Source organism: Carassius carassius, chromosome 4 (assembly GCF_963082965.1).
Source record: "Carassius carassius chromosome 4, fCarCar2.1, whole genome shotgun sequence".
Lineage (NCBI taxonomy): Eukaryota > Metazoa > Chordata > Actinopteri > Cypriniformes > Cyprinidae > Carassius > Carassius carassius.
This window is the reverse complement of record NC_081758.1, coordinates 9,765,594-10,327,506: the sequence shown is the minus strand read 5'-3', so window position 1 is coordinate 10,327,506 and position 561,913 is coordinate 9,765,594. Positions and strand designations below refer to the sequence as shown.

The 561,913-nt window shown below is 38.6% G+C and overlaps 19 protein-coding genes, 1 long non-coding RNA gene, 2 other non-coding genes and 3 pseudogenes across 38 annotated transcripts in view; 13 read left to right on the top strand and 12 right to left on the bottom strand.

The window, feature by feature from the left end:
• Positions 1-72,210: 72,210 nt before the first annotated feature.
• mrm1 (mitochondrial rRNA methyltransferase 1 homolog (S. cerevisiae)) lies at positions 72,211-76,045 on the bottom strand. Of its 2 annotated transcripts, XM_059546567.1 has the most exons (6): positions 75,850-76,045; positions 74,702-75,760; positions 74,429-74,522; positions 73,233-73,353; positions 73,023-73,142; positions 72,211-72,714 (listed from the first exon to the last, which is right to left on the bottom strand). In XM_059546567.1, exons 2-6 carry the CDS (start codon positions 75,475-75,477, stop codon positions 72,671-72,673), a joined length of 1,155 nt encoding a protein of 384 aa, XP_059402550.1. In that variant the 5' UTR covers positions 75,478-75,760; positions 75,850-76,045; the 3' UTR covers positions 72,211-72,670. The 2 variants fall into 2 exon arrangements, with proteins under 2 accessions (XP_059402550.1, XP_059402540.1); XM_059546557.1 differs by having other exon boundaries at positions 74,702-76,045.
• Positions 76,046-76,135: 90 nt separating this feature from the next.
• Positions 76,136-94,212, top strand: LOC132133655 (tectonic-like complex member MKS1). Its single transcript, XM_059546552.1, has 18 exons — positions 76,136-76,398; positions 77,371-77,498; positions 77,584-77,636; positions 84,922-85,077; positions 85,655-85,752; positions 85,865-85,993; positions 86,887-86,991; positions 87,078-87,186; positions 87,852-87,908; positions 88,015-88,057; positions 88,246-88,308; positions 90,246-90,316; positions 91,022-91,091; positions 91,199-91,306; positions 92,823-92,956; positions 93,032-93,114; positions 93,203-93,300; positions 93,932-94,212. Exons 1-18 carry the CDS (start codon positions 76,322-76,324, stop codon positions 94,033-94,035), a joined length of 1,686 nt encoding a protein of 561 aa, XP_059402535.1. The 5' UTR covers positions 76,136-76,321; the 3' UTR covers positions 94,036-94,212.
• Positions 94,213-103,631: 9,419 nt separating this feature from the next.
• LOC132129482 (uncharacterized) lies at positions 103,632-107,303 on the bottom strand. Its single transcript, XR_009428521.1, has 2 exons — positions 107,151-107,303; positions 103,632-104,044 (listed from the first exon to the last, which is right to left on the bottom strand). It is a non-coding gene; the product is annotated as an uncharacterized LOC132129482 (long non-coding RNA).
• An 18,783-nt stretch (positions 107,304-126,086) lies between these two features.
• LOC132129473 (uncharacterized) lies at positions 126,087-126,930 on the top strand (the record flags this gene model as incomplete). Its single annotated transcript, XM_059541094.1, has 1 exon — positions 126,087-126,930. A coding segment is annotated over exon 1 (810 nt), but the record flags the coding sequence as incomplete, so codon positions are not given.
• A 21,983-nt stretch (positions 126,931-148,913) lies between these two features.
• On the bottom strand, positions 148,914-151,414 carry LOC132133652 (frizzled-9-like). The gene has a single exon (XM_059546542.1). The coding sequence runs from the start codon at positions 150,908-150,910 to the stop codon at positions 149,165-149,167; it is 1,746 nt and encodes a 581-aa protein (XP_059402525.1). The 5' UTR covers positions 150,911-151,414; the 3' UTR covers positions 148,914-149,164.
• A 33,097-nt stretch (positions 151,415-184,511) lies between these two features.
• On the bottom strand, positions 184,512-187,514 carry LOC132130015 (inactive peptidyl-prolyl cis-trans isomerase FKBP6-like; annotated as a pseudogene).
• A 5,981-nt stretch (positions 187,515-193,495) lies between these two features.
• On the bottom strand, positions 193,496-200,905 carry tmem150ab (transmembrane protein 150Ab). Its single transcript, XM_059541083.1, has 9 exons — positions 200,657-200,905; positions 199,428-199,689; positions 197,504-197,755; positions 197,334-197,381; positions 196,561-196,647; positions 196,387-196,454; positions 196,092-196,219; positions 195,829-196,006; positions 193,496-194,079 (listed from the first exon to the last, which is right to left on the bottom strand). Exons 3-9 carry the CDS (start codon positions 197,566-197,568, stop codon positions 193,769-193,771), a joined length of 885 nt encoding a protein of 294 aa, XP_059397066.1. The 5' UTR covers positions 197,569-197,755; positions 199,428-199,689; positions 200,657-200,905; the 3' UTR covers positions 193,496-193,768.
• On the bottom strand, positions 194,985-195,148 carry LOC132140124 (U1 spliceosomal RNA). Its single transcript, XR_009433718.1, has one exon. It is a non-coding gene; the product is annotated as a U1 spliceosomal RNA (small nuclear RNA).
• Positions 200,906-201,571: 666 nt separating the features above from the next.
• LOC132133644 (mitochondrial outer membrane protein SLC25A46-like) lies at positions 201,572-217,560 on the top strand. The gene is made up of 8 exons (XM_059546529.1): positions 201,572-202,024; positions 212,078-212,120; positions 212,221-212,278; positions 212,395-212,472; positions 213,754-213,854; positions 214,110-214,166; positions 214,484-214,541; positions 216,365-217,560. Exons 1-8 carry the CDS (start codon positions 201,772-201,774, stop codon positions 216,950-216,952), a joined length of 1,236 nt encoding a protein of 411 aa, XP_059402512.1. The 5' UTR covers positions 201,572-201,771; the 3' UTR covers positions 216,953-217,560.
• Positions 217,561-221,663: 4,103 nt separating this feature from the next.
• On the top strand, positions 221,664-241,743 carry wdr36 (WD repeat domain 36). The gene is made up of 23 exons (XM_059546651.1): positions 221,664-221,968; positions 227,017-227,044; positions 227,163-227,263; positions 227,389-227,506; positions 227,609-227,741; positions 228,436-228,490; positions 230,871-231,003; positions 231,084-231,259; positions 232,398-232,518; positions 232,614-232,679; positions 233,232-233,315; positions 233,952-234,106; positions 234,197-234,311; positions 234,395-234,560; positions 235,668-235,776; positions 235,870-235,949; positions 236,942-237,049; positions 238,463-238,560; positions 238,645-238,790; positions 238,897-239,013; positions 239,567-239,648; positions 239,743-239,930; positions 241,483-241,743. Exons 1-23 carry the CDS (start codon positions 221,807-221,809, stop codon positions 241,630-241,632), a joined length of 2,691 nt encoding a protein of 896 aa, XP_059402634.1. The 5' UTR covers positions 221,664-221,806; the 3' UTR covers positions 241,633-241,743.
• A 1,759-nt stretch (positions 241,744-243,502) lies between these two features.
• On the top strand, positions 243,503-297,758 carry LOC132133632 (calcium/calmodulin-dependent protein kinase type IV-like). The gene is made up of 12 exons (XM_059546519.1): positions 243,503-243,625; positions 243,729-243,869; positions 255,821-255,899; positions 256,827-256,889; positions 257,130-257,212; positions 260,268-260,340; positions 287,284-287,374; positions 288,295-288,369; positions 288,539-288,614; positions 290,381-290,507; positions 291,577-291,729; positions 297,249-297,758. Exons 2-12 carry the CDS (start codon positions 243,766-243,768, stop codon positions 297,411-297,413), a joined length of 1,089 nt encoding a protein of 362 aa, XP_059402502.1. The 5' UTR covers positions 243,503-243,625; positions 243,729-243,765; the 3' UTR covers positions 297,414-297,758.
• A 1,918-nt stretch (positions 297,759-299,676) lies between these two features.
• Positions 299,677-325,445, top strand: kcmf1 (potassium channel modulatory factor 1). 2 transcript variants are annotated; one of them, XR_009429186.1, is made up of 8 exons: positions 299,677-299,903; positions 308,175-308,342; positions 308,949-309,088; positions 318,326-318,427; positions 323,416-323,593; positions 323,711-323,996; positions 324,669-324,984; positions 325,272-325,445. XR_009429186.1 is itself a non-coding variant. In XM_059546509.1 (7 exons), the coding sequence occupies exons 1-7, from the start codon at positions 299,888-299,890 to the stop codon at positions 324,928-324,930; spliced, it is 1,152 nt and encodes a 383-aa protein (XP_059402492.1). In that variant the 5' UTR covers positions 299,677-299,887; the 3' UTR covers positions 324,931-325,445. The 2 variants fall into 2 exon arrangements, 1 of the variants encoding a protein (XP_059402492.1); XM_059546509.1 differs by having other exon boundaries at positions 324,669-325,445.
• Positions 307,316-307,451, top strand: LOC132140125 (U2 spliceosomal RNA; annotated as a pseudogene).
• Positions 317,708-317,819, top strand: trnal-caa (transfer RNA leucine (anticodon CAA)). The gene is made up of 2 exons: positions 317,708-317,745; positions 317,774-317,819. It is a non-coding gene; the product is annotated as a tRNA-Leu (tRNA).
• Positions 325,446-333,548: 8,103 nt separating the features above from the next.
• Positions 333,549-356,015, bottom strand: ntrk2b (neurotrophic tyrosine kinase, receptor, type 2b). The gene is made up of 18 exons (XM_059546495.1): positions 355,380-356,015; positions 353,742-353,816; positions 353,583-353,654; positions 353,395-353,463; positions 353,151-353,296; positions 352,886-353,037; positions 346,841-346,976; positions 343,477-343,791; positions 343,339-343,356; positions 342,759-342,776; positions 342,594-342,622; positions 341,929-342,028; positions 341,310-341,498; positions 338,749-338,879; positions 338,452-338,624; positions 337,746-337,986; positions 334,823-334,981; positions 333,549-334,699 (listed from the first exon to the last, which is right to left on the bottom strand). The coding sequence occupies exons 1-18, from the start codon at positions 355,583-355,585 to the stop codon at positions 334,514-334,516; spliced, it is 2,415 nt and encodes an 804-aa protein (XP_059402478.1). The 5' UTR covers positions 355,586-356,015; the 3' UTR covers positions 333,549-334,513.
• A 1,114-nt stretch (positions 356,016-357,129) lies between these two features.
• On the top strand, positions 357,130-371,181 carry hnrpkl (heterogeneous nuclear ribonucleoprotein K, like). 7 transcript variants are annotated; one of them, XM_059546456.1, is made up of 16 exons: positions 357,132-357,267; positions 359,004-359,111; positions 359,727-359,824; positions 359,910-359,966; positions 360,819-360,862; positions 364,409-364,481; positions 364,863-364,976; positions 365,114-365,242; positions 365,350-365,660; positions 366,039-366,092; positions 366,533-366,572; positions 367,557-367,572; positions 367,761-367,793; positions 367,917-367,984; positions 368,165-368,334; positions 370,430-371,181. In XM_059546456.1, the coding sequence occupies exons 2-16, from the start codon at positions 359,054-359,056 to the stop codon at positions 370,458-370,460; spliced, it is 1,296 nt and encodes a 431-aa protein (XP_059402439.1). In that variant the 5' UTR covers positions 357,132-357,267; positions 359,004-359,053; the 3' UTR covers positions 370,461-371,181. The 7 variants fall into 7 exon arrangements, with proteins under 7 accessions (XP_059402472.1, XP_059402467.1, XP_059402447.1 ...); XM_059546448.1 differs by having other exon boundaries at positions 366,530-366,572; XM_059546464.1 differs by lacking the exon at positions 367,761-367,793 and having other exon boundaries at positions 357,131-357,267; positions 366,530-366,572.
• A 1,296-nt stretch (positions 371,182-372,477) lies between these two features.
• LOC132133557 (guanine nucleotide-binding protein G(q) subunit alpha-like) lies at positions 372,478-401,316 on the top strand. The gene is made up of 7 exons (XM_059546438.1): positions 372,478-373,164; positions 379,354-379,538; positions 385,313-385,467; positions 399,703-399,831; positions 399,990-400,119; positions 400,448-400,601; positions 400,842-401,316. The coding sequence occupies exons 1-7, from the start codon at positions 373,029-373,031 to the stop codon at positions 401,030-401,032; spliced, it is 1,080 nt and encodes a 359-aa protein (XP_059402421.1). The 5' UTR covers positions 372,478-373,028; the 3' UTR covers positions 401,033-401,316.
• Positions 401,317-407,054: 5,738 nt separating this feature from the next.
• Positions 407,055-414,144, top strand: gna14 (guanine nucleotide binding protein (G protein), alpha 14). The gene is made up of 7 exons (XM_059546428.1): positions 407,055-407,225; positions 410,072-410,256; positions 410,377-410,531; positions 411,056-411,184; positions 411,265-411,394; positions 411,505-411,658; positions 412,558-414,144. Exons 1-7 carry the CDS (start codon positions 407,105-407,107, stop codon positions 412,749-412,751), a joined length of 1,068 nt encoding a protein of 355 aa, XP_059402411.1. The 5' UTR covers positions 407,055-407,104; the 3' UTR covers positions 412,752-414,144.
• Positions 414,145-414,308: 164 nt separating this feature from the next.
• Positions 414,309-426,352, top strand: prune2 (prune homolog 2 with BCH domain). 4 transcript variants are annotated; one of them, XM_059546407.1, is made up of 12 exons: positions 416,466-416,587; positions 417,402-417,464; positions 417,806-417,882; positions 418,151-418,351; positions 418,430-418,606; positions 422,033-422,135; positions 422,279-422,410; positions 422,522-422,608; positions 423,003-423,101; positions 424,769-424,807; positions 424,922-424,966; positions 425,348-426,352. In XM_059546407.1, exons 3-12 carry the CDS (start codon positions 417,828-417,830, stop codon positions 425,373-425,375), a joined length of 966 nt encoding a protein of 321 aa, XP_059402390.1. In that variant the 5' UTR covers positions 416,466-416,587; positions 417,402-417,464; positions 417,806-417,827; the 3' UTR covers positions 425,376-426,352. The 4 variants fall into 4 exon arrangements, with proteins under 4 accessions (XP_059402375.1, XP_059402384.1, XP_059402390.1 ...); XM_059546415.1 differs by having other exon boundaries at positions 417,402-417,513; XM_059546392.1 differs by lacking the exons at positions 416,466-416,587; positions 417,402-417,464 and adding an exon at positions 414,309-414,351.
• Positions 426,353-428,397: 2,045 nt separating this feature from the next.
• LOC132134273 (proprotein convertase subtilisin/kexin type 5-like) lies at positions 428,398-486,294 on the bottom strand (annotated as a pseudogene).
• Positions 486,295-490,445: 4,151 nt separating this feature from the next.
• LOC132133521 (annexin A1-like) lies at positions 490,446-494,935 on the bottom strand. The gene is made up of 13 exons (XM_059546380.1): positions 494,854-494,935; positions 494,598-494,661; positions 494,338-494,449; positions 493,900-493,994; positions 493,147-493,260; positions 492,860-492,950; positions 492,700-492,779; positions 492,536-492,592; positions 491,927-492,020; positions 491,728-491,823; positions 491,309-491,367; positions 490,750-490,872; positions 490,446-490,641 (listed from the first exon to the last, which is right to left on the bottom strand). Exons 2-13 carry the CDS (start codon positions 494,640-494,642, stop codon positions 490,585-490,587), a joined length of 1,023 nt encoding a protein of 340 aa, XP_059402363.1. The 5' UTR covers positions 494,643-494,661; positions 494,854-494,935; the 3' UTR covers positions 490,446-490,584.
• A 215-nt stretch (positions 494,936-495,150) lies between these two features.
• Positions 495,151-503,105, bottom strand: LOC132134257 (annexin A1-like). Its single transcript, XM_059547054.1, has 13 exons — positions 503,026-503,105; positions 502,786-502,859; positions 502,527-502,635; positions 501,265-501,359; positions 500,639-500,752; positions 500,293-500,383; positions 500,133-500,212; positions 499,979-500,035; positions 496,610-496,703; positions 496,415-496,510; positions 496,042-496,100; positions 495,776-495,898; positions 495,151-495,601 (listed from the first exon to the last, which is right to left on the bottom strand). Exons 2-13 carry the CDS (start codon positions 502,837-502,839, stop codon positions 495,545-495,547), a joined length of 1,029 nt encoding a protein of 342 aa, XP_059403037.1. The 5' UTR covers positions 502,840-502,859; positions 503,026-503,105; the 3' UTR covers positions 495,151-495,544.
• Positions 503,106-504,744: 1,639 nt separating this feature from the next.
• On the bottom strand, positions 504,745-520,902 carry tmc2a (transmembrane channel-like 2a). The gene is made up of 18 exons (XM_059541073.1): positions 520,533-520,902; positions 519,597-519,746; positions 519,195-519,285; positions 517,818-517,899; positions 517,552-517,658; positions 516,610-516,708; positions 514,110-514,252; positions 512,998-513,145; positions 512,536-512,724; positions 512,248-512,427; positions 511,995-512,153; positions 511,703-511,831; positions 511,544-511,611; positions 506,976-507,215; positions 506,746-506,871; positions 506,591-506,669; positions 506,366-506,489; positions 504,745-505,212 (listed from the first exon to the last, which is right to left on the bottom strand). The coding sequence occupies exons 2-18, from the start codon at positions 519,707-519,709 to the stop codon at positions 505,001-505,003; spliced, it is 2,289 nt and encodes a 762-aa protein (XP_059397056.1). The 5' UTR covers positions 519,710-519,746; positions 520,533-520,902; the 3' UTR covers positions 504,745-505,000.
• An 8,491-nt stretch (positions 520,903-529,393) lies between these two features.
• On the top strand, positions 529,394-553,390 carry LOC132133489 (splicing regulatory glutamine/lysine-rich protein 1-like). 5 transcript variants are annotated; one of them, XM_059546357.1, is made up of 14 exons: positions 538,721-538,854; positions 538,994-539,135; positions 539,860-540,251; positions 546,384-546,515; positions 546,855-546,970; positions 547,437-547,601; positions 548,051-548,229; positions 548,381-548,511; positions 548,615-548,720; positions 549,465-549,575; positions 549,670-549,801; positions 550,368-550,442; positions 550,529-550,643; positions 552,972-553,390. In XM_059546357.1, the coding sequence occupies exons 4-14, from the start codon at positions 546,470-546,472 to the stop codon at positions 553,125-553,127; spliced, it is 1,332 nt and encodes a 443-aa protein (XP_059402340.1). In that variant the 5' UTR covers positions 538,721-538,854; positions 538,994-539,135; positions 539,860-540,251; positions 546,384-546,469; the 3' UTR covers positions 553,128-553,390. The 5 variants fall into 5 exon arrangements, with proteins under 5 accessions (XP_059402334.1, XP_059402326.1, XP_059402340.1 ...); XM_059546362.1 differs by lacking the exon at positions 538,994-539,135; XM_059546343.1 differs by lacking the exons at positions 538,994-539,135; positions 539,860-540,251; positions 546,384-546,515 and adding an exon at positions 529,395-529,637.
• Positions 553,391-554,770: 1,380 nt separating this feature from the next.
• LOC132133455 (protein sidekick-1-like) overlaps positions 554,771-561,913 on the bottom strand; it is a 12,363-nt gene continuing 5,220 nt past the window's right edge. For both annotated transcript variants that reach the window (XM_059546283.1, XM_059546293.1), the window contains 8 exons: positions 560,777-560,987; positions 560,443-560,622; positions 559,949-560,077; positions 559,275-559,421; positions 558,891-559,034; positions 558,646-558,739; positions 558,460-558,541; positions 554,771-555,730 (listed from right to left, as the gene is read on the bottom strand). In XM_059546283.1, coding sequence (XP_059402266.1) covers positions 555,143-555,730; positions 558,460-558,541; positions 558,646-558,739; positions 558,891-559,034; positions 559,275-559,421; positions 559,949-560,077; positions 560,443-560,622; positions 560,777-560,987 — 1,575 coding nt within the window. In that variant the 3' untranslated portion in view covers positions 554,771-555,142. The remainder of the gene's footprint in view (positions 555,731-558,459; positions 558,542-558,645; positions 558,740-558,890; positions 559,035-559,274; positions 559,422-559,948; positions 560,078-560,442; positions 560,623-560,776; positions 560,988-561,913) is intronic.

Here is a 561,913-nt window from a genome sequence, read left to right as displayed (position 1 = left end):
ATCAAATTACGTTTTGAGAACGTAACGGACGTAGAGGATTATAATGTAAAAGGAGCTCATTCAAATACTGAGGTGCTGAACCATTCAGGGCTTTATAAGTAATAAGCAATATTTTAAAATCTATACGATGTTTGATAGGGAGCCAGTGCAGTGTTGACAGGACCGGGCTAATATGGTCATACTTCCTGGTTCTAGTAAGAACTCTTGCTGCTACATTTTGGACTAGCTGTAGTTAGTTTACTAAGCGTGCAGAACAACCACCCAATAAAGCATTACATTAATCTAACCTTGAGGTCATAAATGCATGGATTAACATTTCTGCATTTGACATTGAGAGCATAGGCCATAATTTAGATATATTTTTGAGATGGAAAAATGCAGTTTTACAAATGCTAGAAACGTGGATTTCTAAGGAAAGATTGCGATCAAATAGCACACTTAGGTTCCTAACTGATGACGAAGAATTGACAGAGCAACCAGTCTTAGACAGTGTTCTAGGTTATTACAAGCGGAGTTTTTAGGTCCTATAATTAACACCTCTGTTTTTTTCAGAATTTAGCAGTAAGAAATTAACTAAAATTATTATTTTTTATATCGACTATGTATTCCATTAGTTTTTCAAATTGGTGTGTTTCACCGGGCCGCGAAGAAACTGTGAAAAATAATCCGTTTTAGGTTTAACGGTTTTACCTTAAATTTACAGTTTAATACCTTATTTTAACGGTAATGATATAATATTAATATACCAACTTTTTAAAGTACTGAAATCTGTTTTGTGCCTTTGCATGGCAACTATCAAAAGCAGGTGGTGATGAGAAAGTCACGTGATGAAACAAAGCCCATTAGAAGCAGCTTTTAAATAATAAGTAAATAGAAGGTGCAGAGTGTCATTCACACAGACACTAAATACCATCATGGTGAGACTCATTAAACTGAAATATGCAATAAACATTAATTTAACAGCATTATATGTAACATACAACCCTAATAAACATAACAGATTAGGAAAAAAAATAATAAGAAGAAACCATTTAACAGGTTTGTACTGTACAGGTTTTTTACCGTTAAACGTTTTTACCATTAAAGTCATTTTTACAGTCTATATGTATATATGATAGCTAGGACTGTAACTGTAGCTAGTTGGGGATAAGTGATCACTGTGTTGCATCGGTAAGAATGCAATTGGATGCTGTAAATCTCTTCGATGGGTTTATTGAGAGTCAGCAGAGGATTATCTGTCTTCATGTATGTACAGTATGTGTGTGGTTCTACAATAAACAATAAAAGAAAGAAAATATCAGCATACAATTAAACAACAGTGCTGAACAGAATTCAATTAGCAAAGCTAATAAATTGTAATTATTATACATTTCCCTTTAAGTAGCTTTAGCTGCTTATACATATCAAATAACCAAATAAAATACCTGATAACACATTATCTTCTTATTGAATTAAAGAACAGCCTTCATACTGCTAGTTATCAATACTATCAACCCAAAAAACATAGTTCTCTACTTCTCAACCATAATTACATTCAGATAATAACTATACAGTGTCAAGTGAGAACACACATAAACACAATATTAATATAAAAACTAATATTAATAGGCATTAACATGATGCTAGCGAACCTTATGCTAACATACTGCATTTCAATAGAGTATCTCAGAATAAACTCTTAACAACCCGATGCACCGAAATACACATACATAAACATTTACACCAGGGTACTCACATGTCTCTGAACGCACACATGCACAGATATCGACACGGACGACAACTATTCACCTCAGTAATATCTACGATGCGTTTACTGCCAATCTCACGACCAACTCAAAACGAAACTAAAAACTGTCAGCGCTAAACTGTGTTCTCTCTGTGACCCCGAAACGAAGCCACTGATTGGCTAATCCCCATAACAGCAAGTCCTTCTTCACAGCCGCCCCCAAATTTGCATAGTCAAATTTGCTGTCCTATAGAAGGACTGTTGGTCTCAGGTGCTGTCTCAGGTATGGCAGGAAGTTGAACAAGACGGGCAACTGGCATGATGTAGTTCCTGTCGTTCACCTGGATCTCCGCTGTCCTTATCCTCCCATCTGCACCTGGGATAACCTTTGTGATGTGACCAATAGGCCAGAGCGCCCTTGGGAGCTGCGGATCAATGATCATGACGACAGTACCAGGTTGTAATGGGGCCACTTCTTTCTGCCACTTGGTGCGCGTCTGCAGGGCCGGCAGATAGTGCCTGATAAATGCCCTCCAAAATTGGTCGGCAAGGACCTGCGTATGCCTCCAGCGGCGGCGGCTCAACAGCTCGGACTCAGGATACAACACCTGGGGCAGCGAGGGGTCGGGCCGCCCCATCACGAGCAAATTGGGGGTTACTGGGTCAGGGTCCGCGACGTAAACTGGGTCTGATGTTTGGCCAGTTCTGCCTGTAAAGTGGGGTGCAGTGCCTTGAAAGACTCATGGATTTCCCTCTCACCTCCTCTGAAATTTGTGCCCTGATCCGACAGAAGCTCCGCTGGTTTTCCCCTGCGTGAGATAAATCTGCGGAGGGCCATAAGGAAGGAATCCTGGTCGAGACTAGTCAGGACGTCTATGTGGACAGCTCGGGTAGTGAGGCACTTAAATAGTATACCCCAACGTTTCTCATTACGCCGTCCGATTTTGACCATGAAGGGCCTAAAACAATCCATTCCGGTAGAGAAGTAGGGAGGCTTCATCAACCGCAGACGGGCGGGAGGTAAGTCTGCCATTTGTGGCACTGCAGGCTTCGCTCTCCATCTCCGACAATCAGGGCAGGAGTACTGGTGCCGCTTCACAGCTTCTCTTCCACGAAGGATCCAGTATCGTCTGCGAAGTTCTGTAAATAATCGCTCTGAGCCTGGATGATGGAGGTCTCGGTCAGCATCTTGAATGATGAGTTTAGTCACCTGGTGAGCTGGATCCAGAACTATGGGATGAATGGCTTCTGTGTCCAGCAAATTACTGCGACGCAATCTGCCTCCAACCCGAATCAGCTTCAGTTGATCATCAAATTCAGGAGCTAATGTAATCAAACGGCTGGTGGAAGGGACAGGTTTTCTTTCTGAAAGGTGTTGAAAGTCCTCCTCGAAGCAGTCTACCTGAACTCGTCTCAGTAGGTCTATCTCAGCATCCTGATAGTCTTGTGCAGATGGCGTTGACTGACTACCTGCTGCCCCATGGCGGGACCTCAAAATTGCCTCGATCATGTCCCTGAAACCATTGAATTGGCTGGCATCAAGTAAGGGTGGAAGAGGAACGGTGATGATGGAGCCGCAAAATGTGGCCTTGCGAAGCTCTGTGGCATCCAACTGCTCAGCCTGTGGCTTAGCAAAAAGGCTGGGCCATGGTTCCACCGGCTCTCCCCTGCCAGCTCCCTCAGGGTCTTCCCGCGCGTAATGTCATCTGCGGGATTACTTTCAGAATCAGTCAGCTCCTGGATCTCAGCGACTCTGGTGCCCACAAACACCTTAAACCTGCAAGAGTCTGACTGAAGCCACGTGAGTACCGTAGTGGAGTCTGTCCAGAGCACCACTCCATGAAGTACCAGGGTGAGTTCACGCTGCAACAGCACTGCTAGCTGAGCTCCAGTCACCGCTGCACATAGCTCTAATCGAGGTATCGACTGCTGGCGCTTGGGCCCACTCTCGACCGTGCAGTCAGAAAGGCCACCTCCACCTTACCACCTGAACCCTCCGTACGAAGGTACGCAACTGAACCATAAGCTTTCTCAGATGCGTCACAGAATATATGGATGCTTCTTACAGAACTGGGGTGGTCCAGAGGGGGACTTGAGTAGCACCGTGGCAAGACAATCTCTGGAAGGTGTTGCAGCTCATTCTCCCAAGTTAGCCAGGCCTTGAGGGCATCATCTGGCAGCGACGGGTCATCCCACTCCCTCTCTTTGTTCCATAGGTGCTGCACAATGATTTTGGCCCGCGTGGCGAAGGGAACGAGAAAGCCTAGCGATCAAAAAGCCGAGCCAGTGTACTATAGATGTTCCTCATAGTCGGTGTGGGACGGTCAGTGACGTTACACTTGTAGGCAAGAGTGTCTGAGGCGCAAAGCCATCTGAGTCCAAGTGCAAGCTCCTGTGGATCCTCCATTGATTCTGTGAGCCATAACTCGCTGTTCTGTGACCTTGCCTCTTTAGGAAGGTGACTGATAACTTCGGGAACATTACTAGCCCACTGACGCAGCTCAAACCCCCCTGAGGCCAATAACATATTCAATTTGTCAACCAGCTCTCTTGCTGTTGTAGAGGAGGAGAGGCTCTGTAAGTGGTTATCCACATAAAAGTACAGCTCGACGGCCACCCGGACATCCTCCTCTATCTGGCTGTGGTCTGTCACATGCTTCTGCAGTGCAAACGTTGCACAGCAGGGGCTGCATGTTGTTCCAAAGGGGAGGACCTGCCACTCATAGACGCCGGGTGGCGCCTCTTTGTTCATGTCCCTCCACACGAAACGAAGCAGGGACCTGTCTTCTGGCAGTAACCTGATCTGATGGAACATGCCTTTTATGTCGCTGCTTATAGCAACAAAATGCTCCCTGAATCTCAACAGGACACCTAGCAGGCTGGAGGTCAATGTGGGGCCAGGCAGTAGAAGCTCATTTAGGTTGTAGCCCTTGTATACGAAGGAGCAGTTAAATACGAGTCTGTTTTTCCCATTATGACTCACCATGTGGTGAAGTATAAACCAGGACTCTCTTGATGTACCCAGCTCTTCCTCTGCTACCTTCTTCACGTACCCCGCCTGTTCCAATTTCAGGTACTCTGCTGCATAGGCTGATGCTCGTGTTGGGTCTTTCATCAGACGTCTCTCAGTGCTCCGCAGACTCGCCAGTACAGCATCTTTTGGGGCGTGGAGACGCGGCATGTTATTAACACGAAGCAAGGGGGTGGCGTAGCGATGTACTCCGTCTACTTCCACCCTCACTGTCCTGGTTTCCAGCATGCGAACTGCCTCTTGATCTTGCTTTGAGCGGATCACTACCTTCTCACTCCTGTATGGCAGTACATCCATTTTCCATAGTTTCTCCATGTGATAAAGGAGCTCTGCAGAGGGTGACTGTGTGGATATATGCAGGCACTGCTGCGGCTGAAGATGCTGTCGGATGATTTTGGTTGGGCCCTGAATAGTCCAGCCCAACTTGGTCTTTACAGCAGCTGGTCCGCCAGGTGGACCCATATGAACCGGCTCTACTGGGGTGATCAGGTGTGTATAGTCTGACCCAATGAGGACCATGGGGTGAACGCATTCCAGTGTTTGCAAAGGAAGTCCCCTCAGGTGCTTATATTTCACCGGTTGTGAATGCTCTGCAAGGCCCAACTGATTGGCAGTAAAGGCTCTCCAGATCTTGTAAGTCTTTTGGGGGTGCCTAGCAGGAGAAATTGAGAATGAGACCGACATTCCTTGTAGAACCCTAAGATCCTGGCGCACTGTCCTTAAGGCAAGGTTCTCTGACTCCCCTTTAAGTTTAAGCTCTTTAGCGGCGGCTGGAAGTAGCATCGTGCGCTCTGACCCATCATCCAGTATCGCGTAGGTCTCCATGGCATTCTGTTCATTATGTAGCACAACCTTTGTCACCTTTAGGAGCACCTGACTGCTGCCAGGCGGCCTATCCAGATAGAGAACTACATTAGCAGTACTCACTAAGCATGATGTGTTCTCTGTGGCTGGTGTCACTATGGCTGGTCTAATGTTAAGGTCGTGGAGAGCTTCCAGATGTCTATCATCACAATTCTTGCACCTGGCTTTTAGTTTGCACTGTGCGGCCTGGTGACAACGACCACAACGTCAGCACCGCCTGTTTTTCTTAACCCAGTCTCTCCGCTGCTCAGTGGTTAACTGGTTGAAGTTAGTGCACTGGTTCAGATAATGCAGGGCGTTGGTACAGTATGTACAGGGTAGGGCGACTTTGCCTTGTGGATTGGCACTGGTAGATGAGAATACTGGGACAGTCGGGCAACTAGAAGATTGTTCAGCTCCATGGAGGACTGTGGTTAGCCTGCCAAACTTTGAGTCCTTCCGTCTATCCCTCTTACTGTCTGGGTTCTCTTTGGGTCGGGACTCATATCCATATTCCTGAATCTGCAGCTCAAACTCCAGCCAGCGGGCGAAGTCTAATAGCGTAGGGACACGGATGCTGAGGGGATGTAGGTATCTCATAAACCCAGACCGCAGGTCTTGTGGAAGCTTGGACATAAGCCTACTGACATGAGACCTACACTGAAGCTCAATATGACCTTTCTCTCCAAGCTGGTCGAGCATGCCAACCAAGGCTCTCACCCTGAGAGCAAATCCTTTAAAGGCAGTGATGTCCTGACTACGAATGTAAGGCGCCTCCATCAGGTCTGCAATGCGCCTTAATGCTAGCTGGTGAGGTTGCCCATAATGCTCTGTTAATGAGGCCATAGTGTCAGTGTAGGGTTGTGTAGAGTTGGTGTGTGAATCTGCGATAAGGAGCGCTTCTTCAAATTTGAGATGATCAACTAAAATCTGATATTTAAACCTCTCCGTAACATCGTGGGGGAGGAGATTTTCCAGGGAGGTCTTCAGCCTAGCAAACTCGTGTGGGTCCCCTCTATTAAAGTCTGGGATGGTGGGTTGCGGACCCCGATATATGTACTCTGTTGCTCGGCGAGAGTGAGAGTCCTCGTGTCTCGTTTCATTAGCTGCGCCTGGCTCATGAGGAATTAAAGGGGGTGATATCTGTGGACGGACTTGTGGATCCGTTGGCTGGTGTGACCTCCCCATCTGACCAGATGCAACCCGATTATCGTTGCCAAATGCCGGCATTCCAGGAAGCTGCTCTTGAGTGATCCCCATTTTCTTAAGGCATGTCATCAGCTCTGCTAATAACTCTTTGGGCAGTGTGGTAGTGGATAGCTGTGGCTTCTCCTCATCATCTACCACTGGGGGGGGGGGCAGTCTTCATCGTCCACTTCTACTTCACTGGGTACCTGGACAGGTGCTAATGTATTATGGACCATAGCTTGTGTTGTGGGCCTTGGTGAGCTAATGGAAGCGGCGAGCACTCCTGACTGAGAGTGCGAGCTGTACTCCTCGGGGGAGAGAGCAGTGTGGTGTGATGGATCTGGGCCTCTGCTTGAACTAAGCTGTGTTTGCATCTCCATTATGATAAGTCTCCAGTTATCCTCCCTAATCTTTTGCAGCTCATCTAATATTTCAGGTGAAGCCCCTGAGTTTACTCTGCGAGACAGTGGGTCTGGGGTGCTCTGATAATGGGGTCCTGAGAACGCTGACTCTCTGGGATACTTAGGGCGAGCACCAGTCTGGTTCCACTGATCATAAAGCTGGGAGGTGCATGTTAACAGCTGATCGATCCTGTCACCACCGTAGTAGTGCTCCTGCATCTGATGGTGAGGCTGCGAGGAGAGTGCTGCAGCCGGGGAGGGTCTCCCCACAACAGGCGAGAGACTTTATTGTCAGCAAACCAGGTTGGCGGACGTATCTGACGTCTCGGGCGGGTATCAGGAAGTGGCATTGCCTCCTCTCTCGAATATGGGAACATCCTCACGCACAGCGGTCACAAACTGATCCGGCTCGAAGGACCAATTTTGTAATGACGACTTGATAGCTAGGACTGTAACTGTAGCTAGTTGGGGATAAGTGACCACTGTGGTGCATCAGTAAGAATGCAATTGGATGCTGTAAATCTCTTCGATGGGTTTATTGAGAGTCAGCAGAGGATTATCTGTCTTCATGTATGTACAGTATGTGTGTGGTTCTACAATAAACAATAAAAGAAAGAAAATATCAGCATACAATTAAACAACAGTGCTGACAGAATTCAATTAGCAAAGCTAATAAATTGTAATTATTATACATTTCCCTTTAAGTAGCTTTAGCTGCTTATACATATCAAATAACCAAATAAAATACCTGATAACACATTATCTTCTTATTGAATTAAAGAACAGCCTTCATACTGCTAGTTATCAATACTATCAACCCAAAAAACATAGTTCTCTAATTCTCAACCATAATTACATTCAGATAATAACTATACAGTGTCAAGTGAGAACACACATAAACACAATATTAATATAAAAACTAATATTAATAGGCATTAACATGATGCTAGCGAACTTTATGCTAACATACTGCATTTCAATAGAGTATCTCAGAATAAACTCTTAACAACCCGATGCACCGAGATACACATACATAAACATTTACACCAGGGTACTCACATGTCTCTGAACGCACACATGCACAGATATCGACACGGACGACAATTATTCACCTCAGTAATATCTACGATGCGTTTACCGGCCAATCTCACGACCAACTCAAAACAAAACTAAAAACTGTCAGCGCTAAACTGTGTTCTCTCTGTGACCCCGAAACGAAGCCGCTGATTGGCTAATCCCCGTAACAGCAAGTCCTTCTTCATAGTATGTGTGTGTGTGTGTGTGTTGTAAATTAAACAAGTAATGTAATTAGTCATTGATTTGACCAACATCAAGAACTACAAGTCAACAAGGAATTTATTTCTTAAAAGTCCACGTGAACCGGAAGTTGCAAACGACTTTCCTCCAGTGTTTCTCAGAGAGAAACGGAATACTAAGGGTGCTTTCAAATCTCTAGTTCGGTTCATTTGGTCCGAACCAAGGGCAAACAATTATACATTGACATTGTAGCATTTTTCAGATTTTTTGGTTCCTTTTCACACCACACTGATTGCTTTGGTCCGTACCAGTTGAAACGAACCAAAATGCAGTCACATGACAACATCTACATCACTCATTGGCCATGACGTATTTCCTAAACTGCTTTTCGATTGGTCAGAATTTACGTGCGGGAAAATTCCAACATAAGAGGAAAAGCCAGCAAACAACACGGAGACAACACAACTATGGAGAGACGACTGCGCAGGCTGGTTTTGTCCCTGGCCATAATCTATTACATTGTTTGTATACACCAGAATATGCAAACAATACATTTCCATAATGAAGCGTGGATGCGGCTTGAAAACAACATTCTAATGCACTGCAAACGGCGAGCGGGCATCGCTCGTAACTTCAAGCGGAGGCGTGCATTAATTCTTCCTAACTCTGACATGCTCATGGTCATCAGACCAAATTTCTATGAGGCTCCGCACCTCCTAACTACTCCAAGTTTGTCCACGAGCTGCCATGCTAAAGTGCAAACTGTCAACAAACACTTCCTCATCCCATAATGCACAGGGCAGCTGACTACGGCAGCTGGTTTAGTCCAAAAAAGATCAGTACTTTTTGCAGTTGAGTCTGTTCGAGGTCAGATCACATTCTCACCACAAACGAACCGCTCCAGAGTTCGTTTGAAAGTGTACCAAGACCACTTCTTCAAGCAGGTCTCGGTACGCTTGTTTGATCCGCCCAACCCAATCTCACGGCAATTCGTACATTTTTCACAAGGTGGCTTATTCGTACGAATTCGTACGACCACATTCGTACAAATTCATACGATTTTTGCCAAATCGTACGTATTTTACGAGTTGCACAATTCGTATGAATTTGTACGAATGACCTACACCTAACCCCGCCCCTAAACCTAACCGTCACTGGGGTTTAGACAAATCGTATAAAATCGTACGAATGAGGTCGTGCGCTGTTAATGCTCACAAACACACAGGCAGCCTGTCTACTGTCAGTTGGAGGGGCGTGGTTATGGATGCTAAGCAGACACCCAAACCGTCAAACCTACGTCATCAGGGAAGGTCTTCCAATGCATAGGGGAGGGGCATTTTCAGATTTTGATTAAAGATTACGAAGCCAACATTTTTTTTTTTTTTTTTTTTTTTGTGGATTGACTTGCATGGATGAATTGTTCACCACAAAACGATCAATTTAGGCAAACAAAGTAAAATGAAGGTCCCAGTAGGGTATTTTGTAGCAATACCATGGAAAAACCCTTTTTGGTTCTCAAAAGAACCAGTTCTTAAAAGAGCCCTTTTCCCCCCTTAGTGTAAAGAAAATATACCAATCTAAAGAACATTGTTTCACTCATTATGTGTAATGGAAAAGTTCCATGGATGTTGCAGGTTCCCTCATGGAACCATAGATGCAAATATATAGATAAACAACTTAATTAATTCATGAATTAAAAAAAAAGGAAATGAGACAATAAATGCATTCTTTGATAAACCATATGAATTGCATATAATATAACCATTAGAAATCTTTATTATTATTTAATAAAACTATTTTGAGAGTACTGCAGGAGATCAATGTCCTGTAAAAGGACAGTTTCACTTTTTATTGCGCAAGCCAAATGGAAAGCTAGACACAGAGCCACTTAAGTACAGCTTTTATTTCATAGCCTATAAACGTGAAAGAGGACCAGACTTTATTCTCACCGGGAAAGTGATATCTCACCAGTGACTGACCTGCACTTTTATGCCTGAATAGATGCCAAGCAGATGAAAAAAATAGTCAATATAGAATTCTTACCTGTGCAGTCAACTTGAAAGAATACAACTGATAGTAAAGCTTAATGTCTTTAGTGCTTGAATGGGTGCATGGTGAGTTACAGGGCCACCCTCAAAATGCTTACACATCTTGTTTATTTGCCATTTCTTCAGCTTGATGTGAATGATTTGCATGAGTCAGATTTATTTACATCCTGCATAAATGATATTTTTTGAGTCCTTTAGTCTGGTTTGTGGAGACCTTTGTAGTAAACCCTACCCCTCTGTATTCAGCTCCCACTGTTTGTTTTGGATTCCACTTCATCTCATTAGCACATGTTAATTACTGCTAATTGAGTTCAACAAGATGACTGATTCACGTAATTTGCCGAAAAACATAATGGATTATGATTTGGCAAATGAAACCACTTAGCACAGATTTAACCAAAAACAGGTGGTTGTGAGTGAATGTGTTTTCTGACTGTGTGCATTTTTAGTCTTTATGTGTTCTGGGGGGACATAAATATGTAAAATCTTAAGCACATTGCTCATTTCACACCTTAACATTATGAATTGGCTAATTTCCAAACCTGTTATGAAGGGATGTCTACATACTTGTTCATTTAGTGTAGTGGAGTTCTAACAGTGAGACTTGAGGTCAGACCAGTTTGGGTGTAGAGGAGAGCAGGTTTACTTTGTGTTATTTATGCAAATTGTCCCTCTGTGGATATCATTAAACTGGAGCTGGCTGGGGCTTATGTCTGTATGATATGTCACAAATTATGAAATTAGATTTTTTTCAGTCCTGGATGCTCATAGATCAGTTGTGCTAAAATACAGAAGTAGTTCACCAGTTACTGTGCGTATTGTTGTATAGCACCCACAAAGGCAACTACTAACCCAACACACTCTTTTGGAAATTAGTTACTATTTTAAGTTTAGGGTTCATTCATACTTTTTCTTTAAAAAATAAAAAATAAAAAATTAGTATTCACAAAAAAACAAATTCTAATTTAGATAGTCTAGATATTCTTGGAGATGTGGTGTCCTTAATGTTTTTCAAACTTGCAATGCAGAACATGCAAAACTAATTTGTGTCTAACAATGGTCTAGACTATGACTATGTTCATAATATAGCATAATTTATTGAAAATTAACAAGAATGTTGAAGAAATGATATGTGCTAATGCTATATCCAAATTTATTAGTTAAAACTAGTGGTGGGCCGTTATCGGCGTTACCGTGCTGCGTTAACGTGAGACTCTTATCGGGCATTCATCGTCTCTTAAAGTGACCACGCCTAATTTATCTACTGGCTGCTGTAATGTTAATCCAAGAAAATGAAAATGAAAATCACTCACTGCTCTTGACTGAATTACTTTGTAGTTTTAACAGTCAAACCAAAAATTATTCAGACACCAGATATAATTTTTGATATATACAACAAAACTGAAATAATGTGAGAAATGTTGAAGGTGTCTGAATAAATGTAGGTTTGATTGTATATTTCATTTTTACATTGAAGACTATCCAGTGCTATTTTACATTTAATTATTTGGTTTCTGTACCTTGACACCTACAAACTTGAAAAAAACTTAAACATTGTGTAAATAGCACAAATAAATAAAAATAAACGAACATACAAATTAAACAATTTCAAACAGGGCCCACTTTTTCAAGCACTTTGTGATACATTTTGGAAACAGGAGATGAGCCCCTTTTCTAATGCACCACCTAGCTTGATAAACCCCTTTTCAAAGACTTACTGTTTGTCAATTTTATTTGGGTAACACACATATTCTGAATGCCTTCGGCAGAATTCGAATGAGCCATTTTAATCTAGATTAATCTCACATCACATCACAAGATCACAGTGAGATTAATATAGATTAAAAAAATGTATCTATGCCCACCACTAGTAAAAACACAACCCATTTCATTGATATACTATCATAGTTTTTGTTCATATTTAGAAGATGAATTTTATTTTAGTATTTCTGTTTTCACTTTAACTTAAAGTGTAATTTCATTTTGTCATTTTTATTCTTTATTCTGATTACGAAAATCTCTCTCTCTCTCTCTCTCTCTCTCTCTTTATATATATATATATATATATATATATATATATATATATATATATATATATATATATATATATTAATTTTAGTTTATTTCATCTTAGTTATAAATAAACATAATTGTTGCCTTACTAACTGTAGCTGAAATAAAAGTTTTTAATCATTAATTTCAGTTAACAATTATGTTTTATTTTATTTCAGGTAACACACACAGACACACACACACACACACACACACACACACACACACACACACACACACACACACACACACACACACAGCTGGGAAACCATACTTTAGAACTTTAGATGAAGACCACTCGATTCTACAGAAGTATGTGTTTCAGATGCATGATGAAACTAAACCGTGAGTCCTGAAAAGTTTGTCATGCTTTTCTGTCTAAACTCTGATGTAAAGGCTGTTCTGTCCACACACCCTTCAAAGCTGTTCTACTTCACTTACCTTGGCTGACATGCTAGACGCAAAGGTATGAATATAAACAATAGTGTATGATTTCACTCTAATCCTTATTGGCTCTCAGTCAGCCAATTGATATCATGGATTTGTCCACTCAATGATGTTCATCACTGGCATCAAGCTGGCCCACATCGGTGACATTTCCTGTAAGTCAAACGATATTCAGTCATAAGTGCTAGAAGAACTCAAACCCAAAGGCATCCATTTAAATATATTGATTGGAAAGTGAAATTTAATGTGAACATTTGAAATTTGTTTGAAAACAGGAAGAAGCTAAAATTTACGCATGGTGAAGAATGTCTGTTTTGCTGGCTTAATTTGACAGGCATGAACTTGCACATTTTGAATTTACAGTCTCAAAGCATAGAAAGCTGGTGAACTCTATTCCTGGCTGTACAGAGGAAGAGAAAGTCTTAGCAGCTCTCTTTTGCCGTGAGCCCAGAGGGGGTGAGACAGTGGTCTTCTGGCAGTGAGAGGACCCTGGGGACTCAGTGCCCGGAGCCTGCTGATGATGGAGATTGATGCAGGCAGAGCCGCAGACACCCCTGACATTCAGCAAAATTAAAAGGCTATTTTGTCAAGTTAAAGAACAGAATGGAGCAGAGGGTGATGGGCTCCTCCTTTCTTCTCTGCATCTCTTTAGTGTCGTCAAGCCCTCAGGGACAAGAACTGTTGCATGCCTTTTACTCTCTCTCTCTCTCTCTCTCTCTCTCTCTCTCTCACACACACACATACAAACTCATAAATAAAAACAGAGACAAAATGAACAGACAGGGAAAATTTTGTTGAAAGAATTTATTTACATTTTCTGGAGGAAATGTGGCTTTTGTGTGTGTGTGTTGTTGGTGCTTGCTAGGTGATTAAATAATGGGCCACATTAAATACCTTTAAATCTATATGATACTATGTTCCAAAAATGGCTTTTATTTTTCAATAGGACAATACTTTAAAAAAGTAAAAGCAAAAAAATATATATATATATATTTTAAAGGAAACAATTGATATGAGTAATAGTAATAGTGATACCCATAGTGAAACAATATTAAAATATAGACAGGATGGATTGCATATATACATATGTCAGAAGTGTATTTTCATTGTACGATATTTTATAAAATAAAATTTAAAAAATATCTTCTTTCCCTTCAAAGCCGTTTCAAAATCAATTTCTTCTACTTACTTATTTGAACATAATTTGTAGATCCTTTATCCCCAATTTGAATTTAATTGACCAGGTGACCTGAGGATGCACCCCAGCCCTGGAGGACAGCCCTGACTGCGAGCAGTTGGCACAGAGAAGGACACATAGAAAGACTGCGATGAGGAGGGGCTAGACACACACACACACACACACACACACACACACACACACACACACACACACACACACACACACACAGACACACACACACACACACAGGTCATACTTGTGTCAAGTAGAGGGAGTGAAGACTGTCTGAGTTGTTTACCCTCATGCTTTGTGCAAATCTGGCCAGTTATTGTGTTCTGTGTGTGAATGTGTGATGGGATGTTGAGAGGTGTCCCAAAAGGTTGAGATTTGCAAATATCATCTAAACATTCACACACTGTTTGGCACAGTTTTTCACAGAGCAGTTGCAGCTTGTTCAGTACTTCAGTACTTATCAGTCATACTGACTCGTTGTAAAGTCATACCTTAATAAATGAGAGTAAATAAATGTTTTGATCATTTTATTTTATAATGCAAAGACATATATACATTTTTAATTGTTGCTTAAGTCTGAATACACTGCAAAATGTTATGTTCATGTTCATGCTAAATTCAATGTATTGCTTGCCGTTTCTTTTTAATTTAAGTAAAAAAAGTGTAGAAATCATTTTCACTCAGAAATTGCTAGTAAATTTCAGTTAATTGGAAAGAAACTACAAGCAACACATTTACCTGTGTTCATGACTGAAATTGTATTTTCTTGTAAACTCCACTCCAATATTTTTGCTACAGTGTAGCATTTTCTAAATGAAAATAGTTTTCAAATAATTTATACACCCCCTTTTTTTTGTAAATATTATATTTAATATATTATATTAATGCATTCAGGTCACATTCAGGTATTGGTAAAGAAGTGAAGTGAAACCTCTTTACAGCACACATAGAGGGCAATTATAGCTTACGGGGCGGCAGTGGCTCAGTGGGTCATGTAGGTTGTCTACAAGCTGGAAGGTTGGTGGTTCAATCCCTGGCTCCACCTGACCAAGTGTCGAGGTGTCCTTGAGCAAGACACCTAACCCCAGCTGCTCCCGACGAGCTGGATGGCGCCTTGAATGGCTGACACTGCAGTCGGTGTGTGAATGAATGGGTGAATGTGAGGCAAATTGTAAAGCGCTTTGGATGGCCATGTGGTCTGTTGAAAGCGCTATATAAATGCAGTCCATTTACCATTTACATGGTAAGCTCTACATCATATAATAATATATATAGACACTTTATATAACATAAAATATTTTTTTTGTTTATTATAGCCTATAGTGTATTATAGCCACTTTAGGCTGTGCTGTATTGTGACTGCACTGTGTGACTGTGTGAACCACACTTCATCCATGCATATAATACAGTATAGCAGTCTATTGTACCCTGGCCTGGCTGTTGGCGGTTTGCTAGTCTTCCCTGCAAACCGGACCAGCAGTGGCAGTAATCAGCTTAATTTATGGAGGGGTCTTGCCCCCAGAACAGTGATAGCCCTGTACCATCTCAGCTTATCATCTTCAGCAGCCTGACCTCACTGACCCTGGCAGAGGAAGCTGTGGGATCAATTAACCATCACTCTCGCTCTCAAATGGGTCACAGTGTGGAGACGGTGCTGAATGTGCACTCAAAGACAACTATATGTCAATATGACAATATGAAGTTTTATGCTGGAAGAGGAAAAAACACATGCACATCTGTGAACAGATCAATATGTATTTTAAGCGCCTTCTAAGTTAATAATAAACATTGGTTGACAGTGACAACAAGTGACACTTTCTCAGAGAAATCTGGAGGATAAATGCAAAATATTTATTGTGAAAGTTTAATACAGGTTATTCGATAACCCCCCACACATACGGACATATCAGCTGCTTGTGCGTTGCCCCTTCTCACATCCACCATTCACAGACATGTGCCAGGGACCTCCAGGCCAGTACGCCCCTTTCCACACAGCAGTCACAGATGGGATCCTCACAATAGCCCCCAACCCTCAGCAAGCTGGCCTTTCTCATGCCCGATTACACCTCAATAATAGCACCACAATTGATACAGTGACTCCTTGGGACCCTGCATGAGCAGTGTCAGAAAACCTTACTCTGCTGTAGTTGTCTAAGCTTTGTGCAATCTGTCTATTAGAGGTTCACATGATTAAGAGCCATAGAACTTATGTATGGTTTCTGTAGAGCAGAGGTTCTCAACTCTGGCTCTTGAGATCCACTTTCCTGCAGAGTTTAGCTCCATCCCTGATCAAATACATCTGGACAATCTAATCAAGGTCTTCAGGAGAGTTATAGGCAGAGAAACTCTGCAAGGACAGTGGATCCTCTGCTGTAGAGGTCTCATTCTCAGTGAACAGTGGAATTTGTGTCAACCAACAAACCAAGCAATTAAATAAATTAATAAAGACATGTTTTTTTAATGCTTTTTAAATCATATGATTTGAAATGGCTACTGTTAAATTTCCAAGAAAATCATATTTTCTCAGCTAAAACAGTATGACCATAACTCCCATAAACACTGGGAGGTATATAGACATAGGGAACGTTGTAATATTCCCTATAAAGAGTGAACTAGACCTATGTATGTGCATAGTGCTAATAGTTTTTTTTTATCAATACAAATAATAGTAAATTCTGGTCAAATCATCCAGTTTTTACAGTTAATCTGACTACTCTTACTATTTCTGCAGTATCCAGTATGTATGCTATGCTATGCATAGTGTGCACATTTTCTGTATTCATCAAATAATGGATGACCTACTACTATATTTACCATAATCTTCTGAATGTAACTCAAGTACACTGAAATCAGTACAGAAGCGTTCGGAATGCCATACTACTACCACACAGCTCCTACTATACTGCGGTATGCTGCATGTACACTGTGAAGAGTAAGTGAATGTTCTGTTTGCATGGAATGCCCAGATAACCTGCTACTTTTGCTGAAATTTGATGTATGCATCTGAGGCCATTGCATGGGATACTGTTTCCCAGAATGCAACGCACTCCATGTAATGTTTCATCTTCAAACGCGTAGGTGAACTGGAGGCGGGGAATGGTGATATAATATGATACTAATATAATACTTTTATATATACATGTTACTGTAAACTAAAAACTATCGCTGTGTATCTAAAAACAATATCTCAAGTAGGACATCAATTGTTCTTTAATCTCTACAGCACGTTTCCGATCAAGTCAAATGACTAACTTACAAGTACAAACTTTACTAACTTTACATTTCACAAAGAAAGCTAAATAGTGAAAACAAATCTGAAGTGTATACTGTATTTAATTATTTTTAACACAATAAAATGTAATAGTGAAGTATGGTAACATGAAAACTGGTTGATATTAATAGGAGAAACATTTAAAACCTTACACTGATTTTGCATGACACACCATACAGAGTTAGAAGTTCAGTGGTGTTTCTTTTTTTATTAAATTAGTAGAAAGTCACAACAGAAAAGAGACAGAAATGCAGAGTTTCCTAAAAATAAACCAAAGCCATAACTTGCTTACATGCAAAGGAAGATTTTACATTAGCATTCTCAGTAATAAATATACATTTGTTTACCATTTGCATTTCTGGCCAATTATCTCTGACATTTGACATATTTACATGTACAGCTAGTCAATAAGAATACAGAAGAATATTATCTTGTAATGATGTAGCTGTACAATATAGACTGAATAGTCTTGGTAAAATATAGGTTTTCCTATGAGCAAGCCACAGTGCATTTATTGTTGCAAAGGAGATTTCGGCATTTCCAGTGTGGTGTTTAACCAATATAACAATTTATTTTGTACTTTTATAAGCACCAGCCAAGCATATATTAAGAGAAAGGGCTGTGGTTGGAGAAAAATCAACAACATGTGGCAGATTCAGATAATTTGATGCATGAGGCACACCGCAAAGTGTCTATGTGTGTAAATGCAAAAAATACCTCCATAGAACATTTGCCTTGATTTATCAGTGCCTTCACAAGACCACCCCCCCCCCACACACAACACAGCTGCAGAAAGACTACATTAGACATAGAGATGGTCCAGCAAGCCATCTACAGTATGTTATCTGTGACAAACACACATAGAGTGTTTTTGTGCTTGTGTGTGTGCATGTGTGTGAGAGAGAACCAATGTCCATATTATCAGCAACATTCAAAGGTATAAAAAAAAACCAACAGTGTCTTATCGACATTCACTGGCCTTCATTTCTACCTCATGCCCTGGCACACCTGTCAGCAATTTAATATATGCAAATGAAGGAGGAGGGATACTACTGTCAGATCATTACTATGCATTACCCTGTGCTTATCTCCACATTAATCACTCGTCTACATAATCGCATTTAGGCTTTCTCCTCTGATGAATGGGAACCACGGCAAATATAATCTCTGATTGAATATCAAGGACTTTTCAATACATTGACAACAATGAGAAAAGAATGTGTGGATTATGTGATTTCCAAGTAAAAGTGTAATATGTGTAGCATCAATAGGGATAAAATCATCCCACTGTGAATTGCATATTTGGATGTTTTTAATGAGCATTTATTTAAAAATAAACCCACATTATTGTATTCGTCAGATGTTAAGGCGGTGCAAAAATAGACAAATCTATATTGTGTGTAAAATTGTGTGATAAATGCAAGTTGCTCAGGATTAACTTATTGTTTATTGAACTGTTGTATAAATGCATCATCACACTCACAGTGATCTGAATATCAGCACAGCTGTCATTCAACCATAGCCACTAATATTTGGATGTTGCTTACTGTAATTATGTTTCAGTTATGTATTAATTATGTTTTCAATTATGTATCTGTCAGCAAATCTACAATAGCTGGTAACACTTTAGTTAAGGGACCAATTCTCACTATTATGTAGTTGCTTATTTGCATGCATATTAATAATATATTGGCTGTTTATTAGTTCTTATAAAGCACATATTCATATCTTTTTCTGCATGACCATATTTAGATCCCTTAAATAGAACTCTATCCCATACCTAAACTTAACAACTTCCTTGCTAACTATTAATAAGCAGCAAATTAGGATTTTATTGAGGCAAAATTCGTATTTAATACTTAAGAGTGAGATTTGGTCCCCAAACTAAAGTGTGAATCAATAAGTGTATTGTTATTTATTGCTTATTAAAGTCAAATTGTGAAATTTTAAATAACGTTGTGAGATATAAAGTCGCAGTTACAGACAAAGTTGTAATTTCTAGATGTAAAGTCCGACTGCAAAATACAAAGTCTCAGCACATTGTTAGACATAAAGTTGCAATTATGAGAAATAAAGCTGTAATAGTGAGACATAAAGTCACATTGTGAGATATACACATGGTATATTATAATGGTGAATATGCTGCTAGATCACAATTTATTATTATTTTTTAAATGAATCCGGTTTTAACCAAACAGAATAGCTGAAACTAAACTAAAGCTATATTTTAGAATGAAAGCAAACAAAGAAATTCTAAACTAAATCGAAAAGACAAATTTGAAATAAAATAGAAATTAAAAATTCATTATGAATTAAAAACCTTAATAAGCCCAGTTATATTTCAGTCAAAATCAGTCAACGTAAAGTCAAAATTGTTTATACAATTTCCTGGTATTATTGTAAGATTCATTGATTCATGTTATTCAAAAGGGGGAATAGTCTTTTATAATATTATAATAACCTGCTTCACCTCGAAAGTGCCTTTTAAAGTAACATTGTTAAATGAAGAATGACATTGTGAGATATAAAGTCACAATTATCAGAGACAAAATCAAGTCAAAGCTGCAATTATGAGAAACAGTTGTAATTGTGAGATATAAAGTAACGCTGTAAGATTTAAAATTACATATGAAGTCACAATTCAAAACAGAGTAACGGTTGTGAGATATTAAGTCACATTGTGAGATTTAAAATGATACTGCAAGATAGGAATCGACAATTAGGACAAACGGAGATGCAGTTGTGACAAATAGTCACAGTGTGTAAAATCAAACTACAAGATGCAAGACTCAATTAGTAGATGAGCATGGGTAAACATAAAAGCACACTAATATCTCCACTCTTTTTTGACCTAGAGTGAGATTAGTGTTAGAGATCAATAAAAATAGCTTTAGAGAGGTTCTATATATAGATGCAGTTTAGTTGGGTTAATAGGTTGATTACATGGCTCTGCTAGTCTGGTTAAAGCCCAACTGTGCTAATTTGTTATGGTGAATCAGTCACATCTCGGCATGCATATGTGTGTCTGCATATATCCATGAAGAAAGATAGACAGGTGCCGAACTGCTTCAGGAAAGCTCCCATCTTGAAGAAGTCCCACCCCTGCTTTGCATGTCTCATTTTAATATATTGAGTGGGCCATCTGTAACCCATTCATCTCATTCAAAAAGCAGCTCTGCAGCTCATTAGCATAAACTCTGAACGACATGCACAAACACTCTCCAGGCCTCACACACACACACACACACACACACACACACACACACACACACACACACACACACACACACACACACACACACACACACACCAAATGGTGGGGCATGTCAAGCTTATGTTTAAACTTGTATTTTGAATGAAATTTTATTGTTTATATCACAGCAGGAAATAATTTTTTTGAATGATAATACTCCTCATTATTTCAAAATGCAGTTTTCCCAGCTATTCCCTATTCTGTTTAATTCAATAAACCACATCAATAAACATTTACAGCTTTTTTCGATTGAAGTCACATGTGCAAAACTCTAACTACAGTCTGCACAGCAGCAGTTCATGTGGACCAAACTCTAGTTCGTTTTTCATAGCTTGAACACAGTTTTCAAAACTCTACAAACTTATCCCACGACTTTAACCACAACCTGCACAACACTGTGGATTTACAGCACTTTGTTCAAATGCTAACACACTGCTGTCAAAACTGTGAAGCACACATTCAAAACAGAAGAGATTTCAGCCTTGTGCCTTTCAAACACTGCTGATTGCAATTTCAGCTGAAAGGCTAAGCAGGTGTCTTGTCTTAGATTTGTTATACACAAACAAATATATATATATATATATGTATAGGTGAGAGTTACATCCTTACAGTAAATCTAAACATTACAGGAATTTATTTTGTATAGCAATTATAGAATATTTACACAGATATACATTACAGTAAGTTTGCCTGTAAAATATATTTTTACAACAGGACCCAAAGGCTGCCCCCAACAGGAGGAAGAGAAAAAATATTTTCAGATGTGCAGGAAAATGCTATTGTTGACATGGTTGTTGTCAACAATGCAATAAAACGGGAGATTCAAGAAGGAGTGCTGGCTGATAATGATATATTTGAAAACGGTGCAGAGGAAGGAATGTTATAGGCCACTGTGGAGGTACTTATAGCTTTCCTAAAACAGCTCTGTGCTCAGCAAGTGCCAGCAGAACAGGGGGAGCCAGTAAGAACCCCCCAAGTTTTTGTCATAGTTTGCGATAACGTTGCTTTTCACCACTCTGCAGCTGTCACAGATTGGTTTGAAGCACATCGCAGATTTATGGTTTTGTACCTGCCTGCAGATTCACCCTTCTTCAACACAACAGAGAATTTTATCTCTGCCTGGAGGTGTAAAGTGTTTGATCACCACCCACATGACTAAATGTCTCTTTTGGAAGTCATGCAGGTGCATGGCAAGAGAGAACATTAGATGTGATGTTGATGAAAACCTGTGGCCTGATGCTAGAGAGATTCAGGATTAGCCCCTCAATTATTTTTTCGAATTACAGTATGTACTTTTAGTTTCTACCTTTTTTTCTCATTACTGTAATTCCGTAAATTACTACAGACTATTGAAGCAAACTGCTAATTTTCATTTACCTTAAAGTATTGTTATGTTCTAAAAATGTAAATAAATCATGTGAAAGAATGTCACTCTTTTCTTTGAAGAAAATATGACTTTGTAGGAAGTCACTGAAAGTGTTCAAACTGTAAAGATGAAAAGTTAGTATTTCTGTATTGGTGTTTGATGCTAGTGTTTTTCCTCTCAGTGTGTTCTTAGTGACAGTGTGTGTTATCTCAGTGAGGGTTGTGTGTAGTGTTTGGCTGCACTGAGCCTGTTTTGAGCCATGTGTTAAGAGTTGTGTTGCTTGGAATGAGTTTTGTAGGTGATGTGAACTGTTTAGCTCAGGTGACTGTTGGGAGTGCAGACTGTAGTTAAAGTTTTGCCCATGGAGCTCCAGTTGTGCTCACTGTCGTTTAGCAATCGAAAAAAACTGTAACACCCACAAACAAATACACAATGCATAGCCACTTTTTTCCCCACTCATTTTTCATAAACAAAGTAGATGAAGTACTCCACCTCCTCTCTTTGTAATTCTCTTTCTCTCTTTGCATCTCTGGCAGTTCTAACCACTCAAAACCCTAACTGGAGGTAAAGAGCAGATAAATTTGTGTGTAGTGGGTGTCTTTCACACTGATGTCATTTAACTCAAACTGTATTCTTCTTTTATATTTCAGGAGACTTCTCAGTTCTATAGTACTATTATTGTTACTGATATTATTGTTAATAAAATATAAACAGTTTATTTCAATTGAAATAAAATAAAAACTAGGCTAATGTATGTAGAAAAAACTCTAACTAAATTAGAATAATTTTCATTACTCCAAAAAATACGTAGAATGTAAATATATATATATATATATATATATATATATATATATATATATTTTTTTTTTAATGAATCCAGTTTTAACCGAACAGTAAAGCTGAAACTAAACTAAAGCTATATTTTAGAATGAAAACAAACAAACAAATTCTAAACTAATGAAAAATACACAGGTCCCAGGCACTCAAAAAGAATTCAGGTGGAGAAGGTAAACGTTAAGAAGCCTTTTGTCACGGCTTACGCTGCTGGAAGGAACACGGAGCCGAGGGATAAACGAAACAAGGATTTATTAAATCAAACATAGGCAAGGTAAGTAGCAAATAACAGGTGGCAAGTGGCAAGTGGCAAGTAACAGGTAACAAGTGGACAAGTAGACAAGTTGACAAGTAACAAGTAGACGAGTCGACCCGACAAAACAGAACAGAAAGGACAAGGCTTTTATACAAAGGATAATGGGGAAACACAGGTGGATGGCATGACTAAATTAAGAGGGACATGGAACACATGCGGAAATGACTAGACACACCTGGGAACTAATCAAACCACATAGAGACAGAAACTGGGTCACAGGGGCAAAAACACACAAAATGAGACCAGGTGTGTGACAGTACTCCCCCCTCCCGGTAGGTGCATCCTCGCACCGTAGAAACAACAAAGGGAGGCGTGGGTGGGAACTTGGGAGGAGGTTCCGGTGGAGGACAGCCTCCCAGGAGGGGGCCAGCAGACAGGGACTACAGAGGAAGGAGCCAGGGAGGAGATGACGGAGGGAGGAGCCAGGGAGGAGACAGGAAGGATCTGAAGCAGGAGGTACCCAGCAGGACCCAGGCCACAGCCATAACGGCCCAAGGTGGGGCCGACGGTGGAAGGAGCCATGGAGGAGGAATGGTCACCGACTCCAGGGACTCGACCCACGGCAACGGAGCAAGTGGAGGAGGAGCCCGAGGCGGAGACGGAGAGCCGAAGAGCCAGGGTGACGGGGAGGAGCCGGAGGTCCTAGGCGGAACTGATGGCTCTGGTGACTGACGCGGCGATGTGGATCCGGAAGGCCGCGGTGAGGCCAGAGTGACCGAGGACTGAGGTGTAGCCGAGGGGATGAAGGAGCCTGACGGAGCCGGAGGGACGGAGGGATGAGGCGAAGCCGGAGGAGTGGAGTCCCGAGGCATAGGATGGACGACGCCAGACCAAGGCGGAGCCGGAGGGACGAGGGAGCCAGGCAGAGCCTGCGGACTGCCGGGCCACGGCGGAGAGGAAGGAGCTAGGAGCCATGGTGGAGCCGACGGGTCAACGGGCCGAGGCGGAGTCCAGGCCTCAGAGGCTGGAGGCGGAGGTGAGGGAGACGCCGACCAAGGCGTCGCTGGAGGATGGCGGTCCCGCTGAGCTCGCACCACAATGATGGTAGGCTGAGGGCGAGCAGAGGGGCAGCCAGACGACAGCGGAGGAGGAGGCAGGAGTGGGTGGGAGGGTGGGAATTTTGGAGGAGCAGGCATTGGAGTAAGCTCTGGGGCTGGAGCCCTTCCTGGGCTTAACGGAAGATCAGGAGCCCGTCCTGGGCTTAACGGAAGATCAGGAGCCCGTCCTGGGCTTAACAGAGGATCAGGAGCCCGTCCTGGGCTTAACGGGGGAACAGGAGCCCGTCCTGGGCTTAACAGAGGATCAGGAGCCCGTCCTGGGCTTACAGGAAGATCAGGAGCCCGTCCTGGGCTTAACGGAAGATCAGGAGCCCGTCCAGGGCTTAACGGAAGATCAGGAGCCCGTCCTGGGCTTAACAGAGGATCAGGAGCCCATCCTGGGCTTAACGGGGGAACAGGAGCCCGTCCTGGGCTTAACGGGGAATCAGGAGCCCTTCCTGGGCTTAACAGAGGATCAGGAGCCCGTCCTGGGCTTACAGGAGGATCAGGAGCCCGTCCTGGGCTTAACGGAAGATCAGGAGCCCTTCCTGGGCTTAACAGAGGATCAGGAGCCCGTCCTGGGCTTACAGGAGGATCAGGAGCCCGTCCTGGGCTTAACGGAAGATCAAGAGCCCTTCCTGGGCTTAACAGAGGATCTGGCATAGGTGAATTGGAAACCCCCTCATTTTGACCCATTTGGCGCTCCACATTTTGCTCCCTCGTGGTGGGCAGTGTCGCCGGCTCTCGCACCTGGTCTGACGGGTTGCTCTCTGGCTCTCCGTCATCGGTGGGCTTGGGCTTATGCCACGTACCGTGGGGAGATTGTAGGCTGGGCTCTGGGTCCAGAGTGGACCTGGCGAGATCCTCCATTGGGCCGACCGTGAGAGGTGACCAATTTCTCACCAGATTCCACTCTATGAATGCGGCGAAATCCTCCCGAGGACCATCTTCGGGCGACAACGCTCTGCACCTGGAGTTCAGGCTGGCGTGATAAAAGGTGCAGAGCGCGTGGTCCGGGTAGCTGGTGGCATTAGCTATCAAGAGAAACCGTCTGGTATGGTCCTCGAGAGACAGTCCCTCCTGCTCCAGCAGGAGGAGGAGGTATTCGGGGCGACAGAGGGGATCCATGACACACTACGGAAAGAAAAAGACTCTGAAAAAACGGAAAACAAAACGGAGGGAAAACACGCAGTTTTTAACTTTTTAGGTCGGGTCTTCTGTCACGGCTTACGCTGCTGGAAGGAACACGGAGCCGAGGGATAAACGAAACAAGGATTTATTAAATCAAACATAGGCAAGGTAAGTAGCAAATAACAGGTGGCAAGTGGCAAGTGGCAAGTGGCAAGTAACAGGTAACAAGTGGACAAGTAGACAAGTTGACAAGTAACAAGTAGACGAGTCGACCCGACAAAACAGAACAGAAAGGACAAGGCTTTTATACAAAGGATAATGGGGAAACACAGGTGGATGGCATGACTAAATTAAGAGGGACATGGAACACATGCGGAAATGACTAGACACACCTGGGAACTAATCAAACCACATAGAGACAGAAACTGGGTCACAGGGGCAAAAACACACAAAATGAGACCAGGTGTGTGACACCTTTATTGTGGTATGGCCAATATCAAAATTAAAATGCCGACATGTTTCGACCGCAATGGTCTTCCTCGGGGCAAGGTGATAATCACAATTGGTGTGCTCACACATAAAAACACTCCAAACCACTCCCATCATCAATAAGCAATTAGTGGACTAATTAAGTTCAATATCAAGATACGGGTAATCAGGTGTATGAGATCAGGACCTAAAAAGTAAAAGACAAAAAAGGGACAATGCAAAAAGAACAAAATTTATGTTATTAACATACACATATATACATACATGCAAACAAATACCTACATATAGTAATATTAAAGTAACACAAAACAAAGATAGTAAATACAAATTAAATGTATACCCCAAACTATATCATAAAAAACATTTGAACTCTATATCCTCATTCAAACCTGGGAAATTAAGTGCATCCAAACGATGGATCCAAAATGACTCACGTTGGCTCAATTTACGAATCCTATGACCACCTCTATTTAAAGGTCTAACATGTTCTAAAACCTCAATTTTTAGTAGAGAATCATTTTTGTTATGTTTATCTAAGAAATGTGTGGCCATATAGTAGTCTGGATTATTGGTACGAATAGCATACTTATGTTCAGCTAATCGATCACGCAAACGTCTCTTGGTTCTGCCTACATAAAATACATTCTTACATGGGCAAGATAAACGATATATAATGAAGGTTGTGTTGCAGTTAATAAAATCTTTGATTTTGTATACTTTATTGGATTTAAAATCCACAAAGTTTTTAGATGGGATAATGTTACTGCAATGAGGACAATTCATACATCGATATAAACCAATGGGTCTCTTGAGCCAATTTTCTTTTTTCTCAGGAGGAAGATAACTATGAACCAATTTATCACAAAGTGTCGGAGCTCTTCAGTCAACGTAAAGTCAAAATTGTTTATACAATTTCCTGGTATTATTGTAAGATTCATTGATTCATGTTATTCAAAAGTGGGAAAAGTCTTTTATGATATTATAATAACCTGCTTCACCTCAAAAGTGCCTTTTTCTCATTAGAATGCTTTTTCTTATGTCACGGGAGTTCTTGCAATACAAGCACTGCTGGGTAAAACCATGTACCACCCTACACGTTTTCTCATTGAATAACACTTTGTCACTCATAAATATGTCAGATTATGGATGTAATGCATGTTGGGAATTGCATTGACATTGAAAAAAAAAATCTTTCTCATATATGAATATTTATGGGAAAAGATACAAATGAGACATTTGTTGACATACAGTGTGAGCATACACAGACAACAATTCGTGGTGTTGGATGAACTTGAAAAAACTGAGACATAGACTTCTATATTTGATCTCCTTTATAATATCATAGTTGTCAAGGAGAATCAGTTGAAAGAGATCATAATTGTGATTTGTTCACTGAGATGAAAGTGTTTCATTGCTTCCATTAATACACAAAAAATATACTGTAATTCTGCAGGATGACGGGATTGTAACAACCCCCAAATCAAGACAAATTCCCCTGCTATCATGTCATGATAAAATCATACAATAAGACAGTCTTTGTATACATAAAGTTGCAGTGCACCTGGCCGCTCCAAACATAAATGGCCCTCCATGAATAAAAATGAAGCCAAGGTGAAAGCGAGGGTCTGCACCTTTAAAGCAGCCTCATGATGAATGCGTTTGGCAGGCCGGTGGATGATAGAGTGGAGCGAGTGATACGATAGTGCTGGGCTCTTTGAAACCTGGCAGAGCAGGAAGGCATGACTCCACAAGTCCTTCAGCCCTTCATGAGTTAATGTCCTAATCTGTTTTCGGCAGAGCCTTGCAGGCATGCGCAACAGCCAAGGGCAAAAACTAATGAAATGCTCTTTTAGCCAGCCATCATTATTGGTCACAGTTAGAGAGGGAATGTCAACACGGAGGCTATTATCTGCTCTCAATCTCCACAGACTTCCACACAAATGTTCCAGGGCTTTCGCTGCTCCCTCTATCTCTGTCAAAACACCTCCTTCACCAGCTTTTCAGGCAGAAACTGAGAAGGTGTAAAGGCTTAGTAAAAGGGATAGTTCACCCAAATATTAAAATGATCTCATTAATAACTCGTTCCAAACCCGTAAGACCTCCGTTCATCTTCGGAACACAGTTTAAGATATTTTAGATTTAGTCCGAGAGCTTTCTGTCCCTCCATTGAAACTGTGTGTACGGTATACTGTCCATGTCAGTATGTGTGATGTCATCATCAAAGTAGTCCATGTGACATCAGAGGGTCAGTTAGAATTTGTTGAAGCATCGAAAATACATTTTGGACTGAGAGCTCTCGGACTAAATCTAAAATATCTTAAACTGTGTCCTGAAGATAAACGTCTTACGGGTTTGGAACGACATGAGGGTGAGTCATTAATGACATAATTTTAATATTTGGGTGAACTAACCCTTTAAGCCACTGTATTTAGTTCAGATATTATATATCTATAGAAATATATCTATTTTGTTAATAATCATCTTTGCATGTATGAATGAGTCATTATTATTAAATTAAAATATATTTTTTTAACAGTTTCAGTTTCAGTTAATGATGATAACCCTTATTTTTTTTAATTGAAATAAATCAGAAATAAAATATAAATATTAGATGAAAAACTAAATTAGAAACTAACTAACTGAAATAGTTTAAATTGAAGCAATAAAATTACTAACTGGAAGTTAATAGAAACTAAAAACTGAATTAAAACTAAATAGTAATATAAAAAAATTAAAATATCAATAGCACACAACAAAATTACTAAAACAAAAAAAACTAAAAATAAAACAAATACAGAAAATATAAACATTTATGCTAATTTAATTTAGAACATTTTCCATGTTTAATTTTTTTGCATGCAAACCTGAGCTCAAACATACATTTTATAAATTAAATAACGACTTTTTTTAACTGAATATTTAATCTATTGTATCAGTTCAAAATGATGTGAGAATTCAGTTAAAGTGAATTGAATCAAATCTTCAACTAAGTTTCCATGGGGTCAGAAATACACAAAAATATAATGCTAATATTAAGATATAGCTGTCTGGTATGCATTTGCAGCATTTTCTCTTTTCAAATGTATTTCTGCATTGAAAAAAGTACAACAATAAAATATATATTTTAGTACTGAATAAAAGTATTAAATGTCCATACCACCCAGCAATCCAATACACAAAAGCAGCAAGAAAGTAAATCATTAAAAAAACTCTTAGTATCCTGTGAGGGTTGTTCATGACAAAAAGAGCGTAATGAAGTGTAGTTTTTGTGTAGTTGAATACATTTGACATGAATGTTCAGGACGAAACATCACAAATATAGTGGTGCCAACCGACAACATCCTTAACTCTTCCAGAGTCCAGCTCAACAGTATCAAGAATCAGACTTGGCTTGCCTGTCTTTGGGGCTGGCTAGCAAATATCTAGAAATAGATATATTGTGATATGGTTTGATATTTCAAAAGAGCTTGAAATCAAAACAAAGAAAATGCCACAGCAAGTTATAATGGCACAATTAACTTGCCTTTAGTCATAAACTGATGCCTTTTTATCGAATTGTATCAAAATGAAAATTCTGCTTAACCAAATTAATTTCACAAGCTTAAGTGATTTCCTGTTAAAATAGGCTATTCTACAAATTCCCTACAAATGAGTGATAGAAGTCCATCATGGGAACTCTAATAGAAAACTATGATTACTTCTCAGAGTGAATTATCTTTTACAGGACACTAGTTATCTAGCCATAGCTGGCAATTATTAAAGCCTTAATCAAATATGGATGGTCATTTGTTAATTGAATTATTGCAGACCATCAGAGCACCTTTGGGAGGTGAAAAATGAGCTGTGAGATGGAAACTGAGATCTATGCTAGATATGAGCATTAGTAATGATCCTGAGACCTGTGTGGCACTGAGCAGTGATAAACCTGTAGTAGAGAAAAATTACAGGGAACAAAAGTTGATGGCATCGACAGAGACGTGAATATTGAGAGATAACTTAATTTACATGAATACATTTGGCAGACACTTCTAGCCAAAGTGACTTAGAGTGCAATCAGACTATGCATTTAATTGGTTCCAACATTCCCTGGAAATCAAACCAATCACCTTAGTGTTGCTAGCACCGTGCTTCCTTGTTTGAGATACAGAAACATTCGTGTGAGTCTTTTAAATGTAGTTTTCTGCAGCATGCAGCATTTCCACAACTTTTAGATTGTAGATTATAACTATCTGACTAACTGACGCCTTCTAAGGGGCCAAAACGGGATCATCTAAAAGTGATTCAGCTCCTGCTCTATACATCACTCCCTCGTTCCCAACTCTCTCTCTCTCTCTCTCTCTCACACACACACACTCAGAAGAGAGGAAATGGAAGCAGGCAGTGGAAAAACAGTAAGAGATTCAGAGGGGAAATGAGAGGCAACAGCTTGAAACAGCACTTCCTGCCTTTACAGTGTCTTAGAGTGTTTGAAGTATATGCCCAGTCCTCAACAACTGTGTACAGATTAATGCATAAATGTCTTTTGTGTGCTTTTAAATGAATTCTTTTGAGCAGACCTTTTCAATATATATGATATATGATAAACAATCTTAAGATTAACTGAAATGAAATTAAAGCTCCCTCAATTTCTGCACTGACTATGTCACTTTCAGCCCCATATTGTTTTGAATGTAAAAGCATCATTGGAAATATGTGTATTTTATCACATGGCATACTAAAACCACCGAATCCAGTTATTTATTATTAAATGTAATAAATTATTAACATTCACACATCAGGTACTTTCACCCAAAACAACTTGGTAACATAACAGTTATTCAAGGTTCAACATTTGAACATTTATCCATTGCCTAAATCAAACCACTGGTGGACTGCTGAAGGACTTTATAAGCATTAAACTATAAGTATATTAATTCTAAACATATTGTAACTAAAAGTAGAATAAGGTCATAATACTTTAGGTGGTAATAATTAGTTACAATATTTCACAAAGAACCAAAATATTAGATTGGCTAATACATTGACCTTGGGCCTATATAAAACTTGTTAACACTTTAGTTTAGGAACCAGTTCTCATTATTATGTAGTTGCTTATTTGCATGCAGATTACTAGCATAGTGACTATCATTTATTAGCACATATTAATCTCAATTAAAACATTATTAATGCCTCTGCATGACCATGTTTTAGATATATTGATCCCACCCCATAGATAAACTTAGCAACTACCTAAACGTAACAACTAACTAACTATAAATAATCAGCCAACTAGGAGTTTTTTTGAGGCAAAAGTCTTAGTTAATATAATTAGTTTATAGTGAGATTAGGTCCCCAAACTAAAGTGTGACCTAAAACTACATATATTACAACCTAAATGACACAAATCCTGAATCTATGCAAAATTCCCTTTGGCAATCTTTGATGGTGGAAGATTGTTCCTACATGCATTTCAACCCTGTCTCCTTCCCTTAATAACAATATAGGGAGCTTACAATGCCAGATTGTGCATTGTAAATTGTGAAATATGCATGCACATTTTTCAGTGTTTTGTACATTAGGCCCCGGTTCTTCTAGTTTGTAGTTCTAATGATGGATATGTTTTATATACAAATTGATTTCAATATAAGTAATAGTTATTCAGTAGATGATGTATTGTTACAATAGTGCACATATGAAAAGTACTAGTAAACTTCAATTTAATTTGTAACTTTTTCCCCATTCTAATTTCAGTCGAGCCCAGAATCGAATGTGTGTAATATGCTTGCACTGTACACATGCCAATGTTTGTGATGCTGTTAGTTTCATGAGTTTCTTATTTAAGTAGTGTATATTCTGTCCTTCTTCCTATAGGAACACAGCTTGCCCAAATCTGTTCTGGAGATGCAGATGTAACATTTGTCATGTCAATAGAACTATTTGCACTGAATTGATTAGCTGTAGGGCTGAAGGCCTCCCTGTGGCCTTTCTGACAAGAGAGAGTGAAAATGTGTTTGTGAGAGAGGTGGGGGGGGGGGGGTAGAAATGGTGAGCAAGAGATTCACCAAACACAGATTGTATCGGTCGTGTCGCTACTGACGGGGCTCCACTGACTGTGTCTGGACCAGTGCTGTTCAGGGCTGATACTGCACCCTGGAGATCACCCAGATAACAGCACTGGCATCCTCTCTCATTCACACCACAGATGAGGAGGAGGACAGCCTCTCCCCTGGGACAGAGGACCGTTGCATCGAGGGGCAGGAGGGGAAGCTTGAGAAAGGGCAACTGGAGGAGAAATTGAAAAATTTAAATAATCTTCATTAGGTCTGAAGTTAACAAGTCTTAATGTTTAGTTTGTGAAAGAATCATTCTTAGTTCTCTTTGAGAGTTCTGCAAAGCACTTTAGGACTTAAATGTCTTAAAATTTATCTGGCAAAAAGTTAACACTTTATTTTAAGGATCAATTCTCACTGTTATTCTCACTTTCACACAATTCTCACAAGCATGCATATTACTAGCATATTGGCTGTTTATAAAGTGCATATTAATGCCTTATTCTGCATCATCATATTTTAGATCCTGCAACCCTGCCCCAGTGGTTTTCAAAATTATTTAAGAACAAACTTTTTTTCCCCTTTTTTTTTAAACTGATGTCAAGTCAAGTCGTCACTTTTATGTATATAACGCTTTAAACAAAAAAAAAAAAAAAAAATTGTGTCGCAGCAACTGAACAACATTCATTAGGAAAACATTGTGTCAATAATGCAAAATGACAGTTAAAGGCAGTTCATCATTGAATTCAGTGATGTCATCATTCAGCTCAGTTCAGTTTAAATAGTATCTGTGTAATCATCTGCAATCAAGTCAACGATATCACTTGATATTAAGTGTCCCCAAGCAAGTCAGAAATGACAGCGACAAGGAACCAAAACTCCATCGGTGACAGAATGGAGAAAAAAACCTTGGGAGAAACCAGGCTCAGTTGGGGGGCCAGTTCTCCTCTGACCAGACGAAACCAGTAGTTCAATTCCAGGCTGCAGCAAAGTCAGATTGTGCAGAAGAATCATCTGTTTCCTGTGGTCTTGTCCTGGTGCTCCTCTGAGACAAGGTCTTTACAGGGGATCTGGGGCTCTAGTTGTCCTGGTCTCTGCTGTCTTTCAGGGATTTAGATGTCCTTTCTAGGTGCCGATCCACCATCTGATCTGGATACAGACTGGATCTGGTGGCTACGGTGACCTCGGAATAAGAGAGAAACAGACTAATATTAGCACAGATGCAGTAGCATTAGGACTGCCTATGCATAGCGCCCGGGATCTTGTGCAGCGCCCCTGCTAGTAAGAACTGTAGTTGCTGAATTTTGGACAAGCTGGAGTTTGTTTATTAAGTGTGAAAAACAACCACCCAATAAAGCATTACAATAATCTAACCTTCAGATCATAATCACATGGATTAACATTTCTGCATTTGACATTGAGAGCATAGGCCGTAATTTAGATATATTTTTGAGATGCAGAAATGCAGTTTTACAAATGCTACAAACATGGCTTTCTAAGGAAAGATTGCTATCAAATAGCACACATAGGTTCCTAACAGATGACGAAGAATTGACAGAGCAACCATCAAGTCTTAGACAGTGTTCTAGGTTATTACATAGGTCCTATAATTAACACCTCTTTTTAACATGTCTTTTTAGAATTTAGCAGAAAGAAATTACTCGTAATTTTTATATCGACTATGTATTCTGTTAGTTTTTCAAATTGGTATGTTTTGCCGGGCCGCAAAGAAATATAGAGCTGAGTATCATCAGCAGAACAGTGAAATCTCCCATGGGTAACATGTAAAGTGTGAAGAGTAACGGCTGTACTACTGAGCCTTGAGTTAATTTGAAAACTGTAGATTGTACCCTTTTAAGGACATGTTATGTATTTGAATTTATTTTTAACCTTATTTAATAAGATTTGGTTAAATACTCAAATAAAGAGCTGCAAAAGTCTATCATGACCTTTAAAACATTACATTAAAACATACTTTGGAAGGCTAAGTAAATATTGCCATAGGCATAAGTTAGGAAAGAGCAGATAATGGTTTCCCATATAATATGATATTGTTAGATCCACAACCTCACATAATAATCACATGTAAGTAACAGCACAAGCCTGTTCTTGGTTTTTCTAATTCATCTGAGTATTTATAAAGACAGGCCAGTTCCTCTGCTTAAATCTGTTACTGCCCACAAAATGAGTCTCTGCCTTTGAATTTAGAGTGTTCATTAATAGGATATTATATGCTGCAGGACTCCATAGTAATGGAATATTACACACATGATCTGAGGGGTTCTCACTGTCTTATCAATATACTGACATCACACAGTCTATAGGAATTATAAAGTGACAATGAAAATGCAAGTGAGCAGTGAACATTTAGATAAAGTCTAATCACACATAATAAAAATGTAGAAACATCTCATTTGGCTTAACAATGACTTTATTAGTGGTGCTTTGTTTAAGGATCACTATTACTGTTGCTCAGATTTGGGAGGGGGGACATAATCATAAGTATTAAACTTTGTCGGTAACTTGTTTCACATTGTCACTGCGGTGGCACTTTATTTTACAGTCATGTTCTGTATTATATTTCCATATGCTCATACAGACAGCATTTCATTTCTCTTACTGAATGGAAGTTGACTTCACAGCATATCTGCAGGAGACAGACAGCCTTTCTGTCAGCAAAAAGACAGGCGATTTTCAACAGACAGGTGGAGATCAAGAAAGAAAGTCACATACAGCCAAGTATGGTGAGCCATACTCAGAATTCATGCTCTGCATTTAACCAATCCAAAGTGCACACACACAGCAGTGAACACTCACCCAGAGCAGTGGGCAGCCATTTATGCAGCAGCACCCAGGAAGCAGTTTAGGGTTCAGTGCCTTGCTCAAGGGCACCTAAGTCGTGGTATAGCCAGCCTGAGACTTGAACCCACAACCCTAGGGTTAGGAATCAAACTCTCTAACCACTAGGCCACGACTTCCCTGATGCAGAACAAAGATTAGAGAACTTCTAAAAAAAGAGAGGAAATGTGGAAGAAGGGTGGATTTTGTAAAGGGCTCTCTGAATCCCAAAGGACATATGTACAGTATATCAGTCTATCTAAGGCTAATTCATGTCAGAACGAGTATCTCATATGTTGGGAGAGGCCAGGGTGAGCCTGTTAAAAAATAAAAATATCATTTACAAAATATAAGTACAAATCTGAACAGTGTTATTCATATAATATAATATAATAAAATACATATATATATATATATATATATATATATATATATATACATACAAAACATTTTCATATAATTGCAATTAACATGTAATTAATGGTCTGAAACATTACATTCAGTTCACACTGTAATTTACACTAAATTTAAGTAGATATAAAATTTATTTGCTCTCTAAACTTTATCCTCTCTACAGTCAAATAACAATGAAAATGATTGTAATCGTATGTTTAATTTGACATTAATATTAATTTAAAAAAAAAAGCTGGATCAGTGGGGTTCTGGGTAAGGGCACAGTGAGCGTCAGCCAGCAACCCCAGCTGTATCCCAATGACGCATCCCGCGTTTCATTCATCTGCTCACTACTCACCGGGAGGGCGTTGGAGTGGGCGACTGCTCTCTGGTCTGGGGGTCATCATACCTTTCCCTCCTTTAATGTGTTTATGTCTCAATTCAGAGAGGTATTTGAACATCCCGCTGGCGGCAAGGAACCAGGGGAACAACTCCTCACATTAAGTCAAGGGAATTCCACCGCGGCGGATTACACGCTTTCCTTCCGCACCCTGGCAGCGCAGACGGGGTGGACAGATTCACTGCTTAAACTGCTGTATCGTAGGGGGCTGCAAACGCATCTGCAAGGGGAATTGGCGTGTCGCGATGATGGGATGTCCCATGGAAGAACTTATGGAGCTTGCCATTCGCCTCGACAATCTCATCCGCTCTCGACGCACGCCTCTCACATCCAGCTTTTTCACTCCTCCCCCTTCCGGCACGGATTACGAGCCTATGCAGGTCGGCTTCACACATCTCACCACAGAGGAACGTGAGAGAAGGATGCGGAGTAAATTATGCCTGTACTGTGGCCAAGCCGGTCATCAGAGAGTTTCATGTCCTGTAAGACCCAGATCCAGTGATACCTCTGCCGTGAGTCCTTTGATTAATTCTCCACGTTCTCTCACCCTCGAAGTTTCATTGTATTTTAATGGGAGTAGTTGTGAAACAAGAGCTTTAATTGACTCTGGTGCCGCTGGTAATTTTGTCGATTTGGAGTTTGCCTTGTCTAAAAATATCTCTCTCATTCCTTGTGAGTCTCATGTGGCTGTGGCCGCTCTGGATGGACGCCCCCTGGGGACAGGGGAGGTACAATACATCACGCAGCCTCTGACGCTCAACTTCGGGTCTCGTCACACGGAGAGAATTCAGTTGTACTCAATAAACTCACCCCTTCATCCTGTGATTCTGGGATTGCCATGGCTGGAGAGACACAACCCTCTCATTTCCTGGGTTGACAGGAGAATCAATCAATGGTCCCCTTTCTGTCACGCCCACTGCTTGCCTGCTCTCCATGGTCCTGAATCTAGCCACAGTTCCCCCGAGAGAGTGAATCTGCAAGGAGTTCCTGCTGTATATCATGATCTGGCTCAGGCTTTCAGCGAGAGAGAGGCTTCACTTTTACCCCCGCACCGGTCCAGTGACTGCGCCATTGAACTTCTACCTGGAGCCGTTCCCCGGCACGGCCGTGTGTATCCACTTTCGCAACCGGAGACTGAGGCCATGAGAGCGTATATCGAGGAACAGCTTGCTAAAGGATTTATCACCACTTCCACATCCCCGGCGTCCGCGGGGTTTTTCTTCGTCAAGAAGAAGGACGGGAGTCTTCGGCCCTGCATCGATTTCCGTGGTCTCAATGAAGTAACTGTGAAATATCTATACCCTCTGCCTTTAGTCCCTGCAGCACTGGAGATGCTTCGCTCAGCCCGGTACTTGACCAAATTGGATTTGAGGAACGCTTACAACCTCATTCGCATACGGAGAGGTGACGAGTGGAAGATGGCCTTTTCTATGACTACTGGCCACTATGAGTATCGGGTAATGCCCTTCGGGCTGTCCAATAGTCCTTCCGTGTTCCAGTCTTTCGTTAATGAGGTCTTCCGGGACATGCTGAATCAGAGGGTTATTGTTTATATTGATGATATCTTGATTTTTTCAGAATCAGCTCTACGGCAAAACTCAGAAGTGCGAGTTTCATCAGACGCGCATAACCTTCCTGGGATATGTTATCAGCGCTGAGGGGGTTCTCATGGATGACAGCAAGGTCAAGGCCGTGGTGGACTGGCCTCAACCTTCTTCTGTGAAGGAGTTACAGCGATTTCTGGGGTTCGCCAACTTTTATCGTAGGTTCATTCGTAACTTCAGTCTCATTGTGGCTCCTCTCACATCTCTTCTCCAGGGCGGGAAGCGCTTCCGATGGTCTTCTGAGTGTACTGCAGCGTTTAATCAGCTGAAAGAGAGATTCACTGCCGGACCCATCCTCCATCATCCAGACCAGGAGAGGGAGTTCGTTGTGGAGGTTGACGCCTTGAACACTGGAGTGGGTGCGATCCTGTCCCAACGTCACGGTATGCCTTTTACTCCCGCAAGTTAAGCTCGGCAGAGCGCAATTATGATGTGGGTGACCGGGAGCTTCTAGCCATGAAGGCTGCCCTGGAGGAATCGAGGCACTGGCTGGAGGGGGCACGTCAACCTTTCACCGTCCTCACAGACCACCGAAACCTTGAATACATCAGGTCTGCCAAGCGTTTGAATGCTCGCCAGGCTCGCTGGTCACTGTTTTTCTCCCGTTTCAATTTCAGGATCACGTACAGACCTGGGTCCAAGAACGGGAAGGCTGATGCTCTGTCTCGTCAGTTCGAGGATTTCAACGAAATCACCAAGCCAGAACCCATCCTACCTCCCACTCTGATCGTGGCACCTGTGCAGTGGGATATTATCTCTGAGGTCACTGAGGCTCAACAAGCTCTTCCTGTACCGGCCGAGTGTCCTGTGGACCGCCTTTTCGTGCCTCTCGAGCTCCGTGAGCGGGTGCTTCAATGGGTTCACTGCACACCCAGCGCGGGACACCCAGGTATCACTGCTACTGTACAGTTAGTCTCCAACCGCTTCTGGTGGTCCACACTCCGGGCTGATGTTATCAAATTCATCCATCAATGTTCCACCTGTAACACTGTCAAATCTTCCCACCTTAAACCTGCCAGTCTCTTACAGCCACTTCCAGTTCCTCAGCGCCCGTGGTCCCACATCGCTGTGGATTTCGTAACGGATTTACCTCCGTCTCAGGGATTCACCACAGTGCTGTCAGTCGTGGATCGCTTCTCCAAGGCATGTCGTTTCATTCCCCTTAAGGGTCTACCCACTGCCATGCAGACTGCGGAGGAACTTCTCAATCACGTATTTCGTCTGTTTGGTCTCCCCGAGGACATTGTCTCCGACCGTGGCCCTCAGTTCACTTCCCGTGTATGGAGGGGACTTTGCTCCAAACTCAATATCAACATCAGCCTCACCTCTGGATACCACCCGCAGTCTAACGGTCAGGCTGAACGGGCGAACCAGGACCTCATTCGGTTTCTACGGACATACTGTTACGAGAACCAACAGGACTGGAGCCGATTCTTGGTTTGGGCGGAGTACGCCCAAAATTCCCTGGTAAAGCCTGCCACTGGTCTAACGCCCTTCCAATGTGTCTTAGGTTTCCAACCCCCTCTCTTCCCGTGGTCAGGAGAGCCGTCAGACCTCCCTGCAGTGGATACGTGGTTGCAACGCAGCGAGGCCACTTGGAATACCGCTCATGTCCATCTGCGACGTGCCATCCGCCACTTTCAACTTCATGCGGATCGTAGGAGACGTGAAGGTCCGCGGTATAGGCCTGGACAGTGGGTGTGGCTCTCCACCCGTGATCTGCGTTTAAGGCTCCCAAGCAAGAAGTTGTCCCCTCGCTTCATTGGGCCCTTCAAGATTCTTCGACAGATCACTCCGGTCTCATTTCGTTTGGCTCTCCCAGCACATTATAGAATCTCACCCACCTTTCATATGTGTCTTTTCAGACCCGCTGCCGCTCCCAGGAGAGAGGAGGCTCAGGAGGGGATCGGTTCCGTGCAGGCTCCCCCAATTGAGGTCGGAGGCGAGGAGGCATACCGGGTACGAGACATCTTGGACTCCAGACGTCGCGGCGGGGTACTGCAATACTTGATTGACTGGGAGGGCTATGGCCCTGAGGAACGTTCCTGGGTCAGGTCTCAGGACGTCCTGGACCCTGCTCTTCTTACCACCTACCATCACACTCACCCAGATCGTCCCGCTCCAAGACCCTGTGGAAGACCCCGCCGTCGTTCAGGTCCTCGCTTCCGGAGCCGCTCGCAGGGTGGGGGCTCTGTCTCTTCACCTCTCTCCGGTCTCATGCGCTCCTTGTCACCTGAGTTCTAGCACTGCAATTCCCATCCTTCCCTTCTGCTATCATTAGTTTCCAGCCCTGTCTGGTTTTCTCATTAGCATCATCATATCCACCTGTTAATCATTATCCCCCCTTTATCTGGACTGCCTGGTTCTGTGTTTCTCTGTGAAGTGTTGTTTTACCACACTGCATGTTGCTTCGTGCTACCTTAGTGTTTTATGCTCTGTGCATCCTTGGTTTGATACCTGCTTCAATAAAGTCCTGCAGATGGATCCGACTGCCTCTACTTCGTCATTACAGATACACAGTTTAAAGGGAGGAATTCATAGAAAAAAGGTGTTCAAATCTATTTTGATCACTGTTGACACTTTAAATAGCAAGCACTTGTGTGTTTTGGATAAAATAGAGGCTTGTATAAAACAAATGTTAGAAATATATAAGTTTAAGAAACAAGTCTCCACCTCAACACAGTGAAAATTCTAAGGAATATAATTTAAACTGATAAAATGGGCCATTCTAATGGCGGCTAGGGGTGTATAAACTATCAGTAAATTCCAGGTGTTTGAACATGACAGTTTATGATGATTTAAATATATTTCATATACACTAGTCAACATTTGAAGTGGATCAAAACCTTTCGTCAAAGTTGTCCTAAACCTAAAACCAACAAACAAAATGTGTTCTTGTCTTAGGACAACTTTGATGAACTTTTTAATCCACTTCAAATGTTGACTACTGTAGACGTTTATTATATTCACATTATATGCATTATAAGCATGTGACTGAATTCATGTTTCAGGTTCTCCTTTGTCCTCAGTAATTTAATTGACATACAGATTTTAATAATAAATTTGAATAGATGTCCATCTAGGGAAAAACTGTATGACATAACACAGAAAAAAATGATTGATTCTGCGCTATTTATTGTCGATTATGACTTCTTTGTACAGACAATCAGGTGTTCTTGATTCCAAGCACAAGATGCTCTTTCAAACATTTTCAAATCAAATTTTTATTAAATTATATAAAAAAGAAGCTTTTCACTAGTGATTTTACACATTTTTTCACTGGTTCTCACACTTGTTTCTAAATTGTTTCTAAATGAAATATTGATTTTGAACAATTTTGCTGTTTTGTTTTGTCTAACATGGTTACATTTAATGTGTTTTGCCTTTTCAAATTGGAGACACATTATGGTATATGGGACTCACAGAGAGCACCATTGAGGATTTAAAAAACGCTCACTGTTGTTCAGCAGCTTTAATGACCACGAATGGGTGATGTCTGTACTTTTTAGAATGTCTCTGAATCAATATAAGGTATAATTGGCGCTGATGGGCCTTTATGACATGTTAGTGGTGGGACATGACAGTGTAAACACTCATTTGTCTTCAGGAGGCTTTCTGAACACAGTCACATGGTGCTGAAGGTACAGGTGAAGATGAAGTGTGGAGAAATACAGCTATCTACCATAATGACCTCTCCATTTGCTAAAGGAGAACAGCTCTTTAGTCTGCTCTGTATTTCAACAGTGGCCAATTTGCGGCTGTTTGCTTAGTTGTTAGCATGTTTATGTGCTGTTTATTTGGTGGTGGTTACAAAATGATTGTGTTTTATTTATTTTTTATCCTATTGAAAGTGGAGTCATGTATTGGACTGTATGGACAGTATGGACTGATATTCCTTTATGAGTTTTTTTCCATTTTGGTGCATCTAGATCTGTAAAAGACCTTGTGATCGTGATTACTATCATGGATTTACAAGTGATGGTCGTGCTGTCCATCTCTTTGACCATCCATCTTGATTACTTGCCCCAAATTTGATAATCTCCTTTCTGAGTTGGAATTGTCAATGTTTACATGAATGCATTTTAGCAGATCTTAGTAATGTTAACTCCTAATGCTGCTAACTCCTAATGGTTAATGCTGAAAGCTGCTCTGTGAAAGAGTTGGTTGGTTAGCTTTCTTCAGACTGTCTGGCACGCGGATTTGATTTACGAACATCCTGTGTCTTGAGACTTTCTGTGGAATTTGATTCCGTGAAACTCTCGATCGAATCTTAAAGCATTCGTTTCGGGTCTGATACTTTACAGAGGGATTTGCTGAGGACACATCAGGGGCCCTCCTTTGACACACTGCTCTCAGAAATACAATACACAAACATATTGCACTTTACTACAGAATAATTCAGTGGTAAATGATGATTAAGAATTTCAGTCAAAGTCATCATAAAAAATCTACTCCCAGATAGCACATGTACGTCTCCAAGATGTCTGTTAAAGAGTGCTTCATCTGGAAAGCATCTGCTGTGTACATACATCTGATAAATGCCTTTAAAAAGGAAGTATTACATACATTCTAAATATTAAAAGTATTAAAGACAAAATATGTAAACATTCACATCAAATTTGTTCATCATGATAAACTTCACAAAGTTATTAACTAATTTTAAAGCTTAAATACAATTATGAGAAGAAAAAGCTAAACATAGCCTATAAACAAGCTATAAGCATCATAGTTGCTTCAAATCTTCAAATCTTTTAGGCTTTACTTGAAAAAAAAAAAAACAGTGTCAAAACAGGGATGGACGCTGAGATTTTCCGCATCTTCTCTAAAGCGGACGAAGATCTGGGTTTAGTGTGGCAAACGCCGGAGGATCCCACTCGCATTCGTCTAGATGAATGGTTCCTGCCAGGGTGCCGCCAGGCCCCCCATCAGTGAGCCACTCCATTCTTCCTGGAGGTCCATGACAAACTCACTAAATCATGGCACCCTCCCTACTTGGCTAACCTTACTTTTTCCACATCATCCGCCCTCACCTCCGTCGACTGCGCTGAAGAGAAAGGCTATGAAAATTTGTCTCCGCTGGATGAGTCAGTGGCCGTCTCCCACATGTCCAAGCAGTGTAGGACTACTTTGACCTCACTGGACGCACCTAGTCCTTGGCAAACCAGACGGCTTCGTTGCTTCACTCTATGGTCATGCTCCAGGTCTTTTAGGCCAGACTCCTCAGTTGCATGGACGAGTCTGGATCTGACCCTGCAGTTTTCAAGGAGCTGCGCAGCTCGACAGACCTGGCCCTATGAGCCACAAAGGCAACAGCTCTGGCAACATAGCTAGTGGCGTGCTTCAAAACTGTAAAATTGCCCTCTGAAGACATATCAAAAGATGCTAGGCCTCATGGCCTCTGCATCTCCAGTGCCACAGTTTGGCCTGCTTCACATGAGGCCCCTACAGTATCGGCTGAAACCGCAAGTTACGCCCCAAGCGTGGTGTCAAGGTAGCCTTCGAATTAAGGTGAACCAGGCCTGCGTAGCAGTTCTGGCCCCTTGGAAAGACCCTCAGTGGTTTGATCAGGGTGTGACCATGGGCATTGTCCACAGAAGGAAGGTTGTCTCTACAGATGCATCCAACTCGAGTTGGGGAGCTCTGTACGAGGGCAGACCGACCCTTGGCTCCTGGTCGGACACAGAAGAGCAGCTTCATATCAACTGCCTCGAAAAGCTGGCAGTATGTCGAGCCACCAGACCTTCTTACCAGACCTGAAGGGACACCACGTATTTGTCCGTTCGGACAGTATGACAGTGGTGTCTTATATAAATCGCCAAGGCAGGCTCACCTTGAAGTGCCTTTACAAGATGTATTGAATCAAAGTGCAGACATGTTGTCTTGGAGCAACATCCACTCAAAGGATGGATGCTCCATCTGCAAATGGTTCTAATAATCTGGGAGATCTTTAGCAGGGCAGAGGTTGACATCTTTGCCTCAAAAGAAAACTCTTATTGCCCAACTTACTTTTCGAAAGACATGGACACATTGGCCCATGACTGGCCCAACCTCCTACTTTATGCTTTTCCCCTGATCGCTATGATTCCCCAACTAATCAGGCAAATCAGGGAGCACAAACACAAGGTGGCCTAATGGCCCCACTCAGGAGGAATGAGCTTTGGTTCTCAGAGCTGTTTCAGTTGCTGATAGCAGCCCCTGGGCCATTCACCTGAGACAAGACCTTCTCTCTCAGTCGAACAGGACAATTTGGCACCCCCAGCCCGAGCTGTGGGCCCTGCACCTATGGGCTCTCGATGGGAACCTACAAACTTTCCTCAAGAGAGTCTTAAATACTATTTCACAGGATAATGCCTTATCTACGAGATGCCTCTATGCCCTGAAATAGGCTGCCTTCTCCATCTGGTGCACAACCTGCAGCAAAGTCTCAGCTTCCTGTGACATATCCGTGATATTCCCCTTCCATGGCTCAAGGTCTATGTAGCAGCTATAGCAGATTTTCACGCTTCTATAGCCGGACAGTCAGTGGACAGGAACTACTTGGTTGTTCGCTTTCTTAAGGGATCCAGGAGGCACAAACCAATGTCCTTAAAAAAAGGCTTCAGTTATCAGAGAAAAAAATTTCTGGCATAAGATCCTCAGGTAAATTCAACAGAAACGAAGACACTGAGTCATGCAGCACCACAGCACGGCACTTCTAACAGCACTTAATAGGAACGCCGTCATTCACAAAGAGGGCAGAGCATCACATTATTTAAAGGGGAAGTTCACGCATTAATGAGTATCAAAGGATTAAGTAGCTGCATTGATTGCTTTTATGCCATTGATCAGGCTTTTATATGTTGTTTGGGGTAGTAACAAAGGGTTTTATAGGGTTGACTGAAATAATAATGCCCTCCACAAATTAGTGTTATTACTATGACAACCAATTTGAATATGACAAGAAACTGGTGTCTGAAAAGAATTTATATATATATATATATATTTATATTAGTGGTGGGCCGTTATCGGCGTTAACGTGCTGCGTTAACTGGAGACTCTTATCGGGCGATAAAAAAAATATCGCCGTTAATCTATTCTCAAAGTTCGTATGAGAGCTGGGTCTATATTAGGCGAGCTATGATGACTTTCACCTTGATATTTTAGCGCGGATGTATACCTAACTGAATTGCACTATAGGGGGCGAGAACAAGTCTTCGAACCTGTGTGTATGCCTACAGGGCTTGGGCACCACGTTGCATTCTGGGACGTGGCGGCCATGTTGATGGCCTCGCGAATGTTAACATACAGCAAGTTGAACGATAAGAAGCAGAGTTTGGAGAAAAAAGATGTTAAAAATGCGGAAAGGTTGTGGGATTTATAAGGATATGCTAAATAGGGATGCCAGAGACCAGTATGTGGACAAAATCGGCACAATTAACGGTTGGGATCCATATGAAATTCCCAACAAAGAGTGGAGTACCGACTATGACTTGCTGCCGCACTTTTGCACTACAGATATCCCCATTTTAGTATTTTCCTGTAAAATATCCCATTAGCCCCTCCATCAGACCTGTCAAGTCTCTGTGCTGTTGTACTGTTGCTACTCCTTGCCCTTCCAGTGAACAGATGTTTTCAGAGCATCGTTTTGCTTACTTGAAAGCAGCCTTAGAGTGATGTTGGGCTTTTTAAGATAACAGCGTGGTTGTTGTGAGAGCATGATTTCACGCCAATCTGTAAGTAAAGTCATGTCAGACCTAGCTTCACAAATCGCTTAACGTTAGTTAATGCAGCAGTTTTGTAGTACGGATTTCTGCTGTCAGCAGAGGGATAGCAACAGAAAGATGAATGTTGAAATTTCCCGTATTTTGGATGAGTGATACGGATCACTCGGGAAGCTGAGGAGTAACAGAATGAAGATGTTTATTGTACACAGACACAAGCAGAGGAGCAGGTAGTGATGAGTGACAATGAGGATGGATCCGTGAAGGTAGGGTGAAGACTTCTTGGAGGGACGGTGAGCCACACACACGCACACTTGGGGAACTGGGTCTTCGGAGGGAACCGCTGGAGAGAGTAGAAGAGGAGTTAGTCCTTATAGTAAGCATACAGGAATGATCTTGTCGCGAACGTGACCGGACAATGTTTGAGTGCGTGTGTGTGGCTTTTATGGTGCTGCGGTGATAGGCTGGTGATGAGGATCAGGTGGATGTGATTTAGAACTCCGGTGAGGGTGTGCGTTGTGATTGTGTGGAGGTGGAACCTGGCGTGTTTGTAACAGTACCCCCCTCCCCACGGCCCGCTCCCGACAACGTGGTGGGCGTCCTCTTCCCCTGGGAGCTGGTCGGTTGGGATGATTGTAGTGGAAGGTATCGAGTAAGGTGGGATCCAGGATGTCGTTGCGTGGGACCCAGGAACGTTCCTCTGGACCGTAACCTTCCCAGTCCACTAGGTATTCCAGCAGCCCACCACGCCGCCGGGAGTCCAGGATGTCCTTGACTGTGTAGGCCGCGCAGTCATCTAGGAGGAGAGGAGGGGGGGCTACGGCTTCGCCAGGTTCTGTGGGGTGAATCCGGTACTCAGGGGGAAGCTGGAGTTCGTCAGTGACTGGATTGATCTGCTGGGTGATGGTGAATGGGCCAATGAATCTGGGACTGAGCTTGCGGCAGGGTAGACGCAGGCGGATGTCCCGGGTGGACAGCCAGACCTTCTGACCGGGTTGGTAGTTAGGAGCCTCGGATCGGCGAAGGTCGGCTGTCGTCCTGCATCTGCGAAGTACCCGCTGAAGTTGGTGATGTTCCGCGTCCCAGACCCTCTCGCTCTCCCGGAACCAGTAGTCGATGGCGGGGACATCCGAGGGTTCACCTGACCAGGGGAATAGAGGTGGTTGGTAGCCGAGTACGCACTGGAAGGGAGTGAATCCGGTGGTGGGTTGGCAGAGGGAATTCTGTGCGTACTCGGCCCACCCCAGGAATAGGTTCCAGGAGTTCTGGTGGCCGTGACAGAAGGTACGGAGGAAGCGTCCGATCTCCTGGACCTTCCTCTCCGTCTGCCCGTTTGATTGAGGATGATACCTGGAGGACAGGCTGATAGCCACAACTAGGAGGGAATGGAAGGCTTTCCACACCCGGGAGATGACCTGGGGGCCTCGGTCTGATACGATATCTTCTGGGATGCCGAAGAACCTGAAGACATGGTTGAACAGTAATTCAGCCGTTTCCATGGCTGTAGGTAGGCCCTTTAGAGGAACAAGACGACAGGATTTAGAAAATCTATCCACTACAACCAAAATACAGGTATTGTTATCTGAAGGCGGGAGGTCAGTAATGAAGTCCACCCCTAGGTGTGACCACGGGCGATTAGGAACGGGTAGAGGATGGAGCTTGCCAGATGGTAGATGGCTGGAAGAAGAGTGTCAGAAGACCAAGTAATCGGAGAGACAATGATATTTTCTGGGAGGATGGTTTCTGGAGTTTCAGATTTCTCTTCGAGAGATTAGCATCTGGATAGGGCATCGGCCTTTACGTTTTTCACCCCTGGGTGGTACGAGATGGTGAATTGGAAGCGGATGAAGAATAACGCCCAGCGGGCCTGTCTGGGATTGAGTCTCTTGGCTACTCGAAGGTATTCTAGGTTCTTATGGTCAGTGAGGACTTAAAATGAGTGTTTGGCTCCCTCTAGCCAATGCCTCCATTCCTCCAGAGCTAGTTTGATGGCTAGCAATTCCCGATTTCCGATGTCGTATTTTACCTCCGCCGGGTTGAGTTTCCGGGAGAAGAAGGCGCATGGATGGAGGCGGCTGGGATTCCCCTGCTGCTGGGATAGGACCGCTCCGACTCCGGTGGTTGAGGCGTCCACTTCCACTACGAAGGGCCGATCGGGATCAGGATGGACCAGAAGTGGGGCGGTCGTAAAGGCCTGTTTAAGGGTTTGGAAGGCTTCTGTGGTGGTTGGAGTCCAGGAGTGAGACTTAGGTTTGTGGCGGAGGAGATTGGTAAGAGGACTGGTGATGGTACTGAAGTTGCGTATAAACCGTCTATAGAAATTGGCGAAGCCAAGGAACCGCTGCAATTCTTTGATGGTGGTTGGAGTGGGCCAATCCTTGACTGCGCTCACCTTCCCCTCGTCCATCCGGATGCCACTGCGATTGATGGTACAGCCAAGGAACTGCACTGAGGGCTGATGGAAGGAACATTTTTCGGCTTTGAGGTAGAGCTGGTAGTCCCTCAGACGTTGCAGGACCTCCGCAACGTGGCGTTGACGTTCTGCCAGGCTCCGGGAATAGATGAGGATATCATCAATATATACCAAGACGGACTTGTGGAGTAAATCCCGGAGCACCTCGTGGATGAAATCCTGGAATACTGAGGGGGCGTTAACAAGCCCATACGGCATGATGCAATATTCGTAGTGACCAGTAGGGGTAATGAAGGCGGTCTTCTACTTGTCCCCCTCACGTATCCGGATGAGGTTGTATGCGCTGCGGAGGTCCAACTTGGTGAACACAGTGGCACCACGGAGATGTTCCCGGGCAGCTGGGACGAGGGGAAGTGGGTACCAGAATTTTACAGTGATGTTATTGAGTGCTCGGTAATCAATACATGGCCTCAAGCCTCCATCCTTCTTCTCTACGAAGAAAAAGCTCGAAGCAGCAGGGGAGGTAGATGGAAGAATAGCGCCTCCTTGATGTATTCCTCCATGGCCTTCTCCTCGGGAATGGATAGGGGATATATCCTTCCCTTTGGCACTGGTTCACCCGGCAGCAGATCGATGGCACAGTCCCACGGCCGGTGTGGAGGCAGCTTGGAGGCCCGTTTAGGGCAGAAGACGTCGCTGAAGGGGGCGTAGCATTGAGGAATGGTGATGGACTGATTTTCAACTGGGCTCTCAATAGACGTCGAGTAGACTGGGAGAGGTTCAGGGGATGGTGTGACTGGAACTGGACAATCGGAGATGCATGATTGGAAACAGGCTTCGCCCCACTTCAGGATCTCGGCCGTCTTCCAGAAAATCACGGGGTTGTGCTGCTCCAGCCACAGGCGCCCTAGAATAACGTCAGCGGTGGATTCCTCCAGAACCAGCAGATGGATCTCCTTGTGATGGAGTAGTCCAGTTTGGTGGGATATGGGGCCCAAACTATGGCGCACGCACTTCATGTTTAGCGGCCTGCCAGTGATTGTGTGGACCTGGTAGGCTGACGGCGTGGCCGTGGTAGGGAGTTTGAGCTGACGGCAGAGGGCGCCGGAGATGAAGTTGCCGACTGACCCAGAATCGAGGAGGGCGGAAACTGGAAGAGACATGTTGGCGGCAGTAAGTGTCACAATAGTGGTGAGAGGTTTCATTTGGTATTTTGAAGGGAGAATGGCACTCACCATAGGACGAGCAGGACGGAGGGGGCACACTGCTATAGCATGCCCCGGGGCTGCACAGTACAGGCACAGATTCTGGGCCAGCCGTCTCTGACGCTCCGCCATAGTGAGGCGGTAGGAGTCGAGGATCATAGGCTCACTTGCTGGTTCTGGGGGGCTGACGTTTTCTGGTCGGCAGAGTGGTGTGGAGGAATGCGACTGGCCCTGGTGCTCTTCTAAGCACGACTGCATACGAGTGGCGAAGCGGATGGATAGCTGGATGAATCGCTCGAGTCCGATGGTATCCTCGTATGCAGCGAGATGCAACCGCAGTCAGGGTTCCAATCCTTGATGGTAGGTCGTCAGTAAAGCCTGTTCGTTCCATCCACTGGAGGCCGCCAGAGTCCTAAACTGAAGGGCATATTCATTGATAGACATTTTTCCTTGTTTTAGATTATACAGCTTCTAACCAATGGAAGAGTCCCAAGCTGGTCTGCCAAAAACTTCACGGAAATGGTCGGTGAAGCTAGAATAGGACTGGATAACTGGGTTATTTTGAGTCCAGAGAGAATCTGCCCACAGTAGTGCTTTACCTTCCAGCTGGGAAATAATAAAGGCTACCTTTGAATGGTCAGTGGGGTACAAGTGCGGTTGCATCTCCAGGACCAGCAAACATTGAAGGAGGAATCCGCTGCATTCCTCCGCCGAAACCAGAGTAGGGTGCCGGCCTGGCCATGGGACTGGCGTGAACAGCAGGTGAGGAAGTGATGACAGGGTCGGCGGAAGTGCTCGCTGGTGAAGGTGGTGCTGGTGTTGCCATGAGTGTTCGTCGGAGTGCATCAACCAGATCTTGAAAGGGGTCCGTGAGGCTCATGCTTGTGCCTGGCGGTGCTGGTCTGGTCATCTGTTACGGATCACTCGGGAAGCTAAGGAGTAACAGATTGAAGATGTTTATTGTACACAGACACAAGCAGAGGAGCAGGTAGTGATGAGTGACAATGAGGATGGATCCGTGAGGGTAGGGTGAAGACTTCTTGGAGGGACGCTGAGCCACACACATGCACACTTGGGGAACTGGGTCTTCGGAGGGAATCGCTGGAGAGAGTAGAAGAGGAGTTAGTCCTTATAGTAAGCATACAGGAATGATCTTGTCACGAACGTGACCGGACAATGTTTGAGTGCGTGTGTGTGGCTTTTATGGTGCTGCGGTGATAGGCTGGTGATGAGGATCAGGTGGATGTGATTTAGAACTCCGGTGAGGGTGTGCGTTGTGATTGTGTGGAGGTGGAATCTGGCGTGTTTGTAACAATGAGTAAACCGGGAAATTTCCCTTGTTCAATTTTGAACAAGGGAACAACATTCAATGTTCAATGTTGACTTAAGCTATATAAATGAATATCCAGATGTTATGGTCTCCGTGGTCAGGAAAGCGGTGGAAAATTAATCCATTCTCATTTTATTTTCCCCATGGCGATTATATGTTGCGCTGTTACACCCCACAATACAGCAACGGTTTACCATGGTTGAAATAGATTTTTAATTAATCAAATTAAGACACATGGATGAGAGGGAGTACGTCTAAACACTACGCAGTAGTCCTAGTAGCAGTAAAGGAGGCCATCAACATGGCGGCCACGCCAAGTAATGACGTCACGACGCCCAAATCCTAGAAATTAACACATCAAACATGAACACGCACACACACAATCTGGGGGAGCGCCAATAGGGATTTCGCCTAGGGTGTCAAATTGGTTAGAAACGGCCCTGCTACATACACTGAACTGTCACAGCTTTAATTACATAGCAGAGGCGAAGGGGTTATCAGACTCAGACATAGCAATATCACGGTGACCGTTTATTAGTTAAGGGGCTGGTTCTGGGTTAATGGAGCTTTGAGACAATAGGCTTGGCTATAAAGGGAGAGGGGATTTATGCTTAATGGATCGTGGCTGCCAAATGCTGGCAAGTCTTTTCTAGCTCCAGACAGGAGTCATCTCCTCATTTTGGCAGTCTTTCAGCCACCCACCAGAAATCCTATTATTTATTTAACACCTAATCACCATAGAGATTATGCCTTACTAACACTGTTATACACAAAACAATGACAGCAATTACAATGTTGTAATTTTAATTTCACATGGGAAGTATAGTAGATAGTAAATGTGTAGTAACTAACAACATATATTTGACGAACATCAGCTTGGATTTATATGAATGTTCATATTTATGGAAGAAATAAGAAGTGGTAAAGGTAACATTCATCCTTAAAAACACATATTTAAGGTTTCATTGAAATAAATCAATGAAGGAGAGCCCCTCCATTAATATTCTTGACCAGTACGTTCATCTCATGCAAGCACTCATAACTCTCTAACAGGCCTTTGACGTGAAGAATATTTTCTGATAAATTCAACAGATCCTTGTCCAGATGACAGCTGTGTCACAGCTATGTGTGAAGAACACGCAAAGGTCATTTTTAAACGTAGGAGATGTAGATTTCTTTTGTTCAGACTTGTGGCTGAAAGACAAAAATCTTATTTTGCTGCACACATTGGCTTGCGGCATATTTTGTCCTTTATTTGCAAGATAAGCAAAATGGATCCTGCTTTTGATTACAAAGTTCACCGTCATTATTAGTCGATCCACAGACTCAGTTTATCTATAACACTTATATATCTACCATACCCCTGTACTATCTGCTATACCCCTATATCTACCATACTGCTAACATTTTCCAGAACATTCTGAAAAACATTCTGAAATGAGACATTTCGAAACATTCACAAAATGTTTTGTAAATAAATTAATGGAATGGTAGGAATTCTTAAAACATTATTCTATAGATTTTTGGGGAAAAATATTTCATAACACAGAGGCACTAAGGAATTAGAAACACTGAAATTAAATGAACAAAAGATAATGTGTAAAATCAGAGTGCATTAGTGTTGTTTCATTAAAAACAAGGGCAAGGGATTTTGAACTAGAATCCAGGAGAGAAAGACAGCAGGCCATTAGCCTGTCCACCATAACCCAAAAATACCTATTTGATGGCTAATGTTAAAACAACGGTCAGCCATAAATCAAGGCTAAGGGAGAAATTGGATGATGAGGGTTAATCAATACAAGGGTCAGGCTTTACCACAGTGCAGGATGACACTCTATTTGTTACAGTGAGCTGTGAGAAGAAGCATCAATCATCAACCCACTCATAGTGGAACCGGTTGGCATCGTACGGGAGCCACAGTGACCTGAATTACAGTTAATATGGTTACATAATAGAACCATTCATGTAGCCAAAAACATCAGCTAATAGCATCATAATTCTCCAATTATTATCGATGTGTTTATAAAAAAATACTTTCAATTTGCATGGGAAAATTGTGGCTTACAGTGGTATGAATAAAAGATGAATCCTACTTATTTGCAGTATGAACAGGTGACATGTTAACATCTAAATGGTAAATCAGTGCAGAATGATCCCGTTTTTTTTTTTTGCCTGCTAGCGGAAGATCATATATTAATATCTACAAACCCGATTCCAAAAAAGTTGAGACACTGTACAAATTGTGAGTAAAAAAGAAATGGAATACTTTACAAATCTTATAAACTTACATTTTACTCACAATAGAATATAGATAACATATCAAATGTTGAAAGTGAGACATTTTGAAATGTCATGGCAAATATTGGCTCATTTTGGATTTCATGAGAGCTAAACATTCCAAAAAAGTTGTGACAGGTAGCAATAAGAGGCCAGAAAAGTTAAATGTACATATAAGGAACAGCTGGAGGACCAATTTGCAACTTATTAGGTCAACTGGCAACATGATTGGGTATACAAAGAGCCTCTCAGAGTGGCAGTGACTCTCAGAAGTCAAGATGGGCAGAGGATCACCAATTCACCCCAAAAATACTGGAGCAATGTCAGCAAGGAGTTTTTCAGAGAAAAATTGCAAAGAGTTTGATGTTATCATCCTCTACAGTGCATAATATCATCCAAAGATTCAAAGAATCTGGAACAATCTCTGTGCGTAAGGGTCAAGACCAGAAAACCATACTGGATGCCCGTGATATTCGTGCCCTTAGACAACACTGCATCACATACAGGAATGCTGCTGTAATGGAAATCACACAATGGGCTCAGGAATACTTCCAGAAAACATTGTCGGTGAACACAATCCACCGTGCCATTCGCCGTTGCCGGCTAAAACATTATACGTCAAATAAGAAGCCATATCTAAACATGATCCAGAAGCACAGGCGTTTTCTCTGGGCCAAGGCTCATTTAAAATGGACTGTGGCAAAGTGGAAAACTGTTCTTTTTGGAAAACTGGGACGCCATGTCATCCGGACTAAAGAGGACAAGGACATCCCAAGTTGTTATCAGCGCTCAGTTCAGAAGCCTGCATCTCTGATGGTATGGGTTTGCATGAGTGTGTGTGGCATGGGCAGCTTACACATCTGGAAAGGCACCATCAATGCTGAAAGGTATATCCAAGTTTTAGAACAACATATGCTCCCATCCAGACATCGTCTCTTTCAGGGAAGACATTGTATTTTCCAACATGACAATGCCAGACCACATACTGCATTAGTCACAACATCATGGCTGCATAGAAGAAGGATCCGGGTCCTGAAATGGCCAGTCTGCAGTCCAGATCTTTCACCCATAGAAAACATTTGGCGCATCATAAAGAGGAAGATGCGACAAAGAAGACCTAAGACAGTTGAGCAACTAGAAGCCTGTATTAGACAAGAATGGGACAACATTTCTATTCCTAAACTTGAGCAGCTTGTCTCCTCAGTCCCCAGACGTTTGCAGACTCTTATAAAAAGAAGAGGGGATGTCACACAGTGGTAATGGCCTTTTTGCCAACTTTTTTGAGATGTGTTGATGCCATGAAATTTAAAATTCCTGTGGCTCAAGTGGTACAGAATTGTGTTAGCAGTGCAAGGTTGTGGGTTAGATTTCCCAGGGAACAGATGTTAGGAAACAAATGTTAGCCTGAATGGACTGTAAGTTGCTTTGGATAAAAGCGTCTGCTAAATGTGTAATTTATTTTATTTAAAATCAACTTATTTTTCCCTTAAAATTATAAATTTTCTCAGTTGAAACATTTGAAATGGATCTATGTTGTATTCTGAATAAAATATTGAAATTTGAAACTTCCACTAGATTGCATTATTTTTTTATTCACAATTTGTACAATTTGGGTTTGTAATTATGCAATGTGTAAAATGAAATAACTCTATTTAATTGTTAATTTGATGCATTAGGACACTCTTTGTCAAATGAGAAGCTGATTTTGTGTATTGATTGCTGATTTCAGCTTCTACAATAGCAAGATAATAAGGATGTTGCTGTAAGCATGAAAGTTATGACGCTGCTGCATAAAAAGACATACATAAATCCTGTAGCATATAAAGACAGTTGGAGCTGGTGGAGGTGGAGGACGTACCTTATAGCAAAACTGATTATTTAAATGTTGAGTATATATTTGAGTATTTGAGTCCTTAATATGGTTACATTCACACACAGTATGATTATTTACGGTTGTGACAACCATATTCTGTAACCAAACTCATACAGGTCCCAGTAAATTTTCTGAAAAATTCTCAGAAAACCTGTGCTGTGTGAATTGAACCGTACTGGACAACTAGTTGTCTGTTATGTTATACAGTGTGAGAGAGTCTACCATGTGTTGCGTGTTTTCATATGTGGTTTCAGTAACTAAGTAAGAATGACGGAGAAATTAGTTGTTTGAAATCTGAAATTTTTAGATCCAATCTCCACCTGAGCCGATCCCATAATTGTGTTCTGCATGCAACTCAAACGCTCTCTACCCAAATATAAAAGTTGCTCTTGACTCTTGTTGTGTCAGAAAGTGATAAACCTTTCAGTTTTATGGACGTCACCATCTATTGCTGTGGTAATTGGTAAGGAATACAGGCTTGACCATGGATATGGATGTATACATACCTGTAGATGCCTCATTAGCGACTGTATCTGTAGGCCACTATAGACGGTTTCATCGGGCGCACGCGCCTGGACCTAAGTTAACTTCCGGTCTGTGTTGTGTATATCAGTCTGGCTGTGGTGCCTTCTACAAACGCAGTTAAAGTCAAGGTGATGAGTTGACTGAAGTTGGGCTCAGGTGGTTGTGCTGCGGGATGTGTTTCCCATACATTTATTTATTTTTGGAGACTCGCCACAATTTTAAAACTGATCGATTTTCAAAAAGGCTTCGTTGAATAAACATGAGTAAGGTTATGTACTGCACATTTAATAATAATAATTCCTTACATTTATATGTTTAAAAATAACAAAACGAGGCACAGGTGTTTATATATCGCTGTATTTCTGAAGGAAGACTTGCATGTTATATGCCTGATAAAGCAGTGTGTGAGCGTACCAGCTCTGCTTTGTTTACAGCTGTTACTGGGGAAACCTCTATTTCTCGCGCTTCATGTCTATGCTTTAAAACATCTCCTGCTGGCAAAGAATGAATTTGCATTTTCATTAAGTTCGCCTGATCCAGGCAGCAAACATATTTTGTTTGTTATCAAAAAATATCTACTCTAGAGGGACTTGTTTGTCATTGATTCTATTTGGAAGTCTACCGGAAGTTAAGTTAGGGCCACAAAAGAGCGCATGCGCAATAACTTTTGTTTATGTTGTTGCCGTTGAAACCGTCTATATGTAAGGCATCCGTCATATTCTAAGGGTCAACTTGAAGTCATTCACCATAACAGTAACATAAGTTACCAATGTTTCAAAACTTGTAATATTAAGTTAATACGTTTAAAAACACAAACCAACATATTCTCACCCATAAAAGTTTATCCCATTTCTTTGGGAATTTAAATCCTAGCGGTTTTTACAACCATCGGCTGTGCAGGATTGTGGAATCTTCAAATTTTCATTGATTATTATGATGAATGACATTAAACATGGCTTTACTTAATTCTCTTTAGCAGCTACAAACCTATTTTGAGATTCTTTGCTAAGAAAATGTAGTTAAAGTTAGTAAGTGCATAATCTGAGTTCTCTTACGAGAGTTCTCTCATACTGCGTCTTAGCTAAGACGCTACGGGAAAAGTCTCTTCACGAAATACTGAAGCAAAAAATTATCCTTAATTTTGAATTTTTGTAAAGCGCATTTGCAGCAGCACACAGCCATAGGCGAGACGGCTCGCTCGCTCATTGGCTGCTCTGCAGCAACTGCACGGCATTTCGAGCGCAGGCTGATACAACATCAGACCAATAATTTGCGCCCTTCATGCCACTTCCCGCCGAAACGGGTGTGGCCCAACCCTATAAAAGGAGCTCGAAAAGGCTGATTCACCTGATTTTTCATCTCTTCAGCGAAGCTCATGCATCGTTGGATCACAAAGAAGCAAGTGCCGTCAGATAGCATCTCAGTGGGACGAGCTATTCCTGAAGCCGCTGGCCAGCGCCGCCTTCCTGCTGCGCATTCCGGTGCAAATATCCTTTCAATTCTGTTATATCCAACTGTTCTTTATGCGTATGTGTGTGTTCGCCCTGCGACACACACTCGTAAAAGAGCTTGCGTCTTTTTTAAGATGCCTTCCTGCGGCTCGTCAGAGCCCCACTCAGCGAGGGAGACCGGTACGTCATCTGTGTCTCCTGCCTGGGTGAAGATCATGCAGCGCTCGCGCTCGCGCTCGCTGACGGCGGATGCCCTCACTGCGAGCTGTTGCATTGGTGACTCTGAGGACTCGCTTGGCCTTTTTCTCTGAGCCTGCATTCTCCCCTGCACTGAGGCGCCGTAAAAGCGCCGCTTCCAGCGGATTCCGGAACCGTCTTCAGCTCAACCGAGCTTGCCGGTTCGCCCTGCTTCACCGCCCTCCCCTGCATCGCTTCCCGATGGGCAGAGGCCGCTGTTTGCCGCCGCGTCGTCCGAGGAAATCGATCTCAGGGCCGCGTTGGGGGAAGAGGACACGTGCTCTCTGCTAGCTTCGGGCAGTGAGGGCTGGACGAGCTCCGAGGATCTCGCGCCTTCTGCTCAGAAGCCCAGCAAACGAGCTGACATCAAAAAGGAGCTGAGGCGAGTGCTCACGCTGGCCGCGACGAGTCTCGGCCTCGAGTGGTCTGCACCAGCGCCCCCCCCTCTCGTTCCCGGCTGGATGGTAGTTTCCTTTCGGATGAGCGTACTTCTCAAAGCCCGCCTCATTTCTTCCTGAGCTTCACGAAGAGGTGGCAAAGGCTTGGAACGCTCCATATTCAGCGCGAACTCGTTCGTCTGTCTCACTAGCATTCTCCACACTGGATGATGCTAAAAACAGGAACTACCAGTCACTTCCGCCGGTGGAACAGGCGATAGCGACGCATCTTTGTCCGCCCTCTGCTGGACGGCGGACAAAAGCGGTTTTGCCATCTAAAGCCCGCCGCATGACGTCACCTCTGCTCGCGCGAATCTTTTCTGCTGCTGAGCAGGCTGTGTCTGCACTACACACGATGGCTGCAGATATTCCAGGGTGATCTCCTCTGTAAACTGGACGAGATGGGACCTGAGGCTATCTGTCTCGTGGATTTTAGGAGTGCTTCGCTACTAAATCCGCTGCACAAGCCATAGGACGAGTTATGGCTTCCGCTACGGTGGCTGAGAGGCATCTAGGGCTGACGCTCTCAGACATGGCAAGCGCTCCGGTTCTGCAGCGAGTCGTGCTAGACCCGCCTCGCAAAGCTCTCAGCCACACCCCCCGCCTCCTGCTGCTTCATCAAAGCGCCGGTGTACGAGTTCCGCTGTGGCCGAGCTCTCACCCAAGCGCGCCGCTGTTTCAGTTCCAGGAATTGTGACTGTCTCAGCGTTTTCTGCAACGCGCAAGCCTGCACAGTTGCCCGCTTGCCTGCACACAAAAGCCGTTATCACAACAGCTTCAGCAACACAGCTCGGGGACCACGGCAGAGGATTACAGTGAGGCCGGAAGCCCCGAAGCCATCCTAGGAAAGCGCCGGTGTACGAGTCGCCGCGGCCGAACTCTTACCTAAGCGCGCCGCTGTTTCAGTTCCAGGGATTGTGACTGATTCAGCGTCTTTTGCAATGCGCAAGCCTGTATGGTTGCCCGCTTGCCTGCACACAAAAAACGTTATCACGGCTACCCAGATATTTCCCGAAAAAGGTGTAATTTCTGGTGTCCCGGCCACGGCCGATGGTGCTATAAATGTAGTGACGATGCCCAATGCTCAGTGCCCATTTCCACATATAAGCACAGCCCTTCACACAGGGCTCGTGCCCATAAAAGCGACTCAAGTCGATCGCGTGCACTGCATAGTAAACGTGCCCACTCCTCAGTGCCCACAAACACTATGTCACACGCGTCATGTGGTTTCTGTAAAAACGAAACCCGTGCTTGTTCGTTCTGCCCAGGCAGACAGCGAGTCTAAAGCAGTAAATGTGCACGCTTACAGCCCACAATTACTCACAGACAGCACGAGTCCCACGGGACCCGCTCAGCCCTCCCTTACTCGGTTAAGCACCGTGGGGGGGTCGAGGACGAGCAATCTGCCCGCTGTGATCAGCGCACTCCCCGCCTCAAATGTCACAGGCTTAACGCCCATGTTAGAGCACATCAAAGCGCTGCCGTTGCCCAGCCAACAGAGCGCGCTTCGCATCCAACCCCTAGCCATTCATGCAGACAGCGCTTCCAGAGGTTTGGGATTGGGTGCTAGACATTTTAAAGGGAGGCTACTCGCTACAGTTTTTTCGATGCCCTCTGCGCTTTCTAGCGCGCGTCGAAACTATGGTCAAAACAGAAGTAGCACACCTACTTCGAGCCGAAATGTTATAACTGTTGAGCAGAGGGGCTGTGGAGCCTGCATCTCAAGCTCAAAGCGAGGGGGGGCTGTACAGCAGATACTTTCTGGTGCCCAAGAAAGACGGGGGTCTCAGACCCATACTGGATCTAAGACATCTGAGCAAAGCATTGGCGAAACGCAGTTTCAAAATGCTTACGACCAGGAAACTCCTCGCGCATATTCGCAGAGGAGACTGGATCATGTCAATTGATCTGAAGGACGCGTATTTTCAAATACATATAGCGTCACGTCACAGGCGATACTTGAGATTCGCCTTCGAGGGCCATGCATACCATTTACAGTCCTGCCGTTCGGCTTGTCCGTGGCTCCTCATACGTTGACGAGGTGCGTGGACACAGCGCTCGCTCCTCTCAGACTCAGAGGCATGCAAGTGCTGAACTATTTGGACGACTGGCTGATTCTGGCTCAATCACGAGCAGAGCTCGTGGAACACGGGGCCATTTTACTCGATCACCTCGGTCTCAGTGTTAACTGGACGAAGAGTTCGCTGAACCCCAGTCAGACGAGACTGTTTTTGGGTATAGCTCTGGACTCACGTTCCATGACGGCGCGGCTGTCACCACAGCACGCGTTGGGCATTCAGTGTGCAGCGAATTTCTCTCCGCTGCGGTGCGACCGTTTCGCTCAGAGAATTTCAGAAGATGCTGGGTCTCATGGCCTCAGCATCTCCAGTTCTTCGGTTGGGCCTGCTCTGCATGCGCCCCCTGCAGTTCTGGCTGAGAGCGCGGGTATCTGGTCGGCTGCGTCTCAGGGTCAATCAGAGCTGCGTTACAGCCCTGAAATCCTGGACAGCAAACGACTGGTACCAATCAGGTGTAAGCCTGGGGACTTCCTCGAAAGTGAAGATGGTGTCGACGGACGCCTCCACTTCGGGGTGGGGAGTGCTGCTCGAGGGCAGACCGTCCTTTGGCCTGTGGTCAGAACAGGAAAAGCTCCAACATATCAACTGTCTGGAAATGCTGGCAGTGGAGAATGCGCTGACGTGCTTTTGTCCCCGAATCAAGGGACACCACGTCTTAGTCCGTTCGGACGACATGTCTGTGGTGTCCTACATAAATCACCAGGACGGTCTCGGGTCCCGAAACCTGTACAGGTTGCCGGAACGCCTCCTGGTTTGGGCTCAGCGCAACTTGCGCTCGCTGAGGCAGTTCATGTGTCTGGGGTACAGAATCTGGGTCCAGACAGGCTGTCCAGAAGCAACATTCCCATGGGCGAATGGTTTCTACACCCGCAAACAGTCCGGCTGTTGTGGGAGAGATTTGGCAGGGCGGAGGTGGACCTCTTCACGTCCCACGAAAACGTTCACTGCCCCGCGTTCTTTTCCATGAACGAAAGCGATTTGTCACGGAGATGGCCGTGCTGCCCGCTTTATGTTTTTCCCCCCGTCTCCCTCCTTCCGCAGGTGATAGAACGGGTGGGGGAAATGGGATGTTCAATACTGCTTGTAGCACCATTTTGGAAGAACCAACCATGGTTCCCAGATTTGATGCAGTTAGCAGACACTGCCTCGTGGCAAGTGCCGTTGAGGAGGGATCTCCTCTCGCCGGCTGTGGGCTCGATTGGCACCCTCAACCGGAGTTGTGGTCCCTCCATGTGTGGGCGCTCAACGGTTACCCGCTGATCTCTCAGTGGGAGTGCTAAATACCATCACTCAGGCTAGAGCTCCGTCGACACGACGGCTGTATGCCTCGAAGTGGTCGGTGTTCTCCAGCTGGTGCACAGCTCGGGGATGTTCACCCCTTAGTTGTGAGGTGACGGAGGTTCTCTCCTTCCTACAGGAGCTGTTGGATAAGGGCAGAGCCCCATCCACGCTCAAAGTTTATGTGGCGGCTATCGCAGCGTTTTCTGAGACAGCGCTCGGTCAGTTAATAGGAAGGAACGATTTGGTCATCCGCTTCCTTAGAGGAGCTAGGAGGCTGAATCCTCCCAGACCTCCGTCAGTCCCTGTTTGGGACCTCGCGATGGTTTTTGGAGGCCATGAAGGGTTCCCCTTTCGAGCCTAGCCAAACGATTAGCCTCCAGCATCTGTCGTTCAAGACAGTGTTCTTGTTGGCTCTCGCTTCAGTGAAGCGTGTGGGTGACCTGCACGCGCTCTCGGTGAGCCAGTCGTGCTTGGAGTTTGGGCCTGATGACTCAAGGGTCATACTCAAACCTAGGCACGGTTATGTGCCGAAATCCCTCAACGCGCCATTTCGGGCTCAGGTTATTGCCCTGTCTGCCCTGTCGGTGTCAGGAGAGGATGGAGACTCGAGTCTTCTTTGCCCTTTTAGGGCTTTAAGAGCTTAGGTGTCTCGCTCCGCTGTCTTTAGACAAACCGAGCAGCTGTTTGTCTCGTTCAGTGGAGTTCCAAGGGAATGGCTGTTTCGAGACAGACTCTATCCAGATGGATAGTTGACGCCATAGCGTTAGCTTACGCTTCCAGGGGCCTTCAGTGCCCACTGGGCGTCAGAGCACACTCCGCAAGGGGCATCGCCTCGTCGTGGGCGTGGTCTACGGGGATCTCCTTGCAGGATATATGTATGGCGGCAGGTTGGGCCTCGCCGTCTACATTTATCAGGTTCTATAACCTGGAGGTTCCCGCCTTGCAAGCAAGGCTGCTGTCGGTATAGTCGAATCAGGGCCCTGATTGGAACTCTGAGATCGCAAGCGTTATGTGCTGCCGACTGTTATATGGGCAATATTGCGTAAGACATTGGTCAGGCCTTGCCTCGACTGTGTGATGTCATATTGCCGCATCTACGGGTGCTGCTAGATATGGGACGGAGGGCATGAAGGGCGCAAAGCGAAGGTCTGATGTTGTATAAGCCTGCACTCGATAGGCTGTGCAGTTGACGCAGAGCAGCCAATGAGCGAGCGAGCGGTCTCGCCTATGGCTGTGTGCTGCTGCAAATGCGCTTTACAAAAATTCAAAATTAAGGATAATTTTTTGCTTCAATATTCAATATTTTTGCTTCAATTTATACTGCAATAAAATACAATTATGAGAATTAGTAAAACAACACTTCAGCATCCTATATTTCTACAGTGTAACAACTGAAATGAGCGAGGGTAGGGAGGGTAACATGTCATGTCTTTGAGAAAGCATTGCATGTCTTCAACAGGCCAAGCAGTAAAAAAAAACTTACAGAAATATGTCAAGTGTCCAAATGAATAGAAACAGCAAAGAAGATTACAGTCTATTGGCAACCTTCCACCTCACAGCTTGACCTCTCACTCTTCTACTCATCTCACACAGTCTTGTCTCGCAGCAGTGGCTGTGGTGACACTGGCGGCCTGTGTGGTCCTTAATTGGGTGAAAGAAGAGGCCAGCAGCTCCTCTATTAGTTCTTGGGACCTCTGTGCAGTATCACGGGATGCTAATGGCAGGGGGCAGAGAAATTGGACCTGTCTAGTGCTTTCGCTCTCTCTTCAGTCCCCAGTTCATGTTTAAAATGATAGAATTATCTTAAAAGAGGTGCTCAACCAAAAAAGGGCACCCCTCCCACAATTATCTATTAAAAAATTAATAATAAAGTTGCACACCTGTTAATTACTTCTAACATTTGTGCACTCATGCAATACAAATATCAATTCACAGAGACGATGGCTCTCCATTCAAAACATTTATTTTTCAAAATGCAGAAAACAAAGATAAATCAGGATGGTAGTTTGTAATAGTTGTTCAATAACAATGCTAACCAATGCTTCTTGAATAAATGTCTTTTTTAAATAAATAAAAATCCCAAACTAAATGTTAAGAGTTTGAGAATTTGAGAAGAATAATATTTCATAAGCACATTAAAATAACAAAAAGAATCCATACTCAATGTATTTTAGCTTACATTTTCATAAAAAAAAAAACTGAAGAGGGAGAAGGGAGGGGTATATAAAATGAGATTCCATATCATTCTGAATGTGTAAATAATGTCTTATTTATTGTTTTTAATTGACTGTCAATCCCTTTAATATAAACCTCAATTATGCCGATAAATACATTATGCCGATAAATACAAACAAATGTTAGGAAAAGAATCAATCTTTGAGTCCTTATTTAATGCATTAAAACACACACATTCACACACACACACACACACACACACAAACAGCAATCGTAACAGTAATTCATAAGAGGATGAAATGTCTTCTGAACATGTCTTCACAACATCTCTCTTATGATCACTTTGTTTAACAGTAGACTTGTGTGTTGCTCAAAAATGCACCTGTTGTATTTCGGAACTCATTTATTAAATAATTGTTATAAATTTGTCACTTAATTTTAACTTGTTTGCTGAGCTGATATATAGTAAAGGCCTATACAGTCAAGTGAAAAAAATGTTTTTGTGAATATCTCATATCAAATTGAGTCAGAAATGAAAACAAAATCTACTAGTTTGAGCTGATTTTAGAACACATACTGTTTTTTATTTTTTCTAGCAACTTTGGAATGACTGGTAGTGTGTGTCATTTATTGAACAATGCTCAGTTTTTCTCTGTAACCATTTATAAAGTCAGCAAGTGATGATGCCCAGTGTTTAAAATCTGTTCAGGTGATTCCAGCATTAACCAAACTCTACTAATAAATCCTAAATATTAATTAAAAAATATTAATAGCAGAACTACAGAGAAAATTACCATCATACTTTTATCCTCGTTTATGAAGCCCAAACAAACCAATATTCACCCAAATGATCTACTGTATATCATCTCCACGTGCTTTGATATTACCCATTATTTCCCTTCCTATGCATCAAGATTTAGGAAGGTTAAAACATACTTCATTACGCATGCTATGAATCTAAGATCAGGAGTTTCTCTAATGATGTGGTAACTGTGCTGGTAAAGGGCTTGAGTGCATCAATAACTGGTGACACCGTTCTCCTGCACAGTCGAGAAAGGATCTATCATAGTGGAAGCATGATTTATGCTGTTAGAAGACAGATCAGAAGGACAGGTCACAGAGACAGATGTGGGTGGATGGAGAGATAGGGTGGATGCAGATAAGGATAGATGCACATCCTTCCTTGTCATGCAACAAGTGTCAGGGAACAAGACCACTGTTTTTTCTTGTGCTTTCCTCTTCCCACCAGCAATGAAATCATGTAATCATCAGCGCCTTTTTATCTCAAGCAATGTGTGAATGAATGTACATGCATTACAAACTCAGAACCGCCAGCACCAAAATAAATTCAGACACAGTGATAAATGGAAAAATCATTGTGACAGGTGAAGAAATACAGCATACTTTTATTGTATCAGTGTAAGTTGAAGTATGATAGCCTTTTATTATTTCAATTTATAGTATTCCAAATGAGTAGCACATCAGAATAAACAGGCTGCATCCAAAGTCACATACTTCCCTGCTACATAGTAGGTGAAAAGCAGTATGAGAAAAAAACAGTATGTCCAAAAGTATCTGGATAACTTGAAGTGTGTATACATTGGATACTGTACTATTCCATGAGGCCACAGGAGATAACTTGTCAACGGGACACATGACAATGACAACATGGCATTGTGCATCTGATGGACAGCTTACTATCCCATGAGGCTACAGGAGAGGAAATGTGAATCGACGCAGCTGATAATGTACGTAGGTCACTGCATTCATAGAGATACTTATGGAGACCCACACACGATATGTGGGGAAAAATTATATTGAGGCCACAAATTAAGAATTCATTCTCACATTTGATTAATTTGTCGTTTAATTGGCTTTAATTAGTCATGTGAAAATATTAGGACACCCCATTTACATTTTCTGTTCTTTATTAAGAAATATTTACATATCACTGGTTTAGTTTATATCTTGTTTTTATTTTTGTCTGAAAAAAAAAAAAGTGATTTAATTTCAGGTAAACAACATAAACTGACCAAGATTTACTCAAACAAAAGATTAACAAAAAATGTGTATTCTAACGGAGGAAAAAGTTAGGACACCCTGCCCACTAATAGCGAGCGTTACCCCCTTTGGCTGAAATTACTTCAGTGAGACGCTTCTTGTAGCCATCTACCAGTCTCCGCATCGTTCTGAGGAAAGTTTGCCCCACTCCTCAATGCAAAATTGTTTCAGCTGTGAGATATTTGACGGGTTTCTTGCATGTACAGCACGTTTTAAGTCAGCCCACATCATCTCAATGGGATTCAGATCTGGGCTTTGCCATTCCAGTACTACCAATTTTCTTTGTTTTAAGCCAGTTCTTGGTGGATTTACTGGTATGTTTTGGGTCATTGTCCTGTTGCAGGATCCAGTTCCGCTTCAGCTTTAATTTTTTTACGTATGGTGTCACATGTTCCTCAAACACCCCCGATACACAGTATAATTCATGGTGGATTCTATGATGGTGAGCTGGCCAGGTCCTGCTGCAGCAAAACAACCCCAAACCATGACACTTCCACCTCCATGTTTTACAGTTGCTATGAGGTTCCTTTCCTGGAATGCTGTATTTGATTTACGCCAAACATGTCCTCTGTTGCGGTGTCCAAATAATTCTATTTTAGACTCATCTGTCCAAAGAAGATTTTTCCAGAAGTCCTGGTCTTTGTCTACATTCTCTCTGGCCTTTGAGACTTGAGTCTGGCCTTTATGTTTTTCTTAGAGAGCAGGGGTTTCCTCCTTGCACACCTCCCATGAAAGTTAAACTTCTGTAGTCTCTTTCTGATTGTAGAGGCATGCTCTTTCACTTCAACAGGAGCAAGAGCCTGCTGTAGGTCCTGTGATGAAAATTTGGGGGTTTTGGTGACCTCTTTTAGCATCTTGTGGTCTGCTCTCGGGGGGGAACTTGCTTGGACTGCCAGACCTGGGCATGTTGACAGTTGTTTTGAATGTCCTCCACTTATAGACTATTTTCCAGACAGTGGAATGGCTGATTTCAAAATCTTTGTAGATTTTTTAAAAATCCCTTTCCAGACTCATAAGCTTCTACGATGTTCTTTCTGAAGGCCCTAGATAGCTCTTTTGACCTCACCTTGGTGTCCACTCTCACTTCAACAGCCAAGAGCACACCAAACCAAATGTGTGAAATTTAAATAGGGCAAGCCTCCTCGTAACAATGTTCTAATCATGTGTACCTGATATGATACACCTGTGTGTGATTTTAGCATTGAATTTGAGCGGGAATAATTGTTGGGATGTCCTAATTTTTTCTCACCACAAATTGTGTTTTTTTTAAAACAGATTTTAAAGAAAGTTTTGGAAAGTCTTATCTTCAGTTTTAATTGTTTAAATATATTTATTGAATATATTGATATTTAATATCCATATATTCAAATATTAAAAAAACACACACACACTGTAAGTCATGGCCATGTTGTACTAATTTGTTCCCTCGTTTTAACTGATTTGACCTTATTTATTAACTGATGATCATTGTTTTTGAACTGAATCAACACTGAGATGACTTGAACTGAATGAAGTCCTCTGTAGAGCTGCTTTACAGCTAAAATTTAATTTCTTTTATAGCTAACGAACGGATGAATTCTGTAACATTAACACGGTTATCAATAGTTTTTATATTGTATAAGCGCTATATAAAAAAATATGACTTCACTTGAAAATCGTAAATCGTGCCCATGTTGTACTAATTAATTCCCTCATGTCATGTGTGGAACTCCATATATATATATATATATACTCTAGAATTTTATTTTTTAATGTTTGCAAAGTAAGTTCTTCATCAAATGTAATACCTACAAAGGACAAGGACATAGTCCTTCTTTGTCAAACATTAGAATAATATTCAGAGAACATCAGAGAATGATTTCTGTCATTGATTGGTCAAACATTCACAGCAAGACTAGAAATAGTCTGCTTATATATTCCCTCACAGACACATACTTACAAAAATTACATTCATAATTTCTAGCATTAGATTATTTAAAGTGACCAAAATATAAATTAGATCATGTTTTTACTATTGATCACAAAAGCTTGTCTACAGTCGTGGCCAAAAGTTTTGAGAATTACATAAATATTGGAAATTGGAAAAGTTGCTGCTTAAGTTTTTACAATAGCAATTTGCATATACTCCAGAATGTTATGAAGAGTGATCAGATGAATTGCATAATCCTTCTTTGGCATGAAAATTAACTTAATCCCAAAAAAACCTTTCCACTGCACTTCATTGACTACGTTTACAAGCTGTTAAAATTCGGGTTATGGTCGGGCTAAGGTCACTATTCGGGTTTCTGAAACATTCGGGATAACCCGTTTACATGCGTGAGCAGAGAGAGTTACTCCTGTATACATAGAATGTGTAATCAGTCACCAATATCCCGATGTAAACGGCAACGCACGGTTAGCGTCTGGACGTACGGACAACATGGTTTTCACCACACTAATAAAGAAATTGGTCTCCTCCTCGCTCCAAAAGTGTGGTGCTGTGCTGCATCTCGCCATGTTAACCTCGACTTGTTTACTTCCGCTATACTGCACGCGGGGTTTTTTTATGCGCCGTCTCTACTCAAAAGACCAAGATTCCTTGCGAATAGAACATGCGCAGAACACACATTTTGATGGGGATATGCCAAAACGCGTTTACAAGATCAAATATTTGGGTTAGAAAAGGGGTACCCCAGGTATAATATCCCGGTTTTTAAAAACCGGGATATGAGCATATCCGGGTTTTTTCCGGTGTTTTCATGGCCGTGCGCGACCAGGTTATTGCTAATATTCCGGTTTTGAACAGGTTATTGGCTGCATGTAAACGTAGTCATTGCTGTCATTAAAGGACCTGCTGAGATCATTTCAGTAAACATCTTGTTAACTCAGGTGAGAATGTTGACGAGCACAAGGATGGAGATCATTATGTCAGGCTGATTGGGTTAGAATGGCAGACTTGGCAGACTTGACATGTTAAAAGGACGGTGATGCTTGAAATCATTGTTCATCCATTGTTAACCATGGTTACCTGCAAAGAAACGCGTGCAGCCATCATTGCGTTGCATAAAAATGGCTTCACAGGCAAGGATATTGTGGCTACTAAGATTGCACCTAAATCAATAATTTATAGGATCATCAAGAACTTCAAGGAAAGAGGTTCAATTCTTGTAAAGAAGGCTTCAGGGCATCCAAGAAAGTCCAGCAAGCGCCAGAATCGTCTCCTAAAGAGGATTCAGCTGCGGGATCGGAGTGCCACCAGTGCAGAGCTTGCTCAGGAATGGCAGCAGGCAGGTGTGAGCGCATCTGCACGCACAGTGAGGTGAAGACTTTTGGAAGATGGCCTGGTGTCAAGAAGGGCAGCAAAGAAGCCACTTCTCTCCAAAAAAACCATCAGGGACAGATTGATCTTCTGCAGAAAGTATAGTGAATGGACTGCTGAGGACTGGGGCAAAGTCATATTCTCCGACGAAGCCCCTTTCCGATTGTTTGGAAAAAGGCTTGTCCGGAGAAGAAAAGGTGAGCGCTACCATCAGTCCTGTGTCATGCCAACAGTAAAGCATCCTGACACCATTCATGTGTGGGGTTGCTTCTCATCCAAGGGAGTGGGCTCACTCACAATTCTGCCCAAAAACAAAGCCATGAACAAAGAATGGTACCAAAACACCCTCCAACAGCAAATTCTTCCAACAATCCAACAACAGTTTGGTGAAGAACAATGCATTTTCCAGCACGATGGAGCACCGTGCCATAAGCCAAAAGTGATAACCAAGTGGCTCGGGGACCAGAGTGTTGAAATTTTGGGTCCATGGCCTGGAAACTCCCCAGATCTTAATCCCATTGAGAACTTGTGGTCAATCCTCAAGAGGCGGGTGGACAAACAAAAACCCACTAATTCTGACAAACTCCAAGAAGTGCTTATGAAAGAATGGGTTGCTATCAGTCAGGATTTGGCCCAGAAGTTGATTGAGAGCATGCCCAGTCGAATTGCAGAGGTCCTGAAAAAGAAGGGCCAACACTGCAAATACTGACTCTTTGCATAAATGTCATGTAATTGTCGATAAAAGCCTTTGAAACATATGAAGTGCTTGTAATTATATTTCAGTACATCACAGAAACAACTGAAACAAAGATCTAAAAGCAGTTTAGCAGCAAACTTTTTGAAAACTAATATTTATGTAATTCTCAAAACTTTTGGCCACGACTGTACATGCAAAGATGTAGGAGAAATGGGCTATTTAGTATGTTCACAGGTAGGCAAATGTGGTTTGCAAGAATCCTGTGCTGGGAATATCATATACAAATGGGCTGTGAGCAAGTACATGATGTAAATACAAATAATTTACAGCACAGTCTGTCCCCTCCTGGCTCTGTGCCATGGCAACCACAGTCTCATTTCAGATGTGTCATGCTGCATTATCATCATACACACACACACACAGGAATTCACACACAGAGAAGTTTACAGTCCAGTTTTTCATCCTCTTCTGTCTCACACTTTAACCAGAAGCCAAATTGAATGACAGAACATATCTGATGTCTTCCTTGGTTTTCAATTAAATTTAAGTAGTACTAATTGTGTAATAAAACAAACTATTCAATACAGTGTTGGTCAACGGCAGCCGTAAAAAAAATACAAATAAAATAATAATAATACAGTGCAGGGTTGTTTCAACCTAACTTTGGGTCAAGTATGGACTAACTCAGCTGTTGGGTTTAATTTTTTGACTTAAATTTTAACCCAGAAAGTTGGGTTAGTCCATATTTGTTATAATATAATATATTATAATATGTGTGTGTGTGTGTGTGTGCCCCTTGACCACAAACAAAAAAAAATTAAGTGTCAATTTTTCATTGACATAGATTTATACACCATCTGAAAAGTTGGGTTGAAACAACAATGCATATATAAATATAAATAAATAAATATATATATATACAGTACAGACCAAAAGTTTGGACACACCTTCTCATTCAAAGAGTTTTCTTTATTTTCATGACTATGAAAATTGTAGATTCACACTGAAGGCATCAAAACTGTGAATGTGGAATTATATATGGAATTATATACATAACAAAAAAGTGTGAGACAACTGAAAATATGTCATATTCTAGGTTCTTCAAAGTAGCCACTTTTTGCTTTGATTACTGCTTTGCACACTCTTGGCATTCTCTTGATGAGCTTCAAGAGGTAGTCACCTGAAATGGTCTTCCAACAGTCTTGAAGGAGTTCCCCGAGAGATGCTTAGCACTTGTTGGCCCTTTTGCCTTCTGTCTGCGGTCCAGCTCACCCCTAAACCATCTCGATTGGGTTCAGGTCCGGTGACTGTGGAGGCCAGGTCATCTGGCGCAGCACCCCATCACTCTCCTTCTTGGTCAAATAGCCCTTGATGCCTTCAGTGTGACTCTACAATTTTCATAGTCATGAAAATAAAGAAAACTCTTTGAATGAGAAGGTGTGTCCAAACTTTTGGTCTGTACTGTATGTATATATATATAGTTTAACCAGATTGGATAAACTCAATTAAAGAATACTTTCAGTTGTCACATTAAATAGTTGTAATATTTTGCAATAACTTTAAAATACAGTATGCAACTGTACTCGTCAGTTAAGCTCCACATTTAGCCCAGTCATAGCACACCAGCTTAGTTAATTTGCCCTGCACTTTTAATGAACAAATTAGCTAATAACTCACTAGCTGTAAAGAACTAAAACACTCTCATACAGAATTCATGAGGAATTTTCATTTGTGCAATGGAGTTGGCTCATTTACTACATCCAGAAGGAGACTGATGGATGGATGGATGAATAGATAGAGCACATCCTGCATGTGCTAAAAGAAGTAGGAAATTCCCTCAGCCTTGACCTCCAGCTATGCAGCTAGAAGGCAGGCAGCTTTTACGCTCGTCTGTTCCATTACTTTGCTTCTTTCTGTGGCATATTAAACCGATTAATAGAACTGCACTCCAGGGAGGGGGAAATCTAAGTCAATCTAACCTGCCGACACAAAGGCAAGAAAAGCAGACACATACTCATCTTGAGAGCTGATAAAAGACAAATGTCACACGAGAGGAAAGTGGAACTCTGTGAATTCTGACTTTTGGCTTTGATTTTGTAAACACAGGAACAATCCGAATAATTTGCTCACTGAGCCATACCAGTGAAGTGGAGACTATTAAAGGTTCCTGCTAAAGCATTCATCACTATTGCTATTGTTCATACTGGTAAATCATAGGCCTACATTTTTAAAAGGTAAGGTTCCTAAAAGAGTGTTTTTGCAGCGACACCCTAGAATTGAATTATTATTTTCTTTTTTTTAGTAACTAAAATAGCCCTGGTCTTAGAAACACTAAAACATAGACTTTGAGATGACCTTAAGGGCCAATAACGTCTCAGAACGCTGAAATCAGTGACAATAAATGTAGTGATCTGATTTTATATTATTTAAATGTAATCAAAATGCACACGAAATCCAAAGAAACTCTGCTTTAATGAAATTTAACAACTGTTCCCACACATGGATACATCTCTGGCTAAAAGCCAGAGTTCAGTTCAATGTTCAGGCCATTCTGAGAGGATACATAAGACAAAAAAGTTTGGGGTTCGGTTGTCTATACAGTATGACCTATTGTGATTATTAATATTACAAATCCACAAATCTGTCCATTTACCTATTGGAAGGATTAACAAATTGGCTGTTTGGTGAGAGACATCAGTAGATAGCGGTTCCTGTCACAAAGACCTTCAGATCATTCTTCCCTGTAAAAACAATATAGTGGTTCATAACGTTCCATCTCATCCAATATCTCCCTCTCCCCTGCAGCTATGGGTAAAAATAAAGTGAGGTCTAACTGTCTATAGTGTTAGCAGCTTAATCGTCCAATCTTTTCCCTGCAGGTGTGCCAATCGTGCAGATTTTAGCTTAATTGTAAACCATCTTGGCCCACAACCTGCAGTCAGCAGCATCTCGCTGTGAAGCGTGAAGGGAAATGGAAATGCGAGATATCTATTCAGTGAACCTTACGTAAATACTGCTAGATTTTACTGGTCTAGCATCAGCATCCCTGTGTCAATCCCTCATCTTAATTGTAACAGGAAAGCTCAATGCTGGATAACCTACTAACATATACATACATATATATATATATATATGCAGTGCCACCTGCTGAATTAACTTCAGTACTGCTGACTGGATGGAACTTACTCTATTTCTGCAGTGTAGAGGCTGCTGTGCACACTGAAAATGTAACTAAGGTTATTACACTGTACATTAAATATCTGGATGACCTCCTACATTTGCCATAATAAGCAATAAGTCAGTAGAGCACAATGACAATTCCGCATCCCATAATACAGTGCACAGTTAGCCATGTTAGCATACTACTTTTTGTTAATTCTTGTATGGTTTAATCCATGCGGTTTCAAATGCTATTTGAACATCAAGGCAGTAAAAAGTACAGTATGCAGTGCTGTATTTACTGGTAAACTAGTATTTCTTACTGAACACTGCCTAACATCACCAGGATTTACATTAACATTTAAAAGTTTGGAATTGGTAAGATTTATTTATTTATTTATTTTTTTTTTTAATGTCTCTTACACTCACCAAAGCTGCATTTGTTTGATAAAAAAATATAGTATAAACAGTAACATTGTGAAATATTACTATTTAAAATACATTATATATATAATATAAGTAAATATAATATGCTGATTTGCTGCTGAAACTTTTTTAATTTTACATTTTCTTATCTTTATCAGTGTTGAACAGTTGTGGTTCTTAATATTTTTGCATGGTAGTGTACGTACACCAAGCACTACCCTTACATTACACTTATATTAACATCCAAATGTTAAAGTGCATTGTTAGCTCTCTCACTAAATACATATTTGCTTCTTTATAATTGCACATATGTGCACTAGCCAAAATAAGTTGTATATTCCTGTAGCTCAAAAAATAGAGAATGCTGCTGGCAACACCAAGGTCAAAGGTTTGATTTGCAGGGAAGGCGTGAACTGATAAATACCTTAAATACATTAAGTGTCGCTTAGGCAAATGCCAAATTTATAAATGAAAATACAGAGACAACTTAGTATATAAACTACTATTTATAACCTACATCTCTAGCTTTCATGGATATTTTTAAAGTAATATCAATAAACATAACCATCTATATTAATTTTTAATTAAATTAGCATAACCTTTCATCTTTTGTCAAATGTTTGCAGTGATAAACACATGAATTAATTAACATGTTTCGTGAATATTTAAAGATTACATATCCGTTTATACAAGCCTTTTTTCCCTGAGATGATAGAGACCATGTGTAGCACAAGTCTTGTCTTAAACAAAGTGGTCATAGTCAGTAGCTGGTCCAGAATGCCTCTCCAGACTCTCAGACTGTTAATTGATGAAGTAATCCAGTCTTTAATCACTGTAGGGGCTAATAAGAGAAGCCGGAGTAAATAATGCCACTGCCTTGTCATTGTTACCATCATCATCATCAGCTTCCTGTGCGTGTGGACAGAAGAGAGTGCAGCAGAATGCCTGCGAGAAGGAAAAACCAGCAAACACATTAAAAAAGGGCAAATTATCTGCATAAAAATGTATTACGAGTTTGTTTATATAAATGGAATCCTGATACCAGTTTAAAATTAACTTTTTTTTGTAATATATATATTTTTTTAATTAAATGTAAAAATTCATTCATTTTTTAAGTAAACTTTTTAAAATGTACATTTAATTAAATAAAAATAAAAAAAGTTTAATTTACATGTACACTGAGCTGTGGTTAATTCAATAACAAGTACAAGGTTACCAGCTATTCAGAAGAATATTTACTTATATAAACATACCTGTGGCTACAGACACATTGAGTGAATCTACCCCAGGGTGCAGGTTTCTGTGTGGAGGAATGGTGAGCAGGACGTCACACATCTGATGCATTTCTGGAGACAGACCATCACCCTCTCCACCTGATAGCACACACACAGACAGACCTCCGTAACACAAAAAGAGCAAAACTATTATCAGTCCAAATAAATTTAACACCAACTTGCTGTTACCCATTAACAGGAGTGTAGGTCTGGACATCTTGAAGTCTGAACATGGCACAACGGAGGATTCAGAACTGCATTGCTCTAACCCAACAGTGCCAACAACTTGCCAACCTTCTTCTGCTTTCACCTGTAATGTCAAGACAAATTTGGTTATAGCTATTAAACAATGGAAATCCTGAAGATTGAGTACGAGATGTGCTTCGCAAAAGGGCTATGCAGACGCAGTCTCAACCTCAATGGCTTTCTTTAGCAGCCCTCTACAGGCCACAGAAGGGATTTTCCATTTACTAGATTTACAAGGGCTTTTTTAATTATGAAAACATACTGTACATTTCATAAATCAATTAAGTTTCAAAAACAACAAAAGAAGGATGTTCTATTCTGTGTTACTTTTGACAATAATTTACAGAACTATTTTCTGTTAATTTCTTCTGCATTTCTTTATTTTTCTTCACTAAAGTTTTTTTGTAAACATTTCTGCAAGTATGTATGATGATGATCCCCTTCCTAAAATATAAGCTAGGCCTAAACATTTTAATGTTATATTTAAATATGTGTAAGAAAAGCAGTGATAGCATAAAACAGTTTATTATATATGCTTTTACATGGTCACAGTATTTTGTTTAAAAAAAATCAATTTACAGATTTTTGTTACAATTAAGGATAATTTAATTGGACTTCTTTGTGATTCAAATTTGCTTTTCTCAATAATTGTGCTCATATGTGTGCCATTTTTGTTTCGCTTTGCAGTAAAAAACAATCATTATGTAATTATATAATTAATATTAGTGACATTAATTACCTGGTGGAATTCACTGCAATAATACTTTGATCACATATTGATTTGTTTGGGCTAATAATTATGAATTTTAAATAGTTAGCATTGCTTTCCACCCTCAGGTCAAATAATTGCTTTAAAAATATATATATAAAAAAAATAAACCCCAATTGTGTTATTTAAATGCCCTCTACTGGCTACTAATGAAAACTTAGGAAACTTTTTTTTTTACTCACATTTTTATTCACGTGTAAACAAAAATCCTTTTCCTTTTCCTCGATCTGATTTTTTCACATCCATTCTGAGACACTTCCATATTTGGTTTTAAATCAGATACATACCCAATTCCATACCCGATATGTCTAAACATGTAAATCCCATTGTAATTCCAAATAAGGTGAAGTGAAGGGATCAACTTCCAAACCTTAATCATATCTTTCAAGTTGCTGTAGCCAAACACCTCCATGACCTCCATTACACCAGCACTGGCTTTACTCACTGTGGGCGTCAGAGGACAGCTATCAAAGACAGCAAATAATCACAAGCAGAATTCAATGGTTAATACAAAGTAATATGTAATACATATTTTAATTCAATCATAAACAATATACATGACCAAATAAACAATGGTCTTTTTTTTGGATCCTATTAAACAATGCTATAAAGAATTAAAAACAAATGCCTCTTTTAACTCCACCTGTTATGAATGCTGCTGGCAATTCGATCCACTCCCAGGAAATACGCAGACCGCAAAATGGCACCAAGATTCATCGGATCCTGCACTCCATCCAAAACCAGCCATAACGGCCTGAGATTCTTCACCTCATGAGATGTCATCGGTCTTTCCTCAGTGATAAACCCAAGAGGACTTGCCTGCAGACACAAGCCCTGGTGCACCTTACCGCCGCACATCTTGTCAAGTGTCTGTTTACTGACTCGCTGTATCTGCACGCCCCGTCTGACAGCCTCCTGACAGACCCTCAAAATCACTTCTCTCTGTGGCCCCTCTCCGTTCTTTACAAAGAGACGACTCTGCTTCCTCCTGCTTTGTGTGAGGGCCAGCAAACACGGGGCCGCACCAAACACAATCTCTAACTCTTTACCTTCAGTGGACTCAGATTCTTTTAGATTATGCCTAAAAACCCTTCCGGTTTCTGACTCACTGAAATCCTCAAACCTCAGTTTCTGAAGCTCTGATGACACTTTTCCCCTCTGCGTTTTTGCTGGTTTGAAATTATCATCTCTGTTAGCAGCATATTTATGCTGCTTAGATACAAATGTCTTTCTGAGTTTACTAGAGGTAAATCTCTCATCTGACTTGTCTCTTGGATTGAAAAGTGCTGTTGTGCAACTATAGGCTGCATGTTGTGTGAAAGGTGTAAAGTATAATTCCTTCAGCCCTAACAAACAACATCTATTCCTAGTTCTGTTGGAGGCCAGGAAGACTTTGAAAACTGTTTTCCACGCCTGCATATTTGCCTTTAATTATTTGCTAAGATATGCCTTAATAAACAGCTTAAACCAACCTGTTTTGATGGTTTTAGAACCGTTTTGGGGACTTGTCAAACTGTTCAGGGCTGGGCTGACAAGCAAAATCAGCTAAACACCCGCTGGGAAACAAGATAAGAGCAGCTAGATTAATTCACTTCAAAGATGTATGTGGCTTTTAACAGATTATTCGTTATTTCTTTAAAAATATATGATTAATCTGCTTTTGTAGTGCTGCCGCTGCTGCTAACCAAAAGGTTACGCTGCCCTTTAGGATTAAAATACAAAAAAACTAATTAAACAAAGCAGAATTTTCTATTTTAAATAAGTAACGTTAAAATGATGTCAGGAACCGACCTCAGGCATTTCCAATCCTCTATATTCGTTGCTCAACAACAAACACAACCATGTGGAACAGCTTTCTGTTCATAGGCAGCGGTCAACCCGGATGTGAAGCATGGAGTGTGTTTACTATCACTTCCGCTCCCAGATCAGTTGTAGTCTTCGCCCGCGTTTCTGTGGAATGAGTAAGAGAGCAGCTCTGGCTGATTTGAGAACAGCGTCTGTATATCCCATAGACAGGTATATCCGCACCGAGCGTGCGCATAATGGGCTTCCGGCTGCTTCCGTTTCCGTTAGTGTGCTACGTTACTATGCAACGAGACGCAGATGCGTCGCGTTAACTTCCTACCGGAGTATCCCTTTAAGAAGTAAATAATTTAAAACTGTTTGTCCTTGTTCATGCTTGGTGTGAGTTTTTTTAATAGTCAACCGATGCAAAGAAAACACTACAGCTAAGACTTGTATCTTTTGAGGCCGAGTGTCAGATATGGGCGACGGTTGGTGCACTGACACCGGAGAAGCGGTGTATCGTTCACGGGATGCAGTTAAAAACCTACGAATACGGTAAGTGACGTTGTCTGAGTGTACTTGACATCTAAAATAAAAGTATACACACTATGAAATGCACCAAATGTATGTTCAACTCCATGATATATGTTGAGGTACTATGGTTTGCCCATCTTACAAATAAGTGCACCATGAAACTTTCAAGGTATCTTTACCATGATTCTGAATGATTACTAAATCCATGTACCACTGTATTTACTTCACACGATGCTCCAAGTCACTAAAAATAATGCAACTGTAATATGCCCAAAAACAACATGTAAAGTGACATAAAGCCAAGTATGGTGACCCATACTCAGAATTCGTGCTCTGCATTTAATCTATCCAAACACACACACACACACACACACGCACGCACGCACACACAGACACACACACACACACACACACACACACACACACACCCACCCAGTGCAGTGGGGGATTCAGTGCCTTGCCCAAGAGCACCTCAGTCATGGTATTGCCGGTGTTCTGTCGATTTGTCCTACGCTTTCAGATTTTCCTACCTCCCGTTAAAACAGTGGGTAGTTTTTACGAAAAATGCTACTGTAAAGTTATGGTTTATTAATGTCTACACCTACCACAACCCTAAACCTACCCTTACAGTACTGCAAATACAGTAATTATGTGTTATATTCGCGGTTGTAGCTAGAAGGGATACAGCTACAGGAAACCAACAATAAATATTCTTTTCTAACAATTAGATTGCGTTTTTATTAAAGCCTACACCTACCCCAACCCTATACCTACTCTTACAGTAATGCAGATACTTTAAATATCGTTGTTTAGCATGAGAAAAAGGACGCGATATTGATGTGCGCATGCGCAGGAAAATCTGACGGGTAGGATAAAATGTTAGGACACCGGCCCGAGACTCAAACCCACAACCTTAGGGTTTGGAGACAAACAATTAGGCCACGACTTCCCCATGTATTACATGGTACCGTAGCTGTTTTGTTTCTGTTTCAGAGTGCGCATACAGCGTGTGACCTCCACAGCCGCTCTGTCTCAACATCTCCATCAGCAAGTGCTTTCTCAGCAGGAGAGAGGGGTTATAGAGCTGGACACCTTCAGCTCCCGGACACAAGCAGCTTCTAGTACGTGAAAGACACTGATATCAACCTATCACAACTATTCTCTGGAGTATGGTGGATAATAATTTTCTCGTTCTCTTTCTAACAGCCACTGATGCGGAGGAGCTGGTGGTTGGTTGGCAAGAGAAGGTCTTCAGTCCGGTAGGCCACTAGTGAGGGCAAAGCTGTGTGTGTGTGTGTGTGTGTGTGCTACTAAATTAAGGTGACCAGATTTCTGACATTTCTGGAACCGGGGACATTTCCCATTTAAGTGATCAAAATATCATTGAAATATAATTTGTTATAATTTTTTATTATTATTATTATAGTAACCATTGTGAACCTCAAACAGTACAAAACAATATTATAACAAGATTATGACTTTACAAAAACCCATTATATGAGAACATGATAAATACATTTTATAAATTGTACAATACATAATAATTTTCATTTTTACGCAAACTGATTGTACTGTTTACAACAATTACAACTATTTTTAACTTTTTGTAGTAACTTAAGTATTAATAAGACTAAATCACTCAAGATGACCGTACTGATTATTTTATTACTTGGCTCATCACATAACAGAGCATTCATACCACGAGTTATCACTTCCTCTCTCTGTTTACAACCACCCCCGGGACCCACATGGTCCTGGAGGTCAACTGCACCATCTGAGGTGTGGAGTGGAACTGCAGGCAAGTATAACATAAATATCAGGATACTACATCCCTCCCCCCTTAAGAGAAAACTTGACTTGAGGGATCTCACTACTATTTCACAAAGTCTTTCAGGTAAGTAGGAGTCTGTCTTGTGCGCTCAGAGCGGCGCAGCACAGGTAGTGGATCTGCCTCTGTTTCTGTCTGTTCCACAACTGAGGGGTGTGCTTGGGCTGTCTCAGAAGCAGTCATTCTCTCTCTGACCGAAGTGGTGACGGCAAAATCTGCAGGCGGGCCCTCCAATACTGTATCAGAGACCTGAAGACCGGTAGGCTCCTCTGTACTCTTAGGCATAGGCGCTTCACCAGTTACTATGGTATGCCGTTTTTTTATTTGATCGACATGACGTCTCATGACTCTTCCATCTCCTGTTTGTACCGTATAGTATACAGGTCCTGTGCTCTCTTCAACGACCGCTGGTACCCAACGGGGTCCATGACTGTAGTTTCGGGTGTACACCTCATCCCCAGGAGAAAAACTCCTCCACTTACTATGTGCGTCATGTTGTTCTTTCTGCTTGAGTTGTTTCTTACGTATCTTTGACTTCACATCAGGCAGTAGAAGATCCAGTGTTGAGCGCAATCTCCTGGACATGAGCATTTCAGCTGGTGACAATCCGGTCGTGGTTTGCGGTGTAATTCTGTAATTAAACAGAAATCTAGCTATTCTTGTGTCCAGAGTGTCTCCTTTTATCTTCTTTATTCCTTGTTTGAACGACTGTACAGCTCTTTCCGCTAGGCCGTTTGACGCCGGGTGGAATGAAGCGGATGTTATGTGCTGTATGCCATTCTGTTTTAGGAATGCTTGAAACTCTTGGCTTGTGAAGCAAGTTCCATTATCGGATACTAAGGTCTGGGGCAGGCCATGTATGCTAAAACACTGTCTGAACTTTTCAACGGTCACTTGACTTGTTGCTGTGCTTGTTGGGTACACGTCAATCCATTTGGAGTGTGCGTCTACAATGACAAGGAACATTTTTACTAGAAACGGGCCGGCGTAATCCACATGCAGTCTGCTCCAGGGTGTCTCCGGCCATTCCCATGGATGTAGCGGTGCTCCTGCTGGAGGGTTCCTGCTTTCCTGACATGTATGGCAGGACTGCACTTCCTTTTCAATTTCGGAGTCCATCCCCGGCCACCAAACGTATGAACGTGCTAAGCCCTTCATTCTCGATATTCCTGGGTGTGTGTGGTGTAACTGTTTTAAAATGGCTTCCCTACTCCTTTGCGGAATGACCACTCTGGCCCCCCAGAGCACACACCCATCTTTCACGCTCAGCTCCAGTTTTCTCTGACTGTAGGGTTTGTACACTGCATCCACCTCTCTCGGCCATCCTTTTAGACACCATACTAGCACTTGGGAGAGTGTTTCGTCCTTAGCTGTCCACTGTCTAACCTGTTTTGTCGTGATTGGTGGATCCTCCATGACCTCCAACATGAGGACCTGCTCTGTCTCATCCTCTTCCTCTGTTTGCGGCAGTGGTAGTCTGCTCAGTGCATCTGCATTTGTATGTTCCTGGCCAGGTTTGTATATGATCTTATACTCATAAGCTCTGAGGAGTGTCGCCCACCTCTGTACTCTTGGTGACCCCATCTGTGGCACTGGCTTTTTCTCATGAAAAAGTGATATCAGTGGTTTGTGGTCAGTGGTGATTTTGAATGTTCGTCCGTAGATGTATTTGTGAAACCTTTTGATCCCAAAAATGACGGCTAACCCCTCCTTATCGAGCTGTGAGTAGCGCTTCTCTGCTGGTGTTAGTGTGCGTGACATGAAGCCTAAAGGTTTTTCACTACCGTCTTCCATGACATGTGACAGTACGGCACCTACTCCGTATGGAGAGGCATCGCACGCAAGCACTAAATCTTTGTCCGCTGAATAGTGACCCAGGACTTTAGCTGATTTCAGCAACTGTTTTGAGTTCTGGAAAGCTTCTTCCTGCTCCTTGTTCCAGGCCCACGGAACATCTTTCCTCAGCAGCTTGTGTAACGGGGCTAAGCGTGTAGCTAGACTAGGGAGGAACTTGTTATAATAATTCAAAAGACCTAGATAGGCCTTTAGCTCAGTTACTGTGGTGGGAGATGGAGCTTCCTCTATGGCTCTCACCTTGCTCTGTACAGGATGTAAGCCTTCAGCATTAACTACATGCCCTAGATATTCCACCTCATTTTGTAGAAACGCACATTTGCTTCTGTGAAGTCGTAGGCCAGCGTCTTTCAGTCGCCTAAGTACCTCATCCAGTGTTCTCAGATGTTCGACTTCATCTCTCCCCGTCAGAATAATGTCGTCTAGGTACACAGCCACTCTTGGAAGGTCTTGTAGCAGGTTTTCCATCGTTCGTTGGAAGATGGCGGGAGCTGATGAGACTCCGAAAGGTAGCCTATTGTAGGTGAACAGGCCTCGGTGTGTGTTTATTGTGAGGTATTTCTTTGAGGCATCATCCATTACGATCTGTTGGTAGGCGTGGCTTAGATCGAGCTTGGAGAACGGTTTTCCTCCTGACAGAGTATTGAACAGGTCTTCGACACGTGGAATAGGGTATTGTTCTAGTGAGGAGGCACTGTTAACGGTTAGTTTGTACTCTCCGCATATTCTGACCGACCCATTTGGCTTCAAGACAGGAACTATGGGCGCGGCCCATTCAGCGTATTTAACGGGAGCTATGATGTTCTCCTTCAGCAGCCTGTCTATCTCCTCTTCTACTTTTGCCCTCATGGCATAAGGGACTGAGCGGGGCCGATAGAATTTAGGATGTGCTTCCGCAGATACTCGAATTGTTGCTTTCATGCCCTTTAACATGCCTAACTCCTGCTTGAAAACATCCTCATTTCTCATGAGCACTTCCGGTTGACTTTGTGCCTCTGTTCTCACATTTTTGATTTCTTCCCACTTCAACTTTAGAGCCTCTAGCCATCCTCTTCCTAGCAAGCTAGGTCCTGTACCTTTAACCACCACTAGGGGCAACGTCTTTACTTGCTGCTCGTAGTTGATTTCCACATTGGCTACCCCCACTACTTTGATTTTCTCCCCTGTATACGACTTCAGTAGAAGTTTAGTTTGTCTTATTTGCGGACGTTGCTTTTCGTTCCACATCTCATTGAACTTCATCTCATTCATTATGCTTACACTGCATCCTGTATCAATTTCAAAAGGTACTGCCTTCTTATTCACTTTCATCGTCACTTCAAACGGTTTTATTCTCTGAATTGATGTCTCCGTTTCCATGCAATTTAATGTGAATGCTTCCTCTTCGGATCTATCACCATCCTGCTTTTCACAGTCTACGTTATGTGATCGATGTGGGCATGAACGCCGCTCTGCTCTGTAGGTTTTCTCTGCTCTGTATGTTTTCTTTTCACTGGGACGTGCACCTTCCTTATTTCTATTTCGGCAAGCTTTAGCTATATGTCCTACTTTCCCGCAGCAGTGACACTTTGCGTCCTTAAATTTACACTCGGCTGCACTGTGTTGCTTCCCATGACATCGGTAGCATTCTTTATCTCTCTTTTTCCATTCTCCCTCCTTTTTTAGTGTTAATACTGCACACAAGTCGGTCTCTTAACATCTGTTCCAGCGTAACACCATAGTTACAATCATGTGCTAATCGTCTCAGTTCTGCTACGTATGCACTGACGGTCTCAGTAGGCTGGCGGGAGCGCGAGTCAAATTTGTATCTCTGCACTATTTCGCTCGGTTTTGGATTGAAGTGCTCTTTCATTAAAGTTTTCAACTGACCGTATGTTTTCGAGCTGGGCTTATCTGGACTCACCAGGTTCCTTATGAGCTTGTATGTGGCTGGTCCCACCACGCTGATGAGGATAGCTCTCTGCTTTTCTCCATCATCAATTCCGTTAGCTTCAAAAAACTGCTCTAGTATCTCACAATATTCTTCCCATGTCTGCTCCTTCACGTCAAACGCAGACAGAGTGCCTATCATTGTCGTCATCTTTGCGTTTGTCTCCGTGAATCCTCCGGTCCAATGCTAGCCTCTCACTCTCTCACCGTCAGCTCTCTAAACTCATCCAGTGTCATCCATCTTCAAAACTACTCTTATTTCATCCCTCCAATATCCTCGTCGCCAATATGTAGTAACTTAAGTATTAATAAGACTAAATCACTCAAGATGACCGTACTGATTATTTTATTACTTGGCTCATCACATAACAGAGCATTCATACCACGAGTTATCACTTCCTCTCTCTGTTTACAACCACCCCCGGGACCCACATGGTCCTGGAGGTCAACTGCACCATCTGAGGTGTGGAGTGGAACTGCAGGCAAGTATAACATAAATATCAGGATACTACACTTTTCACAGAGGTGGAAAGTAACGAATTACATTTACTCGCGTTACTGAAGCTTTTTTGTGTACTAATACTTTTTAAAGTAATTTTTTAAATCTGTAATTTTACTTTTACTTAAGTATATTTTGTTTGAAGTATTGTACTTCGCTACATTAATTACTGAGTAAAAAAAAAAAAAAAAATCGCTACCTGGAAACTACGGCAGTAAATAATGGGCAGGAGGGCAAACTGGCGCTAAAATCACAAGAAAGATGTAGACGGTCAAAACAGGCGTTAGTGGTGCAGACACCGCTGAAAATGAAACCCCGTCATATTCTGAAGTTGAACTCGAAGGAAATGAAGTGAACCCTGGCCATATGTATGCTCTATTATGCAGTGTAAGCTTTACTTGTTTAGGAAGACCAAACTAGCAGCTTATAAAATCTCGACAAGACATCAACCCTTCGCAAGAATGTAGAGGTAAGCTAAATAATTGCATCGTTGCAGTGGTGGTTAAAATGAAGCTTTGACATTTTAGCAAGAGGTTTTGCACAAATTAGCCAAAAAGACAGTGGTGAGGAGTGTGCTATTTTTGTTTTAATGATGTGCACGCGCATTTATAGTGCGTTCTTTCACTGTGTGATTCAGTCTCATAAAATGCATTTAGCATGATCACAAAATTGAAGATATAGGGGCAGAAAATTCACATATTTATATAATTTCATATATTAAATCAAAATCACACAAAGAATGCCATCTTTTCCTCCAAAAATCATCATGAATATATACATACATATATATAACAGTTCAGTAAACAAGTTAATTAAGAGACTTGCGTTTTAGACACCATATTGCCTTTTTTAGCTCTATTTCTACAACAGAAAATAATTCCAAACACAGCCACCAAAGCACAGTTTTGCGTCTCTGAGCAACGTGACAGTGTTTCGTTCCTGAATGAATCAACCGTTTAAATGATTCGGTTCAATCGCAATGACTCACTTATTAACAGTGACTTGCTGACACATACAGGCCATTTTTATTTCACATTTAAAGTATCTTTTGATTATTTTTAAAATAATTAAATTCTTATCATTTCAAATGAGTATTCAACATTTTATGTCTTGTATATCAAAACATTATTCATGCATTTGTAACTGCAGGTTAAATGCATTCTTGTCCTGCACTAAACAGTGTAATACATCTAAATGCCACTTCCAATGAATCTTCTTCATTTCCTCTGCATTAAAAGATGAGTTTGTTGATACTGATTTGCCTGGTAACAGCCCAAATGTTTTATTATTCTAAATAACTGATTCCTTTAATTAAAAACAACTAGTTTGAGATTAATAGACCTAGGGGTGTCAAACTCAGTTCCTGGAGGGCCGTAGACCTGCAGAGTTTAGTTCTAACCCTGCTCCAGCACACATATCATGTAGTTTTCAAATAAACCTAAATGATTAGATTAGCTGGATCAGGTGTGTTTAATTAGGGTTATATCTAAACTGTGCAGGACTGTGGCCCTCCAGGAACTGAGTTTGACAACCTTGGCCTGTCCCATTTTTGACTCCCTTCCACTGTTAAAATGTAACTAAGTAATTTTTACTCTGAGTAAATTTTAAATGAGCTACTTTTTACTTTTACTTGAGTAGATTTTTAGACTGGTACTTTTACTTGTACTTAAGTAAAATTTCATTAATGTAATGGTACTTTTACTTGAGTAGAATATTTTTGTACTCTTTCCACCTCTGACTTTTCAAATGGTATTTTATGTTTTGTGCATGGAAATTACTCTTACTTTCCTTAATTAGGCTAATTATTTAGCATTTTAGACTCATTTTGAGCACAAAGTATGTGTTTTTGGCAAATGTAATTGTTGTAAGTGTTTTGCATTTTGTCTTTTGTATTATTTATCGATATATTCATATCTTTTGTACCTTCATGTGGTAAAGTTAAGATATGATGATGGAACTTTTGGGAACGTTTAAAGTTGTCTGCAATTCAACCCTGTCCCCTGTTGAAGCCCTGTAATAAAGCACACACAAACAGTATTTAATAAAACTAAAATAGTTAGTATGTTAATACTACTTTAAAAAAAGTTCTCTTTTGACAGTTGATTAAGTTTAAGTTAATTTCTTAAAGACTAAAGTAGCGGCACGTGAACAAGTGTAGCTTGAATTTGTTGGTGAAAATAATCAATACATGATTGCTCCAATAACCAGCTAGCTGTGTTGGTCAAGTTTTTTTTTTTTTGCAATGTATTTGTGGGCTGTAATGTGCTGTAAAACAGAGACATTTCCAGGAAAAGCTCCAAATGTGGACAGAACACCAAAAACTGGGACTGTCCCTGGAAAACGAGCACATCTGGTCACCCTATACTAAATAGTCAGCAGCCTAATTTTTTTTCATGGTCTACCTCTTAAGTTCTGTTTTGTCATTGGTGTGCAGTATGAAGTGGACCTTTACCAAACAGAGTCAAATTGTCAAACACCACTGGAGCGTCAGTATCACACAGAAATCATGGCAATGGAAAGATCCGAAAGAAGACAAAACCAGCATATTTTCACCTACACGGACTTTGATCGTTTTTCCAAATGGGAAGAGGTCAGTTGACTCTACCATTTTATTTTTTCAAACCTGACAAAAACATACACAGGTCATATTTCCCCGCAAAATCAAAATAAATCAAAATAAGAAATTTTATTTTGTATAAAGAAAATCAAACAAAACTTTAAGACCATTATGAGATAGTTCACCCCAAAATGTTCTCAATATTTGCTCACCTCCATGGCATTTCCAACCTGTATGCATTTATTTCTTCTGCTGAACATGTAAAAAGATATTGTGAAGAATGCTGATAACCAAACAGTTTCAGTTCCCAATGACTTGCACTAATAGAAGTCAATGGGAATGGAATAGGTTTTCCCGCCAAAAGAGAATTTGAGAAATTAAGAAGTGTCATGAACATAATATGATATCACAGTACAGAATCGTAACATTTTGAAATTAAGCAATTTTCTTTAAGCAAAATATAATTTCTGAATTATTTATTTATTTAATTATCTGGTGTTAGATATGACCCAGACATAGTTTTGACAGGCTTGGTGAGATTCACCAATAGATGTATAGGTTAGGCTGCATATGTTTTTACAGTTTTCAGAAGTTGTGATTGTATTGACAGCAAGCCCAAAGTCTGCTGATCCCAGCTCAGTCCACACCAACCTTTTTAGCAGAACGCATGGCCAATGTTAGACACAGGAGACAAGAGAGACGTGCTGTGTAAGTGTACCTAGAAGCCTATATTAGTTGCCTGTAAGATGGTTTTCTGTAAAGCATTTATCATATCTGAAATGTTAGAGGTTTACCTTTATTTATTTACTTCACTATTTAGAGAGTCTGTTGTTCCCAAGACACGTTTAATCACATGGGAGCCTTCGGAGGAGTTTATAAAGAACAGCCACATCATCAACACACCAGTGCAGACCATGCACGTCATGGGAGATCTTGGGCCTTCAGGAAAGTAAGTGTGATGATACTCTTCTTTAGCCACTTAAACATATCATACATTATAATTTATTTGACCGGAGCTCCACTTATAATGCAGTTGAAGGTTTTTGACACCAATAAGAGTATTTTGTATTTCTATATCACCATTTTCCACTATCTTTCTATCTTACCCTTAAATTTTAACTGACATTTAAAAAAAAAATAAAAATATATATATATATATATATATATATATATATATATATATATATATATATATATATATATATATATATATACAGTACAGACCAAAAGTTTGGACACACCTTCTCATTCAAAGAGTTTTCTTTATTTTCATGACTATGAAAATTGTAGATTGACACTGAAGGCATCAAAACTATGAATTAACACATGAGGAATTATATATGGAATTATATACATAACAAAATAGTGTGAAACAACTGAAAATATGTCATATTCTAGGTTCAAAGTAGCCACCTTTTGCTTTGATTACTGCTTTGCACACTCTTGGCATTCTCTTGATGAGCTTCAAGAGGTAGTCACCTGAAATGGTCTTCCAACAGTCTTGAAGGAGTTCCCCGAGAGATGCTTAGCACTTGTTGGCCCTTTTGCCTTCTGTCTGCGGTCCAGCTCACCCCTAAACCATCTCGATTGGGTTCAGGTCCGGTGACTGTGGAGGCCAGGTCATCTGGCACAGCACCCCATCACTCTCCTTCTTGGTCAAATAGCCCTTGATGCCTTCAGTGTGACTCTACAATTTTCATAGTCATGAAAATAAAGAAAACTCTTTGAATGAGAAGGTGTGTCTAAACTTTTGGTCTGTACTGTGTGTATATATATATATTATTTTTATATGACTCATTTAAATTAATTTGAAATAACCAGACATGTGACTGTGTTTTACAGCTTGGGCCTGAAAGAGAATGAATATATATTATGCACCATTAAAGCAGACGGTAATGGAGTAATCACAATAAAACCAGACTTTAACAACAACAGAGGAGCATACAGGCAAGACCTACCACTTCTGTCAGTTACCCTTATGAATAATATTGGGATGAGTTGATTGTGGTTACAGAAGGTGTATTTGACACCAGGTTTGAAACGCAGGGGGAGAAGAGGGAGGTGTGGAGGCTGTATCTGGAGAATGCCTCATCAAACATTCATGCAGAGGAGAAAGAGAGAGAGCAGCGCATGTACAGAGATGTATGTCCCTTTGCTCTTGCTTAGGATTGATGGTTTCACTTTCTCACTCGTTACCTGCTACCTACCTTCTAAGGCAGCATCCTAACAGAAAAGGAATCTCATAAGGGGTTGAGTTGAAACACTTCTGTGTACAATATTTTAATGTAAAATGTAAAACAAAAATGTGTTTTGGGATTGCCATATCTGCAATGGATAGAAATGAAATTTGGGCCTTAGAAGCACATTAAATGTTGAGGCACAATAAATGTTGCCTATGCAACTAACTGAGATAAAATAAGCAGTACTAAAATTGCTAGCATTGCGCCAATAGCCTCGTAATCAGCGAACCAACACATAGTGTTCGAGTCTGCACTCGTGGACCATTCCCGATCCAATCCCACCCTCCCCCACCCCCGTCTCTCTCCAACTTTGCTTCCTAAAAAAATTGAAATATGAAATAAAGATATATATATAAAAAATAACATATGATAATAAAAGTAAATAAGAAAATTACTTTAAAAACTATGGAAATAAAAGCTTTTACAAAATATTCATAAATTCTACAATAGTAAACAATTATTATAATACTAATAAAGAAATTTCATAATACTATAACACACTATGACATTCTATTCTGGTGGAGTCATCATTCTCACACCTTTCCTTTTCCTTTTTTTTTTTTTTAGCTGTACACACGTCACAAGGATTACCTCAATAGCCTGGTTGGCCGAGACTTTGAAATGGTAAGAATTGTAGATCTTATCCAGACTCATGGTCTCAAAAAAAAAATGTGTTCCAAATAAACAAAGGTAACATTTTCATTCGGACTGTCCAAACATTTCCTTTTAGCCTCCTCCAGGAATTCTTCGGCTGATTGTAAATGGAGAGATTGGTGAGTACTCACAGTTATCCTGAATCATAAGGATTAGGCCCAATTTACTGGGAGCAAAGCAGTATAACATCAGATCATCTAATGCATGCTTAAATTGCACAGTTCCTGCAATTTATTTTAATTTTACTGCAAACTAGTTTTCAAAGGTTACTTTGCTCGGATCATAATATGGCAATTTTTCCTTCCAGTTTCTGCTCAGGGCTATGAGTATGACAATCTTTATGTCCATTTCTTCCTGGATTTACCAAATAGTAAGTCAACCTATTTTCAGCCCCATAGAAAGGGAAAAAATATTTCAAAGTTTAAGTCACACTTATACATTTATTCATGGCATTGCATTTGATGACAAAATCAAACCAAGAGGTATTTATTTTAAAGAAAGCACAAGTAAATTTTTTCAAGCATCATTTATACTGTTTAAAATTAAGACAAAGGTACACATTTTGATTTTTAAACTAATTAAATAACATTTAGACCTTTTAAGTACAACCCGAATTCCGGAAAAGTTGGGACGTTTTTTAAATTTTAATAAAATGAAAACTAAAAGACTTTCAAATCACATGAGCCAATATTTTATTCACAATAGAACATAGATAACATAGCAAATGTTTAAACTGAGAAAGTTTACAATTTTATGCACAAAATGAGCTCATTTCAATTTTGATTTCTGCTACAGGTCTCAAAATAGTTGGGACGGGGCATGTTTACCATGATGTAGCATCTCCTTTTCTTTTCAAAACAGTTTGAAGACGTCTGGGCATTGAGGCTATGAGTTGCTGGAGTTTTGCTGTTGGAATTTGGTCCCATTCTTGCCTTATATAGATTTCCAGCTGCTGAAGAGTTCGTGGTCGTCTTTGACATATTTTTCGTTTAATGATGCGCCAAATGTTCTCTATAGGTGAAAGATCTGGACTGCAGGCAGGCCAGGTTAGCACCCAGACTCTTCTACGACGAAGCCATGCTGTTGTTATAGCTGCAGTATGTGGTTTTGCATTGTCCTGCTGAAATAAACAAGGCCTTCCCTGAAATAGACGTTGTTTGGAGGGAAGCATATGTTGCTCTAAAACCTTTATATACCTTTCAGCATTCACAGAGCCTTCCAAAACATGCAAGCTGCCCATACCGTATGCACTTATGCACCCCCATACCATCAGAGATGCTGGCTTTTGAACTGAACGCTGATAACATGCTGGAAGGTCTCCCTCCTCTTTAGCCCGGAGGACACCGCGTCCGTGATTTCCAACAAGAATGTCAAATTTGGACTCGTCTGACCATAAAACACTATTCCACTTTGAAATAGTCCATTTTAAATGAGCCTTTGCCCCACAGGACACGACGACGCTTCTGGACCATGTTCACATATGGCTTCCTTTTTGCATAATAGAGCTTTAGTTGGCATCTGCTGATGGCACGGCAGATTGTGTTTACCGACAGTGGTTTCTGAAAGTATTCCTGGGCCCATTTAGTAATGTCATTGACACAATCATGCCGATGAGTGATGCAGTGTCGTCTGAGAGCCCGAAGACCACGGGCATCCAATAAAGGTCTCCGGCCTTGTCCCTTACGCACAGAGATTTCTCCAGTTTCTCTGAATCTTTTGATGATGTTATGCACTGTAGATGATGAGATTTGCAAAGCCTTTGCAATTTGACGTTGAGGAACATTGTTTTTAAAGTTTTCCACAATTTTTTTACGCAGTCTTTCACAGATTGGAGAGCCTCTGCCCATCTTTACTTCTGAGAGACTCTGCTTCTCTAAGACAAAGCTTTTATAGCTAATCATGTTACAGACCTGATATCAATTAACTTAATTAATCACTAGATGTTCTCCCAGCTGAATCTTTTCAAAACTGCTTGCTTTTTTAGCCATTTGTTGCCCCCGTGCCAACTTTTTTGAGACCTGTAGCAGGCATTAAATTTTAAATGAGCTAATTAAGTGGATAAAAGTGTAAAATTTCTCAGTTTAAACATTTGCTACGTTATCTATGTTCTATTGTGAATAAAATATTGGCTCATGTGATTTGAAATTCCTTTAGTTTTCATTTTATTAAAATTTAAAAAACGTCCCAACTTTTCCGGAATTCGGGTTGTATGATTTATGTGGCTAGACATTCATTAGTCACTGTATTACTGTTTTGTGTAATTTATGTCAGTAATTCATGATATTGAGGTTGTTCCATGTTCTTCAGATTGGTCCAGTGTTCCCTCTCACTGTCTGTCTGGTGTGACGCAGACGTGTCGCACATGCAGTGTGGGAAAGGTAAGACGCCATTTTAGTAAGGCAGTGGCTATTTGCAAGTTTAAACAGCAATATAGGTTATTTACACTAAGTGAAAATAGCATGTTTTCTTAGCGATAGATGCTATTTACACTAAGTGCAAATAGCAGCTTTTTTATGATATGCTATTTACACTAAGTGCAAATAGCTATAGATTCTATTTACAATTTGTTAAAATTTTACTACTTATTGCACATAGTAGCAATTATCTGCACCTCAGTATTGTAGTACATTGTAAAACAGCATGCAATATTAACTGAGTGTAAATTTTAATTTAAATTAATAAATTGATGCCACCTTATTGGGACAATAAAGCCCTTCATACACCGATCCGATTGATTATATTCTTCATTTTCATTGAAAATAAATGCTTTTCTGATGTGATTTGAAATTTGAAAAGGGAAAAAAAAAAGTTCGCCAAAAGGCAAATTTGAACCCAGGTCAATCGCGTCAAAATGAACATGTCCCACGTTTTTCTGTCTGCGTCACTGGAGCTGACAATTAGTGCCTGTCTTTTGTAGTGTTGACTAGCCTAACCACACATTGGTGGGTGGAGTTAGTGTAAATAGCTTAAGCCAACAAGGTGGGCTATTTGTACTTAGTGTAAATAGACACTCCGTTTTTGTGAACCCCATCTCCCGGCTCTGTGTTCATGGAAATGTGGCATGCGTGTTCTCTGTTTTGTAGGAGGATGTTGCCTTTTTCTCCTATCCATTCAGCTTTGAGACCTTTTTCCATAAAGAAGACGAGTCTGATGGTGAGATCTTTTATTGCCGCAGAATATCTGTAACTAAAGAATAGAAAAATACATCACATAGACAACCTCCTGATGATATGAAAATAAATTGCTGATAATCTGTGCAGGATCATTACCCCAGTGGCCAGTGCTATATTTCAAAGTTCTTTCCTTGGATTTCTGGCAGCGCTACAGAACTGAAGGCTATGGCTTCCTGGTCATTCCCTCAATGCCGGGTAGGACAGTCTTTTGTTACGACGTTTAAGGCCCAATCCCAATTCTATTTTATAGCCCTTCCCCTTCCCCTACCCCTTCGGCTACCGCTTCCCCTTGTCCCTTAAAACAGAGTGTCAAGGGGTAGGGGTGAAAATATTCCCCTAAGAATTGGGCCACCACAACTATATGCAGTCACACGTCATCATTCGTCATCTAGCTCCTACAATACACGCATATACTGGTGTGCTGGTGTACATTAGATCCTTTAATTATCCTTCTTTATTAATGAGCTGCTTACGGACACACTCACACACACACACACATATTGGCAATTGCACAGCTCACACATCCAGGAGAAAAGAAACTTGTCAACGCTGCCCCACGACTTTTATTAAATACAGTTTAAATACTGAATCGCTACATTATATTTTCCAGCGACGAGAGGATACAATCGCTGTTTTTAAGTAAATTCCTTCTAAAAAGATAAACGCACAGATGCGTATACACGCAACTTCAACCCCCCCCCCCCTTCTCTCTCCCTCAATATTTAAAAAAAATGGTTTAGCGATTTCTAATTATTGGGGGGATTAGCCCCATCAGTGTCTACGGCAGTTATCGCCCTGATCAGACATATGCTGTGGCACTATCGTGCAGTCTGTAATGATATGACGTTAGTAAATATTAGTGATTTTTTGCAAATATTTCTTTGAGTAACATGAATCACAATTGAATGTAACATAAAACAAATGATTACTTTTCGTTAAAATCTTTATTAATGGCAAAAATGCTTACATTTATGTGTCTTTTTGTTTGCTCAGGCAGCCATGTTGCCGAGATAATTCATACCCCTTCGTTCGAAGTGTGGTCCCGAAAAATCTTCGTTTGAAGGGCTATCTGGCCCTTCCCCTCACCCCTACCCCTTCAACCAAAAGAGAATTGAGACGCCCCTACCCCTTCACGTGAACACGCGCAACGGAAAAGGGGAAAGGGGAAAGGCTAAGGGGTAGAATTGGGATTGGGCCTAAATTTAAAGTTTAATGTAGCGATGTTCATATCTGATGTTCTCCTGTATCTGTTCTTTTTATTGATGCATTAATAAATTCGCAGGGCAAATCTTACTACCACATAAATTTTTACTTAATTCAATGTAATTTACACGCCAATTAGGACAAACAATATAAGTTTATCCCAATTTGTAACCAGCATTTACGTTTTGTGTGTGTGTGTGTGTGTGTGTGTGTGTGTGTGTGTGTGTGTGTGTGTGTGTGTGTGTGTGTGTGTGAAATGGATGATATTCTGTAACCAAAAAACTCTGGTACAAACATATGCATGATCAAACTGGGAAATAATTTACTGTCAATTAAAAGTTCGGGGATCAGTAAGATGTTCTTTTTAAGAAGAAATTATTATTTTTATTTAGGAATAATATGTTACATAAATAAAACATTTCATGAATGAAACATACATCATGCTTTCAACTGTAATAATAATAAGACATTTTCTGGAGCAGCAAATCAGGATATGAATTGCTTCCAGGGCATCACAGAATGACTTGCCACACATGGAGACCCCTCCAGTCCGGCGCGGTGGCTGAACTGAGACGCTTCTTCATCGGCGGAGCTCCTGAACTCGAGGACATCAGTTATGTCAGAGTACCTGGAACTTTCAAGGTGCTGTGAAGATTTGTGCTAGCATGTCCAGTAATTCAGTTGAACAATTTAATCTTCTATTACATCTGTTTTTAGGAAAAGCGATTGAGTCGCTTTGGCTTTCGCACTCAAACCACTGGAAGTGTGACCTTTACTCTTAATTGTATCCAGCATGCCAGGTTGGCCAACACAAACAGTGCATTTCATGATTGCAGCAGTGCTAGTTTGCCCCTTTGAGACTATAAGAGCTTGTTGTATTTTATTCAGGGCTTTTATTGATGCCAGCACCCTAAAGAAAAGAAGACAAACTGTTCTGGATCAGCTGGGCGGCCACAGTCAGCAGGGCTCTGTCTATAACGTTCTGGGTAAGAAAGGCCTAATTAGCTTCAGTAACTTTATTGCTATTAATTAGAGGTATTTGCTAAGGTAATTATTCATATTTAGAGTTAATATTCTCTTGAATCTTGTTCTTGAATCTAAACTAACATGCACATCTGATTTAACTGGAAGTGCCCAGCTAAACCCAGTTCATTTATTTTATTTTATTTATTTTTACATGGGTTATAAAAGTTTTGATTTTCTTTGCTATATCTGAATTTGCTTATGTGTCACACATTTGTTAATTCATCACTTGAACAGCAACCAGTAACATTTAATTCACTTTATTTTTTCTAAACATAATAGTATGAAAAAACTGCTATAGTAGTTCTAAAACTACTACAAAACTATGCATAACAATGTCTCTGTTGTTTTTGGTTTTAATATATGTTTAATGCGAGGTCTCATTAAGAATATGATTCAATATCATTCTTGTTGTCATGGTCCATGTAACTGCATTTTCATTCAAACACACAGAAAACTGAATCTGCAGTCCGTACATCCATGCACACTGGAATGAAACTGAATGCATACTACCATGTATTCTCTACAGACTTACAATATATCATATTTTACAGGATGTATGTACTTTCTGATTTGGTGTGTTTATGATTTCAGAAGCGTTTCAGAGGGCACATAAGCGCATGCAGGAGGCAAGAGAGACTTTACCCAGAGATCTCATCAACACCTCTGCACAACTAAACTCAGAATCTTCTGCATAGGAACATTACACATGAATCATGCAGAATAATGCTGTTCACAGTATTTGTGTTTATATGTGTATGGTACATTTTGTATAGTTTTGAAATCTATTGAATTTTTTTTTCAGTTGTGTTTTATGTAATGCTTGTATTAAGAATGCAAATTTTAACTGTTTTACTTTTTATGAATTTACTTAATAAAAAAATGTTCTTGTAAAAAACAAATTAACAGAATTGCTTATTTAACTTATCAGTAATGAGGAAATTTCAAAGAAATTCTTAGATTATGGGCCAGATTTCCTAACTGGGCAAATTCCAAAATTCTATCCAAATTCGCAATCCCATAAAAGTAGAAAGTTCTACGGTTGATCTTCTGATAATGTGCAAATGAAAGAACACAGGCTCATTTTCATAATGACAGTGCAAATTGGCAACTATCGCAGCCATGCCATGCATTGTGCAAAATGTTTCACAAACTGAAAGATGTGTTTGTGCTATTAATTCACACAAAATATTTTATTGTTTTTATTTTTTCACAGTTTATATATTTTTTTAAATGTAGGGGAGAAACTGATGTTTTCAGTTTTGTCACATATTAATGGATCATGTTCATAATGTGGTGAACTACACCTGTGGTTAGTCTGGTAAGGTTGGAACTGACTTTAAACTGTACATCCACTCAAAAGACTCAACAAGAGTTGGTTCAAAGTAAATGCACATAAAGTGTAATGCAGCCAGTGGGGGCCACACGCCAAGCAAATGAATAAACACCAGAGGGCACCATCTAATCGATAATAATAATTCCTTACATTCATATACCACTTTTCTAGGCACTCAAAGTGTTTTACATTGTCAGAGGGTATCTCCTCATCCACCACCAGTGTGCAGCATCCACCTGGATGATGCAACGGCAGCCATATTGCGCCAGAAAACGCCCACCGCACACCAGCTTATTAGTGGAGAGGAGTATTTATGGGGATTGTTAAGAGGCCATGATGGTCAGAGGCCAGTGGGCCAGGATGCTGAGGTCACACCTCTACTCTTTTAGAAAGACATCCTGGGATTCTTTCTAATCTATAAACAAAAGCCTCACATCATAAATCATAGTAGGGCATTCATTTGATGTTACAGTTACCTAGTTCTCTACAGTTTGTGCTGAAAGCATTGCACATCAAAAGACATGCATTATCACATGGCCTTCATGTGATTTGGATGGATATAGTGAGAACATAATGTCAGCTATCAGCACTCCTGTGTTCACAGCCCATTGAGGCAAGCAGTCGGATTAGAACTGAGCTTCCTTTCCCTCAGACCACCTGTCCATGTGTAAAGTGAAGCGAAATGCGGTAGACTTTTTGGGCAACATGCTGCTGTGTTAATTGTTCTCCATTTTCATTTTTAAAAATAATGATTCTTAAGTAGGTCTTTGTCAGGGTGTACAGTTCCATGAAGAATCTTTAAAATCCACGGAGCTTCCCCGCTGCACCAAACGTTCTTTGTAGTGGAAAAGTGTTCTTTAGGCTATAAAAAGTTTTTTCACAGTAAACTATGGTTCTTCTGTGGGGTTGCTGCATAAAGCCATTTTTTGTTCATCCAGGCACTTTTGTTTTTAAGAGTCTAAAGAGGGTGGCAATGTCAAACCCCACCCGATTCAGTCCTGGCGCCTATAACACCTGCTTCTTTCAGAATGCATCCTGCCCTGACCTCAAGTCACTGGAGACTGCGCCACAACACTGAAAAAACAAGTCTTCTGAAAAAATCGAAAAGACTAGATTTTAGACTTTTATTCACATGAACTTTGATCAACGGACATACAGTACAGACCAAAAGTTTGGACACACCTTCACTCTCCTTCTTGGTCAAATAGCCCTTGATGCCTTCAGTGTGACTCATAGTCATGAAAATAAAGAAAACCCTTTGAATGAGAAGGTGTGTCCAAACTTTTGGTCTGTACTGTAAATAGAGCACATCAGATATGATAAATGGAAGCTCAAGCATGCTTGTGTGACAAAAAACCTCATCAAACAACGTGTTTGCAGAAAATCCTAAATTAAATCTGTGCATATAAAGCGACTGCATTTCGTCAGAAGACTATAAAATACTCGATTCATATGGATTTACTCACACTCACATCATTCCAGACCTGTATGATTTTCTAATATTGTTGCTCATTGTTTCTTTGTTTTACTTTGTTTTACTGATGACAGATTGGTCACAGCCCACTGTATTTGAGTGTGAGCAAACAGGAATATTTCAGTTGGTCAGTTCCACACACAATGTTTTTAAATTATTCATATAGCACACATGTTGCAGAGAATATTTATTGCAAAGAATAAAACTGACATTTTAATGTCAGTTTTGGACCTTGACAACCCCATCACCATTTACTTTCATTGTACGAAAACAGAGCAGCCAGAACATTATGCTAAACATCTGCTTTTAGTGTTCATGAACTCAGAATGACAACATGGTGTGAAAGTGTTTATATATACATATAAATTAATAATGGAAGTCAATGGTCAAAGTGGAAATGTTTGCTCTCTGAGAAGAAATCAGGTTTTAATTTGGGTTTTGAATAGCAGGGTTTCTGTTACAGCTAAATAAGGGAAAAGCAGAGGTTTTATTTACATGAGTGAATGGGGACAGAGAGGTCTTCTCAGCATGCTATGCATTGTTCAGTTGGCGCTAATTAAATTTTAGCGGGCACTGTACGAGGTACATGGCAGGCGAGTTGCTGATGGGCTCTTTATATAGTGCCACAGAGTCTGTCACCCGAGGTTACTCATAAGCCAACATCCCCCACATGCTCAACAGCCCTAATAATACTGTACAAGAATCTTTAACAGAATAATTCAGGTAATTGATTTTGGAATGTTTATTTGGAATACTGTAAAATGTCTTTAAAGTGGTGACTGTTGAAGGCCTGGGACCGTATTCATAAAGATTCTAAGAATCCTCTCAGAAAACTCTTGATTTAGCTTAAAAACTTTTACGTAGGAGTCTTAACTTAAGAACGATTCGGGACCGATCTGAGAGCAACTCTGAGTAAGGAAAAGACAAAAACTTTCATCTTAGTGAGGAGGCGGGGTTGACCCCGTTGCTATGTATGACACAATCTTTTAAAGACTGTGATTGGTTGGTTGTCCAAGAAGGAAAAAAAGAGTGATTTTAAGTATAGGGTCTATTCTAATTCTCACTTTGAATTTGAATGCGTAATTTTTCCTATTTGACCGTTCTCTCTCTCTCTCACACACACACACACACACACACACACACATTATATGTGTGTATATAAATCCTTTTTGTTTATTAACCATGCTTTAATTTCCTATAAGGTATTTGATTGGCTTAGAATAATAAAAATTGTTCCACTCTTACCAATTACAGTGATTGCTGTCCTATTTAAGTGGCGGTTTGAATGTTGGTTTTAATGTATCAAACATGGAATCAAAACCAAGAAGGGCGAGAAAGCCAAACTGGACAGAGGAACAGTGTTTACTGTTAGCCCAGTTAGTGGATGAACACAAGGCCATTCTTAAAGGAAAATTCGGGTTAGGTGTCACAGCAAGGGACAAGCAGCAGACATGGGAGCGTATAGCACAAACTATTAACGGTTCATTCCCCCTGCTTGTGCGCCCCTATAAGCCTGCTATATTCATAAATGCAGATTTCTGAGCCTGTGAGGTGGGAATGTCCAGTGGAAACGAAATTAACTGCGACACAATAAGATGTTCTGAAAGTGCTGTAATTGTTTGTGTGATCACTCTGCTTACAGAAGGTTGTGACAGACCCAAATCATCACTATTGCATTGTTGCATTTTCCCAGTTGCCAAATATCGTAATGTAGTGATTACTTTAATTTCTGGCGCTATGGCATTTCTGCAGTGTGTCGGAGATGTTAGCACGTCTCTAATAAGATCAGTCACAAACATCATCCCTGCACGATCTAATCTAAAGTGTCTTATTAACTCACTGTCATCCATTGTCTGCAACACATTTCTTCTGCCTCTTTGTCTTTCTGCTATTTTCTCCTCTGCTAAAGAAAGTCTTAAGCCTCTTAAAAGTCCTCGTCTGTGCTCCTAACAAGTTTGACCTTCAGACCTCTTTTAAGGTTTAAGATGCTTTCTGAATTACTTTTTTCTTTACTAGGATTTTTTTCTTTAATTTTAAGAGTAAACGCCCACATTTCTAAGAATTTTCTTAGAATTTTGTCACTAGGAGCTACTTTTTGCATTAAGATTCTTTATGAATACGGGCCCTGTGGTTTTTGTTGAAAAAGGTTGGAGAAAAACGTACTGTAGACAGGCTCTAAAAAGCATTCAAATAATGAATCTCATAAATTGTGATTGCAGTTGCATCTAATCAAATGTGCATTCTTATTCTTTAGCTTGGGTTAAACTAATTAATTTTACTTTGTTGGAACAGCAGCTACGCTAATGATGTCTCTATTTGTTTCTCTGTTTTGCCACGGGATTTACATCCCATGGTAACTAGGATTTACACAAGCTCCAGTCTGGATCCAGAATACAGAAGAGATGATGCCAACCCCTCAGAGGACCTCAGATGATGCTAACCCTGAATCAACACACAGAACTAACAAATATTGCTACAAGTGTGATTGCATCATATAATAATTGCTGTTAATAATGTTCATCGTCTGGCTGACTACGTCTTGTATTAATTTTTTCTGAAAAATCCTGTATAATATACATAAACTGATCACCACCTATAAGCTACTACTAAATATTGTAGAAACGTAATTGTCTGTAAAGTTGCTTTGTAATGATTTGTATCGTAAAAAAGCGCTATACAAATAAACTTGAATTTAATTTGTTGCCCAACACAATATTCAATGTCATGTAATTTCTTTTAGAATTTATTTTAGATTAGAGTTTAATTATTTGAATATATTAATAATAACTGAATCATTTAAATACCTTTGAGTCATCCTGTGGCCCAACTAAAGGTTTGCAGAGGTCACCTAGGGAGCCTACTGATTGAGAACCACTGCTGTAAAGGAGGGACCCAGGTGATATCTAGAGTTCTTACAGGCACCCGAAACACCTTAGAAACCATATAGCAACATGTTTAATACCCAACAGACCATCTTACTATGTCCTGTGGACTTCCTGTGGATTTTGTTGTAAAATCTGCTTGTGGAAATTCTAACATGAAATTGGCGTTGAAATTTCTGTTTTTCACCAGCAAAAATTCACCAAACAGCTGTAAATGTGACAGTATCTTTACTCTGGCAGCTATTACCAATACTCAGTAGGCACAATTACTAGATTTTTCATTCCAACTTTTATATTGTGCCATTTATGGCTTGGAAATTATCTTGTAAAGATTATAAAAATTCAAAGGAATTACATAATATTAATTTGATTAATTCATAATAGCAAACAATATTGTGCAAAGCAGATGAGATCGAGTTTCCGGTGGCTGGCATGGAGGCGACATGCCTGGCACAGCATGGCCTCATCCTGTCATCACAGTGACATCTATTAGCATATGACTCTGTCTCATTCAACCATCCTGCTTCTGCTTTAGCTTGTCAGCCATGCCAGGCATCTTCATTAGAGAGGCCCGCTGCTCTGTCTGCTGATTACCAGCTGACCTCGAGTCCCATCTCTGTTCCTGCTCTCCAATGATCAGATGCCAAAATTCAAGTTATGGCCATGCTCTGTCCATAGGGATGAGCCGGTATCTCACATCCCCTGAAAGGGGAAGTCACACGACAGCATGAGATGCAGCACACAATAAGTCCCTAAACTTTTACCCTTTAAAGGCAAAGTGTGTAATTTCTGTAATAACAGCTTGAAAGATAACTGAATCCATTCTATTATTTATTTGAAGAAAATTTGCAAAATATTGCAATAACGATAACTATGAATATTAAGTTTTATCTGATCAAATGCACATTATTATTCTTTAGCTTGTGTTAAAATAATTAATTTTACTTGGTTGGAAGAGCAGCTAATTATGTCTATTTGTTTCTCTGTTTTGCCACAGGATTTACATCTCTTGTTAACTAGGATTTATACAAGCTCCAGTCTGGATGCAGAACACTTGAGAAGAGATGATGCCAACCCCTCAGAGGACCCCAGATGGTGCTAACCCTGAATCAACAAACAGAACTAACAAATAAGTGTGATTACATCATATAATAATTGCTGTTAATAGTGTTCATCGTCTGGTTGACTATGTCTTGACTATGTCCCAGACTAAAGTGTAAGTCTGAGTTGTTTTAACTGAGAGAAACTTGCACTGACTGATCTTAAAATATATCTGTCTTTGTTTTATCTCAAGATGCACACCAGTAATTTTTTTTTTTTTTAGGCATGTTAATAAAAATTACTTAAATGTCTTAACTGAACTATGACCTAATCCTGACTAAATCTAAGCACTGTCTGTGAAACCAGCTTAATTTTTAATTAATACTCTAGATATAGTTTGTGTCCCTTTTTTAATGTATCTATTTATGTCCGTAACGAAATGCGACAAGTTTAGCAGACAGTTTCATATGTAAAGTTAGGGGTTTGTTTAATCCACAACCCTGAGAATGAGAAGCACTGTAGTACTGTTAGACTTAGCGATCCGAGATGGTCCCACCCCAAACTTGCACACTGGCAGACAATGTTCAGTCTATAGGCAAGTCTATATTAGACTATTATTGCTGGAAACATTTACTATGGTGGGAAAGAGTGTCCAAAGAACTCTAGTAAAGTATTTACATGCACACTTGTAACATAGCAAACTGCTGATGAAAACTCATGCTGGTGGGTGGATGGGTGGGTGTGTTGTTGCTGCTGAGAGGTGGAGGATGGTGTGAGAGAGTAGGGGAAAAGAAGAGAAGTGGCGCAGCTGTGAAGGGTGAAAGTAGAGCTCACAGCTGTGAGCAACTGTTCTGCTCTTTATTTTTACACACTGGAGCTCAGCCGGTCCATTACAGCTGGGACATTTCTTCAGGGAACAAATCAAGTCAAGTCACCTTTATTTATATAGCGCTTTAAACAAAATACATTGCGTCAAAGCAACTGAACAACTTTCATTAGGAAAACAGTGTGTCAATAATGCAAAATGATAGTTAAAGGCAGTTCATCATTGAATTCAATGATGTCATCTCTGTTCAGTTGCATAGTGTCTGTGCATTTATTTGCAATCAAGTCAACGATATCGCTGTAGATGAAGTGACCCCAACTAAGCAAGCCAGAGGCGACAGCGGCAAGGAACCGAAACTCCATCGGTGACAGAATGGAGAAAAAAACCTTGGGAGAAACCAAGCTCAGTTGGGGGGCCAGTTCTCCTCTGACCAGACGAAACCAGTAGTTCAATTCCAGGCTGCAGCAAAGTCAGATTGTGCAGAAGAATCATCTGTTTCCTGTGGTCTTGTCCTGGTGGTCCTCTGAGACAAGTTCTTTACAGGGGATCTGTATCTGGGGCCCTAGTTGTCCTGGTCTCCGCTGTCTTTCAGGGCAGTAGAGGTCCTTTCTAGGTGCTGATCCACCATCTGGTCTGGATACGTACTGGATCCGGGTGACTGCAGTGACCCTCTGATCTGGATACAGACTGGATCTGGTGGCTATGGTGACCTCGGAAGAAGAGATTTTTAACGGATTTGGATATTAAAAGCATATTAGTATGTTATGTGTAAGCCAGGTTAAAGAGATGGGTCTTTAATCTAGATTTAAACTGTAAGAGTGTGTCTGCCTCCCGAACAATGTTAGGTAGGTTATTCCAGAGTTTGGGCGCCAAATAGGAAAAGGATCTGCCGCCCGCAGTTGATTTGGATATTCTAGGTATTATCAAAGTTTTGAGAACGTAGCGGACATAGAGGATTATAATGTAAAAGGAGCTCATTCAAATACTGAGGTGCTGAACCATTCAGGGCTTTATAAGTAATAAGCAATATTTTAAAATCTATATGATGTTTGATAGGAAGCCAGTGCAGTGTTGACACGACCGGGCTAATATGGTCATACTTACTGGTTCTAGTAAGAACTCTTGCTGCTGCATTTTGGACTAGCTGTAGTTTGTTTACTAAGCGTGCAGAACAACCTCCCAATAAAGCATTACAATAATCTAACCTTGAGGTCATAAATGCATGGATTAACATTTCTGCATTTGACATTGAGAGCATAGGCCATAATTTAGATATATTTTTGAGATGGAAAAATGCAGTTTTACAAGAGCTAGAAACATGGCTTTCTAAGGAAAATAAGGACAACACAAAGGCATCCCAAATCTGTCTGTGCTCTGTTTTGCTGTGATAATTCAAAAGATCAAGGAAGTGTTATTACTGTTTGTGAAAACTAAAATGAAAACTAAATGAAAACATTTTAATTATGTGAAATCAAGCTCTTGATGCATGGTATTATTGTAAATGTGAAAACTTTACAAGCTGCCTTCAATGAACATGAAAAGACTTAGCATTAGTTAGCAATAACCTGTGTTGTTATCATTAAAACTAAAACTACTTAAAAAAATCATAGGTTTGGTTGGTGATGTATTTGCCGATGGGATGTGTTCGCTGGATGTGGCAGGTGGCTGCCAGACCTAGAAAAGGCTATATGTCCATAACTATAACAACTGGCAAGAACTCATAAAATAATAAACATAAATAAAAGATTATTGTTGTTGTTGTTGTCATTATCATCTTTTTTTTTTTACTTTGTGCATTTTTATGCATATCTATCTATCTATCTATCTATCTATCTATCATTATTTATTCATTTATTTTTACTTTCCGTGTATGTGTGTGTCATTGGTTCTTTCCCTTGTATACATTACTGCCATGTCGTCATATGTGCTTTAAAAAAACAGCAACAACATTAAAAATGAAAAAAAAAAACAGAATTACTAAAACACTTTATTAATTATATTAAAATAACACTGGCAGTAACACTAGACTGTGGTGGTAAATTTATAAATTAGTTAGTGCATTAACCTTGGCAGACCTAAAAACTAAAGCTAAAGTAATTTAAAAATATATATAAACCTAACTTACAATGATAAAGTTAAAAATAATGAAAATTAACCTAAAATGAAACTTGAAACTACGAATTGAAAACCACGGCTGTGATACCTGTGATTTTAGTGTTGTAACATTGGGCAGCTTTTCTTTTTCCCAATGTCCTGCAACTTCATGCTCCAGCTATCAAAAAGGGATTTTCAAAAATCAAATATTGTTGTCTACAAGGAATGCATTCCTGTTTCCACAAATCAGCTTAGCAAATAAATGTCTCTGGGTCAATGACGGAAATCCATTAAGTAAACTAAATACATGGATGAAACTGTGTTTTTGTCAACCTGTCCTCCAACCAATACGCTCGTATAGGTCGTTTGTCCAAATTCCTGAAATACGGCCCATGAGAGTGTATACTACAATTGCACCCCTATCGGGAAAAGGTCGTTTTCATATTAATGTTTTGTACTCTTTTATTTGCACTCTGATTTGCGTTTCGTGTAGCTCAGTTGATAGATTATTGCGTTATACCTTGATATGTAATCATGCTATTGTAACCGTGATACACACTAAATGTAAGCTTACACTGTGCTAGGTTCGAAAAGAGCTAAGTGATATAAACTGTATCCATAAAAGGAAATATTAGACAAGGTAAATAGTAACCAGTAACTTTTACTCACATTAAGTTGCAAATAACAGTTGAAACACAATTGCATAACATTTATATGAAAAAAAAAAAAATGGGCCCTTTAAAATAAATGAGTCTCTGATTTTGTCCTTTTGTAGTCGTTAAAGTTTGTTTTGTGATCACTTTCTGTATTAATCAATCCTGTCAATAGTTCGGTGTCAAAAGTGTGTGTCACCAGTTCTGTGACAGTTCCTCCTTTTAAAAGGAAGTTTGCACTTGGATGAAAGTGGGTACCAGCTCAGGCGACTGATACTTTCCAACCACCAGGGGAAACGTTCGATGAGTTGGTCTGCGTCTCTTCACGATCACACTGGGAGGCTCGCCATCGATAGAGAAGGATCTTCCAAGTAGTTTTCACTCTGTTCATAAGACCTGACCTGTTTATTTCAAACAGGAAATTTAAAATAATGTTCTATATATGTTGTACAACAGTCATACTAAAGCATAACAACCATGTAACATTAAGAATCACATGCTGCATAATACTAAATGATCACCTGTTCAGGCCTATTTATCACACTTTAGTTCAACTTCAAATCTCAACTCAATTTCTAGAATATAACATACACAACTGTCTTGATTCTGCCTTCATGTCCTGATTTTCCTCCAGTCTTGAGGCAGGATCATGACAGACCCGTGTTTTGTGTACAAGCACATGGCCTTGTCCTTGGGCCATGTGCTTGTGTTGTCTCGTTTCCTTGCCCCGCCCCCTTGTTACCCTAGTTTTGTCATTATTGATTTACCTGTGCCACCTGTTATGTCATTATTTGTCTCCCTATTTTTATTCCCTTGTGTTCACTGTCTTGTGCGGTTCATTGTTGCTTTGTTACTCATTGTTACCCTCAGAAGATACGTTGTGAGTCCTGTGATAGTTTCTCTGTAGTAAGTGTTCTTGTGTGAAGAGTCTTTTGTTTATCGTGTCAACCTAGTCTTGTTAAATTATCTGACCTTGCCCTAGTCATTGTTTTCCCCCTCGTGGGTTTTGTTTTCCCCCTTTTGTGATCAATAAACGCCGTGTGTTGTGCATCCTGTCTGGGCTTGAGTTCATCCCTACCCGCCTCGTGACAGAATGAACCGCTGAACTAAGAACTCAGCAGACAGGATGTCCTCTGATCATCAGCGACGAGTGGAGCCTCTTAGGCACTGCTGGTGGTCATCCCCTACTGACAAGAAGAGGGTCACCCTCCCATACTCGTCCGAGGGTGAGTGGATCCTGCGGAACTATGCCCGGCTATGGGAGAGTTTCTCCCAGGAGGAGTCGCAGGTTTCCCCCTCGAGGTCCCCACCTTCGGCCAAGCTGCCAGTGATCCCAGAGGGTCGTATCCTGGCCGTTGCCGCACTGGGGGATCAGGCAAATCCCTCCGCGAGTCCTAAGGAACCTCCCACGGCCATCAGTCTCCACAAGATGCGAGGGAGGCGGTTTTCTTGGGAATCTGCCTCGGAATCCTCGGCGTCAGAATCAGCCCTGCCTGAGAGCGAACTTGCCCAACCAGTCTCAGACCCAGCTGTGCCCTCTGCACCGCGGCCAAGGAGAAAGAGGAGGAAGAAGGGTTCTTCCGGTCCTGCGTCTCTGTCTGAGCCTGAGTCCGCGATGCCTCTCCAACCCGCAGCCGCGGTGAGCACTGATCCCGAACCAGCAGCAGTGAGCGCTGATCCTGAACCGGCTACAGAAGGAACTGTGTCAAAGTCTGCAGTCGTGAGCGCTGAGGAGAGAGCCGCGGCCGACACTGCTGCTGAAGCAGTGTTGCAGTCTGTTTCGGCTAGTCAAGAGATGCCTGTAGTCATTGCTGCCAGGACCCTGTCAGAATATTTGTCACGCCTTGTCAAGATCTTTGAGGTCCCTGCCAGCCATGTCTTGTCCCCAGACCCTGTTCCTAGAGATCCTGAGCCAGCCGCAGTGAGCGCTGATCCCGAGCCAGCCGCTGTAAGCGCTGATCCCGAGCCAGCCGCTGTAAGCGCTGATCCCGAGCCAGCCGCTGTGAGCGCTGATCCCGAGCCAGCCGCTGTGAGCGCTGATCCCGAGCCAGCCGCTGTAAGCGCTGATCCCGAGCCAGCCGCAGTGAGCGCTGATCCCGAGCCAGCCATGGTGAGCGCTATTCCCGAGCCAGTTTCTGTCTACTCCGATGTTGTCATGTGTCCTGAAGATGTTGTCGTGTGTCCTGAAGATGTTGTCAGGTGTCCAGCGATCACTCCTGTCTTGTCCACAGATGTTGTCAAGTGTCCAGAGACCACTCCCCTCCCTACACCACCCAGACCTGTCCGGACCCCTCGTCGTCAGCCTTCGTCCCGTCCACCTAAGACTCCTGCCCCACCCAGGACTTCCCCCCATGAACTTTGTTGTCCCGCCTCCCCCCCTTCCTTTTTTTTTTTTTGATTTGCCACCCTAACCCTGTCATAGTCTATTCACGTTTACCCTTATTGCTATTTGTCATGTCTTGTTGGTTTGTGTCTCTGTCTCAGTCAGTCATGTCCCGTGTTTGATGTTCCCTTGAGGAGCGTCTGGAAGCCGCTCCTTAAGGGAGGGGTTCTGTCATGATTCTGCCTTCATGTCCTGATTTTCCTCTAGTCTTGAGGCAGGATCATGACAGGCCCGAGTTTTGTGTACAAGCACATGGCCTTGTCTTTGGGCCATATGCTTGTGTTGTCTCGTTTCCTTGCCCCGCCCCCTTGTTACCCTAGTTTTGTCATTATTGATTTACCTGTGCCACCTGTTATGTCATTATTAGTCTCCCTATTTATATTCCCTTGTGTTCACTGTCTTGTGCGGTTCATTGTTGCTTTGTTACTCATTGTTACCCTCAGAAGATACGTTGTGAGTACTGTGATAGTTTCTCTGTAGTAAGTGTTCTTGTGTGAAGAGTCTTTTGTTTATCGTGTCAACCTAGTCTTGTTAAATTATCTGTCCTTGCCCTAGTCATTGTTTTCCCCCTCGTGGGTTTTGTTTTCCCCCTTTTGTGATCAATAAACGCCGTGTGTTGTGCATCCTGTCTGCGCTTGAGTTCGTCCCTACCCGCCTCGTGACACACAACCTTATACTTAATTAATAACAGCTGATAATAAATCAACAAAAATGGCATACTCTTATATCCCTGGATTAGAGAAAAACTGTAAACAATACAGGCTCTACATAAGTTAAGTTGCAACACATAGCTGTAGTTGCAATATTAATACTTTAATTTGAGTACCCTTTTTAAAACAAAATGTTTTATCTACTCAAAGCTGAATTTAAACATTAAAGTTTAACATTTCCACTCACAACATTAAAATTAAATCATCATAGAAACCATATAGTATTTTTTATAACATTCCCTTCAATAGAAATGCTGTGTAATTCACTCAGCTATTCCTTAAAACAAAACAAATGGAACATAAAAACAACTGTGTTCAGGTAACTTAAATATCAGCTTACTATTTCTGTACTCTTTGTAAGCTTTGTATCACAGTTAGCAAGCAATATTAACATCATGCAGTTCACTAGCTTACCGAGATAAATACAGGTGGAAAACGGAGTTTTCCAAACTCTCGGTTGCTCCTCCTTATTCTGTCTTCTGTGTTGATTCTTTAGCTTGCTAATACACTCACTTTTATCACTCTGTTAACTTTATATCTGTAAATTTCCTCTCATTTCCCGTCGCCATCAATATATCAAGGGATATTAAGCTATTTTGGCAGATTTTTTTCTAAAGAGATATTACACTATTTTAATACAATTTTAAAGTAATTTTAACCCTGTATTGCCACTGGGTTACACACTCCCTTCCTTAACTGACATGAGTCCCTTCATGTTCTCTTTTTCTAATGATTACTTTCAAACGTTTCAACTAAAGCTCGATTAAATCCCTCTAGAATGGTCTGGGCAAAAGAAATCAACATCAACAAATCCATTTGGAATGTGTTGATCTCATTTACTCTTTTCTGTTTCCATATCTCCATCCATTTCTTCAGTTCTTTCCTCAGGTTCAACTGCAACAGGTAAGTTCTCTTCAGGTTCAACTGCAACAGGTAAGTTTTCCTCGGGTTCCACTGCAACAGGTAAGTTTTCCTCAGGTTCCACTGCAACAGGTAAGTTTTCCTCAGGCTCCAAATACATGGAACTTCTCTCCACAGAATTAGGACTGTTTTCAGTAGAGGACATGTCAGGTAAGGTTCCAGGTAAGCTTTGTTGTTCCATGCCAGGTAGGGTTTCAGAATCAACAGGTAAGTATTCAGCTCCAGCCCGTGTGCTTCTCCTGCGAGCTGCCTCACCATTTTCCTTAGGCATATCCATGACTTTAAAAAGTGTTGTCTCTACTTCAGAAACTTTGATGGGGTAAAATTGAGGATCCATACCATCATCATCCTCTGAACAAGTAAGTTGTTCACTTGGTTGGGAAAATGTCTGCTTGGTTCTGAGCCTACGTGCGGGTTTTGGCTCGACAACTTCTTCCTCTTCTTCAGAAAGGAAACCACAAGGTAGGAACAGATCACGATGTAATGTGCGAGTTGGCCCATCCTGACCTTCAGGACACACCACATAGACGGGTAAGTCTCCTGCTCTCTTTTGCACAATATAGACTTTTGACTCTCATCGGTCAGCCAGTTTGTGATTTTTGGCGAAGTCGAAGATTTTGCACAAGAACTCTGTCTCCTGCCTCAAGTGTGGATTCTCTTACTTGCCCATCAAACCTCTTTTTGTTCTTATCAGCCACTTTTTCCGCATTTTTAGTTGCAAGCTGATAGCTTTCCCTCGATTGAGACTTGAGATTTTTCACATACTGGGAATGTGAAGTAGATGAACTGTCTTTGACTGGTAAGCCAAATGCGATGTCTATGGGTAATCTGGGCTGCCGCGGTGAAAACCCTGTGGCATCGTTTCTCGTGCAATTGTATGCAAAAGTGAGTGGTTTGACATGCTCACGCCACTTTGTCTTCTCCTTGTCCTGCAAGGTTCCCAGCATGCTCAGTAATGTGCGATTAAATCGCTCCACTGGATTTCCTCTGGGATGATATGGACTTGTCCTCACTTTACGGATGCCGGCCAAAACACAGAGCTCTTTGATGGTTCGCGACTCAAAATCGCGCTACTGCATACCGTGTAAAGTGGTCGGGGATGACCAGGATATCTTTGGCATTATGACTATCCGGTTCCAAAGACAAAAAGTCCATACAAACCAGTTCCATTGGCCTGCTGGTGTGGATATTGACCAGAGGTGCAGCATTTTTATCTGGCTGACTTTTCCTCTTGACACAGATCTCTCACAGTTCTTGATCTTTGTCTCAATATAAGAAGCCATTTTTGGCCAATAGAACCTTGACCTAACCAGCTCAAGAGTATGTTCAATACCCATATGTCCCATCTGGTTATGGAGACTGGTAAGTACTGATGACCTTAACACGTGTGGCAGAAAAAGTTGGAAAACTGGTCTATTGTCACACTGTCGTCTCCTGTACAATAGGTCATCCTTCAATTCAAGACGACTCCTCTCCCTGAGCATCAGCTGAAACTCTGGTGACTCAATCTTCCAACTGGTAGGTACATGTTCTTGGGACTGAATACATTCTATGATGTTTCTGATAACTGGGTCTGCTCATTGTAGTTTTGCTATCTCATCTTTGCTGTACTTTGGAACTGTAAGAAGACTTGGGAATCCTTCCTCCTCAAACTCAGTAGGGACGGCCTCTGGATGTACATGTAACGATGACTGACTCGATTGTGGGTTTGAATCCATGTGCAGAGTTTTATTAAGCACAACAGCACAAACAGGAAAATGGAGAGCAGATATCGTGGTCAATAAGCAGGCAAAGGGTCGTAAACAATAGCGTTAATCCAGATAGCAAACAAATCCAAATCAGCAATCCAAAAGACAAGGTCAAAGGCAGGCAAAAGACATACACAAGCAAACAATCCGTGACTATGAAAAACGCTTGGTAGAGACAAGGTAAACTGGCAATACTTCGCAACATTATGCACAAACAACCTGGCTTATAACAGGTGTAGACAGGAAGTGATGAGAGAAGAAGCGACAGTGTTCAGTATTCGGGAGACGGTTCTCTCTGGCGGTTGGATGAATGAATAGTGGGTGCAGATGTTACAGAATCCCTCCCTCTATGAACACCTCCAGGTGTTCTCCGAGGCCGTCCCCTTGGTCTGGGTGCAGGATTATTAGGGTTTGCCTGGTGGAACTCCTGGGTCAACGATGGCAGCCACCCATGATCTCTCCTCTGGACCATAGCCTTCCCAGTCCACCAGGTATTGCAACCGGCCCCCACGATGCCTAGAATCCAGAATCTCCTTTACCAAGTAAGCTGGAGCTCTATCAATGTCCAGTGGTGGAGGAGGTTCTCTCTCCTCAGTAGTGGGGCCGGAAGCAAGGTGGAATGGTTTCAACAGAGATACATATTCCGCCCAAGGTAAAAAGTCACTCCAACGTTGTTGTTCCTGACTACAATAAGATCTGAGATAACGTCCCAATTCCTGATTTAATCTCTCAACTTGTCCATTAGCCTGGGGGTGATAGCCAGATGTTAAGCTCACATTAATGTCCAGTTGCTTGCAGAAAGCTTGCCACACACAAGATGTAAATTGTGAACCTCTATCAGAGACTATATCCTCTGGTATTCCATAAACACGGAAAACATGGTGAAACAATGCTTGTGCAGTTTCCATAGCTGTGGGTAGGCCCCTTAGTGGGATAAGACGGCATGACTTAGAGAAACGATCAATAATTACCAGGATTGTGGTGTAGCCATTGGTTTTGGGCAGATCTGTAACGAAGTCCATGGCCAGGTGTGACATGGGGCGTTGAGGAATTGGTAGGGGTTCAAGAAGACCAGCTGGTAGTTCTCGTGGTGTCTTGGACTGAGCACACACACTGCAAGACTTGATATACATAGAAACATCATTAAATAGATTAGGCCACCAAAAGGAGTTACGCACCATTTCTACTGTCCGTTGAATGCCAGGATGCCCGGAGCTCAAAGATGTATGCACCCATTGTATAATTCGTTGGCGGAGAGACCCAGGGACATAATGACGGTTAGGGGGACAATCGGGTGGCGTGGGTTCTGTTGGTCTTTCATGTTGCAGTTCCTCCATTATATCCCAGCGAATGGGTGCCACAGTCACCGAAGGAGGTAGAATAGGACCTTGGCAACAAGAAGTATCATTTGAATCAAATCGTTGTGAAAGAGCATCAGCCTTGCCGTTCTTGCTTCCTGGACGGTAAGTGACTGTGAACTGAAACCTAGTGAAAAATAATGACCAACGGGCTTGTCTAGGGTTGAGACATTTAGCACACTTAATGTACTCCAAATTCTTGTGGTCCGTAATAACCTGGAAAGGATGGTGAGCTCCCTCCAACCAAAGTCTCCACTCTGCCAGTGCTGCTTTAATTGACAACAGTTCCTTATTACCCACATCATAGTTCCTTTCTGCGGTTGTTAGCTTTCTGGAAAAAAAAGCACAGGGAAATACTTTTCCAGGGTTCCCATGTCTCTGCGACAGAACTGCTCCAATGCCGAAGTCAGAGGCATCTACTTCTACAATGAATGGCAAGTCAGGATCCGGATGTTTCAAAATTGGGGCTGTTGTAAAACTGGTTTTCAGAGTCTCAAAGGCTGTCTGGGCAGACTGAGTCCAAGATAATTTCTTTGGTTTGCCCTTAAGCAATGAGGTTAGAGGGGCTGCAATGGAACTGAAGTTGCGGATAAACCTCCTATAAAAGTTAGCAAATCCCAAGAATCTCTGTAGCTCCTTAAGCGTGGTAGGATGTGGCCACTCTGTGACTGCCTCAACCTTTCCAGTGTCCATCTCTACTCCTTTGTGACTTATCTTGTAACCAAGAAAGGTGGTACTAGAGACGTGGAACTCACACTTCTCTGCCTTGACATATAGATTGTTAACCAGTAGTCGGGACAGAACACTTCTTACATGATTGATGTGCTGTTCACGTGTCTTTGAATCAGAATATCATCAATGTAAGCAATAACATAGTGATTCAGAAGGTCACGGAAAATCTAATTAATGAATGATTGAAACACAGATGGGGCATTGGCCAGGCCATACGGCATAACGGAGTATTCATAGTGCCCCCTAGTGGTGAAAGAGGCGGTCTTCCACTCATCACCTTCTCTGATTCTGATTAAATTATAGGCACTGCGCAGATCCAATTTAGTGAAAATAGTGGCTTCACGTAACTGTTCTAATGCTGGAGGAACTAATGGAAGTGGATACCTGTTTTTGATAGTCACTGTGTTGAGACCACGGTAATCTATGCAGGGACGTAGACCTCCATCCTTTTTTCTCCAATGAATTCCCAATCATTGCCGGCCTCCCTCCTTGTTCCCACGTCCCTCGGCCCCGCCCCACTCGCCACAGTGATGTCAAACGTAAAAGTGGACAGTGAAGCTAGCCAACGATAGCTAGTGGCATCTAGTTTAGCAGTGGTAAGTATATACCTCAGCGAATTATTGTCAGTGACAACTTGGAAGTAGTTACCATACAAGTAGTCGTGGAACTTTTCAGTGATAGCCCACTTTAAGGCTAAAAATTCTAACTTATGCACTGGGTATTTTGCCTCACTGTGTGATAATCCTCTACTGCTGTAGGCAATGACACGGCTCTGTCCATCCTGTTCCTGATACAATGCCGCTCCAAGTCCAGTCGTACTGGCATCTGTGTGAAGGGTATATGGTAATTTAGGATTTGCAAATCCTAACACAGGGGACGATGTGAGCTTGTCTATGATGATCTCGAAAGCCTGCTGGCAAGCAGAGGTCCATCTTTCCGCAAAAGGCTCCTTGGGGTGAAAGTATTTGCCAGGTGGTTGGGTTGGCTTGCTTCTCCTTTGAGTTGGTGGATAACCAGCAGTCAGGTTGGTCAAAGGCTTCACAATCTTGGCATAATCTTGTACATATCTCCGATAGTAACCAGGGAAACCCAGGAAGGATTTTAATTCTTTCAGGGTCTGAGGTCTCGGCCAGGTCTTGAGTGCTTTAACCTTTTCTGGATCTGTCTCAACTCCGTTCCTTGATACAATGTGCCCTAAGTAACGTACTGATGTTTGGAAGAAACAGCACTTTTCTGGTGATAGCTTAAGGCCACTATCTTTTAGTCGGTTCAAGACACTGATCAGTCGTTTTTCATGTTCTTCCAAAGACTTTGAGAAATCAATCAAGTCATCAAGGAAAACGAGCACTTCCCTCATATGCATATCACCCATGCACTTCTTCATCAACCGCTGGAATGTGGAGGGTGCATTCGTTATCCCTTGTGGCATGCGGTTCCATTCCCAAAACCCTAGAGGGCAGACAAAGGCAGTTTTTTGTTTGTCGCTTTCCTCCATCTCGATCTGGTAGTATCCAGATTTTAGATCCATTACAGAAAACCATTGAGACCCACTGAGTGCAGAAAACGACTCCTCTAAATTAGGTAGAGCATATGCGTCCCTGATAGTTTGGAGGTTTAGCTTTCTGTAGTCTACACACAGTCTGATATCACCATTCTTCTCTTTGACGACTACAATTGGTGATGAAAAGGGGGACTCAGATTCCCTGATAACTCCAGCATCAAGAAGGGTTTTGAGATGGCGGCGCACTGCTTCAAAATCTTGTGGATGTATTGGGTGAGGTCGCTGTTTGAATGGCGTTTCATCTTTCAGATGAATGTGATGTTTGACTTTTGTTGTGTGACCGAAGTCAAGGTCATGATGAGCGAAAACATCAGAGTAGTTATTTAGCTTCTCGATTATTCTTGTCTTCCACTCCTCAGAAAGTGGTGAATCGCTAAAGTCAAGCTCCAGTTTTTTCTCTTGTCGACTAGAGGTGGCTGCATCTCACTGATTATCAGAAGGAAATGATTCTTTATCTGGGTTAGTAGGTTTTTTTAAAAGGATGAGTATCTTGCAAAATGTCTTGAACTACTGCTAGCTCAGCAATGATATAGTTAGTTGGTAGTGTTATATCATGTTCCGTTTCGTTTCTTCGTATTACAGGTACCTTGTAAGGATGTTGAGTTGGCATGGTGATAAGACAACAGTCTGTGAAGATTCCACCAGGTAAGGATGACATCGATGGAGGCTCCAACAACACCCATGACTCATTGGTAACGGTTCTTGCACCAGCAACTCCTTGTAGTATGACCTTCTCACCAGCAGGGATTGTGGCAGGTGTACTGCCTCTGAGTTTTACTAGTCCAAGTCTACCACCGAAGCGTTGCTGGTGTTCTGAGTACTTGGGCATAACCACAAAATGTGGTAGATCTGAGAGGGTTGACATCACAGTACTCCTCATAGAGAGGGTCCAGAGTGTTCGTCCCAATGAGTACTGGTATACTGCTGTTTGAGCGAGTGTCTGGTACTATCAAAGGTAGAGTTTCTACTTACAAGACGACCACTGGCATGGCAATTGGGCCAGTGAGTGCAATTGAGATGAAATTTCTGCACTTTTCACAGACTGTCCTTTCACCCACCGTCACAGTTTCTCCTTTTAAAAGGAAGTTTGCACTTGGATGAAAGTGGGTACCAGCTCAGGCGACTGATACTTTTCTACCACCAGGGGAAACGTTCGATGAGTTGGTCTGTGTCTCTTCACGATCACACTGGGAGGCTCGCCATCGATAGAGAAGGATCTTCCAAGTAGTTTTCACTCTGTTCATAAGACCTGACCTGTTTATTTCAAACAGGAAATTTAAAATAATGTTCTATATATGTTGTACAACAGTCATACTAAAGCATAACAACCATGTAACATTAAGAATCACATGCTGCATAATACTAAATGATCACATGTTCAGGCCTATTTATCACACTTTAGTTCAACTTCAAATCTCAACTCAATTTCTAGAATATAACATACACAACCTTATACTTAATTAATAACAGCTGATAATAAATCAACAAAAATGGCATACTATTATATCCCTGAATTAGAGAAAAACTGTAAACAATACAGGCTCTACATTGTCAGGGTTTGGGTAGAGGGATGAGGCGAGGACTCAATGATGCAGAGAGAAGGGTTCTTTAATAGTTGTAATAATAAAATAAACCAACAAAAACTACCTCGTAGGGGAAAACAGACTAAACTTGACTGGCAAGGCAAGGCAAGGCAAGACACGACACGATGTACACAGACAAATGTTTGACGACGAACTAGCAACCAGACTGCAAACACAAGGACAATAAATGGGGAGCTAATGAGGAGGATAACGAGGGAACACATGTGGGGAAACTTACATCAATAATCAGGTAACAAGATGGGTGGGGTCAAGACAATTGACGAGAGCACATGGCACATAGGAACTAAGACAAAAGCCATGTGCTCACACAAAACAAAAAAACACAAGCACATGGCCAGCAAACCAATCACTAGCCATGTGCTTAAATAGACACAAACACGCAGCTAATGAGCAAGCTCATAAACCGCGTGTTCACAGGAGACGGCACGCAGCCAGTAAAAACTAAGCCGCGCACTCACATGAAAACAATGACATGAGGAGAGTATCAGGGCTCTGTCACAAAACCATGAATAACACTAGACTGGAGTGACAGAACCCTGACACTACATAGGTTAAGTTGCAACACATAGCTGTAGTTGCAATATTAATACTCTAATTTGAGTACCCTTTTTAAAACAAAATGTTTTATCTACTCAAAGCTGAATTTAAACATTAAAGTTTAAGATTTCCACTCACAACATTAAAATAAAATCATCATAGAAACCATATAGTATTTTTTATAACATTCCCTTCAATAGAAATGCTGTGTAATTCACTCAGCTATTCCTTAAAACAAAACAAATGAACATAAAAACAGTTGTGTTCAGGTAACTTAAATACCAGCTTACTATTTCTGTACTCTTTGTAAGCTTTGTATCACAGTTAGCAAGCAATTTTAACATCATGCAGTTCACTAGCTTACCGAGACAAATACAGGTGGAAAACTTGAGTTTTCCAAACTCTCGGTTGCTCCTCCTTATTCTGTCTTCTGTGTTGATTCGTTAGCTTGCTAATACACTCACTTTTATCACTCTGTTAACTTTATATCTGTAAATTTCCTCTCGTTTCCCGTCGCCATCAATCGTGTTCGTCTTCTCTCTTTCTCTCACATACTAGCGCGCATGGTTGAATCACTGCAATTTGCGTCGTGTCCTGTCAATCATGTTCAGCTAGGGGAGGACCTATCACTCCTGATTGGCTGATTTCTTCCTAAGGGATATTACACTATTTTGGCTCTTTTTTCCTTAAAGGGATATTAAGCTATTTTGGCAGATTTTTTTCTAAAGAGATATTACACTATTTTAATACAGTATTAAAGTAATTTTAACCTTGTATTGCCACTGGGTTACACTATCATGGGTTTGATCCCAGAGAACGGACGTGCACGTAAAATGTATATGCTCAATAAATCTTTATTTAGCATGATTTCTGTGAGGGTTAGGTTTAGGGGTGGGGTTAGGTGTGAACGAATAAGCCACCTAGTAAAATATGTACGAATTACTGTGAGATCAGTGTAAAAAAGTCCACACATTGCATTTAAATAAACATGCTTTTTGATTGGTAATGACGTTATACTGTACGTCATTTCATGAAGACAGACGCAATGCGATACTGTCTTTATTTTTACACCCGCTAGAGGCTGCTTAACTTTAAAACGTAAATATAGGTTGTAATAAGGTGCTTGCACAAACGACCTATATGATCGTTTTTTGTTGGAGGACAGGCTCGTTTTTGTGGCTGCATAGTTCAGATTTAAACTACTTTCAGTTGCATCTGGTTTAGGCAACAGCTTCTGTATGTAGATGTGGCGGGGCGGTGTAATTTTTGAAACACAAGAGCAAGTTTTTATTCCCTAATATAAAAGTCCGACTACGCCACCCTAGGGATTAGCCCCAGGGAAAATACTCAAACAATGAGCACAGCACACAGGTTCGGTTCCCTCATAGAATTAGGCAAGAGACGTGAGTAATACAAAAATACAAATGTTTATTAATAGAAAAATACTTTAAAATGTTGGACACTGAAACCCACTTTAAACTAAACAATGAGAAAAACATACAAAAACTAAATCCCGGCAGGCCTGAGGCTCCCAATGGCAGGAAGCAACGTAGAGTTTGATTTTACAGAGCACACTTCCACACGCACACCCAGTGTCACTTAATCACACAATCACACACTCAGTGTACACTGCACACGATAAAGGACCACCACCAGGAGGAGGAAGAGCAATCCACCCGTGGGACCCCAGCGCCTGCGAAATAAAGAGAAGAAACTATAACAAGGTTCATAAAAGATGACCAGATGGACATCAATAAAGCAAATCCTCACAACAATAAATATAAATGACCAAAATAAAGAAAAGAAAACCATTCAAGCGCAGGAAAGTCAATTAGTTGGTCACCTAAATAATACAAGACAATTTTAGCTCAGTAGAGGTTCACACACACAAAATAGAATGGTACTTATAGATGGTTGATCACATGAACAGAGCAGTTAAATAGCTTGATTAAATATTACACGCAGTTTAAATGGCTTTACAAAAAGAAAAAAAGAAAAGAATGAAAATAAAAATCAAGTTAACCTAACAAACTATACTTCCAAAAAATTAGAAGTTAACAAAATGAACAGAGGTTTCACATCAAACAAAAACACAAAGGGCAGCTAACGTTAGCTCCCCTACAAGTGGAAGGAACCAACTAGCCCCCCACACAAACCAGGGTCAAATATACTGCAATAAGAACCAAACGAGCAGTCTCCGTCTCTCTAGTGATGATCGCGTCAGCGCGGCCGTATTAACCGCAGCACTTTAATAGTGTGGAGACAGTAGCAACAATCACGGCATAGAACGAGAAGGAGAATCCTATAACAAACGGAGATGTTAACAATCGTAATACTATCCCCCTCGCAGTCATAATAACGTATAAACACTTACCATCAGGAGATCACGCTAGATAGCACGCTTAATAGACACGGATTGGTCAGTCATGCCCACCGATTACACCATGGAATACAGGGAATCACGCCTATTTGATATCCGAAAGAATGTTAAACCCACACAGCCGTTTCAGCACCATATCACGAGCCCTTAACAATAACATTACCTGTGAGGTGAACAGTCATCAGACCCACTAAGCAGCACGGAGGGCACCGCACCAAAGCTGCAGTAATTGATAACAAATGATTAAAAAAAAGTTATACATCGGAAACTCCAGAAAGGATCACCCATTAAAACACAGCTCGCTTACCTACAACCACCGTCGACGCTAGCAAAACAAACGGGGAGATCGGACGTGACGCATCCCAGGTAACAGCCAATCAGACTTAAATGCACGGTACTACTTGCTGATAGGATGACACCGCTGTCAATCACCTGACTCGGTTACATAGAGTTCCATTCAGATTCTAGAACTGGACGCTTTGAGTTTAGGCACAGACATCCAGAGATGACAGAGTGTACTGCCATTCAAGGCCACAGCCAAGTCTGTGCCAACTAAAAGTCAAGAACTCTCAACTGAACTATACCACAGGAAGTACAATTCCCAGACTCTTAAGAAATTGAGTATTAATAGTGCTAGTACTATTACTGTCATTAGTATTGGTATTAGTATTGTGATAGAGTTGGTATTAAAGTGAAATTCATAAGTACATTTAGATTCATTTTAGTGATGTTTTTACCCAGTTAAATAGGACATATGTACATCTTTATATGCAATCACAAAATTTACTATTGTCTTTGAAATGTTTAAAGTGTACTGCAGAATGTATTGCCAAGCATTTATAGCAACTAAAATGTAATGTAACTTCTGTTGAATCTTTTATGTCATGTATTTAAATGTGTAATTACACATTTGTAATGATGACATAGCGATTAATACATTTATTTAATTTACATAATTGGAAGGATAGTGCAGAGTCATAGAGGTACGTGAATCACAGCAGTTTATTAAACACTGAAAAAAACTGAGTAATACAGATTCAATTAATATTTAATGAAAAAGGCAAACTTGAGTTAAAAAAAAAAATTATTTTTATTTATTTATTGTTTTTCATATCGTGACGCACATCTGTCCTGTGACCACTGTTCTTACGTTGCTGCTGCTCATAATGTACATATAACCCTACATTGCATTCCTATTTATTTTCTGTACATACAGAAAATAATATGATTAATACTGTATATAGCAGCTCTTACTGTATATAGCTTAACTTACTCTGCACTTATATGTATATAAAACACTATATTCTTGCACTTCTGGTTAGATGCTAACTGCATTTAATTAGCTCTGTACTTGTACTCTGCATAATGACAATAAAATTTAATCTAATCTAACAGAATATTGAAAAAAGACTGTCAAGTAAGCTTTATTTATATAGCGCTAAAAACAAAAAATATTGTCAAAGAAACTGAACAACATTAATTAGGAAAACAGTGTGTCAATAATGCAAAATGACAGTTAAAGGCAGTTCATCGTTGAATTCAGTGATGTCATCATTCAGCTCAGTTCAGTTTAAATAATATCTGTGCAATAATTTGCAATCAAGTAAGCGATATCGCTGTAAATGAAGTGTCCCCAACTAAGCAAGCCAGAGGCAACAGCAGCAAGGAACCAAAACTCCATCGGTGACAGAATGGAGAAAAAAACTTTGGGAGAAACCAGGCTCAGTTGGGGGAATGCAGAAGAATCATCTGTTTCCTGTGGTCTTGTCCTGGTGGTCATCTGAGACAAGGTCTTTACAGGGGATCTGTATCTGGGGCTCTAGTTGTCCTGGTCTCCGCTGTCTTTCAGGGCAGTAGAGGTCCTTTCTAGGTGCTGATCCACCATCTGGTCTGGATATGTACTGGATCAGGGTGACTGCAGTGACTATCTGATCTGGATACAGACTGGATCTGGTGGCTACGGTGACCTCGGAATAAGAGAGAAACAGACTAATATTAGCATTGATGGCATTCTTGTAATGATGTAGCAAGTACATTGTGTGTTATGGGAAGTGTTCCCAGTTCCGGTTTACCTAATTAATGCAGCCTAAAAATCCTTTAACAGATTTGGATATTAGAAGCGTATTAGTGTGTTATGTTTGAGCCAGGTTAAAGAGATGGGTCTTTAATCTAGATTTAAACTGCAAGAGTGTGTCTGCCTCACGAACAATGTTAGGTAGGTTATTCCAGAGTTTGGGAGCTAAATATGAAAAGGATCTGCCACCCGCAGTTGATTTTGATATTCTAGGTATTATCAAATTGCCAGAGTTTTGAGAACGCAGCGGACATGAAGGATTATAATGTAACAAGAGCTTGTTTAAATACTGAGGTGCTAAACCATTCAGGGCTTTATAAGTAGTAAGCAAGATTTTAAACTCTATACGATGTTTGATAGGTAGCCAGTGCAGTGTTGACAGAACCAGGCTAATATGGTCATACTTTCAGAGTAAAGAGACTCCAGAGGGTTAAACCATGCTAATGCACTTCCATTAATGCCAACAAAGTTTTTTTAGTCTATGCAAAAGAATGTTGTGGTCAATAGTATCAAACTCAGCACTAAGATCCAATAGCACTTAATAGAGAGATATTGTCACGATCAGATGATAAGAGCAGGTCATTTGTAACTCTAAGAAAAGCAGTCTCAGTACTAAGATCTAAATCCTGACAGGAAACCCTCACAGATATCATTATTCTCTAAGAAGGAATATAATTGTGAGGATAACTTTTCTAGTATCTTTGACAGAAAAGGAAAACTATATGGTGAGGATTTTGTTCTATTTATCAGTCGTTTATTTATCTATTTTTGATTTAGAGATGTGGGTGTTGCACTAAAAAATGGATGCAGCCATGGACCAGGGATTAAGTAGACTACTGTTAATGAGAATAAAGTCCTCCATATGTCAGAGAGAAGTCAGTCATTTTCACATTTTGATAAAAATTCATGAAAGTTTATTTAAAACTATGACAAAAACACATACATAATGAGTTAACCGTTATGATCTATGACATGCATTTAGAAAATAGATGGGGAAGTCCCATGAACTTTTGGAACATTTAAAGTCTTAGTCACCATCCATTTATATCATATGGAATAGAGCAGCTTGGATATTCTGTCAAATAACTGTGTTCCAGGGGGAAAAATTGAACAAATGAGTTGAGTAAAGGATAACAAAAAAATTTTTTGATGTTCGATACCCTAGTGGAAAAGAAATATTCTAAAAAGTATTTGAAATTAATTTATTTTATGCTAAGCATACTACAAAAACTGTATATTAAAGGTACAATTTGTAAGATATTCGCAGTAAAATATCCAAAAACCACTAGGCTAATGTTATATATTTTGTCCAGCTGATTACTAACAATATCTCTAATGTTTTCAACTACTTGTAAATTATGAGAAAATTCCCATTCTAAACAGTGACACGGGGCAGTACAGTTGCCTGTCAATAACGTTAGTTACCCTTTGTTACTGCCTTTACTGACGTAGAAATCACATGACAACAGTGTCGTGGAAAAAAATGCTAAAGTAGTATCTAGTGTCCAGCAAACCACTAGCTTGCTAGCAGTTCCTTAATTACTTCTTCTTGCACGTTTTATGGTGGATTGTGTTACTTATTTATGGAACATAATGTGTTTACCGTCTGTCGCTGATTCTGTCGACAAGGACACGTAAGCGTACGGGCCAACCAAATGACCCAAGAAGAGTTTGAGACAAGAGGAGAGAAAGAGCGAGGATCAATATCCTCACTTTGATTGCATTTTCTAGTTGGAGAGAGCTTCGCGACAAACTTCATCTAGAAAGAGATGCCGATCTCCCTTGTGTTTTACTCGACAGGTGAGTTGTTTTGATTCGTATCTTTACAAAAAACATATGCTATTATAATGATCAACAAGATAAGTATTATGGGGCATACACGCCAAACGCGGGGCATCGTGTTGTTGCATTGACTTTGTATGTAATCTACTCGTGCAAATCGTTGAACTCGCGTTAAATCCATGATTTATCTTTCCGTCTGATTGATGGCCGTCAGCGGTTGGGTAGAAGATTACAAATCCCATCATTCCACGCACCTTCTTAGCGCCATCAAACCACGCGTTTATTGTTTTGGTAGTGCGCCCTCTCGTGGCAGGTCCTACAACCTGTACCTTTAACATGTCTATGTACTAAATTAAAATACCCCATAATTGTAATTATTTCATACTTTATTCAAAATGCTTTCAGAGTGATAAATAATAATGATTTGTTACATTTATATAGCACTTTCCTAGGCAATCAATGCACTTTATTTTGTAAGTCGTAAGTCATGCATGCAATTAGGGGGAAGTATACATTAAATGCCACAAGACTCATGACTTTACAGAGTGGTCTATCTTCCAACTGAACAACTGAGTTGTTTCTTTTTTTTTAAAGCGTGCCATTAATGTATGGTAAACAACACGTTTAGAAGTGAACTATTTGTAAAAAAAAAAAAAAAAAACCAGACTGAACTGTCACACCAGGGAAACGTTCAATAACCATTGTAAAACAGATATTCTCTTTAATAGGGCAGCCAAATCCCTGTACATGTTGTTAAAACATCTAGAGCTACTTTGTCAGCTGTTAAAAAGTGTCCTTACATTCTCACTTGCTGTGACCATGATCTTCTCACCATTTTTTTTTTTTTTTTTTTTTTTTCTTAAGAGGTTCTTCCATCTGAGAAATCTCACCATCTGTGTGGGCACATGTGTTAAACCATTGAAAAACCTAGGCAGAGTCCGAATAAATGACTCAAATGGAAAAGTTGATGTTGTCCACAATGGTCCCTCTTGTTGTTGTAATGTAGTTGTCACAATTGGTCAAGGAGACAAACAGGAAGATTCAAACAAGCATGTGAGTTTATTTAGGGTGACCATATGAGCCATTTTCCCAGGACGCGTCCTTGCCAGGATTGCTATATTGCCTAAAACATCCAAAGTAGTTTGACCAATAACATGCAGGTACACTACATAATCAAACAATAATGGGGTGTGAGAAGGTGAGATCTACAGAGAAGGATCAAAGCAATGCAAATACACGTACATGTTAGGTGTTTGTTCTCTCATTCAACTTGAAGTGTAGCTGCGCACCGATCATTGTATGACACCAAAGTACCAAGAGAGTCATTTTAACGCATAAGGAGCCATCTGCTCTGCTCTCTATAGCTTTTATGAATGTCATGCAATGATCGATCTGCACAACACAAACAGCCAAAATCTGGATATTTTAGGCAATATAAAAATCATGGCAAGGATGTGTCCTTGGAAAATGGCTCATATGGTCACCCTAAGTTTATTAAGGCAGCTGACGAGAAGCTTCAAACTTCAAAGAATCAAAACTGAAGTGATCAATGGAAGCAGAGAAAACAGTCATATCTGAGCTGAAACTTCTAGTCCTTCTATACACAGCAGAGGCTTCCAGGATCAACAGGCTGACAGGTAGGCAAGAGATCTGTTTGAGAAGCTTGTAACCTTGAAACCAGCGGACAAGTGATTGTGGTGAGTGTGTATTTGAATGGTGTGGTAAGTGGATGCTGGTGTCCGTGATTAGTAATCAGATGATTGTGAACGGATGTAGGAGGCTGGTTTGGCTTGTGAGGCAGGCGATTCTGTGACATTACCCTGTCCCCCACGGGCATCTCCTGATGCCTGAGACTGACTGTTAGGAAGAATCTCTCCTCATGACGGTACCCCTCCCAGTCTACGAGTAACTGAAGCCGACTGCCTCACCGCCGGGAGTCGAGGAACTTTTTGACTCTATAGACTGTTTTGTTGGAAACAACTTCAGGTGAAGAAGGGGGTACCTAATGCTCTGTGGAGGGAGGGAGAAAAGGATCATTGAATGGTTTTAGCAAGGAAATGTGGAAGATGGGTTAGATCCGGTACTGGTCAGGCAGGTGTAACTAGTAGGTGACTTTGTTGATGCATCGTGCTATGGTAAAAGTACCTATTTACCGGGGACTCGGCTTCCTGCAGGGCAGCTGGAGGCGAATCTCCCAGGTGGACAACCAGACTCGGTCCCTGGGTTCATAGATGGGATTTGTGGCACAACAAGCAGTGAAACAGTGGTGGCTGGTATCCAAGCACTCATTAAAACAGAGTGAATCCGGTGGTTTTCTGGTGCAGGGAATTCTGGAAGTACTCTGCCCAGGGAAGAAACTGGCTCCAGCTCTCCTGATGTTCATGACAGCAGGGCCAGAGATACCATCCGATTTCTTGTATTTTACATTCGGTCTGGCCATTGGTCTGCATGGGGTATCCAGAAGATAAACTGACTGATACTCCCAGGGGGCAGAAAAACCTTCGCCAGACCCTGGATATGTGTTCTTGAAGTCCGAAGTTCCTGAACATGTGTTGGAAGAGGGCTTTGGCTGTTTCCAGGGTGGTAGGTAATCTGTGCAAATAAGTTAGTGGGATTAATATGCAGGATTTGGAAAACCAGTCAACAACTATTAGGATAGTCATGAATCTGTTCAAAGGAGGGAGGTCAGTGGCAAAGTCCATACCCAGGTGGGACCAGGGCCGGCGAAGGATGGGTAATGGGACCAGTTTACCCTCAGGCAGACATTGTGGCGTGGTGGAGATGGCACAGACCGAACATTCCTTGACGTATTGGGTGACATCTTGGACCATGTTTGGCCACCAGTATCGGTTCTGGAGGAGCGAGAGGGTTCGGTGGCTGTCTAGGTGCCCGGATCCCGGAGAGGTGTGGACGGAGTCCAGAAGGGCCAGATGTAGGGTGGATGGGATGTAACTTTTCCCTTCTGGACTTTCCGGTGGAGCAGTTTCCGTGAGAGTGGCAGCATGGATTTGGTCGTAGAGTGCCCACTTGATGGGAGACATAGAGTCGTTAATGGAGTTATAGTGGCCAAAACTCTAAGGCATTACAGCAGGCTTCTTATTGTCCAGGCCTCCAAGGATATCTTTAATTACTGTCTAGCAAGCAAGCAATTCTTCACTCTGAATGGCATATAACCCTCTTGGTGACTTAATCCTATTTTTTCAATTGTATGCTTACATATGGTGGCTTGTCACATTATACCAGAGGGCCATGTCTAACTATCAGTGGTCTGGCAGTGAGAGAGTGTGTTTCTATGTATGGTAATGTGTTGTTAAAGGAAGGCTTATTAATCGTCACTGGCTAGCTTGTCCTATTTATATGAGCTTGAATAATACTTCAAATTGTGCAGTGTGTTGAGAAATTGTCAACGGTTGGTAAACCTTGATCTCTGGGTTTTGCACTTTGTGGTGAAGTCTGTGTGTTTTGCGTCTGCACTGATTAGTTTGTGGGCGTCTCCGTTAATTGTCATCAGCAGCAGCTGTCACTCATTACTCATTCCCTATATATTGGTTTGTCTCACGTCTTGTGTTTGTGAGAACGTTGTTTAATGTCGCTTCCCCTGTTTGTTGGCTTTAGTGTTGTTTGCGTTTGGATGTCCGTGTTTTCCCCGGCACCTCATCCACTCTCCGCACTTTCACTCAGCCACAAAGACTTACCCTCGGCTCTATTCCCCGCAGTTCCTGTGCCATCCTCTCCTGCTGCCTTCTCACCGTCATCATCCGGATTCCTCACCACCTCACCACCATCTTGGAGTGTTGTCTTCCCAACATCGTCTTCGTACTCCTGTTTGTTTATTTACTTTTATTAAATTGTCTAAACTCGCTATTGTTTCCAGTCCTTCATTCACCCCACCGTCACAGAAATCTGCTATTTATTCCAACTGTAGCAACTGGAATTACAATTTGTGCCATATCAGTGGGCAAAATATTAAAGAAGACAACTACCAACCACCAGTAGCACTGTAGTAACCCTAACCATCCCTACCTTCACATATAGACATGACAAAACCACTCAGAATACCACAGAATCTGCATAGAAACACCCTGACAACCACCTAACTGTATAGCAACATGCTAAAAACACCCAGAATAACATTACAATGTTTTCAAAATGCTGTAATTTTATTGCACTTGTAGATTTCACACAGATGTAGTGAACAATGAAAATAAAGCAGACAGCTAAATAGAAAAGAAATCACAAGATCTTGAAACTTTTCACTATTGTTTTATGTTTTATTGTATTATTGGGTTTTTCTCTACTTCCTGTTGGCCTTCTGTAGCAAATTGTAGCTCCGTGTAGCTGTTTTTATTTTATTTTTTTCTCTAGAATCTTTATCTTACTATCACTCTCTGTTTTTTAAAGTGGTAAAATATAACTTAATTCACACCATATTTCTGATATTATCGATCAATCTTATCAGATTAACTTTGATCGTTCACTTTTATTTTATTTCCGTGAGTGCAGTACACCTGCAAAGCGTTAGCACTCGTTAGCTTGTCATTAGCGTTTTCATTCGAACCTATCGCTGTTTTCTTTTCTCCTCTCGCTCCAGTTTTTCACAAGTTCATCAAACAACCGCAGTAAGAATTTTCATCAAGCACGGTGAGTAATGGCTTCTCCTATCATTGTTTCTTGCACCTCTTGCCACATGTACAGTTTATCTATCTCTGTCGCTGATGAGGGATTCACATGTGATAAATGCAGGGAAATAGTTAGGCTGACAGAGAAGATTTCAGAATTAGAGACACGCATCCAAACTTTAATTGAGGACAGTAAGAATGTTAGGGCTCTAGATATGGCTTTGGATGCGTCTAGCTCAGGGACTCCTGTACATTGTTCGGTTCCGGAGACAGAGCCCTTGCAGCAGGGCAACTGGGTGACGGTGAGGCAGCGTAGTCGTGGGTCAAAACACCGCTCTTCTGTTCCGATCAAAACATTAAACAGGTTCTCCCCACTCAGTGATGCACCCACTGAGAAACCTGATGAAAGTGCTCTAGTTATTGGTGATTCTATTGTACGGAACGTGAATATAGAGACACCAGCCACCATAGTCAAATGTTTACCGGGAGCCAGAGCGCCTGACATCTTGGCAAATTTAAAAGTGCTGGCTAATGCTAAACGTAAATACAGTAAGATTGTTATTCATGCCGGCGCTAATGATGTTCGACTTCGCCAGTCGGAGATCACTAAAAATAACATTAAAGAGGTGTGTGAACTTGCAAGCACGATGTCAGACACTGTAATATGCTCTGGTCCCCTCCCTGCTTACCGTGGTGATGAGATGCATAGCAGATTGTCATCACTCAATGGCTGGATGTCTAAGTGGTGCCCACAGAATAACATAGGTTTCATAGACAATTGGACGAGCTTTTGGGGCAGACCTGACCTGTTTAAAAGAGATGGTCTTCATCCCTCCTGGGGTGGCGCCACTCTTCTCTCTAGAAATTTGGCAAATAGTCTTCGTGTTTATACTTGACTAACTGGGGCCCAGGTCAGGAAGCAGACAGACTGGCTAAACCGACCGTCTGCTAGCTACCTCCCGTCACAGAGGTCAGTTAATTCTCAGCACATAGAGACTCTTTCACCTAGATATCACACTATAGAGACTGTGTGTGTTCCCCGAACTAGAAAATACAAAAAACGTCCAAACCAAGTTAAGATTAACAATTTAATTGAGGTTCAACAAATAAAAAACAGAAGCAATATGGATAAACAAATGATAAAGCTTGGCTTATTGAATATCAGATCCCTTTCTACGAAAACACTTTTTGTAAATAATATGATCACTGATCATAATATAGATGTACTCTGTTTGACAGAAACCTGGCTAAAACCTGATGATTACATTATTTTAAATGAGTCCACCCCCCAAGATTACTGTTATAAACATGAGCCGCGTCTAAAAGGCAAAGGGGGAGGTGTTGCTTCAATTTATAACAACGTTTTCAGGATTTCTCAGAGGGCAGGCTACAAGTATAACTCGTTTGAAGTAATGGTGCTTCATATAACATTATCCAGAGAAACAAATGTTAATGATAAATCCCCTGTTATGTTTGTACTGGCTACTGTATACAGGCCACAAGGGCACCATACAGACTTTATTAAAGAGTTTGGTGATTTTACATCCGAGTTAGTTCTGGCTGCAGATAAAGTTTTAATAGTTGGTGATTTTAATATCCATGTTGATAATGAAAACGATGCATTGGGATCAGCATTTATAGACATTCTGAACTCAATTGGTGTTAGACAACACGTTTCAGGACCTACTCATTGTCGAAATCATACTCTAGATTTAATACTGTCACATGGAATTGATGTTGATGGTGTTGAAATTATTCAGCCAAGTGATGATATCTCAGATCATTATTTAGTTCTTTGCAAAATTCATATAGCCAAAATTGTAAATTCTACTTCTTGTTACAAGTATGGAAGAACCATCACTTTTAACACAAAAGACTGCTTTTTAAGTTATCTTCCTGATGTATCCAAATTCCTTAGCATATCCAAAACCTCAGAACAACTTGATGATGTAACAGAAACTATGGACTCTCTCTTTTCTAGCACTTTAAATAAAGTTGCTCCTTTACGCTTAAGGAAGGTTAAGGAAAACAGTTTGACACCATGGTATAATGAGCATACTCGCACCCTAAAGAGAGCAGCCCGAAAAATGGAGCGCAGCTGGAGGAAAACAAAACTAGAGGTATTTCGTATTGCTTGGCGGGAAAGTAACATATCCTACAGAAAAGCATTAAAAACTGCTAGATACGATTACTTTTCTTCTCTTTTAGAAGAAAACAAACATAACCCCAGGTATTTATTCAATACAGTGGCTAAATTAACGAAAAATAAAGCCTCAACAAGTGTTGACATTTCCCAACACCACAGCAGTAATGACTTTATGAACTACTTTACTTCTAAAATCGATACTATTAGAGATAAAATTGCAACCGTTCAGCCGTCAGCTACAGTATCACATCAGACAGTGCACTATAGACCCCCTGAGGAACAGTTCCACTCATTCTCTACCATAGGAGAGGAAGAATTGTATAAACTTGTTAAATCATCTAAACCAACAACATGTATGTTAGACCCTATACCATCTAAGCTCCTGAAAGAGGTGCTTCCAGAAGTCATAAATCCTCTTCTGACTATTATTAATTCCTCATTGTCATTAGGACATGTCCCCAAAACCTTCAAACTGGCTGTTATTAAGCCTCTCATCAAAAAACCACAACTTGACCCCAAAGAACTAGTTAATTATAGACCAATCTCGAATCTCCCTTTTCTGTCCAAGATACTAGAAAAGGTGGTATCCTCACAATTATATTCCTTCTTAGAGAAAAATGGTATATGTGAGGATTTTCAGTCAGGATTTAGACCGTATCATAGTACTGAGACTGCTCTTCTTAGAGTTACAAATGATCTGCTCTTATCATCTGATCGTGGGTGTATCTCTCTATTAGTTTTATTGGATCTTAGTGCTGCGTTTGACACAATTGACCACAACATTCTCTTGCATAGACTTGAATACTTTGTTGGCATCAGTGGAAGTGCATTAGCATGGTTTAAATCGTACTTATATGACCGCCATCAGTTCGTAGCAGTGAATGAAGATGTATCCTATTGATCACAAGTGCAGTATGGAGTACCTCAAGGCTCAGTACTAGGGCCGCTACTCTTCACGCTTTATATGTTACCCTTGGGAGATATCATCAGGAAACATGGTGTTAGCTTTCACTGTTATGCTGATGATACTCAGCTCTATATTTCTTCGCAGCCCGGTGAAACACACCAATTTGAAAAACTAATGGATTGCATAGTCGATATAAAAAAACTGGATGACGAGTAATTTCTTGCTGCTAAATTCTGAAAAAACAGAGGTGTTAATTATATGACCTAAAAACTCTGCTTGTAATAACCTAGAACACTGTCTAAGACTTGATGGTTGCTCTGTCAATTCTTCATCATCAGTTAGGAACCTAGGTGTGCTACTTGATCGCAATCTTTCCTTAGAAAGCCACGTTTCTAGCATTTGTAAAACTGCATTTTTCCATCTCAAAAATATATCTAAATTACGGCCTATGCTCTCAATGTCAAATGCAGAAATGTTAATCCATGCATTTATGACCTCAAGGTTAGATTATTGTAATGCTTTATTGGGTGGTTGTTCTGCACGCTTAGTAAACAAACTACAGCTAGTCCAAAATGCAGCAGCAAGAGTTCTTACTAGAACCAGGAAGTATGACCATATTAGCCCGGTCCTGTCAACACTGCACTGGCTCCCTATCAAGCATCGCATAGATTTTAAAATATTGCTTATTACTTATAAAGCCCTGAATGGTTTAGCACCTCAGTATTTGAATGAGCTCCTTTTACATTATAATCCTCTACGTCCGCTACATTCTCAAAACTCAGGCAATTTGATAATACCTAGAATATCAAAATCAACTGCAGGCGGCAGATCCTTTTCCTATTTGGCGCCCAAACTCTGGAATAACCTACCTAACATTGTTCGGGAGGCAGACACACTCTTGCAGTTTAAATCTAGATTAAAGACCCATCTCTTTAACCTGGCATACACATAACATACTAATATGCTTTTATTATCCAAATCCGTTAAAGGATTTTTAGGCTGCATTAATTAGGTAAACCGGAACCGGAAACACTTCCCATAACACCCTATGTACTTGCTACATCATTAGAAGAATGGCATCTACGCTAATATTTGTCTGTTTCTCTCTTGTTCCGAGGTCACCGTGGCCACCAGATCCAGTCTGTGTCCAGATCAGAGGGTCACTGCAGTCACCCGGATCCAGTACGTATCCAGACCAGATGGTGGATCAGCACCTAGAAAGGACCTCTACATCCCTGAAAGACAGCGGAGACCAGGACAACTAGAGCCCCAGATACAGATCCCCTGTAAAGACCTTGTCTCAGAGGAGCACCAGGACAAGACCACAGGAAACAGATGATTCTTCTGCACAATCTGACTTTGCTGCAGTCTGGAATTGAACTACTGGTTTCGTCTGGTCAGAGGAGAACTGGCCCCCCAACTGAGCCTGGTTTCTCCCAAAGTTTTTTTCTCCATTCTGTCACCGATGGAGTTTCGGTTCCTTGCCGCTGTCGCCTCTGGCTTGCTTAGTTGGGGACACTTCATCTACAGCGATATCGTTGACTTGATTGCAAATAAATGCACAGACACTATTTAACTGAACAGAGATGACATAATCATGAGAGATGACTGAATCCAATGATGAACTGCCTTTAACTATCATTTTTGCATTATTGACACTGTTTTCCTAATGAATGTTGTTCAGTTGCTTTGACGCAATGTATTTTGTTTAAAGCGCTATATAAATAAAGGTAAATAAAATAAAATAAATAAATTATGTGAAGGTGCAAAGGAAACAGGATCTTTACTTGGCAGGTGGCCTACACAGTGTTTTTATTAGGGTTAAAGATTTGTTCAGTTTGCCGATTTGATGGCTGTAACCATACAATATTTACACTTGTCCTGTTTGGTAGAGTGAGTACAGTTGCTTTCGGTCCCATGCTTTCTTTATGAACAGAGTACAGCGATAGTTCTGGAAAAGGGTGTACAAACCTGTTCCTTGAAGGCACTGTCCTGAGCTGGAACCTAAATTAGACACACATGAACCAGCGAATCAAGGTCTTAGCACTGCACGTTTGCACATTATATATTTGGAGGTGTGGAACCCCTACAACTTGCTACCAAATAAGCTTATTTATGTGTCATTTTTATAGTCATTGTTTGGTTGTTAATAAATAAATCATTATTTAAAAGACAACTGTTTTGGAAAATCTTAGCTTTACACTAATCCTAAGTTTAATGAATAAGTGCATCCATCATATTGATAAATCCCACTTGAAAAAAACTGAAATTAAATAAAAATTCTGATGGATGTCATGTTGTATACCTTCCTGTCTACTGATGTAATGTTATGAAAACTGTGCTGAGAACATGAGAACATTAAACCAGTTAAGTGTCAGACTCTGGCAGGGACGATGGCCTCCTGTGGCATCCACTGTGATAAATGCATTGCATTCCCCTCCTTTTTTTTTTTTTGCACAGCAGCTGTTAGATAACATGTGGTAAGAGGAGTTCAAATCAAACAGGGATCTTAATTTTAGGGGCAACTGTATACTGGACACTTTGGGTTTTGCATGATAGTGGTGTCAGCAAGGCAATCTAATCTCTCTCACTAAAGCTTTTACCTTAGTTAGTATCATTGTTACGAGATGCAAAGATCTCAATCTCACCATAAAATTTTATGTATTTTTCAGTTGGTAAAGAATTTCTCAAATTTGGAGCAGTTTCCAGGAAATCTGCTCTTGCCCTGTGTTGCCCTGTTTTTAGATGAAGTCTCCAGGCAGAAGGGGACAAAAGTGTTTTATACACTGATTCCAAGAAGAGCAACCCAACACTGCTGGTCTTGAGTCTGGGGACACTCACTACAACTATGACATACAGTACGAATAAAATAAAACTCGTACCCATTCAAAATGATTTTTGAAACAAGTGGATTTTAAAAGCACTTGCAAGCAGCTTACAAAATAAATTGTCATCTACAAATGCTCATATTCTATGAAGCTCAAAAAAATGTATGCTCTTTTCTTTATTTTGCATGGTCACTGGCTATCAATTCTTGAACACAAAATTTGTGGCGCTTTGCTACAATTGCACAATTGTGATAAAAAATTAATAAATAAAAATCTGAACTGATTATTTCCTTTGATATTATTATTGTGACTATAAAACACAATTAAAAGAATTGATATTAAAATACTTTGTTGTGGTGGGAAATTGCATGTCAAGTTTACTCTTGCATCCATGTTTCATGAGTGTTTAAAAACTGTGTCTGTGACTCACTCACAGAACAATAATTTTTCAAAAACTGTGCATGTGAACATGAGCGTTGGTTCTCTTAGCAGCATAATTTTTTTTTCATTTAAATTGTGAATTTATTATGCATAGAAATGAGCTGCGACTCATTCAAATGCCCCTGATTGGCCATTGCAAAAAGGTGCTCATGTATGACATGTATGCTATGACGATACTCATAATTGTGATCTTTTTGACTATACATTTTGAAGCTCTAAGCTTCACACAGAATTATGGGGCTGTAGATTCTGTGAAAGCCTATTGACATGGCTTATTAGTGAATGTAGCCATTGATTGTGACAAGTAAATCAGGCATTTCACAAAAAGATGTTCCAAGATATGCCTTCAGCATAAACAATTTACTCCCAATAATGTATGTATTTTTGCAGTGAGAAAATCAAATATGAAAACCATCTTCCTGTCTTGGTGTCAAGGATATTTGTTTTTCTTACTTTTCTCCTTTTATTCTGTATGTAGATTTATCATTTTAATATCCAAAGGGTTTGCTGTAGTTTAAAGATAAAACCTTGTTTACACTGACAAACTTGTTAAAACTGAAGACTTACTTTAGGTCCAATAAATGTTAGATATTATCAATGCTGAAACTAACAACAGTCTGGTTTCCATAAATATTTAGTTTCTTCTAGAATCATATTCCCGAGGGAGTACTGTACATCCAGACAGGGTGATAGGAAACATCTGATTGCATGTAGAAACCATTTTTCACATGCATTAATTCAGTGGCGTTCTCCCCAAGCACAGGTCCCTGAGCTCAGCCAGCTGGCCAGAGAGATTCCTGGGAATACCCATGAGTCCACAGGAATGTGCCGCTGAGGTCGAGTTGTGTCTGTTCTGGCTTACTCAGCACACTGCCATTCCATCAGAACTCTGTGTGTATCTTTAATAATCTCTTATATCCCCTTGTAAGCCTTTTTTCCATCCAAAATATAACAATCAAGCTCGTTTTACTCACATATTGGGTTTCAGTATTGAAAACGACTGCAGAAAATATCTCCTCACCCTATAAAATGGATTAGCAAAGCGTACTGAAGACTCATAAACATTAGTCCACAGAGGTTTTTGAGCAACTAACATCCAATTTTCTGCTCATTGTTCTACAATCAAGTTTATTTTCTTAAGTTTATTCTGTAAATTTATTCCATAACAAGCAAGTTTGAGTGGTGATTTGAGTTGAGTGGGTTGATATGCCACGACACAAGGATATGGTTTCTACATGTATTTCCGCTTTGATTTGAAAGAAAACCGCGCATCCGTGCAGCATGGCTGTATACATATTGTGTCCAGCGGATATTCTCCAAATGGCGCTACGGTGATGCAGAGAGACAGAGGAAACGAATTGTTCACTTGCAAAAAGTATCCTCATCAATTCATTACGTTACGGTTGAACCACTGATGGCAGATGGACTATTCTAACGATGTTTTCATACTTTTCTGGACTTTGACAGTGTAAGTTACTTGGCAGTCAATGGGACAGTCATGCAAAATATCTTAAACTGTGTTCCGAAGATGAATGAAGCTTTTACGGGTTTGGAACTACATGGGGGTTTTTGATTAATTAATTACAAAATTTTCATTTTGGGGTGGAGTATCCTTTTAAGTACAGTAATGAAGTAATAATACTTTGTTACTGTCCACACTGACTTCAGTTCCAGGTTCTCAGAAAGACCTGGAATCTTAAATCACAGCTAGTAATGACTGCTGATCAGAAGTTATTTGGTAAACAATGTGCCCTGCTAGTAGATTCTTTAGGTTTGTGTCTGTCTTGAAAATAAAGTCTGCACACTCCAAAACGTCTTCCACTGTTACACCACAAAAAGAACATCCACAAAAACTGGAGACATTCCAGGACAAGATTTTTCCTGATAAAATAAACAAATCAAGATATCCAGCTTTTGAGGGGCAAACAGTGCTGTTAAGAGCCTGGCATCTTTTTTCATATCTGAGCATCGATGGTAAGAACAGTAACAGCTGAGAAAGTAGGGGGCATGACATAGAAACAAACAAGACATGGCCCACTGTTCTCTTAATCTGGCCTTGGTTTCCTGCTGACAGATGTGTTAAAGGGAAATTGCAGGCCTAGAGTCTGGCGCCAAACAGTTTTATGACCCGCTGGGTGAGATCAGAACTTTCCTCAGGGTGGATGAAGGACTTACAGGAGCACGGTTGCACCAGACGGAACCACTTGACCGGTCAAGAGAGGAGAGTGTTTAAGAGGACTCCTGTGGGACGCTGGCACATGTTGCCATTCCCATAAACACTCAAGCAGATTGAGTCTGCATCACCAATTCAGTTCTGTTTGATGTATTTATCAATATGTTGAATAGGTTTCTGTACCACTAGTGGCAACCAACAGAATTCTAAACATAGTAATAATTTCCAATCAGGTTTCCACCTGAATCTGCCATTCGTTGAACAAATTTAGGGGTCCTGTTGTAAATGCTTATGCTATTGGATGAGAGAAATTGACATGTTGGTCTATTCAAACCAACAGATCACTGTACTGAAAGTGCCACACCAGCTCAGAGAGACAGCAATTTATTTTAAAATTAATTCTGAAGTAATTATACATTTAAAAACATGCAAGCAGCTCCCAAGTGGGTCAGGTTCGCAGATGTTATTTCTAGAAGATTTGTAAATTGATGCCACTGCTGTCAGTTCTTGTGACCTTTTATATTTGTTGCAGTACTTTTACTCTAGTTCACATCCATGTTGTTGGCCATCACAGTCAAAGCACAAGCACACTATGTCTAAAGAATACTTGCTCTGGGACACGTTTTCTATAGGTCTAGACCCTATATATATATATATTTAGATTATATGTGGAAATATTTCAAGTATAACAGATATGTCCAATCCTGCTCTTGTAGGATTTAGCTCCAGTCCTAAATTTGATTTTTTTTTAAGAAATTCAAACAATAAATACAGGTTTGTGTCTCTCATGTGTCATGATTAAGACTGTATAAAAACATGGACGTAGTGTCCGTGATGTCACCCGTAGAATCCTGAAGAGCGTTTTTGAAGCTCAAAGTGTGCAGAGCGGACCGTCGCCATCTTGGCAGCACGTCACCCCGTGACTCTCCCGGACAATCGAAAAATGGACAAATAGGTGGAAGCTGGTTGCTGAAGCCACGCCCACCTAGCGCGACGGCAGTGTCAGCAGCGGCAATCCAACTGTCACTCAAGTGGCCAAGCCCTTATTTATGCAGAACTTTAAGGCTTAATATAATTTAAACGGATGAGTTATAAAAAAATTAATCCCCCTCACAGTTGACATGAAGGGCAAAATTAGCTATATAGACCAAAATCTTTTTTTGAACCAGGCTGTAAACATGATTTTTTTTCTGCTGTAAAGTTGAGCGTTTTAACATGGGGAGTCTATGGGACTGACTCCCTTTTGCAGCCAGCCTCTAGCGGCCAGTCGATCTATTTTTACAGTTTTACTCACTTCTTTGTTGGCTTCACGAGAGAGAGCGGGAGGTTGGTGCTCGGTCATTACAGAACGCTGTAGCGCCTCAGTTCAAAGGGCACGTGAAATTATGATCTTTACCTCTTTAATATAGCATGAAATAAACATGAATGAACATCAGAAGTTATCTTGTTTAAACCATGGAGAAACCTCAGTGCACTCCATTTTTCAAATTCAAGTCCACTGACGTTAATCTATTCTATTGTCTGGTATGTTTGTCAGACAAAATGGTAGATTAAGCTTTTATGACTGGTCAGATCGCCTGTCAATCAATCTCCCGGGAAATGGTGAATTAGCATTTAACTTACCAACACCCACCCACACAACTTTATGTATGATACATTAATCATTTTAAGATTCAACCCTTTATTTTTTCTTTATTTTTTACACAATTTAGCAGTTTCTTTTGTCCCCTAACAGCCCAAGCATACCTGTAGAGTAGACCATAGAGTGGTGCATAAAGCAATTAATAAGGAAAAAAGTTGTAAATAATCAATAAACTCCAAAGCAAATTCTAAGTCATCAAGGGCCTAGTGCATTCCATTTAAAGACCAATTGCATGAGATCCCCAAGTGGACACTCATTTAAAGTAAGCAATAACGTATCTCAAAAGAGTTAGTGAGGGAAGGCCATTCAAATTTGAATTGGACCCACATTCTTTAGTAACATCCAGGTAAGTGTGTTGGGGCAGTTTGGAGCTAAACACTGCAGGACACTGGTCCTCCAGGAGCAGGATTGGACCCTTCTGAAAAATAGTAACCACTAACCTGCAGAGAGTATAAATCTTGTGCATTGATAACTGGCAGATCAATGAATTATTGATATCTAAGGAGGGCTATAAGTGTTTAATAATTATTCATCTTATATAATTTACAGTTTACCAATTTTATTTTCATTTATTTATTTATTTTTAAATGCTACTTTACTGTCTCAGAAACTGTTCATCCATCATTTTTTACTAGACTGCTTAAACTTTCTTCTGTTACCTTTGGCGGTTATCACAATTTCATTCCGTACAAAGCAGTGAAGGTTGATAATAGGCCTCACATAAATTAAAAACAATATGAAATGTATATATGTATATATATAAATGTATATAATATGAAATGAATACAGTGGGAACAAAGAGGTGTAACCATCCAAGCTTCACTAATACTGAAACCATCTGTTTCACAAAAATATAAGTGTATGAATGATGAGCATAAGCTTTTACTTTAGTTTAATTTAGCTTTTCTGCTGCGGTTTACTGTTGTTTCAACAGCCTACCTTTTGTATGAGAACAGTGAGAATAAGTTTACCATAACCACTAATCAGATCAGAAGTTAAAGGCATATACCAGAAGAAAGGCAATGTAATAGAGTAGATTGTCCCGTGAAATGCTAATGCAGAGGCCGGGGTTAGATTATGGCAACATGTGCTTAATTTAGCTTAGCCAAACACAAATACTGCTGGCCTCGTCAATCAGGCTTCTGCTTTTCCCAGTTACTCAGCACTCAAGCAGGGTTTGGTGGTACAGATGAAACCACATCCTTTTGGACTTCATTGTACTGGAGTCGGCACCTGTGAGAATGCTATTGGCATAATCATCTTCCTCCAACTTCCTCTCCCACTCTCTGTCCTACCAGTGACCTGAAAGACGGCTGTGAATTGACTGAGTTGCTATTATGAGCTCATATGAAGAAAAAATGTATCACTTGATTTGCCAAAAACAAAACAACCTGTGGTTAATCATGATTTACATTGTCGAATCAGGCAGCAACATCAACTAAAGGCTAGTAACTAATATAAAAAAGGAAAAGTAGATTCATATGACCCACCCCAGCTTACTGTTTACAGGAAGTAGTTTCCATTGGAAATAAAATTGTTAATCAAACTCTTTAAATGGCTAAAGAGGACTTTCATCTGAAAATATGATTGCACTGAAAGACAGCTGTATGGAAGACCTTGAAGCAAGTATGGCATGCCAATAAGGAGAATGAACGGATACATTGTCCATCCTCAGTTTCAGTGATGTGTAAGTCATCAGCTGTTGGGAGAATGAGGTCATGGCAATATTTCTTTATAATCAGCAGCAGTGCGAGCTCCAGCATACTCCACTGATCTGTGGGGGCAGACAGGCACGCGAGAGGGAGATCAGGATCCAAACAATGGATGCTTTTTGCAAATAGGAGAGTTCCAGATGGTGGTAAAGAAAAAATGGCCTGGGTAAGAAATAATTGGCCTAGAACATTAATGTACTGTAAAAACTTAAGTCCATTTGAAAAAAGTCGGTTTATTTATTTTGCCCAATAATAATAAGATAAATTGTGAAAAATAAATGTTTTACATTTGCACTTGTAGTCTAACTCAAATCTTAAAAGTATATTTAAAAAAATAATTGTTCTTGCAGGTAATATAGTATTAATGAAATAAAAACCCTTAAAGAAAGAACACGTTCATGAATATGTTTCTTAAGGGCACTTTGTAATAATGTCAATTTAAACGTTATACTTTAAAATTGTGCTTTAAAAGAAGTACATTTATTTTGATGTGTATAGACAAACACTGAAGCACATGTAAAATACTTGATTATAATTGTAAATGCAGTGAATTATTTGGTATAATAATTAAAATGCAGATGCATATGAAACTTCATCATTGTATGTAATTACAATTATAAATGCATGTCATGTAAGTTTCAATAGAAATGATAATCAAGTATACTTTAGTTTACCTTAAATTCTTGTCAACATACATTTAACACCTTCAAACCCTATTTTAAAGACATTTATGAAATGACATTTGAAGTTAATTAGATTTTTTAATTACATATAAAGATGTGCTAATTAGTCACAAAACACTATAAAGTGGAATAAATTGCATTTAATATCAATTTAAACTATAACACATTTTCATTTAGTTCTAAATATCATGCAATAAATTGTACAAAAACATCATATTCAAAAATAAATAAATTAATTAATTATATTACGCAAATAAAGTAGCATTTGGCTGGGTGTGTGACCCCTACATGGCAGCAAGTATTTTTCAAAAGTACTATTTTTGAGGTTTAAAGAAGAAAAAAAAGCTGCACCTTTATTCTTAAAGAATTTACAGCAAATATAGCCTATTCTGCAAATTTGGAGTTTACTGTGAGATTATTTAAATTACATGAAAATGGTAAAAGCTTTTACATTGGACAAGATAATGCACTGAAGGTCATGATATACTGTTAATTGTTGTTGTGCAGAATAATCATGGAAAGTGTAATTTTAGAAGATGGCAAATAAAGCCAAGAGAACAAAATTTCACAGTCCTTTAAAGTCCTACAAAAAATGACCAGCCTGCATCATTTTGAGACAATTTAAGATCCAGTTGCCTCTTCCTGAACTTCCTGAACAAGTAAACATGCCAAGTCAAGGAAAATAAGCAGCCCGAGTCACAGTTTGCATGTTCAGTCTTCATGTATGTGTCTTGTACCAGACTTTGGTGACGCCAGCCTGTCCGAAGATCTCCAGGAAAACCAGTGTGAGGTGCCAATGTACCTACTGTAGTTCACTACTTTTAGGGGGGTAACCATTAGAATATGCCCCATTTGGGGTTTTCCCGCTTTATTAGACTAGCGTGTCTCATGCTAATCACAAGCACACTGACACATCTAACATTTCTGTGTGCTGTTTTAATGATGATGGCAGCGTTAATTCATCAAATAATGATCCAACGATGCAAAATACCATTTTAATGAGGGCATATTTTGCCCTATGCAAATCTTGTTAAAAACTTCACATTTTCAACCTTGATCTTACAGATGGACATATAGTTTCTGTACACACTACAAAGCCCAAGTTTTTAGCATCCTGTCTCAATGTGAGCAGAAATTCCACCACTCATTGCGAAAACTTCTTTTTTTAGCTAGGCAAAAACACACTTTGTGAAAGTAAATAAGACAAAGCAAGAAATCGTATTACATTTGAAACTAAAAGCACAATAATAAAAAGCTACCCAGACTCCTAATAAATTATACCAGGGTTCTTCTTCCTGGGTTTAGTGTGAAAATGTATGATCTCACTTTGAGGTCATTTTATTTTGGGTTCAGGTTGGTTGGTTTCTGATTGACTATACTGATTATTCTCTCAAATCCAGTTTGCCTGCTTTGTATTACTGAGATGAAATCAACAGTACGTCATAATTGTCACGTGTAGTGCTATTTAAAGTGCACGATGAAGGAGTATATTTTACTACGCCTTGAGTCAAGGCCCTTGACATCTGACTTCTCACCCTGGACTGTGTTTATTTCATCGCTATACTCATCATCAGCTCTTGCCGTGGCTCACTCAACAAACAGACTTTCTGCTCAAGATACATCCACAGGCTAAGTGTCTTACCTGTTGTTGATTCTACATTTCTGGAAATAAATCCTTTGAACCACTCTTCTGTGGTGTGTCAAACAGAGAAACACAACAAAAAGTCTGTAACTGTGACAATATAGAATGCACACAAGTTAAAAAAAAAAACAGATTGGGCATTTATTTATAGATGATGAGAAAAATGTGGATTAATAATTCATGAATTGAATTTGTCTAGAGTTGCTAGACAGTATGTAGGAGTGTTTTTATGAAACCTACAGGGATGCCCTCTTCACTATCTGGCAATTTGTCTTAAACTCCTGAGATGTTATCCAGATTGCTGTGGTGTTAATCTTCCTAACCAAAGAATGTGATAACAGCTTCATATAAAAAAACTCACACATTTATCAAAGAGAATGAATCAGATCTTAACAACTCCTTTTTTGACCTTCTTAAGTGAATATACTGTTCATCTCATAATAATGGAAAAGAGCTGAACATTGTCCCAGACTTGAATTTGCATAAAAAACCTAAATATCAAATTGTCATCTTCAAGCCAACAAATAAAACTACTTTTCTACATTTCAATTTTTTTTTTGTTTTAATAATCTTTTTTCATGCTTTAAAGTGCACTTATTTTGATTTGTTGTCTAAATGATGCACATACAAAACATTTGATTTTAAATCTTTTTTTTTAAATTGGTATTACATTCAAAGTTAATACATTTTAAATGTACTATTGTATCTTCAAAAATGTGTAATTATGAATATATTTAAAAGCATGACATACAAATATCAATAGAAATGTATTTAAGTTGACCATAAATACTTACAGTACACATTTCAATAGCAATAGTAATAATTATGAAATTGCTTGGGTTTGTTACGGATCACACAGAATACAGAGGAGTAACAGACGAAGATGTTTATTATGAGACACAAGCAGAGGAGCAGGTAGTGAGGAGTGAATGGGAGTTGGGATCCGTGCAGATAAGGCTGTGACTTCTGGAGGGATAGGTGAACCACACACACGCACTTCGGGGAATAGGATCCTTCGGAGAATATCCTTAGAGAGAGAGTAGAAGAGGAGTTAGTCCTTATAGTAAGCATACAGGAATGATCTTGTGGCGAACGTGACCGGACGATGACTGAGTGCGTGTGTGTGGCTTTTATGGTGCAGCGCTGGTGAGTGGGTGATGAGGAGCAGGTGGTGATGATTCAGTATTCAGGTGAGGGTGTGCGCTGTGATTGTGTGGAGGTGGAACCTGGCGTGTTTGTAACAGTACCCCCCTCCCCAGGGCCCGCTCCTGAGGGCGGGGGACCCCGACGACGTGGTGGCCGTCCTCTTCGCCTGGGAGCTGGTCGATTGGGATGAATGGAATGGAAGGCGTCCAGTAGGGCGGGATCCAAGATGTCGTTGCGTGGGACCCAGGAACGTTCCTCTGGACCGTATCCCTCCCAGTCCACTAGGTATTCCAGCTGCCCACCACGCCACCGGGAGTCCAGGATGTCCTTGACCGTATAAGCTGCGCCGTCATCTAGGAGGAGAGGAGGGGGGGCTTCCGTCTCGCCAGGTTCTGTGGAGGGAGAAACAGAAGGATGGTGAGGTTGTAGGAGTGACACATGGAATGTGGGGTGAATCCTGTACTCAGGAGGAAGCTGGAGTTTATAAGTAACCGGATTGATCTGCTGGGTGATGGTAAACGGGCCAATGAATCTGGGACTGAGCTTGCAGCAGGGTAGACGCAGGCGGATGTCCCGGGTGGACAGCCAGACCTTCTGACCGGGTTGGTACTGGGGGGCCCCGGACCGGCGAAGGTTGGCTGTCACTCTGTGTCTGCGAAGCGCCCGTTGTAACTGGTGATGAGCCGCGTCCCAGACCCTCTCGCTCTCTCGGAACCAGTAGTCGACTGCGGGAACATCCGAGGGCTCTCCAGACCAGGGGAACAGAGGTGGCTGGTAGCCGAGTACGCACTGGAAGGGGGTGAGTCCGGTGGTGGGTTGACGGAGGGAGTTTTGTGCATACTCGGCCCACCCCAGGAATTGGTTCCAGGAGTTCTGGTGGCCGTGGCAGAAGGTACGGAGGAAGAGCCCGATCTCCTGGACCTTCCTCTCCGTCTGCCCATTCGATTGAGGGTGATAGCTGGAGGACAGGCTGATGGACACACCTAGGAGGGAGTGGAATGCTCTCCATACCCGGGAGATGAACTGGGGGCCTCGATCCGACACAATATCTTCTGGGATGCCGAAGTATCGGAAGACATGGTTAAACATCAGTTCTGCCGTTTCCATGGCAGTGGGTAGGCCCTTCAGAGGAAGAAGACGACAACCTTTAGAAAATCTATCTACTATTACCAATATACATGTGTTATTGTCAGAGGGTGGAAGGTCCGTGATGAAGTCCACCCATAGGTGTGACCACGGGCAATTGGGAACGGGCAGAGGATGGAGTTTGCCAGATGGTAGGTGGCGAGGGCTCTTGGACATGGTGCAGCTGGTACATCCACTCATGTACCTTCTGACATCCGAGGCCATGTTGGGCCACCAGAAGCATTCCCGTAGCAACGAGAGGGTTTCATTGACCCCCGGGTGACCAGTGCCAAGCGATGTATGGATGCAGTGGATAAGTGGGGTGTCCTGTGTCCTGTGTACAGGTGTCCTGGTGGGCAACCCGGTGGGGTGTGTTGGGAGGTTCGGGAGGAGGGAGAGTCTCAGCTGACCAGGTGATAGGAGCGACTATGACCTTGTCCTGGAGGATGGGTTCCGGATTCTCTGACTTCTCTTCGGGGGCGTAACACCTGGACAGAGCATCAGCTTTCACGTTTTTTTACCCCTGGGCGGTAGGAGATGGTAAATTGGAAGCGGGTGAAGAATAACGCCCAGCGGGACTGTCTGGGATTGAGTCTCTTGGTCGCTCTTAGATATTCCAGGTTCTTGTGGTCAGTGAGAACTTGAAACGGATGTTTGGCTCCCTCTAAACAATGTCTCCACTCCTCCAGGGCGAGTTTGATGGCTAGCAACTCCCGATTCCCGATGTCATAGTTTACCTCCACCGGGTTGAGTTTCCTGGAGAAGAAGGCACATGGATGGAGGTGGCTGGGAGTCCCCTGCTGCTGGGAAAGAACCGCACCCACTCCGGTGGTCGAGGCGTCCACTTCCACTAAAAATGGGAGATCAGGGTCCGGATGTACGAGGAGTGGGGCGGTCGTGAAGGCTTGCTTGAGGGCTTGGAAGGCTTCTGTGGCGGTAGGAGTCCAGGAGAGAGATTTGGGTTTTTGACGGAGAAGGTTGGTGAGAGGGCTGGTGATTGTACTGAAATTTTGAATGAATCGTCTATAGAAATTGGCAAAGCCAAGGAATCGTTGCAGCTCCTTGATAGTGGTAGGAATGGGCCAGTCCCTGACTGCGCTCACCTTCCCCTCGTCCATCCGGATGCCACTGCGGTCGATGGTATACCCAAGGAACTGCACTGAGGGCTGATGGAATGAACACTTCTCTGCCTTTAGATAGATCTGGTAGTCCCTCAGGTGTTGCAGGACCTCAGCAACGTGGCGCTAATGTTCGGCCAGGCTCCGGGAGTAAATCAGGATGTCATCTATGTAAACTAGGATGGACTTGTGGATGAACTCCCGGAGCACCTCATGTATGAAGTCCTGGAATACGGAGGGGGCGTTAACAAGCCCATACGGCATGATGCAGTACTCATAGTGGCCAGTAGGGGTGATGAAGGCGGTCTTCCACTCGTCCCCCTCACGTATCCGGATGAGGTTATACGCGCTGCGGAGGTCCAACTTGGTGAATACAGTGGCACCACGGAGATATTCCAGGGCCGCTGGGACAAGGGGAAGTGGATACCGGAACTTTAAAGTTATCTTATTCAATGCTCTATAATCGATGCATGGTCGTAAGCCTCCGTCCTTTTTAGCCATGAAGAAGAAGCTGGAAGCAGCAGGGGAGGTAGATGGGCGAATGTATCCTTGTGCCAGCGCCTCCTTGATGTAGTCCTCCATGGCCTTCTCCTCGGGGACGGATAGGGGATATATCCGTCCCTTTGGCACTGGATCACCCGGCAGCAGATCTATAGCACAGTCCCACGGCCGGTGTGGAGGCAGCTTGGAGGCCCGCTTAGGGCAGAAGACATCGCTGAAGGGGGCGTAGCACTGAGGAATGGTGATGGATTGGTTCTGAGCTGACGGCAGAGGGCGCCGGAGATGAAGTTGCCGGCTGACCCAGAATCGAGGAGGGCGGAAACTGGAAAAGATACATCAGCGGCAGTAAGTGTCACAACAGTGGTGAGTGGTTTCATTTGGTATCGTGAAGGGAGAATGGCACTCACCATGGGATGAGGAGGACGGACGGGGCACACAGCAAAGGTATGCCCTGGAGCTGCACAGTACAGACATAGATTCTGGGCCAGCCATCTTTGACGCTCCGCCATAGTGAGGCGGTAGGAATCCACAATCATGGGTTCGCTGGCTGGTTCTGGGGAGCTGACGTTATCTGGTCGGCAGAGTGGAGAGGAGGAATGCGCCTGGCCCTGGTGCTCTTCTAAGCACGACTGCATACGAGTGGCGAAGCAGATGGACAGCTGGATGAATCGCTCGAGGCCGATGGTATCCTCGTATGCAGCGAGATGCTACCGCACTCGGGGTTCCAGTCCTTGGCGGTAAATGAAGCTAGAATATGACTGAATAACTGGGTTATTTTGAGTCCAGAGTGAATCTGCCCACAGTAGTTCTTTGCCTTGCAATTGGGAAATGATAAAGGCTACCTTTGAGCGATCCGTTTGGTACGAGAGCGGTTGCATCTCCAGGACCAGAGAACACTGAAGCAGGAAACCGCTACATTCCTCCGCCGAGCCAGAGTAGGGCGCCGGCCTAGCCATGGGACTGGTGTGCATGGCAGGTGAAGGAGTGATGACGGGATCGGCGGAAGTGCTCGCTGGTGGTGGAGATGCTGGGGCTGACATGAGTGTACGACTGAGTGCATCAACCAGGTCTTGGAAAGGGTCCGTGAGGCTCATGCTGGTGCCTGTCGGTGCTGGTCCGGTCATCTGTTACAGAGCACACGGAACACAGTAACAGACGAAGTAACAGACGAAGATGTTTATTATGAGACACAAGCAGAGGAGCAGGTAGTGAGGAGTGAATGGGAGTTGGGATCCGTGCAGGTAAGGCTGTGACTTCTGGAGAGATAGGTGAACCACACACACGCACTTCGGGGAATAGGATCCTTCGGAGAATATCCTTAGAGAGAGAGTAGAAGTGGAGTTAGTCCTTATAGTAAGCATACAGGAATGATCTTGTCGCGAACGTGACCGGACGATGACTGAGTGCGTGTGTGTGGCTTTTATGGTGCAGCGCTGGTGAGTGGGTGATGAGGAGCAGGTGGTGATGATTCAGTATTCAGGTGAGGGTGTGCGCTGTGATTGTGTGGAGGTGGAACCTGGCGTGTTTGTAAGAGGGTTACACTTTATTTTAATGTGTCTTTCCAATTGTGTTATTATACAGTTAAGTACTGAGTAATCATAATTAACAACATATACTTACTGTATTAGGGTTAGAACTGGGTTTTGGTTTAGTGTTACACTGCATGCAATTCTGCATAATTTCTGTTATTACTACATTACAGTGTAACTTAGTGTTAACTAAAGTGTTACTATATCAAGTGTTAACTAAAAACGTACTTAAATCCACTTGTGGGTCAAGAGAAGCACTCTTAAGTTCAACTAAATGCATTTAATGTAAATGTAAAGTTTCTGGAATGTTATTTCCGTAATAATTACTGTTAAGTATGCTACATTTACTTTTTTTCACTAGGAATGTCACTCATTACCCACCCTGCAAATATGAAAACCCTGACAAACTGTATCGTTTTAAGTCCAATGTCAACTGTTTATCAAAAACAAATAGAGAATGTGTGTGTGTTTAAAACGAGCCAAAGGCAGAGCCGTTGGACATGTGGGACGTGGCTGTGTGGATAACACTCACGGCTCAAGCTGAGACTCGAGCATTTTGGTGAAAAGTCCTTCTGGTGACAACAGCTTCTCAATGGTCTTTTACCATAGCCTCATTTCCACATCAAATGATGAGGAACGGGATACTACCCATGGGGTAGAGAGTAACTAGCACCACTCCTTTATTCTTGTTCTCGATTCCTCTGGCTTCTTTAAGAGGAGGGAAAGTCCCTGATGCTTTAATGATCCTCCCTTCACCAGACACATGGCTTCTCTTCCAGACTAGCAGACAATTACAATGCTGTTCTATCTTGTCCATTCTCATGGTCACTTACAAGCCCATTAACATTCACTTGATAATGGACTCAAATGGCAAAAGAGGTTTCTTTTGACTGTGCTTTGCCTAAAATAGAACTAAAAACCTTAAACATCAATGTGTACAATGGAGCCTTTTATTCCTTGGGTTTTGATGGGCAAAATAATGAACCATGTTGCTGTTTAAACAGAAAGCCCTTTTTACTGCATAAATGTAGTGGTGTCGTACGACTACTTCACCTAAGAACATTCATGTACCGAGCTGAACCTGGCCGAATCTATATAACAATTATGACCTTTGTGTGTATTTGAGCAGCAGTTTCATGGAGTGTGGCAGAATTGAAAGCATTAGCTGTAATATTGGTTCAGTTCTGCTGGAATATGTGATCACACACTATTTAAGGTGTGCTCAAAACATTAGGAAACACTGAGGTCTAACTGATTACCAGGGGAAAAAAATCTGATTTGGGGTCTATGAGAAATACTGAGCCTTAAATAGTGTGTGATCACAGTCTTATACCAGCAGAACTGAACCAATATTACATCAATGCTATGTTCATTTGAACATTCTTTTTCTAACTTACAGACCCCAAACTTTTTAACAGTAATTTGAATGCAGTTGTTATGCGGTAATTATTAATACAGATGTTTCTGGAAATGCATTTTTTATATATATTAATGGATTACTATGTTTCATAATAAATTTATGAATAATTCAAACTGAAAAAAATGAAAAACCACATATTACTAAAAACTACACTTTCAGGAGTCACATGTATTGCAATTGAAGCAATTCAGAATCAATTGTAAATGAAAAGAATTAAAAAGCCATTATCAACTCGATTCTGATACCCTTGTGTACTAACTCTTCTTATACTGTAGACCTGGAATTATGCCTATACTGTTCCCTCTTATAAAAGCAGCTTGTGATGCTCCTCATTTGTCGTGTCATGTGTATTCTCATGGTCATATTGGATAAGTGTCTAAATGAATAAATATAAATGTAACCCTGATTACTAACGAAACCTCAAAGTACTCCATAATGTTAACAAATCCAGAGTCAAGAACTATGTTTGTTTATTTTAACAACAGCACAGCTTTAACCATCTATGTTGCCAAATGAGTACTGTCTTGGTAGTATTTAATAGGAGCTAAACATTCATCTTCCAGTACATTAACGTTCCATTCACTGGCTGATGCAGCAGGCTCTGTTTTGTCTTAAAACACTACTGTTTACAAATGCTACTCCACTGAAAACTGAAAACAGTCATGCATTAAATAAACTTTATACAGACCACTACATGTGGTTAATGCACTGTTAGCTCCAAGACAAACGTGGCTCTTTTTTTTTTTTTTTACGACCAAATGTAACAGCATTTTAAGTTCCTACGGTCGAATCCGGCCAAACCATTGGACAGTATCTACACAGGCACATGAAAAAGCACAAAGGATAAACCATACAAAAAAAAAAATTAAAAATTAAATAGTTAATCTAGGTGTAATAAATGAACTAGATAATTTTTTACTGTATCCCTTTTAAATATCAGCTGTTGCTTGTTTTTAATCATTCCAGCTGTTTTGTAATAAAAGTAAAAATTCCTAATTTCAATTCCTAAAATAGTTTCCTTCTTTGTCTCACAAACTGATAGTAGCTCATCATTTAAGGTTGCAAAAAGCCTCAGCTTTTGTCAACATTGACATATTATGTGCACAAATATAACATATAAAACTGTAAAAAAGGTTAAACTAACTGATGTGAGTTACTCTAACATATCTCCTCTTTATCAGCCAATGATCTCCTGCCTGCAGAACTGTTCTTTTTTTGACCAGGTTAAAGGAATTAGGCTTAAATTCATAGCAGTATCATAAATTCTCAGCCTCATGCATCATCTGTACTTTAATGAAAGTTGGCTAGGTTAGAAATTGTGTGGATTTGTTAGACGATTTGATTACTGTAAATATAGAAAGATCCAGTTATATTCACTTAACATTTGGTGTTAACAGAGAAGTGTTAAAGACTGAGAATTCGGGTCCTGATTTTTTCAATATTTTATATTCTTAATTAAATCGATCTGAATGCAGTACTGATTTATGGTTTGAAATAATATACACTTTGCATAGAAAATTATTCTTATCAAACCTTAATAAACTTAATTTTCATGTATAGAAAATGATTCCTACCAAACTTATATAAACTGATTTAATTTTCACTGTATTTCTACCATTTAAAATCCAGTTTAATCAAAAGTGCTAAAAACATCATAATTCAAAGAGAATGTTTACATGCACAGTACAACATTTTACTGGTAAAACTAATACAATTATATAGTATCTTATTTATCACATAACAGATAAAGAAATAAAGAAATAGAAAAGACATTCAAAGTTTTATTGCTCCTCTTTTGAGGAAAAAAATTTAACATACTCTATACAGACAAATGCAACATACCTTATATACAGTATAGTACATACAGTATAAAATTATACAACCAGCAATACTTAAATACCCACAATAAATAAGGCATTCTGCAATTTGCTGCATTCATTCCATGCAACAAACCTTCTGCTATTTCAAGGAAGGGCTTTTAAATGCCACCCCTGACAAATATTGTGATCTTTACTATATCTGTAGTCGAACCTGAGCATTTCATCACAATATGAGCCTTATAAGTCTGTGCATGGCTCCAAAGAAGAGGTTTTTTGTTCTCAAACATGTGTGGGACTGTCTGTGTACTCGTCCGATTTATTCATGTGAAGTGTCACAGCTGGTGCTTTGTAATGACAGTGGGAGCTGCTGCAGCTGACACTGGAGCAGGGCTTGCGGTTCGTTTGCCCAGCCAACCTTCTGTTGCACAACCCTTGCCAGGTCTGAAGTGTCTTTGAGCTCCATACCCAAACCCCACTAGTGATGCCCACCACTAATGACATGAACATTTTCAGCATGAACACAGCTACTGTAGGAACCGACGAGTCCATGGTGCAATCCTCGCTCCTGCGACCAGGAAAGGCCACACACTTGTTTTCCAGAGCTTTGAACTTCCAGTATTCCATATTGAGCCTTTCATAGAAATAGCATATGATGACAATAGTAGCAGGCACCGTGTAGAGAATGGAAAAGACTCCAATCTTAACCATGAGCTTCTCCAGTTTTTCTGTGTTGGTGCCACCAGTCTTCATGATTTTCCGGATGTGAAAGAGTGCAACGAACCCCGTCAAGATGAAAGAAGTCCCAACAATGAGATAACAGGATAGAGGGATCAACACAAAGCCAGTGAGAGCATTACTGTCCATGCTGCCCACATAACACAATCCTGTCAACTCGTCCCCAGTCACCTTCCTCATAGTGAGGACGACTATGGTCTTCAGTGCGGGAATACCCCAGGCGGCCATATGGAAGTAGCTACTGTGTGCCTCAATAGCCTCGTGGCCCCATTTTCGTCCCGCTGCGAGAAACCAGGTGAGGGTAAGGGTGACCCACCAGATGGAACTGGCCATGCCAAAGTAATAGAGGATGAGGAACACTATGGTGCAGCCTGTGCTCTCCAAACCCTCCCGGATAATGTAGAGCTCTCCGTTTTCCCGATCGCAGGCAATATTCTCAGCCCCAGCCACCAAGCGGATGATGAAGGCCACCGAGTAGATGTTGTAACACATGGAGAGGAAGATGATGGGACGCTCGGGGTACTGGAAGCGTTGGGGGTCGAGTAGAAAGGTGAGAACTGTGAATGCTGTAGAAACAAAGCAAAGCGTCGACCACACCACCATCCAAATGAAAGCAAAGTCCTTATCTTGCCTAGACCAGTAGACATCCACCGTTGGAGTGCAACGAGGCGCACATGACTCACTTTTGTCCACGTACTGGAACTTCTCCGGGTTATCACAGGACCGCGAGACACTTGAGGCAGGTCCACTCCCTGCTGTGGGTTCCCTGGACCTCGGAATTACTGGCAGCATTCCCTCACCTTTCTTAGTCTCAGGTTGAGTGTCATTTTCAGGGGCTTCAATGCACAATGCATTCGGGTCATTTTTGGTTGGCAGCTTTGAGCAATCCAATGAGTCCGGCCAGCCGAAATTGAATTGTTCCATTATAGGTGAACACCTCTGTCTTGCCTGTTCACACATAGGACGGCATGCTGGGATAGTGGTGGACACCTGATCAGCACACATCGGCACATACAGAGAGCACAGGAAAAATCGCAGGTGGACATCACACCCGTACTCCACCAGAGGGGCGAATTCATTCAGTTTAATGCTAGCTTCCTCTTGGTTTTCATAATTCATTAAGTTAGGCATCCGTGTCATGTTGTAGCCGATCCCCTGGCACATGGGAATGGTGATGGGTTCACATTTTTCCGGACGACCACGTTCCAAATCATACGCTCCGATCTCCAGTGTAGATCCAGCAATCATAAGCTGGAAAAGTACAATCATGATCTTCTTGTACTGGGCCATTTTAATAACCTCATTAAAGTCTTAAAATGATTAGTACATCCAATGCCATGCATATGGTATTTGCCTTGTTTTGTTTGTAACAGAAATTAGTCATTTTTTATTAATGTTGAAGAGGAAAAGTCGATTCATGCTCCATCACACAGTAATTGACAATGAATGCCCAGATGTTTTGAAGAAAAAAAGATGTTCCTTTTGGAAATCTTCATTGTCATGCCTTATTTGATTTGACTCTAAAACAAATCAAATGTGATTCAGTTTTAAATGTATCCAAAGCGTCTAAATGTAAACGACGTAGCCTACTTTGAAAGACAGTCAGTCCGCGCGATTAATCCGAACAATCAATAATGGATGTCAAAACACGCTCTTTTCAAAAGAGTTTCGCTCAGTTCTCTGTTCTCTTTCGCATCCACGAGAATAAACTTTCAGTAAACAGCACGACGGGTTGAAAGTGTCCATCTGTCAAAACTTCCGATGTTGAGCGGCTCCACGCATGGAAACACTTCGCCTCACGTTCACTCTTTCGCTGTGCTGTGTGCTCTTAAAAATGGGCTTTCGATCTGTGACAGGCTGACAAGCTCCTCCTAACCCTCCACCTCCTCCACGATACTATAAAAATACAGGCATTCCCTCTAGACGGGATCACAGCGTGCTTGTACAGAACAGGGCTGGGTCTGTGCACTAGAAAGATATCGAGATAACGGAGAAGTCACCGGTTCTGTCAGAATCGCTGAACGTTACAGTAAACCGGACAGTTGACATGACGTGTAAGACAGTGACAGGAGTGAAATATTTTCTAATTCCTGTAAGGGAAGTTTATGGACCTACCATTTTTTCGACGTCAAGATATCAGGTTAAAATGTATAAATAGCCCTGTGTTGTTGTTATTGTTGTTTTTCTTTTTAAATAGACCTATGATGTTCAGTGAAGTGTGTCACAATTCATATTTGTATTTATCTTTTATTTTTATAAATGTATTTATTGGTTTATTTAGGCTATTTAATTTTTTATTTAGTAAAACAGAAATGAACTGCTGTAACGGCTTGAAATGTCATGTTAGACACATTTGTGTGTGTGTGTGTGTGTGTGTGTCGATAGTTTTAAATGAAACACATTGCATTATGACACTGAAAACTGCATTTAAACATTTCACTTGGAATATTTAAGGATTATGATAAAATGGTTGTATATAGTATTCAAGGTGTGTATTCAAGTTGTTTCAAATACATTTTCATTCTTACAGTAGGCTACATTAACATATTTAAATAAATAAATACAGACATATACAAAATGACTCCAGCATCCCTGCAACATAGTTTCAACATAGCATTCTCAAGCTAAATAGAAAAGAAGAGAAGTGTCTCTAGAGTCTTAGTGTGAGCATTTGTTATACCTAAACTCAACTCTCAGCCCCAGTGTTCAGGATGCAGGCACAGCACTGGACATGTTCCTGCAATACAGAGTATCAGTTCCCTGGTTTTCTCGTACTCTGATGGGTCAATTTCCTGCTCGTATAAATGAATTGGGATTCCTTTTGACGGCAGATTTGTTTTGGCTGAGGGCTGTTTAATTGCTGCTTTTCACGACCACAAGTCTGCCATGAAAGAGTCTATTCTTCATGCTTATTGAATGGAGCAAAATATAAAAGCAGAGCAATCACATCTACAAGAGCAAGCATTACAAATGCAGCCATTAAAGCTGGGAAGAGCTTTCCTGTGAACCATGAACATGCTACTTACCTGATTTATAAAAGCATCTTAGATGGCTAATTGGGATAATTGATACCAAAATGTCACAGCCACAAGGAATTGAAGAGAAAAAAACTGTGCCAAACTTTATGGAGACTCCAACAGTATTAGGAAGTGGGATATAAAGGTATATCCAGTCTACATCCAAACAGTCAATGATCTATTTACAAATCAGTGTTCAATTCTGTGTGTCAGTCTCAGTTCAGAGCAGATTTGCCAACATACAACATGACTAAAACCTTTTTTTTCCCTTTGAGTCAAATAATATTCTCCAAGATTAAAATAATAATAATAAAAATAAATAAAACTTTACAATTAATGTGTTTGTGTTTCTGTGTTTATATTGATTTATGTGGGGTAACCTTTATTTATTTATTTAAAATAAATGAATAAACTTAGCAGACGCTTTTTATCCAAATTGACTAACAATGCATTAATGCTAAAATGTTTTACATAACATGTGTTCCCTAGGAATCAAACCCACAACCTTATGTGCTGCTAACACAATGCTCTACCACTGAGCCACAGGAACACTAAAACCTTTAAATTTACTTATTTATTTTATTTGCTCCCTCAAACTGGCATGAAAGCAAACTTTTCCATCACTATCAGTAAATGGCAAATATCATTCCAAATCAGAAAAGTAGGGAGCAAAGCTGCTAGTATACTGTAGTATCATTCTTAGGTAGAACCATTCTTTATCCTAAATAAATCTGAATTAGAATGATCAGACGTCAGTGATCTCATTCTGTTTGTGTATGAGTGCAGTATGATCATGAATATTCCTAATCTAATCATTAGCCCGAGGCAGGAAAGGCCTTATGTCTTCACACGAGTCTTATTTGAGCAGAGTCTTTCTGGCAGTCGGCAGGACTAGCCAGTCCTATCCAAACTATGAGAACAACAATGGATGCCAAGGAAAGCGAAGACTTTTTGAAAAATAATGTCTGAATCCGTTGTTTTCAATATGAAGCATTAAAGTCTCAACTGGACGTGCCATAAAAATAACATTTACAAAAAAGGACTTATATAAAATTTTCACACACACATACTCGCTGTCGAATAAAAACAACGGCCCACACTGGGTTATGAAAGACATGTAGTGCAGCTCAGTTTCTATGCACTTCACTTTGTTACAGTTGTAGATTTTAGGCTTAGATATCCTCATAGGACACTTTACAGGCCCCATATGGTAAGTGGACACTTAAGCCATGCTTAAAATTGTATGAATGTCATTACTAAACCATATCCCAAAGCACCAATGAAAAAGCAGCGGTTTAATGACAGAATATTGCTTTCCACAGCATCTAAACAGGTTTTATCTATAGGATATAGTTAAAGGGGTCATATGATTACATACTGTACATTGTTGTAGGTCCTCTATGCCCCGTCTCTCTCAAATGCATAGTTTTCTATGCATTTGATAGAATAGAAGTCCCTCCTTCCAACAAGTGCAGTCTGCTCTGATTGGCCAGCTGACCCAGTGCATTGTGATTGGCCGAACACCGCAAGCACTCTTCGGAAATGTAACGCCCCTTTCCATAATCGCGAGCTTCATCTTTCAAAATAAATGTAAGGACAGCTAATAATAACCTTAGTTTTTCCGTCAATTTTTTTAACTGTCGTGTGACAGACACAGTGATGAAGCTCGTATATGTTTGCAGTACACAAGCCATGGATGGTTAGACAGCTGACTCCACTGTGTGACGTTCTCTCTCTCTTTCTCTCTCACACACACATGCGCGTGCTCTCCCACACACAGACACAAGCAACGCACAAAATTCCACATTTGAACATTCAATAGAAAATACGTAAAATAATTACAAAATATACTTACAGTATCTGATTCAGAAGTATCAGGTTGAAGTAGCAAAGTCAGAATTTCCTCCTCTCCTAGGTTCACGAAACGATCATCCATAAAATGCATTGCTGTTCTGTTGTAATTAATCTTAAATATTTCTAAATGCATCTACTTTCATAAGGCCAAATAAAGTGCTTTTGCTTTCGCCTAAATACACACAGCAACTCCCTGACATGGCTGCTTCAACACTAAATTACGCAAATATTTCCACATAGTTACGTAGACATTTGGGGGCGTGTTTGAATGAGCCATTTTAGGGGGGTGTGGCAGAGTCTTAACTTTGCTAAAGAATATCTCTTTGGATTTGAGACATTAGTCCTTGCAACTTTACAGATCTTCTTCATGCACCAAGAGCTTGTAACACTCCAAAGAGAAAGGAAAAATTGAAATCGCATCATATGACCACTTTAAGTGGCAGGTATGGCAAGGTTTTCAGTGAGTATCTTTAACCATTAGATTAATAAATTGGACAGCCTAACAGTCCTACCTCATGCCAGCCTCCCCCCTCTTGGGTTTCCAGCAAGTCACAGACACCTAACAAGTCCTATTAATACGGTGTGGATGGCAACAGGAATCAGGTGTCATCTCACTGGCTTGAGTTATATATTCAGACAGACCGTGACATACTGCCTGATATGTGACTGTGTTGGCTGGAAGCACTCAGTATTCAACTGTCAGGGTCGATGGGGTGAGGTGTCAGCAAGTAAAGAGCAATATTTCATATTTCCCTGTAACCTTCATATTTGGACTGGAGAATAATAAGGTTTTAGTTTGTTCAGTCCAATAAGATAAAATATTTGTGTAAACTTTCTTTTGTTAGTCTTTTGTATTTCTAAAAATGCTGCAAAAAAAAAAACAAACAAACTAAAAAATTCTGAAATTTAAAGGTTTCCTGTTTGGACAAAAATGTGAATCATATTCAACAAAGTAGTATTCTGAAATTATTACCATTTAATTATTAACACATTTATGTATATATTTTATTTTAAAAAAATAATAATAAAATAAATAGTGGTTCAGCTTACCTCTTCACATGTGTCTTACTTTTCAGATTCAAATTAGATCAATCTACACTTTTATGTAACTGGCTTTACAGAGTTACAGTTTGAGCACTGTGTAGTCTTGAAGAAGAAAACACAACTGATTATGGTACTTACTTTTAAGACCAGTCTAAGAAGTTTGTGCAACCAGCACCAGGCTTCTAACCAATAAAATCCATCATTGCACACAAGAGTTGGCATGCATTATATTTTCTATATAACTATAGAAACATGAAATGAATATAGAAAAATAAACGTTTTAATGGTATTATTATTATTAAATATCAAAACTATTAAACCACCCTTAGGTGGCAAGAAGTCTGTGTCTTAAAGAGAGAGTCAATGAATCATTAATTTAAAAGATTTGTTCAAAAAGTCTGATTCATTTAGGAACGATGCAAATGAACTTTATAATAGACCATTGAATTATTCACTCAACATATATGTTCTAAAACAACGAGCCATTCAGTAATGAAACTACAGTCTGTTGCTTAGAGAAAAGGCAAAGGCTGACAGGGCTACACAATATCAGGCTTTGTTCTTCAAATCTGCAGTGAAGCTTTATGAAGAATTATGATGCTAAATGAGACACATTGACAGCTTACATTCGTCTATGAAGATTTAAAATGAGTGACTTTGAAGTCATTGAGAGACTGTGAAAACTGAGAAACTTTGAATACCTGTGGAATACATACAAAAGTCACAGCTATAATGGATGAGTTGCTAATAGCACACTGCCATGTGATTACTAGGTTATTCTGGTTGTTTGCTAGGATTTTGGTAAGTCATTTATAAGGTGTTATACTGACCAAGAATGCATTTATTTGATTAAAAAATGAATAAAAAAACACCCTTTATTACAATTTAATGTAGTGGGTGTGGTTATGACGCAACGTACGAATGCGGGTCACGCAACTTCCGCTTAGATTAGTTTAAATGCGGTATGGCGCGACACGGGAGAGAGGTACATGGTGGTTTGGTGCTGTACTGCGTGAGCGTCTTTGCACTGCAGTTTGAATTCTCCTTTCGTCCTGATCTGTGCTGCTGATGGTTACTAGCAACAAACTTGGCATTGCAGTTATTGATTTGGACATGTACGTCTCTTATCGTGTTTCTGCTGTTCGTATTGTTGACGATATCCAGGGACGAACTTGGCAGCACAGTTGCTTTATTGGTATTAGGAGGCATTTCATATAGGAAACATTTGTGAAGTAGATCTACCTGGGAGCTAATATAGAAGGCCACTGTTTTTCCCGGTATTGGATATTATAATTTAATTGTTACATTTTTTTGTCTTTGTTATTTTTTCGTTTCGTTTTCATTTGAACATTGTTTATTTTGGGGTTATTTGATTTATTTGATTCGGTTATGTGAATTACTTTGTTTTTGTTTATGATGGATTTTATGTGATATTGTGTATATTATTTGTTTTGTTAATCTGGGGGCCTTGTGTCTGGCGGAGCAGTATTGTAGCTACCAGTGTGTGCGGTGTGATGCAGTGATAACACTAGTGGTCGATTTGTTTGATGGTATATTACGTTGTGGCACAGGTTTTATTGTTGTAATAGAACTAGCTGAAACTGCTACGTCCAGTTCCAGGGCTTATATTCCAGCTTAGCCATTTCGGCCCCTGGTTTGTTTTCCTGTTTTGGGTTTTTGTCTGTTTGTTATTTTGTATTTAGTTTTTGTTTGTTGTATAGATGTAGGGTTTATTTTATTTTTTTCCCTTTTTCTTTTATGAATAAAAGGACCATATACTACACCAAGGCCTAGACATTTATTCATTTAATTGAATAGCCTGAGCGGGTTTACTGCCCTCTATTGGGTAATTAGGAGTGGGTGTATCAGCCCCTGTTACATTTGGCGCAGTCGGCAGGGTGCAAATATTAAGGCGGTGGGTATATGGTCTATGGTTTTGTTTTTTGGTTGTATACTGGGAAAAACAGTGGTTGAAGATCTGGATCATCATCAGGGGTCCTGAGTGTCAGCTGGGAGCAGCAGATTGTTTATCTTTTGATTTGGTAGTAATCCTGTATTTCGTAGTACCAAATATTTTTTTTCTGTTCTTTTTTTTCTTTTCTTCTCTCTTTTAGTATGGCAGAGGAAATGGCAGCACAATTACAGGCATTAACAGAGTTGGTACAACAATTGCAGTCAGAAAATGCCATGCTTAAAGAAACCACTCAAAGAGTGGTAGTTGTTCCGGCTAATGATTTGTTGGAGGGTTCTTCCTCTGCGTCTATTCCTGTGACTAATTCTGTACCATCTCCTGTGTCTATGCCATCTCTTCCTGTAGTAACCGAACGATATGTTTATGTCCCAAGGGAAAGAAAGTGTCCACGGTTCTCAGGCAAGGCTTCCCAGGATTCTTTGGGAATAGAAGACTGGATAGAGGAGGTGCGTAGCTCTTTGACCATACGCCATATGTCAGATGCTGACAGGGGCGGACTGGGACCAAAAAGTGGCCCTGGACTTTCTGGCCCACAGCAGCCCACCACATCAAAACGCAAACGCCCCTGTTTTGATGTAATTTATTTATTTGATATTTAAGTATACTGTTTGGGGATTTTAACCAATAGGGCAACTGATCCTCCATTGAAAAAAAAAAAAAAAAAGATAACCTGCGTGCTGCAGCTGTTCATTTAGCGACTCCTAGTGAGCGATACATGTTCATCACGAGACAAACATTCTCCTAGAACTCACACTTTGCATTCAATTAACCAGTGTTGGGGAGTAACTAGTTACATGTAACTTAATTACGTAATTTAATTACAAAATAAAAATAACTGTAATCAGTTACAGTTACTAAGAAAAAATGAGTAATTAAATTACAGTTACTTCTGAAAATGTTAAAGATTACAGTGGGGATTACATTTGAATATTTACACACATCCACATACAGATGTAATTGATTTCTTTCCCAAATTGAACCGACTATTCTGAGACGTACGGCCCTATAATTTCCACGATGCAGAAACATAGTCTGGTTAGTAGAATCCAGTCATAAAAACGGGATTGCTATTGCCTAACACGGACGGAATATGCCACATTTTGGACAAATATATCAAAAGTACACTTGAATCAAAGCATATGCAAAGTTTTAATATTTGCTATAAATTCAGAGACAAAGGTTACTGTTGTTAAACCATGCCACAAATTTACATATTTATTTATTTAAAAATAAATACAAATGGTAATCCATTTGCAATAATAATAATAAAAAAAAACATGGTTACTGTACTTTTACGTAATAAAAGCAGTTAATTTTTGTGAGGGAAAAACATGACTCATGTTCAGTATTAGGATTTTATATTGTAGTGATGCACTCAATTTGACATGTAGGCAATTTAGAAAGTATAGTTTTGTTAAATCTTGAGTGTTAAAGTCATGAGGTAGATGGATAACAGGGCAAAATAAAGAGACTGAAAAGAAAAAAGAAATGAAGTGAAGTTCAGGAGAGAACTTTTAATTATTTTGCATGTCCCCAAACTAAAGATTTAAATCTTTTTTTATATCAGGTCCATACAAAAAATAGTGTTGTCCATGAATTTGTTTGTATGAGTTTGAGATTTCCCGGTCTGAAATTTTATCCCAGTCCGCCCCATGTGGAAATTAATGAAGCAGACATGTGTTCAAATTTGATCATCTTAATTCAAGTGATGAAGGATTGTAAAAGTCTGACAGTATTGAGCACTGCTGTAAGGTTAAACCTGAATGGTGTAAATGTTTGAAGATGATTAACAGTTGCAAATAAACATTTATTGGAGATTTTGAAAAGTAATCAAAAAGTAATCAAAAGTAATTAGTTACATTACTTTAATAAAGTAATTTAAAAAGTTACACTACTATTACATTTTAAATAGGGTAACTTGTAATCTGTAACCTATTACATTTCCAAAGTAACCTTCCCAACACTGCAATTAACAGATGCATGAATATGCGGTAATATAAGTTCATGATCCGATTCGTGAACAGATTATTCTCTTGAGTAAATCTTTTAAAATAATCATTTATTTTGTTTAACGAAAACATTGTGGAAACCAGTGGTTCACAAACTGGATAGATCTGAGGTGCAGGGCTCGCAAAATCGCTAGCCCGACGTCCAGGGGCTATTGTGTTTTGCAGTCGGGCTCCAAAATTTATCACTGCTCTTCCCGACGGGCTATCGTGAATAGTGATTTAAAATTCGCGTTGTTCACTCGCTTGGAGGGGTGAAATGTATCGTAGTTGATCGTTTTCACTTGTTTCTAAATTTTGCTGATTCAACTTTTTTAAACAATTTGCGCGCGTTCGAAGCTTGCGCGCACTCGTTCAAAGCACGCGCTGTGAGCAGCATTTCAGACAATGCGCGTACAAAGAATTAATTCATCTTTTGGGTATCCTAACTTCTGAATGAACAAATACACACACAATTATTTCAAAATAATTGTCTCTGCAAGTATTCTCGTAAACACAGTCGGTTATGTTTTAAGTGAACGTATACAGTGGCCTGCTGCTCAGAGAAATTCGCTGTACCAGATGAATCTGTCTCTCTCTAAATTAGACGAAAACGCGCTTGTTGGCTGCGCGATCGACTAACTCATCCATTTGCGTAGAAAAGAGATGTAATATTATGATTTTCGTCAATTAAAAAAAAAAAAAAAAATATATATATATATATATATATATATATATATATATATATATATATATATATATTTGTGTACTGGGCGGGCCGGCCCACATTGGCTAGCGGCCCACCGGGAAAAGTCCCGTTGCTCCAGATGGCCAGTCCGCCCCTGGATGCTGAACAAGTGTTATTTGTTTTTGATTTATTGGAAGGTGAGGCAAAGGCTGAGATAAAGTTTAGGATTCCCCGCAGAAAGAAATACTCCAGAAAAGATTTTTTCCATCCTTCGTGAAACTTATGGTTGTTCTAAATCTTACATAGGGCTACAGACTCAGTTCTTTCAACGAAAACAAATGGAGGGTGAATCACTGCGAGAATATTCTCATGCCCTTATGTCTCTCATTGAAGTAGTTAAGCGAAGAGATCCACAATGTTTTGCTAATCCTGATTCTATTCTTAGGGATCAGTTTATCGAGCATGTTAGAGATAACATGTTGAGACGAGAATTAAAGCGACGGGTACGGATGGACCCTTTTGTCTCCTTCTTGGATATTCGTAATGAAGCTGTCCAGTGGGTAGAGGAAGGAGAACGTGTTGTTAGCCAAAGGCCCCGTGCTTATTCGTATAGCGCTCAGGGCGTGGTTGGGGAGATTCAAACAAATGCAGCTGCAGTACAGTCAGAAGATGAGTTAAAAGAGCTGAAGGAGTGCCTTCGTAAGCAACAGGTACAATTAGACACCATCATGAGACATCTTGAACCCCCTGCATTTCATAAGAGGTATGATTTTCGTCCACGTGGCATGAAGTTTCCTTATCAGCCAGATGGTAAGCCTATATGTATTCGTTGCAATAAACCAGGCCATTTTGCTAGGTTTTGTAATGTAGATCTGAAGTCATCTCAGGAAGCTGCTGGGAGGGACAGTCAATCAAGTTCAAGACCATCCATTTTTACAGCTAGATCTACAATCAACCAATCGGAAAACTAGAACCCTCCGGTGCTGGTGCCCAGGCATCGGAAGGGGAGTTTTCGGGCTTGAAAGGCCATGGTAGTACTAAGCTTATAGGAAATTGTCCTACAGTGGAAATGGTAATTGGGGGGGTACCGGTAGCTTGTTTGTTAGACACTGGTTCAATGGTGACGACTATTACTGAAGAGTTTTTTTTTTTAAACATCTCCAAATGGCTTTGGGGACAGAGTTGCAGTCTTGTAACTGGTTAAAGTTAAAGATGGCTAATGGTCTCGCTATCCCATATTTGGGTTACTTAGAGGTGGATGTCCAAGTATTGGGTAGATTGCTACCTACTATGGGGATCCTGGTAGTGAATAATCCAGAGGGAATGCCGGGTCAGGGACAGCATGGCCAGATTCCTGGTTTATTAGGAATGAATGTGATCAACCAATGTTATCATGAGCTATTTATACAGCATGGAGAGTCTTTGTTTCAATCCCCAGGTGTACAAACTTCAGAAAAAGAATGGAGGAAAGCATTTGCAGAATGTAGACAGCTCGACCGTGTCTTAGAGACAGGGTTGATTGGCCGTGTCCGAGTTTGTCCTGGACCTGTTGTTCTGGTTCCTGCTGGCACTTTAATGTTTGTTCCTGCTATTTGTCACACTGGTTTAGGATCGACATTTTCCTCAGGTTTGTTAGAGCCTTTGCTTTTAGAGAACTGTCACTTGCCTTGTGATTTGATTATATCTCCTGCTTATTTGCCAGTTACTCAAGGGAGGTTGGAGGTACCTGTTGTAAACGTAGGAACTCAGGATCGGTGGGTTCGGTCTAAAGTAGTTCTGGGAGAATTTCATCTAGTTCGTTGCAGTCAACAACACAGGTACAGTTCCATGCACAGGGATCTACTGGTGAACAGGTAGCTATAGTTAAAGCTGTGGCATTAGAAGAACTTCCTCCAGTGGATTTCTCACAATTGGCCTGGCCTAATTTGTCTTCTCAGGAAGAATTTTGCACTCCCTTCGGGCTCTTTGAGTTTAGATGCCCTTTGTAATGTGCAATGCGCCAAGTACCATCCAGCGCCTCATGGAAAGGATATTTGGCAACCAGCGATTCCATGCTTTGTTTTTATATCTTGACGACATTGTTGTTTTTTCAACTTCCTTCCAGCAGCACTTGGAGAGGTTGGAGATGGTGTTGGGACGCCTCCAACATTTCCATTTGAAATTGAAGCTTCAAAAGTGTCATCTGTTTCAGACTGAGGTGAAGTATTTGGGGCATATTATTTCAGCCGAGGGGGTAGCTACGGACCCGGAAAAGGTTAGTGTTGTTGCTCAGTGGCGAAGGCCTAGTAATGTGACAGAATTGCGTTCTTTCTTAGGTTTTGCTTCATATTATCGCCGATTTGTTGAAGAGTTTTCTTCAGTTGCTGCACCCTTGCATAATTGGTGGGAGCTTTGCAGGGTGGTAAGAAGCCAGTCCGAAAAACTTTGGGCTCCCTTGAACAACATTGGACCGATAATTGTGAGAGGGCTTTTGTGACCCTTAAAGAAAAGTTAGTGCATACCCCTGTGTTGGGATATGCAGATTTTGCAAAACCATTCATTTTGGAAATCGACGCAAGCCACCGAGGTCTTGGAGCAGTTTTGTCTCAAGACCAGGGGGGACAGATTAGGCCTATCGCGTTTGCAAGTCGAGGGTTGCGTCCCCCTGAAACTAATATGTCCAACTATAGCTCGATGAAATTAGTGCTGCTGGCTTTGAAATGGTCAGTAACTGAGAAGTTCAGAGAATATTTAATGGGCAATAAGTTCATTGTATATACTGATAACAACCCATTGAGTTATTTGCAAACTGTGAAATTGGCAGCTATAGAACAGCGCTGGGCTTCTCAGCTGGCTCTCTTTGATTTTGAACTTCGGTATCGACCAGGGGCAGCTAATCGTAATGCGGACGCATTGTCACGTCTTTCCTCGCCCACAAGGAGTAGTCGGGCGATGAGTAATGCTGGGACTATGGTTCCCCCTGAGGTGAGTATGCACCAAGTAGCTTTGAACACAAAGCCCCATGTTGCTAGAGCCTCTGTGGTAAGTGCTGTACCAATGCGAGAGAAGGGTGATCTTTCTGCACTGCAGGCCTCCGATCCATTGATTGGTAATTTTTTGAGGCACTGGAGGAGGGGAGCGCCACCCTCAAAGGGAGAGGTAGCTCAGGGCCCTGAGGGTCTTAGGGAGTTGGTTAGGCAGTAGCCTCGGATTAAGGAGGATAAAGGAGTGTTATATCGAAAAGTACAGCTTCCACCCACAGGAGAGACTGTCTTGCAGCTTTTGCTACCGATTGTTTTATGGGCCGAGGTTCTTAATAATGTGCATAATAATCATGGCCATCAGGGTGTCGAGCGAACCATGACCTTGTTGAGGGAAAGATGCTATTGGCCAGGCATGTGGAAGGACGTTAAACAGTGGTACATTGAATGTGAGCGGTGTGTACTGGCTAAGGCCACACAGCCTAAATTTCGCACCTATATGGGAAGTCTTACTGCATCAAGACCTCTAGAAATTATTGCCATTGATTTCACCCTCTTGGAACGAGCTAGTAGTGGTCAGGAGAATGTATTAGTGGTAACAGATGTGTTCTCCAAGTTTACTCAAGCCTTTGCTACTGCAGATCAGAGAGCGAAGACTAAAGTACTGGTGGAAAAGTGGTTTTGTGTGTATGGCGTACCCAAGCGTATACACTCGGACCAAGGCCGTAGTTTTGAGAGTGTGTTGCTGAAACATCTTTGTGACATTTATGGAATTCAGAAGAGTCGTACCACCCCATATCACCCTCAGGGAAATGGGCAGTGTGAACGTTTTAATCGAACGTTGCACGATTTGTTGCGGACCCTGCCCCCAGATAAGAAAGGGAAGTGGCCACACTTTCTTCCACAACTTTTATTTGCGTATAACACCACTGTTCATCAGTCAACATAGCATTCACCATATGAACTTATGTTCGGCCAAAAGCCACAGTTGCCAATTGATTTTCTCTTGGGCGTGGCTGAGGAAGAGTTATCAGGAGGTAGTGTAAGTGACTGGATTGTCCAACATAAAGAACATTTGTCCTTGGTTTATGACAGTGCACGGAGGTATTTGGAGGAGAGGGCTCCATACCAGAAATCAATGCCACCGAATGATGTATCCATACTTGCTCCAGGCACGTTAGTTCATTGTAAGAGTCATCCTTTGGGGCGAAATAAGATCGAATATGCATGGGCCCCTAGTGTGTTTAAAGTGTTGGAATGTAAGGATGGCCTTGGTAATGTGTATGAAGTGCAACGTCAAGATGGCGTAGGCCCCTCTAAGTGCAATCATAGATCTGAGTTAAAGCCGGTCCCTACCTCACATGGGATTGAGGCCCTAGTCGTTGAGGGAGGAGTTGAGAATAGTGAAGGAGTAGAAGAGTTGGAGGTTGAGGAAGATGCCGGATTGATTGTGGAAGTCACGGTGTCCCATCCACATGTTGTAGGTCAGACAAGACAAGAACAGATTCAAAGGGAAATACAGTCACATCCCTACCCTTGTCCAAGAGGTCAGGTAGATTGTGTTGGGGAGACTGGGGATCAGAATTTGGATATGTCAAGGGAAAGTTTGGTGTCATCGGAAGATACAGGGTGTGGTGGTTCATCTGTTGTATTTGGTGGGGGACAAGGTAGAGGGGCTACAATACCTCTCTCAGTTAGACGTACTACACGTCCCACTGCAGGATGTCATTCAAACCCTTTTTGGTTACCTCAGGGGTTGGGTCCTAGCGATGCTGTAGTAAATTCTCATTCTACTGTATTTAGACCATGGCAGTAAGAGTAGTAATGAGGTAATCACCGGGACGGTGAACTTTTAAAGTAGGGGTATATGTAGTGGGTGTGGTTATGACGCAACGTACGAATGCGGGTCACGTAACTTCCGCTTAGATTAGTTTAAATGCGGTATGGCGCGACACGGGAGAGAGGTACATGGTGGTTTGGTGCTGTATGCGTGAGCGTCTTTGCACTGCAGTTTGAATTCTCCTTTCGTCCTGATCTGTGCTGCTGATGGTTACTAGCAACAAACTTGGCATTGCAGTTATTGATTTGGAGCTGTACGTCTCTTATCATTTTTCTGCTGTTCGTATTGTTGACGATATCCGGGTAGGTCGTTTGATTTATTATGTGCTATAAATAGTGTGTATTTGTTCTTAAGTATGCGATTTGTTTTTATGGTAGGGACGAACTTGGCAGCACAGTTGCTTTATTGGTGTTAGGAGGCATTTCATATAGGAAACATTTGTGAAGGTAATGTATTTTTTTAACAAAAATGTAAAGTTACAAGCAATATGTCTAAATGTAATGTGTAGTTTTTTTATAGTGTATGAAATGTATTTAAATTTGTAATTCTGTCTTTAGTAGATCTACCTGGGAGCTAATATAGAAGGCCACAGTTTTTCCCGGTATTGGATATTATAATTTAATTGTTACATTTTTTGTTGTTGTTGTTATTTTTCGTTTCGTTTTCACTTGAACATTGTTTATTTTGGGGTTATTTGATTTATTTGATTCTGTTATGTGAATTACTTTGTTTTTGTTTATGATGGATTTTATGTGATATTGTATATTTTATTTGTTTTGTTAATCTGGGGGCCTTGTATCTGGCGGAGCAGTATTCTAGCTACCAGTGTGTGCGCTGTGATGCAGTGATAACACTAGTGGTCGATTTGTTTGATGGTATATTACGTTGTGGCACAGGTTTTATTGTTGTATTAGAACTAGCTGAAACTGCTACGTCCAGTTCCAGGTCTTATTTTCTAGCTTAGCCATTTCGGCTCCCGGTTTGTCCTCCTGTTTTGGGTTTTTGTCTGTTTGTTATTTTGTATTTAGTTTTTGTTTGTTGTATAGATGTAGGGTTTATTTACTTTTTTTCCCCTTTTTCTTTTATGAATAAAAGGACCATATACTACACCAAGGCCTAGAAATTTATTCATTTAATTGAATAGCCTGAGCGGGTTTACTGCCCTTTAGGAGTGGGTGTATCAGCCCCTGTTACATTAAAATAACTGTTTTCTATTTTATTATATTTAATTCCTTTAATATTTAATATTGTGTGCCAAAGCTTTCAGCAACTTTAGTATGGTCTTCAGTGTTACATTATCCTTCTGAAATCATTTAATTTTATAATTTTATCATCTAATTTGCTGGTTTTCATATTATTAAAAAATGCCAAAAACCATTGTGATACCATGATACATTTTATTCAGGATTCTTTGATGAACAAGAACAGCAATTGTTGTTGTTGTTTTAAGATAAATATCACTCATTTCCAAAACACAAATGTGCAGGTCAAGTTATGTGGGTTAAATATGATCTAATAATTACGAAACCCTAAATAAGACAAGCATCATATTTGATAGCATTCATATTCAATGAATTGAATTGTTAGAGGGTGATATGTTAATGTTTTCCTCTGTGTGATACACACGATACACAATGACAAATTTGTAAAAGACAAAAATCCTAAACTGTATTTCCTGCCTGAACAAGCCTTAGATGGCACTGATACCTCACCACTATCTGAAAATGGCATCATGCACAGAGACTCTGCTTTAGCACAATATAACATAGAAAAGAATGTTACTACAACATGCTCCTCAGATCCACTCTTAAAATCACATGTTGTGACAGAGTTATGTTATGACTCTAATTAAACAAAATTAATATTTAATGAAAAACTATTCTCAATATATAATCAAGGCATTGGTCAATGCATTCTTCACTGTTAAATGTAAAATATCCTACAGCTCACATATCAAGTCTTTCTGACAATTTTTCAGTCCGTTCGTAATCATGTTGTTTCAAAATCAGAATTACCCCCATTTTTCCAATTTTCATGGCTACCAGGCTGTACACAAGAATATATTCATTAGAAGCCAGATATATTCTTTTGAAACAGAGCCAAAATCTATTCCTAAACCTTCCAACTCTAAGGTCCAACAATAGCATTGCTGTGGAATAGAGAACACAACAAAAAGAAGGAAAAAGACCTGAGGCACAGCCTCACTGTGTGCAGCTTTGAGTAAACTGGATTTTTACAGTACAATGTGTCCGTTTGGAGGCAACAGATAATAGTCTCTATTGGCCGGTTAAATCTATGCAGGATGGTTGTCGGGTTATTTTTGCCAAACTATTTAACTGGTCAACTCAAATTTGATACAAAGACTTTTTTATGGAACTATAGAGTGCAAAAAATAACTTGTAACATCAGGCCTAAAATATCTTAGTGCTTTGTTTTTCCAAAGGCTATTTAAGCCTCTTCAAGTTTCATAAAAAAAAAAAAAAAGAGGGGAATCAAATTTGACATGTTGTTCTTTACCAGTGGCATTAAAGGGATAGTTCACCCAAAAATGTTCAGTTCAGTCAGTGTACTGTTTGAGTAAATGAATTACTCTGGGATATTGGTTTGTTTGAACTCAGAGGAAGTGTCAGCCACATTAAAAAAGTTAACAGCTTAAGTCATTTGCGGATTAATGCGTATTGGAGGCGCGAACCGTTTAAAACGATTCAGTTCGATTTGATGAACTGTTTCAAAAAGATCCGGTTACATCGAATGATTCATTCGCGAACCGGATATGACAAACTGCTTTGTTTTGAACTGTCTTACAACAGACACGGAAGAGAAGACAATGCTGAATAAAGTCGTAGTTTTGCTATTTTTGGACCAAAATGTATTTTCGATGCTTTAAAAAATTCTAACTGACCCTCTGATGTCACATGGACTACTTTGATGATGTTTTTCTTACCTTTCTGGACATGGACAGTATACTGTACACACAGCTTCAATGGAGGGACTAAGACCTCTCGGACTAAATCTAAAAATATCTTAAACTGTGTTCCAAAAATAAACGGAGGTCTTACGGGTTTGGAACAACATATGGGTAAGTTATTAATGACATAATTTTGCAAATTGGGCGAACTAACCCTTTAAATTAAGAGTAATAGGCTTAAATCGTCACTCTGACCATGCATTTATACCTGATGCAAAAAAACTAACCCTTTAGCTTTTCATGTTCAACATCTAAGGGCGCCAACTTGTCTGTAGAAACTATGGGGCATCATGCCACCTCCTCAGCCCTAAGCCAGGACAAACAGTGCCCCAGAGTGCCCACTAGTCTTGCAGTTTAGTACTAAATGGAGTTACTGTGGCCAACACAGCTTCCCAGCATGCCCGGATAACCCAAAACATTCCAGCCTCACAAAATATTATCATTCAAGATAAAAAAGAAATGGTGTTTATTGTGCAAAAACTAATATTGTTGTGTAACAAATAGGCCTATACACTCACTGGCCATTTTATTAGGAACACCTTGCAAGTACCGGGTTGACCCCCTTTTGCCTTTAGAAATGCCTTAATTCTTCATGGCAAAAATTCAACAAAGTGTTGGAAACATTCCTCAGATATTTTGGTGCATATTGACATGATAGTATCACTCAGTTGCTGCAGATTTGTCGGCTGCACATCTAGGATGCGAATCTCATTCCACCACAAATCAGAGGTGCTCTATTGGATTGAGATCTGGTGACTGTGGAGGCCATTTGAGTAAAGTGAATTCATTGTCATGTTCAAGAAACTAGTCTGAGATGATTTGAGCTTTGTGACATGGTGCATTATCCTGCTGGAAGTAGCCATCAGAAGAGGAGTACACTGTAGTCATGAAGGGGTGGACATAGTCAGCAACAATACTCAGGTAGGCTGTGGCGTTTAAACTCAGTTGGTACTAAGGGGCCCAAAGTGTGCCAAGAAAATATCCCCACACCATTACACCACCACCACCAGACTGAGCTTTTGAGACAAGTCAGGATGGATCCATGCTTTCATGCTCTTTACGCCAAATTCTGACTCTACCATCTGAATGTTGCAGCAGAAATCGAGACTCATCAGACCAGGCAACGTTTTTCCAATCTTCTATTGTCCAATTTTGGTGAGTCTGTGTGAATTGGAGCCAATGTTTCCTTTTCTTAGCTGACAGGAGCGGCACCCAGTGTGGTTAGGGCCATCTGCTTCAGGGTTCGATGTGTTGTGCGTTCAGAGATGGTATTCTGCATACCTTTTTTACATAGTTTTTACAGAAACTCGCTGATCAGTTCACAGAGATACCTGCATACCTTTTTTACATAGTTTATACAGAAACTCACTGATCAGATCACAGAGACAGAACAACAACACCCGGACTCCATTTTAATCATTCTTGGGGACTTTAATAAAGCCAATCTCTCCCGTGAACTGCCAAAATACAGACAGCATGTTACATGTCCCACAAGAGACAGTAATATATTGCATCACTGTTACACCACAATAAAGGATGCATATCACTCTGTTCCACGAGCAGCTTTGGGACGTTCTGATCACCTTATGGTTCATCTTATACCGACCTACAGGCAGAAACTAAAATCAGCTAAACCTGTATTAAGGACTGTAAAAAGATGGACTAATGAAGCAGAGCAGGATTTACAATGTTGTTTTGACCTCACTGACTGGAGTATTTTTGAAGCTGCTGCCACCGATCTGGATGAACTCACAGAGACCGTAACATCGTATATCAGTTTCTTTGAGGATATATGCATTCCTACCAGGACTCAACTAAATTACAACAATGACAAACCGTGGTTCACTGCAAAACTCAGACAGCTCCGTCAGGCCAAAGAAGATGCTTACATGAAGGGGGACAATGTCTTGTATAAACAGGCTAAATACACACTGGAAAAGGAGATCAAAGTGGCAAAGAGGAATTATTCTGGAAAAATAAGGACTCAGTTTACTTCGAACGACTCCGCATCAGTGTGGAAAAGTCTAAAGAAGATCACCAATTACAGGACACCACACCCCAGCACTGTGGAGAATCAACGACTGGCAGACGATCTGAACGAGTTTTACTGCAGGTTTGAAAGAACACCCATCACCTGCCCTGAACGCCTCCCCACACAACCATTCACAACTCCTGCAACCCATCCTGTACACCTCTCCAAACAACTGTTCACACCATTAACAACTCCTGCAACCCGCCCTGAACACATCTCCAATCAAGCGCTCTCACCAATCACACCTCCTGCATCCCCCCTCTCCCCCACACCTGCAATTCAGATCAGCGAGGATTCGGTGCGCCAGGTCTTCCGGAAGCAGAAAAGGAAAACAGCACCAGGCCCAGAATGTGTTACACCAGCCTGTCTGAAATCCTGTGCTGACCAGCTGGCCCCCATCTTCACAAAGATCTTCAACAGATCGCTGGTGCTGTGCGAAGTCCCTTCATGCTTCAAACGCTCCACCATCATCCCCATCCCAAAGAAAACCAAAATTACAGGACTAAATGACTACAGGCCTGTGGCTTTAACATCCGTAGTCATGAAGTCATTTGAAAAACTGGTGCTGGCCCACCTGAAGGACATCACTGGACCCTTGCTGGATCCTCTTCTTTTTGCCTACAGAGCAAACAGGTCTGTGGACGATGCAGTAAACATTGGACTGCATTATGTTCTGCAACACCTAGACAGACCGGGGACTTATGTGAGGATCCTGTTTTGGGACTTCAGCTCGGCCTTTAACACGATCATCCCAAACCTCCTCCTGCCCAAACTAACTCAGCTCTCCGTGCCCACCTCCGTCTGTCAGTGGATCAACAGCTTCCTGACAGACAGGCAGCAGCTAGTGAGGCTGGGAAAATACACATCCAGCACCCATACAATCAGCACCGGAGCTCCCCAAGGCTGTGTTCTCTCCCCACTGCTCTTCTCCCTGTACACCAACGATTGCAGATCTAAGGACCCTTCTGTCAAGCTCCTGAAGTTTGCAGATGACACCACACTCATCGGCCTCATTCAGGATGGTGACGAGTCGGCTTACAGACAGGAGGTTAAAGAGCTGGCTGTCTGGTGCACTCTCAACAACCTGGAGCTTAACACCCTCAAAACAGTGGAGATGATCGTGGACTTCAAGAGAAACTCCCCTGCACTTCCCCCACTCACCATCATGAACAGCACTGTGACTGCAGTGGAGTCATTGAGGTTCCTGGGCACCACTATCTCTCAGGACCCGAAGTGGGACATTCACATTGACTCCATTGTGAAAAAGGCCCAGCAGAGGTTGTACTTCCTTCGCCAGCTGAGGAAGTTTCTATTCAAGAACTGTACTTATCCAGAGTGAGCAAAAGGGCTGGCAAAATCACTCTGGACCCCTCACATCCAGCACACTCCCTCTTTGAACTGTTGCCATCTGGTCGACGCTACAGAGCACTGAGCACCAGAACGACCAGACACAGGAAAAGTTTCTTCCCTCAGGCAATCCATCTAATGAACAATTGATAAAGATAAAAACTGTGGAACACACTACACTATTTATATTTATATATATGTCATGAATTAGAACCTTCGTAATCGTCGGCAAGAAGGAGGCGGGAACCGGCGGACAATCAACATGAAACTTTAATAATACAAAATAAACACAATACAGCGCACCAGCCCCTCACGGACGACTGGTGCGCTCAAATAAAAACCAAAACACAACTAAAAGCCCAGGCCTGGTCCTCTCTCATCCTTCACTGTCGTTGCTCCAGTTTTATATCCTTCCATCTCCTACGTGGGACTCGAGACCGGCAGTGGGTCGCAGGTGTCAATGATTTCCCAATCATTGCCGGCCTCCCTCCTTGTTCCCACGTCCCTCGGCCCCGCCCCACTCGCCACAATATACATACACTTATTTATCTAACACACATACTTAGCGTACACTTACATTTTTTGCACATAATATACCTGTACATACATAATGCTCATTGTAATATACCTGCCAAACATTGTCAATTTGTATATTTTCGTTCCTTACCTACCTATTTGTATTTTTTTTTTTTTTTTTTTCATTTTGTGTTTTTTGTTCTGTCACTGTCATTATGTTGCACTGCGGAGCTTCTGTCACGAAAACAAATTCCTCGTATGTGTGAACATACCTGGCAATAAAGCTCATTCTGATTCTGATTGGTTGCAACAAGTGGTTATTTGAGTTACTGTTGCCTTTCTATTATCTCTAACCAGTCTGCCCATTCTCCTCTGACCTATGACACTAACAAGGCATTTTTGTCATCACAACTGCCGCTCACTGGATATTTTCACTTTTTCTGACTATTCTCTGTAAACCCTAGAGAAACTTGTGCGTGAAAATCCCACTAGATCAGGTTTTGAAATACTCAGATCAGACCCTCTGGCACCAACAACCATTTCACGTTCAAAGTCACTTAAATCCCCTTTCTTCCCCATTCTGATGCTCGGCTTGAACTTTAGCAAGTCATATTTACCACATCTAGATGCCTAAATGCATTGAGTTGCTGCCATGTGATTGGCTGATTAGTAATTTATGTTACCAAGCAATTGAACAGGTGTACCTAATAAAGTAGGGTGACCATATGAGTAATTTTCCCAGGACGCATCCTTGCCAGGATTTCTATTTTGCCTAAAATATCCAGGTTTTGGCTGTTTGCACTGTGCAGATCAATCATTGTGACATTCATAAGAGCTATAGAGAGCACTGCAGACAGCTCCTTATTGCATTCGAATCACTCTCTTTGTACTTTGGTGTCATACAATGATCGTTGCGCAGCGACACTTCAAGTTGAACGAACAAACAAATAACATGTAAGTGTATTTGCATTGCTTTGATCGTTCTCGGTAGATCTCACCTTCTCACACGCCACGATTGGTCGATTATGTACAATACATGCATGTTATTGGTCAAACTACTTTGGATGTTTTAGGCAATATAGAAATCCTGGCAAGGACGCGTCCTGGGAAAATGGCTCGTATCGTCACCCTATAATAAAGTGGCCAATGAGTGTAGATTAAACATACTTGAATTAAAACATTGGGAAAGGCAGTGAGATCTGTAATTAATTACAGAGTGGCTGTGGTATACTTAAAAAAGGAAGCTTTATATGCATAAAGCTTAAAAACAATAACAGTACTGTTTGTATATTACATACTTTGAAAGTCCCACTCAAGAAAAGGGGGCTGGAGGACCCCTCTACCCACTTGTATACATAAATATTACTCATTCTATCAAGGGGCCATCGAGTTATAAAGAACTGAACCATGGACATGGATATCTGCAGTAGTATATATGCAGGGCATAGTATGCTTTTTTGTATTAATAATATTTAAATAATTTGCCACATAGTTAGAAACATACAGTAGAACAATTGTGGTGTTTAGAACAGCATACTACTCTTACTATTTCTGCTGTATCAGTATATGCTATTCTGAACATAACTAGTGTGCTGGGTACTGTATCCCACAATGCAATATGCTCAATCTGACCTTTTCCAGTGTGATGAACAGAAAGTCAAATCAATTGTGATTGATAACATCTCTTTTTTTTGACTACTGTCAAAAGTTAAGAATTTCTTTACATAAACTTAAATAAAAAATTTTTTTGGTGATTACGCATGCTGTATTACATTTACATTTAGATTTAGTCATTTTGAAGATGCTTTTATCCAAAGTTACAACTGGGGAATACATAAAGCGATTCTTATAAAGAGGCAAATGGACACAGGAAGTGCTTATAATACCAAGTTTTAGGGATAAATAAAGAGAAAGAGAAAGTTGTTTTTTTTTAATTTAGGAGAAAGTCAAATAGCGTCGAAAGAGATGAGTTTTCAGCTGTCACTTCAAAATTGTCAGGGATTCAGCATTCTGGATAGGGAGGAGAAGATCATTCCACCAGCCAGGAATGGTGAACGAGAATGTTCTGGAAAATGATTTTGAGCCTCTCTGTGAAGGTACCACAAGGCGTTCACTAGCAGATCTCAGACTTCTGTGGGGGATGTAAATTTGTAGTAGTGAGTGAAAGTAGGCGGATGATGAGCCTGTGGCTGTTCTATATGCAAGAATCAATGTCTTGAAATTGATGCGAGCTGCAACCGGTAGCCAGTGCAGGGAGATAAAGAGAGGTGTAACATGGACTCTTTTGGCCTCGTTGAAGACCAGTCATGCCGGTGCATACTGAATCATTTGTAGAGGTTTGATAGTGCTTGATGGAAGTCCAGCCAGAAGAGCATAGCAGTAGTCCAGCCTAGAAATGAAAAGGGCCTGGACAAAAATAAGAACTGATGATTTGGAATCAGCTTTTGCAATCCACAAGGCTTCCGTAAACTGACAGTAGTGAGGTCTCAGTTGAATGGCCACTCCTGAAACCTGACTTAAACATGCAACACAGCAACATTCCTTTTAAGGTAAGCCAGTCCTCTTAGTGGCTATTTCAGTAATGTCCCTGGGTAGCTCTTTCCATACATGCAAATACAGCTCCTGTCTACTTGAAAGTGGAATATCAGAAAGTTGAAAAATCTGGAAAATTGTAAACTTTTGTCAATTACTGTTTCAATATTTCAAATAAGTAAAATCAGACAAAAATGATATCATAAACTGTTTAAATCAAACCTCTATTTACTTCAGGTTGTTCCAGCTGAACTACATAATTTTTCTCTATTCGCAGTCTGTACAAATCAGCACCAGAGTGGATGAAGTTTAATTTTAATGAAGTTCCAAACCACGTCAGTAAGAACTTGGCCCTTTGTTCACTTCACTATACTGCAGAATCATTACAAACAAGGCACACTTTTACACAGGATTTTCAGAAAGATAACTAAAAGATAATGTTCCAACAGTAATGGATCCGACAGTAATGTTGCACCACAGAAGTGTAAGTCATTTTTTGATCATGCAGTTCATGAGCACTTTAATGCTGGCAGGAAGGGTTTCAAAGCTAGAAAAACTGCCATCATCTCAAAACAGTGGATGTGCAAGCCTTGACCCAGGATTGACCAGGTGCTGAATGCCAGTCTGCCCTCATACAATGCTCCCCAATCCGAGCTGGAGGCATCTGTTGTGACCACCTTTCTTTTGGAGATCAGTTCCAGTGGGATGCCTGACTGAAGCAGGCAAGAAGTGTTCCAAGGAGCCACAGATATGATGCAGCGGTAGGTTACCTTGAGATGTAAATCATGTAAATCTCACACCACTACCCTGCTTGTGATATGAAACAAAGACTTTCAAATTTGGTAAATTTTAAATATCGAAATTCAAACTATAAATGCAGTTTTGTCACACTTAATTTGACTTAATTTGTTGTAGAGCCTTAGTTAAACTCAGAGCCTTTGAAAATCAGTTGCAAACTTATTCTTTGATCTCTCCATGATTCAATTGCTATTACCGGTAATAGTTCCGTATAAACCAGCGCTGTCAATGCATTTGAAAGGGTTTAAGCAGGATAGATGACAGCTTCACTGTACAGGTACAGTATTTGCAGCAACTTTTGGTAAACATTACAGCAGCCGCTGTAGTACAGCATATTATGCATTGATTATTATGTCGATGACATTTATAGTATCATTTTATTTTGGAGAGTGATGGAGAGGCATTATTATGTTTTTCTTGTGTTTAACTTTCAGGTATATACACCTTAACTTTTTCTTTCTGTTAAATAAATGTTCTTTGTTTTATTTCAGTAATATTTATTTAATATTTTAAAGAGATCGTTTGGTTCTTAATATTATTTGTGCAATAATCATGGTCCAGTATTGACCACTTACATTTTTTTTTTTTGAATATTTCTTTAACTATTTAAGGTAAAAATTGAGAAAATGGTTTTAAATTCAAATGCGAAGTGGCATTAGAAATGTGAAATTTAAAAAGTTAATGTTTACACCCTTTTTACATTTTTAATTATTCTCGTATACATAAACAGAAAAATAAAATAAAATAAAAATAAGAAATAAGAATATTTGAATATTAATGAAAACAAGCAAATACTGAATTAAACCCAAGTTTAAAATGGTGCTTAAAAACGTATTGTACAGAAGATTGAATGCAAAAAATCTCACTCCAAGCCTGAACATGAAAGTTGGCTCCTCCCCTTTTGGCGGGTTTGACGCGCCTTTTGTTCGTGCAGTTACAAAACGTAAACAAATCGGAATTCGGTATCAGAGTAAACAAGTGTTTCCCCATAAGCATGTTAAACGCAACAGGAGAGAATGTTCAATAGGGAACCTGCTTTCTATCTTAAAATGTACTGATAACCACAATGATAATGCATTTGGTATAACAAAAATCCTGTTCATCTTAAGTGGCCTGTATATAAAACAGACCAGTACAGACTGTGCACTTGAGTTATACCAACACAAAACACCATGAGGGTAACAAATATGAAACTAAAATAATGCAATGAGCATAAACTACTGTACATAACTGAAAATGTTACAATAAAATCTAATTATATGTAGGCTAGTAGTCTGTCATGCAGGGACTTCTTTGAATGTTCTTGTACCATACATTATATGGTAATTCATAGTTTTTACTTTCAAAAAACATATATTTGATAATATGGGATATAATACAATGATGAACCATGACATTTAAATAAAATAAAAAAACACTGTATATGGTACTTACCAGTTAACAGGTTTTTATTGAAACATTTCTGTAGTCTATTTCTGTCAACATTACAAACCTTTTTACACTGTAGGGGTGAAAAAAGAGCAGTGTTTTAATGTTATGTATCTTAGTATGTAAATCAAGACTCACCAGTACTAAAACAATTAAATGATATAAGAGCAGATTTTAATAAAATTTTCACCATCCTGTAGTGAATATATTCCTCCCTGACTTGACTATCACTTGACCACTGACTTGAACACCTGGACACCATTCACTGTAGAACACTGTGGCCTTTCAGACACAGTCCAGACATGTCTGCACGACTGCCAGATTGGAATATATTCAGCAGCTGCTCAAGTTCTTCTTAGCCTGGAAGAACTCCACGAATGCTAATCTAAAGATCTGTTGGGCCTGGGTTTGAGTGCCGTCATCACTTGATTGACTGTGAAAGACCAATTGCCATGATGCTAAACATGTATGAAACTGTATTCTTGGAGACTTTGCATATGGACTTTAGTGATGTTACTGCTTCCATCACCAACCTGTCTAGAAAAGATGGTCTGTGGGATTCAGACTTTGTCAATGGAATTCTTTCTGTGATAGTATCTGCAGTTATGGGTGGCTATCAGAGCATCTTATCAGAGCAGCTCATGCTTCAGATCCTCATCAGACTGAATACACACAGATTCACCATCAAGTTCACCAAACATGTATAGACTGGAAGAGATAACTGGAGCCTTTTTGTCAACTGCTATCAGCTCATTTTGGAGATTTGGATCTGGTTCATGTTTGCACGCAGGTGTCTGTATACAAACTAGAGGCTGACATTTTTTCGGGAATCCCACGGGTCACGGGATTCCCGTGGGATTCCTGCAGGATGGGAGTCATGTTTGCTATTAATCACGGGATTTGGACGGTACAGGATAAATGGTTAACGGGAGCAGACGGGAGCGGGAATCAACCAATAGCAAAGACGACATGGTCGCCAGTTGGTGCTGCAATACATGAGTGACACTAAGTTGACACGTTTCCAGTGTCTTCTTGACGTCTGGCGGGAGATGTCAGGTGGGCTCGTACCAGTTGCCAAGAGGCTGCTAGCTATCCCCGCAACAAGTACACCTTCTGAGCGTAGCTTTAGTGTTGCGGAAAGACTGATAGAGAAGAGGCATTCTACCCTCAATCCAGAAAATGTAGATGCACTTTTGTTCCTACACAGCAACCAGTGTTGGGGAGTAACTAGTTACATGTAACGGCGTTACGTAATTTAATTACAAAATTATTGTAACTGTAATTAGTTACAGTTACTACGAAAAAATGAGTAATTAAATTACAGTTACTTATGAAATTTTTAACGATTACAAAGGGGATTACATTTGAATATTTACACGCATCAACATACAGATTTAACTGATTTCTTTCCCAAATTGCACTGACTATTCTGAGACATACCGCCCTAATAATTTCCGGGATGCGGAAATACAGTCTGGTTCGTAGAATCCAGTCATAAAACGGAATGTCTAACGCGGACGGAATATGCCACATTTTGGATGACTAAATCAAAAGTAGGTCAGTACACTTGAATCAAAACATGACATGGACTAGTGTCTGTGAATATTAAGCCCCAAAAATGCAATATATGACTTCCACATTCTGCGTGTCTGTGGAAATCAGGCGCGGACTGGACACCGGGAGAACCGGGACAATTCCCGGTGACCTGGCAGCCGATTTTGCCCCACTATTTAATATCATTATTGTATAATTGCCTGCCGAATGTACTAAAGCGATCATTTGCGAATCCGCCATTTGATAATTAAATCTCTAATAAATCATGAATTGTTAGTCATGACTCGCGCGCTCTCCGCGCCTCCGCCAAACGGTTTGGATCAGACTCAGAGTAATCAATGCGAGAGAGGGGGGGAGAATTGAGTGGACTGTGGAAGCGCACAGCTGGAGCAAAGAAGCAGAACTCCTGTTCAGGGTTTCAGGTCAGTTTCATCTGTAAAGATGCTTTTTTGTCTTAGTTATTTTATTTATTTAATCAAGTAGCAGCACGTTGCTCATCAGTCATCACTCAAAATACTATATAAGGGACATAATTATTAGGCCTATCTGTTGTAATGTTACAGTAGTAATTTAGCTGAAAAAAATTCAGATTTTTTTTATAGGTTTAGGGGGAGCTACGACAGACAACAACACAACCCTTACGAAAATTAACATTTTAATATTTAACTATAAATCCAGAGAAAATGGTTACTATTGTTTAACTGTGATAACCAAAAATGTAAAATTATTTTACAAATGTATTTATTTAAAAATAAATACAAATCCATTACTCAAGGTTATTTTACTTTTATATAGGCTAATAAAAGCATGGTTAATTTTTGTAAGGGAAAAATATGGATTATATATAGGATTTTTCTATAAAGATATTGTAGTATTGTAGAGTATTGTATTGTAAAGTATAGTTTTGTTCAATCTTGAGTATTAAAGTCATGAGAGAGATGGATAACAGGGCAAAATAAAGAAACTGAAGAGAAAAATGGAAGTGAAGGTGCAGTTCAGGAGAGAACTTTTAATTATTTTGCATGTCCCCAAATTAAAGATTTAAAATAGATAAAAAATGAATTTGAATTTGAGTTTGAGTTTTGAGTTTTGTCCATGAATTTGTTTGTATGAGTTTGAATTTTTCAGTCTGAATTTTTTTTCCCAGTCCGCCCCTCCTGTAAATTAATGGCAAAGACATGGTTTCATTTACTACACATAGGCCTACTGAAGCTCGCAGTGTTTTCAACCTCTGCTGCCTCAATATAGGAGTACACGAGCACATAAACATAATTTCTAGAACTGCTCTGTGTCACTTCATGTGCATTTTACTTATTTTGAGAAAACTATCATATACAAAGAGACAGCAGTTTAAAAAAAACACCAATGTTTAGGATTTTATTACACAGAATACGTCACATGCTTATTAGATAACTGTATTTAAGTTGATGTATATGCTTTTATTTATTATTCTTTAATTTTCACAAATTTACAAAAGTAATCAAAAAGTACTCAAAAGTAATTAGTTACATTACTTTAATAAAGTAATTGAAAAAGTTACACTACTATTACATTTTAAACAGGGTAACTTGTAATATGTAACCTATTACATTTCCAAAGTAACCTTTCCAACACTGACAGCAACATATAACTAAGATGGACTCATTATGCAAGAGCATAATTGATGAAAATCGTTAACATGTAATTAAAAAAAACTATAAATGTAAACTATAAATGTATTGTTTACTCAACAATAAATGAGTAAAATGCAGCTTTATGTGCTGTTTGGGTTTATTAAATTATTGTAGACATGGTGTGAACTATGTACTGTTTTTCTTTCATTTGCTGTCTTCCATTTTCTGGAGAAAATCTAGAAACAGGGGCTCAGCAGCTGGTCTAAAACAGGATGGAGAGCAGATTAAATTATAAATTCTATGTATTAACTTAACACTAATTGAAGAAAAAAAATATATGGGAGCGGTACAGGAGCGGGAGTCAGTTTAAACAGGAGCGGGATGGGAGTGGGAGTCAATTTACCAGGAGCGGGATGGGATGGGATTATTTTTTAAACTTTGGTCTGGGAGTGGGACGGGACAAGATTTCTTTCTATGGGAGTGGGACGGGACAGGAGTGAAAATCCACTCCCGTGTCATCCTCTAATACAAACCCAGGAAGGACATAAGAGTTAAACCAGTAACAGATCCTACTTGGCAAAATCACAGTCACAGATGCAGCATTGTGACCGTGATTTTGCAAGTAGGACGTGTTCCTGGTCAGTATCTTTTCTTGGTACTGGTACAACATTCCTGACACAGAATGACAACCTCTGTCCAATTGGTTGACACCAATGTTGTTCAAGCCCCAGCCTAAGGCTTAAGCTCTAACTGGTTGATAGGAACACTGTCTGAGCGGACTGTCTGATATTTAACAATATGTTCTTAGTAACCAAATGAGAAATAATCTGAGTATCAACTTTCACATGTAAGGCTGTAAATTCGTTGGGGCAAAAGTGTCAGGAGGAGCACAGTGAAAACCTATCTGAAAATAAGCATTATTCCTGCATTTCCATGAGGTGCTAAAATAGCATCCTTGACCTTTAAAGTGAAATCTTTTTTATTTTTAATTTTTTTAGTGCAGGTTATTGATGCAAGTTATATTTACTCACCCTGTGATTTTCAATCACAATTTCATAACTTTACATTTTGGAAAAAGTACAGACTTCTCTGTGATGGCATTCTGACAAAATGTTAAATATTCTTTCAAATTAGTTTTACTAAGTTACAGACACAGAATATAAAATAAAGGTTTGGAACAACATAATATGATGACAGAATTTTGGGATGAACTTTCCCTGTAAGGTAAAACATCAACAGGATGCTAGACATTTAGAAAATATTGTACATGTTGCTTTGGAAAAACTACAGTTTTGAAAATTAACTTGGTGCCAAGCACCAAGAGCTTAGTACAGGAGAAAACCCAAAGAACCTGGACAGGCCTTGGTCAAGAATAACAAACTTCACTTTGTACACACATAATTACATCTTCACATCTGGTAAATGTCAGCAGAGCAACACTCAAAAGAAACACAAACAAGAAAAGGATGGACTGCACTGGACTAAAGTTGCCAAGGACGGAGAAACCAAACTGAGCAATGTCTTTATCTGTAGTCCAAGGATTTACAGACCTGCTTTTTTTTAAGATTAAGTGCATTTGCACTGCTCATTCAGGCACAGAAAAGGCTATTCATAACAGTTACATATAATAGTAGTGGATCGTCACTCTACAAATCACTGAGGGGGTTTTCTTACATATTGTAGGTCAGTGTGGTCGGAAGTCTGGCTCTCTTGAAAGAGGGCATCCTTACAACTCCATACTGAGGCAAGCTCAGTTAATCCACATGGAACGTTCCAGCACAAACCTTCACAAAAAGTCAATGCTGTGTTGCCAAATTCTTGTTAAACGGCCTTGGAACATACAGGCACATCTCAATAAATTAGTTTTTAGTGAAAAAGTTAATTTATTTCAGTAATTCAACTCAAATTGCGAAACTTGTGTATTAAATAGTTTCAATGCACACAGATTGAAGTAATTTAAGTTTTTGGATATTTTAATTGTGATGATTTTGGCTCACATTTAACAAAAACCCACCAATTCACCATCTCAACAAATAAGAATACTTCATAAGACCAATAAAAAAATAAAACAACTTTTAGTGAACTGTTGGCCTTCTGGAAAGTGTGTTAATTTACTGTACATGTACTCAATACTTGGTATGGGCTCCTTTTGCTTTAATTACTGCCTCAATTCGGCGTGGCATGGAGGTGATCAGTTTGTGGCACTGCTGAGGTGATATGGAAGCCCAGGTTACTTTGACAGTGGCCTTCAGCTCATCTGCATTTTTTTGTCTCGTTTCTCATATTCCTCTTGACAATACCCCATAAATTATCTATGGGGTTTAGGTCTGGCGAGTTTTTCAAAAAACACCAGCAGATGACATAGCACCCCAAATCACCCTGTGGGAAGTCGTGGTCTGGTGGTTAGAGAGTTTGACTCCTAACCCTAGGGTTGTGGGTCCGAATCTCGGGCTGGCAATATCTGACTTGGGTGCCCTTGAGCAAGGCATTGAACCCCCAGCTGCTCCCCGGGCGCCGCATCATAAATGGCTGCCAACTGCTCAGGGTGTGTGTTCACAGTTTGTGTGTGTGTTCACTGCTCTGTGTGTGTGCACTTTGGATGGGTTAAATGCAGAGCATGAATTCTGAGTATGGGTCACCATACTTGGCTGAATGTCATGTCAAATCATCACAGACTGTGGAAACTTAACACTGGACTTCAAGCAACTTGGGCTATGAGCTTTTCCTCCAGACTCTAGGACCTTGGTTTCCAAATGAAATACAAAACTTGCTCTCATCTGAAAAGAGGAGTTTGGACCAATTGCAACAGTCCAGTTCTTATCCCTGGCCCAGGTAAGACGCGGTATGACGTGGTCTGTGGTTCAGGAGAGGCTTAACAAGAGAAATACGACAACTGTAGCCAAATTCTTTGACACGTCTGTATGCCTTGACCCCAGCCTCAGTCCATTCCTTGTGAAGTTCACTCAAATTCTTGAATCGATTTTGCTTGACAATCCTCATAAGGCCACGGTTCTCTCGGTTGGTTGTGCATCTTTTTCTTCCACACTTTTTCCTTCCACTCAATTTTTTGTCAACATGCTTGGATACAGCACTATGTGAACAGCCAGCTTCTTTGGCAATGAATGTTTGTGGCTTAAGGCGGGCGTACACGGTGCGAATTCGGATGGTCGGAAGATCGTATGTCCACTCACACGGCACGAGTGAGTTTATCTGAAAATCGTACGGACGAGATGATATACGACACGATTTTACAACCTGCGATAGGAAACCGGGACGTTTGGTCACCCTATGTGTGTGTGTTCTTGTATATGGTTTATAAATATCTGAAATAGGTATTACAATGTAAACATGGTTTGTCAGGACAATTCCTGTGCCCTCGTAAACCAAATGGCTTTAAAAAATACCATACAGTGTTTAATAGAAATTTTAAACATGCATTTTCCGTGATGGATAGAGGTAGTGTATGGGGATATACGGTATAGAATACCGTTACGTCTATGGAGAGTCCCTGTAAACTACATATGCGTGTGTGTGAGAGAGAGAGCGAGCGAGAGAGAGAGAGAGAGAGAGAACTAAAAAGGCATTGGAACACGTTGCTAGAAACATCACACAGCGCTCGCTGTTCATGTCAGACTTCAACAAGTTTATCCTCCTGGTCAATTGTCCACAATCGTCGTGGTGCTGCCGTCTTCGCCTTTCTTCTTCTGTGGTTTTCCTAGTTCGTGATTGGTCAACTTAAAATAAATCAACAAATCGGCTCGTTTAACCGCACACATGTCACGAATTCAAACCGATAGCTCACTATAAATAGCTCATTTTGTCAGATAAGCCACTCTGCTCAGCTCGTAATTCATCGCAAATTATACAAGCCGCGACCATACGAGCATACGCGATTTCCACACGATTGAAAAAAATCGCATGCGAACTCGTACGACAGCAAAAATCGCACCGTGTACGCCCGCCTTTACCCTCCTTGTGAAGGGAGTCAATGATTGTCTTCTAGACAACTGTCAGATCAGCAGTCTTCCCCATGATTGTGTAGCCTAGTGAACCAAACTGAGAGACCATTTTGAAGGCTCAGGAAATCTTTGCAGGTGTTAAGAGTTGATTAGCTGATTGGCATGTCACCATATTCTAATTTGTTGAGATAGTGAATTGGTGGGTTTTTGTTAAATGTGAGCCAAAATCATCACAATTAAAAGAACCAAAGACTTAAATTACTTCAGCCTGTGTGCATTTAATTTATTTAATACACAAGTTTCACAATTTGAGTTGAATTACTTAAATGAACTTTTCCAGGACATTCAAATTTATTGAGATGCACCTGTATTGTGACATCTTGTGGTTGTCAAACATTTACATTCATTCATTTACCAGATGCTTTTTATCCAAAGCAACTTACAATTTACAATGCTACATATGTGTGATTATGTAAATGTGATTAGTTTCACCTGTGGTAACTCCAAGGACACCTGTGTGAATTTATGAAGAACTGAGTTCATATATCCACTAAAAATTACCTAAAAAATAGCCGAACGAATTTAGAGAAGTGAAATTAGTTCTGAAAAAAAACAAAAAACAAGAACAACTTGTACAGCATGACACCACATGGTTCAATATTTTGTGATAATGACATCACAAAATATTAAATGGGGCTGCTGCAGATTGGGTATTTTTGTGTAAGCACAGGGAGGAAAGACTAGGAAGTAAAATGTACCAAGACAACACAGCTAGACGACAAGACTCATATTACGGTATGAAGGTATGAAATAAACTTTATATATACAGTGTATATTGACAGTTTTGTTCACTTTTTATTAGAGTAAACAAAATTTGTGTGTATTATTAATTTCCATATAAATCTAAGGAAAATTCAAAACTCTGAGCAAGACAGAACAACTTATTGTTTACATGTTAACACACAAAATAATTTGCCAGTCATGACACAGTGGACTTATAATGAAAATAAGTAAAATCAAGACAGCACATGCATTGCATGGCATACAAAAAGTAAAAAATAAAATAAAACAAATAAATTAATATATATGAAATTGAGAAAAAAATGAAATAATGAACAACTTCTGGTGCTCTATGTAGAGTACTGACTGTAATACTGAACATAACACCACAAATCTTGACTTTCTGTCATAATAAAGCTTTTCTTAAGTTAACATACATAGCATAGTGCACCCACGTCAAAAAACTAAAATAAATTATACATATATATATATGGCAAACACAAATAATGCAAAATAAAAGTGAACTATAATCAATTAAAAGTATGAAAACATTTGAGGCAATGTTGCCCAGACAAGCCAAAATTACATTTTGTTGGGTTTATATTTCCCACTTGTGGTCAGTCTGGGGGATTTGAAAAAGGATAAAGACCACCACCATGGACGTTGCAATCTTCACTTTTCCATCCGCTTTAAACCTGAGAACATCTTGGAGCACATCTCTCTCTCTTTGTCCAAATAGTCCTTGTAGCAGCTGTAAAAGATCAGCAGATTTATTCAGCTTTCACATTCACTCATGTACTGGAGGAAAACTTGACAAAACCATCAGATAAGAAAGACTTACAGAGCAAGCTTTTTCAGTAAGGTGTTGATGTCAGGGTCAAATGGCTTTTTCGCCTGAGCGAGTGTAAGATAATCTTGTGCCTTCTCATAGTCGCTCATTTCCAAACAGGCCTCGTTTAAAAAAAAAAAAAACGTTCTTAATATCAGATCAGTGATTCCATAAAGTCTTCCCTTTTGATAGTAAACTGAACACAAAAAATAACCTGACTGGAAGTTTCAAACCGAACCCAAGAGAAAATGCAGCATTATGATAGTTCAGTTAATTAATCAGCATATCCTGATTTTATAAAACTGTTAACTCAATTGACAGCCCTAGATTTTATATAACAATATTTATTTTACTGAAAGATTATGATCAGGTTACCAAAAAATAAATAAAAATTGAAATGACGTCACGTTGCCTAACCTGGCCGTAGCGGAAGAGCACTTTAGTGTTCTGAGGATTAATGTCCAGCACTTTCTGACCATAGCAAAGGGCCTTGTGGGGTTTCTCCAGTTTGAGGTACGAGAGTGAGAGGTTGAGCAGGAAAGGCAATTTCATTTCCTCAAGACGCTGCTTCTCTTCATCATCCAACAGCTCACGATTTTGCAAAAGTGTCATGGCCTGCACCATGGACCAAGAGTTGTGTTACACGAATGTTACATCACAGTCTATTACTAGGTTTCAAGACACATTTTCCTTCTATCTATTAACATACTCTCATATATGAGAAACTAATAAGAGAGTTAAAAGCACAGAACCTGCTTGTATCTCTCTCAAGCATCTTCATAGCGCTTCTTATTGAAGCAGAGGTTTCCAAAGCTCGCTGCGTGTCCAGTACATTCAGAAATGTGGACAGAGAAACACTGTTCTGCTCATCCTGACGTACAATGGAGAATTGATCATCTCGGACTCCACAAACAAACAAAACGAGCAAGCTAAAAGCATTCAATCTTACCATACTCAAATCCATGAATTCATCCACTTGTGCCGAGTCCATGAAGTCGAGGACTTGCACCTCATAGAGGATCGTGGCTAATGGAGGTATATGCGGGGGGCACCCAAGGTCCCCATAGGCATATTTGGGCTTGAAGAGAAAACGGGAGAACTCACCTTTCTTCATTGTAAAAAGGCCGAGCTCAAGGTCATACAAAGTAACATCTATGGGGAAAGAGGTAAGAGTGTCTCGCAGATGACATACAAGAGAATATACAGGAGAAATTTGACAATAATTATTCTAATGGGAGAATTCAGATTCCATCCTACCTCTACCAAGCTTCATCATTCGTGGATATTTAAGGTGGCTGGTTGTCTCAAATGGTGCGTCAGAGTACTCAATGAAACCAGAGAAATGAACTGTGGATGAAATGAGTTTATGAAAACCAACAAACCAAAAAGAATGTATTACATAAACGTAGATACAAAACCAAAAGTTTATTTATTATTATTTTTTTATTATTATTCATTCATTAAACACCATAACTGTCTTCAGAATTTATCAGAATTGTTTTCTTACGCACCAAATCCACATAATTAGATTGATTTCTGAAAGATCGTATTACACTTTATCATCAGACTTATAGAATACATTTTAAAATATATTAAAATAGAAAACAGATATCTCAAATTGAACAAATATTCCACACATATTACTATTTTTCTGTATTTTTTATCATATAAACACAGCCTTGTTTACATAAGACGAGTGTGTGTGTGTGTGTGTGTGTGTGTGTGTGTGTGTGTGTGCGTGTGTGTGTGTATTATATGAATCATTTATTTATGCAATATTTAACTATCATAAGAGAGAAGCTTAAACTCAACAAAACTATGTTAAATTGAGTTATTTACTTGATACGGAGGCATGCTTGGGTACGGGTGGACCTTCCCCTGCATGGACGACCTCTTTGAGAATTCCTCCATCTTCTAATATGTCAAGCCAGACGGTGGAATGGAGTCTAAGACATAACAAATATATATATATATATTAATTTATTTGAGCTGAACTTTATTTTTTTACACTTTATAACAGTTCATAAAAGATAAACTGCCATGTTTTGCAAAAAGTGAGTTAACATGAAACCCCCTTTACAAACACTTACACTGTAATACTACATCTGCCAAATAAACATTTTTTATGTTTTTTGAGAGAGAGAGAGAGAGAGAGAGTAACTTTCCATGTTTTACCATGTTATCGCAATTTTAAGTATCTTGGGGTAGCAGATAAACACTTGGCATGTGAATATGATGATTGTTCTGTATTTTGATATCTATTAAAACACCAAGGAATTACAGTCTGATATCTGATATAGATATATATATATATATAAATCATTGTTTCACTTTATGGTTTAATTCATGATTTTGTATTATGCATCTTTATTCTGTCATAAATGAATCATGTTTATTGGTTTCCAATAGGTCTTTATGTATTCAAAACCCCTGAGAGGCAGAATAATTACATGCAGCATGTTGTATACACTAATGAAGCATATCACCCTTAATTTGTCTCTGTTTTAGGATAAAATTGAGAATACCTACAGTGAGGCAGAGGAGGTGAATATTGCTATGCTGTAAAATACTAATGCCCATTTGTGTTCATTCATATAAATACGTATAACATACAAAAAGCATTATTTAGGGTATTCTGTGAAACTTAATTTGGAGTTCTGCGGCAGAATTGCAATATCAACAAAGACGTAAAGGGATAGTTCACCCAAAAATGAAAATGTGATGTTTATCTGCTTACCCCCAGGGCATCCGGGATGTAGGTGACTTTGTTTCTTAAGTAGAACACAAACAGAGATTTTTAACACAAACCATTGCAGTCTGTCAGTCTTAAAATGCAAGTGAATGGGAATCATGGCTAAAACATACAATAAAACTAAACAAAAAAATACACAAACAAAACCCAAATAAACCCTGTGGTTTGTGATGATACATTGATGTGTAAAGACACAAAACAATCGGTCTGTGCAAGAAACTGCGTTGTCAGCAGCAGGGCTTCTTCTTGTTCATCTTAATTAGGAGTGTCAATGGTACATTTGAGAGATAGGTGGCGGTAATGCACTTATAAGTTTGCGATCCGCCATAAAGTAAGAAGAATAAGAAGACGCCTCACGCACCTAATGCTGAGAACGCGCTCAGGAGAGTTCGGACATCAGAAGTAAAAAAAAAATATACAAATACTGTTCAGTTTCTTGCACAGATTGATCATTTTGTGTCTTTACACATCAGTGTATCGTTCTGAGCCGCAGGATTTAATTTAGTTTTGTTTGTGTATGTTTTTTTTTTTTTTAGTTTTATTGTATGTTTTACCCTACTGACAGTTTTCAGAATATTGTTTTTGTGATCCACAGAAGAAAGAAAGTCATACAGGTTTGGAACGTCTTGGGGTTGAGTCTATTATGATAGTTTTTTTTTTTTTTTTTTTTTACATTAACTATCCCTTTAAAAATACATTTTTAACTCAATGTTACTGAATCAATCTGCTGTTGTATTAAGACGATGAAGGTTGCACACTAAAGTTCATTAGTTCACTTTGTCATATAAACATGACTTGGCAGGAAAGGCGATCAAGAAACACATTTCCCATGAAAACTGTTTGGTATGTAAACACAAAGAGACGCAAAGCAAGGGCATTTTCTGATGTCAAGTGCAGATATCCTTTTTATTCAGTGACAAAAGGAGCGCAAATTATATATATTTGTCATGTTCTACTGAAAAGTAGATGGGTTTGATATTAGTGGTCAGAATATTGATACAAGCCATGCAATATGAATTCTACATAGAATTGACCTGCTCTGACATACTTTTCAATTTATGGAAAATACTCCAAACAAACATCCAGCTCTATTTTAATCACCTTTCTGAGTAAGCAAAAAAGATGAGAATAATAAGGGGCTGTTCACCCAGAACACATACAGTAGTGTTCCACTGCTTTACTTTTCCATTGTTTTTCCACAATATTGCACATGAGCTATGCTGTGGATAAATACGTAATTTCTGTTATAATGTCACTTATTGTCATTGTAACAGAATACAATCAAACTGCCTTTTTCTCACTCTATACAAAGTACATTTTTATTTTCAGATTCACACGTAAATGATACGATTTTTTAATGGCAACAAAATCTAGATTTTCTCTGCACGTGAAATGCAAAGCGTGAAATGTTTGAAACATTGTTGAATACTTTTTATTGAAATGTCTTAAGTGTGTGTGTGTGTGTGTGTATTTTGCACATGCAAAGAGCATGAATAAACAGCAGAGGGCACCATTTAATCTATAATTTTAAACTGCATAAATACCAGATTTTAAAGTGAACTGTCCCATTTTGTCAAGAGTGGACAAGACAAATATTTTGAAGTAAAGCACTCTAAAAGTGGTCACATGTCTAGTCCAGTAGACGTAGCCTATATATGTTTGTTTGATATTTCCAGCAACCACTTATTTATCGGTCTGTAGGCACGGCGGACACCTCAGAAGACCCTAAATCACACTAGAATCTACCCTCCATTTACTCTCAGAAAAATAGGTACAAAAACTTTTTCAAACACCTTTGCCTAATGGTCCATTCTGGTACCTAAAAGGTACAAAAGTGTAGCCTACCATTTGAAAAGGTACTGCGACAGTGACAGATTTTGTACCTGCAAAACCCACAGAACTCAAATCAAGGATGTTTATATTTCAAAATCATTGTTTGTCGTTTAATAGGTTAGAGTTTAATATTATACCTGTTTGATTCATAATATAATTTTTCCTTCTTTCTTAATTCTTTTTTTTACATCATTCATTTTACATGAAACTATCATACTGTATATCCACATCTTGCTTTATAGGATCATATAACATCAAACACCTTGTGACCCTGACACTTACAACCCTTGAATGAGTTGAATGACTCTAGGAATCATTGCACAGTATTACTTTCATGGTGTGTAAAATTTCATTTATTTTGCATTAAGGTGTTTTATGTCACCTGAATTCTATATTAAACATGACATAACTGCTGTTAACAGTGTGATACCGGCAGCAAACAACCTTCTCAGTGAACAGTGTCTCTCAAATGAAAGTACATTTTATTTCACAAAACAAAACCCTTGTGACAGATAAGGAAAGGTGCAGAATGGCTCATAACTCAAAAGAAAGTTGCAGTATGAACTGTAACAAGTCGATAAATGGATTTCAGTTTCCATTTCACAAGTTTATCAGACAATCTGTCTACTGAACAAAACGTTTTTAGAAATTCTTTCCCTTTTGACAGAACAAATTCAGGAATTTTCCATTTAACAAAAAGTAACTAAATTATTGTAGCCTAAAAGATGATCAGGGCCTTATTCCGACAGCTGCAATGATGGTCTCACCGGTATATACTTCATGAGACCTCAGGACATCTACAGATGAAACAACATAAATACCTTGAGTAACACACATCTTAGCAGCTCCTTTAGGATACTCTGAACATCTCACCACATTTTCATAGAGGTATAGTTGTTTGCAGAAGTTGAATATTGCATGGTTTCATTGTCTGGCATTACAAAGAATAAATTATAAACAAAGAGATACAACACATAACCAACTCTCATTGGTTTCTATAATAACTCTCAATATATTGCTTTCAAATTAAGCAATATCTAAAAACTAGAATACAGTGTAGTCGAAATACAGCATTTTATTTCGTGTCCACTAAAAAAAAAATCTAAAAATACTTCGGTTTTTCCCCTTTAGTGCACTATACATCATTTCCAATATATTATGAACATTTCTTATAAGTATTCTATATATTACAAAATGACGTGTAGGAACTGAGGTTATAATGAAGATTGGATACTGATTATTCTCGGCTTAAGGCATTCATTTACAAGCAGCTCTGATATCATAAATGGTAAATGTTTAAAAACAATAAACACAAAAAAAAAAACTGGTTAAGACCTCTGATTCTCTCTTAATGCTAGATTAATACTGAAGTGACAGGAACAAAGCATGTTGGAGAAATAAACAAGTTGTCTTCTTTATTACACAAAACTATCTCCAAATCCACCTAAGAAGTGAAAATATATCATTTAATTTGGCAGCTTAGTTTGACTTCCAATTGTTTGCTTTACCATCTTAACATTCGCATCAATATGTGCTTGCCCACAAAGCATTTCCTGTCTTGAAATTGTCAAGTCCAGAACTTAAGGAGGGTTTCTATGCAACCCCCTAAAATGTAATTTCAGTCACAAAAATTTAGTTTGCTTGCAAAACATTTGTTTTCTCATGAAAGTATTGTGCTTCCGAGAGAAACTTTGCATTTGCTTGCAAAAGCACTGAAATAAAGTTTATCAGGTGAATGAGAAAACAATCTTGAGGGATCAAGAGCAAGATTCAAAAGCCTCCAGAAATGAATATCACCTTATATTTCTAAACGTGAAAAACCAAAACAGTAGAATAATGGACACAAAATCCTTTTTCTTGTGATGCTGAAATATTAGGAATTTCTTTGCAAGATACATGTGATGCAACCAATCAATACAGCCATTTTTGAGATTGAGTGATGAAAAAAAAATTGGCAAAAGCACCAACATGTTCAAAAGGCTGCACAGGGATGCTCTTAAATCTTATTCAGTACAGCCACCATTGCATCTAGAGCCCATATGACTGAGGGTCCACAGCACCTGATCAAACCAAGCTATGAGCACTTGGAATGAATACATAAACATGGACCACCTGCATCTCAGGTATGAATAAAAAGTATCGCTATTTGACTAAAGTAAAGTGACTAAACCTCAACCTCAGTGCAACCCAACTGTTGGCAGCAATAGCTGGTGCAACCAACTTAACATCTCCATTGCTACAGTGATGGCTTGACCTGTTGTGTAATCAGTTTCTACAGATTAAATGGGTTAGGGAAGGTTGCATGGGTTTAGCCAATTATCTTCTTTGTCTAGACAAGTGTCTTGGTATTGCTGGCAGTTTTGTAACAGATTCACACTGACGAAGTGTCCTGATTTTCAATGGGAGTTAGCAATTAATGGCACCATGAGAGTTTTGCGCCAAATTTGTTTTTAGCAACTATGTTACTGAGTGGAGATACAATGCACCGACTACCAATAGAGAAATGCAGTGAGGACGTATTTGTGTAGGCCAGCCTGGAAGTTAGCATCACCCTGGTTCACTCGAGAAAAACCCAACAGGATTTTTCCACTGGGTTTTGGACTACTGCAAGATAATAAGTTCTGTGACCAACAAAAGTTTCTAATTGTTAAACATTTTGTTCATCATGATTATCTTTACAAATGAACACTACTTTTATGAATTTTAATTTAAATGCAAATCACAAGAAAAGAGGTGAAACAGGCTATAAACGCTTAACACCACACGGTCACATGACTTCAACGTCAACATCACTATGCTTCTGACAACTCTCTCAGTCTTTATTTAATCAACATTTTACCTAAAAGTTTGAATCATTTTCAAAGGAATGATTCTAAAAATAACGAAGCTGTAAAAGCGGAAAAGTGAGTACACAAGTTCTCCTTTTCAGAGAGATGACATTTAATATTTTCGACATTAATATAAAAAGAAAAAAGTAAATATATATATTATATCAATATTAATATTCGTCCAACTTAGCCACTTGTTAGCAACCACCTTTTTCAAGACAAATAAAAACTTCTTTTTAAGGGGGCATTATTATAGAAGCACGTTTCTGCCACTTCGTTTATATTGTATCGTTTATATTTTGCAATTCTGACTTTATAACTCGCAACTGTGAGTTTATATCATGCAATTCAGACAATTGCAATTGCGAGTTATAAAGTCAGAATTGCAAAATAAAAGTCACAATTACCCTGTTTTATTTTTTATTTAGTGGCGGAAACAGACTTCCATATATTACTGATGTATTTTTATGTTGTAAAATAAAACATGAAAATATCATGAGCTTGTGTTTGCCACGTATATTATGTCAGGCAATTAACCAAAAGCCCTTTGATTTGAGACGATGGAACCAGAAGTGTAAAAATGCTAACTCCTAGTTTCCAGTCCTACATAATATATAATCCTTGCAGCACTCTATATGACTTCCTGATGAAGGCTACGAACAACCAACAATCCACTTGTTGACCTTAGTTTCATTGTTGTCAGATTGAATGTGCCTTTAGGAATGAGTTATTGAAGTTTTAAGATAGTAAAACTAAAGCATTTCTATCAGAAGCCCCTTGAATCATGGGAAGGAATTGTCTGTGCTGGTTATTGAGGCTGTGTTTTCAGTAATCTTACATATGAATGCAAAATATCATGCAAAATACCTTAGTTATGACTGACTGGTCATTACTTTTAGATTATAATCAAAAAGTCTGTAAACCTATTGTATTGCTTGTACCAGTTTTGCAAAAAATTTTTGTAACCAGTTGAAGAGTCTGTGTGCTGAGGTCTGAGAGAATACCGTAGTGGTTAGCACCTAAAGCATGGCGATGCTTTCTGGTGTACAGTTGAGGTGTGTGGAAGTGCTGCTGCCTCCAGGTGACTTTAGACTGCGGGCACCACATCCCATTGCAACACCCTTCCCAATTCCCCCCATGATGACCGCTGACCCTGGATGATGATGTTGACTGCGCTTCATTAAGGCCGCCATCAAGGTATCACTATTGACAGTGCCAAACTCATAGGTGAAGGTGCCGTAGTACACCAGGACCAAGACCGTGAAGACCCATTCACAGATGGCTGCGGCGTGCTGCAATACAAAACTCTCATGGACGAAGAAGATACCACCTTGAATAGGAAGGGTGATGTTAAGGAAAGGGCACACTGAATATCAGCATTAATATTTTACTGGGATGTACTTTAACTTTTCTTTCTTTTTCCTATAATCGATCTTTTTTGCACTCTTAAGTGAGTGACATGACATACAGCTAAGTATGGTGACCCATACTTAGAATTCGTGCTCTGCATTTAACCCATCCAAAGTGCACACACACAGCAGTGAACACACACACACACACTGTGAACACACACCTGGAGCCGTGGGCAGCCACTATGCTGCGGCGCCTGGGGAGTCGTGCTATTGCTGGCCAGAGACTCAATCCCACAACCCTAGGGTTAGGAATCAAACTCTCTAACCACTAGGCCATGACTTCCCCAGTGTATTAGTAAAGAATTTTATTAATTATTTTGTGATATGACCCATGAACTATGAGAATTTGACATACATTTTTGTAGGACTTCACTATGGCAATTACAATAACACATTTTATAATTTTTTTGCCTTTACAACGTTGTTTAATTGCAGCACGATTTTTGTTGTTGTTGTTTTTATGACATGACGTGTAGACACGTATGGTGTTCCATACTCAGAATTTGTGCTCTGCATTTAACCCATCCAAGTGCACACACACATCAGCGAACACACACACGCACACACACACACACACATACACACAGATCAGTGGCCAGCAGGGGCGTCGCTAGTGGGGGAAAAGGGTAAGGGAGTGCATAGGGCCTAGAGGTTTGTGGGGTCCCAGCGAAGAAGTTGGGGGTTCGGTGCCTTGCTCAAGGGTCTCACCTCAGTCGTGGTATTGAGAGTGGAAGAGAGCTCTGGTTATTCTCTCCCCCACCTTCAATCCCTGCCAGTACCGAGACTCAAAACCCACGACCTTTAGGCTGAAAAATAATTAATCCAGAAGAGAGCACGAACGCAGTCCCCCATTACCATGAATTATGCAGTTGAGATTCCCATATTGGGGGAATTCGCTGGGGTCAGCACAGCTGTAGTGCAATGGCCTAGCCTCGCCCTGGGTGAACCACCTTCTTGATCATGGGGTCTCCCCTGCCAGGTAATCTACAAGTCTGTAACCCTACTGCAGTGCCTGTACCAATAATTATTTACATGTCATACAGTTTCCTATGTCTACTGTAATTAGATACTTGAAACGTGCCGATCAATGTGGGTTTACTTTGTTCTCTAGTATTGTCTGTTCGATATCTTTCTTTGTTCTTTATTTTACTACAGACGCTTTACATGAATAATTTACTTTAAAAAAAAATATTTACTTTTTCTTTGTTCTTTGCTTATAATTCATGTTCTTTATGTCACTTTACTTAATTTTTGAAATACTGAAGAAAAAAAACCCCACTGTACTTGATGGCTACTGTACATGGCAATGTTTTAATTTCTTTTTTTAAATAATGTCTGTTTATTCACTTTTTGCTGTAGTATTGAAACTGTTACTGCAACTCTTGAAATTTCACTACTATTGGTACTATGGACCACAGGAATTTTGTACTGTGAAAACCCTATTAATATACTTTTTTTTTACTGGACATATCTTTTATCTTCCACTGTTACTAGCCAATCAGTGATGTTCTCCTATAAGATGCTATATGAGAAAGTGTTTCACTCCTTGCTCAAATGAAGCCATCTAAATTAGATTTTCATGTATCAGATCATGTCTGATCTCCAGTGTTTTTTTTTTCCAGGTCAAACACAAAATAGAAACATTCATGAGCTCTTGGTAAGGATACTGAGAACAAGTGATACCAGAGCTCCTGCTGAGAGTGCCACACGCACATGAGCCATCCAGTAGTCCAGTGCTGTCTCTGCGATACGGTACGTCAGAACACACTGCAGACACACAAACAGCAAGCCGGCAGGGAACGCTACACCCGCTCCCACATAATGAAGCGTCTTGGCATGATCGACCTATAGAAGAAAATACAAAAGGAATACAAGTTCATTTAGATTTATAGAATGGGCAAAAGTTACACTTTTTTTTTTGCCTGCTCACCTGAAAGTTGCCAACCATGACCAAACCAAGGGCATTAATGCAGCCAGAGACCAAAGAACTTGTGTTGGTCCAGCAGTGATGGCTGTGTTCAATCACTTGAGCATAACGCAGCATGCACACCATAACCACTGCAGGAGCATCACACACACACAAACAAAATTACCGGTAATCTCTGGGATAGATAGAAGTATTTTAATATTGACATAAATCACACACCTTTAAACGACCGATTAGGTAATTAACTTCTTTGCGGAGTTCTTTATGCCTTTATTACATTTCAAACTGTAATTCTTACCCATAAAGGCCCCAACATTGCCAATCAAACTGAAGAGACAGCTCTCTGGTGGATAGCAACCACATTTACTGTTGAAAGAGCAGAAAATCAGATATTGGGCAACCTTTTCACAAGAAGAAGGTGGTGCAAAACAGTAATACTCAAATGAGGCATCTTCGAAATCTTCATCTTCACCTGATGAGGGGGATGTCTTGAAGAGTACAGCAGGTCTTTGGGAAGCCCCTCTTAGCCGTTTCCTCTGTACATGTCAAATTGTATGACCTATGATACAAAGAATCAAGCATGAAAGAAGAGTATGTGGGGGTTTTTGGATTTGGGATTTGAGATTAGTGTGAATTATAAAATAATAGGGTTTTTTGTTTGTTTGGTTTTTTTTTTAAACTGGTGATAGCTTCTGATAGCTTGTAAATGTATATCAATGAAATGGTTATAACATTCTAGCATGATACTTACATAAAACCCCTATAGCTCCCTGTGATATGTCTTAGCAAAATGAGTTTAAATACTTAAGTTTATGATCAAAGCCCTGTTGGTTTTATTGTGGGGGTAAAGCTTATAATGCATTGCAAAACAATGATGACTGAGAGATTTACAAATCCTCAACAGCCTAATGTATCATATTTAATATTCACATCTTAACACGATTTTTCAAAAAATAATGCATGGAGAATCAAGCAAACCTAAGTTGTTTCAGTCCGATAAGTGTAAATCCTGAAACAGTACTAACAAACTAAAAGTTATTTTTGTGTTTACTTTATAAAATCTGCAAAAATTTCACAATAAAAAGGCACATGTACCACAACCTTAAACGGCAACGTATTTAGAATTATACTAAAAGTCAATTTACTTGTTAAAAAGGGTATGTATAAACTACATTGATGTGATCACATTGATAATTAAAAGGCCAGAGAATTTGTGATATAGTAGGCTTTAAAGGGTTAACTTACCAGTTCTCAACAGGACAGACATGATGGTTCATCACTGCCATGGCGTAACTACAGAACAAAAAAAACTTAGTTTTTAAGTACATGATTTGTCTGTATATAGTTAAACAAAAAACAGTAGAGGGCTATATAAAACTGAATGTAAAACTTCTGGCTTGAACATAAACACTTACACAATCCATATCCCCGTGATGGAGAAAGCAGACAGGCTGACAGGCAGAACAATCCAGGCAGTCATTGGTCAGTCTGTGAGAGGCCTGAGACCCCAGTATGAGGGTGTGGAGGACAGGGGCAATGGAGACGCGGTGAGAGACACCAGCAAGCGAAGCCATGCAGTGGGGGGGTATGTGGACCAGTGGGGGAAACTTGGTGGTGCTCCTTCGACTACATCTGGAGACTCGCTGATTACCAACAACCAACGATATCTAGCGGAAATACAGAGAAACTGTTTATTGATTATATATTGCACATACACATTCCCATTTACATGTGTATAATCCCATTTCATTTCTAGTTCCCAGCATGCTTTGCTTCTGGCCGTCAAAAGTTAAGTGTTATTTCATGTGTTTTTGCTTAATATCATTATATTATTGTACTATAGTGTTATTTTAAGTGAGCGGCAGTTGTGTTGACAAAAATGCCTTGTTGGTGTCATAGGTCAGAGGAGAATGGGCAGACTGGTTAGAGATGATAGAAAGGCAACAGTAACTCAAATAACCACTCGTTACAACCAAGGTATACAGAATACCATCTCTGAACGCACAACACATCAAACCCTGAAGCAGATGGCCCTAACCACACTGGGTGCCGCTCCTGTCAGCTAAGAACAGGAAACATTGGCTACAATTCACACAGGCTCACCAAAATTGGACAATAGAAGATTGGAAAAACGTTGCCTGGTCTGTTGAGTCTCGATTTCTGCTGCAACATTCAGATGGTAGAGTCAGAATTTGGTGTAAAGAACATGAAAGCATGGATCCATCCTGACTTGTCTCAACAGCTCAGTCTGGTGGTGGTGGTGGTGGTGTAATGGTGTGGGGATATTTTCTTGGCACACTTTGGGCCCCTTAGTACCAACTGAGTATCGTTTAAATATCACAGCCTACCTGAGTGTTGTTGCTGACTATGTCCACCCCTTCATGACTACAGTGTACTCCTCTTCTGATGGCTACTTCCAGCAGGATAATGCACCATGTCACAAAACTCAAATCATCTCAAACTAGTTTCTTGAACATGACAATGAATTCACTTTACTCAAATGTCCTCCACAGTCACCAGATCTCCAAAGTCAACCAGATCTACAAAGGAGCACCTCTGAGATGTGGTGGAATGAGAGATTCGTATCATGGATGTGCAGTCGACAAATCTGCAGCAACTGAGTGATACTATCATGTCAGTACGCACCAAAATCTCTGAGGAATGTTTCCAACACCTTGTTGAATCTATGCCATGAAGAATAAAGGCATTCTGGAGGCAAAAGGGGGTCCAACCCGGTACTTGCAGTGTGTACCTAATAAAGTGGCCAGTGTGTTTGTGTGTATAAACTGCATGATTAGATTAGATTCAACTTTATTGTCATTCACATGTAAGGTACAAGGCAACGAAATGAGTAAATATGGGTTCAATATATTTATACACATGCAGTACCATAATCCGTTATGGTACTATTATGTTACCAAAAGATGTCAGGTAGATTTGTAATCGGTTCATCTGAGGGATGAAAGATCCCATGAAGCACAAAGTCAGATCAACAACCTGAGAGCCGCACGTACTAATAATAATGTCCCCTTCAGTCCAGATCATCCTCAATGTCACGTCAGCAAACACAGTACGACAAAACACTACATAATAAGGAAAGGTATTATGACAGTAAATAAGGAAAGGTATCATTTTTAAAGATGAAAGTCAATATCGCGTAGCTTGCAAGCTATCCAGCAGATGCTACTGCAAGTAAACAACTTTTTAAGACGCAAATATGTTTTTATATAAGTATTTATCTACCTAACGTTACATATGCATTATATGCGTTTCAACTACCGTACATTAGCGAGTCATCGTTGAAATATTGTGTTTTGATATGTAAAAGTGTGATCCTACCGCAGGCCCCGCGGCTCCCGAGCAGATGCTGCTTCTGCTGCATCTCAAGCTGATGTACAAACAGTTTTCACCAACAGATGGCGCCCCTCTCTCCCTTTGTATCTGCATGGATTATATTATTTCTAAAAGGGTTAAATGTAACATGGTGTATTTAGCTCTTAGCTACAAATAAAAAATAAAAACCTTTTCCTTATTTACATTACATTCAATTTAATAAAATAATAAAATTAGAACTCGAAGTGATTCCGTATAACTGAGCATGCTATATATATACAGTACAAACCCGATTCCAAAAAAGTTGGGACACTGTACAAATTGTGAATAAAAACAGAATGCAATGATGTGGAAGTTTCTTTTTATTCAGAATACAACATGGATGTAATATCAAATGTTTAAACTGAGAAAATGTATCATTTTAAGGGAAAAATACGTTGATTTTAAATTTCATGGCATCAGCACATTTCAAAAAAGTTGGGACAAGGCCATGTTTACCACTGTGTTGCATCCCCTCTTCTTTTTATAACAGTCTGCAAATGTCTGGGGACTGAGGAGACATGTTGCTCAAGTTTAGGAATAGGAATGTTGTCCCATTCTTGTGTAATACAGGCATCTAGTTGCTCAAATGCGGTCTTCCTCTTTATGATGCGCCAAGTGTTTTCAATGGGTGAAAGATCTGGACTGCAGGCTGGCCATTTCAGTACCCGGATCCTTCTTCTACGCAGCCATGATGTTGTAATTGATGCAGTATGTGGTCTGGCATTGTCATGTTGGAAAATGCAAGGTCTTCCCTGAAAGAGACGACGTCTGGATGGGAGCATATGTTGTTCTAGAACTTGGATATACCTTTCAGCATTGATGGTGCCTTTCCAGATGTGTAAGCTGCCCAAGCCACACACACTCATGCAAACCCATACCATCAGAGATGCAGACTTCTGAACTGAGCGCTGATAACAACTTGGGTTGTCCTTGTCCTCTTTAGTCTGGATGACATGGCGTCCCAGTTTTCCAAAAATAACTTCAAATTTTGCTTCGCCTGACCACAGAACAGTTTTCCACTTTGCCACTGCCTTGGCCCTGAGAAAACACCTGCACTTCTGGATCATGTTTAGATATGGCTTCTTTTTTGACCTATATAGTTTTAGCCGGCAACGGCAAATAGCAGGGTGGATTGTGTTCACCAACAATGTTTTCTGGAAGTGTCCCTGAGCCCATGTTGTGATTTCCATTACATTAGCATTCCTGTATGTGATGCAGTGCCGTCTAAGGGCCCGAAGATCACGGGCATCCAGTATGGTTTTCCGGCCTTGACCCTTACGCACAGAGATTGTTCCAGATTCTTTGAATCTTTGCATGATATTATGCACTGTAGATGATGATGATGATAACTAAGAAACTCCTTTCTGATATTTGCGTACATTGGGGGAATTGGTGATCCTCTACCCATCTTGACTTCTGAGAGTCACTGCCACTCTGAGACGCTCTTTTTATGCTCAATCATGTTGCCAGTTGACCTAATAAGTTGCAAATTGGTCCTCCAGCTGTTCCTTATGTGTACATTTAACTTTCCCGGCCTCTTATTGCTACCTGTCCCAACTTTTTGGAATGTGTAGCTCTCATGAAATCCAAAATGAGCTAATATTTGTCATGACATTATGAGATTTGTAAATCATTCCATTCCTTTTTTACTCACAATTTGTACAGTGTCCCAACTTGTTTGGAAATCGGGTTTATATATATATATATATATATATATATATATATATACACACACACACACATACATATATAAGCGTTAATACAGCGTAAATAGTGTGTGTATATACTTCTATACTATATCTTTATCCTAGTCATTGTTTATTGTTATACTGAATGATACACTGTTTCTGTCTCATGTTTAGATTTAGTCATTTAGCAAACTAAATAAATGACTAAATGACTAAATTCATCTTTCACATCAGCCTTTGGTTAAAAATAAGTAACAGTTACGGTGGACGTTTTTCATTTCTTCACTGATTCTTTGTCTGACATTACACAATACAGGCCCTAAAATAAATTGTTCTTTTATTATCTGATTGGTTTGTAAATGCAAGAAACTACATATCCCATAAGGCCACATTCAAACCGGAAGTAAACTGTCAACCGACAAAAGTCCATTCAAGCTTGTGCTGCTGGGTTGTTTTGCTAAAGCACTATCCTTGCTAGCAGCCTGCCTCGGTCAACAAGAAATACATTTTCTCATTTTACGATTGCTATCATTTTTAATGAACTCATATAACATCACATAGGTTATAAATCGTAGGAAGTTGGACTGAGATATCTTGTCAATTTCCTAGCGATTCCCAGCATGACTTCTCGTCGGCCTGACAACTTTGAGGGTTTGGGTTACAAGGGCAGAGAAGATCCGTCATTCAGCGGGGGCTATTCGGCCAGGTCATTCAATAATTCATCCGGCCCTGACATCCAGCACTGGGTCACCACGCCTCCAGATATACCTGGCAGCAGAAACCTGCATTTTGGCGATCACACACCCCAATTTGAGAAGGCGCCTGCCCCACCTGAAGCTGCAGACGAAGCCCAATCAGCGGCTCCACCATCCGGTAACACTGAGTGCAGTTTATGAACACTATTCTTGAAATGAGATGTTTTTACGGAAAGGGATAGTATTCTAATAACCACAAGCAATAGTATCTCACGACGATTATTTGTGTCATGAGCTTTATATTAGACAAGACCCGCCTCTAGAGTCATGCTTTTAGTAAATATGTGGTAAATGAGTGTGTTGTCACTGTCGCTCCTCCGCCCATCTCCAGCTAGTTCTCGGCTTTATCTGGAACAGCTACAACAAAGTTTTATGAAAGACTTTATATATAAATTTTGGTATTACTTTGGTATTTTATTTTTGGTATTTAATCAGTGAAAAGGATTTACTCTGTGGATGAATTTTAATGCACGTTACATGAACCTTTTCAATAAGGAATAAATACAAAACTAGAGCCAAACTAAAACTGAAATGAAGCATTAATAATGCATGTATAAAGCATGTATATCTGTACATTAAAAGTCAATCAATCCTTGATTAATGTGAATATTTTAATTTAAAAAATACGTCTCCACGTAGTATTCAATAAAATTCTAGTGCATTTAATCTATTAAATAACAGCAGACTAAAGTGAGCATTTTTTTGGATATGGTAAGATTTAATTTATTTTAGTTAATAAAATTAAATGTGGCTCAAATGGTAGAGCATTTTGTTAGCAGCGCAAGGTTGTGGGTTCGATTCCCAGGGAATACATGTTAGGTAAAAAATGCTAAATGCATAAATTTAATTTAATAAAGTACCACATTGTTAGTGTGGTGACAAAATGTTATTTTATCCTTGCTTCTAGAAAATCCTCAATCTTTCTGCTTTCTTACAGCTTCATGTGGCCGAAAACTTTTCATTTTAACGTGGCTTTAAGCACTATGCATTATTAAAGTTTCACTTTCACCATGACCCACGTAAAGCTGGTTAATGTGGTGTTTCCATGGAATAATCGTAATATGAGCTTATCTTTTGGTACGAACCAAGAGTCTCCGCATCAGTAGGAAACAATAGATAAAACGAGCATCTTCCATCCAAAGACTTGTGGTTGCATTTCGGGTAAAGCAAAAAACAATGTTGAACAACAATATAAAACGTGGTAAACTATTAATTAATTTAAATTAAAATCAAAATTAAATTTATGCATTTAGCAGACGCTTTTATCCAAAGCGACTTACAGTGCATTCAGGCTAACATTTTTTACCTAAGATGTGTTCCCTGGGAATCAAACCTGTTTATATAATACAATTAATTATACTAATTATGCTACAATTGAAGAAAATAAATACTATAAAATGATTAACTGTTTGGCATGATGACGCCTGCCGCATGGAAGGAGGGTGAAAAGTCCATGGTTAGGGTGAGAGGCATCCTTGATGATGTTCCTTGCCCTGCTCAAGCAGCGCTTGTGATACATTTTCTCAGTAGTAGTTAACTGGGTGCCGGTGATCTGTTGAGCAGTTTTCACTACCTGCTGGAGTGCCTCAGATGCGGAGCAATTGCTGTACCACATTGAGATGCAGTTTGTGAGTATGTTCTCAATGGTACAGCGGTAGAGTCCAACAAGGATCCTGGGACTCAGGTAGTTTATGGGCGATATGGTCATTTTTCAAATCGTCATATCGTCAGCCCGTGAGATCGACGATACACATGATATTATCATGCAGAGACTCTATGTTCTTGTCAAATGTATAAAAGGCCCCATTACCTTGTATCTTACTTTGTGGTCCCATAGAAGCAGTTTTTGTAAAAATAGGCTAACGATTGCGTCATAACCTGCGACTCTCTGTCGCACAGTAGAGTAATTACCATATGGACAGGAGGAGAAGCTCGCAGGCAATCTTTTACTGTCTATGAGGCTATCGTGGGGACATGGAGGCATGAAGTCAAGGGAGAAGCCCATAGAGAGTCCATAAAAGCAACGGGACAAAATTATTCAACAACGTCTGCAAGATTCGGTGGGTGATTCAGATTTCTCTTGGCACAGCGGTTAGAAGACTTACAGGTTGCTCACGTGACATCTACGTCATCAAGCTCAGTTTAAGTCTGTGCAGTACACTCGACCCCCAGGAAGTGCATGCTTCTAATTCACTTCACTTGTCTCCATTGAATCCAATGGGGTTGCTGTGTCCATTTCTTTTACTGTCTATGCTCGCACTTCATGTTGCGGCTGAATGTTCATAATTGAAGGATGGACATTATGCCAGGGTAAAGGACATCAGCAATCTGGCACAGAGAAAAGAAAACTAAAGAAAGTAAAAAAGAACAGGCATAAAGTTGTCTTGACTGGACATTCGAGAGTCTCAAATTTAGGGACCATCTCTAAAGTTACATGCGATATTGGTATACACTTTTCTAACGTCAGTAGCATTTGAGGAGAATTACTTGCAGTCATAAAAACATCTAATTGTTCATCTAGGTGTCAGCTATAATGCACAATTGAATTGAATGTTTGATATTTCTTAAAATAAACTGTAAATCATATGTAAATTATGCTACTTTTTCATATGGGCTCAAACACAAATTTGAAGCTCAATAGCATTTGAGGAGAAAGACTTGCAGTCATAAAACAATTGTAATGTGTTCATTTAGGTGTCAGCTACAAAGCACACCTTATAGATTTTTAATATATATTAAAATAACACCACAAATCATCGTTCTTGTAGCTATGGTAACTGCAAATTAACCATGGTTTTGTTACTTCAAATAATAATTTACAAAGAAGTATTAATATACTGTAATATTTTTGTTGTTGTTGTTGTCGCTATAAAAACAGACCTAAGCTATCAGTAGCCTTTAAAATGACTTAAAATTCATTATATAAAAATCAATGAGGCATTAATAATTGTTTAATAATAACACTGTTAAAATACATAATGTAGGCAAATAAAAAATAAACTATTTATGTACATGTTATTACAAATGCCTGCAAAGGGAGCCATGTAATTGCTGCTGTTACACTTACAGGACAATCAAATCCTTGTTTAGGCTACTGACCAAACATTTAATTCAAATATTCACTTAAGATTTCATTTCTGGCCACCTTTTTGCTATAGATGACACAGCCTAAATAATTTCTTCAACAAAAAAAAGTGCATATCACAACCCTTACAAAAATAAACCATGGTTTTATCATAGTAAAACTGCTTTCCTTTCGCATTATTTCTGAATGCTTGAGACTATAAAATAAATTAGTTATAATAAAGTTATAGCCATAGGTAAATGTCGAGAGCTACAATTGTAATTTGTAAATAGTACAATTTATTCATTTACTTTTTTATTTGATTAAAGTTCTATTTTCACCCCATAGTAGATTTTTTTTCCATCATCATATTTGAGGAAGGGGGGCACAACAATACAATCCTGCTTAGGGCACCCATTTGGCCAGCAGCGGCCCTGATAGTCAGACACAACTGTCATATCGCACGTCCTGTGACAAATCTGCCACATCTGGGCACAGAAGTTATCAGTCTAAATGTTCTGTAAAATCAGTCAATGGTGGAAAAACAATAATATATTTCATTTAAAGTCCAACAGTTTAACACCAATATTGGACATAAACGAACACGCTAAATATAAAGATGGCAGCATGTCCCAAACCGTCTACATTTCTGTCTCTGTCTGTGTGATTGTCATCAATGTTATTGTCTCTTGATGGTGCTGTCTCTGAAATATTGGACTTGCTTCGAGTAAACTAGGTTACTGTCTTTGATTTGTAAATAGACAGTTAATCTGGCAGGCGAACACGGCAAGTGGTTTACAGGCACTGTGCTGGGACTAATCTACACTGGCCGTTTTCTGTTCATCTCTAACGTTCTATAAGGAACCAGTCCATCACACATCGAACTTGGATTTAATTGAAGTGAAACTTACTCTCTTGACGTTTCGGATGACCTGGACCGCCCTGTCAGTGCGGAACTTGGATCCTGTTCAACGCAGCCCAATCGCCGACACGCCTTCGAATCTTACGTGTCCAAACTTCTCATGAGAAAGGGAAGTGCTTTTTTCTTGTCTTTGCGCCTTGTGCTTGAATCTGTATCTTTGTTGTTTTAAAATCCTGCGGGTCCTCAAGTCCGGACCGAACTGGGAAAAGGGGCGTTCAAGTATGCGGCCCCCTGCACTTGGAATCAGCTGCAAAATGTCCTGAATCTTAAGGAGCCAGTTTCATTGGCTGATTTTAAATTACTTTTAAATAACATGGAAGCTACACAAACTGGCTGTAGATGTTATGACTGACCCAGTTATGACGGACGATCTTTGCTGTTGTTTATCGCTTGCAATAATAGGTGAAATTCTTATTTCTTATGACTTTATAATTATTTATTATTTGTATAAATTGTTATATGTTGATGTTATATGTTATATGTTTTTATGTCTGTAACCTTGTTAATTGTGCTGCTGCCTGTCTTGGCCAGGACGCTCTTGGAAAAAAGATTTTTAATCTCAATGAGTTTTATTCTGGTTAAATAAAGGTAATAATAAAGTATTCAAAACAGGTAAGTTCATATATTATATGAGTAAAGTTGAATTGAACTGATGCATCAGTCATACAGCGCTCCGCACTGTGCGCCGACGCACATGAAAATAATAACAAGGCAGCAAAGCGAAATTTATCATCCATAGTGGTTCTCACGTAGTCCTTCTCTTAAAGGCTGATTCACTCTGCCGCCTTGTTATTGTTTTGTCTTTGCTTTATTTGTAACGCCAAGTTCACGCCCCATTTTGGAGATCTCCGGTCTGCTGTTATACCCACTTGAGAAAGAGTTAATCTCTCATGAATGAGAAGAGCGCGTTGCCATGTGGCAGCCATTAAATGTGTGGGACACCAACTCCTCATTTTCTATCTCTTTCATATCGTAGATTTAATGAGTTATCCGAGTCAAATCGTTACAACTTCACCGATTACAGGCTCTAATCCTTCTGCGCTTACGCTCTGTGTGTGTGTGAGTGTGTGTGTGTGTGTAATCTAATACATTAATAGGAAAATAGCCTAATGAGCCTAATATCATCTTGATTATCGACAGAGAAATCTGCTTATGTCGATATCTCTGACTATCGTCGATACACGATACTATCGTCTATCGGCACAACCCTAGACTCAGGTGAACTTTCTTAAGGCTCTGTAAGAAGTAAAGGCGCTGCTGTGCCTTTTTGACCAGGGTGGATGGAGGTGTTTAGGGACCAGGTGAGGTCATCAGAGATGTGGATGCCAAGGAACTTGAAACTCGACACACGTTCCACTACAGCTCCGTTGATGTAGATGGGTGTGTGTGCATGACTCCTAGTCCGCCTGAAGTCCACAATGATCTCCTTAGTCTTCGAGGTGTCATCTGCAAATTTGATTATGGTAATTATGGTGCCATAAACAGGAATGCAGTTACGGGTGAATAAGGAGTACAGAAGAGGGCTCAGTACGCAGCCCTGTGGAACACCGGTGTTCAGGGTGATGATGGAGATGTTATCTAACTTAACAGACTGAACACTGAAGTCTGTTAGTCAGAACATCTAGAATCCATTTGCAGATGGGTGTGCTGAATCCAAGTTGGCTGAACTTGGAGATCAGCTTGGAGGGGATTACAGTGTTAAATGCAGAACTGATATCAATGAACAGCATTCTCACATGTGTATTTTGACTGTCCAGGTGGGTGAGGGCAAAGTGAACTGCCGTAGAGATGGCGTCCTCTGTTGAACTATTGTGGCGATAGGCAAATTGGAATGGATTTAGTGTAGCAGGGAGACAGGATTTTTTAGGGTTAAAGAATATGTTGTTTACAAGTTGTTCAAGGTGAGGAAAACACTTCTCTTCTCTTACTTGTGTATCTCCAGTAACTCCAGTATTACTAAATGTAATGGCACTGTCTTTTGCACTTCTATTGATTGCTTGTAATTATTGTTTGTTCTTTTGTATTTTCAAATTACAAATTACTTGTATTTTAATAAAATTAATTTCTCACATCAGTAATTTGTATTTTGATTAAGTACATTAGATGAGCAAGTATTTGTAATTTGTAACAAACTTTTTTTTATGTATTTATGCCCATCTCTGCCATCCAATATTTATTTAATAAAACAAAAAGAAAACTTTTCTAAAAAATGTCTAATGGTTCTAATGTAACATTGCTAACTCAAATGAAGTAATGTTTGAAATGGTTTATTGAAGTGATCAAGCGATTCGTATGAATGAACCAGTATTTTTAAATGAATTGGATTCCAGATGCTCCTGCTTGATTTACAGAATTGTACAAAATAAACAGTAGCCTAAATTCACAGTTATTCAACATTAATATGCAAATATAATTTTTCATGTGACTAATACTGAATCAACATTATAGTATATACAATAGTTTAGCGAGCTATGAAATCAATCAAAAATGTGTTTAATGTCTAGTCAGTCTAATCTAATCAGTGAAGAACATCGATCTATCTGCTCTTTCTGATGGACTGGACTTTCTTCAGGAGCAATGTTTCTCTACTCCAGTTGACTTGGTTTCTTGTTTCTAAGACATCTTAAAACTAAGGGGCATTGTTTGGAACTCTTATACATTAAACTGGACTTAATGTTCATAAAGATATGTAAACAAATCATACACTTTCTTACATGAATGCTCTTTTAACTGCTAAATCTGATTATTACTCTAATATAATTGGGTTAGATGAAGGGAATACAAGGTCCATGTTTAATACAGTAAATAATAACCTGCGGCCTCCTTATACTGTTCCTTGTCATCTATATTCTAGTGATCTTTGTGATAATTTAGTAACCCGTAAATACTAAAATTGAAAATATTCATCAACAAATAACTTAAGAAAAAGGCATCTGATCTGTCGTATTTACCTTCCCATGATTCCCATTTGTCTTTGTTTTACAGTTTTCCAACGATTTGTACGTTTTTATTAGTCTTCTACTTGTCAGATAGATCCACTCCCCACTCACCTGGTCAAAGCTTGTTTATTTTCTGGTATAGGTATCTGGTATGGTAACTGACATTATACACTCGTCTCTCATCACTGGTGTGGTTCATTCATCTTTTAAGGTTGCTGTAATCACTCCAAGACTAATTAATAAAACAAAAAAACAACAACTATATTTACAATCAATCAAATGAAGTGCAACAAGAGACCATACCATTACATTTAGCAATACTGGAGTTAGATACATAAGACAAGTGCTTTCCCCTCCTTGAACAACTTGTAAACAACATATTCTTTAACCTTAACACTAGACATTATATCCAATATATTGATCCATATTTATTCTAATTTCTTATGTTCACTTAAGACATAACCGACTGTGTTTGCTCTAATACCGTGAAGCATGCCCAGGCTTTATTTTTTCATCTCCCTTTTCATTTTTTTTCATCAGTGTGTCAAAAATTAAGCAGTACTGCAAAACTGTATTGTCATACCGCCTACTCCTACTGAAGAGGAAGCCACAAGCTATTTCACTGTCAACAGTAAAGATTGACTCCTAAAAATGCTGAGATTTAGCTGTTAAATGGCTCTATGTAGGATTCAGAAACCCTTGTTAATAGCAAAACATGTGGCCATTAAGTGAGCTTTAACCAGCAAATCATTGGCAATAAAAAGTGATTAATACTTGAAAATTCTTTCATAAAGCTCCTTTAAAAATGTCATTTTGTCCACAGAAACAAGTAGCTAACAAGCTAACATCGATCGTCAGCAAGTAAACAAAGTGCTACAGCAGCAAATCTTTTCTTTCTGTCCTGTAATAACATGCAGTGAGCGATATCTGATAATATATATGTTTTTTGCACCAACAAAGCACTCACGTCACTTCATAAAACTGAGGTTAAACAACTTAGGGATGTGACTGAGGCAAATTTTTACTACCACGGTGTTGATGCATATATATATATATATATATATATATATATATATATATATATATATATATATATATAAGGGGTGTGCAGCGAAGCCAGTATTTGTATCTGTAACAATCACAAAATTATTATTATCTGATAAAACCGGAAGTAGGCGGGGCTTGAACCGGAACTTCATACAATTATAGTTGCTAAGACCGTTATGGTTTTAGAGACTTTGTTTTTTTTCATAGTTATCACTGAACAAATATGCGGTGTTTAACTAAAAAAAAATTATTGATTATAACATTTATTCAAATATCTTCTAACAGTCGAAGCTAATACCCTTGTATAAACAAAGTTTCGAGCGCGAGTTTCCAGTCCCATTTTGGTGACCTTTCGTGATCCATAAATATTTAAATATCTTATAATTAAAACAGTAAAGGTTCCTATGTAAGTAATTTAAGTAATTTCCAGGAAATGCATGGGAAAAGGGAAGTGTAACACTGCTATTTCATTTGCGCTTACTTCATTTATAAAATTTTCACTCATTTACTTTACACACTTGCTACTGCATTGTAATATTAGAGGTTTATGTAAATCAACAAGATTTCCTTTGGCTCACCGGTTCCTGCGCAGTTTAAAAAAGTAGGCTAGCTATTTCCCTCAAGTAATTTTCAGGTCTAGAAAAGTATGGAAAAAATTAGAACAGAGTATGGAAAAATATTTGTGCTTCGACTATTTGTCCTATTCAGTGTTCTAAAGTATAAAATTAATTTCTAAAAATAAATTGATCATACAAATAGAGAGCTTTCATGACAAACGTTTAGTAATCGTCTGAACATGACTGAATTAATTCAAGGCGCACTTTTTCATTACGCATAAATCTTGAAGCAGTCTTAAGTCTTTTTTTGAACTTCACTAAACAAATGTGCGTGTGCGTTTTAGTTGATATTACTCTTGCCAAGCTCTGATTTCTGAGAGATGCACAGAGGCAACAATACAGTTAAACAAGAAAGTAGCCTAAATAAGAAAGTTAAATACACCCTGTCTGTAGGACACGAGTGGCGTGGCGTGACTATGGGCGCGACACGACAAAATACTGTAGAATTAATTTTAATCAATTGGTGATGCTACAATGTATGCAGCACTACACAACATGCCAAATCTCTGACAGTAAACGGCCTTGTCCTATTTATGAGGTACTGACTCAGAGTTCAGATGTCCTGTGTAGACACTAGACAAACCTCTTGCGATGCGGTGTCGCATCCGGTTGTACGTTAGACATGTTTCCTCCTCTTCCCGCACTCTCTTTAAAACAGGAATTGTTGCCACATTTATCTTTTATTTGGCCAGTTTGGAGACACTAAGCCTCACCAAAACTAACCAGCCAGGCGTTTGTGATCATGGGAACTTGAAGACACTTATACAAACACAGGTGGGTGACAAGAATGGAGATGGAACCAGATCGCAATGTAGTATTTGTTTCCCAACAAGGTCCATCCCCTAACACAAAATCAATTTGCTGAATGCATAAACTGTATTTTCATGCACTCAAACCTGCCAATCTAAAGAAAACGCTGTGTATGGTGTTTGAGTTATTACACTTGTATACAAAACAAGTATGCATAGAGTCCGTGATGTCACGTGCACTACTGCCGGTGGCAGTAAACCACCGTGGTGGTTCGTTGACGTGGTTGTCACAGCCCTAGTTAAACTACTGGAATCACATGGAGCACTTTAATGATGTCTTTTCCAACATTCTGGAATTTGAATGTATAATAGAATTTATGGCTGACTGTAAAGGGACAGAAAGCGCTCTCATTTCATCAAAAATATCTTCATTTGTGTTTCTAAGATGAACGAAGGTCTTACGGGAGTGTAATGACACAAGGCTGAGTAATTAACAACAGAATTGTCATTTATGTGTGAACTAACCCTTTAAGACTTTGCCTATGGATCCAAAAGAATAGCATTCCCTTGTATCTAGGCTGTAGTTGGCAGCACTATTATAACAGGTGAAGAAAGATTGCATTATCTGAAAATAAAATGACTTACTTAGTATTTTAGTTATTTCAGATACAAAATACTGACTCTCAAAGTATATAATTATAAATTACATTTTATTATTTATTTTTTTTGTCCGGTAAAAAACAAATTAAAAAAATATACAAAGGTTATTAAGTACATATTTTAAGTACATGTAATTAAAATACTGCCCATCTCTGCATGATTTTGTCTTTCAGAACAGCTGAAAAGATTTGCAGGGTTTGGGATAGGTCTTGCAAGGTAATTATGGCTTTAAAGTTTTGTTGAAAGTACAATTATATTAAGATGTGCAAAATAATATTAGTAAACTCAATATCATTTTTTGTATGGTTTGAATTAGCCTCTTCACAGAAAATGTCCTGGCCCATCCCTGCATTGTGTTTCGACGTCAGTGTCAGGTAGGCTGAACCCAGGCAGAACATTAAGTACTTTTGCATTTTACAGCGTAAAATTTTGTAAAGATACATAATTTTGTAAAAATTATATATCTTTTAAATTGAACTGTGTGTTTCAGGTGAATTACCATGCCAGGTGTTACCACCTGTCCCCACTGACAGCCATCAGTGTAATGTACAATGTCACCAAAACTCAGGTAATACGTCACAGATTTTTGCTTTGTTGTTGCTTTTAAAGAACAATTTAAATGCGGGGCATGTGGTACCACAAGGGTCGATGCTAGGTCTATTTAAGTTTAAGGTGACTATCCGATCACAGGTGGACAATATTAATAGAGGGGGTCCAAAGCATTTTGAATTGAAGGTGGCTGAAAACATAGGACCACACTGCTTTTGTATTCACTTTTTTTGTGCATTACCAACATGCATGGAGTTCATGCAGATCCTTAAAAAGTCCTAAATTCAATTTTGTTAAATTAAAAACATGGATCGCTTTACAGCCTGATGTAATTATTAAACTTCAAAAGGTTATGATTTTGTTTAATTAAATGTGATTGCTGCACATTCAAAGTCAAACATAGTGCGTTTCTACATTGTACAGACTTTCAAATAAGTAACCTACTGACCTACTGTTGTTAATTTGTAACTTTTTCATTTGTTGTGTTTATAATGTAACATGTTGTAGACGGTTGTAAGAATGTTGATCATTTTATTTATAATTTCACCTTTTATCTGGATATTGTTGACATTTCACATAATAAACTGTATCTAACAATTAATTCAACAATTATATAGAGCTTATCTCTGGGCCTCCCCGTCACAGGAAGGAAAAACTAAGGGCATGATTTAACATAATTAAATTAGTAATATTGTTTAATATAAAGATTTTTTACTACTATTGGCACAATAATATTTTCTTTTACTTTAAACACATTTTTAACATCTGGAAAATACAATATTGTTATATGTATTGATATATTAGTACACAAACCAATTTCAAATCACATGTATGTATTGATTTGAACATATCGTTAGTATTTATATATTAGTACATGAACCAATTTCAAAAAACATTTAAATATTGATTTAAACATATTTTGAGTATAATTATCTTGACATTTATTTATTTTATTTTTTTATGGTTGTACTACCTTGGTTTGTCTATGTGATTATTTTATTGTTTTCACTACTATTTGAATATAACATTTATTTAATGTGTAGTTATTTGAATGTGTGTCCCAAACTTTTCGATTTAGTAACAAAACAAAAAACAAAAACAAAACAAAAAACACTGGACTTTAATATTTATTTTGAGATTTTTCAGAATCTGTTCACAATCTGTTCACAAGTGGTTGGAGATGCTATTGAGACTCATGTTACCCAGATGTAAATTGCTATGTCTCTCATCTGACCACTTGTGATCTGATTGAATAAAACGTTTCCATTGAAGCAGCTCTCTCTCTCTCTCTCTCTTACAGGGTCCAAAGGCTTTATGGAAAGGAATGGGCAGCACTTTTGTGGTACAGGGGGTTACACTGGGAACGGAGGGCATCATTAGCGAATGCACACCTTTACCAAGGTATGGAAATGTAAGCAGTTGCTAATAAGTGTCCTTGAAAAGGTTTTCTTTAAAGATTAATAACTGGTTGTGTTTTGTTGCCTATGACTTGTAACACACATATGAATAATAATTACGTCTATAATTAGGTCTGACATTTTTAATAAATGATGGCAGCATGCAGTTTGCGTGATTTGAATTTATTTAATCGGCTCTCATGATGTTTTCCTACCATTTTTGAAGTGAATTGTCTATTATTGTCATGAATATTCACAGGGAGTTATCACACAAGTGGAACCCTAAACAAGTCTTGGGACACTTAGTACTCAAAGGGTAAGTTAAGACATTGTATTACAGTAAATTACCTAGCATTTTTGCTATTGTTTGGAAAATGCCATAAGCTGCAAGTTGTTTATCTCTTAATTCTTTTATGAGTCATAATATTACCTTGCTCTTCCATATCTGGGATCTGTCTGAATAAGCTTCTGACTAAGCTTAATATGCAGGTTGTTGTTTGTATATCAAAGTCCCACAAAGAATACTGAAAGGGAATTCCATAGGCTTGACATTTAAATTATCGATCTTCTCTTTATCTCTTTTTGTGCAGTGCTTTGAACTTGTGAAATAAATCATTTTGGGTTTTTTTCCAGTTTCACATATGTGGTTGCAATGCCGTTTTACTCAGCAAGTCTCATAGAGACTGTACAGGTACGGCATTTTTATACACTCTTTCTGGCTTTTTTTTTGTTTAGTTTTTTCCAAAAGAATTTATTTCATGTTGTTCTTGTCCTTTGTATACAAAAATAAAAATGGGGAATAAAATAATGGACTCAGTGAATTTTATGATTAAAAACAAGTGAAAATATCTTCCAATGTGGCACAACAAAATACACTATATGTATATTCAAAATATAGTCTATGGAAACCTGTATGAAAATATTAAATATAATAAAGTTTTAAAATTAAGTTTTGATTCTCGTGTATATGTGTCTTGTTTTAAAGATGTTTAGATCATTTTACTGAAAACAAGACTTTGATTATATTATTATTATTATTTTTTTTTTTTGTATAAAAATAACAAAGTTGTATATATATTTTCAGTGAATAAAGAGTTTCCTGTGACACAACATCTTGACAAGGCACTAAGATCAGATTCAATGCTTTAGGAAACGCAGTCTTGATTATATCTTGTGGTAAAAGAGCAAACCCGTTTTGGCCAGCTAACTCTCCAATATGTAGGTTTCTGATGCAATTTTTGATGGTTATTGGAAAATCTGAGGGTTTGCATTTGCTTGCAGTTGGAAAGTCTGATAACAGTATCTGTTATGCTTTCGTTTTGACTTCGGAATTTGCTGTAGGAATTGTAGTATTGTGAACATTACAAAACATTTGTATGAAGAATGTCCTGTTAACCCCAAACTTTTGGAAAACGCGCCTACTGTTTCAGATTATACGATTTTGACTAATAAAATCTTGTCCTGTCGTGAACAAGAAACATGTCAGACTATAAGATGCTACCTGAGCATTCATCGCATATGCCTTCATTAACAGTCCCCATGACACCCTACATTAAGCAGATTGTGACAAATTCTTGCTAAAATCGTGTAGTATTAATCGGGCATATAAACAGTGTGTTTTATTTCGTTCTTCCCCTTTCATACTACACGATTTTAGCCCAATTCTGCCATGAGCTGCTTCTGCGATTTGGACGCACGATTCAATTGTTTCCTCTTGTGTAGTGTGTCATAGTGTGCACTACACCTCTGTGATACTTTATGACGTTTCAGATGTCCACATCTGTGACACTGGCCAATAGGATAACAGAAGAGCCTTTGTACTTGCATCGCAGAGCAGTGCAAGGCCAGCATTTGTTTATAAAGCATATACATTTGTTTTTTTTTTGTTTTTTTAGAAAATGACAGATCGTTTCGCTAGACAAGACCCGTGTAGAACCCTTGAAGCTTCACTGAAACTGTAATTTTGACCTTCAACCATTTGGTAGCTGTTGAAGTCAACTATAAGGAGAATATTCCTGGAATGTTTTCATTAAAAGCCTTAATTTATTTTCGACTGAAGAAAGAAAGACGTAAACATCTTGGATGACATGGGGGTGAGTAATTGATCAGGAAATTTTAATTCGAAAGTAAACTAATCCTTTAATGACGGCATGCAACGAATGCTCGGGTAACATCGCATAGTCTGAAATTGTTCACAACACGTCAAGATTTTATGAGTCAAGATCGCATAATCTGACACAGTGACTGTCGTAACAGTCCGAACGAGTTTTAATAAACATTTTGCATCAACAATGGCTGTTTGTTGTCATGGTGGTTTCTATGATTGGGGAAAAAAATAGCTATATACATAAATGTGATACGTGTATTAAATATATCCCCCTTATATACAGCATATACAAAAAACTATAATGAAATTTGATCAAAAAGCTGTAAAATGATGTGGATTTTTGTTGTTGTTGTTATATGGCCCAGCCCGACTTCTTTTAGTGATTACTCTTGATGTTTCTTCACCAGAGTGAAATAATCCGAGACAACCCCGGCATCCTGGATTGTGTGAAAGAGGGTATCGGGCGTGTAGTGGGTATGGGAGTTCCTCACAGCAAGCGTCTCCTTCCCCTCTGGAACCTGCTGTTCCCCACGGTCCTCCACGGTCTCCTCCACTATGTTATCAGTTCCAGCGTGCAGCGGCTGGTTCTTTACCTGCTGCGGCGTCGGAATAGTGGCTCACCAAAGCACTCGTCCCCTGACTCCCAAGCGGACGCGGTCCAGTCTATGCTGGATGCATACTTCCCTGAGCTCATGGCCAGCTTTGCTGCCAGCCTGTGTGCGGATGTGCTGCTGTTTCCTTTGGAAACGGTGTTGCACAGGCTGCATATCCAGGGAACACGCACTATCATCGACAACACTGACCTGGGTTGTGAAGTTTTGCCCATTAACACGCAATATGAAGGAATGAGGGACTGTATTAATGCTATTCGCCGTGAAGAGGGCACCATGGGCTTCTACAAGGGCTTCGGCTCCATAGTGGTGCAATACTCTCTTCATGCCGCAGTTCTGCAGATCACCAAGATGATCTACTCAATGCTGCTGCGCAATGCTTAAGTACAATGATTCGTAAAACAACGATTCCTTCCTAATTCTCTGGTCATTTATTTTGGTTGAGTTGGACATGTGTCCTAATATGAATTAATAATTGCACATACTGAGGTTTTCTTCACCTCTTCCTGTACTTGCATACGTTGTTTCATAAAGCACTTGTTGTCTTGTTGATTGCACGACACTTTTATGCAAAATATTATCCACTAGCGCCAAAACATGTGTAATATTTCTGAAACATCAACCTTTGTCATTATATTCCTATATAGTTTCTACATTTCATCAATGGTCACCGGGTTTCATAATGTGGTGTGTGAATGTGATTGTTCTTTTGGCAACACTGGTTTAAGACCTGTTCTTAAAGAAATTGTCATTAAATTATTATTTGCACCTTAGTGAAACTTGTGCCAGTGTTTCAAACAGTGAAACTGTTTCTGTATGCCAGGCTTAAGATGATATAAGAGATTAAAAATTCAGTTCATTGAATGGGAAGCCATTATATACACAACAATGCAATGTAAGAGTAGAATTAATGTACATCTGGTTCCTCGGTGAGTAAATAATCAAGTTCTCATTTATTGGGCACCATGATTAAAATAAATGTCTAAAATCTGTTTTGTGTGAACCTTGTGTATTTATTAGTATTATTATGAATTTTTGTAGCATGTTACGTATATTAAAATAAAAACAACAATGAATAGGCTAGATATTGTAGCCTATACACTTAAAAGAAATTCAGATTAATAGCAAGGGTGCATATAAATGGTCAAAGGTGATGGTAAAGATATTACAAAAGATTTATATTTCAAATAATTTTTTTAGTTTATTCATTAAAGAATCCTAAGAAAATTCAACACAGTTTCCTCAAAAATATTGAGCTGTTTTTTTTAACATTGATATTAATAATAAATGTTTCTTGAGGACCAAATCAGCATATTAGAATGATTTCTGAAGGCTCATGTGAGACACTAAAAACTGCGGAAAATTCAGCTTTGCATCGTATGAATAAATATAATTTTTATATACATTAAAATAAAATGATATTTCGCAATATTACTGTTTTATTGTAATATTGTGAATCTTGCGAACACCAAAGTGTTGAACAGTAGTTTATTTGTAATTTGGCTGTTGGCATTTCTTCCAACATTATTGTCCAGAAACAGATCCAGTTCATTGAACACACATAGCGGGGCTTGGGGGAAGGATTTACCAGCTCACATAGATACATTTATATTTACTTTATTTCAAGAAGCACTGAAAAACAAATACTGTTAAACTAATGACTAACTAACTAAATAAATATGTTGTCACAGTATTTTGATTAAGATGTTACAATGTAACCCCACCATCAAAAAGTCTTCTGAGGAAAAAAAAAAAAGAAAAGAATTTACCAGCTCACAAATAAATATGAATATTTACATTATTTCAAGAAGCACTGAAAAACAAATACTCTTAAATCTTAATAACATATTAACTAATAACTACACTGAAAAAAAAATCATTTAATTTAATATTTGTTTAAAGAGAAGCGGTTGCAAATAAGTTTATTTTAGCTACATTTAAACAAAGCTGACTAACTTTCTAATTGTTTTTATTTAAACATTTACATTTTATTCATTTAGCAGACGCTTTTATCCAAAGCGACTTACAGATGAGGACAGTGGAAGTAATCAAAAACAACAAAAAGAGCAATGATATATAAGTGCTATGACAAGTCTCAGTTAGGTTAACACAGTACACCTAGCATGGGATTTTAAATAATATAATATAAAGAAAACAGATAGAATAAAAAAAGAATAGAGCAAGCTAGTGTTAGAGATCTTTACACATACACACACACACACACACACACACACACACACATACAAATGCATAATAAATAAAAAGAAAATAGAATACAAAAAGATTAGAAAGGTAGTTAGATTTTTTTTTTAAGAATAGAATTAGAATAGATGGAAGAGATGTGTTTTAAGCTGATTCTTGAAGAATTTTTTTTATATTTTGTTTTGATTCTTGTTTGCAAACACTTACATAAAAAAAATGTTAATAATTTTTTCAGTATATAAACCTTTTACTAATGATCTGTTTGATTATTTCATGATGCTATTTTTAAGATAATTTATGGCTGATTTGTAAATCGTTAGCATATTAGTTAATAATAATTCGTAAATGTATAGTCATGATTTGTAAATGATTAGTTAATCATCATCTAATCACTTGTCAGTTATTTATAATTTAATCTACATAACATATCTAAAACATATCACTTATTAATTGTTTATGAACACATAGTTATGTTTTGTAAATGATTAGTTCATCATTAACTTGTCAATTATAAATGATTTACAACTGAACGTTATTATAAAGCGTTACTGTTAGATAGCGTAAGCTTTAGATCTCGTGACACAATTGAACAAGCATGATTTTAGGGCCATCAGATTGATTACATATTTAGTCAAATCAAAATGTGGGTTATGTTTGGGTTATTTTTTCAAAAAGTATGAATGTGTATATGTAAAATATACACTAATTAGGTACTAAAATGCACACTTTAGCCACAAATATGTACCTTTGCATGTTGTCTTTAGGGGTACATAAGGTACAAAGTTGTATATTTTGCAAAGGTACTTTTACGCTGGGATTTTACTCTTAATCATCTGCTCTAGTGACCACTTCGGTTCTTTCTTTTTCTTCTCTCTGCGAGTGTGCTGTTTATCTATACATGCTGGCTGTTAACAAGTGTTCAGAAAGAAGATCATTTTGATATGATCATTTTTAAAGCACATATGTAAGGCAGACCTAGCTTGTCAATGTTTGTTGCCATTATTGAGAAAAGTTATGAATTCAGTTTCTATATTGGCTCATATAGTAAAGCTTAAATTTTAATTACATTTTTGAGTATTTGCGCAAATATTGTACAGGAAAAAGATCCAGTTCATTGAAGGGCAATGGTGGTAAAACAGGAACCTGCCACTAAACATTTGAACCACAGTTTCCCCTCTGTATTTCTCAATTTAACACACATTTAAAAATGTTTTTTTTTTATAAAAAGTTTTTATGAGATTGTATCAACTCTTATCTTATTTTGTGGGACAGCTATAGTGATCTTTATCATACTTGGTGTTTGAAACACCACAACAAATACATCATAGAAAAAAATTGCATTGCAGTATGAGTATGATATTTGTTCTTGATTGCTTAGAATTGATATAAACTGAATAAAAAATATCCATACATACCTTGCCCTTTCTGTGTGATTCTGTCACATCTGTGGAATTCCTATGAAAATGTGTGGGGTGACGACAAGTAATGTGATTTGAGTCACCGTGTATTATAAGTCATTGTCACACACATAATCTTTCAGGTATAAAAGAGGGTGTCTTTTGTGATTTGCAATAGTGTTCAAAGATGGACAGCAGAAAGCTTTATGGTAAGATCTATGTCCTTTGCATTATCCTGCTGAGCATGTGTTGTAATGGTTTTCTTATTTCTGACATTTTTTTTTTTCTCTCACAGAGTTGTTGCTTGTAGTTCTCACATTATACTTCGTCAGGTCAAATCAAGTAATTCAAAAGACAGAATGCCTCCGTACTATTCAAAAAGAGGCTTTTCACTTAATAAATCCTCATTTGGTGGTATGTCTTTATGCTGGTATTTTTTTATATATTTGTCATGCAAGTTATTTTAATGTTTCATTTTTTTATTTTTATTCTTGCTTATTGACCTCGTTTAATCTTATAAATATGCCTTTTTCCCTGCCAGGCTCGTAATTTGTCCTGTAGATCAATAGTAAGTTATTTACCAGTTCATAAATATTATGTGCATGTTAAACGTTAAACTACTAGTAAATAAGTAAATACGGTGGAAAAAGAGAATAGAAATTATAATATTGACAATGTTGCATTTACCTTTTGTTTTCCAGATGCATGTAAGAAGAAATATTTCATGCATCTTCTCCTGGACTTCAGGTGGAAACTGTTCAGTGGTGGAGAAAATACAAGAGTTGATACGAAACAGCACCGTAAGAACAAATTCACTACATTACAATTACTAATAATGTTAACATTCAGAGCATTTTTTATTTTTAACAATGATGTTATTACAATGTAGATTTGGAAAATCTCAAGAAATTACATGCATGCCATTTTCTTTTTAGACGAAGTGTGCATATAAGCCCCCCGTACAATCCCCTAGGAACTGCTCTGAGAGAACTTTCCTGAAATGCTGGTGTGGATTTATTTCAAAGAATTTATCAGCGAAGCCACTCAGAAATATGTCAAAAGCTGGTACTCTAACCTAAAAAGAAAAAGTCTAAGCTGATTGTTGACTATGTACTGTAGAATACCTTGTATCTGACAAGCAGTTTGGAAAATGGATGGATGATTGCACACTATATGCACAGCATGAATGTTTTGTTTTCAAATATTTGTTAATAAATTAAATATCTAAAATATTTTGTCTTAGGTTCAATGCACTGTCACTGTGTTTATTTGTTCTTTTTAAGTTAACAGACTCTCTATGTGTAGAGAATACAGAATACAGAATAGCTATATATTATGTTATACAAAGTTTGACAATAAAAGATTATACGCTCAAATTCATTCAATAACGCCTCTTGCAACAAAGCAACTTGTGATGAGTAGGAACCTCGGTAAAGCATCTATAGATGCTGGTTTATCAACCGGCTAAGAAAAAGGAACCCGCTGTCGAGAGTTTTTCCCACACGGACCGTGTTTAGTGTAACACTGTTTGACAACAGCGGTTGCATGCAGATACAGTAATGTGGAGGAAACGGTATTAAAGATCCGTCAGGATTCTGTGTACAATCAGTGAAGTTTAAGAATTCACGGGTGAAAGAACATGAGCGATATGTCTGCGGGAAAGAAAGGAAGCGTGATCTTCTCTGGATTCAGGGCGCTGGGACTTTACTCGAATCATCTGGCGCACGTGCTTCGCTTCCATCAGAAACACAGAGAGTTCTATGTGCTCACTGCAGTCGGACAGTGTTTCCACACCTATAATGTAAGTGCAGAATAAATGAACGGCGAAGTGCTTTAGAGAACCATTTGAAAACATTGGTACATAACTTTACAGACGTAGGCTACGGTGGAAAACAGTGTAAATATATTACATATATCAGTGTGCCACTATTAAAAAGTACTTTGGTATGTAGACTTCTGTATCATATGTCCAAGAATACCGACATTTTAAATGTTCAAAATGCGATAAGCCCTGGCAAAATGATGAAATCACACTTAGATGTTGTTGTTTTTTTTTTTTACTTTAAAACAAATAAAGAGAGGCAGTTTTAACATTTTATGTGCCATGACATCTGACGCACACTGTTCAGTGACACATGCCAATGGCATCTGCGTCAGATCAGATGTCATGTCACATAAAATGTTAAAGGGTTAGTTCACCCAGATAGCAAATTTATGTAATTAATAACTTACCCTGATGTTGTTTCAAACCCGTAAAACCTCCGTTTATCTTTGGAACACAGTTTAAGATATTTTAGATTTAGTCCGAGAGCTCTCAGTCCCTCCATTGAAGCTGTGTGTACGGTCTACTGTCCATGTTCAGAAAGGTAAGAAAAACATCATCAAAGTAGTCCATGTGACATCAGAGGGTCGGTTAGAATTTTTTGAAGCATCGAAAATACATTTTGGTCCAAAAATAGCAAAAACGACGACTTTATTCAGCATTGTCTTCTCTTCCGTGTCTGCAGTGAGAGAGAATTCAAAACAAAGCAGCTGGATATCCAGTTCGCGAACTAATCATTCAGTTCACCAAATCGAACTGAATCATTTTAAACGGTTAGCATCTCCAATACGCATTAATCCACAAATAACTTAAGCTGTTAACTTTTTTTTAATGTGGCTGACACTCCCTCGGAGTTCAAACAAACCAATATCCCGGAGTAATGCATGCAATCAAACACTACACTGACTGAACTGATGTGAAGAGAGAACTGAACAGTTTTCAGATCACCAGTAGTTCTTTCGGACAGTTCGATTCAATAAACCGGTTGAAGAAAACGGTTCACCGGTTCTTCTGCGCTCGACGTATAATGGTGTCATTTGCGATGATTGCCCTTGATTCAAGCCTTCGGTTTACCTGCGCTCATAACACTAGCACAGAATCAGTTCAGAATCAATCACCAAAAGAATCAGTTCAGTTCAAACGCTCTGTGTGTCGGTCTGCTTCACGCTGAATCACACATGCGCAGTATCATCAGCTCCTCGGTTCACGAATCGGACGCGTCTGACAGAAACGGTTCTTGATTTGTGAATGAGTCAATATTTTGTTCGTTATCTGGCTCGGCTCGGTGTTCATCTTCAGTTCTCTCTTCACAGCAGTTCAGTCAGTGTACTGTTTGAGTACATGAATTACTCCGGGATATTGGGTTATTTGAACTCAGAGGAAGTGTCAGCCACATTAAAAAAGTTAACAGCTTTAGAGCTGAAACAACGAATCGATTTAATCGATTAAAATCGATTATTAAAATAGTTGTCAACTAATTTAGTCATCGATTCGTTGCTAAATAACTTTTATTTGCCGTAAGCGGCTCGTTTCGTGCATATTTCAAATCTGCGGTGACCAAAGTGTGGCAGTAATGAGCCACCGGAGGTTTTACTCAGCCAGTACAGCAGGAGAAGTAGCGAATAGCCAATAGCTGGCCTTGTTTTATGTCACGTGCTTCCCGAACAGCGTCTCTGCAGCATTCAGCGTGATGTGGGAGTACTTTACTTTGAGCCTTCAAAAAAGAAGAGTAACCTATAAACTCTGCACTACTGAACTGTTTAAGGGGACGTTCACATATCGTGTCTTTTGCGCGCTCAAGTTCGCTATTTCCAACACCGCACCGCATCGAGTTAAAAACATTTCAACTTTTCAGAATGCAGCAAGCGCACCGCGGGTCATGTGACAAGAACTAACCAATCAGCTTCATCCTTTCCCTTAACGTTAAAAGCTCAGTCAAGATGAAAGGAACAGCTGATCATAGTTGTATATGGATTTCCATTTTGAAATAAATTTAGTAGCAGAGCTACTTAGCAAAGGCAGACGCCTCAGGGGCGCTTCTGCCCGAGCGCTTTGGAAAGAAGGAGAAAGCTGTGCGCCTAGCGTTTTCCACGCGTTTTTAGGCGCGATTTGTGAACGGCCCCTAAGACTTTCCTTTGTGCAGATTCTCCAGTACAATGTTGTTTGCAAATGTTTAGTCGTAAAAGCTGATAACATTGCTTTTTAACAGTTAACATTTAAAGCTTTACAAACATGTTCTGTGATCAGTTTGTCGTTTACCAGTTCAAAATTCAGTCGTGCAGCCTAATTATGACTGAATGAGAGAGGTAAATGTTTAAAGATATTTGAAATGCACTTTTTTTTCTAAGTATTCACTGCTCTTTTTCACACAGCAGGTTTTTTTGTGTGTGTCCAATTTTTTTTTCTGGACAACCTTCTGATGGATTTTACTTTAAATTGTGAGTTCCATTCAGGTTTCATGCCATTGGCACTTTTTTCGAAGGATTGTTTACAATTTCACAGCAAAAGCTATAAAGCTGTTTCCCAGTAAATAAAAAATACAATGCACTGCAATTTTATTCTGTTTTATCCTTATTCTTCGTGAAAATATGTTCTGAAAGATTCCTTAATAAGCTTTGTTCGGGATGTTAAACTACTTTAGTAGCTCTAAGGACTGCCATGGTGAAAACATTATTTGAAATCTACTTGTGAAATTATGGGTCAGTGTTTTGATTGCAGAAGAGTTCGACAAAGGATTACTAACACAATAAAACAACTCCAGGTATATTTTTGATGAGGATATGACAAAATGGTTAAAATCTCTTAAAAATCTATGCTGAAGGATAAAGACCATTTATTAATAATTTACTTGGGGAAAAATGGAAAAAACTAAAATATAAGTACATGAACCGATTAATCGATTAATCGTAAAAATAATCGACAGATTAATCGATTATCAAAATAATCGTTAGTTGCAGCCCTAAGCTTAAGTCATTTGTGGATTAATGCGTATTAGAGAGGCGAACCGTTTAAAACGATTCAGTTTGATTTGGTGAACCGAATGATTCGTTCGCAAACCGGATATCCAGACTGCTTTGTTTTGAACTCTCTCACACAACAGACACGGAAGAGAAGACAATGCTGAATAAAGTCGTCGTTTTTGCTATTTTTGGACCAAAATGTATTTTCGATGCTTCAAAAAATTCTAACTGACCCTCTGATGTCACATGGACTACTTTGAAGATGTTTTTCTTACCTTTCTGGACATAGACAGTATACCGTACACACAGCTTCAATGGAGGGACAGAGAGCTCTCGGACTAATTCTAAAACATCTTAAACTGTGTTCCAAAGATAAACGGAGGTCTTACGGGTTTGAAACAACATGAGGGCAAGTTATTAATTACATAAATTTGCTATCTGGGTGAACTAACCCTTTAAAACTGCTTCCGCTATTTGCAGTGCATGCGCAGCTAGTGAACAGCTCTGTGAACGGTTTCATCCTGTCAAAGTTACTCAAGATGTAACGGAGCATGTGATTTGTTGAATGTAGTGAACCCATACGCCCTTCACTGAACGAGATCGAGAGATCTTCTCATTAGTGAACGAGTTGAATGAACTGATACATCTCGTTTATGAACGAAATGAATGAGTATACAGGGTCAGTGAGCCAAGCATGTAAATCTCGATCAGCAATCAACAGACACAAAGCGCAGTTATAGGTGCTGTTCAGATACGCTCGTTTTAATATTTAGCATACAGAACATAACTCCACGTTTAATCCCCAATTAATGCGAATATTATATATGAACTGTCTGACCAAACAATTAAAATGTTAATTATGCAAGAAAACCTCGTGCTTTGTTCATCTGAACAACTTATTCAAACTATTTAATGCGATTATGCACACATTTTAGTAAAGCCAAATCAGTTTAGTAAAGCCACTAATGCAGCCATCTCGCTGTAGTGCTTTTTTGCTGCTTGCGTGAGGAGAAAAAACACAGCCGTCCAGCACTGGAAGCGTGCGTTGCACACACCAACATGAAATACGTCTCTTACAAATCTGGAACGCAGTCATTCTTTGAAGTATCGATACTAATGAATTTAGGAATCGTGACGTTTTTAATTTCCGAGAATCGTGGTACTTTTGAAGTATCGGTGCACCGTGCAACACTAATATCAACTCAGTGATGTGGCTGGATCTTAATCCAATTGAAAATTCATGGTGGAAATAGAAAAAAAAACTAGCAAAGCTGATCTGTCAACTGCTATTTGAGAAAGTTGGAACAAGCTTGATGAATAATATTGTTTTATATTAGTGAAGTCCACGCCTCAATGATTAGTCCATATTTTTTTCCTCTAGTTGATATACATTTTTCTTCCCTTTAGGTCATTTAATCTCATTTGAGGTATGTTTCACATAACCAGAATGGTGGATTGTTAAACAAAAATAATTTTGTGTCATATCTGTGATTAGTTTATACATGATTAAAACATTTGTGTGAGCATCTTTAAAGTATGGTGATTCTATAATTTCTTTCAATTTTTTTTCATCGAAAAAAAGTAGCCACATCGGTACTCCGTGTTACTTCTCACTTTTGGGTAGTACAGTAATAGTAGTTTTGACACTGATTAAACTTGTTTAGAAATGTATGTTTTCAAAGTAACCGATTAATTTCATGAATACTTTGGTAACACTTTTTTTTAACACATTTTTATGCATTCTAATTATTACTCAATGCAGTAACTGTAAATTGTGTAATTACAATCAACTAAACCAAACTAAACTCTATTCATTGTTGATTAATATTACTCTGTAATTGTACTGTAACAGGACCGCTGGAAAAAAAAAAAAAAGTGTAACTCGGACTTTATAGATACAGTAATTAACCAAATATGGAGGTGTTAAAGTTAGAATACATGTTTGGCAGTTGTAATACTAATATAATCACTTGATTAATAATTATAAGTAATAAAACATTGGGTTCTATTAGTTTATGATAATTCTTTCAGTGAAGTATAAAATAAACCCGTCTTTTTTTCTGGCAGGTGAAGAAACTCGGAATCGTTGCAGTCAGTAAGTACAGTCAAGTACATTTATTTTACAGTACAGTGCATTTTCTGCAAATCCATGATTAAAAATTAGAGTTCCCATATGCATTTGATCAAAACAGTTGTAATAACCACCTGTGTAGGTAATGCCCTCCCAGAAGACATTTCATCCCTGGCGGCAGATCGTATGCTTGTCTATGCTGCATACGGAAAACTTATCTCCGCTTTTGCAAAAAACAAAGAGGTAAAGCATAAAATGTTACAGTTAGACATATACAGTGCTCTAAACGATGCAAAACTCTAAAGAGACTCAGATTGAATAAAAATGAGTTTGAAGCTTTAATATGTCTTTTTGTCTCTGCCATCCAGGTTGTTCACACATACACAGGCCATCAAGCTGATGTGCACTTACTGTTGCCTTTCGGAGATCATCTGATTTCTGTTGACAAGGATAATGTTGTCATAATTTGGGATGTGGAGTCTGAGGGTTGGTTTGTTACTGTTTTTGCTAGGTTTACATTTATTTCTTGCAGAAGAAACAAGGATATCTCCACAGTGCATGTACTATATTTACTTTTTCACATTGCAGACACATACCTGCAGATTTCATATGACAAAGCATCATTTGAAGTATCTGCTTTGATGCATCCGAGCACCTACCTGAACAAAATCCTGTTCGGAAGCAGTCAAGGGAGTCTACAGTTATGGAACATCAAATCAAAGTATGCACTTCTAATGAAAGCTGAGGGTACTTGATGACATTTGTGGTGTTTAAAGTGAATTTGGAAGTTTGTGTATATGCAGTTAAATTATGGAATAATGGAATTAAGATTCTATTGTATTATTTGTATGGGTTATAGAAACATTACAGTAAACACATTTTGTATAACCATAGAATTTTTCATTAATTCCATTAGTAAAGTTACAAAAATAGTATGAATGTCAGCATAATTAAACCCAGCACACCAAATGCTGCTATGATGTATATTACTTTTTAAAAGAATAAATAAAAAATGCTTTAATTGAACAAGGATGCATTAAATTGTCCAAAGTGACTGTAAAGACTTTTGTAATTTTACAGAAGTTTTCTATTTCAGACATTAATTTTCAAAAATTCACAGTAAAATATACTTTTTATATTACATTATTGAAATGTTAAAATATTTCAATTATTATTAAATATTCAAATAGAAACTCTCTCTCTCTCTCTCTCTCTCTCTCTCTCTCTCTCTCTCTCTCTCTATATATATATATATATGTATATATATATATAACATTATATTTATTTATTAGAATTTCTTAACAGAACTTTTGAGGTTTAACCTTTGTTAATTATGTCGTGGTTCATGTAGTGTAGTACTGCAAATGTTGTTTGATAATAAAAATTGAAACTGAATTCTGCTTTTCTTACTTCAGCAAACTCTTGTTCACATTTCCTGGATGGGCATCTGCTGTTACTGTTCTTCAACAGGTTAGTCCTATTACTTTATTTATTTTAATTGTGTTTTATTCTTTACCCTGGGTACATTTAATAAATGCATATATTCATAATTGACTTATTCAGAGGGTAACTAACAAATACTCAACAAACAAATGCTTCGAAGCATATTTGTTACTTACTACAAAATAAAGTCGGAAATACACAGACTGCAAGAAAACAGGTTTGAAGTAAAGAGTCCTAAAACAGCAACGTTACGCATATGCAAACAAGTGCTCGAACAAACGCGGTTAATTTAACAATGTGCGATCTAACATTATCTAGTATATATAAGTTGAATAAACTTTTAATAAGTTAGCGTACATTTTTCATTCCTTAATGAATCAACCTTTTGAATTATGTGACTTAATTGAATTGAATTTTCAAATATCAATATTCAGCATTTTATGTTTAAAACAAAACATGAATGCTTTTGTAACTTCTGGTTAAATGCATCTATGTCCCTGTGAGCTGCATTAAACGTTCTGTGTAAAGGAATCTAAATGCAAATTCCTTATGTGCAAAAACTGTTTTCTTATGTTGGAATGAAAGAGTCTTTGTACCAGATAAAGTGCCAAAGATACAAAATGGAAGAAAGGGTTCAAACTGAACACAATCTTGCTGCTCAAACTGTGTATAGAACAATTTTGTCATATTTATTTGTTAATTTTCTATTTTGATTTTACTTGTACTTTTACTTTCAATACTTACTACTTAAATATATATATATATTTAATAAAAAAAAAATTCACATGCCGGTACTTTAAAACTTTTACTCAGGTAATATTTCTAAAAGGTGGCTTTCAAGTACTGTATTCACCACTGAATATAAATAACCTTTGCACAGAACTAACAAAGATGCATGTTAAAACTCTCTCCATTAGTGTTGGGCGATATGGTCATTTTTCAAATCGTCATATTGTCAGCCCCTGAGATCGACGATACACAATATTATCGAGCATGGGTGGAGCAAGAGAGAGAGACTCTTTGTTCTTGTCATAGCATAACTATTGGGTGTTTTAAACCGCACAGGTGCGAGAGAGAGAGCCTATGGAGTCACCAATAATAATAAAAAAAAATACTTTCAAACATACTGACTGATTTAACTAACGTTAAATATAAAAATACTGTATTTAAAACAGCTAGTTCATACATAGTCGAACGCAACTGTCATATCGCACGTCCGCATCTGAGCAGGCAAGTTATCAGTCTAAATGTTCTGCAAAATCAGTCAACGGTGAAAATCAATAGTAGATTTAATTTAAAGTCCAACAGTTTAACACTAATATTGGGCATAAATGAACATTTTAATATAAAGTATTTAAACAGGTAAGTTGATATATTTGTAGTAAAGTTGAATTGAACTGATGCATCAGTCATACAGCGCTCCGGACCGCGCGCCTCATGACGAGTCTGACGCACCGCCACAGAAACAAGAATGAGATGCATTCTAACATAACTGTGGCATTAAACTCAGTTAGTGAGGGCTCGTTTAATATATTGCACATACAGTATATAGGCTGTTAGATTACTTGTTAAAGTGCAATGAAATACCTTATATCTGCAGACGATGTACGTCTGTTTGTGGATGGAGACTTTGTAATGGCCAAAACTATGTATTTTGCATGCATCACATTATAGTGTGGTGTGCATGAAAATAATAACAAGGCGGCAGATTGAACTTATTATCCATAGTGGTTCTCACGTAGTCCTTCTACGCCATCACCACATAGTGTGTTTTATAAGTTAAGTGATCAGTCTTTAAGAAAAGGACTACGTGAGAACCATGCACTATGGATGATAAATTCGCTCTGCCGCCTTGTTAATTATTTTGTCTTTACTTTATTTGTGACACCAAGAAAGAGTTAATCTCTCATGTATGAGAAGAGCGCGTTGCCGTATACCAGCCATTAAATGTGTGGGACACCAACTCACCATCTCTTTCATTTCATGGATTTAACGAATTATCCGAGTCAAAGCGTTACAACTTCACTGACTACATGCTGTAATCCTCCTGCGCGTGCGAGGTGTGTGTGTGAAATGCGGGCAGTGAAATTAAGTGAAATAGCTGGGCAGTTTAAAAGCCGAATTATAATAAGCAGCCTAATAAAAATAAGTTATTATTACTATAATCTAATACATTAATAGGAAAATGAGCCTAATATCGTCTTGATTATCGATAGAAAATTCTGCTTATGTCGATATCTCTGACGATCGTCGATACACGATACTATCGTCTATCGGCACAACCCTGCTCTCCATTGCATCCTGTTTAACTGTTAGTCAGTTGGTGGATGACCCATCAACCAGCCCTACTTACATAGATCTGTGGTTACTAGTGTGTAATGTGCCCTGTTGAAATGCTTGTCTTCAGACTCCAGCTGTAGATGTTGTGGGTGTGGGTTTAGCGTCTGGGCAGATCATCGTTCACAATATCAGATTCGATGAAACACTGATGAAGTTCCAACAAGACTGGGGTCCAGTCACAGCTTTATCCTTCAGGACAGGTAATGTGTATACTATTATACCTTGTGTATATTATACTTTTCAGCCCATTGTATTGCCTTACTTTGTCCTTGCCTTGCAGATGGACATCCAATAATGGCTTCTGGCAGTCCTATTGGACACATTGGTCTCTGGGATTTAGAGGAGAAGAAATTTGTCAGTCAGATGCGAGATGCTCAGACAACAGCCATCGCTGGCCTCACGTTTCTTCAAAACGAACCCCTCCTGATCACCAATGGAGCAGACAATGCCATACGGGTTTGTTTTTTGCAGATGTTATTAGGGTTGGGCGATATGGCCAAAAATATTATCACGGTATTTTTTCCATATCATAAGATATCGACATTTATTAATGGGGAAGGAAATGCTTTCCACTTGTTTGTTAGATTATGAGAATGAATGTAAACATAACTTATTAAATTCTATAGAGTAAGATACCTTTAGGGACCCATGGAATCCATTTTCCCCTAAATTCTCTTTTATGATTCAGTACAAATGTATCTAATACTATTTTTTTTGTTATACAATAGTAATATGTGACCCTGGACCACAAAACCAGTCATTAGGGTCAATTTCTGCTGGATAAATAAGCTTTCCCTTGATGTATGGATTTGTTAGGATAGGACAATATTTGGCCTAGATACAACTATTTGAAAATCTGGAAACTAAGGGTGCAAAAAAATAAAAATACTAAGAAAATCACATTTAAAGTTCTTAGCAATGCATATTACTAATCAAAAATTAGGTTTTGATATATTTACGGTAGGAAATTTGCAAAATATCTTCATGAAACATGATCTTAATATCTTAATGATTTTTGGCATAAAAGAAAAATATATAATTTTGACCCATACAATGTTTTGGCTATTGCTAAAAATATACCCCAGCGACATAATACTGTTTTTTTTTGGTCAATGGTCACGTGTATTTATACCATAATTTCTTCAAGTTAAAACCAAACATTAATTTTGACAGATTGACATGAAGATCTTTCAGTTTAGGTTTCCATTTCAATATTTGACTCTAGTTTTTTCTCTGAAATGTAAATCAGGGGCGGCTCTAGAAACAAACTTCATCTGTTTTAGTCCTCATATATTGAGATGCAGATGCTGAAAACACAGTGAGCTATAGTTTGTGTATCAGACGAAAACTGTGACATTCATTCACACACAAAGGCATGCAGACTTAGCAACATGCACTGACTGGCTGTTGTCACGTTTATTTCTGCTGTGTGATAGACTGTTAGATTAATCCATACCGAGTAAAAATGTCAAATACTCATCATCGCTATTGACATAAATTTTATCATGATCTCGATATGATATCATTTATCGCCCAGCTCTTAATAGAATCCAAATGTGTTGAATGCCAGTTAACAATGGCTTGTGTGATGTAGGTGTGGATTTTTGATGTTGCCGGAGGGGACGGCCGTCTGCTAAGACAGCGGACTGGTCACAGTGCCCCACCAACAAAGATTCGGCACCACGACCAGAGCAGCTTAAACATTCTTAGTGCAGGTACTGTCATAAATCAAGGATTGAAGACAAGGGAAATCATTGTAGACAAATGTATTCAATCATAATGATGTTAATTTGTCGTCATCTCATTATAGGTCAAGATGGTACTTTGCAGTCATTTTCAACTGTTCACGAAAGATTCAACAAGAGTTTGGGGCACGGTAATAACTACTTGGCATGTTCTTGTTAGTGAATGTAAATGTGTAATAATATTTTGCAGAACCAAATACAATCGTATCATTTTTTACAATGGTTTTCAACCCTGTAAAGCCTGACATATGATGTATTGGTCAGAAAAAAATGTTGTTAAGTGAAGAACAAAACATAAAATGCAATGCAATACAATAATGATTGAGATTAACAAATAAATGTTCCTCAAGAGCCTGATGCATCATATATGACACTTATATTATATACATAATTTATTATATTACATGCTTTTACTAAAAAATGATGTAAGCAAGTACAAGTAAGTTGGTTCAGCCCAGTAAGTAATACTAACGATATAAAAGTCATTGATTGGCCAGGGCTGCCGAAAAATAGTTACTTGTCTTTTCACATTAGTAGAAAGTATTTTCAGTGTAACATTGCACACAGCACTTTTTTAGCTCATAATGATGAGCATTTTCCCATTATGGAGACTGATGTCATTTTGTTTTGCTCCATGTAGTATTTGCACTGTTTAAGGCTTCAATAGTCATGTTAACCAACAGGCACCCTCAACAAAACGAGAGCTAAAAAGAAAGGTGTGACGAATGACACAGCGAAACTTCCCGCCATCACAACTTTTGCCGCAGGTGTGATTTTTATTTTGAATTATGTTTACATTTTAAAAATGATTGGTTCACCCCAAAATGAAAGTTCTGTCATCATTCCCTCATCATTAAACTCTTGTTCATGTTTGTACACAAAAAAAGGGTATTTTTCATATTCTTTCATCAATTCTGTCCATCCATTAAAAGTCACACAAGCAACATTTTCAATCTTCAAAAAGCACATAAAGACATTGTGAAATAATCCTAATGAATTGAGCAATCTATTTTAATTCTCCATATATATTACGGCTTTAAATGTAGCCTTTTATTCACATATAAATATTAAACAACCGACATACAAAGAGCACATCAGTTATGATAAATGTAAGCTCAATTATGTGAAGTGCACATGTTTAGGTTTCTTAAAAATATTGAACTTCTTAAAAAAAATATGTTCATTTGTTTTCCGAAGATGTTCTTTGGGATGACATGAGGGTTTACCTTTTTTCTTTTCTTTTTTGGGGTGAATTATCCCTTTAAATTTTTAACATCTTGAGCTTATAGATCTCTTTATATCCAAAACAGTGTTAGAATTACCCTATAAAGAACTAAATAAAAAAAATACTGAAATCCATAACTCTGTTATGTCTTTAAACCTGCTGATGCTATTTTGTATAGAAACTTCTCGTCAGAGTGACTGGGATGGCATTATTGCATGCCACCGTGGTTTCCTTGTTACCACGACATGGAACTACCAGAAAGGTTCAATTGGTGCTCACAAGCTGGAACCTGAACGCTTCAACAAGAACCGTAGCCTCAATGTCCATGCAACTGTAAGTTTGTAAATAAAATGTGTTTACATGATTATTTAGCTTTATAACAGATGATTTCAAATCCCATTTGGCCATTTATATGTTGTCCAGGCTGTTGATATCACATCCTGCGGGAACTTTGCAGTGATTGCACTGTCTTCGGGACACATTGATGTGTACAACATGCAGTCTGGTTTTCATCGAGGACATTATGGGGAGGACAAGGGTGAGTTAAACATCTGTATTTCTGGCGAAATACATGCCTTGTACATTCTGATTTTAATGACATTTTTGTGTGTGTGTGTGCAGCACATGCAGGGGCTGTTCGCGGAGTCTCTGTGGATGCTCTGAACCAGTTGACTGTTAGTGTGGGAGCAGATCGCCTTCTGAAAATCTGGAGATTCAAATCCAAGGAGCTGTTACATACACACAGCCTGCCAGCTGCCCCAGCGTCATCTCTGCTTCACAGGGAGAGGTATTAGAGACATTAATTCATTTCCCCGCTTTTTCATTTTAAATGCAGTATGAATTAATGACCAAAAAGCCATTTTCAGTTTCAAAATCATTGAATGAAATGGAGATGGTCATCATTTAGTTTTTAGCTAAATGAAAACATATTTTCATGGTATGCAAGATTAGTTGAGACGTGAAAATGCAAGTTGCTTAGGGAGGAGCATTGTTTATAGGAGCTGGGCTTTGACTTGACTTTGACTCTTCAGCATAAATTAATATGTTGATTTAAGGCATACCATTGCACTCATGATTACAGATGATATTTTTATCATAACGAATGTCACTAACAATGTCAAAACTTGTAAGCTTCTTTCTGAATGTATTAGCAACTGGTGATTCTATTCATATAATTCAAATTTATATGTTAATAATAGCATGAATAATAGTTCAATAAAGACCAAACAAAATGCTAATGAGTTTCTGCATAATTATAACAGGCTCATGAAAATTCATGAAAAGATCAAACAGGAGAAATTGTTATTAAATGCAGTGTTTGATTTAATCAGACCATTTGAACAAATCACATTGTTTCTGTTTTGAATATTTGCCTTCAGTGAAAATTCTATTTTTGTGACCCATATGTCAGTATTGTTAGTATGGCTGAAATCACTGAAATATGCTATAACTAGCTATAAGAATTAAGTATATAGTTTTTTTTCTCAAAATGTCAAATGAATGTAACGCAAAGACTAAATAAAATAGGATCCAGGACAGAACTTTGAGGTACTTCACTCTATATTCCATTATGTTCCATTTCATGTCAATTTTAGTGTAAATGATCCAAGTCCAAGGTTGAAAAACTTAAATCCATTTGTAACGGAAATAATAGTAGGGCAAGGAGACAGTTATAAACTTTTTTTGGACCTCTTATATGTTGGTAAAAGTCAGTGTATTTTTCTTTTCTAGTGTTCATTTAATGACAAAACATGCATTACATTAGATTTTACAGAATTTTAGTTCATTTTAAGTAGATTAAGTAAATTCTGGATCTAGGCTGGCAACAATGGGTGCATGAGAAGGGAAATCATTGTTTGAATTAAGTTGATTTCTGCTTGATCTCTCCCAACAGCGGAATGCTCGCCATCGCTCTGGATGATTTTACCATTCACATTCTAGACATGGAGACAAGGAGGACTGTCCGCAGATTCTCTGGACACCGTGGGCAGATCAACGACATGGTGAGCTTAAGGGACAAGTTTTAAACAAATTCTTTGTTGAATGCAAGTGTATTAGTAAGTGTTTAAGAAATTTGCTAAATGCTTTTTGCCCAGACGTTTAGTCCAGATGGACGTTGGCTGATTACAGCGTCTATGGACTGCACCATCAGAACATGGGATCTTCCATCTGGCAGGTATAAAGTTTAAAGCGTAAACCAAGGATGTTCAACTCTGCCCTATTATTAATGGAGGAAGTTGCTGTGCTGCCTGATACATTATCTATTGTGTATATAAATATTTGCTAAGGAAAAACACCCAGAGAAAATCATTCAAAGACTTTAGTAGTTGTGGGAATCTAGGGATCTCACAATGATGATTCTGGGACTCGCAATCCGATTCTAAAATGATTCTTGATCTGGATTTTCTTCTGATTAATTAATAAAAAAAATTATTAAATTACTTGCATAATTTTAACTACCTGTTTTTTTTTATTTATTTTTTTTATAATTACATGTTTCAGTTTCATTTTAAATAATTAAGTCCAGGCTGTTGGTTACCATGAATGCCACTATAATTGAAGTTTATTTCATTTTTCATTCCAGTTCTCTGAATAGAATTCAATTAAAAGGATTTGTTGTGGAGTGAGGAGAACTGAAATAGGCATTTGTGGTGTTTATTATGTTAGTAAATGTTTCATTTTATTTTTTCAATTGGGACAGTCTGGCCCTAAAATAAAGTAACTGTGGAACCCAGGCATAAACCTAAATTCTTTAAGTGCATATCTTGTAACATCTATGTCACAGGTGATGCTTGGGGTGCTAAGTAAGATTGCATCATTGCATCTACTACAACCCACAGAAGTAGCCTTTTGAAGGAGGGAAAGACCAGGCCAGTCCAGTGACACCTTTTCCACTTTCTATATTATTTACTGGTTAGATATTTGTGATGACCTTTTCTGTTTACTCAGTCACTGATCATTTTCAAAGTAACCAGTAAAACCAAATTCAGAGATAATTATTATCTTTCAAAGATTTGGCCGTAGTGACATTTAGTATGTCGGATATATTTTCATTTGTCTAACGGGGATTCCTCTAGCCGATGAAGTCCCCTATGGCCCAACTGAGTGACTGAATGATTTCCTTTCACACTTTCATACCCTTCCACATTCTCTTGCTGTCTTTCATAGTTTGGTCGACTGTTTCCTGGTAGACGCAGCAGCCGTCAGTCTCAGTATGTCCCCTACCGGGAACTTCCTGGCCTCTTCACATGTTGATGGTCTAGGTATTTACTTATGGTAAGAGATTTCCTTGCAGATACCATCTCTGTCAACTCTTGTTTTTACTATTAGTTATTTCAGTAGAACAGTAGAATTTTGGAAAACAATTAGCTAATGACTGAACAGGGAAAAGGTATCGTGGGTTGAGTTCTTGAGGTTGCGACATTAATCTGCTAATGATTGTATGAATGGCATAATTTTTTTAAAAGGAATAAATAGTTTTAGTTCATTTACTCGTGCTAACATTGTTTCAAAACCATGGTTTCTTTTTCTCCATACAACACAAAATTAGAAGCTTTGAGAAATGTTCAGGCTGCTCTTTTCCATGCAGCAGAACATAAACATACATAAATGTCACATCTTATGAAAATGCATTAACTCTTGTCAGTCTGATAAAATAATCAGTCAAAAATAAGACAGAATGCAATGACTTAATATGACTCACGCTTGAAATGCAAGGTTAAGTTGAGTTCATTGGGATACAGAACCCCAGCAATGTATGCTTTGTTGTTGTAGGCCAAATAGGTATTCAGTGCATACATAAAATTTGCACGCTATGTGCTTTTTTTTCATATTTTGTATTGTAGAAATGTTAACCCTATAAAGCCTATTGTATCATAGGTGATTTTCAAATGATCAAAGCTTTACTTAAAAAAACCCTGTTGTACACAGTCCACCTTCTGATGTCGTCTGATTGATAGTTCATACTTTTACATTTAATTAAAAAAATCAGATCGTGGTATGTGTCTTTTTGCTTTTTTATGAAGTAAACATAAGTAAAAAGTGATCCATGGATAATCATGTTAAAATGTATCAAATATGATACATCAGACTTCTGAGGAACTTTGATTTGTATGTTTTTGTACTCGGTCATTATTGTATTTAGCCTGAAGGTCTGTCCACTGGTACGTCAATGTCTCTGAATCTCTTTTCATGATTAACAAAAGAAACTCTTGTTCTGTTGTCTAGAGAAAGAGCGTGAGGGAAAATCATACATGAAACTCCTCTTTTGAAATTGTGTTTAAGGTCTTGAATATTGGCGGATAAAGTGATTTTGTCGTCGAGGAGGAAAGTAATCCTCCTCAAAATAGTCTTCAAAAAATTCACGCAATGGGTAGGTGTTAGCGCAGTGGATAAGACACATGCCTTTGGTGTGAGAGACCAGGGTTCGAATCCACTGTGAGACACCAATGTGTCCCTGAGCAAGACACTTAACCCCTAGTTGCTCTAGAGGCATGTGACCTCTGACACATATATAGCAATTGTAAGTCACTTTGGATAAAAGCGTCAGCTAAATGTATAATGTATAAATGTAAATGTATAAATGTAAGTACATAGCCTGTAATGACCATTGGCTTTTAGTTTCATGATTCAAAGATGTCGCTATATGAAATATTGTATATTCAGCCTTGCTTTCTGTTTTTTTTCTAGGTCCAACAACACACTGTGCAGTATGGTGTCATTGCGCCCTCTACCTGCAGACTACGAGCCGACTGTGATCATGCTGCCAGGCACCTGCCCAAGCAGAGGTGCGAGCACATTTCTATATTGATTATAACTTTTAAAACATTTAACTTGAGACTAAGTCCCGTTGATTGTGTGCTTGTCAACAGATACAGAAGAGGAGGCCGTTTTAGATGCTGAGAGCTCTGAGATGGATGAGTACATTTCACCAGCACAGCTGGACGAGCATCTGATCACACTCTCTCTGCTTCCGGACTCACGCTGGAAGAACCTGCTGCACCTGGACATCATCAAGGTGTGCGTGTAAAAATAGGGAAAACAACAGTGGTCTGTGCTTAACTGTGATGTGTTTGAAAGGCCATTACATACCTTTTAAAATAAAAAGAAATCTGCATCTACAGAAAAAGAACAAACCCAAAGAGCCTCCAAAATTGCCCAAAGCTGCACCCTTCTTCATTCCCACCATTCCAGGGCTGGTGCCCCAGTTTGCACTCCCCAGCACTCCCTCAGAGGACCAGGTACATGCTCTTGATAATGTCTCTGTTAAGTTTAGTGTAGTATTTATTGTTGTTTTATTTGTTAATTTTACGATGATAAAAATCGGGGTTTCAGTGTTTTGATGGTTAAAAAAAATTATATACACATATACATATAAATGTAGTTATGTATTAAGTTTGGCTAAAATATTGACTGGAAAAAATACGAAAACATTATTTATTTTATAGATTTATATCATGTTTATATTTTTACCTAACCCACAATGAGAATAAAAACCATAAATATATGCCATACAGATTAATTTAATTGATTATTAGTGAAAGTAAAGATTTTTAGTTTGTTGCAAAAATGTTTATTTTAAAAATAAACGCTCAGTATTCATAATAATAATGGCTGCTGAAATCTCAGCTTTGAATAAATAACATTTTAAGATGTATATTAAAATAGGAAAGTTATATTAAATTGTGAACATTTCACAGTTTTGCTGTTTTTATTTGTTATTTGTATGTAATTAAAGTATATTTAAATATAATATACATATATGACATTTTAAACAAGTCTCTCTTTTTTCAGTCTAAAATTGTCAACTTGGGAGTGTTGGCACAGAAGTCCTCCTTCTATCTTCAGCTTGAGAAGGCTTTAGACAACAACTCATGTAAGCCCTTTATTCTTTCATTTGAAATGACACTGTTCTAGTGAATTTGCGTTGTGAATGATCGCTGTGTTAATCATCCGTTTCCTCTTGATAGATGAGGAGCCAGTAAAGCTGTTGAGAGAGTTAGGCCCCTCTGCCATTGAAACAGAACTTCGGGCCCTGTCACCAGATTTGGGTGGAGAAGTCAGAGTTATGGAGAGCTTCCTTAAGATGATCAGCAGCATACTTCAGTCCAAAAGAGATTTCGACCTGGCTCAAGCCTACCTAGCATTGTTCCTTAAGGTACAATGTGAGCAATCTGCTGATGTTTATGCATATCTACTTTATAACACAATAGTTTTGGCTTTTAGTTCCAGACTTTTTTCGTAGGAACTGCAGGTTTCTGGCCCAACCGGCCATGACATGACTGTCGATTGCTTGGTTTAACATTATTGATCTAAAAATCCTGTTCCACAGAAATCATCCACATTCCAAACAAAGACTGTGGAATGCTGTTTTTAATTTAATTAAATTTTTTATTTCACCTTATTAATGTCATGTTTTTGATACAAATTAATTAATGTTTGATAATGCAGTTCCACAGGAAATTAAAACGTACTATAAACAATTTTTGAATTTAGTATAAAATAAAAGGCTACATTCATTTGTCAGAAATACAGTAAATAGAAATATAATTTAGTTCATTCGTTTTTAAAATAACTACTATTTCTGTTTGAATATATTTTCATATGGCACATGATCCTTCATAAATCATTCTAATATATGCTGATTTTGTGCTCAAGAAGCATTTCTTATTTTTATGTTGAAAACAGTTTTTGATGCTTAATATTTTTATGCAAACTTTAAAACACTATTGTATGAAAGGTTGTAATTAGTAGTACAATAATAATAATAATAATAATAAATTTATAGTATTATTCTGCAAAGATTTATTGAATTAATCAAAAGTGAAGGTAAAGACATTTATAATGTTACGAAAAGATTCAATTTGACACAAATGCTGTTCAGTGAACTTTCTGTTAATCAAAGAACCCTGAAAAAACTGCATCACAGCAGCGAAAACTCTTTTCAGTTAATAATATTAAGAACCCTTATTAATAATTGAGCACCAAATCAGCATATTATAATGATTTCTAAAAGATCATGTGACATTGAAGACTGGAGTAAATTTCATCTTTTTGATGCTTTTTTTAATGGCATGTTCAAATAGAAAACAGTCCTTTAAGATTGTATTAAAAATTAACAATATTACAGTTTTTGCTATACTTTTGATCAAATAAATCAATGCTATAGTGAGCATGAGAGGCTTCTCGCAAAAACATTTAAAAATCATAATTTTACCAAAATTTTAGCCATCTGCGTAAATATGTTAATTATGTATTAAATGTGGTTTTACTAATATAAAACATGATTTATTCAATATATAAATGTATATTTATTTATTTATAAGTATTTAAAATTCACAAATTCTCTTTTTTGTCATTTATAAAAGGGCTACAACTAACATGTGAATTGGTTATGAATTTGTCACAGTATTTATACATGCATAGAGAAATTATGCATGAAAGTTGTGATTTTGCTGTGTAGGATACACTGGATGTGTTTGTTTTTTAAACAGCAGATGGCAGCAAATGTATATGAAACCTTTTCTGTTTATGGTTTATAGTTCAGCACCTTTCGTGGACTGTACACTATAAATTCTGTTAAAAGAACTCACTTTATATACAGATATTTAATTACATCTTAACAACATCAAGTAACAGAACAGTTTGGAGTGTTTGACTGTAAAGGTATTTGAATTTTTAACTCTTGACATGTCGTCTTCCTGTTCCAGCTCCATCTTCGGTTCATCGCAGAGCAGCCTGAACTGATGGAGGAGGCAGAAAGTGTGTCGGCACACCTGGAGGAGACATGGATGTCCATGCAGACGCTCCTAAATCAGAACATATGTCTGTTGTCTTATATCAAGAGTGCACTACTGTAAAGCACATTTCTCATAGACCTCCTTTTGCTTTTCTGAGCTGTTGTTGACTGTTTGTATCGGACTATATGTTCTTGTCTTATTTTATTAAAACAAATGGAAAAGTATACAAAATCTATGCAAGTTTTCTTTGGTCGCTTTATTTCAAGGTCAGATTTTCACTATTAATGTTCAAAGTTTAAAGTTGAAAATTGAATTAGGCCATCCAAAATGTAGATGAGATTGTTTCTTCATCAGAAAAGAAAAGTAGCGTCACATCATTTGTTCACCAGTGGATCCTCTGTAGTGAATGGGTGCTGTCAGAACGAGACTAAACCGCTGCTAAAAACATTACAATGATCCACAAGTAAATTCACACGACTTCATCTTAAAACCGTCGGCTCTGGCCAAAAAAAAAAGACAATAATAGTGCTTCGTTGAGTGAAAATTTCCATCCCCTGTTGTCCTGTAATATCAAAATACACCAACATATTTGTTTGGAACCGTTTTGATTGTAAATGGTTGTTGATCTGTGCATATTTCTCTCCTGATTCAGTCAAGATTACTTTTTCACTGGAGAAAGCAGTATTATTGATAGAGGACTTGTCTTTTAGTCAGAAGCAACACTTTAAAGTAAAAAAAAAAAAAATCTTGATTATTTATTACAAACATTCAGCTTTTTGTGTCACAATTCGTTAACTGATGGACTAAAGTTGTAGTTAATTTGTAGTTAATATTTTAGTCAAGTGTTAATTGCTTGTTTATCATTGTTAATCAATGTTTCTATCTGCTGTTTGGACTCTCATTATGATGGCATCCATTCACTGAGGATTTTGGTGAACTATTCCTTTCAAAAAAAAAAAAAAAAAGTATTATGATTTCATACCTTATCCTCTAAAGCAATGATATTCATACATGTTAAGTGTTCAAATATTTGGACCACTGTGCATAATATATATATATATATATGTGCCTGTGTGTGTGTGTGTGTGTATGTATGTATACACACAAACCTATATTATTTTGCATACAGATTCTACATTGCCTCCCAGTTTTTATTATTTGTATGACTGAGCCTTGAGGAAGTGAATGTGTGAGATGAGAGGGATGCTGCTGGTTAGTTGGGATTGTGGTTGTTTTGCGTTGAGCAGATACTGAACAGATGGGTCTCTCAGTGTGGAGCCCAGAACACTCCTGCACTGCTTGAGCTTTAAAGGATGACCAGTCATGCAGGCCAGCACAGATCAGGACTCAGTGCGGCTGATTTCTACCTCATAGCACTTTCAAAACGTCATTGAAAGTGGCATGTTTGAAAATTAAAGGAAAAGATCCTCAATAATGCACATTAAGTCTATCTTGGCAAGGGAATTGCTGTCATATAACGAAAGAAGACTGAAAGAAAAGTACATGCTTCGAGGTTTGGGTAAAAGTTCTGGTGTTTCAGAACAGCTTTAAAAAGTGCTTGATATCAGATGGAAAGACATACTTGGATGTATACAATCATATAAGTCATTCAATAATAATAATAACAACAATATAGATAATTAGAGCTAGATAGATACTATTAGTAGATTTTGCCATATTTAAATAATAGTTTTTATTACCGTAATTAATGTCCATGGAAAAATAATACTAATTGTCAATTCGAACCTTATTCTTAATATTATTTAATTTTATGCCAAGATATAATTTCTTAATTTAGTTTTGTTATTATCTTGTATGCGGTGTATGCATTTATTTATCTATCTATCGTAGTCAGTGATTTTCAAGCCTCGAGTTTGGCGCTCCAAGCACAGTTAGCAAACATTATACAAACTACAGTGTTTGAAATAATTATTAATTTATGTAAGCAATCTATAATAAAGCGATAAAAAATGACAGCGCCCTACACAGGCGACAGTAAGACCCAGTGGAAACCGCGCTCGCGCTCCCTGCTCGGAGAGCGACATGACAACCGCGATCAACTGACGCTACACATCCACGGCCGCCCAGAGCATCTCACCGACGTACATTACAGGTGAGGAGGAACTCTTTCGACAAATATGTGTATAATTTGCCTTTTTAGGACTGTGTGTCCGTTTTCTTCCGTGGCATTTGGTGATGTTGTTGTTTGTGTGTAGGTCGGCGCTCCGCTGATAGTGAACTGAAGCGCTGGAGATGCTGAAAGTGACCGCCTCGAGAGCCGCTCCTGAATACTGGATCGACGGATCCAAGAAAGAGACGCTGGCGGACTTCTATGAGCTGGAGTCTGAATTGGGACGGTAAGCTGAAGTGCAGCAGTATGTGTTGATGAGTTTTGGGAGTAGATGTGCTGGAGAAAGCAGCAGCTCAAACAAACGCTTATTAAAAGCGAATTTCACTGCTTGCACCCCTAACAAAATATATAACAGAATATGTAACAGGGTTGAAGTCAGATTTCGCCTAATTTAAGCTTTCACTCTGTGGTGGCACACTACAGGCTGTAGGGACCAGAGGTTGGTTCAGAATAATAAACGAATGTTTCTTATAAATATTAGTTATTAGAAGAAAAACATAATGAGTTTATTCGTGTTTAATTTGGGTAACAAGGTTGAATAGTTGAGCTTGACAAACGCTAAAATGTGTGTAAAATGGATTAGACTAATAGTTGTCACTCCAAAGAATGTGGGATTGGTGTTTTTATTTAGACACCAGTTTGTACCATATTCTGTGAAATTATTTAATCAATGATGAGATGATTTAGATGTTATAGTGGCCAGCTACTTTGGAAACGTTCTGATGATACACATATAATATATGTTAGTTTATACTATAAGTATTGACACTTTCCTTTGGATTGAGCTTGGCAACAGTCAGCAACAGCAACAATAATAAAAAATAAAATAAAAAAATAAAAAGACAAGTATATAGGGATTTGAACCTTGGTTGCTACTAGAGATCTACTAATTTGTTAATTTGTGGATTAGAAATGGAATGATTTAGCCAAAATTTTGCTGTCACGGCCAGCTAGTTTAGAAAAGTTTTTAGATGTTGTTATTTTTTTATGTATTTGTACACAAATCGTTTTTGGTAACAGGGTTGATCTGGACCAATGTAGTCAACATTAAAAGTTTTATTAAAATTGAGTTTAATTTGGACGTTCCTAGTTTGGGACAAAGGGACACCTATTTAAACCGTTTTCATGAAAAGTACCATATTAAAAACTGGAATATCCAGACAACTCTTTAAATTGAATTTAATTCTGTGGATTGTCACATGTCTGGTCTGTTCTGTGTTCCATTGTTTCTTTCTTTTGACCTAGTTTTCAGTTTTTCTAGTTAATTGATTAGTTCCCACCTGTTTCTGTTCTCCCTTATTACCCCTATATTCCTATATGTGTGTCAGATATTTGCAGTCTGTTGAAATATTTCTATGAGACTCATGGGAAATGTTACATCATAAGAAAAAAGTCTCATTAGTCTAAGACAGGTGTCATTAGTCTAAACCTGAGTGGTGTTTACATTGTCACCCAGTCATTTGTCACCAGGTGATATGTGTAGTAGAAGAGGACATCTTCAAAGTGTTTCCAGGACACAGAGTCGGACACATTTGGCAGTATCATTAAATCAGCAGAACTCTGAATAGTGTACTTTGTTTGGCAAGCAATCTAGGATAAGACGCAGAAGCAACTTGTTTAAACCTAGCAAAAAATTTTTTTTTTTTTTTTTTTTCTTTATTTTTTGTGCAAATAAATGCTTTCAAGATATGAGGAAGGTATACTTTATTTGACTGTTTATGTATATTTTGTTAAAACAATTGGAACAGTTGTTACTTCCATATTCACGTACCTTGATATTTTCATGGTCCTCCATAAAGCACATAAAAAAACTATTATATTACCATAGTGCATGTCCAAGAATTACAGTTAAGTTATAGTACTTTTTTTGCTAGTGAGATCTTGCATACAGGTTTAAACAACAACATAAATGATAAGATGTCAGTTGTTCAGTATTCAGACACAATAATGCTATAGAGTAGCTATTGTTTTTGTTACTGCTACCATGCACAGAAAAAAAAGAAACTTTATAGGCACGTCTAACATCTTAAAAGGTTCCATTGCACAGAAGGTCTTACTGAAAGGTTCTTTGGGAAACCCAAAATGATTCTTCTGCGGCACTGTTGCAAAACCCTCTTTTTGGAACCTTTATTTTTAAGAGTGTGTGATGATATTAGATGGTATATCGTGAACTTTTGACGTTTTAAAATATCTGACTATGTAAGATTTTGTGTTCATGCTGAACCTAAATTGTCTTGGAAAATCAGATTGTGGTGTTTCAGCATCTCTGGACTGGGCACAGCACGGTGTGTAGGAGGGGGAACATTCATTGATCTGTGACGGGTGGGCCATGAATTGTTGCTGAATGCCCATAAATTGTTTGCCTCTATAACAATGGCTGCCCCACACTACTATATCAGCCAAGATGAGAGTTACAGTCTGTACTTTCTAGATGCTCAGGGAGACCTGGGCCAAAGTCTAACATAGAAAGAATACATATTTCCATTTAGGGTGTACCATGAATATATAAATGCTTGCTGTGTTTTCCTGAATAAATTGTAGGCCTATATTAATTCAATATCTTCCCACTGAATGAAAATATGTATCCTACAAAAGCCTTTTGTTTCATTTGTCATGTTTTTAAAAAAGTAAAAATGGCATTTGGTGAAAATTAACAAGGCCTAATTATAAAGCTGTTTGTAATCTTGTGAGGTTTTATGGCAGATGCTGAACAATCACAATCAAGGTGTTTAATTTGAGGAACGGAAACCCAGCGGATGAACGAATTAGAGCATAACACACACATATGGAGCTGGTACAGCCTGCGGAAGCAAACCGAATCAAATTTGTCATCCGCTCAGCTGATAGTGATGTGTATCTGCGGGCAATTAAAGAGAAATTCAGTTAATGCAATTAATCTTGTAATAAAATAATCACATGCATCTGTGCTGATGAGGGTGTAATATATCTGTTGATGTCATTACTTACCGGACAGCGCTGAGGCACAACATTACAAAATGAACTCATTTTCTGGAAAAATATGAATGGTTCTTGCCTGTGCAAAAATCCCTGCTATGATGCTAGTGTGTTTGTGGGTGGTTTTCTGGGCAAAACCGTACAGTAACAGTAATGGTATCATCATGGTGCTCAAATTAATGTACAATGACATTTGCACGGTACTCCAAGGTTCTAAAAACATCATAACATTATGGTAATTTTTAGGACCTTTTTTATGTGCCAAGGTGTTTTGCACATTTTTAGCAATTTCCTTGTGGTTGCTGGGTGTTCTGGATGGTTATTAGAGTGTTGCAAGCTTATTATAGGTGGTTACTTATTGGTATAAAGAGCCCACTTCAAATCTATGATATTCAGGTCTCTAGATATGACCCAGGTCCCTTCATTCATGTAATTGATAGGATTTTATTTTATCTGTTTTGTGGTCCGCTAGGTGAAAACTGGACATCTGATCTTAGACTATCATTTATGGGACATAAATGGTTCTTAATGTGTGCTGAAGTTTAATAATTAGGGTTATGAGTTAAATATAAGCATTAGTGATGTGTGCCTTATAGGATAGTATAACTTTAATTTTATTACATTTTTAGCCATTTTAATACTTTGACTTATTTATTTCAGTTAATTGCTAAGGAAACATTTCTAATTTTCATGTAATTTTTATAAGCTTAAGATTTTCATTTGATTTTTTTTTTTTCTTTTATTCAATGACCATGAATAGCTTTAGTGTAACATTACATTGAGACACAATGACATCAATTCCTTGTATGGACAGACAAATACATACATAGAAACAAATAATGCAGAAATAAAGAAATGCGTACAGGGTTGTAAACATGAGGGTTAGTAAATGATTTCAGAATTTTTATTTCTAAGAGAACTATTCCTTTCGTATTCATATTCATATCTGTGCTTTACAATCTCTAACAAAAATCTCTAACCCAGTGCTAAAGAAGTTCATACATTAGCATTACAGGCTCATAGTTGGCTGATCATTTTGGAGTGCATGGGCTTAGAAGCTGGACTCTTGTAAAATGGGGCCAGATGCAAACCTCCCAGGTCCTGAAGAAGGCAGAATGAGCTGAATAATGAAGCCTACCATACTCCCAGGAGAGCTACTCTTCCTCCCTCTCACACTCACTCTCTCTCTCTCAGTCTCTGCTGTGATTATATAATGGTCGGAAACAGAAACAGGAGCAGCTTGTGTAACATACAATCCACACTGACTCAGCTATGCATTAAGTGCACGCAAATGCTTCTGTTAAGAATGTGTGTGATGCATGCGGTTATAGTGAGAAAGCCACATTCATCCAAAACATTATTTACAGTTATACACTATCAGCACTACAGTTAGATCAAGATTAATATATTTACAGTTGCAAACCTTTTGCATGGAATTGTTGCAACTTATTCATTATCCAATTGAATTGAGGGAAAGAAATTGAAACAGTCTTATTTATGCATTAAAATATGAGAAGTTTTGCTATATTGTGAATATGGTCCTGGCTATTTGTATTTTAGCATGATTGCAATGCTGCATTGACCAGTCAGTATTCAGAACTGGAACTATCCATTCTGTGAAAAAATAAATAAATAAAAACAAATTAATTGTAAAATACAAACAAAAAAAAATAAAACAAAAATGTCGGTGACAATAACCAATATCAAAGAACCATGTACATATGAATATGTTGTTAAATTATTGAAATAATTACTTGTTCAGCTGACAAAAATGTTTAGGAATCTCACTATGTATTATTCGTTTTTGGCATTTGAATTTAAATTCAACTTGTGAAACCAGAACTGTGGGGCGTCTGTCTGGTCACCCTACCTCTGAAAATTGCCATAAAGCTAGTTTTTGTGCTTGTTGCCTGAAGATATCCGAGTTCCATGTGCAGATCATCCCATTACATGTTATTAAATTTTGTTAATGATCTAAAAATGTAATCATGGTGGACACATCTACACATGGTGCTGTAGTGTGCTAATCTTTGCAGATTTGATAATCAAAGCCCCCTTAGATTAATCATCTTTACCTCGTATGTGTTTCATAATGATCTGCCATAACTGGTGGATGTAGTCATTTAGCCCTCTGAGTATCTATCTCTCATTTACAATGTGATATTATTAATATGATGAATAGTTATGGTTTATGACGGGAAGGACTGCCATCTGCCAGCCTGTTTGTTTTTTAAAAGGAGTACACTACGACTTTTTCATTTTCTGTTTCCCAGAACACATTCAGGCTTGGTGGATCTGAACTACTCTTAGTCTCTGACGGCTTACTCATAGAGAGATTATAGACAATGTTGTACACATGAATAGCAAAAACTTTCAGACTTTTTACAGTTTCTGGAAGTCAGAGTACACAAGTTGTTATCCATCCACCTGGTAAACAAATCATGTTTGCATTTTCTCGGTCTGTTATGGCTCGTGGGCGATTCTTGGCCAGAATATGCAGGAATGTGGACCAGACTTAATGCTGATAGTTAAAAGTCTTGCTGCAAGACCCTTTTGATCTTTCTAAAAGAGTGATGATTCTGAAAATTATATACTTTAAAAGTGAAATGATTAAAACTGAATGTTTCGCACACTTAACTGCCTTTTAATTACAGTTAAATCAAAATGTATTATAATTACAATTTCTATTATATGAAGTTAGCCATTTTTTGAGGCACTTATACATATTTATATGTAATTTTATAATTACTTTTCTTGTCTTTTTAAATAGTTGTATTGCCAAATGTACTGACAAGCACTTATGGTAGAGTTAAATATACTTAATTTCTATTGAATTGAATATTGTATTGATGTCATGTACTTACATTTTAATTACACATTTGTAATGATGAAGTTGCAACTTAACTGCAACAGTTAAAATAAGTTAAAGTGGCCCTATTATGCCATTTTAAGCTACCTTATATTGTTTTGGGCATTTCCTACAATAGGTTTACATGCATTGAAGGTCAAAAAATGCTTTTGTTTTCTCAAAATATGCATTTAATACACTAATTTATAATGACTGGATTGCTCATTGTGTTCTAAACTGCCATTATACTGCAAGTATACTGCAAGTATCCGAGCAGCCAACTTACTATTCCCTATTGACAGCCAAAACACTGACCTGAAATCAACAGATTTCTATGTAGTTTTGCTAGCATTACAGTTTCCACATGAGTAAAACGTTATGTTATGTTGTTATGTATATGTTGTTATTTTTTCAAAATGCATACGGTTACTGAAATCATTGTTCAAACATTTGCAGATAGCCTGTGCTGTATGAATAAACACAACATAACAACACAATAACATAATCGTGAATAAATGTAGAAAGGTAATGGTAATTATAGTTTGACCGATATATCACCAAGGCTGATATATCAGCCAATTCTTGGCATTTTTCAAATATTGGCATTGGGCGATAAGTTTTTCTGTTAGGCCGATGTGTTCGAGGTGGGACTTTTATTTTGAGAGCGGCAGCACCTGAGCAGTGAGCACACAGTGCTCACATTCTCCCTATATAAAAATCGATTATTTATCAAACTTACAGGCTGTGGTTCCATGAAGCCAGCTGATCCAAATAAACTGGGTATTCAGTCATCTTTCAAGAGAAAGCATTTTGTGAATCCCACGCTGAGCTCCCGAAGAATAGAGAAGTGGTCGTCAGTAAAATTAAACAAACTCAAAAAATATACATACATACATATTGTGGTCGCACTGCTGTGAATTTTAACCACTGATTCTTTGTGGCTTCATCTTTTGGAAGTGGAAATAAGACAAATTCACTTTCCACTTTACATTATGCAATTGTGTTAGCCAGTGATGTGTATCACAGAAGTGCCAAAAAATCACTGCCACAAAATATCTTATTTTTGTAAACCGCATTTTCCAAATTAGCCACTGCTCCTGGATAACTCGGTTACAAAACTGTCTAATCACCTTACAATTAAATGCCTCTAATCTCATGCATGTGTTTAATCAAACAATACTAATTAGTCCAATTGGGAGCTAATGAGATGGAAATCCAGTGAATGCTACAATTGAAGGAGGTTGAGACAGAGTGACTTATCAGTGGAGGATTTATTAAGATATCAACTAATCATTTATCCTGTGATAAAGTTAAGATAGTTTTGAATGAACAACATCTTCTCAATCATCTTCTCAAAAATGTATTAACATAAATAAATACATACATACACACAAATAAATGACCCTGGGTCAACATAATCCTGGATTATCTTGTTCCGTTGTCATTGACAAAAATTTTTTGTATTGTTTTTTTAAAAAGGACTTCATTAATCTTTCACTAAAATGCTACCCCTGCTCACTGTTCACATCACAATAAATAATGTTAAGCAACAGCAAAATAGCTTATTATGGTACAGTTAATTTAAATTCAAGTCTAACATCAATCAGTCACCAAAGATATTCACAGGTATGCAGACCTGGTTTCCTGCTATATCAGTGTGTTTTTGTTAGGGTTATGTGTGTTGTGTTTTGAATGAGTCCATGACAGACAATTAGGATCTGGAGGGGAAGTGGCTAGTCCATTTCCTGTCATTACCCTGCAAGCCAAGGATCCTCATTAATATAGATCCTTCTGCCATGTCTTTTTACTAACTTTTAATGATTAAATGAACTGAGTCATTATGAGTCCCAATCACAGGCTTCATATCAACACAGTACATTATATCTACAGACATTTCTTAGACTATAGCAGTGGTTCTCAATTCCAAGCCTCGCGCCCCCCTGCTCTGCACATTTTGTATATCCTTCTTTAACACACCTGATTCAGATTAATCAGCTTGTTAGAAGTGCGCTCCAGTCTTGAACTGTGTTCCTATTGACATGGTCCCTACACAGTGTTCATTGCTCTCTACTCCCTGATCAGGGAAAATCTGATGAAGTTTACTTCACTTTGGAACATTCATTCATGGATTTGTGCTGTGTTACGTCTTCGTACACATCATCAAGTGTGACATCACTTAACTCACTCTAAAGTGATACTAAACTGCATTGGAAATGCAAACTGTGCAGAGCTGTGCAGTACCGTACTGAGCCTTGCCGAGCCAAATCGTACCACGCAGTGGAAAAGCGCCATAAGTACAGTAACTCAAGTACTTTAAGTGCTAAGGATCCAGAGGACATCTAAACAGGGTCCTCTATGCACAGAGGTACTTTGCTAATTACCAGCTGATGTTGGTAGGTATATAAATTCTTTCAAATGTTGTTATATAACCAACTGAAGTCAATATTTTTGGGACCTACATGAGGATTATGTGGAGCAGATTGGAGCTTTAAACTGGTTTCTACACTCGCCTGATATCTGTTCACATGTAGAGTCAGTGGGAGTTTACGTCAGCATAGAGAGAGAGAGAGGGAGGAGATCTATAGCTGTGTGGATCTGGCACTGGTCTCCTAATGAGTACCCAGATGCTAGTTCTTGGACACTGAGTTGGCCTCTCTGCTTTAATTGCATTAGCCAAGCTGTCCACCCAAATTTCATTTATTTGCACACTGGACACTTTCCAGCTTGTTTGTAACTGCTGGCTGTTGCTTGCACTGGTTTATTGCACTGGTCCTGTGCCAGTGAAATACCGTATTAAGTGATCTGATTATGAATCAGATATTAAGAGAATGAAAGCTCACAAAGTTAAACAAACAACTAGTTGTGGGCGCTTGTTTCTGAGTGGTTGTTAGATGATTGTATTCTGGCATAAGTTAAAAGAACACACTCCGAAGTCTTTAACAGGATTTAATAATTACACAGTGAAAAATAAATAAATAAAAAAGTGCAGCTGTGCTTGCCAGAACTTTACCGTAAAAAATATGGTAGCAACATTTTAGGTTTTACAGATTTAATTAAAATTTCCAGTAAAAAGCTATCTTAACTGATATGATTTTACTATACCTACCTATTGAAGTACTAATATCGATTTTGTAACTTAGTAATACACTGACAACTTATAAGATAAAACTAAGAAACAGTATTTCAATGAAAGAACATAAAATGTGAAGTGTCATGCAGAGAATTCTGGGAATGTCAATTGATGGGTTTTTTACTGTAAATTATACAATGAATTGTTATGCTGTAAATGTAACAGTATTTTACTGTAAAATTACATTAAATGTAAGGTTAGATTTTTTACTGTTCTGCACAGTATAGAGTAGAGCTGTAATCGTGCCTTAAACGTTAGCCCCGCCAGGGCCCGAGCCCGACAAGTACATTTTGATTGTTCATTATTCAAATGTGCACATGCACAAAGCTCTTTTGCCTTTTGTCATGACTTGTCAATGACTTGAATTAGTCATTTATACATGTTTTAATATAATTTATTCATGACTAACATAGGCTATAGGTCACTTGGAAGTTGGAACTAAGAAATAAAATAAGTCCTCTGTAACATTGTTACATCTCAGCACTCTAAATAGACCTAAGCATACACTTAGCCTATAAATAGTCCAATGCACCAATAAAAAATAATATTTAATAACAAATTAAATTAAGATAAATTCTAAATTAAGATGGGTATTTGGCAATAACGAAATTAAGACAAAGGCTCAGCGGGATTTGCTTTGCCACTTCTCTCCACAAACTGTCATCAACGCAACGTTTTTTTGTATTTCACATAACCCACTGGCTCATTATTCTCATTATGCACATGGTCAAAACTTTTCCACACCTCAGACTTTGCTTTAGTTGCTGCTGCAACCAAAACGTAATAGCCAGAGGCAAGCCTCCATTTCACCTCCTAAGCATCCATTTTCGCATCTTTCTCACGCTAATCTAAATGCATCAAATGACCGCTTATTTACCACGCAAGCCGGAGCATAAGCACGAGCCCGTGTAAAATGATATAAATTAAGGCCGAACCCGTTGGGTCCCATCAGGTTCGGGCAAAGATCTTCAGCTCTATAGAGTATGGAAACTTTCTGTTAACGAATACATTTGTAGTTTAGTTTAATAACTAGTGAGAAAATGTATCCTAGCTCAAGCAAAACTTGCTAACATGATTTTTGAATTGGCCCTACAATTTGATAACCATTGGAAAAATGTTTCTGCAAAATCGTAGGCTATTACCCTGCTTCTTGCATGTTTTGCAACATTTTCAAAGTAAAATGTTGATTAAAATGTTGTTGGTGTTTTACTGCCACTAGTGTATGTATAGATGAGTTTTTGTAATGTTTTGCTGAAATTTAAACAGTTGATGATAGCGAACTGTGATTGGTTGTTTGACATGTCGGTCAGTGAAAGCTGCCGTGAATTCCAGACCTTTAGCCATCAGTCTGAAGGTCTGGCTATGCAAGACTAGGGAGGGGCCAACAACCAGTCTGGGGTTGAACAGAAATCTTCATTATTTCAATATAAAAATTTGTTTGACCATAAAGTACTGCACTATTTTAGTGCCTAAAAGACAAATAAGTACAGCTGACTTGAACTTAATTGTAATTGAGATTGAGATGTGAATTAGAGCAAGTAATACTGAGTGAATATGACCATTTTTGTATTATTCCCCACTTCCAGGCATTTTAATAAAGGTGCTCACTATAGCTTTATTGTACAGTCAGTTTGGTTCTTTTTCTCGATGCCCCCAAAAGTCTGTTCTCCATCATTGCATACTCATGCATGAGACATGCAAATAACTACATATTTCAAAGTTTAGTCAACCTTCACTGATATTTTATTATATTGTATTATATTATTCACTGATTTTATATAATCAATGAAAAGTGAATGTTTTACATTATGTTAGTTGGCAAAATAAATTAATTGCAACAGTTCTACCAATACTTAAATTGTACTCTGTACAAAGGTTTTTTTTTTGTACTTTACCAAATAATAAAAAAAATATTGCATATTTCCTAGTACAAGTGCACTTTGCTCAAATTTACTTGTGCATTCAATTACAAAAAAAGTACATATCAGCTTGTGCCTTATATTCTGATCTCAAATTGCACAATATTTTAGTACATGCAATTGAGAGACGTTCTTCCGCAGTGGCAAAAATGGAGAAGCTCAGAAGGAGACTCTTCCCTCACGCTATCAGACTACTAAACATGGACATTAAAAACACTGCACTTTAGAGACTCTGGTAGTGTAGGGTTACCCAATAACTCTCTCCACACTGTACTTTTTTTGAGATAAACTAGCTATGCAACTCATCCTCACTGCACATTGTTTACATCTCTGCACATCATCTGTGTAGCAATTTCTGTGTAGCATCTCTAAATATCATCTATGTAGTAGTTTATTATATTGTTTATATTTCATTATTTGTATTTAATTTTCCTCATATTTTTTTCTTATAATATTTTGGTATATTTCATTATTTGTATTTAATTTTCCTCATATTTTTTTCTTATCATTTTTTGGTATATTTCATTATTTGTATTTAATTTTCCTCATATTTTTTTCTTATAATATTTTGGTATATTTCATTATTTGTATTTAATTTTCCTCATATTTTTTTCTTATCATTTTTTGGTATATTTCATTATTTGTATTTAATTTTCCTCATATTTTTTTCTTATCATTTTCTGGTATATTTCATTATTTGTATTAAATGTTCTCTCTCTCTCTCTCTCTCTCTCTCTCTTTTTTTGGACAGTCTAAAAAGAGTATGCCAGACCTACGTTTCACTGCTTGTTGTATTGTACGTGACAAATAAATCTTGAATCTTCTTAAATGTGATGCATATATACAAAAATGCATGCACATTTTTGATAATTTATCAAATCGGCTTTTTGTAATTTTATGATTTAACTGACGTCAGAACTACAATGTTGAAAGCTCATAGTTTCTTGTGTGTTTTATTTCTGGTGAAGTGATATAGAGTGTGTACTGCATATTCACGTACAGTTGAAGAGTGTGCACTGTGAGCAAAGTAAAACGGCTGACAGGACAGGAAAATTCGTTTTTCTAAGTTTTACTGACATAACAACATCTCATCAGACCACAGTTTACTGTTGTTCTACTGAAGCTCATTTAACATCTGTACCTTTTCTGCGCTTTTTTGACCTGCGCCTGGCGATCAAATAAATAAATGTAGCCTTGGTAAGCATGACAGAATTTTTCTATAAATATCTAAATTATTTACCAATCTTTTAAACTGTAGTGTATTGAAGATAAATGTGCCCTATTAATCTGTGGAACGGAGTCATTGCTCTTTCTCTCTCTTGCAGGGGAGCCACATCAGTGGTGTTCCGATGCCGTCAGAAAGGCACCCAGAAGCACTATGCTGCGAAAATGCTGAAAAAAACAGTAAGTGCACTGACACATTTCTCTCCACATGTTACCAGGCTTTGTTCTCTTGCCTTTGTTCTGCCTCGTATTGCCAAGGAGTTTCTGGTCAGGACTTCCTTCCATCTTAAAAGACCTCAACGTTGTTGCCTTCCATTTCTCTACATCACTCTGATGCATGATGGGTAATAACTGATGTCAGCCAGAGCTGTTTTCAGAGCAGTACATACATTTCTATTTACATCATCATTTGTGCTTTTTGTGCCTGTGTATAGGGAGTAGTACTAATGCATTTGTATTTATATTATGTTACTTGTGTGCTATAATATATAGTGCATTACATTGTTAGCCGCTGCTTATAAATGTTGTGTACATTGTGTACAAGTTACTGCAAAAACTCCTAAAGGTGGCTGACAGAGAAAAAAATAGAAAGAGAATAACAAAGTTTTATTTATTTATTTACTTGTTTATGAACAGCGAGAAACTATATATATATATATATATATATATATATATATATATATATATATATATATACACACACACACATTTATTTAAATTTTTTTTATTTATTCATTTTTTTACTTGTGCTGCTTTTACACATTTCTTCAGCTTTGTACAACCTCAGGTGTTTTTAACTAATAATATATACAATTTTACCCCTGTAAAAAAGAAGTTATTATTATTTCTTATGTTTGACACAAAACTTTTATTTAACTTTCGAATTTCCTTACCCTCAGATCGTTCCAAATATATATGAAAGTACCGTAATTTGCAGAATTCCCATTAAATGTTCTTGAGGAAAAGTGCTTGGTTTTCTTTCTTTCTTACTTTCCTTTTTCCCTCAGTGAGTTGATGTTGCTATTACACTTTAGTTGATTGTAATGGCTTTATAAGTGTGCACCTTGTTCACTTTGTACTCAGACAATAACTTGGCTGTTCTTGCAGGTTGACAAGAAGATTGTACGAACGGAGATAGGTGTACTGCTGCGCCTCTCTCATCCAAATATAGTAAGTCTAAAGGGGCATTTACAGTGTTTCACAGCCTAAAATATGCATAAATCTACAAGAACACTCACTTAGATGTTCACCCTGTCTCTGCAGTACTGACTGTGTTTGATTTAGTATGCGTTATGCAAATGTTAGTCTGACATTATAGCTACCGTAGTCTACATCAATAATTCATCATGTATTGTTTTTGAATTCCTCCAGTGAAATGCTCTCCCTTTTTTTTATGCCGTTTTCTGTCAGATCAAATTGAAGGAAATCTTTGAGACCCCTGCGGAGATCAGTCTTGTGCTAGAACTTGTTACCGGTGGAGAATTATTTGACAGGTCAGTTCACCATGGGGGTAAAGTGCTACATGCAAATAATGGCTGATTAAGTTGTAAACTCCGTGCTGTGCAGTGACACTTTCTCCCAGAACTGTAATTAAGTGTGTCTGCTAAGGCAACAATCACTATTTTCTATTGCTCATACTTAAGAGTTAGAACTTTTTCATCCTAACTTATTTGTGATACAGATATGACACCTTGATGAGGAAAGCACGCATACTGTTAGAATTGTCATTTGTGATGTACATTTGAATTTAATTAAATCCTTTAATTTAACTAATATACAGTATATATATATATATATATATATATATATATATATATATATTCTTTACACTAATTTGGTGATTTACTAATTAGTTCCTTCATTTTTGTGAGCTCAATTTTATTAATCGTTCCATTTTGTGCACACAAAATAATAATTTGTTCACTCATTTTAATTAAATCGTACACTTGATATAATAATAAATGCCCTTGTTTAAAGAAAATTATCAAATTAAAAAAATTATAATTTGTTCTGCTTCCTGTCCGCATTCTCAAAAACCTGTTGGTGTGATGTTATGTTATGTTATTTTGTTATATCTTTTTATGTTATGTTATGTTATGTTATGTTTATATTCAGTAAACCGAAGCAACAAATTAGTAAATGGGGTGCACAATTTTAAATTTAAATTAAAAATAAAATTTTATGCATTTAGCAGTTGCTTTTATCAGGTTATCAATTTTTACCTATCATGTGTTCCCAGTGAATCGAACCCCAAACCTTGCGCTTGATAGCGCAATGCTCTACCAATTGAGCTACATCAACACTTTAATTTATTTTTTTGCGGGGCTCCATATTATTATTATTATTATTATTATTTTTATTTTTATTATATATTTTTTTTATTTAAAATATTATTAAAGTTGCACCAGCAAAGTTTAACCTGCTAAAATGGCATGGTAAAAAGCAAAAAAGTTTTAAAATCTAAATTGTTTTACTCAAATCAAAACATATATTTACTATTACTGAATCAATGTAAATTATTTTATAACAACAAAATAATTTTTAGTCGGTGGTTAAATCCAGTAGAAATAGCTTCTTTTTTTTTTACATAACAACTGCAGGTTCTTACGGTGCAGAACACATGCAACCACATACAGGTGCATCTCAATAAATTAGAATGTCGTGGAAAGTTCATGTATTTCAGTAATTCAACTCAAATTGTGAAACTCGTTGTATTAAATAAATTCAGTGCACACAGACTGAAGTAGTTTAAGTCTTTGGTTCTTTTAATTGTGATGATTTTGGCTCACATTTAACAAAAACCCACCAATTCACTGTCTCAACAAATTAGAATACTTTATAAGACCAATAAAACTAAATGTTTTTTAGTGAATTGTTAGCCATCTGGAAAGTATGTTCATTTACTGTACATGTACTCAATACTTGGTAGGGGCTCCTTTTGCTTTAATTACTGCCTCAATTCGGCGTGGCATGGAGGTGATCAGTTTGTGGCACTGCTGTGGTGGTATGGAAGCCCAGGTTTCTTTGACAGTGGCCTTCAGCTCATCTGCATTTTTTGGGTCTGGTGAGTTTGCTGGCCAGTCAAGCAAACCAACACCATGGTCATTTAACCAACTTTTGGTGCTTTTGGCAGTGTGGGCAGGTGCCAAATCCTGCTGGAAAATTAAATCAGCATTTTCAAAAAGCTGGTCAGCAGAAGGAAGCATGAAGTGCTCCAAAATTTATTGGTAAATGGGTGCAGTAACTTTGGTTTTCAAAAAACACAATGGACCAACACCAGCAGATGACATTGCACCCCAAATCATCACAGACTGTGAAAACTTAACACTGGACTTCAAGCAACTTGGCTATGAGCTTCTCCACCCTTCCTCCAGACTCTAGGACCTTGGTTTCCAAATGAAATACAAAACTTGCTCTCATCTGAAAAGAGGACTTTGGACCACTGGGCAACAGTCCAGTTCTTCTTCTTCTGTAAGACACCTCTGATGTTGTCTGTGGTTCAGGAGAGGCTGAACAAGAGGAATACGACAACTGTAGCCAAATTCCTTGACACGTCTGTATGCCTTGACCCCAGCCTCAGTCCATTCCTTGTGAAGTTCACTAAAATTCTTGAATCGATTTTGCTTGACAATCTTCATAAGGCCACGGTTCTCTCAGTTGGTTGTGCATCTTTTTCTTCCACTCTTTTTCCTTCCACTCAACTTTCTGTTAACATGCTTGGATACAGCACTCTGTGAACAGCCAGCTTCTTTGGCAATGAATGTTTGTGGCTTACCCTCCTTGTGAAGGGTGTCAATGTTTGTCTTCAGGACAACTGACAGATCAGCAGTCTTCCCCATGATTGTGTAGCCTAGTGAACCAAACTGAGAGAACATTTTGAAGGCTCAGGAAACCTTTGCAGGTGTTTTGATTTGATTAGCTCATTGGCATATCACCATATTCTAATTTGTTGAGATAGTGAAGTGGTGGGTTTTTGTTAAATGTAAGCCAAAATCATTACAATTAAAAGAACCAAAGACTTAAACTACTTAAGCCTGTGTACATTGAATTTATTTAATACACGAGTTTCATAATTTGAGTTGAATTACTGAAATGAACTTTTCCACGATTTTTTTACTTTTCTTTTTTTTATAGAGATGCATCTGTAGCAATGCCCTGGCAGTCAGTTGTACTTTGGGAAATGTTCCTGTCTAGTTGGTCTAGTGAAAAGCATATAATAAAAACTCTAAGCCCTGAATAAACCTTCATCATTTGTTACAGAATAAAAGTGTCTGCATTCATAAACTAATCACATAGAGAAACACCACTTTAATAGAGAAACACTTATTATTGTGAAATCCACTGATTTAATTGTTATTCACTCCATTTTACTCTCATTCTTAAGAACAACCAATAGAAATGTCTCAATAAATCCTGTGTGCTGTGGTGTGGTTGACTCACACTTAGGCTGGAAAATAATAAAGTGAAAATTGGAAATAGAGTCATCCAGTGTTTGTTCACTCAATATGGAGTTACACTGGAGAACAAATGGTGCCTTCCATTTTCCAGGGTGGTGGAGAAGGGCTACTACAGCGAACGAGACGCCGCTGATGCAGTTAAACAAGTGCTGGAGGCGGTTGCGGTGAGTGTCTAACACCTTCATGTCTAAAACGGTTGCTCTTCCTGAACTAGCAGCTTTGTGAATGTGATACACTAGTGGTCCTTAACTGCCTTTGCTTCAGGGCGCAGATTTTACATTGGTCATCGATTGACAACCCAGCAAGGTTCCACAATTTTTTGTCAATAATATTATCTTGAACTATATTGTGTGTAAAATTATTAACAAGCCATCCCAAATAAGAAAACTGACTGTTTTGTAAATGTATAAACAAGAGAAGAGGTTTGCATAAAACAAGAAGCAAACATTGGGGCAAATATTGTATTAGTCTTCTGAACATGAGAAAAGCATGAAACTCCACTAAATACATAAACTTTGAGAAGATTTCAGTCTGTGCTTACTTGACACTCTGTTTATTCTTTTTGCAATTCATATTTTCATATTTTATTTTGTGTAGCAACCTTTCCATTACCAGGAGACATGCTACTGTAGGATACTGTAGGGTTTGATTGGATGCACTACTAATATCGTGAAAACTAAAAGTATTAAAAGATTTTTGTTAATTATTATAAAGCTGAAATAAAGTTAAATATTAGATTAATAAACTAAGCTAGATGATATTTAGATATGTTGCCTTGGTGACTAACTGAATTACTGAATGGAAATACTTAAAAACTTAAACTGATCTAAAACCAAAAATTTAATTAGAATAAAGTAAACATAAACAGTAATATGAAAAGAGTGATAAGCAAATGTGACATAATAATATGACTAAAATTAAATTAAAATATAAACATAAAAGCTAATTCAAAATATTACTAAAATAATGCATAGATGTTGGTAAACACAAATTTGTATATAAAATCAAACATACAAATTTCTTCAGGCTGATCATAAAACAGGCTGAAAACTCCAGAGGGCTTCTCATATTGCACTTAAACCCAGTTTATTGTCCTTCCAAACCCCTCTTTAAACCCTAGGTAAAGACATGTAAAGTAGAAGCACTGCTTTTTACCAGGGTTATGAAGCAGTTAACCCTCTGGAGTCGATTAACGCGTATAGGCGTTTTGCGGGTTAATCACCTGATAACGCCGAAAATAACTTAAATTGCACTTCCAGTTTTGATCGTACAGATAAGAGCAATACATCAATCGAATCTGTAAAGTGTTTACTGTTTTTTGTATACACTCATGATAAAAACAAAACGCTATACTTTTGTAGAATAAAGAAAATAAACAGTGTGCGTTATTTGCCATCTCTGTCAATCATGTCAAGGGACAGATACCGCACAATTTCATGGAATCTGCACATGAGTAACCCAGATGCTGTTACGTTCTGGAACTTTCAATTTCCTTATTTGGTCTTTTTCCTGTTCTTTGTGTAGTTAATTGTGTAGTTAATTGATTGATCCCCACCTGTCTTCAGTTCCCTCATTACCTCCTGTGTGCTCAAATACCCTGTCTGTTCAGTTCTTCCTCGTCCGTGATTATTTGTAAGTTATTGTAAGTTAAGGTATTAATGTTAATGTGTTGTATATTGTCTGTTATTCTCCTTCTATGTTCAGTAAACTCCTCATTTGATCAAGATCCTCCTCGAGCGCTTTATTCTTACGTTAGCATACACCCTTACTGTAACAGAATCACGGACCCAAACAGTTTAGCTAGCGGCGTTTTTCTTTCTTTTCATTTTTTGTTTTCCTCACTCTCCCGGAATGGCAATTCCAGCGGTCCAACTCCTGTGCCTGGAGCAACTGGACCATTCGCTGGAGGACCATACTAGGGACTTTCTCGATCTGGCGTGCCTTACCCACTTCCCCGACCGCTCGCTCTCTAACTTCTACTACACCGGCCTGAGCGAGCAGTGTAAGGCACGCCTACCAGCGAATGGTACCCGAGAGGATTTCACCGCTTTCGTGAAGTGGGTGCTGGAGAAAAATGGATCTTCATGGAACATCTGCACCGCCGAAGAGGATATCTCCAGCCCCAATCCCGACCAAGAGACCAGTCAGCCCCCATCACGCCGCACGGAGCCAGAGCCCACCGCAGCCGCAGAGCCCGAGCCTTTCACTGACAGGGAGCAGGACCTCGAGAGCGCGACTGACCAGGTGTGTGAGCCGGCAACACCGTGCGTCGTAGGAATTTTAGTGGAGATCGAGGGCGTAGAGGTAAGCCCTGCCCACACTTCTGCGACTGAGGGTGAGCTATATTCGGTTTCTGAAAATGATATAAAGCAATTTATGGACCTTATGGACTGGTGTATGGAGGTAATTCCTGAATCCCCTGTTTCTCCGCTGGTTCCGTCCAGCCCTGATCCTCCTGTTTACCCTCTCAATCCCACTCCCACCTCCTCCAGTCAGTTCCTCTGCTCCATTTCCGCTGGTTCCGCCCAGCCCTGAATTTTCTGTTTTTCCGCTGGTTCCGCCCAGCCCTGAATTTTCTGTTTCTCCGCTGGTTCCGCCCAGCCCTGAATTTTCTGTTTCTCCACTGGTTCCGCCCAGCCCTGAATTTTCTGTTTCTCCACTGGTTCCGCCCAGCCCTGAGTCTCCTGTATTCCCTCCCAGCCTCCCTCTCCCACCTCCTCCTAGACCTGCCAGTTCCCCTGCTCCACTTCAGCTGGTTCAATCCAGCTCCATATCTCCTTTCTCTCTACTGGCTCTGTCCAGCCCTGATCCACCTGTGTTTCCTCCCATCCTTCCTCTCTCATTTCCTCCTAGACCAGCCAGTTCCTCGACCTCATCTCTGCTGGTGCTAGTCAGTCCCGCAGCTCACCCTCAGTCCGCGCCATCTGGGCGCGATGGTTCGCCGCTGGACTGCCAGTCTCCAGCTCCTCCTTGGCGTGTGAATTCCCTGTCTCCGCCTCCAGCCTCTGAGCCCTGGACTCCTCCTCGGTCCTTCGACCCAGCGGCTCCGCCTTGGCTCTTAGCTCCCTCATCTCCACCGTGGCCTGGCATCTCACCTGCTCCACTGGGCTCCCTCGTCCCTCCGGCTCCACCTTGCTCAGTCGTCGACCATCCGCCGCCTCAGGATTCCATTCCTCTGGCTTCACCTCATCACTCCATCCCTCCGGCTCTGTCAGGCTCCTCCTTCCCTCTGGTTCCACCTCCATCCTCAGTCACTCCGGCTCTGCAGCGGTCTTCCAGGGCCCCGCCTCCGCCTTGGTCGCCTGAGCCTTCTGCTCCGCCTTGGCCCTCCGGATCCTCGGCTTTACCCTGGCTCTGTTGCTGCGCTGCTCCGTCTTGGGCTCCTCACCCACCGGTGCAGTCTCCGTCTGTCGGCCCCCTGGTGTCTTCGGCCCCTTCTCCACCATGGCTCCTCCCGCCGTCGACCCCACCGTGGATCTCCATCCTGGCTGGTCTCTGGAGGACCATCTGGCTCCTCCTGCTCCGGGCTCCTCGCTGGCTCCTCCCTCCATCCACTCCACCCTGGTTCCCAGCTCCTTGCTCCCTCTTTGCCTGCCCCTTGCCTGCCCCATGCCCGCCTCCAGAACCCCCACCCTCCCTCCGCTGGTAGTCCTCTTGCGGTGCGAGGACGCACCGTTCCGGGAGGGGGTGAACTGTTACGTGCTGGAATTTTCAGTTTCCTTATTTGATCTTTTTCCTGTTCTTGTGTAGTTAATTGTGTAGTTAATTGATTGATTAACTACATTAATTGTCTCCAGTTCCCTCATTACCTCCGGTGTGCTCAAATACCCTGTCTGTTCAGTTCTTCCTTGTCCGTGATTATTTGTAAGTTAAGGTATTAATGTTAATGTGTTGTATATTGTCTGTTACTCTCGCCTCCAGAACCCCCACCCTCCCTGCGCTGGTATTCCTCTTGCAGTACAAGGACGCACCGTTCCGGGAGGGGGTGAACTGTTACGTGCTGGAATTTTCAGTTTCCTTATTTGGTCTTTTTCCTGTTCTTGTGTAGTTAATTGTGTAGTTAATTGATTGATTAACATACATGAATTGTCTCCAGTTCCCTCATTACCTCCTGTGTGCTCAAATACCCTGTCTGTTCAGTTCTTCCTTGTCCGTGATTATTTGTAAGTTATTGTAAGTTAAGGTATTAATGTTAATGTGTTGTATATTGTCTGTTATTCTCCTTCTATGTTCAGTAAACTCCTCATTTGATCAAGATCCTCCTCGAGCGGTTTATTCTTACGTTAGCATACACCCTTACTGTAACAGATGCAGACCAGGACAATGACAAAAAGAGGGGCACAGCTGAACATGACCGTCTTTTCAGAGTCAGGCCCCTCATGGACACAATCCGGCTTGCATGTAAGGCCATCTATCAACCAAGAAAAAATTTGGCAGTGGATGAAAGAATGGTGGCATGCAAAGCAAACACAGGAATGACTCAGTACATGAAAGCCAAGCCAACCAAATGGGGCTTCAAGTTGTTTGTTCTTGCGGACTCATCAAATGGATATACTGCAGATTTTGCCATTTACACAGGAAAGAACCACTTTCCCACAGGCCATGGACTTTCATATGAAGCTGTGACATCTCTGTTGGACCGTACAGTTTGGGCTCTGGGTACTATGTATACATGGATAATTTTTACACTAGTCCCAAGCTCCTAAGAGACTTGTTTGCTTTGAAGTTCGGTGCATGTGGGACTTACAGAGACAACAGGAAAGATTGCCCTCGGAATGCAGCTAACTCACTCACCAAAAAATCTGTGAGGGGCTCCATCAGGTGGATTCGAGACAAAGATCTTGTGTTTGTGAAATGGATGGACACACGAGAGGTGTCTGTCTGCTCCATCATCCATGCTGCTTACACAGGAGACAATGTGCAGAGGAGGGCAAAAACACAAAATGGATCGAGGAAAAAGAGTTTTCCATGTCCTGCACCTGTGACTGCCTACAACCAGCATATGGGGGGCGTTGACCTGTCTGATCAGCAGTTACAATACTACAGTTCACAGCACAAAACAATGAAGTGGTACAGAAAGCTATTTCTACACTTCTTGGACATTGCTGCCACCAATGCTTGTATTGTACACAAAGAGCTTTATGGCACCATGACCCTCAAGGAGTTTATGGAAGAACTAATTGCAGAGCTCTGTGGTGTGTCACAGAAAATACCACCAAAGCAGACCAGTGCTGACCATGTGCCTATTCCAGGATCTGAGCAGCCCTCAGGTGCCACTACTGGTCGCCGGACTTTGTGCTTTGCAAAGTAAAGCATGGTAAGAGACAGGACACTCCTTGGAAATGCCAGGCATGTGATGTGCACTTGTGTGTCCAGTTGAAAAGGAACTGTTTCTCTGGAGTGGCAGAAAGACGTATAACTTTGCAATTTTGGGCACTTTATGATAAAGTGGTCCCTTTTTTTTATCTTGCACTCTTCCTGTTTACATTTTTTTTTTTTTTTATGTTGCACTTTTTTTTTTTTTGCAGTTTCACCTTGATTGTGTCTTCTGTGTTTTTGCTAACTTCTAATGTTATTTTCTGTGATAGTTAAATAGTCTAAATAATAAACAAAAAACATATATAAATTTATTTTTTGTCCTCACATTCTTTCTTGTAACTCCTCCCTCTCAGACACATAGCTGACTGAAAGGCTCATTATGCAGCTCATTATGCAGGCCTTTGTCTTCTCAGGTGTAAATCACAATGATATTCATGATAGTTCACGCCCTCTCGCATATGACTTTTACCAACAGAAAGTGACATAGAAATTTTAAATCAATATATTGTTTTCTGTGGGTGAGTTTTTATTTAGAAAGAAATATTCTAGGCTACAAGCTCCAGTTCTCAAAAGTCCTGGGAACCAATGTTCTTTATGTGTTTTATTGCCTTATTCAAGTGTTTTAACATTTTTAGTTTTTCACTAACCACGCTTAATATTTTTTTTCTCAAAAATACAATCATGTACATACATGCTGCACACATATTATTATAGCCCAGTTTGTTCTGATTTCATTGATATTAGACTTTACCCATTTAGATATTTATAAGAAACTGAAAAAAGCACAAATGTCAGGGCATGACAAAACTTCTCCAGGCCCCAAAAATACCCTTAGACTTAGAGGGTTAACATGTTGCAGTTCTTATCAACAGACACCCAGTCCTCATACTTGTGTTTCAGACCATTATAGAAATACTGTGTGTTGTATAAAAAGCAGTTTCACTGTTTGAGAGGAAAAATATCAAATGGTGATGGAAAACGCATAAATTAGAGCGAAGAAGAGACTGTTTTTTTTTTTTTTACTTTTGAAAGTACTGAAAAGTCCATTCTGGAAACTGTATAGTAGGTACTTTTGGCAATATATTATATGAGGATGAACAATGTAAACACATTGCATGCTGCATTCATCCAATCAATGACAAGGACTCTGTAAATATGCAAATAGGAATGTTAACCCAGTGTTTTGGAACCGTGTACAGGGTGAAATGTTAGTTTATGAATACCCATGATTTATTGTTAACCCCGGGGTAAATTATGAGCAGTGTGAACCATTAAGCATGATAACCTAGGATTCCATTTACCTGATGTATAGAAAAACCCAGGGTTAACCATTTGAAGAATGAACAGACATTGGGATACCTAGAGACCAGAATCATGAAGACTTGGGATAGGGTTCTTTTGACTTGGGCCAGAACGCATTATTAGACTTTTGAAATGCCCTGAAATGACTCGGTAAACCCTAGCAACCAGTGATACTGTATATCCCATGCAAATGTATCTTAGGCTTTAATATTTGTGACCATAGTTCATCAGTGAATCCATTATTAGTGGAAAGAGAATCCTGTATCCAGTATGAAGTCATCATAAATGGATCTAGATTGCTTATGAAGACCGCAGGAAACCATATTTTTTTGGACAAGCCATTCTACCATATTTCTCCCTTTTTCTCTCTCCCTCCCTCCCTAACTTTCCTTGTGTTTTGTTGTATAACAATAACCATATAACTCATGTATAATGAGGCTTATTTTTATAATTTCCTATATATCTTGTGCATGCAGTTTCTGTTTATATCCATCATGTATCCATGTGCTTTAGTGATATAGGTGCCTGAATTCAAAAGTAGGCCTGTTCTGTTCTAAATGTATTTTAAAAGCATTTTGTTTAAAGATTGTTCTTCACCACTGACTCTCACTTCGTCAGAGATGGTGGTTGCCAAGGAGATAGTAAGAAAGTGGGCAAATTTCTCATGGGCTGGATTCAGTTGGTGGGCTGCAATAAGGGAACGCCAACTCTCCAGGTCCCACCGGGGCATAAAATGGAGCAGAGGAATGGAAACGTGAAGGCTGTGAGTCCCTTTTGAAGTGACCTTCCTTTTCAGGGAGTGTTTTTTTAACGTGTTATTGTGTGAAGAGTTTCACAGTTTCCTTCACCACAGCAGAAACTATGTGTATGTCACTTCAAAGCCAGCTGGCTGTGTGGCATCCGTCTGGATCTGTGTTTTGTAGATTTCTGCCAGTCTGATTGGCTGGGGCGTCTGCAGTAGCTTGGGACTTTGCAATGTCTTTGCAGTTTTCCTTTTGAAGTCTGGAGCTCTCGAAGTTTATGTAATATTTATTGCTGGATCTGAGAATCTTTCTCGCTGAGAAAGGTTAGAAACTAGTTGATGCCACCAAGTTGATTCTACCTTGTCGTGGCAGCATAACATATTACTGCTTGAATTGTTGTGCAGTATAGCACACTGTTTCACATACTACTTAAAATTACAGTAGGCAGGACACACTTCAAACTATAGAAGCTTGTTTCTGCCACATATTTAAAGATGTAAAGTTCAGTTTACTTTTGACTAAACATCTCACAGTTCTCAGAATTGCCAGTTTATAACAATTATGAGTTTATATATCACAAATTGAAGTTAACATCTTGCTATTCAGACTTTTTTCTCAAAATTGTGTTTGTATTTGCAATTCCAACTTTTTTATGATATTTTTTTTTTATTTCAGACATTTTATCTCCGTTGCAACTTAAATATCTCACATTTTAGAGTTAAACTCAGAATTCTGAGAAAAAAAATCTGATTGCAATATGTAAACTCAATATTGAAGGTCTGAACTGCGAGACATATCATAACTGCAAAAAGAATGTCATGACTGTGAATTGTTAACTCAAAATTGTGAGATATAAACTTGGAATTGCAAGAAATTAAGTTGCAAATAACCCAGGTTTTTTTTTTTTTCATCTACATTATTAAGGATATTAAGAGAATTTCATAATAAACAATGTTATAATTGTAAAACTGAATTATAGATGGCTAGGAAAGACAACTAAAACTTTGAAATTACTAGTTAACTAAAGCAAACCCTAGACTAGTTAACTTTAGGAAACCTAAAACCCCATACAATATCTTTTAACTCTGTCAAATGACCCTCTGCCATACATAGGTATCTAAATGTAAAAATAATAATAGCCTGATAAAACATCGGAGTTTTTTTATAAAATTTTCTGCTTAGCAATACTGAAGTTGAATTATTGGAGGAAGTACATTTAAAGATAAAACTTGCAAGAGGGTAAAAATACTCAAGAAATATAAAAGCATATAATAATACTATACCAATCAATAATTAAAAATATACATATGCATACATATACGTCGTCCATGCATACACAAAATATACATCCTTTTACATGCACACATACAGTAAAAATAAAAATGAATAAAACATACAAGTGCAATTGCAAAAAGGACCCTAAACATCAACATTATATTCATTATACAATCTGATATGTTAGTATTATCAGATATGATAGTGTTCCTGTAGCTCAATTGGTAGAGCATTGCGTTATCAACACAAGGTTGGGGGTTCAATTCCCCGGGGAACACATGATAGGTAAAAATTGATAGCCTGAATGCACTGTAAGTTGCTTTGGATAAAAGCGTCTGCTAAATGCATAAATTTAATTTGATATCAAAAGGAATTGTAGAACTAGCATAATGTTTTGTCCTTGTTTTGAATAATGTCAAATTACTTTTCTTTTTAAAGAAGCCAGGCAGTTTTTTCACCCCTGGTTGGTGGAAAAAGATCATGAAGTGGATGATCATTCTGAGCCATCTCTTGTATTAATTTGATGGTGGCTTGCTCTCTCCAACCTTGGAAATCAGGTAGATGTATTGATATGTTCAATTCTATACTACACAATCTTCTTTTATAGAGATTACTGGATACATAAACGGGTAGCCCATCCCCTCTCATTTATCAAGAGTTCATAACCTTCAACATCCAGGATTTCATCTGGGATGTTTCCATGTGCCCATGTCTCTGTAACACAAGCAATCTTGACTCCCTTTGTTCTTAACAAAAGTTCAAACTCATCTTTCTTATTAATGAGAGGATTACATAACAGTAGATGTGGTAGATCATAGGCAGTTATATCCTTACACGTTTTTACTTATCTTACCTAGTAATATTCTTATCCAGTTTTTATTTATTTACTTATATATTTAGTTATTTATTAAAAATTCAATATCTTTATATTTGATGACTCTTTGTCTGTTTAGTATTTTTTTTTTCTTTTATGAGTATGAGGGTCAGGTTTCAGATAAATGGAGGACTCAATTGCAGTGAATAAATGTGGTAAAGTTTATTTAAAAACTTAAGGAACAGACTAGAACAGTCAGTGTGACACATGAAATAGTAGAGACTGGTATGGTAGCTCCTGTGTTCTCCGCACACATCTCAGCGGACACTCAGACTAAGGAGACAATGAGAAGGAATGAAAGCAGGACTACCAACTGTTGAAGAGCCCAAGTTCAGCAGGGGAAATGGCCTTGCTACAAACTCCTGACCACAAGTAACAAGCAGGAAAGTCACAGAAGCAAAAACTATTGATCGACCGATATATCGTCAAGGCCGATATACCAGCCGATATTTGGCATTTTATCAAATATTGGCATCGGCCAAGCAGAAAAACTTATTGGCCGATGACAATATTTGATAAAATGCCAAATATCGGCCGATATATCGGCCTTGACGATATATCGGTCGATCAATAGTTTTTGTGTTTGAGACGGGACTTTTATTTTGACGGTGCTGAGAAAGGCAGCGCACAGCTCACATTCTCCCTCTTTTTCACTGTCTTTGTTAACAGTTATGTCTAATATGGATAGAAGTCTGTCTAATAATCAGTTAGGTTGAATGGTTAAACAAAGGAATTAATGTATACAAAAAGTATTGTAACAATAGCTTTTATATTATTAGTAATAGAAAGGCAAACATTATAATACTTTCTCGTTTGCCATCAGCATTAAGCAAATACGCATTTATATTGTTTAAACAAAACTTTGAATGGCTAATGAACATTTAATTTCACAAACCTTGCAAACTTAGTTGAATCCAGCTATGAGATCTTGTAAAGTGTCATTTTTATCCAGCATGATGGCTTGTTCTCTGTGTGACGGTCGGTCCATGTGAATTGAATGTTTTAAACTTTAAACTCGTGATTTCAAATAATGCGGCACTTTATGCATTTGCCCACTGTCATATTCATGTCATATCCTCTGTGTGCTGTATGTAAAATTAGTGTTACCATGGCTTTATTGGAAAAATATGATTCCCAATGCACACAAACTTCCCAGAATACTGTGTAAGGGAAACAGGTCAATTTAGCTCAAAGGGAATCATTTAAGATTTTAAAGGGAATTTGAACACAATCACTGTTTCACGGCTGATCACTAAAACGGCCAGTGATTCATTGAACGAGCCGTACAACATCAAATCTGCACTGGATATTAATATTCAAAGTATAGTGAAAACACTATCAATTAGCACAGTAACAAGATCGGCAGTTTAAGACATTAACACAAAACACAAGATACTTCTCTTTTCAATATGAATAAGGCTTTATTAGATAAATCTAAGACATATAAACTAATCTAACACATAAGCACACACACTCAAAAAAAAGTTAGGGAATGAGTTTAAGATAATGAAAATGTAAAATCCCAATTTACAGCAATGTGTGAAATTGCATAGACATGAACAGCCATCAGTCACTTAATTAACCCTCACATTGAGTTCCTCAATGAAATTATAATTATATTAGATACACCAGTACAGATCAGAGTCTGGAGGTTACTTGCGTCGCCTGTGTAAAAGGGTGTTTCCCTTTGTTGTCATTGAAAGGGGGTTTCCCGAGGTTGCTGATTGGCTGGAAGTTCAGTAGTCGCTGAAGTGATGTCTTGGGAAGCCCGTGGTTGGGTGTCGTCTGATGATGCAGAGTTGTGTGGGCTGGTTGAAGTTGAATGAGCACTCGAGGTCAGACTCAGAGACACAGCGTTACAAAACTTAACTCGGAACACGTAACTCTCAAACAGAAAAGAAAAGAAACTAAAGTAAAAGAATAGAAGTAAAGTTTGACGAGATTAGGTGGTGTTTCTTCTCATCGTGGCTAAGTAGCAGCAGGCGTGCAGGCAGACGCATGCTGGAACTGCGATCAAAGAACGCTTACAGTGATGACTAAAAGCAGCAGCTGAAAAGCAAATGCTAAAAGCTAAAATTTGATGGTGTCCTGAGTATTTAAACTGGCCTTTTGGCCACATCTCAAATGTTGTCTTGACCAATTAGATATTGTCTTTGGTCGGGGTATCATAAATCATATGTTATCTTATCAAGCACGTGGTTCGAATTTTCCCGCTCTTGCAGGATATAATTTTGGACATGATTTGTATAACAAGAATATGATACATTTGACAAATAACTGATGGTCAGAAACGTTTCAAGCAACCAGATTCAAACACATACATACTAAACATGAATATGAATCCTTAAGCTATCCAATAGTTATTAAAAGACATACACAATAAGTGATTATAAACATGGTAGTCAAATGTGTGGGTTACATATAAATGAATATGGAGTTAAGCAATGGACTTTTATTCATTTATAAGTCTTTTGAGTTCATTTTGGTGCATCTATATCTATAAAAGACAGTTCCTTTGCCATTCTCTGACATGACATAACCAGAGGTTAAAATGTCTGGTTTTGCTAGGTAGGGGGAAGTCAGTCCAAGGATCTTGTTTACTCTCATGGGTTTATATGTGTTGGTAAAGCCTGGTTCACACGGCAGGATAATTAGGCCGATTTTAGCCCCGATTAACCCCTTCCGACAATCTTAAGGTTGCTCCGATTATCGTAAAATAATCTGATCAGATATTCCTGCCGTGTGTGGTGTGTTAAGACTGCTCTCCTCTGCTCGGAAGGACGTCGGGACCGCTCCGATCTCAAATCGGGGATATCCAACATGTTGGATTAATTTGGCCCGATTTCTTCTCGTGTGTGGTGTCCCCCGAGGACAAACGATCACGCAGCCTGTGGACTGTGGCGTGTAGCCAATCAGAAAGCGAGGTGACGAGGCGGCGAGGAAGTACCGGGTAACAAAATCAAAACAGCCGGCGGCATGGCGCACCAGAAAGTCGATGGGCATAACTACATCCACAACTGCAGTCCACCAGAGTACATGGAAACGAATATATGAACGTTTATTTCAACGGTAATTAATCAGTGTAGTACGTAACGACATTTCTATGAGATAAAACAACAACTCACCTCCATATCATGATGTAGCAAGTATAGTCCATGCTCGCGTTTTCTTGTGGGGTTTTTTTCGGTTAAAAACAAAGCACAAACTATGGCCACTTCATCCTCTTCGTCCGCCATGATTGTTTACTCTGAAGTCACGTTTGATCTCGAGGGATTTTGCGAGATTTCCCGTCTGACCTGGGAATGCTCGGGAGTCAAATCGGTTCGTGTGTGATGTGTTGATTTTGCCGTGTGGCTGCACACCACACACTGTACGAGCAAAACTGTTAGACCCGTGATTTTTTATCGCCGTGTGTGGGGTCTCTCAGGTTTGGAAAATCGGCCGAAAATTTTAAAATCATCCCGTGTGAACCAGGCTTAAGGCTTTGACCATCAATCTTGATTACTTGCCGCAAATTTGACAATCTCTTCTCCGAATTGAAATTGTCAATAATTGTTCTAATGCTGTTCTGTGAAAGAGTTGGTTGGTTGGTTGGTTATCTTGCTTCTGACTTGTGGCACTATGAACTGATTTACAACACCCTGTTGCCTTTCTAAGGAATTTGGCTCATGTTTTAACCACGGTCCTGATCGACTCTTTAATTGGTCTGGTTCGGGTCTGATATGCTACAAGCGTGCCCTGTTGGTTTGCATTTACTTCCTTTTTAATTATATTTTTATTAAATATGTATTTATTTGTAAAAAATAATTTGTCATCTAAAGTATGTTTATTTTACACATTTAATTTTTAATCCATTGTCAAATTAGTTCAAATTTTCAAAAAAAAAAAAACAATATCAGTCGGCCACCAGCAAAAAAATATGAATGAGAGAACAAACATGAAAAATTAACATAACAAGAGTATTGATCAGCTGACAGCAAGGTGTAGACACAGCTGGGAATATATATGGTAAGAGGAACAAGCAACAGGTGTGGAAGATCAGCTTGTGATTGTGCACTCAGTGCTACAAGGCAATGCTAATCGCTCAAAACACATACTGTGGAAGATGACAGGATCATAACAAACAACAGAGAAGAACCATTGACATACCCTGACCTTTGACAACCAGCTGCCCAGATGGAAACTTACAACTGTTCCAAAAAAGTATTGTCCAGACCTCCGCTGGGAAGGAAATACTGAGTCCAGACCTCTTGGAACTTCAGTTGTATATCACCCGTCTTAATGGGACAATCGACTAAAAAATGTAAGTTCTGCCATAATTTATTCACCCTCATGTCTCTCCAAACAGTGTCCGTATGACTTTATATTGCATTGCACAAAAGAAGTAATCTAAGGCAATGTTATTGGTCCACATCCACTTTCATTATTTGGTAAAGAGCTGCTTGTACATTTTGCTAAATGTGTCCTTTTGTGTTCAATGAATGAAAGTCATATGAGCTTTAAACCACTTGATTTTTCAAACTATGAAATATAAGTATTCAATCTGAAGGTATGTTCCTCTGAAAAGTGTAAACACTGTGGCACAATCAAAACATCTTAGTATGTTTTATGCATCTCAACCAGCCTTTGTGTCTTGAAGGAAGCCATCCTACACAAAATGTACACAGAAATAAGATAATACATTTTATTTAAAATAAGCTAATTCACACTTCACTAACAGACGCCAAACAACACCAACAATCACTGGATTACATTACCTCGCTTCAGTTCTCACATATTCCATGACCCGACAAACTCCAATTGTTTGTCTGCAAAAACAAGCATGACTAATGTTAACAGGTGCCACTGCCAACCCAATGGTCTGACAAAACCCACCAAATTTTCCTGTAGCCAGTGTTCACCGTTGATCGCAATGAAAAAAGGGATTTAAAAAAGCCAGAAAACTAAACTTTGAAAATCATACATTTTGCAGTTCCATTTGGAGCCACAGAAATGACACACTTCACCTTTAACAGGCTAGTTGCTAAAATAATCTTCATGGTGCAGGGACACAGATGGCAGCAGTGGCGAGCTATAGACCTCCTGCTCTTGTTAGAGAAGAGGAGGAAGAGAAGGAGAGAGTTGATGTACTTTATGTGTGTCAGCTCCACTGAGTTTTGAACAGGATGGAAGTATTCCCATTGGACCCCAGTAAAAGATAACACTCCTTAATGTCACCATAATAATTGGTGTTGGGAAGATGGCACACTCCGAGGAATCATTCTGTGGTTCTATTGCAAACAAACCAGTTGGAATTTTTTTAACCCTTAAAAAGGCAAGAGTGAAAAATGATAAGCAAAAAATATTTTCATGTAATTTTTTACATTATCTAAGCTTAAGTAAAACATATCCAAAAGAATTTTTGAAATATTTGATATATTTTGGATTTAATGTGACTCCCAGGTCACGTTGCCTGATTAGGGTATAAAAAAAGGACCAAGTCATTAATCTGTTAACTGTTACTGGCCTACTTGCCACTGCTTGCTTAAAACAATTATATCCTATTCTATAATATATATTATATATCATTCAAAAGCTTATGAACTCAAGAATCAGCCTGTGAAAACCATTTTGAAATCGGACCTTGCTTTACCATAAAAATGGTACTGTTTCCCCCCATTTTTTAAATAGGCAGTAAAGTGCACTATCCAAACTTAAATTGCTGTAATTTATGAACACTTTGGAATATAAACCTAAGGTTGGTCTCTTTTTAAAGAAGAAAATTAGCAGATTCTGGCAAAAGTGGGATTTTTTCAAGAAATTGAAGTATCAAAAAGTTATAGAAGTTTAAATGTACTGTAAATAATATGCGCTATATTAATATTATTATATTTTATTTACTATAAATATTTTACATAACAAGTTTTACTCTAAAATTGGTATAAAATTAAAGCCTTGTGTCTAAATAAGTTATGTTACAAATTTGAAGTTGATATGAAAAAAATTAAGGTTCATGTGAGATTTTATTAAGGGCATCATACCACACACATCCACTAGGAGTCATCAAAACTATTTTGAATTTTGCTTAATGATTTGTTTCTCTAGATTTCTCTGTGAATTTCACTTCTATCTCAAAGTAACCACCAAATATGAAATCCTGAGACTCAGACCTTTCCAATGATATGTTTGTTGCCAAGATTATAAAAAGTTTTGGTTCTAGAAGACCGTAATGCATAATGTTTTATGACACTTGACCCTGCCCACTAAGGGGGAGGTGACCGCCATTAGATTTTAAAGTACCATTTCCATGGTAAAGCAATATCCGATTCCAAAATGGTTTTCACAGAATGAATCTTGGGCTTCTAAGCTTTCGAAAGATATATGATTTATGATGATTACTAAAATATTTAGTAAAAGACAACAGAGAAAAAGACAACAACAAAAAAGAGTGCCAAGTGTCCCACAGGTGGGACAGTGACAGTTATGGGGTTAATTACTTTTACCAAGCTCCTCACCTAGTGGGTGGTGTCAGGTTTTGTATTACACAATTTATTACTACTATAACTACTTTATAAAAAAAAAAACTTTTCTAATCTTGACAAAACACATATCATCAGAAAGTCTTACGGTCCCATCTGCCAACTGTTTTTGGATATTGAGACTGAAATGTATAAATTGGATACAGGAGAATGCATTAAAAAAAACACCCAGTGGCTATTTTTGGTACAACGCCTAAAAATCTCATGGGAAGTTACATTTTGTGATATCAAATTAAAATTTAGAACACAAATTGGTTAGACATATGACTTTGATTTGATAGTAATTTTAGAGTAAAAATTATTTTGTAAAATATATATTTTATCTAAAATATTTAGAGTACATTTGATTTACAGTAAATGTAATCATTTTTTGAAGTTACGTTTTCTTTTTTTTAAAAAAACAAGACCAAACTTATGCCTATATTCCAAAACATTCTTAAATTACAACCATTTAAATTTAGTGTAATGTTACGTATATTCTCAATATACTCAATACTCTCTTTTTTATACCCTAAACAGGCAACGTGACTCAGGAGTCACATACATTTCAAAATGTGCTAAATAACAACATAAACAACATATGACTAAATTTTTTTCTTCAGCACCCTAAGACAATGTTCAGAATTAATGTTAGCAGTAATATAATTTTTTTTCCAAAAGAAAAGTAAGTTTAATATATAATTAACTACCTCAAAATCTGAATGATCTCCACCACTGGCAGCCATGTTGGATTTAGATCAGGCTGACTAATATACCACTGAAAACTTGAAGCAAATCATGTGACCAGCATACTTGAGACAGACCAGGCATTGATAAATGATAAAAGGATTTAATAAAAAAATTGTTCTTATGCCCCAAAAAAGACAATAAAAACTATGTGACTCGTGGGTCACGTTGCCTGATTTAGGGTCAAACAGGTTAGTGTGGTGACTCTGCCTTAATATGACAGTCGTGCATGATAGTTTGACAGTTAAGAAATGTACTTGTCAGTATAAAGTTGATTTTTTTCTCTGTCAGTGATATACATGGGAGAGCACTTGAACCTGACAATCAATGTTTAGAGATGACAGATGTGGTGTGAGACTTAAAATTCTAAAATGCTAAAATATTGTTTATTGCTGCTCATTAGACTATACATTTGTTGACACAGGGTGATGTGGTAGGTGTACTATAGCATACAATTATAAAATCATATTTAGATACCAGTATGTAGGCCTTAATGTTGCGTTGTAGTTTAGGTTGCTGTTTGTAATAACACAATAGATGACATAGACATGGCCTTATCTATGATGTATATCAGTGGTTTAATCTTTTTTTAAGCGCTCCTCCTTTTTTCTTTCTAAATTGTTGCGATCCATGTACCGTACATGAAATCAAGTTGAACGAAGCATAAGAATACACACATACATAAACATAACTAGTGAAGTATTTTTAAGAGAGAGAGAGCGAGAGAGAAAGTGGGGAGAGTGGGGATAAGCACAACCCACATCATTCAGATAATACCGGTAAATAAAGCGGAATGTTACAATGAACATACAATAAACACAATAGCTAGCCTATAGGCTATTTTAGTTCTCCTCACTCCACAACTCCTTTCATTTAAATATTCAGAACAGAACAAGAATAAAAAATATAAGCTGCTGAAAAAGCCAAAATTATTTTAAAGAAAAACTGACAACAAACTGCGCTGTTCTTATGCAGCCTACCTCTCTCATTCGGCACAAATACATATATTTCCATATTCGCGATGTATTTGAATAAAACAAGCTGTGTACTTAAAGGCACAATATGTACGATTTTTTTCATTTACATATCCAAAAACCACTAGAACAGTGTTATATACTTTTCTGATTTGTGTACTTACATTATCCCAAATGTTTTGAGAAAATGTTCAGAGAAAAAAAATTATTAAATCAAGAGAAACAAGCAATTTTTATCTAGTGACATGGACTGTGTCCATAGTGTCAAAGTGTCATGCCTGCCAATGACGTCATAACCCCTCAATTTCCGGTTTTGTTTTGTAGAAACAACACCACACAGAGTAGCATTATGACAGAACTTTCAAATATATCTAGGATGATAAAACAGCACTGCCCCCCGCCCCACATATTCACCACCAGAAGGACTAGAAACAGTCGACTGTGGTATAATAAAAGCACCTCTGCTTTCGAGCCGTGTATCACACTCATTCAGTGGCCTCATTTCACTTCGCCGGCTTTCAGCCTCACCCTGCTTTATTCCACTATGTTAATAAATCATCAGCTCATTCATGCAAATGATTTCTGCCTGACTCCCGTCAGATTGCATTTGCTTTGGGGATAAAGACGACAACTTCCATGATTCCACACTCAGTCACGGCGTCATCAAACTATCTTTGTTTTGGTCTCTGTTTTGGTTTGTGAAAACCGCCCACTGCCAGTTTACCCAATTGTATTTTGACACAGCGTATTTCATTTAATTCATTGTCAAATGCACTCGTTCTTGTTGGTGTAGTCAATCTGGCAACCTGCGTATGTGTCAAGTCTGAGGAGGACAAGTCTTTGAAGGTCAGCTGGTCATCAAAGGTTACACCAAGATTTCTGACTGAAGTTGATGGGGGAATTGTAGTAGGGTGTAGCTGGATGGAGAAATCATACTGTAGAGTTGGAGTAGCAGGGAAGACAAGAAGCTCAGTCTTTGCCAGTATAGCTGCACTGGGTTGTACATTATAATTAACTCAAATGATATATAGGGAATTTTAATAATTAATCAGGAATATGATTAATATATATATCTCATATGACAGTTACATTAAAATTATTGAAGATGAAAAATAGGTCAATTGTATACATCAATAACTCATTACAAGGCACTGTAATTTACTCATTAATATGTCAGTATTCCATTCTTCATATCAATTATAGTGATATCTCTTACTGTAAATTACCGCAAATCAAACAGTGGTTTGTCCAGCAAACGGCCGTAAGATTAACTCATCAACTTTCAATAAAGTTATCACTTCTTATAATTCAAGGAAAAATATTCTCTGGCCATGAAAACATTATCATATCACTATGAAATTTCGGTTACAAAAAAGTAAAGAGCTTGTAGCTAAAGATCAGACATTTCATTGACTCGTGATGTGAGCGACAGAGGCAATCATGAATTTATATTGGTTTTTAATAATTGAACTAATAATACATCAAACTACAAATCACACAGAGTAAATACGCGTACGACAATACAGGCAGTAAACTTTGTACAAGACATAACGGAATCCAAATGAGGGAGAGAGAGAGAGAGAATGAGTGAGAGAGGATGAGAGAGAGAGGGGAGAGAATTAGGCGTGATCACAGAATCACGCGCTCAGTTATGCAAACTCACAGACAGTAACCCTTGAAAGACAACAACGAATCAAATCACCTTAAAAAGGTAATAGACAAACTTTAAGCAGCATTTAAATCTCCATAGAGAATGATACGCCAGACCAGCGTGCGTGTGAGCGTGGTCCTTTGTAGCTAGGCGTCTTCTTTCGTGTCTTCTGGGGTTGCTGCGGAATTGCGTGATATTTGAAAGGTCCAACAAACCTAATGATTCGTCTTCCTCATGTAGAGAGGAACTTAGTAAGTAAAAGAAATGAAAACAACGGAGATGAAAGCTCCCGAAGGAGCCATGAGAACAGGCTATTCTCTCAGTCGCCATGTAGAGATCAACGGCGATAGAAGAGCCGACCAAGAGCGTGAAGAAGAGCAAGAAGACAAGCAGAAGAGAGGAGGGAGGAACTTCCTGGGTCAGTTCTTATGGCTTGCCTGGTTCACGCCTCTGTTTGCGTGAACAACCAATGAGCGTCTGCGATCTGAAGCGGGAAAAACGTTCCTTTGTCTCTGGGGAACCACCCACTCTAATAAGTTATGGCTTATCAGATTTCAGCAGTGATATTCTAGCAAGTTCGTAATTCCAGATTAATACATTTTTCATTAATTTCCTTTATATAAGTGAGTCCGTCAAAACATGACGATTAAGCAGATATCAAAAATAACATATATAACTGATAGAAAAACTATGTTACATTCATGTGCAGAATTACACAACACACGATAAAACTGCAGATACTCCAATTTATATGGGGAAAACATCTAATGCACCAAAAAGCAATACTCAATACATTTAGAATACATTGAGAAAAGGTACCAGTGATCTGGCTTTACTGTTCTGTCAGTTAGGTCATAAAGTTTTACGACCTGGTCAGGGGGGTAGGTTTACAGAATCATGACTCTTTGTGAGAACATTCATTCCAAAAACATTTCCCATTTACAAGTCAGCAATTTATAATCCTCGCATAACAGGATTAACCACTTTAAGCAACACACAATATATATTCAAAATACATATTATTAAGGACTTACATAAAGAGCGTAAATTGTGTGTGTGTGCTTATGTGTGTGTGTGTGTTGTGGAATGTGTTTCGTTTCTCCTTTGAGGCTGCTTCTCGTCCGGTGTCGTAAATAATTTAATTCCAGCCAGGCTGGCGCCAGGCCAGGCATTTAGTTTAGAGAGAGTTGGGTTTATATGCCTGAATTCAAAATCTACAAGCTTTGGGTTTGCATTGTTTTAGATTCAACGAACCGTGATTCATTAGTTCAGAACCCATGAATCGATGAACTGCATATCCGTTACACCAGGTTGAGCTGTAAGTGATATTCTTTCATCCATGCTGAAAAGTCTTTGAAGGTCAGATGGTCATCAAAGGTTACACCAAGATTTCTGGCCGAAGTTGATGGGGAAATTATAGTAGAGTGTAGCTGGATGGAGAAATCATACTTTAGAGTTGGAGTAGCAGGGAAGAAAAGAAGCTCAGTCTTTGCCAGGTTGAGCTGTAAGTGATATTCTTTCATCCATGCCGAGATGTCCGCCAGGTAGCCTGAGATCCGTGCAGCTACCGTTGGATCATCTGGTTGAAAAGAAAGATAGAGTAGTGTGTCATCAGCATAGCAATGGTAGGAGAATCCATGTGCCTGTATGATGGGACCCAGTGATGTTGTGTATATGGAGAAGAGAAGGGGTCCAAGAACACGTATGTAATGATCGATCACAGGAGATGAGAGATCCAGAAGCAGTGTGTTTAATGGGTAATCCAAAATCAAAATCCAAACAGGCAAGAGGTCATAACCATAAAAATCAGTCCCGAAACAAAACAAACTAGAAACTAGAAAACACAAGGGAACGCGAGAAAACTGGGTGATGGAAAAAAAGGACTCCATGAAAACAGATTGAGAAAGACTGGTATATATAGACAGGATAACAAAGGAAGTGGAGACAGCTGAGTGCAATAACAGGTGTGCAATTAACTGTGATGAAGGGACAAAGCTATGTGAGAAATGTAGTGCCTGCGGTGAGGTGCCTATGGGGAAGTGAGACCACTAGTGGACACCCAGGGAAACACAGACCAGACACTGTGACAACTTATGCCTGAGGAACCCCAGTGACAAGTTGATGTGCTTTGGAAACCTCCCCTTCCCAAGCCACCCTGAAAGACCTATCAGTAAGATAGGATTCAAACCAGCGAAGTGGAATTCCTGTTATGGCCATTGATGAGAGGGCAGACAGAAGGATCTGATGATTGACAGTGTCAAAAGCAGCAGATAGATCTAGCAGAATAAGAACTTATGATTTGTAATCAGCTTTTGCAATCCTCATGGCTTCTGTGACTGACAATAGCACAGTCTCCGTTGAATGGCCACTCCTGAAACCTGACTGGTTAGCGTCCAATTTGTTGTTCTGTGAAAAAAATAATATCTGGTTGAAAACACCTCTTTCGAGGGTTTTCACTATGAATGGAAGGTGAGAGACAGGCCTGTAGCTTACTGTATGAGAGGTGTTTAATAAGCAGGTTTTTTGAGCCGTGGTTACCCGAGCCTGCTTGAATGCAGTGGGGAAGGTGCCTGTGAGGAGATATTTGTTGATGATGTGGATCCTGACAATCTGGATCCTTATCTTCTAAAGGTGGCGGCAGATGTTATTGCTGAGTCTATTACTCACATTTTTAATTTGAGTCTTATGTCCAATTCAATACCCCAAATCTGGAAAGCTGCTTATGTTTTCCCCTTATTTAAAGGCGGGGACTCCTCAAAGTTAAATAATTACCGTCCAATCTCCAAACTCTTAATCCTGGCTAAGATCCTTGAATCCCAAGTAAATTTACAGGTAAAACAGTTCTTATTTGATAATAATATTTTAAACAATTTTCAATCTGGTTTTAGAACTGGTCACAGTACCATTACTGCTGCTATGGTGGTGATAAATGATCTTATTTGTGCCTTGGACAGAAAACAGCATTGTGCTGCTTTATTTGTAGATCTATCCGAGGCGTTTGATTCTGTAGATCATGAATTATTGCTGAACAAACTTAAGGATGTGGGTTTTTGTCCTAATGCTGTTAAATGGTTTAGAAACTATTTTGTAGATCGAACTCAGTGTATCCATCCAGAGGGCCACAAATCTGAGTTTCTTGGGATATCTAAAGGGATCCCCCAGGAGTCTATTTTGGGACCTATTCTTTTCTCTATTTTTATAAATGATTTAGGTAAGGACGTTCAAGCAAAAGTACACTTTTACACTGATGACACTGTCATTTATACATATGCTCCTTCCATAACACAGGCTGTGGAAGAGCTTCAGACTGCATTTCAGTCATTACAAACTGCTCTGCTTAATTTAAAATTGGTTTTAAATCCTCAGAAAACGAAGTTCATGGTCTTTTCAAAAACCTGCCTACAGTTTCTTGATGATCTTAGCATTTTTACGTCTGATGGTAAATCCAATGAAAGGGTACCCACATACAAGTACTTGGGTATATGGATAGACGACAAACTTATATTTAATGTACATATTGCTAATCTAGTTAAGAAGCTTAAAATAAAGATTGGCTTTTATTTTAGAAATAAATCTAGCTTTACTTTTAATGCCAAAAAAAAACTTGTGGAAGCTACTTTTACCCGGGACCCGACCCGGGACCCGTACGGGTTCGGGTCTATATTTTAAATGTTCAGCCGGGTCCGGGTCGGGTCCGAATCTATTACCCCGGGTCTGTTTAACATTGTGTGTAATACCCGTGCAATCGGAGTCATCGGACTCGGAGAACACCCGGCCGTGATCAAACACTGCTTGTGTTTTTTGTAACTTGCAACTTGTAAAATTAGGAAAAGAAAAGAGTGAGCCAAAAAAAAGTGATCTCTCTCTCCCTCTCTGCCTTTAGAAGCAGAGCTCGCAGACTCAGAGTTAATGCAAGTGCACGCATGGTGATAATGCTTGCAGACTTGCAGACTGAATGGTTTAATCTTAAAGTTTTATTGGTCAGATTCAGACTCGACGCAGAGCAGAGAGCACAGAGATGTTAGCAAATAAATAACGTCAGCTGCCTTGGCATTGCAAGAGCGATCGTTATTATAGTTCAAAAGGGCAAACAGTCGAAGTTATTATGTGAGTTAAATCGAGTCAGAATGTACATGTGCATGTCACTGTGACATCAAGTGGACTTTTGGAGCTGAAATAATGAGTGGATTAAGCTTGGACTTGGAATAATGAGAGGAATAACATGGATAATTTTCTTGTCTGAGGATTGTAATGCCTCACAGGCAGTCAGGTACATGGAAGAGAGACTACGGCTCCTCAAATTAGGTAAGACAAAAAGCTGTATTTTTCGCAACAGGTTTATTGACTTGTAATAGCAATTTAAGGTGGAATATGTGACAATCGGGTGCAGTCGGGTCTGTGTCTTCCCGGCGGGTTCAGGTCCAGCTTTCAAATAATAGACGGGTCCGGGTCGAGTCCGGGTAGGCATTTCTCGGATCTACATGGGTCCGGGTCCAGGTTTTGAAATATTAGACTGGTTCGGGTCGGTTAGGTGTAGTACATTACGGGTCTCTTTCGGGTTCGGGTACGAATTTTTGGACCCGTGAAGACCTCTACTAGGGATGTCAAATTGGCTGAAAAACTAAATATTTATATATAATATATATAAATATAATCAATATTCAAATGGTATTTTAATTTAAAAGGCATAATTTCAGTTGTGGGGTGTGGGGGCTTTTGGCTTCTCTCCTGAGGCCACAGGAGGGTGCATTGAGCAAAATATTACTAATGCACGTTTCTTTAAAACAATAAAATAGCAGGACTATCTTTTAAAAAAGTGCATAATGTTTAAAATAATGTTTCTAAAGCATATATAATTAATTAAATTCCTTAAACAATTAGAAACAAAACAGCATCATACATGTATTTATAGTTTAATACAAAGGACTGAAAACCAATCACAAAGAGTACTTTTTTCACTTAAAGACATGAGATGCAGTGGAATGGGAAAAAAACGGCATAAAGTCTTGAGACATATTTTTTATAAATGGAATGGACTGCATTTTATATAGCGCTTTCAACAGACCACATGGCCATCCAAAGCGCTTTACAAGTTGCCTAACATTCACCCATTCACACACTCATTCATACACCGACTGCGGTGTCAGCCATTCAAGGCGCCATCCAGCTCGTCGGGAGCAGCTGGGGTGAGGTGTCTTGCTCAAGGACACCTCGACACTTGGTCAGGTGGAGCCGGGGATTGAACCACCAACCTTCCAGCTTGTAGACAACCTACATGAACCACTGAGCCACTGCCACCCCAATATAAGTTGAACGTACATTAACTTTACATGGCTTTCTAAACATGCTGCTTTAATGCTAGACGTGAGTGTAACTTGATAGATGTCCCTATAGAAATATGCATTGATGTTCTGTTTTTCTGCAATATTTTGAATAATCGCGATTTGATTTGCTGCATCCAGTGGGTTCAACTGGATAGGTTAAAAAAATGCATTAAAATGCAATAATAAATAAATAAAAAATTCTGGCATTAAAATCCTTCCACACATCTTCCTCAAGTTGCTTCCCTATCATATTCATCAGTTCCCTCAGTAGCACATGCAAGATGGTGATCACATGCTGTTTCTCTGTAACCAGGCAGACTTTGGCCCATGCTACTCTGTTTAATGAGTTTCCGTGGTTACACTCACCAAGTGCGTTGGGCTGATTATAAACACAGATCTGTTGTGAACGATGGACGTTGGTCTAATTAGTGGTGTTTGCTAAGCACGTCTTTGACAGTCACCCAAAATAATCATGCAAAATGTTTTGAAAATATTTTGGGGAAACATTCTTAATATTATAGGCTAGTCTAAATGTAAATTCTGTCATCATTTATTCACCTTCATGTTGTTCCAAATCTGAATGAGTTTACTGTATTTTAAAGAATGTGGGTAACCGAACAGTCCCCACTGACTGACTTCATGTATACAGGGACAACATAAGGGTGAGTAAATGATGACAGCTAATTAAATTTTTGGTTGAGTCCTTTTAAGCAGTAACTAGCAGTTTTTCTGTTTGATAAGAGAATTGTGTTGTTTTGTGTCAGATATTGTTTTGTGCTCCCTATTATACCTGGACTTGTAATTTTTAGAGATTTTAACAAATAAATGCAATTTGACTTTCACATTAGGGCGTCTTTAAACTAAATTTGAATTTTCAGAAGTAATTAGCAGTGCAGCAAAAATAGCATTTAAAGGGATAGTTCACCCAAAAATGAAATTTGGTGAAAATGAAAAACAGATTTACTCAAGATTTACTCACCCCCAAGGCATCCTAGGCATGTCTGACATTTCTCTTTCAGATGAGACATTCTGAGTTATATATTCAACATTGTCCTGTCTGTTTCAATCTGTATAACTGCAGTGAATGGTGCCCCTGTTTCTGAAAAAAAAAAGTATCCATCCATCATAAAACTACTCCACACGGCTCCGGGATAAAGAACAGAGACGAAGAGGACAGATGTATAGAATTATATATTAAAACACTCGTAGTGGTTGTAATGTCATTGTAACAACTTTGTCATTGTAAGTACTTGTGGTAACAATATATATATATATATGTGTGTGTGTGTCAAAGAAACTATAACTAAATATAATGTTTGAGGAATATCAATTCAGTGTTTGGGTGAAGTGATGAGTTGAGAACTCAATTGCAGGAAGTTTGGGCTTTTTATTTGCAAAAATAAAAACAAAAAAAAAGACAACAAAAACTACCCTGTCGGGGGAAAATACTATCTGTAACTTGACTGGCTGGGCAGAAGAATCCTGACAGTAACAGGCAAGATACACAGTGGCAAATAGAAAACAAACTGGCACAGGACTGCAAACACAAGGAGAATAAATAGGAAACAAACAAGGCAGGTAACACGGGAGGACAGGTGTGGCAAATGAACCACTGATCACGTAACAAGGTGGGTGGGATTAGACATTAGACAGGAGAGCACATGGCACACAGAAACAAACAAAACAAAAGCCATGTGCTCACACAAAACAAGACATGAACACACAGCTAAGCGTGTTCAGACAGAACATAACAGGAAAGCACGCAGCTGATGTAAACACAAACTGCGTGTTAAACAGAACACAACGACACGAGAACCTGGCCAATGAAAACATAAACCAAGTGCTCACAAAACACACAAGACAAAAGCGCACAGCGAGTGAATGAACACACAACCCGTATGCCCACGTGAGAGACATGGAGCGCGAGTGTTCAAACCCCAGCACCAGACAGAAACTGACCTAGACATGAGCGGCAGAATCCAAGCACCACGCTCCAAACATGAAACAAAGCACACAGACAGTCAAGACCACACACTCACAAAAGGATAATACAGGAGTGTCAGATCTCTGTCACAAAACCAAGAATAAACTAGCCTGAGCTGACAGAACCCTGGCATACAGTGCTGCTTTGTAAGCATTGCAAAACAAAAACGGCCTAAGAAATATATTCAGAACAGCAAGGTCGATACTTTCATTTCGCTCATTATCAGCCAGGCCCAGATTAATTTACCAACCACAGCGGAGAATCCCATATGAATTTGAAAGCTATTAATATTATGACACCAATAATGGTGAAAGCAACACATTTTAATTAGTGCCTCTATATTGTACAGACACACGTGTCTGTGTACAGCTCAGATTAATAAGAGGCAACCCCCTGTGTCTACATGTCTGTTTGCAGTACCTGCATGAGAATGGTATAGTGCACAGAGACCTGAAACCTGAGAACCTGCTGTATGCCACCTCAGCGCCAGATGCTCCGCTCAAAATCGGTAAGGCTGGCTTTACATTCACCTGAAAGAGGAACTGCAGTTTAGCCAAACTTCTCTTACTGGCGATTTAACTTGTGAACATGATCCTGTTGTACAATAGAGGATCATTCATTTTCAGCTTTAAAGGAGGCAGAATCTCTGACATTATTGGTGCTTGTTCATAGTTTACGGATCTTAACAAACTCCTAAACTGAAATATTACTTCAAATATAAATGTAACTACAAAATGTGAAAATGTGACCTAATGTCATGAATATATATATATATATATATATATATATATATATATATATATATATATATAAATGTGTGTGTGTGTGTGTGTGTGTGTGTGAAAGTCTTTGTAAAAGCTTTTAATGTCACTTTTAATCAATTTAATGCAACCTAGCTGACTTAAAGTATTAATTTCTTTTTTTTATTCTCACTGTACCCAAACTTTTCAATGGTAATGTATGTAAATATGTATTTAGATTATATATTGTATCGTACAAATATTATAGTGTATACAAATATATAAATAAATAAATATATATACTGTAATATTAAATATTAAACAATATAAGAAGAAGAAACAATGAACAAAAGCAATAAAACAATGTTCAGTTTTAACCTTACCTACCTAAATTATTACTTAATTCTATTTTTAAATAATTTAATTTAAAATAATTCATTACACTAATAAAAATGAAATGTTCTTACATTACGGCAATAGGAATTGGGGACATGGTTAATTTTTCTTCTGCTGAAGAAGGGACTGGAGCTGTATCTGGGGACCAAAATATCATAGAGACTTGAGCAAGCACCTAGCACCTAGCAACCACCCAGAACACCCCATCAGCTGCTTATGTCTGAGTTTTGTTTTAGTTAGCACTTTCTTTAAAAATGTAAATATTGTTTTATTTTGTGATTTATCTTTACAGCTGATTTTGGTTTGTCGAAAATTGTAGACGATCAGGTAACAATGAAGACTGTGTGTGGGACTCCAGGCTATTGTGGTGAGTTCATTAAAGAGGAGTTGTTTTTTTTAACAAAGCACCATCTGTGGCTCCAGTTGCACAAAGAGAATTACAGAAAAGATGTAGTCTTTTTACAGCATCAGCGCAGCAGAGTGTCGACACTCCCTTTATTCTTTTCTTCTGATGTTCTGTCTTCGTTGTCTCTCAGCTCCTGAGATTTTGCGGGGATGTGCCTATGGCCCTGAGGTTGACATGTGGTCTGTTGGAGTTATCACGTACATTTTGTGAGTGACACAACATGCTTGTCTAAAGTAATTCTTTCACAAAAATGCTGTGCTTAGTCATTTGATATCTCTGTAACAATCCCAAAACGCTGGTTTTGTCTCAGATCAGCCTCACTGCTGAAATATTTGAAGCAAGTTTTTAACTTTTGTGTGTAAATCTGGGAATTGGATGTACAGTAGTTTCTTAAAAACTTAGAAAGATTGACGAAAAGCAAAATTAAACTTCTTTAAAAATCATGTCATCATGAAATGTTGTTTAAAACCCATTTCACCATTTGCAAGGGGCTAACTGACATTAAGGTGGTTATTCGCTGTGTTTTTGCACTTTCAAACAACAGATGATTATATTGGATGATAATAATCAGCATACTAGAATTATATCTGAAGGATTATGTGACACTGAAGACTGAAGTAATGCTACTGAAAATTCAGTATTCACAGTCACAGGAATAAATTACATTTTGCAATATATTAAAATGGAAAATGGCTCTTTTAAATTGCAGTAATACTGTATTTTACAATATTACTGTTTTTACTGTATTTTGATCAAATAAATGCACCCTTGGTAAGCATAAGAGACTTTTCAGAAACATTAAATATCTAAATGATCTTGAAAGCAAAGTTGCACTAATTAGAAACAGAAGCAGCAGTGATGCTGTAAAATCTTTTCCATTAAAGGAACACTCCACTTTTTTTGAAAATAGACTAATTTTCCAACTCCCCTAGAGCTAAACAGTTGAGTTTTACCATTTTCGAATACATTCAGCCAATCTCCAGGTCTGGCTGTAGCACTTTTAACTTAGCTTAGCATAGATCGTTGAATCTGATTAGACCGTTAGCATCTTGCTCAAAAATGACCAAAGAGTATCTATATTTTTCCTATATGGGTGCAGCGGGCGCAGTGATATTACGCAGTCCCTGAAAATAGTCCCCAGCTAGTTTGTGTAGTTGCAGCACTAGCAGAGTTGCTGGGTCTATTTTCAGGCGCCGCGTAATATCACTGCGTCTGCTGCACCCGTGGTACAGCAGCAAAGTTCCTTGATTATTACGCTGGAATGAAAGTATATATTTCCTAGCCATATCAGCCTAGAAAATGACAATTTTTCATTTTCCGTCATCTTAGTACACAATGTAACTACAGAAGAGTCCAGTTTTAAATAGGAAAAATATCGAAACTCTTCGGTCATTTTTGAGCGAGATGCTAACGGTCTAATCTGATTCAATGATCTATGCTAAGCTAAACTAAAAGTACTACCGCCAGACCCAGAGATCGGCTGAATGGATTCGAAAATGGTAAAATTTAACTGTTTAGCTCAAGGGGAGTTGGAAAATTAGTTTATTTTTTAGTGGAGTGTTCCTTTAAGGGCTCGAAGTCTTTAGATATAAACACTTGTAGTTTGCAATAACTCTAAAGTAATTTCTTATTCAATATGTGCAACATTAATCATTATACATAAGAATATTTGTATTTTGCTGCATGTATTATGTACAAATACTAATTATTATGTATATACTTTATATATTCAATATCTATAACATTAATAATATCATTATATGTAATATTATATTCTAATAAAATTAGGTGTTTTTCTTCATGTAATACATAAAAAGGCAAATTAATTCATGTTTAAATACAAACAGTAATTATTTTTATATATAAACCTATTACTTTGTAATTTGTACTGGCATCGAAATAATGAGTTCATTGTCACTTTGTAGAGGTGCTTTTAAAACTAGCATTGTTTTTGCTTCTGTTCTCTGTACAGGTTATGTGGTTTTGAGCCCTTTTTTGATGACAGAGGAGACCAGTATATGTTTAAACGCATCCTGAACTGTGAATATGAATTTGTCTCCCCCTGGTGGGACAATGTGTCTCTCAATGCCAAGGACCTTGTGAGTAAATCTACATACCATATACTTTATTTAAAATCCCTATTAACCCCCATAAAATCCATAAGTATACAAACATCACACACACACACATGCATATGGTTTACGGAGTCTCTTCATAGACATATAATGGTTTTTATACTGTACAAATTGTATTTTCTGTCACCTTACCTTACCCCCGCCCCGCCCCAACACACACACACAAAACTTTCTGCATTTTTAGATTTTCAGACACACAGAATTGTATATGTTCTTAAGCCATTTTGTCCTCAAAAACCATATGCCAGAACACACACAGAGGAAACTTTTTTTAATGTGTGTTAAGTCATTTGTTATCTGCTGTATATTATGTTTTATACTTTAAGTTCAAACATTCAGTTGTTATTGGATTATCTGCATTTGCCACTGTAAAATAAATGCACACCTGTGAGCGCACATCAGTTCAGTTCTATTTCAATACACCAGGTCGCTACATTGCTTGGCAACAGTAACTGCCTACAGTTGCTAATGAACTATATCACTTTTTATGGAGGAATTATTAGAATAGGAAATTAGAATATTGCTATATTATATATACGTATATATAATACAACATTTAGAATATTGTAATATTATGCTTTAATGTTCCATTTTAAGACTTTTGAGTTTCACAAAAAAACTTTCAGCAAACAGTTCTCAAAAGAAACCTTTTGTTTGTTTGTTTGTTTTATGCAGTGGAAAGGTTTCATGGATGATAAAGGTTCTTAATGGAACCACGGATGCATTTTAACAGCAACAACTAAGAATCCTAGTAGTTGACACACAATATGATGACAAAACCCACCCTGTGTTTAGTGCTGACCACTTGTTATCACCTAAAACACATCTTTACGGATACAGAAGAAAAAGGAGGAAACAGTACTTCTTTTTTTTTAAACTGATAAAAACATTTAGCCAATCAGAAACATCTCTGCCTGTCAGTGATTTTGCATGTTTTGCAGGAATGCTGATATTGGGTATCTACTGATATCTACATTTATATACTGTTACAGAAGTGTACTGAAAGTGTTACTCATCTTTCTTGGCTCCACAGGTGAAAAAGCTGATTGTCCAGGATCCAAAGAAACGGCTGACGACACAGCAGGCGCTGCAGCACCCCTGGGTGACTGGAAAGGCTGTTAACTTCACCCATATGGACACTGCTCAGAAGAAACTCCTGGAGTTCAATGCTCGTAGAAAACTCAAGGTTTGAGGATTTTGGCTAAATGGGACATTGTCATGAAGGTTTTGACCCTGTAAAGCCTGCTGTATTATATTTGATACACAAATTTCTAATGCCTCTAAATTATTAACATGATTGTCTGGGTCCCCCCTCTGGTCTAGTGCCCTGAAATCTTCACAGAATTGTATAAAGTAAATGTAAGAATTACTTTTACTGGTAATATTTCAAGATGAACTCTTACTGGACTGAAGCAACAGAAGGCTTTCTTGATTATCCATACATAATCATTTTTAGAAAAATCATGTTAAGATGTGAGTAGGCTTCTGTGGAACGTTTATTTATACATCTCTCAATCGTCATTGTATTGCATTGCATTATATGCCTTTGCCCCCACAATAAAAACTATAGAGCTTTAATCATGAAACTAAGCATTTAAATATAATCTTACTGAGACAAATTATTGGGAGATATAGTGACAACTGATATTTCCATGCATTTAATGCAAGTACGTAGTCTGCTATATTTTTATAAAGAATTTTATTTTATTTTTTTGCTTTTTGGTCATATAAATATCAGCAACTTGTGACGATCGTGTTCAGTGAAACACAGGGAGAGAGAGAGATCCAAAAGCAGGTACTTATTTAATATAGGGTAATCCAAATCGTTGTCAAACACAGCCAAGGTCAAAACCAAAAAGGCAGTCCAAAACAAATAAACAAAGGAAAGGGACAGGAAAGGGAACTCGGAAAACGAGGGGTCTCGGAGGGCAAGAAGACAATGAGGAATCTCAATGAGGACGAGAAGACTGGAAACACGAAAAGTAAGGACTCCATGCAGAACATGGAAAGACAGGTATTTATAGGGAGGCTAATGAGAAATTAAGTGACTGCACCTGGTGCAATTAGCAGGAGTGCAATTACTGTGATGACAGGACAAGACTAGTGGAATACTAGTGCCTATGGTGAAGTGCCTAAGGGGAAGTGAGCCCACTAGTGGACACCCAGAGAAACAGAGGCTAGACAGCGTGACATTACCCCCTCCTCTACAGAGCAGCTGCCAGATGCTCCACCCGAACCGAAGGGAAGACCAGAAACACAAAGAGACCAGGAGGGAGGTGGAGCGGCGGAGGACCAGGGGGAGCGACGGAGGGCCAGGTAAAATGGGGAAAACAAAGACAAGAGGACCAGGTAAAATGGGGAAACAAAGACAAGACGACCAGGTAAACCCAGGGAAACAGAGACAAGAGAAGTACAACACAAAACAAGGAGTCCAGGAGGGAGGTGGACCGGCGGAGGATCAAGGGGAGGGACGGAGGGCCAGGTTCAAGAGGGAAACGGAAAGAAAGACACAGACTAGAAACCCAGGAGGGAGGTGGACCGGTGGAGGATCAGGGGGAGGGACGGAGGGCCAGGTCCAAAGGTGGAAAACAGGCAGAGGAGAAAAAACAAACACAAAAACACAAGTCCAGGAAGGACATAGCGTGGCGCCCACCAGGGCAGAGCAGAAGACCACCACATCCGTGCGGTCAGAACAGCAGCCCCCCAGGGCGGAGCAGAAGACCACCACAACGTGAGGTTGGGACGGGAACCCCCCAGGGCGGAGCAGAAGACCACCATGTCCGTGTGGTCGAGGCCGGAGCCCCCCAGGGCGGAGCAGAAGACCACCACAACCGTGTGGTCGGGACGGGAACCCCCCAGGGCGGAGCAGAAGACCACCATGTCTGTGTGGTCGAAGCCGGAGCCCCCCAGGGCGGAGCAGAGGACCACCACAACTGTGTGGTCAGGACGGAAGACCTCCAGGGCGGAGCAGAAGACCACCACAACCGTGTGGTCGGGACGGAAGCCCCCTAAGGCGGAGCAGAAGACCACCACGTCCGTGTGGTCGAAACCGAAGCCCACCAGGGCGGCGCCGCAGACCACCACAGTGGGATCGGACTGGCAGAAGAGAAAGTCGGGTAGGACAAGTCTGAAACAAAGAACATGAACATGTTAAGGGTAGCTTCCTTGGTCACAACAGGAACAGTCGGGCGCTCAGAGAGTTCGACTGAGACGTGACGAGGCTCTGGAAGTTCCGCAGAGGCGAGGAGAGACTCTGGTAGTTCAGCAGAGACGTGGAATGGTTCTGGTAGTTCATCAGAGACGTGGAACGGTTCTGGTAGTTCATTAGAGACGTGGAGAGGATCTGGTAGTTCCACAGAGAAGTGACGAGACTCTGGTAATCCCATGGTGTTTATACTGGATTCCAGAAGATCGGTGCTGACTTGACTCTGCTCATGAAGATTATTGGTGACTTGCATTTGTTCATGAAGATCATTGGTGACTTGTATTTGTTCATGAAGATCAATGGTTATTTGCCTTTGTTCATGAAGATCAATGGTGACTTGCCTTTGTTCATGAAGATCACTGGTGACTTGCCTTTGTTCATGAAGATCACTGGTGACTTGAATTCTCCCATGAAGAACCCCGGTGACTTGAGTCTGTCCTTGAAGATCACCAGTGACCTGACTTGACTCTGGAAGGTCAATGGTAACTAGTCTAGACTCTGGAGGATCAACGGTGACTAGCCCTGACTCTGGAAGGTCAATGGTGACTAGTTCTGACTCTGGAAGGTCAACGGTGACGAACCCTGACTCTGGAGGGTCAATGGTAACTAGTCCTGACTCAGGAAGGTCAACGGTGACTAGCCCTGATTCTGGAAGGTCGATGGTGACTAACCCTGACTCTGGAAGGTCAAAGGTGACTAACCCTGACTCTGGAGGGTCCACGAGCACCTGACTCGACTCTGGAGGGTCCACGAGCACCTGACTCGACTCTGGAGGGTGAACCGGAACTTGACTCAACTCTGGAAAGTCAACCGGCACCTGACTCGACTCTGGAAGGTCAACAGGAACTAGCCCTGACTCTGGAAGGTCAATGGTGACTAACCCTGACTCTGGAAGGTCAAAGGTGACTAACCCTGACTCTGGAAGGTCAAAGGTGACTAACCCTAACTCTGGAGGGTCCACGAGCACCTGACTCGACTCTGGAGGTACTGCGAGCACCTGACTCGACTCTGGAGGGTCAACCGGAACCTGACTCGACTCTGGAAAGTCAACTGGCACCTGACTCGACTCTGGAAGGTCAAATGGAACCGGACTCGACTCTGGAGGGTCAACTGGAACCGGACTCAAATCTGGAGGGCCAACGGAAACCTGACTCAACTCTGGAGGGTCAACTTGAACATGACTCGACTCTGGAAGGTCAACCGGAACCTGACTCAACTCTGGAGGGTCAACGGAAACCTGACTCAACTCTGGAGGGTCAACGGGAACCATTCGTGCCGTGGCGTTGGATCGGCAGACGTACGCTTCCTTTCTCCTTTCCGTCCGCCATGGTGAGACGGCGTCTCCGATCCGTTCAACACGAGCCCAGGGTCGAAGGGGGGCCATGGTGGAGAGCGATGCCGAAGCTCCTCTCTACCACTAACTCCCTTGCGACCTCCCCTAATCCCACGGAAAACCACCAGGCGGGTTCCCTCAAAACCATTCCTCTCCCGCTCGGTGGCTGGGGAGGAAACATGAACAGACATACCACTGGATCTCAGGGATGGAGTCCTTCTGTGACGATCGTGTTCAGTGAAAGAGGGAGAGGGAGAGAGAGAGATCCAAAAGCAGGTACTTATTTAATATAGGGTAATCCAAATCGTTGTCAAACACAGCCAAGGTCAAAACCAAAAAAACAGTCCAAAACAAATAAAGGAAAGGAAACTCGGAAAACGAGGGGTCTCGGAGGGCGAGAAGACAATGAGGAATCTCGGAGGACGAGAAGACTGGAAACACGAAAGGTAAGGACTCCATACAGACAACATGGAAAGACAGGTATTTATAGGGAGGCTAATGACAATTAAGTGAATGCACCTGGTGCAATTAGCAGGAGTGCAATTACTGTGATGACAGGACAAGACTAGTGGAATACTAGTGCCTATGGTGAAGTGCCTAAGGGGAAGTGAGCCCACTAGTGGACACCCAGGGAAACAGAGACAAGACAGCGTGACACAACTGCACCAAATTGCATATTTTTCTCAGTTTGGCCCTGAATAAAATTGAGGTGTTTTTCTCCTCAAGTGTGACTTCTGTATTTTCCTATATCATACTATATGAGTCATAAAGACCTGATGTATCAAATATGATGCTCAACAAAAAACACATAATGGATTTTTTTTTTTTTTTTTTTTATAAATATATCTTTTTTTTTCTATATGTTTATACTTTTGCCTAAAGGTTCAATAAACTGTTCCTTTTAACTTTTATTTGATCTATCTTACTATTATTTCTTATATCAAGCTTTACTGGATTGAAAACTTTAAATATGTTCATAAATGAAACGTATTAAAACCTCAATGCTTTGCTCTGGGCAAAAAAAAAGTCCCATAGACTTATACCAGAATAAGAGACCAGAATATATAGAAATAGGAACTTTTGATTCAGGCCAGTAAGCAAGCAACCATCCAGAATACATTAGCAGACACATAGCAGCATAATTAAAACCTTTTTAAAAAATCCAACATTTTGTACAAGCAAGCACCACTCACACATCTTCAGAAAATGTAAAAATTTAGTTATTTTCTATTACGCTTGATTCTGCTACTTACAGACTTTTCCTCAAAGGCATGATTCAAAAATGAAAATTAGCTTAACGTTTATTCACCCTCAAGCCATCCAAGATGTAGATAAGTTTGTTTCTTCAGTGAAACGGATTTTGAAAAATTAAGCATTACATCACTTGCTCACCAGTGGATCCTCTGCAGTGAATGGGTGCCATCAGAATGAGAGTCCAAACAGCTGATAAAGATATTACAATAATCCACAAGTAAAAAAGACTCCAGTCCATCAGTTAACATCTTGTGAAGCAAAAAGCTGCTTGTTTGTACTAAACAAATTCATCATTAAGATGGTTTTAACTGCAAAGCATTGTTTCCAGCTAAAATACGAGTTCTTTATCCATAATATTGCCGCCTAAATCAGGTGAGAATTATGCACAGATCAAGCACACTTTGCAAGTGAAAACACTTCTAAACTAATATGTCATTGGATTTTGATGTGACTTTTTCATTTGAGGAAGTGTTAATTTGGTTTATAGAGACATACTTTCACCAGAAAAGATGTTTTAAAGTTACAACACATTAATAAAGGATTTTTCTCTCACAAACTTGCAGCTTTTTTTCTTTACAAGGCATTAATTGATGTACTATAGTCGTTTGGATTTATTGTGGTTTATTGTGATGTTTATATCAGCTGTTCTGACGGCACCCATTTACTACAGAAGTTCTATGGGTGAGCAAGTTACATAATGCTACATTTTTCAAAATCTGTTTCGACGAAGAAACATCTTGGATGGCCTGAGGGTGAGAAACTTTTCAGGAAATGTTATTTTTTGGCGAACCATTTATTTAACACCAATAAAAAAAAAAAAACATTATCAAATAATAATCAGCAAAATGCGCTTTAATATAAAAGTTATCCAATTTTAAAAACAATGCACACATCTAAGTTTATGTTTCCACAGGCAGCGGTCAAAGCGGTGGTAGCTTCATCTCGATTGGGCAGCGCAGGAAGCCACAGCAACCCGGACAGCAACAAAACTGACAGCAACCCCTCCTCTATCAAAGAGAAGACAGCAGAGGATGAGCCAGGCACTGCACAGCCTCAGATTCAGAATGAAGGCTCTTAGATCTCCTCAGAGCCTCACTGGAACTCAAACTTCTTACCTTCATGAAAGGAACCTTGCTTCTCGCGGTGGGGCTCATAAAGGACAGAAACCATGGGCTTTGTTTGCATGCGGACTTGTTTGTCTATAGAAACATCCCACATTGTGACTCAGCCAGTTGCCATCCCATGCCAACATCTGATTTTGTACAGTGAATGAACATCATTGGATGGTAATGAGAAGAACCAAATATCTTCAGATGATAATTTCATCTTTGGTACTTAATATTTATATTATCATGCTTTTTTTTTTTTTGATAATTGCCAAATTATTATAGGACATATGTTGCTTTTTAGCTTTGTGCTGCTTTTTTTTATTGAAATCATTTTATTTGTTCTTTTTTTTTTTTTTTTTTACATAATATTGGTCACTGGTAGAGAAAGATGTGGACATTGACCTAAACCTTTTCATAAGCTACAAATTGAAAATGCCTTATCATATACTGTGTTTTAATACTTCATGAGTCAAAATTAACATTTTAGATGTTAAACATTTAAAACTTAGACAACAAGCATAGTGTGCTTTGTTTAAATAAAAATATGGTGATTTCTTTCATCGAAACCTGTGTTGAGAACAGGATGTTATGCCTATCTAACACAAAAATGACAAAGAAAAGCACTCCCTCGTCCCAAACTGTTCTTCATTTGAAGTATAGACTTTTGACCATCTCATAGAAAGTCAGGATAATTTAGGAATCTCCCTTTAAAATAATTCAGTACTATCAGGTTTTTATCTAAATGACTTACTGGTAATCTAATTCATCTCAAAATTCAGTGCTTAACCAAGGAGTATGTGATTTAAACATACATAGAAGAAGATAGAAGAGTTTTTTGAACCTATTTAATATTCTTTAAAGCATGCTTGTTATGTATGGTATGAGGGAATGCTGTTTGATAATCTGATAATCACATGTAAGGAATGTAATGTGGATATACAGGGGTTCATGTTTTGCATGTAGGAATGCTTATCTTAACTGCTGCAATTGTCTTTTTAAATGCACTGTATTTTACACATAAAACTCGCTGTCTAATTAACAGTATGAGATTGGAGGCCATTTGACGGTCACTTTGTACATGACACTAATGTGTCAACTTTTGTTTATCTGCCTGTTTATATGTCTAAGGACTGAAAAATGTCAGTAAAATAGCACTGAATATTAATTGCAGAAATAAAGAATGCAAAAAAAGAAATCACAGTTTCTGGAGAACTGTAAGTTCTGAATGGGTGTGATTTATTAAGTAATTTTAATATTATAGCATATATATTTTTAATTATATGTAGCTGGTTGATATAATAGTCTATAGCCAGAGTTTTTAACCCATACTTTTGGAAAGGGTAGGTAAAAACTGTTCTAGTTTAAACAAAAAACTTATATTCCATATTCATACACACACCCACACACTGATTTCAAAGCAGATTTTATTATTACTCCAGTCTTCAGTGTCACATGGTCATTTAGAAATCATTCTAGTATTCTGATTTGCTGCTAAATAAATAAATAAATATTACTGTTATTTAAAACAGTTGAGTATTTTCTTTCAGGATTCTTTGATAAACAGAGAGATCAGCATTTATCTGAAATAAGCCTTTGTAACTTTTTTTTTTTTGGGCGGGGGGGGGGGGTGTATAAATTATAGAAATTAATACTTTTATTTAGCAAGGATGTTTTAAATTGATCAAAAGTGATTATAAAGACATTTACGATCTTACAAAAGATTTCTATTTCAGATAAATGCTGTTCTACTGAATTTTATTCATCAATAAGACATGGAAAATTCTACACAGTTTTCAAAAATAATAAAAAAATTTAATTATAAATTATAATGATTTCTGAAGGATCGTGTGACACTGAAGGCTGAAGTAATTGTGCTAAAAAACGGCTTTGAAATCATAACATTTTAAAACGTATTTAAATAGAAAGCAGTTCTTTTAAATAGTAAAAATAGTTCACAGTATTACTGCTTTTGCTGTACTTTGAATCAAATAAATGCAGGCTTGGTGAGCAGAAGAGAATTATTTCTGTTCAAAAACTTGTACTGGTAGTGTAATTTTGGGTCTACTGTATTTCTACGCTTTGAATAATAAAAAATATCCTTCAGCTACAGTAGATGGCGATGTCAACACTAGAAGAGCCCATATTCGTCGATCCGAGTTTACCACACGAGTTTACCGCCCTTCAAACACCACAGAAGAAGAAGTAGATGAGTCTTGCGCCCTCTGCTGGCAGACCGTGTCCGCGGCCGCTGCATCTCACACACACACAGGCGCTTGATGACAGACCGGGAGGGGGAAGCGGAGAGAAGTAAGCCCCGGATCCATCTTCAAGAGACAAAATAGGAAAGAAAGACCGCATACCACTTTTATTTCGTTTTTAGCGGCACCTTTCCGACTCATAGACGTCAGGGAGCCCGAGGAGGGGCTGTTTCACTGTCTGTAGGATGTCCCGACATGAAGGTAGGTGTGAAAAAACCGCCGATCGCTGCGTCGTTGCCTTGAATTTTAGGCCAGTGCTGACCGCGGGGTTGCCATGTTTTCAATTCAAATGAACAGGGAAAAACTCATCATGGCGGCCGCCGTGAATTTTGCAACCTTTTATGTGCTCACACTGCATCGGTGGCGCACAGGGCGTTTTCTGGGAACCGCTTGGTGTGATATCGCACTGGGCCTGTGTGCTAGGCCGGGCCTTGTGCGGCTCGCTCGGCCGCGGGGCTGAGTATTAGCGTGTTCCCGCAGGCAGCCCGTGGAGAGGTCATGGCTTCGGCTGGGCCTGATTTAAGACACTTATTTTTTAAAGCTCTCTGCTTTAAGTTACCCTTCCCTCCTAGAATGACGACCGAGGGCCTGAACTGGTGGCAGAGCTCAGTGTGACCGCTCTGGAGCTCATGTCAGTATGTGTGTGAGATCCGTCTTCAGGCATGTCATGTTTCAGGCCAGCACAAGTGAATGACTTGCACGTCTGAATTTAGCATTAGCCGGTGTCCGTGAAGCCATAGCCGTGATTGCTTACGAATCTTAAATCAGTAATTTCTGGAAACTCGTTTATATTTTTAGCTCCTTTTGTGGAAACTCTCATTATTTAGTCAAACCAGTATGTTTGGATACAAGGAAGAGATTCAGCATTCAAGTCGCGGTTTGATCATGAGGCTTAAGACACATTTGTTCTGTTAAAAGTCACTTTGGGTGCACTTGAGTGCACTTAAAAGTCGGCAGAACCTCAGTTAGGACTGTTAGTTTAAAACTAATACCTAAGAAATTAATAACGCGCCACAGACATTGCGTTGATGTGTCGGTTTGGGTCTGTCATAGTTTGTCATTTAAGTCATCACCGCTGAATTACCATAATCTTGTGTACAAAGTAGCATGGTAATACTATGTTTTTGGACATTCTGCAGTGGAATTTTACCATGGTACTTCCTTTTTGAGGAAAGCGTTTTGGCTGTCTTGTAATGCCTGGTGCGTTTCTCCCTTTCATTTTATTTTTAATAAAATTCCCGTGTTTATATGGTACAGTGATATATTAAATGGTAATAACATATACCTTATATTAATGATATTAATAATACTGCAAATAATACTTTTTCACTGTTCAATAAAACACTGTTGTTGTTTTATTTTATATTTGACTGAATCTAACTGATATATAAGTAACTCAAAGCAAGTTAAGGTAACATTTTGATCAGGTGCTTGCCTTTTATGTCCGTTTCAAATCTTAATGAGCTGCCTACCTAGACAGCATGTCTGTGCATCATTTGTGCCTGCCTGTGATTCTCAAATTCGCTCTAGTTTTCAAGACGGAGGCTGTCACCTGCCTGTAAATGAGGCTGCTTACATATGCGTCTAGTTTCACTGCAAACATCAAATTGTGCTTGAGAGTAGCTTTCAATAAGAGGATCCTAGTGCTGTGTGACACCTCACATAATTGTTGCCATAATATCTGGATTGGTGATAGTTTGGCAGCTGTTCAGCTCAATGGCAGATTCACTCTGACGTATGAATAAAGGACCTGGATTTTGTAATTAATGCTTAACATTTGATCATAGATTGACTGTATTTTATACAGTTGTTATTTTAGATATGACTAGACAAGTCCATTAAATCATCTATGATCCACATTGATGATGGAGGAGAGTGAGTTAAAAGCACAAATATACAGGTGCTGGTCATATAATTAGAATATCATCAAAAAGTTGATTTATTTCACTAATTCCATTCTAAAAGTGAAACTTGTATATTATATTTATTCATTACACAGACTGAAATATTTCAGATGTTTATTTTTTTTTTTAAATTTTGATGATTATAACTGACAGCGAAGGAAAATCCCAAATTCCGTCTCTCAGAAAATTAGAATATTACTTAAGACCAATACAAAGAAAGGATTTTTAGAAATCTTGGCCAACTGAAAAGTATGAACATGAAAAGTATGAGCATGTACAGAACTCAATACTTAGTTGTTTTTTGTTTTTTTTGCCTGAATTACTGCAGCAATGCAGCGTGGCATTGAGTCGATCAGTCTGTGGCACTGCTCAGGTGTTATGAGAGCCCAGGTTGCTCTGATAGTGGTCTTCAGCTCTTCTGCATTGTTGGGTCTGGCATATCGCATCTTCATCTTACTAGATTTTCTATGGGGCTAAGGTCAGGCGAGTTTGCTGGCCAATTAAGAACAGGGATACCATGGTCCTTACACCAGGTACTGGTAGCTTTGTCACTGTGTGCAGGTGCTAAGTCCTATTGGAAAATGAAATCTGCATCTCCATAAAGGTCAGCAGCAGGAAGCATGAAGTGCTCTAAAACTTCCTGGTATACAGCTGCGTTGACCTTGGACCTCTGACAACACAGTGGACCAACACCAGCAGATGACATGGCACCACAAACCATCACTGACTGTGGAAACTTTACACTGGACCTCAAGCAACGTGAATTGTGTGCCTCTCATCTAGGGCTGCACGATATTGGGAGAAAATTACATTGCGATATTTATTTTTCTGCGATATATATTGCGATATGAAATCTAATCAAAATTTTTTCATACAAACAAAAATGGGGTGATTACACATTCTCATTTTAAATGATTTAAACATCGACACCATCGTGTCTGTCATTGACTAATATGTGCGAGGAGAGAGAGCAAGACAGCGCTCGTGTTGTTTGAAGACAGTGAGTGTGCGGCCGAGGCTCTCTCTCTCTCGCGCGCTCTCTCTCTCGCTCGCGCACTCTCTCTCTCTCGCTCGCGCACTCTCTCTCTCTCTCTCTCTGCCCTGTCAAAACTTTCACTCTATGATGGTTAAGCTGTGCAATTAATCCGCGAATCACATTCGTCAAGGGCCGGGGAGCAGCTGGCCCATACAGTTAATGAATAACGAATCAACTACGACAGCCTACATCGCACATCCTGCGATGTGACTATCGTGGATTCTTACATCGCGATATCGATGCTTAAACGACACATCATGCAGCCCTACTCTCATTTTGGACAACTGTCAAGTCAGCATTCTTCCCCATGATTGTGTAGCCTACAGAACTAGACTGAGAGACCATTTAAAGGCTTTGCAGGTGTTTTGAGTTAATTAGCTGATTAGAGTGTGGCACCAGGTTTCTTCACTATTGAACCTTTTCACAATATTCTAATTTTCTGAGATACTGAATTTGGAATTTTCCTTAGTTGTCAGTTATAATCAACAAAATGAAAATAAATAAACATTAGAAATACATTACTTTGTGTGTAATGAATGAATGTAATACACAAGTTTCACTTTTTGAATGGAATTAGTGAAATAAATCAACTTTTTGATGACATTCTAATTGTATGACCAGCACCTGTAAAGTATTAATTATCATTTTAGAATATAGGGTTTTGGAACACAAAACATTACATGAAAATATTATGATTTTGTATGACAGATTTGTCTCGATTTAATTGATTATGTGCACCATATTTAAGTGTTTTTGTCCTTTTGTCCCACCCAGCAGATTTAATAATTATTAATACTCAAATTTTGCACACTTCATACCCGAGACCAATGGTTTTGATTGTCATCCTTGTACTGTCCAACACAATATTTGAAGCCTCTTCTATATGGGCTATGTATATATATTTCCATGATTTCTGCTTGTTTTCAAACTTTTTTTAGTTACAGAAACTGAGAGTTTTTATGTTAAATTAGTCAAGCACAATTTATTGAAATGTCATGATTTCATTCGCTGTAAAGACTGTATGTTCTTCAATGAAAACTGTAGTTACTGAGTGGGAAAAATAAATGTTTTATATAAGATATTGGACATTTTAATTTATATTAGTTTCATTATTTTAATGTATTATTAATAATTTATTAATTTAGATATGTAAAAAAAAAAAAAACTCCTTTATTAAATGTTCCTTTATAACAGCAGCAAAAGAAATTTGATTAACAAAAATGCATTTATAATATTTGTGTATTACATGAAATTATTAAATTTAGTATGAGAATATACATTTTTTGTAACCGGTTTTATTACAGTAGTTACTAATGCGGACTGTATATGGATACCAAGACACCACTTACATTTATACATTTGTCAGATTACATTTTTCTCCAAATTCTGAATCCATGAGTTTATGTATTTTCTAGGATTTGAACCTTGGCACACTGCAAGCACATTGTTCAACTAAAGTGTCTAAAGCAACTTAACACATCAATGCGGAATTTAATTTGATCTTTCAGAATAAAAATTTGGAGCATTATGTTTAGGGCTGCAACTTACGATCATTTTGGCAATCGATTAGTTGGCCGATAATTTTTTCAATTAACCCCTATTTTCTTTATTTAAATTTTCCTGACAAAAACACACTATTCCACATTCTGTCCAATGTCCTTAAAACAAATGTGCTAACTGAATGCTATGAAAATATACAGTGCTTAACAATTTATTAGATCACCTGTAATAAGACAAAACACAAATATTTTAGGAATCTGAATTTGTGACATTTACAGATAATATGACCATTAACTAACAGTTTAATCGTTGTCAATGATTTTCATTATCGATAATAATCAATTTTATCGATTAGTTGTTGCAGCCCTAATTATGTTTTAGATCATTGAAAGTCTAAAGAGATGACATCATGTCTTATGTGATTTAAACCTCACTTTTGCATATAGCAAAATTTGGATTTGTGGTGTGCAAGGCTGAGATAATACCCATTGAATCAAGTGTCTTGTTCTGTTCAGTGCAGAGTAAATGATAAACTAGTTAGGATCCATTACCCTGCTCCCATGCTCATCACAGTGCCTCATCTGGGTCATGGCACCAATGTTACAGGCTGCATTTTGAAGTGAAAACTGAACTCACAACCTCCATACTGAGAAATTAGCCAGTGAATGAAGGAAGCCCTCAAGCTCACCTGTAGCCATGGTGCTGTTTTGATTCTCTCGGGAGACATGTTGACTACAGCGCTGACAGTCTCTTGACATTTTTACAGTTACTGCATTTTACATTATTTAATTACATCTAGATCAAATGTGATCTGGCAAATGATGCAAACAGGTGAGACGGACAATGTGCCACACAACTTTGCTCTAGTAATTGAAAGGCAATCATACGTCTGCACTGTACACTGGTAGGTGATGTGCTTGAAAATTAGTTGTTGAAGTCCATAATACTGCTGTAATATTAATTGTCTGAGCAGTTTTAGTTACAATTTCCATAACATGTTACAGGCATTTTGGAGAGGCTAGCAATAGCAAGCTAGCTTTAAAAGCATAAGACCCCAACCTCCCTGTAAATCACTCTCTAAAGCCACGGCTCCTCCAAAACACATGACCCCGCACAGTAGGGGTGGGTGATATAGCCTCAATATTATACCACGATATTTCAAGAATATTTACAAAAACGATATTTATGATGGTATAGAAAAAAAAAACTTGAACAATTTTATTGGCTTGCATTTTTTTATATTCAGTATATTAAAAATTTAGTTAAATTAAAAAGTCTTACAAAATGATTTTGTTATTTAATACAATAATAAATAATTACTAAAAGGCATGTCCGGTTTTGGTTTTCTGCCAAGTGCATCCAGAATTTTCAGTTTTGGTGCGAAATTTTCATTTCGTTTAATCTCTTGTCCAATCCCATACGACTGCTGTAAATTCATTGGTTAAAAAGAGTGGGAACCTTGCAAAATCTTTAGCTCCTATAACTGAAGTCTAATTTTACAGAAACTAGTAGTGTCCACAAATTTTAGTAGTGCCTTCAAATATTGTGGTGGACAGTGAAGGACCTTGGAGTCAAAAACCCTGAGAACCGCTGGAGTACAGTACACTGGAGTGTTTTTTTTTTCTTAATGACGAAGGGGAAGCTGAAATGCATAGAAATCCCATTCCAGATTTTTGAGTTTGAGCAAATGGAGATCTTCCTCTTGTGGTTTAGTTTAAATGTGTAGTTTGGTTTGTTTGCAGGACTCTGCTGTGAAAAGACCGCAGAGGTCATTTGGCAGGTCAGAAAAGAAAATGCTAGTTATAACTTACCAAACTTAATTTTTAACACTAAGAAATGTGAAACCACAATACGAGGCTAAAAATGTAGTCAGTACTGACCATGAAAATCCCTTAGGCTAAATATTTCCTCTCGGGAACTAAGAGGCTATCTGATAAAATTTTACAAGCCAAGCATTTCATTATTTGAATCTGGAATTACTTCCCTGTGTTAATTCCTCCCAGTGGTACATGACAGCAATTTCTCTGTGTAGATTGTTGTCAGAAGCTTTTATCTGCTTTGTGTCTCATTCTTTTGGATGCGCTTAGACTTGAGGCTGCATTCTAATTTAAATATTACCCATACTAAAATTGACTAAGCAGTCTCAGGGAAGCTCTGTATAATTTGGGATTTGATCTTCACCTTCAGTTGATCACAAACATTTCTAGGGATGGTGAATGTAAGACTGGAATGGCTTAAGCATTAATGAACAGATGGATGTGGTTTTGAAAGTTTGAAAGAAGTCTGACCTCTATAGAATGAAGCTGTGTTGCACCTTTATGTGCATAAATGGCCAAATACATACAAAAATTGTCAAATTATATCTTGAGTATTCACGTAAAAAGTCAATTTATACTAAACATTGACGGTATATAGGCTATTAGGTGAATGTAAACAGTTGAGAAACAAAACTTACTACACAGAGCCGTTGTTAACTGACAAGCTGTGCAATTCCATGCTGATAATGAATGTGGATTTACGCAGCTTGTCCGTTAACAACGGCTCTGTGTTAGTAACAGCTGCTCTATGTGAAATCACCCACCTGATGGAATTTACCGCTGATTAGAGGCTTTACTGACGAGATGTGCATTAATTATCAGCCAATATTTATCATGCACCCCTAATGGTTACCTCCAAAGAAACATGTGCAGTCATCATTGCTTTGCATCAAAATGGCCTCACATTTAAGGAAATTGCAACAAAGAATATTGCACCTGAAACCATTTTATGGATCATCAAGAAATTCAGGGAGAGAGTTTTGACTGCAGTGAAGGAGTCTTCGGGACTTCACCGAGTGTCCAGCAAGCGCCAGGACCATCTCCTCCTGAGGAGTCGGCTATGGAATCATGTGACCACCAGTGCAGAGCTTGCTCAGAAATGGCAGCAGGTTGGTGTGAGAGCATCTGCATGCACAGTGAGGCCAAGACTTTTGGACAACGTCCTGTTGTCAAGAAGGGCAGCAAAGAGGCCACTTTTCTCCAAGAAAAACCTCAGCGACAGACTGAAATTCTGCAGGAAGTACATAAATTGGACAGCAGAAGACTGGTGTTTTATTTTCTCTGATGAAGCTGTCTTCCGACTTTTTGGGGCATCGACCATTAAAAGTCCCATATCGGTCGACCACTAGGCAGAAGACCACTTCTCTGCCTTTTAGATAAGATTGAGTGTATTATCTGTTTTTATCAGTTTAATATCTGATATGTCCCCCATACGAGGATTATATGGGCATGTCGTGGCTTAATGGTTAAAGAGTTTGACTCCAAACCCTAAGGTTGTGGGTTCGATTCTCTGGCCAGCAATACCACGACCGAGGTGTCCTTGAGCAAGGCACTGAACCCCCAACTGCTCCCCGGGTGCCACAGCATGAATGGTTCCCCACTGCGCCGGGTGTGTGTTCACTGCTGTGTGTGTGCACTTTGGATGGGTTAAATGCAGAGCACAAATTCTGAGTATGGGTCACCATACTTGGCTGTATGTCATGTCACTTTCACTTTTTCATATCTTGGATCATCTGAAACTTTTGTCAGCTCTACTGTGTTTTGCTCCTGGCTAGTAAGGATGGTTCCTGCAGTGTATTCAGAAGTTACGCTGATGTTGTCCCAGCTGTTTGAATACAGCTTTTATATTTTGATACTTTTGTACAACCCTGGATTAGTTTTACTCTCAACTTCATTGTCAATATCAGCTTTATTACAATATGCAGTAGGACTGGATGATATAATTAAATAGCTTTAGTGTTTTTTGCTTAATTGCATAAACTTAATTGTAATACTGTGGAGTATTGCTCCCTCAAAGAGAGAGAGTCACAATATATGCCATATCCTTAATCATTTGTTCAGGCACTACTTTGAATAAGTTTTCTACCCTGGTGTCTGCGAGTCATGTGAAATGTTGTTGAATTTTTTTTTAAATGGATATAAACTAACCAGGCGGACCCTGTCTTCCTAGGGGCTTTTGCTGTTCTGAGTTAAATGCCTCCATGTTCTCCCACAGGTGTGAGCTGTGATGCGTGTTTAAAAGGGAACTTCAGAGGGCGCCGATACAAGTGTTTAATTTGCTACGACTACGACCTTTGTGCATCTTGCTACGAAAGTGGAGCCACAACAACTAGACACACCACGGAGCACCCAATGCAGTGCATACTAACCAGGGTAGACTTTGGTAAGCCGTCATGTCCAATAATGCCATTCTTTTCACACTTTATTAACACATAATAATTTTAAATGGCTCAGCTGCTGTGTTGTATGTATATTAGTATAATTTTGCAGGCGACTTGTCAAAATAAAGTTTTATGGTTTAATGTTTAAAAAGAATGAAGACGAATATAAATTTTGTAAATGTACATGATTTATTCATTTTTATGTAAAAATAAATTATTTTTATTTAAAAAAATTAAATACAGAAGTTAAAAATTACAATATATTATTTTGTTTAATATATTATGTAATATATTAGCTTGTTTAATATTATGTAATAATAATAACAATAAATTCACTATTATTATTACTTGTCCTATAGTTCCAATATTTCATAGGATTGGTATGTATCACAATATATATCACAGAAAAGCTAAATATCTCAATTTCCATTTAGTTTAATATTATACAGCTTTACAAGAAAATCTCTTTCTAAAAACGTTTTATTGTAGTGCTCAAAACATTACAGAATGTGGACAGACCATCCTGACTGTTGAGCCCTGATCTTTGTAATGATGGTGAAGGTAAATAAAGCAACTGCCTGTTTGACTTTTATCTCAACTCTCTGCAGACTTGTATTATGGGGGGGAGGCATTCTCAGTAGAGCAGCCTCAGTCGTTTACTTGTCCTTACTGTGGTAAAATGGGCTACACAGAAACATCTCTACAGGAGCACGTGACCTCAGAGCATGCAGAGACCTCTACAGAGGTGGTGAGTACGAATGCTGTCTTTGTTGAAATTGTGTGTTTTACACAGTGTCTTGATTAAATGAGATGTGATAAGATTCCACTGACAAGCAAATTGAAATTATCTGTCCACACACTAGACATAACAAAATCATTCACAAATCACAGCCAATCAGAAGAGTGCGTTTGCTGTCTTGCTCGCTCTAGCACAAATACTTTAATAATTAAAACTTAAATGAAACTATTTAAACTACATGAACATGACTGATACAATCTTTGACATGTAGTGCTGGCGATAATGCAATAAAACTTTCCTCTATAAAACTAACAAGAGTTTGATACATTTTCAATATAAAGTGTAAGCGGCAAAAGTGGAAAGAAACCCCGCTACTGATTTGAAGCGTGCCACATGGAGCATTTATTCACTTGGTCCAAAGTTCAGTGGAAACAGGGTGGAAAATCCTTCCATTACCAGCGGCACAAAAATTGTCTTTTACATGTGACAATAGGGGTGGGCGATATGACCAAAATCTTATATCACGATGTGTCAATTTTTATATCACCATAACGATATATATCTTGATATAGTGTTTTTTTTTTCTTTTAATAAGGTTTTTCATGATATTAAGATTTTTGATACCATAGAATTTCCATAATCCTTGTCACCAATGTCAGTATCAAACTAATACAAGAAAATTATAATAATAAAAAAACTCAAGCTCACTGGAGATAAATAAACAGTCAGTGATGAAATAAGAACAAGAAACTAATTACAAGCAATAGGAAAAAAACTAGAATAAATAAGAAATACATTGTGTAAATGAATTATATATGTCATATAGTGTCTCTCTCTCAGTAAATAGGACACAGATTTTACTGATACTATTAAAATCTATATTGAATAATATGTCAAGTAATGTTCTTTGGCTTTTCTTCCTGTGGGGAAACATTCCATCCAGAAACTACAATAGTTTACTATGAATTAATGGGTAATGTGATTTAATACAATTTATGTTCCCAAAATACCAATAATGCCCAGAAAAAAAATAAATAAAGAAACTTAATCTGTGACTCGGTTATAAAATGGGCCCGGGAAAAAAAAATTCTTATTCTGAAGTGTCTATACTATTGTGGGCTGGTCCTTCAGATGTGAGCTAAAACATGCATTCTTACAACTGTCTAAAACATTATATAAAGGTCATAATGTAGGCATTGTTCTTAAGCAATTGCTTGACATAAATGTGTGCTATTCATTGAGTGGAAATCGATTTGAAGCAGTCTGAAGCGCTGTTCAATGAGCCTGTAGAACACGCAATAGTGCCACAGTAACGTTCAGTGCTCTTTTTTTTTATTATTGTAGCCTTTTGAAATTTATTAATCAATAGGCTGTATCATGATTTGTGTTTCATCCCCAAAATATAAGACGTCACTCTCGACAAGACAATGGTGACTGATGAATTGGGATCCCTACCAAAGCGCCATGGATGCTGATCCTTCCAGTGTCCTGTGTGCCCCTTTTTGGTGTAGGCTGAGGCACACAAAAAGAAGACCAGTCACTGTTGTCAAAGCACTAGCCACTCAGTGAGATTGGATACCACTGACTCCAGACAGGTCATCAGCCATATGGTTGAGCAGTTGTCTGTTGATGTACGCAATGTTTGCCATGTTTTCTGTTCGGACCAGCATGTGCTTGCCTTGTAAGTGCCCTTTGAGATGGTTCAAGGCAAGGCAACAACTCTAGGCAACTGATATGCCAGTGCAGTTTGTGGCCCAACCACACCCCGACACTACGTGCTCATTGTACATGGCCGCAGCCGGTGATGGAGGCATCCATGTAAACCACACCATGCCTGGAGACCTGTTCTAGGGGCACTCCTGCCCAGAGGAACATAAGATCTGACCACGGGGTGAGGGTTTGGCGACAGGCCAGTGTAATTTGGACCCGGTGAGTGGCGTGCTTCCATAACCACCTCGGAACTCGGCCATGAAGCCAGTGCTGAAGCGATCGCATATGAAGCAGCCTCAGGGCCGCAACTGCTGCTGCAGCTGAAATATGCCCCAGGAGTCTCTGAAATTGTTTCAGTGGGACCACTGTCCTGCCCTTGAATGAATTAAAGCAGTTCAGCACCGACCGCGCACGGTCCTCTGTGAGGCGTGCTGTCTGTTCTGCCGTATCCAATGCCATACCGAGAAAAGGGATCCTCTGTGTCGGGGAGAATTTGCTCTTTTCTCAGTTGAACCGAAGACCCAAGTAGCTGAGGTGCTGGAGCGCCAGGTTCCTGTGCTCACACAAATGATCCCGAGACTGTGCTAGTTAAAGCCAATTGTTGAGATATTTGAGTATGTGAACAGCCTGCTCTCTAAGGGGAACAAGAGCCCCCTCTGTGACTTTCATAAAGACACGGAGAGACAGGGACAGCCCGAAGAGCAGGAACCTTGCATTGGTATGCACTAGGGGTGTGCCCGAAGCCGAATACGGTATTCGGAAAGGCACGGATAATGGCTTCAAAAACGAATAACTGATAACGAATAATTCTGCCCGAATATTCGGCTGAGGATGCCGGATAGTCTGGTCTTTGCTAGGTAACAGGTGTGCAAGGGTTTCAGTGCAATATTTTACACAAACCTCCTAAAGTCATGCAATAATAAGTGTGTGAAGTGAATGAATGTAAACTTTATGAATGAAAAGAGCGCACATCAAACACTGCATTGCTGTTGCCTCTCTGTGCATCTCTCAGAAATCAGAGCTTGGCAAGAGTAATATAAACTAAAATAATACATCATACATGTTCTACTATTTGTGTATATTTAAAAGGCAATGATTTAACCTTATAGGCTAGGAAATGATACATGAATGAATGGAATAAGCACTGCGCGATCATCAGTCAAACAGCTGCGTTGCAGTCTCTGCACGTCTCTCAAAAACCAAACCAGCTCTGTCAAGAGTAGGCTAATAATCCGCTTAGATACAGATATATTTTCTACTAGGCATTAGGGCTGTCAACGAATATTCTAAATTCGAATATATATTCGAATAGTTTTTAAAAAACGAATTTCGAAGGTGAAAATTAATATTAGAATTTAAAAAAATAAATGTGGAAAAAACGCCCGCAGTAGTAGAGGAGTGGCTGTCTGTTTTGCGAGTGGGCACGCTAGCGCGCCTGAGGATTCAGGGACAGGTCACAGCCTCACAGGAGTCGCACTGTCTGGCACAGCATCACTGCTGAAAGTTGACGCGTCTTCATGGAAGATGACAGCAAGTGCAGAGCCCAACTCGACCGCAGCGGAGAAAATGAGGTAAAATTGTTGACCCGCCAGATAAAGTTGTATGCAAGCTATTTAAGATACAGTTAGCATACCATTCAACCATGAGGTCACACAAAAATGTGCACCCAAATGAGCATGGCATAATGTGTGGAACTCCAGCTAAACAGTCACTTCTTGACACTTAACGTTACTTTGCATCGCCCGCCACAAGCTCTTTGTCTGCAACACGACAAGAGGCCATAACAGATGAATTAATTTCGTTCATATGTAAGGCCATGAGACCGATCAGTATCGCGGATGGGGCAGGCTTCGGCGAGTTCTGTCAAGCAATGAAGGCAAGGATTGATTATTTATCGTTTCATGTCAAGGAAAAGTTCCATGTTTACCACAGCACAGTTCGCTCGGAGCATTCAATGCCAGTTCTATAGGCTGTAAAACTTCAATTAATATTAATAATATTTGTTTCAATCACTGAATGAAGCCTGCTATATTTGGGACAGAATTCGCGACCTTAAATTGCTTGCACAAAACTCTTGATCAGCACTGAAAAATTTGTTTGTTCATTTAAACTGTTATGCACAGAGAGGGTGAGAGAGCGTGTGGTCTGCAGTCTTGGCCATTAGTTGATTTCCTTGTTTTTGTGTAGGTAATACGTTGTCAAATATGTTTTAACTTAAATAGACTACCTATACAAGTAGTTATGTCTCTTTGTATTATTTTGTCCTGTTATTGACGTAATGCGCGTCATTGACAACATGCGCAACCAGATGTTCGAATAGTTCGAATATTCGTGTATTTTTTAGAGGGAATATTCGAACGTCATTTTTGAGCAATTTTGACAGCCCTACTAGGCATACATGTTTGCTTCTTTATCTTTTGCTGGTTTGCGTGGCATACGCACATTTGTTTAGTGAAGTTCAAAAAAGACTGCTTAAAGATTTATGCATAATGAAAAAGTACGCCTTGAATTAATTCAGTCGTGTTCCGAAGATTACTAAAGGTCCTATGACATGAAAATTTCACTTTCTGAGTTTTTTTTTAACATTAATATGAGTTCCCCTAGCCTGTATATGGTCCCCAAGTTTCTAGAAATTTTAATCGGTGTAAATCGAGATTTTGCTATCTTTCTCTGCCTTTGAGAAAATGGAAGCTCAACCTGGCTGATCTTGAATCTCCTCCTTGTGACGTTATAAGGGGAGATGTTACCTCCCCTTTCTCTGCTTTGCCCGCCCAAATATTTACATATAATTCAGTCGCAATGTCAGCACAGGCGTTACAAACAGACTTTTATGATATGGATTCGACAGCACCGCCACAAACAGTGAGTAACAGTGTTCATTAATGCCTGATCTGTGATCAGTGATTTCTGATGTGTAGCTAATTAATCAAGTTCACACAGACTTTCTTTCTAAATCGTTTAATACTGTTTATGCATCAGTGAATCAAGCCAGTGACTATACGATCAACTTCACGTTGTTTCTCTTAGTAGCATGAAACAAATCTGTTATTTAAATTGTGATTTAACTACAGAGAGCGATCAAAGAACGCTCCCTTTTTTTTCGGATCTGTCACACATCGCGAGTATATCTGCACACTTGCCTAAACTGCCTTTACAATGAATGACGCTGTTATGCTGCACAACAAAGCTCTTACTGTATTCATGTGGTGTATGCATGTGTTTGCTGTTAGTTTTGGTGAAAGCATTTTGTGAGAGAAAACGTGTTGCAATAATGCAGGATCACTGCATTCACGCGATAAACAGACTCTGCTCATCACTGCAGACTTTCATGTGATGTGAAAAGATCGAAAAAATAATTATATAATCAACACTTCCACGATTTGTTAATCTCGACAGCTGTAATAGTAATAAATATATATATATAATATATTTGAGAGGGGTTCCACATGTAATACGCATTTCATATGCAAAGATGTCAGCCAATCACAACAGTTGTCGTTTACTCGGAGTCTCACAGAAGAAACGCCCCTTCAAACAGAGCATTCAAGCCAGAGGGCAAATATCAGGATATAAAAATGCTTTTTATTTCTAAATTTTAAATGTAAAAATCATACTAACAATATAAGTACACCTAAGGAAACATTAAAAAGCATTTAAAGAAAAGGAAATAATCCATGTCATGTGACCTTAAACATTTGTCATGAAAGCTCTCTATTTGTATGATCAATTTATTTTTAGAAATTAATTTTATACTTTAGAACACTGAATAGGACAAATAGTCGAAGCACAAATATTTTTCCATACTCTGTTCTAATTTTTTCCATACTTTTCTAGATCTGAAAATTACTTGAGGGAAATAGCTAGCCTACTTTTTTAAACTGCGCAGGAACCGGTGAGCCAAAGGAAATCATGTTGATTTACATAAACCTCTAATATTACAATGCAGTAACAAGTGTGTAAAGTAAATGTGTAAATTTTATAAATGAAATAAGCGCAAATGAAATAGCAGTGTTACAATTGCCTTTTTCCATGCATTTCCTGGAAATTACTTAAATCGATTTTCATATTTCTAAACTAAATAGGAACCTTTACTGTTTTAATTAGAAGATATTTAAATATTTATGGATCATGAAAGGTCCCCAAAATGGGACTCGAACTCACACTCGAAACTGTCTATACAAGGGTATCAGCTTCGACTGTTAGAAGATATTTGAATAAATGTTATAATCATTAATTTTTTTTTTGTTAAACACCGCATATTTGTTCAGTGATAACTATGAAAAAAAAAAAATAAGTCTCTAAAACGGTCTTAGCAACTATAATTGTACGAAGTTCCGGTTCAAGCTCTGCCTACTTCCGGTTTTATCCGAATACAGATACGAATAATTTTGTGATTGTTACAGATACAATACAGATAAAAATACTGGCTTCGCTGCACACCCCTAGTATGCACGCCCTTCGAACACGAGCCTCAGAAATGGTCTGTGGTGCAGAAGGATCGACACATGAATTACTCTTTCAGGTAAATTGCTGCAGTCCAATCTCGGGGACAGAGGCTCCTAATGATGCATTTTTGCGTCAACCTCTTGAACAGTAATCGGTGAAGGGCCAGGTTCAAGACACGTAGGTCCAAGATCGGTCGTAACCCACCACCTTTTTTGGATGCAATGAAGTAGGGGCTGTAAAACCCTGTATTCATATCGGCGGGAGGGACCGGCTCTATCGCATCCTTGACCAGTAGTACTGCGATCTCTGCATGCTAGACAGGAGCATCGGCCGCCCTGTCATGAAGCGTTTCCCACTGAACTTAGGGGGATGCCAGGCAATCCGAATCACATAGCCGAGGTTGGTGGTCCACAGAAGCCAATGAGATGGACTGGTCAGCACTAGCCAGGCACCCAAACCACGTGCAAGCTGGACCAACGGAACCACCGCCACAGTTTGGCAGAGGGTGCGTGAGTAGGGCCTTTGGTGACGCTTTTGAACCACCTGGTGCTGGCAATGGAGAAGGATGAGTGTGGTCACGACTCTCCTAGAGTCCTGCACGGGTCCATATTTGGAGACCCGTGCCCGCCGGTAAATTGAAAGAACAGCATTGTTACATTTGTTACAGTTACATTTATTTGTTACATTTATATTATTTTCATCAAGCTTTTGAATGGTATAGTATTGTATATTGTTATTGAAACTTCATAATGTTTCACTTGATTATACATTTAGTCAGGAATTATTATAGTTTGGAAAAAGTCTAACTAGTAAAATGTTATGTGAAAACTAGTACAAGTGTATATAAATAAAAAAAAGAGACTTACTCATGTTTATGATCTCTGCTGAATAAAGCACTTCATCCTTTTTTTCTGAGGAAATCCAAATCTCAAATCCTCAACCACATCACATCTTTTTGGGGTGAATTATGTCTTATTCCTCTCATCGCGAAGCAAACAGTAAAATAAAAAGAACTTGAAGAACAGTCTGGCTGCGTTGTCTTCTGTTATGGGCGTATTCAAGCCGCGCGCTTCAATTTGAAACATTAGAATCTGAATGGAGCGTTCAGCGCGGGGGCGTGGTCGCAATAGAAGATAATGAAGGGAGACGTGAAAAACGGACATCGCGTTGTTTTCATATGGATTACTTTATCACAGAATATCTGTTTTCGGCAGCACTTATTTAGTTTAAAAGTAGACATGCTTTCTATAGATATATCTCTAATGTCTCTTCGTTGAGTATTCACGGAGTTACAGTTCATTTTAATGACGTGTTTGTAAATTAAGATCAGCGCAGACAAAGGCTGCAGACAGCACACCTTGTTAGTTATGTTGTTATCATGTCTGTAAACAAATAAAGTAGACCCTTTACAGATTCAATTGATGTATTGCTCTTATCTGTACGATCAAAACTGAAAGTGTAATTTAAGTTCTTTTCGGGGTTATCAGGAGAAAATGACTCCTAACGCGTATCCGCGTTAATCGACTTCAGAGGGTTAAGACTTTACAAATCATCCATATTTGAGATGATAAAAACAATTTATCAGACATTTAATAGACATTAAATGGCTTTTCTGAGGTAAATGCTAATGTTACGTGACATTGTTTACAAACTTATATTTATGTATGTCTGTGGTTGAAAGGTGATGATGATATACGTTTTGGTATGTTGTACTGTTTCTTCAAACACACATTCTGATGTTCATTTATGTTTACTTTGTGCAGTAACTGATAGTAAAGAGTAAAATATGATCGCATGTACTTCACGCTGATGCTAGAAATAAGGTAGCTACAACATTCTGTCAAGCTGCATTTAAAGAGTGCCAAAGCTGTATTTATTGTTTGAATTTAAAAAATAAAATTGACATAATATGAGAGATGAAACCGTTTCATATCAGAAGTAATCATTAAATTTTTTTTTGGGATGGGAGGCTTGCTACAAATAATGTTTCCGGCAATTTTGTGTGCACATCAACTAACAAGAGCATAGATCGATTCTTGGGATTTGAGAATCAATGTTGGTTCATTAAAATAAGAATAGATTAAAATCGAGATTTTTTTTATTTTCAACCCAGCCCTATTTTACAGCAATGTCAGGTAGTTTAATGTTGTGTTTAAAATAAAGCCGGTTCACACTAAACACAGATCATCTGCAGGAATTTACACTTATTTACACAGAATGCGATGTGAATTTTCATCAACCACTGAGAGAAAAGGCCAAATTCCTGAAATACTCATTCATGTGCTTTAATGCAAAGTGCACTTGCTTTAAAAATGTTAAACATGTTCTCGCTCTCCTGGAATGGAAGATGGATAATAAAATAGAGAGATATAGGGATATATTACAGGAAAATAATGATGATAGTGGCCATTTGGTTGTAGTAATAAACTGCAATTAGCTTTTTATATCACCTCTTTCAATTATAACAAATTTGTCAGAATGGCCGAGTGGTCTAAGGCGCCAGACTCAAGGCACATCCCCCTTCTCAGTTGCTGAGGTTTCTGGTCTCCAAATGGAGACGTGGGTTCAAATCCCACTTCTGACAATGGGTCTTTGGGGAAGTCGTGGCCTAATGGTTAGAGAGTCGGACTCGCAATCAAAGGGTTGTGAGTTCGAGTCTCGGGCTGGCAGGAATTGTGGGTGGGGGGAGTGCATGTACAGTGTTCTCTCCACCTTCAATATCATGACTTAGGTGCCCTTGAGCAAGGCATCGAACCCCCAACTGCTCCCCGGGCGCCGCAGCATAAATGGCTGCCCACTGCTCCGGGTGTGTGTATGTGTGTTCACTGCTCTGTGTGTGTGCACTTCGGATGGGTTGAATGCAGAGCACGAATTCTGAGTATGGGTCACCATACTTGGCTGAATTTCACGTCACTTTCACCTTTTCACTTTCAAATTCAACACCTCCTGGTATATTTGGACTGCTGGTTACAGACACATGATTATTAGCTTTAATTTTAATGAAAATAACACAACCATGAACAAACATGTGTCCACTTAATGTGAGGTTACATTAATCCATCATTAATATGTATGTATTCTTTGTTTCAGATATGCCCAATCTGTGCAGCTTTGCCAGGTGGCGACCCCAATCATGTGACAGATGACTTTGCTGCTCATCTCACACTTGAACACAGAGCACCTAGAGATTTAATATCCTTTAATCTCAACCTAATGTGTATATGTCCCAATATATAATGCACTTCTTCCATAAAAATCTTCCTTTCAGTGTTTAATTTATTCTTTACTTGAATGATTTTACAATTTTACACACATTGGTTCTGCTCATGTATAATGACTGAGGCCTGTGTGTGTGTTTTCAAGTCTATAGTCTAGTAACCTTACAAAGGTTTATTGAGGTTTTATGTACTTGCATCTTTAAGAAATGTAAAGGTTCTTCTCGCAGAACCTGAAATTCTTTTATTTACTCGCTGTCATGTCACTTCAAGCCATTGATTTTTTTTCTATTTATTACAAAAGATATTTCAAATAATAGTTCTGGTTGCTCTTTTCTGTGCATTTACAATGAATGGGGCAAGCTTTCAAGCTTCCAAAAGAATGTCGATGTCTGATTCGGAAATTTATTTATTTATTTTTTTTATCGGATCTTTACAAAACCAGTATTAATGATTTGTTCACAGACTGGGCTGATCCACTTATCGAGCATCAATTCACTTAGTCTCAGCCTCAGATGTCACTCCCAAAGACCGTTGGCTGAACGCACACAAAATTGGAAACCCTTCAGGAGTTTCAAGGTCGTCATTGGATTAGTTGAATTAATCAGGATTTCCAGGAGACATGTCTGCCGCATTCTTTAATGTTCCACTTGGAAACAACAATGCTATGATGCCAAACCACCTCATGGAAGAAGAAAGCCATTGTGTTTACAATGAGTGCTTATCAAGACCAACTAAACAATGGATTATCAAAAGTATGTGAAATATGTAAGTTCACAGCATAAACTTTTTAAAATACTGTAATGCTATAGAAACCTTCATAGTCACGGGGAGGAGGAGGCGGGAACCGGTGAACATTCAAATCAAACTTAATTACAAAATGAACACAAAAGAGACAAACAAAACCAAAACACAAAATAAAACCCAGGCCTGGTCCTCCCTCGTCCTTCACTGTCGTAACTCTTCTTTTATCCTTCCGGGTCTCCTCCGTGTGACTTGAGCCTTCAGAGGACGGCACGACACTCCTCCTCCGCCTGGTGGTCGGCGACGGCTCCTCCAGGTTTCGGGCAGCCGGCAGGAGTCCCCCGTTCCCTGCTCCTCCCCATCATGGTGGATGGCAGCAGGCTCCAGCCCCAGGCGAACGGCGGTGACTCCTCCGCTCCCTCACGGATGGTAGCCATCCCACCAGGAACTCACTCCAGCCCACCGCCTTTAGCATCGACGGTAGCAGACTGATTCACCACAGCGGCAAGGGATCTTCGGCACCAATGTAACGCTATAGAAACCTTCATAGTCACGTGAATGAGGAGGCGGGAAATGACGAACATTCAAATCAAACTTTAATTACATAATAAACACAAAATAAAACCCAGGTCTGGTCCTCTCTCGTCCTTCACTGTCGTAACTCCTCTTTTATCCTTCTGGATCTCCTCTGTGGGACTCGAGACTGGTGAGTGGCACAGGTGTCGCTCATTTCCAATTACTCCACCGGCCTCGCTCCATTTCCACGGCTCTCGGCCCCACCCCACTCGTCATAAATACATCCAAGAGTTTGTAATTGTGGTGATATTTTCAAGCTCCTAAACATGATGCGACACAAAACGTGATTGTTTGCTTTATCTTTTAGTTCTATGGCCTCTTGGGCGGTCCTTGGCCATTCAAAGCAGCCAAGGTTCCCAGACCTTCTGCTGTCAGTCATAATGTCTGGCTACGTATGACTACAATTCACTTGACTTGATTTGGTTGCAGAATAAAACTGCTCACTGGAACTGAAGATTGTCTTTGAATTTAAATCTTAATTTCAGATAATTATTATAATACTATCATTATAAAACATGAATGGAGCCTTTGTGTCGTATTTAAATCTTGAACAATTCCGTCACCGTTCATCATAAATCCATTGAAAAGAGTATCCAGTACAGTCTTCAGAATTAGTGATGCATGAAAGGAAAGAGACAAGTTTGAACTGATGTGAGTGTAATGAGTAAATTAAAGAAATTTGTTTTATTATGAAGCATTAATTTCAAGGAGAACTTTGCCATTTTTTTTAACCTGCTTTGTATTGTTGCAATGTTGGTAGTACATGTAAATTAATAATGTGTACTCAACTGTGTTACCTGCTCCCAGATATCCATATTATTTGTCAGTAAAAGTTCACAAGATGACACAAAACTTTAGACTTGGACTTTAGACAGCTCCAGGGATTTTGTTAAAACTACAAGTTAAAGGGGTCATACGATGCAATTTAAAATGTTCCTTTCTCTTTGGAGTGTTACAAGCTCTTGGTACATAAAGAAGATCTGTAAAGTTGCAAAGAATAAAGCCTCTCAAACCCAAACAGATATTCTTTATAAAAGCTCATTGCTGCCACCGCCATGTCTTATAGACAATACTTTGTTTGGCCTTCCAAAAAAAAAAAAAAGATATCCGCTTCGAAACTTTTTTGTTTGACCATGCATCATATGGCCCCTTTAAACTTTGCGTTTTTGTATTCCTGCCCATGGACTGTCAGATCAACAGTTTCGGCCATTTTTAAAGGTTGTCTCCTAGTCATGGACTCGCTTTTTCTGCGTTTCTGCTGCATAAGGGGCTTGCACACTGGGAAGTTCTAGTTAAAGGAATTATGCCCCAAGGTGGTTGAGGACTTTTCCTAGGGACATTTTCCTGGTTGCAATAATGTGGCATGAGCACTATTTAGAGTGCTAAAACACAAGATGTGTGTTTCATTCATACTCGTAACTGGAGGGCACCCTCAAACAGAAACTCTGAAAATACCTTACAGAAGTAATATACAGGTGCATCTCAATAAATTAGAATGTCTTGGAAAAGTTCATTTATTTCAGTAATTCAACTCAAATTGTAAAACTTGTGTATTAAACAATTTCATTGCACACAGACTGACATAGTTTAAGTCTTCGGTTCTTTTAATTGTGATGATTTTGGCTCACATTTAACAAAAACCCACCAATTCACTATCTCAACAAATTAGAATACTTCATAAGACCAATTAAAAAAAAATTAAAAAACTTTTAGTGAACTGTTGGCCTTCTGGAAAGTGTGTTCAGTTACTGTACATGTACTCAATACTTGGTAGGGGCTCCTTTTGCTTTAATTACTGCCTCAATTCGGCGTGGCATGGAGGTGATCAGTTTGTGGCAGTGCTGAGGTGGTCTGGAAGCCCAGGTTTCTTTGACCGTGGCCTTCAGCTCATCTGCATTTTTTGGTTTCTTGTTTCTCATTTTCCTTTTAAGAATACCCCATAGATTCTCTCTGGGGTTCAGGTCTGTTGAGTTTGCTGGCCAGTCAAGCACACAAACACCACGGTCATATAACCAACTTTTGGTGCTTTTGGCAGTGTTGGCAGGTGCCAAATCCTACTGGAAAAATGAAATCAGCAAAGCTGGTAAGCAGAAGGAAGCATGAAGTGCTCCAAAATGTCTTGGTAAACGGGTGCAAGAAATTTTGGAGCGCTTCATGCTTCCTTTATTTATTTTTTTTAACGCAATGATCCAACACCAGCAGATGACACTGCACAACAAATAATCACAGACTGTGGAAACTTAACACTGGACTTCAAGGAACTTGGGCTATGAGCTTCTCCATCCTTCCTCCAGACTCTAGGACCTTGGTTTTCAAATTAAATACAAATCTTGCTCTCATCTGAAAAGAGGAATTTAGACCACTGGGCAACCAGTTGAATCGATTTTGCTTGACAATACTCATAAGGCTATGGTTCTCTGTTGGTTGTGCATCTTTTTCTTCCACTTTTTCTTTCCACTCAACTTTTTGTTAACATCCTTGGATACAGCACTCTGTGAACAGCCAGCTTCTTTGGCAGTGAATGTTTGTGGCTTACCCTCCTTGTGAAATGATGTCAATGATTGTCTTCTGGACAACTGTCAGATCAGCAGTCTTCCCCATGATTGTGTAGCCTAGTGAACCAAATTGAGAGACCATTTTGAAGGCTCAGGAAACCTTTGCAGGTGTTTTGAGTTGATTAGCTGATTGGCATGTCACCATATTCTGATTTGTTTAGACTTGGTTGTTGAGAATTAGTGGGTTTTTGTTAAATGTGAGCCACAATGATAACAATTAAAAGAACCAAAGACTTGGACTACTTCACAAACAGTTTCACAATTTGAGTTGAATTACTGAAATTAACTTTTCCATGACATTCTAATTTGAGATGCACCTGTAACACATGCTTCAGGAAATACCTAATATGGATCCCTGTAGCTGAGCAAAATAAAAAAAATATTAATTTCAATGCTTTGATTAACACAAGACTACAACAGAATATTGCTTATGTGTTCAAGCCATCGGGGGTGTTTTCATAAGAATTTATTACAGTTTCGTTATAAAGTGAGTTGAGATTAAAGTCATGTTATTAAACAACAGGTTTAAAAATGCTTCTTATTACATTATCAAATGCATGTTATAATGCTTTCAGAGACGGAGCAGTATTTGTGAAACATGCAGTGCATATATTTGATTATATAATTGCTATTTTGATTGCTGCCCTAAATCAACGTAGAGTACACTTGTAGCACTGATAGTTCCTATTGTTCTGGGTTAGACCCTACTCTGAAGTAGGAGCTAATTTAGTTCCCCCAAAAGGTGTTCCTACAACTAAATTCATTTCCAGCTCCTGCGGTGCAAACACGCCAAAGAGCAGGAACTTTGGGCATTGGTTTTTGGATCTATAAAAATGTTGCTCCGAATAAAGCTTGTGAAAAAAGCCCTCGGCCTAACAGACAAAGTTAAGTGATAAAGTGACAGAAGAATGTTGAGCAAAAAAGGTGGTAAAACACATCAGACTCTTTCAAACCTGAAAGTTCTTCACGAGTGCCACTTCTCAATGTAGCAGTATAATGACCATATTAGATAATTGAGGATGTGATGGGTCTTCTGCATCTGGTGTGTGGTGACATTCTCAACTAATTGCTCCTTAACCAGCATGTGCACGATGAGAGCAGCGGTGTGCGGCACGTGCGTCGGATGTTTCACCCTGGGCGGGGACTGGGCGGTCCGCGGGCACGCCGGACTAACATGCACTTTACCAGCAGCTCCACTGGTGGCCTCTCCTCTTCACAAAGCTCCTCCTACTCTCCAAGCAATAGGGAAGCCATGGACCCCATAGCAGGTGTGTACAGGACTTTGTAATTACCTGGCTTATGTGTCTTAATTTTGTTGATGCAACTGCCGGTTTAAGCATCTTCTCACACAGTCTTTCTCTTTCCCCTTATGTCTACATCACCAGAGTTGCTCTCTCAGCTGTCGGGTGTGCGGCGCTCTGCGGGAGGGCAGCTCAACTCTTCTGGCCCCTCGGCCTCACAGCTGCAGCAGCTACAGATGCAGCTTCAGCTGGAGCGTCAGCAGGCACAGGCGGCGCGCCAGCAGCTAGAGACGGCCCGGAACGCTACACGCCAACGCAGCAACCCTAGCAACATCAGCGCCAGCATCCCGCCGCCCAGCACCGCCACAAACACAGCCATGACTGAGAGCAACCCGCTGGCCTCCCACAGCTCCCAGTTTCTTCTCACACGGTACAGCTCAGACTTCACCATACACTCAAGATTGTCGCTGTATTTTCAGAACATTCGTATTTCTTTAATGAAATTCTGGGGAGGGTGGGGGGGGGGGTTCTTTTAGACGACTTAAAAAAGAAAATGAACACATGAGTTTACTTCATGAGTATTTCACCATTTCATTTGTTAAACTATTGTAGAAACTCCAAGTCTTCACTATGCCCTGCCAAAATAAAAGTTTGGCTTTACTTAAAATTATGGCAAAAATGAATTAAGTTTTGTACAAAATATGTGCTTCTCGAAGTAATGATGATAATGCAATTTAAAATATTATTTCTAAGAAATATCACAATTTATTAGTTAGAATTGAACAGTAAACCTCTAAAATTTTCATTTTAAAAGATTAATTAAACTGTTTTTATGTATTAACTTGATTATCAGCATTTTTGATAATTAATGTATTCTACCCTAAAATCCCCTCCAAAAAAACTAAATTTCTAAAAAGATGAAATGCATTTTAAAATTCCCTATATTGTTAAAATTGTAATGTTATGAATTTAACTGTTTAGACATCCTCTTTGATTATTAACATTCAGTTAAACCATTAAAATGGAATTCAAAAATGTCCAAATTAAAACATTTCGTAGACTTACAGTTTGAATTGCATTTAATTCCATTTAATTCCACCAGGTTGAATGAGCCGAAAATGTCTGAGGCAGAACGGCAGGCGCTGGAGAGCGAGCGTGCGGACCGCAGCCTGTTCGTGCAGGAGCTGCTGCTGTCCACACTAATGCGAGAAGAGAGCTCGTCTTCTGACGAGGACGAAAGGCGAGACTTTGCTGACTTCGGCGCCATGGGCTGTGTGGACATCATGCCTTTAGATGTGGCTCTGGAGAGCCTCAACCTGAAGGAGAGCTCCACAGGCAAGGAGCCTCCACCACCTCCTCTTTGATGATATCCCACCACAACGCAGACAATGTCCTCTGTGCTGTAACTGCCAATGACGGTGGGCAAAAAACACAGCTCTCAAATTTTTTTCCCTTTTTTTTCTGTTTTTTTTTTTTTTTTTGGTGATTGTAATTTCAGGTCTGTCACCTTTGTTACATTGTATAAATCCATGAAAGGAGAGCGAGAGGGAAAAAAAAATCAAAATGCATCAGAACAGGCGTGTGAGAGAGTGAGCAAAACCTAGAGACAGATGAAGAGAATGAGAAAATAAGAAATATAAATATATAAATAAATATCTATAAGTTGATAATCAATTCCACATAACTAATTTTTTTCCTTTAGCAGGCGAGCGTAGGTATCTGTGGCAGACCTCTGCTTCCTGTGTCTTGCAAAAGGCTCTCCTTATAAATACTCCACATTCAAAAACTGAAGAGGAAACAAAGAGACCTTCTCTAATGAAGCTGCTGTGTGTATTTATGAATATTAATGAATAAAAAGTGCTTGGATGGTTTACCATAACTACTGCATGAGGTTATTTGCAGCGTGCATGATTTTTAATCACAAGGTATAATGACAAAGCTAAATATCCCAAAGCTTTAATTTTTTTTTTTTTTCAAGTGTTACTTGAACCGAGCCCTCTTGAAATAGGTGAAATATCTACAAGTTTAGGATTTTATTTTTTTTGTTTAATATGGAAATCAACAGCAAAATTGGAACCTGCAGTAGCTTAGCAAGAAAAACTGCTAAATGCTTTTGTCACTTGGCTCCAATCTGCCCCCTTCATCTGCAACACATCAGAGCGCAACAGTGACCGCCCACTTTAACAGCAACAGTTTTCCCATCCGTTTTATCCATAAGGATAAAAAAATAATAAAGCCAAAAACTAAACTGACCAGTTCCACGACAAATCACAACGTAGCATGCACCGTTTGAATTTATATTTCTGTATAATTCAGTATGGGAAAAAAAGTAAAGGTACAAGATTCCATACTTGTATTCACTGATGAACTAGATGAACAATATGAATATTCACATATTGAACTAGAGTACTCAACCCATCAAAGCATTGTGAATGACAATCAAATAAAAACATAACATAAGGATAATGTGTATATTGCAAAATCATTAATCAAATATAAAAGTCGTTTAAAAGTTTAGGGCGTTTTAAACCGTTCATACCAAGCATTTGCAACAAATTTGGTTTGATATTTCTGTTCATACCAATGCTTAAAAAAATGGAGGACAGGCTGACTAAAAATGGAAATTCAAATTGTGTAACAGAAGTGGCTCTGGACATGTGACCACAAATGAGAATCTTATTGGTTGGCCAGCAGTGAACAGACACATTAACCGCTGTTGATTAAAATTAGAAATGTTTAATGCAACAAATATTTGTTTTGTTGTGAACAAGCCTTTTTTGTGTGTGTGTTTAATTTTTTTGATGGTGAAATCAAACTGAGCTCATGATTTCTCATCCGTAAAAAAAAAAAAAAAAAATTCTTTATGGAGGAATTAAATGGGATTATTACTTCTGGAAAGCCCACTGTTGTGCTCTATTGGACGTTCAAATGCTCTGCCCTGATTGGCCGAGGCAAAATAACACCTTAACCATTTTAACTAGACGTCGATGTCTTGGTGTCTGTGTAACCACCAGATGTACTCTCTTAACTTATGCACCTGTACAGACAAGTTAGGCTCTCCATTGTCATCTCGCTCTACTCCTCACGTCTCTGCTTTAGTTCGCTTGGAACCCCGCTCTCTTCATCGGCGTGAGATTTGCCACGCCACGGCTTTATGTTGAACTTCTCAAAAGAGTGACATGCTTACATACTCTCTGCTAATAGACAGCACCTTCTATTTATTCAGGGTTTTTTCTTTTAATCTATTTGGTTCTTTTAAGCTTTGTGAATAATCATGCCACCTCCATGCCTATACTCTTATCCTCTATGTAAAATACAATGAGATGTATATGGAATTTGTGCGTTAACTTTCATAATGGATCTAGGACATGGGCAGACTTTCTTTTTTAATGTAACTTTAGAATACTACAATAAAAACGGCGCACAGCTTTTGATGAAAACCAAACCCCATCCTCTTACTCTCTGACTGTGGTCTGAATACTAGTCACATGAACTTATTTAGAAACTTACCGTACTTCCTATTCAGCCAGAAGTATTGCTACACACACACACACACACACACAAGGTTCTGAAAAAAAAGGTGAGTCTCTGCCATAAATAGAATGTAAAAACTACATTCTTGATGCTTGCACACGTATACAGCTAGTGTGTATGCCTCTCAGGGGTTCAGGTGAGGTCTGTATTACAGTCTTTCTATGCAATTTTAGCCACCACCGCTATTTTAGAAAGTACAATTTAAGAAATGGAGAGTAATTAGGGATGCTAAATCAATCATGAAATCAATAAAAAGGTAACTAGTCTGATTCCGAGTATTTTAAGATGTACTAAAGTACTGTATCCAGATTACATGTAATCAGTTACTACCCAGCACTGTCCACAATATTGCTTTCTCTAGTGGAAAAAATGGTCTTGTCTGAATCGGAGGAGAAATATGCACAGATCAAGCACTTTTTATTAGTGAAAACATTTTTAGGCAAAGATGGCGGTTGATTTTGACAGCACAACGGTGTGGATTTTACACTGGAGGAAGCGTTATATGGACTGCCATTTGGGCCAGAAGTCTTGGTTTAAAGTTAAAATGATGGATGTATTACAAACATGCAGCGATTTGCTTCAATAGGCGTTAATTGATCGACTGGAGTTGTTTGAATTACTTGTGGGCTATTGTGATGTTTTTATCAGCTGTTTGGGCTCTCATTCTGACGGCACCCATTCACTGCAGAGGATCTAGTGGTGAGCAAGTGATTTAATTCTCAATTTCTCCAAATCTGTTCCAGTGAAGAAACAAACTCATGTTTGAGGAGGTTGAGTACATTTTCAGCAAAGTTTCACTATTGGCTGAACTTCTGCTTTAACGTAAAAAAAAAAAAAAACCTTTATGATATTAAGCTGCTGCTTTAAGGCAAAAAAAAAAAAAGGTTGATCATCACAGGCTTTCATGAACACAGCTAATAGTTCAGCTCTCGAGCCTCAAAAACCACAAGAAATTTAGTTCCAGCTACTATGGATTGACTATGAGAATCGTGCCTTGGTTTGGAGCAGATGGCCCAGTCACCGGCTATTGTTAGACCTAAATATTAGCCTTGGGATGCTTTTCATGCCTTATGTGAAGTGGCCTTTCTACTAAAATAACCCTTTGTGAACAACTACATAATACAAAGCCTTCCTTCACTGTCAAAAATAGAATGGAGAAAAATGAGCTATCTCAAGTTCTTAGGGGTAATAAATAGGAGAATTTATATTTAAGTACACCAAAAACCTAAAATAAATATGTAAATAAATATTTACGAAAATACTATATACTACATTTTAGAGTTAGTGATGTTATAGTTATGTTTATTTATTTAAAAGAAGCTAATACTTTCATACAGCATGGATGCATTAAATTGATCAGAACTAACATTAAAAAACTTCTGTAAAATCATGTGACACTGAAGTTATGGCTGCTAAAAATTCAGCTTTGCCATCACATGAATAGTTTGTTTAATATATTCACATAGAACAGAATAAAATTTATTTACAAAAAGTTTTTTAAAAATAGATTTTACAATATTATTGTTTCTACTGTATTTTTGATCAAAGAAATGCAGCCTTTCAAGGTAGTGTCCGTAAATGGTTGTGTGTGTGTGTGTGTGTGTGTGTGTGTGTGTGAGAGAGAGAGAGAGAGAGAGAGAGAGAGAGAGAGAGAGACACACACACACACGGTTTACATAATCAGATTCCAAAAAGTACTTGTAATTAGATTAAATTGCATTAAAGACTACAAATCAGAATACAGTTACTTTTTTTATTGATGACATGTTATTCACACAATATAAATAAATTAATTGATAAATATATTAATACATTTATTGATTTTCCATAATTACTTAATTTTTTTTCATTACACAGAAAACTAAGAGGCCACACGGCATTTGACCACTGGATTTACAAAAAAATTATTTTAAGTGTGTTCTTAACATTTCAACATTGCATCAACTACTGATTAACACATTAGTTTTCATTTGAATAATTAGAGTAGTTAACCATGCATAAATATGTCTTTTAAAGGCTTTTGTCTTTCAAACACATTAAAAGGCACAAATTGAAATATTTCTTATATGTAATGCCGATTATATGTAATCCCAAACTATTTTATTTGTATTACTATTTTATTGTCATCTGAATCCATTTCACCTAATATATATTTCAGGTTACCCTTGAGATTTTAGAGTACCGGTAATAACTTAATAATTAACACATTTTCATATTCCCGGTTCTCTGACATTGGTTAATGGTCACATGACACGTCACATGACAAACAAACTAATAAAGTATCTTATCTCAATAAGTGTTAGATTTTGATATTTTAAAATTATTTCCATTTAAAATGTTTAATTATTGTAATGTAACGTTTAATGCATTTTAGATCAATATAGTACAAGATTAGCCCATTTAAATCAATGTGATGAATTAGATTAAAAGTTATCTAAAAGTATAGTAGGCCTATGTCTGATTATATTACCTAAAATGTGTAATGCTACGGATTACATTACGAACTACAATATTTGTCATGTAATTTGGAATCAGTAATGGATTTACTGATAAATCTACCCAGCTCTCTCTCTCTCTCTCTCTCTCTCTCTCTCTCTCTATATATATATATATATATATATATATATATATATATATATATTTGTACACACACACACACACACAGGGCCTGTGAGTGTGTGTATATGTGTTTATTTGGTGCACTTTTAAAATTCTGGATATACTTTGGAACATTCTGAACAATGTTGTAAGACATACCACTTTTATTAAATGCACAGTATTACAAGGAACATTTCCACTGACTGCAGAGAAGCTTCTCACAGGATGCACAAGCATAGAGTACTGACACCTAAAGCCGTGAGAGTTTGAGTCTGCCGGGAGCACACACACACACTCACATTCACTCACAACCAGTGATCCAGCTTAACAAATAAAAGAAAGGGGAACATGAATGTCAAATTCCAGTTACCTTAACAGGTGCGTTTCACAACGAAATGTCCAGGTTCTATTTCATCCCAAAATATAATACTATATAATATAAATATCAAACTTAATTGACCTTAAATAGGCCTATTTTCTTCTCATGTATTAGTTCTCTTTTGATTTTGGACTGACCCGGATATTTCTCGACACTTTTTAAGTGAGATACACCCAGTGGAGCATAAAATCTTGCCTTACAAAATAATGCATAAACAGTGTTCCAGTACTCAGTCACAGTTCTTCATTCATATACAATGTTAAGAGCTTTCCAGAAATCAAAAGAGGATGGGGCTTCTCTTGGCACTTTCCCCCTGGACATGAATCAACCCTCAGTAAAAAAAATAAAAGACGCAGTAAGCGTCGTAACATTAAATTATTTACTACACAGGGGAAAGGGCTAGTTGATCAATTACAGATAAAAAAAGAAAGATATAATTGCATCGTATTTTTATGATGAACAACCACAGGAAAAAGAACTTGTCACACATAATAACCTGTATTTACACTCACATATTGCCAGAGGCCCATTAGATGTTTTTCTTCCCTTTATAATGTCACACATTTGACACGATGCCTGTTTGAAATCGAATATATAGAGAGAACATACCATTTATATAGACATCTATTAGAACTGTACAGAATGGATTATAAAGTACGGCTGGCTATTACAACACACAGAATTCTGTATAGCAAAAAAAAAAAAAAAGCCATGTTTGATCAATAAAGTCTTCACATAGTCAGTATGCCACAACACAAGAAAAATTGTTTAGCATAACTGACTGAATACATTTCTTCGATATCTGTAACATTAGCAAATAACCCCCTTCAATGTAAATAACCTCTCTCAGTGCATTTTCTTTTTCCTTTTTTTTTTTTCTTTTTTTTGCAGCGCTTACAATTGTAGGGTGAAAACTACAAAAATATGAGCAGTACATTTATAAAGAAAGTGCAAAGCTCTAAGAGGTCACAAGTCACTGCTCAAAAGATCATGACCATAATGACCGACACTTGACTTGATTGGACGCTGTTCGACAACTCGTGAAGTCGGCTGTTAAAAGTAGGTCCTGCCAATGTACTGTTTGGAAAGAATTTGACATCAGTGTACAAAGAATCATTGATCCTGCTCATGTATATTTACAGTGTAATTGCATATATACAGATGCATTCAAAGCAACACATCTCCAGTACTTCACACCTTGAAGAATCAGCAAGTTGGTGCTAAATGTGTTGCTGGGGCCCACAAAGAGCCCCGTCGATCTGAATTGAGAAAAATAAATTCTCCCACAGAGGAGGACAAGTCGAATACTGTAGCCCTGGATTAAGTCAACAGTAATGATAGTCAGGTTGAGGAACTTGACGAGATTTTGTTTCGACCGGTCTGGTTTTACAGATACAAGTGAATCGAATATGTACTGTGTGTAATATTCACGTAAGCCCTAAGTATAAACGACAGTATCTGTGACGCTTACCTTAGCAGCACCACTAAGGAAATAATTACAATGGATTCAGAAAGTATTCGGATGTTTTCATTTTTTCAGCAAAATTTTCATGCACACAAATTGTCCATGTTCAAATATTTAGAGATGTATGAAGAACAGCAGTCACTTTCAAACTCGTTGCGACATCTACATGAAGAAATCGTGCAAAATTCCTATTGAAATGAGTGGATTTCACCTGTGAAAATTTGCAGAATGGTAAAGGTGACCTTCACATCAATCTAAACTCCCTACCCCTTAACAGATTCAAATTGAGCAATGCCATCCCACCAGTGAAGCAGTGGAGGTTATTTTTTAAGCAGCATGGACTGGGCAACTTATGATCAGGCTGGAAGGAAAACTGAATATAGGGCTATCCTTAATGAAAACCTGGTCCAAAGCACTCCAGACCTCAGACAGGTCCAGTGACTCTAAGCACAGACAAGATAATGTAAGAGTTGTTTAGAGTTGTGTTGAAACACGTTTAAGCATAAGGCTACAGCAAAATGCGAAAAAAAAAATGAAGGGGTCTGAATACTCTCTGAATGCAATGTACGATGTCATAAAATAATGACAGTTTCAGTCTTTTGTAGTCTAAATGAAGCCTGTTGGTTGGCAGTCGTCCTCCTCTGGTAACTTGTCTGGTTGGGTTGAAACACAGGTTGAATCGGGATGGTCCCTTCATAGGGTCTTCCTGTTGTGACCTCAGGGATAGTCCGACTCGAGTCATTCTCACACGAACATTCACTTCACAGTGCCCACCAAGCCCATCGCTTTGAAACGGCCCACAATACATCAAAACAAATCCATCATTGATTATCACATACACATATTATTTAGCAGTTGATACATAAACAGATAATAATGAATAATCAGAGATCAAATGAAATCCAGCTGTTCAAGGCAGGCCTGTTGTGTTATGGATAACATCTATGGATATACTTCCCAGGAACAGGTAAGAAAGAAATCTTCAGTCTTCGCAAAGGCAAAGTCCTACAAATTGCAACATGACAACAATTAAGGGTGCCTACACACTAGTTTGCGCTATGTCAAAGAATGCAGGGAATTCATCGATTTCGATGCTCCGTTATCTGACCAAAAGTGGAGGGAATTTGTACTTGTACTGGCTGGAATGCACTCTGATGTAGGGATCTACTGAGAGTCCCAGGGAACTGCGTCCGGTTGTGCTTTCAGAAATCACTAGTGCGTTTTTTTTTTGTTTGTTTACACTAGTTCGTTGTCGTTTTATAACGGCGTTTTAGAATTAAAACGATCCGCGTTTACACTGTCGTGTCAGCTGCAGTTCAGAAACGATCTCCGTCTACACTACATTACTGAAAACGCATGTCATGTGACCATTCATGCACACTGGGCATGCGCGTAAAAGTGTAAACAAGAAGTCAGTTGTTAGCCACTGGCAGGTTCAACACTGAGCATGAGGGCGAGGAAAAGCAACAACGTCTTTGTGTGGACAGATGATGAGGTGGAATTGTTACTCAAAGTAACTAATGATTAAAAGGCAGCCGGAAATGTCGATTCGGAATCAAGCCAAAACAAATACAGCGACATGCTCGACAGAGACATGATACGGTTACACAGTCATCAAGGATACGCAGAGATCACGTGGGCAGCCACGCCATCGTTTTCAAAAGTCTCCGGTTTGGTCCGTTTACACTGAAACGCAACCCTGGAGTTTTCAATCTAAAACGGGGTCTGCAGCATTTTCAAAAGTCTCAGTTTTCGAGGGTCGAAAACACCGGAGTACTGTAAACGACAGGCGTAACCGTAGCAAAAGTTATGCGTATTAAAACGAAAACGCACTTGTAAAAAGGGCCTCAAACAGTCCTGGTTCTTTCCATCCATTCGTAACCCAAAACCGCTTGCTCGATGTAATGTCGTAGGGATCCTGGAAACTATCTCAGCCTCTCGAGCCGAAGGCAGGGAAAAATCCTGGATGAATTATCCAGTCCGGCTCTTTCCACACCCTCTTGCACATTTCAATTTATTAAGCATTCCCTCAAGAGTGCTTTCTAGTGTGTAAGCACCCTAAAGTTAAAAAATGACTCTTACCACTGACTGACACAAGAACAACATCTCTCTCATTGCTCTTCGATCCCCAGTTAGAAAGACAAGTGCTCTTTGAATCAGAACTTCAGCGCATATGGCCAGGGAGCCAAAGAAAGTCTGAGGAAATACTTCAGTGCCACTGCATGGTGACTTCGCCTCTGTGCTGACTCCAAACACCGTGTCCAACCTCAAGCCTCTTCCAAAGGAAAAAAAAAGTCTTTGTCGCTGTGCTTCTATTACAAAGTTTGCACTGAGTAAGATGGGGCGCACAGTCATGTCCAAAAACGCCTTTCATCGACCTCAGCATTAGACATCAAAACTTGGCACAGATTAGTCTAAAATTCGATCAGATGTGTAAAAAAAAAAGAAACATGAATCTGGCAGTTCCATGATTGTTACTCGATAGTTTGCGGTAAAAATAGTATTGCGATTTGCGTAAAGTCTGCCAGAATGTCGCCAGGGCTTTGACAGCGTTGTGCTAATGACTGGGTCCTCATCAAGTCCGAATTCTGTCCATCTCGATAAAACAAATGGTGAAAGTAAAACACATATAAACTCTCCTACACCGAGAGACCTTTTTCAAAAAGGTTGTTAAACAAAGGGTCTACATTGTCTCTGACGCATATTTACAACAATTTGTAGACCATTTGGGGATTTTAGAAAACATAGTGATGCTTGACAGATATGGACATGTCCAGATGTGGAAAAAACTCAAAACTTTAAGGCCTTTAGTCTATGTGGTGAGAAGGCTGAAGCACAAGCCATTTTTATGAACACACACATCTATATTCAATCACTCATTCTAATCGAAACCATCCCTTACTGTTTTTATACCACACATTCACACACACTTGTTCTTGCTAACAATTACACACCCATACTGGCAAACCAATCAGCCCAGGATGTCCAAGTAAACAGGCGAGGCCTTGGCCAGGCTCTGGAGCAGGTTGTGGATTTCTTTGATGTTGAGTCTCATGTAGGGCTCCCTCTGCCAGCAGCCCAGCATCAGGTCATACACCTCTTTGGGGCAAGTACGAGGTCTCTGCAACACCCGACCCTGTGTGATACACTCGATCACCTGCAGGAGGCAGCAGAAACAGTCCAGAATGACAACTGAACACAGTAGGGCTGCATCTGTTTGCCTAGAAAGAGCCATTTTTACAAGGTAAAAACTGGTTATGACTGGTCTGATGTGTCTTACCTCGTTGTTTGAGAGCTGGTACCAGGGTTGTTTGCCGTATGTGAATATTTCCCAGAGGACCACACCCAAACTCCACACGTCACTCTCTGTGGTGAATCTCCTGTACATGATGCTCTCGGGGGGCATCCAGCGGATGGGCAGCATGGTGTGACCACCCACCTGAGATCAAAGATACAGATAAACACTGATTGGTAGAAGCACATGCACTTATTAAATCCATCTCCTACCATTTCAGTTACTAGTCATTTCAGTAACATTTTAATGCGCAGTCTCCATAATGTGCAAAGTAAATAATTTTTAGGGATTATTAGGACCATAATATTAATATTATTAATATGGTAACGTTTTACAATACGGTTTTGTATTAACTAACATGAACAAACAATCTTTGTTAATGTTGGTTGATGAAAATACAGTCGTTCAATGTTAGTTTGTTAATTCACAGTGGATTACTGTTAACAAACATTACTTTTGCTTTTAATAATGCATTAGTATATGTTGATATGAACATCAAGTACGATTAAATGCTGTAGAAGTATTGTTAAAAACACTGATTTAATATTGTTAAATATAATCTCTTCCTTTTTTTTTCCTTTTTTTTTACAGATTTCAAAATGAATATTTTTCAAACTGAACATCAGCATTTTCAATTATTTATTTTAGTTTTTGGTGTTCTATTTTTCATTTATTCAAACTGAATTAATATAGATCGTACAATTCTGGTCATTTACTGGTCATAATATGAAAATAATTATTGTTTTTGAACCAGATTTTTCTGAATTCTTTTATTCAGTATATTACAGTGTTGCAATGTTCCTTCATCAGCATCTATTAATACACTGATAACATTTACACTGATACATTTTTCAAACTGTATTATTTTGCACACTAAAGAAATATTGATAGTACTTGTGCAATCTATACAGTACCATCATTTTCTGCATGTATGCTACCATTCAAAAGTTTGTGGTCATTACTTTTTTTTTTCTTATTTTAATTATTATTCAGAAAGGATGCAGCAAAAATATATAAAAACTGACAGAAACACACACACATATATATAATTTTTTTTATGGTGTTCTTTTGAACTTTCTATTTATCTAAAGGCTAATTCGTTCCAGACCAAGAGACAGTACAAGAGCCAACAAATGCAGATCCAGCACAGACACACTGCAGCATTGTATAGTGTTAAATGCACAATCCTCAAAAAAAGGAACAAAAATATTATGCAGCACAACTGTGACTCAGAGTGATTTGTGAAGGATCATGTGACACTGAAGACTGGACTAATGGCTGCTGAAAATTCTATGCATACTATGAAATAAAGCAATCAGAATATTTCCCAAAAAAGATCAACTTTCATATGTAATCACCCTTGTGTTGTTTCAGAAGAGTTGGAATATGGACATTTTCTGTGCATACAGCACAATGCTGTGCTCTGCAGTTTATTTTAGCTCAATGAACTTTCCACCTATTCAAGACCAGAAGAATAGTAATTGTGATACTGAAAATCTCAGATTGAGCATATGGGTTCTTTACAGCATAAAACGGTGCGTAAAACTAATGCAGTGCCACAATACCAAGTTTCTTGCAAAACATTGAACTCATCACCTGACATTGCACTGCAGGATTCCTGGTGATCATGCAATGCCAAAATCCTGTTTTTTTTCTATTGCTATATGGCAGAGGGAGCTGATATTCCTTCATCTCTCTTTCTCACACACACACACACACGCTGCTGACACAGCAGAGTGTTTCCGGCTGTGTTGGCAGCATGCAGGTTTGGGAGAGCCCTTGAGTGTCAGATGGTCTGGGCTTTTTCTGGAAGAGCTCGCTGTGGGGAACTCATGGTTTTTGAGGCACTTTCAAATTTACAGTATTTAATCAGCTGTTCAGATGCATATATTTAAATAGACATAACAAACCATAATAACGAAAGACAAAATAACAGTATATCAGTTATATTATCCATTATGGACATAAACAAACTGCCTTTTGCTTTTATTGAATCAGGAAAAAAAAGTCAGGAAACAGAAGAGAGTGGTTGAAATCAGGAAATGACCCGAGACATAATTGACCTAAGATTAAACATGTCAAGTTTAGACTCCAATGCCATTTCCTCCTGAAGAGTGTGAATGTTCAGGCAAGAATCTGACATGGGCCTGTGGATTATTTTCAGTGGTTTCTCAAGAGATTTCCTGTGTTCACCTTCTTGGTTTGAGCAACCAGAGAAAATATATCATACATATCTGTAATCTTTTCACATTTGATTCTGAACACTAACCGCTGTAGTGTGTATGCTTTTAGTGGCAACAAACGCAATTGCAATATGTGTATTTTAGCAGCACGACATTGCAACTCAAATTGTCTTTGATAATGTCAAATTGCATTATCTCAAAAGTTTTCTTAGAAAACAGTCTTTCCTTTTGTTTGGTGCTTACTTAGTAATGTAACATCACAAATAGCGGCTTTTTTGCAGTTAATTAAACCAAAACTTTATTCAATATATTTTCATTTACTGAAAGAGAATGGTCAATATTCATATGGATAAGCAAACATGCATGCAATAAATGCATTTCAGTACCTCTACTGAATGCGCAAAATTATTTTACTTTGAATCTAAGATGTAAACACATATTCATGATTGATAGATGTTATCATGTACAAATGTTCAATTTAAGAACCAGCCGCTGTCTCCTCAATGCATATGGTGGCTAATGCCATCATAATGTTTGTTTAAAGGAGTTTACCATCTATATTTCGTATTATATAATAGTTTCATTACTGTGTGATATGTAATTTTAATAAAATCATCTATAATGTACAGTAGTTATGCATTCAGATTTCAAATTGAATAAGACAATTATAGTAGATTTTGGGTTGCCACTGTGATATGGACACTTCCAAGTTGACAGACACTTACCCTATAGTAGTCGGTGCTGTACACATCTCTGGACATGCCGAAGTCTCCTATCTTAACAAGCAGGTTCTCTCCCACCAGGCAGTTGCGTGTGGCCAGGTCTCTGTGCACAAAATGCTGTGAGGCCAGATACACCATGCCTGCCGCTATCTGCTGAGCAATGTGCAGCATCTGAGGCTGAGTTAACTCCACCAGCAAACTGTGCTGTCCGTCTGCCATCAGCACCGCATCTGGACCATGAGCCCTGTAAGAGAGAGTACGGGAATAGCATGTGTAAAACTGAACATTGTTGGAGATCAGAAAGCGGACAACACACAAACACATTTTGCTTAGTGTTGAAAAAGTAGAGCTAAAAGACTAACAATGTAAAGCTATATTCAGCCTTTCAACTTACAGCTTAAAACTTTACAGAATCAACAATTGCTTTTAATTGTGAGCTTTTACTGCTGTAGACATATTTTTGTTTGTCATGACTTTTTCTTCTGCATCCTCAGCAGCAGCACATTGCAAGATGATATTTTGAAAAAGTGTCTGTTTATTTGGAGAGGTGTTGTTTTAAACCCCACTTACTTGAACTATAAGAACAAAAGCCATACAGGTTTGGAAAGACATGAGGGTGAATGATAGCAGTTTTTGGTTTGGAGTAAACTATCTTGGGTGTATTTAACCCAGACCTTGCCTTAAACATCAATGTTTAAAAATGGTAAACCTGAGAAATCTGTTGAGGTCTCCATGTTTCATATACTCAAACACCATGATGAGAGGGTCGCTTTCTACACACACGCCATAAAACTTGACAATGTGCTCATGCTGCAAGTTGGTCAGGAGCTCGGCCTCTCGGTAGAAGTCTGCTCGCCCACTTTCGCTGGCTTCTTTCAGAGTCTGTGAGATAAAAACAAAGTGTTATCTTTTTTTACAGAAATACCTACTATAAAGTCTCATTTTGTAGCCAAAACTTAAACTGTTCATAATCCATTTTACTTTTTGTCGTGTAAATGCACCATACCTTAACAGCCACCAATATCTTCTCTTGGTCAGGAGACAAGTTGTAACATTCAGCCAAGAACACCTTCCCAAAAGCCCCTTCTCCAAGCTCTCTCTTTAGCAGAATATTGTGACGCTTTATATGTTGGACGACTGCAAAACAAGGAACGCTCATAGTTAAAATTAGATTCAGAAAACATTTGCGTGGTGCTTGTTCATACAAAAGCTAGGGCATTGTGTGCATCTGTCAGGGTGTTATTTTGTGGCCAGAGGTACTGAGTGTTTTTTTGTGTTTGTTTTTTGAATGTTGCAACGCCATTGTAAGGGTGTTTTAGGTGGCTGCCTCCTGAACATTCTGGTTTTGGGTTCCTCCTTTAATCATATATATGTGTGTGTGTGTGTGTGTGTGTGTGTGTGAGACCCTGGACCACAAAACCCGTGTTAAGTCACTGGGGTATATTTGTAGCAATAGCTAAAAAAAACATTGTATGGGTTTTGTTTTTTATACAAAAAATCATTAAGATATTAAGCAAAAATCATGTTCCATTAAAATATTTTTAAAATTTCCTACTGAATATATAACAAAAATTATTTTTTGATTAGTAATATGCATTGCTAAGAACTTGATTTGGACAACTTTAAAGGTGATTTTCTCAGATTTTGATTTTTTTCACTCTCAGATTTAAGATTTTCAAATAGTTGTATCTCAACCAAATATTAACTTATAACATAAACTATAAACTTTCTGATTATGTATAAATCTCTCTCTCTCTCTCTCTCTGTATATATATATATATATATATATATATATATATATATATATATATAGTTCAAAGACAAGATGTTTAATCAAATCAAATTAAATTTGCAAAAGGGATTTTATAAACACAGAAAGCATTTTAAAGTAAAGTACTGTATCTACTTTAATGTTTCAAATAACTTTTGTGAAAAATAAAATGTCAAAATTTAGGTGAAATAATGTTCCATTGTCTATTAGCGCAACAGATGTATTAATGTTCAAATTAAACAACCTACTTTTTCTGACATGTATATATTAAAATATATAAAAGAATAAATGATCATACTAAATGTATTTACATTTCAAACGATTACCTTCTTGCGTACAAAGATTGGTAAAGATTTTAAATGACAATTAATTAGTATTTTAGTGCTACACTGTGATCCTTTAATGTCTTTTAATGTCATCTAATGATTCTTGTTCTAAATATGCCTGACAATATTTTTTGTTATGTGGATGAATCACTATTTTTTGCTCAGATATATTTATATATATATATATATATATATATATATATATATATATATATATATATATATATATATATATATATATATATATTTAATTAAACAGGAAACAATCTAAAGTATAATATATATATATATATATATATATATATATATATATATATATATATATATATATATATATATACACACAGTACAGACCAAAAGTTAGGACACACCTTCTCATTCAAAGAGTTTTCTTTATTTTGATGACTATGAAAATTGTAGAGTCACACTGAAGGCATCAAGGGCTATTTGACCAAGAAGGAGAGTGATGGGGTGCTGCGCCAGATGACCTGGCCTCCACAGTCACCGGACCTGAACCCAATCGAGATGGTTTAGGGGTGAGCTGGACCGCAGACAGAAGGCAAAAGGGCCAACAAGTGCTAAGCATCTCTCGGGGAACTCCTTCAAGACTGTTGGAAGACCATTTCAGGTGACTACCTCTTGAAGCTCATCAAGAGAATGCCAAGAGTGTGCAAAGCAGTAATCAAAGCAAAAGGTGGCTACTTTGAAGAACCTAGAATATGACATATTTTCAGTTGTTTTACACTTTTTTGTTATGTATATAATTCCATATATAATTCCACATGTGTTAATTCATAGTTTTGATGCCTTCAGTGTGAATCTACAATTTTCATAGTCATGAAAATAAAGAAAACTCTTTGAATGAGAAGGTGTGTCCAAACTTTTGTTCTGTACTGTATATATATGAATATGTATGTATTAAACACATACGTTGTATTAAACTTTCATTGTTTTGATGCTTGGAAACATATATAAATATGTTTATATAGTTTTTATTAAGTTTTAATTTTAGTTTAAGTTAACAATTATAAACCCTTATATACATCAGTAGAGTGAGACATATCATAGATAGGGCAAGTTATGAAATTTTGATTTAATATAGCTTAGAGGTCAAAATATATGCATGGATTAACAATCATAATAACACCAACAAAAAAATAAATAAACAGGATCAACTTTGCTTTCACGCTGACTTAACCCTAAAGGTACAGGATGCGTGCTATAGCAAACACCACTAATAGTCCATCAGGTATTGGTAAACTTTACAGATCCTCAAATGTAAATTAATTTCAATGAAAAAAGCTTACAGATACATCTAAAGTCCAACAGTGATTAAGTTACACAGCGTCAGCCACCCTTGATATCATCGCCATGGTGATAGAAGGGGAGGTTACTATGACAACTGACCAGTGGCAACCTAGGCTGAAATCTATTTCGGCAGATGGAGTAGGGCCACCGACGGCAACTCACAAGTGTCCGATTTCAGTATGCTGCCGGGGTTGCGGAAGTACTGGGGGTTCTCGATGACTGGAATCTTTGTCATTCCGATAATAACGGCATCTGGGCCCATCTCCGATGAGGACGGCGTGTTGTTGCCGTTGGAAACGTGGTGGAGGGGGCTGGCAGAGTCATCGTCATTACTGATGACGGATGAAGAGCCTGGTAGAGACAATAATCAAAGAATAGAAAAACAATAATCCATAGAAATAATAGGAATTCACATGAATATACATGCAGTTGTGCTGAAAGCATTGCTATAAGAGAGGAAACAATAACAATGACTTTTATTTATAAGGTGCAACTGATATTGTTGTTAAAATTCATATTATTCTATATTTTTATGGGATACTGTATGTTAAAGCAATAGATGATGTTATCTGCTTTTACTTTCATAATGTGACATATTTCTAAGTAAATGTAGGCCAGGATTTAAAAAAAAATGTATTTGGGAGTTCCAAATCAGAATGTAGACAGACTTGTGCATTTGCTAAAACCTTTGCTAAAACAATGCTTATCAAAAGTACTTACATCTTACAAACTTTACAAACACATATTCAACAGAAGTGAGAAGATAAAGTGGTGCACTTACCTTTCAATCCAAACTTGGAGCTTCTGCCATACTTGAGGAAAACTAACATCAGGATACATCCAGTTAAAGCAACCCCTGCAATTCCAACCACTATATAGACCTAGAATATAAAATCACACAGTCAATTCTCTTGGCTGGGGTGGGTTTGAATTGATTTAGCACAGTAAATCTAACAAATGTATCAAAGAAAGGCACTTACAAATAGAAATTGCTTGCTTTAACATTAATTGCTTTAATATTGTCATAAATGGAAACTGTCCAATAATAAATAAATCTGAATATTGCTGGTGAATATCTGTTAAGCTCTGTCAGCAGTCTCTGTGGCCTGCTGTCCATTACTACATAAAAAAAATAATGTGTCTAGTCTCTCAGTTTGTAAAAACAAACAAAAAGAATGTGTAGTTACAAGGAAAGTCTATGGGGAAATATTCATCCATCTCACCTCAACAAAAATGATTTAGACAGCTTTACAGCCCAAATAAACTTTTTTTACTGAAGTGCTTAAACAAAAGTACCAGAATGCTGGTCCCATTGGCTTCCAGTGTAAGTACAGACTCATGAATGGGTCAAAATCGTTTTCTGTAGAAATCAACAGCAGTCCACAGATGTTGTCCATAGAGCTTAAGATGTATTTAACTTCAAGTTTTCCTTTAATCAGTACATACCGCTACTTTTTCCTCCGGTGGTGGGGTATCTTTAAAAAAAAAAAAAAAAGGCAGATAAAACAAATTCTACTATTGAAAGGATTGCAGTTCTAAACTATAAAAGCCTGAAGGACAAATACATGTAATGTATGTGTACATGAGTGATAAAGGGAAGAATAAACTTACCTGGACTATATGTTGTGTCTGTGTTACATCATTCAAATGGAAATAAAAATGGAAATGGATTATCCAGAGATAAATAACATTCTATAAATGTCACAATATGTTTATTGGGGTACAAAGAGCAGCTGGGTGAATCTCATGAAAACCATTCAGAAATGTCAAGGTCATATTTCAAGAAATAACATTCAGCATTTAGAAAATAAGATCTTTTTTTAGAACTATATATATATACCGTATATATATATATATTTTTTTTACTGAACTTTACAATATTGATTTAAAATAAATAATTGCATCCAAATAGGATTTCCATAAGTTCAGTATACAATTAAGAATGAGATGTTTTCACATACAGTAATGAAGAATTTGGTGAGAAAATGTGCTTAGTTTTCAAAGAAAAATACTTTCACAATGCTAAAAATCTTCAAGGTCCTAATATATATATATATATATATTATTATTATTATTTTTTTTTTTTTTTAGGCTGAAGTCTCCTTTATAAAGTTTCATCCAGCTAACTTTGCTATATTTAAAATTTTGCTTGCTTTAATTCACCAAAACAGTGTTTCACAAGACAACTTACCGTAATAAAACATTCCCTCTGTGGAAACAAAAATATGTTTAGATGTTGGCTCGTACACATTAATAGACAGTCATATTTATAATTAAAAAAAATAATTAAAAAAAACACACAAACCCATGCAAGTAAACACAAGCCCACCTGTCCCTGAGTGGTCCTCATCAGGTGTGTGCATGAAGTGTGCCGACACGTTTCCCCTGTCCTCTCCGAACTCATTGCTAGCCACCAGCGTGTAGATGCCGTTATGGATATGAGTGGGAATGACCAGCTGCAGACAGCCGTGGTACTCCGTATCCGTGATTTCATGGATTTCGGTCCTGATGTACTGCTGCTCCTCCAGCAGCTTCTCCTCGTGGTACCAGTGCAGGTCAGGCCTCGGGTTGCCCATCACAGTGAAAGGGATGCACCAGTCCTGGTTCATCACGGGCTTATACAGCTTCACGATAGTAGGGGGAACTGACCCAGGAGAAAGAAGAAGGAGCAGAGGAACGAGAAAGAAGGAAAGAGGGGAGGAGGAGAGGAAGTGTAATCACAGGATGTAGCACAGGAGTAAACGAGAGGAACATGGAAACTTTCGCTGTGGTTTGACGAAAGGAAAGTGTTCGACAGCACATGGAATGGAGGGGCAGTATTGAGGGATTCTAGGGTGAGAAATACAAGAGAATGATAAGAAATGAAGAGGCTTACCGTAATATTACAAAACTACACGAAGAAACATGCAATGCATAACCAAAAGTAAAATGTATAAAAGGGTTGACAAAGGTTGTTAACTGATTTGTCGCTGACAGGTGGAAACGAAACGTTATGTTAGCATAACATATAGAAGTGTTATGTACATATAAAAAAGTAACTGAATTGTTAAAGGAGTAAATCACAAAAAAAAAAAAAAAATTCTTATTATTCAAACCTATATGCAGCAAAATTTCCAAGCTGCTCCTCGTGATGAATTGAGCCATGTTTGATGTCAATGAAGTCAAAAGTCATTGATTCTCAATTATATTATTATAATATTAGTTTGAAAACCATGATAAAAAGGTTTTGTGTAAAAGTCTTTACTGTGTCATTTTTAAATAAACATGAACACAACTTAATGTTTTCTTGCTGAATGAAAGTGCTGGATATTAATTGATTTAAATAAATAAAGTCTTACTGACTCCAAACTTTTGAATGGTATTGTGTTTTGCTGTATGTAAGGTTGGACTCCTAAACAATTGTTTTTGTGTTCCAGGTATGACAAAAAATATGGGTTTGGAATGACATGAGGGTGAATAAACTATCTTCACTAAATCTTCAACAAATCCTTGACTGAAAGCTTTTTTTTTTTTCATTAATATGTTAACTACCCCTTTAACTCCACAAAATAAAACAGGTATATTCAATAAGGCTCAAAGCTTACCATTAAGAAAGAGGGAAAAGTTTTTGCAACAATGTGAGTTTTGTCAGGGCCAGTAGACTAATGTGTTAGCTTGAGGGGAAACTTCCTGAATCTTAAGCATGTGGCACATTTTCAAATGTATCTTGAACTCTTAAGAACCCTCTAATAGTTCAACCAACCAGGAAAGCAGCTAACCTCGACGCATTCCCAGAGCCTCCCATTCAGTTTAACTCCTACTAGTTTGTCAGAATGTCCAAATGTACTTGGAAGACATCAAACCCAAAAATCACAGGAAAAGGATGGTGATATTAATCATTACAATGTTTGTGAGTGTGACTGCTCAATGGCAAGAATCACTAGTTCAGCTTCTAGAATGTCAATTGCGCCTTTGATGAACAGACACATTCCACCTCTAAAATAATATATTTTGGGGAAATTATCAGTGAAGAAAAGACAGGCAACAAGTGTCCTTAAATAAGGTTTATAATTAGGATGCGTCTCATGATTTGGTTGAGGGAAGCCCAGAGTGTGCAGAGCTGTATACAGTTGGGTGGTGACTTTTAAGCTCAAATACAATTTCGTTTTGTAAGCCATTTTTGCTTCCATCTGTATTATTTCTTAGTTTTGATGACTTTAGTATTATTCTAAAATGTCATAATGTCATAAGTCATAATAATGTCTGATTAAATCCTACATTCAATAATATTGTTTATTGCGGTATTGTGAATATTCTATTTATTTTGTAATTGTTCATTGTTCATTGTTCAGAGTTCTATATTTTCATGATCATGTTGGTAAATATGAACCAGATTTGTTAAATTCAGTAAACTAGGATTGTATTATATATGGGAACATAACGACATGTTCTAGCAAGTAACCTGTTACACTATTGCATAACTCAAAAATTATCTAATTATTTTACATTGTTAATTTTTATAGAAATAATGAAGAAACTGGCTGACTTTTAAGTGTTTATCTGAATAATTATCATGGTCCTAAGGGACTACACACTCTGGGAACCTCTCACTTTTGTTGGAGAGGAAATCTTTGGGCTTTTATTAGTTGATAAACTGTGTTTTAGTTGTTTCACCTTGAATAGTCTTCATTCATTGTATTCAAAGATGAGGGTGTCTCACAACCTGTCCAAATTTGGATTGATTCTATCAAGTGACAGATGGGTTTGCACTAAAATACAATAAGCTTTACTGGCCACAAAACCTTTGATATCCTCCTAATTCATGATTATATGGATTATACATTTTATTTTTGGGTGGGTTGTGCAATTAGTGGTGGACAGTAACAAAGAATTGTACTCTTTTAAGTATATTTTTGTAGTATCTATTTTTTTTTATTATTATTAGTTTTACTTTGATGTATTATAGCATAATTTCTTGACTATTTACTTCACTACATTTCAGAAAAGAAAAAAAACATTTTTTAAATTTTTTTAAGCAAAGAAATTAAGACCTGCTCAGAGATCCAAGAGTGATGTCCAATTCACCAATAATGAACAGTTGATTATTTTATTTTTATTTTATTTTTTCAGTCAGTTGAACAAGTTCACAATTCACAATGATTCTTTTCTGTAATTGACTGATCCATTTGCATTGGTTAATAACTCTGATTTAATGATCTGGTCCGAGCAAGTCTAAAAAGCTAACTAATCACTGTTCTGGTCTTGTGAGACTCAAAATAAGCCAAGAACTGAGAGTATTATGATCCTACTAATAATTCATAATAATGTCAGACTGAGCTCTAACCTATTTTAGGTCTATTATATCTGAGTGGCTGGCACATTAGACCCCTATCTCTTAAAATAGGTTTTCTGAGCATGAGGATGAAGCACATTAAATTGCAAAAAATAAAAAATAATTAATATTAGAATATAATAATATAATAATAGGTAGTCCTTGTAGCTCAGAAATTCAAAAGGAGTGCATATACATTTATAAGTATGTAAGTATAGAGAAATATTTCATCATCTTTAAATCAAGTAAAGTATTTGTGTACTTTGTCCACCACTGATTATGAGCCACCAATTTGTGCTTGGATTGGAACGAACCTTAACTTGGGGTTCATTCTGTCAAAGCAATGCAAATCAAATCCACACAACACATTGTGAGTTCTTACAAAGAATGTTAAGAAGGACTGAAGCCTCAGTCTGGCCCACAATGTTCTCAGCACTACAGGTGAGTTCTCGGCCGTTGTCATCAGGTGAAAGTCCACTTAGAGTCAGAATAGACTGCAGCTCCATTTTGTGAGAAATCTGTGAGAAGAAAAAACAGCTCTGATCTGATCTGACTGTGTTTAAAAGTATTTGCCATGCAAAACTCGGTACCATGATGCTAGGCTGTTCTGAGTGGTTGCCAGGGCATTGCTACTGTATGCATGCATGTGCTAGTGTACTCTAGGTCATTCATTTCTAAGTGGTTACCTACTTGACCAAAGTCAAAAAAGGTCCTCACTTTCTAATATTCTGGTACACTGAATAAAATTCAACTTTTGGATCAACAAAATAAACTCTAATTGTAACAGCCTATATATATATATATATATATTTTTTTTTTTTTTTTTTTTTTTTTTTTTTTTTTTTTTTTTTTTCTCGAATTGGGTTCCAACCTTAAATTTAGATTTAATGTTAATCCCCCAATTTTTTTTTTACCCAAAAATAAAAAGTAAAAAGATTATTTATTAAAAAGGCCATACTTTACATGTTTTCTTTAGACATAACCCAAAATGTCAGTGTTAGGTCAACATAATGTTTAATGGGCCTTTTACAACTTAATATCACCATAAACAAAACCTAAATTACCTAATATGAAAGTAGAAAAAGAAACACCTGAAAATTTATAAAACCCAATGTGTGTTCTTGCACATTCACATACTGTTTAATACTATTCAAAATTGTATTTAAACATAATTGTTTCTTTTAATTGTTTCTATGGGGAGTGTTATATGCTCTTATGTAAAAAAGATTGTAATTTAATAAAAATGCACTTTTAAATAAATTACGTCATTTTACTTTTTTTCCAGACATGATTTGGGTTCCTTCTTCAAAGTAAATCTATGGGATTCATCTTCTCATTTTATTGGCTGCCAAGAAAAAAATATTGCTTGTAAAATCGTTAGCCCAAACTGTGTGGGTTGCCATACTCAGGGTTAGGATTAACGAAGTTAGTGTTGCATGCCTTAGGGCCCTATCATACACCCGGCACAATGCGACGCAAGGCGCAGCGCAAGTGTGTTTGCTAGTTTCAGTCCGGTGCTATGTATTCCACCATGTAAATAGTGATCCGCCATGGCGGGAGCGCATCTCGCTCTTAAAGGGAATGGGAGATGACACTCTGATTGGTGTATTGAATGTTACGCCCATTACTTATTAAGAGAATAGGGACAACCCATTCCAAAAATGCGCCCCGGTGCACGGACTGTTTTCCGTCATTAAAATAACAAAAGTGGATTTGGACATGCACTGAGTGCATCTGCGCCGTGCGCTTTACACTTTGTGTTTAGATCGTTAAAATAGGGCCCCAAGTCTTCTTTTACTATGTAGTAACACCAAAGCTGAATAACCCATGATCTTATTCTACACCTCAGTATATGTAATCTGTCATACAGGCTGTTGTTTTCACCGTCCGTGAAGGCTCCTTTAATGTAGTAGTATAGTGAGCATTTTAAATATTAATGGAAACAATGCTGGCTAGAGTCAAGCATCTGTAGTTTCAGCACTGTGATCAATCATGATATTTGAAAGCACATTATAAGATAACATAGATTTTAAAAAGTGTTTAAGTTTCTTTAATGTGTAAAACTGCTGTAAGGAGTAGAGAGGTTAAAACTGATGTGAGGATGGCAGATATGTATACAAGTTTATTTGTATAGCGCTTTTTACAATACAAATCGTTACTAAGCAACTTTACTGAAAATTACGTTTCTACAATATTTAGTAGTAGCTTATAAGTGGTGACTGTCAGTTTATATATATATATATAGAGAGAGAGAGAGAGAGAGCGAGAGAGAGAGAGAAAGAGAGAGAGAGAAAGAGAGAGAGAGAAAGAGAGAGAGTAAATAAGGCTATCATAAATAGTGCTATTCTACTTAACCCTGTATTCCATCTTGTATTCCCACCTGTTATTCCACCTTAAGGTTACTTATGAGTTTGTGGAAGATCTCATTATGCTATGCATCTACAAGAAAAGGCAGATTTGATGCAGAAACTCATGAGACTTTGGCTGTGTTCAGAATAGAATACTAACATTATCACATTACATAAGTGCATCTAGTTATAATCTCTGAAATAGGAAAGTTAAGCTTTTTTTCCCACAAAACTTAATTACTCATTTAATATTTTTATTAAATAATAATAATAATAATAATAATAATAATAAATATAAAAATAGAGAAATTAAAGGGTTTGTTCACCCCAAAATGAACATTCTGTGATCAATCACTCACTCTCATGTCATTCTAAACCCATAAGATTTTCTTTCAACTATAAAAAATGTTAAGAAGAATTTTTTAATGAATCCTGAGAGATTCCACCAAAACTTTCATAGTTCAAAAAGTTTATAAGAACATCATAACACATTAAGCAGATAAACTGAACATTGTTAATCTGATTGGTTAATAATAAAATCTTATGAAGTGACATGTTTGCTTTATATGATAAACTGATTAATTTAGCTATTTACTCACACATAAAACATACATAGATAACATCAAACAAGGCGTGCGAGTACCAGTGAGGTTTGTTCTTGTGCTTGAGCTTCTGTTTACTATATTTGATGCTCTCTACATATGTGCATCAGGATTATGGACCTGGGGTGCGTTTTCCAAAAGCATCGTTAGCTAACTATGATAGTTAGTTCCATTGTAATCTATTGGTAACGACAGAACTTGTGACCATAGTTGCTTTTTGCAAATGCACCCCTGTTTTGCCACTGTTTCTGTTCTAATGTTCCCTTACTTGGTCATGTTCATGTCCTTGTTTAGTTTAATTACGTGTTTTCCCAATTATCCTGTGTATTTAACCCCAGTCTGTGCAGTCTGTGTTTGTCGGGTCTACATCGTCATGTGTGTGTGTGTTTTCAGCCACATCCCGTGTGAGTTCCCCTTGTTTGGATTATATCAAAGAAGTCCATTTCACTCTGCGTTTTTCCCTTCAGCACAGTCGTGACAGAAGACCCGACCTACAAATAGTAACCTCCGCGTCTCCCCTCCATTTTTGTATAGAATTTTTTTTGTTTCCATTGTGTCTATGGATCCCCTCGTTCATCCCGAATTCCTCCTCCTCCTGCTGGAGCAGGGGGACAGATCTCTTGAGGACCATACAAGACTGTTCCGGCTGTTAGCTAACACCACCAGCTACCAGGATGACATGCTCTGTGCGTTCTGTGATGCACGTTTAAACACCAAGAGCAGAGTGCCATCCTCCGAAGATGGTCCTTGAGAGGACTTTGCCACCTTTGTGGAGTGGATACTGACGAAAAACGGGTCCCTGCTTACCATCAGTTCTGAGGAGGATCTCGCAAGAACCACTCCCAACCCAGAGCCCAGCTCACCACCTCCCCACAGTGCGGAGCATCAGCCCAAGCCCCCCGATGATGGAGAGCCAATTCCCAGCTCGATCAATGAGCCAAAACAAAGCTGAGTGACTGAGAGGAGGATCACCCCCGACGTTGAAGCCCGTTCACACTACTTGAGGGTGAGCTGATTATACATCTGGGACTGCTGGACTTCGAGGGGGACCTCACAGACTGGGAAACGGTGCTGGAAGCCAATTTTCCCCCCTCTCTTCCATCATTCCTCTGAGCCCTTTATCACCCCTATTTCCAAGTTAAGCCCAGAGAGCACTCCCATTCCTGAGTTCAGCCTCTGAAAGCCCAGATGCTTACAAATGCCGCCCTCCCACCAAGTCCTGTCTTCTTCTCCACTGTCATCTGGCAGCCCCTCTACTCGCACTAAGCCCACCATCTGCATTGTTCAAGCCCCGTGGGTCTGTCATACTCCAGCGTCGCCATGGCTGATGAATCCCTCATCTCCACCTCCAGCCTCCGAGGCCGGAACTCCGCCCTGGCCCGTAGACCAAGCGGCTCCACCTTAGATCCTAGCTCCCTCACCTCCGCCATGGCCCATAAGTTCACTGTCTCTAACGGGCACCTCCACTTGGTCTATCGTCGACAATCCGTCGCCTCGGGACTCCACTCCTCTGGCTGCACCATGGTCCTCCGGCTCTGTCAGGCTCCTCCATCCCTTCAGCTCCTCCTCAGTCCTCTGTCGCTCCAGCTCCACTGCAGCTTTCTGGTTCCCTGCCTCCGCCTCATTCACCAGAGCTATCTGTTTTGCCTTGGCCCTCTGGATCCTCCCTGTTGCCCTGGCTCATAGGCTCTCCGTCTCCGCCTCGGGCTCCTCCGCCACCTACTCCGTCGTCATTGGCTGGCCCCCTGGAGTCGGCAGCCATCCCTCCTCCATGGCTCCTCCATCCGTCGGCTCTACTGTGGGGCACCGCGATGGCTGTGGCCTGGGTATACCCTGGCTCCTCCTGTTTCCTTATTGGGTCTTCCTTGGACTCGGGTCTTCATCCTCCTCCCAAGTACCCACCCATGCCTCCCTTTGTTGTTGTTGCCTTCGGCGCGAGGACAGGAGGAGGGGCGATATGTCAGGATTATGGACCTGTTTTGCCCGTTTCTGTTCTAGTGTTCCCTTATTCGGTCAACTTCTTGTCCTCGTTTAGTTTAATTAGTCATCCCATGCACCTGTGTTTTCCCAATCATCCTGTGTATTTAGCCCCAGTCTGTGCAGTCTGTGTTTGTCGGGTCTACATTATCATGTGTGTGTGTGTGTGTCTCCAGCCGCATCATGTGTGAGTTCCCCTCGTTTGGATTATATTAAAGAAGTCTATTTCACTGATCCACGTCTCTTGAGTTCTTCCCTCCAGCACAGCCATGACAATGTGCGTTAATCAATGTTTATATATCAATAAAAGCCTAAATTAAATCATTAAATAAAGTGATTGTGTGTCTTCTGAAGACTATGGCTACGGTCACACTGCAGGCTGAAACGACCCAATTCCGATTTTTTTGCCCTTATGCGACCTGTATCTGATCTTTTCATGACAGTCTGAACGACACAGATCCGATCTTTTCAAATGTGACCCAGGCCACTTGGGTATGTGGTCCTGAATCCGATACGTATCCGATCTTTTGAAATGCGACCTCCGTCTGAACGGCCAGGCCACATGTATCCGACCCATACGTCATTGATACGCGACAAACGTCATAATTCTGCGTTGAAGTAGGCGGGAACGAGAAGATAAACTGATGAATTCTGTATTAGTGAAGCCACTCACATCAGTATCCCACCACTCCTGGCTGCGACTCCGCACCCACACGTTTCTCTGTACCGACGTTGCTAACACTGCTCCACAAAACGCCATGGCCAAAAACCTTGCTCTCCTCCTTCTTTTTAATTTTCTTCTTAAAACGAGAAAATTGTAATTGAGCTGGCTCCGTTGGGAAAATAACTTTAATATTGCAAAAAGAGCTCCGCTGTTGACTACACTGTTGTTGACATCCATGTTTAACGTTAGCTACTTCCGCAAACAACGAGTGATGTTGTTGACCATTGAGTACTCTTCTGCGCATGCGGGTCACTTCTGGGTCATTTCACGTTCACACAGGAGATCGCAAAGGTCGCATTTAATTGGAAATGTGAACGGCCTTTCAAAAAAAACTATTTTTTTTAAAAAAATCGGAATTGAGCATTAAGCCCTGCAGTGTGAACGTAGCCTTAGACTAACCCACTTGATACATAGGGGTTACTTTTAATCTTTATCTTATCTCTTTATGAACTTTTGAAACATCATACTTTTGCTGAAATTAACTTTCAATGGAAAGACAGAAACCTCTTAGATTTCATAAAAATATGTATTTTGTGTTTTTCGAAAATGAATATTGTATTAGACTGAATTGTATTGTTGTTGGATACAGTGTTCTGCACAGTGGGTTTTGTTTAAACACTGCACATTTCAGCAAATGTAGCAGGTCAACCACATGTTCTTAACCTACGGCCATATTTTGCATGCACACAATATGCATACTGCAGAAACAGCAAGAGCACTATGCCAGTATGCTCTTCTGAACTAGCTTTCTACTTAAAAGGCAAACAGGGTGTTACCTTATGGCTGGTTGAGAGAGGAGGGTGATCGCTGGAGTTTAAGCTCCAGGAGAGCTCAGGGGTCGGGGCTCCAGACACACTACACATCACTGTAGCATCACTTCCTGCCATTTGATTGACAACAGCAGGGACAACCTCGACACGTGGATACTCTGAAATAATGACAGAATTTTCATGTTTTTGAGAACGATTCTTTTAATACTTCTTACCGCAAATTGTGTGACTTAGAGCCGAGTTAAACATAATATAGTTTAAGTTTCATTACCGCATAATTTAAGAGTGAGTCTAGAGAGGGCTTTTACTCTTCCTCCTTCCTGTAGACACTGCAACCCCTCTCTCTCACTGTCATCCAACCAGACTTTGATCCAGATGTTCTTACATTCACATTGCAAAGGGTTCCCAGAGAGCAACCTAAAGCATATGCAGACTGACTTCAGGAACAGAAAGATGTTTTCTATGTATGCTGTACAAACAGAGCTTTGTACATAAGAGTAAGAATTTTTACTTACAAAGTTGACAAGTTTGAATTACGAAGTGCTCTCCAAGAGAGTGTTGATAAGTTATTGTCTCTGAGATTCCTACAGATAGAGAACAGAAGAAGACTCAATTTAATTAAAGAATAGCAGTATAGAACATTAGTTTAAGCATATTTGCTTAATTTGCCTTAAATTTAATTAAAATATTGAAAAAGACTCACAGATATTGAAGTTTGGAATTGTTGAAGAAGGCCATCGTAGATATATATGTCAGGTGAGTATTGGTCACTGTTCTGTGTGTGACAGAATATGCTCATATAAGTTCTGCTGTTTCATTAAGTTTCATTAGCATTTTGCATGACCTTACATCAGATACTCACAAATTCCTGAGGTTTGAGTAGAACTTCATATGGTCCTCATTGATTGTAAGTAGCCTTTTTTGATTTGAGATGTATCTGTGAAATGGAAAGGAATGATTAGTTAGAGTAGGCACATAAATACAGAGTACTGTGATAAATTACCATCCAAAGTTTGGGGTCGGTGACATTTTTTGATGTTTTGCAAGAAGTCTCATGCTCACCAATGCTGCATTTACTTTATCAAATCTATACAGTTCAAATGTTGTGAAATATTATACACATTATATAAATATTATAACAATGTAATTGAACATTTTATTTATTTCTGGGAAGGTAAGGCTGAACACGATCCTTCAGAAATCATTCCAATTTGCTAAATTGGTGCTCAAGAAATATTTGTTATTATTATAAATGTTTAATACAGTTGTGCTGCTTAATATAATCATGATACATATTCTCTTCACAGAGAGTTCAAAGAAGTTTTTATTGACACAATTGCATGAATCCTTGCTGAATAAAAGGAACCGATTAAATTGATTGTGTATGCAAAAAACCACCGCAGCATTTACATAGTATGTTTTTCCAAAGTAGGCTACTTCAAGTGATGCTTTCATAGCACTTTCTATGTAGAGTTTCAGTAATAATAGATATCAAATAGACTGTGTTTTCAGCGAAGGCTAAAACAGACGCACAGTAATTCGAAATTCCTTTATCGAACCGTCACCATGTGAACAAGTTAATAAAGATGCGCGTGAAAAAGCCATGATTTCACTACAGCGCGCACATGCCTAGAGTGGGTCCGGTGAGCCGTTGTCGTGGAAACGGAGTGACATATTTGCGTAGGCGCCGATGCCTATTGCTCTGCGGACACGTTAGACTACTCCCCGACTCACCTATACAAACCAATTCAAGAAATAATGTACGCGTAAAACTTAATTGCATTTGTAAATCACAGCAGTTTATTAGCGTAGCCTATCACTCACGGCAGGCATTTTTTTCCCCAAGTCCAAGCCATTTGACGGTCTCGGCTCGTCTGTCAGTGCTACCTAATGCAGGCACTCGAGCAGATCAGATCATCAGTTCACTATGAAGCGGACGCTGTAGCTTCACCGATATGGATCTAATTGCGTTATGTGGTCAATTTATACATTTCGGTGTAAGCCGATAGTGTTGTCTGTTTTTTTCCCTCTTCTGGTAGCCTACAGAAAGTCAGATGAGGTGAGTCAGCAGCCGCACAAAATTCCTCTCCGTGTGACCATTTTCATAAAAAAAACCTTTATATGTGCTATCACGCCAACTTATTGCTTATTACCGTGGCCCCCACCCTTTACAACTGCTCTCATCCTCTCTCTCACACACACGACACATAATGTCTGTTGCATTGTCATGCAATGGTCTTGTTTGATGTCAAGAGCTCACATGCAATCGCACGCCCCGAATTATCGTAGCGCACTCCACGGATGTTCATAACGTTGGCAGGTTGTGGATGTCAGGGAATAGCGGTGCACTAAACTTATTTTGGCCCTCGACGAATTGAGGAATCTACCCACACACTCCTCACGCGCACACGCTCACAAACACGCGCGTGTTTTTTTCACGCATCCGTGAAGCTGAGAGCAGGTCTCTCGGTTTATTTCTGCACTAAAACACTCCACTTACATATCCGTAATGTTCTCCATGTCGGACTCCGGCACCAAGACAGGGAAATCCTCGATGCCTGGTTCTTGATCGATACACGAGATCCTCGAGGCATTGCAAAAGCACGACACAGGACAAGCAGAGCTGAGCCTCAGCAGCCCGAATAAAACCCCACACAACCCCCAGCGAGCCATTCCTTGAACCATAGCAGGTCTAGTGCGGTGCATTCAGCGTCGTGTAACGTCTTATAGTATTTTCAGCAATTCCGAGATGAGACGCCGCTGCTGTGGGATGCGCAAAGACGTTGTGCGCGACGCGAGACTGTCATGGATTGGCCTTATCTGGTCTCCTTAGAAAAGGTGATAACGCAGCGGGGAAATGTTCGCTTGCCAATATGTTGCGCTATCCGGGCTTCGCTTCTTCCAGACGCGGTCGTAAAAACGTGTGGCCGCAGGCTGTGTGTGTCTACGGGCTGCGGTGGTGACGCTGACGTCTAACATTCAGCGCTGGGTAAGAAAACAAGCGAGACGGTGCGCGTGTGCGCGCGTGTGAAGAGGCAGCAGCGCGTACCTGCAAGCGCCTATTGATTACCGACCGCATCTCCCTCAGCCATCGCTGTAATTACATGTGGAGGGGACGTTAAAGATGCTCTCAGCGATGCCATATCGGCAATAATTGATCACCTGTGCTGTCAACGGGGCGATCTTTGGTGGCAGATGTATGTTGACAGAAATGGGGATGCTCGATATAGGCTGTATAAAAGATTGTTTTTCTATCGTGTCATTTGGGAAATTACTTTATGTTTTTCTTTTTCTTTTTCTTTTTTCCCCCAATTAAACCTGAGCTGCCCGTGTTGCTTTTCCATCGTGCCATTTTTTAACAATACCACAAGTTCATGAATAGCCATCACCGGAGTGTGACGTGCTGTTTGACGCACAAGATGGGCTGCATCTAGAAAAATAATTACTAAACAAAAATGCCTGGATGTTTTTGTACTGGTTATGCCAGTCTCGCATTCCAGTCGCAGTGTAGTCTATGTGAAAGTAGACACACTTATATTGGTAATAATCTAAATATTACTTTAGGGTGTTTACCGATTTATCAGTCTGTTTGAAGGGAACAGTGATGGATTCGGAAAATACGCCTTTGAATCTCAAATTTGAGAGAAGTTAGAGGCCACCTGCTCGAGATTCCACGCGTTATGTAAACATTTTGATTTCATTTCAGCACGAGTTTACTAAAGGGCCTTGGTTTTAGGAAATCACTACAGCACAAGCCAAAAGGATGAGGTGAAATGTGACGAACTGTTTTATTTTTACCACGAGAGGGCGGCAAAGGCAACACTTTTTTTTATCACGGTCAATTTGAGCCACTATCACGCAATTAACTATTTATTTGATTGTCCTTTTACACGAAAGAGTATGTTATTATTAATAAACAAGCCGGTTGGCAGCTGATAGGATTACCTTAGTCCTGAATCCTATCCGTTAATGTCAGTTTGACTGGGTTTCGTATTTTTCTTTCACAAATCGGCGAACCAAACCAAACCTGTGCGAAAAACATGAGAGGTTGTATAATTATCAACTGTAAATCTGTTCACTACAAACGTTGATAAAATAAAATATCTTTCAAACTCAAGATAAAAGAGCGCTTCTCAGTTGCTATGACGATAACCAATGTGAGCGAATGCTGAGGGGCGGGGCAACATTACATCGCTGACAGCCCACTTACCCAATTAGATTCTTAGATTTTATATTGACAGTCATTTTGACCAATACAGCCGCACGTATGAATTCAGGTATAGCCAATCACGGAGCTAAAAAAAATGCACGTGAACCTACAATGAAATCTAGGTAGAAGGCGCAGAATTTTAGGGCGAATGTCGGTGTGACGGAAAGGCTGCCTGCAGGTTTGTTAAATATTTTGAATCCTGTTACTACAAAGGCATCTCATTTTAGAACTGTACTTATTTCCGGGAATAATAAGTAACAGAAGTGTCGAGCGTTACTTAGAAAATTAAATGCGTCGATATGCTGTAAATTAGCCAGCTAGCTTGCTAAGGTAACGTAAAACAATTCTCAAAATGGAGTTTCCTGCTGCTCATACGAACCAGTCATCACTGTGTAGGGGTCGTTTCCCTACTCTCTAACCGAAGGAAAGACTCGCACACAGACGCAAACTGTTTATAAATTACTACATTAAATGGACTAACCAACCCCCGCGTTGTCATTTTGCTCGCAATAAGAGTGAAGCCAGAAAACAAGCCATTTTGTGTCCACAGATCGCAAGCGCAGAAAAAGAAATGTCATTTATGTTAATTTTTACACATATGTTCTCGTTATAGTCCGCGAAATTGACATGTGTTTCTTTTGTGAAGTGCAGTAGATGCAGCTGTGTTGTCAGTTAATGAAGGCTTGTACTGTTTTGGTAACCGTATATGAAAGGCTAGCAGGCTAAATGCTACTCGCGCACCATTTTGAAACACTGGGCCTTGACACAGCCCTAAACTAGCTCTTATAATATAGAACACATGTAAACGTTAGATAACGTTATGTCTCATTTAGTAATTAAAATACTGACAATTGTGCTTTCGCGGGTGAAATATATGCAGTTTGCATTTGAATGGTCTTGTAATTGCTCATCTTTTTGTTTTATTAATATACATAATTCTTTCTTGTATATCCTGTTTTTGTTTGTATTTTGAATTTGCTTTTAAAGTACCGTATTCTTAAGATATATTATCGTGTCAAACAAGAAAAAAAAATCATGCTTACAAAATGTACCGTAGTATATTACAATGTTTTGAAAATATTTTCTTTTAAGTGTTGTGTAAAAACCATTGTGCATGAAAATGGTCATATTCAGTATCATAGTATTGTCTTCTAATACTGTCCCATGGTACAGGCACAGACTTGTTTGGCTTTTTAATATAATGTTTTAGAGTGAACAAGACCAAAATGTTAGACAGGAGTCAGGACCTGATTTTATTAATCTGGAAATGATTGGATTGTGAAAAGTTGTCACTGTTTCAGTGGTTTTCAGCTGGTGGGTTGCTGGTCTGCTCTGGGAAATGATGAAATGATTAAACTAATCATGTATAGTTTGGATGACAGAATAAACAGACAGGCTTGTCTTTTGTGTTGATGTCAAAGGGCATTAGTCCAATCAAACTCTCCTGTATTCAAGCACAAATTTGTCACTTGGCGATATGGCTAATAATAATATAACATTTAGTTCACGCTCTCTTCTGCATCTACATCGTCATGTTAATAATTTTGTATATTGTCGTGGCTATGTAGTTCTTCGGAAAGGCAATATATTTCAGTCCTTGATTTTAAGGACTTGTGTTTAGGTTTTGAATAAAAAAAAAAAAAAAAAACATAAATGCCAACTGAATCAAAACCTGTTGAGAATCGCTGACAGGTGTTGAGGCATTGTTGACATCAGCTGAAAGTCTGATATGGAGCAAGCTGTTAAATTTTGATGAACAACTATGAATTGATTTTTTTTTTGAATAACATGCATTGATACATTCTCTACCTTAAGATCAGGAACGTTTATTCAGTATAACTTGGATTTCATTGTGACCTTAAAGGTAGTGTAGTTTCTGCATTGTTTTAACGCTCAAAATGCTATGTCTCTTAGAGTTACCCGTCGAGGACAGCCTATTCCAGTTTCACTGCTGGCTGAAGACAATGGAGATAGAAATTAAGCAGGAAGAAGACACCGCTTTCAGTAACACTGACACTAACGGTAACGTATAGTCTTTGAGTAGGGTTCAACTGTGTCTGTCCATTTTTCTGCGGCCTCGTATTTGAAAGTAGTTTTTTTGTTAATATCTTTGTGGAATTGTAACTAAAGGCCAAATGGCAATATTACACAGTTTTTGTCTTATCAGTGTTTTACTCCTGTCTTTGAATTTTGGGATTGATTGGTGCTGGTTTTCACCTGTTGAACATGTTGAATTGGCATTTGTTGGGTCTTGGAACATCTGAAAAGTGATTGACTGTACTTATTCAAAGCTTTAGCTTTCAGCTCAACATATATTCCCCCCAAGTAACAATGTTTAAATGAAAGATTGAGTTAAATTAGAAAAAAGCAATAGAGAAGCATTTTCTCTTTTGGCCTCCTTATGCTCCACTGTAAGTTCATAAATTGGGATTTTAACATTTCATTTTTTTTTGTTGGATAGACAGTTATTTGTTAAATGGCTTTCTTTAAGTCCTCAAATTTTGTGAAGAACTTCAGTAAGTAGTGACTGGTTATGTTTTGAATTCCGCATTGGCATTTTCACAGAACAAGCAATTTGATAAACAGGAATTTCGTAATTGTTGTTGAGGCTCACGTGCCAGATTTGTGTTCCCTCAGGCAAGCGCCCTGCTGAGGACATGGATGAGGAACAGGCATTCAAACGCTCCCGCAACACAGATGAATTGGTAGAGCTCAGGGTGCTTCTCCAAAGCAAAGTGAGTAAAGCCATACATACGCACTTTGCTTCTCCATTTCTTCGATATTGGTGACATTTTTAACAGTGTCGTTTTATGCTTTCAGAATGCAGGGGCTGTGATTGGAAAAGGAGGCAAGAATATTAAAGCCTTACGTACAGATGTGAGTATTAAGACCATGCTCCATGCTTATTATTAACCTTTAAGCAAAGTTCTCTAATTGTCAGTTTTTAACAAGACTTTTGACAGCGGTTTTTAAATCGAACAGTTGTTTTCATGAGCATTTCAGCCAAAAACACAAATCAGTCCGATTTGAAATCCCACAAATCAAAACTCATGACACCAATCCGTCCATTGTAATCCCATTAAAATCCTGCAAAGATTTTTATGCATTTGATCTTGAGGGCAGATCTTCCATTTTGTAGCTATAGGTTGGCTCATTTGGACAGACAAGCACTCTGAAATTAGGCTATTTTGTGAGTGTTTGACAATGTTTATTAAAGGGGAAGTACTTCTTGACTTTGTTCTTGAAGGCATTCTCTTTCACTCTCCCCCACTCTGAAAACTCAATTACAGATGTCTTGACTCTTGAGCTGACCCATAGCCCTGTGTGAACCACTGTTGCCCAGTGGTTCTGCATTAGAAACTCTTCAGATCTGTTAAGCCCTGTTTCTTGTGCATTTATTGCAAAGTCTCTACAAAAAAAGAAAATTGGACAGTAGATTGAGTATAGCCTTGTATTCAATTAAAAATGTATTCCTTCTCCCCCTCTTCCCTCTCCTTTACTTTTTTTGTTTTTGGCCACCTTCCTTCATTGCCCATGTACTGGATCGACTTGCCCCTCCTGCGTTGCCCACCTTGATGTTGGCCCAACCTCCGCCCCTGAACGCCCGCCCGCCCACCTGACACCCCGGTTGGCCCCGCCCATAAATGTGCCCCTCCTTAAATGGGCACCTTACTTGACATCATGTGATTGAATGCCCTTGCCCAATGCCAACCTCCACGACCAATGCAGTACAATGCCAGTGTATCAGTCCCAGACAGCAGTGGCCCAGAGCGGTATGTCCCACCAGTTATTGCCTCACTGCCTGATTAGAAAGAGAACACATGTCTTTGATAACCTGCCTTCTGTTTCATTTGAACATTTTCACACATATAGTCCACCTCCCCTTTTAAGAAACGTGTATTGTTCCATTTGACTTTCTATTTTTTTTCATATATATTTATATATATAATATATATATGTCTTCTCTCCTCCCCCAACACCCCCATTAAGACTTTGAATATAATTTGCAAACTTTCTTTATCGCACAGAATTGTAGATAATCACTTTTCAGATGGGGAGAGACCTCACTCATATTAGTCTCTGCTGAATGAAGTGTGTGGATTAGGGGTGGGTGGTATGACCAAAATATTACTTTGGTGCAAAAAAAAATTATTATATAACCACGCAGTAGTTCTTCTTATACTTAAAGGGGTCATCAGATGCGACATGAACTTGTACAAGCTGTTTGAACTGAAATGTGTGTTGGCAGTGTGTGTGCACAACCACCCTATATTGATAAAGATCAACCCAGTGGTTTTTATTTTTTTTATCTCATTAAATCATTTCCTCTTTCTCAAATCAATCAAACAATCGATTAAGCACAGTCTGAACTGGTGTTTTACCTTAGACCCACCCTGAGTGAGCTGTCATTAGTCTGCCATTGTTTCAACGCCAGAGCAGATGTAGACGAGAATGGCTCTTAATGTAATAACGAACATAGCAGTCGTCATGTACTCCCGACATCTGAGCCGCTGAAGTCGCAGTGGCTTACCCTTTGTTTCTGAAGGGAATGCGCCCCTGATCTACCTAAATGTGTATCTTCGTAATCTTCACGCAAATCATACGAGATGGAGCTTCACCTCCAGAAGAAGTGAGAGTAAGGGTTTCTTTTAATGAATCTTTGCAAACCGCCTTTCCTAATAACATGCTAGTTTGCAAGTTTCACAATGAATGCAGCTAAAGTTTACCATCTCAGAGAGCGGCTCGGAAGAGAGGGGCAGTGCAGTCCGAGCTCATTTGCAGCTTGCTTTGTAAAGAGCTGTTTTTGACGGGGTGAAAACTGTGTTGTTTTACACTACCATTGAGAAATTTTAACCAAAGACCCTGAAGAATCCTATCAACTTGTGAAAAGAGATTGGCGTCCAATGACCCCTTTAAATGAGTTCTAAATTAAAGTTGCTTTTTATTTCACTTATTATGAAACCAAAATATCAAGTTATTTATAACTTAAGTGTGAAAGCAAAAGAAAGATTTAGCACATGTCAAATGAAAGACTCTAAATAAATAAACGAATATTATTTAAAAAAAACTATATGCATTTATACGCACACCTGTGACCACATATCAAATTAAGTCAATGTTAATGAGAGAAGTTGCATAATTTCTCAATAACTACAAAAAGCAAAATGTTGCATTCGTTTCTGTATTTTGTAGTGATGCACCTACATTTCAGCAACCTGAAATACTGCTTGAATATACTGCTTGAATTTAAGCAGTGTGCTTAAAAGCATACTCCATCCCAAAATGAACATTTTGTCATTAATCACTTACCTCCATGTCGTTCCTAACCCGTCTTCGTTCATCTTCAGAACACAATTTAAAACATTTTGGATGAAAACCGCAAGGCTTGTGACTGTCCCATAGACTGCTAAGTTACACTGTCAAAGTCCAGAAAAGTATGAAAGACGTCATCAGAATAGTCCATCTGTCATCAGTGATTCAACCGTAACATTGTGAAGCGACGAGAATACTTTTTGTATATGCAACAATTCCTCTCATCTGTTTCTCTCCACATCACCTTATCACCATTTTGGAGATTATTATCTGAACGCAGGCAGCATAGGCTCTTCTGAGTCAGCCGTGCCACAAAGTTACGCTGTTCTTCATGCACAAAAAGTAATCTTGTCGCTACATAATGTTACGGTTGAATCACTGATGGCAGATGGACTATTCTGATGACGTTTTTCATACATTTCTGGATTTTGATAGTGTAAGTTACTTGGCAGTCAATGGAACAGTCACAGGTCTCCCAGTTTTCAAGACTAATGAAGCTTTTATGGGTTTGGAGCAACATGGGGGGTAAGTGATAAATGGCAAAATTTTAATTTTGGGGTGGAGTAACCAAAAATAATGTATCAATATAAATCTTTTTGTTTACGAATAACTTTACGATGACTGGTTTAATCAATCAAATGAGAACAGCATAAAGAGTTTAATTACCCAAATTTAATTACCGGTACATGATCCTTATTTTCAGTTATTGTCTAAATCAAAATGTTTATTATTTATTTTTTATTTAATTATTATTTTGGTATAAAATTATTTTTGGTGCATCACTAGTATTATGCATTACTCCTTGAAGTATCTTCAAATATATATGTATAACATGTACCGTATTTTTCGGACTATAAGTCGCACCTGAGTATGTCGCATCAGTCCAAGACTACGTCATGACGAGAAAAAAAAAAACATATATAAGTCGCACTGAACTATAAGTTGTATTTATTTAGAACCAAGAACCAAGACAAAACATTACCTTCTACAGTGCGAGAGGGCGCTCTATGCTGCTCAGTGTAGACGTAATGTTTTCTCTTGGTTCATTTCTCTCGGTTCATGTCAAATGAATTTTGATAAGTCGCACCTGACTATAAGTCGCAGGACCAGCCAAACTATGAAAAAAAGTGCGACTTATAGTCCGGAAAATACGGTAATAGCAAAATAACTACCAGTTATCACATCCTATGCATCATACTGCCCAATCCTAGTTTGGATGATTATTTTCATCTGTTGATGATACTGATGGTGAATTGTGAAGAAGCCCATCTCTTTTCGCTCTGTCCTTGTTGCCCCCAACCCCTGAGCCCTCCCTCCTTCACTGTTCCCAACATCACTGTCCATGATTCTGAGCTTGCGCCATGGCGCGGCCCTCTCTGTCACTCATCACTGTTGTCTGATTTTCCTCTGGTGCTACATTTCCTTCCCCTTGTTTTTTCTTTCTTTCTCTCCTAGTCCACATGCGTTCAGGCTCTTTATCTGCAAAAAATCTATCATCCTTCCCCTTCGCCTTGTTCTTTTGCTTTTTCTGTTAGTTTCTGGTTTGGTTTCTCTCGTTGTTGAGAGAATGTGACTTGCTGATGCCAACATTGAGTGATTTGCAAGAGACTTTAGTCTTTATTTTTAGTATTTCTTTACTTTCTCCCCCAAATGTTCTGGTGGTGGGATAGTGGTAAGCAGGCCTGTCTTGCTCTCTCTCTCTTGGTTCGTTTAGCCGCACAGTGCCTGTTCAGTCTCAGCCCTCCCACTATCGCCCATCTCTTCAAGGCCTGTATTATTTGAATGTGCGAGAACTGAGTGCATGTCAGTTGCCCGAATCTCAGTCCAGTTTTAGAAGATTTAAAACATGTGTTCAGCAGTCCTCTTTTTAATTTGCTTTCTTTTGATTCAAAGTCTTATTTCCCCCTTCTTCATTGCTTTGTGGTATGCAGCAGGGCTCAGCAACTAAAGTTTTATATCCGTTTGTTTTGCTTTTGTCTTTCATTTGGCTTGATGTGCTGCTACAGTATCCTGAGTGTGAGTGCAGATATAGAGACCATTGGTGAGATACTGCTGAAAATCATCCCTACCCTGGAGGAGGTGAGCAAACAAAAGCCAGTATTGAAGGCCTTAAAGACACCGTTAAATCAGAATCAGTGTTTTGTATACATATACTGTAATTTAGTACATATGTTGTCTCTGAGGCCATATGTGATCTCTGAGGCCATATGCATTCTAGTCTATTCTAAAAGTTGTTTTAAATGCATATGATTTGGAGATTTTGAGTATTTCAACATTTAATTACATGGCAAAGGTACATTAAATTGAAAAAAATCTATTTCATATTAAAGCCATTCATATTTTTTTATAATTCTGAAAAAAATATATCATGAAGTATCATAGTTTTCATTGTGGATGTGATAAAATGTCTGTTGGTTTGCAAGTGTCCTTAAATGTTCCTTTACTCTGTATGTTTGGCAGTATCAGCACTACAGCGGGACTGACTTTGACTGTGAGCTGCGGCTGCTGATTCATCAGAGTTTGGCTGGAGGCATTATCGGAGTCAAAGGTGCCAAGATCAAGGAACTAAGAGAGGTGAGCAAAGTACTAAAAATAACACGTATCGCAAAGTTAGTAACTAGGTAGCTTAACATTTTAAACTAGCTTCACCAGCAAACAAAAAACATCTTCAAATTTTCCTGATGATGAGAAATTGGTAATTCATTTTTAAGAATACCCAGACTACAATCAAGCTCTTCCAGGAATGTTGCCCCCACTCCACTGACCGTGTAGTGCTAGTCGGGGGAAAACCCGAGCGGGTGATTGAGTGCATCAAGGTCATTCTAGAGCTGATTTCAGAGGTGAGACGATAACATACTGGTGGAGAGATATGAGGACATTGTATAAACATCCAAAGGTTCTTGTTGGTTTGTAAATAGAACTTAAATTTGTCCTGCATTATCTGTAGGCTCCCATTAAAGGTCGAGCCCAGCCCTATGACCCAAACTTTTATGATGAGACCTATGACTATGGCGGCTTCACTATGTTGTATGAAGAAAGAGGGCGACGGCCTATGGGTGGGTTCCCAATGCGAGGCCGAGGAGGATTCGATCGTATGCCTCCTAGCCGTGGAGGTCGTCCCATGCCTCCATCCAGACGGGATTATGATGATATGAGCCCTCGTCGTGGACCACCTCCACCCCCACCAGGGAGAGGAGGACGTGGGGGCAGTAGGGCCCGAAATCTGCCTCTGCCTCCACCACCACCACCTAGAGGAGGGTAAGAGAATGTAGCTGAATTGATTTCTACAACCCATAGTGAGTTTTTTTTTTTTTTTCAATAGGGGCATCAATGATAATAATAACTGTTGTTTTAGTATGTTTGTTTGTAACTTTTTATTTCTTTTTTTAGTTCCCACATTCTTTTTCTGTTTTATAAATGTTGCAATCAGGTGCCTTTTTATTATATTTTCACAGCTGTTATTATTTAATGTTTTTGTGTAATTGTTGATATTGTTGAATGATATTAATGAGGGAATCAGTGCAGTTATTGGGAGTTCTCTCACTGTCATATCTAGTATATTTATGAATCATTAGCATAGAACTTAATTTGTGCAGTAGGAAAGTAATAACTGATTACATGACTTTTTGTTTCCAGAGGTGATCGATTTTCCCACCAGAGCTATCACGGCAATATGGATGACAGACCAAAGTAAGTAATCTGATAAGCTGTAGATTTAACTGAAATCTAATTGAAGTGAAAGTGATTTTGTTGAGTTTTACTAGCAACAGGACTCAAGATAGGTTTGTTGTGTCTGTCTTAAAAGCTAGTGTGTATATATATATCTTTCTATAAAATACATTTCCAATTTAAAGTCTCATTCATAGTGAGTATTTGCTGGATTTGTCTCACTTATAGAGCTGTCAGTTTTAATGTGATAATACTCCTTCATATGTAATCTCTATTCAGTGCTTTGTTTGTATTGTGCCATTTTTGGTCTTAATCGGCAAATATTGATATTGCAAATAATGATTAAATAATCAGCCTTTTAAGTTTTTTGGCTCCTCGGGTTGTTGGGTTATTTCAGAGCTTTCAGAAGCATACCCGATAGGAGCATATAAAATTAAGCACATCTCTCTTCCTGTAAGCAGTGACCGAAGGGGGCGACCTGGAGACCGCTACGAGAGCATGGTGAGCAGAAATCAACATCTGAATATGAATTTAAATTTTTTGCAGCATTTAAAATGTATCACTTAATGGTCACCCATCGTTGTGAAGAATATATATATATATATATATATATATATATATTTATTATTATTATTATTATTTTTTTTTTTCTTTTTTCATTAATGGGCACTTTCAGAAAAAAAAGTGGAATGGCTTTCTTTCTGTCTGAAGTGACAGTGTAATGGATGCATACGTGGAGCTCTTATGCCTAGTGCACTGGTTTGGCCTGCTGTTGCTTGGCAACAGATTTTTGAATCACTTGTTGCCTTGGTTACCAAGGAGCCAGTTAAATACGTAGGTGAAAGCCATCACACTCGCCGGTGAACTTTGGGCATTGCTGCTCTGAGTATGTTGAGCATTCTAGAAGATGGCAAGCCTGACGCTGTCCACATAGAGGAAACGTCGAATTCTAATTAACACACAGTTAGTTTAGACTCTAAAATCTTGAAAAGAAGTCGCTGTAAAATAGCCAGTGTGCTCTGCTGAGCCCCTGCACCAGTTATTCAATCTCATGAAAACCCATGAAGGCCACGGTTCTTCCTAAATTCTAAAGAGAAAACTATGATATCAGTGACAAACATTTTTATTGAATAAATTAGATTTATTTATTTATAATAAATATTATATACTTTGCATTTTAAAAAAATGAAGGCTGTTGGGGGTAAATGTGTCTAATTGTTAATATCATATCTCTGTTGCAACAGTTTAAAAAAAAATCAGTAAGCCAATGATTTTACAGCTGTTAAGGAGTGCTTGGTGTGTGGTGCGAAGCAGTGACCTAAAACCCCTTTATTGCATATCCTCGTTTTGTTTGTTTCGTTGTTTCGAGTCAGATTGGGAGATTAAAGAATTGGCAATCCATGTAGAATGTGCTTTGAGTATACGCTTGTGCTCTCTGAATTGACTCCCATGTTATTTTTTTCTTTCCCCCATGGTTGTACACAGAGTGGAGGTGGATATGGTGAGTGTTCTTCATCTGCACACACACAAACACACACACACGCTAGCTCAAGGTTACCTCCAGTCAAACGGAGCACTGCACTCCTCAATAGTATAGCATTTCCTGCTTTTCTCTCTCTTTATCCTTTACTGTCGTAGCTCTGAGATCTTGATCACTTTTTCCATTTTCTTTCCTTGTTTCATCTGAAGACAATAATTCTTCTTGGGAGCCCTACCAATCTGGTGAGTGTGTCAGAAATATTCTGATTATGGATTATATATATTAATGAAGGTTGTATAAGAGGGTGAATGAGAGGCCTATATATAGGCATTGGCTGAATCACAGTAAGATGTTTATTTCATCAGGTGGTCGAGGATCTTACAGTGACATTGGTGGGCCCGTTATTACAACACAAGTGACTATCCCTAAAGACGTGAGTGCAATATGACACAACATATTTGTAAAATGGATTGTATATGGCAATAAACTTTACACGTGCCTTAGCGTACACATATAAACCAAAAGATACCTTGGGCTTTAGCAGAAAGAAAACCTCTTTGGTATAAAAGCAAAGTAGACATTATAACTGAAATGTTACTTTGTCTTGTTTTAGCTGGCTGGCTCTATCATTGGAAAAGGCGGCCAGAGGATCAAGCAGATCCGTCATGAGTCGGGAGCATCTATCAAAATCGATGAGCCTCTGGAGGGCTCAGAGGACAGGATCATTACCATCACAGGCACACAGGACCAGATTCAGAACGCCCAGTATCTCCTACAGAACAGGTGAATCTATCGCCTATTCCAGCACTTTAACACAACCCCATCCTGACTCCTAACCATCATGTGTGCTAACCAGGTGTGACAGTTTTTTGGCCCAGTGAGATTCAGTGTGGGCCCTGAATCCACTTAGCCATTACGGTTCCTTAACAATTTCATTTAACAATCCTTATAGAACCGATTCTGAATAAGAATCTCTATTTCCAATATCCCAAAGATATTTACCCAGTTTATCTTGTCATACCTGTTTTGGACACAAGATAACCAGACAAATTACATTTTCCTGAGTTAAGTCTTGTATTTTATTATGGTGAAAATACAGATGCTAAACTGCTAATCCCAATTGCCCTTCTTTGCTTACTATTTGGAACTAAAATGCTTCTGTATACATCATATACATTTGAATGCTGTTTCATGCATTTCTCTTTGCCTGACCTAACAGCTTCCAACTTCAGGTTTTTTTTTTCTGCCTTTTTTTTTTCTCCTCTTTTTTTGTGAAATGTGTACAAAAGGGTCTGTTTTATTAGTTTCATTTGGGATCAGATCCAAATATAATTTACCAAGGGGCAAATGAGTGGGACCCAGGAGAGTGGAGTGAACGCTGGCTTGCTTCTGTGTGGAAGACTTGTGATTTTGTTGTTGTTAGTTAGATTAAGTGACAACAAATCACAGTCTGCCCTACAGCACAGGCCCAGCATCATCTGCCCCCACCCTCAAACACATTTCACCCACCCTCACTGAAGAAGCCTGCCAGTTTACCCTACTCTTACTAACATCTGAACTCATCTGACCATGCCAGAGCTGGCTTATGCTCTGTCTCTCTGCTGTAGCATGGGCAAACAGACCATAAACCAGCCTTTCTACTGTAACATACCAGCGTGACTGCTTTCTAATGCAAAATGCATTCTGTAACATGCTATTATGATATCCTCATGCAAATGAAACCCTCCTATTATTCACCTTATTGTTTTGGGTATACAGTTAATAAGTCACTTTGTTCAATTTAAAGTCAACATGAAATCATAATTGATCTCTATTCACTTTCTGAATTGATGTAAATGAATGGCCTTATTAAGAACGATTCAATTGTTGCACAATGGGAGTCGACAGTATAACTCAAATGTCTTTTGAAGACTTTTTAAAGAATTCTCGCAATAAATTTTGATATAATAGTACAGTTCTCAAGCTTGTTAAAAAAACGTGTAAACTGTCTATATCAAAATAATAACAAAAATAATTACAAGCAATTGGACAAAAATAATAGAACAATTAATAAATAAATAATGGAAAAAACATACAAATTAAATGAACCATGCTTTCAGGTAGGTCTGCTACATAAATACAAAAAAAAAAATCAAAGTAATCAAATATAAAATAAAACTGCATATTCTTCATTGTTTGTGTCAATTGAAGCTTATGAACTAATTAATACTACGTATGTTATTCTGTCAATAACACTGTGATTTCCTCCTTTTCATACTGCTGCAATGTCATGTGAGTGTAACCAAGATGGGAGGCAGTGATCCAAAATGTTTACCAGTTTTCAAGTTTCTACCATTATTCATATGGGGATAAATATTTTCAAAACTGACTTAAGAAAGCCCTGTATAATTAGGCTAGCTTTCAAACTGGATGCATTTCTTATGAAGTATTAATGTGTTTTAAAACGGCTAGATTGTAGCATGTAAGTTAATGCATTGCTGCTAAAATATCAAAACAATAGAAGAAAACCCCCAACTAATTTGAGCTTCTTAATTTTACTCAAAATAAAATATAATAATAAAGAAAATATGAAATAAAAAATGGGTAAGTAGTGCTATTTCATGTTGACTTTAAAACCCGTTGCATGCTATTATAAGTAAACCTACAATAGTAAGTCAGCTTGTTTAATTATCTTTTGTACACTGAGTGATATAAACCAGATGATGTACTCCTGCTATATGTGAATACTGTATTAACGTTATTAGAATGCTATACAGTTTGTTTTGTGTTGTTTATTGTAACAGCATATCCAGATTATACATTTCTTGGCCGCTGACTCAACTGTCCCAGCACGATGGGATTTTGTCTCTCGTCTCAACCGTGTCATTTCCTCTTTCAGCGTGAAGCAGTACTCGGGTCGGTTCTTCTAGAGGGTGGAGATCGAAGCCAGACTGCCATACCCATTCACTTCAACTTGTTTTCAGATCCTACATTCCTCTGCTTCTTGGGTAGATGTGATCCCTGCCATTTCTCCTAACAATATTTTTAAACAACATATTTGAGGGGAAGGTTTTCTCAAAAGCATATTTCTTTAACTTTTCTTTCTGCACGTGATTTTTTTTAACATTATTGATTGTACTGTTTTGTAAGTAAAGGGAGCCCATCTGTGAAGTCCGCTGTTGGCCTTACTTACCAGAGCTGCGTGCTTAATTTGTGCAACATGCAGAACGTAATCTTATAAGTGGTTTTTGCCAATGAATTTGTTTCAATATCTTGTTTTCTTCATGATGAGACTTTTTGGGGAAAGTGTAAATATTCACTTCAGTTCTTTAAAGTTTTAATATCAGTACATTTTTATTTAAAGGATGAGCATCTATTTTGATTTGAAAAATGGGGGTGTTCAGGGTGGGAAAGGGATTTATCGCTTTTTTTTTTGTTGTTGTTTTTTGCTCAACCCGATTTTCAGATTCGTAAAACTTCAGAAGATTGATTGACCATTAATACCCCATTGACATTGGGATCCATTAAATCTTGCGCTTATTTTGTATGTCTGTTTGTAAGCATTTTTACCATTTTAGATGGGTCTTTCTCTTCACAGTTGGGGGGAAATAAAAGCTCTGTTAAAAAAAATACAAATGTTGCAGATCTCTACCATGTTGTCGTATCATTCTTTCTTTCTGTCTCCTCTAGTGTCTTTGTAGAATGTGCTGCAAATCTAAAAAAAAAAAAAAAATTCGGTGCCACCTTTTACTAAAACTGCATCTGTGACTTATTTGCTTTGGTTGTGGTGCTTTTGGAATGAATGTCTATCAAAAGAGACATAAGCAATTGAATGGCTTGTTCTTTAGAGATGTAGTAAATGTGTCTTGTGACAGAGAGCGGGGGTATGCCCTTAACAAAGTAGATGCACTTCTTAATTTCTGCTAGTTTAGAGAAAGGTCTGTCGTTACTTTTACATTCTTAGCACAATTTTACTATTTATCAAATCATGTTTCTATAAATTCTACTATTACATCCCCCCTTAATAGAAGAATACGGAATGGACTGATTAAGGCTAATAGCTTATTTGTTGTGCATACAAGTACTAGTCAAGGTTATATAAAACAAAAATTAATAAAAATAAGCATTTCAATTACTTAAATATTAGCTGAAATAAAAAATAAATAGCTATGTTGCCATGTATATGCTGTGTAAAATAACTTAACTAAACTAAATATAAACTCTACATATAGACATTAAAAATAATAGTAAATATGACTAAAATTACAAAAACATTTCAAGAAAATTAAAAGAAAAATTTAAAAACATAATAGTAGGGATAATAAAGTAACACTGGTACTAAAAATCTGATTATTTGATTAGAGCGGATTTTTCTTTAGGTTGTTAAAATCATTTCTTCTACGATTGTTTTATAGGACCGGTATATGAAAGCAACTAAAAACAATAAATATTTAAATTGCATGGCAAAGTTAAAGGTGTGAGATTTGGGTTTATATTTTTGATAATACACTTGATCTTGAAGCCAGATAAAAATATACTTAATGATCTTAACTAAAAATCGAAATTAGGTCATGAAAAGGGCTGAAGTTTCGTCCGGTGTTTAACGTTTTGAACGATTTAATCTAGTCGTTTGGTTCGGAAGATGCTTTGAGTCGAATTCAAACACCGATTCATTTGAATCACACCAGATTAAGATGATCTGCTTATTTTAACCGTTACTTCTGTAGCAAAATAATTTCCCGGTACATTGAGCTTAATTACATACAAAATGTACATATTTTGGAACCACAATCTGTCCCCGTCCAACAGTTTCCTAACAAAGTTCTTACAGACTACTGATTGACACGCGTGCAAATCGGTTCGTTCGAACAGTTAAAAAGAGCCGGGTCAAAAGAATGATTCGTTTGCGAATCGGACAACCCTATTGCGTCACAGTATTAAAATACCTCAATAAGAGTCTACAAAATCGCACCAGACGCGTGGACTGTGCGCCTGTAGCGTTCACTTTGTTGGGAAACGGCTTTCCAGGGAATAATTCGGTCATATGCAGCGATAACACGCCCGGAGTGGAGACTTTAACACGGGGGCAACACCATTCATGCAAATATTCCACAACCACTAAATTACTTCATGGGCAGGGGACTTTAGTACGATGCAAAGAGGAACTACGGTGTTGTACTGACTTTCAATTTTGAACGCCAAATATAAAACAGTCTGCAATGGAGTTATTAAATCCAAGAAACACAGATATGGAGATATGAAACACAGACAAACCGCGTCAGGATTTCACCCTCTGCTACACGCTGAATACGGTTTGCTCAACTGTAAAAAAATTTCAACCGCTGTAGATATATTACGTTAGTGTATAAAATGACGATTCGTGGATTGTGTTCTTTCCTCAACGCGCTGCAGGGAAACGCTTTCTCTGGCTTTATCTGAACGCCAGCATTCGATGGAATTGCTGAAAAACTTCTAATTGTAAATTGTCGCGGAGAATCATGACGCTGGACCCCATCGTCGCGTGCTGCCTCAGCGAGGAGGCGAAAGAAGCGCGTCGGATCCACGGTGAGATCGAGCGGCAGCTCCGCCGCGACAAGAAGGACGCTAGGCGCGAGCTCAAACTGCTTCTGCTGGGTACGCGCTGTTTTCGTGTCACTCTACCAAACTTTCATGCATGTGTCAAGGCCTAACGAATGCAAATAGTTTGTTTTACATATTTGGCATCTGCAAATAAAAATCATTAATTCAATAAAATGCACCGCGTATGTTGTTTTAAGTAACTGATTCAGTATCTCTGGTCCTTGCACGTCTGTTTTTCTGCACAGAAAAGGTCAGACCTCTTTATTTAGATTCATATAAGCTCGACAGGTGGGACAACTGTTGCAGGTGCGATGGGTTGTGATAAACTCTTTACACTTCTGTTTTTGTGTACGAAATGTGATATTTTTATATGATTCACCAACGAATTGTTTATTTGATTCGGTTCTGTTTATTCAGTCGAGTCGATTCGCAAAACATTTGTGATTCACTCTTCTATAAGGAAGAAATTAGATCGGCTGTCGAGTTATTTATTATCTTGGTGTTGATGCGATATTAGAAATAGTATTATAATATACAATGAATTATCTTAAGGATTCATTAAATATGAATATAATAGGATTTGCTTATACATTTAAAGAGAGAGATCTTGAGTCAAATTTCTGCTGGAAAATTCAGTTTAACTGTTGAAACGTGGCAGTTTTTTATTTATTTATTTTTAGGGGCCAAGCACCGAAGGTGCGTAGGCACCTATTGTATCCGTTAGGATTCTTATTATTATATACTTCTTCTTCCGCCGCAAGTCTATGGCAGCCCATAGAACCGCTTGCGGGAAAGTTGTGCAATTAGCCTTTCGCCGAGCCCCGCCCCCCTTAGTTACTGTTGCTACTTCCGACAAACAAATGGTCAAACACGACCAGCGCGACAGATTGTCATGACGGGAAGAGGTATACCCGTGCGTGTCAGTGACCTTTTTTGGAGTAATACCTCCGCGATATCCTCCAGATCGAGGCAAAAGGGGTTACAGTATACCGTGGAGGGAAAAAAAGCGAAATCTGAGAAACACCATGACCTGTACCTCAAATGCAACCAGCACAGCCTTGTGTACCAGTCATGCTCTTGCACTGCCGGGAAAGTTCTCTTTCATATGTTATGGTCTATTATTGTCTATTGCGAGTAGCTATTTTTATTATCTTGGTGAGTAAAGGTTTTAAAAATGATAACTAAATACTAATTGAGTCTTAAATGCATAATGTAGACATATAGGCTAGCCTATATAGGCTAATGTTGGCATTATTCTTTTATTAAATTTCAGCTGCTATGGCGAAGCAAATAAGTCTTTATCTTAATTAATTTCGTTATTGCCAAATACCCATCTTAATTTAGAATTTATCTTAATTTTTTTTAAGAAAGACTCGTTTTTATTGGTGCGTTGGCCTATTTATAGGCTAAATGAGTCTATACCTAGGGCTATTTAGAGTTCAGAGATGTTACGATGTCACAGAGGACTTATTTTATTTCTTTGTTCAAACTTCCAAGTGGCCTATTATGTTAGTCATGTATAAATTATGTTAAAACATGTATAAATGAATCGTTCTTGACAAAAGGCAAAAGAGCTGAGTGCGTGCGTACATTTGAACAATGTCGGGCTGTAAGCGAGTTCGGGCTTTTAAAAAGCTGTCAATCAAAATGTACTTGTCTGGCTCTGGCCGAAATCTGTCGGGCTAACTTTTAAGGCCCGATTACAGCTCTATTCTAGTGTCCGATTTACAAACGCCGTGGGCGCACCGCTTCACCATCTTGCTTGGAGTCAAAGTTTGTCGGAACTGCCTCACATAGTAACGGTTGCTATGATCTGTGATTGGACAATGGCCGTTTTGGGGGAGGGGCCGGCGAAAGGCTAATTTGGCACACTGATGGAGGACAATATCAACATTACCCACAGCACGTTTAGAGACTTTGACTCCAACTCTCTAGCGCCACCACTTGTCCAAAGATTAAATGTTTCTAAGCTAGTAACTTTTGAACTGTAAGCCAGAAAAGTAAAATACTTTTTCCTGTTAATCCTTGGTACATGCCAAGTCGAATGAACACCAAAATTCAAAAATCGCAAGGTTTAGTTTTTTTGCTATATTTTATTGTTCATTAAACCTACTTTTCACTTTTTCGTTAGTCCGATTTTCACGAGAATTTGCTCAGATCATCTTCAGACCATGCTGGCAAAAAGTTATGGAATTCAAGTTGATTTGTCCAACCGTTCTCGAATGACACGTGAACAAATTTGACTAAAAGCACGCAAAAACGCATGTGGGGCTACATCTCGGCAACGGTTTGGCATATTGAGACCAAACTTGCTGTGTATCATAACAAGCATGAACTGAGACTACCTGCAGTGTTTCGACGCAGCACCACCTAGTGGTCAGGAGATATGAAGAATGCATATTTTGGCTTATAACTTCTGAATGGTTTGGGCAAAAATCACACAACTGGTCTCTTTAGATTCAGTGAGTCATGTTGCGTCGAATGATATCCAATTTTCTCGTGTCAGCCATTTTAGGCGTCAGCCATTTTGAATTATGTTTTAAAATGCTGTATTTTTTGAACGCAGCATCGTATCATTACGAAAAAAATTACAAAAATATTTGGCTCCATGCCCTGAAGGTACTCAAAACGTTTGGTGGAAGCGCCACCTTGTGGTCAAAAGTTATAATGAAATATCAAAAAAATGCTAATAACTCTTGAATAAATTAGACTATTGAAATTAAAATGGTCTCCCTATATTCTTTGGGTCATGCCGAGAACATCGATGCCAATTATGCGAAAATTGGCCATACTTCCTGTCCACCATTTTGATTAATGTTGAAAATCTACTTTTTCAAACTCCTCCTAGACCGTTAGTCTGATTCTCACCAAATTTGAGGCAGATCATTTTCAGACAATGCTGGCAAAAAGTTATGGTTTTCGTGTCGATATACGAAACAGTTCTCATTTAGCACATCAACAAATTTGCTGGAAGGGTGCCAAAATGCATGTGAGGCTGTATCTCTTCAAAGCTTTGACATATTTGCACCAAACTTTGTATGTGTCATTGTCACGTCACACTGACCATGCCACATGAATTTGATACCAGCGCCACCTATTGGTCGAGAGTAATAAATCATTCATTAACCATGAATAATTACTCTTTAAAAATGCTAATAACTTTTTAATGCATTAGTCTATTGGAATGAAAGTGGTCTCAAAATATTCCCTGGCTTATGCCGGATTTTGTGTCGATAGACAAAAACCGTTTTTGCATACCACAGCGACAAATTTGAGGCGTCATGCCAAAATGACACTTGAGGCTGTATCTCTGCAATGCTTTGGCATATTGACACCAAACTTTGTGTGTGTCATTGACAAGTCACACAGAGTACACCAAATTGATTTGATAACAGCGACACCTATTGGTCAAACTTGATAAGCCATTTAATCATATAACTAATGGTTGTATTTATGATTTTTCAGCCATTTCAATTACAATCATCCTAAATTGCTGTAATTGCTCACTGTTGCATTTGGTGTGGTCCTTCATGCCATGCTTAGCTCCTAAATTTGTCAGTGGAGTGCTTGGCCCCGTAATTGCTGCTTGCAGCTATATTTATTATTCTTCCGACTAGGAGTCTATGGCAGCCCATAGAACCGATTGCGGGAAAGTTGTAATGGTTTGACATTCTGAAAGAGGACAGTGCCAACATTAAGTACACGATTTTGGTGTGTCTAAGACATTCCCTCTAGCGCCACCAACTGTCCAAAGTTTCACTTATGTTTTGTTAATATCGGTTGAACCGTTAGGCCAATCAACAAAATTCTTTTTTTTTCTGATTCCTGAGCTCATGCTGATTCGATTGCACCCTATGAAGTCATTTTCCGTCATAGAAATATGGCCGCCATTTTGAATTTTTTGAAAAACCTACTTTTTCGAACTCGTCCTAGACGTTTTGTCCGATTCACACGAAAGTTGAACCAGATCATTTTCAGGCAGTGCTGACCAAAAGTTATGGAATTCAAATTGAATCGTCAAACTGTTTTCGATAAATGCTCGAACAAATTTTACATAGAGCTTGCAAAAACAGTCATAAGGCTGTATCTCTGCAATAATTTATCATATTCAGACCAAACTTGGTACATGTCATAATAAGCATGACCTGAGGCTACATGCTGCGTTTCGGCGCAGCGCCACCTACTGGTCCGGAGATATGAAAAATTGCTCTTTTTGCTATAAAATTGGTCATGTTAGATTCAGGGAAACATGCCGAGTCGACTGATATCCAATTTTACCATTTCGGCCATTTTGACTGTCGGCCATTTTGAATTTTGTGCTAAAATACTGTATTTTAAGAACGCTTTAACGGATATTTACGAAACTTGGTATGGGTCATCAGCACAATGTCCTGAAGGAGAGTGAGAAGTTTCGAAACAGCGCCACCTAGTGGTGATCTTTTTAAATGCTTATAACTTTGGGTGTGGTCGACTTCACGAGACGCATCTAATTAGATTCCTGAAACCTTACCGAGTCCTACGATACCAAACATGCTAGGTTTTGCCTTACGGTTTGTGTAGCGTTGTGATTTAGTGCTTAAAAACCATTTGGCTATATCTTCGAAACCGCTTGTCTGATCGAGAAGAAACCACCATCAGAAGTTCGGAAACATAGGTCGATAGATATATGCTTATGCCCAAATGCGAAAATATTGATAGTAAGGGGTAGTAAAATTCAATCAAAGTCATGTGTCAGTCATTTTTAACGTGTTTTTTCATATAAATGTCTATAACTCTGAAGTGAATTGAGATATTTTCACTAAAATTGACACACATATGTATGGGCTCATTCTGAGGACACATTAAAAAAATGGTGGGACTGAGCCTCTTGGTGGTGCTATAATAGAACAAAACATGAAATTCCCATTGACTTCAATGCAGTTTTCTTAAATAAAATGCTATACTAAACAAATGCATTGGTGTAATATTACGAAACTCAGAATGTGCCAACAACACCATCCCCTGAAGGTACTCAAAATATTTTGAAACAGCGCCACCTAGTGGTCAAAAGTTATAACAATTTCCAAAAAGTCTAATAACTTTTGAATAAATCTGGATATTGCCGCTGGTCTTAATAGATTCCTTGGGTCAAGCCGAGAACATAGATACCAAGTTTTCCTTATTTGGCCGAACTTCCTGTCCGCCATCTTAATTTTCAGTTAAAACCTACTTTTTCGAACTCCTCATCAACCGTTGGTCCGATTTTCACCAAAATTTGTTTAAATCATCTTCAGACTGTGCTCACAAAAAGATATGGATTTCGTGTCGATAGATGCAACCGTTTTCGTACAGCGCCACTATGAACTTTAAGCACTGTGTCAAAATGACTCTAAGGCTGTATATATTCAAAGCTTTGACTTACTGACACCAAACTTTGTATGTGCAATAGTCACCTCACGCTGACCATTCCACACAAATTTAGTAACAGCGCCACTTATTGGTCACACGTGATAAGCCAATAAATCCTATTACTAGTTGTTGTGTTTATTGTTTTCAAGCCATTTTGCCTAAAATAATCTTAAAACGGTTTTAATTACTCATTCCTGCCATTCGTCTGAAACTTGCTTCTGTAGTGCTTGGCCCTGTTATTGCTGCTTGCAGCTATATTTATTATTATTATTAGTCTGAATTGTTCATTACCAGGTCAAAGCTGGGGCCAGCAGCATAAACATAGCCACTATGAAGTGACATTCAGCCAAGTATGGTGACCCATACTCAGAATTTGTGCTCTGCATTTAACCCATCCGAAGTGCACACACACAGAGCAGTGAACACACACACACACACACACACTGTGAGCACACACCCGGAGCAGTGGGCAGCCATTTATGCTGCGGCGCCCAGGGAGCAGTTGGGGGTTCGATGCCTTGCTCAAGGGCACCTAAGTCGTGGTATTGAGGGTGGAGAGAGAACTGTACATGCACTCCCCCCACCCACAATTCCTGCCGGCCCGGGACTCGAACTCACAACCTTTCAATTGGGAGTCCGACTCTCTAACCATTAGGCCACGACTTCCCTTAACCATGACTTCCCTTAAACTTCCCTGACTTCACAGTCTATGTTAAGACTGTGACTAAAAACTAGTCTGACCAACATAGCAGTGAAATTGTTGCCATTCGAGAACCCTCCAAACAAACCAATTAATTCAAATGAATTAGATTTTCAGCTGCTAACCCTTCACTTTTCACATGTTTCTGCTTTCAGGAACTGGAGAGAGTGGGAAAAGCACCTTTATTAAACAGATGAGAATCATTCATGGCTCAGGCTACTCAGAAGAGGACAGGAGAAGCTTTACCAATCTGGTCTACCAAAACATCTTTACATCTTTGCAGGCCATGATACGGGCAATGGATACTCTCCACATCCACTACAAATATGAACATAATAAGGTACAGTAATTTGTCATACCTAATCACTCTTACTAAACTAATCTGTTTCTATGGCTTTGTTATGCATTCTTTACCTTGACATGATCACATGTCTTCTCTGAACTTTTAAAATGCAAGCTGAAGCTTTCATGGTGAAGAATTAGATGCTATTGAAATTGTTTATTGGTGCTACAAAATTGTTACAGAGTGTTATCTTTCTGCATCTTTTATAGACCAATTTTAGGTTTGTAAACATTCAGGAATGCGCGCATCATGGTTGCAGAAAACCCGAGAGCAAATAGCCTTCACGGATAGAGAATTACATGCATACAGTATAAAATTGTTAGGTTTAAAAAGATTGCCGATTAAATTGATTAGATGTCATTTTCAAAATGTTCTCTGCATATTAATAGAGCTTGTCACTCAGCAATAAGCACTGTTATTCAATGAATTTGACGTTAAATAGTGGGATAGTCTTACAGATCTGAAACAGGGATGACTTTTTTGTGTGTGTGTGTGTGTGTGTGTGCAGAGACTTATCTAGTGGCAGAAAATGGCGGTTTTCAACTGAAATAAAAGAATAATAATAATAATAAAAAATTTAATTGATTTTATATTTCAAGATTCTAATAAGGAAAAACAACTCGTCATTCTCTCTCTTCCCCTCAGTTCAACTATTTTTGAGTTATAAAGTGTGAATTTGTAGATATAAACTTGCATTTGTAAGGAAAAAAAGTCAGAATTGTGAGATAAAATAAATAAATATTATGTAAAAATGTTAATAGTAAGGTTTGTAGGGCTATTACAATACATAATCAAACCGCAAATGTGAATATTATGTAGACACCTTTTTTTAAAATCAAATGTATGCTTTAAAAGTAGAGTAATCATAGCAGTTTTCATCCAAAATATGTCCATTTAAACATCAGAGTTTAGCTTCAAATGGCGTCTTTGACGACAGTATTCTATAAAAATTATTTGAATTCCGATCTTGACATCAAAAGGCACAAAAATATATATATTTTTCTCTTATTCCATGGATTTTACCCATTTACCTCCACTTGTTTCCAGTGCTTTTCTGCAACCACTATGCGCGCAGCTGCAAGTGACGTAACTGTGTCGTCTACTCTTAACTGGTCTATAGTTATGATAGTTCAGATGAGAAAATATATTGTAGTGAAGTCAGGGCAATGTTGCGAGTCAACTTGCATTGTCTGCATAAGAGTCATGGCTCAATGTGTCACAGCAATTGACACTCAAATAACTTTGCCATGAAGTAGGTAAAACACATAATATAATCACTTTGGATAATCATGTTGCCTAGGCTTAACACAATTAGCCTTTCGCCGGCCCCTTCCCCAAAACGGCCATTGTCCAATCACACATCATAGCAACCGTTACTATGTGAGGCAGTTCCGACAAACTTTGACTCCAAGCAAGATGGTGAAGCGGTGCGCCCACAGCGTTTGTGAATCGGACACTAGAATAGAGCTGTAATCGGGCCTTAAAAGTTAGGCCCGACAGGACCCGAGCCCAACAGATTTTATAAATAGGCCAACGCACCAATAAAAACGAGTCGTTCTTAAAAATTTTAATTAAGATAAATTCTAAATTAAGATGGGTATTTGGCAATAACGAAATTAATTAAGATAAAGACTCTGCCTTATTTGCTTCGCCATAGCAGCTGAAATTTAATAAAAGAATAATGCCAACATTAGCCTATATAGGCTAGCCTATATGTCTACCTTATGCATTTAAGACTCAATTAGTATTTAGTTATCATTTTTAAAACCTTTACTCACCAAGATAATAATAAAAATAGCTACTTGCAATAGACAATAATAGACCATAACATATGAAAGAGAACTTTCCCGGCAGTGCAAGAGCATGACTGGTACACAAGGCTGTGCTGGTTGCATTTGAGGTACAGGTCATGGTGTTTCTCAGATTTCGCTTTTTTTCCCTCCACGGTATACTGTAACCCCTTTTGCCTCGATCTGGAGGATATCGCGGAGGTATTACTCCAAAAAAGGTCACTGACACGCACGGGTATACCTCTTCCCGTCATGGCAATCTGTCGCGCTGGTCGTGTTTGACCATTTGTTTGTCGGAAGTAGCAACAGTAACTAAGGGGGGTGGGGCTCGGCGAAAGGCTAATTACCCCTCCAAGTTTTGAAATTAATTATACCATTTTATGGCCTTGCAGAAATGTGCTATCTTGTTGGTCTGATTGCTTCTATTGTTCTCATTTGTAAGTCACTTTGGATAAAAGCGTCTGCTAAATTATTAAATGTAAATCTAGTGCCATCTCTTTTCCATTTGTAGACACCCCTACAGGAAAACCTATTTCCATTGTGCGTAGTTGAAATATTATAGAACTTAGCCTCAGTCAAGTTCTGTCTTAATTTGTTCAGGTGTAGTGACAAATTTGAGTCTTAAGTTAAATGGGTCAATACATTTGTAACTAGGTTAAGTGAAATGGAAAGTCGTGACATTTGCCAAGTATGGTAGCCCATAGTGATGGGAAGTTCGGATCATTTTACCGACTCGGACTTTTGAGTCTCGTTCAGCAAAATGAATGAATCTTTTTTCGAGTCATTTCGTTGATTTCGTTCATTTTAGCAAAATGTAATGAAAATGTTACGTGTTACTTCCCCAACACATCTAGTACTTACGCAAACGTTGATCACACTAAAAACAATACAAAACTAAAATGCTATAAGATACAGAAAAAAAAATAATTCTTTACCTGGGTCTTTAGTCTGTGATTAGCTCACCTCACCTCTTATCTGACAAGAAGTCCTCGGGTTTAAGTCATTCCTTAATCACGTGACAGCCACATACGCAAAACTAACGCAGTCTTGAGCCGGAAAGAGAATTGATTAGTTCATCTCATGAGTCTTTCGGGTCTCGGGTCGAGTTTGACTCGTTCCTTAATCACGTGACAGCCACATACGCAAAACTAACGCAGTCTTGAGCCGGAAAGAGAATTGATTAGTTCATCTCATGAGTCTTTCGGGTCTCGGGTCGAGTTTGACTCGTTCCTTAATCACGTGACAGACCCATACGCAAAACTAACGCAGTCTAGAGCCGGAAAGAGAATTGATTAGTTCATCTCATGAGTCTTTCGGGTCTCGGGTCGAGTTTGACTCGTTCCTTAATCACGTGACAGACCCATACGCTATTTCTGACATTTCTGTCACTGTGTTTTTGTTACTGTTTGTTGAGGATCTGTGGTTTGTTATTATTTTATAAATAAATAAAACTCTGTTATAAATAAAATATTGATTAATTTGTCTTTTTGACTGTCTATCGGTAAATAAAGACTAGGCTATATAATAATATAATAATCCAAGCTTACAATAAAAAGTATTTATAGACTAGTTTGTTAATTTTTACTCCAATTTTGAGTTTGCTGGTATAATAATTGCTTTTCCTAGGCAGACATATTGGTGTAATATATGTATAAGAAGATTGCTCAAAAAAGGACATAATGACATATACATTAAAAGCAAATAAAATTTTGAATTTGAATTATTAATGTTAGTTTAAAACATTAAGGTTATGATAACTTCAGCTTTAACAGTTTTAACCCAGCTCAGAGTGAGGAGGATACTTCAGATCCAGTGCAGGGGCAATGTTTTGGGAAGACTTTGACGAGAGGGTAGCAAGCTTGAGGCCTTCTGCTTCCTCTTCTAAGACCTCAGATGCTATAAAGGTGCAGGCCTACCTTGCAGAGCCACTCTTACCCCGCACATCAGACCCTCTGGCCTGGTGGAGGAGATGTTCACCAGTATACAAAAGCCTTTCTGAAGTCACAAAGACAAGACTTTAAATCTGTGCCATCTGAAAGAATTTTTTCTAAAACTGGGCAGATTATCTCAGAGAGAAGAAACAGACTCAGCCCATCCAAGGTCAGGGAGCTTGTTTTTTTTAAAATGCAAACATGCCTTAAAGCAAGTCCTAAAAATATAGCCACAGTGTGTTATTTATTTTAAAGCTTATTTATTTTTATTTATTTAGAAAAAGACTAGCTTGTTGTGCAATATTTCTGTTGTTGTTGTGATTTTAAAGGTAATTTGTTATTGTTATAAGGCTCCGTAGCTTTAGTATCTCTTAATTTTCATTTATTTTTATTTAAATGGTTTAAAATTATTTGGGGAATAGTTATCCTCTTTGATATAAAGTTTTTATTTTGGCACAAAAGTATTATTTATTTTAAAACGTATTCATTTTAAATTATTATATTAAAAAAAGCAAAGCTTGTTGTGCAATATTTAGTTTTTCTTTTTTTCTTCTTTTTTTATATTGTACTTTTAAAGTTCATTTATTAAGGTTATTAGACCCTGTGGCTTTATTATCTTTTCATTTTATTTTTAATTATTTACTTTTTTATTATTTTGATTTATTTTGGAATAGTTGTCCTCTTTGTTACAAAGCTTTTCTGGCACAAAAATAAACAATAAACAACAATTCAAAAGTATGTACACGGTGTTTTTTAATGTTTATAAAGTGTCATATTTTACAAAAGTATGGTTTATACAGACAATCTGATTTAATAATTACTCTAGCCAATGTTGTCACATCACGGGACAAAAGAACAAACAACCCGAAGAACCGAAAGATTAACTATTCAATTATCTTTCCGGCTCAATACTGCATTCTTTTACTGTCTACGGTTTTAGCGTATAGGTCTGTCACATGATTAAGGAATGACTCGACCCGAAGACTCATGAGATGAACTAATCAATTCTCTTTCCGGCTCATACTGCATTGATTTTAGCGTATGTGGCTGTCACGTGATTAAGGAACGAGTCAAAAACCCGAAAGACCCGAACTATGAACTAATCAATTCTCTTTCCGGCTCAGACTGCAATTGGGTTTAGCGTATGTGGCTGTCACGTGATTAAGGAACGAGTCAAAAACCCGATAGACCCGAACTATGAACTAATCAATTCTCTTTCCGGCTCAAGACTGCATTGACTGACAGGTGAATCACTACTACTAGAACAGAACCTATAGAATAATGCGCATGCGCGACTGAACGAATCACTCCCCGAGACGACTCGTTCTTACCGAGTCACATTAAAGATTCGTTCAAAATGAACGAATCGTTCAAGAACGACACATCACTAGTAGCCCATACTTGGAATTGGTGCTCTGCATTTAACCCATCCAAGTGCACACACACAGCAGTGAGAAGTGAACACACTCCCGGAGCAGTGGGCAGCTATATATCCAGCGCCTGGGGAGGAACTGGGGGTTCAGTGCCTTGTTCAAGGGCACTTTAGCCAAGGGTATTGAGGGCGGAAGAGAGTGCTGTTTATTCACTTCCTCCCACCTACAATCCTGCCAGCACCAAGACTCAAACCGGCGACCTTCTGGTAACTAGTCCAGCTCTCTAGCCATTAGGCCACAGTTGCCCCATAAAAACCACACAGGTGGGAAGTATAAGTGGGCTAGGGTGTGATTCGACATCTGCTGTTGGTTGTGTCCCATTAGCTCAGGGTTGCCAGGTCTGAGTAAAAAAAAAAACAGCCCAATTGGTAATCAGAACTAGCCCAATCATGGCAAAACACTAGTCCAAATACTAGTCTAAATCGAACAAAATTTGCGTTCCAGGGGGTCAAAATCTACTTTAAGACGGTTCCACCTCGGTCAAAATTGCTTTCCAGGGAGCTGGGGTTTCACTTCAACATTATAAAAGTAATCAAATTCATGGACTTGGCAACACGTATTGGCTGAAGCATCAGCTTTCTAATACTGTTTTAAATGCACTAATTTTCCCCTAACAGGGCAATGCAAACATTGTCAGAGAAGTAGACGTAGAGAAGGTCGCCTTGCTCGTCAACCCCTATCTAGATGCCATCAGGAGTTTATGGAATGATCCAGGAATTCAGGAGTGTTATGACCGGAGGAGAGAATACCAGCTCTCAGATTCTACAAAATAGTGAGTGCATCTTAAACCTGTCACCTTTTGGGTGTCACTTTTGTGAAAAAATCATTTTCGATGTTTAAGACATAAGTGTTCATTGAATCGATTGTAAAATCGATTTTCCAGGTCTAAAAAAATAAAGACGTTTCCTTTTTCAACGCCAAATAACGGACGGACGTAAAGAGAGCAATTCAGCACACAAGTCAGCAATTTTTCCCATTTAATGGCATGAAGTTTCGCGCAGAATAACAAACAGAAACAGGAGTGCAGGCATAATGAAATGCGCAAAAAGGCTAGGGCCTTTACAAATATATTGGACAGGAAAACAAGTCGATCAACATTTTCGGTGTCCAGAGGAGAGCTTTTTTTATTCACTATATGTCAAGCTGTTGAGAAGACGCGCTCCAACCACACTGATGTCCCAGTAACACTCAGGTACTTCATTGCCAGCTGCGCAAGGTGGGGGTATTACTACCAATTTTCCACCAATTTTCCACCACAAAAGCTGGTTAATTGTTTTATTCTTTTAAAATTAACAGTGTACATATTTGGTTAAAATCGATTCCCTATTTTCATTTTCGAAACTTTTTTTGGTTGGTCCGATCGATTGTGCAATCGATTTTCGAACTAAAAGTGACAGCCCTATCACCTTTCATAAGAAAGAAGAATCACAGTAAGCTCTTTCCAATATCTCATATATTTCTCCTAAAGAGCAGTGATATTAAATGGAAAACAAATGTGGCTTTTACTGAAGACCTCTGCTTTTCTGAGTTTTCTCATTTGAAAAAGACATCAATAATCTAATGTGTGTCCTCTAGAGTTTTAGAAAATATCTCAACATCTCACGCTGTCAGATTTGGCAAGACACCAAAGTCCGCTATCACAAGTTACAGCAAAACATTTTTCATCAAATTCACCCAAGACTGAATGGTCTGACTTGATATTCAAATTAATATTAGTATTAGTCTATAATATTGCCATGTCAATATTTGAAGTTAATACTTAAATGAAATCTCTGAGCAATATTTTTCCTCTGAAATTCTTCTGACGCTGTCTGTTGTTCAAGAGTGGCTTGACACAAGGAATGCGACAGCTGAAACCCATGTCTTGCATACGTCTGTGCGTAGTGGTTCTTGAAGCACTGACTCCAGCAGCAGTCCACTCTTTGTGAATCTCCCCCACTTTTTTTAATGGGTTTTGTTTAACAATCCTCTCCAGGGTGCGGTTATCCCTATTGCTTGTTCACTTTTTTTTTTCTCACTTCTTTTCCTTCCCTTCGCCTCTCTATTAATGTGCTTTGGACACAGAGCTCTGTGAACAGCCAACCTCTTTTGCAATGACCTTTTGTGTCTTGCCCTCTTTGTGCAAGGTGTCAATGGTCGTCTTTTGGACAACTGTCAAGTCAGCAGTCTTCCCCATGATTCTGTAGCCTACAGAACTAGACTGAGAGACCATTTAAAGGCTTTGCAGGTGTTTTGAGTTGAATAGAGATTAGATTATTAAACCTTTTCACAATATTCTAATTTTCTGAGATACTGAATTTGGGATTTTCCTTAGTTGTCAGTTATTAACTTCAAAATTAAAAGAGATAAACATTTGAAATATATCAGACTGTGTGTAATGAACGAATATAATATACAAGTTTCACTGTTTGAATGGAATTAATTAAATAAATCCGCTTTTTGATGATATTCTAAAAGTATGACCAGTACCTGTATATATATATAGCAGGTCTCATGGCATGAGGAACAAGTAGACGGATTACTACAACCCGAATTCCAGAAAAGTTGGGACGTTTTTTAAATTTTAATAAAATGAAAACTAAAAGACTTTCAAATCACATGAGCCAATATTTTATTCACAATAGAACATAGATAACATAGCAAATGTTTAAACTGAGAAAGTTTACAATTTTATGCACAAAATGAGCTCATTTCAATTTTGATTTCTGCTACAGGTCTCAAAATAGTTGGGACGGGGCATGTTTACCATGGTGTAGCATCTCCTTTTCTTTTCAAAACAGTTTGAAGACGTCTGGGCATTGAGGCTATGAGTTGCTGGAGTTTTGCTGTTGGAATTTGGTCCCATTCTTGCCTTATATAGATTTCCAGCTGCTGAAGAGTTCGTGGTCGTCTTTGACGTATTTTTCGTTTAATGATGCGCCAAATGTTCTCTATAGGTAAAAGATCTGGACTGCAGGCAGGCCAGGTTAGCACCCGGACTCTTCTACGACGAAGCCATGCTGTTGTTATAGCTGCAGTATGTGGTTTTGCATTGTCCTGCTGAAATTAACAAGGCCTTCCCTGAAATAGACGTTGTTTGGAGGGAAGCATATGTTGCTCTAAAACCTTTATATACCTTTCAGCATTCACAGAGCCTTCCAAAACATGCAAGCTGCCCATACCGTATGCACTTATGCACCCCCATACCATCAGAGATGCTGGCTTTTGAACTGAACGCTGATAACATGCTGGAAGGTCTCCCTCCTCTTTAGCCCGGAGGACACGGCGTCCGCGATTTCCAACAAGAATGTCAAATTTGGACTCGTCTGACCATAAAACACTATTCCACTTTGAAATAGTCCATTTTAAATGAGCCTTGGCCCACAGGACACGACGGCGCTTCTGGACCATGTTCACAATTGGCTTCCTTTTTGCATGATAGAGCTTTATTTGGCATCTGCTGATGGCACGGCGGATTGTGTTTACCGACAGTAGTTTCTGAAAGTATTCCTGGGCCCATTTAGTAATGTCATTGACACAATCATGCCGATGAGTGATGCAGTGTCGTCTGAGAGCCCGAAGACCACGGGCATCCAATAAAGGTCTCCGGCCTTGTCCCTTACGCACAGAGATTTCTCCAGTTTCTCTGAATCTTTTGATGATGTTATGCACTGTAGATGATGAGATTTGCAAAGCCTTTGCAATTTGACGTTGAGGAACATTGTTTTTAAAGTTTTCCACAATTTTTTTACGCAGTCTTTCACAGATTGGAGAGCCTCTGCCCATCTTTACTTCTGAGAGACTCTGCTTCTCTAAGACAAAGCTTTTATAGCTAATCATGTTACAGACCTGATATCAATTAACTTAATTAATCACTAGATGTTCTCCTAGCTGAATCTTTTCAAAACTGCTTGCTTTTTTAGCCATTTGTTGCCCCCGTGCCAACTTTTTTGAGACCTGTAGCAGGCATTAAATTTTAAATGAGCTAATTAAGTGGATAAAAGTGTAAAATTTCTCGGTTTAAACATTTGCTACGTTATCTATGTTCTATTGTGAATAAAATATTGGCTCATGTGATTTGAAATTCCTTTAGTTTTCATTTTATTAAAATTTAAAAAACGTCCCAACTTTTCCGGAATTCGGGTTGTAAAAAGATTGTGTGGTGTGGAACCCAAGTTATCAGGAGAAACAAAAAGGACAAGCAATTTTACTTGCTTTCCTCAGTCGCAGCTCATCAGCATCTTTATTAAAATGTCTTTGTCATGTTAACAGAATTAAAAAAAAATTCTGCTATGTCCTTCTTAAATAATGAGATTGAACTAAAGGGTTTATCACAAATGATTTTCATTTAATAAAACACACAGTTCTGTACTCTTTTGTATTTGTTTACAACAATCAAATCTTCAAGTATTTGTTTCCTGTATTTTACGCTTGTTATAAAACACATTTCATCGTAATTCCTTTATAATCATCAGCATCTGTAAAATACACTTTAAAATTATTTTTCTATATAACCATTTGAATCTGTCACTCATTCATCATCGTTACACAGCTGCTACAATCGTATCATTCAAATTGTTACCATCTTGCATGACAAATTATCATCATATTCCCATTAACACATACATTTCCCTAAATATAAACTTCCTTGTTCAAATTATCACATGCTAAGGTACTTTTCTATTTACATTTAGATCGTTGACCGAAATCATTACAGACCATCCTTTTCTCTACCTCGAAAAACTCATCTCGATTAACTTAAGATTTCTTTTATCACAAACACATAATAAATGTGAGTGTACATGTTTTAACATGGATCTTGACTTATTTCTTCACTTTTGTGAACGCATACCTGAGTTTTGCAGCTCACCAATGTCTGGAGTCAACAGTGCATCATTATAACAACCTCGCGCATCCACTTCCCCTATTGGCTGAAACTGCTTTGTTTCAAACTCCGCAATTAACGGTGATGAATAAACAGACTCAGTGTACAAAACTGACTTCCTTTTTTTCTGTTTCATAAAATATAATAAGAAAAAAAGAAAAAAACTCCTACCAGCATGTTTCACTATAATATCTCCTTCATTCCTTCTTTTAGTACCCAATAGTCATAGGGAGTGCCCAGTAAGTGAATGTAGGTGGCGGTGTGACAACGGGGGAATTGGATGTATTGGATGTATTAGGGTAAGTTGTATTATGGTGACATGATAATTCCCAATAGAGTCTGCAAGTCTCTAAACTATTTACCATTGGATATAAGTGAGTAGTTGGCTGACCTAACATGTCGTAAGTATGCCTTTTTGTGGGTCTTCTGTCACTTGTAGATTCTGTCAGTGTTTCTGCCCATGTCCTTTGCCCTTCACAAGTAAATTCACCCTCATTAAGATATTTAAGGTTGTCCTCTCAGAATCTCTGTCTGTGTTCTTTGTCTTTCTCTTACAGGTTGATTGTAGGATCATTGACATGGAAGATCACAGGTAGGTGTATCACAGGTAGGTTCTGAGTCATACAGTATTGTATCTGACACTAATACCCAGTAATAATGTTCATTACTCTCTTCAACATCTGTATCTGTTTCACTGTGTCTTTACGCTTCTTGTCTTATCTTTTTTGTGATCAACTGTTTAATTGTTTTTAATTCAACAAAACAACATCCATTCAAACAAACAAAAACGGTAGGGGGAGCAACAGACATATCCATATTTTTACAATCTGAAAAGAAAAACACCTTTTTTTGTAGTCATTCCTATATATAATCCAACATTTTAATTGAAATTTTAATCCAAACATTGCTATTGTACTAGGTTTAGCCTTGTTCATTCATGCTGTTGTATATTCACAAGACACTATTTTAAGGAGGCTGTGAATCCTAAATGTTTTTGCACACATGTGAGGGGTAAACCAGTTTTGTATTATTGTCTTCGTTGCAGCTGTAAAACCAGCAAACATCATTCTATTCTTTAATTAACTTATACAGGAGTTAGAATCATCATTGAGAAGACAAAAGCATAGATTAGACATGTAATCAAGTTGTAGTAAAAAGGATAAAACAGAATTCACATGTTGTCCATAGGTTGACAACAACTGGACATTCCCAAAACATGTAGAGAAAAGTACCTGATGATTCTGTGTTACAGATATGACAGTTATAGGTTGATTGCAGTTTCATTGTAAACCTCTTGTAAGGAGTTATGCAAGCTCTATGGATGACTTTGAAATGGATAAGATGATGACCCAAGTTTTTAGAAATTAAGATTAGATTAGACCACACCTAAAATCTGTTACGTCATGATTCCTTATGTTTAATAGAAAGCAGCTTTGCAGTGTGATCATTAAGTTTACTATATATTACAAAAACAGATGGCCGAACTTCTTTGACTTTACATTTTATCCAAAGCGACTTACAAATGAGAACAATAGAAGCAGTCAGGTCAACAAGAGAACAACAACAGTATACAAGGGCCATGACAAGTCTCAGTTAGTCTAGTACAGAACGCATAGCCAGGTTTTTTTTTTATAAATAAAAATGAAAAGGGAAAAAAGTGCTAGTATTAGTTGGTTAAGTGCTGGAGAAAAAGATGAGTCTTTAGATGTTTCTTGAAAATGAGTAAAGACTCAGCTGTACGAATTGAGATTGGGAGGTCATTCCACCAGCTGGGCACAGTCCAGGAAAAAGTCCTTGAGAGTGATTTTGAACTTCTTTGGGATGGCACCACAAGGCGTCGTTCACTTGCAGAGCGCAAACTTCTGAAGGGCACATAAGATTTAACCAGTGAGTTTAGGTATGTTGGTGCCGTACCAGTGGTCGTCTTGTAGGAAAGCATCAGTACCTTGAATTTGATGCGAGTGGCTACTGGTAGCCAGTGTAACCTGATGAGGAGCGGAGTAACGTGAGCTTTTTTTGGCTCATTGAAGACAACCCTCGCTGCTGCATTCTGGATCAATTGCAACAGTACATGCAGGGAGGCCCGCCAGGACTTCTCAAGGTATTTCAGGTCATTCACTTGATATAAAAGAGTCAGATGTAAAACGTTTGATTCTGTTTCATCTACCACTCTGTACACTGGACTGTCTTTTATTTGTTCTTTTACGATATAGGTTGTCTTTTTTTACCAGGAAGACCTCAATTTCCCAGGGCTTCCCTTCTCTCCCATGTTTTGCACAAGTACATGGTCACCAGGCTGAAGAATCACTCCTCTTAAACACTGGTCATTGTACTTTTTTCCACATGCACTGGAATTGTTGCTGTTTTCAGAAGCAATCCTGTATGTCTCCGTCATTCGCTCAGCCCATTTCTTTGCATATCCTCTTGGATCCTTATTTCCCTCATCAATAGGTGTCAGATTGAAAGAGAGGTCGATCAGCAGAAATGGATGTAGCCCATACAGCATGTAAAAGAGTGAGTAAATTGTTGCTTCCTGTCTCATACAATTGTAAGCGTGAACATTTTGTGGTAGGTGTTCCCTCCATCTTTCTTTTTCCCTTTTCTTTAAGTGTTTCTCAGCATCTGTAGTAATGTTCTGTTGAACCTTTTGACAGTGTTGCTCTGTGGATGATCTGGAGAAGTTCTAGAATGGCTCACTCCAGAAAGCTGCTGCTAAGTCTTGAAGAGTTCATTTTCAGATTCTCGTCCATGGTCAAGCTGCAATTTGGCTGGAAATCCAAATTGAGGAATAAAGTAATTTAAGATTGTTTCAGCTGCTGTCTTTCCTGACTTATTTTTTGTATCATAGGATTGATCAAACCTTGTAAAATGATCTACAATAAAAAGAATGTACCCATACCCTTCTCTGCTGCGTTCCAGGTGCAAGTAATCAATAGATACAAGCTCAGATGGTGAACTGGTGGTTATGCTGCCCATTGGAGCTATTGTTTGTACAGTTGGCTTTTCCTGCTTGATACGCGAACATGTAACATATGTCTCAATGTCTCATGAATGGCCAATAGAACCGATCTCTAGCAAGGCTAAGAACTTTTTCTATGCCAACATTGCCCATGTTGTCATGTAGTTGCTTGAACGGTTTGTTAACATTGGTTAGGCAGAACGAATTGACGTCTTTGCTCGGTTTTCCGAAACGGGAGTCCTCCTTCCATGTGCTGCTTTCTCCATTCATGGATAAGCTTTTTGACAGCTTCTCTGGCTCCTCTTCTTATATCACTGGTAAGGACAGCATTAGATTCCTTCAATTTGATAATCTCTGGAATATCTAAATCTGTTCTTTGTGCTTTCCTCAATTTATCAGGATTTATCTCTTCCAGGAATGCATGGAAAACACATTCAGTTAAATATTTCTGTGCCAGGTTGAGAACTGCAAGCCAGGCTACATCTTGTTGCTCAGTGGCCCTACTTGCCTTGACTATTTCACTGGACAGTTCTTCTGTGCACTCTGTGATATACTGATCTATATTTAGTGGAAATCTGGAGAGAGTGTCACTGCAATGTTCAGCTTCCCAGGTCAATACTTGATATTAAATCTGAGAGTTCTCCAACCCATCTGTAGCCCACAGCGTTGAGTTAAACTGTGCTCATGATATACGTTAGAGGATTGTTATCTGTATAGACTGTGAAGTGAAAAATAAAACACATAAAACAGACAATCTCTAAACTTTAGCAAACAGCCTATTTTTAGTGCAAGGAACTCAAATTTTCCAGAATGAAGTCCGTAATTTCATTCTCCAGCTGTCAACGTCCTTGACCCATATGTGATAATGATTTTCTAGGGTTGCACCTAACTAAAGATTGTTCTAGTCAACTAGTAGTCATTCAATTTAAGCATTAGTCGACTAATCACACGTTTATTAATGAACCATTTAAATCATAAAACCAAGCCTTTAATTGCCTTTATAGTCTAATAAACGCACAAGCACATGCATAAAGCTTGCCACATCACACCAGCAGTAGTAATCTTATCAGTTTTAGGGGTAACGCATTACAAGTAACGCGAGTTACATAATCAGATTACTTTTTTCAAGTATTTAGTAAAGTAATGGATTATTTTTTTAATTTACAAGAGAATATCTGTTACTTTTTCAAATAAGTAACGCCAGTTACTTTTTTTCCCCATTTATTGTTTGAAAGCTCTCCTGTCCCCATGTTGAGAAAAATCGAGAGTAAGAGGTTACTTTAGTTCTTTTAAAAGTAACTTTCCCCAACACTGGTAACGATTATGAATATGTCAGGGAAAACAGTAAGGAGACTGCGTTAACATTTTACTAATACATTGATAAACTAGTGCTTTTTTGTTTTCGGTTTAAGAGTTGAAGGATGTCGGCGACACTGACTTGTCATCTCCACAGTAGTGATGCACGGCATGTGCCTGTATGCATATTTCATATAGATTATGCCTATACATAATCTGAGAATATTTGTTTTCCATTTGAATTGGTTCATTTAAAAGTAGACATTTCACTCTATAGATTTGTTTTCATATCTGTAAGGCAAATATACATTGAGTTTCGCGCTTAAGTTCACATCCTGTTTGCTTCCATTATTTTACAAAAGTGCAATGTTTTGTTGTTATTGTGAGTGCACACAAATAAACACAGTTTTTTTTAGATTTGAAAGATGTATTACTCTTTTCTGTATGACCAAAAATTTGGAGTATTTTAAGAGTAAGTGAGTGCACCGGCACCTCAATCTGCAGTGTGCACTGCTGTTTAGATTCCACGCTCCGCACAGACACTTGAACAGCGCACATTTCTCTAGGTTAACAATTGATTGCGCAGCCATGTAAAGTTGCTAATACTTACATATTTGAGATGAAAAGCCATATTTGAGGTTGATGAATGATAGGCGATCATTTTGATGTCCTGCCCCATGTACTGTATTACCACATAGACTAGCCGTTACTGATCTGTCCGTCACAAACTGCGTGACTTGGCCTGTGGAATTTTTATTTGTTATTTTTTTTCCTGCGACTAATACAATTTTGGTCGAACAAGCCTCTTCTGGTTGAGTAACGGTTAGTTTTAGGGGGCAGCCCTATAACTTGCCATCTTGCCTTTGATAGAGAACCCATCTGAGCCCTTATTCTGATGCATCTGTATGGAGTATAAAAGGTGAGTCGAAATCAGGATATGCTAGAACTGGCGGGATGATTAGTGCATCAGTCAGTCTACTCAAAACTCTCTGGTGTTCTTCAGTCCACTCTACTTCTGGGAAGGTAGCTGAGCATTCTTCCCTTTCCCTCTACTTTTTCTTCCTTTGACTGCTTCTGTTGTACTCCTCTTCACTTCTAAGAGCTCATAAATAGATAGGTTTTGCAATGTGAAAAATTCCTGGACAAAAGAATGATAGTAGCTCAGAAAAACCCATAATCTTTTGGACCACCCCAAACAATGGTAGGTGTCGTGGATTTTAAGTTACGTAATACTTCAGTGTCTTTTGGGTCAATGTGTACTCCATCGCCTGAAACTAATTGTAGCACCCTCAAGGATCAACGAACGCACAATGTAGAGTCATAAAACAGGGTTTATTCTGGTCTTGACAACCCGTGAGAACTGCTCACAAAAGAAAACAACATAAAGAAAAAACAAGATATCAGAGCTTGTTCTTATCCAATGTTACAGCTTCGTTGATAAGACATTAATCACAGAAAAAACATTTAAAGAACACAAACCTCGTGAGCTGACATCCCAGAGGGGGCTAAATAATCCTTTATCTTCTTCTCTATCTTCTTTCTCTCTTATTTCTTAATTTTATCTCAAATTTTCACGTTTCTTTCATTCTTAGTGAAGCTAACCGGCAGCTACAGCCTGCAGATAGCATGTGTCTCAGCAAAATGGGCTCGGCAGAAACCCAAACATAAACAATTGTACTCGCTATAATCTACCAGTAGATGGCGCAAAAAAAGCACGCCGGGACACAGCTCAATGGAACATTAAATGCTAATACTGTTACACTAATTGTAATATCTCACTTCCTTCTTAAGGCTGATTTATACTCTACGTGTTCGCTTGGGTGCCCACGGCAAATATGACATCATCGCAGTTGCGCATGAACTAATTTCGCGTGGTGGTGTGCACGGTATTTTTTTGCAACTTTCTGCACAGCTCCGCATCTGAAGATGCTTGAGTTAAGGGTGATTTTAGATTAACTTGTTTATCTGTGCCGGCATTTATGTGAAACAGAAGCAGTTTAATGTGAAGTTCTAACTGATTAGGCGCTTTTTGACGTTTTGATGGAAAACAATGCATAGGTTTTTTTTTTTGTACAGTTTATACAAGGCTTTTTATTTGAAGTGGTTTTTTTTTATTGTATAAAAATAGAATTAGAATTAAGTTAGATACTAATTATACACCATTTGCTTAAAATTGTCTTGTGTTTGATGCAAAATAAAGCCATTAGTTTAAATCAATTCAAAATCAAATCACTTTTATTGTCACATTACCACAGCACATGTTGCCTTAGTGAGTGAAATTCTTGACTTCAACAGAAGACAATGTGCAATATACACATAAATATAGTCCGTATAAACAGCGTACTGTTAGACACTTATACTTACAGTTAGCACTACACATTATACGCAGTATGTACAAATTTACACACAAAATATGTAAAGGTGCAACGGATTTTGCATGATCTGGATATGCAATATGACATGGATGTGCATTGGATGGTATCCAGTGGTAGCAGATAGATTATTAAATGCAGTGTGTATGTATAGTCCAGTAATGAACTGTTGGAGTTAAAGTGCAGTGTGTAGTATACCGTGTTGTGGGAGTATGCTCTAGGGTGTATTAGTTCTGGCTGTTCATTAGCCTTATAGCCTGAGGGAAAAAGCTATATTTTTATCAAATTTACGATTAGCTGTATACATCCAAGTGCTGTTGTTGAGACGAGGTAATACCATGTCTGGTGTAATTTTCTACTGGAACTTGTATGATTTGCCTTTTTGTCCTGCAGACGTCCAACAGACCATCACCCAAATCGAGCTGATCCAATTTTGGGTTCTCTTGATTGAATTCAAACAGAAGAAATCAATCTGACAGGTCAAAATCTTTTGGTACTTTACATTTAACTTGTTTCACTTGTCCTGCTGGAATGAGAACATCCTGGAGTCCTATCTTGACAGTCTTGCATAGTACATTAGATGGCTTTTGGGTATGTATAAAATTCGAAATTGCTCTTGTTTGGTCATTTTCTATTTCCATTGCCTCACTAAGCAAAAGTCATGATAGTAAACGCGACTATTTTTATGCTTGTCTGTCCCCTAATCAACTGTTCAGTCACATTAAATCCAAGCAGAGGTTGTTTAAGGGCCATGCTATCCACCAAAAACAGAACTTGAATCACCAAATCAGTATCGCTGTTGCCAGTTAAGTTCACAGTCGCTTCAACTGAACCATCAAAGGGCAGAGTTTCTCCATTGACAGCCAGTACATTGAGAGATATAGTTCCTTATAACACATTCAGAAGTCGAAGTCAATGAGGTAAGTATGTTTTCTTTAAACTGGTCGAGAATACTGACTTGAGCACCTGTTTCAATTAAGACAGTCACAGAATAGCTATTTATGTAAGACTTCAATAAACACTTGCTTCCCACTAAATCTGCAAATTAGTTTTGTCCTTAATTCGCATCTCTAGGTGTGTGTGAAGACAAGCTGCACCATTCACACATGTACTGGGCACCGCTATTCACTGACTTTGTTCATCATGGTGTCGCCTGCTTGTTGGTTGCTCTCTTTCAATTGTTTAGTAAGTCCTTTCTTTTGCTTTTGGTCCTATTACAGCATCCTACAGCTCTATGTCCCTCTTCTCCACAAATTAAACCTTGACTGCATCTCTGTTGCCCTGCTCTACACATTTGGAACATGCATACAGTCTTCCTCTTGTATGGGTGGAATGGTTTGAAACATGTTGGTGTGATCAAGCATATGTGTTCAGTTTGCTTGGTTTGTTTCAAGGAATCTATAATATTTGTCAGAGCTTCAACTTGAGCACTTAGTTCTTTAATGGTTTTCATCTAGCTTTTTTCTGAGGTCTTGAGCTCTGTTCATCTCCATCTGACTCAAGGTTAAGCTGTGCACTGAGCTTGAATTTGTCTCCGCTGTGTATTCTGACCTAGTCCGAGCTGACATTCATTCTTATGGCTTGAGATCTTGGTCACCTGTTTCAACAAGCTTCATCAGTAACCAAGTGATTGGAGAGAAGCAGGTTTAAATCACTTCAGAAGTCACCATATTTTGGCAGAAGACCCTGATGAATTGTGCGAAAGAAAATATTCTGAACATTAATATGCCTCATACTCCATATTCTTGTGCCTCTGCTTTGATACAAAAATTACCTTTTAAGTCCTATGACCCGATACAGAAACTTTTGTGGTGTTTCGTTCACATGCTGTCTGGTGCTCATCAGCTCCTGAAAAAAGCTGGCTGCTGCTTCTTTCACTCACGTGAGACTGTAGGAAACTTTTCCAGTTCAGTCACAGTTAAATCATCTTTGCTAATCAGCAAATCTTTGAATTGTTTTTGTTTGACAAAGCGCAGAACAGCTTGAATGATCTCACTCTCTGAGTGATTTGCTTTTAGGCCTTCATCGATCTGTTTACACAAACCATTGAACCCAATTTCAGAAGTGTTGTCCCCAATTTGGCCCCCATGTACTTTAAATTCTCAGCATGGTAAGCATGATACATCTGTCATGTACACCCTACAGGTAAGTGTCTTGTATTTGGTGTACTTCCCTGCTCTGTAAGACATGACTTTTCTGTTCTGCCAACAGTTCTGCCTATTCAGACAGCTTCCTTCCTAATTCCTCATAACCAGAAAGTAGCTTCTCGTATTCTAAAAACGTGTTTCACCATCAGCATTCATAGATAATGGTGATGCAAGTGTGTGCATGGGTGGACTTGTTGATTGTTTTTGTATTTTGCTACTGGTGTAGGAGTTTCCGATGTACAAATCAGTTACAATAAAAGCGTGCATAGATGTATCACTTAACATTTTTTTAATTATCTCATCAATACTGTCTTTTAAAAACTGTAACTGTGCGTAACCTCTGTTAATGTTTTGCTGCGCATGAAAGAAGAGATGAAGTTAAAGTCCGTCATCCTTTGATATGGTTGAACACTCCATACCTGCAGATGTTATGATGCTTTCAGCAATCTGGAACAATTCACCAGCAGTCATTGTACGAAGACATTTCTTGACTCTCCAGATCAGTTATTTCCTTTTGTCGGTCATCATGACTCAACACCAGACTCTCTGACACGTAGCAATACTCTCTCAACTCAGTCTCCCTTACCTCTCTGGATACCTGCAGCTGTCTCAGAATCTCACACACTCTGCTCCCTTATCGCCGTGGAGTATAAACTTCAGGATCATCCTTGCATTCTGGACCATGATCTCGGTGGCACCTCCAAGAATCTGTAACGGGTCCAGGGGCGTGTGTAACAAGTAGACCGGTTACAAAAAAGAATGTGTGGTGTGGAACCTGAGTTATCAGGAGAAACAAAAAGGACAAGCAATTTTAGTGGCTTTCCTCAGTCTCATATGGAATTACATTTGTTTCAATAATAATGAACGAAACTTTATAAAACTGAACGTAACTTTTTCAGAAACTATCAAAAATATGCCATTACAAAAGAAGAAAAAAACAATGAAAATGGTAAAAATGTCGCACAAATTTAACAGGCTCTTCAAATATACTTCATTTTTGGTTAATGTTTTTCAAAGATTCGTTTTCGCTAAACTCTGGCCATTCGGTTGGGTCATTAATCCAGTCACAGATACCGTACGGACAGTCCGATCCAAAACGGCTCAGTTTTTAAAAGCATGTTGAACTATCGAGCAGCAGAAATTATTTTATGTAGGCCATATGGAGTCAACACCATGCTTTTTCAATGAGGGGGAAAGGTATGTATTCTGCCACACAGATTCCGCCCAGAGTGTGTGTGTGTGTGTGTGTATGTATGTATATGCTTCATTTTTTTTATGCTACTCAGACATGACAGGATTCACCCAGTTATTGCATTAACAAATCATAGATATGCTTCAGAACTGTGAAATGTTCTCCGTTTGTCCACAGTTATCTAAATTCACTGGATCGCATTGCCGACCCTTCCTATGTCCCCACCCAGCAAGATGTGCTCAGGGTCAGAGTGCCCACTACAGGGATCATTGAATACCTCTTTGACCTACAGAGTGTCATATTCAGGTAAATCTTCTCTTTATAGTTACGCTTCTAGTTCTTCTACTACTGCATTGATACAAAATGCTCAGTTCATCCAGTTCAGCCCAGTGCACAGATGCCATCATGTTTCCAATCTGTAAGTGTTTGACTCCTCAACCTCATGACTTCTCCTTCTCCATCAGGATGGTAGATGTAGGGGGGCAGCGGTCAGAAAGGCGGAAGTGGATCCACTGCTTTGAAAACGTCACCTCCATCATGTTCCTGGTAGCACTCAGTGAATATGACCAAGTTCTCGTTGAGTCTGACAATGAGGTAAATCAAGCACCTGCAGAGGGAGCCAAAGTTGTTTCTAACCACTTTAAATGTTTGGAGAAACGCTGTTTTGCCTGATGGCTTGATGCATACGCCTTTTAACACAGACGAATTCACTGTATTTTTTAATTTTAATAAATGTATTTTATGAGGTACTTCAGTTTCTTTTTTTTTTGTATACAATCCTACAATCAAGATTGTAGCAATGAAAAAATTATTATTAATAGTGTACATTTCTAGGGGCTAACATTTAATTGTGTGGTATAATCTTTAGAAATTATTTTAATTTTTTTAATAAAAATATTGCACACTTTTATTCCCCCCACAGAATCGAATGGAGGAAAGCAAAGCATTGTTTAGGACGATAATATCACATAGCTGGTTCCAGAATTCATCAGCTATTCTTTTTCTGAACAAGAAAGACCTTTTGGAAGAGAAAATCATGTTTTCACATCTTGTAGATTACTTTCCTGAATATGACGGTAAGTTTAAAAAATGTTGTGATTTTATAGTTTTTCCAGATCTATACTGTGAGGTTTGAAAAGGATGTTCAATCATGATGTTTATTAGTTAGATGGACCGATGGGCTTTTCATTGCACTGCTAAAACATTGCTATTGTATTGTTCATATTTCAGGTTATTATCAAGTTATTTTTAGTAAAAGCTCTGATCAGTTTCCAGATGACCAGGTTAACCAAGATCTATCTATTTTTCTCTCTAAGGACCCCAGAGAGACACTCAAGCCGCACGAGAATTCATCCTGAAGATGTTTCTCGACCTGAATCCAGACTCCGAAAAAACCATTTACTCTCATTTCACCTGCGCCACTGACACAGAAAACATCCGATTTGTATTCGCTGCTGTCAAGGACACCATCTTGCAGCTTACACTGAAGGAATACAATCTAGTCTGAACAGCAGCCGCATATGGTTTTTTCATTGTCTTGCTGGGTTAAAGGACTCACCAGTCTGTAGCTAGAGTCTGCCTTAATGCTGTGAGCCATTAAATTCTGCTTTAACTGTTTAAGCAGCCGATTGTCGCTGATTCTGCTCTATGAAATTGGACAGACAAGTTATTTCTATCTGTAGCGTAAGCTGATCACTGCTTCATCATTATTTATTTGCACCTCAGAGCTACTTTACAGGGTTAAACTTGAATGGTATAATTCCATTTTAATGAATAATGATTTATTACATATTTTTTAAGGTTTATTCTGTAGCAGGTTGTTTTTGGTTTTCAAGTTGTACACATTGAGCTGTTTTCTATAAATGTTATGTAGATTTCTCCAGATTTCTCCACCACAAAATGAAAAATTTTGTCATTATTCACTTACCCCCATGTCATTCCAAACCCGTAAAAGCTTTGTTCGTCTATATTTTGGATGAAAACCGGGAGGCTTGTGCCTGTCCCAAAGGTTGACAAGTAAAATACACTGTCAAGGTCCAAAAGTATTAAAAGCATTGTCAGAATAGTCCATCTGCCATCAGTGTTTCAACCATAATATTATGAAGCGACAACAATACTTTTTGTAAGCGAAGAAAACAAACATAATGAATTTACTCTGCGTAGACACAAGGATTTTTTTCTACGTGTATTTACGCTTTGATTTGAAATCTTTGTGGTGCAGCTGACACAGAAGAGCATATGCTGTCTGTGTTCAGCTAAATTCTCAAAAATGGTGCTACGCTGATGTGGAGTGACACAGAGGAGACAAATTTTGGAATAAAATCGTTATTTTAGTTTTCTTCATGTACAAAAAATATTGTCGTCACTGTATTGTACTTGGCAGTCTATGGGACAATCACAAGCCTCCTGTTTTTCATCCAAAATATCTTAAGTTGTGTTGCGAAGACAAAAACAACTTTTACAGGCTTGGAATGACGTGGGGTTAAGTGATTAATGACAAAATTTTCATTTGAATTATTCCGTAGTGGTGAGGTTATTAGAAAGCAATGAAAAGTACTTTTATGTTGTAACATGGTAAGGATCAGAGCAAGCCTAGTAGATAAGGGTCTTTCTTCATTTCCAAGACACATGCAATGGTGAAGAATAGATAACCGCTAGTTTGCATTAACATTTACTTTAATAAAAAAAATAAAGTTCTTCTAATATGACTTTTATTCACTGCCAAGCTAATAATCGTACCTCAGGTAGTAGGTAGTAACTTGCCTTTGCTAGTATCACATATTTCTGTACCATACCAGTTCTTTGTCATTTTCTTCTCATTGTGTTCTTGGAACAGATGATTGTATGTCTGCTGTTCAAGACCTGATCCATTAAGATCATCAGTGTTCCACAACATCAAGCCTGAACGATGTGCCAAGAGACCATTCCTGTGTAATGGGCCATTCTGAGATTTTCTGTAAAACTTGCATACGTTTAGAATTTGCCGTAATAATTTACCCAACACATGTTCTCAGTGAGCCAGTGACGCTCTTACTGCTGTTGTACTGACTTGACAGTTTGGTAAGTGTGGTGTAATCAAGCTTTGGTCAATATTTGCAGTTGTTTTTTTTTTTGAAAGACTACAGATTTGTAAAGAGTGTCATGGGACTAGATGCGTGTCAAACAAATGAATGTTTTGTGTTGAGCCAAGAGTAAAGGACCAAATTACTGAGGGGGGTGGCCAAATCGTCTGTTGGACATTTAAAATGGCATAGATGTTACTGCAATAAACAACATATCAAACCAAGTGGCATTTGTTTTTAAGAGAGATTTTAAGCATTCTGCATTCTGAGCATAATGTTTCAGAAAAGAACAATAAAATAGTAGATATTCTGCTGAGAAAAGGGAGGAAAAAAAGCATTTTATGGATGTTCTTAGGAGTTAGTTCTGAGAAGAACTCAAGCAACCATTTTTATTATAGTTATTATCAGATGAGATGACATTCAGCTAAAGTTGTGACTTAAGTGTCAAAACATTTAAAAACATTACATTTAAATAATATCTGCAAGTCTGAAAGCAACAGTCAAACTTATTACCTTAGTTGCATCTGACTGATCAGTGTGTCTGTACATAAATGCACCTAATGATTTAGTTGTTCAGTGTTTAAAACAGGTTACAGAACAGGTTTGCTAGAATAAGACATGGCTGATCTCTGCTCAGATGCTTACTACAATAACACAATGCTTAAACACATTTTATTAGAATCTGTATTTTTAACTTTGTATGATTAATTTTATGTTTTAAGCATCGGTCATGATTATTTCCAAGTCCTTTCGATGTAACACACTTTAAAATCACTATTGTGAATGAAATGTGCTAAATAAACTTGCCTAACCTTCTATTGTATATTTCTTTAGAGACGCAACTAATAAACTTATTCAGCAAATACGCTTAAGTTCAGTAGTTTAATAAGTTCTGTACTAGACTGAACCTGTTATTTATTCTCTTTAATAGTGTGTTTTTGTTCATACTTCCTCATTCCATCTTAAAAGTGTTGCAATAAGTGTGCTGTGACACAAGACACCTTACAATCTTAAATGTTCAGTCAGATGCCACAGAAGAATTTGTTTAGACTTTCTTTTTTATTTTCTTGTTCATCTACTGCTTTAAAACCCAGAAACCAGTGTAAACTGCTATCTCTTCCTAACAATGAAATTGGATTTTGCCTTACAGGTCATTAGGTCACTCATAGCGTCATATACTAGATGAGCCAGTTTGTTTCTATCAGAAAACATAATCACTTACACATAAATTTTTTTCCTCATCATTTCATTTTGGGGGATGGAATGTGAGGAATGTTCCATGTGTAATGTAGCATGGAATCCTGTGCTATATTAACAAACTTTTTTTTTTTCTAAAAGTTTTTTTTCTTTGTTACTGTACTAGTGATAGTTCACCCAAGTTCTGTCATCATTCCAAGCCTGCACTGAAGCAAAATAAAGTGGCATACAGTTAACCAAAATGACTTTAAGGCTATTTTAGTGAATCAAAGGGTTAGTTCACCGACAAATGAAAATTATGTCATCAATAACCCTCATGTCGTTCCAAACCCGTGAGACCTCCGTTCATCTTCAGAACACAGTTTAAGATATTTTAGATTTAGTCCGAGAACTTTCTGTCCCTCCATTGAAAACGTATGTATGGTATACTGTCCATGTCCAGAAAGGTAATAAAAACATCATCAAAATAGTCCATGTGACATCAGAGGGTCAGTTAGAATTTTTTGAAGCATCGAAAATACATTTTGGTCCAAAAATAGCAAAAACTACGACTTTATTCAGCATTGTCTTCTCTTCCGTGTCTGTTCTGAGTGCGTTCACTGCAGTGTAGTGATATCCGGTTCGCGAACGAATCACTCGATGTAACCGGATCTTCTTGAACCAGTTCACCAAATCGAACTGAATCGTTTGAAACGGTTCGTGTCTCCAATAAGCATTAATCCACAAATGACTTAAGCTTTTAACTTGTTTAATCTCCCTCTGAGTTAAAACAAACAAATATCCCGGAGTAATTCATTTACTCAAACAGTACACTGACTGAACTGCTGTGAAGAGAGAACTGAAGATGAACACTGAGCCGAGCCAGATAACGAACGAATGATTGACTCGTTCTCGAGTAAAGAACTGTTTCTGTCAGACGCGTCCGATTCGAGAACCGAGGAGCTGATGATACTGCACATGTGTAATTCGGTGTGAAACAGATTCTTTTGGTGATTGATTCTGAACTGATTCTGTGCTAATGTTATGAGTGCGGGTAAACCGAAGGCTTGAATCAAGGACAATCATCGCCAATGATGTCATTACGTCGAGCGCAAAAGAACCGGTGAACCGTTTTCTTCAACCGGTTTATTGAATCGAACTGTCTGGAAGAACCGGTTCACAGAAAAGAACCGAACTTCCCATCCCTACTGGTGATCCGAAAACCGATGCAACCGGTTCTTGACTCGAGAACGAGTCAATCTTTCGTTCGTTATCTGGCTCGGCTCGGTGTTCATCTTCAGTTTTTTTCATCTTTCATCTTCACAGCAGTTCAGTCAGTGTACTGTTTGAGTAAATGAATTACTCCGGGATATTGGTTTGTTTTAACTCAGAGGGAGATTAAAAAAGTTAAAAGCTTAAGTCATTTGTGGATTAATGCTTATTGGAGACACGAACCGTTTCAAACGATTCAGTTCGATTTGGTGAACTGGTTCAAGAAGATCCGGTTACATCGAGGGATTCGTTCGCGAACCGGATATCACTACACTGCAGTGAACGCGCTCAGAACAGACACGGAAGAGAAGACAATGCTAAATAAAGTCGTTTTTTTTTTTTGCTGTTTTTGGACCAAAATGTATTTTCGATGCTTAAAAAAATTCTAACTGACCCTCTGATGTCACATGGACTACTTTGATGATGTTTTTCTTACCTTTCTGGACATAGACAGTAGACCGTACACACAGTTTCAATGGAGGGACTGAGAGCTCTCGGACTAAATCTAAAATATCTTAAAATATAAGATAAACGGAGGTCTTACGGGTTTGGAACGACATGAGGGTGAGTTATTAATGACATAATTTTCATTTTTCGGTGAACTAACCCTTTAATGTCTCCTTTATCAACCGGTCTGCTAATGTATACGTTTAATATTTATTCATAAATGTATTCATATTCATTGTATTTACAGTTTGATTATTTTTGGTACATTTCATTATTGTTTTTTTTTTTTTCAAAATATTCTTGAATGATACAAATATGTAATAAAGAAAGTCTCTCAAAATGTTTTCTCAGTGGATAAAAGGAGTTTCGATAACAATTAACAATATGCTTCATTAGTCAACTACTTTAATTAACATGAACTAAACATGAACAATACTTCTAGACCATTTATTAATCTTAGTTAATGTTAATTTCAACATTTACTAATGCATTATTTAAATCGAAAGTTGTGCTTGTTAACATTAGCATCTCTGTCTCTCTCTCTCTCTCTTTCCCTCTCTCTCTATATTTAGATGTATATAAAAGAAACAAAGAAAGAAAAACAAATCAGTTATTGTGCTCACATGGATGTACATAGTTAAAAATAATGATACTAAAATTCTTAATAAAGACTGCACTTACTAACACAGTTTTTATTCTGTTTTATTAACTTTCATAATCAGTGTTTTAAAATATCATTATTATATTGACTGAATTTTAAACCACAATTTGGACGTGCAAGCAGATAATCTGGATAACATTTGCACATCCTTGGCAAAGCAAGTGGTTTAATTTCATTGAAAGAATTGTTTGAGAAAGAACATACTGTATTCACATTAATGTATAACATATGGTACACTATCACCATATAATGCTATTTTCTGCCTCTGGCTGTTCAGTTGTGATAAAAGTTCTTCTTAAAATAAAAATTTGGACTATTTTGACTTAAGTGCTGAAAAAAAAATTATATATATATATATATATATATATATATAACTGGTTTGCTGGTCTTAAAAAACCCCCTCAAAAATCAGTCAAAAAAAACAGATTAGTTTATTGCCATCTTGAGCATGAAGTGTAATGCTACAAGAAGTTCCTTGTATGCAACATGATCTCCAGTGTTAGTCTTATGTGGACAAGGTGTACAAGATGTGTACAATATATATAGGTTTTTTTGTTGTTGTTGTTTTTTTTTGACTATGCAGTGGAAGTCAATTAGAAATAAAACTGTTTGATTAAACATATTTCAAAAACTGTGTGTGTGTGTGTGTGTGTGTGTGTGATCCACAGAAGAATGTTACACAATTTTAAAATGGTAATCCTCAGTTCCTTTGTTTATCTTTTTTTTTTAATAGAGCAATTGAAATTGATGCAGAGGAAAAGGGAAAGAATGCCTTATGTGACACTACCCAACCCATTCAATGAACGAGGAAGAAACTTTACCTGTAAAGTACTGCAGTACATCACGCTGGTCCTGAGGTAGGCGTGTTCCCATAGGCTTTCTTGAAGACGTTTTAACACTGGTGCGCGATCGGGTGAACGTGTTCTCTGGAAAGTACTGGAGAAGGTTCAAGCTGTTCAGGATGGGGGACTGCTGCTTGTCAAATGAAGACAGAGAAAGGATCAGGATTCACCAATTGATAGAGAGACAGCTTAAGATGGATAAGCGGAATTCATCCCGACAGCTGAAACTTTTGCTTTTAGGTATGTACTTTTGATTTTTGTTTGTTTTATTTTAGGTATGTAGATTTATATTTTTTGTAACACCTGTAACACAATAATTTGAGTTTTTCAGCATCTTAAAACAATCTTAAAACAGTAATTTATTCACATTATTACAATTAAATTATCAGACGATATATGCTACAGCTTTTATACAATATTTATAAGGCTTACAACATTCACACTTCAAATGTTTAGATGACATTATTGACTGTTAGTGGCCACATGCAAATATATGCAAAAGGGTGTCAATGGAAATGAATTCAGTCTCACACAGTAAAGCGTACATTTTTACTGCATATAATGAAACTGAAATGCAAGTAAGCATGTAAAGATATTTTCAGAAAGCATGCAAACAGGAACAATGTTTGAATTCCTAACACAGGATCTACTGATAGGATCAGCTCCATCACGTCCTATGTGTACCTGCATCATACTCTTGCATATAAACAGATATTTATGTGTTTCAGTTAGTTTATGTTTTCCTTGATATCTACTTTTGTATTCTGTGCTAAATTTTAGGTTAAATTTATATCGAATTAGTTGGGAAAATACCAGTTTAACAGAAGTAAAAATGAATAAGCGTATCAAGTTTTAACCATGATAACAATCTCTAACCTTTTAGCAAAACTCCAGATTGTCAGACCTGTCTGGCATGTAATAGATACAATCATGAATCATTCACATCCAGCACTGCAATGTAAAACTTGGTTATGTGTTATCAAAGTCAACTGACTGAGTGTGATGTTCTGTCTGGTTTTGGAGCTCTTTAGTGGCAGGACGGTTCACGTGCGCTGCCCCTTTGACTCAATTCAACGAAGCAAGTGTGTTCGAATTAGCATGAAGTAAATATGAATGAACATCCGAGGAAATGTTTTAGGTTTCGTGAACAACATTTACAAAATTCACTGTTAACCGCTGGTTAATCAGATGATGGAAATAAGATAAATAAGTTTCAATAGGCTAACATTTGAAGTTACGGTAGAAATGTATAACTAATGTGGGGTAATGTGAAGTAATCAGCAATCTTATGATTTATTCATGCTTTTTTTATGCCAGTTTAGAGTTTTACACAGATTTTCTGTTATGATCTATTGGCTCCCTGAATTAGCCCTAGCCACCACATATATAAAACTCTAGCTCTGCCGCTACTTTGTTGAAGAATAGTGTCTAAGTATAGTTGTCTAACTATGGTTTCATATTAATACAACTCATATTCAAACCATTCACACCTGCCAGCAGATCATCACAATATTCATACCCTAAGGCAAACATGCAAATTAGAAAATTCATAGTAGGAGTCTTTGTCTGGTCGCTGTGTGTTTCTAAAAATGAGCATTAGTGAATAGATCATTTCCTTTCATATTTTTGTAAGAGAGAATTTCGGTTGCTGTGAATACTCAAAAATAACAGTTTGAACACTAACTTTATTAAGATTTTTTTAAAGAATAGAATTAGAATAGTGAGTGTTAACGTTAGAGGGTCAAATAAAGATGGAAGAGATGGGTTTTAAGCCGATTCTTGAAGATGGCTAAGGACTCATTGTGGTCATTCCACCAGGAGGGAACATTTAATTTAAAAGTCCGTAAAAATGACTTTGTGCTTCTTTGGGATGGCACAATCAAGCGACGTTCACTTGCAGAACGCAAGCTTCTAGAGGGCACATAAGTCTGGAGTAACAAATTTAGGTAAATGGGTGCAGAGCCAGTGGTAGTATTGTAGGCAAACATCAATAAGAAAGTCAGCTGATCATCAATCATAACTCCAAGGCTTCTAGCTGTTTTTGAAGGAGTTATGGTTGATGTACTTGATGGTGAAATTGTGATGAAACAATGGGTTTTCTGGAATCACAAGCAGTTCTGTCTTGGCGAGGTTGAGTTGAAGGTGATGGTCCATCATCCAGCAAGAAATGTCTGTTAGACAAGCTGAGATGTGAATAGCTACCATTGGATCATCAGGATGGAATGAGAGGTAGAGTTGAGTGTCATCAGCAAAGCAGTGGTATGAAAAGCCATGTTTCTGAATGACAGAACCTAATGATGCCATGTAGACAGAGAAGAGAAGTGGTCCAAGAACTGAGCCCTGAGGCACCCCAGTAGTTAGATGTTGTGAATTGGACACCTCACCTCTCCAAGGTGCTTTGAAGGACCTATCTGATAGGTAAGACTCAAACCATTGAAGTGTGGTTCCTGAGATGCCTTTTGCCAGTAGGGTTGATAGGAGGATCTGGTGGTTAACCGTGTCAAAAGCAGCGGACAGATCAAGCAGGATAAGTACTGAAGATTTTGATTACGCTCTTGCCAGTCTTAGAGCTTCAACAACTGAGAGCAAGGTAGTCTCAGTTGAATGTCCACTTCTGAAGCCAGATTGGTTGCTTTCAAGGAGGTTGTTCTGTGTATGTAGAGACTTGGTTGAACACAGCTCGTTCAAATGTTCTGGATGTATAAAAAAAAGTTCAGATCAATGTAATCAGTTCCCATCATACGGACTCATCATACATCAAGTTCAGAACTGAGATGGAAAAGCTGAAGCAATACTGCCGTGGTCTTTGAAGCTTTACCGCTGGCATTAAAGTGATTATTTATTTAAAAAATCATTTACTCAGCATAAAGTTGTTTGCAACACATACGAACTGCAAGAAAAAGCTAAAAGAGTCACTTAGTCGAGGCTATCCTTCTCAATACAATGAAACTGGATTCTGATGAGATAAAGTTTGGTTAATTTTTGGTCTCAATACTAATGGTAAGACCTCTCACAAGAAAATATTTATGCAGTAACCATCTAATGCATGATGTCTTACAGAAATTATTTTCCATGTCCTTCAACAGGTACAGGGGAGAGCGGGAAGAGCACTTTCATAAAGCAGATGAGAATCATACATGGCAGGGGCTACACAGAAGAGGACAGGAGGGCCTATGCCAAACTGGTGTTCCAGAATATCTTTGTTTCCATTCACAACCTGCTTCAAGCAATGGAGCACCTGAATATCCCTTTTGCTAATGAAAAAAACAAAGTATGCACCAGGAATTCCAAGACTAAGCATATGTTTTACTAGACGTGTTAAATATCTTCAATAAATAAGCATGTATTAGCTCTCACATCAAAACTAAAACCTTATCTGTGTGTGTTGTAGACATATGTTGCAATGCTTAACAGTGTGATCCCAGAAACAGTACATACACTGGAGCCTAAACATGCTGAAGCCATCAAGAGTGTGTGGAGAGACCAAGGCCTGCAGAAGTGCTTTGAACGCAGGAGAGAGTTCCAGTTATCAGACTCTACCAAGTAGTGAGTGCAGTGAACATTTCAGTTCTCACACTGACAAAAAGTACTACTGTACTGTGTTTGGTACTATTAGTACTAGTACTCATGTACATTTTAGATATGGCATTAGATATATATATTTTTTTCATTAGACTGGTGCTGATCCTTCAAGAGTCACTCAAAACATATCTGTCCATAAAGCCTATAAAGAACTATTCTTAATATACAGTATTTCACAATACTTCAGCATGTTATTCTAATTAAGTGAGGGTCATTTCATCAGTAAAATACATATTATTGAGTGTTTGTTGTATTCTTTGAAATGCCATGTTAATACCATGGAATCTTATAATGGTAATCATTGCATACCACGGTACCTGTAGCACAGACGATTGTGCAAAGCCAAGGTCAAACTGATAAAATGTATGCAACACAAGTCACTTTTCATCTTAGTACACAATAAATCATTTTACTATTTTACTAGTCAACTACAGTTACAGTTACAGTTTTCACGGTTTCTCAAAGTCTGTTTTGTTTCTGTTTACCAGTTACCTCGATGACATTGACAGAATATCTTTAGCCAATTACTTGCCCACGACTCAAGATATCCTGCGAGTCCGAATTCCAACTACAGGCATCATTGAGTACATCTTTGACCTCCAGACAGTCATATTCAGGTAACGGTTCATTATGGTGGTGTGAAGATGGATTGAATGTTACCCATTTTTTAAGTTTTCAAAACCACTTGTTTTTGTAGAATGGTGGATGTTGGAGGCCAAAAGTCAGAGAGACGGAAGTGGATCCATTGTTTTGAAAACGTTACTTCCATCATCTTCCTGGTGGCTCTGAGCGAGTACGATCAGGTCTTATATGAGTGTGCCAATGAGGTTTGTCACTTCCGTGCATTGTCTTTGTAGCTTTTCTGGGTTATTAAGATTTAGCATCATAGGTGATTCACAGTTGTTCATTCTGTTGATGTGATATCATACTTTCCCAGAACCGCATGGAGGAGAGTAAGGCCCTTTTTAAGACAATCATCTCCTACCCCTGGTTTCAGGAGTCCTCTATCATCCTCTTCCTCAATAAAACAGATATCCTGAAGGAGAAGATCTCAAAGTCACATCTTGTAGACTATTTTCCAGAATATAAAGGTTGGAGAGCCAAAAGCACAGCTAAAATCTTTCTTAACAAGCATTTCTTGGTATTTACATGAGAAGCAACACAGCATAAGGCTTGTTTTCATGAATAATTTGTCTTACCAAAACTGGCAGGTTTATCACTTGTTTTAGTGAAGTGAAAAAAAGAACCTGCCAATACATTGAGACCTTTTTCACATTTCCGGTTTCCCAGCAGTGGAAATCGTCATAGTAGGGTTAACTGTAGTGAATGGGAGACTACCTCAAATATATATATATGTACATTTGTTTGTCTGTTCCTATTTGCTCAAAATGCAAAATAATCTCCAGGATAGTGTTTTCATGACTTTCAAAAAGAGGGAATTAATAGAGAAAGACTGATAATGGCAGTCAGAAGAGAACACAATGTCAAGTTTACCATCACTCCCAATGCTAATGACCGATAAAACGTGTCATCACAGTCATGTGAAAAAAAAACATTCCATTGTATGAAAAAGAAACAGTCTCTGACAAGTTGTATTTCATGCTGTTTACTAATTAAAAGTATATTCATATATGTAATTTATTGCAGTAGACATACTACAGAGCAGTGTTGGGGAAGCTAAAAAAAATAATGTCCATCTGACCGGATTATTGCACCAATTATGGATCTAATTGTGCACAGGACTTACTTCACCCCAAAATGAAAATTATGTCATCAGTTCTACACCCATGAGACATTTCATTACAAATGAAGATTTTTTTTATATTCTTTAATCATTTTTGTCCATCCATTGAAAGTCCACTGGACCAAAAGTTTCATGCATAAAAAAATAAAGAAGAACTGAAAAAGTTATTACACTGCTACATTGTTTTTTGCTTACCACTAAACTCAACTGAAATGGTGAAATCTATGTTATCTGCTCATTCCACAGGCCCGAAAAATAATGCAGATGCTGCAATGAAGTTCATCTTGAGTATGTATGAGGAGCAGAACATGGACACACATAAAAGGATCTATGCACATTTCACCTGTGCAACCGACACTGAAAATATCCGCTTCGTTTTTGAAGCAGTGAAGCACACCATTCTGCAGAACAACCTGTCCGACTTTAACTTATTGAATTAAATAACAAAAGGGCTTTTATATATGGTTATATTGAAAGTTTTTCACCTCTGATTCAGTGAGAATATTAATGTGATCTGTCTGTGAGTACTGGGATTATGGCAAAGTGCATTCTGTGAATTTAGCATGTAGCCTACTTGCGTTGCCTTGAAATGAAAGGTATAGTCCACCCAAAAAAGAAATATCAAATTTTGTGTTTTGCAGAAGAGAGAAAGTCACACAGGTTGGGAAAAAAATATGAGGGTGAGTATAACAGAATTTTGTCCATTTAAAAGTTGTCTATTTAAATTTGTTGCTAGGGACAACATGTAACAGACATTACATTATGCTTTATAGGCCCAGAATAGAAAAAAACCCAAATAAATTAAATTAATAAAAATTTTTATGACAACACACACACACACAAAAAAACAACAATTCGGGAATGATTATTATATGACATTTCCGACCCTGCCAACGTCCCATCCATAACCTATCCATAAACTTACTAAATCTACTCCAAAGACAAACCTTAAAACCTGTGGTATCAGATTAACAGTATAGGTTATATATTTTCATGTGGCCATCTTAGTGAATATCTGCCATATTATCTTCTATTACACAAGATTTGAATGAAATATGAATTAAGACAGGATGCCATGACAGACTTTGAATCCATGCAAATCAATTGTAGCCACTGTCTTTGCTATTCAAATAGTTCCCCAACACTTGCACGGATACAAGAATGATACTTCAGTACAGATAGTTTCAAGTTTCTACTTTCTAAATAACACGTGTTGATAAATATTTACCGTATGTAAGGAAACAACTTGATTCTTTAGGTAGAAGCTAATCTGATATATGTGACACTTTAGTATGCCATTAAAATGTTAATTATTTTTGCAACAGATGCAATACAGTATGTTAGTGAGCCGAAATAAAACATACACTATGTGTGTCAAAACATGCCATCACATTCTTGATTGAAATCTTTAATCAAAAATTTCCATCTAAAGTTCATTGCATGAATACATCACAAACATCACAAACAAGATAAAAGTGCTGATTTTCTTCCATGCTACCTTTATGTCCTTAAAGATTTTGTGAAAATCTTACAGTATAGCTCAGCAGTTTTCTGTTCTTTGACTAGAGAAAAAAACTGATTTTCTTGTATTATTTATAAATTGTTAGTAACAAAAATGGACAAAAATAAATAATGTGGGAAATAGTAAGCAAGATAAAAACCCAGTGGGGACACCAGCAAGATTCCCTTCCTTTTCTAACAGCAGTCTGTCCATTTGCACAGTCTTATTGTTTTTCTTTTCTGTATTAAGTTTTAAAAAATTTGTATACAATTATGATTGTATGATTTTAACTGTGAATCCACAAAAAAAGCATTAAAATGTGTGTATGTGTTTCTTTTTGAGTGCTGAGATTGTTCAGCAAAGCTAAAGAGCGAATCTATAACTGCAGCAGTGATTTATAACTTTACACTTAGTTACGTCAGGTGTGGGACAGTTGCCGTAGCGATGAACATTGGACCAAACACTTTTTGTGTAAGAGGTCATAGAGCACCTCCCATTGCTTCCTTTAACACTTTCAAGAGACTTGCAACAGAAAGCTGGTGAGTTGCTGAACACACAACACAGTTTTCTCAACACTGGAGATCTTAAATAATAGAAATTGACAAATCATGATAAAGCAGGAAACAACAGAGCTTTGGGTCAGTTTTACCTTGTGGTTTCAGGTGTGAACTCTATGGACACATTCACAGAGCAGATTCAACATCGTGATTCTTTATGGGTGATCAAGTGAATGATCAACTGAGAGCAAATGACTGTTACAGTATAAGGCAGAGAGCAATACTATATTATTTGAGTATGTACATTAGAGAATGATCTTGTTTTAGTTTGGAAACTACATGGAATATATTTTATATATCTTATATATCTTAAATGATTAGTTACACTGTAGTATACTGTGAAAAAGTTAATAATAGTGGAAAACATGGAAAGCAAAGCATCATATGTGCCGCTCTAGTAAAAAACTTCGCTGGGGTATAATTGTAGCAATAGCCAAAAATACATGGGTCAAAATTATAAATTTTTCTTTTATGCAAAAAAATCATAAGGATATTAAGTAAAGATCATGTTCCATGAAGATATTTTGTAAATTTCCTACCATAAATATATGTAAAATTTTATTTTTAAATTAGTAATATGGACTTAATTTAAATTTTTTAAACTTTAAAGGCGATTTTCTCAAAAATTAGCCTTTAAATTACAGATTTTCAAATAGTTGTTTCTCAGCCAAATATTGTCCTTTCATAACAAACCAAAAAATCAATCGAAAGCTTATTTATTCAGCTTTCAAGTGATGCATAAATCTCAACCCAAACTGGGTTTGCGGTCCAGGGTCACATATACACTATCCCTTATATTTCTTGATTAACATTAATCTTAACATACAACACCATTCTAATCGCTGTTTGATTTATTCTGTCTAGACATAATGGTTAATTTACTACCAATCCTACCATGATCATAACCATGACCATAAAAATTTAATAATAGTAATAGTGATTATAACATAAATATCATTATTTTCACAATAAAGTAGCAAGAATTATATTTTCTCAAATTTTGTGAATGAGAATCTGCAATGAAAATGTCAAAAACTTCAATTACATATATATATATATATATGTTTATGAGACACACACATTGTAACGTTGTAGAGATGACGCAAACAGAGGTGAGGATCTAGGTGCAGAAGTTTAATAAATATGCAGGAACCAACAAATAATCCAACATGGGTAGAACAAGAAACTCAGACAAGGGCAGAGACATTAAACAACTGACAAAGACGTAATGAAACACTGGGGTATTTGTACACAGAGACGCAAACAGGATAAAAAGGTAACAAGACACACCTGGGAAAGGAATCAAGACAACCAATAAAACAATAGGACTACAAGTTGACTACAAATGACACTCTAGACAGGAAGTAACTCAAAAGTCCAAACACAAGACAGGGCACCACAGGCAAGATAATGACACACACACACACACACACACACACACACACACACACACACACACACACACACACACACACACACACACACACACACACACACACACACACACACACACACACACACACAAATTACAATATTTGTTGTTTAAAATTAATATACTAAACTGAAATATATTTAAATACAATACAACATGCAAGTTTCAACAGAAGTTACATTAAAACATATTTTACTTTATACATGCAAATTTATATTAAATGCAAATATAAATTTCAACTATAAGATGTTGTCATGTGACTGCAATTTACATGCAATTAAGTGTCCAAAACATTACGTTTAGTATGCACCTAAGTACATTATTTTAAAGTATATTATTTTCATAATAAGTCCTCTTTTTAAAAGGATGCTAAAGTGTACTTGTTTTTCAAAAGGGACATTCAGTTTCAAAGGCTTCAGTTTCTTTAATGAGCATGAATGGGCTCTGTGAAGATCTCTGGGTCTCACAGACAGACTTATTCATGTCTCTTTAATCATCTGCACAGTCAGACTCACTCACAGTTCACCTGTGCAGTCAGACCCATCAGCTTCATTTATCCTCACAGCAGTGCTGCTGCTGCTGAGTCTCACTGGTTTGTATCTCAAGCTCTGGGCGGAGAGAACAGCCTCACGCCCTTATTTGGAGCTTAACAGGGTCACATGACCACAAAATGGTGGAGGCTCAAGGCAGTGGGTGAGCCGAGTATCACTGACGCTGAGAGATACAGGCACACATCCATAATCTGAATCCCAGGGCAGGAGACAGAACTGTGCCTCAGCCGTGGTGGTGAGTGCAATAATGGTAATTTTTTCAGGGGATGAAGGAAGCATGTTTTTATTTGAAACCCTGAGCATTGAGATGGGAGGGGAAAAGGGAGGGATGGGAATTTGTTTATGATGCATCTGAGTATTTGGTAGCAGAAGAGGTTTAGCATCAGCATCCTTTGTGATGCAAGAGATGGGCAGCTGCGTTTGTTTGCATACGAATCATAAATGAGTGTTTGTCATATTGAATACAAGAACATGTTTTATAATAATAAGGTTTCAGCCTTTATGCACAGATGCTTTGGTCATTATTCAAATTCATGCCTCTGCATGTACGGCTCATTTATTTGCCTATGTGTGTGCGATTACATGTTTGTAAATGTGAATGTGTGTGGACACTGAGGCGGAAGAATGATTCACAAACAAGAGGGGAGAGAGGGTTGATGATGATGACATAATGCCTGCCCACTTTTCCTGTTTCCTGCTTTGGAGGATGAATGGATGGATGGATGGATTAATCCGATGTCTTGATGGAGGAAGAGAACAACAGACCTTTCCACTTTCACCCTCGCCCTCAACCACTCTCTTCCTCTCTTTCAACACACACTCTATGTTTGAGAATAAACAACCATCTGGCAGCTTATTGTAGACACTCCCGAAAGACAGGCTTCCCTTCTCACGTGGCACTGTGTGTATGCATAAATTCACACATGGTTTCACACTGTTTCTAAATTTCAAATAGGGATGGTAAAGGAATGGCATAGAGAGATTGTTAGAAAAGATAAGGTCATACAGACTACATTTTCTGTTCACAATCAGTTTGTTGCATATTGTAGAGGCAGCAAATGCAAGACTGTTATTACAACATACTGAAGAACTGCAAAATTTCCGGATTCACGGTATTCACGCATCTACTGCTTGAAACGCATTTAAAACTGCTTATTGTCTGTGAGTCCTTGTTATCTTATTATTATTGCTGTTGTTACTGTTTTTTTTTTCTTCTAATAAATGTATTGTTTGTAAAGCACATTTTACTGGAAGTCTATGTGAAAATGCTCCATAATTTATTATTATTATAAATTGTAACAGATGTTTTTTTTTTTTTGTAAAGCACATTTGACTAGAAGTCTATGTCTATGTGATACAATTCATTATTATAATGTTCCTTGTTATATCTGCCCAAATAAGATTTGAGTGCAGTGATAATAATATTTAGTGGTTATGCGTGTGTTTTTCATAGTTCCCCTTCTGGCGATGTGGGGATGGACCAGACTCATGAACGCAAGATGAGTTTTGAAGGGGCAGAGGGTAGACCAGGTGAGACTGACAAACACTGACACTTCTAGAATATGCCTCAGGATATCAAAAGAAGACTGATGACCTTTACAAAGACTGCTGCAAATTCAGAATCAGATGTGTAAAATAACATTATCTTCTTTTACAGTCTTGTTAGGCTAAATGATTTACTTAAGTATGACACATTCCTGAATCATTGTCAGTCTAGGAGCAATATTCAAATTAACCAGTCTGAAATAATGTGATGAACAGATGGATCATTTGATAAATGTTTATTGATTTCCACTAGCTCCACCCACCTCCCTGCCCCTGCAGGGCCAAGAGGGTATGTCCTCTCAGAGAAAGAAGCTTTCGGCTCCTCATATAAGTCTATCATTGGACCAAAGTGAGGATGACCTGTTCGACACACCAGATGACCTCGACATCAATGTGGATGATCTGGACACACCTGATGAAGCGGACTATACTGACCATGAGATTGACTGGGAAGGTAGGACATAAAAACGTGTAAATAGTTGTTTAATATTAAAAAGAGATTATCAATATCTTGACACACAATATTTGTTAGAACCTCAAGTATCCCAGAGAGATTCTGTAAAAGAAGCAGTTGAGCCCATTCCGACATACAGTGCTCAGGAGGAGCGGCAGGATTCCAAACTCTGGAGAACGGTCATCATTGGAGAGCAAGAGCACCGCATCAACATGAAGAGCATTGAACCTTATCAAAAAGTCATATCACATGGAGGTACATTAAAGTAATATTTCAAAGACATGTGGGTTAAATAAACTATAGAGACTAGTGATTAGCACAGAGACTCTTTTCTTAGCGTGCAAAGACAAATGAGAAAAGTGTGTACTGTATGTTCTTACAATATAAGTCTATGGGGCAAAAACAATGGAGTATTTATAACTAAATAAGTGAAGCTTTTATTTTTGTTGAGGGACTTACATGGACTTTTTAATAAACTGTTTGCTATTCGAGCTGTGACATATACGTACACATGTATTTTTATAATATTTAATATATAATATATATAGGTATTTTATAAGGTTTTTCCTTCTTCCAGTTAAAAAAGATAAATTACTGTCCACACGAAAACATCTTGGTTATGTATCTTGCCTTGGTTTCTTGAATAGCGAACGAGATGGGTTGATGGTGCCATCGCTATTAGAATACCTCCGGTGTGACAAATGTCTGAAGCCCTTATACCAACCCTCCAATTCATTGACCAATAGAGCATAGGACCGCCCGAGCATACATCACGTATGCTCATACATGTGTCAGATTTCCACATGACAAAAGAAGCACTATCGAAGGTATGGGAAGGCCAGCATCACAGCATCTAATTCTCTATTAAGGGAACCAAGGTTACATATGTAACCGAGATGTTGCCTTTCATAGGCTCACTTCAATGCTGCGATGGCATCATCGCAATGGGAATGCTAAATCATAATGCCTGACATACCTAAGATAGCAGGAAGATTGAGGAAAGAGTCTGCTCATCCGGAAGAGACTGAGGAGCCAGGAGCCAAGAGCCAGGAGCCATCCTCACGTCCACACAGTAGAACTTGATGAAAGTTCTAGGAGAGGACTATACTGCCACAGCACAGACATCTTTCACCAAAGGCCCTTTAAATAGAGCCTGAGAAAAAGCCATTGCTCTCATAGAATGAGCATGCAACCCTAGAGGAAAAGTCATTTTAGTTAAATGCATTTTAGTTATGCATTTTTAGACTCTTTTATCCAAAGTGACTTACAGTGCATTAAGCTATAAATTTTTACCTATCATGTGTTCTTGGGGAATTGAACCCCCAACCTTACGCTTGATAGCTCAATGCTCTACCAATTGAGCTACAAGAACACATATAAGAAGACATATAGCCTTAGAACCAAACACACAAACAACTAGAGCCATGCAACTGTATTGTCAACATAGATCTTCAGTGCCCTCACCGGGCAAGACTCAGAAGTTGCACTTCATTATCTGACCCCGCATCAGCAGGGGACAATTCCACCAACCACTTGCTGAAAGCAAATGGAGTTGAAGCAGCTTTAAGATTAACTCAAGCCTAGGCAGTAGTAAGACTTTAACCAGCCCCAGGGCAAAGTCCATACAAGAGAACCTGATAGAGCCTGCAGATCCCCAATTCTCGAAGAGAGGATAGGATCACCAAAAAACTGTCTTAAGGTTCAAAAGTTATCTGACACAGACTTAAACAGATCAAATGGGTGGCCTACTAGGCCTTCCAAACAAAAGATAAATCGAGAACGAGAGCATAATCCTCTCTGAAAATCCAGGTATGAGACCACAGCCGTGTTGTCTGTCCTTGATCTAAATGTGACAACCATTCAATTGGGGTAAGAACCAACTGAGTGCCAAAAAAACTGCTCTAAACAGTTTGTGTGATTGAGCTAATATCAGCCAATCATCAAGGTAACTCAAAACTCAGACACCCTGGAGCCAAAACAGGCTCCATTCAGATTACGTTCGAGGAGCCAGTTAAAATGGAAGAAAACAGTATTGGCAAGTTTTATTCCACGAATGCAACACTTACAAACAAAGATATCACGATACAATAACAATAAATTCAAGCCATGAAGCAGTCTTCCTACCTGTTTCATCGTGAGTCAGTGTAGCATGCATCCATACATATCGGAAAACTCATTGTGTACACCTTAGAGAAGTAAACTGCTCTATAAAACAGTTGACTTAGAACACAAGAATCTCTTTTCGACGGGCAATAAAAGATTTGTTTCCTGAAGGAATTGAAATCTGATGAAATAGAGAGAAGTATGCACATATGAGCATACATGATGTATGGTGTGATCAGAATGGAACAGTATAAGGGCTTCAGACATTCGTCACACCGGACTTGTTCCCATAACGTTGATTCCATTGCAGCATTGAAGTGAACTTATGACGGGGAACTTAAAAGCAGGCTATGAAGCACTTTAAAAAGCATGCCAGGCCAACAGGTGGTGATATAATCTCAACTGTAAAGCCATGTCGATTAGTCAGAATCCTGCAAAAGTTTCCAGTTGGCGGAGATAACCGTGCATGCTCCAAAGTCACAAGCCAAAATCTCAGGTTTCGCTGTCACGATAACACTGAAACCAGAGTTTTTAAGAATCTTTGCACTGGCAGGAGTTTTCAAAAATGTTCAGTTTCAGTGACATGGTGCTGCACTTGCATGTAGATAATTGGCCAATATATAAAGAAAAAGCTGCAAATACAACAATGGTAACACTGAAATTTTATTAATTGTAACAAAGACCATTTTATTTGCTCTTTTTGTTGTACTACTATGGACACAAGATTAAATGGACAAATAAAAAAAACAACAACAAGAAAGCAAAGCAATTGCATAATTTATTCATGCCCCAATGCACTCTGGGAGTTAGCAATTCTGAGTCGCTATCAAGTAATCCTTATAGTTTTTTTGTAGTTGCTTGAACTCTCGAGCAACTACAATACGAAAGTGCGAACTGAATGTTATGTCATTTATAAAGAATTAAAATGTATTATAGTTTAAATTTATATGAAATGCAATTAGTTGACCTCTAAAGTGATTTTTTGAAGGACTTAAGCACATCTTCATATGAAACTTGTATTGAATTATATTGCTAACCCTTCTTGTGTTATTGTGTGCTTATGATAAATCGCTTGTATTCCTCATCTGAGTCGCTTTAGATGAAAGCATTTTATAAAAGAATTTCTATTAAAACATGTATGTTGTGTATTTAAAACTATTTGTAATTACACATTTGTAATAATGAAGTTGCGATTTAGTACATTTAAATTATCTTAACTTTAAACAGGACACATCTACAGTTATAAACAAGTACTCAACTTGTGTGCTAATATGTTACTAAACACATCAAAATAAGTGTTAAGAAACAGGCATGAAAGTGTACTCTCTTTAAGAACATGAAAGTTCTCTTTAAGTACTTTTACTAAATTTATATTATCTTCCGATTACAATTAGAGTTTATTTTTTAATACAATTAAGATTTAAAGTACACAACAAGTGCACATTTAAGTTAAGCACAAGTTTCAAAAGAGTAACCAGTATTCTGCTTTTAAATTGTGTTGAGCAATGAATAAATATGATGAAACAACCGTGACTCTTTTCAGGGAACCTTCAAAACTGTTATTTTCTTCACTCACAGGCTACTATGGCAATGGCACAAGTGCTATCATTGTGTTTGCTGCATGCTTCCTTCCTGACAGTGACAGAGAGGACTATCACGAGATCATGGAGAACCTGTTCTTGTGAGTTCTGTCAGATAAGACATGAATTTTTGGGCCAGTCAGTTGACTTGATGTCAGATTATTACATGAGGCTTGTTAATCAAATAGAATAATATCACCTGTGTAGAGAATAAATCACTAAATGAATGTGAATTACTCCTCAGGTATGTTATCAGTACACTAGAGCTCATGGTAGCAGAGGACTACATGATTGTGTACCTGAATGGAGCCACTCCACACAGGAGGATGCCTGGCTTAAACTGGCTCAAGAGATGCTATCAGATGATTGATAGGAGGTATACAGTATGTTATTTAGCTGCAAAATATACTGTCTGTGCAATACACAATATATACAGTATATTAAAAAAAAATTAAGAGTAATGTTGTTGTATACACTTTTTTTTCAGGCTCAGAAAGAACTTAAAATCTTTCATTATTGTTCACCCATCATGGTTCATTAGGACAATTCTAGCCATCACGAAACCGTTTATCAGGTACATAACAAAAATACACACACACTCACAGATGTATATATATATATATATATATATATATATATATATATATATGTGTGTGTGTGTGTGTGTGTATGCATTTACTTTTCATATATTAACATAGAAAATAGTAATATTGTTTCATAGTATTACTGTCTCTACTGTATATTTGATCGAATAAATGCAGCCTTAGTAAGCAAAAGTGACTTCTTTAAAAAAAAAAAAAAAAACATTGAATGGTAGTGTAAATGATTACTTCATTCTATAATAATAATAATAATTATTATAATAATAATAAAATATATGTGTGCACACTTTTGAATGGAACTGTGCAAAATATTGGTTTTGGAAACAAAGACCAACTAAATAAAACTGATTCATGAATGTTTTCCAGCTCAAAGTTCAGCAGTAAGATCAAGTATGTGAACAGGTTAGCAGAACTGGAGGAGCTCATCCCAATGCAGTACGTCCACATACCTGAGTGTATCATCAGGTGAGCCACGTTTAACTGACTTACAATTATAAATGTATAGCAGTCTATTCTGGGCAATGCTCTGTGCAATACAAGAGTAAACCGAGGAAGCATCAAGTCACTGTTCAGCTGAGAGCTGTAGCTGATGAAGAGGTGTTTATGAAAATCTGTACTGGAGGTTTGACTCAATAATTTAAAACCTGTGAAGACACATTTCTATGGAAACAGACATTAAAAAGCTGGGGTGAAGTCACCTTTATTTATATAGCGCTTTAAACAAAATACATTGCGTCAAAGCAACTGAACAACATTCATTAGGAAAACAGTGTCAATAATGCAAAAATGACAGTTAAAGGCAGTTCATCATTGGATTCAGTTATGTCATCTCTGTTCAGTTAAATAGTGTCTGTGCATTTATTTGCAATCAAGTCAACGATATCGCTGTAGATGAAGTGTCCCCAACTAAGCAAGCCAGAGGCGACAGCGGCAAGGAACCGAAACTCCATCAGTGACAGAATGGAGAAAAAAAACCTTGGGAGAAACCAGGCTCAGTTGGGGGGCCGGTTCTCCTCTGACCAGACGAAACCAGTAGTTCAGTTCCAGTCTGCAGCAAAGTCAGATTGTGCAGAAGAATCATCTGTTTCCTGTGGTCTTGTCCTGGTGCTCCTCTGAGACAAGGTCTTTACAGGGGATCTGTATCTGGGGCTCTAGTTGTCCTGGTCTCCACTGTCTTTCAGGGATGTAGAGGTCCTTTCTAGGTGCTGATCCACCATCTGGTCTGGATACGTACTGGATCCGGGTGACTGCAGTGACCCTCTGATCTGGACACAGACTGGATCTGGTGGCCACGGTGACCTCGGAAGAAGAGAGAAACAGACAAATATTAGCGTAGATGCCATTCTTCTAATGATGTAGCAAGTACATAGGGTGTTATGGGAAGTGTTCTGGTTCTGGTTTACCTAATTAATGCAGCCTAAAAATCCTTTGACGGATTTGGATAATAAAAGCATATTCGTATGTTATGTGTATGCCAGGTTAAAGAGATGGGTCTTTAATCTAGATTTAAACTGCAAGAGTGTGTCTGCCTCCCGAACAATGTTAGGTAGGTTATTCCAGAGTTTGGGCGCCAAATAGGAAAAGGATCTGCCGCCTGCAGTTGATTTTGATATTCTAGGTATTATCAAATTGCCTGAGTTTTGAGAACGTAGCGGACGTAGAGGATTATAATGTAAAAGGAGCTCATTCAAATACTGGGGGGCTAAACCATTCAGGGCTTTATAAGTAATAAGCAATATTTTAAAATCTATGCGATGCTTGATAGGGAGCCAGTGCAGTGTTGACAGGACCGGGCTAATATGGTCATACTTCCTGGTTCTAGTAAGAACTCTTGCTGCTGCATTTTGGACTAGCTGTAGTTTGTTTACTAAGCGTGCAGAACAACCACCCAATAAAGCATTACAATAATCTAACCTGAAGTGCAATGTTTATGGTTTATATGCTTTACCAAGAGTTCTCAACCTTTTTTGCCTACTAAACCACTATAAACTAAAGTATTTAAGTGAAGTATAAGCAAATACATGTATAATTATTGAATTGTATTGTTTTAAATATTCTACATTTTAATTAAATTTAAAGAATGTTTTTGAGCTAAAATATAATGAATATTGAGTTCATCTTTGCCTCTCTAGACTGGATGAGGAGTTACGGGAAGCAGCAGAGAGCTCTAAGTGAGTATTGTAGAAGATGTTTGTTGTCTTTTTTTTATGTCATACTGTAATATAGTGCTCTGGCTATATATTTATATATATATATATATTTATATTTATTTATTCTTTATGAAGAATCCACAGCTTTCTCCAAGGAAGTGAGATTCCACAAGAATCAATGTGAGATTTCTTAATCACATAATAAATAGCCATTTCAGCATAATAATTGTTTTTTTAAAGTCATTTAACATTTTACATGTTTCTCATGCTACATTATTCAGCAGTGCATGCTATCCCACCCCCATTTCTTTTTTAATTTGTGTTTCTGCTGGCATCATGATAATATAAAATAATTTAATTTTAAATAAATAATTTTGACAATGGAAAATAATTGTTTGCAATTCTTTCTCTGTTCTATATATATATTACTTGGAGATACTTTGTGTTGTGAATTCTGTTTCATGTAGACTTTAAAGTATATTCAATTCATTTTCTTTTAAATAATACTAAATAATAATATAATTGTTAATAATAATTAACTTTTTAAAACATTTGTTTCAGAGCTCAACCCAATGCGAGCAGTTCCTAAGAGCCGTTGGCTGTGGGTAAAAGAAGAATGTGTCTGTAAGGGATTTGAGTATTTCAAATTGTTATTATTTCACACTGATGTGGATGCAATAACTGCATAAAAAAAGACAAAAGGGTATTTTTCTGATTTGGTATCTCACAGTCCTGGGATGAATAGTGCAGCATCACATGTTCTTTAACACAAATCACCTCAAATGTAATGATTCTTCTCACAGAACAGTAGCTTAAACCAGTGCACCGCTTGAATCATCCTTTGTCTCTTGTTGTCTTGTAAAAGTTTCTCTTGTTACTTGAATTATGCATGAGAGGCATTTTAGCAATAATATCATGTACTTTTCCCCTTGAAGCTCATAATTTTCACCGTCAGGTATTTTTTTCTAATTGGAGCATGTACAAAAGCCCTGTATTAATATTAGTGCATGCAAGGTTATTCTCAACACAAAGACAATGCGTAGCACCCTGTTAGCACTGATGCTAACTCTCTACCCTCTCATGCTAAATTAACTACTTGGAGACACAGAAAATAGAGCACTAGTTAATTATTGCCATTGTCAGAATCAATATGAGTCAGGTTTAAATTTAAACAATGCCTCATATCACTTTATATGTATCAGTTCACAGTCAGCAGGGAGAAATCATTTGTAGTTCTTAAACGTCAAGTGTGTTATGCTAAAATGCGTTCTCTATTACTTTAGGTCCAGGTTGACTTCTTGAACAATGTAACATAAAGACTTTTGTGGCTCTTTCAAAATGTTCTTTCATAATTTGAGCAGTCAAACATGTCTGGCTCTGCCAATCCCTTTTTAACAGTAGTGGATATTGCCACAACAGGCAGCTTAGAACATCTGTGAAACCAAGTGCTTGCTAATATAAAACATTATATTCAACAGTTCAGCAGTGCCTGCTAAATTTTTCAGCAGCCTTGGTTACGGAAGTAATTCACCCACTCATTTTTCCTATAGGGATTAAAAAAAAAAAAAAGTTGTTAAAGATGTATAAGCCATGAACCAAAAAAAAAATAAAAATAATATATATATATATATCACTGTTAAACATGATTTAAAAAAATTCAGAAGTCAAAATAATGAAGGCTTATGACTTTAACAAAAGCATGTATTGCATCGATCAACAACCTTGTAGCTCACAGTAGGTCTGGCTTTAATATTTTTCTATAAGTTATTAAAAAATCTATTCTTCAATGGAGAAAATGTATGTGATTTTTATTCCAAAACCCAACTGTTGGACAAAATTACTTTTGACCCCCACCTTGTGGCATTGTGTTCAGAAATGTAAATTAAGTTATGTGTGCAATTCTCTTTGGAGCCTCTAGGGGCTGTAATGACACACTTCACCTTTAAGAATCATAAGCCATAGTGATGCATTAGTTGTTCTTGTGCTCACACTAAAATCAGTCCAAAGTGTTTCAGAACTTTGATGTCTTTTAAAGTGTTTACCATGTATAAAGTAAAAAATATTTGCCACAAAGATCTGTAAAATCCTAAGAGCATGCTGTATCAGAGGGTTTCACGTTCAATGTGACTGTTCTGTCTACTTTCGAACTCCTCTTGTGTCAGTGTGTGAGGCTGTGTATGTGTTTAGGTTTGTGTGTGCGTGTGTAATTGTCTCTTTATGTGTTTACATGCTGTTAGATCTCCCAAGTTCTTCTTGCTAACAGGTTTGGGAACTAAAATAAAGGGTAAAAAAAATTGCTGTAAAACACAATATTAAAATTAAGTGTGGAAGTCTGTGTGGAAATATGAGAGACATTATGTGTGATTGTATCACTGCATGTGTCCCTGGATGCTGATATCTGATCCTTTTAGACTGAAATTCTATTGAACATGGTATAAATAGATGAACGTTAATCCAGAGGCCTTCTCCAGCAAAGCATATTGAGATTGAGATGTATGTCATATTGCAGAGTAAATCAATAAATTGAAATCTTATCTGAATAGTTGTGTTACTGGTGCCATTTTATGTAATATTCTGACACTTCATATATTTCTTTCTAAAATCAGTATATATATATGTATGTATATACAGTTATACATAAACAGTTCACCCACAAATCCAAGCCAGACTCATTGGAAAAAACAGAGAAATATTATGATGCTTTTTTTTTTATCCTAAACAATGTATAAACATCAGTCTGGCAAATTATTATTTGGTCGCTGTATGTGTCACGACAGTTTGGAAATGCAAATGTCAGGTGAGTGTTGCTAAAAGGTTAATGTTCTTTCAATTGAAAATTACATACTACTCATACTAAACTCTTCCATAAACAACCAATAGTTAAAAAAAAGTGAGGGGACAATATGTTTTCTGTAGCAACCAGGCCATTTTAGCTGGCTTTTACAAGCCTTTGAGCTCTTTTATCATAACTCAAGGGATTGCAGTGCTGTAACGGGTGAGCTACTGATCAAGTTTACTACGTCAACAAAGCCATTCATATGGACCTTGTTATGTGATGCATATTACGAAATGTAATAGTTTACAAATTATGCACCATGGTAAAAATGTTCTGAGGTCAGAACATTGCAAAATTCGTGCAAAGGGCTTATTTTGCTTGTTTTATGGGGGCTTGATTAAAAGGCCAATAAGAGACTATTAACTACACTCTAAAAATGCTTGTTTGTAGAGCCATGCTTTTGCAATGAGCTTATGCTGTCAATTATGTCACTGATCAACCTGTTAGTGCAGGTAATATTTTGAAGACGAATTGTCACTTTCACATACAAATACCTCTGGTCTTCTATTGAATGGACTGCATTTATATAGCGCTTTCAACAGACCACATGGCCATCCAAAGCACTTTACAAGTTGCCTCACATTCACTCATTCACACACCGACTGCAGTGTCAGCCATTCAAGGCGCCAGCCAGCTCGTCGGGAGCAGCTCAGTGTCTTGCTCAAGGACACCTCAACACTTGGTCAGGTGGAGCCGGGGATTGAACCACCAACCTTCCAGTTTGTAGACAACCTGCATGAACCACTGAGCCACTGCCGCCCCACAGTCTTCTACAGTTAAAGCACTCCCTCTGAACTTCTTGTTCTGTGTTGGTGCAGGAGGGTGAGCACAGACAGTGCCCCCCTGTGGTCAGAATGAACTGTGCTGTGCAGTTATGTGGCCCAGGACCTTTGCATTCTAAACAGGACTAATCCCATGACACACAGTTATAGCCCTGTTCCTGTAGAGAGATCACAACTTGAATATCATGTGATTAGTTTTAGAAGTAGGTTAGGAAGTAAACATGTTTGAATAGACTGCTCTTGAATAAACATTTACCTCAGGCTCAGCGTACTCTCCTGTGATGCAGGGCGACTCGCAAGCACCCTGTGTGAGTAAATAACCTGTTCGACATGTGTCACAATCCTCAGTACTCTTGCCTGTAAATAGAAATGACATTCCATAATTTTAAGCTGAAATGATTGAATAGTTAATGGTTAAAAATAGAATTTAAAGGTGTGTCATTTATGTATGTATGTATATATATATATATATATATATATATATATATATATATATATATATATATATATATATATATATATATATATATATATATATATATATATATATACCCACATGGAAATAACCTATATAAACATATTTTAATGTAGGTTTTGATATAGGTTTTTAATATGTGTGACATACATAAAATTGGCCGTTGTCCTATATTATATGTGTACATATAATGTGTACATATATAAGTGCATACATATACCTATATAGGTACATATATGCACATATATATGCACCTATATATTCCCTTTCAAGGGAACTTCAAACTGCGTCCTCTAGGGGTCGCTATGGGAACACCTCATCGTGACCCGTGTCTGAAGCATTGTAAAGGAAACAGGTCAATTTAGCTCAAAGGGAATCATTTAAGATTTTAAAGGGAATTTGAACAGAATCACTGTTTCACGGCTGATCACTGAGACGCCCTGCGATGCACTGAACGAGCCGTTTAACATCAAATCTGCGCTGGATATTAATATCCAAACTATAGTGAAAACACTATCAATTAGCACAGTAACAAGATCGGCAGTTTAAGACATTAACTTTTAAGCACAAAACACAAGATACTTCTCTTTTCAATATGAATAAGGCTTTATTAGATAAATCTAAGACATATAAACTAAGCTAACACATAAACGCACGCACTCACACATTCACACAAGTTGCAGGAAGATCGAAAGTTAGGGAAGGATGAGTTTAAGAGAATGGAAATATGGAATCCCAAGTTTACAGCAATATGTTAAATTGCATAGACATGAACAACCATCAATCACTTAATTAACCCTCGCACTGAGTTCCTCAATGAGGTTAAAATTATATTAGATACACCAGCACAAATGTCTGAAGGTACATTGCCTGAAGGTGTCGCTTTGTTGTCGCTGATTGGCTGGAAGTTCAGTAGTCGATGAAGTGACGTCTTGAGAAGGCCCGTGGTGTGTTGGGCGTTGGCTGAAGATGCAGAGAGTTGTGTGTAGCTGGCTGAGGTTGAACTCGACGTTACAAAACACGAAACACGAACACGAACACGAAACTCTCAAACGGAAAAGAAAAGAAGTAAAGTTTGACGAGACTATAGGTGGTGTTTCTCCTCATCGTGGCTAAGTAGCAGCAGGCGTGCAGGCTGAAGCACGCTGGAACCGCGCTCAAAGAACAGTGATGACAAACAGCATGGCTATAAGCTAAAGCTAAGAAGCAAAGCTAAAAGCTGGCATGACTGATAGCCAAAGCAAGGCTAGAACTAAAAGACATATAAAAAAAAAAAAACACAACTTGACCCCAAAGAACTAGTTAATTATAGACCAATCTCGAATCTCCCTTTTCTGTCCAAGATACTAGAAAAGGTGCTATCCACACAATTATATTCCTTCTTAGAGAAAAATGGTATATGTGAGGATTTCCAGTCAGGATTTAGACCGTATCATAGTACTGAGACTGCTCTTCTTAGAGTTACAAATGATCTGCTCTTATCATCTGATCGTGGGTGTATCTCTCTATTAGTTTTATTGGATCTTAGTGCTGCGTTTGACACAATTGACCACAACATTCTTTTGCATAGACTTGAATACTTTGTTGGCATCAGTGGAAGTGCATTAGCATGGTTTAAATCGTACTTATATGACCGCCATCAGTTCGTTGCAGTGAATGAAGATGTATCCTATCGATCACAAGTGCAGTATGGAGTACCTCAAGGCTCAGTACTAGGGCCGCTACTCTTCACGCTTTATATGTTACCCTTGGGAGATATCATCAGGAAACATGGTGTTAGCTTTCACTGTTATGCTGATGATACTCAGCTCTATATTTCTTCGCAGCCCGGTGAAACACACCAATTTGAAAAACGAATGGATTGCATAGTCGATATAAAAAACTGGATGACGAGTAATTTCTTACTGCTAAATTCTGAAAAAACAGAGGTGTTAATTATAGGACCTAAAAACTCTGCTTGTAATAACCTAGAACACTGTCTAAGACTTGATGGTTGCTCTGTCAATTCTTCATCATCAGTTAGGAACCTAGGTGTGCTACTTGATCGCAATCTTTCCTTAGAAAGCCACGTTTCTAGCATTTGTAAAACTGCATTTTTCCATCTCAAAAATATATCTAAATTACGGCCTGTGCTCTCAATGTCAAATGCAAAAAAATGTTAATCCACGCATTTATGACCTCAAGGTTAGATTATTGTAATGCTTTATTGGGTGGTTGTTCTGCACGCTTAGTAAACAAACTACAGCTAGTCCAAAATGCAGCAGCAAGAGTTCTTACTAGAACCAGGATGTATGACCATATTAGCCCGGTCCTGTCAACACTGCACTGGCTCCCTATCAAGCATCGCATAGATTTTAAAATATTGCTTATTACTTATAAAGTCCTGAATGGTTTAGCACCTCAGTATTTGAATGAGCTCCTTTTACATTATAATCCTCTACGTCCGCTACGTTCTCAAAACTCAGGCAATTTGATAATACCTAGAATATCAAAATCAACTGCAGGCGGCAGATCCTTTTCCTATTTGGCGCCCAAACTCTGGAATAACCTACCTAACATTGTTCGGGAGGCAGACACACTCTTGCAGTTTAAATCTAGATTAAAGACCCATCTCTTTAACCTGGCATACACATAACATACGAATATGCTTTTATTATCCAAATCCGTTAAAGGATTTTTAGGCTGCATTAATTAGGTAAACCGGAACCGGAAACACTTCCCATAACAACCTATGTACTTGCTACATCATTAGAAGAATGGCATCTACGCTAAGATTTGTCTGTTTCTCTCTTGTTCCGAGGTCACCGTGGCCACCAGATCCAGTCTGTGTCCAGATCAGAGGGTCACTGCAGTCACCCGGATCCAGTACGTATCCAGACCAGATGGTGGATCAGCACCTAGAAAGGACCTCTACATCCATGAAAGACAGCGTAGACCAGGACAACTAGAGCCCCAGATACAGATCCCCTGTGAAGACCTTGTCTCAGAGGAGCACCAGGACAAGACCACAGGAAACAGATGATTCTTCTGCACAATCTGACTTTGCTGCAGTCTGGAATTGAACTACTGGTTTCGTCTGGTCAGAGGAGAACTGGCCCCCCAACTGAGCCTGGTTTCTCCCAAGGTTTTTTTCTCCATTCTGTCACCGATGGAGTTTCGGTTCCTTGGCGCTGTCGCCTCTGGCTTGCTTAGTTGGGGACACTTCATCTACAGCGATATCATTGACTTGATTACAAATAAATGCACAGACACTATTTAACTGAACAGAGATGACATAACTGAATCCAATGATGAACTGCCTTTAACTATCATTTTTGCATTATTGACACTGTTTTCCTAATGAATGTTGTTCAGTTGCTTTGACGCAATGTATTTTGTTTAAAGCGCTATATAAATAAAGGTGACATTGACATTGACATTGACAAAAGCAGGCATGGCTAGTAGCAGAAGCATAGCTACAGACTAAAAAGCATAGCTAGATACTAAAAGCTTACAACTAAAAGCAGATATTTTATGGTGTCCTGTGTATTTAAACTGGACTGTTGGCCACACCTCAAATGTTGTCTTGACCAATCAGATATTGTCTTGGCTCGGGGGCATCATAAATCATATGTTTATCTTACCAAGCATGTGGTCCGAATTTTCCCGCTCTTGTAGGGTATAATTTTGGACATGATTCTTATAACACAAATATGATACATTTGATAAATTTTTGATTGTCTGGACTAATTAAAGCAAGCAGTTTCCATCACAAACATACCAAACATGATTATGAATCCTTAAGTTATCCCATAGTTATTAAAAGACATACACAATAAATGATTATAACATGATAGTCAAAGGTGTGGGTTACATATAAATGAATATGGAGTTAAGCGATGGACTGATTCATTTATAAGTCTTTTTGAGTTCATTCTGGTCCATATATATGTACAAAAGACAGTTTATTTGCCATTCTCTTAACACAAAGACTTCTGTGGAGACCAGAGGTTCCCTTCCCCCTTAGGAATTTCAGTCTGGTTCTGTTAGGTGGGGGAAAGTCAATGGAAGTCTTTAACTCTCATGGGTTTACATGTGATGTCCAGCGTTGCATTTCAATTACAAATTTGACAAATCTCTTCTCCGAATTGAAATTGTCAATAATTGTTCTAGTGGTGTTAATGTTGAAAGCTGTTCTGTGAAAGCTTTGGTTGGTTGGTTATCTTGCTTGGGACTTGTGGCACAGAATGTTTTATGACTTCCTTAGGAATTCGGCTCATGTTTCAAACACAGCCCTGATCGACTCTTTAATTTGTCTGGTTCGAGTCATTTCGGCTACAGCATACACCGAGTTTGGTAAAACTGCCTTTTCCTGTTATGCGCCCAGACTATGGAATGAAATGCAGAGTATTTTGAAGCTAAACATACTGCCATCATTAAATATTTTTAGAAACCTTTTGATGTTTTACTTAACATTTATATATTACATTAATCTTGAGTGCTGGACATTTTTGTGACAGGATTTTTTGTTTTTGTTTTGTTTTCCTTTAATGCTTGTCTTGTAATATTTTATGTGTAAAATTTTGTATGCTGCCATTTTGGCCAGGACTCCCTGGTAGAAGAGATTTTTATCTCAAGGGATTATTCCTGGTTAAATAAATATAAATATGGGTTAAATAAAAAAAAAAAAAAAAAAAAAAAAAATTAAAAAACGCCAACGCGTTGGCCGGCGACAGCCTCTGACGTCACTAATCAACTATATCAACTATAAATAAGCGCCCGGAGAGCACGTAATTTATCTTCTTCGTCTTCATTGACTGTTTTGTTTGAAGCGTGCATTCTGAGAGAATGACCACGGTAAGAGCGATCTTTCTCTGTTTATCATGGCATCCACTAGTAAGGCAGTGTGTACTTTGGCGGCAGACGAGAGTGAACGAGAGTGTTGTCATTAACCCTTTCTGATACTGAAGTTAGTGCTCTGCTGGGTTCTGCCCAGGAAGAGCAGGAGATGTTTGAGGGTGGTGAAGAAGCTGAGGCTGAGTCTCCTCAATCCTCCTGCCCTGCGTATGTGGAGCTGTAAGAGGTTAGGCCGCTTAAGTCCCTCAATGGTGGTCCCAGGGAGAACTCCTCTCACTGAGAGTAGTCACATTCCTGGGCATCTTAATATGGGAACAGACATCCTGTTGAGGCAGGGGCCGAGGCCCGGGGAATGGCGGCTTCACACTGAGGTGATGAAGCAGAGTTGTAGGGGTTGGCCAGACTCGGGTGGATCTTTTGCGACTCAAGAGAGCATCGCGCTGTCCCCTCTGACTTCCTCTGACTCATCCAGCTCCAATGGGGCTGGACGCCATTGTACAGACATTGCCGAGGCTTTATCTGTACGTTTTTACCCCCGATTGCTCTGCACCAGGGAGTTCTGGAGAGAGTGCGCCGGGACAGTTTCGGCTGCTGTTAGTAGCCTCGTTCTGGCCAGGTACGATTCCTGGGCCTGATTTCTCTTTTTTGACGGTACTCCATGGGAGGTTCTTGTCAGGAGAGATCTCCTCTCGCAGGCGGAGGGTGCGCCCCCACATGGAGCTTAGAGGCTGTAGGTGTTATCTCTGAGAAGGCACAACTCGTAGCTTCCGGTCTCTAAACCGAGGTTTTTAAGACCGTTTTCCTATCCAGAGCTCCCTCAATGTTGAGGGGATATCTGGGTGTTTTTTCGTGGTAGTTAGCAGCGCTCCCCTTTTCCAAGAAGGGTCGCCTATGAGCGCGAGTTCTCCTCTCATATGAGACAGAGTTCTCTGTTTTTTCCCCCAGAGCGCTCAGATTGGGTTGATGACTCTCAAACATACTGTTTTGAGATGCACCATTCCATTTGTGAGAGGCTCGATCAGAGTGCCACGAGAGCCCCTCCTTTGAACAGTATTTCGAAATCCATGTTATGGTAAGTGTACACGCAAGGTCTTTGTGCGCTTTCTGAAATCCACACTGTGGTAAGTTCGCATGCTAGTGCTCTGCGTTCTTTCTTAAATCCTTTATGGTGGAGCTTCACGCGGTTGCTTCGTGCCCTTTCTTGAGTTGGTAAAAGTCCCGTTCATCTTGGGCGCCACTCCACCCATGTATCCTCGGATACCCATCTAAACACGGTGTTGCTGCTAGGGATCTGTTGAGACAGAATTTTTCAGTAAGCTTGTGCGAGAGCAAGCGCTTAACCCTGTGTGACAGGCGAGACCTTGTATAAATACTAGGTTCTTAGCCATATCCCTTTAAAGGAATCCTTCTTGATTCCAAGCCTTGAGCTCTACCCTGGGTCGAGGCCCTAACAGGTAAGTTGGGTATGTAGCCTAGGCCTCTGGCCGTAAGGGATAATGTCATGGACAGCTGTCTAAACATCCCAGGGACAACTCCCGATGGAAATGTTAGAGTTGGTATTATTGTTTGCCATGGTTCTGGCCTGCACTCCCCTCAGCATGGCGGCAGTTATACTGTTTCCCATAGCGACCCCTAGAGGACGCAGTTCAAAGTTCCCTTGAAAGGGAACGTCTCAGGTTACGAATGTAACCTTGGTTCCCTGAGTAGGGAACGAGACACTGCATCCTCTAGCTTCCTAAGCCATACTTCGGACGCAAGCTTCAGATGAAGAAGTAAATGACATGCTCTCCGGGCGCTTACTTATAGTCGCGCCGGTAATGACGTCAGAGGCTGTCGCCGGCCAACGCGTTGGCGTTTTTTCATTGTATACTTCAGACACGGGTCACGACAAGGTGTTCTCATAGCGACCCCTAGAGGATGCAGTGTCTCGTTCCCTACTCAGGGAACCAAGGTTACATTCGTAACCTGAGACGTTCACCTATATGCTTACCTATATATTAGTAAAATGATTAAATCCATAGCTGCTAGGCAACATAAATAAAAGCCCAAAATGTAGAAATGTACATTATTTATTTACTTAGGAACAATCAAATACTACAAGACAAAATAAAAAAAATTATAAACCATTTTTTTATACATTTCTTTTCCACTATTTTCATACAAGAAAGAAATGACCTTGTAAATGTTTCAGGAAAACGTGTAGACATCATAGCTTTCCATCACCTCTCACTTAATTGCCATAGTTAAATTCCATAACATGCCAATTACATGTGATACGAATTTCACGTGTTTGCACATACATAAGTTCTTTCATATTTTTTTTTAGGTAGGTCTTAGTTATTGCCTTTGATAATAGAAAATATGAGCTAGGCATCATGTATGACAGTTGCCAAAGTGAGATATGAGCTACAAAATGACCAGATCCTGACATGAGCTATATAGGAGACATATCTTGTATGTATAGGGCTTATATGTGGATATAAAGAAGCAATACAGGAGACCTATATGGCCTGTATATGTGCACCTCAATTTTGCCTATTTGTGGCATATATACACATATATGCAGCATATATATTATCATATATGTGCATATATGCTGTATATATGCAGCATATATGTGCATATAAACTGCATATAGGTTTCATATATGCGCATATATCCTCATATATGTTGTTTATTCAACAATTTGTCTCCTTCGCATCACCCTGGTGTGATTTTGGAGAATAATTTCTGGACGTATGCTGTTCTGTGTCAGCTGCATCACTCCGCATTCTTGTAGCTTCGTATAATTGTGGTTGAGCCACTGATGTCACATGGATTATTTCACAGATCTCCTTATACGTTTCTGGACTTGGGAAAATTTCAATTGCATTGCTGTCTATGCAGGGTCAGAGAGTGTAACGATCGGACACAGGAAATGTGAGATCCAGAAGCAGTGTGTTTAATGGGGTAACCCAAACCTCAAAATCCAAAAACAGGCAAAAGGTCATATCCAGAAACATCAGTCCAAAAACAAAACAAACAAGAAACAAGAAACAAGAAACTAGAAAACACAAGGGAACGCGAGAAAACCGGGTGACGGAAAATAAGGACTCCATGACACAGACAGAAAACAGACCGGTTTATATAGACAGGATAATGAAGGAAGTGGAGACAGCTGAGTGCAATAGCAGGTGTGCAATTAACTGTGATGAAGGGACAAAGATATGTGGGAAATGTAGTGCCTGCGGTGAGGTGCCTATGGGGAAGTTAGACCACTAGTGGACACCCAGGGAAACACAGACCAAACACCGTGACATTACCCCCTCCTCTACAGAGCAGCTACCAGATGCTCCACCTGAACACAAGAACAAACCAAGGAACACAGAGACCAGGAGGGAGGTGGACCGACGGAGGACCAGGGGGAGGGACGGAGGGCCAGGTAATAGAGGGAAACAGAGACAGGAAGTGAAAAAACAAAACAACAACCACAAGGAGACCAGGAGGGAGGAGGACCGGTGGAGGATAAGGGGGAGGGACGGAGGGCCAGGTCCATAGAGGGAAACAGAGAAAGGAAGTGCATAAAACAAGGAGACCAGGAGGGAGATGGACCGGCGAAGGATCAGGGGGAGGGACGGAGGGCCAGGTCCATAGAGGGAAACAGAGAGAAAACAAAAAAACAACAACAACAAAACACAAGGCCAGGAGGGAACAGAAAGTTCAGGGGCCCAGGGCCGAGCCGACAGTGCAGGTATCCAGGGTGGATCAGGTGGAACTGGAGCCGTGCGGGCGAGACAGAAGCCCACCAGGGCGGGGCAGAAGACCACCACAGCCATACGGTCGAGACAGAAGCCCCCCAGGGTGGCGCAGAAGACCACCACAGTAGTGCGGTCGAGACAGAAGCCCACCAGGGCGGCGTAGAAGACCACCACAGCCACGCGGTCAAGACAGAAGCTCACCAGGGCGGCGCAGAAGACCACCACAGCCATACGGTCGAGACAGAAGCCCCCCAGGGTGGCGCAGAAGACCACCACTGTAGTGCGGTCGAGACAGAAGCCCACCAGGGCGGCGTAGAAGACCACCACAGCCACGCGGTCAAGACAGAAGCCCACCAGGGCGGCGCAGAAGACCACCACAGCCATGCGGTTGAGACAGAAGTCCACCAGGGCGGCGCAGAAGACCACAACAGCCGTGCAGTCGAGACAGAAGCCCACCAGGGCGGCGCAGAAGACCACCACAGCCGTGCGGTCGAGACTTAAGCCCACCCAGGCGGCGCAGAAGACCACCACAGTGGGATCGATGGCACAGGAGAGCAAGTTTGGTTAGGTGATGAGGAGATGGTAGATGGTCTCCATGGCCATGACAGGGCAGGCGGTGAGTTCCTGGATGGCCTCCGTGGCCACGACAGGATAAGTCGAGCGCTCAGAGAGTTCGGCTGAGATGTGATGAGGCTCTGGTAGTTTAGCAGAGACATGGAGAGGCTCTCGTAGTTCAGCAGAGATGTGGAGAGACTCTGGTAGTTCAGCAGAGACGTGGAGAGACTCTGGTAGTTCAGCAGAGACGTGGAGAGACTCTGGTAGTTCAGCAGAGACGTGGAGAGACTCTGTTAGTTCCGTGGTGTTTTGACTGGATTCAGGAAGATCAACGGTGACTTGACTTTGCTCATGAAGATCATTGGTGACTTGACTTTGCTCATGAAGATCAATGGTGACTTGCCTTTGCTCATGAAGATCAATGGTGACTTGACTTTGCTCATGAAGATCAATGGTGACTTGCCTTTGCTCCTGAAGATCAACGGTGACTTGCCTTTGCTCATGAAGATCAACGGTGACTTGCCCTTGCCCATGAAGATCAACAGTGACTTGACTTGACTCCTGAGGTCTAACTGTGGTAGTGCTTAACCCTCTGGAGTCTAAGGGTATTTTTGGGGCCTGGAGAAGTTTTGTCATGCCCTGACATTTGTGCTTTTTTCAGTTTCTTATAAATATCTAAATGGTTAAAGTCTAATCTCACTGTAATCAGCACAAACTGGGCTATAATAATATGTGAGCAGCATGTATGTACATTAGGGCTGTGAATCTTTGGCAAGGCAGCGATTCGATTCGATTACGATTCATAGGTTTTCGATTCGATTCAAGAACGATTTTTGCAAATTTAGAACGATTCAATTCGATTCGATTCACAATTAAATTCGATTCGATTATAACGATTCGATTCTGCATTCTTTAAGTGCATTCACAGGATTATTTAAATGCTTCTACTAAATTCTTTAAATGCTTAGTCAGGGGGCAAATTACAGTAGCATTTATGGTTAGAGAACCATAGGTTAAAAAAAAAAAAAAAAAAACTTTTGTCCATTGTTAAATGATAGTTTAATGATGCGACATGGCATACGTAAAAATGTATGTAAGCCAAGTTTTTAAAAAAGAGCTTAAAGAGTATTATGTATAAGCTAACATTTTGTCACACCAGGGGCGTAGCCATAATTTCAGAAGTGACAGAAATGTCAAATACAATCATTTTATGTATGTAGCCTATATAATATTAATAATAATAATAATAATAATAATAATTATTATTATTTTTTACAAGGAATTATCTTCTTTTTTAATTACTTTTAATTAGCTGTAATAAATCAAATACACTGCTGGACAATAATCAATCATTTGTAATCGATATTTTTTTCCTAATGGCAATTTTATGATTATGAGTTTTATATAGGCTACTAGGCTACATTTAATTAGCAATTATTTAAATTTTCTTCTTATAATCTAAAAGCACTTGTGTTATGCAGATGCGGTCATTGAGTCAGCGATGATTGGCGTGGCTGTCTTCCCGCCCCTTCTCATTCAAAAAAAAAAAACGGTTGCTACTCTCCACTTCAACACGGTCTGCGTCTGCGTGTCAATGGACAAACTCTCTAAACTATCAAGGTAAGATAATTATATTTAACTTTATACTAGCCGAATTACTGCTGCTGTTATATAAATGGATGTACATATTTTTTTTTTAAATATTTGAAAATACAGTAATGGCAGAGTCACTACTGAAACTTGACAAAGCCAGTCGGGATTAAACTGTCGTAGCTGAAGGGTTAACGTTAACGTTGTATAAAAAAATTAAAATATTGACAGTTTACTTAGCAAACGTAGGATGTTTTATTTATAGATTCATTGGGCAGAGGCTTAAAACAAGTTTCTACGCTTTTGAATGTTTCTGCGTGTAACGCAAACACCCACATAACGTTTTCACTTCCATAAAAACGCTTTTAATGTGAGCGCATACAGGCACGTCTGCTTCATAATAGATTAAAAATGCTATCTTTGTGGGCAAACGTGTCGGATGTGCCAGTGGAAAATAAATGGTGTACATATAAAAGTTTGAGGAGTTAATGTGCTTAATCAGGGAACAGATATCAGCTGTGTCTCATTTACAAGAATGCGTCCTCCGGAGGTCACAAAACATTTCCCGCCTGCCTCACGATGCTCCAGCCGGTCAGTCAGCTCCACTGCGGGAGGGAAATGCTGGGTAGCACGGCTTAATTGATAAAACAAACGAGACGACTCCAGGTGTTTTAACGACAGTTACTTTATTTGGTTACCGAACGAGCCTTGATAGAGAGCTGCTTCTCCGTCGTGTTGCCAGATCCAGATATTATAAGTGTCTTTGTTGGAGAGCATAAAATGTATAGGTTACAGAATGAAATATGCCAACCCTGGTCACGAAGAATGCTATGCTATTTCATTCAGTTTGGTAGTTAACCTTTTACAAAAATCCTGATAAAAACATTCATGAGAGCAAGTTCTTATCATCAATATAGCAATGCTTTTTAATGAACGTTATTAAAGTAATAAGCATTGTTGCATGAATAATAAATTTATCCACACCCAACATGTAGTAAAGTATCAAACTGGGATAAACTAAAATAATGTCTTATTTATTAATGTCCATCCACCCAAAACAGACAGCACAGAGAGTGTAATGAGTTACATTTTAGGTGTTAGTCATTTTTAGGTGTTAACAAACATCTCCTCGTGCGATGGCATGACACCATGACAGATTTATTGTGAAGATGAAAGCCCACAAGAGTGTGGTTAGTTAACTTTAACTTTATACCCCTTATTCTGATGATGTTTGCTAGATGTAAAGCTACATTATTATTATAAGAATACAGTGTGAGCGAACTCTGTCAAGCTGTGCTAACTGGCCTTTTCCTCCCGCAGTGAGGCTGTCAGACCGGAGGGGAGACTCGTCATACAGTCCTTTTACTGGCTCACTTTCCCAGTAAACTAGTATTTTCCTCCCACAGTGGCACCAGCAGACCAATAGGGAGACTCGTGAAGACCTAAAAGTCGTATGAGTACGTTAAATGGGTACAGGTAACAGGTAGGTGAACTTTAAAACACCTGAAGTCGTCTCGTTTGTTTTATCAATTAAGCCGTACTAATTAGCATTTCCCTCCCGCAGTGGTGCTGGCTGACCATCACGAGGCAGACTGGAAGAGTCGTCTCCATAAAGAAGACCATTTTATATGTTTTGAGATGATATGTGTTCTCTCAATATTGTTGTATAGTCTTACTAATTAAGTACATTAACTCTTCAAACTTTTATTTTTATTTACACCATTTATTTGCCACTGGCAAAATGTGTTATCTATGATTTTACTTGTAGGCTACTGTATATGTATGTTCATTGTTGAAATATGGTTAATATTCTGGTAATTCTGTGTTGTTAAGCTCTGAAAAATAAAAGATGAATCATGAATAAAGATGTTGGTGTGAAGCAATAACTTGTGTTACTGAATATATAACAAAATAATAAAAGTACTTTTAAAAATTACATTTCTAAGCTGAATAGTGTCACTTTTAACTTGTTCATATTACCTTTAGTAGTATAACTTGGGCAAAAAATATGAAGTACTGGCACAACTTAATTATAACTACGCATGCTTTTTAATGCTTTTGTAAATGTTTTAGTAGTATATAAAATAATTTCCTTTTCTGTTTTTCTTTCTGTTTTTTAGGTATGAAGCTGAGAAGACTGCACAGGCCCAGGAATAATACCATTTCATCCTGTTCTGTTCAAGTATTTTTGTATTAACACTTTCTATGAAGCCCATATTATACATTATAAGGGTATTCTTAAAGTATAAGGAATGCATTATAATACAACTTATATGTTGGATCATCTCATGAATATTCATAAGAACAGGTTTAATATATTTACTTATTTGTCGTTATAGCTTTTAAGATTATGATTATTTATAACACAATGAACACGTTGCATCCACTTCTACAATGGATTATATTTCTCATAGTTATAATGTATTATAAGTCTCATATCTTGCCATTTTTCTGAAGCTACTTAAAGCGGTCAAATACCACTTATAAGTAGTAGTAGTAATAATAATAATTACAAAAAATTGTTTTCACTCAAACAGCCAAAAGATCAGATATCAGATTTTGTATTTGTAATATGACACATTTGCTTTGAACTATTTTTTTTTTTTTGTAATATCAGTTTGATTATTTTGATGGTACCCCTTAGACAGCTGTTAGACTCTGCAACTATATCAACTAGCGGTCATTGGAGTATGTCTGCTACTGTAAATATATGCTAACACTTTATTTTGATGGTCAACCAACAGATAAACTGACATACAGTAGGTGTCTGCAAGTACGTCAACTTATTCTACCATACTAGATTCTACCATTCTTGAGCATAGTAATACTCTAATGAGAGTTAGTTGGGATGTAGTGGCAAAGCTGCTTATAATCGATTGATTAAGGGGACCATCAAAATAAAATGTAACCATATAAAAGATTGCTTTTTTTTCCCGTTAAAAGTATTAAGCTCACATCAATTTACATTAGCTCCAAAGGAAACACTCAAGTAACACTCAACATCTAACCACTCACAAGCTTTAATAAGATACTGTGCAGATCTGAAATAAACAATGTCAAGATATGATACAGTCCATTATACTGTAAGTTAAGTAGATTTAATATGGTGTTCATTGTGTTATAAATAATCATACTCTTAAACTTATAACCATGATAAATTATATTATGTATTGTATTATGATGTATTATAATTGTTATGATTATTCATGAGTTGATATAACATTATACATTTTTTATAATACATTATGCATTCATTATAATGCCTTAAGAGTACCCTTATAATGTATTATAGATATGGGCTTCATAGAAAGTGTTACCTATTTTTATCCTGTTTTATTTTGTTTTACCCAATAAAAAGTGTGATTTAGAGACTCTGAGTTGAAGTCATTTTCTTCACATTTGAAATATTTAAACATGTGATTTAAAATGTATTAAGCACCATTTTTTTAGGTAAATAAAACATTTTAATTTAGAGTTTTATTGCATATTAGCACATTAACTTTATCCAGAGGAATTAATAAAGAAATATAAATGGGGCCCAGTTCTGACCCACTGTGGTCCCACTAAAACCCCATATAAGGGCCATTTGTGGGTCTAGTGTGATCACCCATCTGGGCCCCATAAGGGTTTTGTATGTGGCCCACCTTGGCCCCAGTTATTAGAACCCATTTGGGACCCATGTGGGCCCCTCTAATGAAGACCCACATGGGCCCCACTTGGAGCCCACTATGGAACCATCATGGGCCCCTATGGGTTAACACACACGGGGCCCAAGTGGAGCCGATGGACAAAAATGTACGGGTCCCATTTGGGTTGCCCATGCAGGGCCCAACTGACAGCCCACCAAAAACCCACATGGGGCCCACATGGAAATGCTGGCTGGGCAGATGTCTGTTTGCTAATGAAACAAACGCTACTTTCATGCATCTGATTATCAGATAAATCTCGCGCTCTTATTTCAAGGTCGTTGTTAATGCTGTGGTTAATTTTAAAAGTTTCCTTCGAATATTCGGTTCATCCGCATTGTTTAAACACATTTATCAATCAATGGAACTGTGCGTATGATTTAGACACTTACATTTCTGCTCCGTCCATGCAATAAACACAGCTGTCGACGGCTCCGGTAACTCCGCCGGTAAGATGCAGAGAGCCATTGACAAACTACAGAAAAGTAAAACTACTTCACGTTAGCATTACTGGCCACGAGTCCTATAGATCACACGTCAGCTGCTCAGAGACGAACGGAGCGCGAGCGCAATCCTGTGACAGTCTCAGTCGGTAAACAGTGGAGCGCGTGAAGGACAGATAAGAGGCACGATTCACGAACACTCTTCAAGGTCTCCATTAATTTGTGCGTGTAGTAATTTAATGTGTATACATTTTGAAAGCATTGAATCGCTATAGAAATCGCGATTCATTCGATTCTTAGCATTTTGAATCGACTACTGTCCAAGATCGGTGATTCACGATTCAAAAATCATGTTTCAAGATCGATGCATATGAATCGACAGGGTTTGTAATCGATGCATCGAGAAAACGAGTGAATCGTTACACCCCTAATGTACATGATTGTGTTTTTGAGAAAAAAAATGTTATGCGCGGTTAGTGGAAAAAAAAATGTTAAAACACTTGAAAAAGGCAATAAAAACACATAAAGAACAATGGTTCCCGTTTTTGAGAACTGGAGCTTGTAGCTTAGAATTTTTCTTTCTAAATTATGTGAAAATCATCTTGTTTACTCACTTACAGAAAACAATATATTGATTTAAATTTTCTAAGACACTTTTTGTTGGTAAAAGTCATATGCGAGTAGGCGTCAACTATCATGAATATCATTGTGATTTACACCTGAGAAGACAAAGGCCTGCATAATGAGCTGCATAATGAGTCTTTCAGTCAGCTGTGTGTCACTGAGAGGGAAGAGTTACAAGAAAGAATGTGAGGACAAAATAAATCTATATAATTTTATGTTTGTAGTTTATTTAGAATATATTTAATTATCCCACAACATAATTTAATATCCACTTGGGGGAGCAGTTAAACAGTTTATTAGGAACAATCAAAGCTGACTTTCAAACTAATTTTTTGCACCATTACTCAAGTCACACAATCCTTCAGAAATCCTTTTAATAATCTTATTTTCTACCAAAAAAAAAAACATTTATTGTTATTATTATTATTATTACCATTATTATTATTATTAATGTTGAAAAGAGCTGAGAATATTTTTCAGGTTTTTTAGGGGGGATAAATTAAAAGAACACCATTTTTTGTTGCATTGGTTACAGTTACATTTATTTGTTACATTTATATTATTTACATCAAGCTTTTGAATGGTATAGTATTGTATATTGTTATTGAAACTTCATAATATTTCACTTGATTATACATTTAGTCAGGAATTATAGTTTGGAAAAAGTCTAACTAGTAAAATGTTTACACGTTATGTGAAAACTAGTACAAATATATAAATAAATAAAAAGAGACTCATGTTTATGATCTCTGCTGAATAAAGTGCTTCATTCTTTTATTTTCTGAGGAAATCCATTTCTCAAATCCTCAACCACATCACATCTTTTTGGGGTAAATTATGTCGTATTCCTCTCATCGCGAAGCAAACAGTAAAATAAAAACTTGAACAGTCTCGCTGCTTTTTCTTCTGTTATGGGCGTATTCAAGCCGCGCGCTTCAGTTTGAATCTGAATAGCGCGTTCGGCGCGGGGGCGTGGTCACATTAGATATAATGAAGGGAGACATGAAAAACGGACATTGCGTTGTTTTCATATGGATTACTTTACCACAGAATATCTGTTTTCGGCGGCACGTGTTTAGTTTAAAAGTAGACATGTCAAGCTTTCTATAGATATCTCTCTCATGTCTCTTCGTCGAGTATTCACGGAGTTACAGTTCATTTTAATGACGTGTTTGTAAATGAAGATCAGCGCAGACAAAGGCTGCAGACAGCACACCTTGTTTGTTATCTTTATTTTTTAAGTGCACAAAGTTTTGTTGTTATTATGTCTGTATCCAAAAAAAGTAGACCCTTTACAGATTCGATTGATGTATTGCTCTTATCTGTACGATTAAAACTGAAAGTGTAATTTAAGTTCTTTTCAGGGGTTATCAGGAGAAAATGACTCATAACGCGTATCCGCGTTAATCGACTCTAGAGGGTTAACTCATGAGTGTTAATGGTGACTTGACCTGACTCTGGAGGGTCAACGGGGACCTGACTCAACTCTGGAGGGTCAACGGGGACCTGACTCAACTCTGGAGGGTCAACAGGGACCTGACTTGACTCTGGAGGGTCAACGGGAACCTTCTCGACTCTTGTGCAATGGCTCTGGGCCAGCGGCCAACTTGCACAGTGGCGCTGGGCTGGCGACCACCTTGTGCTGTGGCACTGGGCTGGCGGCCATATTGTGCTGTGGTGTGGGCTGGCGGCCATCTTGTGCAGTGGTGCTGGGCTGGCGACCACATTGTGCAGTGGCGCTGGGCTGGCGGTCCTCCTGTCTGTAGACCCCGGTCTAGAGTCGGCCATCCCACCTGGAGAGACAGGTGTGGCTGGGGTATCCCTCTGAGACCGATGTTGCAGGTACAGTATGAACCCCCAAAAATCAAAGACCTCCAGCTCATTCATTTCACTCTCCGGCACAGGGTTGTCCAAACAGATGTTGAAAAAGTCTTTCAAGGCCGCATCATTATATCCCAAGCCTACCGCCTAGGTCCAGAACTCTTGTGCCACACCAGCCACCTCATTCCCCCTTTGACGGAGGGTGGTTAATTTTAGGAATCTTCTCCTCCGCTCCTCCATGCTGGCTGGGGAACAGACACAAAATCCCACACCGCTGGATCTGATCTGGATGGAGTCCTTCTGTAACAATAGGACACAGGAAACGAGAGATCCAGAAGCAGTGTGTTTAATGGGTAATCCAAAATCAATATCAAAAACAGGCAATAGGTCATAACCATGAAAAAAGTCCAGAAACAATAAAAAAAAAACAGAAACTAGAATCCACAAGGGAACGCGAGAAAACCGGGTGACGGACAACAAGGACTCTATAACACAGACAGAAAACAGACCGGTTTATATAGACAGGATAACGAAGGAAGTGTAGACCGCTGAGTGCAATAACAGGTGTGCAATTAACTGTGATGAAGGGACAAAGCTATGTGGGAAAATGCAGTGCCTGTGGTAAGGTGCCTATGGGGAAGTGAGACAACTAGTGGACACCCAGGGAAACACAGACCAGACTCTGTGACAGAAAGCTCTCAGATTCCAACAAGAATCTCTTAATCTGTGTTCTAGAGATGAACGAAGGTCTCACGGGTTTGAAACAGCATGAGGGTGAGTAATTAATTACAGAATTTTCTTTTTTGGGTGAACTAACCCTTTAAGAAGGACTTGAGACGAACTTAAGATGTTTAGAAACTTTATGGTGCATTCAATGGTGGAAAACATTTTGGACGCAATGGATGCAGCCCCTGTATTCCTTTTAAATTTCTTAAAATTATAATTATTTTTAATTTACAATAAAACTACCAAAGTTGCATGTAAAATATGCAGAATATATAGCAATTCGATTAATAGCACCTTCAGAAATTTAATACAAAAATACAAATAAAAAAACATTCTAATCCACATACTTTATTCATAATTTTGAAGACGTGGAGTTAAAATTCTTGATGAATTTGATGTAGAAAAGGAAAATTGCCATTTTATTCCAACCAAAGTGATTTAAACACACCTGACGTCATAAATACAAACTTTCTTAATTACATCCATTGTCTTTTAAATATGTTTAAAATGTACTGCTGAATGTACTGGTAGACATTTATGGTAAACTGAAATGTAATGTTATTTCTATCGAAAAATTGTATCTCATGCATTTTTATATATTTGTAATTACACATTTGTATTGACAATGTTGAAAATTTAAAATATATTTACTTGATTTAAATATTGAATTACACATTACAGTTAAAATTATAATAAAGTACTTTACAAGTAAGTTAAGTAAGTCAAGACAATAAAATAAGTGTACTTTAGAACATGACAAAATATTAATGATGAGAGGAGCATGTTCAGATAATCAACTAATTCAACACAGGTGGAGCATGTTCAGATAATCTAATTAATTAGCATGATACATATATATACAGCTAACTTACCTTTTGTCTCACAACAGTTTTTCAGGCATCCCTCCACCAGCCCAACTCCTTACTTCTAACTATTCTCATCCCAGCTTGGGGATATGGGGAGTTCTCTGAGTTATACTGGGCTATATTCTGAGCTCGGATCCCTCCCCTCGGACAGCACTCCGATTATGATTAATATTAGCTCAATCCGATTATATGAAAATGCGAACCCATGAAAAACATTTCGATTTTTTAATCAAACTCTTACTCTTTGAAATCAAATTGATATATGGTAAATTCAGTATAAGCTCACTTCTTTTGCACTGTTTAGTGGAACTTACTAGTTTGCACATATTTAGTAAAAATTGATAGCCTGAATGCACTGTAAGTCGCTTTGGATAAAAGCGTCTGCTAAATGCATAAATTTAAATTTAATTTAGTCACATGTGTAATTTGTTCCATACTGTACCTGTGCAAGATCTGCAGCTGGGGTGGCAGACTTCACATGTTTTTTGGTGTGTATCATGGTAGTGCACATCAAGACAGGAAGACACACAGCATCCCCTCTCTGCAGCTCACACAGCCCTCGGCACCAGCCTGAAGACACTCCCCACAGCACTCATCACAATGCTCACATAGAGACAGCTGAAGCGTAGTGACTGGAAAAGATTTAGTCAAAAATATTTGAAAACACAAATTGCAATTTGTTATCTATTATAAACTGAGAAGTCAGTTCAGTATGACCTAATATTGCCTGATTAATCAGCTTAGATGATATACTGCATGTCCACACATTCCTTGGTGTCTCTGTAGAGGTGTGCTTTGCAGCTCAGGCACTCGTGGATGTGCCGTCCTATACAAGTGAGGCAGTTAGGATGACAGGGTTCACAGCACTGTGTTTCCTCCTTGAAGAATTAATCTGGACACTGATTCATAAAGATGCCATCTTGTGGATAAAATGAAAACCTAAAGCAGTGTTTCCACCGCAGGAACTTTAACCAGGAACTAGGGACTTTTGGGCTGGTACTTGGTGTGTTTTCATAGACAGTAAAAGAAATGGACACAGCGACCCCATTGGATTCAACGGAGACAAGTGAAGACAATTAGAAGCACGCACTTCCTGGGGGTTGAGCGTACTGCAGACTCAAACTGAACTTGATGAGGTAAATGTCACGTGAGCAACCTGTCTGACAACTGTAAGTCTTCTAATCGCTGTGCTAAGAGAAATCTGAATCACCCACCGAATCTTGCAGACGTTGTTGAATAATTTTGACTGCACAAATTGTGAGTCAAAAAGAAATTTAATAATTTAATTGTATTAAATGTATTAATTAATTTATTAATTAATTTATTAATTTTATTCACAATGGAATATAGATTACATAAAATGTTGATAGTGAGACATTTTGAAATGTCATGCCAAATATTGGCTCATTTTGGATTTCATGGGTGCTACACATTCCAAAAAAGTTGGGACAGGTATCAATAAGAGGCTGTAAAAGTTAAATTTAACCAATTTGCAACTTATTAGGTCAATCGGCAACATTATTGGGTATAAAAAGAGCCTCTCAGAGTGACAGTGTCTCTCAGAAGTCAAGATGGGCAGAGGATCACCAATTCCTCCAATGCTGCGGCAAAAAATAGTGGAGCAATATCAGAAAAGTGTTTCTCAGAGAAGAATTGCAAAGAGTTTGAAGTAATCATCATCTACAGTGCATAATATCATCCAAAGATTCAGAGAATCTGGAACAATCTCTGTGCCTAAGGGTCAAGGCTGGAAAACCATACTGGATGCCCGTGATCCATCGGGCCCTTAGACGGCACTGCATCACATACAGGAATGCTAATGTAATGGAAATCACAACATGGGCTCAGGGATACTTCCAGAAAACATTGTCGGTGACGGCTAAAACTCTATGGGTCAAAAAAGAAGCCATATCTAAACATGATCCAGAAGTGCAGGTGTTTTCTCTGGGCCAAGTCTCTTTTAATATGGACTGTGGCAAAGTGGAAAACTGTTCTGTGGTCAGACGAATCAAAATTTGAAGTTCTTTTTCATCTGGACTAAAGAGGACAAGGACAACCCAAGTTGTTATCAGCACTCAGTTCAGAAGCCTGCATCTCTGATGGTATGGAGTTGTATGAGTGTATATGGCATGGGCAGCTTACACATCTGGAAATGCACCATCAATGCTGAAAGGTATATCCAAGTTCTGGATATACCTTCGGCATTGTCTCTTTCAGGGAAGACCTTGCACTTTCCAACATGACAATACCAGACCACATACTGTCAGGATCCTGCCCTGACAGTCTTGTTTGTACCGTCTTTGTTCAATGTGTCTTTGTTTATTTTGTGCCTGAGCACATGGTTGTGTCTCTTGTGTCTGCCACGTGCTCCTCTTGTCCCACCTCCTTGTTTCCCCGGGTCATGCCCCCTTGTTTAGTCCTCATTAGTCAGAGTGTTGTCACCTGTTCCTCATGTCGCTGTATGCTTCTTATTGTGCTCTCTTTCCTCTTGTAGCTGCCGGTTCGCTTTGGCTGTATGTTTGCCATAACGTGTGTTTTGCAGTTTCGAGTTTTTCTAGTCAAATCTTGTTTTTGCTTTTTGGACTTTCCTGTTGAGTCCAGCTACTTGTTTCTTCAAGAGTTATTTTTTCCCTAGGTCTTCTCTTTTAGTTCCTTTTTAGTTTAAGTTTATTTTCACCTATTATCCAAGAGTTATCCTTCTAGTCTTTTGCTAGATTCAAGCCTCTAGTCAAGTTTAGCTTTTTCCTTTAGCATTTACCCATATGGGCCTAACATTTTTATTTGTTTTTGTTTTTACCTAGTTTTTTCTTGGTCCCTATTTATTATTTATCTTCTCCTGTTTTTTGGGAAGGAGTTTCTTGTTCCCTGTCTTGTTTGTGTTGTCTAGTGTGCTAGTTCTTTTGTCCTGTCTTGTGGTGTCTTTGTCTGTTGTTGTTCTCCCCCTCCAGCCCTGACTGGCTGTCTGTGGTTCCCTGACCGCTGGTTCCCTCACTCTTGCAGCTGTATTGATTCTGGGAAAGTGATCTTCAAGCTGCAGTTCTCTGCTCCTTTGTGCCTCGCCTGGTCATCTACATTCTGTCTGGTCTTGCCATCTCCTCTGCAGTGGTCCTAGCTGCTGCCACCCTATGCTGGTTCCAGTGGTCACCCTCAGCTATCCCGTCATTACCCCAGTATCCCATCCTGTTGGACTTTCCCTGCATGTGCCCTTCTGTGCCCTGTTTTTGTCAATAAATGCTTGTACTTTGTCATTCTGTGATTGGGTCTTTCTTTCCAGTGCCTGACACATACTGCATCAATTTCAACATCATGGCTGCGTAGAAGAAGGATCCGGGTACTGAAATGACCAGCCTGCAGTCCAGATCTTTCACCCATAGAAAACACTTGGTGCATCATAAAGAGGAAGATGCGACAAAGAAGACCTAAGACAGTTGAGCAACTAGAAGCCTGTATTAGACAAGAATGCATGGGACAACATTCATATTCCTGAACTTGAGCAACTTGTCTCAGTCCCTAGACGTTTGCAGACTGTTATAAAAAGAAGAGGGGACGCCACACAGTGGTAAACATGGCCTTGTCCCAACTTTTTTGAAATGTGTTGATGCCATGAAATTTAAAATCCACTTATTTTCGCCTTAAAATTATACATTTTCTCAGTTTAAACATTTGATATGTCATCTATGTTGTATTGTGAATAAAATATTGAAATTTGAAACTTCCAGATCGTTGCATTCTGTTTTTATTCACAATTTGTACAGTGTCACATTTTTTTGGGAATCAGGTTTGTATTATCTCAATATTCTGTAGTTGCTCTGTTGTGCAGTGTGTGGTCAGGGTCGGAACAGGAATCACAGATGTTTGGTTCGGCCTATCACATAATTCACAGTTGGTGTGGCATTGCTCACAAATGCTATGATCAGTGCCCTCAAAAAACCCATCCGGACACACCAATATACACTGACCAGCATGCAGGAAAAAGTCTTCCCTTCACTCTGAAGTTAAAAAGAACAGAAAAACAAAATAACTAGTGTAATATATTTAACAATGAATAGGAAAATGCTAAGATTGCCAAAGTTAGAGTTTCAAAATTAATTCACTATATGTAAATTGGACATTCCAACTGTTACACTCTGTTTGATGCTAAAGATTAGTCGTAATAGCTGTACCAGAGCAGGTGTCTGTGTTCAACATACAAGTTTATCAGAAAATCACCAATGCAATCACATTAATGTATTCAAATCAGTATACATTGTATCAAGTCACACATTTCTTGGGAACCGAACCAATGACCATGACATGCTTTACTGTTTGAACTAGAGGAAAGCTGAATTATTAGCATGTATGAAACCTGTATTAAAATGCATGAAATACTGTTGATGGTATTAATGCTACTGAGAAAGGCCACTACATTCTAAGAGAAACATGGTTCCATATTATTTTTAAAGTAGCTGATAAAATGTAACTTTAAGGTATTATTATGCACCATTTAGAGGTAAATAAGGTACAAATGTAACACTTTTTATGAGTGCCATTTTATTTTTAACCCTAAATCTCCTACTGGATTATATTTGATACACAAATGTCTAAGTCCTCTACATTATAAAACTTGCAAAAATGCTGTTGTACACTATGTACTACATGTGTTCATCTGATTGATTGATAGTTTATACTTTTAGCAAGTAAAAGTCCTTAAATCTATTTAATTTTTTGAAATAATTAAAATATAGTGAGATAACACTTTCATGACTATGACTCTTTGTCGACATCTCTGTTTGAAACCTGCAAATTTAGTTATTTGTGGAATTATCTTCTTTACATGGGTTGTGCATCGGCCAGGCTCCTCAGCATGAATGAATTAAATGTTTTGAGGTGTATGTTTGGGCTGTCAGTCAATGCACCAGTGTGGATAATCAGTGTACTTCGGAATTACAGATAGTACATCTTAGAAATATGTCCAAAATAAAAAGTTTTACATTGCAAGTGCATTAGCATGGTTTAAATCGTATTTATATGACCGCCATCAGTTCGTAGCAGTGAATGAATAGATATCATATCGATCACAAGTGCAGTATGGGGTACCTCAAGGCTCAGTACTAGAGTCGTTACTCTTCATGCTTTACATGTTACCCTTGGGAGATATCATCAGGAAACACGGTGTTAGCTTTTACTATTATGCTGATGATACTGTAACGTATCAGACCCCAACCAGACAAATTAAAGAGTCGATCAGGACTGTGGCTGAATTCCTCAAAAAGGCAACAGGAGGTTGTAAATCATTCCTAGTGCCACAGTCAGAAGCAAGATAACCAACCAACCAACTCTTTTGTCAGAGAATGGCACAAGAAATGTCTTTTAATGAACTCAAAAAGACTTATAAATGAATATCAGTCCATTGCTTAACTCCATATTTATGTATATGTAACCCACACATTTGACTATCATGTTTCTAATCACTTATTGTGTATGTCTTTAATAACTATTGGATAGCTTAAGGATACATATTCATGTTTAGTATGTATGTGTTTGAATCTGTTAGCTTGAAACAGTCCTGACCATCAGTTATTTTTCAAATGTATCATATTCTTGTTATAGGAATCATGTCCAAAATTAGACCCTGCAAGAGCGGGAAAATTCGGACCACATGCTTGATAAGATAACATATGATTTATGATACCCTGAGCAAAGACAATATCTAATTGATCAAGACAACATTTGAGGTGTGGCCAAAAGGCCAGTTTAAATACTCAGGACACAATCAAATTCTGCTTTTAGCTTTCAGCTTGCATTTAGCTTTTGCTATCAGTCATGCCGGCTTTTAGCTTTAGCTTGTAGCTTTGCTTTTAGTTTTCAGCGTGCTTCGGCCTGCACGCCTGCTGCTACTTTGGCACGATGAGAAGAAACACAACCTAGTCTCGTCAAACTTTACTTCTGTTATTCTACTTAAGTTTCTTTTCTTTTCCGTTTGAGAGTTTCATGTTCTGAGTTAAGTTTTATAAAGCTGTGTCTCCGAGTATGACCTCGAGTGCCCGTTCAACTTCAACCAGCCCACACAACTCAGCATCGTCAGCCAACGCCCAGCCACAGGCTTCCCAAGACATCACTTCAGCGACTACTGAACTTCCAGCCAATCAGCGACATTGGGAAACCCCCTTTCAACGACACCAAAGGGAACCCCTTTACACAGGAGACGCAAGTAACTTCTCCAGACATTTGTACTGGTGTATCTAATATAATTTTAACCTCATTCAGGAACTCAATGTGAGGGTTAATTAAGTGATTGGTGGCTGTTCATGTCTATGCAATTTCACGTATCGCTGTAAACTTGGGATTTCACATTTTCGTTCTCTTAAACTCATTCTTCCCTAACTTTCTATCTTCCTGCAACTTGTATGAATGTGTAAGTGCATGTGCTTATGTGTCAGATTAGTTTATATGTCTTAGATTTAGCTAATAAAGCCTTATTCATATTGAAAAGAGAAGTATCTTGTGTTTTGTGCTTACAAGTTAATGTCTTAAACTGCCGATAGAATGCGGTCTAAGACTTGATGGTTGCCTTGTCAATTCTTCATCATCAGTTAGGAACCTATGTGTGCTATTTGATAGCAACCTTTCCTTAGAAAGCCATCTTTCTAGCATTTGAAAAACTGCATTTTTCCATCTCAAAAATAGATCTAAAATATGACCGATGCACTCAACGTCAAATGCAGAAATGTTAATCCATGTGTTTATGACCTCAAGGTTAGATTATTGTAATGCTTTATTTGGTGGTTGTTCTGCACGCTTAGTAAACAAACTCCAGTTAGTCCAAAATTGAGCAGCTAGAGTTCACACTAGAACCAAGAAGTATGACCATATTATCCCGGTCCTGTCAACACTACACTGGCTCCCTATCAAACATCGTATAGATTTTAAAACCTTGTTTATTACTTACAAAGCCCTGAATCATTTAGCACCTCAGTACCTCAGCTCTTGTTACATTATAATCTTCCACGTCTGCTGCGTTCTCAAAACTCAGGCAATTTGATAATACCTAGAATATCCAAATCAACTACAGGCGGCAGATCCTTTTCCTATTTAGAGCCTAAACTCTGGAATAACCTACCTAACATTGTTGTGGAGGCAGACACACTCTTGCAGTTTAAATCTAGATTAAAGACTCATCTCTTTAACCTGGCTTGCACATAACACACTAATATGCTTCTAATATCCAAATCTGTTAAAGGATTTTTAGGCTGCATTAATTAGGTAAACCGGAACTGGGAACACTTTCCATAACACCCGATGTAATTGCTACATCATTAGAAGAATGGCATCTACGCTAATATTAGTCTGTTTCTCTCTTATTCCGAGTTCACCGTAGCCACCAGATCCAGTCAGAGAGTCACTGCAGTCACCCGGATCCAGTGCGTATCCAGACCAGATGGTGGATCAGAACCTAGAAAGGACCTCGGCAGCCCTGAAAGACAGTGGAGAGCAGGACAACTAGATGAGCCCCAGATACAGATCCCCTGTAAAGATCTAGTCTCAGATGACCACTGGGTCAAGACCATTCAAACGGATGATTCTTCTGCACAATCTGACTTTGCTGCAGCCTGGAATTGAATTGCCGGTTTCGTCTGGTCAGAGGAGAACTGCCCCCCCCACCCCCCGATTGAGCCAGGTTTCTCCCAAGGTCGAGGGGACCATCACCATGCATCTGTGGCCTTCCTCATCTATGCTTGGCAGGGACCTGCGTTCATGCAGGTGACAAATGCAATAATCTTGTTTAATTTAATGCAGTAAAAACACAAATGTCCTCACAAACCGAGCTGTTTCCTTCTCATGGTATCAATACAGCGTTACTCACCCTGTCTCAGAGCAGTGCAGAGCCACTGTCTGTGCCTGTTATGGCTGCCCTGTGTTGACTTCCATGAGCCATATCCCCGTCAACACGTTTAGCCACACTGGGGCAAGGTGCCAGTCTATGAACTTCGCCGAAAAACAGCGATAGTGACTGGAGATATGCTATGTCAGTTCCTAGATTAGTGGAGAGATATTCCAGGCATATTGCCCTGGGTGTTGGACATAATAGAGCACATGTATTCTCTTCAGTTCAGATGCAGACCACCCTCGTTTCAATGGCCTGGTTCCGTCACTGACACTGCTTCAAAATGCCCCTGTTTTGAGACAAGAAGTTCTCAGCCTGCTCGCAAAAGAAGTGATAGAGGCAATCCTGGATCTGAGACCCATCAACAGATCACTTCACAAGGGCACATTCAGGATGATGACTCTGAAGCAGATCTAGGCACAAATCCATCCTGGGGACTGGTTTGCATCCATAGATCTCAAAGATGTATACATATATATTTTGATAGCGCCATGTAACAGATGCTTTCTGAGGTTTGCTTTCGCACACCTCTGGAGCAACTAGGGGTTAAGTGTCTTGCTCAGGGACACATTGGTGTCTCACAGTGGATTCGAACCCGGGTCTCTCACACCAAAGACATGTGTCTTATCCACTGCGCTAGCACCACCCCAGGCCCAAAGCAAATTTAATCGAAGTAAATGCAGTGCTTTCCCTTCTCAGATCTTTATCAGTTTTCCACCTGGGTCTTCTGCACATGCGGCCACTACAGCTGTGGCTTGGAGATTTGCATGCGCTCTCAGTGGATGATTATTAAATTTGCTTTGGGCCTGGGAACTGCAGTGTGGCTCTGGCCGAGACGGGGCTACATGCCTTAAACTCTTTCCACCTCATTTAAAGAGCAGGCCTTGTCTTTGCCCACTTTGTCTTCCGAGCCGTCGACCTTGAGTGACACCAAGGCTCATGAGCATTGTTTGCCCTGTCAGGGCTTTAAGGATTTACATCTACCGGTCAGCTATATTTGGACAGTCTTGAGTAGCTCTTCATGTGCTTCAGTGGCTGTACTAAGGGATAAGCAGTAGTAAACCAGAGGCTTTCTCACTTGATGGTGGACGCTATTGTGCCGGCTTATGCAAGACATGGACAGGAATGTCCTCTCAAAATCAGAGCCAATACAATGAGGGCTATTGCCTCTTAATGGGCCTGGTCTAAAGGGATGTCTATTCGGGATATATGCTATGCAGCCGGCTGTTTATTTCAGAATACTTTTGCCAGGTTTACAAACTGGATCTGGCATCTGGATCCCTTGACATCTCAGGTGCTTTCAGGTTAGTGACTAGCCTCACTTATCCCTCATGTTTATTGCAGTGCATGGAGATTGGGGCACAATTTGTTACTGCATATAGCTGTTGCTACTGTTGTTGTGTATGCCTTGTATTCAGTGCAGCCACTCATTTATTCATTAATTGGTCTAGCTCCAACTATCAGTTGCTCCTAGTGGCATCGCTATTTTTTGGGAATTGTGTGTTGTTCTACACCATGCTTGGTGTGGTTTTAACAATTGTTTCAAGATTCACCACGTTCACACCGGGATTGTATACTGTTCCCTCAGCTTCACAATGTGAATGAATGTTTGAAAGGGAACGTTTCCAGCTACTGTGTGAGTGGAAAGGAGACATTGCGAAGATCGCCGTGTTAGCTGGTCAATCAGTTCTTCAGTGTTCAGTCTTACATTCTCAGGCAATTGTTGCTATTTGCATGTGATTTGCCTTGATTAGTGACACTTGGATGGTTTATTAACTGCCATTATCCTATAAGGCTTCAGGATTTTGGAGAAGAGGAGGAGTTCCCACCTCAAATGCCTCACAATGTCTCATTACTTCTCTCAGGGAACAACAGTAACCAGAGACGTTTTTCAATAAATCACGCTACCAATGGTGATTAAATCTAACCATTGCAAAGCTCAGATCACATCAACCTTGCAAATTATTGTAAATTGTTATTATTATTATTATAACACTTTCTGAAAATGTTAACAACATCAGCATTGCATAACTACATGTATTTAATGTGTAAGTGTTATCTGTAGCTTTCAGTTTAACCTTTAATTGTCATACCATTTATATGTCATAGAAATAATTTTTTTTTAACCACAAAAAAAGTGGACTCCTACAACTTTTTCTAAAATTACATTGAATTATTCCAGCTGAAAAGGCTACAAATAATTCGCTACCTGCAGCATCCAAACACGCGATAGCTGGGACTACTTCTTTATGAATACAGACATGACATAATGACGCAAAGATGACAGACCTGTACCACTCAAATTATAAAACATTATCATAAACTCACTGTTGTGAATTGGTTTAAACTAAGGAGATGAACACTGATTGCTTGTGTACTTGCCCAATAATCGATTTTGGATAATTTAAACCAAAAAACAAACAAACAAAAAACTAAAACAAAAGAAAACAAAAATGTATTTAAACTTTAAGTACACTTTGGGTATACACTGTAATAATTTCAAATAAAAACAACATTTAAGTCCATTTTAGAACATTATGTTTCCACAATCATTTGTCATGCCTTTATAGATGCACACTTGTTTTTATGTGTTGACTAAGGTTCTAAAGTGCATGCAAAGTATTTACATTATTTGATATTGCATTTAAATGTAAGATTTTTTTTAATGTACTAAACTGCAATGTCATCATTAAAGAACATAGAATAATTGATTTTCTGTTGAGAAAAACAAATTAACCAATAGACTGTAACAATCTAAATAATCATTAAAGTAAAATCAAGAACTTCTGACACAGTCAGAAAAAAATTAACTTTAAAATTGACCTTTAAAAGTACCTTATCTACAACCAAAAGGTGAAAGCAAGGTACCTTAGAGTGGTAATATGGACCCTTGAGGTAATACTATAAATGTTTTAGTGATAGAATAATGCCACAGTTCCTAGCTGTTGTACCCCTAAAGGCACAACTTTTGCACATTTTCTTTTGAGAGTGAACCTACAAACAGACAGCTCAAGCTTTATTGTAGTCATTTTGTTTTCAATCATTTTACTTGTTGTACAAAATCTTCAATAACTCTACAGTTTTTCATTAGAAGAGCATCCTTTGTTGAACTTTGCTAAGAGCAATTTTAAAATCTGTATTGTTAATTCTCCAAGGTCTAATAAGTTAATTATATTATTTCCTAACTTTAAACGTTTCCTGATTAATCATCAGTTAATAACAGGCTTTTCCAAAGCTAATGGTTGAATTGAATTGTTAAGCACTGTGGTTAAAAATTTATATCAAAGGTCTCTTTTGTTGTAGCAGGATACTAAAATTAATGTCATACAAATGACTGCAAATGCGCTCAAGATTTTTTCTTGAGAAAAAGCTCTTCAACCCTTCTCCTGGAGAGCCAATATCCTGTCGATTTTAGCTCCAAACCTAATCAAACACTCCTGAACTAACACATCATGGTCTTCAGTATGACTTTTTTCTGAAAATCACAGCAGGTGTATTTAAGCAGGTTTGAAGTAAACTTGACAGTGGGTCTCTAGGAGCAGGGTGGAATATCTCTGCAATAGAGTTTATATGTCTAAGACTGTGTGTGACTGTGACCCTGCATAGAACAAGCAGTTTGAAAAATGGATTGATACATGGATAGATTTTAATATGAAGTCATATGACATCAAATTCTTCCAATACCAATTTATCTGGACTATGCCATGAGACAATATTAACATCTCCAGAGCTATCAATGAGCAATCTCTAAATAATATATTTTTCACTCTGCAGTGCTGCTCTTACCACTGAGGAATGTCTGGGCAGGGCAGACATCCTGTTCATCCTGTTGTGTATCACTGTCCTGTGGTCCACTGCATGTCCTGCAGTTTGAGTGACATTCCTCACACTCCTGAGAATCTTCATCACCATAGAAACCATCGGGGCATTCCCGCACACACTTCCCATCTGCAGGGTACAGTATATTAAATACATGAAAAATATTGTCTATTTGTGTCAAATGATCAAAATTGGTTTTAAAAATGTTTTTCAAAAGTTTCAAGTTTCATTAGAAAACATATAATAAGACCCTTGTTTAAAGTTTTATATTCTGTGTTTCTACATATGGTAGTCTCTGCATCTAAAGTTACAAGAATGAAGTGTGCTGATGTGTAGATTAACATACTAAAGAACAAGAACTTAATTATGATTTTAAATTAGTTAAGTGCATTGACTGAAGTTTGTCCTGAAAGTGCAAAAAAAATCACATTTTGTTAACCACCTTCTCAATGGCACACAAAGCCGTTCGATTTTCAACTGTGAAAATCACAGTCAAAAGATCTCCGGCATAAAGCTGTGGACAGGCAATAAACTGGATATATATATATGTGTGTGTATGAATGCCTATGTGGCAAAAGCGGAGAGCTGACAAGACAGAAGGTTATAGTCTAAGTGTAACCTGCCCCCAAAACACCAACTACGCCACCCTGGGACTCTCACCCAGAGAATGATTTTATTTATTTCCTAATTGCAATGTTACTAATCACTTAAGGACACACAGGTATGTATACAATTCAGCCAGAGATGAGGTTCAATTTTTAAAAGTAACAAACTTTATTTCAATAAGTTTTAAAACAAATTCTAGAACACATTCATACTTTAGGGTGGGGAACAAATTGTTGTAAGGGAAACAGGTCAATTTAGCTAAAAGGGAATCATTTAAGATTTTAAAGGGAATTTGAACCGAATCACTGTTTCACAGCTGATCACTGAGATACCCTGCGATTCACTGAATGAGCCGTTTAACATCAAATCTGTGCTGGATATTAATATCCAAAGTATAGTGAAAACACTATCAATTAGCACAGTAACAAGATCGACAGTTTAAGACATTAACTTGTGAGCACAAAACACAAGATACTTCTCCTTTCAATATGAATAAGGCTTTATCAGATAAATTTAAGACATATAAACTAATCTAACATATAAGCACATGCACTCACACATTCACACGAGTTGCAGGAAGATAGAATGTTAGGGAAGAATGAGTTTAAGAGAATGAAAATGTGGAATCCCAAGTTTACAGCAATACGTGAAATTGCATAGACATAAACAGCCATCAATTACTTAATTAACCCTCACATTGAGTTCCTCAATGATATTAAAATTATATTAGATACTAGGGGTGTAACGGTACGCAAAAATCACGGTTCGGTACGTACCTCGGTTTTAAAGTCACGGTTCGGTTCATTTTCGGTACAGTAAGGGAAAGAAATGCAAACATTAAACTGCAGGTTGTTTATTACTATACACTTTTAAAAAAAATACTTTTTAATTAAATATATATAAAATAAAAAAAGAATAAGAAATAAAATACTGCTGCAAAGTTCTCCTCTAAATAAAATACTCTCAGTCTCAAACCAATATCATATAGTAAAATATAATGTAAAATATAAATAAATAACTATGATTACAGTGCAGCATTACCAATCCCAGCTTGTAGGCCTGCTTCACCAGAACCGTGCCGTACCTGCTGCTGTAGGTGATAGGGAGGCCGCCAACAGACCAAGCTCTTGTCTTCATGACAACAATATCCATACTTCATGTCGAGCATAAATATAAAGCCTACTGATAAAGGACACCGTCAACAGTATTGACGGCAAAATAGACTATGTTTGACAGGTGCAATATTTGAAAATCAATAATTATTCATTTCTTTTTGAAATTACATTTATATCTGAATTTATGTTAACCTATAGACTTTCAAACATCAAAGGGTCATGAATCAATATGTATTTGTGTACAAAATGACATAAACATATTTTCCTATTCTATTTTGCCTGGAAACGCTTCCAACACGCTTGCATGTCGCGTGAAAAATAGGCGTCGGTTCTATTTCTAGCATGCACGCATTTTCCTGAGATGAGCGTCTCACGCAGACAGTCTGCAAGCTCTAACCTGTTAACATGGGAGCCGAATTAAAAATGGACACGCCACGCAGCTGAGACGCTTAAGCCACGCAGCCAGTGTGTAGCCAGCCTTACGCCGCCTTCACACTGGCAGTTGAAATCAGCTCCGTAATACGCAATACGCCCCCAGTGGACGGTGTACACAACGGTGAAAAGTGTCGGAAGCCTCGGAACAGAGTAGAACAAAAATGGCGGAAAGGTTGGAAAGGCTGACAGCGCGACTCCCTGAAATCCTCACCGTTGTTCAGACGCAGCTCACCCACCAGGCGGTGAAACTCCCCGTACTGATACCTCTCTGCCAGGTAGTATTTCACCCACATGGATCTCTTTTTTTTTTGCTTGCTTCTCCAGTATAGGAGAGCAACAGCAAGAGCATTGACAAGTCTACGATTAGCCTTGATATAATTTTCTGGCTGTATGTGAATTAGCGGGAAAATGGCCACAACATTAAATTGTACAATATTTAAATATTTAATTATTTAATTATTTAATTGTATTAACTGCATAAATTACGTTATAAAATCATTAAAATGAAAAAATGACATGACAACTTGTCGTTATAAAATCATTATTTATTTTATTAAAAGTTAAGAATTCAGGTTTGTTTATCAGTACCATAGCAACGCCAACTTCCGCTGGAATTGTCGGATAGGAACCGTCCGTAGCCTTTCGCAAGAGTTCAATTTTTTGAACGCATCCGGATGGCCAACGGACACGATTTTTTTCGCACCGCACTCGTTCGCACCTGGTTCGGACCCATTTGCATTCGGTCGGCGAATCTCCATAGAAAATGAATGACTTCCGGTCGTTTCGCTGCCGTGTCGGAGCGGACTTCAACTGCCAGTGTGAAGGCGGCGTTAGAATCAGCTGCAGGGTGGGATTTGCGCTGAATGCGGAGACTTCCGCCACTTAATATGTTCGTTTGGAAACACGAAAATGTACTTGTTCCGCGCACAAAATATTGCACTCTGCCATTCCGTACACACGTGCACCGTACCGAGAGCCCTGTACCGAAACGGTCCGGTACGAATACACGTACCGTTACACCCCTATTAGATACACCAGTTCAAATGTCTGGAGGTACTACTTGCGTCTCCTGTGTAAAGGGGGTTCCCTTTGTTGTCGTTGAAAGGGGGTTTCCCGATGTCGCTGATTGGCTGGAAGTTCAGTAGTCGCTGAAGTGATGTCTTGGGAAGCCCGTGGTTGGGTGTTGGCTGATGATGCGGAGTTGTGTGGGCTGGATGATGTTAAACGGGCACTCGAGGTCAGACTCTGAGACACGGCGTTACAAAACTTAACTAAAGTAAAAGGACAGAAGTACAGTTTGACGACACTAGGTGGCGTTTCTTCTCATCGTGGCTAAGTAGCAGCAGGCGTGTAGACCAAAGCACGCAGGAACTGCGCTCAAAGAACACTAGTGATGACTAAAAGCATGGCTAAAAGCAAAAGCTAAAAGCAGGCATGACTAATAGCAGAAGCAAAGCTAAAAGCTAGGAAGCAAAGCTACAAGCTAAAAGCAGGCATGACTAATAGCAGAAGCAAAGCTAAAAGCTACCCTTACGAAAAATAACCATGGTTTTATTATAGTAAAACTATAGTAACCCATGGTTTTTTGGCGTGTTGACTACCATTTGTATAACCACAGATTTACTACAAATACCATGGTTAAACTATGGTTAATTCAGAAAAACCATGGTTAATTTGTGGTTACCATGGTTTAACTTTAGTAACCATGGTATTTTGGTTTTATTTGTAGTAAAACCATGGTTAATTTTCATTACATTTACATTTAATCATTTAGCAGACGCTTTTATCCAAAGCGACTTACAAATGAGAACAATAGAAGCAGTCAGGTCAACAAGAGAACAACAACAGTATACAAGTGCCATGACAAGTGTCAGTTAGTCTAGTATAGAACGCATAGGTAGTTTTTTTTTTTTTTTTTTTTTTTTTTAATTAAAAAGACAAGAAAAGGAAAAGTGCTAGTGTTAGTTGGTTAAGTGCAGGCGAAAAAGATGAGTCTTTAGCGGTTTCTTGAAAATGAGTAAAGACTCAGCTGTACGAATTGAGATTGGGAGGTCATTCCACCAGCTGGGCACAGTCCAGGAAAAGGTCCGTGAGAGTGATTTTGAACTTCTTTGGGATGGTACCACAAGGCGTCGATCACTTGCAGAGCGCAAACTTCTGGAGGGCACATAAGATTTAACCAATGAGTTTAGGTAAGTTGGTGCCGTGCCAGTGGTCGTCTTGTAGGCTAGCATCAGTACCTTGAATTTGATGCGAGCAGCTACTGGTAGCCAGTGTAACCTGATGAGGAGAGGAGTAACGTGAGCTTTTTTTGGCTCATTGAAGACAACCCTCGCTGCTGCATTCTGGATCAATTGCAGAGGCTTGACAGTACATGCAGGAAGGCCCGCCAGGAGAGCATTACAATAGTCCAGTCTGGAGAGAACAAGAGCTTGGACAAGAAGTTGGGTTGCTTGCTTTGACAGGAAGGGTCTAATCTTCCTAATGTTGTATAAGGCAAACCTGCAGGACCGGGTAGTTGTAGCAATGTGGTCTGTGAAGCATAACTGATGATCCATCACAACTCCTAGGTTTCTAGCTGTCCTCGAAGGAGTAATGGTTGATGAGCCCAGCTGTATAGAGAAGTTGTGATGAAGCAATAGGTTAGCTGGAATCACCAGGAGTTCTGTCTTCGTAAGGTTAAGCTGAAGGTGATGGTCATCCATCCAGCTAGAGATGTCACTCAGGCAGGCTGAAATGCGAGCAGCTACAGTCGGGTCATCTGGTTGGAATGAGAGGTAGAGTTGGGTGTCATCAGCGTAGCAGTGATAAGAAAAGCCATGCTTCTGAATGACAGATCCTAATGATGTCATGTAGATTGAGAAGAGAAGTGGTCCAAGTACTGAGCCTTGAGGAACCCCAGTAGCAAGGTGGTGTGACTTTGAAACATCACCCCTCCAAGACACACTGAAGGATCTGTCAGAGAGGTAGGACTTAACCCACAGGAGTGCTGTTCCAGAGATGCCCATCTTTCTGAGGGTGGACAGGAGAATCTGGTGATTAACAGTGTCAAAAGCAGCAGAAAGGTCCAGTAAGATGAGTACTGAGGATTTTGAAGCTGCTCTTGCTAGTCGCAGGGCTTCAGTAACAGAGAGCAGAGCAGTCTCAGTTGAGTGGCCACTTTTGAAGCCAGATTGGTTGCTGTCCAGGAGGTTGTTCTGTACAAGGAACATAGAAAACTGGTTGAACACAGCTCGCTCAAGTGTCTTTGCAATGAATGGAAGAAGGGATACCGGTCTGTAGTTTTCAAGAAGCGCTGGATTTAGAGATGGTTTCTTGAGCAGTGGGCTTCCCCGAGCCTGCTTGAATGCTGAGGGAAATGTTCCAGAGTGAAGAGAGGAGTTGATAACGTGAGTAAGCGAAGGTATGACTGAAGAAGAGATCGCTTGAAGGAGGTGAGTGGGGATCGGATCAAGTGGACAAGTAGTAGGATGATTGGACAGGAGAAGTTTGGAGACGTCCATCTCTGAGAGTGGGGAGAAGGAGGAGAAAGAGTGTGCGTCGGTCATTGTGAAGTTGTCCTCAGTCTGCGGTGTAGAGAATTGGTCGCTGATGGATCTTGTCTTATTTGTGAAGAAAACTGCAAAGTCGTCCGCTGTAAGAGTCGATGGAGGAGGTGGTGGCGGCGGATTAAGAAGAGAAGAGAAAGTCTTGAAGAGTGTCCGAGCGTCACAACAGCTGTTAATTTTGTTGTGGTAGTAGGATGTTTTAGCCGTGAAGACATTTGCAGAGAAGGAAGAGAGGAGAGACTGATACACACTGAGGTCGGTAGAGTTTCTTGATTTCTGCCATTTCCTCTCTGCAGCCCTGAGTTTAGAGCGATGTTCACGGAGAACCTCAGACAGCCAGGGGGCAGATGGGGCAGTGCGTGCTGGTCTAGACAACAGTGGGCAAAAGTTGTCCAAGCAAGATGTTAAAGTGGAGCAAAGAGTGCCCGTAGCGCTGTTCGTGTCCAAAGCAGAGAACTGAGAGAGTGCAGGAAGCGAGGATGAAACCACAGAAGATAGGCGAGATGGAGAGAGTGAGCGTAGGGTAAAAGGTTTCATAAGGGTAAAAGCAAACTAAAAGCAAACATGACTAATTGCAAAAGCTAAGAAGCAAAGCTAGAAGCTAAAAGCAGAATTTTATGGTGTCCTGAGTATTTAAACTGGCCTGTTGGCCACACCTCAAATGTTGTCTTGAGTATGTTGGGAATCATAAATCATATGTTATCTTATCAAGCACGTAGTCCGAATTTTCCTGCTCTTGCAGGGTGTAATTTTGGACATGATTCCTACAACAAGAATATGATACATTTGACAAATAACTGATAGTCAGAAACATTTCAAGCAAGCAGATTCAAGCACAAACACACTAAACATGATTATGAATCCTTAAGCTACCCCATAGTTATTAAAAGACATACACAATTAAGTGAGTATAACATGATAGTCAAATGTGTGGGTTACATATAAATTAATATGGAGTTAAGTGATGGACTGATATTTATAAGTCATTTTTAGTTCATTTTGGTCCATTTATATCTAGAAAAGACAGTTTCTGTGCCATTCTCTGATATAAAGATTTCTGTGGAGACCAGAGGTTAAAAGGCCCCCCTTAGGAATTTCAGTCTGGTTCTGCTAGGTGGGGGGAAGTCAATCCAAGGATCTTGTTTATTACTCTCATGGGTTTACATGTGCTGGCCGGCATTGCATCTTGATTACTTGCCCCAAATTTGACAATCTCTTCTCTGAATTGAAATTATCAATAATTGTTCTAGTGGTGTTAATGTTGAAAGATGTTCTGTGAAAGAGTTGGTTGGTTGGTTATCTTGCTTCTGACTTGTGGCACGGAATGATTTACAAAAGGTTGCCTTCCTGAGGAATTTCGCTCATGTTTCAACCACAGTCCTGATCGACTCTTTAATTTGTCTGATTCGGGTAAGATATGCTACATTGTAATTGCTGCTGAGGCTTACCAGTGGAGGAGAAGGGAGCCACAAAGGCAAAGAGGAATCCCAGGAAAAAGGTCACCCGCGTGAACACACAGACACTAAAAAAACAACACACACCAGTGAACACAGCAAGAAAACGGGGTAGACAACAGCACGCAGGAAGGGGACCCACCACCCGGACACCAACACCACCACCTTCGGCTTTCAGCAACTAAAACAGGGACAAAAACACACAATCAATGGAGATTCACTCAAGAAATAGAAAAGCAATATATTTGAATGAAGAGAGCAAATATGTATATACACACATCTAAGTTATAAAATGCACTGTCATTCCAAGAAAAACAACAAAATACTAAATATGATTAAAGTATAATAAGACCTAATCCAAAGAAAATGAATTCAGTAATAAAAAAAATTAAACAAAATATAAATACATCTTTAACTAAGTTAACAAAAGAAAATCTGATTAAATAAACAAGTCACTGATGAAAAACAAACCATAAATACAAATTTGAGCTAAACTGAAAGCTAGCTAACAAAAAGGAAAAAAAAACCACTTAAATAAACCAAATTATAACTGCAAAGAGCCAACCCCCTTCCAATAGATTACATTCAAACCGTCTAAAATACTGGCCCACACAGAACAGGAGGCTCACACATTTGACCGTATGGCCGTGGTTATCCAGTGGCTGTGAAGGCAAAAACGGACGTGCAGAGATCGAATAGTTACTGATACAAGGTTCAAAACATGCACGTTAGACAAAACAGCAGTCCAGGCTTTTGCTAGTAAATGAATGCTCTGCGGCTGAAGACAATCTCCAGTTAAACCAGCCCAGTTCCAATCAAGCAGCGTGTGTCAATCCCGAAGGAGGCAGCTCAAAGGATACAAACAGCACAGATAGCGATCGGTAACATTCGCTTTTGAATGAGTTTAACAACGAGGTTGAGGAATGACCTGCCAACCGGAAATCTGTAGCGCAGCAGCAAAACACACAGAGCGAGCGACCCGGAAGTATGACGCACTTCCGTCACCAGCGAGCAAGACTGCAGTCAGGAGGACTACTACCCGTTTTTATGTGGGGGCGTCTGTGGCAGTGATTGGCCAAAAGAACGCCAAGTAATTACACCCATACTGCTACAATCTACCCCACCTTTTGCATTGTCGCCTGGACGATGAATTAGTAAAAGTCAAAAAATAAAATAAGTAATAATACCCTATACTAGCTCTAAGGTCAAAAGAGAGCCATTACTGCAATGGACACAGGGCCAGGAGAAGCATTGTCCGCTGACACTACTGGTCTTGGCAGGTGATAGACATTGGAATGCTGGCCAGCAGTTGACCGTGCTGTCCGACATATGGCCACTTTACTAACTGCAGGGACAAAAGTAGGCAAAGGAGGTGAAGAGGGAGTGAGTCCTTCTGCTGCCCTGGTAGAAAGAGGCACAACCGGGACTTGCCCAGTAGGCACCAGGGCAGCAGGCAGGAGCTGTAACCGAGGTTTGAGTAACAGACACTTGAGTGGGGGTTACCAGAGGAGACTCCTGCCTCAACACAAACAGATCATCCCCTGACAACTCGTCCTCTGACTGCGGTGTGTCAGCAAGAGGTGAACAAGGGGGGGCAGCCTCACTTAAAGGATGAGCTCTAACTACAGCCTTCAACAGTGCACGGTTGACCTGCCTGGCTTTAGTCGGTTCATCCACTGGTGCAATTGTATACACGGACCCTCCCTCTCTGGGCACTTTGAGGACTCTATACTGTATAGGACCGAAGGTCACAGAGCTTATGACACCCCTATGCAGTAAAATCACGAACCCACACTAGCTGGTCCAATTTAAGGGGCAGAGCTCTCACCCGCTGATCATGATTATTCTTACGACGCTCCATGGGAACCCACAACCTCTCTTTAGCACCTTCGAAGGTCATCTGCAAGCGGGTCTTGTGCTCCTGAATCCATTCATGGATGTTTCCACCCACAGGATCCGTAACTTTTTGTGTATTTGCTAAAAACATCAGTCATGACCAGTACATTTTCTAACCCACTCTGGGAGGGTTCCAACACTTTTTAGTCAATGGCTACAATCTCATTAGGCCGTGAGGCCAACAGGTGCCCCGTAAAACTAGAACTGGGATGTTGAGAGTCCTTGGCAACTTGGCATCTCTCACAGGACTGACACCACTCAGACAAGTCTGCAGACATACCAGGCCGATAACAGCGCTGGCGCAGGAGCTCTAACATCCTTTCTATACCCTGATGTCCATGCTCCTGGTGGACCCTAGTCAGCACCTCTTCTTTCAGGGAAGCAGGGAAGACTACTTCCGTGCCGTCAGGGCGAAACACCTGGCGATACAGGACACCACTCCTCTCAATCAACCTGTCCCATTGTCGAAGTAACGCCAATGCAGGCCGGGACGCCCTTTCACGCTCTTAAAAGTTAGGACGCTGCTTACGTCTCCAAAACACAAAGACCTCCTGCATAACTGGATCAGCCTGCTGGAGGGTAAAGATATCAACAGTTGTGAGATGAGGCAGAGCCACAACAGCATTCTGAACTGCTTCAGGTCCCTGGAGGACCTGCTGCAAAGGCTTGGGGAGTGCTGTACCAGGAAGCATAGCTTCCATATTTGCTGGGACAGGGGCATACTGACGGGATAGAGCATCCGCATTTTTGTTACTTCTGCCTGCACGATACTTTACCTCAGAATCAAATGATGCAAGCTGGGCTGCCCAGCGTTGCTCAGTTGCACCAAGTTTAGCCGATGACAAGTGGCTAAGCGGATTATTGTCAGTAAAGACCACACATTTATGGCCCAGCAGATACTCCCGAAATTTCTCCATCATGGCCCACTTGAGTGCCACAAACTCCAGTTTCATAGAACTGTAGTTCACCATGTTGCGCTCAGTGGGCCTCAAACCCCTGCTAGCATAGGCTATGGGCCTAACCTTACCATGTTGCTCTTGTGATAACACGGCACCCAGGCCACCATGACTTGCGTCCACCTCCAAAATAAAAGGGAGAGAAAAATCAGCATACGGAAGCACCGGGGTACTTGTGAGCCTGGCTTTCAGTGCTTCAAAGCTGCTATGGCACTCCTCCGTCCAGTTTTCAATGACAGCTTGTTCAGCTTTTCTTTTAGACTTGGTGGCCCCCAAATGCGATCTGCCCCTAAACATAGGACATTTTCGGTCACGGTGCAAAAACACAAGTCTCTCAGTAGTAAGGACTCTAGCCGCAGGTAGTGCAGTAGGTAACACAATAGGAGGTGCGGAACTAGGTCCAGGCATGGCCCCTGACTGTTCCAGGCACAGCCTCTCATTATCTGCCCTTAACTGCTCGACCAAATCCCTCAACTCCTGTAAGTCCCCCTCCATACTTATCCTGACCAATAAAGGGAAACTCTACCGTTAAAGAGATAGGAAGGCAGAGAAAGAACACCAACTGCTGTTTTGCCTATAAACACAGTATAAAGAGAGAGAAAAAAATAATCGTAAACATTCCTGCACACAAATCAAAATGCACCCAGGGCAACCAAAAAACACAAATTGAACATGTCTCGACTTTAAATTGTAAACACCCTGCCGACTACGCCAAATTGTGGCAAAAGCAACCTTAAGTCCAGCTGTATTATCTATCATCAATAGCTCCTTAGCAAATGGAGTGGTCCCATCTAGTCTTAAACATGCAGTGGTCCACCCCATGCTCAAGAAACCAAACCTTGACCCCTCTATTCTCAGCAATTACCGACCCATTTCAAAGCTGCCTTTGTTTGTTTTTTCCCTGCTAAATTAATTTGTTAACTTGTCTAATACATTAGATACCTTTCAATCTGGTTTTAGATCGCTGCACAGTACGGAAACCGCACTGTTTAAAGTCAGTAATGATCTGCTGCAACTTCTAAATTCTGGCTCATGTGCTATACTAGTCCTATTGGACTTAAGTGCTGCATTTGATACAATCGACCATAGCATTTTGTTACACAGGTTGGAAAAGGTGGTGGGTATACATTTTCAGTGAGCATTGGAAGAGTCTCTTCTCGGCCAGTTCCCTTGTCTTGCGGTGTTCCCCAGGGGTCCATTTTAGGCCCTTTACTTTTGCTACAGTATGCTGCCCCTGGGTTCCATATTCAAGAAATATAAGATCTTGTACCGCTGCTATGCAGATGATACATAGTTTTATCTTCCAGCTAAGATCGAAAATAGTGATTCATGGGACACGCTCTCTGACTGTTTTGAAGAGATAAAATGTTGGATGGCTAGGAATTTTTTGCAATTAAATAAGGGCAAAAGTGAAATTCTGATTTTAAGTCAGCCTAGTCCAACAGATATCTCTCATTTGGGCCCTCTTTCTGCTTGTGTTCAAACTGATGTAAGAAATCTTGGGGTTGTATTTGATTCATTTTTAAACTTTGAGAAACAAATTAGCATCGTAGTGAAGGGAAGTTTTTATCATTTGAGAATGATTGCAAAAATAAAACATTTCTTGTCTTAAAAAGATTTGGAAACCATAATCCATGCCTTTATAACTTTGCACTTGGACTATTGCAACTCCCTTTATAGCGGCTTGCCTGAAACCGTGATTTCCCATTTACAAATTGTGCAAAATGCTGCAGCGAGGCTTCTCACCGGTACTAAAAAGAGGGATCACATTAAGCATTCGCTGCTACAGCTCCCAGACTCTGGAATAACCTGCCTATAATCTGAGGTTTTCTCCTTTGCTGACAAGTTTAAAATCTGCTCTTAAATTTCATTTATTTCTTTAGCATTTTCTTAAGAGTTGTTGTCTTGTTGTAACTGTGTTATCTGCCTTGTTTTAAATGTATAGCACTTTGGTGCAACGCTGTTGTTGTTAAATGTGCTTTAAAAATAAAAATGACTTGACTTGACGACAACACAGAACCTCCCTAGATCATGATGTCGCTCCAAACTGGATGAAAGAGCAGGAGGAAACTGGTCAGAGAGGCAACTATAAGAGGCCTACAGCAACTGAATTGCATTCAGAGTGATAATCAACCCTCTTGTCTGAATGACTATCGTCCAGTTGCCCTCACATCAATAGTCATGAAGGTCTTTGAGAGACTGGTTAAAAACGTCATCTGCTCCTCCATACCGGATACTTTGAACCCTCTTCAGTTTGTCTATCGCCCAAACAGATCCACAGATGATGCCATCTCTCACATCCTGCACTCTTCTCTCACACACATTGACAGACATGGGGACTTGTGACTTGGTGACTTGGACTAGAGTCGACTCGAGTCACTATTTTTATGACTTGTGACTTGACTTGACAAAAAATAAAATACTTGAGACTTGACTCGGACTTGGAAGTTAAAGACTCGGGACTTGACTTGACTTGAGACAGGATGACTTGAATGACTTGAGTGTTAATCACATCATGTTTTCAGTTTGAATATAAAATATATAAATAATTTTTAAAAATAAAATTGATTACTCAGCTGGAGCGCAGGCTGAGAATCGCGTTGTCATGACTGGACCAGGACACTATCATCAGTCATGCCCTCTCTACCTTACGCACACCACGCCCACTTAGATCAGATATCACATCACATCAACATCTCAGCTTGAGGGGTACCGAGGGTCATCGCTTTTGTCGTCAATAATTCGCGCCTAAAAACGCGTGGAAATCGCGGCGCGCCGCGCCGCTTTCTCCTTGTTTCCAAAGCGCTCGGGCAGTTGCGCCCCTGAGGCGTCTGCCGTTGCTAAGCAACCATGACGCGCTCTCTCCATGAAGAGCAAAGGATAAATGGATTTGCAGCACTAAAAATCGCTTGCAGTAGCTCTGCTACTAAATTTATTTCAAAATGGCAATCCATATACAGCTATGATAAACTGTTCCTTCATCTTGGCTGAGCTTTCAACGTTGTTACGGGAAAGGATGAAGCTGATTGATTGGTTCTTGTCACATGACCCGCGGTGCGCTTGCGGCTCTCTGAAAAGTTGAGATGTTTTTAACTCGATACGGTGCGGACGCGATTGGAAAAAAACGAGCGTGTCGCACCGCGTGTGCGTGGCGACCGCGTGTGCGTCGCGACCGCGTTGCTTCCATTATGAGCGCGCATACCGGTGGCGCATACATGGTGGGATAGGCCACATCGTGCTCGGCTTGCAGACAAGACTCTCTCGAATCTTATATTTTGCAAGTGCAATACCTTGAAATAGAGGTAATGACTTACGGATATACTCTGAGAGAGAGAGAGAGAGAGAGAGAGAGAGAGAGTGTGTGTGTGTGTGTGTGAGAGAGAGAGAAACACACTCGTGCTTCACCTGATGAAGGAAACCCAAACTGAGTCTGACTCCAATCACAACCCCAACATTCAGAAACTAATTGACAAAAATCTGAAGTATAATTAAGATGAAAAATGAAAAAATGAATTTGAGCTCCAAACCAAACTCCAGTGTTATTCGGCCCTAAACAGAACCACAAAACTGGCAAATTACTTATCACTCAAGCAATTAAAAGAAAGACAAATCCTTTCAAAATATCGACTCAGTGATCATGATTTGGAAATAGAGATTGGTAGACATAAAAGATCCTGGCTACCGAGAGAAGAGAGACTGTGCAAACACTGTGAGCTGAATCAAACAGAGGATGAGAAACACTTCCCAAATACAGCACTACAAGAGAAACATTCTTCCCACAGTTTGAAGCTTTGAATCGTTCATTCTTGTCTCTAAATGACTCAGAGAAACTACTCTATATACTTGGAGAGAATGAGACGGCAGTCACACTAGCTGCTAAATATTTATACACCATACACACCATACGAAAGGTATCATTTATTGTATTCAACTGTTTTATTTGAAATTCTTAATTGTATATAATTACTATTATTATTATTAGAAATATTATCTGCTGCTATTTTTATTGTATTGTATTTTATTGTAATCATATTTTATATTTTATTCTGTATCTAAATGCTTTGGCGATACTGTAACTCAAATGTCATGCCAATAAAGCAACTTGAACTTGAACTTGAGAGAGAGAGAGGAGAAATGTAAGAAAGTGTAATGTTGTATGTAAACTGTGTTTGAGGGGAAGTTGTGGCCTAATGGTTAGAGAGTCAGACTTGCAATCGAAGGGTTGTGAGTTCGAGTTTTGGGCCGGCAGGAATTGTGGGTGGGGGGAGTGCATGTACAGTGCTCTCTCCACCCTCAATACCACGACTGAGGAGCCCTTGAGCAAGGCATCGAACCCCCAACTGCTCCCCGGGCGCCGCAGCATAAATGGCTGCCCCCTGCTCCGGGTGTGTGTTCACAGTGTGTGTGTTCACTGCTCCATGTGTGTGCACTTTGGATGGGTTAAATGCAGAGCACGAATTCTGAGTATGGGTCACCATACTTGACTGTATGTCGTGTTAGAGAGAGAGAGAGAGAGAAAGAGAGAGAGGTGTTCAGAGAGGAGTCTGTTGGATGTTTAGCTGTTATTTGTTTTATGGACTCAATGTTGAAAATGTAAAACATTTCAAACACTGTTGGCAGAAGTGAAAAATAAATAATTTTATGAAGTTACAATTTTGTTTGATTCCATGTTTACTGAACATGAGTATTTACAATGCAAATCCAAATTATTTTAATTTACTGACAGTTACTTATATCTTGTCTTTTAACTTTATTAAGATCAGAATCTGCAGGTAAAATTACAATAATAAGGTGACTTGACTTGGACTTGACTTGACTTAATACAGGACTTGACTTGACTTGACATAACTTGTGACTTGACTTGACTTGCCCAAGAAAAAAATACTTGGGACTTACTTGAGACTTGAAGGCTAAGACTTGAGACTTACTTGAGACTTGCACATGTGTGACTTGGTCCCATCTCTGGCAATAACAGGAACTATGCAAGGCTGCTATTTATTGACTATAGCTCAATTTTTACTACTATAGTCCCCTTAAAGCTAGCTTCTAAACTCATAGACCTCGGCCTGAATTCTTCACTCTGCAACTGGATTCTTGATTTCCTCACCGGCAGACCTCAAGTGGTGAAACTAGGCCAGTACACCTCCAGCTCCATCACCCTGAACGTAGGAGCCCCGCAGGGCTGTGTCCTGAGTCCCCTGCTCTACTCTCTATACACACATGACTGCGTGTCTTCGCACAGCTCCACATCTATTATCAAATTTGCTGATGATATTATGGTTCTGGGCCTCATTCACAACAATTATGAGACCGCATACTTGGATGAGGTAGAGAAATTAACATCATGGTGCCAGGACAACTGTCTCTCTCTGAATGTGAGCAAAACTAAAGAGCTGATTGTGGACTTCAGGAAGAGACAGCAGCAGCCCTATACTCCTCTTAGGATCAGCGGGACCCCTGTGGAGAGGGTGAGCGGCTTCAAGTACCTTGGTGTAAACATCTCCGAGGACCTGACTTGGACTACTCACATTCAAACACAGGTTAATAAAGCCAGGCAAAGACTGTACCATCTGCAACAGCTGAGGAAATTCAGGTTCTCACCAGCAATCCTGAAAACTTTCTATTCTGGGGCTATAGAAAGTGTATTGACTCAGTGCGGTATGGGAACAGCTCCAGTCAAGACTGCAAAGCTGAGCGCATTTCAGGGTCTGCTCTCCCCTTTCTGCAGGAAATCTCCCTCAAACGCTGGAGAAGTAGAGCTGCTAAAATCATCAAAGACTCCACCCACCCTAGTAACCATCTTTTCACTTTGCTGCCATCTTGTAAGCGCTACCGTAGCCTGATGGCAAAAACTGAGAGACCCCAGGCCATCAGGCTCCTAAACTCTAAACCAGCCTCTTAACATCCTCATGCCTCCACTTAATGTTCACTTTATCAGTAAGATATTCATCATTCACTACCTCACATAGACACACTGACAGTGTCACCCTGTTTGCACATTTGCTTCTTGTACATTCCTGTGTATCTTAATATTTAAGACTACAGTAAAATGCACATATGCACATTGTACATCCCTGTATATCTTAATATTTAAGACTACAGTTTATTTTCATGCACATTATTTTGCGTTCTTTTTTTATTCTTATATTTTGATTGTTTACTTTTATTTCATTCTTACATAACTATATTTATGTATATTTTCATCTGTGTTGTTTTCTTTAATAATTGCACTGTCCATGGAGCAGACCTGACTCACATTTCACTGCTGGTTATATATGCTATATATAATTTTGTATGTGACGAATAAAAATCTTGAATCTTTTATCTAATCAAAACATAGATGGAGTCGATCAACTGCCCAAAGCTTGACTGTAATGATAACCTCTTCATCAGTCGACATTTTATTCCATAATGTTACAGTTTTGATGCTGTTTTATGTCAGATGATCGTGTTACGTGTTAGTATCTGGTGTTTCTTTTTTCTTCTTCACTTGTGTTTTTTTTGGAAATTCTGTGCAGTTGATGTGTACTAGCGCACTCTACCGTATAATAATGAAAACATGGATTCTAGGAGTATAGCTCAAATATATGAAATTTTTGCAAGTATTAAGTCAAGTATACTTAAATGTCATTTTAAGTATATTTATGAGGAGTACATAAAGCCCATTTCTGAGAAGTACACAAAAAGTAAACTAAAAGCATACTTTCCTATTTTTAGTTTAAAAGAAGTATACTAATAGCACACTTGAATAAACCTCTTTTTTGTAAGGGATGTCTAAATGTGCAAAGGTAGTAGACACAAATTCCAACAGACTAAAGGCTGTAATTTAAGCAAACGGTGTTTCAACAAAATACTGACACAAGGGGTGATCCTTTTTCCAACTCAGTGATTCAGATTTTTTTTTTTCTGACATGGTGATATATCTTTTATTTCAATGTTATAAGTTGCAAATGTAACTTAATTTCATGCTGCAAAGCAACAAAAAAGTGACAAAATATGACGAAAAAGTGACGTGACATACAGCCAAGTATGGTGACCCATTCTCAGAATTTGTGCTCTGCATTTAACCCATCCAAAGTGCACACACACAGCAGTGAACACACACACTGTGAACACACACCCGGAGTAGTGGGCAGCCATTTTTTAATGGTTAAAAAAAAAAGGTTTTTAATGTTTTTTAATTAAAATGATCACATCACCATGCTTCACATCACATGATTCTTTTCTATACGCACTGAATATATATCCTTATACGAAAAAGAGCAGTTTCGACATTGTGCTAAATATCTATTTTTTTGTGTGTGTTCTAAAAAAAACAAAAAAAAAAAAAACAAGTGAAACTTAAACTGTACAGGAAGATGAAGTCAAACCTTCGCCACACTCCAGTTTATTACAGATTCCGTCGTTGTGGCTGAAGAACAGAGTTTGCAGTGTGAAGGACATGGCTCACATGACTTCATGGAACAGGTACCGGTCCACCCCAAACCTATCTACAACACACAAAGAAAACACATATTACTCATGAAATTACCATACCATATCAAGATCATCCAAGATAAAGGTAAATTAAAATGCAAGCTATAAGGTAAAATTTGCTGTGAGATGTAAGACAGTCACACTGAATTTTTTTTATTAAATAATTTGCATCTTTTTGATTTTACTTGCTTACCACTAAACAGCAAATTACTATACGATCAGACTACTGTATTAAGAAGGCCATTTTTTACTCACATTTAGTAGTGCTTGCCAAGTCTTCATTCTGTACATTGGATAGAGCTCTTATAAATAAGATTAACTGGATTGTGGCAGGTGTGTCTGTTTAATTAGTTGCGTCATTGGTACACTAGCCGTTTTGTCTATGATGAGAATTGAATTTCCGACCTGTATTACAGCTGGTACAGTTACATCGGAGCACAAGAGTGGTAACAGAGGTGACACTGTCCACTGGATGTGTACTTCCCATCTGAGCAGCTGACCACACATCGACCCTCATCAAGCGCATGACAGCGGAAATGCACATTATTAGCAAATAACTGTACAATAAAATAATTAAGAAAAATGTAAAATCATTATAATAATTAAATGTACTAAATAGTTTTTGAAAGAAGTCTCTTATGCTCACCAAGGCTGCATTTATTTGATCAAAAGCACAGTAAAACCATAATATTGAGAAATATTATTGCCATTTAAAATAACTGTTTAATATTTTAATATATTATAAAATGTGATTTATTCCTGTGATGGCAAAAACTGAATTTTTCAGCCTTACTCCTGTGTCACATGATCCTTCAGAAGTCCTTCTAATATGCTGATTTGGTACTCAGTTATTATAAATTATTATTGGGGCTCAATTATTATATAATAATGATTCTTCCTAAAATCGATGTTTAAAAAAACGCTGCTTAATATAATAAGTAATTGTTGAAATTGTTTCTTACTGTGTGTTGGAGCAGCTGAGACAGTCCACACTTGTTGGACCTTTACATTTATGACAGGACACATCACATGACTGACACTCTCCACTCTCGTCCTGATACTCCCTTTAACCACAAACATACATCAATTACAATTATATCTGAAATATTACAACCAGTTTTGGGGGTTTCAACTTTCAACTTCAGCTAAACTTTCTTCTCCTGCATCCTATTCCTCTTTTCCAGGATGACAGCATAGCAGAAAGGTTTGTTTCTGCAGCTTTTACTCATTTCACTTTTTATATAAAAAACAAACAAACAAACAACCAAGCCCAGCCAAGATGAGAAAAAGTACTGCAAAAAGTAACGTAACACATTACTATAATGCAATTAGTTACTTTTTTAGGGAGTAACGGAATATATTAATGTGTTACTTTTAAAAAGAACTTTCCCCAACACTGGTTACAACTCTACTTTACATCAACAGGTTGCATACTCTGGTTGGAAAAAAAAAACAGAACTTACCTTCAACACAGGTATTGCTGAGAACACACCGTCCAGAAGTGTGTGTGTGTGTCCTCACACTCACTGCAGTTTTCTTTATCTGGCATGACACAGACCAGACAGACCTGCACATATACACACACTTCAGAATCAAAATATAGGTGGGAAATGATGATAAATGCTGAACAGATGAGAGGAGGCATCACACACACTCTTACAGGTGCTCTGAGTGTCTGTCTTTGCTTGTACAGTGTAGAAACCTTGACTTCAGGAGGACACACATCTCCAGTTCTCCATCAGGTAGCCTTCAGCACAATGATTACATGATTTTAAACAATCGATTCATCTATCCTAAATTTTTTAAATATAAGTATGTAAGCCCAGAGACAGTGGAGTCAAATTAAATAAATAATAATATATATTTTTTTTTTAATTCACAACACTTGAAATATAAATTGTAAATATTTTGTAGGTAAATAGGTTAAACAAACTTTAGAACTCTTGTTTTTGATTTATGAGCCTAACATGTTTAAGTGATGTTTAGTCAAGATTACTTTATTATTTAACTAATGACAACATTTGTTTTGGGACCCACCATAGCAAACTTCCATCAACTGGAACAGACCGACAAATTAAGTAGTTAAGTAATAGGGAAGCCTGAAGAATATAAAAACTTCCAAAACTTCTAAAATACTTAAAATTATTTCCGTTTCAATTAAAATAATTTTAGTTATTATGACGATATGTTTTAACAAACATATCGTCTTCCCACTTCAGGAACTGTTTTCCCACTAGCCTTTGTCATTACTCATCACTGTTCATTGCACACAGCTGTCCCCACTTACATTGTTTGCACATGCCCTTAAATACCCTGTTGTTTCTGTCATTGTTTTGGAGCCCTTGGTTTATGTCACCCAGTATTTCATGTTCCCTGTTTTTTATTCGTGTTTCTTGTTTTGTACTGCTTACCTGGATTTTGACCTGTGCCTGGCTTATTTATTCTGGATTTACCCCAATAAAAACTGCGTTTGGATCTTCCTATTTGTGTACGTCCCGTGACAAGCCCTCGTTGGATTGGTCATTCGGTCTGAAAGAAATTAGTTCCAGAATAATTGAAAGATAATTAGTGGGCAAATTGTGTATTTGGAGAAGTCGCTGATATTCATACGGCCAAGTAAAATTTAATTCTGATAGCTTGTAATGTAAATCAATAAGATCTTTACAACAGTATAACAGTTCATATTGTGTAAATATTAGTTGCCACTATATCTCCCAATATTACAGTATGTCTCAGTAAGATGATATTTAAATGCTTAGTTTTATGTTCACAGCAGCATAGTTTTGTGTTTACATTTTATGATTGAGAGATGTACAAATAAACATTCCTCAAAAGCCTGATCTATCATATTTGATACTTACATTTTAACATGATTTTTCCTAAAAAATTATATATGGATGATAACCCTTCAGTCCACGAAGTGTTCATCTTGAAATATTACTAACAATATAAAATGTATTACATTTACTTTATACAAATCTGTAAAGATGTCAAGGCAAAGAGACACATTTACCGTTAACTGAAGGTGGATTATTTATTTATTTATTATATTAAAAGGCCTTTTACTTGCTAAACAAATAATAATTTAGAGGCCTCATGAATTTCATCAAACATGACATAGTAGGCTTTGAAGGGTGAATCATGTACTGTATTTCAGTGAATACAGTTATTATTTTAATTCCAGTCCATCTGAACTGGCTCAGCATATTTGTACCTGTTTGTGAGAAGCTGAGATCTTGCTCCAGAGGGTGATGTCAGTGTGACTGACAGGTCTCCACGGTGAGGATGTGTGATTGTGACACATACAACCACATGCTCCAGATAGACCACCCGCTGCAGACGCTGAGAAGAGCAGCCTGTGGACTTAAACACTGACCTCAACACCCACTCTGGACTGATGATCCCGAGATACATAAATGCATAAAAGTACCATGGCATTACTATGATATTTTTTTAAATATCTTGGAGGATGATTTGAATACCATGGTATAAGATAATGAGCAAGATTATGAGCAAATAGTTGCCTGGCAGTCTGGACTACATTTTCCTCACTCACGTGTTGAGGAGACATCTGCTTCCAGGTCTCTGCTTCCTTCACCATGGCTTCAGCATCCATCAATCCAAACCCGTAAAGGTGACTAACTGCATGACAGCCAATGATAACACAGTTCATTATACACTGCCAATGAAAGCATGCTTTATCTTCCATGCAATTGCATGCAGTGATTAATGCCTGCATCTCATTTCACATACTATGTTTTTAAAGTATGTTCCACATGCTAAAAGTTTTTAATATATATATATATATATATATATATTATGATTTAAGATATGATAAAGACTTTGGGTGCTTGTAAGCTAAAAATAAAAACATGACGTTTAATATACAGGCTCATTTTACCATCATATCCAGTTCCATTGTTCTGCCAGTCTGAAGCACTCAGGTAACCACGACGTGAAGGTTTCATCACAATGTGCTGAACATGTCCCTCCAGGTCAGAGCTGGACTGAGGATGGAGAACAAAGTGATGATAGTAAATATTTTATCCTACAGTGTGATTGTCACACACCTGGACTTATTTTGTGTGTTTTTTCCCCTGTGACCCAGTTTCTGTCTTCCGTGTGTGGTTTTGATTAGTTCCCAGGTGTGTCTAGTCATTTCCCCATGTGTTCCATGTCCCTGTTAATTTAGTCATGCCATCCACCTGTGTTTCCCCAATTATCCCTTCTATAAAAGCCTTGTCCTTTCAGTTCTGTTTGGTCGGGTCTACTCGTCTAAATGTCAACTTGTCTACTTGTCACCTGTTACTTGCCACTTGCCTCTTGCCACCTGTTATTTACGACTTACCTTGTTTATGTTTTATTTAATAAATCCTTGTTTCGTTTTATCCCTCGGCTCCGTGTTCCTTCCAGCAGCATAAGCCGTGACAGAAGACCCGACCTGAAAAAGTCAAAAACTGCGTGTTTTCCCTCCGTTTTGTTTTCCGTTTTTTTTTCACAGTCTTTTTTCTTTCTGTAGTGTTTCATGGATCCCCTCTATCGCCCCGAATACCTCCTCCTCCTGCTGGAGCAGGAGGGACTGTCTCTCGAGGACCATACCAGACGGTTTCTCTGGCTAGCTAATGCCACCAGCTACCCGGACCACGCGCTCTGCACCTTTTATCACGCCAGCCTGAACCCTAGGTGCAGAGCGTTGTCGCCCGAAGATGGTCCTCGGGAGGATTTCGCCGCATTTATAGAGTGGAATCTGGTGAGAAATGGGTCCCCTCTCACGGTCGGCCCAATGGAGGATCTCGCCAGGTCCACTCTGGACCCAGAGCCCAGCCTACAATCTCCCCACGGTACGAGGCATAAGCCCGAGCCCACCGATGACGGAGAGCCAGAGAGCATCCCGTCAGACCAGGTGCGAGAGCCGGCGACACTGCCCACCACGAGGGAGCAAAATATGGAGCGCCAAATGGGTCAAAATGAGGGGGGTTCCAATTCACCTATGCCAGATCCTCTGTTAAGCCCAGGAAGGGCTCCTGATCTTCCGTTAAGCCCAGGACGGGCTCCTGATCCTCCTGTAAGCCCAGGATGGGCTCCTGATCCTCCTGTAAGCCCAGGACGGGCTCCTGATCCTCTGTTAAGCCCAGGAAGGGCTCCTGATCTTCCGTTAAGCCCAGGATGGGCTCCTGATCCTCCTTTAAGCCCAGGACGGGCTCCTGATCCTCTGTTAAGCCCAGGAAGGGCTCCTGATCTTCCGTTAAGCCCAGGAAGGGCTCCTGATCTTCCGTTAAGCCCAGGACGGGCTCCTGATTCCCCGTTAAGCCCAGGACGGGCTCCTGTTCCCCCGTTAAGCCCAGGACGGGCTCCTGATCCTCCTGTAAGCCCAGGACGGGCTCGTGATCCTCCTTTAAGCCCAGGACGGGCTCCTGATCTTCCGTTAAGCCCAGGACGGGCTCCTGATCCTCCTTTAAGCCCAGGACGGGCTCCTGATTCCCCGTTAAGCCCAGGACGGGCTCCTGATCCTCCTGTAAGCCCAGGACGGGCTCCTGATCCTCCTGTAAGCCCAGGACGGGCTCCTGATCCCCCGTTAAGCCCAGGACGGGCTCCTGATCCCCCGTTAAGCCGAGGACGGGCTCCTGATCCCCCGTTAAGCCGAGGACGGGCTCCTGAACCCCCGTTAAGCCGAGGACGGGCTCCTGAACCCCCGTTAAGCCCAGGACGGGCTCCTGAACCCCCGTTAAGCCCAGGAAGGGCTCCAGCCCCAGAGCTTACTCCAATGCCTGCTCCTCCAAAATTCCCACCCACTCCTGCCTCCTCCTCCGCTGTCGTCTGGCTGCCCCTCTGCTCGCCCTCAGCCTACCATGATTGTGGTGCGAGCTCAGCGGGACCGCCATCCTCCAGCGACGCCTTGGTCGGCGTCTCCCTCACCTCCGCCTCCAGCCTCTGAGGCCTGGACTCCGCCTCGGCCCGTTGACCCGTCGGCTCCACCATGGCTCCTAGCTCCTTCCTCTCCGCCGTGGCCCGGCAGTCCGCAAGCTCTGCCTGGCTCCCTCGTCCCTCCGGCTCCGCCTTGGTCTGGCGTCGTCCATCCTATGCCTCGGGACTCCACTCCTCCGGCTTCGCCTCATCCCTCCGTCCCTCCGGCTCCGTCAGGCTCCTTCATCCCCTCGGCTACACCTCAGTCCTCGGTCACTCTGGCCTCACCGCGGCCTTCCGGATCCACATCGCCGCGTCAGTCACCAGAGCCATCTGTTCCGCCTAGGACCTCCGGCTCCTCCCCATCACCCTGGCTCTTCGGCTCTCCGTCTCCACCTCGGGCTCCTCCTCCACTTGCTCCGTTGCCGTGGGTCGAGTCCCTGGAGTCAGTGACCATTCCTCCTCCATGGCTCCTTCCACCGTCGGCCCAACCTTGGGCCGTTATGGATGTGGCCTGGGTCCTGCTGGGTACCTCCTGCTTCACATCCTTCCTGTCTCCTCCCTCCGTCATCTCCTCCCTGGCTTCTTCCTCTGTGGTCCCTGTCTGCTGGCCCCCTCCTGGGAGGCTGTCCTCCACCGGAACCTCCTCCCAAGTTCCCACCCACGCCTCCCTTTGTTGTTTCTACGGTGCGAGGACGCACCTACCGGGAGGGGGGAGTACTGTCACACACCTGGACTTATTTTGTGTGTTTTTTTCCCCTGTGACCCAGTTTCTGTCTTCCGTGTGTGGTTTTGATTAGTTCCCAGGTGTGTCTAGTCATTTCCCCATGTGTTCCATGTCCCTGTTAATTTAGTCATGCCATCCACCTGTGTTTCCCCAATTATCCCTTCTATAAAAGCCTTGTCCTTTCAGTTCTGTTTGGTCGGGTCTACTCGTCTAAATGTCAACTTGTCACCTGTTACTTGCCACTTGCCTCTTGCCACCTGTTATTTACGACTTGCCTTGTTTATGTTTTATTTAATAAATCCTTGTTTCGTTTTATCCCTCGGCTCCGTGTTCCTTCCAGCAGCATAAGCCGTGACAGTGATTGGCTCTGAACGAATCTGAACCAATGGAAAGAGTTAAAGTTCTGCACAAGATATGTGTTTACACTTGCCAGTTGGTAGTAGTTCAAATTAAGATCGCCGCATTTGATTTGACCACTAAGTACTTGCCAATTCTAACATATAGACAACTCCTTCTAATGGGCAGATCATAAAACATGACTGCTTACTTTGCCTCCACCGTGAGGGCGATGATTCTTGCAGCCATAGTGGTTGATTCTGAAGTGCCAGAGTGCTCATCAGTGCAACGCTGCCTCAAATTTTTGTCACCTGAAAACACACATATGCATGAATCCAATGAGGAAAAACCACCCATTTTTGACAAAGAATCAAACAAATACACACTGAGTGAATCACAATGCCTAAGCTGTGACTGTCTCCATTGCTGTCAGAGTAGAGGAGCATTCCTCCAGGTACCACGGCTTTCAGCCACTCTGAATGGTGCTGCCTACTGAGATGTTGTAAATGCTGTTGGTTTAACCATCACATGAGCAGTAGTCTGACTCTGCCCCACATTTCCTGCAAAAATAGCAAATAGTAAAAATACTATTTATATATATTATATTTATATATTTATATTTATGCATTTAGCAGACGCTTTTATCCAAAGCGACTTACAGTGCATTCAGGCTATCAATTTTTACCTATCATGTGTTCCCGGGGATTCGAACCTATTATTTAAACAATAATTTTTTTATGAGGAGTGATTTTAACCACAATTCATCCATGTACATGCAACCCATGCAAACCGGGCAAGAGGGCCAGGAACATCTACTCCAATCATCATCTGGACCCCAACTGGAGCTGTAGATGTCAATATACTGCTGTTTCAGACTCAGGGATTGGGCTTCCACCATATCAGGCAATATCGCCATCCAGCATACGCACACCTTCATGTTGGGATTGGGAAACACAGCTTCATAAATATCAATAACCACTTTGAATACCAATATTACATACTACCAGTACTAAATTATTATTGTTGTATAAAGCATAACAGTAGGCAGGATATAGTCTACCAAACATGGCCACTGAGACATAGAGACAATTCTGATAACTCACCACCAGTTTTTACATCGTAGGCAATTCCGACAATGCTGAGGGAATTGTTCGCAGCAGCAGCCACCAGACCAGCACATCTTGTTCCATGTCTTTAATGAAATCAAAAAGAAATGGAAAACCTCATTTTTGACTGGAACACTTAATTTTAAAATCTATTTAAAATCAAAATACTTTGAGACTTATTGAGAGGGAAGTGAGACTGAGTCATAGTGGAAATGTACGAACTTATTTTCATTGGTTGCATCATAACGTGGTATTGGATCTGGATCATTGCTGTTAACATCATAGCTAGCTAGTGCATCCTTATAAAGATAGAATGACACATTAAAGGGACCGTTTGCCCAAAAATAAAAAATTAAATCATAATTTATTCACCCTGCACTTATTCACCAATATGAGCTTCTTTCATAAGCTTTCTTAAAAAGTTATTTTGAAGAATGTTGGTAACTAAACAGTTGACGCTAGCCTTTGACTTCCATTATATAGGGAAGTCGTGGCCTAGTGGTTAGAGAGTTTGACTCCTAACCATAGGGTTGTGGGTTTGAATCTCTGGCCAGCAATACCACGACTTAGGTGCTCTTGAGCAAGGCATGGAACCCCCAACTGCTCCCCGGGCGCCACAGCATAAATGGCTGCCCACTGCTCCGTGTGTGCACTTTGGGGTTAAATGCAGAGCATGAATTCTGAGTATGGGTCACCATACTTGGCTGAATGTCACGTCACTTATATATATTTTTTCTCATACTATGGAAGTCAATGGCTACTGTCAACTGTTTGGTTACAAACATTCTTCAGAATATCTTGTGTATGTGTGTGTGTGTGTGTGTGCGTGTTCAAATGCTGAAAGAATTTCATAGAACAACTTTAGGGTGAGTAAATGATGACAGAATTACAATTTTTGGTTGAACTGTTGGGTGAATCTGTTAGCATATTGACAACATATGACTAGTCTTTCTAGTCTTTCTTATCTCACTCATCCCACCAGGTTTGATTATTTTTAAATAAATATATGTTTATATAACATTATAGACATACAGTATATCAGATTGTATGAGCCATTCTTCTCTCCTAAATTCTGAAGTGTAAAAATTAAATGATGTACGCAACCCAATTTATTTCCATTTTCCATTTTTGTGAGATTTCTGCATGGAAATATCTATTTTTTTGTTATTTCTTCTCATATAATCTCAAGATATCAAAGCACTTACATAGTTCTGTTTTAGATCTGTATGCTGTCTTTCTGTACTAGCATCCAGGATGGAAACGAAAACCCCTTTCCCAGTGTAGCCAAGCAGTTGTGATTACAGTTCTATGGAACAGAAGGCAAACATAAAAGGTTTTAGCATGCTTTTATTCATCTCAGATTATCACTTAATTCAACTAATTGCATTAATTATATATTTTAAAGAATTATTGAATTGTAAATAACATGCAATTAAGTGACTGAAAGCATTAAATTCAGTTTAAACTTTATCTATATTATTTCTATAAAGGTACTCTTTTCAAGGGATATTTTGATATCATAAAATACTTCTGAACATATTGCTTTAGTTTAGTACTGTTCAGTTTATTAATGTCTTTTAACTGAATATAACATATCTGATTCTAATGCGTTGCATACTAACAATATACCACATGCTGTTCCATTCAGGGTCTATCAACCGTGATCTCTGGGTTTTGCACTTTGTGGGTGAAGTCTGTGTGTTACGCGTCAGCACTGATTAGTTTGTGGGCGTCTCGGTTAATTGTCATCAGCAACAACTGTCACTCATTACTCATCCCTATATATTGGCTTGTCTAGTGTCTTGTGTTTGTGAGAGCGTTGTTTCATGTTTGTGACCTATGCTTTGCTTTCTTGTGTGTTTCTGCGTTGGATGTCCGTGTCTCCCCGGAATCCCGTCCACTCTACGCAACCCACTACCAAGCAAAACCACTTACCTTCAGCTCGCTTCCCTGCAGTTCCTGTTTCACCCTCTCCTGCTGCCAACTCACCTCCGCCTTCCGGATTCGTCATTCCTCACCAACATCTTGGTCTGTGCATTCCTCCCAGCATTATTTGTGTCTCAGTTTTGTATTGTCTATTGTCTTCATTAAATCTCATTATTCTCGCACTTGCTTCCTGCCTCTCCTTCACCCAGTCGTTACAGGGTCATTGAAGCTGGCGGCGTGAGTTTGGTCCATTGTGTTGGTTCTTTTTACTCTCCTTTGAACCATCTGTTGCTGGATCCACTTCACATTTAGCATTAAGACATATTTATGATGTGCTGCTAAATGCATATCATGCTTTACAAACCACAGTGAATTAAATGAATTATTCATTAAGAGCAATTATCATTGCCTCATTTAATTTTGGCCAAGTTTAAGGATACATCCATGTGGTTTGGTGTACCACTCTCTTAATCTGTTTTGGTAAGTGTGTGTGGTGTTTATAGGGTTGAGTAGCCTAACTTATTAACTATTCAGTGGTGTCTCAGTGACTGAAAGTACATGATCTTTGTACCTTGGTCTCTATGGTGATGAGACTGTAGTTTCCTCTGTTTTTAATAGTGGAGCATTTGATAATTCCTCTGTGCTGGAACTGGTAATGATCCACTAGCCCACCTATCTGCAGTGGCACAAGGGGAAGAGAAGATTGTGCTTTATGTACAGTATATATAGCTGCTGATCAAGTATGACTAACAGAGATATAAATTATGTATTCATCTCTGACGTACTGTATGCCTTTGACACAACAAAAGGGTTATCCTACACCGCTGATAGACTTACCATCGGAGGCAATCTGAGCTACCACTGTACAGTTCAGCTGAGCTTAAACTTTGGCTGCTGGTTACTCTTTGACACCCTTAGCCTTGACATTATGATGTTGGCGAAGCCATTCCAGATTTAACTGGAACTAAACAGCCCCACTTTTGACAGCAGTTACACATTTCATTTGACTAAGTGGAGGAAGTCATCATCTTACATGTTACCAAAGGCAAAATGTTCACAATTAGACAAAGCAAAACAAACAGACTTATCACACAGAGATAGAAACCCAAATAGATGGGCCAAAATAAATCCCATGATGCATTGCACAACAAACCACTGGGGGATTCAAACTGGCCTAAACCCACCAATTCTCAATAAATTTGAATATGGTGACATGCCAATCAGCTAATCAATTAAAAATACTTGCAAAGGTTTTCTAAGCCTTCAAAATGGTCTCTCAATTTGCTACACAATAATGGTGAAGACTGCTGATCTGAGAAGACGATCACTGACACACTTCGCAAGGAGGGGAAGCCACAAACATTCATTGCCAAAGAAGCTGGCTGTTCACAGAGTGCTGTATCCAAGCATGTTAAAAGAAAGGTGAGTGGAAGGAAAAAGTGTGGAAGAAAAAGATGCACAACCAACTGAGAGAACCGCAGCCTTATGAGGATTGTCAAGCAAAATCGATTTGAGTGAACTTCACAAGGAATGGCCTGAGGCTGGGGTCAAGGCATCAAGAGCCACCACACACAGACGTGTCAAGGAATTTGGCTACAGTTGTCGTATTCCTCTTGTTAAGCCACTCCTGAACCACAGACAATGCCAGAGGTGTCTTATCTGGGATAAGAAGTAGAAAAACCTGTTGCACAGTGGTCCAAAGTCCTCTTTTCAGATTAGAGCAAGTTTTGTATTTCATTTGGAAACCAAGGTCCTAGAGTCTGGAGGAAGGGTGGAGAAGCTCATCGCCCAAGTTGCTTGAAGTCCAGTGTTAAGTTTCCACAGTCTGTGATAATTTGGGGTGCAATGTCATCTGCTGGTGTTGGTCCATTGAGTTTTTTGAAAACCAAAGTCACTGCACCCGTTTACCAAGACATTTTGGAGCACTTCATGCTTCCTTCTCCTGACCAGCTTTTTGAAGATACCGATTTCATTTTCCAGCAGGATTTGGCACCTGCCCACACTGCCAAAAGCATCAAAAGTTGGTTAAAATGACCATGGTGTTGGTGTGCTTGACTGGCCAACAAACTCACCAGACCTGAACCCCACAGAGAATCTTTTTATTGGTCTTATGAAGTATTCTAATTTGTTGAGATAGTGAATTGGCAGGTTTTTGTTAAATGTGACCCAAAATCATGACAATTAAAAGAACCAAAGACTTTAAACTACTACAGTAGTAGCTTGTCTTGCAGGTTAAAGACATTTATTAAACAAGAACCAGTCCAGACATGGGCTCTGTAAGAATGAAAGACTAATTTGAAAGGAAACAAATTCTAGGAACAAGGACTAGATTTTGTTTGCACAGAATGTGTTCATAAGAAATTGAGTTTGTCCATGAAGTTTTATCATGGGAGTAACTGGACTTGTTAAAATATCATATTTTACTTTCAAAAACAGTAAATCAAGCATGACTTGAATAAAATTCAATATGGATATGCTTTTCCAACCATGGCATTATCAACTGTGAACATCACTCTATCATGATGAAAATGACAAAAATACCAATTATAATTCTAGGATCATACAGAAAACATAAAGACACAAAAGCATACTACTGTATTTATTTTTGTATAAGCCTTTGAGATTCATAATAAAGCAATAAGCCCCAAGAAACTGAACTAAATTAATTTATAACAGCTAAAGAGTGTTGTTAGGCAAGATGCAAAGCGGAGTTATTCCATACATAATAAGGTTTTGCAAAATTACACAGAGCAAACAAAGTGTAATGATATCAATAAAAACATTATTCTTCAACCAAACAATGTTCCTCAGAAATGGTAGATTTTTGTCTGGACACATTGGAGTCCAATCCAAGGTAAAAATGCATATGGAAAAAGTTCTGTAGGAGACATCTTCAGATGGTTATGCTCTTTGTTTCATGCAGAAATATTAGTCTGATGACACTCCTCATTGAATAGTTTTATTAAAAAAATCCTAAAATACCTATTTGACTGTGTGAGTGCTTCTCCTCTGTGATGGCTCCACTGCATCTGCTGCCTGTGGCACATCTTCTCCAATTACAGTCCTATCACGTTCTACAGGTGCACTTTGTGTGCTTGGACAGCAAACACTTCTTTTTTCCTATTTGTTATTTATTTGTTGTTGTTTTTTTAATGATACTTGGTTTTGCATATATTCAATTATTGATGCCTTCTACAGTATGTAAATATTGTGCATGAATATAGTTGCCTTCAGGTAATCTAAAACTGTGTTTCTAAATTAATTAGTTTTATTCAAGTTAACTCAAGAAATTAATCAATATCAAGAATAAAACTCAATGCATTGGGTTACACCAAAATTTGTTGTCAGATCAGGAATAAATACCTCCTTATGACAACTGTATGTTTTCAGTGATAGTATATCATTAATCTTGTTTGCACAAATATAGATGTGTACAGTAGATGTAGAAGTTTTTTCTCAAATAATTAAGGTATCCTGATTGCTCTGGTCAAAGAAAAATACATTACACAATGAGTTGCACAAAGAGTTTTATTGAAACACTACAAAGAAGCCACACCCTGAGGAGATTAGGCTTTACACGGGTCATGAATACACCCATTTAATGAACAAATGTGTTTATCATGATCCAGTTGAATGAAGATATTGATTGTTATCTATGGAGCTCCGCAGATGGTCAGCATGATCTTTTCATAATCCCCCTTTGTTTCTTTCTGTAAAAATAAAGAAACCACTTTTCAATGAGGTTTTAAATGCTAGTGATCTAAGAAATTAAATACAAAGTCTTCTCAGATCACCCATTATGAGTTACACATTCTCACCAGAATGTCTTCCTGAAGGGTTTTGCCATACATCCTCTTGTATTCTTGCATGATTTTCAGCAGGTCAATTTCTGAACGACTCACAATGATTCTAGTCAGTGTGTCAGTGTTGGTTCCTAACCCCTATGAAGCAAGACCATATTAGAGTTAAATTGATTTGATGGTGTGACTGAATTCTGTTGGCAGCTATTTTTGTTGGTTTGTCCATTTGTTAATAGCAGGATAAGTTAGCACTTGTTCCAAAGAAAATGTTAAACTTCTCAGTCTTTGTTATGCAGTTATAATGGCATTAGTTGAGATGTCAAATTCTGCAGTTATTTGTGAAAGTGTAAATTCACTTAAAATAGCAATATATACATTTTAACAAAATCTTTTTCATCAAGGTGTTGACACCCTGATTGATATCCTTTAGGCAACAAGAAGAAGAAAGAAGAGTCATTTTAAAGTCTCCAGATACTGGGTTCTATCCTCTTTGATCACTGGACCAAACAAAAAAAAATTCTCTGAAAAAAAAATTGATCAAATGGAATACATTTCATGAATTTCTCTGCAACTTTACCTTCATTGCCAGGTGAAGCCTTTCTGCAAAGTAGGCAGGTTTGTTCCAAGCACCCTTCACTAAAACATGAAAATGACAGTAAGAAAATTGTTAATTCAGACAGAAACAAACTAACTAATTCAAACCTTTCATTCTAATAATTCTTATTATTATTATTGGCATTAATTATAATTATAATTATAAATGAATTTGAACAATGTTCAATATTTTTTTACATACATGTTTTTTGTTAATCTTGGACATTTGTACCCAACCTTAATTTTCATGTGTGAGAATGAAACCACCCTCAACGAAACCATTCTCAACACGCACAGCTGGAAAAACAGGCCAGTCTTTTTCAACAAGTTTTAAAACGACTATTTCTCTTTCACACACCCACACAGATACACACAGACTAAAGCGAAGTCTTATTTATTTACCCAGGGTCATCAGGCAGTCTTCAAAGCTTCCATGCAGCTCACCCTCAAGATCTTTAGCCAAACCGTCTTTGCTCAGTTGGGCATAACATTGTAAAACTGAAGGGAAAATAAAATAAAATAAAAACAAGCTGAACTACACCAAAATGGCATAACATAAAAAGAGAATATCTCCGAAGAGGAATCAGAGTTATCCACTTACTTTTGCACAACTGAGCTTCACTCCTGTTTGTGAGGATGTCAATCAAAACAGAGCAAACAGTGCCAATCCGATTCTCCCCTGCTTCAAAAAGAGCCTGAAACAACAACATAGCAAAGTCAGAGACATTCAGTGCCTACATTGGATAACACTTTAGAATAATGGTCCATTGTTAACAAGTATGCAGGAAGTAATAGGTAGTGCAACATGAACAGAGAATCCTATACTATTAACTAATATGGAAGCAAGATTAACTAACCAGTAAGTATTAACAAATAAGGAACTTTTGTCCTTATTAGGTATTTGATAATTACTAAATAAAATATCCTCATTGAGAACTACTTGCAGACTATGACCAATTAATAAAGAAAAACCAATTTATTACTTATCACAGTGATTTAACTAATGTAACTAATTGCAGTAGCATGTCTAAAAAAGTAATTTTAAAATTCATAACATGGTCATAAAATGTATTTTTCATAATCTTTCACCTCAAATGGGTTCTTCGTGGAAACAAAATTATGAATATTATTCTGCATGGATACTTGTTAACTAGAGATCATTATTCTAAAGTGTTATCCATCATTTTTTTTCATTTCATTCAGTTTTTACCTTTGCTTCACTCTTAGCCAATCCTTCGTCAATGTTGCTGTCTTCACTCCTGGTTGCCTGAAGTTATTATATATTGATTAGTAATATGTCATCATCTATGCAATAAACAAAAGATTATTTTCTTGTTCTCTAACAAAACTGCCACTGAACTGTTATTTTTGTACCTTGCAAAGGGCAAGCAAGGTAGTCTCGAGATCTCCTTTAACTTCACTTTTAATATTTTCCTCCAACAGCTCTCCGTAGACTGTTAAAAAAAAGAGGTTAGCAGCTACCTCTGCTTTTAGGAAGAACTTGTACAGTATGCTTTTAAATCTTTCTTGTTACCTTCTTTATAAGAAGTCTTCAATGCTGTAATCTCCTTGTTTGACCTGGTCCCCAGAATTTCATTTAGGACGGCCTCACTTGTCCCAAGACCCTGATTATCATTGACATTATAGTATTAGTAAGTAGATTTAAGTATTTAGTATTTAGGAAGCACACACACACACACACACGTGCACACACACACAAACACACACACACACACACACACACACACACACACACACACACACACACACACACACACACACATATATATATATTACAATAAGTACAGTTACAAGTTGTACCTTCATGGCTCTTTTCATTTCAAAAGCATCATACTCGGGAGGAGTCATCAGCAAGGCCAGGACAACTTCCTCAAAATCTGACTTCAGAGCTTTTTTCAAGTCAGCTGCCAGAGCCTGAGGATTACAAGATAAAACAAGATAAAACTAAATAATGTTATAAACAGCCTATGCTGTTAAAAACAAACAAACAAAAAATGTCATCTGTGTTTCTTAGACTTAGAATTGACTTGGACCTATACAGATACTGTAAATGATTTGGCTCACTCATCTACAGTATGTTGCTTCATATGTCACATTCATTGGGTTAATTAAAAAAAAAATAGATAGCATTAAAACCTTGGACTGTGTATCAACTCACTATTGTCTTTTACACAAGACAATGTAATTTAAGACAAACATTGTCATTTTAGACAACCATTTCAATGACCAAGAAAGCCTGAACCGAAATTTGCAGATGGCACTATATATTACTTTTACTCATTCATCTGTATTGTCCCATACTGTAATACTGTCCATTAACAAAAGTATTGATAAAAGTGTAAAATGTTCAATTGTTGATCTTCCATTATTTATAAAGCATCTAAAATCAAAACAGACTACATATGAAGCCTCAGTATCATACAGTATTTAACGATTGTTGATTGTTATTTAAGGTGGAATGGAAAGCTTCAATAAGTAACAGACAAATAAGTAACAGAATTCAAACGAACACTGAATACTTAAAGAGATGTTAAAGGATGTGAATATGCTTACTTTTCCTGTACTCTGCTGATAAGCTGCTTTGATCTGTTGTCTTTGTGCATTGCTCCTCTTTGCTATCACCTCTACAATAGTGGCTTCATCCACACCTTCATGAGAGAAAAACAGGGCATCTGAGCAGCTGTTTTCACATGAGCAGCAATTTACAGAGAAGTACTGCTGGATCTTGGTATTAATGGGTAATTGCACATGAGTGCACTTGATTCCTTGTAATGAATCACTGGAAAATTAGGTCAGTACAGAAGCATTATAATACAAGTCCCAACGGAGCTATATAATGGGTAAAAGTATAAAAGCAGTCTTCCTGCTATGACATAATTGGTGAGGTGTGTCTTCCAAACATGCAACAACACAAAAAAATGTACAGTATTTGCAAAACTTCTACTTGCGTTTCAACAGAGGATATTAAACATGTTTAACTTTGCATTTTACCTTTGGTCTCAATGGCTTTCTTTAATTTTTCAGCATCATTCTGGGCATTAAAATTAGTACCAGCCTTGACTGTTCCAAAATATCCCGTCTCAAAAGGAGCAGGTTTAAAACCCTGAAATGAAATATATAGCAACATATAAGTACATATCAGTAATGGTAGGTTTCTTCTGAGGTGTGCTTGTGTTAGTCATTGCATACAGGAGACCCACCTAATGTTCATCGTTTTGAACAACTGCAATGAAGTTCAGGCATTTACTTACCTTGTCGTCATTTTGTTGCTCTAAGAATTTCTTGAAAAAAGCCATCTTGCGAGCTTTGAAGACACTATAAAGAATTAAGCAAATGAAGAAGTCATTGCAAACATTGTCCGGATTAATCTACTGTAGATTGACATATTAATTCTATTAAAATCATCAATTACTTCATTATGAATATAGCATCATGAATACTTGTTGGCTTTATTAATTAGGGTAAGCTACAGACTTGCAGTTAAATGCATTTACAAACATAACTCACCTGAGCCTCTGTAAAGTTCGTAAGAGCAGATCTGAAGTGAGTAATTTCAGGAACAGAACCTGTCTTTATATTCCTTATACACACCCACCAAAAAAAAAAAAATTGGGCTGGGGGAAGATGTTAGACCGGGTTGTTCTGGTTGTACCTGTCTGTAAAGCTTGTGATAAAGCTTCTTGCATTTAATGTGTTTGCTGAACTCACCCCAAGTTGTAGTCTAAATCTAACACAAAATAAAACTTAAATTGAAACTTTCATATGAAATGAAATTTTTTTAATAGATAATGCAGAGGATGCAGATGCTTTAAACTGAAGTTTATTGGTTGTGGAATTTGTCTAAGGTAGACAGATAAGGTCACAGTTTCTTACATACTATATCACATGCTAATTGATATGCTCATCACAATGTAAAATATTGGCAGGATTACAAAGTGATTTGTTACAATAATAATAATAAGATACAGTTGTTATAACTGTAATAAATACTTAAATTTCTACTATGAAAATAGTAGTTGAAGTTGTAGCTAGGAATATTATACTGACAATAACACTTAAAGTGTGCACAATAACTGACATTTTTTTATATTTAAATGAAACTGTTTTCACAAAACAACTATGTGGGATTAAGTTGTGCTGGCATGGGTTGGTCATGTAATGAATTTGCAGATGTTTTTCATGGACATGTAAGAGATGATTATTGAGTGCCACAGAGAGCCAGCAGAATCTTCTCATATTCTCCACTTGTTTCCTTCTGTAAAACCAAAAAAGGATTTATGTAGGGGCAAGCCTGAATGAATTCATTGGGAAGTGACTAGTGACAATTTCATTCTATAATGGATGTGAAGTACTGTAAATGGGCTCATTGTTTTATTTCATGTTAGATTCAAGCTAGTTAGTTAGAGCTTTTCAAATTATGAAAACTCACCATAATAGCCTCCTGAAGGGTTTTGCCATACATCCTCTTATATTCTTGAATGATTTTCAGCAGGTCAATTTCTGAACGACTCACAATGATTCTAGTCAGTGTGTCAGTGTTGGTTCCTAAGCCCTAGAAGTCCACATTACAGTTAAATTCATTTAAAATTTTTAAATGAATGAAGGCTGAAAATATCAAAAACATATGCAGCACTAACTGTGCACAACTACATGGGCATACTGAAATACATTCTATTAATTCCTTTGCAACTTTACCTTCATGGCCAGGTGGAGTTTTTCTGCAAAGAAGGCAGGTTTGTTCCAAGCAGCCTTCACTAAACATGAAAAACAAGAGTGTTTTGAGGTTTGTATGTTGGTGAAAATCCGTTTTGTGCACACAAACGGAAGGTGCGACTTCATACTGCTTGATTTAGTTACTATTGTATCTTTGTTCCTATCTTGTGTGATAAAGGTTTGTGTGACAATGCTGACTGGACCCACTCTAGACATGCAGAGCTGGAAAAACAAGCTTCCTAAAAGCTTTGTTTCGAATAGTCTTTTGATTGCTAAAGGATTTTGACTTGTCAAGAATCTCTCACACACACCCACATACATACACACAGACTAAAATGAAGGCTTGTTTCCTTACCCAGGGTCATCAGACAGTCTTCAAGGTTTCCATGAAGCTCACTCTCCAATGCTTTGGCCAAACCCTCCTTGCTGTATTTGCCATAATACTGGAAAACTGCAAAAACATTTTAAAGCCTAAAAACGTAAAGTCAACTCTCTCTGAAAAATTATCATATATGTAACATTAGTATTCTGTCATAAATATTCCACTTACTTTTACACAACTGAGCTTCACTCCTTGATGTGAGGACATTAATTATGACAGAGCAAACAGTACCGATCTGCTTCTCTCCTGCCTCAAACAGAGCCTGAACAAAGCAGAGACAGTGAGTGAGTCCACCGAACACTGGTGAGAAGACCAACAAGGCACCACACACAACATACTTTACTTAAACTGAGCAATTTCACCAAAGAGCGAGACTTGTTGTTGTCCTCCTCTCACAAAGAAAGGCATGATAAGGCACCAGCTGGACAAACACCCATTTGTAAGACTTGGCTGGACGCAAAATGCACTTTTAACATTTTGCATCATCTAGGCCCTTATGCTATGTTTGAGAATAAATCTTACACCTATAGTAAAAGGTAGGTGTAAAGTGAAAAGTCATGATTTGATAGGATATGATTCGTTTTTAGGATTGATGTATGTGAATGAATTATTACTGCAGATGCAGCAAACTGTAGCATTCATCAAGATTTGTGTGGGCTACCACACCGCCGACAGTGCTAAATGACCTACCCAAACTATATTTCTGTAATTATGTAGTAAAATATAACAGGTGATTTGGGATTATTAGAAGAAACCGTACCATGCATTCTCTTGCTTGGACTGACAGTAGAAATGCTTGGAAATAATATTTCTAAATTTTCGAAACTTGATATAAAAACACAGTCTTAGGAAATGTTTACGCAATAGCTTCACTTGTTACAATATCTTGAGCAATTCAGTTCATTTTTATTAGTAATTGAAGCCATTGCAGCAAGAATAGCATCTCCTATGCCTATGCTGGGTGTAATTACTTCTGGCCATAGATTTAGTTGGTGCAACAGGTGAAAATAAAATATTTATCAGAAATCTTGACGTAGCTAAGCTGGATGTAGCTAAACCCAGCATAGGGCTTACATTCAACTTTATTTTACATCTAACTGGTGCAGCCGGTCCCAGATACTCCTGTCCATCTTCTCTGAACAGGACATTATAATAACTGAAACTTGCTGTCTTGAGTTTTACCTCAAAAGGCAAATCCATCAAGATTTTAATTAGCTAAATACTGGGGTACCTCAGGGTTAAGTGCTTGGCCCCCTCTTCTTTTCAATATGCAAAACCTCACTGGGCCAAATATAAAGCCACACAAGCTTCCCCTATCACTGCTAAATATAGTCCCGGTCTGCAGACCCAGGGGCGCCTCCAAGGGGTGGCCAGGGGTGGCCACGGCCACCATTGTATAAACTCTGGCCACCCCTGTGGTCACCCCTAGGATGATTTGCAGTGGGTACTATTAATTTAAATGCAGAATGTAAATTCACAATAGTTTAAGAAGTGAAAAAAGGTTTGCAAGCTTTGAAAAAAGATTGCAGATTGGTGCCACCAGAGTAGCTGCCCTTCAACCCTCCCCCTCCCCCGTCCAATCAAAACACAGAGTGTGCATGTACATGTGATGTTCTAGACTAGTGCTCATAATCATTTATAGTGCGTTCTTTCACTGGAAATTTAGAATTATCAAATGTGTCAATATATGGGATAGAACATTTATAGATCTATATAATTTCATATAGTTACTATCACACAAAGAGTGACGTTTTTCTCCAAAAGTCAGCATAATTACAAATGTGATATTGATTTTATACAACAGTTCAATAAAAACAAGAAGTTAATATCAAGAGACTTACCTTTTAGACAACATATTCCCTCACTCAAAAATCATTCCAAACACAGCCACTGTTTTGAGCAACATGATAGTGTTTCGTTCCTGAATGAATCAACCGTTTAAATGATTCGGTTCGACTGCAATCTATTGTAACAGTGACTTGCTGCCACATACTGGCGGTTTTAATTTCACATTTAAGGTACCTTATCATTTTTTAAATAATTTCAAACATCAGTTTTCAATGTTTTACATTTAAAATATCAAAACACAATGTATTCATCTGTAACTGCAGGTTAAAGTATTCCATGTCCCACAGAGATGTATTAAACAGTGTGTAAAAACATCTAAATGGCACTTCAGATGCAGCTTCTGTTTTCTCTGCATTGCAAATATAAATTTTGTTGATACTGATTGCATTTGATTGGTAACAGCCCAAATGCAAGTATTTGACCTAAAAGATGGTGCACACTTTTAGAAAAAAAAAGCTTAAAAAAAAAAGGTAAAAAAATACCAGAAATCACAGATATTGTTTTATTTCAATATTACAAAACCCTTATTATTATTCTTTTCTTCTTTTTTTTTTTTTATGTGCCACCTCAAGATTTACTGTGGCCTCATCTGGCCACCCCTATTAAAATTTTCTGGGGGCGCCACTGTGCAGACCAGGAAAGATATCTAACCTTCCACTCAGACATCAGCTTAACCTTTTAAAGAGAGAACTCTTTTATCATCTTAACAAGTCTATCAGTTAAACACAATATCAATGTACTGCCGGATTCAACAATGGGAACGGTAGTTAAGTTAGCTAAAAACTATGAATTGAGCACTTGTTAAACCAGATAATCCTCACTATCCAGATCACATCCACATTTCAACAACCACCCAGTCACTCCACTTCACTTCGCTTCACTTCACTTTACTTCCATTAACTTGCATTGCTTAATAAAGGTTAAAGTACCTTCAATGACAATAAAATGTATTTTAGTTTACTATAGCAATTCAGAATTGTAAGCACTACTAAAACTGTTGTCTCCATGTTTTATCCAAAGATGCTTCAGGTGTCTGTTGATGTAAATACACCAGTAATCACCCTTTTTAAAGTGTATATATTGTATATATATTATAATATATACATTCTTTTCCTCAATAGGCACAAGAAAGAGTCCAAAGCCCTAAACCAACCAGTTCCAAAATGAATCACAACAAAACATTTAAATAGAAGCAAAACATATCAGAAAAAAAGACAAAGGTACAAAAACTGTGTACACATTCATACAAGGCACAGCTGACATAAAACAAGAAATGCAAGTACCAATAACTTGCAATTTTATGTTTCAATCACAGATGGCTGTAGTGCACTTTTAAACAAAATAACTACCGGTAGCTATATTTTGTCTAAATGTAAGTTACTCAGTATTAACTTTCATGTATAAATGTTGTATAAAAGCAATATCACACTCATAACTATAATGTTGTATTGTTTGATGTTGTTTAATTCAAATAGATCTGACTTAAATCTTCTACAGAAACATACACTATAATCCATGGAGATATTCCAGATGCCAATCCAAATTCATAACAGTTTACCTGAAATAATCGTCACTTATGTCATTAAATGAGCTGATTCGTCTGGGTCTAAATCATACCCAGACGAATCAGCTCATTTAATCACAGTAGTTATTGCTGTTACAGAGTTGGAGATGATTCTGTCACAGTACCTTTGCATCACTCTTTGCAAGCCCATTGTCAATTTTATGGTCTTCACTCCTGGTAGCCTGATGTTATAAGATATATATTCAGTACACATAACAGATTTAGTTTTCTTATGGTGTAACATAAACAGACTAAGGTTAAGCAGTGTAATTTCTGTACCTTGCAAAGTGCAAGCAGTGTAGTTTCAAGATCTCCACTAACTTCACCTTTGACTTGTTCCTCCAGCACTTTTCCATAGACTTTACAACAAAAAGAAGTTAGCAGCTACACACGCATCTGCATTCATGAAGTACATATGCATTTGAATCTGTGTTGTTACCTTCTTTGAAAGTATTTTTCATTGCTGTGATCTCCTTGTTTGACCTGGTCCCTAGAATTTCACTTAAGACAGACTCTGTTGTCCCAAGACCCTGATTAACAATTACATTTTAGTAGTGAAATCTATAAATAAAACATTGGATGGTTGTGAAGACTGTCACAAATATATATTTGTATATATAAATATGTGTGTGTGTGTGTGTGTGTGTGTGTATAAATATATTGTTATAATGGTTAGTGACAGTTTTCACAACCATCCAATGTTTTATTTAAAGATGCACAAAATTATTGAGGAAAAAAAAACAGCACAGTACAAAAAAAAAAAAAAAAAAGATAAAACAGTGTACCTTCATGGCTCTTTTCATTTCAAATGCATCATATTCAGGGGGAGTCATCAGCAAGGCCAGGACCACTTCCTCAAAGTCCGACTTCAAAGCCTTTTTCAGTGCATCTGCCAAAAGCTGAAGCATAAAAAAGTTATTTACATAATACAATACACTAATACAAACATGCGCTCACACACACACACACACACACACACACACACACACACACACACACACACACACACACACACACACACACACACACACACACACACAATTGTTGAACTGTCAGCTATTTAGATTTTCCATTTTAATGCATCAGAATAATACTGAAGAGTAAGAGCGCCACCTGCTGGTAAAATCTTGTAAATGTAAGCAACATCAGCCATGACCTTTGGAACTGATGGCATAATCATAGTTCAGTCATACTGTAGTTCCTAATTTTGCTTGCAGTTCTGTTTTGTGGCTATTTGTCATCTTTAAAACTATCCTGGAAATCTGAGTCAAAGTTCATACAGTATTTCAATTAAAAATTCTGGACAAATTCTGAACATTTTCCATCCCTCCAATCTCACATTTACATGCAGACCACCTTTACACATTTAAACAGGCCAAAGACAATCAGTGCAGGATGTGAATATGCTTACTTTTCCTGTACTCTGCTGATAAGCTGCTTTGATCTGTTGTCTTTGTGCATTGCTCCTCTTTGCTATCACCTCTACAATAGTGGCGTCATCCACACCTTCATGAGAGGAAAACATGAAAGTGAACAGTTTTTTTTTTGATCAAACTACAGAGTAATTCTGGTGGGTTAAAATGAGCAATTACATAGTACACATATTTTATGGTGCATAATAAGTACAACTATAAGCCGTATATTGCAACATAACTGTATATTAGGGGATATGCATTTAATATATTGCTGATTCATGACACATGGAACATAACATTTTGCCTGTCATTTGTTTTTAAAATAGCAACAATTACATTTTTCAGATATGGCCACTAGAATGTTCTTAAAACAAATGTGCAATTTGACTCGAATGTTAGATTTTTCATTAATAAATAATGTAATATTTTATTTGACAGTACACTTTTATCTGACTTTGTTGATAAACTAAGTAAAACATATTAAACAATTAGAGAAATGCATATTTTGTGAAAATTAGTGCTGTCAGTTCGACTAATCATTAGTCATCGCATCCAAAATAAAAGTTTGTGTTTACATTTATAATATATATTTATTACGCATATATAAATACACAAATACAGTATGTATTTTGAAAATATTTACATGTATTTATATTTATATAATATATAAATATATTTACAAAATTTTCTTAGATATACACATGCATGTGCATATTTATATAGCTAATAAATACACATACAGTATATTATATAAACACAAACTTTTATTTTGGATGTGATTAATCGCGATTAATCAATTTGACTGACAAAATCATTCCATAATTTGAAAAACATTTATTTTTTTCATGTTACTGGCCATTGGTGACTCTGCTTTTCAACTATGACACACTGTATTTCTAGGAGTGTATTCAAGGAAAGTACTGCAGGGGTGTGTCCTCCACAGCTTTACTAAGAAACATGACAACACTTGAAAAAACACACATAAATTATTATATCTAGCTGAAAATGAACATTGTTTTTCATCCTTTATTGAAACACATTCAAAACAGCGTCCCTATAATAGTTCTAACATTGGTATCAGGATCATGAGAGCATTTTATGTGATTAATTTTGCATTTATCCTGATGGCTACATTGGTAAGAAAAATCCATAGAAAAATCTGAAAAACCATACAGAAATTTGATTCAACCCTAAAGCACACGCACAAAAAATAAAAAAAATAAAAAAAAAAATAATAATAATAAAAAAAATTATTTACCTTCTACCTTCGTCTCAATGGCTTTCTTCAATTTTTCAGCATCATTTTGGGCATTAAAATTGGGATCAGCCTTGACTGTTCCAAAGTTTGCAGAACCATCTTTAGAACCCTGTGAGGAAACATATTACAACATAACATATTATAACATATAACAGCCACTGAATGTCAGACCATGGACTAATTATTAATATAAATACTGATGTTGAGGTGTTCTTTAATATGTCATAAATCATTGGGCATGCATTCATTCTATATTTACCTTGCTGCTGTCATCATCACAAATTTTCTGGAGAAACTTCTTAAAGAATGCCATCTTTTAAACCTTTGAAAAAGCTATAGCAACCCAACAAATAAATTATTGCAAGGTTGCACTTATGAAAAGTCAGAGAAATATATCTTTGTAAGTCACTGATTCAGTGTCGTTGTTGAATGTTTTCGAAGAGCTTTGTTCAAATGTTACTGATGACAACAGTAAAACACATTCGCTGTGATATCTCACCTGTTCTCCTGGGGAGTCTGTGAGAGCTGCTCTGAAATGGTTAATTTCCGGAACATAACCATGTCTTTTATTCTTTACACACGTGTGCAAAAAACAAGGCTGGGTGGAGGGGTTAAAACCAGGTTGTTCTGGTTGTACCTGTCTTTACTGTCTGTTAATATGTTTGCTGCATTCACCTCAAACTGCAGGATTATTAGTTTGTGTAAGATAAACTGTCATTTTTATATAGAGAGCCTAAAACAAAAATCATATACATGGAATAGCATTGTTCACTAGATTTAGCACAAGGCCATGCACATGCTTCTATTTGGTTTTGTATTCTTCTACTCTAATCATATTATTCATGCACATTTAGTTAATCCGAAAATTCTATCATTATTTATTATTCATAGTTTTTCCACAGATGAAAAAAAATCACTGGAATGACATGAGAGTGAGGAAATGATGACAATTTGTGATTGACTTTTCATTCATGGTCAATCTACTGCTCCCGACTACTGCAGACATTAAGGCAAAGCCGTGGGGTCATTTTTAGGTGACAGGACAAACTCTAAATCATGAGGTTTGAAAAAGAAAAGCTGTATAACTGGGTCATGCCTTAACACAAAAGTTAAATACAGAAATGTTCAGAACCAGTTTGGGCACTTGTTGAGTGATTACTAATGTATCTTTGTGATCGTTAACAATTTAAATGTTACAATGCTCACACAATGCTCAACTGTCACTAAAGTAAGGAAATGACAAAAAAATGTCTTAGATTTTGGATTTATTGCAAAACACAAAACAGAATAGACAACAAATGTACTGTAACTGTAGTTCAATAATAAAGCGGATATATGTACCGGTATAATTTGCATGAATTAGACACTTAAGACACAATTAAAAAAAAATGAATGTAACTGCATTAAAAGGGTCCTATTATGCTTTTTCACTTTTTCAACTTTAGTTAGTCTGTTATGTTGCTGTTTTAGCATAAGTCCACTTCAAAAGGAGCTATTTTATTTAGCAAAAATCAATTTTCAAAAACTACAACGAACGACTCGTTTGGACTACAACGCATATTTTCTGGGATTTTCTGATATTACAAATATCGACGAATGGGACGAGACCTGGTTGAGCTGCACTAGAGAAGACAACGAGTGTTATCACTATGTTGGAGACACGCCTCCAAAGGCAGACACACTTAGAGTGGTTACAATCATCCGAGTTTAAATCATGGTCAAATTGATTTGATTTTGACGCAAACACTGAAGCTCACAGGCTGCTATGGTAAAGGGCATGACATTTCCCGACCAGGCGCCAAGTGCTGCCAATCACAACACACACTGGCCCAGCCAACCAATCACAACACATTTCGTATTTCAGAAGGCAGGCCATAATTTGATACAGGAACAATTCAAGCCATTCATTTAAGCCCAAAACAAAATCAAGACTTTGTAAAAGAGCATAATATGACCCCTTTAAACAAAATACCAAAGCAAGTCATTTATTTTCAAAGAAAAATTCAAGAGCACACTTTTCAAGCAAAACATTTCACAATTTTTCTTTAAATGCTAAAACAACTAATATACTGTTCAAAATGAAGACACAAAGTATTTGGACACTTTTTGGGTGTCCAATGTCAGTAGAAGATGTTGATAGGTAATATGATGAACGTAACCCGAATATCATCTTGAAAATCACTCAGGTGGTTCAAAGTCACTGAAAAATGATTTCAATTTAATGAAATCATTTTTAGATGTGACTAAATGACCAAATTCTTTTTGGGGCCACTGTATGCATATGATATAATCAATTTACTGTATGGAAATGTATGATAATTAATATGATATTTCCAGATTTCCAGATTTCTGCAGAAGTGTCCTGCAGCAAATTATACAATTAAATATGAATTTCTTTAATAAAACAACCAATGCTTATATTCATTTTACAGTGTGTAGACCAGCAGAGCACACGATAATGAATAGATCACACATTACTGCCGTCTAGGGGGTGGCCCTTGACCCCTGCCTGGCCCTGGTTGACCAGGTAGAGGTCCAGGTCCCCTGGGGCCTGGCGCTCGAGTCACAGGCCCCCGGGCACTAGGATTAGCTGACGCGAGTGACACATCTTTCTGCAGATGCACACCACCTCCAGCTGTGCCTGGTTTCACTTTTGGAGATTTTCCACCCTGGTCATGTTTTTTTTCTTAGGCAGAAAGAAACAAAATGGAATGAAGAGTGAGAGTTTAATCTAAAGCATCCGATTCTCAAGATTTACCTATTTTATATATATATATATATATATATATATATATATATATATATAATGTATATGTATATATATATATATACAGTAAAGACCAAAAGTTTGGACACACCTTCTCATTCAAAGAGTTTTCTTTATTTTCATGACTATGAAAATTGTAGAGTCACACTGAAGGCATCAAGGGCTATTTGACCAAGAAGGAGAGTGATGGGGTGCTGCGCCAGATGACCTGGCCTCCACAGTCACCGGACCTGAACCCAATCGAGATGGTTTAGGGGTGAGCTGGACCGCAGACAGAAGGCAAAAGGGCCAACAAGTGCTAAGCATCTCTCGGGGAACTCCTTCAAGACTGTTGGAAGACCATTTCAGGTGACTACCTCTTGAAGCTCATCAAGAGAATGCCAAGAGTGTGCAAAGCAGTAATCAAAGCAAAAGGTGGCTACTTTGAAGAACCTAGAATATGACATATTTTCAGTTGTTTCACACTTTTTTGTTATGTATATAATTCCACATGTGTTAATTCATAGTTTTGATGCCTTCAGTGTGAATCTACAATTTTCATAGTCATGAAAATAAAGAAAACTCTTTGAATGAGAAGGTGTGTCCAAACTTTTGGTCTGTACTATATATATATATATATACATTGTTTTATTATTATTATTATTATTCAATTACATGCAACTTCCATAGAATTGCTCTACCGTTCAAAAGTTTGTTTTCTGTAAGATTTTAGAAATGTTTTCCCTTATGCTCACCAAAGCTGCATTCACTACACTAAAAATACAGTAAAAACTGTATTATTGTGAAGCATTATAACAATTTATAACAGGGGTTTATTAAAAATAGATGTTTTCAATTTGAATATATTTTCAAATGCAATTTATTCCCATGATAGCAAAGCAGAATTTTCAGGGAGCTGTTACTCCAGTCTTCAGTGTCACATGATCTTTCAGAAATCATTTGAATATGCTGATTTGATGCTCAAGGAACATATTTATTATTATTATTATCACAATTTAAAACTTTTGTACGGTAACAGCAACGGTTTATCTAGGTAGGACTGGTCAGTAACAACATTCTATTCAATGCATACCTGCTCTATTCTCTGAAGGAGAAGGGGGTGAACGAGAGTGCTTTGGAAGTAGATCCTCCAGGTCCTTCATCACCTGGTTAGTGCTGTCTTTGTTGTTCCGTCTGTTCTTCTCCTCATCTCTTGCCTAGAAATTAATGTTAGAGGCACACACTGGCTAAACAAATTCCTGCCATCTAACAAAACTTGGTTTGCATTGTTGTGCACCTGAACACAAAGAATACTGACCAACTGCATTTTCTTTTTTAGCTCCATGTTGGCGTTCTGATAGGCCTCTGACACAGAATTCAGGTAGTAAATGGCCAGACTAAGGAATACAAAACAAAAACGTAAGGGATTTTGCTTGTAGTATGTGATGTTGAAAACTTTATTAATTCACATACACCATGAGAAGAACTGCTGCTATAATGAGTCCAGGGTTTGCTACGTAGCCGAAGAGCGTCCCCATAAACGCAGGTAGATCTAGATCAATGGTCTCCATAATGACGTCAAACATTCTTTCTTTCCCACTGTGGTAAACAGGACATGTCAAAATGAGCAAAATTAGTAAATTTTATTATAAAAATAATTAATTTTATTCCGTGCATATTTGAGCTTGTTTGTGTAGGGATACCTGAAGGGTCCACAGTCAAAAGAGGGCGGCAGAGACATGATGGTGTAAACCACAGGCAGGAGACTCAGGAAGAGGATGAGCAGTAACAGGCCCATGTAGAAGTTATTGGATTTGGAAGCTTTAAAGACTCGCTCATGTGGGACATTACAGGCCATTACAGCCCAGCACTGATAGTACATGGAGGTCAGGAGCCGCAGTACATTGATGCCCAGCAAACCAGGAGCATAGAATGCCCCCATCCTGACAAACACAGACAAACAGCTTGATATCTACAGGTACACACGACTACAGTGGCTAATTCTTGTTTTGCTATGTTTGGTATGTATTCAAAGCCTTCATAGTGGCCCTGTTCTTGAACCTGGTGTGCTGTTACAATCTAGATTAAACCTTGTGAACTGAAAAAATCACCATAGAGAGAAACTCTCCTTATGTTCAAATGTGCCACACAAATAGTGTTTGTCACAGAACATGCGAGAAAATTCCAACAGTCTGATGCTAGGAGGTTGCTAAGCTAACACATTGTCAATATTCAACAATAGTATTATATTGATCTTTATCGATACATGGGAAAACAGAAAATTGGAATAACATGTTCCATTAGATAAACAATTTTATTGACATTGCATTTTAGGATCACTATACTGATATATGTAAATTAGATCAGCCGTTTTGATAACTTTTGCTAGGCTTTAGGTGCAATTGTCAAAAATGCTGTTATTACAAGATTCTTATTTGTAAAAGCTGTTCACATTCTTGATTAAACTTGAAAATTCTAAATTTTATTAAAGCTATTAATAACTGACTATTGTTAATGTCTTAATGATGCTAAATTAATCTGAAAATCAGTTAACAACATACAATACAATTTAATGTAACTAACACAAAGCTGTGTAATGTCTAATGTTCTGTTAAATAAACTTTAAGTTTATTAAAAAAGGCACTTGCATAACAACTATTACTTGTATTAAGGTTTTGTCCATTGATTAATCACGTTTCACAGATTATTTTTGGTGTTAATAGTATAACCGTAGAAATTAATTGTTCTGAGTCTGAGGATGTAAAAGCACATTTGTATATACATAAGCTATGAAGGGAACAAAATTAAATTTAAAATGGGCTTTTCATGCAGTTTAGACAAACTTCTTGTTTAAGCCCAGCCCACATTTGATTTTATCCAAATACAGATACAAATAATTTTGCCAGTGGTACACATACAGATAGATTTATTGGCTTCATTGCATACCCCTAGTAATTAAGGCCCAATCCCAATTCAATTTTATACCCCTTCCCCCACCCCTACCCCCCCGCAACACCCCTTCCCCTTGTCCCTTGAAACAGAGTGTCAAGGGGTAGGGAAGAAAATATTCCCCTAAGGATTGGGACACCACTACTATGCCGTCACACGCCATCATTCGTCGTCTAGCTCTTAAAATACACACATATACTGGTGTGCATTAGAGCCTTTAATTATCGTTCTGTATTAATGAGCTGCTAACTGACAAACACACATATCAGAAATCGCACAGCTCACACATCCAGGAGAAAATAAACTTGTCAACGCTGCCCCACGACTTTTATTAAATACAGTTTAAATACTGAATCGCTACATTATATTTTCCAGCGACAAGAGGATACAATCGCTGTTTTTAAGTAAACTCACTCTAAAAAGACAAACATACAGACGTGAATACACGCAATTTCCATTTCCCTTTCTCTCTCTATCTCTTTCTCTTTCTCGAATAGGCAATATTTGAGAAAATGGTTTAGCGATTTCTAATTATTGGGGGGATTAGCCCCATCAGTGTCTACGGCAGTTATCGCCCTGATAAGACATATGCTGTGGTGGTATCATATAGCAAATATTAGCGATTTTTTGCAAAGATTTCTTTGAGTAACATGACCGTTAATATGAACTCCCAATTGAATGTAACATAAAACAAATGATTACTTTTCATTAAAATCTTTATTTATGCCAAAAAAACTTACATTTATGTGTCTTTTTGTTCACTGTAGCAGCCATGTTTCCGAGATAATTCATACCCCTTCGTTTGAAGTGTGGTCCCCAAAAATCTGGCCCTTCCCCTTACCCCTACCCCTCCAACCAAAAGAGAATCGAAAAAGGGGAAGGGCTAAGGGGTAGAATTGGGATTGGGCCTAAGTCTTATATTTGCTGTTCACAGAGCCTAGGGGCCAGATTTACTAAACAGGGCAAAGAACACAAACACAGCCAGCTCATTTCCATAATGACAAATGCAATCTATCAATCTACTGCAGCCATGTCAAGTGCAAAGAAATTGTGTTTTGGAAATTGAATGATGGTGCAAATTAATTGACCATCAAAAAGCTTAGTAAATCATGTTGCATTATGTATTCAAATACTTTCCTCCAATATACGCTGTGTCCGAAAGGGAAACTTTTACAACTGCATATGTAATAAGCAGTGTTGGGGAGTAACTAGTTACATGTAACGGCGTTACGTAATTTAATTACAAAATTATTGTAACTGTAATTAGTTACAGTTACTAAGAAAAAATGAGTAATTAAATTACAGTTACTTATGAAATTTTTTACGATTACAAAGGGGATTACATTTGAATATTTACACACATCCACATACAGATTTAACTGATTTATTTCCCAAATTGCACTGACTATTCTGAGACATACCGCCCTAATAATTTCCGGGATGCGGAAACACAGTCTGGTTCGTAGAATCCAGTCATAAAAACGGAATGCCTAACGCGGACGGAATATGCCACATTTTGGATGACTAAATCAAAAGTAGGTCAGTACACTTGAATCAAAACATGACATCGACTAGTGTCTGTGAATATAAAGCCCCAAAAATGCAATATATGACTTGCACATTCTGCGTTTCTGTGGAAATCAGGCGCGGACTGGACACCGGGAGAAACGGGACAATTCCCGGTGGCCTGGCAGACGATTTTGCCCCACTATTTAATATCATTATTGTATAATTGCCTGCCGAATGTACTAGAGAGAGAGAGAGAGAGAGAGAGAGAGAGAGAACGAGAGAACGAGAACTGCTGGAGCAGAGAAGCAGAACTACTGTTCAGGGTTTCAGGTCAGTTTCATCTGTAAAGATGCTTTTTTGTCTTTGTTTTTTTATTTATTTAATCAAGCAGCAGCACGTTGCTCATCAGTCATCACTCAAAATACTTTATAAAGGACATCATTATTATCTGTTGTAATGTTACAGTAGTAATTTAGCTGAAAAAAAAATCAGATTTTTTTTATAGGTTTAGGGGGAGCTACGACAGACAACAACACAACCCTTACGAAAATTAACATTTTAATATTTAACTATAAATCCAGAGAAAATGGTTAGCCTACTATTGTTTAACTGTGATAACCAAAAATGTAAAATTATTTTACAAATGTATTTATTTAAAAATAAATACAAATCCATTTGCAAAAAAAACAAGGTTATTTTACTTTTATATAGGCTAATAAAAGCATGGTAATTTTTTGTAAGGGAAAACATGACTCGTGTACAGTATTAGGATATTTCTATAAAGTAATTGTAGTATTGTAGAGTATTGTATTGTAAAGTATAGTTTTGTTCAATCTTGAGTATTAAAGTCATGAGAGAGATGGATAACAGAGCAAAATAAAGAGACTGAAGAGGAAAATGGAAATAAAGGTGCAGTTCAGGAGAGAACTTTTAATTATTTGGCATGTCCCCAAATTAAAGATTTAAACCTTTTTTATGTCAGGTCCATACAAAAAAATAGTTTTGTCCATGAATTTGTTTGTGTGAGTTTGGATTTTCCAGTCTGAATTTTTTTCCCAGTCTGCCCCTCCTGTAAATTAATGGCAAAGACATGGTTTGATTTACTACACATAGGCCTACTGAAGCTCGCAGTGTTTTCAACCCCTGCTGCCACAATATAGGAGTACACGAGCACATAAACATAATTTCTAGAACTGCTTTGTGTCACTTAATGAGCATTTTACTTATTTTGAGAAAACTATCATCATATACAGAGACAGCAGTTTCAAAAAAACACCAATATTTCAGGGGTTTATTACACAGAATACGTCACATGCTTATTAGATAACTGTATTTAAGTTGATGTATATGCTTTTATTTATTATTCTTTAATTTTCACAAATTTAGAAAGTAATCAAAAAGTACTCAAAAGTAATTAGTTACATTACTTTAATAAAGTAATTGAAAAAGTTACACTACTATTACATTTTAAACAGGGTAACTTGTAATCTGTAACCTATTACATTTCCAAAGTAACCTTCCCAACACTGGTAATAAGGTCAGCTGCAAAAATAACTGTCAAAGCCACTGCGTGTTTTAGTAAATCCCAAGAGTAGCTTTTTAATGTAGAAAGGTTTGCGCTAGTTCAAGCTGTCAGTAAATCTGTCACTTTATCTCAAAGAGACAAGTGTGATTTCTGCAGGCTTTTTCAGGTACTAGCAACATCATGTGCATAGTACAAAAAATGTCAGCTGTACATAAAGTTTTCCCTGTTTTCACTGATGCTTTTGCTTGTATTTTATTTATGTTGTGTTGTTTGCGCATTTGTTCCTACCAGATCATTCCTTGGTTAAACACCAAACCAAGCACATTGCCGCTTATGTCAAATTCACCATAGGAGGGCTGAGAATGAAAAACGCTGTTAGTTATCAAAACCTTAAATGTCCACAGTTTAGTTTATTGGTGATGAGCTTATAGAGAATATTGGACTCACCCAGCCAGCTTCCAGATCCCAGCACCAGCAGTAGTTCAGGAAACGCACAATAAACGCTCTCAGGAAGTCGCCGATGAGGATGGTCAGATAAGTCACTTGTATATCTGATATGGTCAGCTTCACAAACTCCTAATGGTAGAGTGTGAATGGTTTGAGGTAAATGGTTTGATTTTAACCAAACGTGCAAACAAAGGTTTAGATCTTATCAATTAAACAATACATTCTATATATTTATATCTATATACAGTATATCTAATATATATTTTTGTTGGAGATGCTAGAGGCACGTTACTATTCCAACTGTCGTTTCCCAGCAAGGACCCCTGATGATATCAGCCGGGTCAATAGGTGGCGGGGTGCCCGTGTCATTTGGGTTGTTAGCTGAGTAGTTGGCGTAATACTCCTTCACGAACCAAAGGCTGGCGTTTTTTATAGAATCCTCCTCTTCAAGCTTAAGGCAAAAAATATATATATATTTTTAATTACAAATGGCTGATTCCCAAATAAAAAAAGAAAGTTAGCACTGCTATCATCAAAGAACTTACTTTCGAATTGACCTCATCGAACAGAGCAAGCAAAAATGTGTAGAGGTTCCCAAGGAAGAGTGCAAATATACGCCCCAGCTGCCACTTGAGAGCTATACGTGGATGGTATTCCTCCAGTTCAGCGATGGTCTCAAAGAGCATTGGACCCACCAGTCCAAGAAGAGACATGATGATCTCAAGCTGAGAGACGATGGCATTTTTATAACATAACTGGGCTTCTATCTATCCATCAATCCATCCATCCATCTTGTTACAAAATGTTAAATGGGTTCTTGTGTTTATATTTACCTCATTCTTCTCATACCAAGAGAGGTTGTCCATGTTGGCAAACTCTTGGGAACGTTTGACCACAAAGTAAATGAGATAGCCACTTCCTCCCAGTGTACAGGTGATGAGAAAGTTGGCTAGGACACGTAAGAATCTCCTTAGATGAATGTTCTCATCCTTTTGGTTCTCCTGCTCATCCACAATGGACTCCTGCAGAAAGCATTAGAGTTTCCAAACAGAGAAAAACTCATGAATGAGAATTTTGGAGCTACAGTTCATGTCTGAACATTTCTATAAACCATATCAAGTGATCCGGCCAGAGGATTTATCAAACCAGTGGCCGAAATGTGGTCTAACAGAAAAGTGACTTCCTCAGGTTTCTGAAGGGACAACCAGACCATGAAACAAAAACTGCAGTGGTCAGCAAACTCACACACATCAACACCTACCCAAACAATTCCACATATACACACAGTCACATACTTTGAAGCTGGTGGTGATGGAGGCGTATTTATTGTCGGCTGTCTCAGCGTTCCCAATAAGATAATCCCAGCTGGTGAACATCTTCCAGGCAAAGGTGAACTCATTGTCTTCTCCGTCCCCTCCCCCCACATCTGCGTTTTTAGCCATCCTAACAGCGAGAGTGGACTTTACTCAACACTTGTAGAGAATCCATTCTCGCCGGCAGGATAACAGAAGCGCAATTTCCAATTGCAGTCAAAAGATTTTATCTTTTTTGATGGCAAAAATGATTAAATGTTTTATGTTTTAAATTCAATATTTGAGCAACATCTCAACCTTGACTAATGTCATGAGTTTGGTTTTTGGCATGCAAACCTTTGATTCCTTATTAAGTGGAGAAATGGACTTAAGGCTAATATTTTGGGCTAATAAATTTATATCTCACAAATGTCTTTATTTTTTCATAATTCTAACTTCAAACTGAATCGATTTTGTGACTGTATTTCTCATGACTGTGACTAACAATACTGACTATATTTTTTTGTAACCGTAACTTTAAATCTCACAATTAAATGTCTTCATATTTCTCTGACAAGACTTATATGTGTATTCCTGTTAAAGTAAATGTCACTTTTTGAATGTGCAGAAATTTGGTTTCAAATGCATGTGGCGAACATGAAATTCAGATTAGAGATATAAATATAAACATCATGTCTGGAATCTACAATCAGAACAAACTTTTTTGCAGTTCATAAAAATGTATGCATTTAAACAATAACTGAAAGTTAGGCTCAGATATTAGGACTAGTAGAAGTGTTTAGGGAATTAATTATTATTATTATTATTATTAAAATTTCACTAGTGCCACTTCACCTTTAGGTCACAGGGAATTTTCTTTCTGCAAAGCTGTCTAATATGACAACACAATTCATCTTTTTACCATCTTAGATGTAAGGCAAAACACTGCATTGTACCAGTACAACCTTTTGTCATCCAGTAAGAACTAATAAGAATTATTCTCTTTAAAAAACACTTATGGGTAAATGCAGATATTCACTGTCAAATTTACTTCTCAAGAACATTTCATGTCATTGCTACAACGATTGCTAGCAATGAATGAAAGAGGGACTCACGTTCTGATCACAACCATGAGGCTATACCCGAAGGTCCCAATGCCCACCAGCAGGTAAGACAGAGGGAGACGAAACTTCAGTAAGCCAATGGTTCTCTGGTTATTATAGTAGCCATAGAAAAGTACTGAGTACTTGCAGTAACCCTGTCAAAAAGAAAACATCAGAGAGTGTTATAGATAACCATACTTTTATAATATGATAATAAGAAATTTGAAAGACACTCTGGAATTCTTTAAGTTCATCAAACATTTTTCAAGGAAAATATGAACAGAGGGCTCAAAAATCTGAGACTCTTTTTATGGGGTTTAAAATTTAATTTAAACCAGGAAATAAACAGAAAATGTAAAATAAATGATGCAAAACATTTTTATATAACAAAATTCATTTCGTGTTATCACAATATATGCTGCATATTTTATGCGTACTATTGAAATAACATCACATTAAACATTAAAGGGTTAGTTCTCCCAAAAATCTAAATTATGTCATTAATGACTCACTCTCATGTCGTTCCAAACCTGTAAGACCTCCGTTCATCTTCAGAACACAGTTTAAGATATTTTAGATTTAGTCCGAGAGCTCTCAGTCCCTCCATTGAAACTGTGTGTACGGTCTACTGTCTATGTCCAGAAAGGTAAGAAAAACATCATCAAAGTAGTCCATGTGACATCAGAGGGTCAGTTAGAATTTTTTTAAGCATCGAAAATACATTTTGGTCCAAAAATAGCACAAAACTACAACTTTATTCATCATTGTCTTCTCTTCCGGGTCTGTTGTGAGATTTCAAAACACTGCATTTTAGTGATTAAGCATTAATCCACAAAACAAACCAATATCCCGGAGTAATTCATTTACTCAAACACTACACTGACTGAACTGCTGTGAAGAGAGAACTGAAGATGAACAACGAGCTGAGCCAGATAACGAACTAAAGATTGACTCGTTCTCGAGTCAAGAACCGGTTGCATCGGTTTTCGGATCACCAGTAGTGATGGGAAGTTCGGTTCTTTTCCTTGAACTGGTTGTTCCAGACAGTTCGATTCAAAATCCGGTTGAAGAAAATGGTTCACCGATTCTTTTGCCCTCGACGTAATGACATCATTGGCGATGATTGCCCTTGATTCAAGCCTTCGGTTTACCCGCCCTCATAACACTAGCACAGAATCAGTTCAGAATCAATCACCAAAAGAATCAGTTCAGTTCAGACGCTCTGTGTGTCAGTCTGCTTCACGCTGAATCACACATGCGCAGTATCATCAGCTCCTCGGTTCTCGAATCGGACGCGTCTGACAGAAACGGTTCTTGACTCGTGAACGAGTCAGTCTTTTGTTCATTATCTGGCTCGGCTCGGTGTTCATCTTCAGTTCTCTCTTCACAGCAGTTCAGTCAGTGTACTGTTTGAGTAATTGAATTACTCCGGGATATTGGTTTGTTTGAACTCAGAGGGAGTGTCAGCCACATTAAAAAAGTTAACAGCTTAAGTCATTTGTGGATTAATGCTTATTGGAGACGAAAACCGTTTTAATCGATTCAGTTCGATTTGGTGAACTGGTTCAAGAAGATCCGGTTACATCGAACGATTCATTCGAGAAGCGGATTTCACTAAACTGCAGTGTTTTGAAATCTCACAACAGACCCGGAAGAGAAGACAATGATGAATAAAGTCACAGTTTTTGCTATTTTTGGACCAAAATGTATTTTCGATGCTTCAAAAAATTCTAACTGACCCTCTGATGTCACATGGACTTCTTTGAAGATGTTTTTCTTACCTTTCTGGACATGGACAGTATACCGTACACACAGTTTCAATGGAGGGACAGAGAGCTCTCGGACTAAATCTAAAATATCTTAAACTGTGAACGGAGGTCTTACGAGTTTGGAACGACATGAGGGTGAGTTATTAATGACATAATTTTAAATTAATTAATTAAAATTTAAGGTCTTTCAAAGTAAAAAAAAAAGAAGTTTCAAAGTCTTTATTTAAATTAAGTAAATTAATTAACCATTGACAATTGTTTTTTTTTTTTTAACTTTTTCTTCTTTCACACTACAGATACACTCTTAAAAATAAAGGTGCTTCACGATGCCATAGAAGAACCTTTTTGTCTAAATGGTTCAAAATAGAACCTTTAACATCTGAAGAACCTTTCTGTTTCACAAAAGGTTCTTTGTAGCGAAAGAAGGTTCTTCAGATTATAAAAAAAGTAACAATGGCATCGCTTGAAGAACCTTTTGAAGCACCTTTATTTTTAAGATTGAAATTTAACATTTAGTCCAAAGTATATCCTTTTTTTCTCTTCAGTGTACTGCTGTCAATAAGGCAACATAAAATACAAAAATATTCTGAAATGCATGTTCTAATTTTTGTTCTAATTCAGCTTTCACTCAAATTGTTGTAGAATGCTGAAATGCTATATTGTAAAATGCAGAACATATATGTCCTCACTAGTGGTCTCAGGTCTTTGAATCCTACTGTATAATACATGTATCATGGTCTTACATTGAAATCCGTGAGAACAGAATAGTCCATAGCAGTTGCTTGCTCAGCTCTCGGCACAGTTTTCCGAGGAATGGACCCGTATGGGAGCCCCATGAGAACCTTGTGTAAAATTCCAAATCAGTTGTTAAATGAGTAGTTCACTCGAAAATGAAAAATCGATGCTAAAAATTTACCAACCCTCAGGCCATCCAAAATGTAGATGAATTCGTTTTTTCATTAGAACTAGATTAGGAGAAATTTAGCCTTACATCACTTGCTCACCACTGGATCCTCTGCAGTGAATGGGTACCGTCAGAATGAGAATTCAAGCTGATAAAAATATCACAATAATCCACAAGTAATCCACATGACACCAGTCCATCAATTAACATCTTGTGAACTGAAAATCTGCATGTTTGTAAGAATCAGATCCATTATTCAGGAGTTTTAACTTTACACTGTTGCTTCTGGCCAAAATAGCACTCCATAAACCATAATGATGCTTTCTGCAGTCCATCCACTGGGATCAAGGTCTAACCTTAGACAAGATAAAAACACCGGATAAAGCAATATTATGGACAGAGGACTTTTAGCAGGAAGCAAACACGTTTTATTACAAAAACAGCTTTTTATTTCACAAGACGTTATTTAACTGTCATCTGGTGTTTTTATCAGCTGTTTGGACTCTCATTTTGATGGCACCCATTCACTGAGGAGGATCAGGATTTTTCTGCAAGTGATGTAATGCTAAATGTTTCCAGTTCTGCTCCACTGAAGAAACAAAGTCATCTATATATGACTTAAAGGTAAGCAAATTTTAAGTCAGTTTTTCATTTTTGTGTGAAATATTTCTTTAAGGACAGAAATAAGGTAGAAAGATACTGCTTTACTGTAAAGCAAAAGGCCATAATTGTGTTATTAGTGTATGTATGTACAGCACAACATAACTGATTATACACTGACCTCTGGTATCACAACCAGGCCAAAGGTCAAGCTGAAGAGAACCAAGTTCATGCCGTACATCCAACGGAGGAAAATAAAGTATGAAGCAACTGAGGAGCCAAAATGACCTGCAAATGAATGAAAAATTGCCAAGGCTCAGAATGAGGAACATTCAAATAAATAAATATGGCTCAATTTCTAATTCAGTACTGGTGAAATAAATCAATAAGACATCTGATATGCACCATTCCTCTGAAGAAAAATTAATAATAATCGCAGGTACTTACTCTCAACTTCCTTTATTTTCCGCTCCCATGGGATGCAAGATGTCCTAAAATTTTCAAAATCTCTCTGAAACTTTATCCATTTCTGTATAAGTTACAAAGCATATAAGGAAGATTAGGAGGCTTCAAGTAAGACACTGTTAGTGCAGTTTTCATGTGCACATGTTGCCACCATGATGCTAGGTAGCTGTGGGCGGTTAATATAAGGTTGCTAAGGTATTTAAATAGTGTTTTACAGTTTTTCTCAATCAGTTTGACACATTTGCAACACAGTACACTTCATAACTGTCCTAAACAAATTTTCTTAAAACACCTTTCACTTTTCATATTAGTTTTTACAGCCAACAAAATATAATAAAAACAAAAATAAATATTTTATTGGTAATGTACGATTTGTCTAAACACACACACTCACACAAAACTGTAATTTGTCATATTATCGAATGCACATGTAATATTTTCAGTTGGCCCTAATCTGATAACTCAGTTAATTATACACACAGCTAGAAATGCAGTTTTCCTAACTGTTTACATATTTGGCACAATTGCTTTACAGATAAAAGGGAGAGTATATAAAGAGGAAGACAGAATATGCAAAAAAGAAGGAAGACGAAGGAGATGAGCAGATAGAAGAGTATAAAAAGAGGAGAGGAGGATGGATGAAGGGATGAGTAGAGCAGAGGACATTGGTGAACTGTAAATATCAAGAGGTAGAAGGTACAGATGAATTTCAAATGAAATCAGAAATAGCCTAGTTAAGAAATCATTGCCTCTCCTTTAGAGACGCTGGGACGCTACATTTATAAATCTGGTACTATGATTGTTGGTAGTGCAGATTTGTAGTCCTCATGGAACAACTTCTGTTCTTTACATGTAAATGTCCAAACTTTTTCAGAATTCAATTTTGAGAACTGGAACTTAGGTGGACAAACAGTTTTATTTTGAGAGCATTGTTGACGTGGTGGTCCAGAACAATGTCACCACACACAAGGGAAGAGGCCTGTGGAGATGTTGAGAACACAGCAAGAATATATTGTGCAATGTAGATAAAATTCTCTTCCAGATCTAATTAAAAGGCATGATCAATAATTCAGCATAATTCATGTACAACAGCAAACATGCGCACGCATACACACACACACACACACACACATATAGAAAACTGTAACCCATTGAAATGTTGCTGTAGGAAGTTCCAGGTGACTGCATACAGGATCTACTCAAAAGAGTCCACTACAAAGTCTCTCCATGCCATTCTGATTAATTTATCTTGGATCTCTTTCAAATTAGGATTATTTTATTTTCAGCAACAGTAATTGTCATGCTTACTTTAACAAAAACCACAAATGTAAGGTACATTGAAGATTTTCATATTCCTACCTTCATCATCATTACTTTGTAGGCATACAGTTTCCTGCCTTTCCCTTTGCCCAAAGCACCTTCAAATTTATCCACAAACTGCTGAGCCTCTCTATAGACAAAGAGAACATGGAATTGTGAGGATGAGATCAAAGTTGAAGCTGATTGATTAATACAATATTATAGTAAAAAAACAAAACACACACAATATAGAAACAGATATGGTGTAAAACATATGTTTACCAGCTATTACAGCTATAACTGTAGTTGTCATTAAAATGTGTTCTTCATACATTCATTTAGTAGCAGTTGTTTTAGAAAAACATACTGCATTGTGGATTTAGTCATAGCTACAAAACTTCAATTCTACTGATTCATTTGAACATTTTTTGATCACATTTTCTGCACAAGGTTCCACAGTACTTGAGGACTTTAAGTCGTCTTCTCATTCGCCAGGGCTTGTTCCTGATGTTTGCTATCAGTTTCTTCTTCTCTTCCACCTCCTCCATCAGTTTGGCCATTTCTCCTTCGGACATGGACTCCTCCTCTTCATCTGATTTAGAATCATCACCACTAAGACAGAACATGAGGCGATTGAGCGCTTCATTCTTTAATTACATTTAGTTATTATCTCTTACAAAAACGTGTATCATTTTTTGTTACATTTAGGCTTAAAACAACAAAATGTAAATTATATATATGTATATATATATATATATATATATATATATATAGAGAGAGAGAGAGAGAGAGAGAGATAGATAGATAGATAGATAGATTTTTATTGAAAAACAATACAGAAATACTGTGTTTTTTTTTCATTTGGTTTTTTTTATTTCTAGTGTATCTATGCCTTATAGTGTCCCCCTCATTGTGTCCTAGTCCCATAATACTAACCCTGTATCTGTGCATTTAATGTTGAATTAAAAATATATTTCTTTCTATATTTCTTTCTTTCCTCCTTTTCCAAGAGAAATGGTGATAAACTAAGTGAACTCTAACAAGCACAAGTCTGTGTCTAGAGTGTATGGGGAGACATAGTATTAAAAATGCAATGGGTTTAAATAGTTAAAACGATACTCTTGCTGTTATAGGGAAAGGCTGGGATAGGTAAGCATATATTTTCGAACAAAACAAACCACTTTCATGAATAATATGGAAATATGATATGTAAGTTAGATCTGAAAACTAGACATTTTCCTCTAGAACTTTGGGTATGGACTGTATAAGAGGAAAGTATAAGTAGACCTATGATATTATGGGAGTTTCAGGAAAGTTTTGTGTTACATATTGTATATAGTGATCTCTTGGTGTAGGTGTCGCGAGCAGTTAATGAAGTCAGTGCACATGTAAGCATACCTACTGTTCTTTTTCTTCTTTTCATCTTTGTCACTGTCTTTGTCATTTTCCTTGTCTTTTCCTTTCCCCTTACCATCCTTCTTTTTGTTCCCACCTTTCTTGTTTTTTCTGCCGGACTTCTCATTTTCCCCATCTCGCCCACTCTCGCGTACTTTTCCTCTTCTCCTGTTCCCGGCACATCTCCTCTGTGGAATATCATCATCGCTTTCTTCCTCATCTGCCTGGGCTGCTTTCTTTTTATTGGCTGCTCGACGACCTCTTGGAGGTTCATCATCCTCATCTTCATCCTCACCATCCTCACTGGCAGCTGCTTTGCCCCGTTTACCGGCTGCTGGTTTTTTAGCACCCCTGCCTTTTGCTTTCTTGTCCTCTGAATAAAAGATGGCACAACTGTATTTTTACAAAAAGCATATCATGCATAGAAATGAGACATTCTTGCTGAGTAACACAGATAAGTAAACAGAACTGTACAAAATAACTAAATAAATAAATAAAAGTGAGGTTTCTCTCTTCAAAATGTGCCACTCCAGCTGCTTGGTGTTTTCTAGGTTATGAGCAATAGAAATGTTCCTTAGAAGAAACAGAAGTTTTCCTTAGCACCACTAAATTAAAAACGAATTTAAAAGTTTAAATGAATAAATTCAGCATAATCTTTTTTTCTTACCTTCAGCACTCTCCACATCTCCATCAATTTCTATTCCCACTATAAAAAATGTACAAGTACCTCTCTAAGTACACAACAGATTACAGATTTTTAATCAACTCATCACTAAAACAATGGTCATCATTGTTGGAATTAACCACAAAATTATGCTACATATTTAAAAAAAAAAAAAATGCATAACTCACCATCTTCCAGTTTTCTTGATGTATCACTTTTCTTTGGCATTTTGCTTCCCTTCTGATCTCTATTAGTCTCTGAATTTCTTTCCTTGCGGTTTAACAAATTACTGTACAGGTGTGCAGCTGCTCTCCAGTAACTGACTCCCTATTGTCATAGCAACACCACGTGACCTCACATGTGTAATAGTAACTGATATTAGTATTAAAATATTAGTTTGAGCTGGAACAATTGTCTGGAGGATTTGAATTCGGCTTAAGTCTTTCAGAGAAAAACAGTTCTGTTTAAGTCATGAATGCAAAAAACAAACAAACAAACAAAAAAAAACACTTACATGAAGAGAACTTACATGAAGTAAAACAATTCTAGCCTCTCAGATGAGCAATTCAAATTTCATCAATGCTTCAAGGAACAATCACAAAGCATTCTGGATGGTACGCCAAACTGTTCGATGCACTCTCACTCATTGGGACACATGACACCTAATGCTGCTGTCACAAGAAGAGGCACCTTAAAGATTTAATGAAGGTTTAGGTTTTCCTTCAAAGACAATTAAACACATTTCACAGTATATTAAGCTTTGCACTTTCAATTTAACATGCACTTTCTTTAAAATTGCTATGGTTAGAAAGTCTAAAATGAATCCAAATGAACGTTTGCAGTATCAGACAACTGTCAGCGATCATCACACCATTCGAGGATTCTTACTAATGCCATTTTAAAGTATAGCCTACAAAAAAGTGTGTCTGAACCAGTGTGTAGCCTATGGTATGGTCCCCGTTCCAGTTAAAGGCAGAAACTAATATGCAGATATTCAAGCACAGTGAAACTCTAAGCAGACAAAAAGATATATGTGATCTCCTGTCTCGTCTGCACCGCAACACCTGGTAGATGAGACAGCATCTCAGTTTTCACAGGCGAGTCATTACATGTTCATTAGTGTGAAAAGGCAAAAGCAAACAATGTGTGCACATATGCATAACATACATTCCTGCACATCTGTGTGTAAATACAGTATTTATCTATAATAAAATGAACACTAACTTAATTTAACACTAATTTGAATAATAATTTTTTGTCACAACCATGAATGAACGTCAAGTTAAGACTAAACTGAACCAGAATAAACTGCCAAAAGAGTATCATCATTGCATCAATCATTATCAGTTCCAACGTAAGAGAGCACATATAAATACATACAGTATAGACTCACAAATGCATCTAACCTTGAACGCCAATTACATTTCACAATGCAATTGGCTGCTTTTTTTTGCTTTCCATTCAGGTGAACGCAGAAAATGTGCACAGTCAATTCATACAGGACATGTTCTTAATGAACTTCTGTATGCATTCTTTCATCTTTTCAACAGTAGAGTGTTTTCTCTACTTGAGTGTTTTCTCTACTTCCTGTTGGCCTTCTGTAGCAAATTGTAGCTCCGTGTAGCTGTTTTTATTTTATTTTTTTCTCTAGAATCTTTATCTTACTATCACTCTCTGTTTTTTCAAGTGGTAAAATATAACTTAATTCACACCATATTTCTGATATTATCGATCAATCTTATCAGATTAACTTTGATCGTTCACTTTTATTTTATTTACGTGAGTGCAGTACACCTGCAAAGCGTTAGCACTCGTTAGCTTGTCATTAGCGTTTTCATTCGAACCTATCGCTGTTTTCTTTTCTCCTCTCCCTCGCTCCAGTTTTTCACAAGTTCATCAAACAACCGCAGTAAGAATTTTCATCAAGCACGGTGAGTAATGGCTTCTCCTATCATTGTTTCTTGCACCTCTTGCCACATGTACAGTTTATCTATCTCTGTCGCTGATGAGGGATTCACATGTGATAAATGCAGGGAAATAGTTAGGCTGACAGAGAAGATTTCAGAATTAGAGACACGCATCCAAACTTTAATTGAGAACAGTAAGAATGTTAGGGCTCTAGATACGGCTTTGGATGCGTCTAGCTCAGGGATTCCTGTACATTGTTCGGTTCCGGAAACAGAGCCCCAGCAGCAGGGCAACTGGGTGACGGTGAGGCAGCGTAGTCGTGGGTCAAAACACCGCTCTTCTGTTCCGATCAAAACATTAAACAGGTTCTCCCCACTCAGTGATGCACCCACTGAGAAACCTGATGAAAGTGCTCTAGTTATTGGTGATTCTATTGTATGGAACGTGAATATAGAGACACCAGCCACCATAGTCAAATGTTTACCGGGAGCCAAAGCGCCTGACATCTTGGCAAATTTAAAAGTGCTGGCTAATGCTAAACGTAAATACAGTAAGATTGTTATTCATGCCGGCGCTAATGATGTTCGACTTCGCCAGTCGGAGATCACTAAAAATAACATTAAAGAGGTATGTGAACTTGCAAGCACGATGTCAGACACTGTAATATGCTCTGGTCCACTCCCTGCTTACCGTGGTGATGAGATGCATAGCAGATTGTCATCACTCAATGGCTGGATGTCTAAGTGGTGCCCACAGAATAACATAGGTTTCATAGACAATTGGACGAGCTTTTGGGGCAGACCTGACCTGTTTAAAAGAGATGGTCTTCATCCCTCCTGGGGTGGCGCCACTCTTCCCTCTAGAAATATGGCAAATAGTCTTAGTGTTTATACTTGACTAACTGGGGCCCAGGTCAGGAAGCAGACAGACTGGCTAAACCGACCGTCTGCTAGCTGCCTCCCGTCACAGAGGTCAGTTAATTCTCAGCACATAGAGACTTTTTCACCTAGATATCACACTATAGAGACTGTGTCTGTTCCCCGAACTAGAAAATACAAAAAACGTCCAAACCAAGTTAAGATTAACAATTTAATTGAGGTTCAACAAATAAAAAACAGAAGCAATATGGATAAACAAATGATAAAGCTTGGCTTATTAAATATCAGATCCCTTTCTACGAAAACACTTTTTGTAAATAATATGATCACTGATCATAATATAGATGTGCTCTGTTTGACAGAAACCTGGCTAAAACCTGATGATTACATTATTTTAAATGAGTCCACCCCCCAAGATTACTGTTATAAACATGAGCCACGTCTAAAAGGCAAAGGTGGAGGTGTTGCTTCAATTTATAACAACGTTTTCAGGATTTCTCAGAGGGCAGGCTTCAAGTATAACTCGTTTGAAGTAATGGTGCTTCATATAACATTATCCAAAGAAACAAATGTTAATGATAAATCCCCTGTTATGTTTGTACTGGCTACTGTATACAGGCCACCAGGGCACCATACAGACTTTATTAAAGAGTTTGGTGATTTTACATCCGAGTTAGTTCTGGCTGCAGATAAAGTTTTAATAGTTGGTGATTTTAATATCCATGTTGATAATGAAAACAATGCATTGGGATCAGCTTTTATAGACATTCTGAACTCTATTGGTGTTAGACAACACGTTTCAGGACCTACTCATTGTCGAAATCATACTCTAGATTTAATACTGTCACATGAAATTGATGTTGATGGTGTTGAAATTATTCAGCCAAGTGATGATATCTCAGATCATTATTTAGTTCTTTGCAAAATTCATATAGCCAAAATTGTAAATTCTACTTCTTGTTACAAGTATGGAAGAACCATCACTTCTAACACAAAAGACTGCTTTTTAAGTTATCTTCCTGATGTATCCAAATTCCTTAGCATATCCAAAACCTCAGAACAACTTGATGATGTAACAGAAACTATGGACTCTCTCTTTTCTAGCACTTTAAATAAAGTTGCTCCTTTACGCTTAAGGAAGGTTAAGGAAAACAGTTTGACACCATGGTATAATGAGCATACTCGCACCCTAAAGAGAGCAGCCCGAAAAATGAAGCGCAGCTGGAGGAAAACAAAACTAGAGGTATTTCGTATTGCTTGGCGGGAAAGTAACATATCCTACAGAAAAGCATTAAAAACTGCTAGATCCGATTACTTTTCTTCTCTTTTAGAAGAAAACAAACATAACCCCAGGTACTTATTCAATACAGTGGCTAAATTAACGAAAAATAAAGCCTCAACAAGTGTTGACATTTCCCAACACCACAGCAGTAATGACTTTATGAACTACTTTACTTCTAAAATCAATACTATTAGAGATAAAATTGCAACCATTCAGCCGTCAGCTAAAGTATTACATCAGACAGTGCACTATAGATCCCCTGAGGAACAGTTCCACTCATTCTCTACTATAGGAGAGGAAGAATTGTATAAACTTGTTAAATCATCTAAACCAACAACATGTATGTTAGACCCTATACCATCTAAGCTCCTGAAAGAGGTGCTTCCAGAAGTCATAGATCCTCTTCTGACTATTATTAATTCCTCATTGTCATTAGGACATGTCCCCAAAACCTTCAAACTGGCTGTTATTAAGCCTCTCATCAAAAAACCACAACTTGACCCCAAAGAACTAGTTAACTATAGACCAATCTCGAATCTCCCTTTTCTGTCCAAGATACTAGAAAAGGTGGTATCCACACAATTATATTCCTTCTTAGAGAAAAATGGTATATGTGAGGATTTCCAGTCAGGATTTAGACCGTATCATAGTACTGAGACTGCTCTTCTTAGAGTTACAAATGATCTGCTCTTATCATCTGATCGTGGGTGTATCTCTCTATTAGTTTTATTGGATCTTAGTGCTGCGTTTGACACAATTGACCACAACATTCTTTTGCATAGACTTGAATACTTTGTTGGCATCAGTGGAAGTGCATTAGCATGGTTTAAATCGTACTTATTTGACCGCCATCAGTTCGTAGCAGTGAATGAAGATGTATCCTATCGATCACAAGTGCAGTATGGAGTACCTCAAGGCTCAGTACTAGGGCCGCTACTCTTCACGCTTTATATGTTACCCTTGGGAGATATCATCAGGAAACATGGTGTTAGCTTTCACTGTTATGCTGATGATACTCAGCTCTATATTTCTTCGCAGCCCGGTGAAACACACCAATTTGAAAAACTAATGGATTGCATAGTCGATATAAAAAACTGGATGACGAGTAATTTCTTACTGCTAAATTCTGAAAAAACAGAGGTGTTAATTATAGGACCTAAAAACTCTGCTTGTAATAACCTGGAACACTGTCTAAGACTTGATGGTTGCTCTGTCAATTCTTCATCATCAGTTAGGAACCTAGGTGTGCTACTTGATCGCAATCTTTCCTTAGAAAGCCACGTTTCTAGCATTTGTAAAACTGCATTTTTCCATCTCAAAAATATATCTAAATTACGGCCTATGCTCTCAATGTCAAATGCAGAAATGTTAATCCATGCATTTATGACCTCAAGGTTAGATTATTGTAATGCTTTATTGGGTGGTTGTTCTGCACGCTTAGTAAACAAACTACAGCTAGTCCAAAATGCAGCAGCAAGAGTTCTTACTAGAACCAGGAAGTATGACCATATTAGCCCGGTCCTGTCAACACTGCACTGGCTCCCTATCAAGCATTGCATAGATTTTAAAATATTGCTTATTACTTATAAAGCCCTGAATGGTTTAGCACCTCAGTATTTGAATGAGCTCCTTTTACATTATAATCCTCTACGTCCGCTACGTTCTCAAAACTCAGGCAATTTGATAATACCTAGAATATCAAAATCAACTGCAGGCGGCAGATCCTTTTCCTATTTGGCGCCCAAACTCTGGAATAACCTACCTAACATTGTTCGGGAGGCAGACACACTCTTGCAGTTTAAATCTAGATTAAAGACCCATCTCTTTAACCTGGCATACACATAACATACTAATATGCTTTTATTATCCAAATCCGTTAAAGGATTTTTAGGCTGCATTAATTAGGTAAACCGGAACCGGAAACACTTCCCATAACAACCTATGTACTTGCTACATCATTAGAAGAATGGCATCTACGCTAATATTTGTCTGTTTCACTCTTGTTCCGAGGTCACCGTGGCCACCAGATCCAGTCTGTGTCCAGATCAGAGGGTCACTGCAGTCACCCGGATCCAGTACGTATCCAGACCAGATGGTGGATCAGCACCTAGAAAGGACCTCTACATCCCTGAAAGACAGCGGAGACCAGGACAACTAGAGCCCCAGATACAGATCCCCTGTAAAGACCTTGTCTCAGAGGAGCACCAGGACAAGACCACAGGAAACAGATGATTCTTCTGCACAATCTGACTTTGCTGCAGCCTGGAATTGAACTACTGGTTTCGTCTGGTCAGAGGAGAACTGGCCCCCCAACTGAGCCTGGTTTCTCCCAAGGTTTTTTTCTCCATTCTGTCACCGATGGAGTTTCGGTTCCATGCCGCTGTCGCCTCTGGCTTGCTTAGTTGGGGACACTTCATCTACAGCGATATCGTTGACTTTGATTGCAAATAAATGCACAGACATTATTTAACTGAACAGAGATGACATAACTGAATCCAATGATGAACTGCCTTTAACTCTCATTTTTGCATTATTGACACTGTTTTCCTAATGAATGTTGTTCAGTTGCTTTGACGCAATGTATTTTGTTTAAAGCGCTATATAAATAAAGGTGACATTGACATCTGTTTGGTTGCCTCTATTTTTTCAGCATCTTGCGCCATGAGCCTTTTTTAATTAGCAATGAATTCATTTTAGCCAATAAATGAATAATCCTCCCTACTGGGGGATCTTTACATAAAATGAATAATATCAATGAGCAGACCATGAGCATATATTATGAATATATGGCTGCTGATATATACCAGTGAAGCTGACTTATAAATTACAAAATACACTATATGTAAAACTGCTTCATTAATATGAAATTACCTTTACAATTTCCATTTTTTCCTTTTCTGCCTGCAATGACAGAAATGACTCCAGTTATAAATTTGAAGTAGTTTGTGCTCTTGATTAAGACATACAAATAAAACTTTTAAAACAATTATCACTGTTTTAAATACATTCAACTGTTTTTAAACGTCATGTTTGATTGTATAATAGACTATAAAGCCTGCACAGTGCCTATTCAAACTGTAGGAGGAGGGTATAATAGTTAAACTACAGATGTGTTCATGTTAATTACTGGTGGGTGGAGAGCAAAACCTTTCAAATTTACAAATGATGAAAAAAATGTTTCTTGCTAATAGAAATTTTACATGATATTTGCATAGCATTTATTTAGATATAAAATATATATTTATGAGCTGGTTCTTTTTAGTGAATCAAACTCATACGGCTTTCTTTAATGTTGTTCCTTGGGTTCGTGAGACTTTGCATTTATTTCTCCTTTAAAAATTAAAAAAATAAAAGTTGTTAAAAAGTTTTGAAAGTATTTAGAAAAAAAGGTTTTTCTTTTTTTCTTTTAGTTTTTTCTTTTATATCAAAATGATGTCATAATTTGGCAATATGTTTGCTTCCCTGTTCTTTAGGAACTTTTTAGGAACTGTGATTTTTTATTTTGCTCCTTGTCTAAAAGTAACTGCCTAGTTGTGGGTGAATTTCTGCTACAAAGAATTAGCTCACATTCAGAATAAAAATTTCTTGATGTTTTACTCACCCCCATAACATCGAAGATTTTCATGTCTTTCTTTCTTCAGCCAAAAAGAAATTAAGGTTTTTGAGGAAAACATTCCAGGATTTTTCTCTCTGTAATGGACTACAGCGGGACCCAACGGGCTGAAGGTTAAATTGCAGTTTCAATACATCTTCAAAAGGCTCACGTCATCCCAGCTGAGGAATAAGGGTCTTATCTTATCAGACGAGCATTTGTTAAGAAGTATATACATTTTTGTGTTTTTAGTTTTTTGCTAGGTAAAACCCGTATTCCTCGGCTGGGATGATCGTGTAGAGCCTTTTGAAGCTGCATTGAAACTTTTACCTTCAACCGCTTGGGTCCCATTGAAGTCCACTATATGGAGATAATACTGTTTTTTTATTTCCTCAAAAACCTTAATTTCTTTGCGACTAAAGGAAGAAAGACATCTCGGATGACATGGGGGTGAGTACATCATCTTTTTTTTTATTCTTGAAGTGATCACAAATCAGTAGCTTAAACCTCCAGTCCAGCGGGCGGCGCTGTTGTGAAAGCAGAGCTCATCCTCTGTGCCTGCTGTCCGCAGCGCGTCCTGCTAACCAGTTTAACCAGTAACCTAGCCGATTTCTGACCACTCGTTGTATTTCAGATTATTGAACCTGCGTCTGGAAATGAGCGGGATGCCCGGGACGAATGTGATTCAGATCACTAATCTGTCGTCGGCGGTGAGCAGCGATCAGATGAGAACTCTGTTCGGCTTCCTAGGGGACATCGACGAGCTGCGACTATACCCTCCTGAGTGAGTCACAACAACAACAACAACAACAACAACAACATATACACACAAGCACACGCGCTCTCTCCCACGCGCCTGAGAAAGTCACAACAAACCATACATATCGGACACACATCCCAAACAAACCGATCAGACCACAACACAGCATCAGCATCACACCACACCACGCACACATTCAAGACATAAGTAACAGTACATGTATATTCTTCACATGCGTACACACGACATTCATGCATATTAATCACGCTTGCACAACTCGCAACATCACCATAAACACACTATAACACATCATACTCTTCAAACACACCACACATGAGCATCAAAAACCCCACACATAACACTTTAAGAAAGACAAGTATGACATATTCACACACAGTCATCCAATGCCTTAAACATGATAATATGACTTAAACTGGGAATTTAATTTGCTAAATTGGTATCATGTGCCAGCTAGCTAAAGCTGCTATTTGTTGTACAGGTACCTTTTGCTAGACAGTTTCTGCACAGAAGTACTGTACTGGTCAAAAGTTTGGACATATTACTAATGTTTTTGAAAGAAATCTTTTACGCTCGTCAAGACTGCATTTGTTTGATTTAAAATACAACACAAAACAGTGAAGTATTATAATGATTGAATTAAAATAAAGTTTTTTATAGGTTTTAATGTACTTTAAAATATACAGTATCACAGCATGGTAAGGGGCGTAACATTTCCGTCACACGCTTAAGGTATTCGGCCAATCACAGCGCACTGGATAGCTGGCCAATCAGACCAAACCTCGCTTTTCAGAACGATGAGCTTTGTAAAAATCAACGTATTTCAGAAAGGCAGGGCATAGAGGAGTAACAATAATGTAAATTATGTGGAAAATGTTTTTTTTTAACCTTAAACCACATAAACACATTTCATTACACCAGATAGACAACATTTTTTTAGCAACATCAAATGACCCCTTTAATAAATATAATACTGCAAATAGATGGGTTCAACAAAAGCATACAATCGATTAACAACCACGGAGCTCACAGCAGGTCTGTCTTTAATGGTTTATCGTTTTTTTTTTAAAATATGTTTTTAATTCTGCAACCCAACTGTTGTATTCTATATAATTCTGCAAAAAATCTCCACCAATCAGAGAATTGCGATATGTCACTGTCAAAAGAACACTTAGCACCCATTGTCAGTTTTCTTACTTTCTCAAACTGCTTTGATATTTTATAGTGGTTAACTGATATGGGATTTTTAATGGCCAATGTCGATATTGAGAAATCAGAAATCGGTCTATCTGATTGGCTGATATAATAAATGTAATTACAGTAAATGAGAGACATGCAGAACATTGGTGAAACTAAATGAACATTTATTATGCATACATATTTATTAAAAGCTAAAATAAATAAAAATATAAATGATTGAGGTAACAATTAGTGCAGCCTTTCCTTTTCTTTTGCTGAAAATCTACACACAGACACACACACAAAATGTAAAAAAAATAAATAAATAAATATATATATATTTTAGTTTAGTGCAGCCTTTCTAACATTATGTCTCATGAGACATGATGTATCTGATCTGTTTAATTTTGCTTGTCTGTTTCATTGTAAAAATAGTACAAGCCCGGAGGCATATAATAACATGCTTGGTTATCAGCATATATGTGCATAAAAATAGACTGGAACACACGAAAAGGTAAACTATAGGGTTGGGCTAGTGGTGTGCGATATGGCGATTTTTTTTTTGTGCTAATACTGTCAAAACGCACAAGGTTTACATGTAGACTCAGTTAGTTATGTCTAAAATGAAAGTTAATAGTTGAGAGAAAAATCTATATGTGCCTGTCTATTAGATGCGTGCAGGTCTTAAAGGTACAGTACGCCTATTAAACATGCATCCATTAAAAAGGGATAGATCACCCTAAAATTTCATTTCTGTCATTATTTACTCACTGTCACGTTGTCCCAAACCTGTATTAATTAATTTCTTGTGATGAACACAAAAGAAGATGTTTTGGAAAATATTGGACAAAGTCCTTTTAGGCAAGTCGTGCCACTCGGCTGCCATCTTGGCAACGCCTCCGGGCAGCTATTTCAGACTAACAAGACCAGGCTCCTATCTAAATGAATGGGCAGAGAGTCAGAACTGCACTTTCACTGGTCACCGGGACATAAAAACTGCATGTATAGAAACAGCAGTAAAATATAATAAAAATCGCTGAAAAATGTTGATGACTTTGCCCCAAAATAAGGTTTAAAACACCTTTTTCCCCACAGGTTATACTTTTACTACGCATGCGCAAGGGTTCCTCAACTGTGCGCATACGTCAATAAAACCAGACGATAGGCTTAAATGTTTCCTGGCTTGACTGTTAAAAGCAGATGATTAGCTTTCCAGCAGGATGGCTGGACATATGCATACAAACGCCATCTTTGCCGTTACGGGTTTTCCTTATATAGTTGTATTTAGGATTGAGGAAGTGGCATGTCTTTTATAAATTGTCTCTGATATGGGTAACCAAACAGTTGCCGTTCCACATTGAATTTAATTGTAGCAAAAAATACTACCATATTTTCCGGACTATAAGTCGCACTTTTTTTCATAGTTTGGCTGGTCCTGCGACTTATAGTCAGGTGCGACTTATTTATCAAAATTAATTTGACATGAACCAAGAGAAAACATTACCGTCTACAGCCACGAGAGGGCGCTCTATGCTGCCAGAGATGCTGCTGAGTGCTCCTGTAGACTATCACTGAGCAGCATAGAGTGCCCTCTCGTGGCTGTAGACGGTAATGTTTTCTCTTGGTTCTAAATAAATGCGACTTATAGTCCAGTGCGACTTATATATGTTTTTTTCCTCATCATGACGTATTTTTGGACTAATGCGACTTATACTCAGGTGTGACTTATAGTCCAAAAAATACGGTATGTAAGTCACTGTGGACCAGCAACTGTTTGGTTTTCCACGTCCCTCAAAATAGAGTTTATGTTCAGAAGAAGAAAGAAACTCATTCAGGTTTAAACCCACTTTTGTGTTAGTAAATGGTGGTATAAAAATAAAACACTATGACACAATTGACAGACTGCTGACAGAATTTTTATTTTTCGGGTGATTTATTCCTTTAACATTAATAAAACAACAAAACACAGAGTAAAATCACTCTGCTCTTGAATGAAAAAAAAAATTATACAGTTGCTTTAGGAATCAGTTTATATTGTGTGTTTTTTTTTATATTTGTTCATTCAATTTTTCGAATGCTCCTGCTAAATACACCTATTATACCTGAAAATAAAGCATTGTTTGTTTTAGTTGTATATTATGTGTAGTAGTAATGTGTATCTTTTTCATTCTTTTATCTTTGTTATTAAAAAAGTACACTAGCCAAACTTAAATTTTTATCATTCACGAACAAAAAAATTTTGATTGATTTTGATTTTGATGTACCATTTTCACGGCAATGCAATGTCTGATTTTAAAATGGGATGAATTTTGGCATTTTAAGTTTTCAGTTGATATTTAAGTTCTTATGTTTTCTGAAGCATGATAGGGAAAAATAAGAACAAAGATTTTTATCTTCGCCTATCTTTTATATTTTTATCCTCTTTGGCCTAAATATCTGACATTCTTTTTTTTCGTTACCTTGAAAGGCTTTGTCTTTATAATAGGGAAATTAGTTTGGCGTTAATGCTTAGACAACTTGCTAAATATAAAACCAACATGACAAAGAATTGTGATAAAATCGTGAATCGTGATATTTCTACAAAAAAACGTGATATAGAAAAAATATCATATCGCCCACCCCTAGGTTGGGCCGATAGACGATGCCATTATCCATCGCCAATGGCTGATAGACATCACGATGTTGAGCTTGCATCGTGATCCCCACCCTGAATGCACAATCGTTTTTTAGTTTCACTTTCAATTTCGAGATTCGTGATCACCAGACTCTGTTTATATTATGGAGTGGCAGTACTTACTACACATTTTACACGATTATATGTTTGTCAGTTGTGCTGAGGATCTGCAAATCCTTGGCCATCATCCTCCTTCATCTCTCCTTACCACTGGTGGTTCTCAGTTCCATTCCTCGCGCCCTCCTGCTCTGCACATTGTATGTCTCTCTTTCTTAACACACCTGATTCAGATAATCAGCTCGTTAGAAGTGAGCACTGTGCATCCGACTGTGTTCCGATTGACATGGTCTCTACACAGTGTTCATTTCTCCATACTTCCTGAGCAGGGGAAATCTGAGGAAGTTTACTTAATTTTCGGGAAATTCATTCAAGGATTTGGGGGGTTGAGGACTGGAATTGAGAAGCGCTGCAGACAGTGTCTACACCAGACGCCGATGATATTTACGCCGCCGATGATACTTAACACAGAGTTCTCGTGTTGACCCAGCTTTCCCCTTGTGGAGTGCTTCCGCTATTGAGTCCACCGGAAAACCGGGCTTGTTTAAAAGTACAGAGAACAATATTATATATCTTATCAGCACATTTCTGAGGAAGAGCCAGTCATGGGATTTTTTAATTCGTTCATTTCACATCTGTGTCTCCCACTGGAGCTGCCGCTGGAGTGTGGATCTGATGTCTCATGGTACGTTTGAATAAGACTTTGCTCCACGCCGGAGTGTTATTGTATTTAGCACAACGTAAGCGCCACGTTAGAAAGTAAATGACGATTGCTCATTTTACTGTCTATCAGAGTGGTTTGTCTTTAAGAGGATGCATGAATGCACGAAATGCTGCAATCCGTTTTGAAAAACATCGGCCACATGGAAAGACTTATCGGCTGAGGCCAATATAAAAAAGAAATCTGAATATCAGCGATATATCAGTCGACCACTATTTGTATGCAAAATGTTTATTTTGCAATAAACTTAAAATTTAGTGTTTCATTATGTAAAATCAACATATTTAAATTATTATTTTTATATTCCTCCATTGTTATCCATTTATGTCATTCACAATGCTTCATGGGATGTAATACTTCTTTACATTAAAGCTGTTACGTCCAACATTCTTTTTGACTGAAAAGTCAAAAAGTTTTTTTTTTAAATATATATATATATATATATATATATATATATATATAGATATATATATATATATATATATATATATATATATATATATATATATATATATACAGGTCCTTCTCAAAAAATTAGCATATTGTGATAAAGTTCATTATTTTCCATAATGTAATGATAAAAATTAAACTTTCATATATTTTAGATTCATTGCACACCAACTGAAATATTTCAGGTCTTTTATTGTTTTAATACTGAGGATTTTGGCATACAGCTCATGAAAACCCAAAATTCCTATCTCAAAAAAATTAGCATATCATGAAAAGGTTCTCTAAACGAGCTATTAACCTAATCATCTGTATCAACTAATTACCTCTAAACACCTGCAAAAGAATCCTGAGGCTTTTAAAAACTCCCAGCCTGGTTCATTACTCAAAACCGCAATCATGGGTAAGACTGCTGACCAGAAGGCCATCATTGACAACCTCAAGCGAGAGGGTAAGACACTGAAAGAAATTTCTGAACGAATAGGCTTTTCCCAGAGTGCTGTATCAAGGCACCTCAGTGGGAAGTCTGTGGGAAGGAAAAAGTGTGGCAAAAAACGCTGCACAACGAGAAGAGGTGACCGGACCCTGAGGAAGATTGTGGAGAAGGACCGATTCCAGACCTTGGGGGACCTGTGGAAGCAGTGGACTGAGTCTGGAGTAGAAACTTCCAGAGCCACCGTGCACAGGCGTGTGCAGTAGGGCTGGGACAACGCGTCGAGGTCATCGATGACGTCGACAAAATATGCGCAAAATATGCGCATCGATTCGTCGACCTGTTTTTATTTCTCTAAAAAACGTTTGCAAAACGTTTACCTTATGTGCGCTGAATATACGCGATGGCCGGATCAACATTCTGTCCAACGTTATATAACCAATCCAGGGGTTTTTCTGCATTGATCTTTTTTTTTGGCGGCTGTCAAAGCCTTATTTGATCGGTGAGTGATGTAGAATAGAATGACTGTGTTGCGCCTGACAGGGCGCGTACGAGAGAGAGCCCCGGCTGTGCGCGCGCACTCACAGTCTTCAAACAACACGAGCGCTTCTTGCTCTCTCTCTCCCTCGTGCATATTAATCAAAATCATTAAACACGATAGAAAAAGGGCGAAACACCCAAGTTTCATACGCACTCGCGCACTCACAGTCTTCAAACTACACGAGCGCTGTCTTGCTCTCTCTCTCTCTCTCTCTCTCGCTGTCTCTCTCTCTCTCTCCCTCGTGCATATTAACCAAAATCATTAGACACGATAGAAAAAGGGCGGAACGCCAAAGTTGCACGTGGAGCATTTGGAGATTTTTTTTTTCTACATGACAGGCTGCTGGCTCCCACTGTTAATTTTTCTTTTTTCTTTTTTGGAAAAGCACTCTCTGTATTAGCTTAAAGCCCTAAACTTTACATTGGTTACTGTATTCTTTCAATTGCTCTAAACAAGTATTTTGGGTGTATCTAAACAACTTTTTTATTGAATGCTAGACATCAAGTTGTTGTTATTTTCATCTGAAAGAAGAACTTTTTTTCAGTAAGCTAGGCCCTATGTGTTCAGTAAGCTTGTTTCAGTAAGCTATGTGTTTTCAAGGCTTCAATGTTTTATTGAATGCTATCTCTATACAAGTGCAAAGTAATGCATTCTTAGTCAGTCTTTTATTTTGTAATTTTAAGAGCAATAAACATATATTGCAATGTTAAGGAATTCATGTTTTTTTCATTCAGATATGTAAATCAACATGTATAAATTGTTAGTAGTCAATTAATGGGGAGATAATCGAAATCGAATCGGCCTGAAAAAATTAATCGTTAGATTAATCGATGCATCAAAAAAAAAAAAATAATCGCTAGATTAATCGTTTAAAAAATAATCGTTTATCCCAGCCCTAGTGTGCAGGAAATGGGCTACAGAGAAGCAGCACTGGACTGTTGCTCAGTGGTCCAAAGTACTTTTTTCGTATGAAAGCAAATTTTGCATGTCATTCGGAAATCAAGGTGACAGAGTCTGGAGGAAGACTGGGGAGAAGGAAATGCCAAAATGCCTGAAGTCCAGTGTCAAGTACCCACAGTCAGTGATGGTCTGGGGTGCCATGTCAGCTGCTGGTGTTGGTCCACTGTGTTTTATCAAGGGCAGGGTCAATGCAGCTAGCTATCAGGAGATTTTGGAGTACTTCATGCTTCCATCTGCTGAAAAGCTTTATGGAGATGAAGATTTCGTTTTTCAGCACAACCTGGCACCTGCTCACAGTGCCAAAACCACTGGTAAATGGTTTACTGACCATGGTATTACTGTGCTCAATTGGCCTGCCAACTCTCCTGACCTGAACCCCATAGAGAATCTGTGGGATATTGTGAAGAGAAAGTTGAGAGACGCAAGACCCAACACTCTGGATGAGCTTAAGGCCGCTATCGAGGCATCCTGGGCCTCCATAACACCTCAGCAGTGCCACAGGCTGATTGCCTCCATGCCACGCCGCATTGAAGCAGTAATTTCGGCAAAAGGATTCCCGACCAAGTATTGAGTGCAAAAACTGATCATAATTATTTGAAGGTTGACTTTTTTGTATTAAAAACACTTTTCTTTCATTGGTCGGATGAAATATGCTAATTTTTTGAGATAGGAATTTTGGGTTTTCATGAGCTGTATGCCAAAATCATCAGTATTAAAACAATAAAAGACCTGAAATATTTCAGTTGGTGTGCAATGAATCTAAAATATATGAAAGATTAATTTTTATCATTACATTATGGAAAATAATGAACTTTATCACAATATGCTAATTTTTTGAGAAGGACCTGTGTATATATATATATATATATATATATATATATATATATATATATATATATATATATATATATATATATATATATATATGTATGTATGTGTGTAAGTGTGTATTGGGATTCACCATGCAGCAGTGGTGTTTTAGTTTGTGGCTTATAATTCTTATGTCTTTTTTTTTTTTAATCCTATGGGAAAAATACTTACAGAACCAAGGCAGCCAAAAAAGTGGGTGGGCACTGTTGCTCTCTAGCCACTTTATTTTCCCATGTGGAAATAAGCTGTTATCTGTGAATGTGCTTTTGAGACTACTTCTTCATTAGCCATGGTAGGGAAATAATAAGAATAAAGTGCAGTAAATGGTCAAATTGTTTGAGCTACAACACAGTGTGTTTAAAAAAATTGCATTAACTGAAATAAGAACTCTAGCCTTAATTGGAAAAACTACACTAAAAATACAAGTTTTTGATTTCAAATTAAATAGAATAAAAATGATCAACTAATTGTGGTTTGTGAGACTCAATATATTTAAATATTTCCAGTTTTTTATGTATTATGATTGAATGAGTCATTGTATTATTCAGTCAGCTGATTTGTTCAAAAACTTTGACTCGCAATCCTAATGCTGTTTGCAAAAACAGCACAACCTTTATTATCTGCGGCCTCATGCTTACAGCTGATTTTCAGCTTTACTGATATTTAGAGCAAAAACATGCCATTTACTCACCCTCATGTAATTTCAAACCTGTTTGACTTTCATCCGTGGAAGACTTTTGAAGAATGTTTTAAAGAACCAAACAGTTTGGTTTACCATTTATTATTTATTGTAAAAATATAATGGAAGTCAAAAGGGAACCAAAACTATTTGGTTAGCAACATTCTACAAAATATCTTTGTGTGTGTGAGTGTGTATTCCACAGAAGAAGAAAGGTCTTTCAGGTTTTGAACGACATGAGGTTGACTAATGATGAGTTTTCATTTTTGGGTGGACTATACCTTTAAGAATAACTTAGGACAGCAGCTAAACCACAGAGGAAGTCCTCTACGTTAATTTTATTACAGCTCTATTTTGTATAGTATTTGAACTACACTTATGATCAGCCTAATAGACTCAGACTTGACAAAGTTCATTTCTTATTTTTTCATTATTGGCTAGAAAAAAACACAGTCCTATGCACCATATTATGTCTACACTATATTTATAAAACAGGGGAATTAAATCCTTGTTTTTCTTCTCTTTCAGCAATGCACCGCTTTCCTTTTCATCCAAAGTTTGTTACATAAAGTATCGAGAGCCTTCCAGTGTTGGTGTGGCACAACATTTAACCAACACTGTTTTTATTGACCGAGCTTTGATTGTTGTGCCCTGCGCTGAAGGTTAGTACATTTGCATGCGTGTTACATTTGTGTGTTTGATTATACAAAGACACTGACTATCTAACTGCAAATCAGACTTTTGAGAAGAACAAACCATGATTGGTTTCCTGACATTATTTTGTGTGTTTTTGTGTCCCAGATTTGTATGATAACCATGAGTCTGTGTGCAGAGGTATCACTGCTATCAGCTGTGTTTTATTTTGTGAGTTCAGTGGAGGTGGGTGGAGTGACACCAGCTCACTTGTTTATCAGTTGAGCTGGAGGATGTGGAAATGATGGAGGTGATTAAGATCATTCTTTTGTGTTTAATAACAGCATCAGGACTGTGTGAACACGCTTTTAGTGTTTTGCTAACTTGAGGGATTAGGCACACAGTCATTAGTTCATATTCATAAATGGGTTTTGCCTTTTGAATAGGGGTTTAACAGTGAACTGATGCATTGCTAGAAAAACTAGTGAAACAATAGCATAACATCACTAAAAGTCACTGGTATGGAGGACTTTATAAACCAATAAATAAATAGAAATGTTGTTAGTTTTTTTTTTTTTTGCTTCCTGTGGTAGATGGGTTTTCTGAAGGTTAAGCTTCTCCTTTCACTAAGCATGAATCCTAGTTTGAATCATTTGATTCAATAAAACATTAAAATGATAATATAATATATAAAAAAAAATTTAAGCCCTATTTTTGTCCCTTTTCATGCAAAGTGAAGTCAGATTATGAAATGAGCATTCGTAGCAGAGTGTGAAGGCAGAGGGTATGAAGTGAAAGGGTGAGGTCTTCTCAAGTCTACTGTGCAACCACTGGCTAACAACTTTTTTTTTTTTTTTTGCCTTTTTTTGTTGCCTTTTTTAATGTTTAAACATCCGTATTCATGAAAAACATGGTATCTAAGCTTCCCTCTTGCCTAAATTGCTTGTCCTCGTGACTTGGTTCTGGATGGCTTACTAAGTTGATTAATTTGGTTTCTGTATGTTTTTTCTGTGTTGATTATGTGTGCATATCAGATGACTAGAGTGACCCAGGCTACACTACTACACTAGCCTGACTCAAGGCTTTGTTTTCCAAGCCACTATACCCGCCGGGGCCCACGCTGCCTTCAAGGGGGGAATGTGACCAGGAGCGTAGCTGCTGAACCTTCCGAGATGGACGCCTTGTCTCTTTTTGTTTTCTTTTATTTTCATTTCCTTTTTTTTTTTTTTCTCACATGTTGTCCCTTTTTTGCCTCTTTCTTTGCCAGAAGAGTTGCATATTCATTGTGTTGTTTTTCTTTTTTTGTTTCTTTTTTTTTCCCTGTCCCCTTGTCCCTCGTCCCCAATCCCACAGTTGCACCCCTTTGCCTGTCTTTGAACGCTGTCCAGGTTGACTTGCCGCCCAGTGTTGGAGGGAAGTTTGAACGGTACAAGGGCAGCTCTTACTGATATCTAATGCATTAAGATTTCCTCCTATCTCTTTCTCTCGCTCCTTTCCACTGGTCTACTGAGGGTTTTACTTTGGGAAATAATATATTCCTTCACTATTTAATATAACCATACAGGGCCTCACAAAAGTATTCAGACGCTTCACCAATTTTCTGTTTTTACTGAATTATAAGTACTGAAATACTTTTTTTTTTTTTCTTCAGAGAACTAATTTAATGTCAGGTTTTGTTAGAAAATATTCTTAAATGTTCTTATTTATTAATTATTATTTTGTTATTTGTTTTTTCTTATTTATTTTTTCTTATTTTATAATTTATTCTTAAAAGACAGTTGCATTGACTTTCATTTTGAGCACAGTGTAATTATCTTTAGTCGTTTGATGCTCAAATATAGCTACATGTTCAGTGTTGGATTGACATCAGGACTTTCAGTTTTTCAGTTTTCAAAGCTTCAGTTTTTCAGTTAAAACAGGTTTCTTTTGCAGTATTTTTAATGCATATTTTCTAGGGCTGCATGATATATCAAAATAAAATTGACATTTCAATATGGCTTAGTGTGAATATAAAAATAGCCAAGGTAGCCATTTAATGAAATAAATAAATGTGCTATGGGTTTTGGAGTGAAGTGCATAACTGTTTTCATTTACTTGCGTGGAACTCCCATGGAAGCCTAATAGATTAGCGTTTGAAAATAAAGGAATTAAGATGTAAATATTAGAATTGTAATTTTATAGACATACAGTACTAATAAATTGTTTAATATTTGTGAAATATTTGTGCCTGTGAAATCTCAAAGAAAGACACTATTAAAAAAAAGAATATTTTAATAAATTTTTTCGTTTTTTAACTGCTCACCTGAAAAATCACCCGTCAAACTCTGGTTTCCAATTACAAAACCAAAAGTTTAAATTTACAACGTTTTTGCAGCGTTCTGTATTGTAGCCAATCACAGGCATCTCTGTTGAAAGCAATGGCCAATCAGAGGCGTTTACTGTAGGTGAATCAGAATCTACTTTGAAACACAGATCTATAATACAGTTGTAAAGATCAGTGCTCTGAACTAATTTTTGTTTTTGCAATTTTACAGAGTTCTGCACGCTCACATATATTCCTAATGATAATTAAAAAAGCATATACAGAGTGCAAATATTGATTGTCATTGATTATATCAGGATATTTCATGTGAAAAAGCTTAGTTATAAAAAGAGAGCACCCTTTGCTTGGTTTCTCGAGTTTTACATCAGGGGTTTTCAACGTGTGGGGCACGCCAGCACCTGTTAATTCAGAGGCATAAACACAATTAATTATGAATACAAGCTAGCAAATCTTTAGTCACCCTCTAGAGGGCAATGTGATTACCGTATTTTTCGGACTATAAGTCGCACCTGAGTATAAGTCACATCAGTCCAAAAATACATCATGATTAGGAAAAAAACATATATAAGTCGCACTTATTTAGAACCAAGAACCAAGAGAAAACATTACCGTCTACAGCCATGAGAGGGCGCTCTATGTCTTCAGTGTAGACTACAGGAGCAGTGAGCAGCATAGAGCGCCCTCTGGCGGCTGTAGACGGTAATGTTTTCTATTGGTTCATTTGTCTTAGTTAATTTCTCTTGATTCATGTCAAATTAATTTTGATAAATAAGTCGCACCTGACTATAAGTCGCAGGACCAGCCAAACTATGAAAAAAAGTGCGACTTATAGTCCGGAAAATACGGTAGTCCCACTGCTAATAAGTCAACAATAGAGCAGATTTGGCGAGATCAAGTTATCGCTCACTCTTATTAACTGTGGAAGATTATTTTACAATTAGCGGGGTCAGTAATTAAGCCAAGCATTGGCATGTTTTGCTCTTTAGAAACAGGCTCAGCCATCAAGCTGAATCAGGTGAGCAGGTTGTATCATTATGTTTCAGTATAATTACGCAATGCTGCTTCCTGTTTATTATTCTAATGTGTTGTCAGATCAAACATTAAAGAGATTTTAAGCCATTCAAGCGCAAGATGGCACGAAATAGATCTCAAATTACTCATAAGCTGTGATGGATTTTTTTTCTGTGTGCGCACACCTGAAGCGTGCACACAGAAAGCTGTCTATTAGACAACAGGGTTCCGGCTGAACCAGCTGTACGCGAGTTATAACTTGGCATAGTTTTGAAGTAAATGTCAATACTAATATATGCTTATTGAAGCGTATCTCTACATATAAACTAAATATTTATGGAAGCGTCCGGTCAGGAGTAACCGTTGCAATAAAATAGCAGACCGAGTGAACTGCATCAAAATTCTCTCTTACCTGACAACCTTCAATCCTTTAGACGATGCTGCTGATGTTTACACTCACATACATATTAAGAGAGAGAACAATATGTGAATAAACATACTTTGTTTCTTTTTAGCGCTTTCTTTTTGTTTCTTTTATCAACACCCCAGCACGTGTTGCACATTTCAAATGAAATTAGCCATAATAAATAAATGGTATTTCTTGTTTTTTTTTTCTTTCAGTATTTATTGATCCTTATTCATTTCAATGACAGTTTCTGAATACTATTTACATATAAAAATAGCTTAGCTATAGGCTGATGTCATTCATGAGTATTGTAGTATTGTTTTTGATGGAAACTTATATTTGCTGATGCATTGGGGAAACACCTTTCTCCTTAGAAACCTGAAGTCTGATTCACTTAATGCCATTTCTCTACAATGCCTAATTGCGTGTGAAAATTAGGGCATGTGGCGCACCTTATAATGCAGCACTTGGTGCCATTTTCCTCAGAATCTTCCACTAAATAAGACCTGAGTGAAAGTGACATGGCCCGAACCTCGGTTCCTCTTTCAGGTTACTATCAGTAACCAGAGACGTGCCCTTTTGAGATGTATCTCGATGTTGCGTGGAGGTTGCTTGAGCACTGTGTTAGCAGGTGGGCTCGCATGGAGATAGAATCCAGACTCACACCCAGGAAAGGAATATTTTGTGTGGGTTGCAGCTGGCTTTTTGCATATTGATTGTGAAATCAGACACTGGAGGTAGCTGATGAGAAAAATTCTGTGGGTGCAAAGCTTGCTCACTGAGCGAGCCATGATTAACTAGCCATGTAGGTAGTTTGTTACTCGTATTCCCATCAATCGAAAAGGGGAGAGGGCTGCGTTCATGCACTTGATGAAAGTGTGTGGAGCTAAGGATAGGCCAAAGTGGAGGACCAAAAATTGATAGACCACTCTTTCGAAGGCAAATCTCAGAAAGTGCCTGTGATTAGGGGCTGTCTGGATATGGAAATAAGAATCCTTTAGGTCCACTGAAATAAACCAGTCCCGGGGTTTGAATGAGCGATAAGATTTATTTCAATGGAATCACTTTGAATGAGCATTTTGCTAGAGTGTGATTCAAACAACATAGATTTAGAATAGGGCAAAGACCACGTCCTTTTTTGGAACTAAACAATAGCGGCTGTAAAAAACAGTCTGGACATCCTTGACCAGATTCCCTATGTGGGGTCAGTGCTGCTCTGGAGGTAGGTTAAGGTGATGCCACAAGTCCTTGGGATGCATAGAAAGCTCTGGCTTTGTGCCGGGCTTTGGAACTGTATCGGCTCACAGTCTAGAGGAAGAGCTCTTAGTCTATGAGGAGCAGGAGGGGTCTGACCTGTGCGTTTCGGCATTAAGTGCATTATCACCCTTAATTGCATTTGTGCTTCAGAGATTTGTTCTGTGGGGTATTCAGTCGAGCTGCCAAAAAGCCCAGAGGGACTGATGGGGTGTTTAAAAGGACGACCTTCTCTGCATCCCTCATGTCCATCAGGATTATCCATAGGTGCATGTCCAGCACAACCATGCTACCCATGACATGGCAAATAGACTGCTCCATCATTTTAGTGGCTCGCAGGGTGAGATCCATGGCGCTGCAAAACTTTCCAAATATTTCTGGATCCGGACCTTGTCAATCTAAGCTTTTTAACATCTTCGCCTGGAAGACTTGGAGAACAGCTATGGAGTCAAGGCTGACGCCGCCTAGTCTGCTGCCATGTATGCTTTCCCAGCAATATTAGCTGTGGTGCGGCAGGGCTTGTTGGGGTGTATGGCTGCAGTTTTCACCATAAGCAACGCGGAGAAACAAAGATATGCAGGGATGGCCTCCTTAGTCGGCGGAAGTTTTGAATAGCCGTGCAGATTGACACCATCCACCAAGTGCAGAGCTGTAGATGTGGGAACGAGCCAAGCATGGGGTGTGCCACATCTAGGATACCACATTGTGCACTTTGGGGAAGAAGAGGGTGTGTGTTTGTGGGCTGGCCTCATGGCATTGACTGGACTGAAGAAACCACTCATCCAGTCTATTCCATACTGGTTCACTGGGAGGGGACCATTCCAGGTTGAGCTTCTCCACCGCCTTAGATATGATGCGCAGCAGATCCTGTACTTCTTAGTGTCAAAGTCATCCATGTGGCTGGCTAACCAATCTTCCAGATCTAAAGCTGTGGAGGACATGGCATTGTCACAGTCTTTCTCAGGCATGCCAAGAAATCCACCGGAGAGAGTTGATCTGGAGAGCAGGGACCACGCGGACGTTATGGCGGCATAACCTCACTGACAGCAGTGTTGGTTTCCGCAACCAGTGGCCATTGCTTCTTACTTTGCAGCTGTGGAGGAACAGCAGAGGAGAAAGATGGCAGATGGGGAGTAGATGCATCCCTGAGTACGAGGGCTACCCTCCTGTAGAGGGTCCTGACACCTTTAGACTCACAGTAAGGGCAGTTGGGCTCATCAGTGGTGGACTTTGCGTGGACACAGGAAGCAGGAAACAGGAAGAACAAAGTTTGAAGGATATATCTTATATTTTCACTACATTTATCCACCTTTGGTGTAAAGCACTGCTGTATAAGGGGTGCCACACCCCTCATTTCCATGCACTTGAGAGCCATTGTAGAGTTAGGATTTACTATTCTAAGGAGAAAGGTGTTTCCCCAATGCATCAGCTAGCTGTATGAAACATCGAGAGACATCTCGAAAGGGAACTACTAGATAGATCCTGCCTTATGAACAACTGGTAAAACCGAATAATGTATAGATTTAGTTACATACTAGTTTTTAGTTACTAAGCCTCTAGTGTGGACCCTACACAGGTAAATAGAGTTCTGTTTTACGTCTTAAGCAAATACATACAAAATTATGTCTGAATAGCTCTTGACGAGTATTCTCATAAGTACTGTATATGCATTTCTTATATTAATAATGTTAATCAAACAGCAAAAGAGAAAGGGGGCATGACCTAAAGGGTTGAAAACCACTGATCTACATGATATACTTACAATTCAAAGAACATTTTTGTCATTGCTTTATTTGACAGTGTAAACATAGCATAAGGATGGAACAAACTATAGAAATATTATAATAAACCCAAAAGTCAAATAAATAAATAAAAACAGTTATGCAAGCTTCCATCTATTGGTTATATGTTTATATGTCCGGCTATATGTCATTTTCATCTTAAGTCTTTGTTTCCGCTGGGATTTTTGGTTAATTTTTAAAGTGAATTTTACTGCACAACCGTAGATATATAGCACTGAAAAAAGAAAAATATTGCAATGTCAATTTTTTCCCAATGTCGTGAAGCCCTAATATTTTCTAACAGTGCCTGTGTAGGATCTGTAATTCAGTAAAATTACAGATATGCTAGTGAACAGTGATTAGAATTGTTATTTTTGCAAGGCAAAATTGTTCAATTCACTGTAATGGGAAGAAATGAAACCGTTATTTTAAAAGCTCATTGCACATGTATAGCTCCATTGGCAAGGTTTTGGGGAGCATTGACTTTAGAAAAGTACTGAAGTGGCTGAAAGTCACATTTGAGGTTTTAATTTACAAAATCACAGATAAACCAACGGTCAGTTTACCCAGTAAACTGTAAAAGTAAAAAATAGTACGATAGTCACTGTATAGCATGCGTTTGTATGTTTTACCAACAGTGGCTGAGATGTATTTGGTAAAATGATTTGTTTTTACCTTTATTGTTAAGGCAACACTTTTTAGGAGTGACGGTTTGAGGGGGGATTTCTCAAAGACACTTAAAATGTTCTTCTTTTCTGTATCTGATGTTCTATGTGCTATTAGTGTGATGCAGCCAACATGAACGGTTGTCTTGTGTTGCACACCCTTTCCAACACTGCGACACGATCGCCCCAGGGAGAAAAGCGCCCATGCTTGATATCGTATTGGTTCATGACCAATATGTTTCCAGTACAGGTGACCCATACCATGAGTGTTAAACTCATTATCTACATGTTCTGTTCTGATCTTTTTATTATTATTTTTTTAAGAGAGAAAAGGACTAATCAAAATGTTCTTTTCTCTCTTTTTGCGGAAAAGTCATCCTGTTTACAGTATGTCTTGTGTTGATAGTAAAAAGAGAGTAGCTATGCTAGTTGAGATTGTTTGCTTGTTCATGGTCGGGGTTGGAGATGCTCAAGGTGGGTGTTAGAGCGCTAGGCTGTTGGAGGATTCTCCTCTGAATCTTGGGTCATAGGTAAAGCAGCTGGAGATGTCTCCATTGGCCTCTCTAATGCCAGTACTCTTTTTCTTCAGGAAAAATCCCTGAAGAGGCAAAGGCACTCTCACTTTTGGCCCCCGCCGCCCCAGTGACCAGCCTGATGAGCGGAGGAGGACTTCTGCCCATTCCTAGCCCCGCTACACTACAGAATGTAAAAACACAATCTCGCAAATTAAGACTGGAATACACTACACAGTTTTTTCCCCCAGATTTGCAATTTGGAAGAGCCAGTGATAGTTTGTGAAGTTGGCAGATTTTGAGCAGTCAGAGTTGACACATTTCACAGATAGTCACTTAGTGTGTGATGGGAAACAAAAACGTCTTTATTACTTACCTGTCTCCTAGTAATGAGGCACGTGTTTCAACATGAATTTGTTCTGTTAGCAATGACCTAAAAGAGTCTGGAAGTATACGATGACCCAGTTTTTCATTTACAAAGTCAGCAAGTGTATCATGCCTAGTGTTCCACATTCAGATTTAAAAGTTGTGTAATGTGTTCCAGCCTTTACTAAATGATAATTAAAAAAATCATCTACATCCTCAACTGCATGCCACAGATTTACTGCATTTTATTTCAAATTGTCAGTTGTCACTGTGTTATATTTATTTGCGGACAGCGAGGTCTTCCTTTAGCTAATCTGGGGGTCCTGAAGTCTAGTTTGGACACATCTGTGGCGGCTCTAAATGCAATTGCTTCACAGCCTCCACTCACGGGAAATGTAGATCCCTCTAAAATTGATGAGATCAGGAGGACGGTGTATGTCGGCAATTTAAATTCACAGGTATGTGAAAATGAATTGAATTCATTCAGAGGCTATCTGCAAGTGCAAATAGTGTCAGACATTAATTATATTTATATAGTGGCAGATAGAGTATTTGAAGTACATTTATAAAACTATGCAATAAGAACACCACGTCCAATTTAACTTAAATTAAGCACTGTTTTTGATTTTTTTTATATATATATTCCACATTTTTTATTAATATTTATTTTATTTTCACTGATTTGCGATGGAAAAGGGAGAAGAATGGGAATCCACTGTTCTTAAGGCCCCAGTATACTTGAAGAACGAACTGGGGTGACATAATTTAAGAAAAAAAGTTACCCCAGCATAATTGCCACTACATGAGAAATGTGGTGGATGGATGTAATTAAAATTGGGCATCTAAAATGACACGATTCACTTTTGTCTTTCAAGCATGTTGCACTTGTTCTGTCAATCTCCCGTAGAGCACCACAGCAGATCAGCTCCTCAAGTTCTTCAAGCAAGTGGGAGATGTCAAGTTTGTTAGAATGGCAGGAGATGAAACCCAACCTACACGTTTTGCTTTTGTGGAGTTTGCTGATCAGGAATCCGTGTCACGAGCGCTTACATTTAATGGAGTTATGTTTGGTGACAGACCACTAAAGTGAGTTTTCTTTTTTGAGAAAAGAACTCATCTGAACTGTTTACATATGCTCAACACCCTACCAGTTTTCTTTAACACAGGATTTTCAGTGTGTCCTGTATTATCTGTGTGCTAGCATTTTGTATTTTACTAGTAATTAATCACATTTTAGGATTAACCACTCCAATAATGCCATAGTGAAGCCTCCAGAGCTCACACCTCAAGCTGCGGCCAAAGAGCTGGAGGATGTGATGAAGAAAGTCAGAGAGGCTCAGTCAACCATCGCTGCTGCTATCGAGCCAGGTCTGTCCTCTCTATCTTGGACACACACACAGAGTGAGGCTTTCTCAAAATGTTTTTTCTTTTTGTAATTGATTTTTGATTGAGTTTTGATTGTTTCTTCCAGATGATAAAATTCATTCATCCAGTAGGTCTAGATGTTCCAGAGGGTCCAGATCTCACTCTCGCTCCCCATCACATTCACGAAGAAAGCGATCTAGATCCAGTCACAGGTAGATTACAAACATCCGTAAACAAGTTATCACATTGACTCCTGAAAGCTTAGTAGCTTGCTAAGCTACTCACGGTTAAGTAGTTAAAGTACTAAAAAGCTAACCCTTTGAAAAAGTAATTTAAAGACAATGCTGAATAAAGTCTGATTTTTGGACCAAAATGTATTTTCGATGCTTAAAAAAAATTCTAACTGACCCTCTGATGTCACATGGACTACTTTGATGATGTTTTTCTTACCTTTCTGGACATGGACAGTATACCGTGTACACAGTTTTAATGGAGGGACTGAGAGCTCTCGGACTAAATCTAAAATATCTTAAACTGTGTCCCGAAGATAAACGGAGGTCTTACTGTTTTGGAACTAAATGAGGATAAGTTATTAATGACATAATTTTCATTTTTGGGTGAACTAACACTTTAAATTTCATATTTAAATGTATTAATATTGAAATCTGACAACAACTGTGTCATAAATGTTGTTACTTTAGCTCAAATAGCGTTATAAAAAGCTTATTTCTCAGGCTAGATCAGCCAGTGCACATTTGATTTTAAGAGTGTGTATTTCAAGACCCACATTATGCATGTTTTTTTTTCTTTACACAATAAACTGTAAATAAATGTAGATATAACCCGAGCTTTGCTTGTTCGATATGCATGGACATAATTTCCACTTTTTTAATGTTAGTACTTTGTTTCACTGTAGCAATGGAAACATAACTTTATTTTATCAATGGTGTTTAAAGAGACCGCCTGTCCCAGACATCCCGGCAGAGGGTGAATGACTCCCGTGGGCCCCATAGGAGACGCTCACATTCCCGAGAAAGGAAACACAGCCAGAGTCGATCTCATTCTAGGTTAACCTGCACCACCATATCAGCCTTTTTACACTCATATTCTGTTTTGTTCCTACAAAGGACATTTCAAAACAGTTTTGTCTCTCATACACAGGGACCAAAGGAAGGACAAGGACACTAAAGCAAGGAAGGACGATGATTGGGAAGAAAAGAGGCCGCGGGACAAAAAGGGAAGGACGCCTCCCAAAGGATACAGTGGCTCTAGATGTTCCCACAGTATAAGCAGGTCAGAAGAAAGTGTCCGTATTAAACCTGCAACAGACATTGCATGTTCAAAATATCACCTACAATGCAAAAAAAAAAAAATTAATGAAATCAGAAATTAAGAAAATAAAATAAATATAATAAATTTACAGTAAAAAACACCTGTTTTTTTTTTTTTTTTTACAAATAATTATTTGCAACCAAAAAAAAAAAATGAAATAAAACAAAGGGAAGTGTGAGAATCATGAAGTGACCAAAGAAGTGAACAATATAGAACTACTTAGAGTCTTGTATTTGGGAGGGCTCCCTTAGTGCCTTTCCAAGATATTCTGTGAAAATGAGTCTTATAATAATACAGTTTTATATTGATGTATAGCTTTAGTTTGAAGATCAATTTTTACTGGGGAAACGGATTTTATATATATATTTATATTTATATTTATATTTATATATATATATATATATATATATATATATATATATATATATATATATATATATATATATATATATATATATATATATATATATATATATAAGTTAGCTTGTGTGCTTCGATAAAAATCTTTATTTTCCTTTATCTCACAGAGTCCATAAGAAAAGAAGCAGATCTCGATCCAGGTCACCAAGGCGGAGAGCCAGGTCACCGTCACCATCTAAAAGGTTCACTGAGAGTGAAAATTAGTGTATGACGCTATTGTACGATCAGACTCTTTATTAAAATCGTAATTTCTTCTGTCCATTTTCAGAGGCAGGAAAGATAAAAAGAGGGATAAAGGATGGGACAGTAGCAGGGAAAGGACAGAGACCTCAACATCCAGGAGGAAAAGCAGGGATTATGAACATAAAGCTAAGACATCACTGGTGTGTCCAATTTATATTTCAAACACATAGCTCATTTACATTTACACATTAAAGTTGCTGTATGTAAGTTTGACTCTACTAAAGCATAAAAATACCATAATATGTTTGCAGATATTTAAGAAACATGCTAAGTTAGCATACTTGTTTATCTGAAAAACAGTGCTACAGTCAGTTATTCTCCTTTGAAAATGTGTGTTCTGGGCCGGAATATCACTCCCTGTTTTGGTTTGTGAAACCCGCCCACTGCCAGTTTTACCCAATTGTATTTCAGCACCCCGGGTTGCCAGTTGGGGGAAAACACAGCGTATTTCATTTCATTCATCATCAAGTGTGCTCGTTCCTTTTGGTTTCATCAATCTGGCAACCTGCGTGTGTGTCCACTCTGAGGAGGAGGGGCCGGGTGAAAAAACCCTCTCTGATATTTTGAATTTGGACTGCAATACCTAGTTCAACCACTCGGTGTCAATCCTACATACAGCACCTTTAAGCTTTACTTAAGAAATGCAAGCAAAATTACTTTGTATTGGTGATTTTGGTCTGAGGTTATGCAAATTCACACCAGCACTAAGTACTTTATGACTTATAATGTTAACAGCACCATGCAAGTGCAGTCATTTTATTCATGTTGTGGTTTTCATGAAACTACGCCATTACCAGGTACAGCTAATCTCTTGAGGCATGTGGACTGACGGTTAGAACAGTGTGCTGCTAATCAGATTGTGGGTTTGGTTATGGGAGAAGAGCTAATATCTAAAAGTCTTCTTCCGACCAATGTCAGTTTCTTATGTATTCAACTTTCTGGATTAATAACTTGCTTTAAAACGATTATATTATACTGCTATTACATCTGCATAATGAAGCGATGAATGGAGACTCTATACTTCTAATGCTCATTTTGAGGGACTCATTGCTCCCCATGCATATCAAAGAGTGCACTGTGGGGGTTTAGTTGAAATAATTTGCACAACATGTAGCTCAGCTGTACTGTATCAGCATGCTGCTCTAGTTTTTACAGATAAGGAACAGACGATCACAGCTGATCCTCTCAAAAGATTGACTTTTAAAGTGTTTTTCACGCCTGTCTACCTCTGATAACCATCTGTATGTCTGTCTTAACCGTAAAGCTTTTCTAATTCCCCCAAATCTTACATCCTTTTGACGAAGTGTGAACCGTTCTAGTTTTTTTTTTACTTTGACATTTTCGCCCTCTGAGGAAAAACTTTTTGACATCAGTCTGTAGTGTTTTACTAGTTTTCTTGATATGTATGCATTTATGTGGCATGACTCATTTGGGTATATATATATGTGTGTGTGTGTGTGTGTGTGTGTGTATATGTATATATATATATATATATGAAACATTTATATTATAAAAAATATATGAAAACTTATTTTCTTAATCTTTTTTAGTTTGATCAGTAAGATTTATTTTAATGCTTTTGAAAGAAGGCTCTTATTTTTACCATTAATTGATCAAAATTACAGTACTATTAGTAGTTAAAACAGTAATATTGTGAAACATTATTACAGTTTTGTCTTAATATATTTTCAGATGTAATATATTCTTGTAATAGCAAAGCTGAAATTTCAGCATCATTATTATTCAATGTCACATGACCCTTCAGAAATGATTCTAATATGCTTATCAATGTTGAAAAGATTTGCTGCTTAATATTTTTATGGAAACCATGCTACATTTTTTTTTTAATGCAAAGATGACAGTTCATTACAACATTTTGCTGCAATATATATATATATATATATATATATATATATATATATATATATATTTTCACATATGCAATTCAGCAAACCTCCCCTCTGTTACTGGCAGACCAAATTTGTTTTTTACGGGCAGAACAAATGAGCTTTTTGATTACTTCAGCTTGTTACTCAACTCATGGGTTGTTATGGTTATTTTTATATACTTCCAGACTTCTAGATGCCTTGTCAGTGTGCATTTATTGCAACACACTAAGTAACTTGGGCTCAAGTGGTAAGGACATTAAATACTCAGAAGCATACACATGTTCTAGCGTGCAAAAAGCGTGCAAGAAAAATAAATATTAGTTATTATGATTACAGATTTCATTCACAGTGTCCTTGCTGATTGTAAGTATTTCTTTAACAAAACAAAAACAAAAAGTACTGTATACTTAAGCAGTGTTACATATGGGAAATAATGATGACTTTGGGGGTTATTAACACTCTTACTATGTCTGACTCTTAAAGGGTTATTTAAATGAAGCCTGCAGCCAGTGGGATGCTCAGATTTACTGGATGGAAAGTGTTGTTTGCCCCGTCCTGAGTTGTGGTTTGATTTTGCAGATGGAGAGGTGCTACGAGCAGGCGGACTGCGAGTATGACAGTGACATGGATGGCTCGGGCTCTGTGGGTAGTGACAACAGATCTCCTCAAGCTTATCTCAACGGAAGCTATAGGAGCACTTACGCCGAGGAGGATGATCTCTCTGCAGCTGAGTGATTCACATGTACCCAGAATGCCAAGAACACTGATGTTGTGACTGGAGAGCATAGCTTCATGTATCACACTGTAACAGCCGTCACTCCTTTTGAAGTGCTTTCTCTCGCGTCCATTGCTATGTGACTGTAGACTTTTGAAAACATTTTCTACTGCTGTGAATATTCTGCCTGTCATATGATATTCATATGGATGAAAATATAAAGTTTTGGATAGTTCTTTATTGAGATGCGGTTTATTGAATGAAGGTACTTGTACTGAGGTCACTTTTTTTGTCAGGTCTGCATTTTTCTTTTGCATGTAACTTTGTGTTTACACTCTTGTGGAAAGATGTTTCATGCTATTTTGTTTCTCTTTTTGATCTGTCATACAAAAACAAAGCCATTATTAGTGTGAATCTAAAAAAAAAAAATGTATTTACCTCAAAATAATGTATTTTGCATTTATCATTTTTCTTTTGATGTTTAAGTACATGTTCCTTAACTCTTATCATTACTATAACGTAAAAAATTAATCTGGACAGAATTTTTTTATTTTTTTATTTTACTTATTCCAATTAAAGTATGGCTTAATTGTGACGAAAATAATACCAGAAATTGATTTTGGGGTACACTGAGATTTATCCACTCTGTCTGGTCCTTTTCATCATTTCTGTTTACTTCAGTAAACAAAAAAATACAATTAGTTTATATGCATTATACCAGTCCGAGTGAACTGTGTAGGAACACAGTGCATGTTAAAAGTGCCTAGACAGTTTGTGTGGCAACAGAATATTTAACGACTGTGTAAATCAAATCAAAAGACTTATTTATCGTGTATTATACTAAAGCTTGTGTAAAATGCATAGTTTGATCCATATTTTTTTACAGTATTTAGTTTGAACCAGTGTATACAGAGTCCTACAGTAAACTCTTCATACAAGTATTTTTGTGTGGCATATATTCATATGTTTTAATAGGTTTTCTAAGAAGCCTTTACTAATTGAAGAGCACAGTAACGTTAACAGTGACTGCGGTCTCGTTTAGAATAACTACAATTTAAAGCTTTAAGCTTTCCAATATTATTTATTTTTTTATATTGTCTTTTTTTCAGTCTTTATTTTGTAAGTGGGTATATATAAATATATACAGTACTTGTTAGCAGCAAAACTAATATGATTAAGTATGAAGTAACTTATGAATTGTATAGATTTGTGTGATTTTGTGCATCTGTTTAGATGTGTATAAAAGATTGAAATTGACATTAAAGAGTTATACTTCCAGTTTATCAACTGCAGTATGTTTTTCTTGTTTAATTGTTTACATTTTCTGAAGAAAATGTGATTGGTGCTTGCGAATGTTAAACTCACTACCATGTTTTTGAAGTTCAAGTTGCAAGTCCCTAAACTTGAATGCAGATGATGATATATTTTACAAATATATTTAATGTAAAACTGTACATTCACAAAGAAATATACTATATTCTGTACAGATCATGTACGATAATAATTTAAGCCACAGTGCACCAAAAAAAAAATTATATATATATATATATATATATATATATATCTCATTTATATCATTTGAAAACCTCCAGAACACTAGGAGAAATCTTTGAGAGAAAAACTAAAGAGGTAACCCTTTAAAATTAAGTGTTTAAGAAAGTGAAAGTGAAAATAAGGATGGAAACGTGGTACACTCTTTTTTTTTATGCAATTAAACATTGATAACCTCAAGAAACATGATATAAAGATTTGAAAATGCATTTCATGTCCTCTTTTAAGGAACATCTAGGGCTGTGTCATTGATGCCGTGGTCTCTGTCGTGAGAACTGGTGCTTCAGAGGTAGAATTCGGAGACCTGAGTCCAATCACTGTCAATACAAGTAGCGCATTCCATCTTTTATTACTAAAAGGCTAAAGCTGTCAGGAACAAGACAATGAACATTATACCCCATAAATGAGGCTCCTAATCTTAGGGTGCTCCAGAGGGATTGTGTCCGTATAGTAAGTGTCCTCTAAATCACAGGATAAAAGTGTCTCAAAGCACTGTGATTTCTGTGTTTAAAACATCAGTACCATTAAATGCCCCTGGTGGTTCCTTGACTGTTTCTTGCAAACAATACGACTGCCGAATGTAATCCTGCCCTGTATGTACAGCAGCCAATTCAGGTTTTACTGCTTGAATGGATGGACCCTGAATCCCTGTCATAGTGACCTGCTGGAAGATCTCCATGGTAGTGTAATCGCTCATGAAAACCACAGCAGGTTGGGATGCTGGGATGAAGTCCGATACTGTAGGGTTGGAGGCGGTCTCTCCAGGGTCTTTGCTTTCAAAGGATGTGACTTCTTCGTTGAGAGAAGTGCTCAAAATGGAGACTGTTTTATTCAAGTCCGTAGGGAAAGTCTCTTTGATAGCAGGCTCTCTGGTTGGGACTTGTGTTGGGATGTCAGGTGAGGCGATCTCCTCCGGGATGGATGGGCTGTCCTCATCTTCACTGAGGAGAAGTGTAGTGGGAGGGCTGCTGAGAGGAGATGCCTCCCTCTTGCTCCCAATGACACACACTGTACTGGAATCACATCCCTCACTTTCTTCTAATCTCTGTCTGATTAGTGGCTCCAGGATACCCTGCAGAAGAAACGCATAGCAGAAAGTGGCCAAAGGATCCAAATAATGAATTCACTCGTGAATATGTTCAAACACCTATATTTTAGTGGTTGTAAAGAATGAACACTTGTATTTGTATGTGTGTGTGTGTGTGTGTGTGTATATATATATATATATATATATGGCGTTGCGGTTATGTTTTAAAATGAGGATGTTAACATAAACTAAGAATAAACAATAGCCTGCTTCTACAGCATATATTGAGCTTAGTTAATGCATTGTTAAATGCATTATTAAAATCAAAAGTTGTTTGTTAACATTAGTTTATGCACTGTGAACCTACATTAGCTAAAAATGGAAATAGTATTTGTATTAACTAATGTAAACCAATATTAATAAATAATGAAATAAAAACTGCTCACTAAAAACTGTGAGCATCACGTTTTCAGACCATTTCAAGTTTTAGTTTGATGTGACACAAAGCAGTTAGTTGTTTACTTTATAATTAGTCAATAACGCCATCATTTTCTTCATTCAGACCGAGAGCTTGCACAAAAACAAGAGGCGGGATTTATCGTATGAACCGTATACATTCAATCATAACCATTCATATCCAATCATATTGCGCTGGCGACATTACTTCCTCTCAACTGACATTCCCCCATTCATCTGAGCCTCCAGAAAAGTCATGGCACTTATCGCCCATCCCCTATACAAGCCAGTTGCGCTAAGTTTTCATTTTTAAAAATGATTGTGTGCTGCTGCGTGTCCCTGTGTGTATAATGAGCAAAGTGTACACACGTTGTGCACCCATAGGCGCATATTACTAATGCAAAGAAACAATATTTTCAGTTCCTCAAAAAAGCAATCCACCAACAATGCGCCTGTTCACAATTTCTTTTTTAGACCAGCACACCCATGGGCGCAAATGCATTTACTGTTTAAACAATGCATCACAGGACGGGAAAATGAGAACTGTGTCAGGGTGAAACTAGGAGAAGGGTCTGGCTGCAGACTTGCACTTCCACTCTCAGACACTTGTGCTTACGCTAGCGACGTCACTTGCAGTCTGTATTTTGTTTATTTTGTTCTATTTATTGATAACTTTTAGTTTGAATCTCTCAAAATTTTACAACAGTAGCCAGGTGGTGAAGACAAGAAAAAAGAAACTAAATTACAATGTCACTTGCAATCGCCACTTGCACTCTCCGCTACCTGTGATGGCACTTCCAATCAACACAAATCGTGAGTGTTGCCAATTGAGACAAGATGCTGTGGTGGTGATTAAACGATAAAAACTAAATTACTAGGCCTACTACTATGGTCCTGCAAGAAAAAAACAAGACCGGCAAATCCTTGGCCACAGAACAGCAGAATATGAACGCAAAGTCTTTCATTAAGCGTTTTCCTCCTGTAGAAAAAACAAACACTTAATATGGCATAATGTATTAAGATACATTAAGTTCAATTAAAAGACCAAATTCGATATATAGTTATTATTTAATGTACTACAAGGCAAGCAGATGGCTATGAACACAATGCTAACGCTTAATGTGGCCTAATAACAGACTAAGATGATAAAGACAATTCAGTAGGCCTAGCCTATATGTCTTGTTGACTCAACACACCATATATACAGACCAGCAAATATGAATGTGCGTTATGAAATGCATTAAGTGATTTTAAAAGGATCAACTCTGTACAGGCAAGTACGTTAAATTGTACATTAAACGTTTTCCTCCTATAGAAAATCATAAATAAAACACATAATGTAGCTTAATGGACAAAGACAGTGATATAAACGAGTTGTTGACAATTTATTCTTTATGGAAAATGCTTAACGCGAAACTTTGCGTGTTGAGTTTATTCTGGTCTCACCTGCGTGCCTATATATATTGCCACATTTTGCGGTATGTGAGGAAAATACTATATACATATTCATTAAAATGATGAACTGTATATTTAATTTGATATTTTAATAGCATCTTAATACATTAAGCCATGTTAAGCATTTATGTTTTTCTACAGGAGGAAAACGCTTAGCAAGAGACTTTGCGCAAGCGTTCATATTCTGGTGTTCTGGCCACGGATTTGCGGGTCTTGTCTTTTTCTTTCAGGACCCTGTACGTTATAGTACTAAATTAGGTTTAATCGTTTAATCACCACCACAGCTTCTTGTCTCCATTGGCAACACTCACGATTTGTGTCGATTGCAAGTGTCGCAGGTAGCAGAGAGTGCAAGTAGTGATTGCAAGTGACATTGTAATTTAGTTTCTTTTTTCTTGTCTTCGCCACTGTTATAAAATGTTGGTAAATTCAAACAAAAAGTAATAAAAAATTCAACAAAATAAAAAATAAAGACTGCAAGTAATGTCACTAGTGGAAGTGCAAGTGTCTGAGAGTGCAAGTCTGAGAGTGCAAGTGCAAGTCTGCATCCAGACCCTCTTGGAGACTAGCAAAAACACTTGCGCTATGCTTTGTGTATTTCATTCACACATCTTAATTCTTTATTATGAGTATTTTGTTGTTATTGTCTCTGTGTACTGGAAGCTTCTGTCACCAAAACAATTTCTCTGTATGTGCAAACATATTTGGCCATTTCTGGTTCTGATTCTAACTCTTCTGTACCATTTAAACCATAGTATTACCATCTCAGGTCATTAGTGTTTGTATAAATATTGTATATTTTTTGTATATTTTCCTTGACAACAAAATTATTGTTTCAGCAGTATATTTTGTCTCTTGCTTACCAGTTCATATGCAATTTCAATTTTCTGAACAGCATTGCTGTTCTCAGGATTTGGTATACTCGGCCACAGCAGTTTCTTGGCTCTGTAAAAATGCACAGTGAACTCTACATTAGATGACAGACATGCAGGGATATTGACTGGTTATATATTGCAATCTTTCAGAAAATTAAATGCAAGTGTCTCTACCTGTGCAGAAGCCGGAAGCTGAAGTGAACAGCTAGTAAAAGAATTATTATTCCTACAACAACCGCGGCTATAATGCTGTTCAGAGCTGTGAAATCTGTCAGAATAAGCCATGTAGTCAGTACTTATGTGACTAATTCAATCCATATGATTAAAAAACAAACCTCCAGACATTCAGTGTGTATTCTGAACAGATAAACAGATAGTTCAGTAACAGACTAATTATCCCATGAAAACTATGAGTTTACCTGGTCGGTTTGTGACAAAGTGTGTGGAATCACTGCGCTTTCCTTCTCCAACTGCTGTAAATGCAGATAGTTGCACGCGGTACACACTGTTGCTTTCGAGATTCTGCAGCTCATAGCTGTTTACACTGGGATCCACTTTGAAGGCTGTAAAAGTTGAATGTGGTAGAAAAACACAAAGACTGCATTTACAAATCTCACATTTATAGCCTTAATATCCTTAATAATAAGCTTGAAACTCTCTGAAAGCATGAACTATCAAATTATACAATGTCCCTATTGTCGTCAATAATTTAGTCAAAACATTTTTTTCAGCCAGCAATTACTGATTAATGCCTTAATCATAAAACATGAATAAATATAACTTTATGACTGACTTGTACTCACAAGTTTCATTATTGTCCTCTGTCAAGTAGATGTAGTAGCCCAATAAGAATCCACGTAGGTCTTCCTCAGACACAGGGCTCCACGTAATAACTGAGGAATGCTGGGTAATATTCAAAGTGCTAACATTCCCAGGAGCACTGATAGGACCTGAAAGCCCAAAAAGCTTCAGTTCACTCAGACACAATAATGCATAAGTTATCTAAGTTCTTCTTATTTACTGCTGTAACTATTACAAGGAAACTAGAGCAGATCAGTTACTGTAAATTTTCAGTGTTTAACCTCTCTCTCTCTCTCTCTTTTAGTATGCACAATAGCTCATATTTCCCTGGCAAAGTTCAGCAGATCATCCTTAACACATCCAGAACATCTCTAACACTTGCACACTCAGAATTCACTACAAATCTGTGCTTTTGTGCATTAAATTCATGCATGAAGAAATCTCGGGCAAAAGCCAAGCATTATCAGTGATGCAGCCCAGTCTACAGACCAGCAAACTTGTAATTACTGTATCTGTGTTTTTAGGAGAGGGTACTGGGGGTGGCTTTGAGGGTACTGCCCCACTGACAAGCTGTTGTACCACTAAAGGTCATTTTTGCCATTTTTTCTAAGCATATATTAGAACTTTTCATATATAATGAATGTGATAGTTTTCATATATGGATATTTAGACTCACTTCCTTCAATGAAGTAAGTTTGGGCTGTGCCACCGGTCGTCTCACTGCCGTTCACATTCTTCATGTTGCAGGTGTCTATGTACGGTCTGACGTGCAGGAAGAAATAATATCTTGTATAGGGCCGAAAAACTGCATTAAATGAAAAAAAAAAGTAGAACATGCTGGAATCCTTAATGCTGTGAATAAATAAAGCTGTTAATCTCTCTCTTCTATAATCAAGGTAAAATATATATAAGTATATTTTATGCTAATAGAAAACATAGTTGTAATAGTTATTTGTGTCTAGACCAGGGGTGTCAGTCTAAATTCCTGGATGGCAGGAGACCTGCAGACTTTAGATTCAACCTTATAGAATGTTTTCTTTTACACTTGGCTTTTTTAATCAGCTTGGACAGCCCAAGTTTCCATTGACTCATTTTACAAATAATATTACAAATATATTATTCTGAAGTTATTTCATCCTACTTATTAAGGGTAAATGGAAGGGACATTACTGCTCTCGGTTTTCACTGTTTTTTCTTTGTTGATCTGCTTCACATAGAATGGACGGAAAGCTGGTATCTGTCCTTTGGCCCACCACTCCACAGAGTAACAGACACTTGAGTCAGAGCTGCTCCAGGACAGACTAAAACTGTTGTTGCTGGTTATGTTGACAGTGAATGGACCAAACAAATCTAAAAAAAAAATTAAATAATACACAGCATTTACAACAGCAATGTGGCAAATTTTCTCATCCAGTGTTCATATATACAGTATGTTTACTCCTTGACATGAGGCTAACCAGAGTAGTCTGCATGTAGCATTTAAGAAAATGTGAAAGCAATGTACCCCTCCATTCGTCCATTTGCTCCATCGCTATACTGGAAACAGGAGACGATCCAGCACTGTTTAAAGCCCTGATGCTGATGTTATATGCAGAGTAGGACAGGACCAGGGTGAGAGATGAATCTTCAGTACTGAAACTGTCCCGATTGCTGGGTTCCCCGGATACTTTCCTCACTGTCACACTGTAGTTAGCCACAGCCTCACTGTTTGCATACTGGGAAAAAAAGGTATGATCAGAATTTCTATTATAATTTTGAATCGATCTTAAAGGATTCTGGTAACACTTAGGGTGCTTTCACACTAGCACTTTTGGTGCGCACCCGGGTTCGATTGATGTCCGAGTTCGGTTCGTTTGGATGATGTGAACGCTGTCTTCCGTACTCGGATGCGCACCCGTAAACCGTACCCGAGTCCGCTTAAAAACGGTGGTCTGGGGTATGCTTCATGTGAACTCTGCTTACGCTGCTTATTTGAATGCAATCGTACCAAATCGCGGAAGTGAACCGCTTTTAATGACAAATTATTTGATGAAAATTGTGTGTTTGTGTGTGTGTTTCACCCTCTTTCCTGATGTGCGTGACTGACGCCTGCAAGCAGAGAGCTGTACATCTCATTAATGTTCGCCTTCAACGTTCTTTAGAGCATTTTTAGTACATTCGTAAGACAGACGCAAATGCTGTTATGTACCGAAGCTTTTCATTATGTTCAAACATTATGTTCAAAAACATAATACATAAAAGTGCAAAAGAGAGTAATGTTATGCATTTGCCGCCTTCTCCTGCGCTGTCATTACCAAGCAACGGGGTAAACAGCTGCTGGCTTGATGATGCAAGCGAAACACGGTTCTGACTCAAATATTATAATATGAACACAGTCCAGCGGGGGCAGGGGGAAGGGGGAGCAACCGAACTCGGGTTCGGACCAGGCAAGTGAACCAAGTGTGAAAGCACCCTTAAGAACACTGCTAAACTACATGAATGACTAACATGAATAACTACATGAATAACTACACAGGAACAAATGAGTAGCAATGTTACCATTCTAATTAATCGAACCAATATTAACTATGCAGTAATTCACAACTGTAACATTTCTGTTTCTTTAGCCTGGATTTATAGTTTGTGTTTCCCTTTGTAGTTT

What these genes read in the sequence shown, in the direction of transcription:
- mrm1 (XM_059546557.1), bottom strand. Translation starts at nt 75,477, where the DNA reads ATGCAGGCGTGGAAAACAGTTTTCAAAGTCTTCCTGGCCTCCAACAGA. An exon ending in GCCAGCAGCATTCATAACAG is followed by an intron (nt 74,523 to 74,701) that starts GTGGAGTTAAAA and finishes TGTCTTTGATAG; the next exon opens with CTGTCCTCTGACGCCCACAG. An exon ending in CAATGTGTCTGTAGCCACAG is followed by an intron (nt 72,715 to 73,022) that starts GTATGTTTATAT and finishes TCCTTCTCGCAG; the next exon opens with GCATTCTGCTGCACTCTCTT.
- LOC132133655 (XM_059546552.1), top strand. Translation starts at nt 76,322, where the DNA reads ATGGGCGACGGTTGGTGCACTGACACCGGAGAAGCGGTGTATCGTTCA. An exon ending in GTTAAAAACCTACGAATACG is followed by an intron (nt 76,399 to 77,370) that starts GTAAGTGACGTT and finishes TTTCTGTTTCAG; the next exon opens with AGTGCGCATACAGCGTGTGA. An exon ending in GCACATGCAGTGTGGGAAAG is followed by an intron (nt 90,317 to 91,021) that starts GTAAGACGCCAT and finishes TCTGTTTTGTAG; the next exon opens with GAGGATGTTGCCTTTTTCTC.
- LOC132133652 (XM_059546542.1), bottom strand. Translation starts at nt 150,910, where the DNA reads ATGGCCCAGTACAAGAAGATCATGATTGTACTTTTCCAGCTTATGATT.
- tmem150ab (XM_059541083.1), bottom strand. Translation starts at nt 197,568, where the DNA reads ATGACTGCCTGGATTGTTCTGCCTGTCAGCCTGTCTGCTTTCTCCATC. An exon ending in CAAGACATCCCCCTCATCAG is followed by an intron (nt 196,455 to 196,560) that starts GTGAAGATGAAG and finishes CTCTTTCAACAG; the next exon opens with TAAATGTGGTTGCTATCCAC. An exon ending in TCATGGTTGGCAACTTTCAG is followed by an intron (nt 196,007 to 196,091) that starts GTGAGCAGGCAA and finishes TTTCTTCTATAG; the next exon opens with GTCGATCATGCCAAGACGCT.
- LOC132133644 (XM_059546529.1), top strand. Translation starts at nt 201,772, where the DNA reads ATGACTTCTCGTCGGCCTGACAACTTTGAGGGTTTGGGTTACAAGGGC. An exon ending in GGACACTTAGTACTCAAAGG is followed by an intron (nt 214,167 to 214,483) that starts GTAAGTTAAGAC and finishes GTTTTTTTCCAG; the next exon opens with TTTCACATATGTGGTTGCAA. An exon ending in GTCTCATAGAGACTGTACAG is followed by an intron (nt 214,542 to 216,364) that starts GTACGGCATTTT and finishes TTTCTTCACCAG; the next exon opens with AGTGAAATAATCCGAGACAA.
- wdr36 (XM_059546651.1), top strand. Translation starts at nt 221,807, where the DNA reads ATGAGCGATATGTCTGCGGGAAAGAAAGGAAGCGTGATCTTCTCTGGA. An exon ending in AGTGTTTCCACACCTATAAT is followed by an intron (nt 221,969 to 227,016) that starts GTAAGTGCAGAA and finishes TTTTTCTGGCAG; the next exon opens with GTGAAGAAACTCGGAATCGT. An exon ending in AGGCACCTGCCCAAGCAGAG is followed by an intron (nt 238,561 to 238,644) that starts GTGCGAGCACAT and finishes GCTTGTCAACAG; the next exon opens with ATACAGAAGAGGAGGCCGTT.
- LOC132133632 (XM_059546519.1), top strand. Translation starts at nt 243,766, where the DNA reads ATGCTGAAAGTGACCGCCTCGAGAGCCGCTCCTGAATACTGGATCGAC. An exon ending in TGGGACTCCAGGCTATTGTG is followed by an intron (nt 288,370 to 288,538) that starts GTGAGTTCATTA and finishes GTTGTCTCTCAG; the next exon opens with CTCCTGAGATTTTGCGGGGA. An exon ending in CTCTCAATGCCAAGGACCTT is followed by an intron (nt 290,508 to 291,576) that starts GTGAGTAAATCT and finishes TTGGCTCCACAG; the next exon opens with GTGAAAAAGCTGATTGTCCA.
- kcmf1 (XM_059546509.1), top strand. An exon ending in ACAGAGCACCTAGAGATTTA is followed by an intron (nt 318,428 to 323,415) that starts ATATCCTTTAAT and finishes CAGCATGTGCAC; the next exon opens with GATGAGAGCAGCGGTGTGCG. An exon ending in TCCCAGTTTCTTCTCACACG is followed by an intron (nt 323,997 to 324,668) that starts GTACAGCTCAGA and finishes TAATTCCACCAG; the next exon opens with GTTGAATGAGCCGAAAATGT.
- ntrk2b (XM_059546495.1), bottom strand. Translation starts at nt 355,585, where the DNA reads ATGCACCGCACTAGACCTGCTATGGTTCAAGGAATGGCTCGCTGGGGG. An exon ending in CACCGGAGGAAAAAGTAGCG is followed by an intron (nt 342,029 to 342,593) that starts GTATGTACTGAT and finishes TTTATATTCTAG; the next exon opens with GTCTATATAGTGGTTGGAAT. An exon ending in GACCTCAACAGATTTCTCAG is followed by an intron (nt 337,987 to 338,451) that starts GTTTACCATTTT and finishes TCTCTCTTACAG; the next exon opens with GGCTCATGGTCCAGATGCGG.
- hnrpkl (XM_059546448.1), top strand. Translation starts at nt 359,054, where the DNA reads ATGGAGATAGAAATTAAGCAGGAAGAAGACACCGCTTTCAGTAACACT. An exon ending in TTCTAGAGCTGATTTCAGAG is followed by an intron (nt 365,243 to 365,349) that starts GTGAGACGATAA and finishes CATTATCTGTAG; the next exon opens with GCTCCCATTAAAGGTCGAGC. An exon ending in CAGTATCTCCTACAGAACAG is followed by an intron (nt 368,335 to 370,429) that starts GTGAATCTATCG and finishes TTCCTCTTTCAG; the next exon opens with CGTGAAGCAGTACTCGGGTC.
- LOC132133557 (XM_059546438.1), top strand. Translation starts at nt 373,029, where the DNA reads ATGACGCTGGACCCCATCGTCGCGTGCTGCCTCAGCGAGGAGGCGAAA. An exon ending in CTCTCAGATTCTACAAAATA is followed by an intron (nt 385,468 to 399,702) that starts GTGAGTGCATCT and finishes GTTTGTCCACAG; the next exon opens with TTATCTAAATTCACTGGATC. An exon ending in CTACAGAGTGTCATATTCAG is followed by an intron (nt 399,832 to 399,989) that starts GTAAATCTTCTC and finishes CTTCTCCATCAG; the next exon opens with GATGGTAGATGTAGGGGGGC.
- gna14 (XM_059546428.1), top strand. Translation starts at nt 407,105, where the DNA reads ATGGGGGACTGCTGCTTGTCAAATGAAGACAGAGAAAGGATCAGGATT. An exon ending in TTGCTAATGAAAAAAACAAA is followed by an intron (nt 410,257 to 410,376) that starts GTATGCACCAGG and finishes TGTGTGTTGTAG; the next exon opens with ACATATGTTGCAATGCTTAA. An exon ending in TATATGAGTGTGCCAATGAG is followed by an intron (nt 411,395 to 411,504) that starts GTTTGTCACTTC and finishes ATACTTTCCCAG; the next exon opens with AACCGCATGGAGGAGAGTAA.
- prune2 (XM_059546392.1), top strand. Translation starts at nt 417,828, where the DNA reads ATGGACCAGACTCATGAACGCAAGATGAGTTTTGAAGGGGCAGAGGGT. An exon ending in ATCATGGAGAACCTGTTCTT is followed by an intron (nt 422,136 to 422,278) that starts GTGAGTTCTGTC and finishes ATTACTCCTCAG; the next exon opens with GTATGTTATCAGTACACTAG. An exon ending in GAAGCAGCAGAGAGCTCTAA is followed by an intron (nt 424,808 to 424,921) that starts GTGAGTATTGTA and finishes TTCTTTATGAAG; the next exon opens with AATCCACAGCTTTCTCCAAG.
- LOC132133521 (XM_059546380.1), bottom strand. Translation starts at nt 494,642, where the DNA reads ATGGCTTTTTTCAAGAAATTCTTAGAGCAACAAAATGACGACAAG. An exon ending in AAATGAAAAGAGCCATGAAG is followed by an intron (nt 492,951 to 493,146) that starts GTACAACTTGTA and finishes AATGATAATCAG; the next exon opens with GGTCTTGGGACAAGTGAGGC. An exon ending in AGACTGCCTGATGACCCTGG is followed by an intron (nt 491,368 to 491,727) that starts GTAAATAAATAA and finishes TTCATGTTTTAG; the next exon opens with TGAAGGGTGCTTGGAACAAA.
- LOC132134257 (XM_059547054.1), bottom strand. Translation starts at nt 502,839, where the DNA reads ATGGCATTCTTTAAGAAGTTTCTCCAGAAAATTTGTGATGATGACAGC. An exon ending in TTGCAAAGAGTGATGCAAAG is followed by an intron (nt 496,704 to 499,978) that starts GTACTGTGACAG and finishes TGCTTTGTTCAG; the next exon opens with GCTCTGTTTGAGGCAGGAGA. An exon ending in TGAAGCTCAGTTGTGTAAAA is followed by an intron (nt 496,511 to 496,609) that starts GTAAGTGGAATA and finishes ATGTTTTTGCAG; the next exon opens with TTTTCCAGTATTATGGCAAA.
- tmc2a (XM_059541073.1), bottom strand. Translation starts at nt 519,709, where the DNA reads ATGTCCGAAGGAGAAATGGCCAAACTGATGGAGGAGGTGGAAGAGAAG. An exon ending in CCATCACCACCAGCTTCAAA is followed by an intron (nt 512,725 to 512,997) that starts GTATGTGACTGT and finishes TGCTTTCTGCAG; the next exon opens with GAGTCCATTGTGGATGAGCA. An exon ending in TCGATGAGGTCAATTCGAAA is followed by an intron (nt 512,154 to 512,247) that starts GTAAGTTCTTTG and finishes TTTTGCCTTAAG; the next exon opens with CTTGAAGAGGAGGATTCTAT.
- LOC132133489 (XM_059546343.1), top strand. Translation starts at nt 529,510, where the DNA reads ATGAGCGGGATGCCCGGGACGAATGTGATTCAGATCACTAATCTGTCG. An exon ending in CGATCTAGATCCAGTCACAG is followed by an intron (nt 548,721 to 549,464) that starts GTAGATTACAAA and finishes TGGTGTTTAAAG; the next exon opens with AGACCGCCTGTCCCAGACAT. An exon ending in TCACCGTCACCATCTAAAAG is followed by an intron (nt 550,443 to 550,528) that starts GTTCACTGAGAG and finishes GTCCATTTTCAG; the next exon opens with AGGCAGGAAAGATAAAAAGA.